General features: G+C 33.5%; 24 protein-coding genes, 1 long non-coding RNA gene and 1 pseudogene across 90 annotated transcripts; 12 read left to right on the top strand and 14 right to left on the bottom strand.

The window, feature by feature from the left end:
• Positions 1-28,544: 28,544 nt before the first annotated feature.
• LOC138855783 (uncharacterized) lies at positions 28,545-30,297 on the bottom strand. Its single transcript, XM_070105759.1, has one exon. It carries the CDS (start codon positions 29,835-29,837, stop codon positions 28,740-28,742), a length of 1,098 nt encoding a protein of 365 aa, XP_069961860.1. The 5' UTR covers positions 29,838-30,297; the 3' UTR covers positions 28,545-28,739.
• LOC138857284 (uncharacterized) lies at positions 30,106-34,838 on the bottom strand. The gene is made up of 4 exons (XM_070109609.1): positions 34,489-34,838; positions 31,240-34,429; positions 30,243-31,198; positions 30,106-30,195 (listed from the first exon to the last, which is right to left on the bottom strand). The coding sequence occupies exons 2-4, from the start codon at positions 34,316-34,318 to the stop codon at positions 30,106-30,108; spliced, it is 4,125 nt and encodes a 1,374-aa protein (XP_069965710.1). The 5' UTR covers positions 34,319-34,429; positions 34,489-34,838.
• An 8,991-nt stretch (positions 34,839-43,829) lies between these two features.
• Positions 43,830-105,353, top strand: LOC106619634 (pickpocket protein 19). 6 transcript variants are annotated; one of them, XR_011394984.1, is made up of 10 exons: positions 43,830-44,104; positions 44,193-44,718; positions 44,774-44,896; positions 45,346-45,495; positions 45,594-45,735; positions 47,269-47,322; positions 47,499-47,637; positions 49,277-49,386; positions 65,118-65,325; positions 105,220-105,353. XR_011394984.1 is itself a non-coding variant. In XM_070106045.1 (9 exons), the coding sequence occupies exons 1-9, from the start codon at positions 43,893-43,895 to the stop codon at positions 65,237-65,239; spliced, it is 1,578 nt and encodes a 525-aa protein (XP_069962146.1). In that variant the 5' UTR covers positions 43,830-43,892; the 3' UTR covers positions 65,240-65,848. The 6 variants fall into 6 exon arrangements, 4 of the variants coding, with proteins under 4 accessions (XP_069962146.1, XP_036212967.2, XP_036212969.2 ...); XR_011394985.1 differs by lacking the exons at positions 49,277-49,386; positions 105,220-105,353 and adding an exon at positions 47,744-47,833 and having other exon boundaries at positions 65,118-65,848; XM_070106045.1 differs by lacking the exon at positions 105,220-105,353 and having other exon boundaries at positions 65,118-65,848.
• Positions 53,085-56,343, bottom strand: LOC138857426 (uncharacterized; annotated as a pseudogene).
• On the top strand, positions 58,372-60,845 carry LOC138855860 (general odorant-binding protein 99a-like). Its single transcript, XM_070106046.1, has 3 exons — positions 58,372-58,902; positions 59,541-60,306; positions 60,376-60,845. Exons 2-3 carry the CDS (start codon positions 60,268-60,270, stop codon positions 60,781-60,783), a joined length of 447 nt encoding a protein of 148 aa, XP_069962147.1. The 5' UTR covers positions 58,372-58,902; positions 59,541-60,267; the 3' UTR covers positions 60,784-60,845.
• On the bottom strand, positions 67,259-114,081 carry LOC106619644 (myb-like protein AA). 3 transcript variants are annotated; one of them, XM_036357066.2, is made up of 10 exons: positions 113,401-114,080; positions 100,551-101,567; positions 76,864-77,387; positions 75,903-76,129; positions 75,605-75,801; positions 72,715-72,861; positions 72,399-72,483; positions 71,435-71,516; positions 70,526-71,349; positions 67,259-68,101 (listed from the first exon to the last, which is right to left on the bottom strand). In XM_036357066.2, exons 2-10 carry the CDS (start codon positions 100,855-100,857, stop codon positions 67,723-67,725), a joined length of 2,772 nt encoding a protein of 923 aa, XP_036212959.2. In that variant the 5' UTR covers positions 100,858-101,567; positions 113,401-114,080; the 3' UTR covers positions 67,259-67,722. The 3 variants fall into 3 exon arrangements, with proteins under 3 accessions (XP_036212959.2, XP_036212961.2, XP_069962145.1); XM_070106044.1 differs by having other exon boundaries at positions 67,941-68,101; positions 70,554-71,349; positions 113,401-114,081; XM_036357068.2 differs by lacking the exon at positions 72,715-72,861.
• Positions 114,082-114,681: 600 nt separating this feature from the next.
• LOC106624112 (UNC93-like protein MFSD11) lies at positions 114,682-138,751 on the bottom strand. The gene is made up of 5 exons (XM_036357071.2): positions 137,558-138,751; positions 116,975-117,144; positions 116,444-116,913; positions 115,937-116,370; positions 114,682-115,869 (listed from the first exon to the last, which is right to left on the bottom strand). Exons 1-5 carry the CDS (start codon positions 137,642-137,644, stop codon positions 115,669-115,671), a joined length of 1,362 nt encoding a protein of 453 aa, XP_036212964.1. The 5' UTR covers positions 137,645-138,751; the 3' UTR covers positions 114,682-115,668.
• A 464-nt stretch (positions 138,752-139,215) lies between these two features.
• Ipp (inositol polyphosphate 1-phosphatase) lies at positions 139,216-142,869 on the top strand. The gene is made up of 4 exons (XM_014245047.3): positions 139,216-139,780; positions 139,846-139,978; positions 140,037-140,168; positions 140,235-142,869. The coding sequence occupies exons 1-4, from the start codon at positions 139,574-139,576 to the stop codon at positions 140,861-140,863; spliced, it is 1,101 nt and encodes a 366-aa protein (XP_014100522.1). The 5' UTR covers positions 139,216-139,573; the 3' UTR covers positions 140,864-142,869.
• Positions 142,169-147,849, bottom strand: stck (LIM zinc finger domain containing stck). 4 transcript variants are annotated; one of them, XM_014245042.3, is made up of 7 exons: positions 147,720-147,849; positions 144,540-144,659; positions 144,163-144,468; positions 143,863-144,004; positions 143,668-143,784; positions 143,458-143,599; positions 142,169-143,389 (listed from the first exon to the last, which is right to left on the bottom strand). In XM_014245042.3, the coding sequence occupies exons 2-7, from the start codon at positions 144,641-144,643 to the stop codon at positions 143,193-143,195; spliced, it is 1,008 nt and encodes a 335-aa protein (XP_014100517.1). In that variant the 5' UTR covers positions 144,644-144,659; positions 147,720-147,849; the 3' UTR covers positions 142,169-143,192. The 4 variants fall into 4 exon arrangements, with proteins under 4 accessions (XP_014100517.1, XP_014100518.1, XP_014100516.1 ...); XM_014245043.3 differs by having other exon boundaries at positions 147,707-147,813; XM_014245041.3 differs by lacking the exon at positions 147,720-147,849 and adding an exon at positions 147,348-147,602.
• Positions 147,850-148,136: 287 nt separating this feature from the next.
• LOC106625223 (bolA-like protein DDB_G0274169) lies at positions 148,137-148,840 on the top strand. The gene is made up of 3 exons (XM_014245045.3): positions 148,137-148,258; positions 148,319-148,533; positions 148,597-148,840. Exons 1-3 carry the CDS (start codon positions 148,234-148,236, stop codon positions 148,744-148,746), a joined length of 390 nt encoding a protein of 129 aa, XP_014100520.2. The 5' UTR covers positions 148,137-148,233; the 3' UTR covers positions 148,747-148,840.
• Ppox (protoporphyrinogen oxidase) lies at positions 148,302-150,452 on the bottom strand. Its single transcript, XM_014245044.3, has one exon. It carries the CDS (start codon positions 150,298-150,300, stop codon positions 148,867-148,869), a length of 1,434 nt encoding a protein of 477 aa, XP_014100519.2. The 5' UTR covers positions 150,301-150,452; the 3' UTR covers positions 148,302-148,866.
• An 8,678-nt stretch (positions 150,453-159,130) lies between these two features.
• Positions 159,131-281,415, top strand: slo (calcium-activated potassium channel slo). 37 transcript variants are annotated; one of them, XM_070106032.1, is made up of 26 exons: positions 159,131-159,632; positions 161,794-161,944; positions 174,675-175,013; positions 196,873-197,031; positions 198,588-198,699; positions 199,089-199,240; positions 201,625-201,792; positions 215,899-215,990; positions 225,178-225,288; positions 227,013-227,118; positions 234,666-234,818; positions 235,078-235,233; positions 239,120-239,232; positions 241,772-241,930; positions 242,225-242,301; positions 249,039-249,110; positions 262,193-262,267; positions 265,606-265,638; positions 267,079-267,235; positions 268,059-268,124; positions 271,873-272,050; positions 272,141-272,648; positions 273,021-273,157; positions 273,320-273,462; positions 273,527-273,746; positions 274,603-281,415. In XM_070106032.1, the coding sequence occupies exons 2-26, from the start codon at positions 161,885-161,887 to the stop codon at positions 274,738-274,740; spliced, it is 3,684 nt and encodes a 1,227-aa protein (XP_069962133.1). In that variant the 5' UTR covers positions 159,131-159,632; positions 161,794-161,884; the 3' UTR covers positions 274,741-281,415. The 37 variants fall into 37 exon arrangements, with proteins under 37 accessions (XP_069962133.1, XP_069962135.1, XP_036212911.1 ...); XM_070106034.1 differs by lacking the exon at positions 239,120-239,232 and adding an exon at positions 235,660-235,772; XM_036357018.2 differs by lacking the exon at positions 215,899-215,990 and adding an exon at positions 209,380-209,471.
• A 3,919-nt stretch (positions 281,416-285,334) lies between these two features.
• LOC138855782 (uncharacterized) lies at positions 285,335-287,691 on the top strand. Its single transcript, XR_011394864.1, has 3 exons — positions 285,335-285,515; positions 285,658-287,130; positions 287,210-287,691. It is a non-coding gene; the product is annotated as an uncharacterized lncRNA (long non-coding RNA).
• Positions 287,692-289,567: 1,876 nt separating this feature from the next.
• Positions 289,568-299,412, top strand: LOC106621249 (serine/threonine-protein kinase Wnk). 3 transcript variants are annotated; one of them, XM_036357005.2, is made up of 4 exons: positions 289,568-289,923; positions 296,817-297,293; positions 297,921-299,021; positions 299,124-299,412. In XM_036357005.2, the coding sequence occupies exons 1-4, from the start codon at positions 289,918-289,920 to the stop codon at positions 299,280-299,282; spliced, it is 1,743 nt and encodes a 580-aa protein (XP_036212898.2). In that variant the 5' UTR covers positions 289,568-289,917; the 3' UTR covers positions 299,283-299,412. The 3 variants fall into 3 exon arrangements, with proteins under 3 accessions (XP_036212898.2, XP_069962132.1, XP_036212897.2); XM_070106031.1 differs by having other exon boundaries at positions 297,780-299,021; XM_036357004.2 differs by having other exon boundaries at positions 297,669-299,021.
• Positions 299,368-300,925, bottom strand: LOC106621252 (SKA complex subunit 1). The gene is made up of 4 exons (XM_014240009.3): positions 300,447-300,925; positions 300,252-300,391; positions 299,830-300,002; positions 299,368-299,771 (listed from the first exon to the last, which is right to left on the bottom strand). Exons 1-4 carry the CDS (start codon positions 300,840-300,842, stop codon positions 299,611-299,613), a joined length of 870 nt encoding a protein of 289 aa, XP_014095484.2. The 5' UTR covers positions 300,843-300,925; the 3' UTR covers positions 299,368-299,610.
• Positions 300,926-301,222: 297 nt separating this feature from the next.
• On the top strand, positions 301,223-303,956 carry dgt6 (dim gamma-tubulin 6). The gene is made up of 4 exons (XM_036357003.2): positions 301,223-302,238; positions 302,304-302,729; positions 302,791-303,428; positions 303,556-303,956. Exons 1-4 carry the CDS (start codon positions 301,368-301,370, stop codon positions 303,784-303,786), a joined length of 2,166 nt encoding a protein of 721 aa, XP_036212896.2. The 5' UTR covers positions 301,223-301,367; the 3' UTR covers positions 303,787-303,956.
• LOC106621259 (uncharacterized) lies at positions 303,725-305,203 on the bottom strand. Its single transcript, XM_014240023.3, has one exon. The coding sequence runs from the start codon at positions 304,972-304,974 to the stop codon at positions 304,033-304,035; it is 942 nt and encodes a 313-aa protein (XP_014095498.3). The 5' UTR covers positions 304,975-305,203; the 3' UTR covers positions 303,725-304,032.
• Positions 305,204-305,857: 654 nt separating this feature from the next.
• On the bottom strand, positions 305,858-310,828 carry LOC106621255 (CLK4-associating serine/arginine rich protein). The gene is made up of 7 exons (XM_070106030.1): positions 310,539-310,828; positions 310,356-310,453; positions 308,269-310,233; positions 307,815-307,938; positions 307,193-307,289; positions 306,938-307,043; positions 305,858-306,845 (listed from the first exon to the last, which is right to left on the bottom strand). The coding sequence occupies exons 1-7, from the start codon at positions 310,635-310,637 to the stop codon at positions 306,029-306,031; spliced, it is 3,306 nt and encodes a 1,101-aa protein (XP_069962131.1). The 5' UTR covers positions 310,638-310,828; the 3' UTR covers positions 305,858-306,028.
• Positions 310,829-311,037: 209 nt separating this feature from the next.
• LOC106621257 (uncharacterized) lies at positions 311,038-313,135 on the top strand. Its single transcript, XM_014240022.3, has one exon. The coding sequence runs from the start codon at positions 311,301-311,303 to the stop codon at positions 312,699-312,701; it is 1,401 nt and encodes a 466-aa protein (XP_014095497.3). The 5' UTR covers positions 311,038-311,300; the 3' UTR covers positions 312,702-313,135.
• On the bottom strand, positions 313,114-317,026 carry ash2 (Set1/Ash2 histone methyltransferase complex subunit ash2). 4 transcript variants are annotated; one of them, XM_014240018.3, is made up of 9 exons: positions 316,760-317,026; positions 316,507-316,685; positions 316,288-316,450; positions 316,043-316,224; positions 314,385-314,771; positions 313,973-314,253; positions 313,650-313,907; positions 313,491-313,591; positions 313,114-313,419 (listed from the first exon to the last, which is right to left on the bottom strand). In XM_014240018.3, the coding sequence occupies exons 1-9, from the start codon at positions 316,891-316,893 to the stop codon at positions 313,404-313,406; spliced, it is 1,701 nt and encodes a 566-aa protein (XP_014095493.3). In that variant the 5' UTR covers positions 316,894-317,026; the 3' UTR covers positions 313,114-313,403. The 4 variants fall into 4 exon arrangements, with proteins under 4 accessions (XP_014095493.3, XP_014095494.3, XP_014095495.3 ...); XM_014240019.3 differs by having other exon boundaries at positions 313,114-313,416; XM_014240020.3 differs by having other exon boundaries at positions 316,088-316,224.
• On the top strand, positions 316,049-331,995 carry Vha100-1 (V-type ATPase subunit a family protein Vha100-1). 8 transcript variants are annotated; one of them, XM_014240015.3, is made up of 12 exons: positions 317,218-317,369; positions 318,338-318,557; positions 318,617-318,793; positions 318,868-318,996; positions 323,304-323,401; positions 326,591-326,632; positions 327,343-327,469; positions 327,538-328,696; positions 328,789-329,006; positions 330,348-330,570; positions 330,672-330,843; positions 330,914-331,995. In XM_014240015.3, the coding sequence occupies exons 2-12, from the start codon at positions 318,441-318,443 to the stop codon at positions 331,023-331,025; spliced, it is 2,574 nt and encodes an 857-aa protein (XP_014095490.3). In that variant the 5' UTR covers positions 317,218-317,369; positions 318,338-318,440; the 3' UTR covers positions 331,026-331,995. The 8 variants fall into 8 exon arrangements, with proteins under 8 accessions (XP_036212875.2, XP_014095490.3, XP_014095487.3 ...); XM_036356982.2 differs by lacking the exons at positions 317,218-317,369; positions 323,304-323,401; positions 326,591-326,632 and adding exons at positions 316,049-316,169; positions 321,457-321,629; XM_014240012.3 differs by lacking the exon at positions 326,591-326,632.
• A 623-nt stretch (positions 331,996-332,618) lies between these two features.
• Positions 332,619-334,027, top strand: Slbp (Stem-loop binding protein). 2 transcript variants are annotated; one of them, XM_036356970.2, is made up of 3 exons: positions 332,619-332,722; positions 332,786-332,906; positions 332,971-334,027. In XM_036356970.2, the coding sequence occupies exons 2-3, from the start codon at positions 332,790-332,792 to the stop codon at positions 333,613-333,615; spliced, it is 762 nt and encodes a 253-aa protein (XP_036212863.2). In that variant the 5' UTR covers positions 332,619-332,722; positions 332,786-332,789; the 3' UTR covers positions 333,616-334,027. The 2 variants fall into 2 exon arrangements, with proteins under 2 accessions (XP_036212863.2, XP_014095483.3); XM_014240008.3 differs by lacking the exon at positions 332,619-332,722 and having other exon boundaries at positions 332,729-332,906.
• A 118-nt stretch (positions 334,028-334,145) lies between these two features.
• Positions 334,146-338,636, bottom strand: LOC106621261 (uncharacterized). 3 transcript variants are annotated; one of them, XM_014240024.3, is made up of 3 exons: positions 338,529-338,636; positions 337,339-337,767; positions 334,146-335,060 (listed from the first exon to the last, which is right to left on the bottom strand). In XM_014240024.3, exons 2-3 carry the CDS (start codon positions 337,662-337,664, stop codon positions 334,631-334,633), a joined length of 756 nt encoding a protein of 251 aa, XP_014095499.1. In that variant the 5' UTR covers positions 337,665-337,767; positions 338,529-338,636; the 3' UTR covers positions 334,146-334,630. The 3 variants fall into 3 exon arrangements, with proteins under 3 accessions (XP_014095499.1, XP_014095500.1, XP_036212864.1); XM_014240025.3 differs by having other exon boundaries at positions 338,442-338,594; XM_036356971.2 differs by lacking the exon at positions 338,529-338,636 and having other exon boundaries at positions 337,339-338,006.
• Positions 338,637-341,865: 3,229 nt separating this feature from the next.
• On the top strand, positions 341,866-350,412 carry FipoQ (F-box/LRR-repeat protein FipoQ). Of its 2 annotated transcripts, XM_036356969.2 has the most exons (8): positions 341,866-342,025; positions 345,020-345,131; positions 346,068-346,392; positions 346,451-347,069; positions 349,348-349,515; positions 349,591-349,698; positions 349,761-349,856; positions 349,948-350,412. In XM_036356969.2, exons 2-8 carry the CDS (start codon positions 345,045-345,047, stop codon positions 350,081-350,083), a joined length of 1,539 nt encoding a protein of 512 aa, XP_036212862.1. In that variant the 5' UTR covers positions 341,866-342,025; positions 345,020-345,044; the 3' UTR covers positions 350,084-350,412. The 2 variants fall into 2 exon arrangements, with proteins under 2 accessions (XP_036212862.1, XP_014099223.1); XM_014243748.3 differs by lacking the exons at positions 341,866-342,025; positions 345,020-345,131 and adding an exon at positions 345,446-345,752.
• A 1,180-nt stretch (positions 350,413-351,592) lies between these two features.
• Positions 351,593-357,607, bottom strand: Trc8 (TRC8 ring finger protein). Of its 4 annotated transcripts, none has more exons than XM_014243753.3 (8): positions 357,079-357,607; positions 356,531-356,998; positions 354,801-355,371; positions 354,191-354,734; positions 353,947-354,121; positions 353,304-353,500; positions 353,045-353,233; positions 351,593-352,699 (listed from the first exon to the last, which is right to left on the bottom strand). In XM_014243753.3, exons 2-8 carry the CDS (start codon positions 356,955-356,957, stop codon positions 352,517-352,519), a joined length of 2,286 nt encoding a protein of 761 aa, XP_014099228.2. In that variant the 5' UTR covers positions 356,958-356,998; positions 357,079-357,607; the 3' UTR covers positions 351,593-352,516. The 4 variants fall into 4 exon arrangements, with proteins under 4 accessions (XP_014099228.2, XP_036212857.1, XP_014099229.2 ...); XM_036356964.2 differs by having other exon boundaries at positions 356,531-356,993; XM_014243754.3 differs by having other exon boundaries at positions 357,111-357,607.
• A 1,545-nt stretch (positions 357,608-359,152) lies between these two features.
• Positions 359,153-366,386, bottom strand: Mur89F (Mucin related 89F). The gene is made up of 2 exons (XM_070106025.1): positions 359,984-366,386; positions 359,153-359,913 (listed from the first exon to the last, which is right to left on the bottom strand). The coding sequence occupies exons 1-2, from the start codon at positions 366,290-366,292 to the stop codon at positions 359,623-359,625; spliced, it is 6,600 nt and encodes a 2,199-aa protein (XP_069962126.1). The 5' UTR covers positions 366,293-366,386; the 3' UTR covers positions 359,153-359,622.
• Between the last annotated feature and the right edge of the window lie 130,395 nt (positions 366,387-496,781).

Below are 496,781 nucleotides of genomic sequence, written 5' to 3'. Positions count from 1 at the left end.
AAGTGTATTAAGAAACAAGAAAAACGGTTAACTTCAACTGCACTGAAAGTATAATACTCTTCACAAGTGCATTTTCCATAACCTAAAAGGGTATAAAAATATCTTTGTTCTGATTTTGATGGTCGCAGTGTGCTATAGAAATCCGATCTAAGCAGTTTTCTCTGGAGATTTAATAAAACGTTAACTTCGGTTGCACCAAAGCTGAAGTACTCTTCACAAATAGCGAAGTTTCCATAGAAGAACTTGAGTATGATCGTTCAGTTTGTATGACAGCTATATAATATAGTAGTTCGATGTAGAAAATTTCATCATATATTGTAGCGTTGTCTTAGAAAATAATATATACCGAATTTCTTAAAGATATCTCGTCAAATACAAAAAAGATTTCAAGGATTTGATTCCGAACGTTCAGTTTGTATGGCAGCTATATGCTATAGTGATGCAATATCGGCGATTCCGACAAACTAGCAGCTTCTTGTAGAGAAAAGGACGTGTGCAAAATTTCAGAACGATATCCCAAAAACTGAGAAACTAGTTGGTGTATCTACAGACGGATATGCCGAAATCGACTCGGCTCGTCACGCTGATTACTTACTTACTTATATTTTTTATAGGCTATCCGACGTTTTCTTTTGGGTGTTATAAACATCGTGGCAAGCTTAATATATCCTGTTCCAGGGTATAAAAATACATATTTGCAAAATACACACACATTTCTTTTATTATACGAGTGTAATCACTAAGGGGTTTCCTGGGCTTTCTTTAACACCTATATGGTCAAACTTTAGGCTTAGGAACATAAATGTGATCATTTAAATTTAATAACTAATTGCATCTCCGCTGTATCAAAAGTGTGCTGGAAAGAATTTATCAGCTTTATATGATATGAGATCTAATAAAAAGAAATCCATTATTTTTGCATAAATTTAAAGGTTTTGTTTAGCATAGTTAGAATAATCCGATTTAGGTGGAATTGTTGTCATTTTGAAGGTAATATCCATTTTGCCACTCTCATAGAAACTATCGTTCCTATTTACTAAAAACTGGGATACTCGGTTTTCACAAGCTTCTCTTAAGGCGGATTTTTCACCAGCTAATGCATTCGCCAGAAACCGAAACAAATAGTAGTCACTTAATTCTAGTTCCAAGCAATTATCTTCTTTTAGATTGTCCTATTGTTGACAGTATAGATCCGCATTAAGAGTTTGGTCGTTAACGCTCATAGCAGATGATTCTCTGCCAAGCACAGAGCATACTTTTCTTGGCAGTCAAGTCTAGCTTGGCCACCGTTTGCGCCAGTTCACCCCCGTTTCGACGACGATCGTTTTCACTTGACATTGTCGTAAGTGACCCATTTTTCGTTACCAGTAACCATGCGCTTCAGAAATGGATCGATTTTGTTGCGATTCAGTAGCGGTTCGCAGATGTATATTCAGAACATGAGAGTTTTTGCGTTAACTCGTGTGGTTCTCATACATGAATTCTTTTTGTATCCAGCATAATTTAAATCTACCAGTTTTATCGATAATTTAGACAGTTTGTCTTCTAGAGCGTGGGGCTAGCTTACGGCTGTAAAATATTAAGTATGGTATATGGTATTTCCTTTGCTGGTGTCCATCTTTGGCGCGTAATATAATAATACTGAGTCAAGCCATCACAAAACTGTGTGAGAAGTTTTTCTAGTACAAAAAAAAAATCAATTCGAATGTTAATTCAATAATTTTTATTATGCATTATTTTCAACCCTGTTCATCACATATATATATGGCATTAAATTTAAAATATATTTTAAATACATTTTTTTAAATCATACACTTCAACTGAGGAAAGGTGTCTGTTGCAAACAGACTTAAACAACCCTCTTCTTATGCAATAAAACACCATATTCTGGATCAAGTTTTTAGCTATGGTAATTTGGGAGATAATATGAACCCCAAGCTTAATTTTAGTATTTATACTGATACCATGGTCTTGAAAGCAAAAGCTGTTCTCAGTTTTGTTATACGTTGGTCTAAAGAATTTATAGATACCAAATCTATTCTGACAAGTTAGAGTCTGTACAAAAACAATTTTTACTTTTCGCCTTAAGATTTCCAATGGAATTCTAGAGTAAGTCTACCTCCATAAACTAGTCGTTCAAAACTTATAAATCAACCTACACTTTCTAGTCGTAGGGAAATGCTTGGCATAATATTCTTAGTGAAAATTTTGAATGGAACAGTTTACAGTTATTTTCTCCTCTCTGAAATTAAATTTAATATCCCCGTTCTTTTTCCCGTCCGCTTTTCGAGTCAGTTTAGACCTTTACTGTTAAAATCCTGTAGATCAAATTTCGAACTAAATGAACCATTCCACCGTATTAGTCATGACCTGCACATTTGACCAGCACATTTGACTTGTCTAACTAAATTTTCAAAATTAAAAAAACTTTATTGCTTTCTCTTGATAATTATATATGTAACAATTTATTATATCGAAACTACAAATCTTAGCTGTTGAAATTTTTGTTTCTGTAGCTGAGCAGTTTTAGATCTCAACACTTAAAAAACTCTCTTGCCTTTTCTGACCCGGCTAATTCCGCACGTATGCGGATTGCGCCCCTCGCGTCGGTAGGGCGGGAGGAGGGCAATCGTTGGGATATTATTACTATTATTATAAAAAAATAGAACTTAATATAACAATTATTTATATATACATTAAATTGTATATCGATAGTGAAAAGTCGGAACAGATGCAAACAAAGGTGCATGGACCAAGGCAAAGCAAGTTTTTTGCCGAAACTCTGCTAATAGTGGTTCATCGAAACTAATACTACTAGAAAGAGAGTATGAAGCACATTACTTTATATTGGTAGTTCCTGAAATAAACACAAATATTCCTGCAATAATATTTTATATTAGTAACTATACTGCTGAGACTGAAATCAAAAACCCTGCAAAAGTATGATAATCAGAATTTACCCAATTTGGTGATATCTAAAGTCTGTAATTCGCAAATTAATCTTTGATTATTCGCTCTTCCGCTACCTGTATATTTCATAAATATTTTGGACTTTCGAGGAAACTGCTCCGAAATAAACGTACCGAACACATATACCTCAGGTTATTACAAATTTCAGTTTCTATAAAACAAAGCTTCTGCAAAGTTCTTCTATCACAATTCCACACAAAATATGAAAGTTTGTTCTTTTCCTAACAGACTTTCAAAAATACTGCAACTTTCATGAGTTTTAGTTGCTTTTAAATGCAATTAATTTCTTGCAGGGTTTTTGTGCAAAAGTAGACTTGCAAACAAATTCAAAAACGAGTGTGTGTGTTTGCTATGTAAAGTTCTGATTGCAATGACATTGAAAATCTGCACACATACACATATGAGTGTGTGTAAACCTGCTTGTCAAACACGAAGTTATTTTTAACCAATCACATATACATATGCCTTACATGCACATACATGCACACAACTGGTTGGTAGTTGTAATACACATGCACCCTCAGCATCATTGAAGTATTCACCAATTTTTGCTTTATATTATTTAACTTTGCTGAGTTTTTTCGTTTGTTCGCCATTTTTTCTAGGGCAGCAAAGCACAGGATAATACTACGGCAAAAATTTGTCAACTAGTCAGCACAAGGGATTACGAACTCAATTTGTATCTATTAAGCATTGGCGGAAAATTTGTAGAAAGTTGTGAATTAATAAAAGTTTTAACTTTTACAATGCAATGAAAATCAAACGATGCATAGTAATATATGGAAATATGCGTGTGGCGGAAATTATTTGTCAGGTAAGTTAATTGATAACTACAAGTATATACGGGTTGTAAATGTTTTAATTAAAAATTTTTGGATAAAAAATAAAATTTTTGTTTTTGGGATTACGAGATAAAAAAAATCTATATCAAAGTTAACTGAATTAATTTTTATATGCATCACTTGCAACACTGTACAAATATGTATGGATGACATTGAATTTATTTTATATTTTACATAAAAAAATACAACGATTATTTATATAAGAAGTATGAAAAATATTTAAGCATTCACTTTTGAATACAACTTCCATTTATTTGCCCATAAAATTGTTTGCTGTCGTTAAACTTAGGGACTATATTTTTAAGCCAATGCGCCCAAATGTAGGCAAGCTTTATTTTACAATAACTTACTAACCGGTAACAGAAACCGCAAAAGTATTTTGAGCGCAAACACTTCAATATATTTCTTATGCGAAACACTAAATAAAGTTAGAGATAAAATTCACCTTTGCAGTGTTATAGGGTGTGTAAGTTTTAAGCATTTTTTGTTTGTATGAACAATATTATGTTTTGGACAGGTAACTCCTTATATTAAGATTTAAATGGATGGTAAAAGTGTTGGCCTGGACGTCACTGGTAGCATTCAGTAGTTTCAGTATTTAATTTTTTGAATGTGGGAAAAATTATTTAAACACAAAATAAAATAATGAATGGGTTTTAGTGGCCTGCGCCAAAAATCGGCATTATAAATTTCAAAGTTTCTAAATTTAAAATGCACTTTACTGTATCGACTAACTCATAATTTATACGAAATATGGTTGTCATTATGATTTTATATCAATTAATGAACGGAAACTATATATTTTGGTGTTTAAATTGAATTAATTTTAATCCAGCATACAAACAAGTACATAATTTCACATGTGAGGCTGATTAAACTTGAACAGGCAGAATATTATTCAAGTTGACATATCACAAAATTTATTTTTTCACTCTCAAAATAAATGATATTAGTTGGTTGGCAGTTTGGCTGGCAATAATAGTGTACTTTAATCGAATTTTGAACTGATTAATAATGTATGATTAAAAATCATGAAACTTTCTTCAACTGTTAAATAATTTACTCATAAAATGAATACCTACAAGTATATTGAAAGTAACTTAAGCTTATACCAAGAGATGGAATTAAGTTGGTAAATTAATTGGAAATGATTGATCTCGAAACCAATTAGTAATTTAAATATGAGAGATTTTACCCATCTGAATGGTGACCTAGAACATAAATAACAAAAACTTTAAAAAGTTCGTGTCGTTTAAAAAAATACCGATTATAGATATCTTCTAACGTTTCGAGAAGATTAGATCCGGACACTACAGCAAATTGCTTGATTGAAGCTCAATGCATCTAATTTTGACAACGAAATTTGTTATTGTGGACCCTTGGCATCCACTTTGCTTTTGTTTGCCTAAATTTTATTGAAATACTTATTAAACTTGAGTATTAGCTATCTTAATGAATTAAATTATTCGGACATCGTAATTTCAAAACACCTATTATGTTCCATAAAAAAATAGTATTTTATTAACACGCAAACTTCCTTTTTATTAATATGTCAAAACATTGTAACGCTCAAACGTCCTTTCACGAAAAAAAACGTTTCAAGCAATTAAGAAAGGGAAAACCTTTTCATCAAAAACAAAAAAAAGCTACCCCCCTTATGCCAAGACTCGATCAACAATGTGTACCATACTTGTAGAAGCCGTCGGCATTGACATTTGTTGGTTCACAGTTGAATGCGATTAACAGCAAGCATCTTAGGTCAGACATTCGGAGCAATAGGTGGTGGTAAGTGTGACAAACAAACAATTGCTGTGTGTGTATGAGCTCTACTTACATATATGTATGTTATGTATGTTACACAAGTATGTGCTTACTAGCAAAAGGTTATTTAGATATTTGTATATCTTTCTTAAAATGATATTCGCTTGTATGTTTGTTCAAAATATCATCGCACTTCGTTTTACCTTTTACCCTCTCTTTCATTAAGTTTCCAACGGCATCTCCTTTTTTCCACATCTACATATATGTGTCGCAGAATAACTTAAGTAAAGACGTCTGGCATAAATAATCGCATTTATATTATTTTCGTGTTGCTGTCTTCATTTATTTATAAGTGTTTTCTGAATGCGTGAGACATAACTAATTTTTTGTGCTTCTCTTTTCTAAATATACCCATATGTATTTTTATGCTTTCAACGCCCTGTTGAGCAGCATCCATGTACCGATGTGTCGTTTTCTTTTATCTTGTTGGTTGTTTTTCTCTTTGGCTTGTTGTTAGTGACGTCACCAGAAGATCGTTGCAACAATTTGACAAAAATAGGATTGGCGAATAACAGTTATATTTAATCAACATCCCCAACTGGAATAAGGGAGTTTTTCTGGAGATGCTTGTATTAAACGCAGTTGATTATAAGAATTAATCTCTTTCGGATATATGTAAGGACTAAAACTGGGGCAGGAAAACATTGAAAACTACTATAATATATATATAATTATATAAAGAGCAATCTGAATGGCTCTGCTGATAGCATTGACAAACGAAAAACTCTCTCTCTCTCTCTTGTTTTCAAAAACTTTTTTTTTAATTATACTTGTATAATTGGTGGGGAGTGTCGGTGCTCCATTTCTTTAGTTTCTTCTTCTTTGTTTTATACCGAAACAGTCTATCTTAAGTTTTCCATGAAGTTTTGACAACCACAAGGAAACGTCAGAGACCCTATAACGTGTATATATATATAAATCAGTAGCGTAAGCTGACCGATCAATATCAAGTCCTTATAAGGAAAGCTTTTTATTTGACAAATTAAACAAAATTTGGTAGAGACTATTGCTTGAGGCAAGGTTGCAATCTCCGAACATATAGTTAAGATAGAATTAATATAGCATATAGCTGCAAAATAACCTGACGAACTGAATCAAGTCCTTTTTAATTCGACAAGAAATTTTCACGCAGTTTCCCATAGATTATTGTTCACGATGTTAGGATCGGACTACTATAGCATGTAGCAGCCGTACCATCTGACCGATCAAAATCGAGATAAAGTGTTTTTTTAACACTTTTATGCTATAAGAAATGCACCTGTCAAGGGTATTCTAGCTTCGGTGCAGTCGAAGTGAACGTTTCTACTTGTTCTTGTTCATTATGGCGTAGGAACGTCAGTACAGTGTTTGTATATATGCCTTACATAAGAAATATTTCAAACAAAACTTCGGCAGCGTCAAAAATCTCCAAAAACATGCACATACATGACGGTATTGCTAGCAAACATTATGATTGTCCAGTAGACTCATCCTTTGAAGGTAACCTTTTTTCTTGCGCACAAGCGCGCTTCTAGTAAATTTGCAGTAAAAGCTCTTTTTTTTAGTTGTCTGAAAATAAAGTCACTTCACTTACGTGCTGATTCGCTAAAATGTCGTGCTGCTGGCGTGCCAACTCGATATAAACAGCCACGTCCCTGCACATCAGTCTGGTCAAAGTCTGCCACTGCGGGCTACCAACGGTCACTCACACAAATTGTTTCTGCTTTTACTTTTTTGTTGTCCACAACTTTTCTCGCTGTGTTTTTTTTTATCACTTACTTTGTGTTTTGCTAAGCTTGCGTGTTTATAATTTTATGTTGCGCCTAATGGCTATACTAAAAAATGCCCACACACACACACTCATATACAAGTATAAGCGGCGGAAAAAATTTAGCAAAATTATGTATGAGATGAGAAAATATATTAAAAAAAATGTGTTGAAGCGACTGAAATTCCAGAAACAATTTAAAGTGCTAAATAAGTTAAAGTGCCTGGTGTTTAAGACTAAAAGTCACAGTGGTGAAATGTAATTTTGGCGCACACCGAAGAGTGAAAAATGTGAAAAAGTCTAAGGAGCGCGCGGAGTCCTTGATTGAAAAGCAGACGAAATTTTTTAAATGTAAAGTAAATATTTAGTAGCAACACTGCCACTTTTTTAGCCTGTCTTGGGATACGGCGAGATTCTCGTTCGCAATCAAGTTGTAGCAACTGAGAGGTTTAAAGTTTTAAATTCCGTTAATATATTGTAGCACACACACAAAAACACCAGCATACATAAATAATCACAGATATATTAAAATATTTTTGTGGTAAAGCGTAAATAGTAGCAACAACAAATATTCTTACACTTTTTACAGTACAATTGCTTATATAATTTATTTAATTGTTGGCAAAAATAAATATTGATATTTATATTCGTAGGCTTATAAACTTAAATTACTACGCTTATTTAAAGTGAAAATAAAATATTTTTTGCATATTTGAATTATTGTTTATATTTATGTTTTTTATAGCACATATTGCATTCTTTACAGTTTTTCTTATAAATTTGCACGAATTAAAGCCAAGTAAGTGTGGCTTTTATTGTATTGCACACCTAACCATAAATGGAGCGTTAAAATTATAAATACAGAAAATTGATTCAGCTCAGTCCACCTTTTTTAGTTTTCTATTATTTCCCTATTCTGGCGGAAAAAATCATATAACCGTATGCACTATTTGAAATAAATTTATTAATCTAAAACCAAGCTTATTATACTTCCCTGTTAAGAAAAACTGTAATTTGTATAAATTTCTGTGAAACGTATGAATTAAATGGAAATTTTGTGAATTATTAATCAAAAACTGTTCCAATTAAAGCGAGTAGATTTGACAGTGACATCTTTTGAGCGCTTAATTTAATCGACTAAACATAAGAGATCATTTTCATATAGAAGATGAATTTTCTACAAACCTTTGAAGGGAGGTAAAAGTAGGAAAGGGAAAAGCGGAGGACCTTCCTATTAATATTCAGAGCTCATACTTTGAGAGAACGACTTTAAAGATATTGTTAATAACAGATCACATATTGAAGACAATCTCACAACTAAGTTTTCTTTCGATCGCTCACACTAAACTTTTGCCGTTTGTTGGAAAGTATAGTCGGTTGTTGGGACTCGAATAACCATTATAAAGAAAGATAGCGTTGTTATTATCCGTATAACCATTTTGCAACAATATTTAAAGTATCTGGTAGCACGCTTATAGTTTATGCTTTAAACTAATAATTGGGGGTATATTATATGGTCCTCTCCACTTCTTCTTTGACGTGTTAGTGCATTGTTACTTCGAACACTAATGCTTCTTGGGGAGGGTTGTTGTTGTTAACAGATTTTGCTCAATTTCATGCCATATAGTAATTTCATAGTCAAATTCGTAGAACTCTGGTCAATAGAGATGTTCTTGAACCATATTTTTAAAGAATTTTGCATACATTTAGGAGCTATCTAATCCAATACTTGATATACAATACTTTAAATTTATATCATGAAAATCCTTTCAATTAACTAGTGTGTATTAATAACCACTGTTCTTAACTTAATAATAATTATATATAAACTTTTGATGGATTTTCATGGTCTACATTTTAAAATAATACTCTATTTGAACTTTATTAGAGGCGAACAAAAAACATTTTAAATTTTGTTTCGACTTTTCATTTTCATATACCACTAACTGGTATAATTTTTCATAAATTTTGCCTGAAAATTTACTCTCTCGCGCTCTTTTGTTAATGTGGCGCTTTTGTGCACGCTAATCACAAGCAAATCATTTGTTGCTCCTGGAAATATATTAGAAAAGTTGTTTCATAATCACCACGCCACGCTGATGGTGGGTGTTTAAAGTTGCGTCAATTTTTAATGAAATATTTTAATAAATATGCATGAGCTGGTAAATGCAGGCGTCGCGTGTAGGTATTAAGCGTTTGAAAAGTAGCAAAGTAATTGAGTGATGGGAGCACTAGCTCGTCCCACTCGTATGCTTCAGCTACAAGTTTTCTAAAGGTGAGTTTTGCCTGCTTTTGTTACACACAGCAAGAGGTCGTCAAGAGCTCGTGGCTCAGAGCACCACCGCATAGCTACGCCTCCTATTTCCTGAGGCACGACAAACCCCAGGAATGTCGTTGTCGTTGCCACAGTGCAATCGTACACCCCAGGGGTCGCTGATGAGCCCCAACGCAAACGGTCGCGTGTGTATTGTTTGAGTTACCAGTGGTTTTGTGTCGTTTTTCTTTCGCTATGTTTGAGTTTATTTCTAGTTCTTTAATTTCACTGCTTTTTCTTTCCGTTTTTTCTCTTCTTTTCTTTTCTACTGTTGTATTGTCGACTGGTTTTCTTATTTATAGCGGAAAGAGCTAGAGAAGTGATTTTGTTATCTTAATGTTTTGAATTTTCACAAATTCCCGCTAATAACAGTCGCAATAAAGCATTCAAATTAACTTCAATTATTCAGTTAGTCAATGTGAACGAAGCGCTGTGTTCGAGTGGCGAGTGAATTAAGAAAAGTGCGTTTTAGTTTCGTGTGTCCACACCAATGCCCGTTGAGGCTTGAGCACAGTAATTATATTATTTTGATTGCTATGCTTGCAACAATGGAAGGTCCCGTGACGTTCTGCGGCACCGGAAATATTTTCATTTCCGCCGATTGCAACGCTGCCAACGCCCCATTTTATATGCCTAGTCAATGCCTCATGCTCAACTGGGCATAACTAATATATTTTTTTCACTTTTTTTTAAAATTTGTTGTATTTGAATACATTTATTTATTTAAAAAAATAAATTTCTTCCCTATTTAAACAACTTTTTACTACTTTTGTTTTGTTGTTGCAAACTTACTTAAAACATTTAATAGCGTGGCACACGCACATCGACATACTCCACCATCTTACTTAAACGTGTGTATGCGAAGTGTTAATATTTATTTCGGTACCACGTATCCTTATGAAGTTTACACGCTGCGTGTATTCTTCACAATGAACTAGCCGCCATCTCGAGCGCTCAACAGCACGACGGGGTGCCACTCATTTACATATTACAATGAGCTGTCGAGCGTGTTTGAGAGCAAACACAATTTTAACAACTCCCATACATACAAGCTACATTCGTGAATGTGTGCGTGTAAATGCAAAATAGTTGAGAACGTGCACCCTAATGGAATATTAAGCCATAATGATTTATTATATTGGCTCATCAGAGCAGAAGCTCTGAACTACAAGATGTGATACAAGAAGCAGCGTTAGGGTCGGCTCCTTCACAGGTGAATTTATTTTTTAGCATAAAAAGGTAAAAAAAAAACTTTAATTTGATTTTGATCGATCAGTCTTATCGCAGCGATATGCTATAGTAATCCAATCTGAAAAATTTGTTCCGAGTACATAGCGCTACCTTGGATAATAATCTATGCCAAATTTCGTGAAGATATCTTGTCAAATCAAAAAGTTTTCCTTACAAAAACTGTCACAACGTCTACTTTCTGAAATATTGTTATAGTTCATTGGTTGACATAAAAAAGCAATTCTAAGTTCGAAAAGAACTGTCAGCACTTTTCTGAGGTTTTCAAAAACAACAAACGTAAATGAGTTAACAACGTAATAGTTATATGGATAGAGTTATAAAATCTCTTTACAATACATTTACCATATTTCAAACGCATGTTAAAGAACCTGAATCGTTGAAGAAAGACGCATGTTAACTCCCACAATGAGCTTATTTAACCCTTTCACAAGAACAAAATTAACGGACACACTGTTTTTCTTTTTCTGGTATCACTGTCCAAGTTATCTAAAAGAGAAACCACAAATAAAAAGGCGTTCGAATATCTTTGAGAAATAGCACAAAAGAAACGTCCTCTCAATCTGTTGTCTTCTGCAAGATATATAACGACTGTATTAAAAACATATCGCTGTTCTCGAATAAGTTGCTATGTTATTGTAGTATAATAAATAATATCAAATGAAAAAAGGCACGTTTTTTATGAATACTCTAAAATCACCTTAGATTATGTTTTCAATAGCTACATTTTGATATAGATGATAATTAAACCCTAACTAGGATATATTAAGCTATGATATTTGTAGCACCCAAACGGAAACGTCGGAGACCCGACAAAGTATATATATAATTGATCAGCGTGAAAAGGTAAGTTGATTTTACAATGTACGTCTGTCCGCGAACTAGTCCCCGTTCTTTTCTCCCCAAGAAGCTGCTCACGTGTCGAAACCATCGATAGCGAACCACTAAAACATATAGCTGTCATATAAACGGAACGATCGAATTAAGTGCTTGCAAGAAAAAGTTTCTTTTTTGACGAGGTGTCTTCAAGAAATTTGTCATGGATTATTGCCTAAGGCAATAATGTAATATCCGAGGAAACAAATGAGATCAAATTACTGTAGCATATAGCTGTCATATAAACTGAACGATCAGAATCAAGATGACGTAAGATAAGATAAGATCTTTTTATACTCCTTTATGCTATAAAAGATGCAACTGTGAAAATTATTATAGCTTCAGTGCAGGCGAGGTTAACGTTTTTTCTTGGTTTCAGCAATAGTTTGGATCGTTTGAGAAATGCTTGTGAATTTCCATAAAATATTTTAAAGAAATCGTAAGCCAGCTACTGACTTACGGTTTATTTATATTAATTACAAGCGCAGTTCGTTTCAAAAATGTCTCCACAAATATATACAATAGATGTATTCGTTTCATAAAATTAGAGTCTATGACTTATTATATTTATATAATATGTAAAGAGCCTTGTTGCCAACCTTGAAGATATCTGGGTAAAAGGCAAGTTCTTGAACCACATTTGTGTACACCTAAGCATATATTTAGGATTATATATAGCATACATTTTGGCTCAAATTAACACATTTTTTAAAAGACTTGAAATTTATGGCATGGCAATCAAGCAGTTGAACCAAAATCCTCATCATAATGATAGAGATTACATAATGCAACAAAAATATGTATTGTGGTTATCATTATACATATCTGTACTCAAATTTATTTAAGTGAGCTTACAATTACACTTACTTTCAAAAGTATGCGTACCACACATGCAGTAATGCAAAAGATATCGCAACAAAAGTTCGCACAAGTAGATTAAATCAAAACAAAATTCATGCACTTGAATTTACATATACACTCACACTTGTGCCTCAAACAAAAAAACCAACAAAAAGTAAAAATTAAAATAAAAGAATTTAGATTTTCCATTTGCCACAAGCACACAGGCTGTTGCGACGTTAATTTATTTCAACAATTTTTATGCTTCACAAATGCCAAACGGAAAAAGAAAACTTGAAAAGCATATAGACAAATGCAGATACACACACACGCAAACATTTTTTAAACGCATTTTCGTACGCATTTTCATTCATCCACTTATGTAGCTCTGTGTGAATGTGTTGCGTCGTTGCAATTTATATGTTGTGAATTTCCGCACAAACTCTGAATGATGATGCAAATTGCAAAGTAAGTTGGGAAACGTAAATACATTCAAGTAATTGCAGATTTCATATGTAAATGTGCTGCTAGACTCATCTTGCTCGTCCGCCTGCTGCGTGGCTGCCACTACCCAAGCTTTACCCATGCGTTGTCTGTGGGGGCGATGATGAAGTTGATGATAATGATGAGGTTGTTGATTAAAATTCAAAAAGTGTGTATCGCAGACTACAGAAAATGTAAAAAAAAAAGAAAAACAACACTCGAGATACATGGTATATATGTATGTTACATATGTGCACATGGAAGTAGTAAATTTGCACTCGTTCCCGAGCGTAAATGCCTGCTAACCAGGCTGGGTCAAAAAAATCGATAATTTTGTTCACTTCATAATCTGAAAAAATGGTTGGCAGATAACTCAAAAAACTTCTTTCCGAGTACGAGCTCTTAATATTAATGGTTCTCCGCTTGGAAATTGAATTCTCTTTAGAAAAGGTCTCTTACAATTTTTTCGTAAACATTTGCGCTAAAAATTTACCTAAGGAATTATGACAATTTTCATTATCATTACAAATATGCCTTAAAATACTTAAATTTTAACCATTATTTTTTTAAGTATATTTTTTTTTCGTAAACAATATAGACTGGGATTATCTGAATTTATTTTCCAATAATAAAGTAAAAAATAAAATCGGAGAGGACCTGCCTATTAATTATTTTCGAGGTGTGTACCAAACAATTTTCAAAGTAAGTGAATAAAATTTCTATGTTTTGACCCATCTTAATGCATACTCACATACATATATACATATACACACAATTGCAGCTTTTATGCTATGATTGCCTGCAATGTGTTGAGTTTTTATGTGTATTTGCATTCGAAAAGTGATTGTGTACACACACATATCTGCGTACATGTCTTCTCCACTTTTTAAGCGTCACACCGCACGTTCTCTTCACTACAAATGTAACGCAGTGCAACAGTTGTTGGATAAAATTAAAGCAGCTGCGTTGCACAGAGTGCGCCTCTTGGTGTTAGTGTTGTTGCCACTGAGCTGAGCGGCGTATATATGTATGAGTAAAGCACTGAAAACGGTTACGGAAACAGTAAAGTTGATTAAAATCTTGTTGGCAAATAAATTGTGCTTACAGATTACATACATACATACATCGAATGTTTAACAAAATATCTATATGTATGTACCTAGTTGATATATTTTGTATATAAAGTACAGTGACTGTCAAAAAATTCGATTTGAGAATAGTTAATGGTAGTTAAGGCCACACACTTGAGTTTTGGTATCTAACACTAAACACTACTCCAAAATGTTGATTGTTTATGAAGATATAATTCTCTACTAAGTAATTTAAATATTGAAACTAGAAAGTTTATTGAAAATATTCCAATTTAAACTACCTAAATTTCAGAAATTTTTCAGAACTTGTAGCATTTACTTCTCCTTATTTGAAGCCCATTTCGAAGCAGTGTTGGATTCTCTAACTCTGAGTTCAGACATGCAATTTTTTTCGGTCATCATTGCAACTCGTCATTTGGTGTTGGAATTGCGTTTACACGCGCGAAATTGCAGGATTCGATTAAATTTTCTGCATTCATTTTCATATCATGTTTTCAGTTCCAGTTCCACTAACCATTGGTTATTATTGAAAATGTTCCAAGTTATTGGGACTGAGTTATAAAAAAAAACTTTCATAACCTTCACATATTGGGCTAAACATCGTGCGTGTAGATAAAACATTTATATTTCAAGCAATACTTGCAGCAACTTAGTTATATTTTCAGACCCAACATGGAACAGGAAATCATATGTCACGCTCAAATTTGACCAGACCCATTATCTACGTAATGGTTTTTCTAAAGCTCTGTATTAAAAACTTTAATTTGAGAAAAATATGTAATTTCAAGGTGTGAACTATGGTAATGCTTTGTACTAAATTTGTAACGATTGTCCGAAATGTAAATATACTACCTCTAAAAAGCTGTAAAATCAGATCAAATCGATGGTTAAATTTTTCTTATATAACGGTACTTTAATTTCACCACACATGAAGAAAATACACAGTTTGTCCAAAAAATAAGCGAATTCTTTCTGGATATAAAATTAATTGCACATTATATTATCTTTGGGAGTTATTAATAATTACAAATATGTTCCATAAGTCTCAGTAGAAATTTTGGAACAATCAATGTTTGCATGTATTGATGTGTGGTGTTCTCGTGTGTGGGTTCTATTGATGTGATGTATTATAGTGTGACAGTGTTGTGCTTGTTGCGAAGAGGTGCCTTGATGTGGTGGTTTTAGGGGGAGGCTTATCTCATTTAGCCACAGCGCATGCATAGATTTTTTATGCCCTAAAAATGCATGCAAATATTCTTCAGCACCTCGGTTGCGGCTGCTTGAATGGCTGGCTTATCTTCATAAAATACTCCTTTTACGTTGGTTTTCAGTTGTAGAAATATAAATTAGTTGCATAATTATATATCAGATGAATACGGAATGTGATTGATGAGAGAAATTCGTTTTTGTTTTTCATGAAAAACTCGTTCACAGTTTTGGTCTTCATTTGATTCATGTGGAACACAACGCGCACAGACCTTGCTTTTATCAAAATATTCAAGTAAAATGATCCCAATAATATTTTTACTGGAATTTAATCTATTAGCGAACATTCTCATAGTAAAATATGCACCAATAATTTCACGGATTTTTCGACCAATTTAGCACGATTAGTAGCTTCTGGAAGACCTGATCTATGGTCATCATTTAAGTCCTCAAGACCATATTCAAATCGTGTAAATTATACTGCAGCTGATACAGTCATTACCATAAACTTTTTCCATTAACTCCCAACATAAGTTATTAATAAAATATAGTATATTATATTTTCAAAAGTATCCGCTACTATACTTTTTTTTACTCACAAAATAGCGGTTTTATAATGAAAAAAAATTATTTCTTCAACACAGAATTCTACAGATATTTCTGACATAATTTCTTTAGTAACTGTACAACACGTTCAGTTAATAATTTATAAGAAGCACAAGCAGAGCAAAGCATCCGTCAAGTTCATAACTTCTCATATGCGTACAAACATTAGGAAAATACAGGATTATCCCACTGATTATTAGTGATTATCTTACATGCCATTTTATGCACGATTATGCGATTTAGAGATAAACAGCAAGCAACTTATAAAGGAAAGGAGAAGAGGAAATGCGCACAAACAAGAAAGTAGCAAAGAAGGTTGTTTATGTGTGAGATAAAATTTTAATAAATTTGCAAGAATTAAGTTGGTCTAAGTAGAATTTTGCATTGTTTTTATTAATCAATTTTGGTAATTTTTTTTAAATAAAAATTCCACTGCGCTCTTCTCTGCCTCTTTTATAGGTGAAGTGTGTATCTATATACAACTGCCACTTCAGATGTCCAATCCCGGCTACGCAATCATCTTTCATTGCTAAAATTCTCGTTGCTCCGAACAGCACCAAAAACCTGTTCATCTGTCAAACAGTAATTACCACCACAAAGTGCAACACATCCTTGACTCTTCTATGGGCTGTAGCGGCAACAACAGTTAGCTTAACCGCATAGCCAGAAACCAGAAAATGTCACCTGTGCTTTTGCCACTGTACTCGTATTTACAGTAACTCTTACGAGCGGCACTCTGCAGTGTGCACTCAATTGCCCAAATGTCTGCTTGCATGTATGGTAAATGGATAGATATGTATGTGTATGTGAATACGGGACACAGAAGCCACATGGCACATGAACATATCCTTCATTCCTCTGTCAATTTTTGTGTTGCTGGGTGTTTGTGGGTCGGAGTTTGTGTGCTTTCTGAAATGTCTGGTTTTGCGGATGCTGGTATGTGTGGCAATTTAGCGAAATGCATTCAAAGCTTTATTTTGGTTTTTATTTGGAATGAGTGTTGTGTATAAATACGTAAAGAAAAAATCTAAAAAAAAACATTTAAAAAAAAATGTTAACTTTGGTTGCCTCGAAGCTATTACTCCATAAATGAGTTTGATTTTGATCGATCAGTTTGTATGACAGCTAAATGCTATAGTGGCCATTTGACAATACTCTATGTCAAATTTCGTGAAGATATCTCATACAGGAACTTGATTTTGATCGGTTTGAGATCTCAAAAACTGAGAGACTAGTTCGAGTATATACAGACAGACGGGCAGCCATAAAGACATAATACGAAGTAAAAAATATTTTCTTTAAAAAAATGTTGATTAGAAGAGTGGCTTGCACTCCAATGACTTGATATGAAAAAAGTTAAAAAAAAAATAACATGTTATGTTATATTTAAGTCAATTAAATAAGGTTCACCTATTGGTTTCTAAGAAGAAGGTAAAAGTTGAGAAAAAACATTACGATATAATGGCCAAGATCATTTGTTTTTATTGTTATTGTGGCAGAAGATATTCTATAAATAATTTTGCTGCTTTGTTATTTTCTCTTTAACGTTTATTAATCGCAAAAAGGCGGGTCCATTCAGGTAAGGTACATTTACTACGATTCGTGTTCCAATTTATATAAGTACAATCATGTTAATCTTCTTTCCTTTATAAATAAGAACTTAATCATCCGGCACCATTAACAGAGTTTGTCTTAAATCATAGTGCATATATCAACTCACAACTTAGTTCGCTGTCTACAACGGCTATCATTTCAGCAAGTGCTCTTCTAATACAGAACACCTTTGTCCTCATTTGCATATCTCTAGCTTAAGCCACTTTATACCATTTAATGGTCGCTATCTAAAATGTTCTGTGGCGCACTGATGCGTACATCATCGTCCTTTTGTTCTTACTCAAAGTTTATTGTTTAATTTAGCTCTTTGACTTTATCTCTTCAAATAACTGCTACTCTTACTCACAAATTTGTCAGTTAGCCAACGATTATGTTAACAAGTTCATTAGGCGGACAAGCAGTCATGGCATAAATATGTTTGTATGTATGCAAAGTAGGGAGGGTCAAAAAACGATGGTTGTTTTTTCACTTGCTACTCCGAACAATTGATTGGTAGACACCAATGGAAGGTCCTCCGCTTTACTGTTTGCTATTTTTTTCTTATAATCGGATAGAAAGATATATATCTCGCTTCCAAATACTTGAAAAAATATCTTGTTTCATACATTTTGTAGGAAATTAAATGCTCTTCAAAATGGTCTGAGAGAACCTTTCTTAATGGTGTATACCAACCAATTTTTCGGAGTACCACGCGAAAAAAAAACATCCGTTTTTTTGACCCACCCTGCATAGCCATCATTCAAGGCAGTTAGTCATCATTCAAGGCAGTTAATACTTCTTTAAATAAACATAAATATTGGTTTGTATGTTTATCAGCCAACTTTGGTCTCGTTTTGTCAGCCATCGCTAATATTTAACGCCCACTTGATGAAGTCAATTAATCAATTCAATTGCGACAATAAGGGAATTGTTCTTATTAATGGTTGTCGCGATTGTCTTCTTTCGTTCCAAAATAAACAGTTGCGAAAATATTAGTGTCGACAGAAGCGTTAAAATTAAGTGCTTATCGGTGACTATTTATTAAATACATACATACATACCTACTTGCATTCCATATTTATTAACTGACATAAATTCACATTTGAAAATAGTGCTCTTACTAATTAGGAATAACTCCTTAAAATTTAAACAGCTAAAAGCTTAATGGTGTGCTGGTAGTCGAAGATAAATCGGAGTGAAGAATAATAATAATTTGGATGGTGGATTTATTGACTAAGCAATTTTAAAATTAATGATGCGTTAATGTTGCACCACAAACTCTTGTTTATGGTCTATTTTAGTTTGGTGTCTGGCAATAAAACTTGACTCTTTTGTTGAAAATTTTTTTTATTACTATACAAGAGAAAGTGCTTCAATAAATTCCGATTTTCTGAAGCACCGCTTGACAAAAAACTAAAAATATCAAACTCGTGTTTGTTGCTACGAATTTATGTAACTCTTAACTGTGCTACTCGGACCATGGAAATATTTAACTGCAGCAAAAAAATGATGTTACTTTTTTTAAAATTACTGTTTATTTTTAAAATTAATTCTGGTTCTCATTTCTCTTAGAATATGTTTTTGTTGTATATTTCCACGTTACGTGATTTTCCCTGTATGACTAACTAAGGGTTAAATATACCATCTTTAATGTTCTCATTCAACAACTCGGTTTCAATATTGAGGAAACTATGATCTAAACATTTCTCTCATTTGTGGAATATATTTAATTTACTTCATAATGCAAGTATTAAGGTGAATTTAAAATAACAATAGTATTATAGAAAGCATATTTCCATAGACAAAGTCAAAGTGGTCCTTAAAATGATAATCTTACATCCTTTCATTAAAATTTTAACCATAAATAAACTATAAGTTCATCTTGTAAAGGTCTTATGTTTTATTATATAGGAGTTTTTAGGTGCCATAATAGGTCGGGTTCTAATCTGTCCAAGTGAGATGCCTTTAAGGATCGACTTTTTAATCTAACCTAAGATCTACGCTCGCCGAAGTTACAAACTAAACCTAAGGCAATATTTTCTCCTTTCCAAATACCACTTTCACTAATATTTTTATGAAGGCAATTTTTGATTATCAAAAGAAAACTACAATCAATCGTTTTAAAATATTATGGGTACATTTATACATAAAGAATATACAATATGGTTTTTGAAGAAAAAATTAAATATGTTTCAAGTTACAAGCAATTTCCGACGACGCTAAAAACTCCTCTGCCCCTGCAGTGCTTCCGGCCTTCTCCGTCAATAAAATCTAGAACAAAATCTGTACTCTAAAAAAATGATTGTTCATCCAATGACCTAAAGTCGAAAGGAAATATTCAATTGATAAATGAGGGCGTTAAAAAAAGTTGAATTTTAGTCAAAATTTTTGTCGATATTGATCTATGAAAATTCGATTTTTGATGAGATCTGAGAGAGTATGTGTAATCACTCAAGCAAATTTCAAAAGGGTAATTACAAGTAAAACGCGTTAAACGCTAAACTGAGAAGCTGATTGAACTGAATTTAAAAGGTTGTGTCCGTTATTCATCTTTTGAAACTTTAACAAATATTTCTTTTATAGTTGTTATTTAGAAAAATATTTTCTAGTTTTTTAATATTTCACAGTGATTTTTGAAAGACTCTTCAACACCTTTCAAAAAATTGGTTCTAAGCCTTAATTAGCTGTAATTAAATATAACAATTTACACAATTTTGACCCCTACTGTACCACAGTAGCATCACTAATGTACAATAAATCACAGTGATTTTCAAAAATAAACTTTATGCTGCGCTCTTCACACATACTTTATGAATGTATATTTGCATCCTTCCGACCCTACATATGCTTGTCTTTTTGTACATATATATGTTTTTTTCTACATACTTATATGTTTGTTCTTCATAACATTTTGTGCAGTCAAGGCTTCATTGCGTTAACGCTAATTTAATATTCGCATTTCATTTCCCTTGGCCTACACATTTACACAATTCCCAATGTCATCAAAATAAGCAATCGATTATGTCCTTCCACAGACCAAACCTACCTCTTAATTTCCAAACAAAACCTTGCAAAAGCTGGCTATTTCTACATTTCACACACACACATATAATCGTACATTCACACTCGTGCACGTGCATACGTATGAATGGGCTTGCTGTGGCTGGAGCACATTCATCATACGCAGTCTTCGGGCCCGCAATACAAAGGCCAAACAAAAATTACGTGCTCAACTGATGACAAATCTGTCTAATGGGCTGTGAATGCTTTTGCCGCACTACCACTAATTTTCGAAATGCTCCTCAATCTTCTACAATATCCGCACCGGTATGCAATTGAACCTTGATTTTGTGACTTATTTGGCGGCAGTGGCATTGTCACTATTTACCAGTCGCTGTTCTCATTTCGCATTTCTCACATTCGCTCACACATACACATATTCAAAAATTTAGACTGGTACGTCGGGTAAATCAAATGCACACCATTTTGCACTCATTGTCTTCATTAATGAAAGTGCACGAGCTTCTTTATGTGCAATTGAATGTTGCTCATACGCAATGGTGTGCATGAAAACTTCTACTCTTAAATAACTCTCTGTTGGTTGCACAAAGTGAAAATGTTGTAATAAATTAACCATTTTTGATTGCAACTGATTATTGCGAAAGGTTTTAGTGCAGAAAAGTTTGTAGTGAGTTACTCTCAAATATCAAATTCAAACATGTTCGCAGTCATATTCATTCAACTGTATATCGAATTGTTTATCAAATCTTCTACTGACAAATATTATTTAAATATAATTTATAGACTCTTCCATACTCCCCTTATCCCAACAGTTGCCTTCGCAGTGTTTTGCTGTCATATATTTAATACAAAATGAAATAAAATATCGAATTTTTCTTACTGCGAATGTGTTGTCCTTTAAGTTTTGTACAGAAAGAATATGATATTTAAAAAATTGTTTTGTTTTAAGCAAGCCGACATAGCGATAGTTAGATAGAGTTATATAAACGAACTTTTTGACGTAACGTTGGAAAAAGTTTACAAAATTTACAAGATAGAATCCAAACTTTTACAGTTTGAAAAAATTAAAGCTGAACAAATAGGGCTAGAGAAAAACAGAATAATTGGAGCATTTAAGGAATTTTTTAATATATTCGAATATATTAATATATTTTGTCGTTTTCGGAGGAATACATTAATTCGTTAATTAGAAGAATATTAATTTCACTAATAGAAATATTCCAAAACTCTTTTTATTTAACTTGTTTTCCAACTCCTGTTATTCAAAATCATATAATAATTAAGTTAATTTTAAGTTTAACATGGACTATCTAGCAGCTAGTACAGAAAAATAGGAGCAACGATTTTATAATTCTATAATTATTTTAATTTTAATTTTTTTCGACATAAAATAATTTCTTGAAAATTTTTTAGTTTATTTTTTTTTTTTTATAGAGTAGCTAATAATAATAATAACCCAACGATTACCCGCCCACCGATGACCGAATTAGCCGAGTCAGAAGAGGCAAGAGAGTTTTTAAGTGTTGAGATCCAAAACTGCTCAGCTACAGAAACCAAAATTTCAACAGCTAAGATTTATAGTTACGATATAATAAATTGTTACATATTTATTTATCAAGAGAAAGCAATAAAATCTCTTTAATTTTAAAAATTGAGTCTGATAAGTCAAATATGCTGGAATACGAATTAAAATCATGACTAATACGGCGGAATGATTCATTTAGTTCGAAGTTTGATCTACAGGATTTAACAGGAGAAAATAACTGTAAACTGTTCCATTCAAGATTTTCACTAAGAATATTATGCCAAACATTTTCCTACGACTAGAAAGTGTAGGTTGATTTAAAAGTTTTGAACGACTAGTGTATGGAGGTAGACTTACCCTAGAATTCCATTGGAAATGCCTTAAGGCGAAAAGTGAAAATTGTTTTTGAACAGACTCTAACTTGTCAGAATGGATTTGGTATGATATAGGTCTAACCAAAGTTGTAAAAAGTGTTTTAGTAATATCGGATCGGATCTCTAAACTTTAAACCAACGTTTAAGTTTAGAAATAAATTAGGACAAACAAATATTTTTTTTGTAATATTTCTATTGAGATGGTTATAATAACGTTAGTACCACAAATTTGGTACTTCACATTGAAAACTCAATCTAAGATTTTGTTATTTAACATTTATTTTTAAAAACAATGAACGCTTAAATGTCAAAAGCAAACCAAAAAACAAATATTATATAATATTATATTCTATGCTTTACTGTTGATATTTTTGCATCGCCTTTAAGTTTACGTATAGCCAAACTCACCACAATTTTGATATCCACTTTACAATCCATTCAGATCTAAACCGCCTTTTGCACTAATTCACATTTATTGCAAATATGTTACCTCCCGAATATGTATAAATCTTTAAACATCTGTTAATTTGCCTATTTAGTAAGTAGTCTGCACAGTTCCTCTCATGCCGACAACTGATGTACATAATTGATCTATTCGAAATCACTATTCGCTTATAACCTCGCATAAATTGTTAGTAAATTGTTCACCAATGAAAAAACGAACCTCATAAACTAAGCAAATAACTCACAGCACACTAAAATACGAAGCAGCGACCTCGTGCATTTATATGCATTTATGCGTCAGTATAAAAATGGAATTGAATGTGAACTTTAAAACGAGATCACACCATTTTTACCGCTCATGTCGTATTAGTGTGTGCAATGAGTTGGTTTTTATGTCTATCTAAGCACTCGAACGCGCACGAATGAGCTTAAGTACTTAAGTACATATGAAACCACGATATGTGTTCTTGTTTGTACGACTACATGTGTTATACTAAATTGACAGCTCAATTCAACAATCAACTACTTGTCCGTCCATTCATTTAATTGACTGTTTGCTATTTTCATTCAAACGCTTCTGGCGTAACGTTGATGAGCATTGAAACGATTCTTTCCTCACTTCGTGGCAGTCGGAAGTCGTGCTTAAAGTGGTGCATTGTGGAAGATTGCCAATGAAGAAAGTTAGGATTTAATCGCTGTTCGTAACAGGCGGCGCTTACACACATACATATATACTGTGATATTTGATTCTTAATGTGTCATGTTTATGTACATGCTTTAAAATGGCAAAGGAAGAGAAATGCAATAACTGAAAGAATTACTGTCAAAGTCGCCTCAAATGTTCGGAAATGTTTTCATGGCTATAACACACACATATATACCTATATGATGTTCGTGTGTTTGCTAATACATTTTAAAGGTTTTTGATATAGAGAACAAACTAAAGGGTTCCTAAGATTTCAGGAAAGAATTTTCTTTTGGAAATCTTCCTAATGCTTGTCACAGTCAACCTAGTTAGTATAGTTCATGTTCAGTTATTCCTCATACTTTCAACTCAGTTATCTGTTACTTTAAGCATCAAGAGAATTTGTCAAAAAAAATTTGCGTGAAATAATTTCAAAGTAAATATAACAAAGAAATGCCGTCAAGGACAGGCACAAATACGTTCATGAGTATATTGATATTGAAAAACAAGAAAAAACTTTAACTTCGGTTGCACCGAAGCTATAATACCCTTCACAAATACAAAGGCTCTTTACAAGAACTTCATTCAGATCGTTCAAATTGTATGGCAGCGATATGATATAGTGATCAGATCTGAACAATTCCTACGGATAATATATTGTTGCCTTAAACAACAACTCGTGCCTAATTTCATGAAGATACCTCGTCAAATAAAAAAGTTTTCCATGCAAGCACTTTACTAAGATCATTTAATATGGCATCTATATGCTATAGTCATTCGATCTATACAATTTCTTCAGAGATTGGATTATATATTAAATAATCTCAAATTTCGTGAATTTTCGTTTTCCTCACAAGAACTTGATTCCGATTGTTCAATTTATATGGCAGCTATATGATCTAGTGGTACGATATCAGGCGTTTCAAACAATAAGCAACTCCTTAGTAAGGTGCAAAATTTGAGATCGATAGCTTAAAAGCTGAGGGACTAGTTTATATATATACAGACTTACGGACATGGCTAAATCAACTCAGCTCATCATACTGCTCATTTATGTATATATTTTATAGGGTCTCCGACGTTTTCTTCTGGGTGTTACAGACTTTGTGGCAAACTTAATATACCCTATTCAGGGTATACAAACATTTAAACATATAAAAAAGCTGCTTATAAATTTCCCGAAAATTTAACTGATCTCACTCAAAATAGTAACAGAACAACTTTTTATAGGTAATGGAACTCATTACTAATGTATTTTCTCAAAATATGCAGATTAAAAGTAGAACGCATTTGTTTGTACTAACTGTTGGTGCGTGATGAGACGCACACATACATACACACTCGCACAAAAGTAAAAAAAGTATGTGCGAAATGAAGAAAGTTTTTACAAACTTTCATTAAATCACAAGTGATATGAACGCTTTATTTATGCACAACTGGATGCATTGGTGAAAACTCACACTCAAACTTTTCACACAGTTCGTCTCCGGGGTGTTGATGTGAAAATCAATCACGAAAAAGTTGACGCAGATTAATACGCTGCCAACGAATAAAACAGTTGGTGTTGATGTAAGCGAAACTATACGTGAGTTTATATTATCGCAATCCCATAAATTAATAGCACACTTAATAGCAATTGTCAGTGCTGAACAGATCGATGACGAGATTCACAGGCAAACCACACAAAACGCCTTCCAAACCGCAAACCCAAATCTGCGGCAAGTGATAATGGCATATGTAAAGAAGAGAAAACACAGTAAAAATGGTATTTGAAATAACTGGGGTAAACAAGCACAAACGCACGCATGCCAGATGCTCATAACTCAAACAGTTTGAGGCAGTTTATGTATGAGCCGTGTAGTCGCATAGTCTCTTGAGTGTGTGCATTAATAAGATAAACTCCCTTCCAACTGTCAAACACACAACAACAGCTTTGACAGAAGCATGCGTTTGACAATGCGAATAACAAAAACAACAAACGAAAATCAAGCAACAACCATAGCAACCAATAAATCATTATTGATCGGCTTAGCGAAGCACACTAGCACCAAACGCTGCAACACAGCCGACAATTTAGCCGTTTAGTAACCTATCGGCATTCGCTTTGGCAATAGACGAAATAGCAAACAGCTTTATCAAAAAAATAAAATAAAAAATCAAGTAATACTATCAACAAAAACAAATACTCTTAGCATCACCCAATAACGTAATTGGCTTGATAAGCGTCAGCACCAGTAAGCGATTGAAGCTGACAGATGCGTAAAAGGCGTGCACCGCTGCCAACGTAATCGCAAAATGATGAGTTTTGCATGGGAAAAATTGCTTTATAAATGCGTTTAAAAGTAAGTGCGCTTTATTCTTATCCTACTGGTATTTTTGTTGTTTCTTCGTAATTGCTTTGAAGTTGTCAAAAAGTCAAAGAACAGCGTACGAAGCTAAAATCCCAAGCTATTGAGGAATGCAAAGTAACAGCCAGCAGTATGTGCATACACACACACGCCTGCTGCATGCGCCACCTCTCTCATATACCCAGACATTACACACTCAGTACTTTTGTTGTTGTAAAACTTTGTCCTTTAGCGATAAGAGCGATGTGGAAGCGTGGCAGCGGTAAAATGAAATTCAAGTCACAACAAAGATGAACTGTATAAGAAGAAAGTGCGTTTATTTTATACATTATATTACTTTACTCGCATAAAGCTACAGAAGTGCGAACAGCACCTTCACCTGCCGACACTTCTGCTTGATTTTTATGTGTGAAGCGTTTTTTGTACTTTTTGATTTTGGAGAGCCAAATAAATGTGTTGTTGCCTTAGACCAGTTTTGGAAAAAATTTTTAATCAATTAATGACTATGAAATACAAATTAAGCTTTCACCTGTTAATTTGATTTGTTTGAGTTATATAACCGTAGATGTGAATCTTGCATAAACTTCGAATACTTGCTCGATGCTAAAGTTCGGAGATTTCAAAGCTTTTTTAACTGATAATTAAAATATCATAATGAAACATTTGTTTGGCAGTTAGGACGAGTTCGTAGATGAGCGTAATCGGGCCACTGCCACACAAACAAAACACCATTAATCGAAAACATATAAAATGCCATAACTAAGCACTAAATTATGATATAAAACATGGGATTGCAGTAGCTAGAGTCACCTGTGGGCTTAATAATTTTAAAAAGTGTGTGTGGTCCTAGCCACTAATAAGTTTAATTTACATATCTACCAAATCATTCAAGCTACAAGTATATCACCCAAATTCATTTAGAACAAAGCCTTTAAGAAACCCGACGGTGTGAAAATGGATGAAATTGAATTATATCTTCGCCCAATCAGACAAAAATCACGCTTAATTCCCATATAACACAATTTTAAATTCCATCTGATTCTTTCACTTTCCAATATACAAATCAAGAACCAATCAATGTATTCGCATAAAACTTTGCACTGCCAGTATTCATCTTACGCCCAAAAGTTTTCAAAATCCGACTATAACTTTTAAAAGAACCCAGACGCCAAAATATCCGCAATGCTGACATTTTGCCGAAAATATCGGTCAATCTATGAGACATGTATTCAAATTCGGGAAAAATGTTTTTTGCTTTGATAATAATATATCCTTGTGTAGAAAATGATTTGGATCATCAATTCCTTTAGCCCCCATATATCTAATATAAAGATTTTTGAACTTCCAGTTGACTTTATACTACACTTATCGGCCAATGTGCGAGTTATTTTAATAAAATAGTGAGAGCGTATTTTTCTAATAAATGGGTATCTTTATGCCTAAAATGGATAAAATAGGGCGAAAACTTGCTTCACAATTTTTAAACGTGCAGCTGACTTTACTTTTTATATATGTTTTTGTTTATATGTATATAGAATTCTATGCACCCGTTGAGTTTAGTATGATTTTCGGTGACGAGGTATAAAATATATTGTAGTAATAAAACTAAATGAGTCTATAACTTTCAAAATAAGTAAAAGCGATTGTCAATTTTATTAAAACTATTCAGGATTTCGTCGAACAATGAAGTTGAACCCTTTTACTACATTTTTTAATATTAACAACACCTGAAGGTATTTAGCCGGCTTTGACCCTTAGAGTATGAAATGTTTGGTTACACCCGAACTTAGCTCTTTCTGACTTGTTTCTACTTATTTTGTATATACTATATTTCTCTATACAAAGAGCTTCCAGCTTTTCAATTGTATGAAAAATGTAATTTTTACGTATTAAAAATTATCTAATTTTTTAACAAAATTTTTCATATTTTTTTAACGTCTCTAATTTTGTGATATTTTAATTATTTTACAAATCGTAGGACATTGTATAGGCAATACCTTAGAGATTTATTATGTAGATTTTAACCAATGTGAAAGCCACAATTACCGCAGCTTAGTTTAGAACCTTTTTCTTAGTAATTTGAGAAATGGCGAAAACCTCCCTAGCAAAATAAGCATCGAAAAGAGACTCTGAACTATTCCGACAGCTTGGTCAGCAAGAGGAGTTCAATAATGTTACAAACAGTTGTTAAGACCAAAGACATTTCATGTTGAGTTTTTTTTAAATTTAGTCCATTACTGCGATTTTATGATCTCATATTGTCACCGATGAGGTGGGGCGAATTTAACGCATATTTGGTTTATGGTTTATTTCTAAATACACAAGCATTTAAGTTATTCACTTACAAAGAATTATAATATATTTCACTTACCGCAGTGTGTCCTTCCACCTTCCTGGCTGGCTGATCGATGACAAAGCTCGAATATGATTTGCCAGAACTTATATGCACAAATATTGTCATTTACCGTACAGATCAGCACAGGAGAATAGGGGAACTGCACACTGGGAGAATGGCAAACATATAAATCGCACAAACAAGGAAACAGAAACTGTATAGCGGGAAATGTATGTATGTAAATGGAATGCGAGACAATTCAAGAGCATATAAAGAAATTGGAATTGAAACATACAACTGTAAAATAAACATAGAAATTAAATATTACATTAGGGTGGGCCTGAATCTACAACATCCCCGCCCCCGTGAATCAACCTGATTCACCACCATCAACGTCCAGAACAGCAAGTTTTGAGACTGCGCGTCGATTCACACCTCTGGAAGTTCGTATGTCTGCTCGTCGCACCTCTCCATCAAGCCCAGGGTACACTCGCTCTACCTTCCCTCGGCAGCATTCTCGTCGTGGAACATTAGGGTCGCATATGAACACCAAGTCCCCTGCTTTCATTGGCTTCGTTCGTTGGCACCATTTTACTCGGCGAGTCAATGTAGGAAGATATTCAGTAATCCACCTGTTCCAAAAATGATCCCTCAATTGACGAGCGATGCGCCACTGCTTGCGTGACACAGAAGTTTTTTCCAAGTCGGTGTCTACTATCGGAGTGTGTGCTACATTTGCGGCTCCCAGAATGAAATCATTAGGAGTTATCGGCTGCTCCTGGTCCGCGGTGATGGGCAAATGCGTTAGTGGCCGAGAATTAACGATGTTCTCAGCTTCAATAAGAAAACTATTCAGGGTATGCTCCCTTGGTGCAACTTCTTTCAAAGTGTGACATAAAACTCGCTTGACACACTGTACCATTCTCTCCCATGCACCACCTTCCGATGGATTAAATGGTGAATTAAATACCCACTGGATATTTTTCTGTGATAATTCACTTTGTAGACGTACGCGGTCGAATACTTCTTTGAATCGCTTGGCTTCTCGGTCAGCACCAACGAAATTCTTTCCATTGTCCGACCTAATCCTTAAGGGCGTACCTCGTCGGTTCACAAAATTACGTATAGCAATGATACAAGAGTCGGTACTCAAGTCATGAGCCAGTTCTAGGTGCACAGCTCGCACAGTAAGGCACGTAAATAGTGCCACCCATCTCTTCTCAGTGCTGCGTCGAACAGTGACAGTTAGTGGCTCAAAGTAATCGAGTCCTGTGTAGCTAAACGGTCTCACATAGGGAGTGAGTCTGTCCACAGGAAGCAGTCCCATCTTTGGAGCTACCGGGGCAGCTTTATTTAAACGGCATACACCACAACTGGCAATCACATTACGCAACAAACTTCTTAGTCGCGGCACCCAATAATTGCTACGGATATCTCCAATGGTAGCTTCTAAGTTCTGGTGGTTCATGAGGCTGTGATGATGTAACACTAACAGCCTTGTAAATGCATGATTTGGCGGAAGAATAATAGGACGCCGCGCGCTAATTGGTAGCCAGCTAGCTGCGTCAATGCGTCCCTGCACTCGGAGGACACCTTCCTCGTCTATGTATGGCGAAAGTTGTAATAACGGGCTGTTGGTGGAAATTTCCTGACCGTTTTCGATGGACTGGGTTTCTGTTGTATACACTTCACGTTGTACTAGGCGGCATAAGAGGCGTTTGGCATTCTCTACTTCTTTAGCGGTTAAACCATAGCATTGGTCTAGCTGTCCGCGGCGGCGACAATTGTTGATAAAGCGTAAAATCCAGGCAACAGCTCTTACCAATCTTTTAAATGAAGAGAAATTATTAAAGTTCAAAAAATTACGACTCACGATGACTAAAGCAAATTTAGACTGTAGTTCTTCATCAGGTTCATCATTTCCAAAGGTTATGACATCTTCAGAGGGCCAAAATTGCTCATCCTGCTGTAGGAATGGGGGACCACGTGACCAACGCGTCACTGGACTAAAATTGATGCAATCATTTATACGAGTAGCTTCGTCGGCTACGTTGACCTTTGTGGGCAGCCATCTCCAATTGGAAACGTTTGTAGTGGCCAATATCTCTGCTATTCTATGCTGTACGAAAGGCTTGTAACGACGGTGCTCACTTCGAATCCATTTGATAACCGTTTTTGAGTCACTCCACAGAATGCAGTCTGTGATGTCAAGAGAGTGTTCGTCGCGGATGCACTGCATGAGACGAGTGCCTAAAACAGCTGCCTGAAGTTCAAGCCGTGGCACGGTAAGAGTTTTCATTGGCGCGCATTTTGACTTAAAAGAAACGAATGTAACATCAATTTTACCCGATGAAGTTTGCGATCGAAGATAGGCAACAGCAGCGAAGGCATCTTCACTAGCGTCGACAAATACGTGGAGCTGAAGTATTTGAGGTATACCATTTCCAAAATAAAAACGAGTTATGGCGTATTTCACAACCTCTGGTAGTTGTTTACGCCACTTCTCCCAGACAGCGTTAATGTCGTTTGGCAACGGGTCGTTCCACTGGATGTCGTGTTTCCATAACTCACGCATAAGTAGTTTGGCGCCAATGACGAAGTTGCTCAGAAATCCTAGAGGGTCGAAAATCGACATAACAATGCTTAGGAGTTCTCTTTTAGTAGGACGTCTTTCTCCATTTACCACTGCTTCACCAACGTTATGGAATTTCAATTTAAAACCGAAACAATCTGACGATGACTGCCAAAACAAACCAAGTACCCGCTCTCCAACGAAACCTTCTTTATTATCAATTGGTCGTGATACATCAGTACCGTTGAGCGCGTCAACTACTTTCGATGCATTGGATATAAAATTGCGAAGCTCAAACCCAGCATCCATATGAATCGCTCGGACCTCTTGGGATATAGAAATCGCCTCCTCTTCCGAGCAGAAGCTATCAACAAAGTCATCGACATAGTGGTGGTCGCCTTAACCGCACGGGCAGTGGTTCTGCGATCATCTTGGTGCTCCAATGCGTTTACTTTTTTCACATAATCTGCGGCACATGGTGAACAGGCAGCACCAAACGTCATCACGCACATTTCGTAAACGTCCGGGGGTTCAGAGACGTCCCCACCACGCCAGAGAAACCGCTGTGCGCATCTATCGTCTTTTCGTATACGAACTTGGTGGAACATCTCCTTGATGTCTCCACATACGGCGATCGCGCCTTCACGAAAGTGGAATAATATCGACGGCAAAGGCCGATATTCTTGTGGACCCTTCAGGAGCTGTGAATTGAGGGAGATTCCACTTACCTCAGCAGCGGCGTCAAATAGCATGCGTAGCTTTCCGGGTTTGTTGGGATTGGCAACGGCAAAGTGCGGCAAATACCAAGTCTTAGGAGTAGATATAGCTGCTTCTGCTGGTGACAATTTACGGGCATATTTCTTTCTGACGTAGGCGTTCATGATGTTCTTGTATTGAGTGGCGAAAATCGCATCTCGACGCATTCTTTGCTCTACGCTAACTAGACGTTTCAACGCCATGTTGTAGCTGTCAGGTAACCTTATGTTGTCAGTTCTCCATATGAGACCTGTTTCAAACCGTCCGTCAACGCGGCATGTGGCGGACTTCAGGATAGCTCTGGCCCGAGTGTCCACTTCACTCTCTATAGGGGGTGCGGCTCTGACACCGAAATTCTGGGTCTTGAAGAAGTCAGCTACCATATTGTGGAGAGACTGATCAGCTTGGCGGTTCATAAACAAACACGATGCTGTAGATGGTAGCGTAGTTGAAGTTGGGCCAAACACCACCCAACCCAATTCCGTATTGGCAATAAATGGACCATGCGGGTTTACCTTCATAGTTGTCGATGGCAATCCCAAATGGCAATGATCAAGACCAATCAAGAGTCTGGGCCTGACCTGGGCATAAGATTGTACTGGAAGCCGGCTTATATGTTTAAAGTTGTGATCCAAATCGTCCTCGCTTAAACTCTGTAGAGGAAGCTGCAAGTTTGATACAGCATACACATTGCGGAGTTTATGTTGTTTCTGCATACCGGCACCACTAATAAGCAAGTCTACCACAAACGTTGACTCCTGCGCGGCATGTCCTCCAAACCACTGAACATTCAAATGCTGCTCACATCCACGCATTCCCAAGTCTCGAACAAGAGCACTGTCTATCATTGTGATAGATGAACCTTCGTCCAGGAGTGCGTAAGTGTCCACACGCCTTTGGTTTCCGTATAGGGTGACCGGCAAAATACGGAACAGGAGCTTACTATCAGTGGAACTGCAACTTAAGACTGCTGGCCCAGCATCTTTTGATGGTGGCTGGCTGTCGAGTGTATGCTGCGTTGATGTAGGCCTACGATTTGCTTCGGTATACGCAGGAGAGAAAGGCGTGGTTGATTGACTTGACGAATTTGTAGTATTCCCCACGGCTTCATGTAGGAGCTTATGATGAACTCTCCGGCAACCTTCAATTGAACATAGCTTGCGACGTTGACAATTTCGTGTATTATGACCCAAATTGAGACAAGCAAAACACAAGCGATGTCGTTTCGCCTCTATCCATCTGTTTGGCACTGAATATTCTAGAAAACGCGCACACTCTGCTGGCTTATGATGCCCTTGACAAATTGGACATCTCACTGATCGTTGCTGCTGTACTGTGTGCAGAACCGGGCAGTACTTCCATTCCTTGGACGAACTATCAACACAAACCGTACAAATTATATTGGCTAGTTTCGATAACCACTCACTGAAATGTTTCACTGTTGCATATGGCTGTATAAACGCTGCGAAACTTGCCCACTCAACGCGTTTGCTCATAGGCAATTTTGACACAAGTTCGTCGAGTAATGTAGGGTTTGACAAATGTAATTCACCACCATGTGCAGATTGCAAAAAGACACAGATGTTACATACATTTGTTGCAAATGGTATGATTTTCGACATTGCATTCTCTGAAATAGGTGCGATTTCCTTTACGTGGGCCAGTTGGCTACGGATCAACTGCTCCGGACGCCCAAATCTAAATTTTAACAACTCAATTATATTACCGACATTGTTCGGGTGGATCAGCAGTGACTTGACTGCTTCACGCGCGTAACCCTTCAGGCTCTTCAATAACCGTTGGTTATTTTCGTAGTTGCTGTACCTATAAATCGCGGTTGACTCGATGAAAGCCGTATAAAATATTGGCCAATCTTCCGGCTGTCCAGAAAAGTCTGGCAAATCCTGCAATTTCCTGGGCAAACTCGATGACTGAGCGGCAATAGAACTTATATTGGTGAATGTAGGCATTGTCGTTGAATTAGACTGGATCGAAGGTGTATCCATTCCCAAATGAGTTGTACTGTACATGTGGTTTGTAGCAGCTGTACCTATTCCAAAGTTTGGCGGAGTGTAACGGGAATCGGTAGGCTGCGACAACGGTACTGTACAGTTCACTATAGCCGGCGAATGTTGTTCCGTTAATTGAACGGTTCCCAACTGTACTGTTGTCCTCGATGTTTGCGATAATGGAACCTCGGCGGCAATATTGTTGTTGGATGTATCCAAATTAGACGCTTCACCACGCGATTGGTGCTCCCTAATATCACACAAACTACTCTCTAACATGGCAATGCGTTTCTGTAGAGCGGCAATAAGATTTTCTTGACGTGCGAAGGCAGCTGATGATCCTCGAGTGATGGCCCCGGTGGCTGTAGGAGCGGCTGGTAAATCACTGGATACATTGGCAGCGGATGTATTACTACCCTGGCTGGGTTTTGATGATGATCTAGTGGTGGCTCCGGTGGCTGTAGGAGCGGCTGGTAAATCAGTGGCTATGTTGGCGGTGGCTGATGCACTGTTACCCTGGCTAGGTTTTGACGATGCTGCAGATGATATAGGAGCACTGCCATCCATGCCTGGCGAACTGGTTGTAGTCTGACGGCGGGGTGACTTACGCATCGAAAATTAATTTCACAACCCAAACACGCAAACGTTTGGTCATGCGAAATAAAGAATTTGTCACCGATGAGGTGGGGCGAATTTAACGCATATTTGGTTTATGGTTTATTTCTAAATACACAAGCATTTAAGTTATTCACTTACAAAGAATTATAATATATTTCACTTACCGCAGTGTGTCCTTCCACCTTCCTGGCTGGCTGATCGATGACAAAGCTCGAATATGATTTGCCAGAACTTATATGCACAAATATTGTCATTTACCGTACAGATCAGCACAGGAGAATAGGGGAACTGCACACTGCAGTTTACAAACAACAAGCATGTAGATAACTTAACATATGTAGTTTGTGCCTACCTGTTTATGCGAAGGGAGAATGGCAAACATATAAATCGCACAAACAAGGAAACAGAAACTGTATAGCGGGAAATGTATGTATGTAAATGGAATGCGAGACAATTCAAGAGCATATAAAGAAATTGGAATTGAAACATACAACTGTAAAATAAACATAGAAATTAAATATTACATTAGGGTGGGCCTGAATCTACAACACATATACATTGGCACATTGAGGTTCATCAGGTGAATAGTAAATTGTGTTCAATTTTCCATTCCAATATCCATACTATATCATCACCTGCGTATACAATAAAATAATAGAAAATATATCCTAGCACAAATATTATAAAACTTAATTCATATGAAGAGATTTCTATACCATATTTCCCAACAACACTTAAGCAAAATGTTCCTTCTAGTTGCAATAATTTTACACATATAATATATTTGGTCTATTAAACCGCAAATGCTGCAGTGAAACCAAAGTGCAACGCATTCAAATAGCCACAAACTACCTATCAAACGGTTACTTCAATCAACCGCGAACGCGATTTTCATACATACACACTCACATTTCAGCGCTTGTTTGCCCTTACACCGAGTGCAATGTACAACATGTTGTATGAGCAACATTTGCGCGCTCGATGAACTTTTTGCTTGCAACGCTGCTGAATTTATATTGCCGAATTCTAAACGATCAAATTGCATGCACACGTGTATGTGAAATCGCACATACAAACACAAAAACGCCTATATGAATGATGGCACTCATCCTGTTGTATTCTAACTCTAAGTCAAGCGCCATTAAAACCATATAACTTTTATGCACAACTTTTTTTATGACGCGAATTTCGGTTATTAAAGCAACAGAAAGGGTGGCATTTCAAACTTAAACGGCGCTGTCACACAGTTTTTCATTAAGTGGCGCTGCGCTCACTGCTGAAAAGCGTTTACTGTTAGAATTGTTGGTGCTTCGTTGGTGAAAGTTTGCCGCAGTGTCACCTGGCAGTTGACGGTTGGCAGTTAGCGCTGGCAGTTAGTGAAGCAGCAGCAAAATGGAAAAAATTCAAGTTAACTGGCATAGTTTTAACTGTCGCATAAAAAAGTGTTTTGAAATGTGAAGCATAAAAATGAAGAAAGTTTTAAAAAAAATTTCTTTTTTGTTTTTTTTTTTCTTTTGCCAAACTTTAACTAGTAGCAACGACGTACTTTGGCACTGAAATGCGTTATTTTAAAATCTTTTGTTGACAGACTGAAAACTTGTCATGTACTTACATTAATATATGTGGCTGTGGCTGTGTGTGCTGTGTATGTTATCGTGGTTATCTTGTTTTATGAGTCATTATTTTGACTAAAGAAATTGCGATAGAAGTGCTATAAAATGGTGTTTCTAAAGGTTGCTAGAAAGCTCGTTGGAAGTTGAACAAAATGGAAGACACCTGAGGCCCATACGATGCATTAAACAAACTGAAAAATTTTACACCACAATTATAACTTTCAAATATTAATTATTATTCTTTATTTCGAAATTTATCGAAATAAAATAGCTCGCTCATATTACAAGACTTTGAAACATCATAACTCAATATTAAAATCCAAAGCAGTGGTTCACGGACAGCTCGCAAAATAAACATAGAGATCTTTTAGTGTTCCAGTAATTTTTTATCCTCAATTCGAACAACTTTTATTACACATATCTTGTAGAAGATTATTTGTTTCAAATGGTGAAATACTCTGTCTCTGTGTTTATTTATTGAAAATGATAAAAGTTAATATTTATTAAATAATATACAATAATTATAAGTTATAAGCCATCAAAGTTTTTTTTTTACATTAATCAATGATATTATTTTTTTTTTTTTTGTTCTGCTATATTCAACTCATCACAAAGTTATTTCTTGAATCAATAACAATTAACTTCTATAGCTTGGAATTTGAGTACACTTAATCAGTGCAGTTGACAGCCAGGCGTATGAGTTACATAAAGTTCATACAAGTATGGCATGCATGACATGCTGAAAATAGTTAATGAAATATAGGAGTTCGTCGTAAATCAAGCAATATATATCTAAATTGTATCGATTGAAAAGTTTCGAAAAACTCTATATACTCACATCGAACAATTATTCATTTAACAAAATACCTGACAAATTTAAATAAAGTTCGGTTCACAACATTTTCGCACACAGTTTTTACACACCTTCAAAATGGTCGTAATCGAACTTCAACTACTTGTAGATCCCTTTTAACTGGACCTCTATTTTCGGTTCCGTTATCTTCTTTTACTTTTAAATGCATAACTCAAGATGTATTGTATGAATAAAAGCAAGTCTTAGGTTCTTACCTTCACTAATCCACACATACCAAATATGTTTCGGAGAAACTTTCCTGATCGACACTAAAGATCGCGTTTCGAAAAAAAATGTGTTTAAAATTTTCCGAGTCGATCACACTAAGTTAAAAAATTCTTGCAAATATGCTCATACTTTCGAAATTTTCGGCACGATCAACTTAAAATTTTCAGAGAATTTTTTCAAATATATGGGCATTCGATATATAAGCATTGGGTTTTTTTAAATTTACAACTGGAACAACCTCTTAAAATTTTTACGTACAGAAACACTTTCACCGAAGAAAATTCGAATTGTAAATTTAAGATAACTATGAAAGTCATAAAATATTCCTATTACTAGAGATTCTCAGAAACATTTTCAACAAAAGTCGGTTATTTTTATACCCTGAACAGGGTATATTAAGTTTGCCACGAAGAAGGAAAGGTCTGTATATATACAAACTAGTGCCTCAGTTTTTAAGCTATCGATCGGAAATTTCTTTTTAGGAGCCTTTGTATTTGTGAAGGGTATTATAGCTTCGGTGCAACCGAAGTTAACGTTTTTTCTTGTTTTAATAATAGTTTTTGTCGAGAACATACAAACGGAGTTGAAATATATTTTCTCTTCATTATTTTTATCACCAGCTATGGCATTTTTAAGCAAAATGCCTGAAATAACTACAGATTTTTTTTGTGCCCAATGATACTGCTTTAAACATGCGTACGCTCGTACATTTAACGGCATTTTTTTACCGCTGACAATGATGAATGTATATGCGGAAAATGGAAATGAAATGGCAACGAGCTGCAAGCATTTCTTCGCACTCAAATGATAATGCACAGGCATCGAATTTATATCATTTTTTAACACACACAATACAACATATGTAGATAACTGATAAGCCTCATACCAATATGAATATTTGTACATTTAAATATTCGTATAAATGCATGCGAGTAAATAAATTATGTCGATTGCTATTAAATTGGCTCAGGTATCTGTGTAGACAAACATATTTAAGCACGTATGTGTGTATATATGTATGTACATGTATTAATTTATGCATTCATCTGTATGAGTTCGTGCTCCTGGGCGCATCACATCGGTGCGAAGTTCAAAGGTGTCAGTTGGGCGACCCACGAAGGCGTTGTGGTAATTTACAAATGTCAGCGAATAGCGTGTTAACATGATTTACTACTCCGTCGGCTAATACATATCTACATTCATATATGCAAATGCTTGCATATTTTAGTATGACAGTGTGAGAAACGCCCATTAAACTGCCTATCATCATATCGTTTGCATTACCAATTGAGCCCATTGAGCATACTTGTGCTCTCAGAGCTGACAAATAAATTGAATAAATCGCGTTTTTTTTTATGAACTGAGTGATTTATTTGCAAGTACAATGTGATTTACACTCAGATACTCCACAAGTGTTTGAGGAAATTGCGTGAAAAAGTACATAGTAGATGATCGACTAGACAGATAAAAAATAATGCATTGGCAACTTTTAATGATTACACAAAATAAATGAGAACGTATTATTTTCTACATATTGCATATAACATTACAAAGCATAATTCTTCTTTATTTATATATGGCATATACCATACATATATTTTGTATAGCTATGTATGCCAGTAAGTAGCAAACATTTCCTTCTTATTTTTGCCCTGTTAGGACTAAAATTAAACCGAAGCATTCTTTATTTGATCTGTTCATAGCACGATAGGTTTCACATTTTTTGAAGCTTAGGAGTTCTATTCACCTGGGATTTTTGAAAAATACTATATTGAAATTATAGCTATTTGAGTGGCACAAAACATTCAGTGAAGATCGTGAAGTCATCAAAAACTTGCCTCAGCGTGTCGTTTATCCACCTTTGTTAATGACGATAGCATCGAAGAGTCGTACCAAACGACTTTAATGAAACATAAATGCAAAAACAACAGCGAGTAGATGTCGCAAAAGAGATACTTCACAAAGTAACTAAAGACCTTAAATGTATCAAACGCATCATTACTGGTGACGAGGCGTGGGTTTATGAACGTGACGTCGAAACTGTCCAACAATCTACCGAATGAAGGCGATTGTTTTTTGTCAGTACGGATCAAATTAGGTCAAATTATATGTCATGCGTGGGGGATACACATATACTTGAGAATATTCTCTGAAAATTTAAAGTCGACCCGGCTAATATTGTCGAAGATATGAGCATATTTGTAAGAATTTTTTTACTTACTGTAACCCCAAAAGTTTTAACACGTTTTTTTAGAAACGATGTTTTCAGCGTCGGTGAGGAAAATTTCTCCGAAACGACTGGTTTGATGAACTTGAAATTTTCCCGCAACCTTCTTAGATATATTTTTCTGCTAATTATGTAAAGAATAGGATTTGTGTTAATAATTTAGATATTTTAAGCCACTCTAAAATAAAACCTTTTCACTAGATATGACGTTTTATTAGAAAAATCCCCATTTTGTCAAAAACTAAAATTTTTACTAGTCCTTCGATCGATACCTCTATTTGTCTATTTTAATAATACGCTTTTTTTATTTCATATATTGTAATTTTAAGCAGAAAAATTCTCCTTACCGCAAGATAGAATATCAGTTTTTTTCGGTGGCCCTCTTGGAGATCGGCACCGGATCAAGGGAAGCCGAAATTATTTAAAGGAATTTGTTTAAATTCAAATCTGTAAATATTTTCTAATACATATACAGAATTGATGTAATTATTATTGAAATTATGTGTAACTTTTTTGAACTTCTAGTCTCATTCTAGTATTAGGAGTGTGATTTCAAAAGGTTAGGAAGCTTTTTAAATGATTATCAGTATTTTAGAAAACCCGTGTATATTTTGATCAGTATTTATGTATATTATTCTCTACTCCGATTTTGTCTCAAAAATAATTTATGTAAACCTCTGCTTTTTCCAACCTTAAAGCTCTTTTGAGAATCCCTTTTGAGTATTGGCTTGTCTATTTTTATTGACGCCGTTTCTACGAATCTTTCGAAAGAACTTCAGTAAAAAAAACTTTGAATATAAAACTACTTGGAGGATTGTTTCAACTAAAAATTTGACACATTATCAGCTTGAGTACAATGCCATACTTTCAGTTCACAAAACTTACCATATTTTATATTGGGTAGAGGATTTCAATTGTTAAATTAACTGCGATTGAATTTATATTGAAAGAATATTATGTATTATCTATCGGGACGTCTGTAGAATTGTAATATTGAACACTTTTGTCGAACTCAAATAATCATTTATATGATGCCTTCGCCTTTAGTTTTACAATGTCTGCGAATTCAACAAGTGACTGTCGCATACTTATTTAGCCTACTATTATATATCTCGTACTAAAGCCTAAAGTTAATAAAATTGTATCCACGATAAATATTTTTTATCACATCATTCTTCACTGGAACTATTTCTAATGAAAATGCACCATATAATAACTATCGTCATTCTCATTTCACAAGCATGACTTGCGACAACTGCTATTTTTTATCTCCCCTTACCTTTGATATTCTCAAAATCGGTTCGCGAATTTAATAGTAAGTTCTCTACCAACTAAAGTCATATTCGAATAGAAGCGCAACAGTAGAAACAAATGCTTTCACTAACATTAAATTTGATGACGGTCCCTAATAAACATTGTGCTCGGTCATTTCCAGACAAGTTAACCCTTAATTTAGCCAGAAGCCAGATTAGTTCTTAAGATGTATGTAGTGGCTCCCTTGTCGCACATCTGACCGCAAAATCTTTATCACTTGGCGATCTATCGCCATCAATTACTTTGAACTCCATTGATGCCTTTAATTGACAATGGAACACATTAGCTACTTTGAAATCTTAACAGCTTAAAATCCAAAATCTTGCGCATAGGCAACTTACCGAGCTGCGACTGCAAAAATACAGCACACCGACTAATTAAACAAAACTTCGCTCCTGGTCTTAGTCCGGTTGTAAGGGCGAGTGAGGTGGAATCAGCGGCCGTCGCTTAATGTAAGGCATGTTCTTAAATCATAGAGAAAGGAAATAATTTGAAACTTTTGTTCAAATTATCTTTTGATTTCTATTACCAAAGACACACGTTAATGTCACGTGGGACTCACTGGTCAGATATCTGTTTAAGAGCTCATATTCTGGAAAGGTAAAAATTCAGGTTGCTAAAATTTTCATAATCCAAAATCGTGTCAGGGATTTTGGTGTTTAGCGTCATTGCGAATCGAGGTCGCAACGAATTGAATTTCCTGTATCAGATAAATCGTAGTCAATTGCAAAAAATTTCCGATACGGTTTTTGAGAAATATGGGAAAAGGACTGAAAATACATAACGCTTGAACTGAATGATACAATTTTATGGCTTAAATAAGGCTTTTTAGAGACTAGAAGTGTCACCTAACTATCGAATCATAAATTCAACTTTGAATAATTTATTATATTAAGGCTTAGTTCAGCTTTCTTTCTATAAATATTAAAACAGAAATATTAAGGACAACCCTTATCCGCGTATATACTAATTGTTTACCGACCTGCTAGTCCTTTTAGTGTTTCTAATGAATGTGTAAGCAAGGCATTGTTTATCTTATCATCTCACACTACTCTCCTTGGCACGCGCCCGTCAACGCTCATGCAACAATCACACTTTAGCGTCTACAAAGTCAAAGTTCATGTTGGCGCAATTAGCAGTTGGCACTTGATGAACCCTACAAACCGGGTGAAAGGTTCAATACGCTTTGTGTTAAATTAACCTGTTCGCGCTTCAGAAATTGACCGAAGACGATGACAGTCAGTGCATGGTGGTCAACAACGCCTAGAATACTGAAATATTTAAATTCCCGCTATGTTGTTAGGAGAAAACTGAAATGTTGCTTTAAAATATTTATATATTTTATTCAAATGCAAAATATAAAATTCTAAAATTAGAAAATAATTGCTCTATACTCTACAAAGGCAGCAGGCCCAGCTACTACTACAAGCTAACATTTTTACTATTACTTCTTATAGTGGGTATATTAAATTTGAAAGAAAAAATATATAGTTTCACGAAGTGTAGACATAAGTACTGTACCCAAATCTATATATATATATATATATCTGCCAACTTAAATAAACTTGACAGACAAAAGGAATTAATATGTATAAAAAACTTCTCTAACCATTTGTTGGCACAAGCGGCTAGAAATAATGACAAGGACTCATTAAAGAGTAACCCAAACAAAAGGAATATCCAAAAACAAGAGACGATGAAGCCTATTTCGCGATGTAGGCCAAGTTTAATTGCTTTTTTAGTATAAAGCGATGACGGGGGTGAAAGTGGCTTGTCTGCTTCGAGCTTCTATATTTACGCTGTAATACCGTCAAACGCTTCACTTAACAGAACTCTTCTTTTTCATTCTCAATGCTACGAGGTAGTATGGATAAATTCGAGCAATTTATATGACATTTCATATTATTTTTATCTTGATATTGAGTGGTGCTCACTTTGGTCTCTGCTTTCCAAAGGTCTACTTTCTAAACCATGAAAAGTGAAATTCAGATTTACCAATATATAATTTATTGGATATATGTAAACATCTCAAGCGATTTCTGCTTATGAACAAATAAATATATACATATGTTGTTAAAACTATATAAATGTCTAATAATGTGTTTAAAAATTTAAGCAAAAAAAATTGTATTATATTGTTGTTTTTCGTAATGTTCTTAATTGAATGCGAACAAGATGCGAACAAAAATGATTTTTTTCCTCTCTCACAAACAGACAAACATATATCGTGCAGTCGTAGGCCTGCTTGAATGGCTGCGCTATCATTCTAAAATGCTACTTTCATGTTGTTTTTCAGTTTTGGAAATAGCAAATAGTCACATGATTGATTTGGGAATGCGGTGGATAGCTGATGAGAGAAGAGAAATACATTTTTTCATTAAAAAACTCGTTCACTTCTTTTCTTCATTCATGTGCAACAAAATGCGCACAGACCTATCGTTTACGCAAAACTTTAGTTCAAATGCCAAAATCAGCGATGCCAATATTTTACGGACTTTTTCAACAATTCAATACGATTAGTAGTTTTAGGACGACCTGGCCTTTGGTTAAAAACTTGTTTAAAAACAGTTTAAAACTTGTGTACGACTCATATAATCATCACCATGATTTTTTCACTAATTCGTATGTCTCAACGATTTTTTTTTCATGTTTAACACATATTTTTATATTTGCTTTTTGAAAAAATGGAACAATTTTACACTTTTTATTTTATTACAAGTTATATGCGTTTAAAAAAAGATGAATGTATATTTTTAATGCTGCAAATTTGCAATAAATAACGCAGCATGTTGTATGTTTTGAATATAAGGTTCACCTTTTTTTGGAACACATCTTGTATTTATATATTTTATATAAATGCATTATTATTAGTCCCATAAGCCGTGCTTATCAAACTGCCCTCATACCCATTGTTACTTCATTTGCATCATTAAATCATTAAATAAAAGATTAGTGGCCTCTTTACCTGAGGTTAAAGATCAATTGTGTACTTTCGTGAATAAAGCTAAAATATTGACTATTAGGATGCCATTGCGGACCAATGAAGTGATTAATGTACGCAGTGGCACATAAAGTTGTACAAATAAGAGCGATATCTTCAGTCAGATTTTGATTAAATATTGCTCTAAAGCACTTTGTATCGGGGAATATTGCTTCGGTATACTTTTATTGCTTTCTTATATTGGCACTTGGTAAACATTGCCTACTTCGTTCAGCTCATTTAGCTGTGATTTTCTCTGAGCTTTGTGCTATTTAAACCGCAAGCTTCATTAAACTGCTCAACAGATTTCCGAAAATCATCTGCGTGCTCAGTTCGGTTATTCGATTGTGGTCATGACTGACGCATACCTGCATGAGCTCACATACTCCACGTCGAGGCCACGCAGTGAATTGCTCATCTTTAATAAAGCGGGCCCAAAGACAACTGCGACAAAGAAGCCGACATTCTGTCAAGTGGTGTTGCCATACTGCAAAGGCTACTGCGACATTGCCTCCGTGCATGGCGTACGCTATCTGTCCGATCCCAAACTTTACTACTTCGAACGGTGAGTTGTGCACAGGCCAAGCGCACAGTTTTAATTGCAAAGCCATATGTTTTTCTTTTGCATGTGTGTGCGCTCTACATTCACACAGCGTCATCTGGCTACTGCTGTTGATCGCCACCACCTCCGGCTGTCTGTACGTTTACGATGATTTGGCCGATTTGTACTATTCGCAACGCATACAAACGATTGTCGAAGACTCCATTGCGCCCATCTTCACTAAGCCATTCCCGGCGATTGGCATATGTCCACGCAACCGCATCAATTGGCCGAAACTTTTGGAGGCGCATGAAATATTTCTCGCACGGAATGCCAGCGACGAGGTTGTGCAGACATTTCGTCGCTTCTTCGCCATAATGGGTGATTTCAGCTTTAACAATTTCTACCATTTGCGGCAGCTGTATGGACTTGATTTGAATCTGACACTGCTGGACGATGTGGACATAATGGAGGTTATGCGTTATGTTGGCTTCACATGCGATGAAATGTTCGTGCAACCCTGCCATTGGCGGCGCAACGCATATAATTGTTGTGATCTCTTTTCCATGGAACGAACGGAATATGGGTTTTGCTTTGTCTTCAATTCGGTAATCACAGAGCAGGGGCGCGAGCGAATGGTGATTTGTTCGAAAGTTTCAAAGAAAATTTAAAGCAGCTTTTGGTATTTTCTAGCTTAGAGACCGCTATTATCCGTATCACAACTCGAAGACTACCGAGTTATCTGGTTTGGATGTTGTCATAAATCTTGACGAGACCAAACAACCGCCAAATTTTAGTCTCTCAAATGGAATATATGTGAGTTAGAAATGTTATGTTTTACGAATTACATCATTAATTCTTAACAACTCCCTATCAAGATTGAAAGTTAGGTTAAAAGGCAAAATCCAGATCCAGAAGTCCACTTCATAATAATTTAAAGATGTAAGAAAAATTTTGAACAGAAAAAGACTCAAGCTCATCAGATGGAAAGAAGTATGCTAGAAAAATGAATGCTTTCACTCAGTATTTTACGCCGACTCTTTAACTTTTATAAACAAGCAAGTTCTAAGCTTGAGGCAGACTACTTTCTTGACGCTATTGGTAAATCTTCATATCACAAAAAGGCATAAGAGTGTCTTAAAAAACTCTCAGTGTAGCAATTCTTTGATATTTGCTGCTTTAATTCTTTTTTTATATATATTAGTGAAATTGTATCATTTATGGACTCTATGACTCACTGCTCACAAAATTCTTATCTTACACAGGTTATGGTGAAAAAGGCGGACCAATGGCACAGTACCCCACGCTTTATCAATTATAATACATACACAAAACTACCGGTTGTACCACAATTTACCTTAACCGACGAAAGAACACGTGATGTAACACCAGAAGAGCGACGGTGCTTGTTTGAAGTAAGTGCACACAATTTATAATACCGTTACTATAGGAATTACGTATGTGTGTATTCAATCATATATTCAAAAATACATATATGCGCAACTTCCCGTAGGACGAAGATGATCATCCTCTTTACAAGAAAATCCCAGGTTTGGAATATCGACGTGGCAACTGTTTCGCACGCTGTCATCAAGAATATGTTTTCAAGCTATGCAAATGCAATTTGCGAGTGTTCTTTCCACAGGATGAAAGTGGTGAGTTCTTATACACACAAACACCTACATATGTGCTTAAATACCCTGTAAGAAAATCTGATTTTTATACAGCATATTCCTCCCGCTAGATTTAGTTGTCTATCTGTTAACACTAACTCTGGAAAAATACATCGAGTTGGCGCTTGTGATTTCATGTAATGGGTACGCTTTCTAATTTCATGAGTATTTGCCGTTTTGGCGATTATATAACCTAAAAATAAATAAACATTTCAAAATTAAGCTTTCATTGCGAAATACAATTCCAGAGATATAATAAAGTAGTCCTAGAAATCATTTCTCAAAACTCAAATTGATTAATTTAGAGTACTTCGATAATATATATTACCGCATCCTAAGTTAATTTTAACAAAGTACTCTCGTAAACTCGCGATATATACTTATACAAAAAGTAGCCTAAGGGTCAATCGACAGATCCATTTCTTTACATAATTCGGTCACCAAAAATTCGTAACGATAAAGTTGTGGTATAATTTGCTTCTTGCTTTTGCTTTGGCCGGGTGGAACAAATTCTTTGTGGACAATACCCTTGGAATCATAAAAACAAATCAGCATTGTCTTCACTTTTGACTTCTCCAGGCGCGATTGTTTGGGTTTCGGCTCATTTCTCATTTATGTCCTCACGCCCACTTTGAAAACTTTAAAACCACCGGTCACTCTCCTACGAGATAGACAATCATCGCCGTGAACTTGTTTCATCAATTAAAACTTTTCGGTAAAAGTTTTACCAATTTTAAAACAAAAGTTTATGTTGGCTCTTGGTTCGAAGCTCATTTTCGCACCGATCACAAAAGCATACTTACACTTAAAACGCAATAACTTCACTTCCAATAAATGAAATGTCATGAAATTTGTACTGGAAGTCGATTAAGGATAGCAGATTTTAACGCACTAGTCGACATATAGATGGCGTTACTAGAGTTTACTTTGTTATTTTTTTACTGTTTACTTTGGAACGCACCTTGGATCTGATCAACGTCATGAGCTGAGTCGATTTACCCATGTACGTCTGTACGTCTGTATATACGCGAACTAGTTCCTAATTTTTTCTGCACACTTCCTTTTCCCTCTAAGAAGCTAATCTTTTGTGAGAACTGCCGATATGAAATAGCCGCCATGCAAGCTGACCGATCAAAATCAAGTACTTATATTAAAAGTATTTTCATTTGATGAGATATCTGCATGAAATCTGACATATTTCACTGTGCATTGATGCAACGCAACAATCTTCAAACAAATTGTTTAGATCGGACCACTCTAGCATTTATTTTTCACTCAAACTGATCAATCAAAATCACGATAACGATATTACGCTATAAGAAATGCACGTGTGAAGGGTTGATTTTATATTTACACTTTTCCTACAGGGTACATAAGTACATATGTAAATATGTGATGATTTGCAAAATGTGCAACTGTTCAATTGTAAGTACATGAGAGTCTTCGAGGAATTTGCTAACTTTTCTATTTGTCCTCATATTTTCTCATTTTTCTTTTATTCAAATCAACGTATAGATAATATAACGGCATGTACTGCAAAGGATTTCAAGTGTCTCTATGAATATAGAGGTAGCTTTTGTCGTTAATGCCTCGCACCAATCTATACACATGCATACTAGTGCACACACACAGCAGTTTTATGCGCGCATAGCGAGAAAACACCGCTGCGAATTGCACTTGTTTGACTTCACTCAAATCGCATTTTTCCTAAGAACTCAATTTTGTATTGACTTTTACTTTTGCAGATATTTTCGAATCCGACACTCGCGTGTCGGAAAGTGAGTATGTCGAGACCGTGTCCAATAACACTATGATTTGTAACTGTTTGAGTAGCTGCAGTCAGCTGATTTACGTCACCAATTATATAAGTGAGCCGTTAGAAGAGTGAGTTTAACTGATATATTTCATGAATGCATCTAAAAGTAGTAAAAGTATGAATTTAGACATGGTATCAGGCTTAAATTAAGAATTTTATGTTTTTTCACTTTAGCAATATATAATTTATTATACATAAAACTTGACACAAGGCATCATTTTAAACGGCACGACTAGTGTAACATTTCCGAAAACAGCGATTATTGTAAGTTACAAAAAAAATCACTATATAAATATTTGTTTTTAAATTTAAGGGTTTATTTATATATATTTTAAGAATACGCAGTAAAATGAAGAAGAAAACTAAATATTCTTCGTGACTCCGGCTTACTCCGTCAGTGAAACTTAAAAAAAAATTCCCACTAGAAGATATTGTCCGTACAATGACTTACAGTAAAAAAAAATACTAGAAAAAACGTTAACTTCGGTTGCACCGAAACTAGAATACCCTACACAAATACAAAAGGTTCCTTACAAAAACTTGGTTCCGATCTGAACAATATCTTCGAAGATTCCATTATTGCCGTAGACAATAAGCAATGCCAAATTTCGTGAAAATATCACGTCAAATATAAAAGTTTTCCATGCAAGCACTTGATTCCGTTCATTCAGTTTGTATAGCAGCTATATGTTATAGTGTTCCGATATCGGCGGTTCCGACAAATCAGCTTCTTGAGGAGAGAAGCACGTGTTCAAAATTTCAGATCGATATCTTAAAACGTAAAGGACTAGTTCGTGTTTATACAGACAGACAAACGGATAAATCGACTCAGCTCGTCACGCAAATCAATTCTATATATGCATATACAAGTATATTTTATAGTGTTTCTGACGTTTCCTTCTGGGTGTTACGAACTATGTGGCAAATTTAATATACCATGTTCAAGGTATAAAAACAAAAATTGACAAAATGGCCGCGTTTAAAAAAAAATTGAGTTCTACCCAAAACCCAAACTTTTGAACAAAGCAAAAAAATGGTACGTTATTTTAAAGGGAACTATATACAAAAAAAATTTTATTGTGGCTAGTGCAAGATATGGACTGATTGTATTTACTCTTGACCTTTAACAAAATATGCTTGAGAAAAAATTTTCACAAACTTTGATTAAGATATATCACATATAATATTAACCAATGTATTCGTTTTACACTAAAAAAATTAAAATATTTATAGATAGTTAATGTGGAATGGGATAATTTTTGAACCTACTTGAAAAAATTTTTGTTAATTTTTTGCGAGAAGTGCCACACTTTGAAGGCAATATTTTCGCAAAATGTGTATGTCATTTTTGTTTTTTTATATGGGTTTCTTTAGATATCTGATAGAAATTAATATGAAAAGTAGGCGTGGTTATAGTTCGATTTCGACTATCCTCAAACTGTAATCTAAGAAAGTAAAGATGGCCGATATTTGCACAGTTATTGCATTCATATTTGTCGCGTATTTACTGAAAAATGCATTTTCATTACGATTAAATTTAAGGTTTTTCTTATTACAAGGTTTTATTTTTAAAGCGATTTTCGTGAGTATTTCCGCCAGATTTTTTAAATTCAAAATCATATACACTAAAATTACTTAAGAGTTTCGACATATCTACTTTTTATGAACTACCTACACTACCACAACTCGACATCACTCTAATCTCAGCGTCAACGCAACAGACGAGATAAAAAAAGTACACCTAGATGTGCATTACTCCTCCACCTACATGATGCAATACAACACACGAATCCGTTACACTTTCGTCGAGCTACTAGGTGAGTACGAAAGTCAAGCAACAAAAAACGTCGAAACAAAAAATGCAATAACTTTTTGACTTTGCGAGTTAACCGCTTGAACTTAAACGTGGTTTACGTTGTCACTTTTTTGTACGATTTTCTGATTTTGCTTTCTACATACATTCATATCTACTTTTTAGCACTTTTTTGTTTCACTGCGATTTTTGTTTGTTCTCTGACACTTCCAATTTGCCACTTTTATTGGATATTCAAACTTTTTTTCGCATTTATTCACACTTTCAATTTGGTTTCAATATTGTTGCCATTCAATTCGGAATTAAACGTGCCATTTTAGCTCTTTCTCTGTCATTGTGTGTATGTATTTTTTGTATTTCTTTCCCCAGCTAACTTCGGCGGCATCATTGGCCTCTTTTTGGGCGCCTCACTGATGAGTGGCGTTGAGCTCTTCTACTACTTCACCATTGGTCTTTATACATATCTCCGTCAGCGCAGCTATATTTCCGGATTAAATTTCTCTTTGGATAACAGCACAAAAGTTGCGAGTTTAAATCATAAAAATATGGCGAGGAAACGCAAGCGATTTTTGGCCCATAAAAATCGTATACCAAAAGTTCATTTAAGGCATTAAATTTTGTGGTTATATTAATATAAGCGCATTAAAGTGCATTATCTGCAGTGTTTATGTATAATTAACATTTAAAATTTAAATTTGAAATAACTTCAAACATTTCTAGTTAAGACCATTTCACTTTTGTTTATTGAATTAGACAGAACGCACTAAGTGTCATGTTATATAAAAAACACCACCAACACCAAAGCTATAATACCCTTCACAAATACAAAAGTTTTATTACAAAAACTTGATTTTGATATGGTGACTCGATCTGAACAATTTCTAGGGAGATTACAGCCATTGCAAAACCCTATGCCAAATTTCATGAAGATATCTCCTCAAATGAAAAAGTTTTTTATACAAGCACTTGATGCCGATCGTTCAGTTTGTATGAAAAATATGTATTGTATATACTAATAATGGTTCGATATCGGCGAATCCGTCAAATGAGCAGCTTCTTGCGGAGGAAGAACGTGTATTTCAGATCGATATCTCACTATCTGAGGGACTAGTTCGCATATATACAGACAGGCAAGCGGACAGACATACAGGCATTGCTGAATTGACTCAGCTTGTCAGGCTAATCATTTATGTATCTATATATATGGTATATATAATTTATGTGCTCTCCGATGTTACTTTCTGATTGTTACAAATTATGTGGTGAGGTTAATATACCCTGTTCAGGGTATAAAATTATTCCTATGTTATTGATATGGAAAATCTAATATCACAAAGCACCACCTATTAATGGACAATACCTTCACGTTATCTATGGAAAAAAATTAAAGGTAGATTTTATGCACATCCTTATATACACATATGTATATAAGGTGCACATCTACAGTACGTCTATAGCTACATATATGGTATTTAGAGCTGGTATTTATTCGCTTGAATTGCAGGCAAACTTCCAAATCAAATTTAAATATTTTGATGCAACCTTGTAAATTGTAAAATCATAGAAAATGCAATATTTATGCAGAAGTAACTGTAATCCACAAACAACATTTATTATTCAAGCTACTGAATCACTGACTGCGAGAGCAAGTCAAGTGCCAGTGGTGGAACATATATTGTATAAACAGATAAATATGATGAAATAAATGCACTGATATGTACTTGCATACATAGATACATACTTATACATAGATATGTACACATTTGCTAGTTTGTAGTATATACTATTTATAACTGTGCAAAAACCAATGCTTGACCATCACTCACAGTGGCTGCACTGACGTAGAAACTTTTATACAGCACATGCAAATCACTTATGCGTTTATGCCACTACTACTATGGGTATACACATTGCATAAATATATATGAATATATGTAAGTATGTATGTGTGCATTCTTATTTCTTTGGGAATTGTTCGCAATCAAAATATTTTGCAACGGTTAACCACAAGCCACTACTATTCAAGCATAAGAGTTCGTAAACATGATCATTATTGTAAGTTTCCGCAAAAATAAAACAACAACAAGAACAACTAAAATAAGTACTGCAACGAACAGACAGCAAAATAAAATTGTTTGGCTTTATAACGAAGACATACGTTTGATATGATTCTGAATGAGTTAAATGTAGTCAGAAAGTGAATTTAATTAATATTGTAAACGATTTTTGGATAAAATTAAAATATCAGATAAAATTAAAAGCTTTTGACATTTACGTAAACCAAATTGTTAATGAAAGAAAACAACAAAAATTAATCATTCAAGAAAGAAGCATAAAATATATAACGTAACCTAACATATCATGACATAACATAACATATTGGGTCTATAACTATATTCGTGTGATTTGCCTAGAGGTGGCGTAACTTTACATTGTTCCAATATTTGAAACAAGCGTTGGAAAGCGACTGGCCTTGTGCTTCTTTTTCGGTATATAGTATTCACTTGAAGCGTAAATAACACAAACATTTTTCACTTAAATACAAGCATGGCGCACTTTGTGCTTGAAAAAGTTGTTTGCGAAGAGTTCTTCTCCGTTACTTCAATATGAAGAAAACCTCAGCCGAAAGTGATCATATTTTGATGGTGAACATGCTATAGCTGAGCGATTGTGCTAAAAGTAGTTTGCACGACTTAAAAGTGGTGATTTTGGCTTGAAGAAGAGGAAAAGAACGGCTCGGAAGATATGTGATAGTTACTTAAGCAGCCAATTCAAAACGTTTTGGAGCAGCTTGATATCCATGACGCCAATGTAATGCTCTGTATTTGGTAGGGTCAGAGCTGTATTATGTGCTTCTATCACTCAGTCTTGGCCGCCAAGCAGCCGCAGTTCTTTTAGGAACGAATTCACAAATTGTCGAAAAGATGCCAAAATGTTATAATATCAAATGGGCAATACTTTGAATAATACTATTTGACAAGTTTTGTTTTGTAATAACCCAATATCATGTAAGTTTTAAACATAAAAATAAAATTTCGAAACAAATTTTGGATATCACATTAAATATTTAATGTTTTCAAACATGCAATTTTAGCCCTCCACGAAGTTTTTAATATGACCAATTCTCATTAATTCTATTTATAATCGGTTACAGTAGAAACCGCGTAGCACCCCGATTTAATAAATTATTTCGAGCGACAGGAAGAGTTCGGTTAAACATCTAACAGATCGGTGAAAGCCGGTTAATGTATGTATACTCTTAATATTTACTCCGATTTTCACTATTTTATCTTTCTGAAACAAGTTAAATGATTGTAGAAACAGATAATCCTTATCTATCAAATATATATATATAAATATGTGCGACTAATTGACATGATTAAGATTGGCTTCCGCAGCCACTAATTATATTATAGTTTTCTTTATTTGACTTGTGTTAAATATATGTTATCTAAAGTGTTCAATAATAATGCTTGCACTGCGTAAGAAACGGGAAATTTGTAAATGCATACATACTTGCAATATTTCCAAAAATTGCATACTTCTGTTGTGTATTTTGCTAGGAAAAAACTGAACACACTGAAACAAATTACAAAGCTCAAGTAAAATAACAACATTTGCTACGCTGAAATTGATCTTTCAACAATAAAAGATTATAAGTAATATATATTTTTTTTCGCTCTACACATAAAGTGTGGAGCGTTCTTTATTTGTTCACTTCACAGTTATGCAAGTAAAACACTAAACAAAAATAAAAGCCATCCTATGTTATGTACTACTATTATATACTTAACTAAAACTACATAATATTTATGTTGGACGTTGGCTGCTACATATTTGTGGTTTTGTGGTAGATTCAATTGTGGAATGATGTTATCGGGCTTGTAGTGCTCGATTATGCTCATTGCCGAAATACCCAAAAAAAAAAACCCGCTACGCCGCCATAGGGAACTGTAATTATATTTTTACAATAGTGGAATAAAGTTATGAACGTATCACTTAAAAATTCTGATACTCACTGAACAAATCCACTCAAGTGGCGACTAATATAGAACAATAGGAAAAGGAAGTCGCATGCTGATAAAAGACTTGAAACTAACTCAAGTTAGCATTTAGATTGTCACTGTAAAGAAACTTTAATATAACCAATATTTCAAGTAACATTTTTAATGATTATATTACTTCGAAGTATCTAAAAAAAAAAGCTGCGTTATAGTTTATGTAGTTACAGTTGTGATTGCAGGAATAATTCATACCGCTTTTATACAAAGTCTCCTGATAGTGATTTTTGCTCGCATAATATTTAATGCAACCCGCGAAATGGTTAGGTGTTTTGCTCCGGTATAATTGCACTTGGTGCGGTCATATTTTAAGCGGCATTTCTGTAACGCCCTTGCTTTGAGGCACAGCGTTGTATTTTTCTAACCTAGAATTTCGGTGGCAACTTAAAAAAAAATAGCAGCGGCGAAACATCGTATGAATAGTAGCTATTTCTGGGTCAAATTTAAAGAGTACTAGGTGGACCATGATTATTGCCCTCAGGAGTTTGGGTATTCGGTTTCACACTGGATTTGTGGACAAATATATTTAAAAAAAATTATTTTTGAAGATTTCGGCACATTTATTAACTATATTATTCACACTAACTTTAACTAGAAATATTGTATATATATTCTTCAATAAACCATACTATTAGAATAGTCTAAAATATTTACTCTCTGTCCAAGTTTTAATAAAGCCTTCAAAAGTCCAGTTGAAATGGTTTGGCTCATATGTACGGTCCTAAACTGATCTGATCCATAAGCGGCATATTTCGCAGATTCTCAAATTTTCTCAAATACTTTTAATGTGCTAAAAGTATTGTAGTTTTAATATTTATTCATGAATTTTTTCCAAACAAAAACATCTCTCAAAAATATCCAAAATATAAATCTTTCTCTTTAATTTAATACAAAAATTTCAAAAACTCATTTTTTATACAAATTTTGATGAATGAAATTTTTAAATAGCTAGCAACCCGTCTCATAAAAAAATGTACTTCAAAGCTCTTAAACATCTTCAATTTTATTGCCATCTTTATCTTAAAAATGTTACCTCTTACATTTTTTCTAAGCAGGTGGCAACCTTCTCCAGTTAATCTCGTAATACTAAAATCAGTTCATCCTTCTTATAGCGCTCGGTATACAGATTTAATAAACAAATTACTCAAATAATTATTTAATAAAACCCATCAGTTACCTGAAGTCCTCTGGTTTCATTAATAGGAAAGAGATAAAATATGATTGAAAATTCTAATGTTGTAATTAGTTAAAACTGTAACTGTTACTCACTTAAAAAATGTATCCTTTTCCATATATCGAATAAAGACCAGCAAACCATTGCTAGATTCAATGCCAAAAGAAGTACTGAGTAAGCTCTCATTCATCTTGAAGACATAAATCAGATGTATAGCAATGACAAATACTTAGAAAATTAGTAAACATTTGAATTACCTTTTTGTCCAACATCTTGAAAGAAAAGCAGTTATTTCCATAAATCGGTGTGAGTCGAAAAACATCACAACACGGCAACTCTACGCTAAGCCAAATACATTTCTCGAACAACTTTTCACAATTATGGAAAAGCATTTTTTGTAAATCACTCCAAGTTTAGTCAGAACCTTCGGACTTTCAAACATATTCATCATACTCAGATAATACCGCGTTATCTTAATACTCACTCCCATTTACCAGATCTCTACTCATGCTTAGAAAATTTACCAGTTGTTGAGCGTAGATAAGCTTACGAAGTTGTTGATCAAATTTCTCTTCGAATATTGCAGAATAATTATTACCCAATAACTGTATTTTCATTTCGGGTACATTAGTTCAATTGATGCCGATTAGTGCCGTTTCACATTGGGATGCAAAAGAGTCTGATGTTTTTCAAATTTTCTTTTGGTGTCGCTCTGGGCATTCACACGGTCAAAAAGAGTCCAGCAACTCGAGTCTAGTTTTTCTGCATTCCTTTTCACAAAATGTTCGTAAATATTTGTGCGGTTCGACTGCGCAACACCGCGCAACACTGCGTGCTGCGTATTTCATTTGTATGTTGAGATGATGGTCACACATTTTGCTTGCAATGAATTACCATGAATATGGTAGAACAATATGCATAATACAAGTACCTACCCGCTAAATAGTTTCAAAAAAATACTAAAGACGGGAATTCCCTAATCCACAAGAATGTATTGAATATCCGCTACTAATATTTTCATGGCCAAATTTATAATAGGATTTTCCTAATCTTTAAGTGTTAAAAACTTATAATTTCTTTACTCCGTATTAAAAATTCATAATTTCTTTACTCCATAATCTATATCTTAATTTTCTCCTTATTTACAATTTGTCATAATATTTCTATTATTCTATGCATACGTATTTGCATATTACATACAAAAATAGATAACAGAACTCAAATTTGCGATCGAATTCATTTGAAACCGAGCGCTCTTGCAACCATTCAAAGGATTTGAAAGTGAAAAGGAATGCTGAAAAGGGTAGCAGCGAGCTGTTACGAACAAGAACACAAAGCGTGCCACCCGAACACGAGTGGCACGGTCCCTTCGTCTTTCCTCGTCGTCCCCTCGCCCACAATAAACTGGTATGAGACTCTTTTGCGTCCCAATGTGAAACGGCACTTAGTGAGCAAATAGATACAACAGGGAACGGTATTTTGCCAATATGCACATCGGTGCGTTCGATTGTTAATTTGTTTGCACCCGATTGTTAATGTAACGCTTCAAAGCCTTTAAAGACAATTAAGTTGTGTTCAGAACTACCGCAAAGATGGTTAAGAAATGAACTATTCTGTGGAGATTAATTCAATTTTGCTTTCATTCTTATTTGTTTTATAACATAATATGAATTTCATTATTCCGTGTTTGTGCTTTATCCGCGGTTTTAGCGCCGTTGTGCGCCATCATTGAGCTCCCGTTAAAGAATGATTACCACAATTGTAGATATGAGACACTACCGTCTGACTTGTTACCAAACTTTTATCTTAAAAGCTCCTACTACAAAAAATTACATTTGCAAATATAATTAGGTTGCATGTCAGATAGCCTGGATCCCATTTTTTGATTGTAGCTTGTCACTTTACACTGAATTGTAGCTTTCAAATGGAGGACGTGACTTATTTGTAAACGGTTCGAAGCTGAAAGAGAATTTTGGCGTTGAGTACTCTCGGCGATTTATATTTACTTTAAGATCATTACTTTAGATTACAAAAAATTCACAATCAGCGGCAGAGATTAATTGGTTAATGCTTCTACTCACAGGCTTCAGAAAATGAATGGTTAGGAAAAGTTGACTGAGGCTAAAACATGGAGCATTCAAATTAAGATTTTTAAGCTAGGATAGAAGTAAGTGTGTGGGGCAAGCTTAACTGTTAAATGTTTCGAAAGTCGTTTCGTTGACTGTTTCGTCAGTGGTTATGTATGAAACTTAAATTGTCGGAATAAAAGCGATTCATCTTTAGTTCATACTTAAGTCGATTTCAAGCACTTTCTCGGAGCTCGTTATGAACTGTTAAGCGGGTATATTAAAATAACTCCAAAAGTTATTTATCTTAGAAAGCCAATAAGAAGGTTGCTTCTTGCTTGAAGTTCTTCAGCCAAATCGGTAAGCGTTCTAACAAATGACATGAGCTCTTCCAAAAGATCCGACAGATAAAACCTAACCAAACCAAAATCGCTGAAAATCATTGGTGAGACAGTGGGATATTGTGGGATTCGAAGCAGTACCAAACTGAATAATTACGCTTTTGAAGTAACTGTAAGATTGAACTGTTCTCTCGAATCATTTTTGTCTTGTTTTTGATTTTAATTAGAGTATCGCACATAAATTTCAACCTTTTTTATTTAGTTCTAACTAAACTCTCTAATAACTCAAAATTTCTGACAGAACTTTCGCATTTAACGCTTTGCATCACTTTTCTTCATGTTTCATATAAGATTGCAAAGAAAATTGTATGCTCATCTTTCAAAATCTTAAGTTCCCCATTCACATAGCTTATATTTGTGAAACGTCTTTTGCTCTTGATATTTCCGCTTCAGAAATGCCACGAACTGACACTTTACCTGCACGTCAAGAAGTAAGTAGAAAGCTTGCAAGAGTGAAAGTGCAAGCGTGCATGCTTTGTGAAAAGCTGTCAGTGAAAGTTCAACAAGATTTCGCTTGATGTTGATTTTCACATTTAGATTTCCTCCTTCATTTTGTTGATGCATTACTTTCTCTCGGCGCTGGTGTAGGAGAATGTGAGAGAATGCGGAGAACCGTAGCAACTATATATGTATACCCACACATTTCGTGGCGGTAACATGTGTTGCATGCTGCAAGTTGGGACCACACATTAAAATGCAGATGAAGCGCAAAACTTTTTGGAAAATGCGAAATTTCAAATGAAGTAGCGTTGCATAATGCAACAGTTCGCATGTGCGTGAAGAAGAGTGTTTGGCTGTGTGTACGTGCATGAAGAATATGCAGCAGATAAGAAAACTAAAACTCAAAGGAGACATTAAAAATATATATTTAGTTTAAAGTTTTTGTAACTATATTAGGGAGATCCATAGTTTTTATCAACCAATCAAATCTGGAACTTTTCAAATGCATGACAAATAAAGTATTTGAAATATTAGTAAGGCAGAGCTGTGTTCGGGCAGAAATAAAATTTAAATGCTCTAACAAATGGTAGAAATGTAAGAAGCTTGAAATAAATTGTTATGACTGCCGAAAGTTATGTAGTTATTTGTTTTTGCGATGAAAATTTCACTAAAATGTAGCTATGCCACGCCCATAATTCATAACTCGATAAATTTTCAGTGATGCGTACATTCACTGCTAGACATTTATTTTTATTTCAGATGACAGATGATGTCCTTAAATACTAGTTTTCTTGTCTTTGCTAGAAGCTACTTATGTTATGATACCGGCTTATCGAATAACCTGTATTAAATAATAATGTGTCAATTGAAAAAATAATCTTCTCATCAATAATGCACATAAATTATATATCTATGACATACAACTCTTCAAACTCAATTAAACGAAAAGTAAATTCACAATATTTGTCTCTGTCTACTTCTGCTTCTGAAAATTCGACGTTTTTGAAGAGGAAACTGGAGCAAACAAGACAATAGACAATCTCCACATGTCTGCACAATAGCTGACAAACAACGTGGTATACCATAAGACATGTGTGCAGCTGACACAAAGACTGGCTTTAGATAATGTCTTTCAAAGATCTAAACGAAACGAAAGGAGATTGAAAAGAGAAATAAAAAATCACAGCAGATAAATAAGCGCATAAAATCTCATGTTATAGAACTCGTTGAGGGAGTGATGATGTCCTATACCTGTTCGATGTTTATTTTCAATGGCAACGACATGCAGAGCGCACACATATTCGGGCGGTTATGTATGTGTATATGTACTTGTATGAACTTGCCAAGATGTAGCATGCAGAGACCATCTCCACACAGGTAAATAAATTGGCGGTTAAACTATAATTTAGCCCAAAAAAATTAAATACTGAGAGGTGAAACAAAAACAATAGCACAGAATAAAAGCAAAAAGTATTGGGTTTCCTCTTATATAACAATGGGTACGAAAATAACAACAATAAAGAGACAGGCTAAATATAATATAATTTCAGTTGCATTCAGAATTGTTTCTTTTTTATTTTAGAATTGAAAGAGCTGCTGAAAATACTAGTATTTACAAAAAAAAGTTCAAAACGGCTTATTAGATATTTAAAACGCAAATATCAATTCATAGACAGAACTGTTATATTTTACGTTTCAAAATACCGTCTCAAATTTGGTATATCAAATTTTTTATATAAATTTAAATGATTAGTTTTGAATTTAATTGGCCTAAGAAAATATTTTTTAGTTTTTGATTTTTTTTTAAATGAGACATAAATCAATTGCTACTTTTTTTGAGTAATAATTTCACAAAATTGTATTCAAAATGTATTAAATATTTAAATTATATTTTATAGCTACTAAATTGTTCCAAACTTAATTTTCCTTCTACAATTTCAAAACATTTTTACTATTGACTCTGTTTTAATGTCCACCACTGTACATTTTTTCGGTGCATTGACTTGGAAAAAAAGGACACGTAAGGCAGGTGGGACTATGGAATGGCGGATGTGATAAGGAAGTATTTTTACACAAATAATCGATTTTCAACGCATCTCAAGTGAATTGAACCGAAAGAAGAGAGTAAAAACCTAATATTAGTAAAAAAGGTTATGTTGCGTAGAAGAATATATAAATATATACGTAAGAGTGCGTAAGAGATACGCGATTACGACAGACATATATGTACATATATGTAAAGCAGTGAAATTAATCGATTCGCAATGTTGTAGGAGTATATGTATATACCTATATGTAAAAGAGAGTCGTCTTCCTAAACCATGCACGCTTCTGACTTAAATCCAAAATCCTGCTACGCTCTGATTTAAAATATTAAGAGGTCCATGAACCTTTACATTTCCAAACATTCACACAAAACACAAAAATACAGAAGGGAAGCAATCGAGATTGCCGATAGCCAAGGATTCATTCTTTAGGCTTGAAAATTCTTTTATGTATTAGAGATGCTGCAGAAGCAGGTTAATTTCAAAACAAACAAAAGGAAATGAAATGCAATCACTTTATACCCATCATTTGTTCTTTTTATTCTACTAAGGCAAGCAATAACTGTGCTGCAATCGATTATAAAAGAACGTCGAGCGATGAAGAAATTATTCAGTCTTTCACAGTACGTGTCAGTAAAGAGTGGCACACAGAAACAAATTATTTTTTACCTTTACCAAATAACTAAATTCATACAAAATGAAAGGCGTCATTGTATTCTGTTTATTTGTTGCTTTGGTAAGTATTCTTTAAATTTTTACATTTTTGCCGCAAGGAATAATTGAAAACAAAATATCGCTTCTACAGACCTCAGCCGAGTATGTGGTGAAAACCGAGGAGAACTTGCTGCAATTCCGCCGTGAATGCGTCAACGAACTGAAAGTGCCCGAAGAGCACATACAACAATTTGGCAAATGGCAATTCCCCAACGACTCCGTCACACAGTGCTATTTGAAATGTGTTTTTGAAAAATTTGGATTTTTCGATGGTTTAACCGGTTTCAACGTTGAGCACATTCACCAGCAGTTACAGGGTGCCGAAGTGGCACCACCCGGCGATGCTGATCATGACGACGTTGTCCACGACAAAATCGCGGCGTGTGTCGACAATAATGAACAAGGTTCGAACGCTTGTGAGTGGGCCTATCGTGGTGGCGTCTGCTTCATTAAGGAGAATTTACGATTGGTGAAGCACAGCGTTAAGCCGCAAGCTTAATTTGCTATTATCTTAGGACTAACATATTTTATAAAATTTAATAAAAAAAATCTAAAAAAATATTTTTTGCCTTTTTCCTATGTATCCGATACATTGAATTATCTTCCTTTGTCAGGCAATGTCAAGCCTTAGACGAAAGTTCTGATATGAGAAAACTTCTTTTGAATCTTTCGGGTATTTGAAGGTGAGTGGAACCTTACAGATTGCTACAGTTAAGTTGTGTAACGACCAGTTACAAAAAGTTTCACCCATATTTACTTATATTCTTTTATTCGATTCAAGCTAATTAAGGATCACTTTTGTGATCCATTTCTTATTTTTCATGCAATATAAATGAAATTATTTGCTCCAAAACGTGGCTCATGCCAAACAAAGATTTTATAATTTTTTAACACCAGACGAAATCATCAACCTTTCCACTTAAAAACATTGACATCAATTCAAGTCCTAGTCATCAAGAAAATATTTATTTTTAACCAAGAGGGAAGCAATTAGTCGTAATAAGTTCTTTATTATGAACATTTCAAAAATCTTTGTCAAATGTACACAAGCTTCGCTTTCAATGACAAAATTGCAGCGAAAGGTTCTTAGCCCATCTGTCTTCTACTCAATTTGTTGTTGCCAACATAATTTCATGTTGTTGCCCTTCAGCTTTGCATTATGCTAACAATGCTCGAACGAAAGCTACGTAAAAACTATCGTTAAGCGTGTAGTTGATGCAGAGTTCGGCGACTTGTTGGCGCGCCATTGTTTCTCCCCGTCACCCACACTCATTTGCTTACCTTCATTATTTCGCGCGCAATTCCATTCATTATTTTGTTGCGTTTTATTGCTTTGGATTAATCTTGCGTTCCAAATGTTTTAAGCGTGAATACAGCGAAGTTCAAATAGTCATTTCAGCTGCCACATTTCAGATGATTTTCTGCATTTCTCTCTCACTATTTAATCTCGTTGCTTTGTAGTGGATCGGTGGAGGTCAGTTGCTTGTGTTGCAACATTTATTCTTCCCTAAGTTTACTAACCACTGTTGGAAGTTGAAATATCATTATAATAAAGTGCTACGGTGAAAGCTCTTCAAAATATGCAAGAAATTTGTGAAAGCTGCAAATATATTAGAGGGGAAGAGCATATCGTTTAGATTCTTAAAATATTGCTATGTCAGCATTTTAAAGTACATTTGACGCTGCTGCACTGAATTGTTATCTAAATACTTTCGATATTCGTATTGCAGAAGGGGAAATGGATTAATATTATCTTTTTGCCAAATAATCCCAGTCGCTCTATTAAACTGTAATCCTATGTGGCACAAAAAGTTTAAAAAGTTACAATTTGAAATTCTAGTTTATTGTCGTTTGCAAAGCACTTAAACGCTTGATGCAATCTTCGAAATATTTCTTATACTAAAAATTCGGCACATCGATCAAGAAAAACCGCAAGCAAACCGAGTCATATTTGGCGAGTTTTGTTAAAAAAATCGCGGTTAATGACGACATTGTATGTCGTTGCATTATTGTAGTGCAACATTTGTTCACTGTCCATGAGTTGTTAACTCACATATATCGTTCAGGCCCAATTGATGGATTATAATGTCTTAAACGGAAGCAAGTAATTTTCTCTGTCACCTGTCTGTTAATAATTTACAGTTATCATATAATAATATATATTTAATAAATTTCATTAAAATATTTTCATATAATTCTTTGCACCTGAATGTCATCGTGAGTCATCACGACCATGCCATACATACATCGCAACTGTTAGAGTATCGTTGCCGAAACGCTTCCCTACAAGCATAGCTATTTTTTTTTAACGTTTTTAATACTAAACCTCTCCAAGGTTCAAACTTTTCGTCCACATTATGATTTCTCTAGCAGCGTAGTATAGTCCATATACTCTAAAAATCAAACCGAGGAGCGATAACGAACGGATACATTCAATTGCTAAATCAGTTGGGTATCGAAACAAGAAGAAAATATATAATTTCTCTCGCGATTTTAATGAATTGGGCACTGTTACACATAGACCGATATTTATGATATCATAGGCGAACAGAATTAGAGAAATTATTATATTATTTATATGGGTACTAGAGGAGCTACTGAACCAGATAAACATCGGACTATTTGTCGCCGGAAAAGGCAGTTCCCTTTGTTTAATTGTTATATCTCAAAAATTTACCGATATGTTCAGTAACCGAAGGCCAAATTATATATAATGTTTCAAAAAATTTTGAAAATTGAACTACCCAAATACGCGAAATTTCAATTTTTAAAATTCCTTTTCTTTTCTGAACACACCTCGTAGATGGTGACGTTATTATCTCATTGATGCGATTCGATTTGATCAGTTTCTTATAGTAGGCTCACGCAGCTTGTAAATCCCATAGAAAACAAGAAAAAAACGTTAACTTCAGCTGCAGCGAAAATATAGTACCCCTGACAGGTGTATTTTTATAGCATAGAAGGGTATATAAAGATATTTATATTGATTTTGATCGTTTAGTTTAAATGGCAGCTTTAAGCTATAGTGTCCGATCTGAATAATATGTTAACTTTCTTTAGGAAACCCTTGTCAAATTTAAAAGCTTTCCATACAAGGACTTGAGTTTGATCAGTCAGTTTGTATAGCAGCCATATGCTATAGTTGTCCAATATCAGCGGTTCCAACAATTGACAAATGACAGCTTCTTGATGGAAAAACGACGTATGCAAAATTTCAGATCGATAACTCAAAAACCGTGGAACTATTTCACGTATATAGAGACTGACAGACAGAAGGACATGACATATATATATTTTATAAGGTAAAAGGTCGTTTGCATTTGAGTGTTACAAACATCGTGGCAAACTTGATTAATTTGCAGGGTTTATGGTAAAAATCAATATTAAATGAAATTGCTTTATAGTGGTATTTATAGTTTCAAATATACATATATATATACAGATATTAGGCGCATTCAAGCATTGTTTCGCTGCAAATTCATATTATTGAATATGAAGTGCAATCAGCGTGAGTTCTGAAAGTTTGACAGTGAACATGAAATTGTTACCAATTCCGAGCCCTGCAAATAATGTACTCTAAAACTTAGCACCAGCCGCGTCTTACACACACACCTGCGCAGGCAATTCCAGGTGTCCAACAACAGCACTCACTTTGTTCACATAAATACTCGAAGCTCGGTGCATTGCTCTTTTTCACACGAAAAGTGGCGCCTGTAAATAAAATTATGTGGGCGTGGCAATGGACCATGTTGCACTGTCAAGCGTATTGCCACCACTGTGAAAGCTGTTCCATTGTTGCATGCAATGTTGTACAAGTTATACAAGTTTTAATCTTATTTAACTTGTTGTACATAAATTTAATATGTGTGAATGGATTTTTATGGCATGGTGGTATTTTCGCGCCAAAACCCATTCATGTTCGGCCATTGGAGCTGCGGCAAGCGCACAATGGAAACGGACAAAAGACAGCGATGCACACGCGATATAAATATACTATGTGCATGGTTATGTATATGTCAGAAATGCAGAAAATTGCTGTAATGAAAATGGAAAAGTACGGTGAACAAGAAAGGGTACGTGTTTGTCTCCTCGTTTCTTTCTCTCTGTATGATTGCAATAGAGATTTTCATTAATGCCTATGTGGGAATTCTCAGTAGAAGAAAATGCTGGAATATATTTTTATAGTATACTCGTACTATTGTAAATTATTGCACAGAATATAATAGTTTTATTTACCGAGGCGTTATTTGTAACGATGTAAAATCATGAGAATAAGATGAAGTAAATATTGTTGATCTCTTTTTCTCTGTCCGTTCGTGGCGCCGTTCACTGTTAGGTGAATAAATAAATCATAACAACTACTCTAACCAACTAAACCAAGCTTGGTACATACCTATTCCTTAACGATCTTATTTTACAATTTAAAAGGCGAAATCTGACTATAACCACGCCTATTTCCCATATGACAACATCTTGAGTTAATTCCCTTTACATTAAATAAATCAAACATCAATGAAGATATCGAAAAAAAACTTGGCAAAAATACTGGCTGTACTTTAAAATCCAATAATCGAAATCAGACTATACCTTTTTAATCCCCCACATACTGAATACGAGGACGCCAATGTCTATGGTTAGGGTTAGTGGAACCAACCACCCATATTGAAAATAGTTGGTACAGGGTTAATTTAGAAATATATTGTGTTCAGTATTGTAGTGCCATTATGTGATTTAAAACATTGTTGTAAAATAATTTATTTTTATCAAAAATTAAAAATAAAAAATTAAAAAATAATAAAATCTAATTTAGACTCTTCATTAATTGAATTTCAGCCAAACATGCGGAGCTCTCCATAATCATTCAACGTCATCGACTAAAATATCAGATAGGAAAATATTTGCAAAAGATGTTAAACCCAAATGTATATTACAATAAAACTGATTTGGCTATTTAGACGGGCATTTTGGACGAGAAGAGATTACCGATATGATTTTCAATGATTGATCCGTCACGTCAGTGGTCGCTGCAGTAGGAATGAGGGTAAAAAAAACTGTATCTTATAGTTAATTTCATCCACATATAGTCGTGAACACAAAATTTCTCTGGTGAACCGATGTCTGTGCATACAGTAGTTACTTACTAGAAAAATAGTTACCGGTGAACGAAAATATAGGGTCTAAGAAAAGATAGGGTCTAAGAAAAGATAGGGTCTAAGACAATGGAATCTTTTTGAAAGATGTAAAATGTGGCACTTTTCTTAAGGGATTATTGTTACTTTAGAGGGTAATATGTTAAATACACTGGAATCAACATCCATAAATTTAAATAATGGATATAATTCTCATATACGCATATTTAAAATTTTTGTCTCAATTGAAAGATGTACGTTCAAGACTATTTCTGGCTCAAGCTCCAACCGACTAAAGATCAAATTTAGTTCAAAAGATGTTTCGTTAAGTTTTATATTATTTATTAATTCAAATTAAATATTTTAAATATTTTGTAAAAACAATAACTCTCTATGGAAATTCAATTAATTTAAAAAATATTAAATTAAAAGAAAATAAGGATATTAATATAATAATATTTGTTTTGTTATTTATAACTAAAGTATGTTGCATGAAAGACTAATTTCTTAAATATAAAAATAACAACCAAGTTTTCGTTTTTAATTTATTCAAAATTCTCTGTGTAAGTATGTAACAAATCCATTAAAAATATGCAGTTTTCCAGAAACAAATCATAAATTTTTTATTTAACTTACAACTTAAACCTTAAAACGGAAAATAAATACCCAAGGCAATTTATAAGAAAAGTTGAAAAGGAAGAAATAATTGATATAAGAAAATTAAACAAATTTATCACACTGATCACATGCGTCACACACACACACACAGTCTCCACAACAAGTTACGCAAGCAACGCACGAAATCGCAAAAATCAAAATCACAAATTTCTCTCATTCAGCGTCGCCTGCTACCAGGCAACCAGCAGCGTACAGCAGGCAGTGCAAGAAATTTTTATTTGCCCCATATGTGTCGTGACCGCGACAAATTCACCGTGTGTTGCATTAGCAAAAGGCGCAAGAGGTGCGTGTCTTTGCTAAATGCGAATACATCATATCCAATTATAGCAGCTATTTATTTATATAATACAGATTTTAATTAATTAAAAAAATTGATTTGAGTAAAATATTTATAACTCAGAAGTGATTTTATAAGACTGGCAGAGTTTGTAAGCAGATTAATGGCTTACATTTGCAATTTTTATTTTTACATTCGGCACAGCGCTTAATGACAATAGCGCCCTCTGTGTGCGGGTAGTAAAACACTTAAGTTGCTGTCACTTGAGTGAAAGAGCCTGTAGGATATCAGAAACCTTTGTAACCAACTAAACAGTTTTGATGCTTCTTGGTACTCACAAACACAATATAGAAATGTTTTTTTTTTAACTCAAAAATAAAATATTTATTATATTGTTTATATTGTAATGGCACTTAAAATATCTTATTTTGAATATTGTAATTTGTATTCTACGCTCTAGCTTATACAAATATATATGCATGTAAAGAGTATATAATGATATCATATCATATTATATGTTAAAAATATTGATATATAATTTTTTTCAAATTGTTTTTGCATCATGTACTTTGTTACGTAATTTAGTTTTAGATTTTCTTAATTAAATTTTTTTCATCTTTTTCCATAAATTTTAAATCATTTTTGAGGAAAATTTATAATATTTATGCATTATTTGTATATTTATAAAAATATATATACATTTTTTTTTACCACATACAAACATACACTTTTAACAGTTACACAAAATGATCAGCAAAAGCACATAATTTCCAGCGAATTTCAAATCTTTGCTTGTATGTTTGTAAATAAAAATCATGACGGATTTTTAAAAATGCATATACACTTTACTTGACCTTAGAATCTACAATAAAATATTAATTTTAGTAACAAACTACTTGGGTAAATACAATCTGCAGTTATGTAATAATTATTATGCACGATTTTCCAAATGCAAAAAGAAAATAAAAAATAAAGCACAAACTACACATACATACGTATACATATGGACGAATTACACACTAACACGTACACAAAAAATGCAAATGCGAATGCGTTAACGAGTGTTAATAACAATTATAAGTATACTTATTTTTCAAAAAAAAATTCAAAAAACTATGACGTTATGGACGTTCGTGAGTGAAGTCGTCAAAACTTCGTATGTATTCGAGTGTGTTTCGTAAAATAATTTTCGAGTTTCGTTCATTGTCGGCATTCACCTCCGACGCCTCCTCCCCGCTCGCGCACACTGGCAATGGTGTGTGTGCAGGCGTGCGCATTGGTATGTGGCATGCCGCCGCTGCTGTAGTCAGAAATGCGTGACACGCACACGTCGCTTGGTGGCCGTCAGCTAAAACTATAAGTCCGTTATGGGTCCAGCAACGCTCAATTTGGTTGGCGATTGTCCAACACAACCGATGCTGCTGCTCGCCGAGGCGATTGTATGTGCTTTATGTTGCTTTTGATGTGGCATGATCACCGCTGCCGATGTTGGTGACATTGTTGATGAGTGTGCTGATGGTAATGCGGTTGTTGAATTGTTGGTGGTGCAGGGGTTAATGTTATAAGTGTAGCCACCAACGATAGGATTTGCAACAATACCATTACCAGTACTACCTGTACCGTTAGTTAGATTATATGCAACACTTGCGTTGGGATAATGGGATGCAATGTTGTTGGTCGCATTGTTGGCTTTGTTGAAATTTAAACGTAGTGTTTTTACCATATTCTCAAGCCTAAAATGAGAGAGTCAGTAAGAGCATATGGAAAAAATACAAGTGAAGTTAGAAACGTACAAACGAAATTGGTTAAAGTACTTTATAAATGTAAATGTTATTACTACTTGGTATTATATATATATACCATATATGTATTTATATATACTATTTGAATGCGAGTGAACAATAAGCTGACAAAATGTATATATATATATATATGTATGTGCAAGTGCAATGAGTATGGGCGTTTTTAAGTGTGTGCCTTGCACCCATGCGATGGAATGCTTTGTGTTTTTGTTAGTGTCGCTAACCATTTCATTCCAAGTGTTTGTGTTTTAGTTTTTTAGTGTTAGTTTATTTGCCATCTCACTTATAATAAATTGTAGCTTAAAACTAATTTGTTCATATAACGCATGCAGCTACTCTCTTAATAGAATTCAATTAATTAATAAAAATAAATGAAAAATATATAAATGTGGAAATAATAAACTAAATAAGGCACAATATTTTTTACATGCAAGCTTAATAATTTTGCTAATAAACATATGTCTGTAAATATATATTTTTTTATACTTATACAAATTAGTAATTAAAATAATAAATAATTTTGGAATTGTGGCCTATTACATTTTTCTAATTTTTTTTAAATTTAACCTCTTTGTAACGTAATAATACAAAGTAAAGCTGAAAAAAAATGTTGCAAATAACGTTGAAAAACAATTTCAAAATATTAATAAATAATATAATTATTTTCTAATAAAGATTCATTTTTAAACATTTGATATTATTTTGAGGTTTAAAATGATCGCTTTACTTTTACTAAAAATCACAAACTGAAAATTAAAATTAAGATATCGTGCGAACATATTATCTTTAATATGTGTCCGGTTGAAGTATGACAAACAATCTAGCGAAAAATTTTTAAAAATGTTTTAATTTTTTTTGTGCATTTCTCAATAGTCTCTACCTTTAAAAATACCTTACTAAAATTTTAAAATAACATTTCTAATATTTTTTGAGTTGCAGGCTTTTTAAATGTAGCCGCTCAGTTTGAACAACTCTGTTAGCTTAGCTTTAAACGCGTTTTTCTTGCAACTATCTTTTTTATATGAAAATCGAATTTTGGCAGGAAAAAGCGTCCAAGATCTTGGGTAAAATTTAACTTTTCTTATAAACGCCGCCATTTTGTAATTTTTTTTCGGCTGTAGGTGATTGTTCAGAGAATATCTTCTAATAGCGAATTTTTATTTTTAGATTTCATCCACGGAGCAGTTCAGAATCGCTGCTGCAGTGGAGGACATGTTCTTTAGCGCCGTCGGAGATCGCATGTATCAATTATTTTTTTTTTTAAATTTTATGAATATTCTTAAAAGAAATATGAACACATCTTAAAAATGTTAAAACAATTTTTTTTAATACCCAAAAATCACCTATTTTAGGCTGTCACACTAGGTGTGCATCTTAATAAAGTCGAAAAGAATTTCAGATTTTACGAAACAAAATTGATAAAGAGATATATACAAAAGCTTTTTCAAAAAAATCTTACTAAAAATAATTTTTAGCTAGTTGTCATGTAATGAAATTTCAAATATTTATGGTAAACTCACAATATACTATCGCTTTAATCATAGATTTGGTTAGGTCCATAACCCAAAGAGTGACAGTGGCGTACTCTACTCGTTGTTATCAGTCCGCTCTCAAAACCAATAATTATCTGCTTGCAACCAATAACTAGGTAAGTGGGCAAATTGGGATGGGCAAACCGATTCGAACAACAAAAAATATTTTAACAATTTAACACAATCAATATTTGCTTTAAATATCAATTTTGTTTGGCCCAATGAGGAAAAATAAGAATAACTATAATCACTGCGTAAATAACGAAAAAAACTCAATATAAGTGCCGTCTTTACATACATACGAGTAATTAGGTATAAAAAAACTAGCGATTCACAAATATTCGCTGAGAGATTTTTTTACAAATGTTGATAATTATTGTCAAAACGTATATTGGTTGACAAGAAAAAAATTTAATACAACCGATTTGGCTCAACTCTCGTTATGTACGAGTATTTGATGTTACAAATTATAATAATTACAATAACACAATAAATGTGTAGTAATGGATATCTCAATTATTTTTATTTTTAATTTGTTGGTAATGTTTTTTGTTTTTTTGTTTTTTGCTTAAGTTTACCTAATTTAATTTTTTCTTGTCAACCAAAGGCTTAAAAAGAAAATATTGTAAACACTGGCTTCATTACCATACAGCATGTTGAATGCAACAAGCGCACAACAACTAGTTATATATAATAATGTAAAGTAATAATCAAAACATAAAATACTATTTAACATTAAAGCGTAAACTAAAAAAGAAGAAGAAAAAATCATATTTGTGCCGCACAACATTTCACTAAAGTGTATGCAAGCAATTAAACCCACGCAATGACACGATTATCGGCCTCCTTACGCGCTGCCACCGCATCCTGCAACTCCTGCTGCAGCTCCTGTGTCGATAGTTTGCTATCATCGTCCGCTTCATTGCCGGCATCCTCATCAGCGTGTGCAGCAATGCCTGCAGTGGCACTCACTTCCTCGTGACATTCACCGTTACGCTTCGAGCCATCGATCTGGGGCACTTTTCTGCCCTTCTTTTTGCGTAGTTTCACCCCATCTTCCTCGACCGTTGTTGATATCAGCGCAAAATTGGGCGGCGACATCAGCTGTTGACCGCTGACCATTGCAGCGTTACCGTTAGGCAAAGGTGTTACTGTACAAATGCCTACGCCACTGGCACCACTGCTGCCACTATTACGCACAGCAGCACCGGTGCCAACACCACCACCACCACAACTACCTGTTCCCACGCTACCGCCACCATCCGAGCTGGAGAACGAGCTGCGCAACTCTGTAGTGCGTCTATCACTTACGGTCACCATGTCCGCAGCGGTGGCACGTTGCGTGGCCGCCTCGACAATATGCAAGCGCTCGTCCTGCTCATCCACGGTGAGCGCAACGGTCGGCGGTTGATGGTGTATGGTGCCGTAATGCAGATTCATCGATTGTGAGCGTCGTGCCGGCGCTGTTGGAAAGGATTTTCGTTGAGTACGCAACGTTTCATTCTCGTAGATGATGTCGGGTTGCGTTGCGTTGCGTTGATTAAAGAGATTGGTCAGCATTTGACGCATATACTTGTTCTCCGCCTCGAGGTGTGTAATGCGCTTGTTGGACTCTTTTCGGTCGGCGCGCAGGTGATGGACTTGAGACTAAATGGAGAGTGGACGGAAGAGGCATATGACAGTTGAGATTAGAGTGAACAGGAATAAGAGATGGTATGTATTTTTAACCAACCTTTAGCTCTTCAATGTCGCGCATCATGCGCAAGTTGCTCTCATTAAACGACCATTGGCGCTCTTCGACCATCGCTTTTACCCTGAAATATAATAACGGGTGTTACTTTATTTTGAAATCTGTTTGGCTTTTTTGTAATAAAAAAAAATTATTCAAAACTTAAATAAGATTTTCAATAACTTATTAAAATATAATTAATTTTGAGGTTATGTTCGAAAAATTTAGTCTCTTAAATGCAAATTTATATAATCTACTCTTTTCATGTGTATTTTGATTTAAAATTTTCGCTCTCTTCGATCTAAACCCAGCTATTAAGATTTAAACTAGAATCTCTCGATAAAAGCTAATCTATGTCTGAAAATAAAAAAAATTATAACTCTATTATCATATTTCCTCTTTTGGTGCCAGCTCAGTTCCATATATGCTTAGCTCCATTAAGATATCTTACTTATAATCTAACATATATTTTAAATGTCTGGCGAACAGACCAGAATCGTGGTACTCGTTATTTCTACGCCAATCTTCCCGATCCTATACGAGTATCATCCCTTTTCGGCCCGAAAGACCATTTAATATAATATTCTCAGTTATATTTATTGAATAGAAGATATAACTGATTTCAATCCTGGAAGAAACTACGAGGGATGGAATACGTAATAATACTTTTTATGTATATTTATTGTTATTCGTTAATTCATATTCAAAATGGGAATGTCAAAAAGCAAATTAGTTCTAAAGTTAAACCATTATTATAGGCATATATAAGGCAATTTAATAGAGATCGGTCAAAGAACTTATGAGATGTGGAATGCCGTTTAAAAATGAAGTCACGTCCATAGTCTTTTCTTTTTATTTATCTAGAGACCTAATATATCATCCCGAATAATAAATACTGTTTTGATCGGCGTTTCATTAGAACGTTATTGAACTTTTAGTAGTACAATAAATATCCTTTTTCACTTACCGATTTAATAGCGCATCTTCGCGCACACGTGCGGCCTCTTTCACCTCACGAACAACGTCGGTCATCATACCTGGGGTGTATGCGCCTAGAAATATGCAGCATTGTGGGAATTTGAAAAAAGTACACACCAAATTGTTATATCAAAATACTGGTGTGTTGCTGGCGTTATAATACGAAAAACAAACCAAGTTTTACAAGAAAAACGAAACGAAATTTCAAAATACTCGTACTCAAATAGAAAAGCCAAAACAAAAATTTATTTTTGAAATATAATTTTCAATACAAATAATAATTAACATTACATTGGACAACATACCTGAATGATAAGTTGGCGCTGGACTTTGCATACCACCAAATCCACCGCCAAATACCATGGGCTGACTGTGCGTACTCAATCCACTCAAGCTATCTCTACGGTGTCTCAAACCCCAATTGGGTGCGTGCTTTAAAGCTTCAATATCAACTAAAGAGTTTGTTTTTTGGATTTTTCGAATTTTTTTGATATTTGATTTTTTTTATTTTCAAGAGCGTGTCGAAAGAGAGGGGAAAAGAGTAAGAAAAGAACAAAAGAGGAAGACATAGAAACAAATAAAAAATTAAGATACAGAACAGAAAATAAATAAAAAATACACTTACAACAATAAATACATAAGAGACTACTAAATTACAATACTAAATGACAATTATCTACAAATACAAATAGAGTCACGTTGACGCTAGAAGGGGCGTAAATAGAGATAGCATATTTTTGCAATTTCAAGCAGCGCGTAAACGCTATGTAAATTTGTATTTAATTGATAATTAAGCTCAAAACAAATATTTATGTGCAGTTGCACGCTTATGAATACTTAAATACTGCTTAGCAAAACTAATGAGCTGTGAAAGTGCGGATGCCCCATACATACATATGCATATATGTATATTAGGGTGGAGCAAAACAAGAACAATTTTTTTTTTTTTGCTTGGTCTGAGGTTCAAATTTTTAGATTATAAAAAAAGAAAATTTTTGGACAAAAATAATTTTTATAGCATCTAGAGGGCCGCCTCTCAGCTTTAAAGTAAAATTTCGAGTTAAAATTTTTATTTCCTAAAAAATGTTTGACAAGTGTTCTAGAACCTGTGGAGAGTCCTCTTTCTGGCCAATTAAAAGTTATCAACCTAAAAAAATTTTTTGTGGTCATTATTGGAGTTTTAAAAAAAGTCTTTAACGACAACATGCATTCCTTAATGGTTAAAATAAATTTCGAGTCAAAAACCGTCTCTTTCGGTAATTTTTTTATAAATGTAAAGAGCTTAAACCAAAAATAATTTTTTCTTGTCCAAAAAAAATTTTAACTCTAAATTTACATTAAAACTGAATGGGCCGTCTCTAGATGTAAAAAAAAAAATTGTTTTTTTGTCCAAAAATTTTCTTTTTTATAATCTATAGTTTTTACCCTCAGGCTAAGCAAAAAAGAAAAATGTTTTTTCGCTCCACTCTAATATTTATATATGTATGTATGAGTATGTATACACAAGGTGGTATAAAAAGTGAGTAAATATTGCATTTTTAAATTATCTTTGCTGCCATGAAATAAAGAAGCCTTAATGTAAGTCTAAGATCATAAAAGAAAATTGCAAAACGAGATAAGAGACAAGAGTTCAATTGTAACAAATCTTCTTCAGTTTATTCAAACAAATTTTAGTCCTATTAATAATTAATAAGTAACTATTATTTGAGATTAACTATAATTTCATTTAAATTGTTACTAATCTTATTTATTACAAAGGACTATATTTAAATATGTTGTTCTTTAGCTAAACAACTTCTGTACAATTATTATTTTTGTAATATTGAACCATACTGTTATAGGGTAGGTGATCCTGCTATCAGCTATAATGGCTACTATGTCTGTAATAGTCTGCTAAATATGCATATTAATACTTAAAAGCTGCTTCTAACCTTAACAACCCTTCGTTTTTCGACTTTTGTAAAGCCCACATTTGTAAGATCATTACCCTGACCTGAACATGCAACAATTTCGTCTACCCATAAACTTTTTTTATACGCTGAACAGGGAATATTAAGTTTGCCACGAAGTCTGTCTGACTGTCTGTATATATGCGAACTAGTCCCTCAGTTTTTGAGATATCGATCTGATATTTTGCCGATATCGGACTACTAACTAGCTGCCATACAAAGTGATGGTTCAAATTCAAGTTTTTGTTTTTATTTCAAATAAGTTTTCAGTTACAAACTTCTAGAATGTAACCGCTTAGTTAAATCAGCTCTATTTTTGAGATCATTTTTTCGACCGTAGATCATTGTACTGACAGTATCTTCTAGTAGAGAACTTTTTTTTATGTTTCGTATATGGATAAAGTCGGAATCACTGCAGTAGTGGATGACCATGTTTGGCGTCGTCGGAAATTACATGTAGCTCGAAAAATATTTCATTTTTTTCTTCAAATATATTACTGTGTATTTTTAAAATATATATAAATATACCCTCAAAATGTAAAATTAGTAATATATATATATTTTTTTCAATTCACAAATATTGCATTGTTTAGGTTGTCACACTAAGTGTGCTCCCTGAAATCCTAAGCGAAGTTCCAAATTTTCTCGTCGTTTTCTGAAAATCTCTTTATCGAAAATGTGTACATAAGTTTATACGAGTAAGAACTCTTCAGCCAAAGCACAACTAGACTTACTTAGTATTTCAAGGAAAGCTGTTTCGTTTCTAAGTAATTTTACTCAACTCATTCAATTACTATACTATCGGAATTCAATAAATATGTATACATATGTATGTATATATATACATGTATGTATACATGTATACATACATATATTATATAAGTATATTTATTCAGAAGTGCGGAGCAAATAAAAGTGGCAAGCCTACAATGACATTATTGAAAGCATTCATTAAATTGAAGGAGAAAACCTACTAAATTAGTTCTGAGCAATTAACTAAGTATAATTAGCGGCTCACAAGGTAATACCCACAAATAAAAAAGTTATAATAAATTATTAAAAATTATGCGCATACATACATTCAAGTACATATAACACATAAAATTAAGAAACTCACTATAAGTAAAGCTAAATTCAACGTGTGTGTTTTTGCTAATACATAATAAATAACAATGTATATATATATATAAGTATATAGTATTACACCTCTATTTCTCCTTGTTGCATAAAATACTTAACAGCTCACCTTTTGTTTCGTGTAGATTTCGGCAAATTTTCGTATTAGTTTCGTGCAATAGATTAATCTGTTCCATTAAAGCAGCGAAGAATTTGTTATTCTCCAAATCGCTCGGTAATTGATTGCGACGATCGGGTGTATTTTGGCCACTCACTTTCGAGTCATTGTCGGACGGATTCAGCAGGCAGGGATCGCTGAAACGGAAACTAACAGAAAATATACAAGTAAAATTAATGATCTTGTATGAAATTTATGATATCTAAGTGTAAATAAAATATAACATAATGGGTCAACATATTTTACATACCCTCTACTAATATTCGGGTTGCTGCCACTGCCATCTAGCACATCTGTTGAGTTATTTTCCATTTCCGATGACCCGCCCATCATATTTACTATGGGCGGCAGGCTAGCGAAGTCTTGGGCATCGGTTTGTTGATAATAGCCACCGGGACCGGATCCCATGCCGCTTTGTGGGAACATCATGGAGTAGCGGTTATTAAAGTGGGATTGTTTCATGTAATTTGGCACATTCTGGAAGATGTCATACACGAGAGTTAAGAAAACAAAATATTCTACGATAGACTCGATTAACGGCTTTGATGTTACGATAGATAACAGTAATGAGTCGATGTCTAAAGAAAATACATAGAAAATTATTAGCCATGTATAGGCGAATGTACCAAAATGAGGTGTTGGTATTGATGAACGATCTCACAAAAAAAAATTTGCTTCATGGTTTCTTTCGAGGTATCAGCTTGATGTCTTCAAATTTTATATATCTGTTGGGAGGAACGTGGACAAGCCGACCTTATAAACGCTTACCAGTGAACGACAGAGAGAGGGGGAGACGGGGTATATCAAAGAAACTTCCTCCCGGGCCTGCAGTTGTTAAGGGGGTCCTGTGCTCTGCAACAATTTATTATATATACAATCCTATATCCTCCCCGGGCCCTGGTTTTCTCTCCATGGTCCTGACGCTTACAATGTCAAGTAGATTTTCCATTTTATTACCATGGTACTCACAGATTTTGACAACCGGCGTGAAAGAACATTGAGTACCTCGAAAGCACTTTTGCCGTCGTTCTTTTAGCCTAGAGCATTTTAGATAGAACTCTCATCTAAATACAAATTTAAAGAGATGAGAGTACAGTTTGACTTTTTTTATTTCTTTTCATATACTATGGCTGACTCTGTTTGACCAATGTCCTATACTTCAACTTATGAACATTGCCATCTTAACATAGAGACTCTCTAGTATCACTCACCCTTTGAAAACCTTGGCTGCAGAGTCCACTATTACCGCCCGTATAACCGCCGGAAAATGACATTGGACCCGAACGTAAACCAAATTGCTGTTGTTGCATTTGTGGAGAATGTTGTTGTTGCTGTTGTTGCGCATACGAAAATGGGGGCTGTTGATTCGCGTTGTTCAAACTGTTATTGGACAAATACGCTTGATTCTGTTGTTGCTGCGGTTGCTCACGCTGTTGTTGCTGCCTTTGTTGACGAAGTTGCTGCATTTGTTGTTGTAGGCTTTTTGGCGCATTTGTGGCACTAATACCAACACCGCCGCCACCACCACCAGTTCCCGTGGGCGTTGGATTATAATCTAAGAACTCTGATGAGGAGGATAACTGTGCATTGGAGGCATCCTTGAGACAAGTCTCCAACCAGGCGTCTAAGTGATCCTTGATATAGTTCTCGGCATGGTCATGATCTTGACCACCTCCACTAGGTACAGTTGCTGTGCGTGATTTCAATTTCTTGCGTTTATTCGACTCGTTCATAACTGTAATTAGAGGAAATGGAAATTGCTTGAATGTTTGCAAAGTTTTGTACTATTTGTATGGATGTGGGGTGTATTATAGAGCATTAGGTATTCAATGAGTGCAATCGGGCGTTGCAAAAATTAGGTAATCGCAATCGAAATTACGACTCAGCATTGAATCGCGTACAACAAAGCGGTGTTCGTTTAATGCCAATGATTGTACCATGTATATATACAAATACAAACATATATATTCGTAGAAATAAAGTGGATGATATGATTTCCGCGCAATGATGTCACGAATGAGACATCATTAATTTCGCTTTGAATTTTTGGTTTTGGCTGCATGTTTTATTGAGTTTTTAAGCACCCTTTTCCGTGTTAAAGTAATAAAAGCGAATGCATCTATTGCAACTGTATTACTATAAATCATCTAAGGTGCCCTGCATTCATAAATTGACTAAGCCTCTGCAGTGCAAGAAGCAGCATTACGCCTCCGCTATTTTTGACTCAACTTTATTCATTCGAATCTCATTTCTCAAGTTATTAAAAAGTGACAGCGCTTTGATTTTTTACGGTAATAAAAGCATATGGCTCATGTCGTCATTTAATTTTACAGCCTTCCTGTCTTACTATAAATAGTTGAGCAAAGAGAGGAAGGGTAGAGTGTAATTGATATACATTGAGGAAAAAAAATTCCAAAAATACAGTAGTTCGACTTATTGTATTTGAATGTGTATGTTCCACAAAAAGAATAAAAAATAAAAATTATAAAATGTAAATTTATTCAAAGTAAACTAGTTCTGTTAACCTAACGGTAGTTCGTAATACCTACAACTAATAGAGATATATAATAAGATATATTTATTAGATTAATCAAGCTCAAACAACAAACAAATTGAGGAAAAATTGAGCCAGTTTGAGTAGTAGCTAGACATAAAGAGTCTGGCATCACTTGTGCTGCAGATGGACGGAATCAAACCCACAAAATGATGTCAATCCAAAACAAAAACATTGCTTTAACTAAGCTTCAAAATGAGATACAAAATTGTAATTTGATACAAGGAATCTTACTAAAGAGGGACATTTGTGGTAGGGAATTTTTAAAAGTGGGTGTGACCCCGCCATCTAATAAATTTCAACTCCCAAACCAAAAAAGCTATTTCTATCAAACTTGCTGAGAAGAAATGTTTCCAGCAATTCATCACTCACTGTGAAAGTGAGTGAAATCAGATGATAACCACGCCCACACCCCACATGTTCACCAAATAAATACGTCACTCAAGATGTTACGGAAAGCCGATATCAAAAAAGGCCAATTATCGTGGCACCATCTACCTTCAAGTAAATTTCTACTTAACAGGAAATACTTGACCAATTACTGCCAAATTTAGTTTTTAACATTATTTTAACATTTATATGTTTGTTTTGAAAATAGCCAAAATCGGACAACAATCACACATACTTCTCATACATTTTAATTTTTAATTTAAAATGATTATTTCACCTTACAGTATATAAATTAAGTAGCAATGCAGTTATTAATATAACACCTTGCAAATATAGTGCCGGTAAGATATTTCAACTTTCGTCCAAAAATAGTCAAAATCAGACCATAACTTTTCAAGACCCCAGATACCAAATACGTGGACCTCAGTGCCTATAGCTGTTTTTGCTGTAAATATCGTAAAACTATGAGATATATTATATTAGTGAAATTCAGACAGAGTATTTTTCTTATAAAAGTTTGCACTTGTGTGAGAAGTGGTCAAAATCGGGAGAATACTTCCCCTAGCCCCCTAAACCCAATACAAATATTTTTCAAGTTCCAGTTGGGTTTATACCGTATATAGCGGCGAATATTTGAAATATTCTAAGGAAATTCAGAGGGTATCTTTTTCTGGTAATATTATATCGTGATGCCAAAAAAGACTTTATACCGTATATATCGGCCAATATCACAACAAAATGACTTGCACGTATAACACTGGGTATTTGTAACAATGCATACAGCAAAATCCGCTCAAGTACCCCTAGCTCAAGTACCGAATTCGCTTAAATAACTAACATTTTTGGGCTTAGTACTCGCATCGAAGAACTTAAGCTCTTTTAAGTACTCAATCCACTAACCCGTACCTCAATTTTCAGTTTCAGTCAATTACCAATCAAATCGCCACAATTACCAAAGTGTTTAGCGAAAAGTGTAAACACACCAACACGCAAGCAATGCACTAATTAGCGGATATTTTTGCACTCAGCCCCTAAACAAATAAATATAGTATATACTAATGAATATGGGTAAAGGTAACAGCTACTGTTTATAAATCAGCCAATTTGCCTGTGAGTGCAACAACAATGTGAATTGGAAATTGACGTGAGAAATGCGATATTTAGTAGCGCTATCAAATGCCAATAGCGGTAAATTTGCTATTAACCGATTGGTAAGCGGCAATATGCCATGCAATAATGCGCACAAATCAAGCGTACATGTGTACCTATAGGCAATAACAACAATGTTAAGCCGTGTTGGATATATGTACATATAAACATATGTAAGCTTATATTTAGGAATATAATTTCATGCACATTTTTAATGGTTGATTTTTGTTTTTTGGAAATGGGTGTGTTTACACTCGCTTAAACGTCAGTAAATACAGCTAATGGCGTTAATTGTATGTTGTTGTTCTTTGTAAAATTTGTTAACATTGAAACGGCGGTCATTTGGTTGGGGGAAGCGTGCATATTTTGGAGACTCAAAGCACTAGTACAAGCAACCAAAACAAACTTTCGCAATAAAAAGTAGTTCTGTTCTGTTTTGATAATCAGCTCTAATTCCAAAACTAGAAAAATTGTATTTCTAGAGCTTGTTTCGCGATGATTCACACGTGCCTGCTGCATTTGCGCACTGGAACTGGCTCGACCAGCTTTTTGCCTTACGTTGGGTGCAAAAAATCGAAGGAATGTGTGAGTCATTGCGTCAAGGCACTCAATTTATTTCATTATATAGGTGTAAGCGTGCTTTTGACTAATTCGGAATGTGTATGTATTATGTGAGAATACAACACCGGTTTTTATATGCGACGGTCTTGTGACAATGAGAATAGCATCATATATTTTTGGGGATTGAGTAAGTTGCTTAAAGCTTAACAAAATATTTACAAAAAATTTTTGTACTTTTTTACATTATTAGAAATTGTGAACACATTTTCCATAAATCGCTATTCTAGTCTAGATATTAAAAACAATCGAAAATTTTACATTTTTCTTCATATTTCGATAGTTCAAATATTAAAAAAATTTGCTATAAACTCAAATTATTTTTAAAGTTGAAGCTATTTTAGTGTCGTGGCGAATAAAACGGTTTAAGCAGACGAAAAAGTTGTATATACGTTTTTCGCGAAAATACTTTTTCGATGTTGTCGTCACGATAGCCCGAGTTCTAATTAGTCGTTATTTGAATCTTGACATGAGTATTTATTAAATATCTCGCTATCTTATGAAAATATAAATTTGTAATATTTAAAAATAAATCGAGAGAATTTCAAGGACACATAAATTTATAATTTTTTTTTTTTTTAATTTCAAAAAAGTTAGTAAAAATATCAATTGCTAAAGTACCCTCTGAATTCGGACCTCTAGTCTATAATTACCCCTTAAACGTGTTTCTATAAAAATATTCGTGCTGTTGGGGTAAATTGATTAGGCATTGTTCTAATATTCCGAACAGGCATTGAAAAGCTACTGTCATTGTGCGTCTTTATCAGTAAATGTTGTTTATTTTAATGGTAAATTACAATAATTTTTTTTACAATTAAATGTATCGAAATTTGTGTCTGAAAAAGTGTTTTAGCGGTGAGTTCGCTTCATCACTTTAATATGAAGAAAACTTCAACCGAAAGTCATCATATTTTGGTGGAAGCTTACGGTAAACATACTATAGCTAATGAATGTGCTAAAAGTGATTTGAACGATTTAAAAGTGGTGATTTTAGCTTGGAAGACGACGAACGTCCTAGCGGTCATAAAAGTTTGAAGATGAGGAACTGGAGGCATCTCTCGCTGAAGATTGTTGCCAAACACAAGAAGAGTTCTCAGAATCTTAAAGAGTCTTGGCTGTCATATGGATTAAAGCTAAGAGACGTTGAAAGACGATTTTGAAGGTCAGAAACGCTGATTGAACCGTTACGACAATCCTAAACGCAAAAAACAGCGGCTGAGAAGTTTTGCCTCGCCCGCCTTATAGCCCAGACCTTGCCTATTCTGATTACCATTTGTTCCCGTCTATACAGAACGCCTGGAATATGGTTCACATTAGAACAGGGTATCAAAACTTGGATGGACAATACTTTGAATAATTGTCTTACTCGTATTTTTCTTAAATAAACGTTAAAATTTTGAGAAAAAAGCGCATGAATTAAGGTTTATACCTAATACATTTTTTAAACCACCTATAATTATAACTACAACATCAATCAATATTAATTTTTTAGCAAAATATACAATGAAAACAAAAAAAAAGTCAGTATATCCGAATCAAGTATAACACAAGAGAGAGGTTTAAGCATAAGTGAACTGCACTATTATCTTAGGCAAATGCAAGAGAAGTTCTGTAAACACAAAAATATTTATAAGCTAGTTTGTCTTATGAAAACTATCGTACTATTGTATCCGATTAGGTCATTGAATATATTAATTGGCCATCTGAATCTTTTAGAGCAACCTTAAAATTTTTCTCATTTTATCTGCTAACATCGAATAAAAGAAACTGCCGAAGCTTATAAATAAGTTTGTTGATTAGAATTTGTTTTAAAGGGTGGAAGAGGATAAAACCTAAAGAGACATATCGTAGAAAATCGTTTCTATATTTTCCGCAAATCAGACAACATTATTTTGTATTCAAATTCGAAGTTAAAAATAATATATATATAATCCCACTCATATAAAATAAATACCAGAAAACCAACGGAACTGAAATTCGTATTAATTTTAGGTTTTCACATAACAACTATGAGCAGTCACATGAAAACAAAGGCAGCAACTTACATAAGTCCACTTCACATGACAGCTGACAGCTACGCAAAAAGGAAATTGCAACAAACAATGATAAAACCACTTAAATACAGATATATGTCCGTTATTGTCATTTATCGATTAAATTAGCAATTAATTAAAATTACTGTTTTTCCGTACACACAGCTTTACACACACGCGAACCGATCAGAGCCGAACGAGCGTAGAGCAACCGTATTTCTCTAATCTAAATTGCATTTGACCGTCAACAAATTACGATTTCATTTCCAGTTACCAAACGACAGCGATAATAAACCATTGGAAACTAACTATTTAATTACAATTTGAAAATAAAAGCCACTTGACGCAAGAAAAACGAGAGAGAGAGTGGGAGAGGGAGGGGAAGGATAGGCAAAAAGAAGTAATGAAAATAAAATAATGAATGGAAATTGTTAAAAAGCACAGTTATAGCCATTTATCTACATTTCAATGAGTGCTCAATGCAGTGGGCTTTATACTGGCAGGCAGGTGAGGACATACACACATATACCATATACATATAACTAAAATAGGGTGAGCCAAAAAAACAAATAGCATATTTATATGTTAAAATAATCTATTTATAAAGAAAAAATATTCCTTCATGAAAGTATTGCAGCTAAATTAAAAAAAAAGTTTTAAATAACACGTAAAAAATCTTTTTTTTATATTAAAATACCATAACTTTGAAGCTGTTTAGAAATAAAGTTTTTAAATTGCGAATTCTTTTAGAGCATAAAATTTCCTAAAAATGTACATCAATTCAAGAATTTGTATACGCAAAACTTTGAAACTGCACACGTCTTTTTATCCCCAAGAAGCTGCTCATTTGTCGGAACCACCAATATCGGACCACTAAAGCAAATATTTTATTTTTTCTAGAATTTTCGAAGACATTGTTTAGATCGGAACACTATAGCATATAGCTGACGTACGAGTACAGCCCGACCGAACAAAATCAAGTTATTGTATGGAATATTTTGTATTTATAAGAATTTAATAAGCTTCGGTGTAACCGAAGTTACAGTTTTTTCTTGTTTTTTGTAAGTTTAAAATTCTTTTTTTTTTTGGCTCACCCTAATAAAGACATAAATATGTGTTTATATGCTTACATGTAAAAAAATTTCAAACACTAACTGTTAACAACATTCATACATGCACACACACAAACATACAATGTGGTAGGCAAGTGGTTACGCGAATATCGGAAGCGGTGGGTGATTGAGTGGTGAGTGGTGAGTGGCTTCACCTGCACGCTCGAAAGTTCAAACGTCGCGCATATTCGTGAGGCCATTCAATTGGCAGATAACAAATTTAATTGCCCATTTTGCATTATTACGAACAGTAATGGACGCGAGTACTCGAACGAATGAAAAGATATTTGATGCGTTTCACATGAATTCAGCAAAATTTATAGAGGACCACGAGCTTAATTCAGCGATGAATTAGAAGCTGTAGAACCATAGCACTGTTATCTGCTGAAGGAAGTGACTTTAGCACGCACACAGTGTGGGAGCTCTCACCGGTGGCATGCGATGCGCCAGTAATGTCCAATACTATTTTTCAGTTATTAATTCCGAAATTGTCCTCAAATGCATGTAACTCTGCTAATGTCTGCTTGTATTCAAAAGCAATTTTAAAAATTACCTATACTATTTGATTGGCAATTCACTTATGACTAGCGCATTTGGCTTAGCATTTTATGCACAATCGCTTTGACTTTCTCGCAGAGTTCGCTTTGGCTTTATCATTGTCATTCCATTATTTTGAATACCGCTAATGAGCCAAAGAAAGTTGTATGACAACCTAAATGGATGAGACGAGATATTACTCATAAATGTACATAAATAGTTTTATGACATCGCACAGTAACTTTTATAGGCACGCATACTCATATTTGGCTATGCTATGAATAGTTCGCATAGCAAGTGCATAACGAAATCTCTCAGCGTCACAATTTTTAATTTTCTCCATTGTGTGCTTCCAGAGATGTGGATGGCAGCTAACAATTTGCTAAACTTTTGCGGAATAAAAGGCTCGGGATAAAATAAAGTTACTATAACAATCGAGTATAAATGCCTCGTCTATACTAGCTCCTTGCAATGGGAGTTTGACCTAACCTGCGAAACGTTTGATCTAATGCGCTAAGAAATGAAAAATCATAATTAAATATATAATTACTTAATAAATAAAAATCCATTGTATTTAAACTATTATATAAAAAAAAAAATCCCAACTAATATAGGTAGAGAAACCAACAAAGTATAAAATAATAAATACACTCCCGCCTGAAGACGCTCAGACGTTTCTCAAATCAAAGCCGTTTTGAACCACACAAAGAGTATCTTGAGGGGTTATGTCCACTAGTAATTGTGAAAAAACATGTTTTTCGGGAATCTGTTTTGAAGAGAAATTTTGTTTTATAATTAAATAAAAATAATTTACATATACAGAATTTAGTTATATTACTTTAATAATAATTCATGTATATTCTTGAAATTAATTATCAAATAATCGTCTTTCTACAGAAAATTGTTTGCCATACATGTTCTGCCTCCCCACTTTGTTCCCCCAAGATTAATACAATAAGAATGGAAGGAAGGAATATGAATCAAAAGTAAGATGCAAGAAACAGAAGTCAACTTAAGACCTTGCCTAATCTTTTTTCAGTGCTAAAACCTGTTTTAAATGTAAATAGTCGATATAAGTGATTACACAATCGATAAAAAAGACACGGATGAGATAAGGATTCCCACGACGTTCGAGTCTACTTAATCGGATCAGCCCCAGTTTTTTATCCAGCCAAGGACTGTAAAAAAGTACATATAGATACACATAGAGGAAGACTACTAGTGATTAAATCAAGTAGCGCATGAATAACAAGTCTGTTAAGGAAGGTCTAAGTTCGGATGTAACCGATCATTATCATACTTTTGCAAGGTAAAGTGATATACGGGATTTTCGTATATATTTTAATTCAAGTGTTGCATCTATTATTTACAATCGCAGGCAAGAAGATACACTATTAGAAAGAGATTCTTTTGAAATTTCTTTAAGAATTTCTTACATATTGACTGATAGTTGCGACATAAAGTCAACCGAAAGTTCGAAAATGTGTATATTAGGTACTTGGGACTAAGAGAAGAATTTACCCGATTTTACCCATTTTTGGCACAAGGGCATGCTATTATAACAAAAATATTCTCTCCGAATTTCAATACTTGGACTTATAGACGGAACGAAATGTTCGGTAAAAAATCAGTTATATGCACTGGTGTCCACATATTTGGTGTCTGGGTATTTGAAAAGTTATAGTTCCATTTCGACTATTTTTTGGCATTATATTAAATACCTTGAGGACATTATTTGTGCAAAGTTTTACCCTAATGAATTCACTGATGTTTGATTTGTATACTATAAAGTGAAAGAATCAGATGGAATTTAAAAATTTGTAGGGTTGGTTGTGAACCGATTCCTTCCATTTCCAAATTATGCAATAATTGTAACAGCATAACTTCACACACCAAATTTGGCTGGAATTGGTTAAGCAGTTCTTGAGGTATAGGATTTCACCTAAAAGTTGGCGGGATCATTTTTCTATTTGGCCAAATTTTACACCGGCTCCTATAAAGCCAATCCTTGCCATCTTGGCTGTGAAATTTAATGCTTGTGGCTCTTTTATTCTCTGAGTTATCGCACTTTTAATAATTTTCAACATAACCCTCATGGTCATTATCGGATTTTTTCCATTTTCACAGCATACAAATAAATGTTAAAAAGACTTTTTCTCAGCCAGTTTCGTTGAGATACTTTTACTAGTTTGAAACTCACTTTAAAAAAATGTTTAACCCGCAAGTACCCCTCACTTCTGTGATCCCTTGCACCAAATTACAGTTTTGTATCTTAATTTAGTGCTTAGTTATGACACTTCATAGGTTTTCGATGGCGTTTTGTAGGCGTGGCAGTGGTCCGATTACGCCCATCTGCAAAACCAACCTTCCTGGGGTGCCAAGGAATACGTGTACCAAGTTTTATCAAGTTATCACTTGCCCGGAGAAACGGACGGACAAACAGTCACTCGGATTTTAACTGGTCTCGTCATCCTGATCATTTATATATAGGTATATAACCCTATATCTAACTCGATTAGTTTTAGGTGATACAGACAACAGTTAGGTGAACAAAACTATTATACTCTGTGAAACACGTTGTGAGATATACATACATACATACGTACGTACGTTACATATATATGTACATACTATACATATATGACGTTGCTCAAATTTAAGCACTCTGCGGCTTCTATAAATTTCTTAGTGAATTCTGTGATTATTCAGGCGATAAAATATCTTAGAATAGCAAGAATTATCTTTTTGTACCCACTATTTCTCTACTCTAAACAGCTGTCAGCTTCCCGTTTACAAATACACAAACACATATTTATTAAGCTGGCCGACTACAAGTGTACTTAAGCTGAACGCTCGGCGAGTAACGTACAAAATTCAAATTCAACTCAATCCAATTGACGCTAATATAATACAAATAGAAACGAGTATGTGCAAATATAAATATGTACACATACGTATATACCATACATGCACTTTAGTTGACTTCCAACTTCTTCATATGTGTCTGTGTGTATTTCAAACATTAGTTTTGTACGCTAATTAATTACTTGACATACAGTTCGACTTTGTCACACCGCCGCCTCCGGACACTTAAGCATCAATACATATTCAGATTCCAAAAGTACCTACTCAAACAAATATTTAATTTGCGATTGCATGTCTAAACATACGCACACACATACACTACGCAGTCAATACGTTCGTGCTTTTAACGGTTTCGCGTGTCACGCGGCATCAAAGTCGTTCATTCGTTAAAATTCATGTGAACAAGACTCTTATCCTCTTAAATCGGCATGAGGCAACGGAAGACAGATTTAACGGCAAACAAAAAATACAATAATTATAGCAACAACAATAATTTAGGGGAGTAACAAGCTAGCATACTCGTATATCTATCTATACACATAAATAAGTATCTATGCACATATTTCATGGCATTTGAACATGGATCTGCTTTTAAATTTATTTTGCTTTATTCATGGGAAATTTTAGCAGAATCCAGACAATACTAATTGAAATCGAAAAAGCGCAATGATAGCTATCATTTAAACGATATCTGAATCGTAATCAAGAAAAAATAATTAAATAAACTCCCTTCCTTCCAAAAGAAGACGTTGATGAGACTATGACATTTTATCCCAACATCCGTCAAGGTGAAATGGGTTTCAAATCGCTACTGAACAAGTTTTGAAAGTGTTTTTCTAGTCGAGTGACGACCGCTTTTTAAATGTTTCTCGATGTGTCTATTAAGATTTAGAGGATCAGAGCTTTCTGTAATGGTAGATCGGTCTACTCTCGAAGTTTTGTGAACCACATTATTCGAAACTAAACAAAGTTTGTGTGATCTCTACAGGTAGCAGATACCTTTTTATACAAAATTCAGACTTTCGAGACTTGAAACGTATATATTTTTTATTCGAATAGTGCAATCATTACTTTGATCGCAATATTTAGCACATATCAACTTTTAGGAATAGAGCCTTGTAATTGAAAGATGGAATGCTTACTTTTCAGTTTGGTTAGTTAATGCTAAAGGGAGATTGGTGGGGCATTTTACTACAAGCATCATTTCACCCGTCGAGGAACCTATTATTAATGTTGAACGGAGCCTGTAGTGATTGGAGTAAAAACACAAGCACTTTAAAATGGAAAGGCAGAAGCGATCGCAAGAGCTTGTCTTTTCCTTCGTCGCTCTCTATCTCATTTCTCTCTCTCTTTTTTTATTCTTTTTATCGATGATTTGAGTTCTTGCTGAAAATTGGATTGTATTTTTTTTTCTGATTCTAACTTTTTTAAAGGTAGACTCAACAATTTTGACAGATTACCTTACTTCCAGGACAGTAGACATAGCTTGCTATGTAACCGCAGTACCAGACGGATTTTTATCGATGCCAAGGACTGTAAATTGGCCATCATTCCTCACAATTATTAAGTGTTTAATTTCTGTCGCTGCAACAACAACAGCTTCCTGCTTTCAGTCGCATAACATTCGGTTACGCGGCCTTTCGCTGATATAAATTAGTGTTATTAAGAGTTTGAACTTCTTCTTAATTTTTTTTGATTCCTCAAAGATCCTTAACTTAATCGTTAGAAAATAATTTAAAATTTTATGAGACGAGACGAACCCAGAAGTATTGCCCCATCTTTCTTATAAATTCAATCAAATATACAGATAATATTATATGTACATCCATATACATTCATATGTATGTATATACATAACGGCTCTTGTTAATATATACAAGTATTACAGCTTGATAACTATAAAATATTTATTGATTTGCCAGCGGGCGTATCACTACACGATCACATAAAGTGTCTGTTCCATGTTCCCACAGCATCACACATACATATACATAAGTACATATGTGTGTATATAAATATGTTAATGTGATACACAGCGCAGACTTCCCTTTCCTGCTAGGCGCTTTGATGGCGGTTGGTTCAAATTGAGGCGAAATGTCTCGCATATTTTCATACATTTCTCTTTTTCTTTTACAAAATATGAAATCTAATAAACAATCAGCACACAGACACAGTCTGACAAATGTACACACCTCTTCGGCTCAACACGACCATACGCAATATGCCCTGTTATGTAGCTGATGTTCGTTGGTATTCGCTTGCCGATTATTTATTAATAGCAATATCAACAACAATAACAAATACAACTATAGCAGCATTTTATTTCAATTCCATTTTCCATTTCATTAATGGCATTTGAAGATTTATGCCGCAATGAAATTATGGTGTCAGTGCTGTAACGTAACGTAACACGTACTGTTCTTCTCGTCTTTCCAAGTGCCGTTGCTTTATAGTGCATATGTAGCAACGTACATATATATATTATTTATATGTAAATGCGTAGCCATCAAAGTTTTCAGATAGTTATTATTGTTTTCTTATTCTCATTATTCTGTTCTTACTTGACTTGCTTTGCCGTTGTGCGCCACAAATAGCCGACAAGCTGACCGTTTAAAGTGCTGTTAGACGCGCAGAATAACCGCCATTATCTATGGCATTTATCTTCAGCACTCCACTTCATTCGGCTTATTGGCATTACTTTACATGCGCTCTTTCTTTGCATATCTAAAAGCACCACTTAAAGTTATGAGTTTGCAAAATAAGCAAAAGAAAGGAAAGATGTGGGATTCGTTTCCTAGTGAGATAATTGAGATATATGAGTACATATGTATGTATGTATATACATATATGAGATATTCTAAGTCAAAAGACTTAGATCAAGAATTGTTTGTGTTTTAAGAGATCTCTGTTGTATTTGAATGGATTACGCATCTCAAGTACTTAGCATAGGTCCACTTCCGAAAAACGTATCATTTGAAATTGAAATTTTTTTTTTTTTTAATTATTGGAAATTTTCGTTAAATTTGCCAACTTTTTTCAAATTTTTTTTTTTTTTTAATTTTTAATTATTTTTTATGAAATAAGGAATGTCTGTATAAATTTTAAAGCAAATCGGGGGGTGACATAAACGGAAGTATAGCGCTGATATTTGGGTACTTCAAAAATTATAAAAAGTTAATTTACACTTTTATATTTAAAAGGCCATAGACATAATTTCTGAGCTTTATATTTAATGCATTTAGTCTCTAAGCGAATAAAGATGATTTAGTGAACAAGCCGAACCGCTGAATTCGATAGCATTAAGATCAGTAAACCTAAGAAGTACCACTATATTTGCTATACTTTTGAGGACTATTATAAATATCAAAAAATTATTACCAGATCGAATAACCCGGGGAGCAATATTTTAACGCATGCTTGTTGTGTCTGAAATTTCATAAAGAACTCAATAAAATTCATGGTCCAAAACTTAGCTAAATGGTACGTATACATATATGTATATATATAATGGTGGAGCGAAATTTATTTTAAATTTTTTTTACCAAAAATTTTATTTTTTTATAATCGACAAATTTTACCCTCAGGCTAAGCAAAAAAAATCTTTTTTTTCGCTCCACCCTAATATATTTATATAAATTATAACGAAATCTCCAGGATTTTGTTTTAATATATATGTATGTATATACTTATATATACATATAATATAAGTATATCTAAATATATATAGGGTTTAGCATAAAACCCGTTAGACTTACTTGATCGAGACTCAAACAGAGCGAGAACATGTCATAGAGTGGATAGTTAATGTGCTGGTTTAAGCAGTTCCAGTCAATATTTGTTGTCACTAGATTATGTTTCATTACGAAAGCGAGTAAAACTCTTTCGATTTTTTGTTATTTCATTCTAGAATATCAGAAACTGTTTTGCCTACGTCTTCAATACAATTAGAACCAATATCAATTCCAACAGTCGTGGTAATGTTAAAAATTTTTGAAACTCGACGTTAGGTTGGATTTACTGGCTGCTTCAATTTAACTTTCACATAAACTTTATAGGTAAATAAATAGCGCTTGTATTACGTGACTGGAATTACAGCAATAATTTCTGCATGAGAGTTTCAATGGTTCAAGGTTGTCCTAACCAATAATTTTAATGAAAAGTATAGGGAGATTGTTACAAGTCCGAATAGTAACTTTTGGGAAGAGAAAAAACAAATAAATTGAGGAAGGTCTTATCAATAAAATAAATTCAAAGTTGAAATTTTTATTTTTTTTATTTTGCTCAGTTTCTAATATGTTCGAGTAGTGTGTTTGTTGTAAACTTTTCACTCTCTAGCGGCCAAAATTATAAACAGCATATATTAAATTTTGTTGTTTTTGTACTTCTGCAACTACACAATATGCATTGGTTCCTATTTATACCGGCAGTGAGTCATCAAAAAATTTTCCTACTTGGTCGCCAAAAACCGCATACGCATAACATATGTATGCAGAAATGCACTTGCATTTGTATTACATAAACACGAGCATACGCGGAATTAGCGACGTTATGCTTTACTTATATACGGCATACATACAAACATCTACATATAATACATATGTATGGAATGTAATATCTTCAAGTAAACCCCATATGATGCATTATTAAAATTTAATGTGTATACATACTTATTTCCTGTGAAATATAAACCACACATACTTCTTTACAAAAAAACGAAGTAACTCACTCCAAAAAAGCAACAAAACAGGAAAACTTCACTAGATATCTATTACAATAACGTCAAGACATTAAAGTGCTCACCCTAACACGAATGAAACCAGACAGACAAAACAAAGACATATAAGATTGTGAAAGTTCGTATGTTTTACCGACAATATCCCGGTTATACTTACGTCTAGAAAATGGACAGATGTTCTACTGAAAAAACACGAAAACCAACAGACAGCAAATAAATACATAAATCACATTTCAACGCATTTCTGTTGGGTGCGCTTTTGGTGAGGATATAAAATATACAAGGATTGGTGGAAAAGTCCAGACACAATAAATAGGAACAAATTTGAAGTTATTGTTTTAGTATTTCCGCTTTTCTAATAAATTTATTTTACCACTCTTAAAGTCTGAATGGTAAGTGGGCATACATACATATGTAAATTAACAGTCGAGTGTTTTAAAATTTATTTTTTATATTTTTTACGACTAAATATGACATACTATGCCTATCATAATTAAAGCAACAAACAGCAGTATAACTGATATGCCCAAACACCTTTTCTGGTTACTACTTTCTTTTACACTCTTCGGTATAATTGCAAATATTTGAGTTTGTTGTAAACAACACAAATAAGGAAGTAGAGTTGTAAATTCGATATAACGATGTTGAAAACTATTGTCAGATAACCAGGCCACAAATACCATAAAGACAGCTGGGATTATTTCACATCCCGCTCATTTCACTAAGCTTGGTAGTGGCGCTCAACGAATTCAGTTCTTCATTACTTCGAAATATTTAGGTAGCTGAGAAAATTGTCACTTTTTGAACGCAAGAGCTCTTAAAGATTGTCTTGAAAATACTTTAATATGATTTAATGATTTCAAACATGGCAATTAAGACGACACATACCAATTCAACTTTGATCTTCTTTCTTATTGCGTTGGAGAATAAATTAAGCTCAAGACCGCGATTTAAACAAGAAACAAGTAAAAACTCAAATGTTATTAGCCATAAAACCAATCAACCACAGTCGTTTATATAGAGCAATGAAGTTATACATTGTGCTTCAAATATAGATAACTCGTTTTATATTATAATTTCGACATGAAAGTTCGTTAAGATAGAAAGATGCCCGGTAAGCGAAAAATGTTTCTTTATTTACTTTTAAACGATTTTTGAAGAAATACATTTTTGTCGCGGAAAGCAAAACTGTCTTACAGAACCTACACGTCGACGGTGAGTAACAAATGTATACCCGAAGAGCAATATTTCGTCATACTGATATTATAAATGACCTTTTGGCCACAAATATGGGTAGTCAAGTTAAGCAGATGGTGATTATTGAGCACGCCATACATGCGTTAGAATAAAAAACAATGACACTCAAAGGATATGCTACAACGAAGCCACCCGAAATCAGAAAGTTTTCCATACAAAGGATTGAGTTTAATCGTTTAGCAAATTTCTAATTTGAAGCCATGTCTTCAGCATAAAATCGCATAAAATATAGCGTAACATACCTAATAAAGACTAGTTGGGGGTTAAGCTAAGGATTTTAATAAAAGAATGTAAGTTCTGTTTACGCTTTAAAAAAATTCTATAATATTTGTAAAATAATAAATTATGTTAATGAAAGGAAGTCCAACAGCCATACCGGGGTATCTTAAGCACTTACATACTGTCTTATGTATGTCTTATTACGTTAATACGTTTTCTTCAATCTCCTCCTTTTGTATAATATATATAAGTACATATGTACATACATATATATTACTAGATCACAAGCACGTAAGAATATAAGTACTACTAAATTTTGTATAACTAATCTTCAATAGCCTTCAAAGACTAAAACTTTTCACCTATGCAGCGCCTTAAATCTTCACCAACAACAAAAATCAGTCGACCACTTTTGGCCTGGCTGTACTCTCTCTTTTTCGAATGTCAGCATGAAATCGTGTAAATTGTGCAATAAAACAACATTTTAACGATTCAAAGAAGTTTGATTAATTCCTCATAAATGGCAATTGCAATAATTCGCAATTTGCAGATCGCCACGAGTAAATATGTGCAGATGTACTTATGTGCATACCAGTTATGTGTCAGCAGTGGCAACAGGAAAAAAGTCAAATTGCCACATGTTGTAAATAAGTTTCATTGCTGTCGCATAACACGCACAACGTGTTGGCATGCAATTGACTATTATGAGTGGAGACTGTCGAGACTACACTAAATATTTATGTCTGTAGTGACCTAAAAGTAGTAAACGTGTGGCACGAGTAGCGGTTGTTATTAATTGATTCTGGATTTTCGGGTTTTCGACATTTTCGTGTTAAATTTCCAATTAATAGGTAACGGAAGATGTATTTTTATGCTTTTAATGCCTCGGAAAGCTGGTATATATATATATAAATACAAGTATACATATGTACATATGTATTCCTATATACATGCGTACATATCAACTTGGTTACATTTTATTTTTCCAAAAAAAAATATAACACACAATGAGCCTTTAAAATTACTAACTGATCTCCAAAATAGACTTCTGTTTCAAAAATGATCTCAATAACAAATAAATATGCAAGAATCGGAAAGAAGTATTTCCTTAGATATATCGAATATCTCTCTTTTCCAGGCTTTATCGAGAATGTGTTTGAGTGTACAAAAAAAGTTTAGATTTGATATTAAGGTACATTGACTACCGAATGGGAATCACCTTTTCAAATAGCGCCTATACGAGCAACGGGTTCTTAAACAAAAAATAACTTACAATAAAGAATTCATGGGATCGGTAACAAAACAAAGAAAAAATTGTTTTAACCGAAAAAAACAACAATTTTTTAATAACAAAAGTTTTAAAATCACAAAAAATCTACAATATGTTAATATGATGATATTGTAAAAATTATAATTTATCGATGTTTATACATACTTATATATTTTTTTCAATAAACCAGCGTTTTTAGCGGTTTAAAATTCTCGGTTCACAAATGTGCAATCAACACAATTTAATTGATCGATCATTTTAGTCTGAAAGATCAAAGTAAAATAAATTGGGTTAGCGGCTGAAATCTCTTTTGTTAATAAGTAAAAGAAGTATTAATCAGATTCTAGCATGACTAGAATAATTCTTAAAATGCACTCTAGGCGAGTTCTAAACATTAAAAAGCCGTTAACAAGTTGCATTCTCATTATCATGAATGATACAAAGCAAGCTAACGGTAATATTTTCAATTGAAAGCCTTTTACCATAATTTGCGCAACTCACGCATTTCCGCTCATTCAAATAATTACAAAGCGCTTAGCAGAAGAAGTGTATTTTCAAAAGCCAATACTAATTTGTAACGCTTATACTTTGCTGCAGCGCTTCAAATTGTATTTATCTTTCATTGAAGGCTGGCGGACTGCGAGCGCTGCCTGAAATTGGCAGCTACTCCACTATTTCGCACAACAAGCATTTGATTAATGATTTAAGCCACCATTTTTTCTCTGAATATATAGATTTTATATCTGTATTTAGATTTGTAACACCAACGAAGAAAGAAAAAACGAAAATCAGAATTGATAAATGAGGGGAAAAAGCAAGTTAATTGTTGTTAACTTGACGCTATTTAGGCGTGCACAAGCACGCGAAGAAGACCAAGCGCCGATTGTGGGACGCTGCGGCAAGCAACAGGAAAAGAAATGAATTAAAAAGCCATAATACACACATATAAAAAGTGAGTAGTAATAAAAAATCGTTAAAAAAGCAAAACAAAAACAACTCGTGAAAAAAGTTTTTAAAGCACTTTCCGACGCAGTAAAGTGAGTGGCGGCGGCAGTCAGCAGCAAAAGTGATAGCTATAACAGTGGCAACAACGCCATCTTCATCAACAACCATCCGCAACAACAAAAGCTCAAACACAGACTTCGCGCGCTCCTCTCCGTTCAACAACCATCAACGTCAACTTTATGGCAAAAAAAAATCGCCGTCATCAATGCTGGCGGTTGAGGATATCCTCAGCACTCAACGACGCATTTTAATATTCACATTCACCCAACCGCGCACTGCAACGGGTTATGTTTATATATAATATATATACGGTGTCGGACAACTTCGGCTGCACCAAAGCTATAATACCCTTCACAAATGCATTTTTTATGGCATAAAAGCGCATAAAACGATCTTAATCTTGATTTCGCTTGGTCAGTTTATATTGCAGCTACATCGGAGATATTGCATTTCATCGGAGATTGTACCGCTGCCTTGGACAATAGTTTGTGTCAAATTTCGTGAAGATATCTCGTCATATAAAAACATGTTCCATACAAAGGCATGTAACTTTTTATTCGACGAGATATCTTTACAAAATTTGGCAACGCTTCAACCGCAGAATAATTTTTTCAGATCCGACCGCTATAGCATATAGCTGCCATACAAACTGAACGAGCAAGGTCAAGTTCTTGTATTTAACTTTTTTATTAATGAAAGGTGTTAAAGCTTCAGTGCAATCGAAGTTAACGTTGTTCATTAATCGACAAATTCGCAAAAAGTTGTTAACCATATTTTTTTTGTGAATGAAATGCCAGCTTTTCCTCAAACAAAAAAAATTAACAAAAACGATGACGTTAAAAAATAATTTGTCATCGAATGCTACTGTGTTAAGTGTTCGTATTTTTTTGTCCGACACTGTATGTTTGTATGTATGTTTTCATATGCAGCAGAGATAGCCATCCATTCACTTGTGCAGCAACAGAGAACACCAAAGATATGCATCGCTGCGCTGTGCTAGCGACAAGGCAAGTGTGCAGCATTTTGTTGCAAGTACTCACGTGTGCATCATCTAGCCGGGACAGGGGCGTGTGAAGTGCGCCTGGGTATATGGTAACAAATATTCTGGATTATTCTTTGCATTAATAGAACGTGAACAAGTGTTGAATATGAAGTTGAAAGTATGTTGATATTGTAGAATTATTCGATAGTTGTTGTTGTTGTTGCGGTTGAGCGACTACTTACTGTTTTATGTAGCGTTGCGTGCTCATAGGTACTTTGTTGTAGCGGTGTTGCACAAAGTGGCTACACTCCACACAGGCCTGACGTCCCAATCATTAAACTGCCTCACTTGTCTCACTTGCCGCCACCGAACCACTGCCACTTGCACATTAAAAAGTGTTAGCGGCCACGGCGGCGTTTATGTGCGCTGACCATGGCCGTGTGCAGTGGACCCATGCGCACACATACACCTGTACATCAGATGGGTGGATAGATTATAGAAGTGTCTAAGTGAAGTGGTTGTGTTTCTTAGCGCTCTGGGAATATACTCCTAGTTTTCAAACATGACAGCAATATACTTTTTTTAGAGACTTACCGGGAGACTGAACCATTTAAGAGGATACTAAACCTAAAGAAATAGGTAAGCAGTGTTACCAAGTCTCAAAAAATTTTTTCTCTAAAACTCCAACAAATAACCCTTAAATTCCCATTCGACTCTTTAAAACCTTAAATTTAGGAGGAAAATACCCTGTACTCAAACCCCCTAGACTCAAACCTTGTCAACTTTTCAACAGTAGATTCCATTGTATATTCAATAAATTTTTAAGAACTTAATTATTTTTATTAAATTTTTAAATAATATATATTATATTATATTATGTTTTGATAAATAAAAATTCCGCAAAAAAATTCATCCGCAAAAAGTTTCTCACTACTTGCAAAAAACCTCAAATTTAGGGCAACATCCCCCGAGTTGGCATCACTGCCATCCGTAATCCACTAATTTACATGCACATAACTCCGTTGCTGGCGAGTGGCATATTTGCATAGTTAAAATCACATATGTAGGTATGTCTGTATGTATATATATGTATGGCATAATTAACACGGGTACGTGCACTAAGATTTATGTGCTTTTAAAAAGGAGTGGCGATTATGCTTGCAAACAAGACATTCATCAAGGCAACCGCTTCAGCCGTTTCTAATGCAACCGAATTTTTAGCACCAATTTAATCCCCTCGTTTATTGGGCATACAAACGAGACATATTTTTATCAAATATTTCCATGAACAGCGCGCTGACAATTTATTTGCTCGTCTCACGAACACTCGAAGTAATTTCAGCTGGCGTTTGGGAATTAGTGCAGGGCTAAAACCGAAAATAAAGCAGGTGAGGGCGTCAAATTCGACTGCATTCGGAGTGTGTACAGCTAGTGAAAATTAGGTGAATAATTAAAAATATTATTTACATAAATAATGGGCAATATGCAATAAGATGGTAATTATAGCAAGGGTTGCCATAACATAGAACATATTTGCTATTAAACAATTAACTTTTTAATAGAACAGCTTTGGAGTAAAATGTTTGCGAGCTTTAAAGGAATCTATTACGTAGAATGTTTGATACTCGATTTTTTTAAATTGAACTACGATGGAGCTCGGTGGCGATCGTACGTATCTACTTGAAATTTTACCTATAGCTTTACGGTAATATTATCCAACAAACTACGTAAGATTTTTTTTTATCAATTTAGTATTTTATTACTCATTTGTTCGATTAAAAATTTAATCTTATTTTACTAATGCGCCATTTTGCAAAAAAATTATGTGCGTGTTTATTTTTCTACCAACTCTTGTGGTTCCCGGTTTTTATTTTGGCTCAGACTACGAATTTTGCGTATCTCCAACTACAAGTATATGTATCAATCTTAGAGTAGAAAACAAATAATCAAAGAAATATTTGAAGGTGACTGAAAAACAAAATCATCAAATCGGTAGACTGTTGGGACAACCCTTGCCCGAGTCAAGCAATACAAAATTCCTTATATGGCTGAACGTTCGTTTGAAATGATTTTCAATATAAAGCTTTTTGCACCAAATGGAGTAGAAAGGTGTTAGATCGCTTCTCCCTAAAATTGGGTAATAACCCTTGAAGTTAAGAAGCACTCCTAGCGTAAAATAATTTTTTTTTATATTTCGATAGATTATACTTTTGAACATAACATACCAAAATGTTAAATCGATATCTCAAATAGTTTTTGAGTGACAGCCTTCTGAAGTTCTGCAGATCAGTTCAATCAGCTACGCGTTTTTTCTCAAAACGAAATTTTTAAAATTTGCTTGAGTGGTTACTGGTAGACAAATGAGCCGATCACTATAAAATTTAGAACTACCAGTTTTTTTAACCTGATCAAAAATCGAATTTTGGCAGACCAAAAGCGACCAAAATTATGCGTAAAACTCAACTTTATTTTTAAACGCCATAATTTTTCAATTTTTATGTCTTGAACACAGTAGAAAAGGTTCAATAGAAAAGGTGAATTTTGAATTTTTTTGAAAAGTATTTATTTATTCATCAATATCTATTTTGTCCCCTTCATAGTAATCCCCCTCGGATATAATACACTTGCGCCCATACTTTTTCCAATCCTTAAAGCACTTCTGAAATATGCTTTTCAGTATGGCCATCAGCTCTTTCTGCGATTCTGACTTGATCTCATCAACTGTGGCAAAACGCTTTCCTTTCATTGGTTTCTTCAGTTTTGGGAATAGGAAAAAGTCGCAGGGACCAGTTATGATCCGTTTAAGCAAACCCGGATCGTTGTTGATGTCATTCAACAACTTCTGAGCGATACTGCTTTTGCTCAAATCATACCCAAAACATTCGAGAAAATTGAATGGCATTAGCCGATTAATATGCCAACACCCTCTGCAACTTCCCTAATAGTGATTCGATGATTTTCAAGAACAATTTTTTTTCACTGTTTCCAGGATGCTCATCGTCATCAACATCTTCTGGGCCTTCTGTAAAGCGCTTGTACCACTTATAAACACTTTTTTGAGACAAATTGGACTCACCGAATGTCACAGTGAACATTTCAAATGCTTTGGAGCACTTTATTCCATATTTAACGCATTTTGATCCATTTCTTGTAAAAATCAAAAATCTAAAAGCACACAAAAACGTCACTAACTGTTTCTGTTGTCAAAAACAAACTACTAATCGAAATTGACTTCTAATGCAAGCACATGATAAACATATGTGTTCGATTATAAAAAAAAAAAAAAACCGTTAGTCGAATGTGCGCAGCCCGCGAAAAATCTAAATTTATCTTTTCCTTTGAACACACCACCTATATCTTTATATATTTTACATATGTATGTATACAAATAATCAGCGTAACAAGTTGAGTCGATTTAGCCATGTCTGTCTGTCCGACTGTCTGTATATGCGTAAAATAGTTCCTCGGTTTTTGAGTAATCAATCTGAAATTGTCCACACATCCTTTTACTCTAGCATATAGCTGACATAAAACTGGCCGATCAAAATCAAGTTCTTGTAATGAATCTTTTGTATATGTGATTTTTTCTTTTTACTTTATTTCCACTGTAGGTCATTGTACGGACAATATCTTTTAATATGGAATTTTTTTTCAGGTTAAATTTTATTGGAGTATGTTTTCAAAAATTGCCTTTTTTAGGATATGACATCTTAAAAGAAAAAAGTATACAGAAGCTTTTTTATTAGAAATAGTAAGTGTGCGACCTCGCTATAATTTATAGGTTATAGTTAGAAGAAACTTTGTAATTTCATTAAAAACTAAAAATAAGTTCTTAGTACGCGTTTTAGCTCTAAGTTTCTGCTCTCCAATATTTCTTAAAGAATTATATCGATTTTAGTTTAAATGATTTCTCTCATAAACGCGCAACGTTCATTGTTTCAATTGCAATTGGAAGTCGAAAGAGCTCCGCTTCCAAAAACAAAGAAAATTGTGTGTGCTAAGGCAAAAGTTAAACTACATTACCCAATACCTGCCTAGCCTTTCTCACCGAAAGGTCTTTATAGAAATTGCTGCCATTAACTTAATGCGCCCGAGAGCAAATACGAGGATAATAGAAAATTTCTTTGCTTGCAAACAAATTACGCGAAAACATTCTCACACTGCTTACTTACCACGCTGGTTGTTGTTTGCTGCTGCTGTTGTTGTAGTTGTTGTGCTGCCATTATTGGCAATATTTGAATTTGAATTCGATGAATTACTGTAGAAATTATTTGTGTGGTTCGTATGCCCATTCGAGTTTCTATTTGACGGCGTCAACGGCGATCCCATACCGTTGTCAACATCGGTGGCAACAACAATGGCGTTGCCGTTGCCAGTGCCAGTGCCGATGCCGGTGGCACCAACGGCTGCAACGTGACTGGCAACTTCGTTGGCGGTTGTGGTGTTTGTATTGATGTCAGCCTGTTTGGTTGTTGTCATTATTTTTGCTATTTGTTGTTGTTAGTGTTGCAGTTGCAACGCTTGCAGGCACCACGGCAGACAGGCGTGTAGTTATTTGCTGTCCGCAGTTTGCAGTTTGTTGTTTGCAGTTTGCCGTTATTTGTTGTTAGTTGCTGTTGTGTTGACCGACAACGTTCAACACCCTTATTTGTTGCAGCAAAGTGTGGCCCTCACCGGCAATTGGTGGTGGCACCTCAACAAAAAATTGTAATAACACAAGTTGGCGAAATTGGCGAAAGGAAAAAAGTCGCAAATGCAATATCTTTTATCTATAACACTAACGGCTTTTTGGTTGTTACTTTATGTTGGCCTGTTTATGTGTATTACTGGGCATAATATTTTCTCGCTTTGTTTACCGTGTTTGTTTTTGTCAAGGTGTTGCAACAATCATGCAAATTGCGCGCGCAAACAGCAATTGTTTGTTGTTGTAATTTTTGTCGGCTTTTTCGGTTTTGGTGGCGTTCGGCGTTGCAATTGCTCTGACAGCTGTTACAGTTTTTATTAGTGTTTATTTTAAACTCGTTGTTGTTGCTGTGTCATTAATGCAAGTACACCGGTACTCAAAATATTTGCTGTTTTTGTTTTGTTTTTCTTTTGTGTTTGCTTTGGGCTAGCGCATAAATTGTCGGGTTATTATTTTTGGCTTTCAATAAACAAATTTCACTTTCCACTTCAATCTAATGTTTACCCTGTAATTAAAGCGTGAAATATTTGTTAGTGATCTTGTGCAAAACAAGAGTAATTACTACTAATATTTGCTGCAATATACATACATATGTTTATGTGTTTGTAGATCTTTTAGTACTTTATTTGTTTATACCTAAATCTCTAATTGGTTTCGCTAATAGTTAGCACGCGTGATAGCTAAGTAAATGATTTATGGTGATAACTAACTGATTACTTACTTATGTTTTTAGATGTTTACAATAATTAAGTATATATCATACAATATGTACATACATACATAGATACATACATACAAACTAAAAATTTATTTAAAACTTTTTTTTAATTATTCCGTAGGCCAGTTCGATTTCTGATCTGATACTACAAATTAATTTGTAAATGGAAAATAACCGAAAGGATATTCCTTAAGAATGTACAGTTTTTATTTCAAAGGCATTGATAAGCTCTTCTTCTTCTAACCGATTAACTCTATAAACGATTAAAAAGTCCAAATTAACGAAATAACTATTTAAGCTCTCTCCTTAAATAATTGATCTTTACAAATCAAAAAGGTCAACCTCTCCCCCTGCCACCAATAAGTGGTATCGAATTCGAACTGTTGACCTCGTTATTAAGTTCAGCACACCCTTCGATCTTATGTTATATTCACCGTTATCAAAACTTTCCGAAAATCAATCGCAAAAACTTTCGTTCGAACACTTCAAGAGCCCTTTCATCGGCTATTATCAATGAGCCAAATATGAGTATGCATTTATTCGATGAGAGAAAATTTCTTATTCATTCAATTTAGAAGCAATAGAACTAACGCGGCTGTTTAATGCAATGATGTCGATGCTTCCCGGCAATGTCAGACCAGAAGTTCTATGTTTTTTGTGTCTGAATTATGTTCTTCAAAATATCGTGGAGGTAACTACCCGAAAACGAAACGCTCATCGGTAACTTCGCTTAGTATTTAACAGCTAATGAGGGTCTTCGAAATTCTTAGTACGCTGCAGGTCGGGTTCAATATCATTTTATATAAAGTTATTCAAAATTAGGTTAGAATATTCAGATATAACAGATATATATGTTAAACCTTTTTTTGAGAATGGAAGCTGCTCTATAGTCAAACATACATACATATAACATGGGGTTCACAGCTATTCTCCCTGATTTGGTGCATGGTAAATATATGTTCAATTTTAGAAATTGGAGATATACTCATTAAAAAAAAGTACTGATAAAATTCACTTACACAAATTCCACAATTAAAAGAGTTCGCTGGATCCCTCTTTTTGTGAATTAGTAGAGCATTGGCAGCTCAATCACTCAGGATCACATAATGTTTTAAGAAACAAACACCTTTAGTAAGTGTGGTTAATCGCAAGGTTACTGTAAGATCAATCGAAGAATTATTTAGTTTTAAGCGGGCTTATGGCTTATTCTTTGTAAAAATAAATGTTTGGCATATTTAATAATTTCTTATAAAGAAGCCCATATCGCATGGTAGTTTATAAAAACATCTGAGCTCTATTCTTTCACCTCTACTGTTCGTTGTGTTGTGTGACATAAATGCGAACATTTTCATTACAAATTATTAGTACCTGTTATTAATATGCATATATACACACACTACGATATGTGTGTTGCATAATCTGTAAAGTATCGGTGGTCGATTATGAACAAGTGCCCGCTTAAGGTATCTACCGCGTATTGTTTATTCGGGCAGTTCTAGAAACGCACAACAACACCTGCGACTGCCGGCTGCGGTGTGGCGTGTAAATGTAAACAAATTGTAATGCTAGAAGCTTATTGACGCCCGATAAACAAATTAACAAAAACAAAAAGACAACAACAAACAGACCAATCGGTGTGAAATAGTGAACTGGAGAAGGGTATGAAAAAGTGCTGACGACAAAGAAAGAAAGGTTCATTAAACCTCGTCGAATTCAGGTGAATCGGCGACAAACAAATTGCCATGCAAGACACGTCCAACACCATGGCAATAGACAGGTAGACATTAGACGAGAGACAGCTCCTAAAATACTCAGATTTACTATGTATAAATAAAGCAAAAATACTCGTATGTGCGTTGTAATTGTTAGTGTGCTGTTTTGTAGTCAAGTACCCACACATACATATGTACGAGTCCAAACGTATGTCAGTCCAAATGTCCATCAACGAGTTGCTGAGCCGATTACTTAAAAGCAAAAGTAGCCGAAGGTGAGCGCTAGCAGGAGTTGTTGTTTTTATTCTCATTTTTTATACGTTGCAATTTTCTCCTTGTCATTTTTGTTATTGTATCTAATTTGAAATGAAAGTAGCAGCGTCACTGCAAATTAAGTATTTAAACGATTACCCGGCTTAATGCGAGTTCAAGGCGCTCAAATTAATTTTATACTACAATGTACACGGTATGTAAATGCAAAGGAAAATGAATAAATGAATGAATGTTAAAATAAAAATGCGGAAACAAAATGAAAATCTATTAAGTGGAATTGTAAAAATTCTAGCCATTTGGAGTTAATAATTTTAATTGATCGTCTTTTTATTAACACTAAGCGAAAGTCGAAGCACAAAGTGCAAAATTTGACGAAAACAGGTCCGACTACATACTTCTAGTAGTTGGTTTTAAAGGCTACACGGAGTTCATAGCGAAACAGCTTTAGGTTACTATTTTACGTAATTTATATAAAAGCTTATTACGGATTTGGTTTTTCTTTTTAAGTTATACAGAGTATATGGTATTAAGAAGGAAACATCGGAGACCCTATAAGTACAATATTATGAAAGTATAAATGACCAACGTGACGAGCTGAGCCGAGTCGAGTCAAATGGGTCCGTTTGTGTACATATACTCGAACCAGTCCCTCAGTTTTCGAGATTTCGGTATGAAACTTTGCACATATCCGGATCGGACCACTATAGCAAATAGTTGTCATACAAACTGAACGAGCAAAATTCAGTTCATGTATGGAAAACTTTTTTATTTGACAATAAATCTCTTTTTGAAATTCGGCTTGGATTATTCTCCAAGAAAGCGGCATAATGTCTGATTAAATTGTTAAAATCGAACCACTATAGCATATAATCATACAAACAGACCGATCAAAATCGAGCTTTGGTATGAAATCTTTTGTAACTGTGAAGTATATTATAAATTTGGTGCTAACGAAATTAACGATTTTTCTTTTTTTGTAAAATTTTTATCTTTTTGAAATAAAAGAAACTATTTTTATGCTTGTGGTTCAACGTTTCGAAAAAAGTTGGTTGGATCCTATACCAAGCAAGTCGTAATCGTGCAGTGTTAGTATTGGAAAATTAACTTCATCAAATATGAGCTCAGACGTACACGTCATATTATTTCCTTAACTATTATTAACTAGAATATATTCAGTAGGGGTTTCAAACTTTCCATGAAACGGTTTAATTTGTTCAATTGTACTTCCGCAAAATCTGAACTGTATCCCATCTTCACACGGTCTAATTGAAGGTCTTGCTAATGCTTATACATCAGCCTCGTTACCAGACATTAGTTGATGTAGTTATAGATATATATATTACAAAGTATTTTGGATTTTTTGTTTATTATTTCAGTTTTTCATATATCATTTCCCCTTCGTCATGCTTAAAATCTTTATTTCTTTATTATTTTCTTTCCGGCCATAATTACAGATTCACTTTACGCGCTCGCCACTTGCAACTAATTCGTATAATGAGCCGAACAATGCGGCATTCAGTACGCTGAAGTGGACTCTTCATGAACTCTTCACGCAAAAACCCTTAACGGCATGATCGTGCCATTTGTGGTAAGTACAACCATACATACTTTTATATATATACTATAACATATATCTTACTTACTGTATATACTTATGTTTATATATAGAGTACACAAATATCAAAAGAGCAGTTACAGATTCATAGGCACAGGAGGCCAGGCAATGAATGGACAAAATTTGTTGGAATGGGAATTCTAAAAACGGAGATTCGAAACCAAAATGAGCAGGAGCCAATGTATGTGAGCACATAAATGCAAAGAGAGGGTAAAATCGTTATGCTTTTGTATGGTTTAAGTGTTCACGTTTTTAGCTTTTTTTAAACTTATTTTTAGCGTGTTTTTTTTGCATGCACGCGACGCTACACCACAGCTAAACGTATTCATGTCAACTTGATGGCACAAGACATGCGCCCAGTCAATACCGGTGCGACCGCATTCTTTAGCGGATTTCCGAGATTTGCACTTGAGGCAAATGCGTTGATTTCGCCGCCAAGCGAGAATCGCACACTAACACACACACAGGTTTAATACTTAAAATAAAAGCGTAAAAAAACCTCGGATGCAAGAAGCGGAAAATTTTCACATTAAAAATTGGAAATAAAATAGCAAAACAGTAAATAAATTAAAATGCATAGGCAATTTCAAGTTGACTTAGATGGCATGGTTGGCATTGCAGGAAAAGTGAAAATCTGTGCGAATTCCTGCGGTGGGAAAAATTTCGAAAATTCAGGTCTACCAAAAGTCTCACACATATACAAACACTGACATATTAATAAGTTAGCATAGCTCAGCTGTCACTTTTCGTAGGCTTATTCCCATAAATTTTGCAATGGCACTTAGGTCGGTAACATACATACACACATATGACTTATGCAGTGTGACGGTGTGTGCGATTGCATGCTCACTGTGCTTTGGCTTGCCAGTGTCTGTAGAGTTAACCGCTTGTGAAAAATGAAATGAAAAATTCACCGCACATATCATGGAGTAGGCGCTAGTGCACCCTCTCACCGTTCTACACAAACACGATTACTCACCAACACATAAACAAACGAACAGAGGCATACACACACATATGCATTGCTTAAACTAGTTTTGTAATGGAAATTCACTGCACCGCACTGCACTTAAAAATTGCGCCCACCAGCGGGTTTTTTATATAGGGAGTATGAGTACTCATATATAGTAACCGATCCAATGCCAAATTCGCGCAGTCATTTTATTCGCAACAAAACAATTGGCAACAAACAACACCACTTGGCTTTGCGAACAATCAGGCTGGATATCTTGACGCTGACGTATGAATGGGAGCTAAACCCGATAGGAAAAAGGTGCCCAGGTGTACTGTTAAATTAATTTTTGACTGACTTGAAAGTTAGAATTTTCAAGAACTCGAACATTTTTCGTTCAGGTCCGTGAATTTCTGTTCGTAAAATGCTAACGATGGTACTCGGGAGCTATAGCATGTATATACTTGTATATATTTATTTTATTTCTAAAATCATTAACGCTTGTAGCGGTCCTCTTGAAGAGCATCATTGGCCAAATAGCCACTATTTTGCATCAAAATGTCAATGATAAATTTTTTATATACTGAAATATGTGTTTAATAACGCCTAAAAGGAAAAATGCGATTCCTTTTTCCTGGTTAAAGTTAGACATTTGTGGTGTTTGTTCTTACCACCGATAGCATCAAGCTACTTTTGTGTCAAATTCGTTTGGGAGCCTAATCCTAACAGAATCGCTGAAAACTGCAAGGCCGCTGAGCTTGGGGGAGAAGGCGCCTTTGTCCCGAGTTAGCTCTCCATTTTCTTCTTGCGCATTAGCGCTAGACCTTGGGCTTCACTTAACAGGCACTGATCAACAACTAGCCGCTGTGAGACTGCGAGATCCTTCTGGCCTAGAGTAGAACGCAGGATATCCATTGAACTATAAAGACCAGTTTCTTTAGAAAAGACATCACTTTAGAAATTTAAGGCTAACAAAACATGAAGATCGTACAAATTTCCTGCAAGGTATGTGTAAGTATTTCTGGGACACACATGAAATATATGGTATATATATATATATATATTTGCACACTTACCCGAACATTCATACATTGATAAATATGTATCAAGGAATGTGGTTGAAAGTGAATTTCGCTTCACACAATTTGCCACAAGCCGTAAGGGGTATAAACAGCTGAATATGGCAGCAGAATACAGACAATAGTTGATAAAAAGAAAACGTTTTGTGTCTTGAAATAGAATATTGGAAGCGTTTAAAAATAATTTGGTTTTATGCTTAGGAACAATGCTAAAATGTTGCTCTGTGAGAACTATCAACTTTATTGGCAATTCGGAATGCCAATCGGTTTGTTTTGTTTGGGTATCTTTAAACTGCGAATTTGTACATGTATTCTAAAGCTTTAAAATGAAAATATTAGTTTATATAAAAAAAAAACAAAAAAAATAGTTTTTAATCTGTTTTAATTATTAATAATTTTTTACAACCACTTACAATCTTTTCCGCTTTGGAATTAAAAGAGAACAAAGTGAATGGAAGCATTTTATTTATAATTTCTTTATTTCTTTCGCACAAATAACATTTAACTTTTTTGCACACTTCCTTTTCTTCCCAACATGCTGCTTATATGTCGACCGTCGATATCGAACCACTATAGCATATAGCTTTCACATAAGCTGACCGATCAGAATCAAGTTTTTGTATAGAAAAAACCCTTTTATATATTTAGTTTGGCAAAGCTACCACCTTTGAACATATTCTTTAGATCGGACTATTATAGTATATAGCTAACACATTTGGTGCAGCCGAGCTAATGTCTTTTATCATATTTATGATTTGCACTTACTTCTTTTAAATATATACCAGTTCATAAATTTAATCGCAAGTAACTAAATTGCCTTGCATTAAAATATATAATATTTACTTATACTTATAAATGCGTGTTTTTATTTTATTTACGTAAGCACTTGTGAGGTAATTTAGCTAATTTTTTGCTGAGGAAATATTTATTAATTCTCAACCACACAAGTGTGATAAGATTAGTTGCAGTGAAAGTATTTATTTTTTATTTCGAAATGGGAACTGTGACTTCATCGTACGAAATTCTGACATGAAAAAGTTTTATTTGAAGAATTGCAAGGTACTTTTAAAAAGGTCTTATACAATAGCTTGTCTTTCGAAAAAATATTCCATAACCACTTCACTATCAGAAACCATCTACTTCTTCAGAGAAGCGAAGAACTCCACACAAGTAAACAAAAGGCCCAGATATGGTACTTAGATGAAAATTACTTCATAAAGTCAAAATTCTTTCAATATAGTCTACATGTTCAGAAATTTAAAAAACCTATTTTCACTGAAACTTAATGCTTTAAAAATGTAAAATGTTTATATGCTTTACTGGTCCGATTTGAGTAATTAATTCGGAGGTATGTTCCGTTGTTTTGGACAATAAAATAATACATATCTCGTCAACTAAAAAAAAAAGTTTTCCATAAAATGACTTGATTTTGATTGTTTAGTTTGTATGGCAGCTAATTCTAAAGTGAGCAGCTTCTTAGGGAATAAGAAGGTGTGCAAATTTCAGATCGGTATCACAAAAAGTCGTTTTTAATCTTCACGAAATGTAAATGGAAATCCTCTAAGCTACTGTACATATGTATGTAAGTACATAATTTACGAAAAACATACAAAACGAGATGTTTTCGTAATTGCAAACTGAGGCAACTCAAAAAAGCAGCTCAAATGCTTTCTTATGAAACATTCCGTGTTAGATTATCATCCGAAGTTCATTACTACTAGCCTACAAATTTCATCTGTATATACAAACATATTATTATGAACGAATTTTAAAGTCCAACATGATGTGTAAAAAACGACGACCTTGGCGCAAATAACCATAAAAATTCACAATCATTCACAACAGAAATTATATGACCGATTTTCATTGGTTTATTTGGCGATCCATCACCTTCCATACGAATTAATACCACAACATATTTATAAATGTAAATAATAAAAACATAAAGGTGGTCACGATTGCTGCAATTGTTCGTGGTAGCATTTAAATATTAAAATTTTCGTGTTTCAGCTAGGTTTTTTAATCTTTTGCACAGATTTATTAAGGGCAACAAAATTGTTAAATATAACTCCATGTGTGGACTTCATTTAAAGCTTAATTTTTATCAAATGTGCCACCATTTTAAAACTGGATTTAAAGCTTATTTTTAATTTTTAATCCTAACTACCGGATTGAAAAATAAAAATGTAAAACTTTAATCTCAAGCATATTATTAAGAACCAAAAAAAACTTATGTTTTCAATTTTCAACTTATAATACAAAACATTTTGGATTAAAAAAATTAAAATCTAATTTAAATTAACAAATTCCCAATATTGACTATAACTCTTATAATATTGCGAGTTGTTTGTTGGATTCACCACATTCCAAGTATTCGTAGAACTAACACAACTATAGTTTGTTTTAAATACTTTTCCTTCTAAGGCTTCAAATATTACTTTTTTAATAAACATACATATTGTATGTATGTATAACTATATATTTATTGACGTTGATTTAACAAAAAAATATTCTCTCTCAAGAAAAACTGTGACAACCTAATGCGCGAATACCTGTACATAAACAAGTAAGTTTGTGTATATAAGTAAATATGTACAATGATATAGTTATTTACGTTGTATACATAACTGCCGCACAAAAGCCATTGAAATGTTATCGCATGAAGTAATGAAAATCATCAGCATTGAATAGAAAAGTTTAAACTCAGCTAAAAACCGTTACCGAATGACACAATTTTCGAGTCGTGCGACTTAACGGTCAGCAAGAAATGAAAAAATGGCCGTAATAATAAACGACGGAGAATCAGCGAATTCCGCAATCGTAAGCCAGTGATTTCAAAAATAAATACACACAGACATACATACAAACAAATGTATTATTGAACGGATGAGCGATTGTGGGATTTTGCAACTTCAGCTGATTTGAAATATGTGGGTATGTGCGTATGTATGTATGTTAGCAGAGTAAAGCAAATGAAATTAGCAAAAAAACTAATTAACAATGAGCGTATAATAAACGCTACAAAAAGTGACAAATAATCTAAGAGCAACAACAGCGAAAACCAAAACATTGCTATTGTCACAAAAAGTGTATCAAAGGCCAAATAAAAAGTGAAGAAGAGGCAATGATAACAATAAAAACTCTTGCAATTAGCTAATATCATAAAGACACGCGCGACTTGTGAATAAAAAGCCAAAACAAAAGCAGTAAAAAGAAAACAACAACTGCAACAAAAAGGTAAGAATTAACATTTTCACGATGTGTAGGAAGTTTGTGTGAAACTTTCTAACAAAACAGCATAAATAAAATTTATATGAGAGAAACCTGCGATGAAAACCAGTGGCAAGCAACAACAAAGGCGTTTTACAATTCGTGACAATGGTCAATGGTGGCGACTGTGAAAGAAGGGCATTGAAATTTCATGTTATGTGAAGTCTTTGGGTTCACCTTTTTTACAGTACTTTTGTTGTGGTTGTAGTTGTTGCTCAACGGCGCACCTTGATTGACTTACTGATACTTCTAAATTAGTGGCAACCAACGCAATGAAGAAAGTGGTTCACATAGTGTAGACATTAGCAGTGAAATAAATTACCCAAGGAGCATCCCGAGCGTGCTTAGGGAACAACTACTTACACACACACACACACACATGTATGTATGTACTTAAAATATATTTATAAGGGAAATCTTACTTGCATTAGTGTTGTTACTATTTACATAAACGAATTAGTTGAGCTGCCGAAAGGCGCTACACTTCACAAGCCATCTACATTAATCTATATGTATTTATGTACATATGTATGTGTTCACTAATTTGACATCACACAAATCCAATGCGGCGCGACGGCGAATAGCGATTAACGCAGCGTTTACTGAACCCGACAAATGAAGTCGCCGCTGGCTGTCAAATGTACATACATATGTATATGTGTCTTGTAATGCAGCGGCAAATGAATGAATTTTTGAATGTGCTTTGCAACTTTGTGTCTGTTTTCCCCCTCCAACTATTTCTAGCAGTCGCTGTGCGACGAACTGTTGACTTTTCCGCTTTTGATGCTCACAGTCGGCGTAGATAACATAGTGTCGATATAAGAACAATAGTTGCAGACAATTAGAAAGCAAACCAAAAGTAGACAAGCGTGGAAAATACAACTTTTCAAAATTAAGAACCTTGATAAAATATGTAAATACATCTGCCCGCATACGTGTTTACACATTTTTACATGGGCGCCAAGCAAATAAAAATAAGAGGGGTGAGGCAAGAAATTTACCTTATGAGTTATTACGAAAAAAAAAACAATTAATGGTATTGTATCTTAGAAGAAAAAACGAAAAAAAAATGTTAACATTAAAATCAATTTTCTCCTTTCAAAATGTCCAATAATTGGTTACGAACTTTTTTTTTCTGTTCGCAAGCCTATACCGAAATAGCAATAAACTTCTCATCAAATATTTAAGTAAAATTGATCTCTCAATTTCTGAATATTTTTTGTAACGAATCACCATTAGCTTATTTCCTGTAATGTATAATAGAAAATATGCACTATATACTCATTTCAACAATATATCAAGAATACTTTTACTATTTTATAGAGAACAAAACCACTACACAAACCTACTTTTATCCAATAGGTTCATTAACCAAATTAAAATTAATAAATCATAACATTATACATAAGGAGTATATCCACTTATAAATTAAAAAGTCGTTTTTTTTACTTATGTATCCTATATACAAATGTATGCACTCCTCGAAATTTGGAAGTTTGTTCGCCAAAGAGTCTCGGATATATGAGCGTAATAATAACAATATTTTAACTTAGTATAATCGGCTACCAAAACTTTAAACGCGTTTTTTTCGGAAACGGCTGGAACGATCGACGATTTTCTTACATATATAATATTTATCACTTGATAATTGAAGGAATAGGATTTTTAATAAAAATTTAAATATTTTAAGCCACTCTGAGTGTAAATTTTTTCACAAAAAACGAATTTTTTGGGAATATCATATTGACTAGTCCTTCGATCATTACCTGTATTCATTTATTGTTATACAATTTTTTGGATTTTGGATTTGAAACAATTTCGAATAGAAAATTTACATCACCGCTAAACCAGGAGGTCCTCCTGGAGATCGGCTACGGGATCAAGGAAATCCAAAATTTTTCGAAATGTATCACCGATTACTAAAGTACAATAATTTTGCAAATTTATTAATTTATTAAATAAAATGTCTTTAAAACAAACTCAAAAAAAACGCGTTTATTTTTATCTGCTGCTATCTGGGGATATAACTGTAGCCTAGGTAAGGTTCTACGAATAAGTTTGCATACATATAACTAATCATATTGATCATAAAATTAATCACCCTATTTGTGCCGCCTCTGCATTTATGAGCATAGACCGTACACGTAGATGCACATACATATGTATGTATAAGAGCGTATATTTATGTACGCCGACATCGTAGCGTATTTTGGTCTCTGAGGGCAACAGTTGCGGGTGGATGAGCAGATAGAATATGTAGATACATTACATAGATTTAGATGTCTGAGATTGTTATTTGCACACATGCATTAGTATTGACTTATGCGATAAATTTAAATACATATATATATATTTACAGACACAGACGTCAGATGGCTGCAGCAAAATTGAGAGCTTAACGCTCGTCTAAACAAAAACATGTGCCTTATGAATGTATAAATCGATGTTGAATTTCGTTTTGTCTGACATTCGTTGCAGTTATTACCCAGTCATACAGAAAAGCAAAAATTAGAGAAATAATATAAAAAAATGCTATAAACAAATGCGATTATGACAAATTAATTTACCAATAAATATTTATGTACATATGTATGTATATTTTTGAACGAGCTCAATACAATCAATGGTCATCGATTTATTAAGCACTCGAGATAATTTTCATTAGCCACGACCTAGAGCGCAAACCACAGCCCAAATTAGTATGACCAAGGCCTCTTACCTGAGGGTCGTTTATCTGCTCGATAGCAGCGCAGCAGCAGCAGCAACCAATCGGAATGTCATTCAGCAACAGCCGACACTTTGGACACCTTGGCCACTTTCTGAAGTACCGCACAAAAATTCACGCTTCATAGTTGTAACGGCTTCCGAGCGAAGAATCAAAAAAACAACAGCAAAACACATCTTCCTACAAGATTTATGTTTTAATAAAAATTTGCCTACGCTTTGGCACAGTTATTCGCACAAATTCACACTTTGTTTTCCACTGTTTACACCGCGCACACTTTATATTATAACGCACACGCGCAAGTACATAAATATGTTTGTATGTATGTATTTTTACGTATTTCGTTCTGTATTGGATGTGCTAATTGATTTGTTTGCATTTGCACACACTTCCAGCCACTCTTGCTAATATTTCAATAGATAATACACGCGTTCACAATAAAAATAACAACAAATATACACAAAAAATTGGACGAATTTTGTTTTAGGAAATTATTTCAGTTTTGCAATTCACCGAAAGATTTAAACACTACAAACAATTGGGAAAACATTTTGTTCGATTTGGTGGATGCAAAGAAATGCCAATGCAGCGCCGTTCAGAAACGAAAAAATCACCCGCAACGTTTTATTATGAACATCACCAACAGCGAATTAGCACTCAACTAACGTTTGACTAAAGCACAAAGTCACACAGCGTTACACTTGGGCTGCATTTGAAAATCACTCAAAGCGAATGCACTCACACAAGCACAGTGGCTACTTTCGACCAGTCAATACGACTCTGTGTCGCAGCTGTTGAGTTGCTGGTGTTGCCACTCGTCTTCGCAAATACTTTATACCAATGTGAGCGGAAATAGTTGTTGTTTAAACAGTTGCATGTATTAAATAATATGTGAAACGAAGATTGTGAACTCATTTTAAATTGTGACGCTTGTTATTGTTTTTAAACAACATATGTACATTGTATAACACATTTTTCCAACATTTCAACACAAACAGCCACACTTTTCATAATTTTTGTTTTAAAATATTAAAATATGTTTTAAGTGTACAGCTGTTTTAATGACAAATAAAATAATATATACATAAATAAAGAAAAACTTGAGAAGTTTGCATAGAAGTCCGCTGCACAAATAGAAGGCATCGCTGAATATACAAGCAAAGAGGAGGTTTACAAAAAGGATTCTAAAAGTTCTGGAAATAAATGCAGTCGCTAATTTTCATTTTAAAAATTTTAGGACTTCGACAATAAAAAAATGAGCTCTTTTGCAAGATGTTCGGATCGACAAATATGAATATTTGTAATGGCTATATTTTATTTAAATATTCGAATATTTCAGGTAGAACTCACAATTTTAGGTATATATAATATAATTATTTACAAAATAGTTTTTGTTTCTTTTTTTTCAGGGTTTCCAAAGCACTTATTTTATATTTAATTGCACAATAGCATAATTTTCCAAAACAAAAAGATATAAATTAAAAACGTCAATTAACCTGCGCAAGTTTTCTTAAAAAAACTGAAAAATTCTTCTTTTCTATTTAAAATATTCTCCATTACTGCTAAGCAATCAAAACAACTACTAATTGTATCTGTAAAACGATTATATCGGACGAAAACTTCGTGTATCATTTAATATTAAGGGTCTAACAAGTTTTATTACATATATTTATAATAATATGTATATACAGCAATTACAAACATACACTTACATTTATCTAAATTCAAACAGGATTTTTTAATACATATAGTCAACTTGTGTCTTGTTTTTTTTTATAAAATATTGTATATATAAAAAACTCATATCTAAAAACAAACAGTATGTAGTTTGGCGTTATAACAAATGGAAAATATTGCAATATCATTATTAAACGCATAAAAAATGCGTCGAAAATTTACACTAGTGAATTACAATATATAACAATATCTGTTTTTTTGTTTTTTAGCTTGACATTAATTATTGTCCCGGAAGACCAAACACTACCGACATAAGCCAACGCACATTTGTATACATCTACGTACATATGTATAAATACTTTATGCACACACTGTCGCAACAATGCCTTACTTTCGAAGTTCTTAATTACATTAAACCAAATATCGATTTCAACTTACTTATAAATATGTGTGTATATGTATATGAATATATTTAACTTTTCTGCTTCTGTTTCAGCTTTATAATTGTTGTTGTTGTCAGATCAGGTCGCATATGCCACATTCAGTTGAGCTTTACGGGGAGCTATAGGAGTTGAAGAACTTATTTTATTGATCATATGAAACAGAACGCGAGTCTTGCGAGACAGTTCTGGAGTCTTCCGGCGATTCTCGTTGTCGTCGCTTCACCGCCCATTCCACGATGCAGAAGCAAGCTGTGCCTATTGTGCCGAAAACAACCAAAATAACCAATTGAGCGCGCAAACCGAGATGTGAGGAGTAGTAGAAGCTTATGGCGGCAGCAATAGACTGAAAGTAAATAGTGAGAAAATATTACTTAGAATAATGAAACTTATATAATATTGGTAAAGCCAACCTGCGTGAATTTGAAGAGCGCGAAGGCGCCCACGGAATTTTTCACATACACACCACCCAACATCGAGTAGATCTGTGTATTCATGCAGGCATCGCCAAGACCCAACATGAAAGCGCATAAAAGAGCAATCCAAGCACGTGGTGGATCCATATACGAGATGTCTTCGGTATCTTTGAATGGCGCATTGTCGGGCAAGTTGAGGAATATCAGAAAGAATGCAATCATATGTATGACATAGCCGGCAATTACGATGGGATCGCGTCCAAAGCGTGTTGTCTTCTTGCCGAGAATGCCGAACAGACCACCGCCGAATACCTCACCAGCGCCTATACAAATGCCAGCCAAGCCAACGATTTCCTTCGGTGTGTTGTGTATCTTCTTCGTGAAACCAATGGATGGTCCATAAACGCCGCTAAAGAAGGATAATTCCATACCTGTAAGCAATAAATTTTTAAATTTTAGGTATTTAAATTAAACTTCGAATTCTTGACTTTAATAAAAGCTTACCAGTATAGAGAAAAGCGACGCTAAGTAAGAGCATATCCCTTGTGATGAAGAGTTGTCCAGCCGATTTGAGCGCATATACTGCGCTACCCCAGCCAGTACGATGCTGTTGTTGCTGGCGTTGCATTTCAGACGTGCCCACCGAATTATCCTCCATGGGACGCAATGCTGCCAGGAATACTATACCTAATACAGCTAAAGCCGTCAGTACACCAATGACCATGGTGCGTGTGCCCGCATCAATGTGTTCCTTATCTTGGAATTGGAAATAGACGAAGATGTTGCCGAAAAACATACTGCACTGCAGTAGCGCCCAGAAGACGCCCGAGTTGCGTGATATCGTAGAGAGATCGCTGCATCGTGCCAAAAAGTTACCCTGACCGGTCCAAGTGATGGCGGCACCGGCGCCCAAAATACCACTCGACAAGTAGAGCAGCCAATTGGAGGGAAATAGAAAAACGAGCATGAAGAGCCTGCGAAAAAAGACGGTTAATGATAAATAGTTATTTGAGTCATTTAAATGGCTTTGCTTACGTATAAGTGAGTGAGCCCACCAACATGGCCACACGGGGACCTGTGAATGAGATGAAGGACGGCGCTAGCCAATTGCAAAGGGAAAATGTCGTATAAATAATCGCCAAACTGGTGTAGCCATCGCCGGTGAAATTATTGTCCTCCTTCGCAATGCTGTCTAGAATTGTTTTCTGAAAGAAAAAATAATGAGAATATATATTTAAATTGAGTTCACTTTTTGAGGTTGAAAAATAAATTAAGGCTGAGACAGGTGTTTTAGTTACTGTAACAAAAATAGTTTTTGAAAAATGTATAGCTTTATATTATGAACTAACTTGTTATCCCACATATTGATATATTCTGAGATTCACTGCAATATCTGTTTTTCGGTACCACTTGGGTTCCTTCGATATTCGATATAGGTATAGGAGATATAGGAACTTATCAGGAACCCGCCCATCCAGTATCGAAGAGCTCGATTTGACTTGTGTAACTAGAGAAACCTCAATACTGTCAAGGATATTATCTTCGCAAGATACATTTACATCTCTTCCTATCGTGTAACCTCGTCAAAACAGCACTTTTCTTGAGTCTTCCATTAGTTCACATCTATAACAACTTGATTACTGTCAGTAAAAAGAGGTTAGGTTTCTACGCACGATCCTGATGGGGCTTACCCCTGAGCTGCTAAAGGATATCGGAAGAAAAATTCCAGTAATCGCGCCGCTAGTTCACCTGTATGCCGGAAGATGTGAGAACCAAGGTTTATTAGCCTTAATATCGCAAAGGCATACCAGACAATCGCATGGTCCCTAATGGGATAATGTCCAGTTGAAACCACTACGACCTGGGAAAGCTTAACATTGCTGAGAATAAAGTGCTGACTAGACCTTTTGCAAAAAACCAACGATAAAACCACTACAATTTTTTCTTGAGCTCAAAATTACTTTCAATATTCTCAAAGAGAATACAGCTTTATAAATTTTTATATCCTTAAGAGGATATATTATGTTTGTCCCGAAGTTTGTATAAATAATATATGTAAAATATATATATAAGTGATCAGTGTGACGAACCGATATCCGTCTGTCTGTCCGTCTGTATATACGCGAAATAGTCACTCAGTTTTTGAGACATTGCTCTGAAATTTTGCACAGGTCCTTTTTTCATTAAGAAGCTGTTCATTTGTCGGAACCGCCGATACCGAAAAACTATAGTATATAGTTGTCATACAAACCGACTGATCAAAATCAAGTAGTCGACGTGTTTTCTAAATTTGTAAATTTTAAACATTGAACTCCATCGATAAATTGCGGATACACCTTGAACTATTTTAAAGTATAATTTTCGGCGCATTTCTTTGCGAGCGGCCACACGTACGTTATACCATACATATGTTATATTCATGTATATGTAACATAAAAGTTTGTGTGAAAATAAATGCGCATCAACTGAAATTACGCTATAAAATGTTAAAACAGTCGGAAGTGAGTTAAATGGCACAATTAGCATATAAATATCAGCAACGCGCTTGTTTTGCTGTTTCTGTTGTTTTTGTTGTTGTTGTTGCTGTTGTCGTCAATGCTAAAAAGTGATTGACCGCTAGCATGCAGGTCCATAATAGGAAAACAATATCTACTTATTTATCTATGCTGTGGACGTGTCAATGGACGGAAGTAAACTAGAATATGCAAAAACAATAGCAACGGCAACAATAAATTTATATAACTGTATCTTTTTATAAATAATTATACTAGTTGATATTAAGAGAATAAAGATAATTTGAAATTAACACCGCTATTATGGTTTTCAACTCCATTCGGTTAAGTTGAAGTTGAAGTAAATCAACTTTAGAACAACACAACTCTTCCTCTTCTTTTAAATAATGTGTATTGTGGATTCATAAATTATTTTCGTTTAAATAAGGAATTATTCTGATTTTTACTAAATGAGATGATGGAACGTTATCACAAACTCTCCATTTCCTTGCTGCCTACAGCCTTTGGACTGAACGAACCTAAAATATCTATGGTTGTTACAAAACAGGGGTTGAGTTGACAACTATAGTACCGAATCTCGGAACTTCAACCAAAATGCAATTGGGTTGAAAACCGTATTAGGGCCCTAAACATTCACAAAGCATTTTTGGAGGCATAAATTAATAAAGCAACAAAAGCAAAACATATATAACTATTAGCATTCAGAATGTATTTATGAATTTATAAATATTTATATTAAAAAAACCTGAACAAATATTCATTCAGCTGCCGTTGTTCATTGTTCAAACTCATTTTTTTGTAGATACCCGCAAACATGCGCTTACTTGGACTCTTCCCGGCGCAAGTCGATACTAAATGTTCATAAAAATTCCACGTTTGCATAGCCGTAAAGTTGTTTCATTTATTTTAAAACTTTTTGCAGCAGAGCGTGTTTTTCCAATTATAATTTTTGCGATCTCGAATTTTTAAAGGTGCAAAAGCCATATGTATGAGATCATGCGTTTAATGAGATGCCAAAAAGTATCACACTGGAGCATTGAACTGCGTTTATTTTAGAAGTGTTTTGTTGTTTTTGCAATAATTGGAGACGAGTTAAAGTATAGAAGTGTATTTGAGTACACGAATTGTGCAAGCAAGTCAGAAGTGCTGAACCAAGTGTCAATATAAAAGCTTAGAATCTATTTCAGTGATAACTCAGTGATAACTGAAATAAATTCTCAGTAAATTTAGCTTTAAGAACACAGTTGAGCCCCATATTGATGTTGTTGTAAGTCACTTGAGCTATGGGTTGATGTTCTTTATATATAATTATTATATATAATATTTAAATTTATAATAATAAAGTTTTCCATACAAAGACATGATTTTGATCGTTCAGTTTGTGTGACAGCTATATGCTATAGTGGTTCGATATCAGCGATTACTACAAATAGGCAGCGTCTTGGAAGGAAAAGGAAAAGTTTCAGAACCATATCTCAAAAACTGAGCGCGTATATACAGTCAGATGGACAGACGGACATAGATAAATAAATACATATGTATATTTTATAGGGTCCGCGACGTTTCATTCTGTTTGTTACACACTGCGTGGCAAACTTAGTAGATATACCTTCAAAGTATAAAAATAAAATGTTGAGTTTTAGCGCTCAGCTTCAGCAGTTATGCCAGTTATAAGTGTATCAGTTTATTGATGCAAAAGAGCATATTAAATTAACATTAATTAAGCTATATTAAGCATGACAAATGGAAAAGTGCAAATATACTCACATACATACCCACTCACAAGTATAAATTTATTTTAATGGCGTTATACATATATTGTATATTTATATAAGAAAGTAACTAAAGTTAAGTGAATATGAGAAATTCTAATCGAAGATGCCCGAACACAGTGTGGTGCAAAAATTAAGCAATTTCAATGCCGAATACATACTTCGTCGACCTGTTGAGTCGTGTATTAATGTTGTGGTTGAGGTTATATGTTTATAAAACTATTCAAAAATGATCGACAAAGTAAAGAAAATTATGCTAAAGCAACCTTCCGGTCCGGAATAATAGAACTAAATTTTCTTGATTTAAGAGTCAAATTGGATGGTGAAGGAGATGCTTGACTAAAAAATGTTATATTTTCATATTTTCTACATTTGGTTTCTTGTATAATTTTTTGTTTGCGATACTCAAATTCCTTCACAAAATCGATCGAGGCCAAATATGAATTAACTGGAAAACTGCTGACTATCCTAACCGATGCCTATAATAATAAATTTGTATATTTGGCTTGACTCAAAATGAGCCTCTCTTGAAGACGACAATCAGAATTTATATTAGAAACTAAAAAATATGCTGGGTCAGATAGGAAAAATCGCTGTGGCATTTCCATTCAAATAATTTTGTTAAAGCCAATCAAACAACAAATATACTTGTAATATATGACCTCCAAATTAAAAAAAAAAATAGATTGAAACAATTATGGAGTCTTTGAATACAAGTTAAATTTGACTCTAAAGAAAACTCGAAACGTATAGCAAGTATGATGAATCGATGATGACTGAGAGGAATAGTGAAAAGATATTGCAAGATTTCATTCATTTGCAACATCAATAGCTACAAAAGGTAGCGTATAATGATGAAATTGTAAGTGAGAAAATATATTGCTTCCTTTATAAAATCCATATCATTAAATTATACAATATTTTTTCTTATTAACTCTTAACGGAGAATCTAACTATAACATTAAATAAAAAGGGTTTAAGTGTGGGTCATCACTCTTACACCACACTGTATATACTTTCACAAAGCTTTAACTCGCAAACTATATACTTAGCTTGTTATTGTAGCTATGCGGTCCGCAATGTAGAGAAGTGAGATATCAAGTTGAAAATGTAACGCAAAAATTAAATTAATGACGCATCCATTACACACGCCAGAAGACCCAAAAGGATTGCTATAAATACTGTCAAGTGATGACTGTCACTCTTGCGACTGAAATTGTCAACAGAACGGGAAATGAAGATAAACAAACTGAAAGCAATCAGGAAAACTACTCACAAACCAGAGATGTCATAAAACTATGCAATTAATAGGTAACCAAAAGCTGCGCGTGTACATCATATACTTATATACATATTTGAGGGCGTAGCAAATTATGGAACTTCTCAGGTCCCAAAAAATGTTTCGAACCGAAATGTTTACTTATATTCAAATAATTGTTCATGGTTTTGCAGTGAATGAGTAGGTTCATGCTTACATAATATTTCTGGAATAATTTAAAACGATTTTTATTTTTTATACAACTCTCTTAAAGCGATATATTAGAAGCTGAGATAAAAAACCAACTCCCACAAAGGAACTAAAACCAGTATGAAGATTTGCCATGGTTTATTTCAACTTAATATATTTTACTTTCGGTAAAAAGAAAAGAAGGTCGTACGAGAGCAAAGAAGCTTTAATATTATGTTACGATGCTTCTTCTATTTTTCCCCTAAGAGTATTGCGCCAGTAATAAATACAATAGTTTTATTCTCTCCAAAAATACAAAAAGAGAGTTGCGTGCTTACTTTGTTGAAATTGCATCAAATCTGAAATATTTTGGACATCGTAATCAATATCTTCTTCATTGAATTGCAATACATCAATTTATAATTTTCAAGAAGAACCGGCTATTAGCCTTGGGCCCACATGATTCCTAATAAATGAAACACGATTGACTGTGCAATCAAATAAATAATGTAAAACCTGCTTTTACTATGATTTTCGCAATGTGTTCCGGTGATTCTTCTTTGAAAATTGACTTTATCATTTTCGTGTCACTTTTGTCTTGTGAATTTATAGACGCGTGACGCAAAACTAACCAGTTTAAGAGCAAATTTTGAAAGGCAGATGCAAATTCCAAATTTGAAACGACACAATATCAAATTGAATAAAATAATTTTAGAATTTTTAAGATGCATGGAGTCATATAAATTATTGAAAAAAGTTTAGCTGATTAAAGATGCTTTTGGTTATAAAATAAAAAGTAATTATGATTTCCATATGTCTATTAGTGTATGTTTTGAAGCTGTTTGTTTACGACGAAAAAAAAAAAATTAACAACGAGTTTGCTTAAAATTGTGTGCAAGAGGCCATTTAGGGAATCTATTTTATCACGGACATGAGAATTTGTGTGGCACAAAGCATTCAGTGGAGGTCGTTCAGACAACGAAAGCTTGCCTAAGTCGTCCATCCACCACTGTTAATGACGATAATATTGAATCATCAGAGACAAGCAGATGATCTCAGCATTTCTTTTTGAACGACTCAACACAATTTGGCTAATGTTTTGGATAGGAAGCGTGTCAAAAGACTTGACAATTTTGTAAAAACAACATCGAGTGGAGATCGCAATAGTGCCAGAACTGAGTGTATGGAAATTTGAATTAATTGAAATCAAGTTTGAAGGCGATAATAATAATGTATATTAAAATACATGAAACTATATATCTTTTGATGACATTTGAGCTTCGCGATTTGAAAGCGAGGTAGGCAACAAATATGAATAATAAAGTGTTTTTCGATTTTTTCGATAGTAAAGTCGAAATACTTAAAGAACCCGTTAAATTCTAACCAAAGTTTACCAAAATTTTGATCACGTCAAGTTAAATAGAAGTCCAATTCGAGTTTCATTATTCTAAACTAATAGTTAGTGTCTTCTTTTATGGTGACATTTGGTTTCACAAAGAAACAACTAAACAACGTGAGAAATTGTTGTCAAATTCGATGATAAGGGTCTTGATTGAATTTTTTTTTATCTTGATTGAATGTAATACGTAACTGAGTACTCAGAAACAAAGAAAACCCCTTGATATACTAAAAAATTTGGATAACGTTATTAAAATATTCCGTAATCTCGAGATGCCAATTTTTAGATCGCGAAATAACAGGAATTGCATCTTTTACATATAAAGTTTATTATCGACGCACACTTAAGCTAATAATGCAATATTTTCGCAACTTGATTTATGACAAAGTTAACCTTTTTAGCTTGATAAGGTTAATTTAATCTGAAAATAGGCCTCAATATTGCCAATAATATATGCATACAATTTTGTACTTCAAATTAATATTAATAACAAATGTGCAATTCCTTAGATGTAGATATGTACATATGTATGTATATACATACGCAACTAATCGCTAAATGTCAGCAAGTATATGTTTGTATACTCGTATGTATGTAAATAGGTGAAATTTTATTCTGTTACTTTGCAAGTTAATCTAGATTACTCTGCTAATAAATAAATGAGAAAAAGTGTATTTTCAAAGCAATTGACGTAGGCGCATAATTCTTAAGAAATCGATTGCAAAGTGGGAGACCTTAACACATAAATCATATCAATAAAGGCCAATAACTGATAAGTGCCACTTTAAAGCACATTCCAGCACTCAATGACCTCATTCATTTCAAAAAATAAAAGTAAAAACAAACAAAAATTGTGTAATAATTACAGATAAATTACATAAAAAACACAAACAAACATTTCGTAGCATTCTCAAAAGTGAATTCAAAGTGTTTGGGTTATAAAGTTAGCTACTTTACTGACCTGAAAATAAATTACCGTTTGCCCAAGCTCTTACTTTATTTTTGAGGAACCTAACAGTAATACTTTACACTCTATTAATTATAATTATAATAAATTACCAAGACTTCGATGAGTTGTGTAATCGGATGAAACGAATAGAGACCACTTTCCCCTTCGTTTATTAATGGATAATCAGCGGGAATCGGTTAATTGCTTTATACATAATATGTTTATTATGACTACGTAACCGTTTGAAAACTCCACTAGTATAATTGTCTGGGCTTCACTATTCAGCTGGTCACTTACATTGATCTTTCGACATCAATACAACTTTTTCCAAAAAAAAACATTAAAAAATTTTTTTTGGTTAGGTCACAGTGTGGGACAATCTCCTTGAAAGCTGTATTTTAATCTAATATGGGTTTGATAGGCAATTATTTTTTTACCGGCGATCTTCTATACCAAGAGAATCTGAACAACCCTATTTATTTTTTGTCAAAAAGTAAAAATGAGCTTCTGAGTTTCCCTCTAAATATACAGTAATTATAAGTTAATCAGGCAGATTTTGGTCCAGCTATGACAACATAAAGGCCAACAACCTATTTAAGACCGTCAAAGAAAGAGTTGTACTATATCCTCGACAAAAGTGTCACAGACAGGGTTATCTATATTTTGCAAATAAAAACATTATTAGAATGGATGCCGAAATAGTTCATACCTGACATTTATCAAGGGTACTTCATAAGTAGTTTAAACAGGGTGAAAAACCATATAAACAGCAAACGAGAGCCTAAACCAACTATGAGAAATTAAGAAACAGTTCCCAAAATAGTCGGAACAATCGGAACCAGCCGGGATTTATATCCGGCCTTGAATTCCTTTATCATTCTCATTATATACATTATCTTTAACTAGTTTTGAAAATAAATATTTTAATGTAAGACAGAGAGAATAGTAATTAAAATATTTCTTTCGTGCTCTTCCATTATGCACAGATAAATTTGTGTTTGTTGAAGCAAAGACTCTCTAATAGTCCGTTAACTTACAACAAAAAACATGGTTAATTATAACATATTAAAAATTCTCATCGTTTCGGTATGTGAAAAAAGTGTACTCGTGGTCAAAGGTAAAAAAGGCTTTTCGCAATTTACAGCGAAGCAGTAGGTTTTATCATACAAAGCTTTCAGACAAAATTTGAAGATAAATAAATATATATGAAATATGTATCTATAAATCATCAAGTATCAATACTTTTTCCTAAGACCTATCATTTGTGAGACATAATGATCGTAATTAATTAATATGAATACGTATCCATGGTATTTTTTTTTACCCTTGACCACGATTTTTTTCACCTTATACATTTTTTCTTTTACATACCGAAACGAATAGCTGTTTAGCATGTTATTTTTAACCATGTTTTCAACATATTCACTCATTTTCAGCTTGTTGTAAATTAATGTAACTTCACTCTTATTTTCTGGACTAATTTGACCGACCTATATTTAACCTTCAATTTTAAGGAATATTATTCTCGTGATAAATAAGATCTTTGAAAAAAAAATATATAATAAAGAAAATAAAAGATTTGTTTAAAGCAATAACGAAGCAATTAAAACCCAATAAAACAACAACAATTTAGCAAGAACTGTGTCAACTTGCTTATTAAATGGCAAAGCATAAAATTAGTGCAAAAAGTAACCGACACTTTATTTACAAAACAATAAAAATATGAAAACAATGAACTGTGAAACAACCGAGATAACAAAATATTTATGTAAACTGAAAATTTTAATAAAATATTTATAAGCAATAAAGAGTTGACTTGCGCACTTTGGTTAATGACTAGTGGTTTTGACAAATACCACACAAATATTAATGACAAATCGGTTAATGCAGCAAAACCGAATTCCCAAAACGCTTATGCAAATTCGTTATTGCTCATCAGAGTGTTGAGCCGCAACAACTCAGTTTCTTGTATCTCATTTCAAACCGTTAATATAATATAATAAACCAATATACGAGTGCACATGTACTCGTTTGTTTTTCTATGTATTAACCAATATTTAATAACCATACACACACATAATTGCTCGTTGCTATTTTATTTATATTAACATTATTGCGTCGTTAATTTTACCGCAAGCCAATATACAATATTTTTTCCAAATATTGCACGCATGTGCTCTAAAAACTAAAGTAGACAACGAATCAAGTATAAAAACAAAGCATAAAGAAATGAAAAGAGATTAATTAACTTAAAAATCCCAACGAAAAAATTATTGTTATTATAAAATTAAGGTTGTCCCAAAACTGAAAACCTTCATTCATTTTAATATAAGGAGTTATAATATTTTTAATGGATATATTATTTTTTGAGGTTATCAAGCATTTCTGGTTATATTTTCTGACAGCCAGAGCCTGAATGTAATTAACTTAACACAATATTTTTCCCATAATGAGATCAAAACAGAGATACATAGAAAAAAATTAAAATAAAAATAGGTGATAAATAGAAATTTGTTCAATCGAAAAAAATACCTTCCCTTAGTCCTCGATATTCTGAGTACTATTTTTTGTAACTCTGGTTCACTTTAAGTATATTTTAAAATATTAGATAATACCACTTTTTTTTAAAATAATTTTTTATCTTATTGTTTTTTTTTTTGCACATTTCTATAGTCTATACCTTTAAAAATACCATACTAAAATTGTTTATCAATATTTCAAATATATTTTTAGTTACTGACTTCTAACGTGTCGCCGTTAGGGTCAATCTGCTCAATCAGTTTATCCTAAAACGCATTTTTCTCGAAACAGCAAATTTTGCATGTACGATATATAGACATATAAAATGACATGTACACATATTAAAAATTAAATTTGGCAGGCCAAAAACGATCAAAATATTGGGCAAAAAATTTTACTTGTAATTTTTGTATTTATGGCTAATATCTTCTAATTTAACTTTTTCTTTAGGTTTCATCCACGGAGAAGTCCGAAATCACTGTCATGATGAGTTTGGAGGTTGATACAAGATAATTTAGTACTTAAGGATCACAGTCCGCCCACAGCAGATTCGGTTAAATCAGTTCCGATGTTCATTATTGTGATTATTTTTTAATATTACAGAAAGCTAACTAATACATTGCACTTGGGTGTAACTTAACTTGAACTAGTTTCGAAATGGCTTGAAATATAATTATGGTATTAAACTACAGTCAAATCAATAATATATCGACTATACCAATAATGTTCTATTGCCAGAAGAGAACAGAATAGGAGGATCGCCGATGTACTACAAACAACTTAAGAATTCTAAGTAGAACAATATTAATTCAAATTTCATAAACTTCACTATATCCATAGGAATACATAAAGAATTCCCGTGTCGATTTATAATGTATCAATATATAACCCAATTAAAACACTGTGCATGAAAAGTGAACGGCTATGTTACGGCTGAGTGGTTGACTGATCTTTGACTTGGTTATTATTTCCAAATGCAGAAAACAAATAGTTTTGGTGGGCTCGTCTCTGCTGCCGCTATTTGTTGTGGCGAGTTTATGTTTATGCTTATGCGAATAAGTATACAAATGCACATTAGGGGGGTTGTTTTTTTCGTAAATAAAATTTATTAATGAAAATGCAGAAGAAAAAATATATTCGTATTACTACTTCTAAGTAAAAACCTAAACAAAAACTAATCATATATATCCCGAAAACTTTTTGTTTCGACTGATTCTAAACATTATACAATATGAAGATTTTTGTAATATTTGAAATTTATTAGAATAAACCGATTTCTGATACTTTTGTCATGCTCAAAACGTTATTTTACAACATGTGAGCGAGGCCAGCGTGCAACATCTGGCTAGCTCATCAGCTTTACGGTTGCCAGCGATTCCGCTTTGAACAGGCACCCAAACGAGTCTGATGATGAAGTCGCTTGATGCTATTTCTTGTGATGACAGACAGTTCTTGATTAGCTTTAAGGGCAAATTACCGAGCTCAACGCTATTATTGCTGCTCTGAAATTATTTTGAAATAGAACTGTCCTATATCGAAGTTTGACTTAAATATTGCATTATACATATGTATGTATATACCCAATCTAAGAAGTTAAAAACAAGCTCTTTATGTACTGTATTTAATTTCTCGGTAAAAATCGAACCGACCTAATGTGTTATGCATTACGATACATAGATACAACTGAACACACGCGCATTCATAAATGTGAATGGCTAGAGGCAAATAGAGCTACACACCCACTTTGACAAAGAAAAAACCAGTTTTACAACACAATTACAAAAATGCAAAAACATTCAAGCTTTTTTGTATATGTGTAAGGGTGTAGTAGATGTAGTTTTGTTCAAAAGTGAATAAAAATAAAAATAGGAAAAAATCTGTTAAACCAGCTACGCGAATTCCAGTGTGATGCAAAAATTAAAACTGAATTTTAAGCAGGTACATACATATGTGTGTATATATACATAAGTATTTACACGGCTGTGTATATCGGACTAACTGATAAATATTTACAGTGTGCACATGCGAGCGTCTAACGTTAGACATATGTTATTGCTTTCTCTTTTTAGTGACCGTGAAACTTTTGCGCGCTGAGCACATGTACATATGTATTTATAACATACAGGAACATAAATACAAACAAATTTATTTATTTATGAACAAATTTTTTACCAAAACTCTAAACGAAGAATTCGCGAATCTTTTATAACTTTTTTGGCATTGAAAATTTCATTTGTTGACATTTCAAAAGCTTTGCACTTAAGTTCATAAACTTACAAAGGAGAGTGCGCGGAAAGGAGAATGAAATTAAAGTCGCTGACATGTTATTAAATTACTAAGAAAGTAATCAGAAACTAATTGCCTTAAGGGGCACACTTAGTGTGACAGCCTAAAAAAGGCGATTTTTAAGAATTTGAAAGAAAAACTACTGTTTCTCAAATTTAAGGGTATATTTATATGTACAAGTATGTACATATTTTAAGAATACATAGTAAAATTAAAAAAAATAACTTAAATATTTTTCGAGTTACACACGATCTCCGACGATGCTAATAAAATCATAAATGCTGCCGTGATGCCGGCCTTTTCTGTTGTTGGAACCTAAAAAAATATTTGACTACAAAATATTGTCCGTACAATGACTTACGGTCGAAAAAAATTAAAATTTGACAAGTTGAATTTGGAGCTGATTGAACTGAGCGGCTACACTTTAGAAGACTGTAACTCAATAACTATTTGATATATCGATTTAAAATTTTAGTATGTTATTTTTATAGGTATAACCTATCAAAATATAAAAATAACAAAGTACGAAAAGTTAAAATTTTTAAAAAATTTTAAAAATTTCACATTAGGTGTGCCTTAAGTTAAAGTTACTAACAAATATATATGTTATATAGCTTTAGAGTCAGAATCCGATAGGCGATAAAAATTGACCGGAATTTCTGCTTATAATTACGTTATGCTTGGCCGCGTGACAAAAAAGTCAAAATACATATTTTTGTACATACCTACATACATACATAAGTATGTATCTGAGCATATGACAGCTTATAAAGCTTTTACGCCATCGAAGCTGCAGCGGTTTACTAAAAGAAAAATATCCATGCATATTAATTGTGGAAAATTCCTCTGCGCATGCGGTACAAAGTGCAGTTATTGCAGCAAAACCAAAAATTAACAAGTAAGGAAGGGCTAAGTTCGGATGTAACCGAACATTTTATACTCTCGCAAGGTCAAATGGTATACTCGTTTGAGATTTCTTTGTGGATTGACTGATATTTTCGGTAGAAGGTCAACTATAGGCACTGGGGTCCACATATTTAGTACTTAGGGGTTTGAACAGTTTTGGTTCGATTTAGACAATTTTTGGCCGCAAGGTGGCATACTTTAATTGCATTATTCACGCAAAGTTTTACCCCGATATAATCATTTTTACCTGATTTGCATAGTGGAATGTGAAAGAATCAGATGGAATTGAAAATGGTGTTACATGGGAAGTAAGCGTGGTTGTAGTCCGATTTCGCCCATTTTCGCACAATGACATAGAAACATGAAAAGAACGTTATGCACCGAATTTGGTTGAAATCGGTTGAGCAGATCTCAAGATATGGGTTTTCACCTAAAAGTGGGCTGTGCCACGCCCACTGTCTAATTTTGAACGCGGTTCCTATAAAGTCTTATAGTCATCTTATACCATCTCAGAGATAAAATTTAATGTCTCTGGCGTGTTTAGTGCTTGATTTATCGCGCTTTTAGTAGTTTTTAACAGTACCGTTATATGGGGAGTGGGCGGAGTTGCCACCCGATTTCAACTATTTTCACACCGTCAATAGAAGTGCTAAAAACATTTGCTTCCAGTGAATTTTGTTATTATAGCATTAGCGGTTTAGGAGATATGCACATTAAACCTATTAGAGGCGGGACCACGCCCACTTGGAAAAAAAAATTTTAACTGCAGATGCCCCTCCCTAATGTGATCCTGTGTACCAAATAACAGTCTTGTATCTTATTGCGGAGCTTAGTTATGGCAAGTTATTTGTTTTTGATTAATGGCGTTTTGTGGGCGTGGCAGTGGTCCGATTACGCCCATCTGCAATACCAACCGTCTCACGGTACCATGAAACATGTCTACCAAGTTTCATAAAGATATCTCAATTTTTACTCAAGTTAGAGCTTGCACGGACGGACGGACGGACAGACGGACGGACGGACGGACGGACAGACAGTCACCCGGATTTCAACTCGTCTCTTCATCCTGATCATTTATATATATATAACCCTATATCTAACTCGATTAATTTTGGGTGATACAAACAACCGTTAGGTGAACAAAACTATTATACTCTGTAGCAACAGGTTGCGAAAGTATAAAAATGTAATTTCAGGCCAAAGGCAAGCTGTAATAATATTGAGAGTATATGTATATGTACGAGTATGTGTATGTACATATGTATGTATGCTGTGTTACAAGCCTGAAGGTTGTTTTAAATCATTATAATTACAGCATATCCATGTAGATAAGTGTACGGATGTGTGTGTTTGGGTGCATGGAATAGTTTCGTTCATTGACTTGCTAAGCTTGTTGGTTAAATGGGCGCTACAAGTAGCTGTTCGTTTTTACATTCACTCACTGAAGATCAGCAAAGCAAATGCCACGATCTTAGGCAAGCACACGCCCCACAATTCAAATAATGCAGAAAATGGCGCAAGATAGTATAAAAGTTTTTTTTATTACAAAATGTTATAATGTACTATGTTTGAGGCTTGCGCTAGTCGTAATTGGCGGCGACTGGGAGCGGGCGTGAGCGCTTAGTTTTTAGCGCCTGTTTTATCGTATATTGAAAGTTTCTAAGCTGCTTTAGTTGTTGCACAAACACTTTTACTTCCATACACAAATGCATATTACATATTCCTTTTCTTCTTCAGTAATTTTTTTATATTTTCTTATCACTTTTTTTTTATCAAAACCTCATTTGTATATATTTTTTTTTTTACATAAATTTTTATTTTAAATAAGTTTTATTGTATTTGAAATTTTATGCAATAAATCAAAATGCGATTATATGTATTATACATTTTTTGTGTTTATTAAATTTTAAGAATGTAAGGCTAAAATTTACTTACATTATCTAATATTATTCATCATCATCATCTAATTGTATATGTCCTTATCAAATTTTTGGTTTTAATTGTTTTTATTTACCATATTTTTTTATTTATTTTTCCAATGGGGCAATAAATTTAATTAATGTACATATGTTTATTCACACTTAAAATCATGCTTATTAACAAAAGGCACCTAGGCGGATTTTTACTTGTTTAAAAATTGTTGAGCAACTTTATTTAAATTATTGTTAAATGTTTATCATACAAATATATATAAACATAACTTTTTGTATATGCAAAGTATTAATTCATAAAATAATAAAAAAAAACCCCATTTGAAACTCTTAAGAAGTCCTGTTTACTTTGAACGTAATTCATACAAGTTGCTAGCCTTGGACAAGTTCAGCATGCACACACACATGTTCATATCGATATTATTAATTTTTAAAGAGCAAAACTATAAATGATTAACTTGGTACTTGTATCTTTAAAATACCGGATTGCTTATTGACCTTGATTCCGTTCATTGGTAACATTATTTATATACGCACAAATACACATATGCAAATATATTCGAATGACTTCACTATTTTCGCAATGTAAATTGTAATCAAAAAGCTAAAGTTAAAATTTAGTCTTGAAAGGATATACATTTATACTGTATGAAATGGTACTAATTTTTGGGTACAATATAACATAACATACACAAAAAATCTGACCCAGACTGACAAAATATAAACTACATTTTCAGGTAGTTTAAACCAAGGCTTTATTATCGCCTTCATAATAGGCTACTGAGCTACAAGCATACCAACGTTTAATCCAATTTTCCACACACTAGTTTAAGTATCGGCTGGGATGGTCTTCAGTGGCGTAGCTACCTTGGGTGGCATCCGGTGCGGAAGTTTGAGGTGTCCCGCCAAAGAAAGTAAAAAGCAATAAATGTTATATGATGAAGGGCATAATTCATTTATTATTTATAATTTTAAAGCAATAACAAAATACAATAATAATTAAGACAAAAAAGGAATTGTTATACAATTAAAATTTCTTCTTTCTGGCTTTGGCAGCTGCCAACTCAGCAATAACTTCATCGAAATTTATATTTTCTATTGCCTCGTGTTCGATGGCTAATATACCAAGATTGCTTGCCGCGATTGGGTCATTGTTGCCCGCAAATAGTTTTTTATTAATTTTAATATACTGAAATTCCTCTCACATTAAAATACGGGCACGCAAACCGTCATGAACAATTTCAGCGCAATCATAAAATTTGGAAGAGATTCTTTAAAATCACATTCTACAATAAACTTTAAAAAACCCCAAAAAAGGTGACATCCGGTGCGGCCCGCCCCTGCTAGCCCCCTTTGCTACGCCACTGATGTCCTTAGCGAGTTTTGGTTTTTTTAAGGCTCGACTAATTTTTTGATGTCATATTCATAAACCCAAGTCACGTCACTAATATTGATGCGTTTAATGAATGTAGGATTCTCAACTGCGATCTTGAGATCCTTTCATATCTCTCTGATGCCAACACAACGATTTTCAAGTACTGTTTCTTTAACTTTTTCGATGTTGTTGTCATTAATAGATGTGGATGGTTTTCTCGCATGAAGCAAGTTTTCGATAACTTCACGACCTTCACTGAACGCTTTGTGCAACTCAAATACTTGTGTACGTGATAAAGTAATCTCTCCAAAATTCTTTTGCAAGTTGTTAAATTTATTTTCCATGGTAAAAATCGCCAGACAAATTTTTCGAGTCGTAAACAAACAACTGCCAAACACACGCTAACTGATACATATATGGCGATCAAACTTCACACGAACATTAAAAAAGGTTGTACCAAACTAAGAAAAATTTTATCGATATATGGAACAGTAAAATATGATCGGTTGATTTTTGGAGGGAGTTGCGATTATATTTAGTAAAATTTGAATTTTAACTATAAAATTGCTGATAAAGCTCATGTATTTTGTATAAGAAATTATTCAGATATCTAATTTTATGTTATATTCACAAGAGCTATGTAACTTAATTCAAATACAATTAATAACCTTTTTTAGAAAATCACCTGTTAAAAAACATGTACATAAGTACGTACTAGGGTGAAGCGGAAAAATTTGTAGATTATAAAAAAAAAAATTTTGGAAAAAAGTCTTAAACGACAACATGCTTTCCTGAAGCGTTAAAATAAATTTTTAGTCAAAAACCGTCAAATTCGGAAATTTTTATATAATTGTGAAGAGTTTAAACCCAAAAAAAAATTTTTTGTCCAAAAGAATGTTTAGTCCAAATTGATTCCAATGTTAAAAAAGATTTTTTGTTTTTTACCTCAGGCAAAGCAAAAAAAAAACTATTTTTTTTCGCTCCACCCTAATATGTACTACATACATATGATATGTATGTACACTATGATAAGGCAATATCACAGGAAATATAACGGCTATTAATTGGTTGTAAATATTATATTTATGGCATATCGAAATTAGTTTATATCCTTGCACAGCAGCGTGAAGTGCCGATAATTATAATAACAGATGATATGCTTTTGTGTGTACATATGCGTTTGATAAGCAAATTTCGCATGACTACAAACAACTTTTAGAGTTTTGCAAAATTTCCATAGCCCAAAAAGCATTTGAAATTATTACTCAATTGCGCTCATATTCAAACATTCCACGAGAAATCCAAAGGTGGAATCTGGAATATGAATTGATACTACAATAACAAAAATAGTGTTATTAACGGTAAAATATTTTTAGTTTTGCGCTAATATACGCTTACTTAGTCCACGAGCGACTTTCATACAAACAGTTGGCACACCACACCTATACCACATATTTCAGAAAATATAAGCTTTATACCCGCCATTCAACATTTTTCATATTTTAATTTTAGAAATTGTTCTATAAGCTTTTTTCAATATTACAATGCATGTCATCTTCACACAACTTCAGCACTCCTCGCGTGACTGGGAAACTTACAAGTATTTATTAAAAACTGTAATAATGAAGCAGCAAATTCTATTCGGCATAATTAGTTACTATTTAGGTCAACATTGTCTTGGGTGAAGAAAAAAAATCAATATTGGTGATAAGGTAGTATTGAGTGTAATAGGAAATAACGGAAATGTAGCTGTATTGTAGATTGTGACATCTTCATCAATTATGAATTGAATATGTACAGACATAGTTATGTACATAAATGAAATACATACATATGTATTCGCTTTGAAGTAGTAATCAGAACTTTTGAAATATACGCGTAAATCGAAGTAAATAGTCTATAACTAATTATTACAACCAATGTCTATGCATGTAAACTATTAAAATACACTTAAGTATATAAAACGCTTCAGATTATCCGTCTATCTGTCCGTCTGTATATACGCGATGTAGTCTCTCAGTTTTTGAGATATTGGTCTGAAATTTTGTACACGTCCTTTTCTTATCAAGAAGCTGCTTATTTGTCGGAACCGCCGATATCGGAAAACTATAGCATATACATACAAAGCTGTCATACAAACTGACCGATCAAACTCAAGAACTTGTGTGAAAACTCTTTTATTTGTCAAGGTAGCTTCATGAAATTTGGCATAAATTATAACCAAGGCAAGACAATTTTCGAACATATTGTTCAGATCGGGCGTTATAATTTATAGCTGCCATCGAACTGACCGATCAAAATCAGATTCAAGATCTTTCTATATACTTGTATGCTATAAAAATATACCTGTGAAGGATATTATAGCTTCGGTGCAGCCGAAGTTAACGTTTTTCTTGTTTCTTTTTTTTTTTTTTTGTTTTAGTTTACATCCACGATACAAACGATCAAGATTAAATTTTCAAAAGGATTTTCTGAAAGTTTTTGATATTATAGTAACATCTAAAAGTATTTTTTTTATACATTTTAGTACAAATAAAATTTTTTCTAATTCGTAAGTAAGCGGGCTTTTCAAAATTTAAAATTTATCTATTTAAGCAAAAAAAAGTTTAAATTTAGCGTATGAGCACGAACCCTCCACAACACTCAACCCATTGCTATTTCAAAGTACTTTTCAGTTTATATTTGCTCATTTTGTATGAAGTTTATTTGTTTTCCACAACCATTCATTCAAGAATATTAAATTAAAGGCCATAGAATTCAATTACTGTATTAAAATTACTACCGTGTCACACATACTCACTTATGTACTAACAAGCATAGAAGACATACATACATACAGGTTGGTTGAAAGGTTTCTTCGCTTGATATGAAAAAAAATTTTGTTTGGTACGAAATATATTTTTTTATTCAATATAATCTTCCTTAACTTCAATCCACTTATTGCAATGATTCTAAAATAATTTGATGACATCCCTATAATGACTTTCCGGAAGCTCTGCAAAATATCTGGAAGGAATTGTTTCAGGTTTCTGAAGAGGTAGTAGTCGCTATGAGCCAAATCTGGTGAACACGGTGGTTGCTCATGCAATTCGTTTATTGTTAAAACAGCTTTGTGAAAAGGTGCATTGTTTTGATGAAAAATTATTATTTTTTTTTTGCTGCAAAACAGGTCTGAATTGTTAACGTTTGCGGCACCAACTTTCCAAATAGCTTTTCCATATGTAACTCTCCATGCAAAATATTAAGTACTCGTCCGTCTGAGATTTCATACTATGGTCAAACTTGGATCTTCACTAATCAATTTATGAACTTGATTAATTATTGCTGGTGAGGTTGCGGTTTTTGGTCGTCTTTCACGTGGATCGTCTACAAGCCTAGTACGACAACATTTAAATTCACCAGCCCAAAATTCAACGGTGTGTTTTGAAGGTGAGAGCTCCTTATACACTTCTAACAATTGTTCATAAATTTCCTTTGCTTTTATAACATTCAAAACAAAGTATCCAATCACTGCGCGATATTCAATTTTTTCCATATTAAATAAAAGTTGACGCATCACTTCAAATGGCTTGTAAAGAAATAATTATTTGTCAGAATGACAATAACGACAGACGTACCAACTTGAGAAAAAAAATTTAGAGCAGTAGTGCTATTTCTTGGTGAGAGCAGAAATTTTTCAACCAACCTGTACATGTATGCGCAACTTTCACTCGGCCACAGAATCAAGACAAATAAATAATGGCGCACTTGTACTTCTAAGTATTTATTTTAGCAGACAAAAAGTGGGCGATACCGTTACTATTCCATCTTAAGCAGACAAGGCTGGCAGAGCTTGTTAAACACCCACTCAAATGCACACACACACATACATCAATCGATTTACGCAAGCAAATAACCTATTATAATAAAAGTACGGATTCTTGGCGCTCCTTTTTCTATAAGTAACTACATTTATAAACAAGAGCCGTAAATATGTACGATTAAATAAAAAAGGTTATACATAGACACATTATATTATATATGTAGATACATGTAGCCGCAAATGTTTGCTCGTGCGCGCATAATAACGCCTTTTTCAATTTAGATGTATATTTTGTATGCTTTCCATTAATGACTAATGGACTTTACGAGGCGAAAAAGATTTAGCCGATTTGGCATTGTATAAAAATAAGGTTAATATGTAATGTATAGAACGACCCCATGACCTTCGTGTTATGATAAACTAACTTCAGTAGACTACGCTTAAAGATACAATACGTAAATACATCTTTATACAACAGTTTTATTCCTTTTGTCGATTTTACAATATAGTGGCTTCGACAGTAACAGCACCCACACACATCCAACACATATGCACCAATGGCCAACAACAGACAACATTCATCGTCCTTCGTGTATGCCAAGGATGCGCGCAATTAAAGTCAAGGATATGGTTACATACAAATATTTTTATATAGTACATCTCCACGAGCACATCTGTACATGAAGACCTATTTGAAGCAACTGCAACACATGCTTACCTCAATGTTACCCATAGTTTGGAAGGCTGTGAATACGAACATAAAGCCGAAGCCCAATATAATGACATTGACGAACTTCAAATCCATGTTTTAGCTTTTTTCAATGCGTGTAGTAAAATTCAATTTAATTTAAATGCAAATAATTATGTGGGACCGATATTCTTCTTTAATGCCTTTCTACGTCAGTATTGTAGGTCGTTTATTTAGTATTGGTGGTTAAGGTGGTGGGTCGGTTGCAATTTGTGTGGCCAACAAACAAAATGTGTGTGGAGCAAACACTCGAGACGCTTAGGCGTACGGACACACGTATACCCACTTGAAAGAGCCTGCACTTCCGTTGTCGCACATACGTCCTCGATAAGCTCGCAAACAGCAAATCCGTTTCAATGTGAAGGCAATGTTGTCACAACCGATTTTTTTAGTGTAAATTTGCAAGTAAATAAACCAGAAACAGCTATGCTTTTACACGCCAGCACATTACAACTATTTTAAAATCACGCTTAAGGTATACTTATATTATATTCTACAAACGTCACGTTTCAAGTTTCAGATTGAATCACGGCCAAAATCGTATCTTCACACAACAAAAAAAAGCAAAATCGTAGAAAGCACTTTTTAAAACTGCACAATAAAATTGATAAGCCTTTGTATGGTGGGTGTACTATTGGAAATAATTTGTGTGGGCGGTGACTTCCTGTAGCACATATTAACTAATATCACTGCTTAACGGATGTTATGTATTTACTCGCATTTACGTAGCTGAACTTTTGATTGAGCAATTGTGCATACAAATGTACATACTTATATTCAAGCAATAAATAAACTTTACATAAAAACAGTTTTTGAAATAAGATGACAAGCGAATGTGATGTACATCTGAAAACCAGACTGGACAAAAGAAAATCAACTGCACCGACGTTACCGACAAATAACGACGCAATAGGAACACGATTTACGCGACGTTGTTAGTAGACGAAAGCAAAATGAGAACTGGAGTCAGAGGCTCCAATTCTAAAATACTATATAATAGCCCTAACCGCTGTGGTTGCCACGAGAGCACCAACACACACAATTTCACACAGATTTGTATAAATACGAGCGATAAGAGGCGTTTGCGCGTTGATACATTGTTTTTTCTTAGTTATGTTTATACAGTGGGGGTGTGATTATACAAATTCCATGTTTTTTGGAGGCATGTATAAAAACAGAAACACCGATGAAAATATATTGATAACGCAACAGCAAAAAATAAATAGAAAATTGACAATAAGTACGATAAAAAATCACCAGACACTTCCTAATGTAGTACTACCAGACTGAGCTGAAATGGAAAGTTTAAATAATTTTAAAAATTTTAAAAACTTTTAATGTACTCAAAATACGAAGCTCTTAATATTTGAGAGAAAACCAATTTAAATAATATTTATTCATTAAAACAAAAAAGCAAATATGTGCATATTTTTATACGGCAGTATGAAAAAAGGTGTGATATATATCGTTATTTCATAAAACATAATAAGTAGTAACTAAATTTTGGCACACTATTAATTTTAATATAAGAACGTAATTAAATTTGTCACAAAATGGTAAATTTTATAACACACTGGCAACTATATTTTTTAACGTTGAATATTATCCTGACCATTTTATAACACTAGTTAGCTCGCCTAAAAATAGGCAATAGTTTATTAGGCACGTCTTGTACAATAATTGAACGCAATCAGGGCTATATTAAAGGAAACACTGTGCCGTATATATTTATACACTTCCATGCAAATGTGAATACATATTCTTTATAAACAAAAAATAAGAAAAAGAAGAGGCCATACAAAAATTCGCTTACGAATTCTCGCATTAATAAAAAAGTGTTTGACTGGGACAGTAGCAACATCTATACAATTTTGTCTGCATATTATAACACTAATTAAATTAAGAAAACTATCAAATTTTAGAAAATAAGAAATCTTTTCATCCGACAAACACTGCCATATATATTCCATAACCAATATTAAAAAAATGGAGCTAAATCTTGTGCAGCAACTCATTAATGCGTCGGAAAAGGCCGCTAATATAGCGCGTGTGTGTCGCTCCAACGAGGCGCTGCTGAAGTTATTGGTACAAGAAAAGACTGGACCGGAAGCGAATGCGCGCTTCGAGCATGATTTCAAAACACTCGCAGATGTGCTCATACAAGAGACTATCAAACATGATATTGGTGCGTTGGTAAGTTCATAATATTAGTCGCATGCTTGAAATAGTATATTGTTGTATGTTACACATTATTCAAGTTTCCTGCGATGCGCGAAGCTATTAACGGCGAAGAGTCACCAAATTTTACTAATGTAGATGGCGAGTCAGTGACTATTGCAGTTGGTGAGACTGCTGAGGAAACAGCGCAATGTCTGGGTGCAATACTGAACGGTAGAGTGATTTTTTTTTATATTAACATTACCATATGTAAATATTATTTTGCCTGCAGTTGAAGCGGCGGAAGTGCTCGCCAATGAAGTCCATCGCGAGGTTATATACGAAGAAGCACTTTTAGGCGAAATACCAGCACTACCTGAGGACTTAGACTACGGCAATTTGGGCATATGGATTGATCCAATTGGCAAGTTTTCATTTATTTACAATAAAAAATAATAAATATTTGATTAAAAAAATACATTTAATACAGATGGCACTGCCGAGTATATATCTGGTGATAGCATTTTCACCGACTTTCCAGGAATTACTTCAACTGGCTTAGACTGTGTTACCGTGCTAGTGGGCGTCTACGATCGCACTACTGGCACACCTGTGATTGGTGTTGTATCACAACCCTTCCACAACAAACTGGATGAAAACCTATATCGTTCGTTAATATTTTGGGGCGTATGCCTACCGAATTTACAAGCCAATAATTGTCAATTTGAGCGACCAGCGCGTGATAATCGACTGGGCATATTCTCCAGTTCGGAAAATGGTGATATTCTCCAACGCATTATGGAGTTAGGTTATGAATTTGCATTTGCTGCGGGTGCAGGTCATAAAGCGTTGAAAGTTATTACCTGGGAAGTAGATTTGTATTTGTTGAGCAAAGGTTCCACATTCAAATGGGATACTTGTGCGCCACAAGCTATATTACGTTCATTAGGTGGTGACATTTACAGTTATCGGGGAAGTATCAGTGAGTGCAAGCCAATACCACTTTGCTATCAGGAAGTTAGTAACGAAGTGGACAATACTAAATGTAACAGAAATGGTTTAATTGCGGTAAGGGACTTAGGATTATTGGAAGATTTACTAAAGAAATTGACGGAATAAGCTTAAATGAAAAGGAATTAATGAGCAAAAATTAAAACTAAGCTTTGTGTGTCAAAAAAGTTGGAAGTTAGGAATATTGGTTAAGTTTGGCTACATATGTGCATATGTATGTATATACATGAACAGATGTATGTACATATATGTACTTTTGCTACTCTTTTATTGTACTTAATTTCAAAATTGTTTATATTCGTCTGCTGTTGTATTTTATATGAGATATTCAAACGTAAATTGTAAAAAAGTGCAATAACAACAAACGAGTCTGCCTACTTTAGTTTGTGTTGTATATTATTAGGCTTTTAACGAGCATAAATGGTTATTACACTTGCTTATATGCTTATATGTATGTTACATCCATTCAATTAAAAGTTAATTAGCAATATTAAAAGTAAATATTTAATGCGGCAAAAGTTATGTGTGGTAATCAGGGTTACAAGGAATGCATTAAAAAATAATTTAATTAACTTTTGAAATAATTTTCCTTTTATTTTGTAATCCCGAAAATCTTAATTACAAAAAGTTTTAAATTTATAATGCCAAATACCGGATTGAAAATTTTAAAATGATGTGTAATCTCAATTTGGGATTAAGAAATAAAAATTTAATCCCAAGCTTATAATTAAGAAATAAGAAAATAAAATTGTTTTAGAATTTAAATTGTTTCGAGTTTTTGGTTATTTTTTGAAAAGGAAAGCTTATCTTTAATGAAACATCAACAAACTTTTTTTATTTTTGTGCAATTTACATTAAATTGCTTTTTATTGTGGTCTTTCAGTAAGAAATATGTAAATCTTAACTTTTTTATTCCTTTTCATTCCGGCTTTTAATTCGATTTTTTTTTTTTTGGTACTCCCAATTTTAAATTGAAAAATGTTTTCTTCAATTTTAATGCAAGACTTTTGGGATTAAAAATTCAATTTTCAGTCATTAATTTTTACTATTAAATTAAAAATTCAATTTTCAGTCATTAATTTTTACTATTAAATTAAAAATTTAAATTTTCTATTTTTAATCAAAGATGTTTGGGATTCAAAATTAAATTTGCATTTTAATTACTAATTCTAAATTTATTTTTTATCCAAGATCCAAGATTTTGAGCTTACAAGTTGGAAATCTGATTTTCAATCCAAAATTTTTGAATCAATTAATAATTCGCAACCCTGGTGCTGATGGATAATGTAATAATATGTTAAAGTAAAGAAAATATTTTTAAGACTTACTTTTAAGACTGCTTTATTTATTTTTAGCGTTTCAGTAATGCTAAAATTAATCTATTAAATCTAAAATAACACAATAAATAAAACATTATTTAGTCATTGTTATAATCAGCTGTATTCATGTTTCTATTACATTATTTCCAACATATAAATCGGTTCGCTTTAGCATTTACATTTAAATAAACAACACACATTATTGTACGATATTACAAATAAAAAATTATTACATAAAAACAAAATGCTAATTAATTGTAATTATTGTTAAATAATTGTACGAAATGCTTTACAAATATTGTAGCAAATATTGCGTACACTATTAATATTATGTTAGCTGCAGAAGAGTTTAAATTTATTACATAAATTACAACAGATACACTTGGGGTCGAAAATATTACGATATATTTAAAAAAAAAAAACAATAAAACTAAATTTTATAAAAATTACTTATTCAAGTTAGCGGCTGAGTAAAAGGCACAACAGCATTGACACATATACAATAAGAGGGCAGACAGACATTGCTGTTGGACAACACAAAATATTATACTTGTATGTACTCGTAGACTAAAAGTGATGTCAAGAGGTTGGCAGTAGTAAATTTTCGCCTTATAATTAGAGATACAATTTTATTCTTTTATTCGGATATGTTTGCATTTACAAAACACTTATTTAATACAATAAATTGTTTAGGAAGCTGTTTGTAAACTGTATACTTTAAAAGAGCGCTGCAAATTATATATACGCACGCGCAAGCTACTGACTTCTGAATAAAAAAGTTACTGTACATGTTAATATTACTGACTATTAGTTGTTGCTTTTACTAGGCACACATAAATATGTATGTATTGTGCATGTGTTTTGTATTCAGACAGTGGCTATAATGGCAATATAACAGTGTCCGTATTATAAATACAAAAAATATCGTTTACAGGCACTTAGTTAATGCATTTTTCAACGTCGGCCAACGGATTAGTTAGTCTTCAAAATTTTAATTATCATTTATGCCTTGCTTTATGACTTTTTTGGCCTCACTTTGCATATAGTAATCATTGCGTAATAGAACGTTGCATTCAAAATGTATTGTTCTAATTGTTATAAGCATTTCACGCAGATATTTAGAAGTTCTTCTTCATCGACATTTCATGTGCTTTGCGCAAACGTTGCCTCAATTCGTTGGGGAAACGTTCATAGCATTTCTTGCAAACTGGCTTCTCATCATATTCGTAGAATTTCGATTTCTGCGTCATTTTCATATCGCATATCGAGCAAGCGAAATGGTGCACACACCAGGCCTTATTTAGCGCTGTGAATACTGTGCAAAAAAACACGTTGTGGTGAATTTTTTGTGTTAGAGCAAATAAAAAAAATGAAAGAACTTACCATCGCCAGCTATGACTTGATTGCAAACGAAGCACAAATTGCCGAACAATTGGTGATAATGTGTTTCGCAATATGCCAAACCACGCTTCTCGTAGTGACGATGGCCTAAGAAAGGCTTCTCGCATTTGGCGCATACGAAGTGCTGAAAACCAAAATAATAACAGATTAGTTAAATATATGTAAAGTGATAACTTCATGCCAATCATGTACCTCGACGTGCCAATGTTTACCCAGAGCGGTGACAACGCGCTCCTCAATCGGACGACGACAAGCGCCGCAAATCGGTATGCCCATCTTGTCGTGGCAGCGCAAGCAGTATAATTCGTTCTAAAAATGTGTATAGCAAGTTGAAATATATTTAGCATTTTTATATTTGTATTGAATTTCGATTTATCAAAATTTTACCATATCATTGGCCGTTAAGCCAGGTCGACTCTTGACTTCGCGCGCGGTTGAGTCCAATTCCACGCCACACGACGTACAGTTAAAGTGATAACCATGGTAGACTTCGCCACGGAAACGCAATGGTGCATCGTCAATGACGCCACTAAAAGGAAACAAATATATATGTATATATATACTCGTATGTAAAAGATGCATATAAAAACCAGTTTGATAAAAAAAAGTGAAAAATTGTAATGGCACAACAAAAATTTATACGTCACAAACGCTTGCAATTGCTTGCTGCGTTTTCATACAACTTACTGGCATTTATGACACATATAACGACCCGTTATCTCGGCCTTCACTTTGGCATTGCACTCATGGCATAAGGCACGATTTTGATTGCGTATGAAACCGGTATCGGCCAGCTCTTTGGCACACATTTGACAACGGAAGCACTGTGGATGCCAGCTAGCGCCCATCGCCTTGATAACACGCCCGATCACGAATTCACCACACTTATTGCAACACGGTGCGAAGAGCACATGAAAATCACGTTCGCAGTATTTGCGTCCTTCGAATTCATAGAAGATGCCATCCTCGAAAGGGCGAAAGCATTGCGCACAGCTGCAAAGTGGGCAAGACATTTTTTAAATATTAAATTGTTAATAAGTTTACTTGCAAATTTTGCAACCTACACGAAGCATTGTGTGTGCCAGAGTTCACCATTGGAGTTGACGATCTTCTCGTTGGGTTCGAAGCCGTCCGCACAACGGGCACAATGCATTGCAGCTAGCGACATGTCAGCTGCTTGTATTCTGAAAGGTAATAAATTGAAAAAAAAACATATTACTATTATGGGAATATTTAGGTATTATAGTTTTGCATTCAAAATACATTTCCATTTTTAAAGACATCCTGAGTTATTTCAAATTTCAATATGTACACTTTCAATGCTCAAATTACACTAAGCTGTTTATAGCTCAGTTGGCGATTTCAACTCATGAAAACTCTTTTTTTATCAAAACGTTTTTTTCCCGTTTAATGATTCATTATTCTTTACGTCGTGCATAAAATTTGTATATTTATACCCTTAACAGAGGATATTAAGTTTGCAACCAAGTTTTAACACGTCGGAGACTATAAAAGTGAAACTTTTTTATTGATAAGAAATTTTCACGAAATTTGGCACTTATTATTGTCGATGCAACGGTACGATCTCCGTAAAGACCTTTTTATGCCAGAAGAAATGCACATGAGAAGGGTATTATAGCTTCGTTGACGCCTTTTTTGTTTTTGTTAAAGTATGGCCTTAAACTTGATCGCATTTATTTTTGCTTTGAAAGCTTACAGTATTTCTGCTTGCACTCTCATATATACACAAGTATGCGCATAAAGTTGTGCAAACCGATAAGCTTGATATGCCTCCATAATTTGAAAACAATAGCAGAGGACACACATATACAAATGTTTTGAAACGCTCGATTTATCAAATGCATAAATAACTTGATGAATTTAAATAATAACTAACAAAGTGCTTTTGTTTTCTTGTTGACCAACTATTCTGAACACTTTCACTAAATCGCGGGTATCAGTACTTTCACTAATTGATTCGCGGATGTTGATGTTGTAGCAGCATAAAGCATTTTCCAAATAGTTCGACTCGGTTCGCGGATCAATCACCATCTGTATTAAGGCATGTTAAATTGTTTATGCTTTACTACAATTACGATAAAAATCACTTACAAATTACTCACATATGAAATTATTTCTTTTTAGATGTTTTATGTGATAAATATAATATCTGGATATCTTTTGCCAGCACACTTCAATATATTTTACTATAAACTCTTACATGTACACCGTAAATTATTGAATACAACACATTATTTGTTAAAAATGCGAGATTAATGCACAGGTAACTGAAACAATTGCATCACCACCATTAACACCAATCTACTACATAGATGATTTGAATAATTTTTATTAATTGATGAAAATGTTCCGATTTTGCGAGCGCTTTTGAGATTGAAAGTAGTTCGCCCACTAAATGTGTAGTAAGAAAATCAGGGCAAACTGAAGGTGTGCTAGAATAGTGGAAATGAACGTGTGCAGCACGTAATGGCGTGACCGTAAGGCATATTGCAAATAGAAAAAATAACTCACACGATATCGTTGTGTTGAAGCAGCAATTGGGGCAAGCGTGAAAGATATATAAATGAAGTCTTTTATACTCGCATAAGCTACAGCATAATTTATTACCATACAGAAGCAATGAAAGGGCACAGAAAGTGTGTAAACCTATGTAGAGATATGTTTTATGCATGAACGCAAGTCAGAAAGACGCTTTCTGTATTAACTACAAATGTATGTGTATATGAATGATCATAGTGTGTCTTCTGCTTGTGGGGAGATTACTCATAAATTGGCAGATGTTCAATGAATACCTACTGAAACATATTTTTACTGTAACAGACCACAAATGTTTCTCAATTCGAGCACAAGTATAAATGTATGTTTGTATTGAATATACCATGAATCACGTTATTAGTATAGAACGAATTAGATCGTGTCATGTTTGGCTTTATTAAAATAATAATAAAACTCACAAAAACAGATATTCAGAGATTAATTTATTAATAAAATGTTTTCTCCTGGCTCGCTAAATCATGTGCATGAATACATAATATATAAACGCACATCTCCATGTTCATACGTATATAAGAGAAGGGAGAAAAGGACGAAGATCAATATCTCAAAAACTAAGGGAACTAGTTAGCATATTTACAGACAGACGGATATGACTAAATCGGTATTAAACCCACATTAATATTCTAAAATCTACGTAAGCTTCCTGGTTATGTTCTAGTGTTGCAAGTTATTTTCAAACCCAAATAAAAGTTTGTAAGAAAGATAAAGCAATTGTTTTACCTAATCTGCTATTACATTAAAAAAAAACATATTTACATACTACGATAATTAAGCCTTGAATAGTTATAATATGCATAAATATATTTATTTTGTAAATTGTTCAACAACGATCAACAAACGCTGTATGTAGCTACCCAAAGCTGTGGCGCTGCGTTCGTAAAACAAAAACATTAAATTATCTCACTATAAATAGAATTGTGTTGGTGGATGACGTCATTGATGAACAAATCTCGCGTAAGATAGAATTTTTGAATATGCTATATAAATATTTTTTAATTCAAATTAGCACCAGCATTTTCAACATCGAAAATATACACATTTATATAATATATTATACTCTTGATATTAAGTTAAAGTTCAAAACTTAACAAAACCGTACGCCTTAAGTACCGTGGGTGTCATTCATAATAAGCAAATGAATGAAATCTATTGGAATGCAGACAATCAACGATATGAAATGCTTGACATACGCTTGTGCTCCAATTGAAAAAGTTAAACTTGTTATTTGTAGTATTAAGGTTGTCGTTATACATATTTATGCATGTCTTATATACAAGTAGCTACAAATTTCTTACTGCACAGGCGGCATTATGGGCGTTCACTTAATTGCAATAAAGGCAGCTAATTCAAAAAAAAAAATGTTTGCACTTGTTTGATCAACACGCTTGGCACAATTCAACTAACACACAGCACGTTTATTAGCCAACTGCTTTTCATTCGCCTTCGTATTGACCGACTTGTGGTTTAGCAAAGTTGGTAAGAGCTGATTTGTGATCTTCGTGATTAACAACCTAATTTGGCAAAAATCAAGATTTTTTATGCTTCCGTTGTCGCTCTAAAGAAAAGTATAGCATTGACTTTTTTGAGGCTTTTTCTTAATACATCTTTCACTTAAAACAGCAGATCGTTTACTTATTTAACTAACTCTCTTTACCTGTTGCACTTACTATAAAATCTATAATTTTGCTGGTTCAAAATGCGAAAAACAGAGAAATATTTCCAAAAAATTGGCACAATACGAACGAGTTTAAAGAGAATATTAAAGGAAAATTGTCAAATTGACAGGAAGATCTCAGGTGAAAATGATGCTGCCACCTGAGAGAAGTTAATTCCGAAAGCGCCATCTGCTGGGGACTAGCGTTACCCAATAAGCTTCTATCAGAGAACGTAAATGAATTCATTTACGTTCTCTGCTTATATCTTACTTGATTACAATATGTCGACTCTTATTTATAGTAGAGATAATAAATAAATGTTGGCATGTTATTGTAATTTCAATTTTATTTGTTATAGAAACATATTGCACTATACTCTGTTAGAAGTTGTCACAAATTATTTTAATATTTATATCATAAATTCTTAGGTGGCCACATAGTTTGGGCATTAATAAAGAAAACAAAAACAGCTGATTGGCATTATTACTGGAATTAAAAATAAATAAAAAGTATTACAATCACAGTTATGAACGTTTTTCGAAGCGCTACTTGTAAGTAAGATTTTAAAACGCAAACTTCTAAATAAATATGTAGCTTCTGCTTTCTTCTAGTAACATTAAGATCGGCTCAATTGCATAGAATGTCTGCAACACCTCAAATCGCACCAATTGAGTCAGCAATACGAGGCGCACTCACAGAGCAATTATCACCTTTGCACTTGGAAGTGATCAACGAGTCCTATATGCACAACGTACCGAAAGGTTCAGAAACACATTTCAAAGTGTTGGTAGTATCTGATAAATTTGACGAGCTGTCTTTAATAAAGGTATATTTTGCGATTTTCTGAAGTTTTCTTATACAACTAAATTTTTCTACTTTGTAATTACAGCGCCACCGTTTGGTGAACTCAATTGTGAAAGAGAAATTAGCTGGTAATTTTGTTCATGCGTTATCTATAGAGGCTAAAACTCCCAAACAGTGGCATCCTAATTACACTGTAGAATCTAGTCCAAACTGTCGTGGTGGCTTTGGCAAATAAGATGAAACACAGTTGTTTTACACTGTTAAAATCGTTTTTGTTTTTGGATAATACAAATTCAATATAAATTAATAGAAAATTGTTTAACAATATACTACCACACTGCGCTACTAATTAAGTTCAAACAATTTTAGCATCCAAAGATTCTACCTGCGTTCGTGCTGATAGTATAACATCGTTTATACCAACTCCATCGTATGCTGCACCACATAATGTCAACGGCAGTTTATAGTGTTTGATATATCTTCGTATATCAGACACCCGTTGCGTGTGCCCCACCGTATATTGCGGTATACATTTCCTTAATACGTGAACACGTGTTAAACGTGGTTCTTCTGCTATACCCATTATTAAATCCAAATATTGCAATGCTGTATCCAGTAGCTTTTTCGGTGTTGGGTCCTTGCCGAAATTCTCCTCAAACCAACGCCCGCCCATCATAACCGTAAGTATCGTATTGCCTTCCATATCGAAACAACAACTGTCAAAGATAACGCCAAGTATTGGAATACGCTCAATGGGTGGCACCAAAAAACCAAACGCTTTCATCTTAAGTAAATCCTTAATATTATATTGTAAGTTGACGACAGCCACATCAACATATGGTATAGCCATAAGTAATGCTGACAATGAGGGATGTTGATTTTTCACACAGGTTGCCAATTTATGAGTTGGAATTGTTGAAATAATATGCATTGGTTCCACCTCATGACCTTTGATGTTCATCCTAACACCATCACGTGTGAATGTGATTTCCCGGCATTCCGATGTTAGTTGAATATCAACCTCTTTGTCTTGTAAGTAGTTACGTAATGTGCGTGGTAGTGTATCCAAGCCATCTGGTACTCTATACATACTCCATTTCTCCTTCTGCGATTTCTCATAAAGTTTTGGCATTGAATCCGCAAATAAGCCCGCGGCAGCCGTTTTGTCCTTATTTCCAAATAGTTTTTCATATATTAAGCCTTTTATGATGCCACCCCACTTTTGTTCTTTTTCGAATAAGTCATTCATTAGAAAACGCACACTTATTTCTTTTGCATCACCTGCACAAATTCCACATATTAATGGACTAATGGCATAATTGGCCAATTCAGCACCGAAACGTCTTTCAACAAAATCATAAATTGATTCATCAGCAAGCTTCAATTTCTTCTGACCGGCTACCAAATCCTGTTTAATTTGACTTATTAGTGGTTTTGAGAATGGTGGCAATGTTTTGAAAATTCCACCTAGGCTATTCGGCAGCAAGCACAATTGACCTTTAGCATATATCAAACGATTTTTAGCGGCCGGTTGCCACGACTTAATCGGATCCACCGCCAATTTCAATTCCTCTATTAATTGTAATGTATTTGCGCCTTGAACACCCTTTGGACGAATGGTACGTGGACCCATCTCGAACATGAAGCCCTTGTCTTTATGCCTCTCGGTGCGTATCCAGCCACCTACGCGATGGGACGCCTCATATACGGTTGCAGGATATCCAAACCTCTGAAGAAAATAATAAGCAGCCGATAGGCCACTCATGCCAGCGCCAAGCACAGCTGTCATTTTATTTAAATTAATAATTCTATTATTAATTATTCTATAAGTGCAATATTATATATATAGTTATAGAAAATTGCTATCAGCTATAAATTCGTAGATAACAAAACCAAAAAAATTTTACAGCAAAGACAATCAACAGTCTTTGTTTTGTTTATAAACTCTTTTCTACTGTTTTGGTGGCATCAGCTGTTTTGTAGGCATTGTTGAATGTATAGCCGGTAAGAAGAAAAAACAGTGGCGTGTGTCGGAATATTTAATAGGAGAAGATTATATTAAAAAGAAAGGGATGTAGATTGCGTGCAACCGCATAGAATAATTTTGGACAATGTTACCGTAGACGTGTCTTTAACAATACTTACATACCTTTGTTCATTTGTATGCATGTCTCCTGAGAGTGATGAAGTAATAGGTATAGTACAGTACATATACATATATGTAGGTTCTAATACTTGTAGGCAGGGCCGGTATAAGACCCTCCTGTCCTCCATTTGACAAACATTTTTCTTTGTACAAAAGTGTATAAAATCAACGAAATCTCGTTCTGAAAGCTGAAAATACAACATTGGACGACGGACAGAGATCTAGATGAAGAATTGAAGGAGTAATTGAATCACTGCTCAATCATACTTCTAGAATTTAAGAGTGCGACTAAGAATTTAGAGATTGTATGTTGGACAACTGCAATTGTGGGAGAGAGGAGAAATGTCAGACATTTCGAAAGGTTTGAAAGGTGTTGTGTTTGCTGATTTTCCCATATATAATATTATTTAGAGCTCCACACACTGGTACTTACAGTTTTACGAGTCAAAAGAGACGTTAGTTTAAGGAACATAACAAATGTTTATATAAAGTGGTGCAAAAACATGTTAAACCAACAATAGTAAAGATATGTTGATTTTAAATTTGTGAGCTGGCAAACAATTTCGGAGATATGAGCGTATTTCGAAAAATGTGTAAAGTTAGTGTAATCGATTCCCAAAACTTTAAACACGTTTCTCTTTCAGAGTGCTTGAGGAAAATTTCTCCGAATCTCTTGTATCGATCGACTTGTGAGGTAATGATCCAAGAAATATGATTTTTGATTTTTAAGCCACTATCAAAAAAATACTTGCTTTTTTTTGAGGAATGCGCCCTTTTGTCAAAAATTAAAATTTTTACTAGTCGTTCGGTCATTACCTGTTTTCATCTATAGTAATAGTAAATTTTTTTTTTTTGGTGTTGGGATTTGAGATAATTTTATGCAGAAAAATCTTTCTCACCGTTAGACACCAGAGGTCCGCCTGTAAAAATGACTCGTAAAAATATAAAATTCATAAAAATTACTGACTTGCAAGTGGATATAATCCCTTAAGACAACCATCTAATCAGTTAAAAAAGCCAGTGAACAAATTGTCCACGATATAACGAAAAAGTGCCAATTAAAGCATTTAAGTGGTTACCCTTCCGTACACACCAAATCTATACATAAATTCACTCAGCCACTTTGCACGTGCAAATGTGTGTGAAGTTTAATATGAGGCGGAAATGAAAACTGCATGCCGGATATGTGTCTGATTAGCCCATGAAAAATGCGGTATAAACAAAGGCGCTGCCATAAACGACAGCGAAAAGGACGCGTTTAGTATTAAGCGGAAGCAAAAACGGAAAATGGATATTTAGGAGAGAGCGACAACGGAAGTATGGAAGAACGTACGAGTTGGTGAGTGAAGTATTTGAGGAATGTGGCTGTATGTAAATAACGGTACGACGGACACGAGTGCGCTTTTGTGCGCCGAAAGAAAAGGATTAAAACAAAGCGCAGGATAATGTGGAAGCAAAAGCAGGCGAACACAAGAGCAAACAAATCGGCGCAAAACAAACGCAACAACAACAACAATGAAATAATAATGTAAAACAACGAAGCTTGAAACAGTCAACAAAACACTGAGCGAAAGCGAATAAGAGTCAAAAGCATCGCGTGGCGTCGCGTTCCAATGCGCTGTTGTCGTATCGATTCGGAAAGGTCGGCTAACAGGCGCATACCGAAAAAGCTCACAGCGACAACGAAGACGACGACGACGACGACGTTAACTACGATGGCCTGGAGAAAGTCTGCACCTTTCAGACTTGTATCCGCTGCCGTTGAGAAAGGTTCGTTCGTGTTTGCGCTGCGTGGCCGTGTGTGTGACTAAAGCAGAGCAGTGAACAAAAAGCAAAAAAACAAAAAAAAAATACCAAAAAAATAGTGTCAGCATAGAAAAGCGGATTTTTCCTCAACAAATACGCACACACACAAGCAATAAAAGGCAATAGAAATTGAAATTTTTGCTCATTAATACAAAACCGCATGCAAAAGTTTGGAAAATCAGTGCAAGAAAATATCTATTAAGTGAAAAGCTGCAAACGCAGCAGCAAAAATTATTTGCGCTGCAGCGTAAAGTTGCCCTAATTCGAGCAGAAGTCGCAGCTGAAAAAATTTTCATGCAGCAGCAAAAGTGTGTGAAAAGCCAGTTCTTAGCAGTGTAAGCGAAACACATAAATACCGTTATAAAATATTAGAAAAATATTAGAAATTTATTAAGTCACAAGCTGTGAAGGACTAAGCCAGCGAAAGAATTTTCTACTGCATAAAGCATGCAAATTTAATGGTGAAAATACAGTGAAAATTCGCAAGAAAATTTTCGGTATGTGTGTATTTGCCAGCGTGTAGGTATGCGTGCCTACATGTTTCTACAAACATACTCGTGTATACATATTGATATTGGTTTGTCGGGTTGTTGGCCAGCTTGCAGGGGTGTACTAGGGCTTCGTGACTAGGACACATATTTTTTTTCCAACGTCGTGCTTCGCGTATAGCTAACATCGTGTGCCCTGCTGCGCGTTGCAAACGAAACGAATTGTGTTAGTGAGTGAGTGTGGCGAGTGTGTTAGCGAGCGAGCGGACGAACGAACGGAAGCTCGTCAAATGTGTGGCAGACACCGCCAATACATTTAATTGCACGAACTGGCAATGTGAAGGCATTTCTATGTATATATTTTTTTTGCTGCTTTAAAATAGACAATTGATGTAAGAATTGTGTTGAAACGAATATAAAAACATAAAAAAGATTAAAAATATAAAATACCAAAAATAAAAATATATATAAAATTTTTTTTTAAATATAATTGTTAAATGTGACTTATAAAAAATTTTTTTTTTCTGAAAATAATAATTTTATTTGCACATAATTTACTAAAACAAAAAGAAAATTAAAATATATTAAAATTGTTGCTAAGTAATTAATGAACTAAAATTTTTTTAAATAAGCTTTTTATTTACACATAACCACAAAGAAATGCCAAAAATAAAGCAAAATTATTAAATAATGATTGAATAATGCCAACAACCGCGCACCTGTTCAACAACTACTGTTTCTAAGCAACATTTTTTATTTACGCTTCTTCTATGTGCCACATTTTGGCGCTTGGAAGCTATCCATGCACATTTCCCCCCCTTCTACAAGTATTATGCCTGATTTTCCACTTACCTAATTTTTATGCTTCTTCTTCTTGCTTGTTAGTACTTCGCCGTATACTTCCACTTCTAATAACAACTATTGTTTCGTCCTTTCATATTTTATGCCTACATGTCTGTATGTACGTGCCAGCGCCTTCTGGTATACATCCCATTCCTTTTCTAATCGTTCTTTGTCTTTTGTCTATGCACATCCTACAATAATACCATTCAACCGCCGTTACTCCTGCTGCTGCTGCTTATTTGCGTGTCCATTCACTGTTACATAGCTACATACATATGTATGTATGCATATATGCTTGTGTGTATTTGTATAAATTGATAGGTTCAAAAAGCTCGTTACTTTTTACAGACTTACACATATATAAATAGCGAGTAATATGCATAACCTTCTTATGCCCCGACCGCCCCTTGCACACATACAAATGTGTATATTTATACAGTTACTCGGTGACTGAATACCTGAGAGTTGCTTACAAATTATTATTATCGTTTTTTTTTTTTTTTATTCCACATACTTGTTCATTCGCCCCTCGTTGGGTTCTTCTTCAGCATTCAATGTAATTTATTTTTTATTTTTTTTGTATGTATGTGTGTGCTGGCATTTATTCCTTGACTCAGTTTGCTTGTTTCGTTTGAATTGAGTTCGACAACTGCGCTAACTTGCCACCAGGTTGGAAAAGCAGGTTGTCAACTGCGCGGGATTGTAAGGCAAGTGAGGAAATGGAATGTCCGACAGTCCGATATTTTCTATACTCCATGTAAATACAAACGAAATTTTTAATTAAAAATATATTATATAATATTTTAAAATTTTATGAAGGGACACACTCAGTGTGAATATAGAAGTTTTTTTCAAATTTCGATAGATTATTCTCTAAAAATAATATACTAAAATTTTAAATCGTTATCTCAAACAGTTTGAGTTACTGCTTGCTAAAGCGTAGCCGCACAATTCAATCAGCTTCCTCAGTTTATCCTTAAATGTGGTTTACTCAAAACTAAATTTTTCAAGTTTGCTTGGCTGATTACTCGGATTACTCTGCATGCTCTGTAAATAGTTGTCAATACAATGTCCTACCAGTTTGTGAACTGAGCAGAAATCGAATTTTGGTCGGCCAACAAAATTTCTTCAATTTTGATTTTTTCCACCTCTAATAAAGATTTTTTTATCATTCACGATGAAGAACCGAATCACTGCAGTAGTGAAAGACCTTTTATTAGCTTCATCGAAGATTGCGTGTAACTCGAAAAATAATAAATTTTTTCTTAAACAATTTTGTGTATTCTAAAGATATGTAAAAATTACCCTTAATTTAAAAACAATTGTTAAATTAGTTTTATTTTCTTCTTAGTTTCCAAAGCAATCACCTGCTTTTAGGCTGTCATACTATGTATTATTTTAATTTTCATTTCAACTTTTGTTTTACAATGTTACTATTAATACAAAAAATAAATTAAAATTCATATTTCACTTTTAGGTCGATTTTTTCCTACATGGTACTATTTGTATGCTTGTTATTATCAATAGGCGCGCTGGTGTGCTGTGACAAGCGCAGCACAGCACGGAAATCCAATTTCAACGTGTTCCTTCCACATTTTTTATTTCCTTCATTACTGATTTGTTGCTGGTTTTTCATGTAAACACACTTTGATATGCATATGTGTTTAATAAAAGTTGATAAAATTACAGTTATTTTACTTTCTCTGCCAACATAGCTAATTTCAAAATGGATTAAATAGTCATGTTTAGAGCCTTGTAAATTTTATTGATTAAATTGTTCATTTTCCATGTGATACGTTATTATAATTAAATTATTAATTTTTGAGTCACATGAATTATTTTAATTTTATTTTTGATCATTTTTTTCATATAACTTCAAGACTTTTCTATTTTAATTTAATTTCTTTTATGACTTATAAATAAATCTTAATATATTTTTTATTTCAATTTCCGCTTTTAAATTCCCAGTTTTTGATTTTTAGTTTCATATTTAGAATTAACTTTTTATGCTTAGAATTAATTTAAAACCACTTATTTAATTGAAAAAAATTTAGTAGTTTATCTTTTTTAAATTACATTTTTTTAATAAATAGAAATTTTTTAAAACTATATTTTATTATTGATATTTTTTTTTGTAACAATTCTGATTTGTATGCCCTAAACATTGTACAATAAGTTTGCCACCAGATTAAAGTGACGAGCCGAGTCGATTTAGCCATGTCGAACTAGTCCCTCAGTTTTTGAGATATCGTCTGAAACTGCCAGGATGCTGTTCATCTGTCAGATCGGAGTACTATATCTTATAGCTGCCATACAAACTGTCTGATAAAGATCAAGACAAAATCTTTATATAGTCTTTTGTGCTAGAAGCAATGCACCTGTAAACGATATTATAGCTTCGATACAGTTAAAGTTAACGTTGTTTTTTTATATTCACTTTAATGCTAATTATAAATTTTAATTTTACAAACCATATCCTTTTAATAATTTTCTAATTTGTTTTGAAATTTCAATCTCTCTTTCTAAATCTTGCTTAATTTTTTTATTTTTGGAATCTTTTGTCAGTACTTTAATTTGTTTATTTTAATATATAAGTTTGTGTCTTTCCTTAATTTTTTGGTTTTTTTTCGTCTAATATTTAATATTAATATTAATTTATTTTAAAAGAAAAATTAATTAATAATGGATTTTGTATTTTAATTTACTGTTTTTATATCATTGAATTTTTTTTTTCAAATAATCAATTAAATCTCCAAATTCACGCAATTGTTTACAACTCCACAACAAGGATGCCTTACAAACCTTCTGTCTCACTCCTTTAGAATACTCGATGTACTGAGAGAATGACCGAAAAACACATGGCTGAGCTTTTCTAATGTCCTCTCCTATATATGTATGTACTTTTCCATACATATTAACACACATTGTGACATGCTGTTTTATATCGGTCACATAGCAGCTCTGTAAACAAGCGTTCGCACGCTTAAGTGTGACAGTGTGTGTGTGTGCTGCGCGTAGAAACTGGGGCAATGTGCGTGCAATTGCATGTGTTAGTTTGCATTCCTTGGGAATAATAACAAGCGTACGAACTTGGAAACGGATGAGCGATCAGCGGACCGAAAGATTGGAGGGTGAACAAAGCAACGACCGACTCGCCGTCGCCGCAGTGTCTCTGTTTCGGCGTGTGAACAGCCTCGACACATCAAATACGCGACACAAACATGCATGCAAATAGCGTTACATACCTATATATGTACATATTATGCTTTTTGATATGTGTATGTGTGCAAATATATGCAAAACAATTTAGTTTGTTTAGGGAAGATTTAATGGGAAAAATTTTAGGACTTTTTTTAAATTTGTTAATTACCAAATTACTTTTAGAAAATTACTTTAGAAAACTAGCAAATATGATTAACATAAAAATATAAACGCGATATATTATATTTTATCGAATTAAAAAATTATTAAAATAAAATCTTTTCTTAAAAATTTCGTATTAATTTCATGCATTGCATATGGTCAAACCTTTTTTTTTTTTTGTTTTTGTTCAAAAACCAAACACTTATTATAAAATTCAATTTAAATTACATTTTAATAATAAAATAAAATTATTTTTATGTAAGCCATGGCGTATGATGAACTTTTCTATGGTGTTAACGTTTTTTGAAAATGTTAAGCACTCAAGACTCATTATATTACTTTATTTCGAATTTATATTTATTAAACATATAAAAGTATATGCTTCCTCCACATTTGTATGTATGCCAGGGCGTATGATGAAAACTTGTTTTGTATCGTTCTTTTCTTAAAAAATATATGACAAATTAAATATTGTTAGTATATTTATAATTATGTATATGTAGCTTTTATTAATTACAGTTACTTTGGATTTGTTTTAAATCAAAAACATCTTGCTAATACATTCATAATACGCCATGGTGTTGGGTACACTATTTAAGTTTGCCGTGGCGTATGATGAACTTCTATCGTAATTTGAAATAAATTTTTTTATAACTATAATTTTAAATAAATTTTTATTGCGTGTTTAGTGAAATATTGCTTTTTGAGACTATTAATTTGAGTTTGAAGTTTAATAATTTTACTATAATGCTTTGGATGCAGTGCTCAGCTAGCTAGTCTAGCTAGAAATAAAAATAAAAATGATTTAAATATTTAGAAGTGTTTTTTGAAACTAAACTTATGCATACAAATAGCAAACTGGCAAATTTTTATTAACTATTATTTTTTTTCTTAAGAAAACTTCCCTTTACAAAACTGTTCGTGTTAAAAAATAGTAGTAATTAAAGTAATATATCCTGGAAAATATGTTCTTGATTATATTTTCTACAATTTCATTAAACTTTACATTTTTTTGACATGCTCTGCCTTTTATTTCTTCATTATTTTCCCAAAACTATAATAACATGCTGGTGCGTGTGTTTGCATGTGCGCCTTACTCGCTTTCCATGTATTCGAGAGACAGTTTTTTGTTGTTGTCGCAAAAAAGCTTTTTCGGAATGTGAGCGCACAACCCGTCGTATTTGCTTTAAGGCGAGAGCGTAGAGTAAATATACGAATTCTCAACTAAGCGACGAACAAAAACGAAGTGCACGTGCAAATATCAGCGAAACGAGAAAGGATAACAATTCGAGAATAAACAGTGAAACAGTAGCAGTTTTAGCGTGCGACAGACACAACGAACGAGCGGGAAAATACTAAGGAAGCAAAAAAATATACCGTTAGAAAAGTAAAAGTGAAATGTCAAAAGGGATTAGTAACCTGAAATGTGGCAAAAAGTGAAAACACAATGTAATTAGGGCGCAGTAAACCAAAAACAATAAGTGAATGCTTAATAAACAAGAGTTGGACGAAGCGCATATTAAAAGAGGAGAATGGTTTGATGGCATAATATAAAATGTCGATTTTCCGATTACTAACTATTTTTCTTTTTGTTTTTATTGTCATTTTCAGCGCTGGAAAAAATCAACGAAAATTTTTAAAATCAAGCTGACTGCGTTTCAACAAGAAAATGAGAGTATAATACACTAACAACAATAAAGAAACATTGAAACAGTGTGTGCGTACGAATATCAGTGGAAAAGTTTTTAAAATTAAAGAAAATAAAAATCATTTTGACTATTTGCAAGCGTTTACAAGCAGTGCTGAGAAGCTTCGAAGAAATTCTGCAGCAAAGTTCATAGCAACAACAACAAAGATTACAGTGTAAAAGTACGCACAATTAAATCGCGGTGCGTATAAGAATTACAACAAAAATAAAAATTAGTTAAAATAAAAATACCAATTTATAGCAATAGCAAAGCAAAATGTTTACAAAAATATTCTTAAATATTTATCCACGCGTATAAAGTTCTTCAACTCGCGCTTGTCGTTTAAATAAATTCTAAACCAAATACATATATACTACTTCTACTACTACTCATACCTACTACAAATATATATATATATAATATATGTATGTATGTGTTTACAATATAACCAAATTAACTTAATGTGCAAAGAAATCGTTGCGTGTTCATTAGCTAACCGTAAAATATCAACAAATATCAGTGAATATCAGCAAATTTCGGCAACTAACGCTCAGCTAAGCGATCATTTGTATTTGCAAGACATTTTAACACACGCACTCTTCAGTTGCGGCAATTGCAATTAGATAAAGTTTCGTTTGCGATGATATAAGTGCATGTTTGTAATACTTTTGCGCAGGCGCGCAAGCTGCAAAACAAAGAACCGCTACTGCTGAAACATGCAAAATTTCATAGTGTGAATGTTGGCAACGCTGGCGTGCCTCGGTGGTTTTGCCTGTATTAGGACTAGGTAAGTGAATTGACTCTAAGATAAGTGGTAAGGTATATTATAGTTATTAACACACCGAAAAAGTCAGGATTCGAATAACTTTTGGCACTAACCCTAATCAATATTGGTGAGAAATTATGAAACAGTGACTGATTTCTGAATTACAAACTGTTTTGTATTGCATCTTTAACCATTGAAAATTAAATATCAAGTTTCTATTTGGATTTCATATTTAATTATTAAATTGTAATATTTTTATCATTTTATCATCTGATCAAATTTGACGCCGACACTAGCATTATCGAACCGATAAGATATTTTTTTAGATTTATTTATGTTCGTGTGAAGTTTGATCTCCATATATCAATTAGTGTGTGTTTGGTAGTTGTTTGTTTACAATGCGACAAATTTGTCTGACGATTTTCGCCAATTAAAGAACGGCGCTGTCCGGGTAAAATTTGATCAGATGGTAGGTATCAAAATTTGTACATTGAGACTAATTTTTTTTGGAATTGGAACTGTGTTCTTTGCTGAATATAAACTTTTGTTAAATATTTGTTCAAGTTTTTATATGCAGTACCCATTGATCTTATGTGACAAGGCTTTATACCGACTCTGAATGGCGGACTGTAGAATTTATATGTGCAACTTATTCAGGTTAGTAACAGACCAGAAGACATGATACAGTCTGCAGAAAAGCAAAAGATTAAGAAACTGTCGCCTTAGAAATTTCAAATGTGAACACCTCTCTAATTTTTTATTTACATTAACTTTTAATATAAAGAGTGTACGGTATAGTGAATTCGATAACATTTGCCTTATTTATGCAACTGATTTCAATATGTGTTCACATTACGATAATGCACCTCAATGAGCCAGCATTCAGAATTCTAGGTGGACGCTTCATATTTCACTCAAGGACTTAAAAGAAAGATACTGTAAAGATTTCACAAAAAGTCAAAGTATAAGGTAGCAAAGTAAAAAGAAGGATGTGGGTTTTAAAGCCAATGAGCGTCTATTTTTAATTTTTTCTAATTTTTAATTGTTCATACATTCTGTAGTGCAGATGGCGATGCGGTTTTCTATCCTCGATTAAGCTGAAAGGTAACTGATTGTGTACTCTTTTGGTAAAAAATCAATATTCTAAGATTTAATCACAGACGGTGAAGGAAAAAAGTAGCGTCCATTACCAACCCCGTCATGCGAACTTTTTCCAACAATTATTTCGTACTTGTTAGGTATTTCTGTGAAGTGGAGCCGGAAACTCCAGAACACCTGTCAATAGACTGCACAGCAGTTGGGGGCTAAGTGAGTCGTTGTGACTTAGGGGTGGGCACTTCTATTCTATTCTGTTCTAAGTATTTCAAAGCGTGAAGCTAGTAATTTCGTGCCGCTCAGATTTGTTACTAAATTTTTGCCAACATTTAAGTATATTCAAGTTGTTTACTCGCATCAAACTTGCCATTACTTAATCTATAAATTTTCAAAAATATATCTACATTTACTTTGTTAAAGCAGTCCGTAAACTATATCAAATTGTGGGCGAATACAATCACTTCGCATCGGTACTTGATTGTAAAAAGAAAAACTACTTTGATCCAACAGTGTAGTTAAAATAACAAAAGAGTGAATATTTACACGAAGTATAGTAATTTTGTAAGCGAGGTAACTAACCACTTTGATTTCAACGAAGTGCCATTTAAAAGAGATAGTATTCCGTTGATTACTGTACATCAACTTTTCGAAGACACGGTATTCTCTGCAACGACAATTAACTAATTAATACTCGTAATGCCTGTCTGACATTCGACCACTGAATTATTTGCAGAGCTTAGCTGAGAACTCGGAGTGCTAGGCGAATAAAAGTCAGATCATAAGATATTCCACCACAAATACTTTAAGTGATATCAATAATATAGTTTTACGACCAAGAGTTATTCGATTTCTGTCTAAACCGGTTAGTTTACCATTTTATATTATAGTAGAATTTGAGTAACAATGTGCATAAAATGAATTACCTTTAGTAAACATATGTCTATGTTACGAATAATATTAGCTTATTATATAATATAAATAAATATCACTAGCATACTATTTTTATGTTATTGCAATTTCTTTTGAGAAATTTTTATTAATTTATTTTATTACATTTGCTAATAACACATAACAATACGCACGGAAGCACTACCGATAATAACGAAAAAAAATGTTAACTTGCCTAATTATCAACAATCACAAGCCACACAGTGATTAATCACAAATAAATAATACAAATGGTTTATTGGTGTCCGAACTGTCATGATGCATCGGTGCTGCCGCCACTCTCCACGCAGGTAACACTATTAATGTCCCCCGAAAGCGCCGGGCTATTCATTGACTAAAATCAAACGCAATTCATTTACTAAACACATCTGAAGGACTGCTAGTGAGCCTATCAGCAGATTTGTAACATACATGCTCATATACTTACATATATTATATATATGTATATGCTTGGATAATATATTGTATATCAAATCTCGAAAATTAATTATAAATATGCCTCTTCACTATGTATAGAAATTATAGAATTCTTCGTGTTTGCCGTTAGTATACAGTTACTACAAAAAACCGGTTGACCTCTGCTTGAAGGTCAAGCCAATTTATTGTTTATCGAGCACTGTGACAAGCGACAATTGCAGAAATTATTGTCAAGCGCTACTAAAAAAGCTGAATATAAGCCCGTAAATATGTATGTGTGTCTGTGTTGGCAAATGGAAATCTGCCGTGGACGAATGAAATGGACACGTACTACTTATAAATATTAGTTGAAGGTGGCTGAAATGAATATTTTGGTGCGTTCGCTGCGGTTTCGGGTGACTTATGCCACGATGAAGGGTTACTGATGTGAACTGTGAACTGGTCGTTTGTGGAAATTTTATGACGCCAATGAAAATGAAACGAGTCACATTTAACAGAAAATCAATTCAATTGGTTAGCCACGACAAAAACTAATAATCATAGGCGAATGCTTGCGTGCTTTAGATCTGCTGTGTGTGTGTAAGGGTAGGTTGGCTTTCGGTCACACACGCGGAATGACAAAATGACACTACATTAAGCGGAATGCCAGCGAAATGACAGGTTGAAGGCTTAAATCGATTTTTGCCCATTATAATGCGCCCTCACACTTTCGCACACAAATACACACATACATACGCGAGCTTTTTATTTGCAAGTATTAACGGCTATCTATTATGGAAGAGAAACTCACGCGCCATTTCACTTTCTTTCCTTGCTTGCAGTGACTATGTACATACATACATATATGTGTGTGCTTTTGTGTGCGTGTTTTTGTTAATTTATATACTTTCTTAGGGCAATGACGACAATTCGTCTGGAAAATGTCAATCGCCAGATAAAAACGAACGTCTAGGCGAATGGCTGAATGGGTGAATGCAAGAAATTAGGTCACCATTACTGTGTAGAATAGCCGTAAATGCATACACATACAGACATAAATGTAGTCCTTATACAAGAATACTAAGCAATCGAAATACTTTTTGGAGGTTTTATGATTTTCCTACAGCATTTGTGTTTTGTTAGCAACTGTAGTAAATGAATATTGTTTTATTAAAATATATTCATTGAAAAATATGTTTCAACGAATTTCTCTTAAAAACTAAATAAAAAGCATAAAGCTTTACATAAAGGTATAGCTTTACATTAAGAAATGTTACGAAGAAATGACACTAACACTTCGTTATTATTCATTTATATTAGGTATATGACGGCTAGTCGTATTATTGACGCGATTTTAACTATTTTTGGCCCTCCAAATTGTTGTTACCGTTGTTACCAAAAAATACGCTCTCGGAGTTGCATTAAGGTAACTCACATACTGACAGTCAATCGAAAGTTTGAACATCTTTTATTTAAGTATATGTGCGTTGTGAAACTATTGACCTTATTTTATCATTTTTAAGGAAAAGGCACATTATTATCAGGAAAATATGCTTTCTGACGTCTTTAATAAATTTATCTCACAGATTGTCTGATATTTTCGCTATAAAGTCAAAAATAGGCACATATACCATATTTGGTATTTGAGGACTTGAAAATCTATAGTCAGCATTCGGCCATTTTTGGTTGAGAAACGGAATGGCATACCTTGAAAGCACTTTTTGTGTAAACTTTTGTTTCAATGCCTTCATTGGTGCTTGACTTGTTATATAGTGTAAAGTGGAAAAACCAGATGTCCGATTTTCACACCGAAATATAATAATGAAAGGGTAATATTTTGCACCAACTTTGATTGATACACCTGAGACAATAAATTTCGCCTAAATATGGGCGATGCCCAATTTATAAGTTTTATACCATTATATTACGGGTATGAAATTTAATCCTTCTAATGTATTAACATATTTAGTTTTGTTTTCATAATTTTTCAAGATAACAGTTATAAAGGGAGTGGGCGTGGTTATCAACTGATGTTATCAATTTCTGCAGTGCATAAAGAGTAGCAATAAAGACTGGTTCCTAGCAAAATTTGTTGACTTAGCTTTAGTTGTTGGTGAGATATGTACTTTAAGTCTATTAAATGGCGGGGTCATGCCTACGTTTTAAAAATTTTAAACCACAGATGCTCATCCATATTTTAATATCATGTACCAAATTACAGTTTTGTATCTTAACTTGGAGCTTAGTTATAGCTCTTTATAGGATTTCGCTAAACGTCATTATGGCGGCGTGGAAATATTACAATTCAGTATATCTGCAATACGAACAGAAAAATTTATTTGACTATGTTCAGAAAAAGTTAGTGCTGAATTTAACAATTTAGTGAGTTTTTTCTAAGATTAATTCTATTGTTACTTCGCGATGCGCCTAAATGTAGCCTACAATTACTATTATGGTGAGGATATTTGTTTTGCTTTTTGTATACCTAGCACATATAACATCTCAAAACTTATTCTTTTCCTATTTAAAATTTGAAAGCTCTTCGTTGTAGTAATTGTATCAAAAGGTTCAAAAGTGAATAGCAACATGGCCATTTTATTGTAAATTCAGAAAATGTGAAATTTCTTTTATTTGTTAAAAAAAAAAGTGATTGGTTTTATATAAATACACACATGAGTATGTAGATATTTACAAAAATCAGGAATTGTTAAAAAACTGAAACACTTACGCGAGAATAATAATGGATTCGTTGCGTGTGCGTCAATGGCTTCAATCTCCATTGTCTCTCGATCCACTTAAATATTCGATATAATTTCCTTATCTCAATATTCCTTTCATTTTTATTTGCCAAAATGAAAGAAAACAATAAACTGCTGTAAGAGTAAAGTCAAAAATATGAAAAAAACTTAAGAAACAAGGTCAATGAAAAGACGCGGCTGTAATCGACATGAACTCCACTGTTGACTCTTCGAATGGATAAACAAATAAAATGGGACAAACTGCGTCATTTGCAAGAAAACACTTCAATTCTCCAGCTTTCAGCGTGTTCATTCGCACTCAATCGCCACTCTCATGTATTGTACTTGATTCCATCTAGTGCCTTTATTCTCCATACACAAATCGAGCATGTGCGTGTGTGTGCGTGTGCATGGCTCTTCAGCTGCTCATCTGGCGCGAATTGATGTGTGTACTTTGCTGTTTGCCGTTTGTTGGCCATTTGCCTCTCTATTTGACTGCTTGCTCTCATAACTTTACATTTATTAATATTTTCTGACAATAAAAGATGCGATCGGCAGCTGCTCTGCGCCTGTTTGTGTGTTTGAATGCCAGCACATTGAATGAACTTTTAGACCATAAATTCGAGAATGAAAACATAAAAAAATAAATAAAAATTCGGAGAATATAACAGCTGCAACAACGCACGGTGGGGAAGATAAATGTGATAAATTGTTCTGAGACTTTTTTTACTACACCACTTTTATTTTGACCAAAAAATATGAATTTGCATTAAGTCCAAAAATCAGTTCTAACAGTTTTATGCAGAATTTTAATTAATCTAAATTAAATGTCTGACCCTATTAAGGTAATTTAAAAATTTTTAATGTTGCTCAGTAAAATTTATTTACAGTGCAAACGAAATTTGTATTAATTAACATTTATAAAACCTTTACGTTTTCTGGTCGTTATTTATTTTTATCTATGAACTATTAATCAAGTACAAACCATGTTTGTTATTTAAATGTTTCATATATTTCGATTACCTTGCGAATCTGAAAGAGTCCTCCTAGTTTTTGTCAAATACAAATCTCCTCGATCACTATATTTAGTTGTTGCTTTAATCTTTGTTTAAATATTATATTTTTTTTAGGCTTCTTTCACTTTCTAATTAATTATATATGAATAGTTTATTCCTCCTAATCAACTGATGCTGTATGCACTGAACATTTTACATTTTATTCAAAATAAAAACCGGAAAAATATTGCTTCCAAACATTAACATCATCCTAAATGTAGGCAACGCTTTACATTTACTCAAAAAAACCCGATAAAGATGTAAAGAAACATTGCCTACATTTAGGCACATTTATTCACAAAAAAGTGGTCATACAAGTATAACAAAATAACGCTTTCAATTATTGAAACAACAACGCCCGATGATATTTTAGTAAAATAAATAATTAAACAGTTCTTTGTAGAAATTTGATTTTTAATATGGACAATTATTAAAATTACTAAAAGTGCTTCCAAAATTGTAAAATACTTGGTACTTCGGAAATTGTAATTCGTATTTGGTAATTACCGATTCTTTCTATAGGCTGTACCAAATTACTCAATATTGTTGATCCACATAGTTGTGGAAGAAATTTTCAATTATTATTATGAATTGTAGCATATTAAGCCCAATTTAACTTTTTTATAAAAAAAAAGTATTCTAGTTTTTCAAATTTTTTAAGTGAAGGTTTTTTTTTTGTAAATAATAAAATAAATATTTGTAAATAAATTGCTACAGTGGATAAGTAACCATATAATCATATGAGAATTAAATAATAATAGTATGCAATATACATGTGTATATTAATTTAAAAATAATTTATATATTATTTAGTGAAATTTTTTAAATTATTGATTCTGAAGTGAAATAGTAAATTTCATAAATTTTTTATTGATATACAAAATTTTGTGAAAATTTAATATATTAATCTTTTTAGTTTTATTTCTAATGTTTAAGAAAATATAAGTAAATTTTTTTAACACATTCCTTTTCCCGATTTGAGAAAATTTCATACAATTAATACAAATATTTTTAAATCATATTCACTCGCTCCACTGTGCAGCAATACATAGATAGTGTAAATAAACATGTTGTTGGTTGACAGATTGACGAATTGGCGCGACGACTGTTTGCCCGCCGGTCACAAGCAACCGCAGTCTTCGTCGCTACTTTGCTATGCTTTCGCCGAGATTGCGGTGGCAACAGCGGCGGTATGTGTTTGTTGCTGCTGACGGCTGCTGCGTCTATTTATATTGTGCGCGTTCTCGGCTGCATTTAAACACACACACATACGTACATACACACCAGCAAGCATAAGTACCAAAACACATGTGGAGGTGTTACAGTCGCAATCGCCGCTGCAGTTCACAGCTGGTGCCAATGTTGTTGTATTTGGCCGACGTATTGCGGCATTTGTTGTTGTTATTTACCGTTCATTTCGATATTTTTTTAGTAAATAACAATTCGATGACTAAATTAGCCTGTTTGGTATGCGTGCGCGATTTATGATTCACATTAATTGACATTAATGCCAAGGGTGTGCCTTTAATGGGAGGCAATTGTGACAACTTCACCGAAAAAAATATGTCAAAATAGTTAATTAGTGTGTTTCAGTAAATTCGCCTCTGATGTACCTGCAATGTCAGGCACTTAAAAAATGCCTCACTTAAGTGCTCACAATTTATGACTCCCAGAAGTCACGCATTTTTAGCGGTATTGTAATTATTTGTGCATTTTCACTGCACCCTCTACTAGCCTCTTTAGTTGCAGCGCAATGCACTTTTCCTAATTGCATTAGGCAACGCGGCCACAAATGTGCAAATGACTTCATGCAAGTGCATTATTTCCCATAATTTAACTTACACTAATGTGGTCATGCGCTCCAAGTTAGACATTTTTATTACTCTCGTTATGGTCATATTTCTGCAGGAATATTGCTTTGCATTAGTGAATTCCAAATACTAAATTTTGAAGTAGAAATACAAAGTTGACGCGGATAATTATTATTTAGAAAAAACGCTTGTGATTTCAAAAGAAAATAGACAAGTATTTGCTATCAATTAAGTAAAAATATTCGTGGCAAAATATTTTTTTATTAAACATAAAATCTTACGTCAATTCTAAATTAGCTAAACAGTTAAAAACTTAGTTGTAAATTTTTTTTCTACCTTGATGTGTCCCTTATCTAGTGTGAAAATTAAAAAAAAAAAACCGATCTCATCATTTGATAGGTTATAACTAAAATAACGTACGAAAATTGTAAATCGATATCTCAAACAGTTTTTGAGTTACAGATTTCGAAAGTGTAACCATCCGTTAAATGAACTCCACCAATTTATCTTTAAACGCGTGTTTCGAAAAACTACATATCTCATTTACTTGAGTGAGTGAGAAATTGTGGAGATGAACATTTGTCGTTCATCTGCAGCTTGATGAACTTCGTAAAAGTCTTCGACCTTTATGAGATGTAAAAAAGATTTCAAATTATTGTCATCAGATTTTCTTATGTTCTTTAACAACTAAATATTTCTCTAATAAAATGAATTCATCAAATTCTTTCAGTTTCTGCTGAACAATATTTGAAGAATTATGATTCAAATCTATATGTTGTTGCTTTCCGTTTAACAGGTCATCCGAACTTTTCGGAATTTAAATAAAGGTTTTACAATTACAGTATTAGTAGAGATTTTTCCATGGATAAATAAATATTATTCTTCGAGAAGGCAATGTTCTAGTGATTATGGCTGCGTAAAGTACTGGCAGAGTAATTTTAAAAGTCTCCTAACTACATATAGGTATAATAGTAAGAACGTCTTAGCGGCAGAGGTTCTTGTTATGTTTTCTCAGATTGTTCTCGTTTAAATAAAAATTGTGAGAGATAAGAGGTTTCAGTATTTCAGTAAAAAACAATAATTTACTTTGTCTGAAATATACAAAGAATATTTAACTAATTGACTTAATTAAGGGTCTATAAAAAACGACTTCAAGTGTGTTATAAGAAAAAGAAAATACTTGTTATTCAAAGCGTTTTCAATGTCAGCTTTCAGCTAATCAGCACTTCCATTCTTCTAGCCTTGGCTTTGTACTTATTCTCTCGCATTATTTCTTAACTCCACAAAACATCAATTACCATAATTCTTGTTGGCTAATATTTATCTCTGCCACTTATCATTCATAGCATTCATATGCATTTTTTCATGTTCATTAGCCATTTGTTTATTCAAATAATACGAGTAAGCACGAGCAGCCATATCGACAAGCACACAAACAAACATACGTACACATAGTTGAAGGAAGGAAGAAGTACATGTCTGTTTACAGGGTAAATAGCTGTTCCATAAAGACAGTTGTAGGAACTTGACATTGCGTGTCACTTGAACATTTCCATGAAATAAACAATATGTCTAAATGTACAGCATAAAGAATAAGAAAGTAAATAAAGCAAGTACCAAGTTAATAATAGAGTTGGAAAAATTCTGTTTGAAGTTACTTGGAGTAGTGGTGCACCCACACATGTGATTACTTGAGAATTTAGAGTACATGAAAGTAAGTGGACCTATGCGGCTTTAAAAAAGTGAACAAATAATTGATTAAGCATTTGAAATTCAATTTTATTTAATTTTAGACATCCGTGAAACTTTTGTATAGAGTTTTATAATATTTTTTATATCAGGAGAAATATTTGTTCCAGCCTAGCCAGTGCTTATAATCTTAACCTTATAAAAATTAGCAAAAAAAACTGACAGAAAGCATGTAAAAGCACTCTTTACACTGCCTATGAAGCTTTATAAGAAACAGAAAATTTCCCTTTGTTGTTTTGATGTCCGAAAATGACAGGGCTTTTGATGTACAGTAATTCATTTTCTCAAATTTTTTTATATTTTGTTGGTAAGATTTCCATTTTCTAAGATGCTATTATTATTGATCAGTAAGCTATAACAGTGAATCTTCTTGTTTTCGTATAAAATAAAAAAATATGTCATGCAAAAGAGTCAAATGAAACCATGCGTTGAACGCAGTATAATATTACGGTTCGTGTTCAATGCGACAGTGACAGCTGAGATGCTGACGTCACAACATCAAGTGTTTTTCATAAATTGACTCGGTTGTTTATTAGTTCCTCTATTCAATCTACTCTAAAATAATAGAGTCAGCTTAACTTTATTTAAAAAATCATTGATTAGTTGTGAACTTTCAAGTATAAGTGGGATTCCCATGAAATTTACCGTAAATCCACTTTTAATGTCTCACATGTAAAATACCCATTTGCGCAACTGCTCCACAATACCCTGCGTGCATTGCTTCGTCCAACAACCACTCGAATAGCTCGCTACCGTTTCACTACTCGGCCATCAAGGAGTGACGTGTTGGAAAATATAATGACGCTAGAGTCTTACGACAATCGGTAGCACACTTGCGAAGCCCGCGACGGCCAACAGCGCTGCCACCAACAACAGAGCAGAGGCGCGACAGTTTTTTCGCGAAAGTCGACGCCTCGATACTCTTACGGTGACAATTTTTCACTTCAGTTGCGAAGAGTGAGCGATAGCGAGCGTTCCGTGCCACGGGATGAACGATTTTTAACTCGTTATACCAGTGCACCAAATCTCCTAAGAGTGAAATTCAAGTTCAAAGCAAAATAATTGTGTAACTTCAATGAAGCAAGTATTTTAGTTTCTCTAAAACAATAGAAAAATATTATAAATATTGTGCAATATAATGAAAATTTTATTTCTTTTTTTAAATATTTAATAAAATTTTCGTTTCGTTAATTTTTTCGCAGCTGTTGCCAAAGGCAACAACACGAAGCACACCGTGCATATTTATGTATATTGAGTAATCAAAGTGAAAATTCAAAATATAAAAGGCAACAAAAACAAAATTGTTGTGTCCAAGTGGGCGCGCGCACAACAACTCTCGGCGGCAAATTGTATTCAAGTATTTTCGCTTATGTTATATGTGCTGTTATTTTGGTCGCGCTGTATGACGTATTGAGGCACGCCACGGTCGGGCGCTCGTCCACGCTCGCCCGAATACACCATCTTTGTTGCTTCCTAGTTGCGGGCGCGTTTTTAGCGGGTCTTCAGAATTTCGACTAAAAATCTTTGTGTTGCTTTTGTGGTCACCGTTTTCGGGCTGTTGGTGTTGTTGTCACCATCGAAACGTGCGGTGAGAGTCGTTACTGTATTTAATTTGCGCGCCTCATAGCAAACTTAGCGCAATAATAAATTCACTTTGTTGTAATACTGAGCTAAGTGAAAGAAGTCTCAAGAAACAACAAAAAAATTTGCAAAAAGAAGACAACACGAAACTATTTTTTTTTTTGTAATTTTTGGCGAGGAAAATATTCGTTATGCGTTCATTGGCACAAAAATACGATGAAGGAAGCTGAGCGCGGCAAAAAAGTACGAGTACAACTCGTGTGAATGTGATAAAGTGAAGCGCAAACAAGAAGAAATAATAGAAAATTAGAAAATTCACTAAAATGCGCTGTTTGCTGTGTGACATAATGTGACTGAAAAGCGTTGTGCAAATGTTGTCAACCTCAGCAGCACCGCAGCCGATGAGCGCGCGCAAGTGTATGTTTGTGTGTGTTAGTGCATCACTTTATAATGTGCAAACATCATAAAATAAAACGCTAAACAGCGAGGTATTCAAAATGGTGGATAAAATTAAAATAATAATTGAAAAAGTAATTTAGATTGCAAATAAATTATAAAAGAAGCACGAGCTGCCAAAAATTAATCGCAAAAATTATTTTTGAAGCTAGTGCAAAATTTAGTGTAGCGTTTGTGTTAAAAAATGTAAACCGTGTTTTTATTGCGACAAAAAAATTATCCCAGTTATGGAAGATTTCGCTTTTGCGCTCAACGAAAGTGCTACCACAAACGTCATGAGCAATGTAAGGGTAATGAAAAAATAAAATATTTATGCATTCTCTTGATTTTGATTTTAAAATATTCTACCAGTTTGCGCAATTTTGGTAGTATAAACTAACTACTCTATTATCAAAAACACTCGTAAACTTTTCCTTCCTCTGCATCTCTTCACGTCACTTTTATAAAAAGTTGGAAGTGGCATGTTTTATTTGATTAATACCTTTTGTTGCTTCTAAAAAAATCAATATTTATCAAATCACATCAGCTTCGGAAGCTGGTTCCGTCCCGGAGGTCGCAGAATAATACACAACCCTGATTGAACTGAAATCTTATCATTATTATTTGACTGTTTTTAGGCCTGCTAGAACTTAAAATGAAATTATTGACCAAACATAACAGAGTATGTGATGAATATCCCCGTATTTGCACCATCTATTTTTCGCATATAAAAATTCATGATTTTGAATTGAGCAATCGAAGCATTAATATCACTATGCTATGTTGTATTATGCCTTCATCAGCTTGTTATGCATTTATGTGCCTGTCTCTTCATTCCCACTTGTGCATATGCAAGAATTAATGGCATTGAAAACAGTCATTAAATACTAAAAATGCTTGCCTGTGAATTGGCAGTGAACCAGTGCGTATGAGTAACACTTACCTACAATGACTATACACAAATGCATATATATATGTATGTGTGTAGGTATGTACAAGCGTAGTAGCCGAAATTGATTTTTAATTGAGAGTAAAATTTTGCCAATACACCGGTTCCTTAATAAATTCATTCTCAACTGTGTAAATAATACGATTAATATGCAACATTTTGATTGTTTTTCTCTTCCGATTTCATTTATTTTTAGTTTAGTTTATTTGTTTATTTTGTTTAATAGCAAATTTATCGCTTATTAAGTCACGAAACTTTGCATTATATTTGTTTTCAATGCAACATTCTTATATTGTTTACATTTTTAAGATTTGGAAGTAGTTTTATTAGAGTGTCAGAAACGTATACGCGACGCCATATAATAACAAAGGAGAGTACATTTGTTTTTTATATTCTCTTGGAAATTTTGCTATTTGATTAACTTATGTTCGCAAGAATCAAATTAATGTTATATGTATATATCTACTCTTATATAAACGTTATTTATTTGAGTTCGAAATTTTCAACTTTAGTTTAGTAATGAATTGTTGTTCCCGACTTGGTAAGGTTTTTATTTCGAAAGTATTTTTTCCATGCTAGAAAGACCAGAAATTGTATACGTTATCTTTCAAAATCGAGATAGAATGCAAAAAATTTTTTAGTTTTCGAAAAACGAGATGGCATTGCAAAACTTACCAGAATATGTAATAGCGGATCAAGTAATCCGAACATGCAGAAAAGTGCATGTTTTGCTAATTTTTTTGGAACGTGTTTATTGTTTGACGAACATTTTTATTAAACTAATTAGAATATAGAGAATAATCAAAATAATTATAATTTTTTGTTTTGAAATTAAGTTTTAACTAAAAAATACATTTATATTTTATTATCTAAATATTAAACTTATTAAAAATTTATTATAATGTTTTCGATCTCCTTTGCTTTATATGACAACCTGAATAAGTGTTATTTTTTAAATTACGACAAAGGTTCTCGACTAGATTGCTATTGCCTAGGTAGTAATAACTGAACAAAATAAAAAAATGGTTTTCAAAGATAGTACAAAATGCTGCCCAACGTTGTCAGATCTACATCCCCTTAATAAAAACTCATCCCCAGAACATTCCGGATGCTGCTCGGTTGACTGTCCTTTTTAGGCATTTTTGAACCATTCTCGACTTAACGTCGCACGTAAGACATATCATCCAAACCGGAAAAGTTTATTTTGACTTCATTAAAAATATAAAATTTCTCCAATCGTTTAAGGTCCAGGATTTGTGTAGTTTAGGTATTGTAGTCTTTCCTGACGTATTTTAAGTTCGAGTTTTTTTTTAATAAAGATAATCTATTAAATAATATGTAAACAAGCTTATTGCATTGAGTTATAATTATGATCAATCTAATAAATTGGACTCCAAAGTTTGAGAATTCACCTTCGGATTCATCCTTTAAACAAATTAATAAAAAGTTTAGCTGATCACCAAGCAGTGTTTTTGTTTATTGATTTCAGATAACTGCTCATATTCTACTCCTCTACCAAACGATCCCACCATTCTACACCATAGAGCTATTATGATATCTTAAATTGTGTGATCGGACTTACGTCTAAAATAATTATCCAATTCTATTTGATCTTGATATTGATGCATATGATACATATTTGAAGATTTATATTATTTCATGAATATAGAAAATACTTAATGGTTATTTTTAGCTTAATTTAACATTTTTAAACCATATCAATATAAAATGTGTATAAAAATGATAAAGACATGAAGGAGTAAGCGACTTAATATTATGTAGATTTCTTTCCCATACTACATACTCATACCTGTGTTTTGTTTTACTGACTCTTTAAAATTTCAGTTAAAAATCTTCGCAGTTAAGCTATAAGGTTTGTTTTTTTTTTACTGTTAGCACTATAAGTAATGTAGAAGCTCAATTTTTGACTCAATGTGTTTATTACAACTCATTGCATTTTCTCCCTGTAATCACACAAATTCACGTATATTCTTTACAAGGACTAGTTGTATATAGAAATAATCACTTATAAGAACCATTCTACACATATTCATTGCTGCAATAAATTAGCGGTCAACTTCTTATTTATATACCTATAATAGTATAGTATAGTAGTAGTATAATAGATATACATATAAATATAGATAAAAGGATACACCACATTATAAAATAACATTCATAATATTTATGTTTATATTTCAATGCCTAGTCATATAATGCTTTAATCATATCGAACCTCATTTATTTTAAGATTTTTTTCTACGCAAAATTAAAATAAAAATTTGCTATCACTTCACACATTGCAGGGGATGTCGGGGTGTGACCAAAGCACTGTCGAATCATTGGCCGAAGATCCAACAGATTCACCATTCGCTGCCGATGAGTGTCTCAAAGTACGCAAGTACTGGTGTTTTTTGCTCTCCAGCATATTTACCTTCCTTGCTGGGCTATTTATTGTGCTACTATGGCGAGCATTTGCGTTCATTTGCTGCCGCAAGGAGCCCGATTTGGGACCCAACGATCCCAAACAGAAAGAGCAGAAGGCGTCACGCAACAAACAAGAGTTCGAGGGTACCTTTATGACCGAAGCCAAAGACTGGGCTGGCGAGCTTATATCGGGACAAACGACAACTGGTAGAATTTTGGTAAGTAAAATAGACAATACTTTGTTTACAATAATATATTTATTTTTTTTGCGCTTGAAAAGTAGATTGATAGACCAAAAATACTTTTCAATTTCTAATTTGGGACAGTCTTTGATAAATTGAGAAACTCTTTAGCACTTGAACAGCCGCGTTTTCTTGATATGTCTTAGCATTACACTTAACTTTCACCGTACTAAACGCGCATTCCATTGTTGTTATTAAAGGTATAATTGCAGTGTTGGGTAACATTGTTGCCTCGACTTAATTGGTCATTCTACGTTTCATTTTAACACACATATCTTTTATGTTTCTTCTTTTTCTTGGTGCACCATGGCGTATGCGTGACTTTTTAATGTTCAATTTTATTTTATAACCCACCACAAGCTGGCTAACCAAGTGAATGGCCACATAATATAACGCCCACTTGGCGAATGGCTAGATCTGACATGAATCTACATAGTAAAGAAACTAAATAAGTAGCCGTTGCCGTTCGCTATTGACCATAATCGTGAGGGCTGCTTTTATGAGCTGTGAGTTTAAAACACCTAACTAAACGAAAAGTGTGTGTGTGTTTGTACGACTTAAGTCGGAAATTGTGGCACTTAAACTTCCGAGTTTTGACATGCTAAACGTAGCCTTTGGGCGCACAGTCAGTTTGCTTCATTGAAATTCGCCGTATCAGTCTTTATACATTTTGATTTATGCAATGGAAATGCATTTATCGCCATTTTTATGATAAGCGAGCATTTATAACTATGGAAATGGTAGGTTTTAAAACTAAAATAATAAACTAGCGACGATTTTGTACCGTTAAACAGTAAAGGAAACTCTTTACTTATATTTTTAGTGTAAATATACTGGAAAATTCAATGCAAATAGGGATTTCTTTTAATTAATTGCCTGTTAAAATGATTGCGCATTTTATAAATTTAGAATTTTACAAAATTATTTTTTACCACGCCAACACACAACTATTGGCGAGACGAGTGTTTGCACTTGGTATATAAATGCAAAAGTGAAAAATGTGCACTGTTGTTGTTTGTTGTATAAACAATTTTTGTCTGCATGCCTGTACACATACATGCACACTTCGGCGAGCAGCCGGTTATTAGCGCAAAGAAAAGGTCGCGTCAATGGCATTACACACTCGTTCATATGCACTTGCCAGCCAACAATATTACGTACTTGTACGCACATACATATGTATGAAGTATAGTATATCTAACGGTGCACGACACCCTGTAGAATCACTGCGGTTGATTGCAACGTTCCGCTGCTGTCGAAGTGCCAACATGAATTTCACATTTCTACTTTAATTTGCATACTTGCACTCGCACATTTTCCCCCATTGTGTTTTTTGGCTTCGCGATTTTTGTTCTTCAAACGGTTAACCCTTGAAAACTGAAATTGGACACGGTCAAGTGCACTTGTATGTGCGGCATGCTGCATACTTTCGCTCTTTATTACATTTATATTCGTTTATATGCTTGTATATGCATGTGTTATGTTCATACATATGACAAAATCAAGTGATTAGTAACCGATTCTTTAACCGGTCATTTGTGGACTAATATTTGCCCTGAATATTTTCTTTGTTTTATTCCTCGCGGTTTCACAACCCTCAATTGTAATTATATGGAACCTTTCTTCGGTTTAAGAGAGAGTCCATAGAAAATAAATAGTCCATTTTCTATTTTGCACCAGGATATTTCGAACATTCTCGCTATGTACTACAAGTATATTTTAGCCTATTTTAGAAAACTTTAAATAGTTTCACACATTTTTACAACCCGTAGGTAATGCACCAAAATCGTATTTGCTCCCAATGCCAAGCTACCTTACCTTTTAAACTATAACTTGCATTATATCTACCCATTGATTTGAAAAATCTGAGTCAAACTGGCTGTCAGCTGGTGCTCAATAAAGTTATAGCACTAACACTTTCTAACTACTGTTGGCACCACATAATCAAAATCGGTTTATAATACGCAAATATAACGGTACTTTAAACTTTATCCACCTACCACCTAACAAATACATCATAAGCAGAAACAAAGAAATCCTTAGAAATCCATGTGCTCGCTTACTTTTTTAAATGGGTAGAGTCGGTTCAAAGCTGTTTCAAGTGAATTACTTGTATGTTTTTATCCCATATTTAGTCGTCAATGTAAGAGATGTGCCTTTAGTATTTGTGTTTTAGAATTTAGAATTGTATAGTACTTGATTTTATTTATACTAGATATCTCAAAATATAATATTTCACTATTTTTTCGAATATCAAGGGCTCGAATGCAAGATTCCACCCGATCTTATAGTGTTTCTTGGTTACGTTATTGAATTATTTTGAATAATTCCAAAAATATAGATTCTTCAAGTGTTTTTAGTTTTCGTAATTACTTCATTAATCGGCATTACCATTGATCGTCGTTATCGGTGTTCTAAACATAGGTAAAGTGGGTTGTTTGCAGGATTATATGGGCTGATTCATATTGTACCTGTCGTCATTATCTTACTACCCGATAGTGCCAATTCAGTCTCTTTCGTCTACGATCACAAACATCATAGCTTCCTCTTGTGCCTGAGTGTAATCCTGGATCTATGTTATTACTAAGAAAGCTTCCCATGCATTTTAATTTCTTATAAAGTTAAGTGAAGGTTCCTTGGTTTTTATTCTTGATGTAAACTACGAATATTTATTTCAGATAGCTACAGTATTTACCTATAGCCAAGCAATAAATATTTGCATAAGTACAGCAACAAAAAATATCCACGTTAAATATAATTTTTGACGTTATAAAAAATTTTGACGTACGATAGTATTAAGCAGAATTATATTAGAATAGCGTCGTCGTAAATATTCTGAATTTATTATTCGTTAATTTTTTTATTTTAAAAATACTGAAATGGAACATATAGTGCTTACATCGTAACAAAAACAACATTTTCTTCACATATAAGTTCTGATTAGTTGTTTTTATCAACGATAAACTTATGAAAGTTATTTTTGATTGAACATCTTTCTATTCATAACAAGTACAATATATTAGAACTATGCTCTCTCATCACAAAAATTACATGTGAAGCCAACATAAATGTTATCGACTTCAACTTAGTACAAGGCTGTTTTAGCATTCCTTATTTAAGTGGTACAACCTCATTTAATATGCCAGAATATTTGTTTTATAGTTCAATTCGCTCGACTTAAAAGCCAAGTGGAAGACAGCTAAGATTACACGTGATTTTGAGCATGCCGGTTGATAGTAGGGCGCTAAAAATTTTTCTGAATTTAATATCCAGAACCATTTCTGTTACTTGGATCAGTCGAGTCAATTTCTTTGTCATACCTTTATATTTTACTTTATCATTATTAACGTGTTTGAGAAAGATACAGGTACTGTGTGTTTTACTACAGGGCTATGTTTGCTCTCTCGTACACATGTCCACGCAAATTCGTGACTGTGCGACACTTGTTCGCGCATATGGCACTTTTTCGGCTTACCCGGCATATAATAAATTTTTCATTGGTCACAACATTGACATAGTTTTTCTGACTGCCATTTGCTCATATCTATTTTCTTTTTCTTTTTTGTTCGTTTTATTTTTTGTGAATTTTACATTTTATTGTTCAATCGCCTGCTATGTTTCACGTTAGTAACGACTCATGTTTTTTAGTCCCTTTTACTATATGAGTATACATTCGCTCGTCAACTGAGTGCCATTTGCCGCTTGAATGTCAATATCGCGTGCTAATTCCATTGGTCCGACATGTAAAGGGCGTTATGTTTAGAAAAAGAAACGATTTTTATTACTAAATAATTTCCTACTCGATATTTTCACTCACACATTCTGGTGCATGTGGTCATATGCAGCAAATGTAGTCATGAATATTTATGATTTTTACATAGAAAGCGATGTAGTGGTGTGTGTATCTTGAATATATCGAAAAGCGAAAGTAAAAATATTTTACTTGTGATGGATAATAATATAATGGTGGATTATTAAAAGTAATGGGTGGACATGTGAAAATAAATTACTTCAATATCGTGCGTGAAATGGACTTAAAATCTTTCCACATCGACTGTGATTTATAAGTATCTCTCAGGCACGTACGCAGGCACAACTTTTCGAAATTCTGGAATGATCTTATTATTAGTGTTGCATACATTTTTTATTGAGATTGTTATCTTGCCGTTGTTTTTGAAGAGGTACTTAATATGTTCTGGATCTCGATAGTCGAATGTTATGTATTTTTTTTTCGGATGAATGTTACTTACACTCGGTGTATCTTGCATATAAAAGTGTGAAAAATAAATTGCCTGAAGGTGTTTATCTATCGGCAGATAATGTCGAGCCTTTGAATGTAGTTCTGACTTAGAAATGATTTTCATCAAAATTCAGCAATTATTTTGAGGTGAGTTGGTACCCAAATTTGAATTAATTATGTATTCAAAAAGTTGAAAAAATTTGGAAGAATAAACATTTTAGTTCAAAGTACTCAAACTTTTTACTAACAACTGACAATGAAAGTTTTTATAATTAAAATGTATAAAAAAATCTCTTTATAAAATCGGAATATAATTTTTTGGTTAATTTCCTAGCTTTACACCATCATACGCTCTCCCTCATTATAAATATAATTCGCAGGAGAATAATTAAAGCAGTCTGACGGCTCAAAAGCCCTTCCTATATTTAATAGATATATAGAGATCTTTCTACAGATATTAAATGTATCTATAAAATTCATAAGGTTTGCACATTAAAAGAAAAGCAAAGCCTAAATTTTAGACCGCAACATATACTTAATTGGCATCTTATTTCCAAAATTTAAACTTCAATCAGCTTTGCTCATTTGTCTTCATAGCGCTGTCATTTTAATATTTGCTACAATCTTTTTTTGTTTTTTCTGGAGTCAACTTACAGCGCGGCCACCGTACATGCAGATGTTATTGTTGTTCCAAAGCAGGGCGTTGATTACGTGTTTGCTCGTGCTTCCCTAAGGTAAACAAAATAATGGCTTTGACGTTAAATGATCTCTCAGCAGCAGGATTGTGTAAACAACTGGGCACCCCATGGCACCTATTTGCCGATTCTATTTGCATACTTATATATGTATATATGCACATAAAATCATGTACTTAAATGATGTAATGCAATACACAATACACATAAACACACACACACCCAAACATATCAACTAGTCGTCCAACACCATGCCAATAATAAATTAATTTGTCCTGTGTCATTGACAGTGCCTATGTGTTGCAAGTTGTAAAGTTTTAATTAAGCCGTTCAAGGTAACTGTATACGCAAAAACCAAGCAGTAGCTACACAGCAGGCGAATCGAATTGCACACACACACATACATACATGCGTAGTTTGCAGTTAGAAAACTGCTGGTGAACATATAATTAGTCAACTACATCTTTGCAACAAATATGTATATGGTAGTTGCAACAATCTGCGTCGACTACTTGCTAGACAATTTGTTAGGAAAAATCTGTGTTGAAGGCGATGTGTGCGTCGAAGAGAGAAAATGCGTTTATAATTGAAGGTTTGCGCACCAAAGGATCTGTGATTCATCATCTGTTGTTGACGCCAGGTGTTGGATGTCCGAGTGAGGCGTGTTAGTAATAATACATGTGGCAAATAGACAGTTGCGCTCAAGCTGATAATTAAGGGATACGACTGAATACAGTTTTAAATACTATAATTATTGTACTGTATACTGGCGATGAAATATATAAGTAATACATTGTTAATTTACCAGTGATTCATGCAGTCATATAATATCAATAAAGGAAAACGTAAGCAGCTTTCCTTTCCTACTTTACAAACCAAGTAAATAGAATTTCAGTAATATATAATATGTCGACAAAGCATCTTGAGGCCAAAACAAATCTGCTTACGCGTTTTATTTCTCAACGGGATGTCTGAAAGTGTAGCCTCTGAGGTGTTTAAGCTTGGCAAAGACGGGACAAACTAAAGAAAAGTTTTGAGATATCTCAACCTCGTCTTCTTCCAAATAGCTTCTACAACTGTCATCTGTTATGATTCTCAATTTTACGTGTAGGCTTCGATAGGGCAATAATCAGTCAGAACCCCTACAACTATGTGACGGCTAGCCCTACTAAGGGCGAAGAGCTCATTAAACCTCTTGCGATGCACTTTGGACCAAAAAGATTTTACGACAGTGCAATAACTAAAGGTATCCCAGCGCTGTCGTAGCGAGGTTAGTCATTCCTTAACTACTCAATGATAGTAGTAGTAGTGAGTATCGCCGTCCTACTATCAGACTGGAGAGTTATTTCTCTGTAGGTGGCTGCACCTAGAAGCAGTCGATATAATAAGAATTCACTAAATTTTGTGCCTGAAAAAATTCATGAATCGCTGTTGTTAAGTTTTATGAGTATTTGCTATGGCATAGGTATGTATGAGTGCTTATGAAAATTATTTTTACAAGACATATGACATTATTTTGACCGTACATTATTCTGTGCATTAAACAAAGTTTAGCACAAACTATTGCCGATTGTGGTTGAGTATTCTTCTATTTACTAATAACTACGCAGATATTTCTAATAACTTCTACTTACAAATAAATACTCATACTTTGTTAAATAAACCTACTGCTGTTGCCTCAATAAGGTGCTTTCGTTCATCGACCTGAAAAGAATAAAATTGGTGCACCATACAAAATCGATAAAGCGATTAGAAGTTTCAACAAAAGACACCGCACGACCATCGATACAGTCAAGTGAAAAAGTAGCAACAGCTGCAAGTAGTTGAATGAGTATAAAAGCGTATTTACTACTATTTAAGCTTAAGTCCGAGTGAAGATAGGCGTGAACGCTTTGTATATGTACTAATACCCGCTTGTACTATATTACCCGTTTATGAATGTGTACATATATATATATTTAAGCAGATGTGTGAGTTTGCTACCTTGTATTTGTTTTTGTTTTAAGGTATATTTTATGGGTGTGGGAATCGCGCACACCTGCCACTCGCAATTCAATCGATGACGTCGTCGTTGTCATGCCACAATGTTTACAGCTACAGCTACTCGAACTAGTGGCAGGTGTGTTGAAGCACAACAGCGCTGGTTATATTTAGTTCAGCTGCATAAGCTTAGCCTGGTTACTTGTAAATTACAAACTTGTTTTTATTTTTCCGCTTGCCGTTATTGCTTTTTCCATATTTATTATTATATTTATTTATATCTGATTCTCTATTAGTGAAGGTGTAGATGACGGCATACGTCCTATTTCCGTTAACGTCATATTCACAGGGGATCTCAGTTTCAATGTTACTGGTGAATGTGTATAGGGTGCCAATAATCGATAAGTTAGTTGCTTTGAATTCGGACGAAAGGACTTCTCATCAAAATATCTGGATTTTGACTCTCTGCCCACTTCAAAATAGCTGTCCTTTACTACGTTCAGAGTTGTAATTGTCGTCTTATTAAGGAAATACAACCATTTGAATACCAGATTGGTATTTTGATTCTTAAGCACAAAAGCAATCACCTGGATTTGTTAAAAACACATGGTCAACGTTTTTTTATTATTGGTGAAAATAATCTTGAAAATAATAAAATTCTGTAAGCCATTTACTGTTTATTCAAAAATAACATACCTGTTGTTTTCACAATCATTGCCTTAGAGTTTCTGCACAACTGCGCCTAACAGTATACTACAAAGTTTTTTCATATTTCGATAGATTATACCATGGTTGATTTTCAATGCAATCTTTTTTTCAATGTGTGTTTTCTAAAATAGAGGTTTGATTACAGTACTGCTGCGTTTGATGCCAGATTTCTGAAGCCTGTCCCGTATTGTTTTTAGAGATATATCTAATCCCTTTTTAAACAATTTTTGTTCTCGTAGACTGAGCAGTAGTTTCTACTCAAAAAGAAGAACAATAGCATTGTTTTCAGTTTTAGAAGTCTCAAGATTTTTTCCTCTTCCTGGCTTGTTATCTACGTTTCCAGTTTCTTCATAATGGTCAGACCACCCACTTACCAATGTACAACTCGTATTTAAATACTTTTACATTTTTTTAATAGTCCATTTGGTGGTGTCCATATGACCGAAATTCTGTTCAAACCTTAAATACGATACAATTTTTGAACTAATAAAGCCAAAGTTGAACCAGTCCCTCAGTTTTTTGTGTTTTACTTAAAAATAAACTAAAAAGTTCCATACCTTCGTAAACTACGTCATATATGTATTTGACGTATTAAAAGTTAATTAATTGAACAAATATGATACTTTGCTGAGCACTTCTTGACCGTCATTGTCTTCTCAAACTGTCCTCGTTTGGGCTTTAACATGACTTCGTAACGCCTAATAGTAGCTTGTTGTGACATAATATCTACTTTTCATGTCACCAGTTTTAACCTAAGTACCCAATCCGCATGCATACATACATATGTATAAGCAGAACAAACACGCATTGCACATATGTAATTTTCCCTTCCCGATTACTTGAAGTTGAACGGTTTGCTAAAGTTTGCCGACTGTACAGTAGTCATATGAGCTGTATGTAAGCATACTTAGCGTTATAAATAATGCATCTGCAGAATTCATGACAGTTGTCGTTTATTGTACGCTCTTTGTGGCTGACAGTTGTAGGCTAGTTGGTTGTTTGGCGGTCAGTATGCGATAGCGAAGGTTGTTAAGGTGATTAGTTATTAAATGGTTTCTAATAACTTAAATGCAATGAATCGATAGTATGCGGTAATATAACTGCACAGCAAGTAGTTAAGTTCCAGAAGACTGTTTATTTATTTATAAAATTTGCCGGTATGTGAACTAATTTCCAGTTGACACAGTTGTGACTCTGGTTTTCCGTTTTTTTTTTGCAAAAAGTTGAAGTGTTTCTTTAATTTTTGAAGGGTGGAAGGTTGTGTGTTTCTTAGGCTTCCATGACATACAAATTAGAACTGTATTTTACCTAATGCAATGACGCATTTTATATTGTATGAGCTTCTTAGCCCTTTTGTGGCTGACTTATTGAACTCTTTACTTATTTAAGGCTGCTAAAAGTAATCAATAAAAGGTGGAAACCGCATTTATTTAGTTTTTCCGGAGTATGGTCATGAATTATTTTTGACAGTATTCAGAAGTAGTCCACTAAAGTGTAAGCAGTTATATTGATGATTGACAGGCACAGATCTGAGCCAGAAAATTCCTATCATTCTCTAATTCTTACTTTGACTCATCATATAATATACATATGTATATATTAATACCTTTAAATTTTCGATGAAGTTGTTCCATTGTATCGGAACGAACGGATCTCAATTGTGTTTATCAAAGAAACGTGTTTATTCGCATATCCTTAATAGATTGTTTAGATTTGAAATAACAGATCTGGGGACCTTAAGCGCAAACTATATTGCTAAAAGATATTTGCACTTCGCTTTATTGCCTTAAAGATTTCACAAAAATTTGTGACTAAAAGAAACTGAATTCCTTCAAAATTCTCACAGTTATATTGTGCTTTTGCACTGTATATAATTGTGTCACTTGAATTTCTTGGCTTGCTATAACTTATGTGAGTTGAAACTGCACTCAAGAACTCCCATTTCGAAATGGATGCCAATTGGAACACACGTCAGCTTGTAAGGGCTGGCACTTTGTAAGCACGGCCATACATAGCATGTGTCAGCAAAAGTGCCAAAGAGATGCTGCATCAGCAATAAAAGTTTCTAAAGAATAATAAAGAATCTTCTTAACGTGCTATGCATTTGCTACACTTCCGAGTTCTTCAAATGGCGTATTTGGCGTATGGCAAAAGAGAAAATCCACTTATAATTGTTTGGCAGCAATCCAAAGCAATTGATGCTGCCAAAGCTGAGGGCTATGGACTGTATGCTGTGGGCGTACGATACAATAAGGTATTAGCTATAATACTATATAAAATTATAAAACATACACACGCATATGTCTAAGTATATGTTTGTAGGTGTATTCATAAAAATAGTGGCACTTTCGTACGTGTAAAAGTGTCACATGCAGCGAGTAAATATATAAATCTAAAGTGTTCCCATAACTTATTTTCAGATATGTTTTCTCGTTAATTTTATTACATTCAAACAAATTAAATCAACAAGGGGTACTCATGTTCAATTCTCATACACATCTTTTCATAATTTATATGACTTTGGATTTGTACGATTTTCGGTCTATCTCAGCAAAAATTATATCACGTTTTAGTTATAATTTTTAGATGCAGTGTTGGACTGTTCTTTTAACTCAAAAAAATAACTTTATTCCATTACTTAAATCCATTGAGACTATTTCATTAAACTGAACGAATTTAATAACATATTAAATTTTTTTCACTAAAAGAATCAATTGATTTCCGAAAGGCTAATTCGCATTTTTATCTGCATCACCACTCATAGTATGTAATGGATCGATTTACCTTCCCTCGCTTTTATACATTGCATCATGATATTTTCTACTCTACAGAGCTCTAATTCTGTGATATATCTGTGGAAACTGTTGGTAATCTTATATAACCCAGAAACGTCAATTTTGTATTTTTTTATTTAAAGCATTAACTTACCTTCTGCTCAAATTTGCTCGGACTGGTTCATTTAAACCGCGCGCGCAAACCGAATCGATAAAAGTTTTTTTTTTCTACAATAGATTGGTTAAACTTTTTTATGTGCGTGTAAAGTTTGATCTGCATATGTCAATTGGATTGTGTTTCGCAGATATTTGTTTACGATGCGAAAAGTTCGTCTAGATTAAAGGTTAGCCTGCTTGTATTGGCTCAGACGCATATTTTGAAGGCGATATTAAAGATTTGTTTCAAAATACGTAAAAATGTAGTTTTCCAACCAATATAGAGATATTTTTATATTTTTTTTTACTCTATGAGAAATGTACCTATAAATAGTGTTATAGCTTCAGTGCAGCAGAAGTTAACGTTTTATTTTGTTTAAGTTCATTCCATTTTCATTTACGGTGTATATAATTAAAATGAGTCATAAGCTTATTTAGTGCTGATGGTTCAAATAATCTTATCCTTATGAATTTGGAACTAGCATTAGATCCAATTTCAGATTAAAGAAACAAAAATTAAACAAAATCATAAAATTAGTATATTTTGTGAATCTGAAAATACTCTACCATAACTAAACAACACCATAAGACTCAATGTATATTTTCAAATTCAATGTATATTTTTTCAAACCGTAAGTAGACTTGGCTAAGGAAGCGTAAGCTTTGTATTACATAAAAACAAGAATTAAAATATTTTCTAAAACTCTTACGGCATGATTTTTTATCACTCTCTCTTGCAAAATGAATGACTTCGTGTCAATTGTAATCAAAAGTTGTTTTGCCTCTAATTATATAATATGTATTGTAGGCTAGCTGTAAGTAAGCCCTACTACTAAGACCTCGTTGATTCTAATCAAACTTTACATTTACATAGTTTAAAAATATCTAAAGGGATTATTGATATATTTCTATGCATTAAATATATGAAAGTGTGGTTATCTAAATCTACCTCAGTTCTATATTTGCCAGGCAACTGCTTACTTACTTGCCGCCCTTGAATATGTGACACGCGCCCGTAAATCTTATTTCCCTCCATTATGTACTTATATATAAATATATTAGCATAATAATGCTGGTATTTGAAATTACTTGCAGATTCATTTGCATTGTTTACAAGACATTTTCGCATTTTGTCCCACTTAGCGCAATTTCAGGAAGGTATTATTACCACTTCAATTGCTGCACGATTCCGCTTTATTTCAATTATGGCAATATAGAGCATTGCAATTCGCATAAATAACACATTTTCACTTTCATAAACACACACACTGACACACAAGCATTTTTTTACGCTTGTTTTTGCTTTTTTATTGCCATACCAGCTCTCGCGTCGTTGCAATTTTATGACATTTACTTTTGCACCTTCAGTTGCTGCATTCCACTTGCTTACTTTCCTTTCATTCCATTCCATTCCCTGGCACTTCATTGTATTATATTAACTTGCACTCCACTGCAGTGAGTACTCTCCACGCCGACAGACGCGAAAGGAGACAGAAATGCACTTGCGACAATTAAACTTACAACTTGTAAACGTTTGTGCGTGTGTGTCGCATGCATGTGTATATGCAATGAGCCTAGCTTTGTGTTAGTGCGCTTATTGAAAAGCTGTGTACGTGAGCGGGTTAATAAAGCGTACAAATAATTGTTATATTACCATTCTGCCTGCTGTCTACATCGAGTACCTCCTGTCCACGCCCACTTTATGGCCCACTATAAAGACTTGCCTTTCGTTTAATGCCAACAATGGCTCAAGTGACTGAAATGTAAGTAAAATGATTTTAATTACAGCAAAGTATTAATGCACGGAAGGAAATAACTGAAAGTAGTCTCTCTCTCACTCTCATATTTGCTATTTTTATTTCAATTTGTTAATTGCTACAGAATTTTATCCTCGGATAATACAAATGTGATAAATATATGTAAAAGTTAGTTGAATTGAAGGATTCATAGTGTAGAATTGTTGCCGTGCGCGGCGAAATTTATGACAGATTTAATTAAGAAGGAGATTTCTAATGGTAGATAGAGGAAGTCTTAGCATTAAATTATCATAAAAATTAAATAAAGTCGATAGTCGAGTAGTTTCTTTATTTCGCATGTTTTCGTCAATTCAAAAGTTTGAGGGAGGAGAAGTCAGTATTCCTTTCGCTTTTTAAGATGGATTTGGTTTTGTCCATATATTTCAGCGTTTGGTATTAAGGCATTAAGAGCCTACCAAATGAATAAAATTAGTTCAGCAACGGAATGTGCCACTTAGTACTTTGCTGTTTATCTAACAGCGTAATAAACGCCTTTTCGTTGTTACGGAGAATATTGTCGAAGTTTTTGACCGAATATAGCTATGGTTTCGTGTCTGTTAAGTTGATTCAGCTTTTAAGGAAAAAGATATCAATCAGAATAGGTGATTTACATAGTCTTGCAAAAGTTTTTAATAAGCAAAAGTGCCTTAAAAATTCTATGTTGCTCATACGACATAGTCTACGGTCTAGATTATTTCATAATGTCTATTATAGTGTTTCTCACTGAAAAACTCCACGGAAACTAAAAACAGAAGGAAGGAAATATTTCCCATAACTTTATAACGTTTTATACAAAATGCTTCCCGTTCGTGTATCCAACCAATTTCATTTTAGTACTCCCACTTATTTATATTTATATTTATATACCTACGGTAGCGGTTATTAACATTAATAATATGCTTTCTACTATTGTTATAATGCCGAAAGCTTTCGAAGCATTCTTTTAGAACTTCCTTAGGTATGCTAACACATATATTTATACATATGTTGTATATACTATTATTTCTCGTTTATGAAGAGTGCATACATGTAGTTCCATTCTATACATATATATATATATATATATATATAATCCAAACCATATTGATAAAGCTCATAGCCCCCGAATAGCTTTAGGAGCAGAAATGATCAGAAGGTGAAAGGGGTGTGGTATTTATGACTTCTTCGTGGGAATAAGTTGAAACGATTTGTTAGTATTTTGTTTATTGACTATTTCCTCGGCTTTATGTCCGCTAGTTATTGCTAGAAAACAAATGCATTTCGTTATTATTATATGCGCTTAATAGTAGCGAGCTCATAAATTTATAAATGTGTTGAGTGATCAAATAAACGCAGGAGCACGTGCGCTGCATTTGCAATGTTTATTTTCGTCTTTGAAATATTACAATTTTATTAGGCACAAAATGATTGCCTTTAAAGTACTTGTAATAGAAAACTGCGTGTGAAATGCAGTTTGTTGTAAAATGCGAAGGCAAAAGAATTTTTGCACTGATAATTGAATTTAACGAAAATGGCAGCTTAAGCAAATGTGAATTTTTTGCGATGTGCCACGATTTTATTTATTTATTTATACTAAATTTATATGCTAACAGTTGTTTCTTCTGGTTGCGCAATTGAAGTCGCCACCATTTGGAGTTTTTAAGTCAGAAAATTTATTTTTTAAATTTATTGTTATAATATTGGTACAAAGAAGAGACTTAATAAGGTCCACAATAAAACTTTTTTCAGAACAGAGTTGCCACTAATTCTAAATTTGTTCTACGATTTTTTTCTATACTAAGGCGTAGAACAAAAAAAAAAATATTTCACTACAGTGTTACTACACTAGTTTCAAAAATGTATGTGCATACATATATAAGTTACAATTAAACACTTTCTGAAACTTGCTTATAATAAATGACATAAATTTCGTGTATTAAGCTACAAAAGTAACATCAAATTTGAAAAGTTCGCACACGTTTTTTCCTCCTTAAGAAGCTGCTCAGTTGTAGGAACCGCCGATATCGGATGCCATACAAACTGATAAAAACCAAGTTGTTACATAGACAAATTTTTTATTTGATAAGATATCTCCACGAAATTTGACATGGATTATTGCTTAAAGTAACTTTATCACCTCTGCAGAAATTGTTCAGATCACACCGCTATAGCACATAGCTGTCATACACATTGACCGATCATACTCAAGACGAAGATCTTTTTATACCCTTTATGATATAAAAAATGTATACATGTGAAGAATATTTTAGTTTCAGCGCAGTCGAAGTCAATATTTTTCCTTTTTTTCGAATTAATTTCATAAGCTAAAAAAATGATTGCTTAATTGTAATTTTTTTTGCTTTAAATAATCAACAATAAACATTAACCTCCTTTAAAGTAGAAAGCATTTATAAATATGTATAATTTAAAACTATTTTATCTTAAACAATATTTCTCTCCTTGGAAAATTTAAATATCAGAATATTTTTAAAGATTTCGAAAACAATTTTGACGCAAATTAATTATCGTGACGTGCTCTACAATTAATATTTTCATTTTCTTCGCTGCGGTCAGTGAAACGTACGTGCCAATAATCGATGAAATAATATGGCAATTTCAATAAAGTATAGAACTAATGGTCAGAAAAGAATAAATTGAATTTTTATTTACATTGCTTTAATAAATTTGGCAATAAAGCATTTCACTGCCAATGGCAATACACAAATAAGAAACAGAAGGCATGCCAATCAAATTCAAAAATAATATATTCGTATATATATATTTATTTATATATTTACATTGGTGCAGGTCTTATTTTTCGAATTACGCACAATTATAAATAAGAGTATTTGCAAACAAAAATAGCAACAAAAACGTCAAACAAATTAGTAACCAATAACAACAATGACAACAAAAATGAAGAAGTGAACGCAATTTTAAAACGTCACACGTCCACCCACCGCCCCAACTAAATACGACCATAGCTCTCTTAGGCTTTGCATATATACATATAAATATAATATAATATATACATATGAATATATAATGCTTGGCGCTATGTTCACTAGCAATTGCCAATCCCTGCGCTTCCCGCAAGTGCGTGGCATAAGCGCTCACTGTTATTAGCTGGGGAGCCATTCGACGCCGCGGCTCGGCCAAAGTGTGTGCCAAAGTATCCAATGGATTTGTATATTTTGATCTCAGCGATTATTTATTTGCTATTTGCTGTGATGATTTGTTTACTGTGCGGGTTGATATTTACTCTCTATGTCTGGTGTATTATGTATTGTTGTTGTTGGCAGTTCATTGTGATTTTCCATCATTGCTCACGCAAGTGCCGGTTGATTAGTGGCAATTAATTACTTTTAAATTTTCTCTTTATTTAGTCTAATGAGTTCGTTAATTTGAGTTCATTTTTTAGCTTTTGTTTTTTAGATTTAGAATTCTCAATTTTAATTTAATTGAAAGTAACTGTTAATTGTTCAGATTAGCTATTAGATAGTAATTGGTAAGAGAGAGAAGTATTTTTATTATAATAAAGAACTGAAAATGTTATCAAAGATACTACTTCCATTTTTTTTTTAAGTATTTTGTGCCGGAAATGCTCTCAAAAATGAACGTTATCAACGAAGAATTCTAGCTTAGGATGTATTTACAACCATCGTACGAATAGAACAAAATTTTACTAAGTGAAGTCTGTTTCGATAGCAGTAATACATGATAATCGATGTCCTAGAGCTTCTTTTTATATGAGCACATATTTATGAAAAAAAGCTAGTTTGACGAGTGTGGACTTAAAACTTGCTTAAAGAGTTGATTAAATATAGGTAACGCTTTTGAGTATTCAATCCCGCATCTTCTACTATTTATACCTTGAAGAGGGTACATTAAATTTGGTACGTTTATAACACTCAAAAAGAATCCTCGGAGTCCCTATACGGTATGTATATCAATGATTGGTGTGATGACTTAAATCGATTTAGCTATGCCCTTCGTTCCGTTTATCTATCTGTATATCCGTGCACTAGTACACTACTACTCTCCCCAAGAAGTTGTACATTTGTCGGAATCGCCAATATCAGCCCACAAGAGTATTTAGCTGTCATACAAACTTACTGTCCAATAACACGTTCTTGTATGGAAAACGTTTCTGTTTGTGAAGGATACTCCTATCAGTCGCAGGTTACATATATATACTTAATCAAACGTTAGCAACTATCTAGAGCTCGATTTCTATGACCGTGACGTCTAGCTATTTTTCGTTCCTTTGTTTTTTTTTTGTTTTTTTTTGTGCACATAGTTCAACTCCAGCCAGCACAAAAGTAATTAGCTATCACAGTGGCCATTTGCGAATATTGCATGAAAATCGATTTGCATGCTTTTTTTACTTTCGCTTCCTTTCATTTTATTGCCTGACCTTAACCCAAGAACAAAAGGGACGAACAAGTATTTATGTGTACGATTACGTCGGTGGTGGTGGTACACCAAATTTGCATGTCAAAAGTCAGATCAGCGATGACCTTGCAAGTTTAAGTGCAACGTGCGCCAACAAAAAGTAGTATTCTTACAAAAATTACATGCCAGACATCTGTTTATGCGTTCAGCCAATTACTTACGACCGCACACCAAATTTGATGGCGTCGGCAATGGTGTGGTTTAAGTTTTGGTGATTACATCGATCCTATACAAAATACTATTAGGAGTTGAGCGGTTGGTGTTTTCGCGCTGCTAGGAAGTTTTTGGGTTCATTTGATTTCAGGCATTTGTCGTAAAAGGACCTTCAGACCAGATACTACTTGTTATTTATATTCTCAGCGATAATGATATTCAACACTAGACACCAGTCTTGAATATTCTGAGCTTCTAGGTGGCAGATTTTATTTTTTTCCATGCTATCCATGAAATATACGTTTTTGAAATATCCCAAGTAAGACTACTAGCGCTTGACGCCGGGTATAAAACCAACTGAAGAGCTACGAAATCTATTGCCTTCTATATAAAGGCAATCATGACATAATATCATACATCTTAATCAAACTCAGGTCGAAGTCCAATTGTCCACTGGGATACATTTGTCTCCCAGCAACTGTATATATGCCGCAGACAAATTACTATAAAACCATCATGCTCATGCATTTGCTTAACTAGTTTTTGCTGCGGGCCGTGCTTTTTTGGCAGCGTTACTACCAATATAAAAATGTATTGTATTTTATCACATATAAATTTACACATACGGTTGCATAGTGGTGAAATGCATACATTACATGTGTTGCAAGTTGAGCCAAGTGCTGCTGGCGGCCAAGACTAACCGCAAGTTCAGAATAAATATTGGTGTAAGACACACACACACACCACACATGCAAAGAATGCAGGAAAAATATTGTTACAAAGCGTGTTGTAAAGCGCAGTGGCACAGCTGCATTTGCTTAAACACACATTTACATGCAAGCATAGACAGACAAGGTCAGTAGCGCGATTGTCGAATTTTACTCGGTCATATAAAGTTACACCTATATAGAATTGCATAATCTACATATATGGCAACTGTTTTCATGTGCATGTAAAAGTGTGGGCTTAGATCAGAAAAATTTTAATTTAAACCCAGAAATGGTGTATTTTCTCGGTATCGTAAAGGGTTATATTCGCTTGTAGGTTACATAAAACGTGATTCTTTGCGAATTAAAAATAACGTGCATTTACAGAATTTAATGTAGTTCAATAACCATTTTCAAAAATTTTTGGATGCCCTTTTTTCTGTAGGCGATCTCCGTTAGAAATTATTAATACTATAGATAAATACAGATAATGATCAAAAAAACTATTCGATGTCAAAAAAAAAAATTGGAATTATATTAAAAATCATTGCTTCGATCATTACCTGATAAATATATATGAGAAGGTCGTGTGAAAATGTGTGTGTTCAGAAAATTATGTTATATAAATTATATTTATATAATATTATTATATAAATTTTAAGATGTTAAATTTCACGGGTTTAGCGAGTCTAATTATCAACGTTATGTTGATATACATGCCTCCGAAGTACCATACAATTTTCAGCTTTATTCGTTGTCTGTAGCAGCCTCCATATTCGCCAGACATGCAGATATGGCTCCGTGTGACTCTCCAAAAATAAAGATACTTAAAGGGCGCTCGTTTTACTTGCACAGCTGATAGTAATAGAGTATTTGTATAGTTTTCAAAAAACGAAAATTCCCGTTTTTATTAACATATCCGGGTATAGTATTTTCTTTAACTCCGGTTAGAGCGTAGGGCCAATAATCAAAGAGCAACATAAAAACTAATAATTAGTCGATTGGCCTCAAAGATTCCTTTGTAAAACGCTATAAAAAGAGTCTGGATAGCTAGTAAAGCATATAAGAGATTTAAGACAGATCGACTTGTTACCTCTGTAGTTTAATCTTGGAAAGAAATATTTAGTTGGATTAATATAACGCTGTGCCAAAATAAATAAATGATTATTCTCCTGATAAGCGAAGAGAAGACGAAATATCTCTCACTTTATCGACGAAATTCATAATAGCAAAGTTTTAAACAATTTCATCAAGTTCTTAATCAAACATAAAACCGCGAAATTAATAAAAATTCAGCAAAGAATCATATATGTCAGAATGGCCATTTCATTTGGAGTGTAGAAGACCTCAACTATAGGAGCCGTCATCTAGTAGAGTGAAGAAATACGAGTATATGTGATATTGTAGTGTACTTGGTTAAAATGTTGAATTGTAAAGAGAACTATTTTCTTAATAATAGTGACTGTTGTAGGTAAAAGGTTGCCGGACAATTTTTAGATTTATAACTTTTTGTGTCATCGAAATTGGACGTTGAGGACCACTTTTAGCCTCTAATAGAATTTCCAAGTCGAAATTTACCCTTCTTATTAATTAGCTTAACATTTTATTTAGAAAATTGGCGGCTAAGTTCTTGGATTTCATTAACTAAATTATTCTACGCTATTTAGAGCACGAACACTGCAATAACCATCTTTGCTATTTTTTCTGAAAGAGAAACATAACAATACTTTATAATATTTCATTAAAAAGATGTTGCAGAGTCAATTATTCGAATATTTTTATAAAATATTTTAACATTCTTTCTCTAGTTATTCAATAGAATAAAGTAGTCATCTGAAAATATCTCACAAGAAGTGAGAGCGTTAAGTAACTTTTCCTCTTCAAATAAAAGCAGAAGAATAGTCAAGAACTCACACACCAACTAAGAACACAAATACTTCACATTTATTCAGCACAGCGATAGCGTTGACGCCGAAATGTATGCTACAGCAGAGACTTGAATCTCACACTATCCACTCATGCACTAATCGTGTCTGACGCCAATGACCACCCACCACTTTAATACAAAAACTGCCAAGTGTACATAAAAAAGAAAAAACAAAAAAAAAAAGAGCGAAATGTGAATAATAAAATTAATGGAATAAAAAGTAACCAATTGAACCGTTGCATGAGGTGATTGCCGCATTTGGTATCATACCGACCACAAGAGCGTGCAGCGGCGGAAATGAGAGCTCATCTACAACCGCAGAGGCGAATGGATCACACTATGCGCCTCGTAAATCAATTGTGCCACATACTCATTATACATATATATATGTACATACACGAACTGCTGTAGATAGATATATTTTTATTTGTCGCATTTGTGGCGGTGTGTGTGTGTAGTTGTGCACCTGTTTGTATGCTATGTGACTGCGCAATTAAAAGTGAATTTCTCACGCTCATTGCCTCTGTGACATCCGATAAACAAGGCAAATTGGCACAGATTTCTCGTCGGCGTGGCCCATCGGCCGTCCACCTTCCTCGCGCTTGACAGCACAATCTCCATGCCAGTGACACCTCTTGCACTTGCGAAAATTGCTCAGAGCGGCCAACAAGGCTGGAATGTACGCGCTGTGTACTTCGCTGACGTGGTCCACCTTTGCCATCCATTTAATCGTTGCGGACGGCGGAAAAGTGGCAATTTTGTAATCTAGCATCTGTTGCAATGAACCGTTGCCGCAAGTTCCTCACGCTTTCGGACGCCCATTTATTCGTACATGTGTTTGTGTTTGTGTATTATTTAACACAATAGCAGTCGCATGGAAGTGTTCCAAATCTGTGCACTTCTGCGACGATACCTTCGAGTGTGGCATAAATGAAAATATTGACACATTTTTTAATTTATGATATCACTTGCGTAAGCCAACACGGTGTATGAAAGTGTGTGCATGCATGTGTGCTTTGTACATATTTAGTAAGCTCTTCATTCAGGTGGACTGAAGTGCACTCGTTGGATGACTTAAGCATTATACTCGCAGATATTATGCAAATGGGTTGGATTATTGATTACATTCAAGTTTACAATTTCTCTCGAATTTTCCTTGTAAATATGATGGAATTTTATTATTTCAAGCGCTTTTTTGATGTAACGATTTCTTTTCAAAATTCTGGTTCATGTACACTCTTCTTTATGTAAGTGTAAAATTCAGAGATGTGACTTTTAAAATTTGAAAATCCAAAAAGTAATTCTTAATATTTCTATTCACAGAGTGTAATAGTTATATAGTTCAATCAGCTTTTCAGTTTAACTTCAAACGTTTTCTTATAAAAGTAAGATTTTTCAAATTTGCTTGACTGATTGATTACACGGAGACAATTGATCTAATGAAATGATCGAAGATTGCTTGTAACTCGAAAAATATTTTTTTCAAATTTTATTATTTATTATTAAAATATACAAATTTGTATACCTTTTAAATTTTAAGATAACTGACTGTATTTTTGTGTTTTTAATTTCCAAACGTTGCCCTTTTTTATGCTTTAACACAAAGTGTGTAACTCCCATCTAAAAATTGTTGAAATCGGACCATTTTCCAACCCCCAGATACCAAATGTGTCGGTTCCAGTTTCTATATCTGACTTTATGTCGAAAATATCGGTCAACTTGAGAGAAATTTTAATGTAATAAGTGCGCATCTTTTCTTGACAAAAATGAGGTCTAGTGCTGAAAATAAATAAAATCGGTTGATAATACTTGTATATCACTAAAAGTAAACGTATTACCTTAGCCACTTTGTAGTTCGATGCCCAAAATGAATGCAATCGGTCCATGAATTAATCAAGCCGCCACATAACTATAGTACTAAATATAATGATTATCGTTTTTAGTTGACTGTCTGTTGAATATATTGGTCAATATTTGAGTTATCTTAAAAAAAATTAATTTAATACCAAACGTAAGTGGAATCAAACCAGACCTTTACTAGGTCAAATATATATACATAGTTGTTTTAGAACTTCCGGTAGACTCTATAACGTACATATGTATCCGTCGATATGTTAAAGAAATTTATTTAGCGTCAAAAAGAGATAAAATCGGTTTAGATCTTGCTCTAGATCTAATATATGAGCTATTTTAATGACATTAATATGTACAATATTATATTCAACGCTTATTATATACTTTCATTCTCTCTTACTTTATTTACAGGTCGTGCTTGTATTTATACTCAGCATTGCATCACTCATTATTTACTTCGTGGATGCATCTAGCGAAGAAGTCGAAAGATGTCAAAAATGGAGTAATAACATTACTCAACAAATCGATCTCGCATTCAATATATTTTTTATGGTTTACTTTTTTATACGAGTAAGTTTCTTCTGTTCTTTTGTAACTCCTTTTATCTTAAGTTCTCTTGCTCCCTCTTATCTGTGTTATAACTTCTCTCTTAAACCTTTTGCGGAAATGACCATTCACCAATTGTTTGCCCTGATTAAAATTTAATATTTAAAAAAAATATATATTTCGATCATTCCGTGGAGGTGATTGGAAATATTTGTGTTCACAAAAGGTTTAATTAGTGAAGGTGAAAGCAACAATTAAATTAAATTAATTAATATTTCTCTATTTGATTTTTATTTTACACCGAAAAATTTGTTTATAAGAGACATTTATAAACGGTTGTTTTCGAGCCATCCGTCCATTAAAGTCATTCTACCTTGAATTTTTCAAACTATTCCAAGATTATTATACTAACATATGGTGCTATGTATTAACCATTTAGGATGGTGCTTGTAGTAAAAAAAGAGTTTGATGTTTAAGATAATAAATGTCTTATATTATACATATAAATTCTATAATTTTTGGCCTTTAATCCTTTTAATTAAATAATCTGGCTTACATTAAGTTTGTGACTGAGACTGATTTCTAAGTATGCTTTTGTTTTCGAAAATTTTAATTGAAGATAACGGTAAAAAATTGTTAATTTAAGAAACTAAATTATAATGATGAAGAAAATGGAAAGATTTTTGAATCTGTTGTGGTCTTATAATGTACATACCTGATTAAAATTAACCTGGTTTGACAAAAAATACATTTCCATACACTTTTTATACCTATGTCTCCGCTGGGATGGCCTTCAGAACCTTCAATGCCTTCAGCGAATTAGCTCTTTTCTGTTTCGACTAATTTTTGGAGCGCTTTTTGCTAGATTGTTGGACGGTTCGACATCACATTTTCAACCAGTAATTAGTAATGATGCGTTTGATGAATGTGGGGTCCTTAGCTACGTTCTCAAACATTTCTTTTACGACCTCTACTCAACGTCGTTTTTGCAAAAAATATAGGCCTTTAGGTACGAGTCTAGCATTGACACGATAAATACCCAAAACATTAACCAAAATGTGTTGGTTGTGTTGTAACTAGTTCTAACAAGACGGGGCTTCATGCCACACAGCACGTGCAACAACCGAATAAACCAGACTCTCTTAAATCTTTAGAAGTCAATATTGAATGTGCTATTCATGACATGTGACTTGCTTTAATTAGAAAAAAAATCGAATTTTGGGTTAATCAAATTCGTTCCTGCAAAAGAAGTCGTGAAGACCATTAGAATGATGTCATTTATATTCAGAACTTAATTGTATCGATTGTACTTCACATTAAATGAAAAAAACATTTTAATCCCCTTAACAATTAGTGTGTGTTTTTTTTAAAATCATATCGACTCTTATTGGAAACCCCTTTATAACAAAAACAATATCTGCAACCAATTGACTCATAACTGTGACCCAGTCGTTGCTAAAAACTTGTAAAATAGCTTATAATTTACTCACCTTCCTCCCCTGTTTATTTCATTTGCCATATTTTAATTATTTTCCATCGATTTTCTATTTAAAATTGTTGTATTTTCTTTGCATTTGCAGTTCATAGCGGCGTCCGATAAACTTTGGTTTATGTTAGAAATGTACAGTTTTGTAGATTATTTTACAATACCCCCGTCCTTTGTATCAATATATTTAGATCGGACATGGATCGGTAAGCAATATTTGCACACATGCATTGGCAACAAATAAAACAATTAATAAATTCTAAATTTCAAGCAAAAAACTAAAACAAAAAAAATTGCATATGTATGTAAATATTTAATTACTTTTCCTTTTCTACTTCATGCATATGCCACACAAAACGCACACAACTACGCGAAAAAAACAAAACAACAACAACATCTGTAAACTACCTCACCAACAAACATACTCTCACTAACACACGCACGCACACACACACAAACGCGCCGCACACTTGTATGTGTTGGCTGTGATCGAAATGGCTGTATGCAATGGATTTTACTCTAAAAAACATAAACACCAACAACGAATTACAATTGGCTACGCGAAATGGGTTGTTGCAATGCTACGCGCACGCAGGTCTCCGATTTCTTCGAGCGTTACGCCTCATGACTGTACCGGATATTTTACAATATTTAAACGTTCTAAAAACATCGAGCTCGATACGCTTGGCTCAACTAGTATCAATTTTTATATCTGTATGGTTAACAGCAGCGGGCATAATACATCTGGTATGTATGGACACACACGCATATTTGTCTATATATAGGTATATATATCTATAGAGCTATTGTAGCATCTGTGTACTCGTCACTATGCTAATTATTATTTGCCTGGTACTTCATCCATGGTTTTCTTCCACCTGTTTGTACTTCTGCATCTATCGACATTTTTGTAAATATCCTAATCTACATTATTGTTTTCATTTCCACTCTCTCAATTTTTTTTATTAATAACCAAATGACCATCGAACGCTTTGAGCAGCTGCCCGTTAAAGCCAGAGAAATTTTCGTATGTGTGTCAGTGCGTCGGTGGCTGCGCCTGGCGTGCAACTGCCGACCGCACTGTCAAAGGCGCTGTTCATTGAGTTGACGGACATCGAAAAGAAGAAGAATAAGAAAAAACCAAATATTTGCATAAAAAATATAATTAATAGTCCAATAGTATAAATCGTCAACGCTGTAGTGGTTTGCCGCACGCTGGGCGCTTGGCTGCAAAGGCGGCGGGTGTTTTGCAATTAGTTCTGGAAAAGGAACACAGCGCGGTTTGCATCACTACAGCTGCACATTTGCACTTTGCCGCATACATACATATGCCAATATGTATGTTATGCGCGCATGTATGTAGATAAAGCACTAAGCAACACGTAATACATAGTAATGGCACGCAAATACATGCATTACTTAATTAAAATTAAAAAAAAAAAATTTTTGTAAAATTTTAATTTTGATGAGCGCGTAATTGAATTTGCAGAATCACTAATAACCGTTGATAGCAGAATTATGATAATTAGCAAAATTTAATTAAATTACTAAAAATCTATGGTCCAATATTACGGATAGCAACTTGGCTTGCAATTTGAATCAATATAGGAAACTACCATATTATTTTTAATAGAGTTGACAGTTTGGCATAAACTTTGAACTGCGCTTTTATTTTTGATTAAAGCAGTAGTTTTCAAGACTGTTCAGGATATCTTATTTCTACAACAAAGAAAGTTATGAAAATTGCATAAAAGGTCTTGGCATAAAAAGATCGTATCTAGATTTTCGGTCAGATTGTTTGGCAGCTATATGCTATATGCCCGATTGTAGCACTGCCTCGGCGAATAATCTATGCCAAATTTCGTAAAGATTCATGTCAAATCCAAAAGGTTTACATAAAAGAGATTGAGATGAATCGGTCAGTTTGTATGGCAGCTATAGCCTATAGTGCTCCGAAATTGTCGGTTCCGACAAATAGGCAGAAAAAGGACGAGTACAAAATTTAAGATCAATATCTCAAAACTGAGGGACTGGTTCGCATATATGTACAGAGACAGATGGACATGGCTATATTGGTTTAGCTCGTCACGCTGATCATTTATACATATACTTTAGAGGGTCTCCAACGTTTCCTTCTGCGTGTTACAAACTTCGTGGGAAACTTAATATATCCTGATATTCTGATAAGGGTATAAATATGAACATATCGCAATATACATAGTAAATATTAAAGCCTTCAATAAAACCAGCCCACTGAATTCAATATGTTATGCTCTGAAAATAATCTCAATAAATTCATGCGTTTATCACCCTTACCCATACTCGTACAATGGTATATTATTTCTCATCTGTTCGTTTAATTTTGATAGAATACTCTGAACAGTGGGTTCTCTTTATATTTCTGTCCTAAAAATTATGAATATAATTTGGAACAAGACTTTTTTCTAACGTGTTAGAAATGTGAGCACCTCGTTACCTAAATGAGACTCTAGTAAATATTCTTGATGTGCATTGCTAAAACTTAATGGTGCTTTTAAGCGATTTTTCAACCAATTATTGAGATGACTTTCAAAATTTTAAAAATATATTACTATCTCCCCGAGTCTATTAGCACCTTCAGGGTCCGACTTTATATTCGATTTAGAACCTGTATGAGAATTCCAGGCCAAAAGCCTTTGGATATTAAAACGATATAAAATCAGAATCGAACATTATTTCTGCTTTATTTAAAAATTAGCGAGGAAGTCACAGTATAGATTGATCGTTAGAGAGAGTTTAAGTATTTTTATGTATAGGTCTGATAAATACCATTTTCGCCCTTTCAAGAAAGCAAATATAATTTCGGTATCAATATCGAAAATTCGAGACAGAATATAAATGGACTCAACACAAAACCAAACCGAGCATATAGTGTAGAAAAAATAGCAATGGTGATATTGGTGTTAGGAGTAGAATTACCATTTCTATTTTTGTAATCGTAGCATTTAGAAATAGCTCAGTTGCCATCCGTAAAGCAGTGGCCAATAAATGTATTTGCGTTTCCAATGTATCTACATATGTTATGGTTTCACGTTTCTTGTTTTTTTTTGTTTTCGTATTTTCTTCAATTGCTGCATTTATTTAAAATTTAGCTGGAGAACTCTGGCGATCCGCTGGATTTTAATAATGCTCATCGATTATCCTATTGGACCTGTGTCTATTTCCTAATTGTGACCATGTCAACGGTAGGATATGGTGACGTTTACTGTGAGACTGTATTGGGAAGAACCTTCCTTGTGTTCTTTCTACTCGTCGGCTTGGTAAGTTGTAATTTACATAAACACACATATACATATACACTGTGCGAAATAATTGAAACTAATTGAAAAAAAACCCAATAATAATAATAACAAAAAATTTTTTATAAAAATTTTATCAAAGAGAAAAAATTTTTTTTGTGTGAAAAAAAATTAAAAGAGATACAAAAATGTAAAAAGTTAGGTTATAATAACTAAACTGCGAAAAAATTGTGCCCGATTTATCATGCAGGCACAAAATTTGTATTTAAAAGTGCGAGTTAAAGTAAAATATTTAAAAGATTTATAAAAGTGTGAGCACATAAACGAATATAAGGTAATAATTAAGCGCAACAACAATGTCACGGTCCACCATATTAAATTTTATATATGCTTCTTCTTACAACACACGCGCCAATGAGAGTAATACTTAGTTGCCTATGAAAACATGTTATATGAAGCTTTTTTGAAGCTTTTTCTAGGTAACCCCACCATACAAGCGTTTTGGTAGCAGTGAGCTCTCTCGTTATTGCCGTTTGTTTGTTTTGTTTGTTGGTTAGCATGGCAACAGCAGATTATTGAATGATTTTCGAAATACCCAATTTAAAGTCCTGAAAAGTTCCTATTCCCCTGAAAACCAAATTGCTTTAAATTATAAACGAATAAAATTAAAAAATAGTAAATAAAAAAATGCAATAGTAGTGGTGTGAATGAAAGTTTGTTACAAAAAAAAATTTAAATATTTTTTATATCGATATTCCTAAGACTTAAAATTCGTTTTCTCCAACAATATACTTAAAAACTATATAGAGAGTATTTAGAACTTAATTAGTGTAACGGTAATAACTTATTTAAAATTTTAAAGTATGCATTTTTTTCAACAATAGCGATCCCAAACCCCGTCTTTTAATTGAGATTTACTACTTCAAAGCCACATAATAAAAATACAAAGTAAATGGAGGCAGTAAACATTTTTTTTTCAACTTTTTTGTGAAAGTATTTTAGTGTTTACTTATTTTTATACCGTTAACGACTTTTTTGCGAAGTATTATTAATTCTAATAGTTAAACAGTCAATGCAACTACTATTAGGTCGTATTTAAACAGAATTAGCGTTATATTATAGATTCGTTTTAACAGTCACTAATTTAACAAAAGCTTCATGAATTTTCAAATCCGTCACTGACTCGATTTTAGTGCCATTTATTCACATAATTTTTAGCTTATCGAAATTTACATTTTTGAAATTGTATATGAGACAAGTATACACACATTTATGCACAGGTTTTTTCTTTATTAATCCATGCGCCGCCACTCCCCCACCCCTTCTTTTCTATTTCATGCTTAAACATTTGACTTGAAATAAAAAAATCAAAATTTTTTAAATCGAAATTATACAAAAAAAAATTGTTGTTTGTGTTTAACCTTAATTAAATTTTGCTTTCGTAGTGATTACTAAATGAGTATTTATTTTTTATAAACGCTTTGAAGGCATGCAATTTATTTATTTAATTTTTTAGTCGTTCAAAAATGAAGACACAATATATAAGAATTTAGTGAGCAAGAAATATATCATGCACAATTCAATAACATTTCAATTTCAGGTCCGAGAAAATAGCTTTTGCTCACAAAGTAACAAAAAGTAGGCTTGAAATTAAAAAAATAATTTTTTCTTTCCAAAACTAAGAACTTACGTTGACAACTGGCTCGGCAGTTGCATCTTTAGGAAACTCTACATTTCTTAAAACAACCTAAAAATACTTTAATTAAAAATAAAGACTTGGAAAAGTATACTACAACCATGTAAATAAATAAAATGAAATAACCGCCATAATCAATATCCAACATTTTTCTTGCAATAATCCTAGATAACTTTCTTCAATAGGGGTTTAGGTTTTTGCAAGTTTTTATCGACCGAAACAAATAGTAGTCAGAAGGAGGAAGGTCTGGGATATAAGGCGAGTGAAGCAAAACCGCTTTTTTCCAACGAGTTTTTAACGGCTCTTACAACATGAAGTCAAGCATTGACATGAGAGAAACTTATTGCCTCGTGCTTAGTCGCATATTCTGGGCGTCTTCGGCAATCGCTGACCCTACCAAATACAAAGCATTACCTTTGCGTCATGGATATACAGCTTTGCCGATTGGTTGTCCAGATTTCATATACCTATGTTTGTTTGCGTTTAGGGTTGTCGTAAGGCATCCATTTTTCATCCGACGCAAAATCGACAACTTTCGGACAGACAGTCAATCGCATTTCAACTCGTCTCATCATCCTGATAATATATATGTACATAACCCTATATCTATTTCGATTACTTTTAGGTTACACAAATAACCGTTAGATGAAAAAACGATTATACTGTATAGCAACATGTTGCAAGAGTATAAAAATCGGGTCATATTTTCTAAACTACAGTTGAATACATATATCAGTGTCAACGTTCTTTATACTTTGGACAAGTCTATATAATTTTGCAGAGATTGAGAAAGATTTCAAAACAGTTTTGCTACTTTGTGAGCAAATAAGATAAACCACATGAGTAGTAAACTATACTTTATTAATAAAATAATTTATACACTGAAAGCTAATATATAAATAAAATGCAAAATATTCAGGTGATCTACACAAATACGCCGTTATGAAATAATGTAGACTTTACAGTGAACTAACCACAAATTAAGCGGTTCGAAAATAAGAAACCATTTATATTTTTATCTAAGAACATACTCATTTCTTTAAAGTGTACACATATCAAAATAACATATGAAATTTTAGGCAATGTTTGCCAGCAGTATACCGGAAATAATAGAGCTCGTTGGTAGTGGCAATAAATATGGCGGTGAACTGAAAAGAGAACACGGAAAGAGGTAGTCTAAAGAAAATCAAACTGTCTACAAATAATATCGTTAAATAATTATAATTAATTGCAATAAAAGTACAAGTAAATATGTATACTAAATATTATGATAAATTCGTACATACAACATAAATATATATATTTACATACTCATACATAGTAACTTAAAATTTTCAACACACAAATAATACTAGTCAAAAATATTTTATAGATATCTAACTGTTATATATAACTATGCCTACCGGCCTTTCATATTAAAAAATATATATTTTTTAGCTAAAATTAACATAAAGAATTATAAATGTAAAGCTAAACAGGTTTTTATTTATGTATGTGCAGTTTTAATTATATTTTTTTATTGCCAAGCTGTAAAAGACTGCTATTACCAAGCATAATTTTTTTATGAATTTTTTTTAAATTATTTATTTTTCAATGTATTTTTTCATTTATCGTTCAAGTTAATTTCCTTATTATTAACTTTTTAAATTTATTTAACCTTTAGCTGTAAAGATTTAAAAACATTTCGGTTATTTCACTACAATATTTTTATTATAATTTAAAACTGATTTTAAAATGTATTACAATCTCTGCTTTCTTTAAACATTACGATAAATGTAGGCAACAGTTTCCTCTTATATTTCAATTTACAACAACTAAAATATTGCCTAGAACTAGACATGAAGATAGCTTACATTATTTCCTGAAATATAACCTCTGCAAATGGGAACTTACAACTGGCATTTATGATATTTTCGACAAAATATTTCCATCGATTGAAATAATCTCGTTCAATTTTTTTAAGGTCAACAGTCAGGGTTAAATATTAAATTTTCAACTCTCGTTTCGGGACTAAAATTTGATAAAAAAAAATTTTAAAATAATTATAAACTTGGGATTAACAATTTTCCTTTATTTTTAAATCCGGTATTTGGGAACAAAATTTTTTATATATTTCAATCAGGTATTTGGGTTTAAAAATTTATTTTTAATTTTTCAACACGGTTTTTGGGATTCAAAACTGGAAAACAAGTTTTAATTATGATTTTCGTGATTACAAAATAAAACAACTTTTAATTTAAATATTAATTAAATTATTTTTAATGCAGTATTTGCAACCTGATATACATATATATATAAATATGTTTAAAAAACTACTAAAAAAATACGAACCAAAAGAATATATATTAATTAAGCTTTCATACTATTTTTTTTTTTTGCCCTGAGCAGCTTAATAGACCCTAAGTTTGCCATGAAGTTTCTAACATTTAGTTCTTGGATGGAAAACCTTTTATTTGACAAGATATTTTCACGAAATTTGGTATAAATTATTTTCTGGGGCCACGCTACAATTTCTGAAGAGATTTTCTAGATCGGACTACTATAGCATATAGCTGTCATGTAAACTGAAATATCAAAATCAAGTTTTTGCAAACTTTTTTATTTGTGAAGGGTATTCTAGCAACCTAAGTTTGCTGTTTTTAACTTCTTTTGTTATTTTTCTTACAGAACTCGATAATAGATATATATATAGATATTAGGCAGTCTTTTGCAGCTTCTTTAATTATCAACAATTAAAGTTGAATTTAACAAGCAAGTGTGTCTAGCCAATTATGAATTTAAATTAGTTAATTAAATTATTTAAAATATTAATATTCCAATATTCATATTTAAAATTAGCTGCATGGAGATGCAGCATTTTGTACTCTACATTGAAAACAATATAAATAAATACAGTTTTGATAAGCACACACACTACATATTCGCTAAATAAATTCCACTTTAATTTTAATGATTAGGTGTATATTTTTGAATATTTATTTGTGTTAACCATTTATATTTTCAAATAATTTATTAGTGTTTTTTAATACAATAATTAAGCAGAGCGCGTAACACTTTTCGCTTTTGTCTCCCTTTTGTTAAGAATATATCGGTGAATATACATAAATAAATATATATGTGAATTCATTAACTAATTATTAAGCGTCTCTTCCTAAAACTTGTGTACGCTGAGCAAGCTGCTCTAATGTATAAAGTCACCGCTTTAGTTGTAAAACTTTTTCTCGAGTCTCGCGTAGTTTTTATTAGCCCTTTTTTTGTGTAACAATTAGTCTGTTACCCTTTTGTTTTAGTTACGTTCACAATACTTTACATAGTATATGTATGTTTTATTAACAGTTTTGATTTTAACATACCACCAAAAATTAGTTCACGAACATAACAACTAGTTACTAATTAAAAAATATAATATAATGTTTGTCCAAGAAGTGAGACCCATAAAGAGATGTAATCGCCACCATTAAAAACAGACACCCTTATATATCTAGTAATTAAATGTTAAACATTAAAGTTCATTAACATTTTTAGTATACTCATTTTATAGTTCACAGCTGTTCTAAAAATTTAATGACGTTTTTCTTAGCCTACAGTATTTTTCATATGGTAGTAGCGTATATACCTAAATTACAGTTTTTTTTGTTGTATTGTACACTTCATATTTCAGTTTAAGCGCCATTTCCCCTACCTCTCAATCATCTCGTTGGCTCCTAACAGTCTATCAACAAAATCATGTTTAAGTTTATCTTTTTCGCCATTATATATAGTTACATAATCGTATTTTATTCTCAGTTATTTAGTATACAGTTATTTTCGAGTATTTTTTAATACTTCTTAGTCGTTTGTTCACTAAAATGTTATGAATAAATAAGTAAGTTTAGCATAATATAGTAAAAAATGGTATTTACCCGGTTTCATGGCATCATCACATATAATTTTGGGAACCGTTAACTTGTCATTTGTTTTGTTTTTACTTGGAATTCGTTATTGTTTACAGTCTGTGATTTATTCGTTGATACTGAGAGTGTTATAATTATACATTGTTGCATTTAAATAATAAATATTGTTGAGGCGGAAATTTTAATACTAATTTTAGTACTAGAAATCAATTAAAAAAGGTTCTGACACTCCTCATAGTAGAAAAACATTCGATATTACCGAGTGCACATATTCATTTTTTATCGGGAGTGATCTAGGCGAATTATTTTCTTAATTCTTAACAAAATTAACAGATTCTTGCCCATGAAAATATAAAGATATGCAAAAAAATGTTCTATTATAAAATTTACTATGGCAAACTGCGTGCGTAAGCAAGCATTGGCCACTCAATATTTATGTCTTGCGGAATTTTCAGTGCAGCATTAAATTAAATAATAATTAAAAATGTATTACTAAAAGCAGCCTACATGCTATATATTTTATAGAGCAAGTATATATATTGTAATATAACAGCTAAATGTGTTGCTACATTTACATAACTCAAAAGAACCGGATATCAAGAACTTAACTCTATCTCTATCCTTTCATTATCAAATATTTAGAAATATATGGTAGTAAACTCTCTTTTCTTTAACTGAAAGGTTAATAAAACCCTTGAATAATAGATTAAAATTATTAAAATTTCTTAATCATTTAGTTATAAGTAGAAAAACTTATTTTAATGCTTTCAACAATAGTGGCATCTACGACTAACTACACTGTAACAAATAAAAAATTCTGTTTTTATTTATTTATTTTTTTAATTTTTCACATTCGGCACACTTCCGACTCATTACATTAATATGCAATATTGTCCATTGATTTTGAAACGCACTTACTCATATTCTTCACAATTTCTTTATACTACGCTCTCGCTCATCTATTACTACGCTCTATCTCTCTTTCCCCCAAATATGCCTTTCAGCTGCATACATGTATTATGTAAATAACTCAAGTATTTTTTATTAACTTTATTAAACTTAAATAAATGCACTGTTGAGAAAGTAATAGAGTTTTGACGATTTCAAACATAATCGTAAGTATTTGCAATAGCTGAGTATTATGAAAGCAGCAAAAACAAAAATCGGAGTTTGTTTCTTTAGTCTTTTGAGCAGTTTGTACTGCTACACAACTGCTTAGGGTTTTATTACTTGAGTTTAGCATTAAATAAATAGGCGCATTCACCGTAACTACTACACACGTAAAACAAATAAATGTATATATTAAAATAAATAATATATTGTAAAATACAATAACCAATACACCCACGTTTTAGCGGCGCCTCTTTAGTGTATACCAAAGTAAAAATTTCATATTAATTACAGCGTAAAAGTATTTAAAGTGAATTCAATTTTTTCCACTTATCTTTTTCACTTTTTTGCCTTCTCTACTCAGTAAATAGTAAAAAAAAATAATATTTTCTATTAAATTTTCTCAGGACTTCTACTAGTAATGAGTCTTTTATTTAAATATGTAGCAGTAAAAAAACCGAAAAATAAATAAAAATCGACTTGGTGTGTGTGTGTGTGAAATGTGCGCAGTTAGTGTGTGTATATGCGTTAGTTTACGTAAGCAGGTTTATTGGGTATATTTGCTACGCTGCCCAAAACTGTCTGCGGCGTCTACGTAAAAGAGCACCCTTTATACAGGTGGAGTGTAAATATAAATACAACGAATACATATGTGTAGTGGCACAACAAACTAATAAAGGCCACTATTAGTAGCGTAAGCGACGAAAGCTGCTAGTGTGTGTGATTTATAAACACAAAAAAAAAATAACAAATTAATAGTAAATAATATTTTTTTGGAAGGGCCTACAGTCTTTTGTATTGCAAATATACGTAAACATTTTTGTTTACAACTCTGAACCTCCCCGCTCCCGTGTATATTTGTACATAATTATATAAATTTATATAAATGTATATGTGTGTTAACTTTAGGCTGTGTTCGCTAGTTGGATACCAGAAATCACTGAACTGGCAGCGCAAAGAAGCAAATATGGTGGAACATATAGCAAGGATCCTAGAAAAAGGTACACCAACCACTGCGTTGTACCGCTCTAGCGTTAAACTATACCTACATACTACATACATATATACTATGAACCAATTACTATCCACATACCAAAACAAAAAATAAACCAAACCAAATATACTACATCATTACTTAATTAGTATGATAAGTGATTAAGTAAGCATTTAAACTTAAACTAAAAATAATTGAAAAATTCATTTGACTCACTCGATTTGAATTTTATCGCATAAACTGAACAATCCCAAATACAACAAATATATATTCAATTAAATTAGCTTACTAAATTTAGTGAATTTTTAGTATATATACTTTTACAAAAATTTTTTTAATATTTTATTTTCATTTTTGTTTTTAATTTGCTTTATAATTTTTGCACTTTTGATTTCTTTCTCTTTCGCTGAAACAATTGAGATTTGTATTTTCTACTCAGAAGTTAACGTAAACTTCTCCAAATGCAAACTCGAGTTGCAAACATAAGCGCAAATGCAATGAAATTTTTAATAAAAAAAAAAATTAAAATATATATTTTTTTAAAATTAAAATATATATTTTTTTTTATGTAAGAAAGCATTTACAAAACTTTTTTATAGCCTTGTGCGCATTATTGTGAACCAACAACATTTTCTCTATACATAGCTTAACCAAATCCAACGCAAAAAAGTTATACAACTGTTAGTTAGTTAATAAACCGTTTATGTGTTTCCCAATTTCATTTAACTGATGTGAAACTTACAAAAGAAAACTACAGCAAAAACCAAATTAATGAAAATTAGTTAGACAAACCAGCGTTGATCAGAAAAGCATTGGTTTCTTGGCGGCATGTGTTTCTAATACTTTCTTTATGTGTTTAGCTTTACATACCTACATATATATTTTTCACTCCACTCTCTACATAACGTCTTAGTAGCAGCGAGGCGGTAACCAATTTGCTAGACGAAGAGCTATTTTTGTAAGGCGTATCTGTGTATCTCAAAAAATATTAAATAAATAATTTTGAAATGTGTATAATTTTGAAAAAGAAAAAAAAAATAATAATTAGTTACAGAAAATAGCATACAAATATATAACACACAATATGAAATGCTTTGCAAAGCAAAATCGTTTTTTTTTTTGTTTTACATTTTTGCTTAAACTCAAATAATATATATAGTATTTAAGTTTTTTGGGTGGCAAAATCTAACAAAATATTAAATAATATTTTTTATATCCATTTGTAAAAAGAAATAATTAATTTAAAATTATTATTTTATTTATATTTCTTGTAAACACGCTCACTTATTCCAATAAATACTCGCATTTGCTTTCTAAATGTTTCCATTACAAATTTGTATCCAACATGCATTATCCTATACAAACTTCATAAAATGCAAAGTGATTTTGTTTTGCTATTTTCTACTCCACACAACATACAGATGCTTGTTATTCGAGATATAACTATGCATACATTCATCGCCTCTCAATTATTTGAAAAGTTGTAAAAATATAATTTTTAAACTGCTATGCGTTTTTTAGGGTGTGCCAAAAAACTTTTATTCGACGATATTTTCACGGTAATTAAGAAAAAAATTAAAAGTTTTCTTGGCCCATTCTAATATTTATTTTTTAATTTCTTTTTTCATAAGTGCAAATTCATAATAGCAAATTTCATCACCAAACTCACAGTCAACAAATAATGTTCATATGATTATGCGTCAATATTAGAAAAATGTCAAAAAATTTACACTTCGCATGATTTTTTTAATCAGATTTTTAATTTTTGCCTTTTACTCATTCCGCACTAAAATATATATATTTTTTTATCACTGCTTCCCTGTGAAAATCAAAGAATTAAAATTAAAACCTTTGAAGGCCCGAAAAAAGTGTTCGAAGAAATGTTTTAGGTATAAAAGTAGAAAGACAAATACCGAGCTAACAAATATTTATCTCGCATGCGAAAACTAAGCCCCCACCAAAACAACGTGAAAATATCTTTGAGTTAGAATCGGTCCATTATCAACTATAAAATTTAATTTCCAGTTGGATATATTCAGCATAGAAGTAGGGGAAATAATAAATGCTATGAGAATATGCCAGAAAGAAACTTTTGTTACTTATTTTTTTGGTGCTACCATTGCGTTCAAACAAGACAACACCTTTTGGCAATTTCCTACATTCCATTTTATAACAAAATCTCAAATTTGTGTACGCTTCACTTAGATGGCACTCAAAAATAAGTATTTTGGCTTAATTTCATTCTGATACTCCATTTTCAAAACCTTTATTGTGTATATACATATATGTATATATATATACCTATATGTGCAAGTTTATAAAAAAAAAATAGAGTAAATTAAATTGTTTAATGTATTACCCTCCCATTTACTCATCGCCGCCACTTTTATCATTACTCTGTCGAGTAATCGCAGGCTTTCTACCATGTCCAAGCATACTGCTAATTGCGTAATTAGGTTAGATTAGGTTGTCCTCGCCACCTATCACGCCATTCATAGATCTACTCGCTCTTTGTAATTCTAAATGGAGTTTCAGTTTAATTCAAACTGAGGTACTCTTTAGATAGGACATCGATGGTTTTTGCGAAGTTTAAGCGAGACTTGATATCTAGTTTTGATACTCAATCTAGATCCTTGAACTGCAAAGCTTCTAGATATCTAAGACGCGTTCTAGATAAGGTCAGAAAGAAGCAGAGAAGGGATTCCAGAGCCTCTCTCATATCTACTTTCCTGCAGGTTGTGCAAATGTCGTCATTACTAATGCTCACCCGACTTGCATGTGATGTCAGTAAGTTGTGACCTGTCACTAGACCAACAACTGTCCTGCAGAGATTAAAGTTTTGTGTAATTAAAATCTTGAAGAAAAAAAAGTTTACAAACAATTTAAGAAAAAGTTTCCATGTTCAAAGTGAGAAAAAAGTCTGTTGGGTGAAAGATTTAATATAAATTAAAAAAAAACAAAACAAATCCAATACACCCATAACAACAAACAGAATCAAAAAAGTTTTATTAAGTATTTTTTTTTTTTGTTAAAAAATCGGTGATGCTAAAGATCGCTTAGAAAGGTATTTTTTCAAAATTAAAAATGATTTATTATTATGGTTTAAATAATTTTTTCAAAAAGATCTCATTAGAGATGACCAAACAAAAACAATTTGTTATAACAGCATCTGAGCTTAAGGATACAATACCCAATCAATATGAATCTCTCTACCTCTGACGCTATCACCTGATTCAAGCCTTATACTGGATTTTACAAAAGGGGTACCTTGAAAAGAAAAACATTTTTTTAAATTTATATTTTACAGTGTTTTTTTGGGGATTATTTTATCTTGTTAAACTCCTGTCCTCACTAAAAAAATATGTCAAAAAGTGTTTTGCATTATATTTTCCAGGAAAAATTCCATGAGAACTTGTTATGCAGTGGTTAAAATAATATAACTTGCGCTATTACAGAAATTAAATATAATTGATAAGTTGTTCCAACTTACTTCTTGTATGTAATTTATCAGCCAAATGGTACAATTAATTGTTAGTCTGTGGCTTAAAGAATTTTATTTGTGTTTATAGTTTAATGCGTAAAATGACAACTTACCTTCAGTGAAATGATTATGTTAACACAATATTAACGCTTCCCGCACATACTAACAACTCGTACACTCTCTAAAACAAACAGACTTCTAGTAAAGATTATTTAAGTTTTGCCATGAGAACGCAGCGAGAAAGAAAGAAATCAAAACCATATTAAAGCTAAAATTGACGTTTTATAAATATATTAAAAAGATAATATTTATAACAATCATGAAAATACAATATATATTTTTTTACTTTCATTTACTTTTTTTTAAACTAATTTTTACATTTAATTTTGTACGTAACGGTTTTATTATAATTTCAACGCTGAGCTTTTGCCCGATTGTAGATTGATTTGTTCAATTTCAAATATTTTCCCTTTATTTTGCTTACTTTTTAAAAAATAAAAAAATATACGTTTGATTTTAATAAATAATTTCCCCTCTCACAATTCCTTGAATATAAGTATAACAATTTCACAAGTTTTTTTATAGTTTGATGATGCTGTAGCTTTGCATTCTATTACTTAACGCAGTCGTATTACACCGTTGAAATATATACTTACATATTTAGCAATAATTTATAGCGTATATATTTTTCTTGTAAATTAATAATAAAACAAAGCAAAACAAAAAAAAAATAGTGTACAAATTATTATTGATAAAATATTTGTAATGAGTTCAATTTTATTGCTTGCACCGTTCGTTCATTCGTTCGTTCTCGTTCGTTCGTTCGCTCGTACTGTATGCCGCAGCCACGCATAGAAAAAGTCAGGTGAAAAGAAAATTAAATTTATTTTATAAAGCTCACGATATAATATAATATAAGAAACAACAACATGTTGATGAAAAATACAGTTTTTTTACCACAATCTTTAGGTAAACTTTCAAGCAATTATGCCAAATCATACAATGTCATCATGAATAATATTATCCTTTTATAACCCCGAATTCCTAAAATATTCCTGCAGTCATCGATTAGTTAATTTTTTTTACAATTATTCACAATATATTTATATTTGCCTAGGTCATTTAAAGCAATCATTATAGCCAAGCGCACACTCACCCATAAGTATAGTGCACCCTGTATTAGTTGTTTATGTCACATTTTACAGTTTACCGTCACTATCGTTAGGATAGCGCTGTTTTTAGAAAACTAGCTTAGATTTTTTAGCAACTTTGAGGTACAAGAAATATAATATGTGTATAAAGTTAATATTTTTTTATATATACATGCATATACATACTGGTAGGTGAATATACTATTTAGCTGTTGACTAATTTAAACCGATTTACAGTCAATTATAAGTTTTCTAATAAGTCGTAGGTTTAAAAGTTAAATTTTCTATCATATATTTCAGCAGCCGCAAATTTGTTTTTTTCGTTTTTTTTTTAACGCAGTTGTAAATATGTTTAAATGAAAATATACTCGCAATTATAAACATATACATATATAGTTAAAACTTTTAATAGTTGGATATTTTTGCTAGCTCTACAATAAAACACATCCCCCCAAGAAATCAACGCCTCTATGCAAAATTTTAGCCTTTAGCTCAAAAAAATCTTTAAAAAAAATTTACGCTCTTCTGAATCTAAATTTTTTATTGACTTATACTCTGAAAACTGTTGGATTTACATACTTACTCGTTTGAACTACTCGTTTATGTAGGTACAACTATTCACAGTAATTCCGTTGTTGAGTTCAATTTTACTTGAAAATTTCATTTTCATTCGAATTTTATAATTAAACAGTTTTATGATTATTATTATTATTTTGTTAGCGTTACACTACATAAACTCATATTAAAGAATATACTGTTGTATGTAAATATTACACATTTGTCCAATTTTGGTATAAATTCGTAAGCTGTCTGAAGAAGGAAACAAATAAATTTTCGCTCACTACGTTGCTTTGAACAGATCGAAGACCTTTAATACCAGGTGATATTAGTTGTTAATCGCCAATATTTATTCTTAATAAAAATATATATTTCAAGCAATGTGTACAGTGTTAAAAGTTCTAAATATTTTTTTATGATTTTATATTAACTACGTATCCATGGAAGCCAACTATCGGTTAAATCACCGGTTTATCAGATTCGGCAAATCTAAACTCTTGTCTACGTGTTTATATAGCTTTTGATCGCTCATTATCTTTTGGTATTGCTCATTGCGTTCGCACAATCGACACAAGTCCAGCTACATGAATCGTGAAATTTTCAATTCCCTTTCATATCATATTTTTTTAATTCTTGAAAACAGCAAACTGTTACGAACCAAAATACAAAGCTTGAGTACCAGCGACTTGGTCCCCTTGATTTTCTTCATCGCCCCCTCGCCTACAAAAAACCAGTTTGGGCGACAAAAGTCTCCGTGTGTGCACTCTGTCTAAGTGGACTGTAAATAACGGTCAGCTGAAAGTCAATTTCGTTGCGAGTGTGTTCTGCAACAGAACAATTTTTTAGTACATTACATAGTCATAATTATTAAAATAAGTCTAAATAATTTTTTAAGTAGAAAATCAATGAAATTACACCAAATATTTAACGAAACATGTGTACACATTGCTTTTATAACAAGATCTAAAAATGTAATAAAATTAATTTATTTAAAAAGAAAAAATCTGCAAATTAGCAAGGGACTTAAAGCGCTGCCAGTAGTGCTGGGTTCCATATGTACAAAATCTGCAAGAAAAAAAAATTACCGAAAAATAATAAAACAAACGCACAAACAAATAAAATTTCGTTTTCAGCGTCCAGCGTATAAACAAAACTAACAAAAAATATCCAAAAACAAAAACTAATAAAAGAAATAATTTTATTCAAACTCTTCACTATCAATTCATTTCTCACACTGAACACAGGCGATTTTTGCAAGTTGTATACCAGAGATAATAGACTTGATTGGAACAAGAGCCAAATATGGGGGCACGTTAAAAAATGAAAAGGGTCGAAGGTGAGAAAAATTTAACAAACAAAAAAACTTTTAAGTTTATAAGTCGTTCATGTTGAAAACGATAAACTAAATACGAATTAGCTACAACTAGCGTCAATATTAAATTAAATTTATTTTTAATTATAGAAATTATCAATTAGCTTTAAACTGTGAAAAAAATATTAATTTTTTTTTCTTTGATTATACAAGTAAATTTTAGCAAATAAACACCAAATCAAAATGAAATTTCTGCAAGAAAAAAAATCAAAAAACTACTAACAAAAATTATTCCATTCAAGTAAACGCGTGTGTATCCAAAAACAAGCAGCGTTTGAGGGAAAAAAATACTTTTTACAAAAAAAAATTTAAAACTTTAAGATAAGTGTTTTAAACTAACTACTAAAATTCCATTACTTTATTTTAAGTGTATTTTCGTTTTCCTTTGCCGCTCATTCATACAAACAAATTAAATTTCGAATAATTTATTTCACCTAAAATTTATGCAAATCTAATCACTTAGAGCAAAATATAAAAAAAAAATGAAAAAATTGTACTACAATAACTGATTCAATGCAATTTCTTTTGTTTGCTTCAAACAAAAAAGTGTATGAAATTTTATTTTGATTTTTAATGCAATGCAAATTAAGCAATCACACACCAAACATTTGGAAAACATTAGAAAATCACAGCAAAAATTCAATGCCAAAATAAACATTATCAAATCAGCTAAACTCCAACAATCAGACAAAAATATATTGAATAATGAAAATTTACAAATACTAAAATCCAGCTACCAACACCAGCACTCCACCACCGCACATCGTTGCAAAAGTCCTTTAACCGCCCACCCACACTCCATACATGCATGCGCCCACAATGAAAAATTGCATAAATGCAGAAAAAAAACATATGAAAATAATTGGCGACGTTAAGAAAAACTGCACCTATACCAACACATACCCTGCACGCAACCCAGCTAGCCACGCACCCGCCCAGCACCTACCAGCGACTTCCGCACCACTACAAACATAATATATGACAGCGACATGTCAACAAACACACTGGTGGCAAACAAATAAGCCTACACACATTTCACCATAATTCTTGCAAACCGAAAAAAATAAATAAAAAACAAGAAACATTCGCAAAACAATTACAAAAATTTTCAAAACTTAATTTTAAACAAATTTCCAAAACATAAATATTAAAAAATAATAAAAATATTGGAATTAAATTATTTAAGTTTAAAGCAGAATTTCAAAATACTAAATCAATTCGAACAGACTTTAAAAACCTATCAATTTATAAATAAATTATTAAACGCTACCTTTTCCTGCCTGATCCTGCTTAAAAGGGCCTTATGTTACTTACCAAATGGGTATTAAATGAAATTACACCATTTTAATACATTTATTGTTAAACGCCTTAGTTAACTGTCTATTTTTTAATTTCAAAATTCCGTATTTTCACTTTAAAGAAGGGTGTCATTTTAATTAATACCTGCACACACCCTTCAATAAATTGATTTTTTTTCAAATTAAAAGACTGAAGTCAATATCTGATTTTTTTTATTTTTCTCAAGTACTGAAAAGTAACATTACAATGTACTTAAATATTTAATTAACTACTTACACCTTCTTGGTTAGCCGAGACTTTATTTAAATTAATTTTTTTTTTTTAATTAATTATTTATTTTTTATTTTTATATTTGAAAATCATTCCAGCAGTTTCAGATTAAAGAGCTCATTTCTCATGTTGCACGCTTTGTGTTTGTTGTGTTGTTATTATTATTGTAATTATCTATTGTAAAGCAGAACAAATTTCTTTAAATTTGTGAACAATTTTTCTGTTGCATAGTAAACCCGAATAAAAGAGAAGACATATAAATCGTCTATAGTTTTGCATTAATAGCGATGCCATATTGGCGCAAACGTTTTTCATAAAGTATTTTCGATTTTGTTCTGATTTTTCTTTCTCCGTAACTATACGTCGTAACTTCATTATCAAATATGGATTTCACTGTCTATTCTCTTCCTATCTTTTAAAACATTTGGATTGTAATTAAAATAAACAATTGTAACTAATGAAACAAAAAATGAAACAAAAGTATATATATATATAAACCTAAATTGAAATTTAATTGGCGTTTGGTGTTTATTGTGTGTATATTTTTTTCAATTAATCGTAATAAGTACTGTCGTCAAGTTGTATGTAATTGTTAGCGTGTATTATTGTAATAATCTGATGAATTGAACTTTTTCTCCAATATCAATCAATTCTTTTTCGACTTACAAATTCGATTGTGAATTTCCATTTCACTACCCATACTTTCTTATCGATTTAGATCTCGACTTTTAAATTTTCATTATTTTGATGTAAACATAACAAATTGTATTTCGAAATTTTTTACTTTCATTTGCAGTGAACTCATTTTATATCTCTATAATTCTTTCTACTAACAACTAACATAATTCTCTACTCTGACTTCTTAATCTCGCTCGCTCTCAATTCATCGCATTATTCGAAGACTAACAAAAAATAGTATTACCAGATAAAAACAATATTTGTATCAGTAATTTATTTGATTTTTATCAGATTATTTTTTGTTAAAAGGCGTGTATATACGATAACACTTTAAAACCCGTGGCAGGAACGAGAGTATTTTCAAAAGCTACATTTGTAAGAAATTTGATCTTTATTAAGGAAACAGTAAGAAAAATATGTGTTAATATCTATTTATAATGGTCGCAAATTAATATATTATGAAAACAATTTAGAAATTTGTACATTATATGGAGAAAAACTTAACCCAGGAATAAGTTGTGATCTTTTTTACGCATCGATAAAAAAATGTATCACTCACGGCCAAAATGTAATAGAAATTAGTTTAATAAATCACTTTCTTTTTCTTTATTATCCAACTGGTTAAGCCACCCAGGACGTTAGTCGTCTTCCAAGCCGAAATCACCACATTTAAATGATACAAAACACGTTTGGCTTGTTCGCTCAGCTAAAGCATGTTGACCATAAACTTCCACCAAAAATAATGACTTTCGGCTGATGTTTTTTTCACATTTAAGTAATGAAGAATTACCTCCGCAAAAACACTTTTCGACATATTATTTGAGTGAAAATAATACCGTTGCTTACGCTTCAAATGAATAACATTTACTGAAAAAGACGCACAGGGGCAGAAGCTTTCCAACGCATGAAATATTAGAACAATGGAATAATAATCAATTTACTCCTTATGTATCGACTATAATAAAAAGAAATAAAGGAGGGTACGAATTTTTCTTCGTTCAGTAGTCTTTCCGGTTTTTTTAAGTCCATTATTTGTAAGAAAAATATTTAATAACGCTATAGGCTGAAATCGCAATTTTTTCAAAGTGATTTCATATATACCCATTTTTGTTATATAAAGTATTAAAAACATATAAAAATCAATAAATTGAAAGAACTATTTCACAACCAGTTGCATCTGAACATTTTCAGTCAATTATGAGAGAAATATATGGAACACGGTTTCATGTCTGAATGTATGTTTACAACGCTTCAAAGCATTTTTTATACATATGCAGACATTTAGGAAAGTATGAAAAACTGTTCATTTAACATATAAAGTATTTGCGAACTAGTTCATCGAAATTCAAAATGCGCATTAAAATATGCATAATAAGTAAAACTTAATTATTAAAGGTGTTACAAAATTCCAAGTTTCCAACGTTTCAAAATCGTTACGCTAAAAGAAGTCAAATTTCTTCGAACAAATTTTTTGTTAGTCTCCACCAATTAACAACACACTCATCAGCTTTTTTGGCGCATTCAATTGCGTAGTGTGAAAATTGATCAACTATTTATTGCATTTAAATGTTTTGCTTTTAACTAAATGTTTTCGCAAGCAACATCAGATCATAGTAAACTAAAATAATTAAGATATTGTCGTATATAATTGTCTAAAGTGATTAATTATAGAGATTCACCATAAAATAATATAAAAAAGTAAACTTCATGTGCTTTTTGGTGTGTAGTATCGACATACATACTAATGTTATTAACAATGCGCAAATAGCCTAAAACTCATGAAAATTATACGTTGAAATTTTCAAAATAAATTTGCTTTTTGCTTAAGTAATGTTCTGGTGATAATTTTGTTAATAACAAAATACTAAACAAAAATCATCAATAACTGTATAACTGGATGCATAAACTACTGATGTAATGAAGAGACTTGCCAGCAAGGGAAGTCAACACGAATTTCGCGCTCATAGAGATGACAAAACGAATCGCTGCAACGTTTTCAATAAACTGTTTAGCTTTCTAAGTGGTCAACGTTATCAAAATGGTTTTGAATATACAAAAATGTGATATGTTTTTAAATATAAAGAGTTTTCACTTTTGTGTGTGTCTGTACGAAAATTAAGTTTTTTTGAGTTACGCCGTTTTCTCGAAGCTACAAAACATATTACGTATATAGCTTTTAAAACAAAACTAGTTTTTATAGGCAGAGGCAATAACTTTTAAGCTAGCCTACTTTCATACAAGGCATAATAGGACTTTCTGAGGTAAACGCAGAACAAAAGGCAGTAAGCGTAGAGCACCCATTATTGTTATTGACTTGTTTTTTTTTATTAACTACAACAACATATGCATACATGTACACAGTAATATTGAACAAGCATTTTGTTTATAGTGCAAAAATTAGTTATTTTCATAAAGTTGCAAAATAAATGTCAAATGTGTTGGTGAGGAGTACAGAAATATTTATAAATACTAGTACAAACTTACTATAGCTCTTGTCATCAGATTTTTTAAAGACCTGAAGTAATCTGAAACATAATTTATTATTTTCCTAACCAAAGCTGTCAATATTGTTAGTAATGCGAAACTTATGTCCAAAGAGATGGTATTTTTTTGAAATATCTTATTTTTACAACAAATACTACAAATTAAATTAATGTTTTCAAGTGCCTTTGATGCAATGCTTTTGAATTTGCTATGCCCACAACTGTTCACCCAATATATTTATTTGTTCAATTTACTTTTTTGACTTTTATTCCGTTAAGGAACACTCTAGATTGATAGTTCATTTTAGAACTGAGGTATACAGCGAAAAAAAAAAATTCGACACATTTGATATTAATTTTGCTCATACTTAGTATATTTACCTAACCTTTAAAATCTTGTGTTCAAACCCATGCAAGACGTGCATTGAAAAATTAGCCTTAGTTAGCAGTTATTGAAACGAAACGAATATCCATGAGAACGAGTAATCACCCATTAAATTACTGTATTTATGTAGAATGATCAGCCAAGCTCATAACTATTCTTAAATTTTCTGCACAACTTCATGAATCCTTCATACGAATTTTAGTTCTCATTTCACCACCAAATCGCACACGATTTCATTCATACAGCAATGCAACTACAAACCTACTATAACAATAATTACCGAATTCAATATATTTATTTCATATTTTATAGGAGCCAAAAATGTAAGAAATCATAAAATCAAGATTAATGTGTCATATTAAAAGATTGTAAATATATTTCGAATATGACAAGAATAAAAAAATAATAATTACAAAGTCGTGACTAAAATGCGTGGCCAGGCATTAAGTTTCTAAACAACAAACAATAAACCAACACAGAAAAGAGAAAAAATTAAGTATGCAAAAAAATTACGTTTGTTCGTTCGTTGGTTTGACTCGAGCAACATTTGTGTTTTGTAATTTTGACAACCACATTTTATTGCTTTGAAAATTCCTTCTACCACCATATATCCACTCAATTTCGTTACATGCGCACACACAAGAATTTATATTTTTGCAGAGTTTTTTTGTTCTCAATAAGAACGCAAGTAGTTTTTGCTAAAGTCACCACTGCCTGAGCATTAGTGCGTCCATATTTAACACAAACAAATACAAATATATATAACAAAAAGTAGTTGAAATCGCTAAGCACAAACATTACATCACTAGCGAAATCAATAACATCTTCAAGAATTCCATAAAAAAAAATCATGTGAATCATTTATAGCGACCGCTTGAGTTCATTGGTGAATCAATGACTAACATTCATTTTACATATTCAACATTTGTTACCAAAAAATTCCACATTCCCTTCCATACTTTTCACCAGCCATTATCGTTCATAGCATCGTTGAAATAAGAAATCAGTAGACAGAAATTGTTATTAATTGAGGTATATCAAAGTAAAGCAAAAAGAAAAATCAACACCTATCGATCATTCATCACCCAACTATGTCATCAATGACATTCACAGCGAAAAGAGAATCGTTCACACAATTTGTCACATTAAAAACATCATGGCATATGCAATTCGTTGACCATTCTTTTGAACATAACATTTAATGTACATCATAAATAAATAAAGCAAAGAGTTGCTTAAGTTTAGATCATATTTGCACGTATGCTTGTTAGTGTCTATGTATGTGTGTAGCGCGAAATTTAGAATGTTAAAAATATAATTAAAAGAGTGCTCGTGCATGTATACATGTCATTTTATCAACTTCATTATGTACCTAACAGAGCATAACAAAACATACAATAACATAACACAGCATAGCAAAACATAGCATAGCATAACAAAATATAACTTAGCATAACATAACACAGCATAGCATAACGTTAAATAACAAATAAGCGCGGCATGTGTAGTGTTCATGTTGATGTGTGCACTTCAATTGTGTAGCCTCTAAGTATGTATGAGTGTTTTTAATTTGTTTAGCATTTTACGATGATTTCCATGTCTACCTCTTCCAGTAGCTAGTATGAATATTTATAATTTATGTTTGCATGTACACAAAGTTACTGAAATTCAATTTAATTTTTAAAGGATTGTATGCAAATGGTGAACAATTCGAAAGTCACCAGGTTTTTGAAAAATCAGACGTTATTAGAAAAGTGTTATATAAAACACTAATAGTAGTAATATAAATTGACACCAAATTTTACTAAAATATAACACGTGTTGACCAAAATATGCGGTGTAAAATTAGCGGGAAGGGCAGAAGACATATGGGGCGTAGAGGGTCTTTAACAAAAAACAAAAAAAAACAAAACCAAATACACAAGTTTTCGCTCACCTACTTTTATTGATTTCATTCGGTGTAAGGGTGCTAGGAGAGGCTATAAACCGATTTCAAAAAATTTTGATACCAACTCACACTATTATGATAAACAAACCACTCTTCAAGCTAATTACTGCTTACTTTATGTTAACTTAAGCCAAGAATTTGACCCAGATCATACTATTTAGAGAGTTTCAGAGGGGCTTGGCAAAGTGTTGATGACATCTCAGTTGCCAAATATGTACTTTATTTCGATTGTTATTGATATTGTGAAGAAAATCTGAAAATCGTCGGAGATCGTAGAATGTATATAAATATATACGCGAACTTTTCCCTCAGTGTTTGAGATATCGATCTGAAATTTTGCACACATCCTTTTCTTCCCAAGGTGCTTATCATTTGTTGGAACAGCCGATATCGAATCATTATAACTGCCATACAAACTGAACCATCAAAGTCAAGTTGCTGTATGGAAAACTTTTTTATTTGAGAGGGCTATTATAGCTTCAGTGCAACCGAAGTTAACGTTTTTCCTTGTTGTAGTATTAATTGCCAACAATTTACATTTACCATAAAGTCGCTTATGTTTAACGAACTGAACAAAATGGTGTAGGGTGCGAGTTTTTAGTATTTAATACAATATTTTAATTGGAATTGATTAAAAAAATTAAATTAATTCAATATATTTAAACAATTTTCACCATTTGCATATGTCTAAATTTTTATTTATTTAACAATATTTTTCTACGAAATTTTGTAGCTGTAGTATAGTGTTAGTTCAATGTATGCTCCTAAGGTAAACTCTGGGGTAGCAGACTAAATAGCTAAGTTTTTGTTTTAAAAAAAAAATTAAATAAACATTTTTTTTCTATTCATCATATGATTTAAAAATCCCAAATATATTATATGTTCATTTAATTAATATTTACTATTTAAACTTATTATGAATTAAGTGCTCGATTATTTATTTAATTTTTAATATATTTTTTTAAACTTTTTATTTAGCAATTTATACATGAAATATATACTTATGTAATTTTATAACGAAAACAGCAAAGCTGAGACTGAATAATATAAACGAAATATACACAAACACTTTTTTACAATTTATACAAATACACAAAAAAAAACACATACACAAGTGCAGAAACATTAATGCCGTGAAACAAACACAACACTAGAATATTGTAAAAAACTTATTATTACTAATATTTGAAGTGCAATGCGCTTGAAGAAATGTGATTTTCTTCCCATTGATGGTTGCTTTGGAAATCATATTTTTGCGCGCCACTGTATTTCTTAACACATCACACAGACTTTTGGAGCAGCGTTCGACATACAACATGCATTTGTACATATATAATAGCATTTAAAATGACAAAAATACACAAAATGTATGCAATTAATATTAACTACACAATACAGCCACATGCCTAACTATGTACAAAATATAACTTAGACGCATTCAAATGAAATATATTTCCCCCTTGACGCCTCACACATATGCCTACAAATTAACTTGTTCATTTTAATTTTATATATCAATGTACATATATACATACATACATATATACAAAATAATGCATTATATACACTACACTTATATGAGTATTTAATGTATCACAGTATACACTTATATATTTATTTTTAGTTTATTTACAACTCAACAATACACATATATACAATTTTATTAACATTAATGTATGTAAAAGTATATATACATATGTATGAAATATATTTATATACTTCTTTTCATTCTACATATTACGTGCTATGTTTACTCTTAAGCCATTGTCAATACCAAATTTTCTAATCGAATTCTCTTTTTTTATTCTGTTCGTACAAATATCGAACAAAATTGCATTTCATATGCAAAATCGTTTGTTCCATACGCACACATACAAACGCTGGCACACGCATACTGCCGACCTGTCCTAACTGCAATGCTACGTCATCCATTCCTCGGCCTGCCTGCACTTTGACACTCGGTTGCTTGCCGCTGCGGCCGGTTGCGCTCTTGGCAATTTTCTTGTTGTGTCATTGCGATTTATTATGACATGCTGTGCCTGTGTATGGATGTTGGGTGCTGTTGACACGCTCATTAATAATGCATAGACATATTGTCGTTTGCGGACATATAACGTACGAGTCAGTGTCGCATTTCTTAAAGGATTTCCTGCACGAGGATCGAGAAGATGTGGACGTGGAGGTGGTATTTTTACATCGGTAAGTCGCCTCTTTGAATTCTTTTTCGCCTCTGTCGTTGCACTTTTATGTGTTTATGCATACGACTGTATGTACATATTTATTGTATGTGTTTATGTAAGTACATATACTCGTACATGTGTCTAATGTATTGGAATTTACAAATAGTGAATGAAATAAGACCAATGAAAATTCATTCGAAAATTATATATAGTAAATAAATGAAGATACATATTAACTACTTATACATATAGTAGGTTCTGTTATTTTGTTTTATTTATATAATTATATTGTATCTACCTACATTAGTTATCTAAAACATATATACATATATACATATATATTTCCATAATAAACTGTTGCAAACATCTTGAGCCTTATAGCCCAGACTGCACCGAAAGAAGTGATCTTATAGTTTTCTCTATACGAGTAAGTTTTCGATAGTAGTTAATTTACAAAGTCCCAGTTTGCTACAGAGATTTTGCTCGCTAGCTATTCTTGTTGTATCAACAGCTTATCGTTGTGGCTTCTCTTTATAAAATTAGAAGAGAGCAGAAGCTCTGCTATCCTCCTAACACTAATTTTAAGCCTCCAGTTTTGCCCTTTAAATTTTACATAAAGAACACACTGCACCGCAAACAATAGATGCTTAATTTTCATTGCGATCAAGATTGATCATTTACTTTGACCTATTTTTTAGATTGGAGTGTAATCTTCTGATATCATTACCAATTCTCAGACTTCTCAACTTGTTGCAACTACTTTCTGTTGGTAGCATTTAGTCTCAGAGAATCTTTCTGACCTGAAATTTATTTTCAAAAAATCCATGATAGATAGAGAGAGAGAGAGAGAGAGCCTTTCTGACCTGTAAAATATTTTCATAACATCTATGAGTTTTTAAAAAATGTTCTAAATATGTAGAGCGCTCTTTTTATTGATTAGCAACCCAGCACAGAAACCGACAAGGAGGCTAAAAAGCCAAGTACTTTTTCGGGGAAAAGGCTCGAAATCAGCAAAAATTCTATCACCAATACAAAAAATCGTTAAATTTAAGTTACCCATACTTAAAATCTTCAAACTCAAAATCCCCAAACTCAAAAAAGAGTGTTGATACCCCGGAGTTGATTGGCGAGGATTATTTTTTAAAGCGCGGCCGAAGGTGTCTTTTGAGGGCTTTGTTTTGGGACTTTTAAGCCTAACCCCGTTTTTGATTGTACAGATATAAACTTTTGAGAGTATAAATGACAATGAACCATGGATTGGCTAAGAAAAAGCTATATTTTATATAATTTTTCAACATTCACAGTCTCCTATTCTACTTGCAAACCTGCTCTCCTCTTTGAAGAGTATAATTATAGAGAAACAGCTTTTTCTTATGCTCTCATGATTATTATGAAGTATACATAAAATTCAAGCTTTTTTTGATATTTTTTTGGGTTTTCTGTGCCAAAAATGTTTGCAATAGTTTTCTCTAATGTATTGTATTTGAATTATTCTAGAGTAAAATTTTTATTACGCAATATAAATATAGTTATACTATTAATTTTTAAAAATTGCAATAACAATTTATGATTATATTTCATAAGTATTTGTACTTTTCCCTAAAATTTTACCATAAAACACTATTAAAACCAGCAAACAAATATTTAATAATTAACACACTGACCAATAGTAAAAAGTCTAACTAAAGTCTAACCCAATAATTAATAAATACTGTAAACATTCACAATCAACTCTGTGTATAGCAAGGAGCCTGATCTGGAGCTAGAAGGTCTGCTGAAGCGTCACTATACGACGGTGGCGTTTTTTCAGGGCACCATGATGAATGCCGTCGATTTGGAGCGAGTCAAGGTACACATATACACAACTACAATAACAAATATAAAGAGAAGAGAGCATACTAAAAACTGCAATTTGGAATTGTGAATTGAAATATCCCAAACACACATTTCTGTGCACCTGCTGCCGAGACCCGTTACTTCCACTTTATAAGAAAACCAAATTTAAAATGCCACGAGCAACACCTACAACAGGCAGTTATTGGTTAAATTCTTGCTTCCAATTGAATTCGACTATGTGCGTGTTTATGAGTGAATGGTTTCAATGTGTAGTTGTGTGAATGTTTACTAGTCTGTCTAGCGCCCTATAATGCATATTTTATGGTCATATAATAGTCAAGTGGAATACAGTAATCAATTTGTAGTGAATGATTGTGAGAGTTAAATACTCGTAGTGGTCAATTTTTAAATGAAGACAACTATAGTAAGTAGTTTGCGAAATTTTTCTCAAAAATTACACAGTGCATCATGAACGTCAAAACATGGAAGCTTAGAAATATTTCAAGTCACTCAGTTATCAGTTAGTATATTTACTGATTCTCAAACATATTTGGTATAAACAGATTTATTAGCAATGGTGCTGACCTTTCAAAAAATATTAATTACAACACACATTTAATTTTGATTAAGGATTTTTATAGTTCACACGTTTGTGAAAATATATAATTGACGCATTACTAATTGTGCTTTCCCATATTCTTATTCTTGGAGTTTAATGATCTACAAAATTGGTTTAATATGACTTTTTGTCAAATGAATTGAAATCGATATCAAAGTGAAATAAAAATGTATACCCAATTCACCAAGAACAATTTTATAGCTGTAAAAAATCTGTCAATTTCAATTGTGGTGACATTTTACACCAGCTTAAAATACAAGTACAAATTTGACTTTTTCACTTCTTCAGATTGTCATAAATCCTTATCCAAATTAATGGAAAACATTTTCGGCATCTGATTTAGCTACGACTGTCATTAAATTGAACATAGTAAATGCCACACATAATCATTTGCACCAACAAGAAAAGTTCTTTGTTGAGTAGAGGTATTTGAGGTGTTATCGCCCTATAGTACAAATGTTGACCACTGTATACCTTGACTCCATAGGCCATTTATTAAAAATTTGTAAACATACATATTTTGGTGTGTCCTTTCGTCGCCTTCACCCAAGCGCCTAACTATCACTTAGCATTAGTAATTACCACCTTACAACAATTAACACCAGCACCATCACAATACTACGACAATAGTGAGCTGTCAATACCTTTGCCAATGTCACATCATCGTCAGTCGCTATCATTACCACCCTTAACAGATAATAACCACCACTAGTGGTGTGAATTAATGTAATATTGCATATGTATATTTATAGTTATTATTTGAAATTTGATATATATTTTAATACCTAAAATTTCTCTAATAACTAAATAGTTATACACATATATGCAATACTATGTTTCTACTATTCGTCCCTTTCAATTAATCTTTTCTAACTCTCAACTTTGCCACGATCCACGATTTTTTCTAAAGGCGTGATTACGTTTTCTCTGCTCTGGTCTGTTCTTCTAGTGTATACCACCCACCACCATCGACATTCCACTCATCTGGTTTCTTATTTAATATTTTTTGTTGTTGTTTTGTTGATTATCTTATTTTTCATTCATCCAAGGTTTAGCCAACGGCTGCATTCCACAATATGTTTTTACCTTTTTTGCTCCCTTTCGGTGTTTTGTTCTTTCGTGTATTTTTGTTTGTTAGTTTGCTTTGAATCAGTGGCCAGATTTTGATTGATTATCAACGGATGACGTTCATTTTTCTTTTGTAATTGCAATTTTGCTTTGAAATTGCTCGTAGCCGAGCCTTGCATTTCATGTTCAGCCTATTTTTTTTTCTTTATAAATATATATGAAATTCTATTGTTTTGTTTTTCACTCCTATTTTGTACTTTTATTACCCTTAATTATGTACTTTTGTACTTTGAAAGGCTGCATCACACACTAGAATTTTTTTCCTCATCACTGCTTCAATTTGGAATGACGTTTTTTCCTTAATCAATATTGTCTTGTTTGAGAGTTTGAAGTAGTAAGTCTTTGCCAACGATTTCTTATTCCGTTACTAGAGCGTTTAGTAATTATACATACATACAGCTATATGTAGTACTACTTATAGTAGCATTTAAGATGAATTTTTTCAAATGTTAAAATTTTTAATACCAAAAGAAAAGCTTCTATAGATGCCCATTTTGCAACAGCTCATACTAATAACTAATATTTTTATGTTTCTTTAGCAAATTATTTTTCCTATATTTCATAAAAATATATAAAAATTTAATTGTATTTTATTTATGCTGAAATTATTAAACCGTGATTTAAGTAAGTTCCAGCGAATGTGTTTTTCTATAGTTTTAGTATTTTTAGATAACGATTTAATCTTATTTTATAATATACCGTTCGAAACTTAAAAACTTGAAGTATTATTTTTAGTAATTGTTTATTATATTATATAATAGTTAAATGTTTATGATTATTATATTAAAAAAAGTTTACTTATTACATATTTGTACAATATAAATAAACAATATTTGCATTAATAAGTATTTACTACCTTGAAAAGCAAAGCGGTTCAATGACTTAACAACAACAATAATAATATACAATAGTATTTTATTATATTATGCCTTATGTCGCACTTTTTAAGAAAATTTTGTTAGTAAATTTGTTTTGCCGAAATCTAGAAAGGAAAATTTATGTTGGTCAAGGGGAAACGTCAGAAAAAAAGAAAGAAAATTTTAAAGATAAAAAAATATTTACCTAGAGTATATGACCTAAACCACTCGATGGGAGATAGTAATGATCTCATATTATTGTTGAAGTATATCACGTTATCTGTGACAGGGAAGTTTCGATTATAACCTCTCAAGAAACCTCTTAACAATAGTTTCACTCTGAGCTCCAGACAGTAATAACAGTTTTGAATTTGTGATTTGTGTCAAAGATTTCTAGACATAACTTTTGCGACTCCTACCCAACATTCTTTTCATGCCTTTTGGCTTGAGAGTCTGTATAGAAACCGAGCTTACTGAACTCGGAGTAAAATATAGCAATTTATAGTTTTAGCGAGTATTCTTTTATCATTCACTTTAAATTCAAAATCTATCGAAAAGAAACACTAAAAGCCTTTGCTATTCTTTACGACTAGTTTCGAGCATTATTTTTATTGAGTTTTCTGATAATAGCGCCATTAACAAAGGCGGATAACTGATTTACCTCAGAAATTTTAAACAAATATTGACAAGCTGACATAAATATGAAATGAAATTGTATCAACTTAAGGACAATATTTTTACTGCTTTCACTTCTTTAAGAATTAAGGAAAGTCCAGTTCAAACACAATTTTTTTCCAAAATGTATTGGGCCTTCCAAAATATTGTACTTATTTTTATCGTGATTCGGGTCTAATCGCTTAACTATCAAGGTATTAAAAATATATTAGTGCTTCCAATATTATATACATATCTTAAATTATATATTATACACTCAATTTATAATAACTAAAACTCAAGTCGAAAAGTAATAACTACAACAATTCGTAAGAGTAAGAGTATTAAAACTCGAGAGCTGTTTACATTCCACTTTTTATCCCACCGATTTTACCATTTTGTTAAAAAATACGCCATTCAATACGGAATTAATGTTTTGCATATTTTATTTTTCTTCCATTCCATATTTTAATTGAAATATAATAATTCAAAACTGACAACCATGTCTACAACAATATCAATAAACCGAAAAAACAACAACACCTGCTATAAAAAAAATTAAAATAAATAAACTTCACCACATAAAACAACAAATCTCAACCAAAAACATCGTTTCCACTTCAATGATTTTGTCCTTGTTTGAAAACCAAAACGAACAACTATATGTTTTTTTATTTTATATAATGCTTAATATTGTAACGCAAATTAAAAATCGAAATTTAAAAAATTTAAAACTAAATTAAACAACAAATTCAAAAGAAAACCACCTGACTTGGAACTAGAGGGTTTATTCAAACGTCATTTTACCACAGTGGAATTCTTTCAAGGGACTATTATGAATCCAATTGATCTGCAACGGGTTAAGGTAAACATTCGATTGCTCATCTAACTGTTCATCTGTTATTGTGTCATCGTTGACTTGGTTCAAATTACCTCTCCATTTGTTTCATCACTAATTTTTGTTAAACTAATTTATAACATTTCTTTTTTCTCAACCAACTAACTCGTTTATTTTCAACTGTTATTTGCTTAATGATTTTTTTCGTATTTCATTAACAAATAAATATGAAAATGCTCACGATTTGTGTTGTGTATAATTGGTTAATTGAACTAACTGTCCATAACTGTTCACACAACTGTCATACACGTTCACACAGATTCACACGTACTCGTAATGTCATGAATTACAATAAACCGTAACATACTCACATATGTATAAGTGTCTAAACAACTTAATATTGGTGTGAATTTGACAATCATCGTGAAATAATCAAATGCTAGAACGTACAAAATCTATTCTTATAAGTTAAGTGTAATCGTCGATTATTTTTTTAGTTTTTAATTTTTTCACTCTATTGTTTCGGTTGGTGTATTGTATTTATTTGTTTGTGTAATAGCTACATCAATATGATACGAAATGTCATTCAATATCATCATATGCTTTTTAGGCAAGATACTTTGATGTATTTTGATGGATATTATTCTTTGAAATACAAAAGTATATTTTCCAGACTTCCGTGGTAATTTCTAAAGAGCCTTATTGTGTATACACTGTTAAATATTCATCATTTCGATAATAAAGAAACACCTTTGCTCTTCGAGCATATCACAAAAATTTCCGATTTTGAGTTAAATTAACTTAACTGACTTATAATACCAAATTATGATTGATAATGATATTACTTATAGTCACTTACTTATTACTTATAGTCACTTAATCTGATAATCGTCATCATGAAATAAATAAGGATCCTTAGATTTTTTAGATAGTTTAATAAACGTAGCATATTAATGAAATAAATTGTGAAATGTTTTCGTCTATAAAGGTATTCTGCCCTTTTTCGCAACGTGTAATCTGGAACGTATCTTTATTGGTACAACAACCCACACAATAAAAATTTGTAATAAAAAATATGATGAAAAAGATTTCCATAAAATATTCGTATATTTATTGTTTTTAACTGTCTATGTGAATAATATTTTTAAAGACAGTAATTTATAGATAATATTATAAACTATTTTTTATCAATGTACGCATACATTCATAACCCTAAAAGTATATAAGTTTATTTATAACCGTTATTTACTCTTACATGTCAAATAAGTAAAACCAATTGAAATTCATCAGATAAGCTATAACGAGTCTTCAATTAAACCGGAAAAAAATCACAAAAATCAATTATTGAATATTCTCAACGTTTATGGTATACCTGGTACTTGAAACAACTAATCAAAAAATAATTAATTTGAAAACAAAATTCATACAAAGAGACAGCAACAGAGTGTCCCATATTATTTTATTTGATTTGTTTCATCTGTTTTGGAAATACTATGAATGAATGCGCTTTTGAAATATATTTCGGAATCCATTCGAAACCATAATAAAGCCCGCATACCTATACCTTTGTTTGTCTAATACATATATGTAGGTATATGCCCTTTCATTGAATTTCACATAACTTTGCATTTCAATGAACAAACAAATTTCAACAACCAATTCCTCCAAACAATTTTTATTGCAATGTAGAAAAAGTTCTCAAAAAATTTACAATCCTATACATAGATGATTTGAATTGACTTAAAGCTAGCCTCGACCAAAGTTTTTGAAACCATAAGGTTTGTACATTTGCAATCGATCTAAAATGAGAACCAAAAATGTGAGTGAACAACAAGCAGGAAAATTTAATATTTATGTACAAATACAATGAATTGTCACAATTAATATATTAGCTGATCGTATAAGCGGTGTAAAGTATGAAAAGTTTTATAATATTAAAAGACTTAAGTAAGAAACCTAATTTACATTAACCAAAGTTATGCACACTCATTATAAAACAGAATTATGTCTATTAATAATTCTTTTGTATATATATGTATGTATTTGTAAATACAATTTATGTGGCTAATATGTTGTTTAATGTATGAATAAATAAATGTATATTTTTATAGTTTATTGTTCAATCTTTGAGTAGATGTATTATAGTTGCATACAAAAAAGTTCACTTTGATGCTTTTTGTCGAAATAATAATGCTTTTATAAGTAGATTTGATATATTTTAAAACTTATATATATGTAATTATATAAGCTATTAAAAATATTTATGAGTTCTAAAGAAATTATCATTCAATATGAAATTCAAGTGCTCCATGGCGTATTAGTAACTGAAATTTCAAGTAAATAAAGCAGATATAGTTTTTCGTTTATTTTAAGCTGCTGACGTTTATTTTTACAATTTTTTAGCGTGTAAATAGCATGTAATATTGTATTTAAATTATTTTGTTGAGTGGAAATTATTAGCATTTCACATTGAGTAGTCAAAAATTCATCATTAATGTATATTAGTTTAATAAATACATTTTTTAATTATCTATCAAATGAACTAATAAATAATAACCCAGATGTAAATAAAACTAGCTCTCAAGAATACAAATAATTTTAATATATCAGACAGTTTTTTGATTTAATAAATATTTTTTTTTAAAACTGTCAATATAAAATATTAGTAAACTGTGTTTTTACCAAAAAAGTGTATATCCTGCTTACAAAATAATAAATTGTAATATATAAAATTAATTTTCAACAGTTAAAATAATTATTGCTAATAAAATCACAATTATTTTAAATATTTATTACATAGCCTTAATTGACATGTTTTATATTAATATGTTTACAAACATTCTCGTATATATAAGTAAAAAAGTATACGTATTTCGCTATTCTTGTTGATCATTGCGACTCTGCATGTAGCATGCATTCTATTGCATAAAAGTTACACAAACTAAGTAAAAATATTTTATTGCATGAAAGTTACACTAAATACTATTCAAGCACGCCTGTTCAATCCAATATTTGAGTTTTTAATTCCATTCTTTTTGTCTTTTAGAATTACTAAATATTTTATTTGAGGTTAATTTTTGAATTAGCTAAAATAATTTTTGCATTATATGTTATTAGACAAAAACCATAACTTCGCTACTTCATTGCATATCAAAAGTATTCCTCATCCCGCGCTCCTTTCGGCAACTTTCCAAGAAACCATTTATGAATATGTTTGAACATTATGCTCCAAGAAACTGTTTAAAATACCAAAACTTCGCGCATAAAATCCGCTTTCTGTGTTCACCTCATTAGCCACACGTTTCACCAGAGCTCATTATCACTACCGCCACCACCCCCACTATTATAAATATATTTCTATTACAATAAAAAATATTTATACACTTAATTTGTACTAACTGCTCTTTATATCTCTTCGTGCCGCTTCGTTGGCTCATTGTGTGATTTGATTGGTTGTGGCGCAGGTACACGAAGCTGATGCCTGCTTGGTACTGGCCAATAAATATTGCCAAGATCCCGATGCTGAAGATGCTGCCAATATTATGCGAGTCATCTCGATCAAAAACTACAGCGAAGACATACGAGTGATTATACAACTTATGCAATATCATAATAAGGTAAGACAAAGCGAATTAAATTTATATTTTTTGTTGTTGGAACATCTGACAAACTACAAGTATAAAAGAATATTTTTGATATTCAAATTATTATAAAATTATAGATAAATGGAAAAAAATGTAGCATTACTTTAGCAAACTCTGGCCTATGAGCTAGATTTCGAGGCATTGCCGTACATGCCTCATGACAAAAAAATTAAAGAGATAGAGAAATAAGAACACAATGCCATTTCACAACATTTGAACATCTCTGTTTCAGGCTTATTTACTCAACATCCCCTCGTGGGATTGGAAACAGGGTGATGATGTCATTTGTCTGGCCGAACTTAAACTTGGCTTCATTGCGCAGAGTTGTCTGGCGCCGGGCTTCTCAACAATGATGGCGAATTTATTTGCGATGCGATCGTTTAAGACTGTAAGTATTGAGTAAAAAAATGAAAATAGCAAAATTTCTCAAATATTTACTAAAATAAAATTAATTGTTTAATATAAAAATAACGAGAAGAAACAACGGCAAGACAATGGCGTCAGAGATGTATTGAATTCTGCGTGACTATAAAATTTTTTACCATTCAGTAATGGAATTATAGAATTAGGCACAAAAATCTGACAATAGCTCCAATAAAACTAGCTTATACAAATTGGCTAAACACTGTTCCATTTATTGCTCAGTTTGGATGTACTATAAAAACGTAAACTTATGCCCAGCAGCACTAAGAACCTACACATATTTCTTTAAGAAAAATCTTCTTATATATGTTACGACAATAATCAAAACAATATTTTTAATTCATACCTCACAATATATACAACAACAACCACAATATGTATGTACCTGCAGTCACCAGACATGCAGTCCTGGACCAATGACTATCTGCGCGGCACTGGCATGGAAATGTACACTGAAACATTGAGTCCCACATTTATTGGAATACCATTTGCTCAGGCCACTGAGTAAGTTTTTGAACGCGAGCATTGGCGTGTATATCGAATAACTTACCTTCAAACAATATAACATATTCGTATGCGTACCTCTATCGTATGATATACAGTATCTACTACAAATATTCGTAAATGTATATTTGAGCTTTGTTACTCATTAATTATTTGTTGTTTTCTTTTATTGGTTGACATATTTACATAAGCATTTCTGATTGGCTCTCTTAATAATCTTTTTTTTTTAAATAGTATTCCCACATCAATCGATCTTATTCATATTACGTAATACACAAAACTACAAATGAATATTGATTTGAAAAATGAAATCGACAGCACAACTCATTCACTCACCCATTCAAATTCGCATACACAAACACACACGCATACACGTACATTAACAGAACTATGGTACATATATACTACAACAATAAATATCCAGTTTGTCGAATTTTCGTTCTAAATGTTTTTTCAAACGTCATTCTTATTGTTGTTTGACGGCATTTTTATGTATTTTTCTTCCATGTGTCAATTAATTAGTTGTGAGTAATTAATACAAGTAAATTGAACGAAATTTCATAGGCAAAACGTAAACACACTGCCTCTTACGAATTTTACTTTCTAACTATTCTCTTTTCTTGGCGAATCTTCACACTTCTCTCAATAAAGTATACTGGTATTTGCGTTTAGTTTTCGTTTTCATATTTTCGTGGTGTTTTCCAATGAATTTTTAATGTCTTTTACAAATGCCTTGGATGTTGTGCAGTTTCCTTTTCATGTTTTCTATTATTAAAAATTTAAAACCTATTAAATAAGAAATTATAAAATTAAATTATTAAAATTATTATATACTTTTTTTTGTTCATTCGAATTCGTCTTGTATTAATTGGAAGTATATATATAAATTTAAGAGGACGTTACCAAAAGTGCACCAACACTTCTCATAGCTAAAACTTTTTGAAACATTCTGGAAAAAAAATGGAAATTCACTTATTTTGATTGCATACGTTCTAAAAATTTTCAGGTTGGAAATATAAGAAGAGTTAGGGAAAATATATTTTGTGTATATGATACATAAACCCCAAAACCTATCAACAATTTAGCCAGAGCTTGCAACTCAGATTGCAGGAACCCCTATTTTTCAGCTGTGGTTCTGCCAAGGTAAATATGTACCCATTAACAAAAAAAATCGTTTGGAATAATTTCCTCGGTTAATTTCTGATTGATTATTAGTAAAAGCTCGTACAAGGTCCAATTATTATCAGATTGAAGATAAGGGGAATCAGTTCGATACACACCAGAATACAATATTACTAACTCACCTGTTTACAGTAAACATAATGATATTGAAACCACATCAAACACAATTGCTCTTCCAACACTTTCGAACAGAATCTTCAGGAAAGCGGAAAATAGCTGCTCCCCGCATGCAAAAATCAATTAAAAAAATCAAAGCAGCAAACAGTGTTAATCTTAATTTTTCATGTTATTTAATATTTGTGAACAAAAAACCAATTAAAATTTGAGAAATATTAAAGGAATATTATTTATTCCGAAAAACAAACAAATATTGAAATGGATAAAGCACAGTTTTTCACAACTATCATTTACCGAAAGAAAACAACACAAACACCTACGTACGTATTAGTGACAAAAAGAGCATATACAACGTTTTTCGTATAGAAAAAGTCACAGCATATTAAAAAATTGGCAACCAGTAAGAGCACCACTGTTAATTCGGATGACTTAAAGTGAACAGATTCATTATTTTTAAGGTTTTTGGAGATTGCCAAGTTTATTTTAAAATTGTGCATACTTTTTCGCTGATTATGGCATCATCTTTTCACGTATTTGAAGTTTTTTAACATGAATATATTTGGTAATTACTTTACTTCAGTGGGTACTTAGACGATCATTCTTTCAATAGGTACAAATCACGAGTAATTTGTATAATTATATATATATGAATGTACAACAAAGATTAATCTAATAATGAAAGATACTTATCATATTATTATTGTAGTAATGAATTTAAAAAATTTAAACAGGTGGCAGCAATTGTTTGTGAATTTAATTTTAAAAAGCATATTATTTCATATGTAAATAAAAATAATGTGTTACAGAACTTAATGTACTTCAATAATGGGCGATTCATTTGGGAAAATTTTTAATTCAATTGATCCCGTAGCCGTCCTCCAGAAGAACCTCGGAAAACATGTATCTGACGCTGAATATATTATAAATTAAAAAAGTATTACCAAAAATCTTATTCTTTGGATCGTTACAAGACAAATATATTCGAGAAGGTTGTGAGAAAAATTCAAGTAGTCTTAAGGGGATTTTGCTCGTTTCTTTGTTCTATAAGATCATATTATGTATGGTATATCCCAACAGGTGGCATACTTTTATTATTATAAGTTTTTTTGGTATTAAACGGTTCAAGTATTACATTGAGCAACAAAAAATTTCGTGTCGGAAGTTTGTCTACAAAAGTAAAAGTTACCCAGGTGGTGCTATTACTTCGGCGCCTAGTGTAACACACAAAGTAATCATGTGCAATGAACATTTATGCAATATTTTCTTTAACATTTATACATACTCAATATACCAGCATACTTAAACATAATTACGTTCCATTTTCTGTTGTTTTCATTGCAAATATGCCAAACTTTTACAATAATTGCGCTTTTAAGTTAGCTTTCGGTTGTTTATTTGTTTTCTTTTTATTTTGTACTGCATAAAGTAGGAATATTTCTGTTTGTACATAAATCAAAGTGCGCCATGTATGCCTACCTTTATAACAAATAAATAGTCCGCTCGCGTGCAAGTTCTTCAGTCAATGCTGCTTAGTAGGAGAGAGCGAAGAGAGACATCTGAATGTGAATATGAAATCTGGCATTCTGCTTATATTTACCTCTAATACTACAATTACTAAGGTGGCCCGTTGAACTTTGCCCCGAAATTAGAAGCATGGCGATAGACCCGTGTTGTCAAAGCTGCACTTATCCGGCTCCAACGACATCGAGTAGTAGACTAAACGAGTAAATTTGATTAATTAGAAAAATCAAGCCTTGCATCCTTTCTTGTAATAAAGAGAGTACTCAATCAACTCCCTTTAAGGACCAAGCATATAACGTACAATTCCTAGCCTATGCTGTAAAGTACACAAGAACAATGCGTAGTGTCTGCTGCATTCCTCGTTGCACCGCAGCAATTCACAACTGCATCTATCTAACTAGTCGCCCAGTCCCTCCATAGCGTATTTGGTAGTTTCGATTGTATATAAAAATTTGCTATAATGATATTTCTTGTTGGTTTTTGGTTACTAAAATCCGTACCACATTCGAATCATTTTTAACTTTCAGTCACCAGATACACAGGCCTGGCAAAACGATTATCTTCAAGGTACCGGGTGTGAGATGTACACCGAAACCCTCTCACCTTCATTTACCGGCATGACATTCCCACAAGCCAGCGAGTAAGACCCGAAACAAGCGAATTATCTACTCTTGTTCTATAATTTTTTTTTCTTACTTTACATTGAATAAACTAAACAGAAATTTCGTACTTATAAATAATAATATTTTTTTAAAAAGTACCTGCATTTTACTTAGCATTTAGTAAAAAAAAAAAAAACTAAACTAAAAACAATTAATCATTATTACTAACAACACAAATGAGACGCACGTGTGCAGGGAAAGAAGTGAGGTGTATTAGAGTGAAGTAGTGCTATAATGAATAACTAATAAGGCAATTTTTTTATTACTTTTCCAAGTTTTATTATTAATTAATATTTTCCTAAGCAAGTTTTGGTTTTAGTTCATTTTTGTATAATTTTCTTAATATTTGTATTAAAGATTATTTATAATATATAAAAAAGGGTGGAGTAAATAAAACTATATAACTGTATATAAACACATGTCAATTTTTATCAGTAATGCCAGTTCATTTATACTGAAATAAAAAAATAATGTTTATTTAATTTGTTTAAATTTTTTTTTCATATAGAATTTTTTATGCTAATTTTTAGTATTCAGCATTATTTGCTTTAGTATAAATTTTTTTCAGTATATCTGACTTACTTATATAACAAAACGATTTTAATTCTAAATTATTACTCATTTATTATTTAATTTATCATTATTTTATTTTTAATGTCTCCATTATTAGTATATAGTTTTTCTTGAGGTAAAATTTATTTAATTTTGAGTGAGTAAATAAAAAATAAATAAAAATGCAGGCAAAAAAATTATTTAATTTAATAAACACAATATTTGTTAGATTATAATTTATTGAATAGGGTTTAAAAATATTTTATAAGTATATATTTAATTTTTATATTTTTAATAAACTTTCTTAACTTAGTTTCAATATTTTTTGCATTTTGGTTCTCAGTATTTTCATAATTTTTATAAATTTTTCTAATTTTTTTTATAAAAATGATAAATTTAAAAAAATGTTTTAAACTTAATATTCATATTTTCCTCTACTACACTTCTTCCCCGCTGGTGAGTCAAAGCATAACTTCCAAAATTTTTTGAATTTACTTGGAATGTTTACGGTCTTGCATACTGTTTTTTTGTCCTGTACTGAAATTAATATAATAGTTTAACAAAAACCAAAACTTAACTCCAAATAAAACCTTTAAAATCTGTACGCACATAGTTTCAACCACATGCCTGTCTACCCGCCTGCCTCCTGCATTATCTGGGGATTTTCGAGATTTAGAGTTAATCCAACTGAAAGCGATTCTTTTGGACGTAAACTGTTGTTCTCCACTCGTCCAATTTGTTAACAGAGCTCAAGTGCTTAATCTTTGATATCTAAATCTCGAAAATATGTTACTCACTTAATATAGCTGTCTACAAATTACATAAAAAAAAAAATATATATATATATATATTATATTAATTAATATAAAAAACAACATTTTGAAGCTACATTAATGGAAATAATACATTTACTTCTGTAACTTACAACCCTATGCAGCTATTTAGACACATACCACTAATGCAAGCTGTACAGTCACAAACCCAAATAATATTATGTAATATAAGAATACCTTCTATATATTTGGACAATTTTTTAAAACACCTCAAATGCTTACACCCCACTCCCCAAAAGTGTATAACCTTAGTTAGTAATTAATTTAACTAATCAGCAATCAACGTCACTACCCCAAAGTATGTCCTATTATCCACTATATACGAACATGTAATTGCTGCATGCTTTGGACACGATTTTTTATGCTGATATATATGCTCATACCCCTTTTCCTTAAAATAAGACTCATGCCGTAATTTAACATTTTACAAACAGTTGCAGTTATACGCCACAATAACATTGACTTCACATATACTTAACATAATGAAATCCGCTGTTAATACTAACATACATACCCGGTCCATAGATTGCTTACGAAATATCAGAAACCTTTCACAACACATACGCATACTAGATACCTCGTTGGCATGTGTCCTGTTAGCAACACTGCTGTCGTCGTGTCGCTCGTGAAAGAAGTGAATGTGAATGTGATTTGTCTACAGCTTCGGTAGTTGGCTGCTTGTTTTGCTTAGCGCAGAATTAATAGTTTAATTTATTAAAAATAATATTTTTTATATTTTTAAGCGCATAGTAAGTACTTTATTTAGTGTTATTTTATAATTAAACCCTTACATGTAATACAAAAAAATTTATCGCATGCGATTTTTTGTCTTTGCATGCAAAATATTGTGTACACTATTTTGTTACTTTTTTCCAACACAAACTTTTTAATAAACTTCTATCACATTCGGTGTCTGCATGAATTTTCGTTATATTTGTGTGTCCTTATGAGTCATGACAAATTTTGTAAATACTGGATATTACAATTTTTTTCCAATTAATTTTACAACTTATCACTTATATTTTTTCGAAATTACTTCTAATACATAGTGTTTTATTCAACATTTGAAGTTTTATGATTATTTTTATTAGTAAATACTAATATTTTCGTATTTGTCAACTTCTGTTCACAGACTGTGCTTCTCGAAACTGAAATTATTGCTGGTAGCTATTGAAATTAAAGGTGCCGAAGAGGGCGCGGATAGCAAAATATCCATAAATCCGCGTAATGCCAAAATTCAGGCGAATACACAAGGCTTCTTTATAGCGCAAAGTGCCGATGAAGTGAAACGGTGAGCAAATGTTATATATTTCAAATCAAACTGAATCACGCAAATCAATTATTCGCTAGACAATAACTTGTTCGAATGCATTAAACAACCAAACAAAATAAGAAAATTTTCCTGTCTTATTTATATAGGAAAACATAATTCCCACTGCGCGCTTGTTAGTATTAATACTAAGAGCTCAAAATAAGAAAAAACTACAAGTTTTTTTGGCTCACCCTAATTTACATATATTAATAACATTATCACCAACTTCTACAACAGATTATTTAACATCTTTCAAATTATTTGAAATTTTAGCGCCTGGTTCTACTGCAAAGCCTGCCATGAGGACATCAAAGACGAAACATTGATCAAGAAGTGTAAATGTAAAAACTGTAAGTAAACTTTCCATAACTATACGCGTATAATGATTAAATGATTTATATAAAATATTTATTTAGTTTTATTTTTATATGGAATTAATAATTAATTTCGAATGATTTTGATTCTATAGTAAGAATTTTTGAATTTGGTTTTTCAATTTGATTTCAACTATTATCTTTAAACTATATGAAGCAAAATATTAAAACCAATATTCTGTTGGTAAACAACATAAAAAATGTAATTCTGCGTATAATCGTGTTGTAAGTTGTGAAGCAGTACTAAAAAAATATATAATATGGGAACGATCTTTTAAATTGAAGCTTATACTCAATACGTTACAAATATCTAAATCTACATAATTTATGGTATCGAAAAATTTGAGGTATTAAAAATATTAATACTTTTACTATAAAGCTATGTCTATTTAAGTAGTAGTATTTTATATAATATAAACACATATACAATATATTTTACACGCTTAAGTACAGTTTTTAATTTTGTCTGTATGTTCCTAACATTATAATTATTATATTAATATTCAAACAGTACAAAACCATTATCTAAGTTTATCGTTTAAAATTTAAACTTAAACTTTCATGTACAAATATTTAGCTAATCTTTTTTTCTGGAAGCATATATTTTTATAATTTTATATATTATAACATATATACTCATAATGTCGGTGTATTCCCGCGCAAACAAAACAAAAAAAAAACACTGTGTATTGTCATTAAAAACTGCATAACTCAAATTAAATAATTTGATATTACGCTGCCTATATATTATAGAATTATAAATATATATAAATATATTTACATTTATATAATGGTATTTTAAAAAATTTACAACTCATAAACCAAAACAATACGCATCTCCCGAACAGTGACAGTACAGCCGAGGACCAAATTTGATGATTTAGGTAAATTATTTTTAAACTAGTTTAATTAAAATACGTTACAATGCATATAATACCTTAAATTATATATTTTAAAAAGAACAAAATTAAATTAGAGAAATAAGATTCCAAAATTTTACACCCCAGAACTATCACAAATTTTAATAATATACACGAAATTTTTTTTAGAAAAAATTTAAGCAAATTTAAAATTCAATTTGCTTTCAAATAAAAAATATTCATGGGAATTACAACTAAAATTTTTAATTTTGTTTTTGTCGAACACTTACAACTACTAGGCTACAAATCAAGCGCCACAAAATCCAGTATCCGTTAGCATTACCATATTATTATAATTTTTTATTAATTAACCCTAATTAGTATTCTCAATTCAAATTTTTGGTTACTTTTGTGACCATTTTATTTCAATTTACTTTTGAAGTGCTAACACTTTTAGAGTTCAATTTATGTCAACACTCCCTTACCGTACAATTTTAAACTAATTTAAATTAAAATGCCAACATAATTTCTTCAGCGCAAAATTTTTAAATATTTGTATAGAAAAAATTCGCACAATCAAGTTTTTAATTTATTTTAATTTAAAATACATATATAATATATATAGAAAAATATTTTATATTGAAAAAATATTTATAAAAAGAAAGATAAAAAAGTCTTTTAGAACTGCCTAAATCCTACAAAATTGTCAAAAAGCAAAAACTATAATATTAAAAACCAACTACTTGAGAAAATGGCAAAAAAACTGAGAAAAAATTGTTGTTTTATTTATAAAAACTGTAATTTTCAAAAAATAAAAAAAAAATATTTTAAATTTTGTGTTAATTTTGGCATACATTTTATAATTCTTTATTATTAAATATTATTATTGTTACAATTTTCATTTCGTTTCATTTTCCCTGTTCCACCGAACACTTCCTTCAAAACTCTTTTAGATATACCTATACTATTTTATTTGTTCTTGTTTTCGATATAATTCTCCTCTTTACACTACCGTTACCGTATGATTGCTTCCTCAAAATACCTAGTTATAAAATAAGTTTCAATATAAATTCTCAATTTCTTTGACTGATTTCTGTAAATATGTTTGCCTGCGTTGCATTCTCTCCCTAGACTACCGAAAACCAAGGAGACATACCTACTTTTTATTTGTAAAGCAAAACCACAGAGGAAATTTACATTTTCAATTTTTTCTACTAAACACGAAAGTAAAATTGTAATAATTTTTTTCTTATTTTCAATATGGCAATACACCTCTCTAAATCACATTTTTTTAACTATTTTAGCACACTATTTTAAAAAACAAGTTTTAAAATTTTAGTGTGCACAGTAATTAGTAATCGAAATTAATTGTTTTCATACACACAAATTTATATGAAAATATTATTATTAGAAAAAGTTTGAACGATCATCAACTTTTTTGATGGTGTTTAAATGAAGGAGAACTTATTAAAAACAGATACTTTTCCAAATTGTTAGATAAATAAATTTTTAAATATATATGTATATTTTTTTCTTCCAGAATTGAGACCTCAAGTCGTTTCTAGTGTTTTTGAAAAGATGACAGAAGTTAAAAACGAAATTTTTTCAATACAGTTCAGTTTCAACCATATTTCATACAGGTCTTAACTCTGAAAATATAACGGTCTATTACTGAAGAAATGTCAAACATTATCACTATTGTGTAATTCACTTCTATTCGTCTGGCCTCAAAGCACATCCATTCAAACTATGTGTCTCAGACCTTTCTGTTTTCTGAATCGTTTTTATGATAAAAGTTTGTTTGCCTCGTGAAATTCCAACGCGGAAGTGGCCAATTGACACCGCCGAAGTGGCTAATAAAACGATTCAATAATTTGGCGACAATGAATCGGATTTTTTTTCACATGTATCATATTCTATGTCCTTTTACTGAAACAAGAGATGTCCAAGTCCGTGTCTTAAATTTTCGGGCACACCATATATTTTATTATGTCTTTCTAACCCTCTCCGAAATGACATTTCTCTTCGATCGCGCACAGGTTTTTCAGTCAAAGAAAAAAGAAAAGAACTAAGTACATATGTAAATCGAAAACAGGAAAATAGATTTTGCTGATAATATATCCCTAGACTGATGCCTTATGGACTGATTGTTAAAGCTCATTTCTAAAATTTTATAATAATATACGATTTTCACAATATATTATACTGCTCAACTTTCGTGAAAGCGAACTCGACAGTATTTTCTTAAATTGCAAATTATGTCAGTTTAGATTTAGTTATTGCTCTTTTAAATAAACTTTTAAGAGGGCTTTTAATTTAAAAAATATTTATCAGTTCCGAGTTCTCTTATTAAGAATGAAATAAATATCACACTTAATTAGAATTTACATACAAATTAAATAACATTCTTTTATCTTGCAATTGGCTTTAAACACATTAAATCATTTTTGGAACAGACACACACAAACGAAACACACTACTGCAATTTTTTTCCGAATAAGTTACTTTAAACCAAGAATTTTTTTAAACTTTCCCTTTTATATCAAATCTAAATAATCTGCACATAAACGTAAATTGCTTTTTCCTTTTGTTAGCTCGTCAATGTTCTAATTGCTGATGAGCAGTGCATGGACTGGCACAAACTCAAAACCAAACAATAAAGAATATTCATAAACATATACGTACATTATTATGTAATAAAAACAAAGATTATGCATTTATATGGTAATAATATAATTACATATGCATATGTATACAGTTATGTAATTACAAATGCAAGTATGAGCCCCTTATAGTGTATGTTATATACCACTTATGTAATTGCCCCATATTTATGGTTAATTGATTGATTGATGACACCAGACGTAGTTATATATTTGAATATTTGGACTTGCAATGTTGCTACTTAGGTATTTGAATTACATATATGCCTAATTATTGGTATTCGTTATGAGAATTATACAGTAATCAATTACAAATATATTTGTACAGCTAAATAAGTATGTATAATAGAGATTTATAAGCAGAAGTTTCGGTAGAGATTCGATAAAGTTTACGAACGTGCAATTTGATGTCTACAAGTAATTATATGCATTACAAGTACTCGAAACCGTTTGAAAATGTATTGCAGGCTATACATTTACGTTGAAAGTAAACTATATACCCATAGCAGCACAGGAGAGCACATTTGTTTAACTATAAAACTATATAAATTGCACGTTGCTCGATTTTTTATCTAATCTCGCACAAAATACCCAAACAAAAAATAATTAAAAATTATCAAAAACATTAATAAAACACTCACACACACTTGCAGGTCTAAATATTATGGTATAAAAATTAAATCTACAAATAAACAGTAACTTAAGCAATATATAGTACATACATATATACACATGAGTATGTAGAAAAATAAGTTATGCGTTTGTATGTATTTTCGGTAAAGTAAATTAGGTATCATTCACCCAAAAGCATTGTATGTAAACATAAACATCACTGCAATACGTTGGAAAGATTATATAAAACTATATATATATATATGTATATACCAATGTTTATACAAATTTACACTTGTTACAAAGCAAATGTAAATACGTTCTTGTAGTGTTTCACAACATATTACACAACTCTCTATTTATAAATAAGTAAAGAATATATAATCAGTTGCGTTTAGAGCATAGACAAAGAATTCGTAGGTGCGTATACGTAACATTTTAACAACTTACTTTAAATACAGTATTAAACGGCTGTTCAACATGATTTGATGAAATGATAGTAGGCACAACCAACACAACTGTAAATATGTATTAGTTACTCAAGTAGCTGTAATAATAATAATAAGAAATACGTTGCGTTCTTTTGCTTATTCCTAAGTACACTTTAGTACTTGTATGCAATAGTGCTGCTGATGAGAAGAGTATGGGAAAATTTAAAAGATTTATAACATAGATAAAAATTAAAACAATTTAAAAAATAAAAAGTATCGTAAGTTTAAAAAACAAAATTTAAAATTTAGGAAAAGTTTAAAAAAAAAATTATAAAGACATGGCAACCTTATGAAACCCCCTAGCTACGTGCCTATTGTGACTAATCGCTATCGTAAACGGCAACAACAATTGCGATTGAAATTTAGTTAAATTACAACGTTTTGGTTAAAAGTTTAGTTGCGTTGGATGCGGCTTTCGCTACGCCAGGATACACACACGCCGCTGCAGCTTAAACACTAATCGCGCATTTGAAGAACCGTTTGTTTATTTCTTTCGTAGCAGCAGTAGCGCAAGCTTTTGGTCTTCTTGACACGTACCAATTCGTAAAAGTATGCGCTGCCTTAAAACCTCTTGGCGATGGAATGGCTTTAGACAGCTCAACGATGAGTGTAGACAGTGCAACAAATAATGCGAAGTTATGTCTTTTAAAGATTTTTTAATCGTATGTAAAAATAATTTATAAACGAGCTGTTGATTGGCCTAAGGCTGAATACATATTAGAGTAACTAGTAACAATTATATAATATATAGCATATTTCATTAATAACTGAAAATCTTACGAATAATGAAAATAAATTTCTTACGATACTTAATGGTACCAACATCGAAACCCGTCGACAATTTTTCTGTTGACATGAAGGCCTTTGCTATTTGACGTACTTTTACTTCAACCGTAATGACGTCAGTAACTTCACTTTCTTTCATAACTCTCTTAAGTTGTGGAAGCCGAAAATTCGCAGAATAGCTAAGTTCGGCGGCTGAAGCAATATGTTATTATGGTGCAACATTATCTCACAAAAATGGCTTAGAACTTGATGATAATATTTCTTGTAGATTGTTTGGTCTTGTGTTAAGGATTTGCACAACTAGGACGTACACAATTCCTCAACACTAGTTTCTTTTATTCTTTAAGCTTTACTCTCCGAAGACATAATACCGATCATAAAAAAAGTTTCCATTTAAGAACTTAATTTAGATCTTCTGATTTGTATGACAGCTATATGCTATATTCGTCCGATCTAAACAATAGTTTCGGAGATTGTAGCGTTGCCTTGTACAATAATTTGCGTAAAATTTAGTGAAGAAAAAAGTGTCCTATACAAGAACTTGATTGTTATAGGTCTGTTTGTGCGGCAGCTATATACTATAGTAGTCCGATATCGGCGATTCCGACAAACGAGCACATTCTTTGAATGAATAGAAGATGCCAAAATTTCAGATCGATATCTCAACAATTCGCTTATAAACAAATGAACGGAAAGACGGACACAGCTAACTGTATTCATAAATTATTGTAACGCATTATATAAAACAGCAGGTAAAAAAAATGTCGGTATACTCAGTCTGACTTTTTTAATAAACGCCGAAGTTGTATAATTATTTTTAAATATTCGAGTATCAGTTTGCTAAAATTTATTTATTTAAATTCAATTATGTTGCTTTATATCAAAGAATATACTAGGCATTTCTCGCATTGTTCGTTGGACTATTTACAAAAAAAAATATAACCTATCATATACTAACATAATATATCGTATGGGTAAGGATATGAGCAACGATTCTTTTACAAATACAATGTCCCCTCTGCGCGCCTCGCTATGCCAAAGGTAGTAAGTCTTCTATAAACCAGTTTAATAGCGAATTTCATCAATCACTCGCATCGTTTACTTATGCGAAATATATCTAACTAATACTAAAACATAAGTGTTTATGTAGTAGCTATACATTAACATTTACAATTACATATGCATATTTATATTTTGGAAACTCAAATCGAAATTAAAACATTCATTGATTTCTTATATGTATTATATAAACATTTGAAGCAAAACCAAACAACAACAACAAATTGTAAACCATCTTACAGATGTGGGCATGATTATGATGCAGACCGGAATGGTGAATCAAGGCATTACCTCAGTCCTTAATCAAATGGAGGGTATGCAAATTAGCCAAACAAAAACCCTAAAAAAATTAATAGTAATAATAATAATAACAATAATTTTAGTCAATAATCCAAACAAAATTTGCTTAATCCAAAATTAATGCGTAAAAAATCACATAACAAAAATAAAAAAAATGCATTGCGTTACGTTGCCAAATACATAGTTATTACAGTAAATAAAAAGTAAATTGCTAAAATCATTAATTCAAAGCAATTGCCTAAAGTACCTAACAAAAGCGTTAACTATACCTAAGTTAACTAAACCAGAAGTTACAATAGTTAAATGGCTTTTTGCATAAGCAAAGCTGCGCTATTTCATGTAATTTTCGCAATTTCTTTTAAATGTGCCTTATCATACTTACATACAGCGTACATAACTGTAACGCCCCTACACTTACATACTACACTTATATACTTTCCATTTATGTGTATATATTTAACTATTTTTGGCTGCTATATGGAGTTAATGATTATTTACTCTCTCTTCTACCACATTAAATTGCTAAAAAATAAAAAGAAACCAAAAAAAAAATTAAAATACTAAATGCCCATCAAATGTATTGCTTAGCAACTTTGTAGAGTAAAAGTTGCCACTAAAAAATAATGCAAAACAATTTCCATACATAAGCCGCTTTCAAAATTGTACAGTTATCCATGCAGATAAGTAGGCGAAATACCTATCCTTCAAGAGAATTGCTGACGAAGCTTTAATTAGAACGAGCTTACATTAGGGCAATACAAGCTTAATACAACACGTTCTTTATGTAGACATAATTATAACCTGAGCTTCGCTTATCTAATCTAATATTACGACTCTTAAAGAAAGTCGAAAACTTGAGCTGGTAGTTTTAAAAGTTTTTTACGGAAGATAATGCAATTATATTGGTTCATAAGTTCACTATAAAAAAAAAAAAAATTTTCCTATATTTTAATAACCCCAAATATGGGTTGCTCTGTAAATGCTCCAAGCCAAAAAACCTTCTTTATCTATACAACAAAAAATAATTATATTGTTGAATTTAAAAATATTATATATTTACTCTTTAACAAGCTTAGCCATTCTTTAAAAGGAGCTAAAACATAAAGCATTTAGATATGTACAATATTTCATTCCACAAAAAGCTTTATAATTTCAGACAGATATTAACCCTTTATGCTGAAGCTTAAAACACGTATTCCCTCAGCGACTTAACTTCGAAGCTTTTAGAAGATGTAGATAGTACAATATATTAAAAATTTTTAAAAATAATAGTTTTTTTTGAAACAAATAACTTAAGACCAGGAAGATAATAGATTATAAAATTAAAAAAATTTACTTAATTATATATCCAGAGTATATTATCCAGATTAAATAATTATATTAAATATTTAATTGTTTAAGGCTAAATTTAAGTACCGCATGATAATTTAAGAATAACAAAGTCCCATATGAACTCTTCTAGGGCGAAAAAGATATGTATCATCTTCCTCTAATCCTATAGATATATTGTATGTATGAAGATTATACAGGTGATGCGATTAGTAGAGGTAAGCTGTGAGATCCAATGGGTTTCAGCCTTAATTTCACAAAGGCTCGATAGTCGACAACGTATTTCGATACAAATCTTTTTTATCGCTTCCTTTTAAGCCAATACAAGCATGCCAATGCGTAATCTAATTTCTATACCCTTGTTATAAGCCTCGGTTGGAATAGCCTTAAAATAATTTTGGGTTTTTCGGTTTTGGTTTATTTTTAGAATTCCCGTCGTTAAATTGTTCGATAGTGTTGACTCCATATTCGTCACCAGTACCATATTCGTCAGCTACATAGTCAAGCATCTCTTTTGCGACCACTACTCGATTTCGTTTTCGCAAAAAACTCAGGTCTTTTGGTACTGGACATTGACACGTTTCATACCCAAAACATTAACAAAAATTTGTTGGGTTGATCAATGAGAGATGTTGATAACCTCTGCTATCTCTCTGATGCCAACACGACGGTTTAAAAGCATGCGGCATGTTTTCGATGTTTTTTGCCACTCAAATACTTGTGTTCATGAGAGAGTAGACTCCCCAAAACACTTGTTCAATATTTTTTGAATTCTTAAATATTTCAGTCGTACGTTTAAAACTGATCAACTTTTGAGTAACATATTCAACAATACAATGAAACTCACGTTACCTTAAATAAGCTTATGTTATATAATTGAACGAACCCCAGACTTCAGTCAATGAATGACGATCGATTCTTGAACCATGTGTTTTGACAGATTCAGTGAAAGCCAAACTAAGATACAGTGATTATCAAATAAATACACAGATAAAGCTGGTAATACGTGCTATATGAGGGTCAGTCACTGGAATATATAACATTTATGCAGATACACATATCATCTTCATACTGTACAAGAAGAGTGGCTGATGTTTCACCGTTGTACAATATCTCACTATCATCATAACAATCTCTTTGCACTTCTTCCATATGTAAATCTTAAATTCATATATTTTTAATGAATTTACCTACTTCAATTTTCAATTTTCGATAATACTTAATCGTAAGAAAAAAAAAGATTTTATGTCCCTATGGCAGTAGTAGTAGTACTAACAAGCCACGGTCTAATAGGCAGACATGCAAGTAGACTTGGTACGCCATATAACGACCAATGTAGAAGATGTCAGGAAGTAGAAGAGGAGGAGACCATTAAACATCTTCTATGCGATTGTGCAGCACTATATAGAAAAATAATCGCAGCCATCGGTCGTGGGTCTTTGACGACGTCTCGGAGGTTGCGCGGATAAAACTTGTCTCACTGATGAAGTTCATTAGAAGTACGGGGTGGCCTCAGAGAGGAGCCAATAGAGAGAGGGGACCACAGTCCCGGTGGTATCACAATGGGCCTCCTAAAGGCCTAGGTGGGTCGAAAGACAGCCACATTACCTACCTACATATCATTGATATAGATTTTCTACAATTACTTGAAAACAGAGGGGCTATATCCACTTGCAAGTCAGAAATTTTTTTTGATTTTTTTTTTGAAAATGCGTTCTATTTAATAAATAAATAAAAAAATGTACATTTATAGAGTTTAATGTATCTCAATATTTGGCGATTCATCATCAAATTAACGTTCTTGATTCCATAAATTATCAAGAGGAGGACCTACGATAGTAAAATGTTTATCCTAACAATTATTTAAGATCCAAATCCAAAAACCAGAAAAATATTATTATTATTATAGAACTATTCAAGATTTTATATCTTGACAAATTTATCTTAGAAGTCGTGTGGAATTTTGAAGTAAGTTGGTCCAATCGTTTGTGACAAAATTTTCCTCAGCGACTCTGAAAAAGCATTTCGAGAAAAACGCATTTAAAATTTTGGGAGCCGATAACACTAAGTTAAAAAATTATTAGAAAATACACTCATAACTCCGAAGCTATTTACTTGATCAACAAATTTTCGGAGAATATTCTCAAAAATATGTACGTTCTATATATATAAAAAAAAAAAATTAATTTTTTGAACTTCAAATGTGTATATAACCCCTTAAAGACGCTATAAAGTACTATTTCTAGTCAACATGAGCTAAAGTGACGTCATAAAGCACATATAATATTAGCTTAAATTTACTGTTAGCAGATTAACTGTTTGATATCAAGTAATAAACATTAATGGGCAGGTCAACATTTTTAATATTGGGAATTAATTGCTAGCTGCACAGAAATATATAAACTACAAGACGTAAAAACAATAAGGAAACAAAGTAAATAAAAAATATCGTAAACTGAAATGTTTATCGAGATTTCTTAAACAATCAACTTTTTGTTCAAAAAAGTAAGTTTTACAAAATAAAATATATAATAATTTCGATAGATTTAAACAAATATAAAACTCCATCTTAAGCAGCTCAATGAAATATAGATAGTATAACTGGTACGAGCTCTGCGATTACTTATCCTTATATTATATATATATACAGACTAAAATATAATACTTTAAATAACTATCTACTAAATATTCAAACACTATCTAGTGTTTTCGTACTTAAGGCTATGGATAATGTGTCACGTCTGTTGTATTAAAACATAATTTTCTACTTTGTAAAATTAAAAGCATTCCTTTTGTTTTGTCAGTTTTTTTCATTCATTTCGACATTATTTCCTTATGTGCTAAATTTTGGTTTTGGTAATTTTGTGTTCCTTTTTTCTGTGATTTCATTTTGATTAGAATAACGAAAAACAAAAAAAATATCAACATAAATCTCTCATTATTCTGTCATTACCTTTTCACACCTTCCTCTCTAAACAAAAAACGTCAAACAAAATAAACTGTGTGTATTTCTATGAACGAAACAGTGGCCACATTCAGGAAAGGCGTCCGCGCCGTCCAAATGGTGGGACGTGCAAGTACGTATAAAAATTCAAATAAGCCTTTAATACATGTTCTTATTTTGTCTTTAGTTTTATTTCAATTTCAAATTCCATTTACTGGCATATTTTAATTTTGAATTATGTGTTTTCGGTATTATTCCCATGCGAAGCTTTATTAATTTACACCAACAAGCTAACATTTTCTATACATACGGCATAACAGACATTTCTGTTGTAATTCAAAGGGCATAAGTGCACATACATACATATACATATATACACTGTTATTTACATTTGAAAATATAAAAAAATTTCAAAATGTGCTAGAAAATATTTTTTGTTCAGAGTTCTTAGCGTATATACATAAGAAGAATCGGTCACGTGACTACCAAAAGCAAGTAGAATTTAAGGCAGCACAGTTTAATGAAGATAAAAACATAATTAGGAAGAAAAAATACGTGGTTGCAGCAAAAACTCAAGGTGGCATGGTTTTGCCGCGTCCTCCACTTTGCTCACGACCCGCCACATTTCCCTTAAAATGCTTACAAACTATTTTTATGTGTCGCCCTTCACTTCACCCAACTTAACAGTAAATCATTCGCCAATTATTCATAATAAAATTTAATTTCAAGCATAAATTCCTTAAACTTTTCCAAAATTTTTCATCTTTCATATCTTATTCTTCAAAAAAGTCATCTGTATATGTGTATAAGTGTTGTAACATTCAAAAAATAGAAGTGTGTGTGTGTGTGCATGTGGCCGTACGGAAAGCAAAAAATTACTACCAAAAATTTGATTGGCGACTTTTCTAAAAATGTTTTAAAATCGTGTAACTACAAAAAACGAAAACCAAAAATATATTTATAATATAAGCGTTATCCACATACACACAAACACACATGCACATCACCATTTATTAATATCACCCATGTATTATAAATTGATAATACTTCCTGCGCGTTATCAGTTGTACTACAATCGCATATCAATGCCCATTTACTTTAGTAATCGTCTATTTACCAACTCGCACACACCATACAATATATTTATTGCATAAACTATTTATCGTGTGTTTTCCTAATCGTTCTCATACTCGTAAGCGTTACAATTTCATTGTTTTACATGTTTTATCATACAATAGTTTACCCGTTATTCTGAATCTTTTACTAGTCGTAAATTTCTGCAAATTTTTTCGCTGTGTAACATAAAAGATCATGAATCACTACAAAGTCTACACATTCTTAAGTTTTAGTTTATACAAACCGTTACCAACATACACACGCAAAAAATTTCACAAAATCGACGCTGTAAATTATTAATCTTCATCTTTGTAATCATTGCTGTGTCAGACTTTTATTATCGTATCCTTTTCATGCAACAGTAGTTGTTCTATTTCTCCTTTCGTTTATTATTTTTTAATTTTTTTAATACTTTAATTTAGTTATTTTTATATTTTGTCGTTTATTGCGGCCACAAATATTTTGAAATATGATTTTTAATATGAAAGTAATCACGTTTAGGGAACAAAAATAGGAAAAATGGAAAGAATACAAATAGTCACCCCTTACAAGGCCTTTCAAATATCATTACAGTTACAATAAAGATAGTTGCCAGTTATAATGTGATGGTCTTGAAAAAGTCAAGCTTATCTAATTTGACCTTTTACCAAGTCGAAGTCATTTAGACTTGGAAAATATTTTCTAAATAATTTATTATTTTAGATATCCTAAAATAATATTTACCGAACCTTTACTAAGAAAGGAAAAATTATCGGTCCTAACCTAAAAATAATACATTGATCTTTAATTACTCTTAACTGAAATATTAAAGAAAATCAAGTACTAGTGTCTTCTTCTACTTAAGACAGCCTACAGACGTATTATAATACTTTTGTATATTATGAAACTTGGCTTTAGACTCTTGACGAATTCCAAACTTTATTCAGGTAAGTATAACTATTGATTCTGCCTGCGAATTACAACTATGATATAGACTCAATATCATCATATGACAAATGAAATTACCTTTCGTCAACCAAAGAAAATCTCTACCAATGTCTCCTAAAAAATTTTGTCCTTTCTCTCTCTCCATGGCAGAGACTATGAAATTCAAAAATCTGTGTCAAAGAAATTCCTGACAACGTTAAAATCAATTTCGTCTCTAATAGACTTGTTTTACAAATATGAAAAATAATTTCTTATAATAATGGCTATCTCTCTCACAAATATATGTGCTATAGAGCTTTTGCCCACTTGTTTGTCAGCCCTGCCATTTTTTATGCTTTCGTATTTATTTATTTTCGTTTTTAAGGCTGCAATAAACGTTATAGTCATAAGTAGCTATACATAAAACCTCTTTAATTCTTTCTCTTAATTTTAATTAAACAATTTTTTTATATTCTTTTAAATCTTTAAAAATATTATTTATGTAATCGACGTTGTGTCTTAATCAATATGTATTTTCACTGACCTATTCAAATTGTATGTGTATTAAATTACAATATTATATTTAAACCAAAAAATAATAATACAACAACAAACAAAAATACAACAAATTTGTACGAAATGGCTAGAAGACGATGAGTATTCGCTCTACTCAAGTAAGTGCAAATATACATAACTACATAGTACAGAGTATATAATGTACTTGCAATTAAATTCGAAACACTAATTAACAACTCATACTCGTACAAACAATAATGAATTGTTGGATTGGTTCTACATTTAATATATTTTCTAGTTTTTTTTTTTTTTGTGAATGTGTGTGTTAATAAACACTGAACCACAGAACGCTCGAAAATGCTTTGCTGTCGACCTCGGTTAGCGAGTGCGGCTTGAATAATTGCTGCATATACTGGTGCATACATAGTCAACTGTTTATGGAACAATGTTGAAACGCAAATATATAGTTACATATGTATTGATTATAAACGTTTTGTATTCAGCTCTTAAAATTGTACTTAGATTTTAGACTGGTTTTCTAAGAAATACATTCGATATTTGTTTTTATTTAATTTTGAAATGAGATATTCTTTGTACTTTATTAAAATAATTACTAAATAGGTATTTTTCGTATGTGTGTGTTCGGATCGAGTTTATATATTATCTAATTGTTGTAATTTTTGTCTGGGTTCTGATCAACAGAAGCGTTCGCATAGCATTTGCAGGTTATAAATATACATATTCTTATGAATTTATATATTATATATATATAAGCATATGTATAAAAATATATTTACATAAATATATCACATATATATTTTTTTTGTTTTGCTTAATCTGCTTAGGTATTATAGAATTCGCTTTCGATTACAAATTTTGCATAAACTAAATATAAATGCATCTATGTGATATGTATGTATGTATTTATTGAATAGGCACTAAGAGATATTTATTTATGTACATTATGCTGTTAAAAATGGAAATTGCAATGTGACCAATTTTTTTATATGATTTTTTTAATTTTCTTGTGATTATGCGCATAGAAATTTGAAGTTATAAAATATATGAAAAAACGTTCACTTTGTCTGTACCGGAGCTATAACACATTTAATAGGTGCATTTCTTATAGCACAAAAACATATAAAAAGGTCCTTTCTTGATTTGAATCGGTTAGCTTATATGACTATATGCTACATGAGCCCGTTCTGAAGAATATATTCGTAAATTGTATCCTTGCGTTGACATCTTGTCAGATAAAGAGCTTTTCTGGATTTTGTTCATTCAGTTTGTATGACAGCTTATGCTATAGTGGCAGCTTTTTGTGGAGGAAAAAAACGTTTGCACAATTTCAGAGATCGATATCTCATAAGCTAAGGGACTAGTTTACAAATATAGAGACTGGCGGCTGGATAGACGAAAATGATTAAATCAGCTCAGCTCGTCACGCGCTGGTGTTAAAATCTTCATGTCAAACTTATTGTACCCTGTACAGGCAGCTTCGACGTTTTGGACACAATTCTAATGCTATAAACACAGTAAAAGCAAAGCTATCGAATAGAAGCCCACGTTAAAAAAAATCTTTAATAAAATTCGGTCAACGCGCCGGTAAACATCAATATATATTGAAAATTAGGCTATACAGGTATAGGAAATTTTGGAGCAAGTTACCCTCTTTCATATTCTTGAAAATCAGAGAAATAACGGTATATGTAACATTCTCACACTTCTATAAGAAATTTTAAAACGAATAAGCTCGATTAAAAGGGACAAAAAACTAAACGTTAATTAACTTGCATCTGTCACTAAACCCTTCCACGCAGTGAGATGATAAACTCTCTTGATACTTAAAAGAGAAATAAAACAATACGTATTCGATATCAAACGAATCTTATGGGACTGAGTACATGCCATTTTCGTTCGTGGTATTAAATAACATTTTAAATATTTTTTAATGAGAGGTGATAGGGCAATTTTAATGTAGGTGCATTGTTTGGAAATGACAAAGCTCTACTTTTTCGATACTTTGGCTCCTTGATATTAAGCAATTCATTTTTGGGTTTTGTTTGTATTCATATGATGTACATATGTATTCAATACCAAACACTTTAGCATGAAAAATAAATCGAATCAAATTACGAAGTATTCAAAAATCTTTATACCCAAAATTGGTTGTTAAATAATATACATAGTATAAGGAATATTTCCAAAATTTGTTAACTTCGAACTAGCCATGCGTTAAAATGTTATTTTTATTAATAAAATCTAATCAAATCGCTTCGCCGTTATTAAGGGATGTTATCAAATACATTGAGAAAAACCAATAACAAAGCAACGAGTCTCAAGATAGATTCTAACTCTCAGGATATTCTGAATATCACCGAAGACCCAGATTATAACTGAATGCTCGATAACCATAGCAACGCGTTAAAAAATACATAGTTCTATTTAGTCTTTGTTAATTATGTATTACTTTAGATTGTATTTACATGTTGAGGTTTTTAAAAAAAGGAACTAATTAAATTGTATTGTAGTATAGATATTAAATTTTTGCAATGCATTGTAGAAGCATAAGTATAAGAATGTATAGTAGAATTTAAAATTATGTGTCGGTTGTATAATATCAAACATATGTATAGAAATATATTAAAGCATATATGGTGTTAAGTTCATTTGCACGTGTAGAATAATGTACGTATATATATATTCTAGATATATTAATTATGAAGTTATATAATATTTTAAATTGGTAGAGCACAAACATCTTAAATCTATAATATAGCTAAAGTTTTATCAACAGTAGCCGCATAGTATTACTATAACTATAGTTCCCAAAATTTGGAGTTCTAATTGAAAATTATGCATAATTTAAAGGACTTATGGGTGCCAGAAATCCAGTACATATAAGCCAATATGCGAGATTACCATTGAAAAAAACAGTTTTGTTCTAATTTTTTTCGACATGAAGACGTTTTAGTGGTGTCACATCAATTTAGTGTCCAGAATTTCACACATTTTCGGATGGAAAATAATGTTTTAGGGTAGCAAAGCGTCTTAAAGAAATAAGTTACATATTTATATAGCTCACAATCAAGATAGTTCAATCTGACAAAAGCAAGAATCTAAGTTTAGCATAAGGGAGAAACAAAAGTTCCAAACATAAGCCATCATACAGATTTGTTTTTTTGTTGCCCTGGATACCTTAGCTAAATTTTCATGTTTTCAAGTGTCCAGATTACGAATTTATTTCTGAAAGTAGTGAATGTACTCTTGCTATTATGATTATTAAATGTCATATATTTTGATCAATTATCAGATTGTTAGTAATACATGTATTGTAGTTTTCCAGTAATGATTTTTTGCTCATACAAGCATTATGTGATCCCCACACTCAGACCCCGCACTGAAAATACGAGCACAATTAAGCGGACGGTTTTAACCAAAATGAATTGTGGATGTTAAGACTTACTGTTTTCCCCAACGGAAATTTTTCTCTTGGATTTCAATGGTATGCCAATGATTTACCCTCAGAAAAAATTTTGTCGATTTCCTGAAATCGATACAGTCTTCCGATGCAGGTGAATCTGAGAGTAAAACTTCTACGCAAAAATTATTGCCACAACATGAACTCAGTGATATAATGCGTGATAAAGTTAGGAATGATAAAGCTATTTTTCAAAACAGGAGATGTTGGAAAATGTTGTTTTAATTACATTTGTTGAAAATTTGAGAAGTTAAGTAAAAATAATTGAAAGGTGGAATATTTAGTGGTCATTAAATACGGCACGTAATGAAAGATACAGATTTTTTTCACGTTTTCTGATCTTTCTAATGTAAAATGGAAATAAAGATTTAAAAATAAACGAGAGCAAATATTACAAATCATTGATAGTTTTATAAATTGTGGGCGCAAATATATCCAACACCGATCTTATATCTAGGGCAACAAAACCACTGTTTATCAGTGTTATTGACAATCAAGAATGAACTTAGTAACTAAAGAAAAAAGAGGGGGTGGTTTGATCGCACCTTTGATAACTTCTCATAGTTCATTACTGTTTTTTTTTGAAGGTTCTATTTTTGGATTTGTTTTATTTAAGGACTGAACATTTCTTGCAGAAATTAATCCAACTCTAGTAGTTAGCCAAAATCTTATTTAACAGCTTTTTACAACTGGAACTGGGAAGCAGGCAAAAAGAAGTTTTTATCACAATTTTTACACAGTTATACACTCATTACATATTATAAAGATATCTAGGTAGATATGCAGCGTTTCTTAGAAAATATGTACAACTTAATTATACAAATGAACACTTTGGAAAGTAACAACTTTATAAGCAACTTTCCTGCTTAGCTTTGCTCGCAGAATGCTTGTGCATCATTGTACCATATATGTATGTATTTACTTTTAAAGTAGTTACCAATTCTTTTTGCGGATATAACTTCAACAAATTATTCACATATATATATAAAATACTAGTAGTTAGCAATTAAGTCGCCGTTTAGTTGATGTTGCCATGCATATATGTATGTAGTTAAAGCTAAGCTTGTTGTCTATGTTAACGAATCCATCCATAATTTATATATTATATATGTTTGTTGCTTTGCATGTTGCCAATTTTCACTCTCAATTCCTTTTTCTAGACTTTCTAGTCGCATTTTTGTGTAATTTTGTATTTATTATTGCATAATATCTTTCAATCACCAAACAAACAATTATATACAAACACTTTAAATACACGATTCTAACTAAATATTGAACTGAGCATGTGAAATAGTTGCCTTAAATTGATTTCCTCTTTCCAAAAGCTGAAAATTTGCATTCGAACTCGTTGAAAGAACATGTTTGCTTTCACTTTTTGTACATTTTGGATATTCTTCTTTAATCGAATCCTTTTACACTTTCTCTAAACTATGATTGCACTAATTTTAAATATTTTAGGTTATGAGTTAAGTTAATTTTCAATTAAGTTAATCTAATTTAATATGTTAATTTATAACATTAATTTTTTTAAAGAATTTTCGCTTGTCTATACTACATAGCTAAAAAGGTTTATCTATATAATAATAAAATTACCACCTTTCGTAAAAGACGTCAGTTATATGTAGCTCGTTTTCTACACCTGTCCATACAGTTTAAATAAATAGTCGACTGATGACATTGGAGAATCAACAATCTTTCTATTTACTGGAAATATTTTTAAAGGTTCTTTGCATTACAATTTTCCTCACTATATTACAATCTAAGAACCTACAGCTTTGAATTCGCTGAAACTAAGAAGTTTTTAGAGAAATATGCTATTTCTTGAGCATAAGTTCTGGATTGACCACGATTTTTGAGATATCAAATAATTATTTAGCAAAAACCCCTAGAATATCTAACAATATGTTCTCTATCATAAGGGTACACTCTTAATTCGAAATATTGGTCTGAAAAAAATGTATTTGTTTAGAAACTATATATTACAAATATAAATTCTGAAAATCAACACTTTCCCATCCTAACTAGGGTTCTGCCAATGGTGGTACTCACCGCCATCTAGCGTGTATCATACGTTATTGGAAAAAAAATAAAAAAGTCGTTAAGAAAATGTTTTTGATGTCATATATATAAATATTAAACTATGCAAAGATCTGTTGCCTGTGCTTTGCTTAAAACTTTCAAAACTTCGATTTTAAAAATTAAATGTGCAGGATTTTTAAACGCAATGCAAGCGTAAGGTCTTACATGATAACTTACTATTATATACTGAAATAAATGTCAAAGACATGTTTATTATTATTATCTATATATTTTATATGGATTATCGAATTCATAAAATCTGTAAATTTCATACAAGCGAATATATCTTATTAATTTTTTGTATTAATTTTAATAATATTTTCTAAATATTTCTTTTTTTAATATTTTACACCTTTTTTTTCTGATATCCCATCTTTACTTCCTGTTACCTCCAGTAACAAAATTTTAATTCAAACTGTTTAGTTTAATTTTTACTAGTTATCTTAAACAAAGCCTTAAAAACAGATAATTTAATTTAAACAGTAAAATTAAATTTAAATTAATTAAAAACCAAATAAATAGCAAGCAACATGTAGAAACGAAAACAAAACGCTCATAATTTATTTATTGCTCACTCATTGAAATTATAACCCAAAATACCAAAATAAAAAGAAAACATGAACCAAACAAAAGTAAAACTAAAATTGCAAGACATATTAATAAATTAAAAATACAAAATGAAACATAATTTCTTTCGAGAATGCTGATTAGTGAATATCTTACAGATGATTTCCATCCAGCACCCACATTTACGCCGCCAGAGTTGCCCAAGCGGGTGCATGTGCGCGGATCAGTAACGGGTAATGCAAAAAACTCTACAATACCTAAACTATTACACACAGTTCGCGCATCATACATAGAATACTTTTCCATCTATCCCTACTGAAAAAGCAGCATTATCGGTTCAATCATTATTATAAATCTCATTCCAATTCATTCACAAATTCATTAAAAACAAATACTTTCCAATGAAAAAAAAGGAATTTTTTCAACATGCGCTAAATTGTATTTGCTAAAGTTAAAAAGCAAGAAATAAATAATAAAATGAAATTTTGTAGACACTTACATGCACACGCACTCGTATGTACAAAATGTAATATCGATACATATTTCTATGACGCTCTTGTGTTTTTTTCTGAAACTTTGAGTTGGCAATTTATCTTTATTTATTTGATATATAAATAAGTGTTTTTATTGACGAAGTTCTTACTTTATTGTTTATTTAGAATTTTCTTGAATCTTTTGTGTTCTTTTTTGATATTAAACTCAGGATTAGGATCTATAAAGATAACATTTTTTTGATTTTAGTTTGAACCTACAAGTGAGTATATATGTTCTTCTATCTTGAGTCCCAGCATTCATTATTGGATATTATTCGACTGAATACACCACGTCGAACGAGAATTTTCTGAATAAAGTTGAACCTTTTTTAAACGCTGTTCAGGCGTAAGTCTTTCCATGACGAAATGCCAAACAATACTGAAAAAACATAACATGGCAGCTTGACACATCCTATGCGTCATCTGTCAAAAAAAGTCTATTGAAGAAAGTACCTCTACTTGGAATATAAAAGGTCAACCAACAAGAACGATGAGATGTTAAAATGAAACAAAACACTCGAATTTGGTCAAAAGGGGTTGTTATGCAGATAATTTTATGCAAATTATGGTTTGAATAAAATGTCGGCCAAATGCTTCGTTTGCATATCTCCACCCACTTACGCTAATTTTCGTTGACCCGGTGCAGCATTTGGGCTAATATGCGCTGAATGTTGTTTTTGAGCTCCTCGAGCATTGCTAGTTGATTGGCGTAAACCTTGAAATTAACATACCGCCAGAGAATATAATCTAGGGGCATTAAATCGCAAGATCTTGGCGCCCATTTTACTGGGCCATTTTTCGAGATAAACGAGTCGGCAAACTTTGCACGCAATGTGTTTTAAACGAGAAAGATGAGGTGGAGCAAAGTTTTGTTGGAAATAGAGATTTCATCAAATTCGGGGAAAAAAAGTCGGTCAACATCGTGCTATAAAGCTCGCTATTGATGGTAACGGAATTTCCCGTCTCATTCTCACTCATCAAAATAAATAAAGGCTTGACGATGCCGACATACCACAATCCGCATCAAACGATGCATTTTTAGAGATGCAATTGCGTTTCCTGAACCACACAAAGATTTGACTCATCGCAATAGCGACAATTTTGTTTATTGACCAAGCCGGTAAACCAGAATTGGGCCTCATCCAAACAGACAATTTTTTGATGAAAATCGTCGGATAACGTGAATTTGCATAATAATCTAATAAACAATATAATTTCCAAGCGTTGTACCAAAGTGAAACGTGACATGATGAAATGGCAACCCTTACTGAACACACTGGTGATAGTTGTAATTAAGAGTTCTTTTGACTTCACAGGCTTAGGGTAGTTCTAAAGAAATAACCTTACTCCAACTCAAGGCGGATCTTTAAATTTTCTAATCTAAACATAGTTATATCAAAAAGATCTAAGAATTTTCAAATTATTAATGAAAAATCTTGCACATTATAATTGAAAATCAATCAAGGAACTACCTACTACCTTTAATACTAATTTTAAAATGAAATGTTGATATTTGAAACCATTTCTTTATTAAAGTTAAATATACTTTACTAGTAGTTAGTAGTTTCAACGCCCAGTCTTTAGGAAACCCTTTGGGGATTTTTTAATATTCCATATCTATTAGAATACCATGGATAAAATTTTCAACGATTTCGTAGACGTGATTTCGTTGGAAACACAAAATAACTGTTGGTAAAAGAAATTTACCAAAAATCATGAGGGCCATATTTAAGGTTAGTTCTATGATTTCTTTACATTAACGTGTATTTAAAATTTGTTTATTCAGAGAGATTTAATTACTTTTCAAATCATGCAATCCCCATAAAATAGTCGTAAAAAATAATTAAAAACCGTTAACACCGTTAAATTAGTGTCGTGAAGTAGGTAACACTATTACCTACCAATTAGTTTTCAGCTACCTGTACGTTTATATATGTTTGTTTTGTTTTCCAAAATCTCTAGAACCGGTTACTTATATAAAAAAAGTAAATACATTTACCGTTTAACGTGTGTGTTAACTATAAACTGTAAAAACAATAATAATAACAAAATATTAGTGATGAGAGTTTCTCTTTATAAATGTGTATTAACTTTGACATTTACTCGTTCCACTACTTGTATAACTAAATCAATTACTACTATTCCTATTGGTACTCATTACTGTATTTGAAATGAATATTTTTAACGTTTTTCACTGATTTGCTTTCTACTATAAATATACTATGAATTATGCTTGTTAATTACTATTTCAACTAATAAATTGTAAAACTTGTAATTTCATCTACATATAAATGTGTGTATATACAAGAACTTGTAGTCACTACAAATCAATTATTTCATAACTGTTATATAATTTATTTTGTGTTTATGATAAACATTTCCTCAACATATACTTGTATTACTTTGTACTCACACACTTTCTAGTACTATTTTTCTCTCTCGCTCTTCTACATAGAATTATCCTAATTCGTGATTGGAAGTACAGTAATTAAATACTTTATAGTTTAATTCAATTCCAATAGCTTCAAATATACTTCTTTTACCGTTGAACTAAATAGTCGCAAAAAATTTAAAAGTGTTAAACACTTGAAATAGATAAAGAGTAGTCCAGAGAATTTCCAAAACTAATAAAATATATTCTACATGTATATCTATAACAATTGCAATACGTCAGTGTTCACGCTCAAACGCTAACTTGCAACAAGAAAACAGTGAAAATAAAAACAAAATAAGTAGTTTTTAGCACACGAAAAACTGCAGCAAACTGCTAAAACAAAATAATCATCTGGTACTGTTTTATTTCACATGCTTTTTAATTACTTATATTACATACTATTTACTCACTCACTTACTTATGTATTAGTGTCGCTGTAAAAGACAACAACACAACCAAATTGTATTACACACGCGTACAAAAATGTTTGAAAAATTTACCTTTCTTTTCAACCTAATCGCCGCAAACATAACAAATGCCCATTTTCTAAAGTTTGTTTTCTTTTCTGTATATACTTTTTTTAAAACGCTTTGGTGGTGATTAGGTGACATGACACGCGATAGAGAGGATGTGAACCGTAAGTATTTACAAAGTGTTGTGTTTTGTTTAAATGTTCATCAGCAGCGGCTCCATTGAAGCCAGCGACATCTTTCAAAAATAATAGTTATCAATTTGACTCTTTTTGCCCTGACCGCTCGAACATTTCCTTAGGCCGAGGAGGTAGTGTACACTTACTAGGGGCATCTACAAAATTTTAATAGTAAGGGTGTAAACTGCCTTGATAAGCGAGCCGGTATATTAGATTTAACTTCAGACAAGAGGAAAGAATTGCAAATTGTTCCATTTAGGGGTTTCACTAATAATATCATGCCCAGCATTTCCCTACGACTATTAAGTGTAGGAAACTTTATAAGTTCTAATCGACTAGTGTATAAAGAAAGACTTAACCTAGAGTCCCAACGGAAATGCCCTAAGGCGAAAATGTTTTAGATTAGCGTTTAACAAAACTAACAACACGAAAGATTTACTTGATCAAAGGGGAATGATTCACAGATTCAAGCAAACTCGTTAGAGTAGATTTCCCTTTACGAAATCCACGCTGAGAAGAAGAAATTAGCTTCAAAAGGCTTTGAGTATATAAATTGTTTTCAAACTGATTACAAAATTAAGTGTATAAGATGTCACTGACTTTAAAAGAATTAAACCTGAAAATATAGGAAATATCTCCAAAATGTATAAAATAACCACTAAAAATTAAAAAATACTTCATAATTATATTAATATCGCAGTGTGTGTACTAGGAATTTAAATATACTGAAACAAATAAATCCAGGTGTTTCGCTCCCCAAAGCAATAATGTACATATAATATATGAGTTAATCTGACTGAATTGAAAAAGAAATTACTACGTAGACTTGAATATTAATTTGGTTGTTGTCCTATAACAGAGGGTGCCTCAAAAGTAGCGATGACTTTTTTTCGATTAAGCATTCACTTAAATGTTATTGGTATTTATAATTACAAAAATTATATACCCATTATATTAAAGTATAGTTCTTATGTTTCGCAAGCAAACAAACAAGTTTATTTGCGAACTTATAAAGACACGATAATTCACAAATATACCAACTTTTTGGTTATTTCATTACATACGTTCAAGTACTGGAATCGGAATTTCTTATACAAGGAAAATATATACTAATATAGGAAAAAGTTTCATCTCTTGAATTAGGCAGTTCACCTAAAAGACAGTCTAAATTTTCTCGGCCTACAGGGCGCGCTGTTATTGTGCAGAATCAAGAGTCTCTTTTAAAAAAGTATCTAAATAATATTAATAAAAACTAAAAAATGATGTCAAGACTACCTTGGAAATTTTGAAGCACCCTCCTATGTAAATATGTCTAACCTAAAATTATGTTAAAAAACTATTAAATAATATCTTTGTGTATGGATGTATTTATGTTTTATGATTATTCGAAATATGTAGTCTAAGAAATCGTAAAATTTTTATTTACAGTCATAAATCGCAATGGTCGCCGCACGAATGGCACCGGCAACGGTAGTACAGGGTTGCATATGAATTCAATAGCTGCGAAACAAGTTAACAAGGTGAAACCAACAATTAACCGACAACAGGTTGAGGGTCAGGTGATATCACCATCACAATACAACAGGTGAGTATGAGGAGACTGCATATTATAAGTAAACATATACATATGTAATGTATATTATGTTCTGTATTGAATAAATATATGCTGAAACGCTTAGAATAACTTTTTATGAAAAAACTTTAAAACAGACCTGCTTCAAAATTAAACTGTTTGAAGTGAAAAAACTAATAATAAAATATAGTTATATTTATAATATAATATAATAATATCAAAAAGTTATATTAATTTCAAAAAATCAGCGTCTAGATATATATTAAAAAAATAACTGTAATAATATCGACATTTTTAGTTTAGCTGCTTTTAAGCGCGCCCACTTTTCCAAATTGCAGTCTACAAAGTGTTAGTTAGCAGTGCCCAAGCAATAAAAAATATTTAAATTGAAAAAGATAGCATTTTAGCAAATTTTTAATGTTTAAGTTATATTATTTTTGCGCTGTGTACTTTCACTCATATATAATTTTATTTATACTTTGCGCAAACTTTTGCAAAAATCATCTAGCATTTCATTTTGGCATAACATTTTTTGCAGTGTAAAAAAATTTTTAATTTTTAACATCTAAGTTGTTTTGTTTTTTATAAGTCTCTAACAGCAATCGTTTGTAAAATATGCAGCTTATTGATTGTATTTAACTAAAAATTAAGAAAAATTTCAAAACTTTTAACTTTCACAACTCTGAAAATATGTTTCTCTACTAATATATATACTCTTATACATACATGTATGTATTATGTTTGTAAGCAATGTCAAACGCAAATATGTATTAACATAGTAACAATAATAATAACAGCAAAAAAAGCAAACTCTTAATAAAAAATTTTGTTTCAGGCCGCCAGAAAACGATGCTAACCCATATGCGGGCTATCAACTCGCTTACGAAGTTAAAAAGCTCATGTATGCGTCCATTCTAAACTTATAAAAATTTCGAATGCTTTCACTTAAAATGTCACACAATACATAGTTGTTGTTGTCTTTTTCACTACTATTCTACAACGTTTGTTTCACACTCTTATTCACCTACTTTTTCTATCGATTAATTATCTATCGTCTTTGTATATTGTCGCATTTACTTGTAGCACCAGCAATATTTGCAATATGATATTGCATGTTTTTGTTGTAATATAATTTATTGTAAAGGTGTGTGTGTCTACATATGTAGCTATGTAAATAATTTACAACTACAAGTATTTGTATGCACTCTTCAATCATATTTTGCAATTTTTCGTACATTTAATACGTCGCTGTATTTGCATCCAATTTTCAAACATCAATGCAAAAACAAAAACATGTAGTTTTATTTCGAAGAAGTATTAAAATATTTTTGCCATACTTCATACACGATTTTTCGATCATAAAATTCATGCCACAATTAATGTACTGTGCGTTTGAATATATGTATAGTACATACTACATCTTAAGCACAAAACCAAACACACAAACTCATATTATCACACGATTTACTCAATATTTACTCGCTTTTACGAGCTTTCGTTTCGAATCACTCACTTTAACACTCGCCTCGCCGTGGCTTAATGTCAATTCCACTCAAACAAAAATACAAGTATTTTCAATGTGTCATTTTTGTTATATATATCCATACTTGTATAAGCATAAGTCGATTTCATAATCATTTTGCAATTGCATCAATTTATTACAGTTAAATAAGCATTAATATAATCGTCATTGTACATTGCCTGTCTCCGATCAATTCTTGTATTTGTGTCTTTCATATAAATATGTAATTATAAGAATTAAATGTGGTTATTTATAATAAAACCATTAGAAATAAATGTTGAGGTAACTTTAAAATTAAATGTTTAAACATTATTTCACACCGTTATACTTTTGTCATTGACATTGAAAGATCAATCACCTTGAGGTAAATTTAAACACACATTAATCATATAAACTGTTAGGTAGTAATTTCACACTGATATCAGCAGTTCCGCCGTCGCCTTGTTGACAAATCAGTCTATGATCAGTAAGATAGCATAGATAAAAGGAAGTTTCATACAGTGTTACTCGTCGACGCCTCTTTTTATAAATTGGTGAAATTGGCTTGAATAGCACATCTTGAATAAGAAATTCAGGCACAATCTGGCATAAGAAAACGGATAATGGCTTGCATTAAAACCCTGACTCTCGCCTTATTATTGATAGTCCTAACCTCAAAGTTGTGAAATCTCTATCTAGGAACAAGCATCAAGAACTCAACAGAAGTTGATTTTGCATACATTAACTGATTCTTCTTTAGTCCGAAATCTTTTAGCGAAAATTGTGACTTTAAACGCTGTGAAATCCGTAACAAATATTTTAAAAGCCTGTTAAGTGGTGTCAGTGAAAATTTATCAACTATTCCCAACTTTAAAGCGCTTCAAGCAAGTAAAGGAAAGTTGCCACAAAGTCCAGGTTCATAAATGTTTATATGTATACTTATACCCTGAACACGGTGCATTAAGTTTGTCACGAAGTTTGTAATACTCAGAATGATTGTCGGAAAACTCACAAAATGCATATGATCAGCATGACAAGCTGAGTCGATTTAATTATATCCATCTGTCTGTATATACGCGAACTGGTCCTGGCATACAAACTGAACGATCAAAATCAAGTTCTCTTATGGAAAACTTTTCGATAACTCAAAAGTTTCTTATGAAGCTTAAAATAATTGCATTGTCCCTCTTGCAAGTTTTAAAGATTTTAAATTTGATTTTATTAAAATAGATTTTAAAATGTATTAAAATATATATTCTCGTTATAATTCGACCTCTACGAAACCACTTCCAATAAATGTTGCAATAACTCAACATCTAGAATAGGAAAATCCATTTTATGGCTACATTATACTATTGTATCTCTTGACACACATTCAACGTCAACATTCATTTCTTAAGCGATCACATGACAATTGTATCAAATACTCTATATTATCGCCTTAATTTAAAAGATAAATTTTTGTTAAAAAGTGTGAAAAATTTTTATATCTGAAAACTTAATTTGAATTCGTTTTTTATTTAAAATATAACTGAAATTTTCATTGGCTTTATTGGCTTTATTTTTATCCGCTTCATATATTATTTTATTTCATTAGGTTGTTATTATGGATACTAGAAAGTGAGCTAGTGCTCCTGAATATTAACCAAATCAATAATGATTTCATTAAGATTATACTCGTATGTGATATTTGAAAGAAAATACAATTTAGTAGTTAGTTAGACTCAGTCAAACTAATATCTGTTGTCCAAAGTCGTAAATTGGGTAACCATAATAATTAAGCTTTTATATAATAATAAAATAGTTTAAGTGTTATCTATCATCTCTGTTCCAAAAAAAATTTATAAAAAGATAGAGAGTTATGTCTTTAGTATAAAAATGTTTCGAAAAACAAGTGTAATGATGGAAGTTTATCTAAACAGCAATTGCCGTCGATTTTAGATTAACTCAGTTTCAAAACTTTACGAGCCAAAGAAACAATTTGATACAAATATACTTCACGGTTACCAATTCAGTTCAAATAAATTCTAAAAACAATTGATTACGAGCTTCTGAAAATATCTGTAAAATCAAAATCTGGAGCGAAATCATGTTTGAAAGAAGTGCATCAATGCTGCTCTTGAGTATCGAAATACGGTCGCAGCTGAATGCTATAGTCATATAACATCTTGATATATGTATAAACATAGAATATGTAGAAGAAATAATAAAAAAAAACTTCACCGGTTATCCCACGAAACATATGAAACAATTGGTTAACCAAAAACAAAACAAACGACGAAGCTATACTACATTTTCCATATTTATCCGATTTATCATTTAACAACTTTTTTTTGATCTCGTTTATTAAGAATGCTAATAGTAAGTGTTTCCAAAAGACTGAAGAGATGTCCACATATCATCTTACTATGACTTCTTTGTATACAGAAGTGAGAAGATGCGAGTATTATTATAAAATACGAAAACGAATTGTTTAGAAAAAATTTTTTCTTTGGATACTTTCAGTGCATGAAGCTATCTTTACTAAATTTGAAAATTTTACAACTACTACTTTAAACCTGTTTTTTGTATTTAAACTTTTGCTATGAGAATTTTAGAGAAGATTAACTTAATATACAATATTAGAAATTTTTTTTTAAGCAATAATACATTTTTTGTAAGCCCACACACTGCCAAATAAGAAATAAACAAACATTTTTGTAGACCCATAAATACATGAATCACGAACATTTTTGAAAGCATAATTTTGAAGCACATTTATAATTTAATTAATACTTTTAGATAACGTAGTAGATATACTTGTATTAGAAACAATTATTAAGACATGCGAATGAATATTCTCATTTTGACTAAGCACAATTATTTATTAGAGCACAGATACTCATACTCGTATTATATACAAAAATATAGAATGCAATATAAATGCATACGTTTGCTCAATCATTTCGTTAGTTTTTTGCATAAGTACTAATTAATTACTTACTGCCATTTGTTCATGTGTAATCATTCGTTAATATTCGTATGCCTACTTACATACATACATAGTTGTAGTAGTAAAGCACAGTGGGCCGATATATAATAAAATTACCGCTATTTGACTACAGCCAACTTTCTCTCCTACTTTGCTTCTCTCATTACCGGCGCTTAGGCCAACAAGTCGCAGCTCCGGCACGGGCACACAAAATCAAAATGGCGGCGTCTCACTACCGGCCGGTATTGCGGACGATCAATCGAAGGATTTCGATTTTGAAAAGACGGAAATGAAATACGATTCGACGGGCATGTTCCACTGGAGTCCGGCTAAGAATTTAGAAGACTGCATATTGGTGGGCATCAAAAATGGCATTACAAACCCGAGATACACTTATGATCACAAATATTCCTCATCTCATTTCATTTATTTCTAAAATCAATAGGATCGCAATCAAGCGGCAATGACTGTTCTAAATGGTCACGTTGTCGTATGCCTTTTTGCCGATCCAGATTCGCCGCTAATCGGACTGCGCAATTTGGTCATGCCATTGCGCGCCTCAAATTTTCACTATCACGAATTGAAGCATGTGGTGATAGTCGGTTCGGTAGACTATATACGACGCGAATGGAAGATGTTGCAGAATTTGCCAAAGATATCGGTGTTGAATGGTTCGCCGCTGAGTCGTGCCGATTTGCGTGCCGTGAACGTAAATCTGTGCGATATGTGTTGTATTCTGTCGGCGAAAGTTCCTAGCAACGACGATCCGACGCTGGCCGATAAGGAGGCCATTCTAGCGTCGCTCAACATCAAGGCAATGACCTTTGACGATACGATCGGTGTACTGAGTCAACGTGGGCCCGAATTCGATAATCTGAGCGCGACCGCTGGCAGCCCAATTGTGCTGCAACGGCGCGGCTCCGTTTACGGCGCGAATGTGCCCATGATAACAGGTAAACTGCATCGCACTAAGTTGGCTGTGTTTGCGATTAAACGACCAAATCACATGCGACACATTCATCCAACCGCTGGCTTGGCACAAAGTTGGCTCTCATATGTTTTTTATTGGTTTCTATAAAATTTGTTTTGGCACATTTTTTATATTTATGTGTATTTGTAGAGTGTTGTTGTTATGAATATCTTCAATTTTTTTATAAAAAAAAATCAAAGCACATTGCTATTGAGTTATGCCAGCCAATTTTGTGCCAATTCTACGCCCGTGTCATGAATGTATTAGTCGTTGTCTCCTCTCGTCTTACTCTAAAATACGCTCGCCGCTAGTTAAAGGTCAAAGCGTTAAACTTTGTTTTGGTTGTTGTTTCAAGAACTGGTCAACGATAGTAACGTGCAGTTTCTCGATCAAGATGATGACGATGATCCGGATACGGAGCTATATCTGACGCAGCCGTTTGCCTGCGGTACCGCCTTCGCCGTTAGTGTTCTCGACTCGCTGATGTCGACGGTAATTGAACGTAACCTTTACAGTAGTTTGCCTTACAAAAATATTTCTTATTAACTTTCTATCTCTACGTGCTCATTTCGGGCACGTGCCTACTACTAACATAACCTAGGCTCTTGAAGTTTTTTACGTTACGTATTTATTTTCTTTGTTTATCGTCTATAGACGTACTTTAATCAAAACGCTTTAACGTTAATCCGCTCACTTATCACTGGCGGCGCTACACCAGAGCTGGAACTCATACTCGCCGAAGGTGCTGGTCTACGAGGCGGTTACAGCACTGTGGATAGTCTTAGCAATCGTGACAGGTAGGTTTTATTCTTCTTTCGCCAATAGTTTTTCAGCATTAATAATTATAATTCTCTTGCACAGATGCCGTGTCGGCCAAATTTCTCTGTATGACGGACCCTTGGCCCAATTCGGCGAATGTGGTAAATATGGTGATCTATTTGTGGCAGCGCTTAAATCGTACGGCATGCTTTGCATTGGCCTTTACCGATTTCGTGATACGAGTTCGAGTTGTGATGCGAGTAGCAAACGTTATGTTATAACGAACCCACCCGATGATTTTTCACTACTGCCAACAGATCAGGTAAGCCCAAAGAAAACACAACAGTCATGTTACAGTTTACTTAAATTTTTTCGAGAGTTATAGAAAGTTCAATACACGGTAAGCCGTTCGAACTATAAAATACTTTTTATTACAACGGGTCTAGTGATTTTTTTACTCCGCGACTGAATATCTTTAGTCGTAAACCTTTATGTAAAGATTTCCATTGGTAAAGCTTAGTCTTCGGACACTTTTTAGGCTCAGTAGGAACTTGCTACGTAATAAGTGTTATCTAAGGAATAAAATTTACTTCGAGACTCGCTTTGAGAGACTTCAAGTCTTTAGTAATATTTAATAGAAGATACCCTGAAATGAAGTATGGAAAATTTGAATGCCAAACGCTAAACAAAAGTAATTTGCTCTTGACTCCGGCCTTCCCGTGGATTAAATCTAAACCAAAAAATTCTAAAAGATATTGTCCGCACAGTGACCTACGATCGAAAAACTCAAAAGCTAACAAAATTGCAGCAAGGATTACGGAAAATGTTTAGTCGTTTTTGCCGAAATTCGATTTTTGATCAGGTCAAAAAACTGATAGGTCGTTGTATGGAGAACTATATATAGAAAAAATTTTATTTGATCGGGTCATTTGTTTCCGAATAAGCTCTTCAGCAAATTTGAGAAAAATGCGTTTACTGTTCGTTTGATTCAGCTGATTGAACTTACCGCTAACATTTTAGAGACCTGTAACTATTTGAGGTACCGATTTAAGGTCTTAGTATATTATTTGTACAGTAATAACCTATTGTAAAATGAGAAAAAACGACTTTTTTTTAATTTTATACTAGGAGTGCCACTTCAATCCAACATATTATTAAACTTCTTTCATATTTTTCAGGTTTTCGTATTAATGCAATTCGATCCGGGCTTAGAATATAAACCGGCCGCAGTACGTGCGCCACCTGGTGGTCGGGCTGCCAACACACAAGGCTCCGGGGTCGGTGGGGGTGGTTCAAACAAGGATGACAACTCTTGATTGTTACTGTGTAGCGCCTTAACTGATGGTCCTTACTCGTACATTTGAACGATGGAGCAAACGATCGAGTACAAAATAGCGCATTTCTGGCAATTCATAATCGGCAAAATATGGCAAAAATTACGAGCGGCAATGCAAAATGTATCGAACAAAAAAAATTAGCACAAAAACCAATAAACAACAAAAACAATTGGTGTAATGACAAAATAAACCAATATTAATGCCGTAGGTAAAAAAAATCGATAGAAATTTGTCAAAATTTTATGTAAAGAAATGATTATGCAATACATGAGAGTCCTAGTAAATGTGCCATTTTGTACTTTTATATTTGCACAGACATTCGCCAATGCAAGCCTTATTGAAATAGAACACATGCTTATGTATGTATGTATATGAGGTATGCTATAAAAACACAACATTTCAATTTTCAATTGGAAGCAAATGTCTTTGCAAATATAAAAATCAAACTCCAACTAATAAAATATACAAAAAAAAACTGATTATTTCAGTCAGTAAGAGTAAAATCCATCGTTCAAATGGTAAAAAGATTGCTTCCCACACCATTCCGCAAAGCCCTCAACTACTTAATTAATTTTCAAAAATTTTATTAACCTCAATTTACTGTTTTCATTTAGGATATATGATTGTAATCAACTACGTAATTATATATAAGGAGTTTTCTTGTAATTTTCTTTTTTTTTATTAATTTTTACTATTATTTAATAAATGTTTATAATTTAGCTTTAATACAACTTCTGTTAATTATTTATTGCACTTGCACACTCTCTGAAATTTAAAGACCTAGTCTTATGCTTAGCTTAGCTTGAAACTCACATCATATGACCTGTAAATCTTATCTTTGAAAAATCAAAAAATATATCTATTTAAGTTTTATTTTTAGTAAAGTTTAATCTATCGATAGGTTATAGTTTTTTATGTAATAAACTTTGTTATAATTTGCACTAGTTGTATTAGGTAATAGTATGTGAGCATATAAAATTATATTAATGAGTTTCAGATGCACACAGAGATAGATTTCCTAAGCTTTTGTATGAATAACTGCTGCAAAATTATGAGGTTTTAAGCTTTACCGCCGCATAACCAAAGCAATTAAAAACAAAAATTTAATTTAATTTTTTTATTTATTTAATTTAATAAATTATTTATCAATATCCCTAAATGTAGGCAAAATATTGCCTACATTTTGGTATCTCACCAAGCTTTTAGTAAAGGCGCACACCTTATGTGACCATTCAACTAAAAGCACCACATTCTGTGTTATAATATGACGATTTTTAATAATGTACATGAGTGCTAATTTTGAAGGAAGATCATCTTCTGTGTGTATTTGAAGCTTTTGTTGTAGATGTGTAGCAATGAAAAATATAATTTTCAACATATTTCATAGTAGTATTTTTTGTTTTTATAAAATATTGTTTGATTTGAATATTAATTTTTACTTAGGCCTTTTTTAAATTAATATTATATATGTAGAAATTTGTAAAAAAAAATTATTTTTTAATGTTATCTAATTTGTTAAATACGGATTAATCTTCCGAAATTATTTATAATAGATATGTTCTATATTCTTGGTTAAAATAAATACCTTTTTAGATATTATACTGTAATTTCGTCATTTAAATTTTTTGAGTTAAAAAAATGGTTAAAATAAACATTTTTTATATTAATCGTCATGTAATTTTTTTCAGTTTAAAAAATGGCTGAAATAAGTAATTAATTTATTATTGTTTCGTAATTTATTAATGTAAAAAACGAAATGGTTTTAATTTTTTTGCTAGCAAATAATTTTTTTTTAATATTAAGTGGCAGGTTATTCTTCCAAAGTCATAAAAAAAATATATAAGTTTTATATTTTTTGTTAAAACAATTTTATTTTGTAGAATATATTATGATTTCTTTATCAACAATATTCGTGTTTGAAAAAATTATTATATTATATATTATTTCATATATCATATTATTAGTTCACCGTTAAAATTTTTTACTCATATCTTTATACCCCGAGCAAGGTATAATAAGTGACTTCGGCGACCCTATAAAGTATATATGAAATGATCAGCGTGACGAACTGAGTCGATTGAGTCATATCCGTCTGTCTGTCCGTCTTTCCGTCTGTCTGTATATACGCGAACCAGTCTGCAGTTTTAAAGATATCGACATTAAATTTTGCACACGTCCTTTTCTCCCCAAGAAGCCGCCCATTTCTCGGAACTTCCGACTTCTATCCAACAAGTATAGCATATAGCTGCCATAAAAACTGTCCGATTAAACTAAAGTCCTTGTATGGATTTTTTTTTTATTGGACAAGGTATCGTCTCGCATCTCAGGCATCGCTACAATCGCACCTATATTGTTTAGATCGAAGCACTATAACATATAACTGCCATTTTTTATACCATTTTATGATATAAGAAATGCATCTGTGAAGGGTATTATAGCTTCGGTGCAGCCGAAGTTAACGTTTTTTCTTGTTTTATTCTCAAGTTAATCGGCACTCATTGTTCACTGCTTAGAGGTTATGTTGAAGAATAACAGCACTTAATGACATATTGCGTATATTTCCCATTCCTCACCCCTCTTACAGTTCAAACAGTAAGCACTTTTGCACTCATATCACTTTGACAAAAACTAAAAGAAAACCCAAGTAAACAACAATAAAAATTATAAGCAGCTTTGAACACCGCCTCACGGCCTCACGACCTCATGATTTCGTTAGTACAAGCACCGTCGTAGCTCGTATCAAACATTTCAATAATTCATTAGCTTCACTTACAAAATGCATCACTTACTGTAATCTCATTGTGTTGGGGAATCGGGGGAGGTATGTATGCAACGAAGAATACATCACTTTAATGAATTCCGTCTTAACAAACATACACTTTACCTTTACATTTGCCTAGCATTTAAGATGTACATAGCAAATATCATTCATGTTTATATTTTCACTGATGTTTATACATTTTTTCATGTCGATCTACTTACTATTTCATCGTTGCGCACCGTATTGGTGACGAAAAAGTTCGTTCATAACCTAGCACGTGGCAAACGAGAAAGAGAATGAAACGAAAAAATAGTGCACATTTCAGTTATCGATAATTTTACGCCTTTACGTTTGTTTAAAATTTTTTTTCACAACAACTCCTACGTTCATTTATGTTCACTTCAATAATCGTTTGTCGTTAATCGTTTATCGTCATCCTTGAGTTTCATAAGTTCATTCAAACGACGAAATATCGAACAACAAGCAATTTTATGTAAAATCAAATGGTGTGACGTAAGCAACTGGGAACCATTAGTGAGGTTAGCTACACATTAAACAAAGGAATTAACCGAAACGCGGGGGAGAAAAGTACTAAAAACAAAAAATTAACGAAGCAACAACAAAACTACAACTATACAACCTACTGAAAACTACAAGTCAAACAACAATCAACACCAAATTTAGTAGAGTAACGCAGTAAAAACTAAAAATTACAAGTAAATTGCATAATAAATAAAGTTAAAAAGCAAACTAAATCGAGATTCAAGCTCATCTCAAAATTCGAAAAACATAATGGCTAAAGATGTAATGGAGAGGAGTATGAGTATAAGCCACTAAGGCAAGCGTTGCCATTGACAGCAGGCGGTGGTGGGTCTATGCTTTTGCGCAGAAAATGTAACTGATAAAAAGCGTAAGCTTGCAATACTGCTTTGCAATAAAGATTCTAAACAATTGTAATATACAATATAGATATGTTTATATGTATTAAAACACAAAACAAAAATAATTGTACTAGACAAAACACAAAAAAAAAACTATAATTAAACTTACTTCGAAATATACGAACAAAAACAAAAAAAAAACAAATTTGAGAAGCTGAAACATACATATATGTGTACCATAAATGTGTGTAATCTTGAGAAATTTGCGTTTAGAGAAGAGTAATCTTAACTTTATCTCATACAAACTCATATGAATAATAACCTGAAGCTACAAATGCTATTTGCTGTTGTTGTTGAAGCCAGTCCGAGGCTTGGCGCATCGACTTCGCGTACGAGTTTGTACATATTTCTTTTGTGAATTTTATTGCTTAACCTTTTTTTGCTTGAGAAAAATAGTTAGAACGTTTAGATTAATTCTGCTTGGGAATATTTTATATTAAAAGAATATATAATATATGGAAAAAATTCCGAATTACAAGCAACTCCTGTTAGCCGCGTAACCATATATCGTAAAATCATTTCGAAATCATATAGGAAATAAGGTGGATAAACTACTTTTGCCGTAACAATATATGTACTTGCACTTCTGCTCTCAATAGCCTCCCAACCAACCATTCCGAAAAATATTTATCTTACTATAAATATTATTTAGATATATTTATCTTGAAATATGTACAAGACTCATATGGAGGTTGAAAAGAGCATTATGTGAGGACAAACGGGTAGCTAACAGTAGTTATTTTAAGCCCAACTACTGGCTTACTCAGCTTGCTATTAACACATTAAAATACAAACACATACACGCGCTAAAATTTGTAAATAAGGCTTTTTTCATTCAATGTATAGAATATGAGTTTAACATATTATCACAACACGACTTATCATATTTTTATAAATACAAAGTCACACAAGTCACAGAATTTTTTTCTGCACGCAAATTTTATAAACTTCAGCACATTTACACATACATACATGCGTAACGGTAAGTTAATATGCAAATTTAAGTTGCATAATGTCTGTTGTCGAATGTTTTGTAAATAGTTTGTAAATAAGCGTACTATATTTCAAAAATACATTTAAATAAATCATTTCTCGTTTTTATACAAAACAATAGCAACAAACACGTAACGAGTAAACAAACAAAAGCAAAAATAAAAAAATTAATAAAAATAATAATGTGTATGTATGTATGTGCTTTAGACAAAAAAACCAAAAAACAAATAAAATTCATTCAAGAATGATTCAGCCTAAGCAGACCGCATTAAACGTAGTTAATGGAATTCAAATGTTTAACTACGCAAAGAAAACTGAATGAAAACATATTGCATCACCAAATAGTATATGGAAAATACAAATTACGTACGTGTGTAGAAGGACATTTAGAAAAATAAGTAACACTGCCAAATTAATTAAAACAAAAGTTTAATTAAAATGATGTAACACACCCAGATGTTGTAGATATGTATGTAGGAAAATTATGTAAAAGCAACACATACATAGGTAGTTCCGAAGTAGTATGAGTCTAAAATACTACGTCCTTACCTCCACACTTAATTATATTTTGTTTTACACGATTGAAAACCTTGCAAAGAAATAACGAAACTGAGCGTATCATACCAACAAACACAAAAACGAGAACTATATAGATGTCATAACGAAAAAATAAATTGATTGAAAATTTCCAAAACGCCGAAACTTGAGTGCGAGGTCTATCGTTCTATAAAAAAATAACAAGCTCGACGCTATTATAAACTCTTTTTAGTGTAAGCCTTTGCTCAAAGGAACTTAGTTTGAAGCGACTTTGATTAAATTCAGCCATTGCTCTGCACTTTATACAACTTGACTTAAATGATGGTATTGTTCAGAAGTGTATGTTGTACCTTTAAAATCAAGTTGGTTGGCACAGAATCACAGTTGGTACAAGCATGTGCAAAAAAAATTTAAACACCGCTTTTTTAAATTCAAACAAAACAACCAAACGAAAAAATACTAAATAATATTAATCATCAAATACTGAGTTTTAGGCTACATCAAATTGTTGTAGCCTCTCATAAAAGTCATGCAATCTGCAATCAAAATCATTCTGCATCTGGCCAAAGTACCTATGATATAGAGGTACTATGGTCTGCATATCTTTCGAGTTGAGTCTCAGTTGTACGAACACAACACAAATGCAGATTATTTTCGCGGCAACCGGCACTTTTTGTTTTACAGCGGAAATTAGTTAACGAAATTGATTTCTTTAATATTTTATACTCTTGGAGGCAAAATAAGCGGTTATCACCGACCGACAGAAACTTTTAAATTATTCACATTTCTCTGAAATAGATTCACAATAATTTGAACATTATTCGAGTGAAAATACAATAATTATATACTTTTTTTCATTAAAGTGGGAAGAGCAAAATCTATCTAAATTAAAATTCGTATAATTTTTGCTTTGAAAACAAATATTACTTAGACACAATGCTAACTTATATTTAAATATACTTGAAGCGTAGAACCCACCACAAGCAACACAAAAAACATAGAAACTAAACGAATGCGCTAAGCAACTTCAATAGCTATGTTGGAAAACAAACGAAACATGTAAAAATAAATACATAAAAATATGATTTACCACCAAACAAAGAATTATTTCGAATCACAATCATAACAATCAAATAAAGAATATGAATCATTAACGTAAATACATAAATTACTAAAGAAAAAAATGGCGAATCTCAAATAGAAATATGAAAAACTAGACGTTTAGTTTAGCTTTTTGTAAATTATAAAAATTTATAAAAATGATGGCAAATTTTTATGAAATAAATAAAAACAAAAAATAGCTACCAAGAAGAGCAATAAAAACCAACAAAAAATATTTAAGCAAAACGAATTCGAGCTTTTACATATTAATCAACTAAACATTAACACACAAATTAAGAGCATGAAAAAAGCTAAGGAAAATGAGAAAAAAAATTTAATTCGCATAAAATATTGACAAGGGTAAGCTAGGCAAAATACGAATTATTTTCATGTGTAGAGTAGAATTTAAAAAGAAATTCAGCGCGTTAAATAATATAAATATTAAGTAAAAGCAGCAAATGATAGCAAATTGTTAGTAAAAAAACATTTAAAAAATACTAAACAGTAAAGCCGTCATTAAAAGCAATTAACTAAATAAAAATTTAAAAACTAAAATTAAATTGATTAACATAAAATTTGGAATTAAAAATAGAAAAAAAGAAAAATAAAATGTGAATATTATGCGCCTTCAAAGTTATTTATTGTATATGTAGATGTGAAAAGTATAAATAAGTATTGATTTAAAAAAATTAAATAAAAAATAAAAAAAATTAACATAAACGAATTCAAGTTTCATCATTTAAAAAACAACAGTTAAGTACAGTTAATTATAGACAATTTATTTTCGACACATTTGAGCTTAATTCGAAAATATTCAGGCAATTATTGTATGTGTGATTAAATATAAAAAGTAATCGTCAACTTCAAACAACAAGTGCTGAAAACTGGCTATTCACAAGCATAAGCCTAAAAAAGTTTGTACGATTTTTAAAATAAAACTTTTGGGCTTTCATGTGTAAAAAATATTTACAAAAAATCGATAAACAAAGGTTTTCATGAAAGCTCTTTGAGGAATGATGTTCTCTAAATCTATCGGCGTGAAACAGTAAATGATTACAGCAGAACGTAATCAGTCAATGAAACTTTAGAAACCATATCTTGACATTTAGAACAAGTCTAACAATGTGGTCGACAACTCAAATGGTTCTAATAAAGTGCCCAAAAATTTATGGATTTCTTTATTAAAATTTAAATACTTCAAATTGCCGGCTAAACAATATAATCAACACAAACCAAAATTTGTGTTTTCACCTGGACAACAGGTTGGGTGAAAGCTTTGTTTGCTTGAGCTTTCATGCAATCAAAAGCAAAAGCTTTAATTAATTTTTGCATACGCTTTTGTTCAATATATTCGAAAAGGTACAATATACAATCATACAATATAACAATACATATTTTTATTTCAAACCAACTTGTTGATTACTTTCAACTGATTTCGAGTAAATTGGAAAATATTGAATTTCATAACAACAAACAATCATTTAGACACCTAAAAAGAAAAACCGTAAACATTCTTGTACATCAGCCAGCCAAAGCCAAGTAGCTTAGTGAATAGTTTAGTTTTTAGACAACATAAATTGTAATGCAAGGTCCGAAATTAAGTGAAATTGAATTACCGAATATAAATAAACAATGTGAAAAAAGAAAAAAAATTGAGATATGTATAAACACAAAAAGTTAAACATAGTTTTAAAATTAACAACTTAAGGTGAGATTGATATGATATTAAAAGCAAAATATAAAAAAAGAAACTCTCGATGTTGTGAAACTTGATGAAATCTCTTTGAAAAAATTCATAATTATTTATAATAAAAACACAATACACATTCATATAATAAATAAATTAAATTTGTATATTTTTTTAGTCAAGACAAACACTCACCACACTTTTAACATTGACTCACATTTATAAAAAAGTTCTCATAGACTCGTATGAACCACCAAAGATTGCTTAAGAATAGTTGCAGAAAAAAGTTTAGAAATAAAAACTACTTAATAAATAAAACACAACCAAAAACAAATTAGAGCAATAAATGTACGAGAAATTGCAACTGCGCCCGCATTTTCTGGTAGTTAGCGAACTTTTTTTTATGAAATGCATTAAAAAATTTATATAAAAATAGAAAAATCTATTTAGCAAATATTAATGTATAGAAATGTACATACATATATAAATATATAAATAAAATTTCATGGCTACATAGATTCCAGATATATATAAACAAAAATTGTGTTTAATATTTTTTTATTGTTTAAAAAATTGCAAAGAAAATATAACAACTTAATTTGTATACAAATATTTTTATTTGATATTCTAAATGTATTATTGTTAGGAAAGAAATGCTAAACATATTTACATATGTATGACAACCCAAATAGGTCTGACTCTAAACTATTGGAAAACCGAAATTTTTAACAAACACCATTAATTGAAGAAAATTTATTTTACAATCGATCTGTACACGCTACTTATACTTAAATATTTATGCTATTTATTACCAACAAATTTAAGTGTAAATTCAGTTAAAGAATAAATTAGCATGCAAGCTGCAGCTTTGACTACCGCAACAATCACACACCATAAATATTGTAAAAACACAAAAAAGCTACATACATGCATTAAATAACGTAAATCGTAAACAGCGTTGCCATGACAGACCCAAAAAGCAATTAGTCTTAGAACGAACTTGAGAGAAAATTTTTTATAAAAAATATGAAAAAATAAAACATAAAAATAAAAATAGAAGTAAATGCATTAATACCAAAGTGAAATTTTAAATTTTGTCTAATGCCACCAAACCAAAAAAAAAAACAAAAACATGCGTAAAATAACATAAATTAAAAGGCATATACGAACTTAACTGTAACGCGCGAATTAACCAAAAAAATACAAAAATATTGTAAAGAAAGAATCAGAATGAAATTATGTTGTTAATGTTTAATTGTTAAAAAATTAAAAAAATAAATAAAAATAAAGAAAAGCTATTTAAAATAAAATATTTAAAGGAAAATTAAGAAAATAAATTAAAAACATAAAGCGAAAAATAAAAAATTTTGGTTAACTTCATTGCTTTCAAAAGTTGGTAAATTTTGCTCTAACTCAGAACCAACCAAAAAAGAAGAGAGTCGAAAATTCCTCCTTTGTATGCTACAGACTTGAACTCATTTCGATTCACTGTAACTTGGAAGATAGCGAATCGAGCATGCAACTGGCAATAAAAATAGCGATAAAATAACATGCAAAAATATTACTCGCATTACATTTTACTTTTGCTCTACATACTCTCATGTGTTGAATTTATCACAGAGACTTGGTAAATCGCAGACTATTTATTTTTAGAGAAATCTAATAAGAATTTCGATTATGTTATATTTCTCTAGATGGAAACTAACAACGAAAATATATAAATAGAAGCAGTTTGATGTCACTGGCCAATCAGTTATTCGAAATTGAGTTCTCCTAATTTTTATTGTGTGCTGATTTGAAAAGTAGAGTATGCATTGGCAATACTCGGATCGTTAGCAAGTTCAAAGTCGACCCTTGGGCAAAAACCATTGCTATACACAATGCAAGGACTTGACTTTTGATCCAACAGTGTATACGGTTGCTATATTTTATAGTGGTCCGATATCAACGCTTCCGACAAATGAGCAACTTCTTGTTAAGTTAAGAGATTAGTTGACGTAAATACAGACGGGCATGGCTAGATCAACTCAGCTCATCACGCTGATCATTTATACAGGGTACACTTTATACGGCCTCCGACGTTTTTTTCTGAAACAAAAACAAGACAAATCTAGCAACTCCAATATAAAAATGGCCTATATATTTAGCTTCTTATATATATTTAATTTGACGTTCTCATTACATCACTTGTGTTATTTCATCAATATTTCTAGTTTTACTTCAGGTAACTGAATATAGCAATGGGATTCGCATTTTAGTCACTCACTCATATAGTAATTAGATTCTGGTCTGCAATATTAACTCTATTTGAACTGAAATAATTAGTGAAATTTAACAAAAAAGCAATCTAAGTATTCGCTTGAAGAAATTTCTACAAAAGTTTGAATTTTGGGGCTTAACGAAATTAAAATGGCGTGTGTAAAACCGTAAGCCATAAACCGAACCGACAGACGTCAGTTTCGAATGACACCCCGTTATGCATAATTCGCATACAAATATAATATATACATACATACACAGCTTAGCGCATTTGTATGCGAGGGTGCACATTGCAAATGCGTAGAATTTCATAATTTTATTACAAACGCCACCACTTGGTTGTCTGTCACCAAAACCAATCGATTGGTGTTTAGTGATCACTGTTTGATTGTTGTGTAATGGAACTTCTAATACGGCGACACTTTCATGCAAACATCTGTTGAAATAGTGAAAGCGAAAACTCATAGCGAAAAAGGTATGTGAGGTTGTGGTATGTTACAAAATGGTTAACAGCTATGGTATGGCCATAAATTTGAGCACGTACCATAATTATAAAAACGTAAATGCCTAATTTTAATTTCGAAATAAATTATTTTCGAACATTTCTTTTTTAACAGTTTTTGACTTTGCCGTAGACAGCACTTCCTACGTGGAAAGCCACTTCGGCGTAATACTTTCGCGTGGATAACCAGCTACAAGTGACGAGTGTACTAAAATAAAATCACACAATTCAAAGCAACAACAATTTTATTATATAGTAACAAAGCATGTGCAAACAAGAAATAGCGGTGCGTCTGAACGAGGAAGCTAGCGACAGCACTTCTGCAAGACTTTCTGCAGCGCGTGTGCTTTATCTTGCCTCCACTTTTACTTTGATTGCGACAAGCGCACAAGTGTCTACGAGGAAATAGATTGCAAAAGAATATTTTATTTCAGCTGATGGTATGATATTGGCCATGTGGCGCTATCTTGTGGCATATTCCGGGCGCCACACAGCATTAGTTGTGTGCCCACTCACGATGAGGCGCCGCAAAATGTCGCCGATCCAAATTAGGTGAAAGAAACACGTTCGCCCAGTTATGTTCGCCTGGTTTTCATGCCTTTTTATGGTCAATGCAGAGTAGGCAACTAGTTTTGTAGTTTTGTAAATATGCATTATCAATATATAACATATGTATATGTGTATATATTTGGCTGGGAGACAACAGGTGCTTCTACTTAGTGTGGTAAGTGGAAAATGTTGCACGCGCTGGGATGGTAATAAAAACAGGGTTTTCCAATTGCTTTTGTGGCAATTTTGTAGCAGTAATCAGTTATTTAAACATGTACGGAAAGAAGAAGGAGAAGAAAAAATTCATACTCTTGCAACTTGCAAGTGTTAAAGCCAGCCAAATACCAACAGATGTTGGTAATATTAAAAAATGTAGCAAAAGGGTTTAACTTTATTATTTGACGAAATCATGAATGGATTACACATAAATTTATTATTATATTAACCAACCTTTGAAGGTCGTAGGCCCTCTTAGTTTTATTACTATATTTTACTTCCCGTCAGCGAAAATTATACTAAAGTCATTGAGGGCAAAGAAATGGAAGGGCTCGTTGCATTAACTTTTGACATTGATCAGGTATATTTGAGAACTTATTTTCGATATTCAATTTCATAAATATAAACATAGTATATACCGGGTGATCCAAGTAGCGGCACTTTTTTCAATAGTCTTCTTTTGACAGATCACGTCTGAGACGTGGCAAGCTGTTATGCTTATTTGTTCAGTATTGTTTGACGAATAGACCAGGTTCAGCACGCAGAAAATATAGCGGCCGTAGCTGAGATTGTACACGTAGACCGTGAAAGTCTATTCGCCGCCGTTCGCTGCAACTCGGACTAACGTATGGAATGATTTGGCGCATTTTACGTCGAGATCTTAAATTGAAAGCGTACAGAACACAGCTTGTGCAAGAACTGAACCGCTCGACCTTCCCAAGCAACATCGCTTCGCTCTATGGGCTCTTGAAAAGTTCCAAGAAGATCCGACGTTTCCGAGGCAAATTTTGTTCAGCGATGAGCCCCATTTGTGGCTCAATGGGTACGTAAACAAGTAAAATTGCAATATTTGGGACAAAGAGCAACCTGAAGAGAAATCTAATAGCTGCCATTTTCTTCAGAAAAAACAACGGTTTGGTATGGTGTGTGCCGGTGGAATCATCGAGCCATATTTCTTCAAAAATTATGCCGGTGTGAACGTAACCGTCAATGGCAACCGTTAACGCGACATGACAACCAACTATTTTATGCCTGAAATTAAAGCTCGTGATCTCGGCGATATTTGGTTTCAACAAAACGGCTCCACTTTCTACATATCGCGTCAATCAATGGATTTATTCAGAGAACACTTCGGTGAGCAGGTAATTTCAGGTGATATCACACCGTTAGACTAGACTTCTTTTGTGGAGGGCCTTGAAACAAAACATCACGCGTGTCATTCGCCAATTACTAGTCGAAATGCTCGAACGAGTCATCGAAAATTGGATTCAACGGATGGACCATCGGAGATGTAGCCGCGGCCAACATTTGAAAGAGATAATCTACAAAAAATAAATGCCGAAGAATTTTCTTTTGAATGATAATAAACATAAATTAAATTGAATTTTCTGTGTTTTTATACCCTGAACAGGGTATATTAAGTTTGCTACGAAGTTGGTAAAACCCAGAAGGAAACGTCGGGGACCCTATAAAATAAATATGTAAATGATCAACATGATGAGCTGAGTTTATTTAGCCATGTCCGTCTGTCCATCTGTCTGTATATATATATATATATATATATATTTGCAATGTGTCAGAACCGGAAACGGATTCAAGTTCTTGTAAGCAACCTTTGTCTTTGTGAAGGGTATTATAGCTTCGGTACAACCGAAATTAATGTTTTTTCTTGTTTTCTTTAAAAAAAAGTAGGGAACTTCGAAATGGATCACCCTTTGAATGGAGTAAAATTAGCCGGATGTTTCAAAATCGTGAATATCAGTTATATGAGGGCTAAAGCAATTTTTCCGTTACTAAAATAACTCTCACATTGGCTGATAAATGTAGTATAAAGTCAACTGGAAGTTCGAAAATCTTCATATTAGGTATATGGGGGCTAAAAGAATTATTGATCCGATTCAAGCTATTTTTGACCCAAAGGTATAAAATATTATCAAAGGAACATTTTCCCCGTAATTGAATAATATATCTCACAGATTGACTGATATTTTCACCAAAAAGTCTTCCATAGGCATTGGGGTCCACATATTTGGCGTCTGGATCCTTCAAAAGTTTTTGTCCGATTTTAACAATTTTTGAGCGTAAGATGAAGTACCTTTTTTGTGGTATTTATGCAAAAATATAATTATAATTGGTTCTTGATTTGTATAGTGGAAAGTGAAAGAATCATATGTAACAAAGAATAAAATTAAAAAAATTATATTTTTCAAAATTTCACACTAGGCGTGAACCTTACAAATTTTACACATGAAAATCCAAAGAAAAATTAAATACCACAAGATGAAAATCATTTTTCTTTATTTAAAGTAAACTAAACACGCTTTTGTTTAGCTCTATATTTCTGGTTCTCTATGAAATCCAAAAGCGACTACGCTTCGTTGAATTCTCTGTGGCGCGTGCCTAACGAAAGTGGACCCACTAGCACAATGGAATCACGTCGCTTTATTGACGCATTCATGCGCGTATTCAACGAGTTTACGACGCCGCATGCCTATTATTGCTAATCTATGTATGTTTTGTTGCTGTTGTGGTTGTTGCATTTATTATATTCACTGCGCGAGTTTTCTTTACGATCATGCAGTTATCAACAGCTAACGCTGCGCATGCGTAAAATCGCGTGCTATCGTTATGGCGAAATGACGACAAAGAGGGTGGGGCAATGTGCGGCGAGCACGCGCTAGATATGTATAAATGTGTGTGTATGCATGTATGTGACCGTGTATATCACAAATATACGTTGCTGCGGTTGCTGATCGAATATTAGCCAATGCCATGGCCAGCAAGAGCCACAGCGAAAAAACAACAGCAAAAAGACGTGTGACCACGCCACAAAAACCAGTGGCGGACACACACACATACACATGTACGTATGCTATTACTACCACATGCAACACGAACGTCAACACTTTCATCGGCTATGCCAAAATTGGTTGGAAAGCAATAAAAGTGGAAAAAGCTGCAAAAAGCAATAACTATTTGTTAACATACTATTTGACTTGCCAATGTTCAGTCGCCGGTTCGGTACGGTTCGCCGCGGCTTTTTTGCATGCGACTTGGTTTTGTGCTTAGGGAAAAAAAGAAAATAACAACAACAACAACTAGTGGCATATGAGAGCACATAGCGCTGCAAAGGCTGGAATGACAAGTGCAGTGGCGCTGACAACAACAACAATTGTCGACACACCAACGGCAACGCGTTCGACGGCACTGCAGCTTTTGTTTGATTTGCGCATCGAAATTTCTTTCAGTCAACTCTGAAATTTCCAACGCGCCTGACTGATTCGATCGACGCGCGAAAACCTTGTGTGTCCACGCCTGTTTTGCTTCCAACCGAATAAGTGTCGCGTTAATCGTGAATATTCGTTTTTTTAGAAAGATTAAAATCGATATTATTTAATATTTTTTGCAAAAAGCAAAAGGATTTCGTGTACCCAACAGGCCATCTAACGGTCATGAAGTTATTGGACGTTATTGTTTACCTCATTTCGATTTTAATCTTTCTATACATTCTTTTGGAATAAAGTGTGTGGGAAGAAGAAGAAAATACATTTTAATAAAATAAAGAATTTGGTTAAATCAGCACAGCTTTACATATAGATTAAAAAACAAAATGAAGGTGAGTGTTTAAAAACGTCATCACCACGTCACCAAACTGAAAGGACTTGGAAAGAAACAAAAACTTTCTCTCTAAATAAAAGGATTGGTTAATTGTTCAATTACTCAACGAATAATTAAAAATAAAAGCAATGTTTTTAGAAACATTTTTTTTGTCATTAATTATTGTCAATAAATATAAAACCCTTCACACGTGTATGTTTTATGACATAAAAGGGTATACAAAGATCTTTATCACGATTTGGATCGGTTAGTTTGCATGGCAGCTATATGCTATAGTGGTCCGATCTGAACAATTTGTTCGGAGATTGTATCGTTGTCTTGGTCTTTAATCCATGCCGAATTTCGTGAAGATAAATTGTCTAAAAAAAGGTTTTGCACACAAGGACTAGTTTTCGATCGTTGAGCTTGTACGACAGCTATGTGTCATAGGGGTCAAATTACGGCGTTTCCGACCAATAAGCAGTTTCTTGAGTAGAAATGGAAAAGAGCAAAAATTTCAAATCGATATCTCAAAAACTAAGGGAACGGACGGACGTACCGATAGAAGACACTTTCTTTATAGCGTCTCCGTCGTTTCCTTCAGGGTGTTACAAACTTCGTGGTAAACATAATATAGTTATAATCCAGGGTATAAGAATATTCTGTGATAGCGAGTTTAGCTTTCAGTTGTGATAGCCACAGCATTGGAAAGCTTTCAACACTTACTTCTTTCAATGTAAAATCTATATCAGTTTAATGGAAGAGAGGTTCACATACAAAGAACCTAAATGCCTATAAGTATACTTCTCATATTTGTTCTCTGGTATTTTCGACCGTGTTTCAAATTATTTTTAAGAGTATGCATTAGAGATTACAGGCTCAAGTATCACCCAAATTGCTCATTACGGTATTTTTATAAAAAAAAAATATCCTTATCATATCTTGACAAAAACTTAAGTACGATCAGACTGAAAGCTACTATCAGCTTAGTCGGGAGATTAAACATTTTTTTGAGAGTTTTCGATCTAACTGTTCGCCGTTTTAAAAACTGTACTCTGAACGTAGATTAGAGCTGGGATTTGAAAATATTAAAAAATCAGCACGAGATTAATTTTTTTAACAATTGGAACTAGTCCAATAAACATTGTATCTGCTTAGTAGGGTATATGTCACACAATAAGTTGTCAGTATTTAACTAGCTGTGAATTCTCTTTATATATCTAATAAATTATATTAGAAGAAGAGCACTGTACTACTTTTAATATTAAAAAATTTTTTTGAAGACTATCTAACCAGTACCATGACTGGATTCATTGTTCTAGGTTTTGAAAGGACCATTAACTCCGATAAAGTCCCCTCATTTACCATATATATGCTTCTATATAGACCATTCTAAAGGGCTTCAGGTAAGCGCTAGTGTATCTAGAATTTCATAAGGTACATTTCTTCTATTTTAGCTCATTCTCTCTTTCCCGAGATACTCCAATGAACTCGTCATTGACTAATCATTATTTCAAAATCATCCAGATCGAATAAAAAGAAATGAATATATTCCAAAGAAATCTTCTAAGCAAATTTCAAAGCAAAAGTTCCTGACTCATTTCCTCTCAACATCAAGAACTACGTAGCATAGCTCCAAGCAGAAAATTTAAATGCATTCCTCCTGTGGCTTAATGAGTAAATTTAACACAGTCACAAATCCTAAGCCTAAAAATAAACTGCACACAAGTTACAGTTGAATGACTCAGTGATAATTTATCGTTGAACACTCTTTTCGAAAACGAATTGCGGGGTAAAAGCGCTACAATTGCGCACACCATTTCCCTCCCTGCCCACACATGTGCACGCGACTGCGAAAACGTTATAGATGGCAACATCGTAAGCAGCAAACTTCGCGCCAAATAAAACTTTCTTTTTGCACTCAGTTGCATTGCAAAGCTTCAGTGTAAAGTACCAAAGTATAACTGTTCTTCGGCTACGATGATTATTAAAGAGCTTTTATACCATATTATATGGTTATGGCATGGCATTTAAACCTTTTCTTCATGGCTAAGGTTTTGCTTCCGATTATCTAGCTATCGGATAAATATAGGGATCTAGTCCGCTTAATCAACACCTTTTATTAGAAACTGTTTCATAGTAAAAAAAAGAGAAGGAAAATTGGGATGTAAACTAGATAGACTACTCCACACTTATCATAATCTTACACACTAGAGCTATAAAACCAATATACAAGCCAGCTAACAATATATTGCTGCCTGCTGTTGTGGCCGACCACTGCGAGGCGGCAACACGTCACTCGTCAACTTGTAAATTGCCGTTATTTGGTTGCAGTAAACCAGTCAAACGTTTATATAAATAAATACTAGACTTAAGTAGGTGTTTATACGTACGTACATGGTAGACATCGAATTGCATTCGTACATATCTAGATACATGTATAACTCGTATGAAATACTGATCCTTTATAGCAGGCAGGTTTCACTTTTCGAGCTAAGAATGAAAGTGTCAGCCAGCAATTTTTCTAGGCAAAAGTATCATACTAAAAATTGAGAGTATATCGTTCCTTAGGATAAAAATGTATACCAAACTTCGTGAAGATACCGCTTCAAGTAAAAATTTTTCCATACAAGAACAAGATTTTGATCGATTAATTTATCGGCAGCTATATGCTATAGTCATTCGGTCTAAACAATTTCTTCGGGGATTATACCGTTGCCTTGAAAAATAATTAGCGTTAGTAGACCGCTAGTGGTCCGCTATCAGCGGTTCCGACAAATGAGCAGCTTCTTGGGGAAAAAAGGACGTGTGTAAAATTTCTGATCGTTATCTCAAAAACTGAGGGACTAGTTCGCGTATATACGGGCAGACAAGCGGAAGTGGCTAAATTAACACAGCTCATTACGCTGATAATGGATCACGGATATATTATTTCACGAGTATTTCTTAAGTACTCGATTAATAATACGAATATTGGGTTCCAACGATGAAGAACACTGATAATAATCAGCACAGAACAGTAGATAGCAAATCGAGATGTAAATTAAAGGATTCGGATCTGATCTGAGTTTGGTTCACATGTACTAGATTATTCTTCTAGATTTTAACTCTATTATGAAGATCGGGTTTTCCATCATTTTTATATACATTATTTTAAACTCAACAAGATCACTTTGATATAGTTGTAATATCAGATATGACATAGTCAACTCGGTAGAATAATAGATGAAGGCAGTTATCATTTTTTACGGCAAAATTTTCAAGCAACAAATTTTACAGAGATCTGATAAAAATTCTGAATAATTCTATGGTAAAGAGGAGGGGAGTGCTTTGAAACATTTTCGCGTTAGTTAAATTTGGTAGGAGTAGTTAGTAAGTGCAGCCTCTCAGCAGGCTTTGAAGAACACTTAAATTTTTTTCTGATATTTCAACACATACATATATACTTTTATAGTATATAGAGTCATTATAAATGTAATAACAAAAATATTTTCTAACCGTAAACAAATAAAGGTGGTTAAGAGCTACAATTTTTGGTATACACCTGGCAATGCCTGTATATTATTAATAATTCTTTTCTCTATTGTTAGGTTGACAAGCACTTCGGATTGTATTAGTACCCCTAGGCAGTATTTAACTATACATAATAGCAGCCTTTAGTATCTGAGAAAAATGCTCAGCTTTCAAAAAGAAGAGCGCCTTTTTAATAGAAACATAAAAAGTAGGAATTATTACATTTCCTAAAAATAATTAACCGCATGTCAAGCCAAAAATAGACGCTTACAGCATTTATGTTTTTGGTGTGTTGCTTGACAAGTGCTGAAAATCTAACAAAAATCAACAAAGGCAGTACTTCACTTAAATAAACGGCTACACTTCTAAAGCACTTAAAAAACTATTACATAACTTTTCTACTCATAAATCATAATGTAATTCACTATATAAATATCATCTTCAAACATTTTCAAAGCGTTAAACTATACACACATCCACTCACTGCCTTTCCAACGAAAGACTTCAGTCACAAACTTTTTACAATTTCTGCAGTGAATAGAAGAAGCAACCGAGTAATTCATTGAACACGTTAATAAGTAGTTGCTATTAACTTAATTAAATAGAAAATAGAGCCAGTCCTCGTACGCAATTCAATGCGCAAAGCAATAATTTGATATGCGTTATTTACAATAAATAACGGTAATAATGCACCACTTGGGCCAGCATATTGGTAGAGTGACCATTTAAAAGAAATGTTTGTGGTTAAAATTGTAGTAACGCAACCACTTTATTGTTGCTGTTTTTGTTGCTTACAAGCGCTACTTAAAATGTGCCACACGTTCCATCAGCGCGCATCAAAGTTTCACCTTTGTTATTGCTAGTTGAGTTTTTGTACTTTTACTTCTGCCTATTTTCAACATACACATCTACACACAAATCTATATACAATATACTTGTATATATGGATGTGAGTAATTGTTAAACAGCTGTGATGATGAGCAGGCGTTACAGTGTGCAGTAATTGCCTAATGAGCCGCTGACAGGCGCTCAGGCAGCTGCTATAAGTAACTACATACATACATATTCTTCTACAATATATGTAAGAGTGTGAGAAAAGGCGTTAGATGGAATGCTAATCTTATCATTTTCCTTTTAATAATCATATCAATGCTCTGAAGAAATCATCATGAGCTGTTATCGTCGTCTTCTATTCAAGTTGTTGCGTGTATTTAAATATTTAAAAATCGATAATCAGTAAAAAATCGATTATTGAAACAATAAAGTTATTTGCACAAGATTGTCTTCATCGTCTAATTTTTAATCTATTTAAAACCACATCACCCGATAGATGGCGCTGTTAGCAAAACAGTTCTACAGACCATATTTGGTGAACGAGTATTTCTATAATAATTCTTCAGTAAAAAGATACCCATTGCTTTTCCAATAACAAAGTCTTGAGTAATCTGTTGTGCGCTATATACTGTAGAAAGATAGGATTTCATACTACAAACATCTCAGAGAGTTTGGTGATTGCTTAATTCAGTATTGTCCGACCGACATCTAAGTACTACTTCGATTAACCAGGAGCTAACCATTGCACCAAAAAACCATTGGAAATTATTTAAATAATGCTGGATACAAAACAAGCTCGATAAATGAGTGTCACAGAATTAAGGTGAAAACAAACCTCATGGACCGAATTTCCATATGCAAATCGCTATTGAATCGATCCATTTCTGAAGCGTATGGATACTTGTGATGAAGGGTGAAAGCGATCGTGATCAAAGGACTGTGAGCCGGTGCAAAGAGTGCCCAAGCCAGGATTGACATTCAGGAAAGTTTAGCTATGTGTTTGCTGAGGTTGGCAGAGAATAATCTACAATGAGCTCTTATTTCGGTCGTGTAGTGTCAACAATTGGACCGCCTAAAGCAATAGCACAGATGCGACAAGATTTGATTAAAAGAAGAGAAAATATATTCCAACAGGACAACGCCATGTCGCACACATCGATATTGACTCGCTAGAAGCTACGGCAGCTTGGTTGGGATGATCTTATGCATCCATCTTATAGTTCGGAACTAGTATCAAATAATTACTACCTCATTCTAAACTCTATTTAAAGCAAAAACAATGGATTTCTTTTAATTATACCATTATAAAAGCAAATATAGTTAAATATAAGTGGGTGTTGAAATAAGTTTTAAAATTATTTTAACTTAAAATAAGTTGTGAAAAGTATCTTCAATCGGCCTCTCCTCAGCCAATTTTATCATTATCTGTAGAAGTTATGACTGTGAGCTTATATCTTGGCAGTATTACTTAGGTCAAGGATAAATTGCTGGCGTACCGAAATGATGTATTATCGAATCTATTGCAAGTTTTAAATATGGTACGTCACTTCTACGTTGCGTGATCAGGTTTAGAATGCTGGCCTTTAACTGTGCTGCTGGGCTTGGTAAATTTAAGGCTGAAAATAACTACTATAGTAAGATATACTTCAGGGTTACTCTAACCAAAATTCGTACAGGATTTAAAGATATCTATGCTAAAGCTTTCGGAAGTCACCTGAACTTCGTAAACAAGCGGAATCTCAATCGTTCTGTTACCGTGAATGTTTCGGCTGCATTATATCACTTTATGCAAGAGCTAGGATTAAAATGAACTAACTAAGCATAAGCAATTTCAACTTAAATTTGGTGTGTTATAGCTTTTTCTGAGATGTGATTTTATCACAAGACTCAACCAGATTTTGATAAAGGTTTTCCTGTCGGATTTTCAATTTTGTATTATCATTAATTTCTATTGCTTTTTTCTCTACTTTAACTAAAAAGTGCTTTTAGAAAAATCTTAAAAATAGTTAACTCGTCGTATCTGCAAAAATATTGTGAATTACAATATATTTTATGTAATGTTTATATAATAAAGATGTGTGATAAAACATACATATGAAAACCAAAACGTGCATTGATTTCTACAAAGAAACATACACAGATATTTCCATATAATTGCCCAAACGCAAAGGCATTCGAACGATTTGCGTTACACACGCCTGTACGTTAGCGCATTTTACTTTCATACTGCGCATGCGCAAAGGTCTCGATATTGGTCAATGGACAATAATACACACAATTACACTAAATATGCCGTTACACATACGAGTATATTAATAGCAACAAACACGTCTGAATAATAGAAATTTTTAAACAGCTTTGTAATAAAAGTAAATTCAAATGGAGAAGTCAACGGAAACAAAATAAAAGTATAAAATGTTTAACAAATGTGAACACATATTTATATTTATATAATTACACATGTTTTTATTTTAAAAATTTATTATTATTACTGTATACTATACATATTTCACTTCAATAAAAATATAAATAATAATATAATATCCTTAATTCAACTTCTTGCAGCTCTTCACATCAGTTTGCATCCTCGTGACCGTTCTGGTACTCGCTAACGGCGAGCCACCCATCGGCAAACGTCCGTTAGGCTACCCGCTGTGGGGCAGTAAGAGCGCCAAGCAAATTGTCCTCAACCGCAACAAAGCTGCACTCGCTGGCGCCAAACAACGTACGCTGGTCGTGCAAATCCGCAGCGATCAGCCCGTGCCGCTCGTGCTAAAGGGCGGACGCAATGCTCAACAGCTGCGACATGGACCGAATCATTTGCGTGGCATACGTCCCGTTAAGCTAACCGGCCCGGTTTACTTGAAATCGCCAACGCTCGGACACAAACATTTGCAGCGTAAGCCGTTGAAAATTAAATTGGCGAACGGTAAGCTGCAGCATAAGCCGGCCACCAGCTACGAAGTGCCATTCCGCTTTGAAGTGCCTGCAACAAATACGATCCAATATCCACCGTTGGGCAATGAAGTGCAGCAACTGCCGGTAAGTTTGAAATATGAAGAAGGGCGTAAATAATAGTCGAATATTATTTGCTTTGAAGTGAAAAATTTCCGAAAGCTCCGCGTTGAACTTTTCTTATAAATTCGTTTAAACCGGGACGTTCTAGTAACGCAGAATCTGAACTCGCATAAGGCCTGATTACCACAGTGCTTTTCAATCCGATTACATTTCGAAATTCATTTGTGAAATCAAAGCAAGTATTATTATTTTCAAACTTCTTTCAAATCTGTTCTCATATTTTTGCGGAAGACTACTGTTTTTGTCACAACACAAATTATCGAGGAGGAAAACAAAAACACTTAAATACTAAACAAAAAACCAAACTCAACCACAAAACCACAATCACTTCACTTACAGACGGAGACACACAGCGATTTCATCACTGAGCATGAGCATGAAAACGATCACTTTGCACCCATACACACAATACCCGCACCTAATCTCTCCTTGCCTGAAAATCATCCCCAGGAATCATATTTACCACCAAAACTACAATCACAAACCTACCATCACACCCTCACCAATCACAACAACATCGAGAATCAGTATCAGGTGACTGAAGAACATACCAATGATCAAACTATACGTGACCCACTTTCTGGCTCGCAGAAACTCTTCGCACCCGATCCAGATCCTTCATTGCCAGTCGCACAATTGCGTCCCGCCACGGAGCCGTTCAATCAACCCAGCAATGGCAAACCACTGCCGGTTGATGTGCAATCGAATTTCCTTGTACCCGCCCAGCCATTGGTGCAGATAATTGGCGCTCAAGAGGTGCCCACACCCGAAATCTATCCCATTCAATTTACACAACAAGCACAACTTCAACCAGTTGTGGGCGCCAATGTCGCTGCCGTGCATACAGCATACGATCCAACCTATCTGATCACGCAGTCCAACCAGTTGTATACGCAACATCAGCAACAGCTGTTCCAGCCCAGCGCCAGCGTCCTACACGGCGCTTATGTCAATGCCGATCTCACACAGGAAATCGCCAGTGATGGTCAAATCTTGCAGGCGGCCAAAGATCCACACCACAACATCCACCCGGTGTTGGATAGCGCACCACAATTTGCTGCACTTATCGCTGCACCGGTCTTAGGTGAGCAACACTCGGCCGGTCATTACAATTTACAGCCACAGGCGGCCGCTTTAACTGCCACATCGGCATCGCCCGAGGGTGGTTTTGTTGTGTCGAATTATTATGATAATGCTGGACCGGATAATTCTCAGCTGCTGCAAGCGTACGCTGAGGAGGAGGCGCAGCGTCTAGAAATCGAAGCGGAACAAGATAAGCAGCAATATGCCTTACAGCAGCAACAGCAGCAGCAGCAGCATTTATTGGCTCTCCAACAACAGCATCAACAACTACAACAACAACACGACTTGCAGCAGCAACAGCAGTTGCATTTACAACTACAAGATCAGCAGTTGCAACAACAACTACAAGAAGAACAATTACAACAACAGCTACAGGAGCAGCAACTGCATCAACAGCTACAGGACCACCAGCTACATCAACAGCAATTGCAGCAGCAGCAGCAGCAGCAACGTCATCAACAACAACAACAACAGAGTCACCATCAACAACAGTCGCTAGATCCAGCAGCTGCCGCTTTCTACGAACACCAACGTTTAGTCCAGCAGCAACTTGGCGATGACACTCCACTGCGGATATTCGTGCCAGACGATGAAGCTGCCGGCGAAGCGGTAAGTTATGCAAATATTGAAGACTATATCGTTTAGAATTGGCGAATAATATATATCTTGTAAATTGTATTTGATTTCACAATATCTATTCCACTTTATTAGCGTCTACAAAAGCGTTCTGATATGGTTAAAAAAGGTACTGTCGAGGATGCGAGCACATCGAACAACACTACAGCCGACGACGATCTATTCGAGGTATCTTCGTCCGTTGAAGTGTCTAATGAGAACCAAAAAGATGAACAAACGACTGACAATGAGTGATTGAAGCTGCGGTGGGGCATTGCAAACTTGTTGGAGAAATAACAAAAAAAAAAATTTTCGAATATGTGTAAAAATCATATCTATATTATAGTTTAGCATAATAAATTATTTATTTATTTTATATTTATAATTTGCATTTTTCATAAATGTTTGAAGGAGATTTAAGAAGTTGCATCCAAATAATTGCCGTAACAGCCGGTTCTACTTTACTAGAACCCATATTTAACTCAATTCACAAACCCTCCTACTTTATTTCCGTGGAAAACTGCACTTTTGTTGCAAACACGCCCTTTTTATTAGAATACAACTGAATAATAACTTCAATTATCTACAAAATATCAGCATTCCATATATAACATACAGTCTGCAACACGCGCTGCTCCTGTAGAATACCCAAATGCCGCAGCATCACAATTCGATTCTGTTGTTTTTTATCCAGCATCTTATGAACTTGTTGTGAAATATCGCCCGCCGTAATGAAATTTCGTCCTGTAATAAATTAACAATTAAATATTAGCGATTTAAGCCGGCAACTATTGTCAAATACCTGGAACATAAGTCGATTGTTGATTGTACACTTTCCACAATTCTAAATCATGTCGATTGCGCACTGTATTTCGTTGGCGATGTATTAGCTGATACTTTTTATTAAAACACGGAACTATGACATTGTCTAGAAAGTTCCGAAGTTCATCAACAGATTCCCGACCGCGCATATATCTGGAAATAGGATATGTAGATTTTAAATAACAAATGCGTAATAAATAAAAATTTAATATTTATATAACATAATAAATGCAGCTTAATTTTATTGGTGTTAGAAAGAAGTCAACTGTACAAATAGCACATTTAAATGCTCTTAAGTTCTTCCTTAAAGATATCAACGCGACCTTAAAACCAAGCTGTTTTTTTTTATACGGTACTATAATTTAGAAAGTTATGAGTATAAAAAAATGGGATTTCACTTACTTTGGTATTGACTCAAACTGTTTGGGTGTTATACGGTATTCGAAGTCTAAAAATGTGAAAGGTATTGGATTAAGATTTCTTTGTTTCACTAATGGTGATTCCTTATAACTGCTTAATGTAAGTTTAGGTGTTATAGCATTCTGTAAAAGGTAAATTGTTGAATTACGTTGTTAAGCAAAATATCATAGCACTTACAGTATGCAAATTTAGATTATCTAATCCCTTTTCTATTGCCGTTATAGGCATTCTTTCTGCAGTCCGCGGTGCGTTTGAAGCATTGAAAGCGGCCAACACTTCATTGTCTCTCTTTTGAGCTTCCTCAAACTTCCTTCGACGCTCTGCCAACACATATTCCAAAATCGCACCCTGCTGCCTTTGCATACGAATTATTAAACGACCATGTTGTTCATCCACTTTGTTAATATCTTCTTTAATAGCTTTCCTCACTTGATCCATAAGTTTCTGTAGTTCCTTGGTTTCTTTTATTAATTTGGAGGAAACATTGTGTACTTTTTCACGACGTAAACTTAGCGCTATGAAGTTTTCAATCAATGTTATTTTTTCATTGATAGCAATTTTAAATTCTTCCATTATTATATCAATTAAATTAAATTAGTAATAAGAATTTATTCAATAAAGCGGTGAGCAGGTCAGAAATTCAATTTATCTTTCAAAAATAATAACTTAAATACATAGGGTGAATACGATGACAAAACACTTAAAGTGCTGCCACTTGGACAAATTATAACTAATAAAAGTTAATCAGGCCATTGTAATAACCATAAAATGTGTTTCTAATATTCTACAAAAACACATACGATTCGTTAAGTAATTACATTTTCACTTTTATTTTCATTAAATAATAAATGTACGGGTTTTTGTTATTCTGGTAAATACGTTCTCTGGTTTACGATCTCTCTTCGACCTCGTATGTTCACAATAGTGGTAACTGTGTTGTGAACTAATTCTAGGTCAATTCCAATTTGAAAATGCCATCAGTTTTTATATGTGTCATGGCGAAAAAATAAAAAGCTATTAAATGAAATATTGTCGCTGAGTTGCACAAACTATTGTTTTAAGCTGCAATTTAAATGTGTAGATAAACTGTTTAATACCATGGATCGCACAATAATTGCTGTGCAGCGTGCAGAGGAGCGAGAACTCAGTGAAAAGTTGTACAAAAAACTGCGCGGGTTGGGTCTATTGCATCCACAAACAGATGAACTGCGAAAATGTCTTAACGAAGAAATGTTCATTAAACCAAATGCTCAAGCATTCTTTCATGTAATGCATTATTTGTTTTGTTTATTGGATCCAACTGAGTTCAAAAAGCGCTTCTATTGGCCTATCACAGATAAACGCTCAGAGGCGAATTTCCGCACAAGCACTGTTGAATACTTGAAACATATAAATGAGAAACACAAACTGCAATGGGGAGATATTAAATCATACTTAGTTGTAATGCCAGGGGGTAAGAAATTCATCATATTCCTTTTGGAATTAGTAGCATTCGTTGTGCAGGAGCAGATACGATTTCGAGAAAAACTATTGGGTGCCGATGTGGAAGCTGGACATGTAGCTGAACTAAATCTAAAGCGTATGCGAAAACAAAATTCATTTTTCAAGGATTATGCTTCAGCCTATATAAGCAATGTAGATGAACAAATAGTGCAATTACGTGAGAAAATTCAGCAGCTGGAAAAAATATTTAATACGTTGGCAAAAGAAACGGGTAGAAGTAAAAATGAACTGTGCAATGAACAATTTATTGCCCTATTTGAAAAATCAAATCGAGAAGTGTTTCAAGAGAAATTTGTCAAGGGTACTAGCGTGGTTCGGAAGTTGGAAGTACCACTTACTGAATTAAAAGAATTAATAGATAAGTTTCAATTGAAAGAGGCGGAAATGAAATACGATAAAGGTCGAGTGCGGCACGCTCTTCAAAAGATTACTGACGCATTGCCGGCAGAAAATACGGAACACGCAGGTATGTTGTTTTATTGAGTGTTTTCTGTTTAAAATTTCATATATTTTATTAATTAATATTTTCAGAAGTATTTTTACATCCCAGTGTGAATGCCTTAGACGATATCAAGTTAAATGAACTCATAATTGCATTTAACCTAATCCATCCAATATTAGAAAATGCCTTCGGTGAGGTGGAACAAACTAGAACCTCTGGCGATCACGTCCAATCAGAGTTAGCCGCACTCAAAACCGAATTTCAACAAATTGAAACGCAGGTTACAGGTTTCCAATTATCGCTGAATTCACAAATTAAAAAACGTACAAACCACCGTCAACAGGCACAAGGACATATTAGCGATGACTGCAACTCGTTAATGATGAAATACGTTTGCACTCCACCAATTAAGCTCGAAACGCTTAGCACTGGTCGTTTGGATAGCATGCGTTTACCACTTTTTGCTGATATACAAGCTAAACTTGCCACCGATTCATTATGTGGTAATGTTTCAGGTATTCGCTGATTTTAAATCAAATAATACTTTTTAATAAAATATATTTCACAAATTCGCAGTATTGCCCCGGTCTGCAAGAAAACAAACTATTAAAGACACTTCGATCGATTTGAATAACACAATGAACAAGTCGCGCATTATTGATTCCACACAGCTTCTCCGCACTATTCATAAGGGTAGCTTGCGTTCACAACGTCAAAAATACGAAAGTACTAGTGGTTCTAAAGCTTTACTGAGTACTAGTTGGCGGGAACGTCAAAATATCTTTCATAAGGATTTACAGTCTGAACCAATTGCTTTACCCGAGAATACAGTCCAATCTAAAAACTTAAATATAAGCGTCGACCGCTCAGCAGACCTTGCCAATAGTATTCACCATTACAGTGGACCACACGATAGTGCTTCACCCTACACACCTTTTAATTCTAACGAACGGACACGTATCGCACGCACACAATTACTCGAAGCTATAAGCAGTAGTAGTGGGAGTGGTGGAGGGACAAAAGCTAAAGTTTTGTATACGAGACGACTTTCAGCGGTGCAGAAGGTCCAAGGGGATTCTATGAATATCGCCAATATGAGCACAAGTCCTTCTGGGCGACTAGATGCACTCGTGCCGAAGCCAGGTGAATGCACTGATACGCCAAGACTCAAGTTGAACGACATCACAATGCAGGAAAATACAATTTTCTTAGACGTAAGTCAACTCCAAACACATTTTTAGTACTGCAGTTTATGTTTTATTAAAAAAGTGCTAAATATATTGCGAAATTTTTAAATTAAATATATAAGTAACCAAATAATATTCTAAAATCCACCTCTAGAGAACTGATGAACGGTTGACCGCTGTGCAAGTATTGGAGATGTCTTCCAGATGTGTGCTCGTAACAGAAAATGCAGGAAACATGAAATTAAATGGTGAAAACGATCAAAATAGGTTTAATACCCCGAAATGTGCTCAACCCAAGACTCGGCAAATGCCGATACAAATGATTGCCGATGATGATAATTTATTCGATATAAGCGATACCGTACTAAATGATGTTACAATGTAGTCAAATACTCATAAACTACTTTTTACACACAGACACATTCATACATATACATATACGAAACATGCATAGACACATTTCATTTTAATATTTTGCGGTTTGCATTTTTTATATTTCGCTTTCCACATAACTGTTTGCTAATAAACTAAGATTTGTTTTTAATATAATAGAAATTTGACTTGATTTGATTTATGAAATGCATCTCCGAAACTTCACTAATCTACATATATGTATGTATATATAGCGATTTTACTCGGTGATAAAAGCTGCCTTTTGTTTGGGTTTAAATTTGATATTCCCCAATTCTTGAACAATCGGTTTTATATGTGGACTTAAATATGGCCTGCGATTGAGTTCCATAGTGGCTTTGGATTTTTTATAATTCAGTATATTCATAGCATTTTGACGCTCAGCGTAGTACATGTCATCGTAGGGATTCACTTTATTTTCTAAAATCGTTTCTTCTGTTTTGCCATCACTTATCGTTACCAAAGTGCTGTTTTCATTGACATTACTCTTCGAAGTTGTATTCGCTTCGTTGGTCGTTACTGGCTTTGTAGCATCATCAATGACCATTCTTTGCATAACATTGCGTAACTCCTCCCGTATGACTTCTGTATTGATTTTGAATTTTTTCGCCTGTAAGTGGCGTAATTTCGGCACCGTCTGCAAAACCGTAGAAATGCGCTCTTCCAAATTGGTAATACGTTGTTCAAGTATTTGAAAATTCTCAACGATTAACTTATTCTTGTCTGTCTCATTTAGCATTTCAACAGTGACTTCGATCTCTTGATTTTCTTCCGGCAAAGATTCTGCACTGACCGTTTGACTTTTGCTTTCGATATGCACTTTTTCACGTAGACATCGTTCTATGAGCGCGTCGATCTCTTCTTTGCGTATGAACTGATCGGTGACGCATAGTTCTTGCAAAATGTTTTGCACCTCTTCGCGCACCAAACAAGTTATCGAGAATGTGTTGTAGAAGTTTTTTTCCGAGACGCTGGTGCTCGATTGGGAGCCGTTAAAATCCATCATAGCGTTAACCACTTGTTGGGTCAGCGGAATCAAACGTTGTCGACTATTCTTTGGCGTGCGATGATCGATCGCGTTGCTACTTAAATATTCCTCTTCAACTGGCTCAGTAGGCTGATCCTCTAGCTTTTGCTGTGTAGAATGGAAACCGCTTTCCATAAACTAAAGAAATGACGCGATGATCGCTTTGCTTATTGCTCGTTTCGCTAAAGGTTTACTATTTAGTTTTCAATATTTTTTTGTCAAATGTTTTTAAACTTTTGGCACACTTAAAATTTTGCTTATGAAATATGAAGACAAATAACTTTTAATTTATAAACACACTTTCAAGAGTTAAAATTGATTTCATTTTATAATGTAAAAAGCAAAGCTACTTGTATCCTCAGCAGGGCCTTGACGGCAAAACACCAGTGTAATTCATGTTGTACTTGGCAAGTTGGGAACATATGTACATACTTTTCACATCTTTGATGGAAATTACATGTCAATAAGGGAAGTTGAAAACAAGAAATGGTATAACGGCTAATAATAATTATCAAACTGTGAATTGGCCGTATTAAACCTCGCCATGGATGAGAAAAAAACTTAAGTAACTAATATTTGCAATACAAATCCAATATTCCAGAGATATATGTTCAGATGTATGTAACTTTAATTTTTTGAGAGTTAATTCTCTTGTAAAGAATGATATGCAACAAGCCACAAATAAATTTACTTTCACCGAACCAAAAATAAATTCGGTTGTAACGGAGATTTAATACACTTCACAAATAAAATAGCTTCTTTACAAGAACTTTATATTGATCGGTCAGTTTGTGTAGCAGCTATATGCTATAATGGTCCGATCTGAACAATTTTTTCGGAGATTGTAACATTGTTTTCCATACAAAAACTTGATTTTGATCATTCGACGGTTCCGACAAATAAGTAGCTTCGTGGGGACAAAAAAAAACGGTTTACTTCTGGTTGTTAAAAATTTCGTAGCAAACTTGATATATCCTCTTCAGGGTATTAAGAAAAACAAGTTTAAAAACGAATAAAATACTGTACCAACAATTCAATGATCTTTATTATGAATCAACTCTTCAAAATATTAATGAAGTTATGCTATTTAAACAGTTCAACCCTTATTTGTATAAAAAAAAATAGTCAACAAAAGAAACCGAAACAATTTCCATAAATGGAAGCTGCTGCTGTCTTTTTAGTGCTTAATCTAGTAATCAACTAGTTTCTTTAGTTTCGGCGGCGCCGATATGACAATGCGGTTTCTATTACTACTGTTTGTATTGTTGCCACTGCTGGTGACAGCTTCTTGTCTGCTACTCGGCATATCGCGCTGATGTCGTTCGTTGTCCCTATCCTTTTCCCTTTCCCGAACTCTCTCTCTATCGCGCTCGCGATCACGCTCCCGATCTCTATTCCGATCCCGCTCCCTTTCCCTATCTCTATCACGATCACGATAGCTTTCACGTGAGCGTGGCTCATTTCTTGAACGTGAACGTCTGCCCCGGTCCCTATCCTTATCCCTTTCACGTTCACGGTCGCGTTCATCGTAGCGTGGCGCGCGTTGATGACGCGAAGCTCGCTCACGACTAGTATCACGCTGCCAGCGTGAACGTGAAGCACTGCGGCGTCGGCGTCTCGAAGCGCTACGACGATTACGCGAACGTGAACGCGAGCGCCGTTCAGCTGCAGCTGACCGTTGCAATTGATAATAGGACTGACTGCGACTGCGCGACCGATGCAATCGCTCTTCTCGACTTTTACTACGCTGTATAGTTTTAGCCTGAATATGTGACGTTGACGAATGATATTGGTCAAGCAGCTGTGCATCTTTCTCACGATCGGCAGGGTGCGGATGACTTTGTATCGATGGTTTTTCCGTTACAGGAACAGTTGTGGGGCCGCTGCTTACCGATTTGCTGCGTCGTTGTGATGGCTGATGTGAGGATTTTGCAGCACCCGAAGCATCACTATCTGAGTCCTTACCGCTTGATGGTGTACCATAGCGATGACGTAACTCACGTTGCCTGCAATGCACATTGAACACAATAAAAATATTATTATGAATAAATAGATGAGTCAGAAACGTGGTAAAACACGTTTGCATCAAAGAATGTACCTTCGTCTTAGTTTCAGTGCCATCTCTCGCATCTCATCCTCACGTTCTTGTTGCAGTTGTCGTTCACGTTGCCATTTCTCGATTTCAGCACGTTTATCCGCTTTGTCTATATGTACACACATATAAGCACACGCACAGACGGCAATAAGTGGTGAGAAAGAAAAGTTGTATAGTAGTTAATGATATCTTCTGTGGATCAGTATTATGAATCCATCCAAAAAAAAAGTCAATTGTTTGTACAAGTTTAGTACTTACATTGCTTGTTGAGTAAATTTTGCATTTTGCGTTTCAGTCGTTCGCGCAAATTCAAACGACTGCTGCCCTGTGTCGCTGATGTAGATGATGATGGCGTCTGTAAGGAATATCCTCAAATGGTTAACAAAAGCACAACCAGTTTTCAAATTATTATATTAAAACTACATATAAATTAAAAATTCTAGTTGAGGTCAACGTCCTTTCTTCAACAAAGACCTTTCACAAGCTAAGAATGTTGAGGAATGTCAAAAAAAAAAAAAAAAAAAACAAGTTCATGTTTATACAAGCAAATGGTAAAGTGGTGCATTAAGAAAGACCGAACAGAGACAAAAAAGATGTAAAGTAAAAATATATTACTGAAAAATATTTAATAATTTCAAATTTACTCGACAACACCACATGATGCCACAATGTCTGCTGTCGTCTAGAAATAAAATGTCCAAACTCATCAAAGTCAATTAAAGGTCAACAATTTCATAAACTATCACGTCCATTTATATAAAATTTAGTAATTTAACACCCTATCCTTTGTCCATTGAGTTTTTATAATTTTGTTATTATTCCGGCATTTCTCGATTTTGTGTTGCAGAAAGTGATATATTTTTTGGTGGTTCTTACTGACTTTGGTTTCGGTAGCATTAGAAAAACTTGGATTGGTTTTCGCCGGAGCAGTAGTGCAAAATTTGCCTATTTGTTTACCAGTGGTTGACGTTGATGATGATGGCAAAGGGTTGGAACGTTCAGAGCTAAAACAACAAACAGAAAAGAAAGAAACATGTGAAAGTGAAATTTCAATAAAAATATTTGCATTATTATAATGATAGCTCAACTCTAAGCACCAACCATGAATTTGGGAATGTTTTTTTTTTAAATTTATTATGCAATAAGAGGAACCCAAAACGTCATATAAAAGTGAAAAAAAAACTTTGCAAAATTTTTTTTCAACTTATACATAAAACCTATACAGCAGCGTAATTATAGTATATACATATGTACGTACAGACATGTATGAAAAAATCATAAATAAAATGTGGTTCAACTTTACCATAGATGCATTCCTTGTGCGCATAACTTACGTAGTATCCACATCCATGCGTTCGTCACTGTCATTTCCATCGCCGCTGATCGGTGCATTATGTTTTACGTTGTCTTTATCATCTGCGTTCGTATCTGATGCAGATTCACTGTCCAAGTCCGATGAGTCATCTCCACGTTTGCGTCCATAATAACGCTTAAGCGGTGGTGGTGGTGGTTCCACAACTTGCGGCAATAAACTCATTGCAACTACACTATCCGAAGCTGTTGTAGATGCTGTGCTTGATCCCTTAACGACCTCGACTGGTGGTGGCGGTGGCGGCGGTTCTTTAGCTGCCGCAGCTACTGCAGTGGACATGGCGCTTATACGCGTCGATAACGGATAACTAACCATAGGCATAGCTGTGGTGGCAACGGCAGCGCTTGATGTTGCGACTTCCGACGTATTAACTACGGGTTGGACAATCAATTTTCCTTTAGGTAGATTTTGTAATGTTCCCGCGCTGCTGGCATTGGAAGGTTGCGTTTTCGTGCGAGATCTTGAACGAGTGCGCGTACGCGGACGACGACGTTCCACTATCGGTGATTTTCGATATTTTGCTTTTTGTTTGTGTTTGCGCTCTGAGTGCCGGCTGCCGCTTGAAGCCGAGCGACTACTACGTCGCCTGGAGCGATGTGAACAGCTGCTTGTTGATCTATAACGTCGTTTATGTATTCCAACATGCCCACTACGTGATCGTGACCGTGATCTGGAGCATGAATCGGATCTAGTACTTGAATGTCTGGAGCGTCGTTTGCGCCTTGAACGTTCATAGGAAATGGACCGTGACCTTCTATGTCGATGACGTCTGCTACGACTTTGACTTCGTAAGCGTGAACGGGATCGTGAACGTGAATAAGGTCGTCGTCGACGTTCCCTGCTGCGTCGTTTACTTCGGCGACGGCTTCGACTTCGACTGCGTGATCGTTTTCTTGAACGGCTACGCGATCGGCTTGCTTTACTGGTTCTACCCGTAACTGTTGAACGTTTTGTACTTTCATTTAACTGTTTGAGCTTTTCCAGATTGTCCTTCACTTTTTGTGCATAAGTAATTTGTGGTGTTAACACACCTATTGCTGCTGACACGCCAGCGCAGGATTCCCCAAGATTTTGTGGAGTACGTCCAATACTGATTGAAATTTTCGAATGCGGCTGTAATTCGTCTTCTCCTCCAAAAGATGTAATGTATGTAATTTTTCCAGCATTGGGGTCAGGTGATGGTGAACGCGATTCACTCTCCTCGTCTTCTTTTTTCGCACCAGTGTCTTCTTTTGCAGCATAACTGGGCGGACTAAATGGACGACTTGCAATACGACGTTCTTTTTGTGCTCGGCGCTCCCTACGAGATTTCCGTCCACTTAATAGCATCTTTTCTTGCTCTTCTTCACGGGCAATACGTAAAGCCTCGGCTTCATCTGCATCTTTTGTTAGATAGGAATAAAAGTCATTGCTTACCATGCCATAATTACGACCACAAGCATTTAACTCATGTGCTTGTGAAGTGTCTAGTTTTGAAATGTCAATAGAAACATCCATATCCATATCTGAGTCAGACTCTGAATCAGACCCTTTTTCAGATTTGCCAGTTGTTTTTTCTTGAGTTGAAGAATAAAAAGGATGACTTCCAGATGTTGTCGATGCGATTCCCTCTTCATAAATATATCCGATGCTCACACCACTCTTTGATTGTTTCTTTTTACTGGAACTTCGTTCCATAGCTTCCAATTGAGCATTTGCACCAAATTGCTCTTCTAAGTACAGTTGATGTAGGAATTTATCTTCCGTTACGTTTAGAAAATCGTTTTGAGCCAAAATACGATATCTTTCATAATTGCATTGACGTTCCTCTACGGATGTTTCCGAACTCTCTGCTTCATTCACTTTTGGTATCGCAGGAATGTAATCTAAATGTGCACGCACATCGAACCGATCGATTAGATTATCCTGTTGGCCTTGCCAGGGCACACTACAAAATACAAATATCGAGTACATAATTATAATCTTATTTTTCTATTGTGATTAACAATAAATATTTAATATAAAAATTTAAGACAAATAAAAAACGGATATTTCCGAAATATGACTTGCATGATGGCGGCTCCATCTCCCGCGGCTGCTGTTGCTGGGTCGAGATGAATTTTACACCGACGGCCATGTACTTGAATGAACTGAGTAGGGTCCGCTTGCTGCATATGTAATAATTTAAAATTATTTTATTTTAATTGTATTATAAGTAATCACACAGGATTCTCATACACTTTCGTCACTCACAATTTTTTCGTAAAAATCCTGTCGACGCTCCGCACGTTTACGATAATCTACAATCATACCGCGTATGCGGCGTTCTTGCTTGCGAGCCTCGTGCCACATTATGTACAAGTATATGCTTTTGGAATTGTGTGATAGATGTATTCGGCGAACTTAGCACTGGTATAACATACTAGACACTATGTTACAATAATTCCGCCATCCAGCAGAATCTTTTAAAGATTAAACTCCTTTTTCATTGAATATTTAATTTTACCTCAGATATACGACGTGAAGAACAAAATGATTTGACGTTCATTTGACATTCTTAAATTACCGCCAGCCGGCTTAGCCGGTGTTGCTGAGCAAAGTTAAGAACACGAAAAAACTAAAACGGGGAATAATTTACATATACCCTAAACGATCAAAAGTTCTATATTTTTTATATCGATTTATATACATACACATATATCCATTAACATATTTTTTGCTGCGTTTCACTAGGTTATAATTGCTTAATATAAACAAAGGCCATAATTTTTACATGATTCAGTGTGAAGCGTTTTACCCTAACGCAATGTAGCGACATCTCTAAAAGGATATTAGTGCTTATTCTTCCTGTTAGTTTGTTTACATTTGTGTCAACGTCCTTTTCATTCACGCTTTGCTCATCATTTTTTTAGGGTTTGTTTGTGACATCGATTTTCATAAATTTACTTCCGCAGATTTGTAATTACGTTTGTTATCCTTTGAATTTTGTTAAACATTTACATATTTTTGAAAACAATGTCAAAAAAACGTTTTTATAATTTTCCGGCAATGATATCCACGGATCTTCACGAGGAAAATATACCAATATCAGTGTCTAACAATAATAATAATGATGAAAATAACGAAGACAACGAAGACGATTCTGAGTTCCTACAAGATGTTCCTTATTCATCTAGCAGCCTTGATCGCAGTTCAATAGGATCAATACCATGGGCTGACGATGCCATAAAGCAAAATCAATTAGATTGGGAGCAAGTTGAGCGTATGCTATCTAGTGAGGACACACTGCCAGTGGAACCAGATCTGCGTAACGAGATTTTAGAATGGCAGACGAAATTCCCACAGTTATTAGAACGAAAACAAGCACAGGAAATTGTAGAAAAAAAGTTTGATGCCTCAAAAGCAGATAACAGTTTAACACAAAATATTGATGATGATTTAATTTCACATTTGAGTTTGAACAGTTCTGATGATGAAGAGCGGTATGATGAGCTGGCTACACCCACTACTACAGGAGCACGACGGAACGAAATACTAGAAAGTCAGTTTTTAGCAAGGAAGAGTGCCATAAGTAAATCATATGCAGACAGGCTTTCAGCCAAAATGGCTTTATTGCGTGTGACAGCAATACCACTACGTCCAAAACATCGAAATGACTCTATTAAAGTAATACCGCAACAGACTTCAGCACATCGAGAGCACAGTGGAACATCTAGTTCATTGCGATTACGTAAAATATCAACGAGTAAGCCTGAATCGACTATGCAGTCGCCTGGACTGCTTCACGAAAATACGCATTTTGATACACAACAATTTCGTATGCCTCCAATTCTGAATGTACTGGAAAGTAAACGACGTTTTCGTGATTTGGCCTCGAACAAAAGTTTTGTGCAATTGACCCACGTGAAAGCACCCCACGCTAAATCCGCTGCTATAATAAGACAGCCAGAAAATAATTTATCAATTGGTCATACACCAAGGGGTACAATTTTTACGGGTCATCATCAAACTGTGTGGCAGAGACCGCTAATTGCTACCCGTGTGAGCAGTAATTTTTTTAACAATCGAAATGCCATTATATTGCCTTCCTTGCATGCAAAAGGCATCAGCGCTCAACATCAGCGTCGAAACAGTACAACATCCAGTACAGGTGCGGGTACAAGGACACAAAGTTTATCGAACTCCAATGTAGGTTCTTCAGCTAACAGCAGCGGTGATTTTAATCTACGACCACGGAATGCGGTGGACCGTGTTGTGTCACGGTGGCAGCAAATTAATGTCAATACTTCAACTTCTACAGGAACTGTTTCAACCGGTCGCTCAATCTCAGCAGCTGTTCATCATCATGTGCGTGCAGACGTCGGATTGCGAGAGCTGTATGTGCCATATGCCTATAAACATGATGGTTTTAAATAGCGATCACAGGCGTGGCGGTTTGTATAATGCGCCACGATTTTTACAACACATGAAAAACAGTGTTTCGAATGCCAGAGAATATTAATTGAAACTAAAAGTCCTACTCATAACAATTAACGAAAATTATTCTAACACACATTTTCAATTTCTTTAAGATTGAATGATAAAAATTAGTTCAAATAACTGCCAATATTTCTAATTTTCGAAACACTGTGCAACAAAAACTATACTTACATTATTTTTACAAATAAAATTTGTATTAACTCATAACTTTGCGTCGATAGAGTAAATAAGGACCTGCTTTCTTTAATAACGGACTACAAATTGCAGTGCAATTATATAAGAAGTGCCTTTTAAGCGTTAAAGTTTTGGTAACGTTTAAAGAATTGTGGTGAAAATAAATTGTATTGACTACTGTTGATAAAACTATAAAACAGCTTTTATTTAGCTTAATGTTTAGACATTTTCAGCAAATTTGGAAGTTGCTACATTATAATGAAGAAATGTGCTATTGAATTTCGATTCATAAGATTTTTTTTGCATCCGAATAGTGCACTGTCTTGTTGAATTGTAGATGCCTCCTATGTCTTATGAGCTGTATGTGGTATCGCCAATGAACTTCAGTTAGGATAGTCTTCGTAAGTTAGTGTTTACTTATTTAGCGTCATTAACTGCACCACAGTGAACATCAAAAACGATTTTTCACTTTAATTTACTGCTATTTAAAGATTAGTTACAATTACAAAATTTAAATTGAAGAATTCACAAAAACAATTAAAAGTTTCTTACAAATTAAAATTATCCAGACGCAGCTTTCCATCGTTCTCTGTCAAGTATAATATATCTGATAGGCACTGTTCACTTATTAACTCCTCGACACGTTCGCACATCTACATACATATAAGGAATATATAAAAATTTCGTAAAGCGTTTTTAATCACGACTTACTCCTTTAGCTTTTAATTCGCTCAACACTTCTGGGTGCTTGAAATTTGGTCCGAAATTCACACTTACTGTGGCACTTTTATGAATAGATATGGTGGGGTAATAAGAACCACCGTATATATCTGTAAAAGCCACTCCTTGCGATTTACCGTTTTTAAAATACTCAATTTTACTGCCTGGCAGAACTTGAAGGCCCTTTAGTGTTTCTTGTACCTTATCCTTATCTTCATAATACAAATGTGACTTAAACTTTACAAGAGGCTGGAAAAAATAATGGCATAAATATATTTTAAATTTTTAGTATATACAATATATTAACAACATACTCTGTCCTTAAATGTATTGGGTAAGTAGTTGGTGTCCGTTTCATCGGGCAAATCGATTAGAAAACCCAAAACATCACCTTCCGCATAAGCGTCACTATAGTGTTTACCATGGCTTTCATGGAATCTGGTACCTTTTCGTGAACGCCATGAATAACCGAATTTGTCATAACCGAGAGGCGCTTGCAGATTACCGTACTCTTGACCCCAGCCCAATCGCGTTGCAGCGCCCTCTGGCATTTCTTCAACAACAGCTTCAAAATACCAACGCCCACGATTTACAGCTACATTTTTGTACATACATGTGTATTTGTACAATACACAATTATTATGAATAAGCGAAAATGTCGTGGATGAGTGCATAAAATCAAAACCGAATGCTTGAAAAAAACAAGCAAATATTTTGCTTACTTACAATGTGTTGCGCGGACCATGCAGTATCCTTTCTCACCAGTAACAGCCAAACGATCTTCGGAAACTTTCAATTGCGGCGCTCGATCATGCAAAGCCAATAGGACACAGTTTGGCACTAAAGTTCTGTATAACCAGCCCGGTATTGGTTTACCAGCCCAATCAGAGCTTTCGTCGAACTCTTGCCGGAATGGAGCATGCGGATCAGGTTCAGCTAAAATGTAACGGTACCCATCCTTGTTGAAAGGATGCTCCAAAGGATAACCATGTGCTGGCAACTTCACATTCGCCGTTATATCAGAACTAGGACGACCCTTTTTTCCTGTAGGCCCCGAGTCGTTCCCGGGAAGCTTTCGTTTGTTTTGACGATTATTCTTCGTCAAAGAAGAAGCTGGGAAGAGGTGAGAGATACATATAATAGTTAATAATTAAAAATTAGTTTGACCTGAAATTTCTATACGTAATTCGACGTTCGCCAATGGAATAAGGTCATGTAGAAGCGCAATATCAGCAATGGAATGTGTGCAATTCTCGAATATTTATTAGAACGTGACCATTGAGCTTCAGTGTGGACGATATTTCTAGGTCCTTACTAACATATACAATTAATAACTCAAAAATTATACGAAAATTATGACCTTTTGAATTGTTCTACGAATTGCAAACAGTAAAAAAAAGTAAAACTAAACAACCTAATTACACAAATCCTCGAGAAAACATTTTCACAACTGGTACAGTCAACTTCATAATCGGTTAATCAATTTACCAATCAATCAATGTTTTTACGTACTTTCTTCCTCGCGATGCGACACCGTGTTGTTGTCCATATACTCGGAAAGTTGCAACTACGTGCGCAGCAACGACAGCAGCGATAAAAACGAAGCGTCCGACCGAATCGATATAAGTACATATGTACAACACAACAGCTCTAACTACTGTAAAAAAAAATTTACATACATACACATGCACACATATGTATACAAACATGCCTCATAGCAGAACAATTGTTAGAGCGGATACCCTCAGATTCGAGAACAATGCAACATACTTCTGGCACGTAACAAACGTTCCGCTGCCGGCTCTCCACCCACTTTGATTTTTCCGACGAAAGTCGATGGTGAGCCTCGCCCCAATGTGACAAAATGCATTTGGAAACAAACAACCATCGCAGTAATCAATCTCAAGAGTACGAATACGTTCGAAGAAAACTATTTTAAAAGTTAATTGATTTAGAAATTTAATCAGCAAATAAGCTAAATATTTAGGGGAAAATAAAAGAGTGAACGCGATTGTTGGTTTGAATTAATCAGGAAAATTAAAACAAAACAACGCTCATGAACACGACGTGATGTTGATAAACATTGAAATATTGACCGAAGAAAATTTATTTTTAATATGCAAAAATTAAATCCACAATTAAACAGCAATAAAAACAATACAATAATCTAATCAGTGATGGCATGCAAAATGAGCTCATTTGGACACAAAAGAGAAAATTAGTTAAGAGAGAGTGAGAGCAAAGCACGCGAATTATGGCACAAAGCAACTGGTAGAAAAGTTTCCGCAAATTACATTTCGTGTCTTTTTTGCTATTAACAAATGCTTAAAATTATTTTAGAAATTACTCGCACTGCTCCAATCCATTCACGCACTTCTACTTACCTGTCCCGTGACCATCTTCGGATGTTCGTAGCAATCCAGCCTTACCCATGGAATCGTAGTTCGGTTTAATTTGTGCTAGATCCTGTGTGACCAAACCAAACATGGTTCCAGTTTCAGCATTTTCTTCGTAAGTGAACAAAGTATTTACCTCTTTTACCAGTGAACGTTGCACCGTGGAGTACCTTACATAGAAAAAAAATGCTTAGTATTATATTTTCTTTCTTATTGTAATTAAATATACTCACCAAGACTGAGTGACACGCCGAGGCATTGTAGTCATTGCCTCCCAATATTGTTCTATATATGGTATGATTTCTTTGTCTTTGCTAAATAAAAACTTGGTTTTGCCATCCTTCAGTGCATTTTGTTGCATATTAGCTATGGCAGTGACGCACATTTGTGGTATTGCTGCAATGATTCAATATTGAATAATGTGATATTTCTAAAACTTTGACCACACTTACTGGCTTGGCTCTTGCGAAAAATTTCAAGTCCACTTTGTGAGCAATTTTTACATACGAACATATAGTTGGAGATGAAGGGCACCAACTTGCCCAGCTGATAGCCGATACAAGACTCATGAAACCAGCGACTGCAATTGGCGCACAATAGTTCCACTATATTAAGATTACGTTCTTTGCCACTGTCAAATTAGAAAAAAATATATAAAATAATAAGATTGCGTTTATTGTTTGCAAGTTTTGTTACTGTGTTTACCAGTAGCAAATGCCGGCGCTATTGGTGCCTGTAGCAGGTTTCTCCTCCCGTGTGGGTTCAGCTGCTCGTTCACTGGATGCATACTCCGAGGCTGTTTCGGACTGTGAATTGGTATCAGTTTGTATTTCATCCATTTTTCTATCGGTATATATTAACTGTCTTAAAAACAGAGCCTTACACTGATCAAAAAATGTAAAAAAAAATTTAAAAAAGCGTCTGCAAATGTTTGCGAAAGGAGGTATGCAATTAGTGGCGAATACGAGTAGTAATTGGATAAGTATGTTCAGTCAGTATTGTACATGTTTAATTTTGTGTTGGCAAGTTAAAAGTTAATTCAGTTTTGATTTTTTGTATGAAATTTAATACTACACGTTATTAAGCCACACTATAATAAAATAAAGAATTTGAGGGCAAGCCATAATTATATTTTGTTTTCGTAAATTAGCTTATCTCATGTATACATTTAATAGATGCAATTAATGCTAATTGCACTACGGTGCATATTGTACTTTTCTGACAGAAGAGACAACACTGTTAACTATTCACAATAAAGATATTTTTCACTCCAGTGTCGATTTACTTTCTTTGTGTAGTGGATGCAAATTTCGTGGTAATTTAATTATAGTTTACATATTTTACAATTCCAGCAAAAGAAAAAGTAGGAGAAAATTCTTAAAATAAAAAGCTTGCGGTCAAAGGTTATCTATTATTTATTTGGATCTAACGTGTTGTTCACTATTGATTTAAAATTAACACTTTGTCACAGTGAAAATCAATATGCTCCAGAGGAGCAAAAGAAACTCCTCTTTTTTCTTTGTGCATTCGATGGCATATACCATATGGGAGGCGTATGTGTCTACATCAGCATAGTATTTGCTGATGTTGGATGCTTTGAATAAGCGCTATTGATTTTTTTGTGCGTCAAAGACGTGAGCAAATATAAATTTTATATAAATACTTGGGGTTAAATTTTTCCCTAATTTACATAAACTTTTGTATGTACGGTAAAATTGGGTGTTACTAAACATTTCTGAATGTGTAAGAACACTTATAAATAATTAATAAGGGTGAACATTAGTTGATGCAACCAACGATACAGTATAAAATGATTCATAATCATCAAAGGAAGTTCACATTGCGGTCAAGTGCATTCTACGAAGGGATAATCATTAGTTGATTATTTAAAAACCAAGACTAAGGAATAAAGAAGTCATTGATCCACGAATCGAAATTATCATTTTTTCTTTTTAACCACTCTTGTGTACACAAATTTCCAGACAGTGTCATATACTTCAGTCATTCATATATAACATTAACTGAAAAGGTATTATATATATGAAGATACGTATGTATATAGGCATGAGCCCCCTGATGCTGTAGAAATGAAAGATAATGTTTTATAAGATTATACTAATCTAAATATTCAAAATGTCTTCCCACAGTAAGCGATAAGAGCAACAGCTAATAATGTACACCTAACGTTTATGGAGCACAATATCATTAGCTGCATCAAAGTTAATTTTTAATAATACTGAATCTTACTAATACGTTAATAAAAACATATTTGTATTTTTATAGACTTTTGAAGCCCAGGCTCAGCCCATATTATTAACGCTTCGAAAAGTGCACCACTGAGTTAGAAAAATTACTGTTTAATTACTGTCGTTGTTGAAACAACGAGATGGGGTCGTTATTCCGTAGTGAGGAGATGACTTTGTGTCAACTCTTTTTGCAAAGTGAAGCGGCCTATGCTTGCGTGTCCGAATTAGGCGAATTGGGTCTGGTACAATTCAGAGACGTAAGTCGTTATATAGTTATTACATAGAATATATGTAACATATGTATTTTATTTCTCAGCTTAATCCCGATGTGAACGTTTTTCAACGCAAGTTCGTCAACGAAGTGCGCCGCTGTGACGAGATGGAGCGTAAATTGCGTTATTTGGAAAAAGAAATCAAAAAGGATGGTATACCAATGTTGGATACGGGCGAAAGTCCCGAAGCACCTCAACCTAGAGAAATGATTGATTTGGAAGTAAATATGCTTTCAACTTATCTACTATTACAATATCTAACCTGAATTATTGTACATACGTATTAAATTTTCAGGCCACTTTTGAAAAACTGGAAAACGAGTTGCGCGAAGTTAACCAAAATGCGGAGGCATTGAAACGCAACTTCTTGGAATTAACTGAATTGAAACATATTTTGCGCAAAACACAAGTTTTCTTCGATGAGGTGAGTTGGCCAAAAATGACGTGTGCTAATACTTTTTTTTATTAATTCAATAATATTGCATAAATTATCAATTTATTGACAGTCTACTAATCTGTAGTTATTTGCTAACTTTTTTTTTGGTTTATTGTAATAAAACACAAATTGAACATATATACATACATATAAGCGCTAACTTTTGTACTTTTTAAATAAAAAACATTTTAAATAATACACTAATTAAACACACACTATATATGGCAATTGATATACTAATATACTTAGCAATTCAAATTATTAAATTTAAATAAATTGAAATACTTCCTTTTCCACACTCTTACTTGTAACTATATTGTTATATACGATAGTAAAACAAATTATTTGAAAAGCGCAAAATGTATTTTTGAAGCATTTCACAATTGCGCGGTTATAAACAAGCAAATAATTTGTATTCACTTGTGTGTAATCTACCTTTAAAATCCATTTTTTGTATAGTTGTGGTTACTTGTTAAAACCACTTAATATCTAAATTGTTTGACGACCACATTGCGCACAAAGAAACCTATATTTTCTCCACATACACAAAATATTAATAAATGATCGTTGTAGTTGCCACCAGCCATTTGACTAGTCAAGTTTCACCTACACACATATGTATGTATGTACCCACAATGAGAAAAAACCTATTAGTATATTTATGTATACCTAAATACATATTTAAACATATATATGTAATAAACTCAATTTGTTACATACAAATAGTTGAAACCCCCTCCGTATTCACAAGCCCTTACCGCAATGAAACCACAAACCAGCAGAAACACGTTGCCGCAGCATTAGTAACACTTTTTTATACAAATAATATGTGCATTTTATTTCTTTTATTGTGCGGTTTTAGAATCATTTCTGACTTTCCAAAATTTTCTGTTTTATTTTTAGTTTTTTACTATTTTGTTGCTTCGGTAATTTTAACAGTTAATATAGCTTTTATTTAATTAGTTCTCTTTTTCTTACTTTGGCGCCTCATTTAGTTAGTTTACTTTTATTTTTCTTTTTCTTGATAAATTGTAAATATGCACTATTTAATTGTAATTGGAAAAAATATTCATATAATATATTGTATATATATCTCTGTAAAGCAATTTTCTACAGTAATGTATATTTATTCAAAAAGCTTTTTGGTATACAGCTACAACGTTTTCAAAAATATTTGCACTGAAAGTGGTTAACTGTTCCACTTTTATTGCCAATCATTATTATTTTTTGCTTGTAATAAAAATAATAATTTTTGTTTTTGTTGTATGTTTAAAGTGTACAAAGTATGATTTTTCAATTTGTATTTTGATATTGTAATGTCTTGATCAATTTTGGTCTCGATTCGTATTTGTTTGATTAATGAGTTAAACAATTAAAATGGATTCAATTTTGAAATAAACGGCCTTTAAGTTTATGTTTACTAGTGTTACTTAAAACGGAGGTTGAAACAAAAAAGAATAATAATTTAATATTCAAAATTTCGATAATTTTCGCTTAGGATTTCATTTGAAGCCAATGGATTACATAAGCTGAAGCTTGTATAAAAATATTAAATTAAATGGTTTTCAATTTAATTTTATTATTTATACATATTTTTTTCGAAAATCTAGTTCATGCTTACATTTTTGTAATGGAACCTTTAAATTAATTGTGATTTTGAATTCGTTTAGTTATCTTATGTAAATTGTGTTTATAAAAAGTTCCTTTTGCCTAATACAATATATACTCGTACACAGCTTTTTGCGCGAAAATTTAAAAGAATAATAACTTACATTCAATATTTTCTAATAAATTCGCACTTACGTGTATATTGGAAGCCTTAAACGCACTGAAAACTATAATTTCACAATATGCAAGCACAGCACGTTGAAGAACTACCCTTTAAAAAGTGCATTGAACACTATTTGTTAGTATATATATATATCTGCAACTCGCACACTATATTTGTGTTTAAAAATTTATCACATAAAGTGCCTGCTTAAATTTATTTTAATTATTCCCAACTATATTCCACGCATATATTTGTGTTGTTTGTCTCACGCTAACAGCTGTTTATAAATTATTACTTTAGGTAATTTATAAAAATAGTTTTGATTTCAATTTCTGTTAAAACCATTTTTTTCCTTTTTTTGTTTGTTATTTTCCGTTAATTAATACGAAACACCTGCGTTACGTTCATACGTTTTATCTGCAAATTAAATCAACCAAATACCAATCCACACGCACACATGTATACGAAACTACTCCGCAAACGTGTTACAAACAACAACATAAACAAATTTACTCACTATCCGATACGCTATCCGCTTTGTACCCATATCAACATATCCCGACAACTATAACCCTTTTCCCTACAACAATCAATCAACAATCCCGTCAACAACAATTCCCTTGCAACGTTACGTGCGCACACAATTTTCGGTTATTTTGCGTTTGTGTATTGTAAAGACGGTGCCTACAGTTTCTTACAATACCTCCTCCTCCACTACTACTTTTAAATCACGCTGGCGCTATGGACGGAGACAGATGGCCGACAATCAGAACGAGGATGAGCAGGCGCAGCTGCTGGGGGAAGAGGCTGGCATGCGCGCTAGTCAGCCCGGACAAAATTTAAAGCTTGGGTAAATATGTGTACAAAAAAAAAAACAGCAAAGAAAACCAAAAACTCAATGCAACAAGAACAACGTGTTGTACAAAGTTGTTTTTAAAAGTTTTTGTTCAATATTATAATTTTCAATTTGCAAAAATTAAACTCAAAAGCGTTGTGTTAAAAGAGTTGAATATCAAAAGTGGAAACTTTATGCTGCAAATTGTTTAATGCACATTATTCACTTCACGTTAGCACGTTTGGACCTTTGCACCGCAAAATAATCTATAATTAATTTTATATTGTTTTAATTTTTTTTGTTTGTGTCTTAGATAATTGTTTTTTAATTTTTTTGTTTTTTTTTGCGTTTTGTACGCTTATTTATGGTGCTTGGTTCATTTGTTCATCTATGTTGTTTAATCCAATTTGTATTATATATGTTTGTATGCGTCGCTGTAAAAACGCCCCCCTCAGGCTGATAAGTATTCGAAGATATTTTGAGCATAGTTGGAAAACGCATCTCCTAAGCCATTTCCAGCTAAGCACAAAATGTTTAGATATTCACGTGTACATATACAATGGGGTGTCCGTTATTTCCCAAGTTGATTTTTACTTAGCAACTGCAACCCGAAGCTTCAGGCATTGCCCTACAAAAAGTACTCAACGTAAACAAACAAATTATGCATAAAATGTACTGTATTCATACAGTACACCCTGTCGTATGAGCAACACAGAATTTATAAATCATTTTTATGAATGCTCAGTACATTTCATGTATTACTCTAACTGCTCGTAACTTTTAAAATAATTAGGCAATTCACAAGCTTCGTCTTATGTCGTGACAGTCATAAAAATATGAGACAATATGACGATATGCCACTTTTTGAATACCCTAAATGTTTCGTTTATTTTCACTTTTTCAAAGTTATAGATTAAAAAAATCCCTTGTTGAAAATAAAGAGCATATTTACGTTAGAAACTTCAGGGGGCGTTTGCAAAAAAACTATCAACTTGAGAAATAGCACACACCCTAATATACATACATACGTACACACATATGTATGTATATATGTATTTAATTATGTAAATGCTCGTATATGTAAAAATGTATGAGCGTTTGCGTGACTGTACGTGCTCGCTGATATCCTTAATCCCTACACTTCCTCACGTTCCATGGTCGCTTCACCTAAGAATACCTCGCCCTCGTCGTTAAAAATTGTTACTCGTCGCAAACTCTTTCTTCCGAAATAAATTTAATAAAATTCGTGTTACTGATAAAAATGCACATATGATTTGTTGGCATTCGCTAGAGTCGTCACAATTACATAATCCCCTCATGCGCAAATATACATACATACATGTATATTGCAAGCATCAAAGTTTACACCTGCCATGATATGTGTTTACATTGGTTACTGAGCCTCACAGCTGGTAAAGGTTCATCGAACTGCATCAATTCATAAGCCATAGTAAAGTGTATAAAGAACAATTCAACTAACAATTAGTGTCTTATTGCTAACAATACTACCAATTTATTACTAAGCATTTTTTAATATTCAACTACTATCTGGTGTTGGTGATTAGGCAGTTAAGTGTCATTTGCATATGAATAAGAGTAACTTTTGTAACATATACAATTGCATCTACTTTTCCTGTCTTGGCAATGAAAAATATAGCATACAATTTGTATATTTCTTGAAATTTGTAGCAAGAGGGTGGTATCAATACCACAACTGAGTCGATGACACGCGCTTTAATCACCGACGAAGTGCGAACTGGTCATTCGATGGGTCCAGTTCAGCTTGGGTACGTATTGCTTTTATAAAAGAGAAGAAAAAACAATCTTGCCAATGGCTTATATAAAATACTAGACTGTACATACATACATTAATAATATTACGATATATACAAACATACATACATGCAGTGGCTCGAAATGCAACGAGCTCAAATATTTATAATATTTATGACATTATGAAAACCTTTACAAGTAAAATCTAAAATACTTGCTATTAAATAACATTTTCGAATTAATATTCGACTTTTTATAAAAAAAAAACCATAATTTTTATATCTTAAAAATTATTTTCGAAGCTTCTAAAATTAATTTTAGCAAAAACTATATTCAATTTCCGAACTACGGTATCATTAATTTTTTTGGTATAGACATTATTTGGATTCTCGATTTTAATAATTATACCCTGAACAGGGTATATTAAGTTTGCCACGAAGTTAGTATCACCCAGAAGGAAACGTTGGAGACCCTATAAAATGTATATGTAAATGATCAGCGTGACGGGCTGAGTAGATTTAGCCACGTCCGTCTGTATATACGCATAATAATATCTCAGTTTTTGAAATATCAATCTAAAATTTATCCGAACGGTGAATATCGGACCAATATAGCATATAAAACTGTCATACAAAATTAACGATCCAAATCAAGTTATTGTCTGAAAACTGTTTTATTTGTGAATTTTAGAATTTTGAAATTCAACCGGAGTTAATGTTTTTTCTAGTTTTAGTTTTGAAATAATTTAACTTGATGCAAATTGGTCTCCAAATCGCATTTGATTTTTATGTTTAAACTTAATTGGCGTTCAGAACAAGCCTGAACTGTCAATTCATTCATTCTGAATCCAAAAAAAATTTTTCAAATCAAAATACATAAGTCTAAGCGCATATTAGAACGTCTTAAACATGGCGACTGGCGAGTTGATGTGTTAAATTATTTTAACTATTTGTTGCTCTAATATAATTCTGGCCACTGCATATAAACAACAATATATTCTATTCAACAATAGGTTAACAATAAATACTAAACTAAATTTAATCGTTAAAAAAGACAATTAAAAGTTATAGTCAGAAAAGTTTTATATTTTGTCATTAGTCGCTTAATAACTAAACTTAATCTAAAGACTAACAGCTTTGGCTGCCATTCTACTTCTGCTTCCACCTGGCGTAAATGACTTGAAGTAAAAAACTATTAAAACAAAAACAAAATTTATAGTCTAAATTATTATTTTTTATTTTAACAATTGTTAGTTTTTTATTTTTTATAATCTACATATTAAATTATAAGCACCTATAACTTTCGAGTCAACGTCATTGGCGCTGGGTGAAGCGTTAACTGCATTTGCGGTTTTTATGTTTTCTTATTAATGCTGCATTGCTGCTAAGAACGATTGAAATACCCAAAGCCATAATCAAACAATAATTAGTTGGTATTATAATACTAAATGCTGAACATTTTGCATGATATCGATAATTCTTATGGGTTTAACTTTTCTGCAATTCAGCTTATAATATTATATATGATAGAAGAGCGATTTTTGTGGAGAACAACTTTGTTATAGAAATATTTGTTTTTTTCTTTTTACATGTGCTTTGGTATCTGCATCATAATGCAAGAACGATCGGTCCAAAAGTCATGAATTTATTGAAGATTTGACTGTTTGCAAAGTTCTAATTCCAAGTTCATGTGATATAACTTCAAGAATTCTTTTTTCTGCATTCTATTGTCTTCATATCGCACTATAATAAATTTTACAACAATTAGATTGAGCTCTTTTGTAGAAAAAAATTATTAATTTAGCTATAAATTTGCTGGAATTAAGTTTTAAAATAAAAAAATCACATAAAATTAAAAACTAAAGGGGGGGTAGGGTTAATTAGGGCAAAGCAAGTCCAATTTTTATGATTTTTCTTTTTATGAAACAGTTAAACCAATGGTACATTATAGTATGATATTTAAAAAATATTCTGTTAAATTTTCATGGAAAAATATTATAAAAGCAATGGAGCGTCTCGGAAGAAATTTGAATTGCGGTGCTTCTTAACTCGGTGCTGGATTATCTGAAATCTACATTATAACTGTAAATAATCGCTGAACAAAGCCAGATAACGCAGGGGGGTTTTCGAAATTTAAATTTTTCACGTTTTGGGAAAATTTTGAAGCAAAAAAACTGCGATTTTTTTTTGCGAAATATCGGTTAATTTGCTATTAAAAAATGAAAAATATTAATTATATTAATTAATAATAATTTAAAAATAAATTTTAAAACCCTACTTCCCTTTTAAAACTCTGTTTCTAAAATCGTATCTCAATTTTATTTCTAATGGTATTTTGAGTAAAAGTGCGAGCGGATCGTTTGATTTCATATATGTTTTGCTTTACAAAAAATAAAATGTCCTTAATGAAATAACTCAAAAGAGAAAATTTGATTATTTTTCACTTTTATTAAATCGATAAAATTATTGGAAATAAGAAAAAAAACAATGTTTAAAGGGGTCCTCTACACTTGCACCTCAAATCCGAGCGAGAAAACATTTTAGAAATTTTTTTTTTTATTTTTTTGATACATTATTAGATGAAATATTGGAAGGTGCTTGACGTTGCCACCTCCAAAAAGACATGGGTTTCATTGTTGTCACACATCGGCCATTATAATTGTCTGTAATCAAAAAAGTAACTTTTTTTTTGATAATTTTTAACTTGGCTCTGTTTCTTCGAAGCCGATTTTTTACACTTTGAAAATTTTTAAAATATGCAATTTTTTTTTATAAAAAATCACTTACTTGCTCGGAAAGCGCGCAGCCGGGCGCGTCTCAGGTTCCAGAAAAACACGAAGAACAAGGCTTCCACGAAATACGTCATTCGGAGAATGCGTAGTTAGGTATTAATTCAAATAATGTAAAAAAAAACAATATATTTTTTGAAACCTCAAGTGTAGAGGACCCCTTTGATTATTGGAAATATAAAAAAATTTTAAAGAATTTCATGAACAAAAAAAAAATAAACAAAGAAAAACAATAAAACCCTCTCGCGAACCACCAATTAGGCTCTAATAAAAAAAATAACACAATACAAACAAAACAAAATTTAACAATATTCAAACAAAATGTGTAACAAATGAATAAACTCTGCAAAACTCTCTTCCATTCCATAAACACTTACATACAATTGCGCTTAAAATGCGTTTGCTTGTCTTGTAGTTACTTGGATAAGACCTATGAGCGTGAAGAATATCTACCATGGTTTGTACAAACAATTTGCAAAACAAATTAAAACGTTTATCAATCAGTCGACCAGTTGAAAAAATATGTTTTATCAATTTTTATATCCCAAAACTCATTGTTTGGTAGTGAATTGTAGACGCACGCTACACCCGAATCGTATCAAATCTACTCATAATACTCGTCTTGTTCGCCTTAATGTATACATAAATACATATATATTTACATACACACATATTACATATATACATATATTTTATTATAGCACGCAAGAATCCCATCAATATTGCCAAACGATGAATCATTTAAAATTAAGTTAACCTGTTACATTTAATTCTTGCGCATGCACAATTTATGATTTCTTTTGTTTCCATGCTTATTTTTTGTTTTTAATGTTAACTTTATTTTTTATTTTCATACATACATGTACATATGTATTTCCCCAACGCACCACTTAATTTTGTTCATCACATGACTGCCGGTCACATTGTTGTTTGCGGAAACGAAAAAAAAAAAATTAACAGAAACGAGTTTCTTCGGTTCAAAAGCCCAATGCTTTAAGCATTTGTATTTGTCCATGACTAATGTTTTGAGTTTAGTTTTTGCATTTGTAAATAAACGTCATTTCCATTTGTTATATTTTTCTTTTTCTTTTTTTTTACTTATAAATACTTTCACATGTCAATAATTTTAATGGAATTTGTTGTTGTTTTCTTCTGCCGACCATAAAGCTTTGTGGCTGGCGTAATTTTGCGCGAGCGATTGGCTGCCTTTGAGCGCATGCTGTGGCGCGCCTGTCGCGGTAATGTTTTTCTGCGTCAAGCCATGATTGAATCACCGCTCGAAGATCCATCGAATGTAAGTAAACCAACAACAAACAATTGACGAGCAATTAATTTAACCTTTTTGTTTTTTCTAATTAACAGGGTGATCAGGTGTACAAGTCGGTGTTTATTATCTTCTTCCAAGGTGATCAGTTGAAGACACGTGTCAAGAAGATATGCGAAGGCTTTCGCGCCACATTATATCCATGCCCAGAGGCACCGGCCGATCGCCGTGAAATGGCCATGGGTGTTATGACGCGCATTGAGGATTTGAATACGGTGCTGGGGCAAACGCAAGATCATCGTCATCGTGTTTTGGTCGCCGCCGCCAAGAACCTAAAGAATTGGTTTGTGAAAGTGCGCAAAATCAAAGCCATTTATCACACGTTGAATCTCTTCAATTTGGATGTGACACAAAAGTGTCTAATCGCTGAATGCTGGGTACCGGTGCTGGACATCGAGACCATTCAATTGGCATTGCGTCGCGGCACCGAACGTTCTGGTTCTTCGGTGCCACCGATTTTGAATCGCATGCAAACTTTTGAAAATCCACCAACATACAATCGCACCAATAAGTTCACCAAAGCTTTTCAAGCGCTAATCGATGCATATGGCGTGGCTTCGTATCGGGAAATGAACCCCGCTCCGTATACGATTATAACGTTTCCCTTCTTGTTTGCTGTGATGTTTGGTGATCTCGGACATGGTACACTTATGGCTCTATTCGGTTTATGGATGATACGCAAGGAGAAGGGTTTGGCTGCACAGAAAACTACAAATGAAATTTGGAATATATTTTTCGGTGGACGTTACATAATATTCCTCATGGGCGTATTCTCTATGTATACGGGCTTAATATATAATGACATATTCTCAAAGTCGCTAAATATTTTCGGTTCACATTGGCATATCAACTATAATAAGACAACTGTGCAGAATAATAAACATTTGCAATTGAATCCCGGCACTGCTGACTATGAAGGTGAACCCTATCCATTTGGTATGGATCCCATTTGGCAAGTGGCCACAGCCAACAAGATTATATTTCAAAATTCATACAAAATGAAGATATCGATTATATTCGGTGTGATTCATATGATTTTCGGCGTGTCTTTAAGTCTGCATAATCACACTTATTTCAAGAACCGAAATGCTCTGCTCTATGAATTCATACCGCAGTTGATCTTCTTGGTTATGATGTTCTTCTATTTGGCACTTTTGATGTTTATCAAATGGAATAGATTCGCTGCGACTAATTCACGTAAGTAATCAAACATTTCAATTGTTGTTTACAATAAGTTGCATAATTTAAACACTATATGTATATTTATATATTTATGTAAACCTTAATAGCCCCCTTTTCTGCCGGTTGCGCACCTTCGATTTTGATTACGTTCATTGATATGGTTTTGGGTAACACGCCGAAACAACCGCTCGAAGGCTGCCAAACATATATGTATGCTGGCCAATCATTCTTCCAGAATTTTTTCCGTTTCGTCGCACTTTGTTGTATACCTGTAATGCTGCTCGGGAAACCACTTAAGATTATTCAACAGCGTCGACAAGCAAATGTAAGTGGAAGGCTTTTCAATCAGCAAAAAAAGAAACTAGTAAAAATACTTGTATATGCATGTATGTATGTTATTTGTGTTGACAAGCGAATCATTCATTATCACCATTCATCGCTAATAGCGACATGCTCCTTTTTTTATACCCTGAACAGGGTATATTAAGTTTGCCACGATATATTAAGTTTGTAACACCCAACAACACGTTGGAGACCCTATAAAGTAAATATATTTGGCCATGTCCGTTGTTGTTGTTGTAGCGGCAGAAAACATTCCTGAAGTAATTTCGAGGAATGGAGCCGAGTTGACAGTCCTTGGCCGCATAAAAATTCGGATATGTTCCGGTTATTTTGACCCGACTGTTGTGGGAACGGCCATGTCCGTCTGTCTGTCTTTCTGTATATACGCGAACTAATTCCTCAGTTTTTGAGATATCGTTCTGATCATTTGTCGAAACTGCCGATATCGGACCACTTTAGCATTAGCTGTCATACAAACTGATCGATCAAGCTATCTTCACAAAATTTGGGGTGAATTATTTTCCAAGGCAGTGGTACAACCTTCAAGAAAATTATTCAGATCGGAGCACTATAGTATATAAATATGTAGCTGCCATATAAACGGAAGGATCGAAATAAAGTTCCTGTATTCAACTTTTTTATTTGTGAAGGATATTGTTGCTTCGGTGAAGTCGAAGTTAACGTTTTTTTTTTGTTTTATTGTTCGATTGTTATTACGTGCTATAATTTGACTGCGAAAATGTATATGCAGTTCGCTTAATTGCGATATGTATTGCTTACTTTTTTGAGCACGCAAATATTCAAACCAAAATTAGAGCATCTAACGGCACGTTACTAGCTGGAAACGAGATCATTTTGTTGCTAGCATCATACCTCATTTACAAATACAAAAAAATACCCGCAAAAGAAATGTTCAAATGAAATCATAATTTTCTACATTCGACTCACTTTAATCAAAATCATAGCATTCACTTTTATTGCCTTAATCACCTAGATACTTTTTAATTTCACTAATATTTATAAATTAAATTATAAAAGTGTTGTAATCTTTTAATGTCTTTATTATTTTGTACTTTTCCTCAAATTTCTGCATTTACCACAAAATCTGTACGTCTCAAACCCAAAATTAATAACAAAAAACACTAAAAAAAAATACCCAACAAATTAAATTACATACACAGGAGGAGGTTAGTTGTACGCGTAGCAAATATGTTTTAAGACTGTAATCGCCTATATTATATATGTACATATAAATATGTAATTTAAAATATGTTTTTTTTTATTTTTTTTTTAACATTAACGTTTTCACTTCACTTATCATCAGCGTCAAAATCTAACTGGCGCCACAAGTGATGCAGAAGTGGGCATGACTAACGGCACTGTTGGCGGTGTTGCTGGACACGGTGGCGGCGGCGATGCTCACGAGGAAGAGGAGCTTTCAGAAATCGCTATACATCAAGGCATACATACTATTGAATTCGTTTTGGGCTCCGTATCGCATACAGCATCATATTTACGTTTATGGGCATTGTCTTTGGCACACGCACGTAAGTGTAGGGCGCATTCGCACATGATTACCCATATTTACATATGTACATTTGTACATATACATGTGTACAATATATTATTTAATATTTTATTATTGCAGAATTGGCTGAGGTTTTATGGAATATGGTTCTATCGATTGGCTTGAAACAGGAGGGTTGGACTGGCGGTATTATGCTAACTATTGTTTTCGCCTTCTGGGCCATACTCACTGTGGGCATTTTGGTGTTGATGGAGGGCTTGTCAGCATTCTTGCATACTCTACGTCTGCACTGGTGCGCTATTGCTTAATTAACAACAATATCCATTATTAAATATTATAATGATATTTATTTTTACTTTCAGGGTGGAATTTCAAAGTAAGTTTTACAAAGGTACCGGTTACGCTTTTCAACCATTCGCCTTCGATCAAATTATTGAAAATGGCGGCGCCGCTGCAGTCGATGGTGCCGAGTAAAATCAATAAATGTTGTCGTTTGATTGAAATATGTTGAAACGTTTGGAACGACAGTGGTTGCTCCACAAGCACAGCACATGAACATTGAAGAATTTATGCACACATACATTTATAATAAAGTAATTAATTAAATATGTACTCGTATTAAGCAGTTATTGAATTTAATATGTAATATTCACCTACAACTAAACTAATTGAATTTAGTGGAATTACATATATACATAAATACTATAATCACATATACATATATAACATGTTTACTACAATCAGTAAGGCTTCTAGAATGCTTCGTAAGGCGATGTGAGGAAACGTTTGGGAATGCTTGCGAACACTTGTGCTCGCCTTTCGACTTGCAATTGAGATTATCCAATATATTACTACATATGCATATATATATATACACAGTTGTATGTTTTATGTAATAATTTTAATGTTACGAGAGTTCATAGCATAAAATAACGCTTTTAGCATTCATCGAAAAACATAAAAAATGTATGTATACCAAAATGTATAAATTCAATTATGTATGTAGTTATCGGCAATTAATAATACGCATTTCTTTGTATTTTTTTTATAATAAAATATCTTTATTTTCCTCAACACAGTTTATTTATAAACTTTTTAGCAAACTACTTAATGCAATTTAAAAACATCACGTTCCTAATAATTAATATAAAAAGCATTATACAAACCTCAAAAAATAGTGTTGAAATTGGCGTTATACAAGCATACATATATTTTGTGGTGTGGTATATCTCAGTTAATAAACACAGCTGCAGAATGCAATTAATGCTGAATCAATGTGATTTACAAAAGGTGTAACATTTTCAGTTTTTCCATTGATTTGGTAACTTGAATAACTTACACTTATCTGAATATAATTAAATAAAATGTAGAAAATGTTGTTGTTCAGAAAATATGCAAATAAATAAATATATAGAATAAAAAACAGCCCACAAGGCGAAAAACAGTATGGCATCTAATTACATAAATTACATACATACATTTTAACATTGTTCATACTATATTCGTTTTTTTGGCGTTTTGGAGTGGCTGTTTTTGGAAATTTCTTAATTGTTGAGCTCGCAGTAGTAAGTTCGGTCTGCCGGAAACGGAAATCCATTTTTATTGGCAAAGACACTCGATATGGCTTTATTACTACTTTCATAGAGCCTTATAGAATGCTAAATATCTTTTTCCTACCAGTATTTCTTATGAAATAAGTTTTTAACTGATTTAGTTTTTTTTGGTGAAAATAGACCATAATCTTTTCTCAATATTATTTTTTTTAATTCCGCCTTTCAAATGCGTTGTGCTCATTGTGAATGAATTCGGAATTGTTATCGATTTATATAAATTTTAAATGAATTCATATTTATTTAGAAAGAGATACTTTAATAAGTAATATTCTGTTGGTAATGATAGAAAGCTTCTATACTTATTTGTGTTTAACAAAATCATGTCCTTTGTTATACAAAAAATTATTATGGATATATATGATTTTAAATATTTGATTCGAAGGGAGTAACATCAGAGAACGTATATGATATACGTTCTCTGGTAACATATGGGTTTCTTTCATCATTATTGTGACCTCATTGTTTTAAAAGAAGAAGATATTGAAAACAAAACAAGGAAAACGCGCGGAAAGTAATACAAATTGAGCATCATCCGCGAATAATTGAGCATATTTCTTGGTGGGGCACGGAGTACATTAATTTATATTTATATTTAATTAAACAAATTGCAATGCTTTGCAGCAAAATGTCAGTGGAAAAATCACCTTTAAGAAAAAGTCCAGAAGATTGCAGCCTTAATTCGTCTTCCTCCTCATTTCGAGGTTGCTGGGCAGAAGAGATGCAAGAGAAGGACAATATTGAGGTAAAGTTTGAAAACATATTAAGTACACATTTATTATAACTTTAATATATTTGCACAAAATCAGCAACAACAGTCTTTCAACAGCAGCGGAGAAATGTCTAGCAAAAATGACAACGAAGATCTTAGGAAATCCACACATTCGGTATCGCAAGAGCGCGAAATATCTTTGGAATTCATTGATGGTGTAAATGAAGAAAAATTTGAACGATTAGTAAAGGAGGATAAAATAAAAACGCCTTTCAAAAGGCGCTATTCACAAACTCCGAGCAACGACAGTCACTCCGACAGTCCGAATGACTCAAATAGCGACTATTGTGCCGGCGATGATGCAGGCAATTTTAAGCGCACAACTAATCAAAACAAAAATCACCAGGACATTCAGAAACGTTTACGTTATAATAGCTATGGCTCTAACACCTCTTCCAATAAAGAGAAACAAGTAGAGGACGATCCTGTTATATTAGCGCGCCGTCAGAAACAAATTGAATATGGCAAAAACACTGTAGCTTACGAACGTTACATTGAGATGGTGCCAATACGCAAGCGTACTCGCAGTCATCCTCGCACCCCAAATAAGTATGGCAAGTACAGTCGTCGCACTTTCGATGGGCTGATAAAAGTATGGCGCAAACAGTTGCATTTCTACGATCCAGAGCCTGCCGCTGGCACTGCTGGTGGTGCTGACAACGACGACGATGATTCGGATTAGTTGCTCTCCTTGCGCAAAACTGCGATTATATTAAATAAAAAGTAGTGTACGTGTTTTCATGTTTATTTTTAATAAATTCTGCTTGTTGTAAATGCTCTATTTCTGTTTGTATTAGTATATAACGAGTACTATATTGTTAAGTTCTAAGTAATATGCCGAAAGTAATGAATGTGTACAAAAAAGTTATGTGAAAAAGTTTAGAAAATATTTAATAAGGGAAAATCAATTTAATTTATGCACAAAATACTTACTTTTGCGCACATATCGTTAACTATTAGCGTATAAGGCAATACCCTTTCAAGTAGGCCTGTGGCTTCAGCTGAAACCTTAATAAAATAAGAATTACCTATAATTTATTCATATAATACATATGCGAATATATATTATCGAATAAAACATTACAAAAGCAAAATACTATTTTATGTAGATAATTTTTGAAAGAAAAAAACTCATAGTAGAATGAAAGCCATTGGGAAAGGGAGATGAAGTAACAAAAATGAAAAAGATTATAATTTACCGCAACTGAGCTCTTATTTATTTTTTTAACAGTGCAACCAGTTTTATGTTGAAAACGATTTTTTCTACAGTGAAGAGTGTTGCATAATATTGCTACTGTTAATAAGGAAAGTTGGCAGTTTAAGCGACTTGAGAAAAGTATTAATAATAAATAAAGACGTTTTCTTGTTCAATGTATTCGTATCGCTTTATTGTAAAATTTACATAATACATATTTTGTGCTCATATTATTTATTATAAATATTTATGATAAAATGTGAAATGTTTGAAAATTTGTGCTTATTACTATTTTTCGTTGTCGCTTTAGGTGTCTAACTTATTTATTAAAAATATTATTTAATATTAGTTATATTAGAATCTCTAATAATGTTCGCTTATGTCTATGGAGACAATGAAGTTTTCATATTAATTTAATTTATGGACGTTTTCGTTTTTATATTTAAATGGCAAAGTTTGTCTTTATTTAGCAGAACATAAACTGCTCTTAGTCCGAGCTTTATTAAACTCGTGCCGATTGTGTGCGTCGTGCCTGCATCACATTCACCACCGTTATCATAATCCAAAAGATTACCGTTAACCAACTGCATATGAGTGTCATGTAGAGGCATGCTCCGGTGTTGATGCGTCCATACTTGCGACGCTCATATGAAATGCTCTCCACTAAATAGTCCATGAAATCGAAAATTGCGTCACATGATAGGCGACCCTTTATGACCGGCACAATATTACCAGCCCCCTGTAGTTCTTTGAGCAAAGATTCGCTGTACTGTTTGCAAGTGACACGGAAGCCATCACTGTAGATCGCTGCATAAATTAAAGTGTAAACGGCCATAACGCAAGAAATACCGGCTGCGGGTGTCCAGTAATAAGGTGAAATGCCGTTGTGTGTCAATTCTGACTCGGCTGTTACGACAATCATATCACCGGTTCTATATAGATACAGGAATGTTTTTTTTTTTAATATATGTAAGTTATACCGTTTAAATGAGTATGAAATATGTGAAAGAAAGCATTGTATCATAAGTTAATATACAATAGTAGAACTTAAAAAATATTAATTTTGGGAGCTTTAGTTATCTGTATCTTGCGCTGTATAAGTGTGATCCGGTTACGCTGACTTAGTATTTTTTGAGCACTTGAAATATAATTACCAGCAAAGAGAAAATACGATCCATTTCTGAAGTGGATGGTTACTGGGAATGACAAGTGGATCGTTTACGACAAAGATCGTGGTCGAGTCGCGGTGAGCCGGCGCAAACGGTGGCCTAACCATGATTGACGGTTGGGAAGGAAAAAGTTCCGGTCAAAAGTGCGAGGAGTGCACCAGTAAACATGGGGAGATCATTGATCAGTCGAAACGAGATTTAGAGAGACATATGGTGCGTTGATTTTATCATATATGTATGTATATAATAGGAATATAAGTTCTAAAATAGCATCTGGAAAATAGATGAGGATCGATCGAAGTGACGAATGCTTCCAATATAAATATCTTTCAAATATTAATTTTTCTAAATTTAAGCAGAATTAATAGACATTAGCTTAGAATAGGATTCAATAGGAATCGATCGAGGGTTGTAAAACATTTTTATTAATATTCCAATACTTCCGCTTCCAGTTTCCACTTCATTAGCTAAAGGTAGGTATTTTATCACTATTTTATCGTTAATTTAAGCAGCCAATTATAACACAAAATATTTCTTAAGAATTATTGTTCTCAATAATTTTAATTATTTTCATTAATCATGCTTAAATGCATATATGTATATACCTATGTGCATACATATGAAGGTAATGGTTCCCAACACTTAAGGCGTCAGCGAAATTTTTAACTGAGTGTGAGCTTTAAATTAAATTAAATGCAGACCTCCTCCTACACATGCAATCCTCTGTACATACTCTATACACACACGAGTCATAGTTATTAACCTTTGACAGAGTTTAAATTAATAACCAGCGATCACAAAGCTTAGCTGGTAAATCGACAGTGGAAGCTATGTATTTTGGCACACTAAATTAGAGGGTTATTCATAAACTAAGTATGACCCAGTGAACCTCGAATATTACAATGCTTTCTTTTCTTATAATAATAATTTAAAATTATTTTTAAACAAGAGTTGCGTGCTTGCCTTTTTGAGGTTAAGGTAAAGTAGGTCATAACCCAATAATTCATATTTTACGGTTTTTATGTTTGATCTAAAACGAATATTTAGTTATATTCTAATCTATAAATAAATGCTATGATAGATGGCTTATCGTATGCATTCAGACATATGTGCTCATAGAGTCAGTCAGAGACATTATCACATCAAGAAAATTAAGGTCGGAGGTAAGCAATTTCTCATGGCGGAGAACCTCGTCGATCCTTACTGGAGCAGTCTCATTGACGTTATTCAATATCTTTATGGTCTGAAGCGAGTTCTTGTCATACAAATTGTTTGCTTCAGTCAGTAACAAAACAGCTGCCTTGAGCTAGAAGAGGATGTATCGAAAATCTTTTCGTAGAAAATAATATAGACCAATTATTGTAGAAAAACAAATATTTTGATGTATGTGGACATTGTGCCAAAGAAAATAAAGATATATCGGTTAAAATAGCGAAGGTTTACTTAAGCTGTTTAAATAAGAAAAAAAGCTAACTTTGCTTACACCGAAGCTGAAATACCCTTCACAAATAAAAAGTTTTCTATACAAGAATCCATTGATTTTGATCCGAACCATTTATTCGGAGATTGCATCGTTGCTTTGACCAATAAAGCATATCAAATTGTCAAATAAAAAAATTTTCCGACATTTGAAAATTGAGATTGATATCTCAAAAACTGAAGAACTAGTTCCCGTATATACAGACAGATGGACAAACGGGCATGGCTTAAGCGACTCAGTTCGCCATGTCGATCATTTATGTTTATATATACTTTATAGGGTCTCCGAAGTTTCCCCCTGTGTGTTACAAACTTCGTTACTTAATATATCCTGTTCAGGGTACAATTAGAGCTATTTCTATCTGGTGGTTATAATATACTATAGAAGTAGTAATAGTTTGCTTCATAGAAATGTTAAGTTTAAAAATCTAAGTAATCCAATAAAATGGGATCCTATAACACCTTAGTGATTTAACACATTTGGGCACATATTTAGCATAGCAAATAGAAGTTAAATTATATTAGAGTTAGTCAATACAATTTCGAATCGAACTCAATTTACCTATGCCGAATGGTGGTTGTGCCCGCCTTCCGTTTAGTTGTGCCCATACAAATCCTATATGCATGATAGATGCCCAACACGATGGCGAATAACAGTGGAAAGATCAGTCCGTATGTGGCGAAATGGCAATATGCTATATGACCGCCCTCGAAGCTAGAGTATGTGGAGCGTCCGTGCAGAATGCAGCCACAATTCGATTCCGGACAAGCATTCAACACATAACGCCAATGTGCCCATGCAACGCCCGATGTGATGCAGCAAATGACGGAGGTGCCTATAATGAGCGGGTACAAATAGGCAAGCGTCTTCTCAGCGCCGTACGACATGTTAATTTCTACAGATACGCGCTTTTCCGAATATTAGACGAAAGTTTTCTCTTATAAAATCACTGTTTTAGTTAATTTGTTCAATAACCACTGTCTTTTTTCGCTAAAACGCAAAGAAAATAAAAATTATATATTACTTTTGGCAGCTAAATTGGGAGAGAAGAAGCCAAGTAACGCTACTCATTCACTGTAACTTGTTGTTTTTTGTAGTCTATGGGCTGATAAGGCCAATTGATGCGCCTTAAGCTTGCGCACCTGTATAGGTGAGCGAGAGAGTGCAGTTGTCTAACTTACAGCTGTATCTATAAATGTGTATGAGCGCGTAAGTGTGAGCGGTGAGCAGTTCGGCAGGTGAGATAGAAGAGGTGCCATATTTTCTATAGATAATGTTTAGTGCATGTCAAATTTTATCAGAGAGCAGTGGATTCAGAAAGATCAATAAAAATGTTTAAAATAAACTATCACCACTTAATTTTTCAAAATCAAACAATTATCAACACCGTTTAACGCAAGTTTTTGAAAGAACATAATATTTGAATTATGTTTATAAATTAAATAATATAAAATTTCTTCGAAGTTTCTTTTGAGGTGGCAACAATTGTAGGTGCCATACTCATTGAGTCACTGTCTATCGTACGTTTGACTGTAGTGGTGTATCTGTGTGAATGGTTCTACCACAACACCTGAGTGTGAGGTGAATGCATTATTGCTAGCCACTGCACTCTTAGATCATAAAAAAGAAAACTCTAAAAAACTGCATTCAAGCTCTGCGTTCACCTTTCGAGTTTTATCTAAAAATAAAAATCGAATCTTTTACACTTCGCGCAAATAATTCGAAATAAAATAATTCGTAAGTTAGTATACCGCGTCAGCGTAATAAACCTTCAACAACTTTGGCGCACTCAGAAAGACTGGGCTCACTGTTGTGACTTGTTTGTCAACATATTAGCTAAAGAGCAGCCACTCTCAGCGCACTTGAAGCGGTGGTTTCGATAAAGAGCGCGCAAGAGTACCCTAGAAGCGCATTGGATCTTGTGTTTACTGCTCAATTTGAGGCGTCACTACTTTGGCTATGTTGCAATTGTCATGGTATTGTAGTTGGCGGTTTATTAGTAAACAAATGGCATACAGCAGCGTCTTTTAATTAATGTAACATACAGCTTAGAAGCGTCCCAGACATCGCAGGCTATCAATGAGGGTGATTCATTCATTCATCAAAATAGCGACCGTCTTCGGCACTTACTTGTGCTCGCAGTTGGATCTGCAATGGGCGAAGGGTTAAATGAATTTATGATAATTTAATCATTAAGACACTTTGAAATGAAGTGACCAGTAAATACTTAGTGATTCAGATGTAAGTTGTTGAAATATAATTTTAATTTATTTATGGTTTCGGTTATCTGCGTTCACATCAAACTTGGTCGAAGTGTTACACTGCTTCCGGTTAGCCACGTTTCCCTGGCCGTAGGCTTTGAACCTATGCCTCTTTTTTTAATGAGCCCTACCTACGATACATATACCATCAGATTAAATTTGACCCAGATGGACCACAATATGCATATTTTAATATAAATCTTTATTATCGCCATCAAAATAGATTCCTGAGCCAATACGAGCAAGCCAACGTTTAATCCAATTTTCCATGCACTTGTTGTAAATCCTTCTGGGATGGCCTTCAGTTCTTTCAGCGTTTTGGTTTCGGCTCATTTTTGGAGCGTCATTCACTAGATTGTTGGACGGTTTCGATTATCGGATCAGCAATGATGCGTTTGATGAATGTCCTCAACTAAGTTATCAATCATTTATTTTGTGACGTCTATTCGGTGTCTTTTGGTACGAGTCTAGTAGTGACACGCGTTATACCAAAACATTAACCAAAATGTATTGAGGCGATCTATAAAAGATTGTGAGATTCTGTGCTATCTGATGCTAACACGACGGTATTCAAGCGCTGTTTATTTAACTTGTTCGTTGTTATCGTCATTATCAGAGGTGGATGGATGACTCGCATGAGCCAAGTTTTCAAATACTTGTGTTCGTGATCAAGTAGACTTCTTCAAAGACTTCTACATAATTTTCAGCGATTCCATAGCCGTGATTCCAATAGAAACACAAAATTTCAAGCAAACTCAAGTTAAATAAATATTTACAAATACAAAGTGGTTTTTAGTAAAGTAACTAAAAATTATGTAAGTGTATCTGTAAATATGTATACCGTTTGCAATTTATTTAAGACACTAACGTTCAAATTCAATCAATTTTATAGCTAAAAGTTCTCCAATTTGTTTCTTTGTTCTTCTGCCAAAAGCGATATTTTAATTCCATAAATTTTGCAGTCACTAATACACATATACGCACATATCTGCATATGTACATATGTAAACACATGCAACTATATAAGCATAAAGTAATAAACAAATTGAATTTGAATGCAACACCAATAAACAGATGCCAAGGCAATCAATTTTTTGTATATTTATCCTAATTTGCTCCATTTATTTATTTATTGCAGCGCTCAGAAATATTTCAATGCATATGTTTATAACTAGAAAGTATTTCTCGTTCCTTAGACATATACCTACACATACCATAAAGGTACAGTATGACATCAAATGATCACCTCATCAAAAAATGTGTGAGTCCTTACGATGTCTTGACCTCTGAGAATCAAATTCTACGAAGTATATATTGTAAAATTCAAACTATCTTTAAGACATATAATATTATTATTACAAATTAATTCAATATTTAGAAATAATTTGTTTTTTTTTTGTTATTCCAGTACAAATTTTACCGAAAGTTAAGCTCGTGCAGTAGAGGGTGTGTATATAAGCAAATGGGTTACGCTGATGCCACGAAAATGAACTCTTCAAACATACATGAATCGAGGGTTCATTATAAAACACTAGAGAACAACATTTTAGTCAAAACTTTGGTAGCTTTTGTACGATTGTCGTGGTATAATTTACTTCACATTCATAAGCTTTTCTTTTACTTCCGATTTGAAGCTAAAGTTATTAAATTCCTCTTATTTTTCATCTTATTTAACTATGTAATAGCCTATGCGTTCTTGACCGAATCTAAAATAAAGCGTTAAACACTAAGAGAAACCACCGTTTCTCACGACAGTCGGGTCTACGTTACCGGAACGGACCCGGAATTTTATCCCGCTAAGAACTGTCAACGCGGCTGCATTTCCCCAAATTATTGTATATCAGGCATGTTTTTTGTCACTACAACAACAACCACGTCGAAACCAAGGAGTTGGTTGCCTACTCGACATAATTTATTGTTTGCAGACGAGGCATTTTTTTGCTTGGCTACACCCCGTCGATACTACATTGAATATTTAAAATCTGAGGACGTCCAATTTCGTTCAAAACTCCATTTGGCATGATGAAAGTCTTATAATTTTGTGTCAGAGGCATTTTGTGACACCGTTCGTCCGACATTAATGATTTTAATGATGCCAATAGTGACTTTGGTTCTAACAGAATAATTTTAGGAGAGCGAATATTGGCCATAAAGTCTTGGGATTTTACTTAAGTATGATTTTTTGAATATTGTAGTAATTGGGACCATAAGCCATAATTGACTTATTCTTTTTGTATAATCATACACGTACGTATACCTGATCATTACTAGGCGCTTAGCTGGATCTATGAAGCAGTGCCATATATATATGATCACTCGGATTTGTAACAGTTTCTACCTTAACACAATCTCTGTATATACAAACAATATAAAAATCAATTCCATTACGTACTCTGAGCCTATTACAAATCTTACATAAAAGTGATCAATTTGCGGACACACTGTAAATTTGCTTAGAAAAAGAACTAAAATAAGTGATTGTTAGACACAGCGGCGCCCTAGTGGCGTTGATGTATGGTACATGGGTATCTATGTTTGACACGATCGGGGTGATCGTTGCTATTTGGGCAAATGACGAAAATATTCATATATATGTATGTACGACATGCCTAAGTGTTGACGAGTTGTTTGGCGGATGTTAGTTGCCAATTCCTTTTTGTTAGGGCACAAAACGGTGCAAATCGGGCTAAACTGAATATGTGGAATATGGCTAAAAACAAAGATGTTTATACGCTTGTATGTACGTATGTTTATCTACATCTATGTAGATATGTATGTATGCATACACTTGTAAAACAATATACTTTTGTGAATGTGCACCGACAAGTTCAGCATTCAGTTGTTCGGGATTTTTAGTGCAACCAACATCATATTGCTTGGGGGATTGAAGTTCGAAAGCAATTTGAATGAAATTAAATAATTATTAAGATTAATTGAAGTTGCAGTTAATTCTAATCTCGTGATTACTCTCGCGTGTGACTTTAACGGTAATAGAATTTAGTGAATTATATTATATGTGTTTAAAAAGTTTGAAAATTAAATATTGTATTTAAATATGTGCATGTGTGAAAAATATTTAAATAATAAATAATCATTTGTGAAAAAAAAATGTTAAGTGCCACCAAATATTTAGTGGCATAACTTTGAATTTTTTCTGTCTTGTGGCGTCTTTCAAAGTGATTGAAACTAAAAAAAAAAATTGAAAATTATGTTCACGTACAAATATTTGAAAATAAATCAATGCGTGCCTTCATATTTTTAAAGCACTTTATTACCTTTTTATTGCCCCGGAATATTTGTGCATGAAAATAGACCACTTTGTGGCTCGAATTCTATATGATTGCCAGCAAATAGTTCGTGCATAATACAAAATACATACATATATACATATGTATGTACGTATGTATGTATATCAATATATGCATAAAAATACATAACTCATTAAAGGGCGAAAATAAATTAATTCTAGTACATAACACAAATTTGGTCAAAATTTTGCACTTGAAGGAAAAATAAAAAGAATTACAATGTATTGTAGTTCAAAATAAAATCTTAATCAAAAACAACAATTTGTATAATTACAAAATAAAAGTAAAATATACAACGCTAAAGTAATAAAAGTTAAATGCCATAATTTCCTTTGATGAAGCAATAAATTTCTAATATTTACGAATTTCTAATATTTTCTAATTTATTGCCTTTATCGCTACTTTTGAAAGCGAATTTCTTTGTGTTTGTGCCAAAAAAAATGCTGTCTCATTTCCGGCATTTCTACACAGAATTTGCAGTCACAATATTCCGGACGTTTTTCATATTATGAACAGACAAACATTTTAGTCAAAATAGGCCAATCTGCAAAAATATAATATGTTTAACTGTTTAAACAAGTATTTTTGAGTATGACTGTGTTAGTAGAAGTACAAATGCTTCCGCTGCTTGTTAAAAAGGCAATATCGAACAGAATTGAAAGTATAGGAACACATTCAGATATAAACTCAACGGCCTTCAAATTAAAGAAATTAAAGTTATCAAAATCTCTTTTCATAAGTAATATTTTTTTTGTTTGCAGTCATGTATCCTAACCATGGTCTATCGAATGATCGTTGTCAACTTAAACCATCGAGTTGTGGTGATCAATTAGTGACATTTTTCGGCATATTTACCAACGACTTAATTATATTACTGAAGTTGAATACTAGGACTTGCACCAAGTACTTAAGTACTTTAAATATCCACAGTGCACATATGGATGTGTATATAATTGATTCTGTTAAAGGCTTGACACAGCTTCTGTTTCCGTTTGTGATGTTCGGCTTTTTGTTACCTGATAAATGAACTTTCAACTCTGAATGGTTATTCTAGTTTATATGATCTTTGTCATGGTAGAACAAAATAAAAACGTTAACTAGATTTGATCGGTCAGTTTTTTGTAGTGGTCCGATCTAAACAATTGTATCGTTGCCTTGGATAATAATTAATGCCAAACTTCGTGAAGATATTTTCTTAAATAAAACAGTTTTTCATACAAGAACTTGATTTTGATCCTTCAGTTTGTATAAGAGCTATATGTCATATCCGATATTGGCAGTTCTGACTAATGAGTAGCTTCTCAGAGAGGACGTGTTCGAAACTTTAGTTCGCTATCTCAAAAACTGAGGGAGTCAGCTTCTCACGCTGATCATTTATATACATATATATATTTTGGGGTCTCCGACGTTTCCTTCTGACTGTTAAGCTGATTGTGAAAACATAATATACACTGTTTAAGGTATAAAAGGGTTTACTTTTGCTTACCGAAATAATATTTTTTATGGTAGTCGAAACTGGTTCTGAGTAGTGGTAGTGCACATCTAATTAACATTTATTTATCATAATTGCTTCTAAGCTGGTTGAGTTGCTTGCAGTTCTTCGTCGCAAAAAATTTATTTTACTTTTATTATCAGTATTCTAAATATTTTTAAGAAAAATATAAATCAGTTAAAAGTTTTGACAGAACTAATATTCTTCGCATTTTATGTATTGTACCTCTCTAACGGTTCTCCACACAGTTTAGCTTATACTGCAAACTTGAAAAAGATATGTGTTGGATATATTGTTTTTTAATATTCCACCATGTGAAAGGTCTAGGTCGATGCCATGCCCGCTCACAATCGAGCTCACACTTTAAAAAAAGGAACGAAAGAAGTCCGGTTCTTATCCGACTGTCACCTCCAGCAACTATTCTGTTCTCAGACCTCAAGAAAGACAAGATGGAAAGAAATTTAGAGGCAATGAAGGATCTACTGTAGCCAGTAAGCCTGTAAGCCATTCTTATTTTAATGTAAAATATCAATCCTATGACCGCACTCTTTTAGTTTCACATTAAACTTGAGTTTTCCAAACATCAAAACTAGAAAATTGGGTTACATAGTTTCAGTCTATTAGTCGTTTTCATTTCGTATCCTCGACTTTGATGAAACTGTTATCTATTTTAAATTGTTAAAAATTTTTTTTTTATATTCTAAACAGAAGTGTCAACACATTCGTACTCCTGAAATACTTTTTGATTCTATAATTATTGCTGCAACGCAAAACATTGCCCAACTAGATTTTTCTACGTCAAAAAATCTATTAAAATATTAGAAAACTATCGCTTTTAAAGTATTGAAATACGAATTCATTGTCAGGATCTCAAAGCTAACTTTATACCATTCTTTAAATCTTTGTATCGATTATTTGAAGTCATCGCCTATTATTATAGTTCTCAAGCACTAGATGTCTTGGATTCCCCATTAAAACAATTTACGTGTGTAAGCATTTAGAAAGTTACACAGTCGAATTCAATACAAGGAATTAAATATGTTTAGAGAGCAAAACCGCTTTCAAACTTTCTCAATTTACTACATTGTTGAATGTTAACAATACGTATACGCCATGTGTTCCCTTTTACCACCACCGTCTCAATCTCACCATGATTAAAAGATAATTACTTTATGTTCTAGCTAAAAGACGCGTCAACTTCTAGTAATGGACAATTGGAATGTTTTGGCAGTGCAAACCTCCTCATCGGCAATTGGACGTGATGACATTACTGTCGCGTCAAAGGAGCGTTTGGTGAGTACAAATATACAAAGACATATTGAGCACCATTGATCGCGCAGGTGTAATTCCACGTGAGTGAGAAATGAGTGCTTCGTGCATGTAGATGTAGATTCATAGAAATTTATAGAGTGTTGCGCTCATCCAATGGGGGTGTATGACCGACTTGCTAGTGAAAACAACACAAAGCTGTTGTTGTTGATCGCTAGAGTAAAAGTGGCACAAGTTTGTTGTTGTGAAAATTCAAAACAATCTCTCAACTTGTCTAAAAATAAAACCGTCTCGACGCTCTTCGCTATTACTGTGAACATCATGGAGCGGGCGTTAGTGCCAACAGTTGGTAGGAAACATTACGTTCGATGTGATTTGTGTTGAGATAGGGCACTAAAGGAGGCAATATTTTTACATAAGCCAAACGAAGGCAATACGAATTATTTTAGTGCTGAATTTTTCATGAAAAAGAAATTCTACTAAAAATAATAGTAATTAATTGCTCAAAATAAATTGAAAAGTTAAAGAACAAGTGCGTGTAAATTCATAATGGATTTGTCAACCGATATTTGGGGTCAACTAGCTGTCGAGGCGTCACAGGTGTACCTATCCGATGGTACTGTGCGCTCACCCTTCGCTGATACGGTACGATAACTCCAAAAGTTGCTCGTAAATATTTAACAAAATTCAATTAAACAAAAAATAATAAATATTACCTGTCAAAAGCATATTTCAGGCCAATATACATATATATTTATGTATGTGTGTATATACGTAGGCATATATGCTATTTTTGTGCTTTGACGGGGGTGCATTTGATGCCATTATAATAATTAGCGCTGTATGCAGTATATAAATACATATAAGTTCTATCATAAAGTAGCCCGTATATTAATGTGGCAACCTTGAAATTACACGAGATCCCAATATTGATTATATGTACCAACGCTTACATTCTAGACGATCGAAAAATTGCCCGACAAAGTGATCCTACACATCTTCTCTTATCTGTCGCATCGTGAGATTTGTCGCCTGGCGCGCATCTGTCGACGTTGGCGTCAAATTGCCTACGATACCCGCCTGTGGAAGAATGTTTCGTTGCGCCCGGAGGTCTCTGGTTTACATGTGGGTTCACTGGAGTCACTGCTTGCGCTGATCTCAGTGCGTTTTGGTCCGACATTGCGTTACATAGAGTTACCGATTGAATTGATCACACACACGGTGCTGCATGAGCTCTCTGGCAAGTGTCCCAATCTCACACATATGTTATTGGATTTCTCCACAGGTGAGTGCTAAAACATTTACTGTGCATAGAAAATTTACTATCGCTATCTCTTTAAAAGCCATGCAGTTGCACGACTTCAGCGAGATGCAAGCTTTTCCGACCAAGTTGCGCTACATGTGCATTTGCTTGTCGGAGGTGATCTTTATGGAGGGTTTCATGCGTAAGATCTACAATTTCATAAACGGTCTGGAGGTATTGCATCTTATTGGCACCTATGAAAAGTGCGAGGAGGAGGAAGAGGAGATTTATGAGGTCATCAATGTGCATAAACTAAAGTCGGCGACACCAAACTTACGTGTGATCAATTTGTATGGCATCAATTTTATCGACGATTCGCATATCGATGCCTTCAGCTCGAACTGTATTCAGTTGGAGTGTTTGGCTGTGAATTTTTGCAATAAGGTGACTGGCACCACTTTAAAGACATTGATTCAGCGCTCGAAGCGGTTGAACTGCTTGCTCATGAACGGCACCAGTCTGAAGTCAGAGTATGTAATGCAGGTCGAGTGGGACAAATGCGCTTTGCAGGAACTAGATATTACCGCTACCGATTTAACAACCGAATGCTTGGTTGATCTTTTGACAAGAATACCGAATTTGAAGTTTTTGTCGGCAGGTCAAATTAATGGCTTTAACGACAGCGTACTAAAGCTGTGGATGGAGTCGGGTTTGACGCGGTGAGTGGCTACTAGTAAGATTACTTAATTGTTGATCATTATTCTAAGATAAATCATCAGTTTAAAATGTATTCATTTATTGTCGGCATATTAGGGGTACTTGGTATGCAAATTTGAAACCTCAAGTTAAGTTCAATCCACATCCCTTTTGTTGTTTTAACGCGGAGGACTTACCTTTCTTTTCTATCGAAACTGGATACTCAATACTCGAATTAAAAATTCGGTCAACTATTTTCATATCGTCAAAAAGTTCCATTTGAACTTCGTACATCTTTTAAACTCATCGATTGTTAGCATTGTACACGTTTCTGTGCCATATGTTAGAGCGGGCGTGAGAAGAGAATTTGTATTTTTTGTTGAAAGAGGTCTCTACTTCTCAAATGTTACCTAGTTCAAAGTAGCACTTAGTGGCGAGAGATATTCAAAACTCGAATTAAGACTTCTTTTGTTTTCGTTGTTTTCGGTGAGTCCAAGATAGAGGAAACTATCTTCAAGGTTGTGTCTTTCAAAAAAAACCTTGAGACGCAATCTCCTTGACATTGTTTTAATGATATATAATATTTTATCTTGTACCATCCGTTTAGTTTCTTTCTCTAATTTTAAAAAAGTAAAGTCACTTCTACGGTTTTATAAAAGTTTCTGCCTGAACGGATCAGTTTTTCTGATCGAATTATTCGCTCAACCGCTGTATAAAAGAAACCACGGCTTCAAAGTCGGGAAATCGGTGTTACTTGACGATTCGTAGATTGAGCAACATCAGGCCTTCTAAATTGGCCTGGGATTGCTCAAACTTTCCCAGGGTATTCTTCATTCCCCCCTTTTTCCTGGAGCTTCACTGCTGGCTATGCTTACTAGTTCGAGAAAAATTTGGTCACAATTTTCGGAACAGTGATAATTTTAAACTCTTTGTACTTATGTATATACGGTTGTCAATTGGTTTTGTCTATATTACGGTTACCTTTCGTGATACCTGTTTTTTTCGGACTCGCTGAAATAAAATGGTCTTTTCGGGCGGTTTTTAGGAAGCAGAATATATGAGACCTTTAGCGCAACAAGTGCGGCTTTTTATGAGATTTTTTCAAAATAAAGCACCCATTAGTTCTTTGACACAAAAAAAAAACAATTTTTTATCCAGGCTTGTCAAATATTGCGGCAAAAATCTCCCTACCTCCATCTAACAATACAAGGTGTGTTCCATAGTAAACAGGACTTTAAAAAAAGACAAAACAAATGATTTTATCAAAATCAATTAATTTTATTCAAAATAGTCTCCTTCTGCTTTAATACAGCGTTTTGCACGGTCCAAAAGCATGTCGAACGAGTGTTTTCGCTCGTTGCCCGGTATGGCCGCCAGTATGCCGATGCAAACCTTTTGAATGGCCTCCACGTCTGCATAACGCTTTCCTTTCATCGGCAAATGCAAGTTTCCGAAAAGGTAGAAGTCGCACGGTGCCATATGAAGTGAATACGGGGAGTGGTTGATTGTTAAAATGTGATTTTTGGTCAAATAATCGGTCCTTCGAATGTTGAATTCTGAACAATTTTTGGTCGTCAGTCAGTTTGTGCGGAACAAACCGTGATCACACCTTTTGTAAGCCCAAATGTTCGGTCAAAATGCGATAAGTCGATGTTTTGGAGATGTTGAATTCTATTTCCATGAATTTCAATAATGATTTCGGCTGATTTTTTATGAATTCACGCACAGTTTCGATGGAATTTTCGGTGATCTCGGATTTTGGTTGGCCTACATTTTCATCCTCATTTATGTGCTCACGACCACTTTGAAAACGTTGAAACCACTCGTGCACTCTGCTACGGGATAGCGATCATCGCCATAAACTTGTTTCATCAATTGAAACGTTTCGGTAAAAGTTTTGCCAATTTTAAAACATAACTTTAATGTTGGCTCTTTGTTCGAAGCTCATTTTCGCACCGATGACAAAAACATACTGACACCTAAAACGCAATAACTTCACTTCCAATAGATTCCAAGGATAGCAAATTCTAACGCACTAGTCGACATATTGATGGCGACACTACAGTTTACTTTGTTACATTTTTACTGTTTACTTTAGAACGCACCTTGTATAGTATCGAATGAAGATGCGAGTTTCTCTGAGGAAACTCTGCGTAACATGCTGTTCTTATTGATTCCCCGTCTTACTACTGTTTTACATATTTTATAAAGAGAAGTATAAGAGATATCCTTTCTTTCGGTATATACTCAAGGGTTAAAAAAGCTGTCTATCTGAGAATATATTTAACCTTTTCTTTCTAGGTCGCTTATTTCTTTGGACTTGGATTCATCGGATAATATTTCCGATGAGGGATTGCAGAAATTCCTAACACGCCACGGCGCACAATTGGTAGCCTGCAGCCTTTCTGGCATGCCACATATTACCGACCAACTGTGGATGGCCATACTACCAGTGCTAAGCAATGCAAAGTAAGCGACATTTAAAATAATTCGTAATAACATTATTTTATAATTAAATATGTATGTCTCTGATTCGTTGTTAAGAATTATTGTGATGGGCACAGCGGAGAAGCTTGGCGTCAACATACACGTCGATCAGCTGATGGACACCATTGCATCGAGCTGTGGTAACTTGGAGCGTTTGGAACTGAGGTAAATTGCATAATGAATTAATAAAAAATATAAAAATTTCTAACATCGTGATATTTGTGCAGATGGGACCCCGATAATTTGCGTTTCTCGGACAAGAGTCAAAAGGCCATCGATTTATTGCGCGTCAAGTGTCTTAAGCTGCGCTGCATGGTGTTGAGGTGAGCTGTTCAGTGCCTTTAATGCAAACACTAATTAATATATGTTAAAATCTGTTTTGTTAATTACCGTTTCTATTTGCTTTGAGTTTAGTGATGGACGCTACTATGAAACGGTGAAGGCGAATTTCGAGCGCGCCGATCGTGTGACCGTTGTACGCACAACGACTTGCTGTCGCGTCTCACCTTACCATTTGCTACGCAATTACAATGAATTGATTTTCAATTGAGGAATTAATATTGTTGCTGTTTTTCCCTGTCTCTCTCTCTAGTCATGTTTTGTGTACTTTAATCGTTTAAATTGTCCGTAGCAAATTAGATATTTGGTTTTGTGGCTTGATATTTGTATGTAAGCAGCTCAAGGGCTTTTACAGTTTTTCTTTGGAAATTTTGTAAATACAACACCAACAAAGCGTGATCGATTTTGTCAAAGATATGGTCATAATGCCTGTGTGTAATAATGAAGCAGCTACGTCGGTGTTAACAATTAAAACTAAATAAAGTTCAAAATTTAATTTTTTTTTATGAATAAATAATTTTATAGCTTCCAGCTTTGAAATATTCTCTTTACACTGTTTAATTTTAATTTAGAGAAAATGCTTTATAAACTAAAATAAATAATAGTTAAAAAAAACTAAAAAAACACTCTCTCTTCCCTAACATCTTGGGGAGTGGGCGTGGTTATTATCTGATTTTGCCAATTTCACAGCGTATGAAAAAGGGCTAAAAGGACTTCCTCGCAGCAAATTTGGTTGAGTTAGCTTTAGCGGTTTGGAAGATATATACATTAAACCATTAAGGGGGCGGGGTTACGTCCACCTTTAAAATAATGGAAAACTGTTATCAAATTATTGCATTGTCATCGGTCCTTGATACGTCAGTTAAAGTTATGTAATAAGGAAAAAACATCTTTTATGAAAATATTTTTCGTGATTTTGATCGGTCAACCATATGCTATAGTAGTCGGATCTGAAAAAAATGTTTGGAGATTGTAGCGTTGTCTTGAACAATAAGTTATGCCATTAATTTATAAAGATATCTTCGCGAATGAAAAAGTTTTCCACACAAGGACTCGATTTTGATTAGTTTGCATGGCAGCTATATGCTATAGTGACCCGATCTGAACAATTTCTTCGAATATCTCGAAAAAGGTCTCAATATAAGAACGGTCAGTTTATAAGGCAGCTATGTACATATATAATATAGTGGCCCTATACCGTCAGTATCGATAAATAAGCTGCTTTTTGTGGAGAAATGAATGTATGCAAAATTTCAGACCGATATCTCAACAACTGAGGGACTAGTTTGCGTATATACAGGCGAACATATTTAAAACGACTCAGCTCGTCACGTTGATTATTTATATATACATATATATTTTTTTGGGATCTCTAATATACCATGTTCAGTGTTTAAAAATTCGTAAGCCACATATTCCTCACGTCAGTCACTTCTCTCTCTCTCTCTCTCTCTCTTTCTTTTACGCTCTTTTTTCACTGCAGCCAATCTTGTTAAATAACAAAAATATTTATTTATTAATTTAAACTTTTAATTGAATGTCTAAAAATCTCATGTCATAAAAATAGATTTATCATTTCTTTAAAAATTTTTAACTCAAAAAGTATTGCGCTTTACATGTAAGAATATTTAACAAACGCATACAACACTAATTGCAAAAGAATTACCCACAGCCATCTTCAGCCTGAAATGTCTTCATTTTAATTAAATAATATACATAATTACTTTTTCAACAATATACAAAATTATAGTGTTTATTAAATTTAATCACGACTAAATTCTTAAGTGTTTATTAATTTTTTTCTATTTTATGTAATGCTTTTTTTTTAACGCTATGTGTATTTTATCCACAATTTGATGGCGTGTGTTGTAGTAAGTTTTCACAATTTTTCGAACGGCTCGGTGTTGCGTGCGAAATTTTTCTAATTTCTACGCCTTTTTTTTAACTTAGAGTATACATATAATAATATAAGCAGTTATATTTACAAATATTACAATTTACCAAATAGCACGATGCCAATGCATTTTATGCGTTGTTTCCGTGTTTTTTCGTTTTGTTTTGAGTTTTTGTGGGTTGTAAGCCTTGCTGAGGTGTGTACGGCAACTACAACAATGCATTGTGTTATCAACGGCGGCAAGAATCCGCTTTCATCTAGTGTAAACGCCAATCGTGCGCGTTCTTCCGTGGTCATTGCTGCAACACGAACGTGGTTTTAGTGGTGAGTGAATGAGTGTGTGTGCGCGTATGTGCCATATGTTTTACTGCTTGCTTGCCGTGAATTTGTCTTTTTCTTTTTATACAATTACTTGCTAAATAGCTTGCCTTTTTCGGGTAGTTGCTTGAACCGCAAGAAATAAAATTAGCTCTTATACAGCTAATATATATATTATGTTGGAATCATAACATATTCAAATTGTTAGCTTTACATACGAAATAAATGTATTGCGCTTTACATAAGTACACACTAGTTATCTACATTTCCAACGCCTTTATGTCTTTTCTTCTGCTTCTTAATGTTTTTTTTTTGTGCCTGACACACCCACCCCCATTCACATGCAACCCGATTCAAGAGTTCGTTTGGTTTTTTTCTAAATTTCGTTTAATTTTTTTTTTTTTTTTTTTTTTAACTATACCCCAAATGTTTTTATTCCTGTATACCAATGTCAGGTGACCATCGAAATGTTTGCGTACTATTGCTGGCAGCGGCTGCGGCTACAGCGGCAGCTGAAGATGTCGTGGCCGCAGCGTTTGCGTTGGTTGCATTATTACTTGTCAATCTGGGCGTTGAGTTCGACGAACCGGACATGTGACCCTCGTCGATGTCATCCTGCAAGCAGATTTGGGTTATCATTTTAGTTTCAAAAATATAAAATAAATAAAAAATGTTAACATCGGTTGCACCAAAGCTATAATACCCAACAAGACATTGGTTTTGATCGGTTAGTGTGTATGGCAGCTATATGCTATAGTCTTTCGATCTAAAAAATTTGTTCACAGATTGTATCATTGCCTTGGAAAATAGTTCATGGCGAATTTCGTGAAGATATCTCGTCAATTAAAATCTTTTTCCATACAAGGACATGATTTGGATAGTTCAGTTTTATATACATATATTTTATAGGGTCTTCGAAGCTTAATTCTAGGTGTTATGATCAGCGTGTAAAAATCTTACATTGTACTGATGAATAGGCGCCGGCGTGGGACTATCCATGGGCGTCAGTTCATCGCTTTCGTCATTCTTATCTGTGTACATCATAATCTCGTGACATAGTGGGCAGCGATCTTGCACATACAACCATTTTCGTAGACATACACCGTGGAAATAGTGGCGGCAACGTGTAATTTTGGCAGAGTACATTTCCTGTGTAAAGTAAAAACATTAAATAAATAAGTTGTAATTGTTGAGAGCGAGTCTGGACATTTGACATTACCTGATAACAGATAGCGCAAACATCATCGAAGGCGCGCAATTGCGCTGAAGTCGCCTCGGGTAGTGCTGAGATCTTGTGTACCGCGGAGCGTCGCTTCATGAACACGGACCAACCGGCCCGAGCCTCACACCAAATGTTGAAATAGGCATGTATGCACATCATGATTGCACGTATGGCACCGCCTATAACATTTTCGGCTATCAAGTTACATGTTTTATTATAATAAATAAATTAGAAACCCAAAAAAAAAAAAAAATGAAAACAAAAACACAAAACAGGTTCACACAAGATCCTTTAGACAGGCGCACATCACACAATAAATCAACTCAACGAATGAACTATAAAAACTAAAATTATAAATGACAATTTGATGCAGCTGCAACATAGGTTCGGTTATAATATGATTAGCATATATTTTATATGTGTATAAATTAAAATGATGGTATGTAATGAGTGTGACAACGGCTTTAGAAACAAACACACATCATAAATTCAGAAAATCCTTTCCTATTTGGCCAACTACGTCGGTTGGCTGCTGAGCACATATAAGCTGCAGCTTCGAACTTTAAACCATAATATTGGATTTTAGGTGACAAATAAAAATAACAACAGAAATTGACATAGCACAGCGGATAAAACTCACCCGACTCGAAGACCAATATCCAGGCACCGTTAAAGAAAAGCAATATACCAAAGCAAAACTCAACAGAATTACCAAAGGCGCGCACATAATACAAATAATCATCAAGTTTCTCCCAGAATGTTTGTCGTCGTGCATCGAGCAGGAATAGCGTGTATGTGGCCAGTGAAACAAGCACCTGTAAAGTGGCAATTTCACATAGAGAATATACAATGAAATAATAAAAAGCAAATGGGCGCACACTCACCTTTACAACAACTTCGACCGAGAACGCCGTTACCGCTAGCAACCAGGTGGAAGGTGAGTGACGAGACCAGAGCACTGCAAGCAAACAAACCGGCGTGACAACCAAAAAACCGCAAACGGTAAGTGCGCGTACATGTCGCTTGCGTGAGGGATTGCGTGCCGCACTCAATGACATCAGTATCGGCGAGACAATGTTGTGTAGGAAATGCAATAAAGCTGTAATCAATAAGCACAAATTTCGACACAAACGGACAAAACGCTTATCGGGCGACAAAGAGGTCAGTCCTGTTTGTAGGGCGAGTATATAGAAGAGTACCGCTGAAACAGTACCCAAGGATTTTTCCTCATCATTGTCGAATGTTAAGAGATACCATTGGAACCCGCGACCAATATAGTGACAAATCACCGATATTATCGAAGTCATACCCAATACGGCAGTGAGTGTTTCACAGCCATCGACCAATAGTTTCTGCATGGTGGGAAAGAAGCCTAATGGTGCAGTGCTATCTGAGAGCAGTACTAAGGAAATTAATTCCTGGCCAATTCTATAGAGAAATAAGTGAAATTTTTATATTCCATTTTTTTATATCTCACGTACTTGCTGACTTTACCTTATACTCCAAAAGACACGCAGCACACTCGGCACATTCAAACGTTGCCACTCATTTTCGATCAATGCGGATAAACCAAAATTCGACACAAAATTCATTGCATATTGATAGCCATTATAAACAGTCTTGGCAGCGTCGACAGCACTGTTAAGCATTGTCATTTTCGTCAGTATTAACGGTACTGCACCGGCTAGCACTGGTAAGTCTTTGATAATGCGCGGTGGTAATGGTAACATTGCTAAAAATATTGGGCCGGCAAATACAACTGGCATAATTTTTTGTATCGTTGGATAACGCGGTCCTAAATGCACATAAGCGAAGAGCATACCCATAAACCATTGCGCCACTAGGTGTGGCAATATCGATAAAGCTATACCGCCTGTATCAAGCAGTCGTGCTGTATTTAATGAAAGAACATCTTCTAACAAGCACGGCGAATTTTCCATTAATGCTAGCGCAGATACATTTGACCAATATGATATAAATGTCAAACCCAATGATATCACAAACATGTACACCATCACCAAATGCCGTGTCCATAGCATAAATATGCAAGCAGCACTGAGAAAAACTGTAAAATGTCGCAAAAATTAATAATACTGCAATGAGTTATATGTCAACTAAAAAAAAATTAACTATAATTGATTTAAATGTTAAACACGCATGTGCAATCGTTTCCTAAATGTATACTCGTATTAGCCATTTATAGTCTCAACGATAACTTCGGTTGCATTGAAGCTATAATACCCTTCACAAATATAAAAGATTCCATACAAGAATTTGATTTTGAACGTTCAGTTTGTAGGGCAGCTATATGCTATAGTGGTCCTATATCGGCGGTTCCGAAAAATAAACAGCTTCTTAAAGAGTAAAGGACGTGTGCAAAATCGCTATCTCAATAACTGAGGAACTAGTTCGCGTATACATATACAGACAAACTAGCGGACAGACGGACGTGGCTAAACGACTCAGCTTTATTTTATAAGGTCTCCTACATTTCTTTCTGGGTGGAAAACTTAATATATCCTGTTCAGGGTATAAACACTAGTGAAAATGGTTTTAGTTCATAGATTGAAATTTTGTTGCATTTCAATGCATATGCAGACATAATTATTAACTTCTATTATTAAGAATGTTTGTGGCAAATCTGCGTCGAAGTGCCGACAAAAAAAAAGCTTTAGATATGTTTGTATATTGTCGTTACATATACACATGTATTTATGCATTAAAATTCAAACATTAAAAGTTCGTGCCTAACTGTGCTATTTAGAGGTCGTTCATTAAACTTATTGCTTAACTACTTAAAAGTATATGTGTGTAGTTACAGTATTACCGGATTTATCGCTGTCAATTCATTGCTCTACTTTTACCCTTTCAAAGCTTTTAACAAATTTTAATCATCAGTTTTTGCGTTTTTCTTGATTGCCTAAAGCTATTCACTAACTAGCATTTATAAAAAAAAAAAAAAAAATAAGAAAAAAAAAAACAAAAACAAAGAACCAGAAATTCGTTGACTCATTATGATTGAGTGTAATTCGAGCGCGGTGAGCGCAAACACGAAACTAAATACAAATTTTACGAGAACTTTTGTTATTATTTTCGGGTAACATAGTTGATAGCTTACAGATAGAACTGCGCCAGTTGTTTTCACTAAATATTCATATGTAGTTTTAATTTATTTATGACGCTCGCATAATGTAAAAAACATAAAAAACAAACGATTTACATACCAATTAAACAGACAATAAACTTCACCGATGTTATCGACAACACATCTGATAGAAATGTGTCCTGCGACAATTCATTCATCATGTGGCCAAACGAACTGCTAAGGACACCACTTGTGGCGGCTGTAGCGGATGCATTAATTATGGCACGCTCTAGCGGGCTATCGCCACCTGCATTATCGCCACTAGTGCTATTTATAAGGCTGGCATTGCTGAGCTCCGTAAAAGCCGTTGACGATACCGTAACTTTGGTGTTACTCGGTGTTTGATTTGCTGTAAATTCGGCGGTCAGTAAACTCGGATCAGCTGGTGCGGGATAAAAACGAGTTGGTAGTCCCATACTAATTTTGAGTACCTCATCTATGACTAATATTGGTGGTACACGCATCATTACGTCCACTAATCCAAGTACTTTGGTGCGCACAGACATTTTTAATGTATTCTGGTTTTCTTAATTTATAAAAACCTTGTCTTGTAAAGAGTAATAAACGAACAAGACAAATAATAGAACAGTTAGTGGGTCAGTGACCAATGACGTGCAGTTTCTTCACCTGAAATTGTCGTATATTACTTGATAACCAACCTTGAGTCGAGTACACTGAGTTGGGCTTAGGCACCACTGATATTTGATATATATTGCACATTCAATCCGACTTGTATGAGCTTTGCGTTAATCTATAAATTTTGTTGCAATTTATAATTTTACATATTATCGTCGTGGCCTTATCGCCGCCTTGGTTGTGTTTGTGTCCCCACTTTAGCCTGTGCTATTAATTTATTCAAGCACAGATTGCGAACAAATAAATTTTTACACTTTTTCTGCACTGCCTGTTTCCTCTCACCACCTTGTAGTCCTGTGTCACCACAGGTGTTGGTAAGTACGTCCCTTGTTTACAATTTTTCTTTACACTTTGATGGAAAAAGCATAAAAATATTACAAATGTTTTTATTCCGAACTTTGCTTTCCTTTTTCGATGTCGTGAATTATTAACGCTTCTTCTTTCTGTACGTGTCGAGAATTGACTTTGGAAGCAATAATGTTTTCGTTTTCTTATTGCTGCTACACAAACCAAAGCAGCTATCTCACTTCGGCATATATGTGTAAATTGAATTGACAGTTATGTTTTTGTTTTGCTACAAAACGAAATGTCAATTTTAGAGAGATGCCTTATCAAGCAACAATATTATGTAAAAATAACTACAAACCTTTCAAAAAACTTACGGCTTTGTCAATATTATGTAATTTGAACAGAATTCGTGTAATAAAAATGAATTTTCTAATCTTTTTATTGCAGCAATAATATCTGTTTTCATTTCATTTACGTTCTCTGCTTTGATATTCATTTACGTTCTCTGTATATAGTAAACACAACAACAACATTTTATACGTTCTCTGTTGTTACATAAATACCGGAAATTACTACCAACCATGCAAACTTCACCATTAGGTGGTGCAAAAACCAACTATTGTTGGTATATATATATAACGTATATTATATACGTTCTCTGGTGCAGTGAGTAAAATGAACGTGCGCGTCAGAATTTTGTTTCTACTTTATACAGTGAAAATCGGGTGCAAATAATGATGCAAGTGTAATCAGTGTGCTTTAAAATTTGTGCACGTTTAATAAGCTTATGCATAATATGGATTAAACTCGTGCTGGCTGGTAAATAGCTCGAAATTATATCAAGAAGCTTGCTATTGTTCCGCAAGTGTAAAATTTGTGTGTAAGTACTTCCATACCAATTTGAACAGTTTGTATAACTTCTTATTATCTTATATTCAATTGAATTCCTTAAGTCTTAACTGCGCCTAGGTGAATATATTTGAGAAAGACTTTCTTTAGCTTAATCAGGATGTTAAAATTAAAGTTTCCGGCTTTAGGCAACCGGAAGACACTTCGATTGTTGGAATTGATGCAAGTACTCGTAGCGAGTTGGGTTTCATGCATAGAGTATAAGCATATATTCACCACGAAACATTTATTTCCAAATCAGATTGTTAAAGTTGGCATGTTGGTTTTTCAATTCAAAGCAAGTAAACAACAATAAACCTTTATTTTTTCCAAATACATATTAATTGCATTTAATACTTTTAGAATTTCTCCACACTCGGAACTCTCTGCTTTGTTTCTCGTCATGTGTTTTCTAATATGCGTTGATTTTAGGAAGCTTCAAAACTTTTCTGCCATACCCTATTCCGAAATGAGAATCTTTGTAACACCCAGAAGGAAAAGTAAATATATATATAATTGACCAGCGTTATACATATATGTATATACTCGAACTAGCCTCTAAGTTTCTTAAATATTGATCAGAAATTTTGCACACATTCTTTTTATGCCCTTTTGTGCTATAAGAACAGGTGCATTTTTTATAGCATAAAGGGTGTACATCAAAATAATAATAACTTATTAAATAATTAATTAATATTTGAATCGACTTTTCACTTATGAGTCTATAACCGGGAACTAGTTTCGGTGCAGCCGAAGTTTACGATTTTCTTGTTTGGTAGTACTTTCATTATTGTAATGAATACTGCCTAACCTTTACTTTCTTCTCCATGAAAGCCGACATATCTTCAAAATAATTTTATTAAATAAAAACGTTTATTTAAAATTATTCATTTATTTCAAAACTTTTTATGGCATTTTGGTAGAGCGTTGATAAAGCTTACCGAAGTACATCAAAATAATAATAACTTATTAAATAATTAATTAATATTTGAATCGACTTTTCACTTATGAGTCTATAACTGGGAATATGTTTATCCGATACAAGTATGATAAATCACATCTTCCGTTCAATAAATACCAACACCGCTTACAAAATGATTTTCACCCAATTTAATATTAAGCTGACAGTGTGACTAATTTAAGGAGTAATTATTACATCAGCACCCGCTTAAGCACTAATTACAAATATTCTTTCATCGTTTGCAGCGCATGCCACATGTGCAAAATGGTTTGAACGCATGCGCAGCAAACAATTCTTAGCATAGAATTAAAAATTAACTTAAATAAATATGAATTATTACTTTATATTAGTTGTGGAGAAAATTTACTTCGGAAGTTTTTTCATATTCAGTGTCAAGATTAAATTTTCAAATTTCTGCGTCGATTGCCTATGTTCGCCCATTCTACGGGTAAATCGCCGCCGGTCTCATATTTAGCTGGTGTGCAATTAAGCAGTTTCTGTGCACGTTCGCAGCGTCGACTAACGGTCCAATAGGCGAATCCTTGCGGGCAGCGGAATAGTTGGCCTTCTAGTCGACCCGTCGTCGGCGAGTGAGCACATTTGATAAAGAGTTGACTGCATTCGTCCTTGTTTAGTGCAAAATGGCCTTCGTCGGGGCACAGTGATTCGCCGACGGAGCGAATTTGTATCTGTTTAAAATTTAAATAAAATTAAATATAATATATTAAAAAATTATTACAAGTAGAATCCAATACTCACCATATTCATGAATCTTATCTGCTCGTCATAAAGACCCGATCGCGTTATCGATTTCTTCAGACAGTTATCGTTTTTATCGGGCTTATCGCAAAGGTTCCTCTGTTCATGATATACAGTGCCTTTGGGGCACTCGAAAACTGTTATTGCCATATCGTAGCTCTCGGCTTTCTCGGTACATTGATAAAATAAGTCACAACTTTTCGGATGCCGACGGAAGCCGGTTGGGCAGACAAAAGTATTTTGACCTTCGCCAATTTGAGGGCATGGAGAGCTGTGATTTAAAGCAGGGCTTGGCTTTATTGTTGTTACTGATTCAGTTGTTGTTGTTGGTGGGACGGTGGACTGTTCTGTGGTGGTATATATTTCAGTTGTTGTAGTTGGTTCAGTAGTAGTTGTGATCAACGTCGTAGAAGTTGGTTCTGTTGATGGTTCCTGAGTTGTTGTGGTAGACTGTTCTGTGGTTGAAGTTGTAGGTACAGTTGTTGGTTCATCGGTCGTTGTTTGCTCCGTTGTTGGTTTTTCTGGCTTCTTGGTGGGTTTTTCGGTAGAACTAGTAGTCGTCCACTCCGTTGTAGCATCCTCTGTTGTAGTTGCTGTGCCTGAAGCATTCGAGCAATTACCCGAAACACTGTTGGGGAAATTACAAATCTCTAGCGATGTATCCCAAACGGTACCGTCCGGACAGCGGAAGCTATATATTTGATATTTACCGTTCTTACTTGCGTCAACACAACGATAGTAACGGTTGCAATCCTGTGGATCGGGGTAGAAACCTTCGTTGGTGCAGACATGATTAACTGGTTCGACTGTAGTGCCCGGATATTCTTCCGTAATCGACGGAGTTGTGGTATAATCGGTTCCCGGTTTATCTGTGGTTGAAGGCGCCGAAGTGGTGGGTTTATAGCCCGGCTTTGAAGTGACTGGATACTGTGTTGTATCCGTTGGAATGGATGTGGTTGTGGTCGTTTCCTGTAAACCAGTGGTAGAGTTCTCAGAGGCACTGGAAATTTCTGGAAGTGTTGATGTTTCTATTGTTGGGGTTTGCTGTGTGGTAGAGTGAAGTATTGTTGTTGCTTGTGTCGATTGTGTAGTTGTTGACCATTCACCGGGCTTAGGTGTTGTGGAAGTCTCCAATGTGGTTTCTGTAGGAATGGTTGAAGTTTCAGGTTCTTCAGTTTGTCCTTCACATCGCTCAATATTTGCCGCGTAGTCACAAGTTTGCTTATCCTCGCTCCAACCTGTACCCTTGGCACAAGTGAATTCATATTTTGTGTATGAATCTCCTTCGCGGACACAACGATAGAACTTCTTGCAATTCATTGGATCAGCCATATAGCCTTCACCTTCGCAAGTTTGTCCTGGTGGCAAATTCGGTACTGGCGTGGTCGATGTTGGTGATGATATTGTCGTAGAATCATTCCCAGCTTCTGTGCTCCATGTCGATGTGGCAGTCGTTGTCGAAGGTTTCTCCGTTGTAGTCCATGCTGTTGACGTTTGGACTGTGGTGGTTTGCGTTGGAACTGTGGTTGGTTCTTGCGTTACGATCGTAGTTGTCGAGCTCTCTTCTGTGGTGGGTTTTGCAGCTGTTACCGTAGTGGTAGAACTTTCGGTGGTGGTTTCCGTAGGGATGGTCGAAGTCTCCGGTTCCTCGGTTTGTCCTTCGCACCGTTCAATATTTACCGCGTAATCACAAGTTTGTTTATCCTCACTCCAACCTGTACCCTTGGCACAACTGAATTCATATTTTGTGTATGAATCTCCATCTCGGACACAACGATAAAACTTCCTGCAATTCATTGGATCAGCCATATAGCCTTCACCTTCGCAAGTTTGTCCTGGTGGCAAATTCGGTACCGGCGTGGTCGATGTTGGCTGTGATGTTGTGGTAGAGTCATTTTCAGCTTCTGTGCTCCATGTCGATGTGGCAGTCGTTGTCGAAGGTTTCTCCGTTGTAGTCCATGCTGTTGACGTTTGGACTGTGGTGGTTTGCGTTGGAACTGTGGTTGGTTCTTGCGTTACGATCGTAGTTGTCGAGCTCTCTTCTGTGGTTGGTTTTGCAGCTGTTACCGTAGTGGTAGAACTTTCGGTGGTGGTTTCCGTAGGGATGGTCGAAGTCTCCGGTTCCTCGGTTTGTCCTTCACATCGCTCAATATTTGCCGCGTAGTCACAGGTTTGCTTATCCTCGCTCCAACCTGTACCCTTGGCACAAGTGAATTCATATTTTGTGTATGAATCTCCTTTGCGGACACAACGATAAAACTTCTTGCAATTAATTGGATCAGCCATATAGCCTTCACCTTCGCAAGTTTGTCCTGGTGGCAAATTCGGTACCGGCGTGGTTGATGTTGGTTGTGATGTTGTGGTAGAGTCATCCCCAGCTTCTGTGCTCCATGTCGATGTGGCAGTCGTTGTCGAAGGTTTCTCCGTTGTTGTCCATGCTGTTGACGTTTGGACTGTGGTGGTTTGCGTTGGAACTGTGGTTGGTTCTTGCGTTACGATCGTAGTTGTCGAGCTCTCTTCTGTGGTTGGTTTTGCAGCTGTTACCGTAGTGGTGGAACTTTCGGTGGTGGTTTCCGTAGTGATGGTTGAGGTCTCCGGTTCCTCGGTTTGTCCTTCACATCGTTCAATATTTACCGCGTAATCACAAGTTTGTTTATCCTCACTCCAACCCGTACCCTTGGCACAACTGAATTCATATTTTGTGTATGAATCTCCATCTCGGACACAACGATAAAACTTCCTGCAATTCATTGGATCAGCCATATAGCCTTCACCTTCGCAAGTTAGTCCTGGTGGCAAATTCGGTACCGGCGTGGTCGAGGTTGGCTGTAATGTTGTTGTTGAATCGCTTGTGGAAGGTTCCGTTGAGGCAGCGGTCGGGTTTGTAGGTGACGATGTTGTCGAAATAGCCTCTGTAGTAGTCCAAGTCGATGGCGTTTGAGTTGATTCTGTGGTTGGTTTTCCAGTTATGTCCGTAGTTGTGTGCTGTTCACTGCTTGTAGTTGGTGTTGATATAGACTGTGTGGTTGTTTCAAAAGCTGGAGTATGCGTTGAAGTCTGCCCTTGAGTGGTGGTGGGCTGAGATGTGACCGGCGTGGTGGAAAGTGATGAAGCTGTCGTAACCTGGCCTTGAGCAGTGATGGTGGGTTTACTCGTACCAGTATTTGGATTGCACATATTCAAGTCGTGATTGCATGTCTGTATTTTGTCATCCCATACAGTGCCATCTCCACACTTGAACGGATATTGTGTAAAGCCACCCTGACTGTTGCTTACACAACGATAGAAAACGGTACAGTCTTTGGGATCGCCAATAAAGCCTTCCGTTCGACATATACCAGGCGTCAATATTGGTCTTTGAGTGCTTACAGTGGGTGGTGCACTTATAGGTGACTGTGTAGTATTACTGGGAGGATTCGTAGTTTGGGTAGGCCGTGGAGTTGTAGGCTTTTGTACTTGTGTGGATGGGTTTGTAGATTGCTGAGAAGTGGCTGTGGTGCTCGAAATTTGCGGTGCTTGAGTCGTTTGTGTTGTTGGTGACTGCTGACTGGAGCTTCCTGTGCCGCAGCTTTTATCCTTCACCGCCCACGGATGATTACAAGCGACGATTGCGCTGTCCCAAACAGTTCCAGGTCCACATGTAAACGCTACTTTATCATAACCGCCCTTACCATTATCGACACATCGATAAAATTTCGCGCAATCCTTTTCATCGCCCACAAATTTTGTTTTATTGTCACAATTACCTGATGGCTTTGATTGAATTGGAGTTGTGGAGGTAGTATTTTGTGTTGTTGTCGATCCTTGGCTTGTAGTTGTCGACTGCGAACTGTTTGATCCTTGTGCTGTGGTGGCCTGTTGGTTGGTTGAGGAACCTTGCGATGTGCCTTGCGTTGTCGAGGAAGCCTGAGTTGAGGAGGAGCCCTGATTGTTGCTGGAACTTTGTGAGGTTTGATTTGTTGAATTCTGCTGACTGCTGCTTGAACTGGATGATTGCGTGCTGCTTGATGATGACTGCTGACTTGAACTTGTACCACTTGATGTGTTTGATTGCTCATTGCTTGAAGTTCCCTGTGTCAAGTTTGAGGAGCCGGACTGACTACTACCTGATGATTGTTGATTTGAACTAGATTGATTGCTTCCTGATGACTGTTGATTTGAACTCGAAGATTGTTCACTTGATGCCGCATTTGAACTACTACCATCACTAGCCATAACACGACATTGCTCCTTTTGTACATCCGTCGGATGATTACAACCTAAGATATCCGGATCCCACACTGTACCGGGCGCGCAATCGAAAGCAACCTTATCAAACGCTCCATTGCCGTTATCGATACAACGATAAAAGCGACGACAGTCTGATTTATCAGCTAAGTATGTTTCGGTATCTTTGCAATCACCTTCCGGATTGGGCGGTTTTTGAGTGGTGATCGTTTGGTTTGTTTGCTGCTGCTGTTGATTATTTGACTGCTGCTGATTTGACTGATTAATATTGGATTGGTTGGATGAACTCGACTGGTTACTTGTAGATGATTGGTTTGTGGTGCTCGTTTGATTACCAGCCGAAGATGATTGATTGCTTGACGAGATTGTTTGATTACCCGATGTATTTTGGTTGTTGGAGCTCTGTTGGCCACTACCGGATTGTTGATTATGTGATTGTTGACCACTGCTGCTGGTGGTGTTTGTGCCACCTATGTTTAGCATCGCCTTACATTTCTCTTTTTGCTCGCTTGTCGGGATATCGCAAACTTTCTCATCTTGATTCCAAACAGTGCCGGGTCCACATGTAAACGGCACTTGTTCCAAAGCACCATTACCATTATCTCGGCAACGGTAAAATTTGGTACAATCCTCTTTATCGGGAATGTAAGTTTCGTCATTCTTGCATTCGGTGCCCGTATTGGGCTTATTGCCACTAGATTGGTTACTTGAGCTTGATTGATTGTTGCTACCAGATTGATTATTTGAACTTGATTGATTGCTACCACTAGATTGATTATTTGTGGTTGATTGATTGTTGCTACCAGACTGATTACTTGAACTTGATTGATTGTTGCTACCAGATTGATTATTAGACCCAGATTGGCTAGTTGAACCTGATTGATTACCTGAACTAGATTGATTACTAGAACTACTACTAGAAGATTGATTGTTCGAAGCTGTTTGATTGCTGGTATTGGATTGATTATTTGCGCCTGACTGGCTGCCAGAATTAGATTGATTATTTGTATTAGACTGGTTACTTGTTGTTGATTGCCCCGTGTTACTAGATTGATTGTTTGATCCTGATTGGCTACTGGATCCCGATTGATTGCTTGAACTAGACTGAGTGTTTGAACTAGATTGATTATTGGAGCTATTGCTGCCAGACTGATTGCTTGAATGCGATTGATTGTTGGAATTTGATTGATTGATACCGCTTGATTGATTACTACTGGCGCCCTGATTTGAACTTGTGCTCGAAGTCGATGATTGTTGACTACTTGAACTTGAGCTCTGTGTGCTGGATTGCGATTGCTGGTTGGACGAATTGCTCTCAGTGCTGCTTGATTGAGTGCTTGTTTGCTGCTGATTGCCACCTGCACCACTGGTATTCGACGCGCTTGAGCTCGTAGTATTTGACGAGGATGAAGATGATGATGCTGATGAGGACGTATTTGAGGATGAGCTAGTCGAACTCTGCTGGCTACTGCTGCTCGATGTGGTTGTATTCTGATTGTTGGTTTGCGTTGATTGAGTTGTAGCCGCATCATAGTCAGCCAATACTAAATTATCAGACTTTTCTTTACAGCCACCACTGGCACGTACGTTGTGTATGTGGTTACACGATTCCAATGCCGCATCCCACGCAGTGCCGTCCGAGCAACGAAAACCGATTTTATTGAAAGTCCGACCATTCGAAATGCAACGATAGAAGATTGTGCAATCGTCTGGATCGCTCATAAATCCGTCATCTTCACAAGGTGGTCCCTGTTCGTCGATGGCACTGCCGCCCACCGCACGCGCCGCTGATGTGGAAAAGGAAATAACGGAAACGCCACCCAAACCTGACAGCCCATAATTTTGCAATTGACCACGCGTTGCAGTTTCAGCGGCAGCCGCAGCGGCAGCGAATGAAGCAGCATCGGTGTCGGCATTCGCATCCGTATCGCTTGCGGTCGCGTATATGCCATTACCGTTATTGGCACCGCCATATGTCAGTAGCGGCAGTTGTTGGCCATCAACACCATTATCGCCATTGTCCGTATCAATTTCGTTCATGTAATCGCTGCATTCCTCGCGTCCGGACAGCTGGGGTGGCATGCAGAGGCGCAGGTTGCGCGAGAATACGGTGCCAGATTTGCAGGCAAATGCATAAGCTTTGATGTAGTCATTTGTTTTCGCTTCGCAACGGTAGTAGATACGACAGTCATAATCGTCGGCATACAAACCTTCGGCCGGGCAATGGAATGCACTCGGCAAGGCGTCAGCGTAGGAGGGTTGCGTGTGCTGGCCAGGTGCGGTCACGGCGTTAGTGGCGCTAAGCGGTTCATCTGCAATTGAAAGAGGGGTGAACAAAATGTTAGTGTGAAGCGGTTAAGCTATAGGCGATTTTATGTAGATATGTATATGTATATGAAGCGCTGTAGGTATTAGAGATGGAAAATTGCTGAAATTTTTACTCGAGTTGAATGAAGAGATTTTAGCGGTACAGCAAGCTGCATGTTGCGGTATAATATGGCTTTTAAAATGGCTATTCAAAAACAAAAAAATTTTAACGAAAGACTGAACTGATTGGCAGGATTCTTCACACTGTTTATTGACTGTGAAAAGCTTTCAGCTTCTACGAAGCGGCTGTAGAAATACTGCTTATGTTAAATCCATAAAAAAATTGTTTAAAAATCTTTAGATGGTGAAAATCCTTCTATAATAATATTGGGTATATTAAGTTTGCTACGAAGTCTGTAAGACTCTGAAGGAAACGTCGGAAACCCTATAAAGTATATATGTTTATAAATGATCAGCGTGACAAGTTTATTCGATTTAGCCATGTCCGTTTTATATATGCGAAATATTCTCTCAGTGTTTGAGATATCGAACTAAAATTTTACCTTTTCTCCGTAAAAAGCTCATTTGTCGGATTCGCTTATATTGGACCACTAAAGCATCCACTGCCATAGAAACTCACTGATCAAAACTTTGTTATTTGAGAAGATATCTTCACGCAATTTCGCACGGATTATTGTCCAAACCAATGCTATAATCTCTAAATAAATTGTTTAGATCGAACCATTATAGTATATAATTGGCTGATCCAAATCAAGCTCTTGTATGGAAAACTTTTTTATTTGTGAAGGGTATTATAGCCTGAGTGCAATCGAAGTTAACTTTTTTCGTATTTTTTACTTTTTATCATTTAACTGTAAAAGAAAGATCCAAAAGTTTTTATAAGATCACTAAGAATATGTTCATTATCAGCATATTCGTAATCAAATCCTTAAAAGCTCTCTGTATAAATATCGCTGACTCAACTTATTAACATTAATTATACTAACAATTTTTTCCCGTTGAAAATCTGAGCTTATTAATAAAATGGCAAACCATAAATATCATTTTATGCCTAATCGTAAGTTTTTCACATACAGTAAGTGTAAAAAATCCTATGAAAAAACATTTCAATCTCATTCATTTACATTCGCCCACGGCTATCAATCGTTTGGCTCTGAAAAACAGCTATAAATTTATATCAGATTTTACCTTCCGTGACGGAAAATTTAATAAATCTCTGGCGCAATTGACCTACATGCGTATGTAGAAACAGTTAGGTGCTTGATGTGCAGTATTTGAGACTGACGCCAGAGTAGTTGGCAACTAAATGAATTTGAGGTGAGAGTGGATTTTAACAAATAGAAAACTACTGTTGTTATGAGAGAGAGACAGAGTGAGATATCTTGAATACTACGTACTTCGGTTGTACGAGTCGTATTTATAAGTTGAAAGGAAGATTTGCTTAGCATAAGGAGCATTTGTGATGAAGATATGGACTCTCCACAACTTATTAACTTAAATATTAACTTTGATAAGGTAGGTAGTAACACTAATAAACCGAATTTTTCGTTTTATGTCTGCATATACGCGAACTAGTCCCACAGTTTTTGTACAATTTATGGAGACTTTTGATTCATGAAAAAATTAAAAAATCCAATTTATTGTACTATGATAAAGTGGGAGCAAAATAATGTAAATTAACATTACTTAACTTTTAATATATTTTTAACTTCATAAATTTGGATCTGAAATTAATTAGCGTTTTGGTATTCCATATTAGTGTTATGTTATGATGTTGTTCTGTTATCTGTAAATTCCTTTGTGGGATACATCGCCGTCTTCTACGCCTTCTGTAAAGCCTTATGCTGGTAATACGTTTGGTATAAATAGTAATAACACATTTTTATTTACTTTTATGCCTTTTTTTCCAAAATGTGGCAGCTGCATTATATTTATAGAATGGCAAATTACAAGAAATTTTTCTGAAAGACTTTCTCAAATGACTAACATATTTTGTTAATTTAAAATTTTTATATTTTGGCAATTCTATTTCAAAAATTTTCTAAGTTAAATAATATATGAATACTTGCTGGGAAACTGTGACGCTTGACACTTTTATTAAAATATTTTACTCAATTATATTTTTTAATAGTTGGTAACTCTATCAAACTATTAACATAGTTAAATTATGGTTAAATAGAATATTTTCAGAGTGCTTTATTAGTTATTCAGTTTTAGCACACATTTTGCAAAATTTTTAAACCAAATTTTGTTTGAAAACTACATTTGAAAAATTTCTTAATTTACTAACATAAATAAATATTTGATAATACTTTATGAAGGGCTTTCTTAAATTTCTCACGTTCGGTTTCTGGTTTTTTGAATGGTGGTAACTTTGAATATATCAAAGTTGAACAATGACTAGTCTTCGCTCAAAAATACTAATTTTGTTTTTTCGTCGTTTCTAAAGACTTGTTAAACTTTGCACAAATTTCACATTTTTGAAATTAGTTACCGAACTGACATTTTGCAACTAATTACTTTTGTGAACAGTCAAATCTACCGCCAGGCATATTCGTACACTTGAATGAATTGTATTGCAATCGCCAATACAGTTATCACAGATTCACAATGTAGCGTAACCATTTTATTAAATTTTTTTTTTTTGTATCTGCTAGATGCTGTTGCAGGGCTCTTTTTTTGGGTGAAAGGAAGCTGTAAAAATGTCAGCTATTGCAAATCAACTACTCAATTATGATTTCCGGATATTTTTTCCACCATAAAATACCGATACTGTTCGGTGGCAAGGCTAGGTGGCGGTAGCAATATTTGGTAGAATTTTTTATATAATTGTTTGATTTATTTTTGATAGTTTTTAAGGTTTCATTCGTTTTTCGTTCAAGTCTACTTTTATGCAGTCAACATTAACAGTGAAGTGCAGTTTAGATTTGTCAATAAATATATAGACATTTGTGCATTTTTAGTTGTTGCATATACTTCTACATCTTTTTCGTTTAGGAAAGTATTAAATTTGCAACAAATTTTAATCACATTGCATTTAGAGTCACTCAATTGTTCGGCGAGCGCATAAGTGCGCTCACTTAGCGATGCATGTATGTATACCTATTTGTATGTATGTGAGACCGGCATGCTTTTTCACCAAGCAACAATTTATTTCCATTTTCATTTTCATTTTGCCATTTGCTGCTCGTGAATTGCTAAATTTATTTTGACTTGGTTTACATAAATGCTGAATAATGTCATGTGACCACATACATCGTTACTGCCGCAGCGTTTTTGTGTGTGTGTGTGTGCGCAACAAATCCATACATATATAATTTTATTGGTATTCGCGCTTATAGCGCACGGTTGAATAGGCTCATGAGTCTATGACTACCCTCATCGTGGCTAATGCCGTTATGAGTAATTCTACCAGCTTTTTTTTGCGGTAATTTTCCATAATACAATAATTTGAGTTTTTATACCCTTTAACACCCAGCAAGCAACGTCGGAGACCCTTTAAAGTATATATATATAAATGATCCGCAAGACGAGCTGAGTCGATTTAGCCATGTCCGTTTGTCCATCTGTCTGTATATACGGGAACTAGTTCTTCAGTTTTTGAGCTATTAATCTGAAATTTCGCTCACGCCTTTTCTTGGCAAGAAGCTGTTCATTTGTCGGAACTGACGATATCGGACTACTATAGCATATAGCTGTCATACAAACTGAACGATCAAAACCAAGTTCTTGTAAGGAATTTTTTATATTTGTGAAGGGTATTATTGCTTCGGTGCAACGATTTTTCTTGTTTTTTGATTTTTTGCTAATGGTCGTTTCTTCTCGACCGACTCGCGCGCAATTTATCAGCAAATTTAGAAACTTTATGGCAATAAAATGTGATTATATTCATTGAAATGCATAGTGTACGGAAATTGTAAATAATTTACTTGTCGCCGTTGTGGTTGCGGCCGCTTTTAGTTTTATTGTTGTAATGTTGTTGTGTATACCGATTAATTTTATATTTGCATAACTGCTGTTTCTACAAACTTCGCGTATATGTACATATGTGTGTGTGAATTATATTTTTCTGCCATAAATTTGAGTGTTTTTTCTGCTTGTTTCCGAAAAATATTTGAGCCTGATGGCCAAATACTAATACTCAATGAGCTATGCGAAATTGCTTAAATGTCAATTATATGCAAACTTGTGGCACTAAGTTCATAAATATGGGCAAATATATTCCGTAGTATGCAAGAGGTATAATAATATTACGGAAATAATTACTTCATCTGCGGATAACGGTTTTTAGGCGGTAAAGTCGGCTGAATACTAAAAATAAAATGAAATTTTGCAGATTTTCTTACTTTTTCTCCACCATTTTATCTTCTATCGTTAGATCGAAAATCAAAATAAAAGTTATATTAAAAAATTGTTGCTGGCTGTCTTAAAAAGTTAGAAAGCAATAGCTAAAGAATTTCAATGTTATGAAGTCTTATACAATTTTTTCAAACCACTTATTATGTTTAACGCATAACGGGAAACTTTGATTTCGAATTTTTTTAAAAAATCTAGAAGAAGAAGTAGAAAAAGAAGTTTATCTTCGTTTATATATATCTGTATATTCATACAAATTATCTTCTAAGTTTGTTATATACAGGGATTATAGAGTTTGCGACGTTTTTGAGATGTCGTTCAGCAATTTCGTCATGCTCTTTTTTGCCCACGGCTATAGACATGAATGTTTCTCCTAAAAACTTTGGAATCTTACAAATAATTTTTAATAAACTTCACATCAAAATAATAAAAATAAATTAAAGAATTCTTACTATTTTCTCTAAACTTTATAATTGAAACTAATTTTTATTAAATTCATCAAAAAAAAAATACTGGAGTTCCATTTGGTTTTGCCTACCAATCCTCTCCGAATCATCGCCGTTATATTAGAAATTTATAAGTTACGTATAAATACTGATTTTAAGGTTAAAATTGGTGGAGAAAAACTAAATATTCTGCTCGATCCAAAAATAGTAAAAAACATTAAAATTTTTATATGATTTTTGTTTATGGTTTCTGTAACAGTCAAAGACCTTAAAAACTTAGTGCAACTTAACCTGCCAAAGTTGTTATTGTTACTGTTGTAGTTGTTTACAATGAAGTGCTAAATTCACAAGTATAAGGCGCTAAATTTCACTTTAATCTGATTGGACTTATCTGAAATCAAATTAAACTAATTCGATATACGAAATATAATAAATGTCTCTGCCAACTCAATGTACTTTAAAGCAAACTAGTCTCTCTGTATATAAGATATCGATCTGAAAGTTTGCACCCGTCATTTTCTCCCTCTCTCTGCCGTAATTGCTAATATCGGCCCACTATATGACATAGCTGCCATACAAACTGAACAATCAGAATCAAGTCCCTGTGTGGAAAACTTTTTTATTTGACGAGATATCTTCACAAAACCAGGCACAAATTATTTTTCAAGACAACGCTATAATCTGCGAATATATTATTCAGATCGCACAACTATAGCATATAGCTGTCATACAAACTGACCGCTCAATATCCAGATAATATGCTATAAGAAACGCACCTTTGATCAGTATTATAGCTTCGGTGCAGTTTCTTCTCGTTTTTTGATGATTTTCGACTCAAATTTTTGTTTTTTTTTAGTAATTTGCAAATTCTCAATTATTTTTGTATTGCCACCATGCTGCAGTAGTTTTCAGATGCATTTGAGCATGTATATATAATAAAAAATATAGTTAACTTTTATTTTCCATGCATTAAAATGTTTTGCTAATTGCTTTTGCCACTCTGGTTGAAACAAATTTCTGTTCATAATCGATGTTAAATTTAAAAAAAAATTTCATTAAGAAAATGTAACTCATCAACTCTCATACGAGATCACATATTCCGGCGAATTTCTATGAAAATGAATTTATGCTGCACATATCTAAGTGTGTGTGTGTGAATTTTAATTAAACTTAAAAACATTGAGTGCGTACTTAAAATATTTATGCGCATATCAAAAATGGCACTGAGGTCAGTTCATGAGTGTTGTGCGGTAATAAAAACTTATAAAATAAGTAAATTTCCACTCGCTCATAAAACTGTAGTTGTGTTGCAATATACGTAGTTTACAATGTTTTGTTATGCCACTTGATTTTCGGTAGCAAGAAATCTGCGTTATTGTTGTTGTGAACTACTTTGCATAGCCAAAACCAAAGAACCAGAATTCGTCTACGAGTAATTTGTGCGTATGGATTTTCTTGTGTGGGTTCTTGCCTGCAGTTATGCATATATTTACGATCTTTCGAATGGCTAATTGAGGCACTCGAAGGGTGATGGAAATTTTCATTGTTCGTATGTGGCAGTGATGTGTGGCTATAAACTGGCGCAACTCAGTAATATAAAAGGATTGCTAAGTGTTGCTTTAATGGGTCATGGATTTAAGGAGGAATTTGTAAGAAATTTTGATGTAGTTCCTACATGGTTTCGACACAAATTATTATGGCAGAGCAATAAGGAAATTAGTGTACCCTTCAAGGATTAAATAAGTAACAAAGATAAGACGGATTAATTCTAAAGCGTAAAAATGATGTCTTTAGTACACTTATGTATACCATATAAATAATATTATGAGCTTGAAACCTTGCAAAGTGTCTGAGGCAATTTAGTGTGCCAGGAATTTACGTGCATTTGGCAACTATAGAAAAACTATATATTCTATATATTGACAACCAACATCATTTAAAGCTATATCTATATCTATATCTATATCTATATCTATATCTATATCTATATCTATATCTATATCTATATCTATATCTATATCTATATCTATATCTATATCTATATCTATATCTATATCTATATCTATATCTATATCTATATCTATATCTATATCTATATCTATATCTATATCTATATCTAATTAAAAGTAGTGTTGGAACTGTATCAAATTGCATATAAACATTCATAAAAATACAGTTAGTGAGCATCTGTAATCGCGGCTCCCCAAAATGTTGGATGAAAGCACTTGCAACTTGATGCAACAGCGAGCAAATCCTCTCACGCTTCAATTAAGTACATATGTATGAACATGTAAGTATGTATATAACTATATCGGTTAACACTGTTACTCCCGATATTGATCGACGTGAAAAGCGCACGAAAGCCACGCCGAATGAATGTCGGCTGTGCGTTGAAGTGCAGTGTTTGTTGCCATACGTTGCGGTGGCTTGCCTCGATACTTCGCTATCCCATGCAACCGAGCGTTCAGCCAACTATACGCCCGTTCGGTTGCTGCTGGGCGGGACCTTGCAATGGACAATTGTGCGCTCAAGTGTAATAAAGTGTAAAATTTAAAATCGTATAAAATTGTGAATCGTGTTGAAATTTCGAGATGAGTTTTCCTTTCGACAAGCATAAACACATACATTCACGCATAAGAGTGCACTTGCGTTTGAGTAAACGCGTGAGCGACATTCGGCGGTTTGCTGCAGATACACGCATAAATATCTGTACATATGTATGTGTGTGTGTGTGTTCTGGACTCCTTCAATCTGAGTTTGGCAACTGCATTGCCACAATGGCGATTGCAACTTTATTATTGAACTCGTATATTTCGCATTTTCTTGCAACTTCTTTCGCATTTTTGTTTTTTAGCATAATAATTTTACAAGGCTTGCCTGATAATCATATACGAAAAAGAGTGGTTTTTCGAGGCTTACCTCAAATATTCTAATAACGAAGTAATAGCTTACAGTTTCCAAATTGCTGTGCCATCAGACTAGAGGGTCCAACATTTTTTAATCTTTTGTAAGAATGCGAAATAGTGATCTCGATATATGTCACATTAACCCTTATGTTAGTAACCAACTTTACCGCCGTCTTTTAGCACGATCTGGTATTAATTCGTTTTTCAGAAAAAAAATTTTTATTCAAATAATGATAGTCAGTGACAATTTAAAGAAAAAAAAAAATAATAAATAAAAAACATGAACTCACAAATAGCTTTCTTTTAAGTTAAAAAACGACGATTTGAGAGCTTAAAATAAAATATTGACTTTTTTTAAGCTATTCACACAAATACACCACGGTGGGTACCCGGTTAGTAACATAAGGGTTAAAGAAACTATTAAGGTTAACTGAACATATACATTCGTGTGAGTATACGGGTCTAAAATCGGTTACGAGCCAGCGATTTTTAAGTTGAATTTTTATTTTTAGGGATCATAAAAATTTATTCGTCAGGTTTTGAGATATTCGAATGAAATTTAATACATAGGTATATTTTGACATTATATTGATAATTTTTCAGAATCGGCCATATCGGACAACTATATCACATATCTCTCAACGTAACGTAATTTTGCAGAACTGTTCTCTAATACATTCTTAACACTGTCCATAAAACTCGAAGAGAGAAGAAAAAAGTCGTCCGTCTTTTCTGAATAATTGGTTGTATATAACATTTCCCGCATACGCGATTTTTCTATTTTTTTTGGCTCACTGCAAATCAACCCGCTCTACTGTACATGTCCACATATCATTAGGGTAGGAAAGAAATAGAGCGAAAGTTCTCGATGTTTCATTTATGAGGTAGGGTAAACAAAAGGGATTGCGTCGTGACCTTTCGCTCTCTCTATATCTCTTTTATTTTTCCACTCTCTCTACTTCTTTTTCCTTATATTTCTCTCTCACTATTTTATTTTCCCCCTCTCTCGACCCTAAAATAAACGGAGGATGCTTAAAAGTGATGTTATGTGATGCTGATTGAAATTTTATATTTTTCCCTCCATCGCTACTAGGAACTGATTGGATATATCTGAGATTAAGTCGCCCTCTTATGTATAACATATGGATATGGACGATGGATCTTTAAAAATATAAAGAACTTGGTTTCAATTTCTTATATAGAAAGTTACAGTGATCTATTTTAATGCACTAGAGGTTTAGACAGTAAGCTCAAAAAGTCGGGATCCAGACAAAAGATTTTTCTTACTTCCCAATCCGAGAAAGTGACTGTACCATTAAACATTTTAACTGATTATAGAAATTAGTGAAAATACTACTTCGAGCAGTGAGGAAGCATAAAATCTAGAGAAAAATATGTTCTGCTCAACCTAACCTTTATTAGTTTTAGAGGTTAGGTTAAGGTTACGTTATTGTAGAAGTTGAGCTTCTTAAACTACTTTTTATTTACCTCTACAGTTAACTTTCATTCTACCAGTACTGATTTAGCAAACCAGCCTCGTAAGCAATTTTTTTCTACCGCACGCTAATAAAATCCACAAAAAATGTGCACTCAAAAATGTTTCTTACGCTGTAATGCGTCGCGTCATTGCTGAATTTTTTAGTGCATGAAGTAAATTAAGTTGCTGCATTACACGGTGCAGCGGGCGGAGCACAATACTACAGCGTCAAGGAGTTTCAAATTATTTATGTGCGCGCGCAAAAGTGTTCAATAATTTGCTTGCATTACGGTAGTACATATATTGATTGAAGTTTTATCCGCAGCGTGAGAATTGCAATTCACCAAGTTGCCATAGAGCAGGAAGATTAAAAATTTGATCCCAATTACATACAATTTTTCGTTTGCGGAGGGGAAGAAAATGCGAAAAAGATTTTGATTGTAAAAATAAATTTTAATAATAATTGATGGCGTGCAAATGCAAGAGATTGCATTGGTATATGTATAGTCAGTTAGATGGGAAATTTTGCATCAGATAGTAAAAGTAAAATGAAAAGATGAGAATGTATGGCCAATATCTAGTCCGTGGTGAGCTTTTCCACTAATTTGTGAAGTGGCGAAGACACTAAAATTTCAAAATATAAAGGTTCAGTAAAAAGCAATCCATTATGTATGCATTAAATTTAAGGTTTCATTTAGTATAGTTAATGTGCAACATCTTACTGCCATTATGAGGGTAATTTCATACTGACAGACTCAAAGAAACCGTCATCTCTATTAGCAAAAATTCCGATAGTTGATTATCACAAGCTTCTCTTGAGGCGATCAGCAAAATCATTCGCCATAGACGGGAACAGATAGTAATCACTTGGTACCAGGTTCGGGACGGTTGATGCATAAGATTCTCTTAACCAAACTTTTGGAGCTTCTGGCAAGTCACTACTGCTGTGCGTGGCCCGGCGTGATCTTGACGGAACGCTATTCCTCTCGTGTTGGTCAAAGCTTGCCGCTTCTGAGCGATTGATTCCTTCAGACGCTCCAATTGTTGACAGTAAAGATCCGAACACAGAGTTTGACCGTAGAAGAGCAGTTATTAGTAGATTACTCCCAGCCAATCCCACCAACTTCCATTATTTGGGAAAAACATCCACTTTAAGTTTTGTACTACTTCACTCATTTAGACGGAAGCCCCTTTCAAATTAATTTAGAGACATTTTTTCGAGCTCGAAGCTGATTATGAAAGACATTTACTTCACTTGACCCTAGTAAACGAATTTGAAGAGGGGTTATACGTCCCTGCCGAGTCTACCCATTTTCAATTTTCTCTATGCATTACCCTTATTTCAGAAACAATGAGATAATTTATTCGCATGTGCAATAAACTTGTTGACTCTTCATTCCATACAATAAATTAGTTCTGCATGTCAAATAATAGGTTTTATGATTCATTGTTATTAGACAGGATTTGTAATCAATTTTTAAAGGCCTATGAGTACGAAAACGAGAGCACGTTCAAATTTCAAATGGTGAGAAAGCACAGTTACATAATTATTAAAGTTACACAATTTGGCATACAAGTGACACCTTAATGAATTTAAAAATGTGGCATACATTTCGGCATGCAGGTTTTTAATATTCCTTTAAAGATCCTTAAAATCGAGCTTCTAACCAATTTTTATAGGTAAAAGTGCAAAAAATGTTTGAGTTATTATCGAAGGAGGGGAAAAACACATAAGACCACAACGTAATAACAAACCGAAAAATTCATATTCGAAAAAAATCTTCCAGCCAAAATAGGACAGCAAACTAAAAACTAAGTGCGTGAGAATACAAATAAAAGCAAAACCAAATTATAGATGATCTACATAGTCCGGACAAGTTGAGTATTTGCGGACAAATGCGAGTCAAAATGGCATCAAAAACATTGTACGCCACAAAAATTCGCTCGAAGTGACAAATAGACAAAAAAGAAAGTGATAAAAAACCATCTCTTCAACAAGCATCTGTAATGTCAAGCTGATAACCAAAATTGCAATGACAATTGTCGACAAGAAGTACTGCAAAAAGTAGCCAGTTAGTGAGCAAGTAAAAAATGTGAAGCATTCAAGCAAAGAAAGCCTGTAAAATAGCAACAACAGCACTCACAGCGCATAACAAAACTGTGCCGCATTTCTTGAATTCTCTCTGTAGAGTTGCATGTGTATTATGTCTAACCACCTAGAGATGGCATTACAACTCCAGCTCTGGAGCAATGGCAAAGCCAGTAACAATAGAAATAAAATGTAAAATCGCATTTTCATGCGAATTTTTGCCAATTCATGTAGATATTTGATATTTCTTTGGTGGAGTCGTGCGGCCGTAGCTGTTGGTTTGCTAGTTATTAATTTTTATACCCAACGCATAGTGTATCGACTGGGTCTTTTATTTGTTGTTAATACTTTTTTTTTCATTTACAGTATCGCTTTTTGCAAGCTATGTTTTGCTAAAAGCTAGTTAATTGCATTAGTTAGCTTATAACAGATTTTGTTTTGCGAATCATCCTACACCATTTAACTTCTTATTTCGATCATAAAATATTATATGGTAATGCGCCTAAAGATAGGCAACAAATACGATACGGATATATTTGAGCAGCAAAAGTCTTTAAGTCGTCCTTTTGCGAATACTTATTTGAACTTTATTCCGACTTTTGGAAAGGATCAGTTTGGATAGTTGAATCGATATAGTTTAACGTCGATCGTTTGTATTTCGATTTTCGATACATATATTACAGTCGAAAAACTTAAAGTTTTCTATATAACCGTCGCAGTTTGTAAAACAGTATTCCACTTCCGAGTGCATTTCTGCATGAGAAGGTCTCGTAGAAAATCCTTTAGTCGTTCAGAGGCCTCTTATAACTTCTAGTAAACTTTTTCGTAGAGTTATAGCAATGCGTCTATTACAAATGCTAAACAGATCACGTAACTCCTTCCACAACGTCAGGGATAATTTTTTCATAAAGTTAGAGTAGAAGGAAAAATCTAGGTTACATTTAAAAACCAAACTCTTTGTTATGCAATAATATTTATTTTAACCTGTTTTTCAACATAATTGTTGTTGGTTTTTTGCTATCGTATTCGCCTTGCATACTTTTTGGCGCATTATTAATTTTTTTTCCAAAGATTATGTTTAAGAATTTTGTTCTTTTTAAAAATTTTTTTTGGGTAAAATATTTTGAAACTAAAGATAGACACTGACACAATATATATACTTCGAACAGTGTATATTAAGATTGCCACGAAGTTTGTAACACCCAGAAAGAAACGTTGGAGACGCTATAAAATATATATATAATAAATCATGTCCGTTTGTCTGCGACATTTTATTTACTTGCTGTAATTGTTTAATATAATGGTTTTATGTAATCGCTTCAAGTCTTTATAACTATAACGTGCCAGTTAGTAAAATTACTCTTAAAAATTTGAACGCTGCGCATAAAAAAGTGTCAACGCACTCGAACTAAGTCGTATCCACTTGCATTACTGTCATATTTGAAGCAACCCATAGAGAATTCTCCGCATAAACTTCCCCTCGCTGGCACTTGCTCTCCATATATTTCACTGTTCACCACATAAAAATTGAAGGCAGCCACTTAGACTTTATGCGAACTGTCATGACAAGCTAATTTCGAATTTTCCACTCCATTCTCAATTCTTCATGTAAACAACATAAAAAGGCGCACAATGTCCGCTCCGACAAAAGGCGACAATGCAAAATCATTTATCGAATGAGTGCAAATTCAAACACAACAACAAACACTTCGAAACTTTGGCACTTTCATTAATGAAACTTGTAAGTTTACTTAAGTTTATGTGAGGCTATGAAGAAGTTCGCTACGCCATTAATTTGGAATTTCAAAGTGGAACCATCACGATGTCTCAATTAAAATTCATTAAGTTTACCTTAACGCAGCGTAACTTAGAGCTGGCGTAGCGACATGCCGCATATACACATGTACAAGCTAACAATGTTTATAAACAATGGCTTGCATGCCTTTGTCAAACTCACGTGTGAGTGTGTGTTGATTTCGGTGAATGCGCCAAAAATCATGCTACACTTTATTGTTTAAGTGCAAAACTTTGCACTCTGCTGCAAGTGAATGCGCGAAAGCCAATGTGTAGGTGTTTGCGTCTTAATGCACAGATGCCTGTGTGTGTTTGGTTGGTTTCTGTGAGTGTGGGTGTTTGTGTAAGCGTGTGCCTTAGAGCGAATGAGTGAAAGCATAGTTACATTTTATGACAATCACGCTATGAATATTTGCGCACTTAAAGTTGCTAAGGATGAATATGAGTATAAGAGAGTTTGTGTGCGCTTATTTGAATAATTTTCACTCGCACACACACACAAACACAAATGCATAGATATATTCACTTCTCAGGAAGTATGCGAAGTATTCGAGCGTTGACTGAATGAAATCTTTGCTTACAATGTAATTATGTTGAATAATTAATTTAATTGTGTTTCACTATTATACGCGCGCACACATACCCACACTGCAAATATTTATGCATACATATACAAGTGAAGAAACGCTTGCAAATATAGTTTTACGCAAAAGCGCCTTGATGTAGGCAAAGGCTTTATAATGCACAGCATTTACTTTCTGTGCATGTGTACAGTATGTGTATGTATATATACATATAACGGTAGTTTGTATTGCTTGTAGCTACACGGCTCTTGCCTGCCAGTTTCAAAGCAATAATTTAAAGGTAATACAATACATTCCTCTTATGCATACTCACGCATATACATAACTGTGTACATATGTATATATTATTTGCCAGCACAAAAGCGCATGTCTTTGCATACATTTCAAAGGCACTGTACATAAGTTTGAATTGAGCAATTGCCGTCGTTCGTGCCGTGCAGCGAAATTTCATTTCATTTCCTGTCATGCTAATAACAATGAAGCAGCCACTTACTGGCATTTACTCAAATATTTGAGCCGACTCATTTATATATATTCACACACACACACACACACCATGTTGGCATGTATGCATTTGTAGGTCAAATACGAAATGTCGCAGTTAAACGAAAATCATGTTAAGGTGCTGTTTGAAAGACTGGCTTTATTGGAGAGCACTCGAAAGTTGTTGTTATCGATGATTAAATTGAAAAGAACGTTGAAAGCGCAAAACGGTAAAATTAACTATTAAATGGAGGTGTACATGAACTGCTGAAAGTTCTGCAATAAAAAATCATAGTGGCTGGAGTTTGAGAAGGCTAATTTTGGAATTCAAAGGCTTCACCAAAGATTTAGGATAATAAAAGGGCAAACATGAGAATAGAAGAAAATTGATCGTATCGTTCCAGCAATCAAAGTACAAGGGTAGCCTTTTTTATGCCTTAATCGCTTTATTGGTTTTTAAAATATTCGCTTTTGCATGCGTTTGAACCACCTGTCGAAGCACTTTTGCCACTCTGATTGAGGTGTCCTCAAAACATTTGCTTAGAAGTGCTTCGTGCGTGAACAGCTTGTTTTAGAATCGGCACAAATGGAAACACCCATACAGTCGACTGTTGTTCACTTTCGGGCTCATACGCATGAATCCACGATTTATGATCTGTCACGATGTCATAGACGTCTTTCGAAGCACCGTTATCGTATTTTTTTTAACATTTCTCTCGACCAATCGACACGAGCCTGTTTTTGAGCGATTGACAAATTTTGTGGGATCCAACGTAAATCAATTTTTTTACAGCTAAATATTCATGCAATACAGAATGTGTGCTGCTCCTACTAATGCTTGTAGTTGTCTCAATCTCACAATAGGTCACATGACGATCTTGCAATATCAATTTGCGCACATCATCAATTGTTTCCAGAACAACAACTGATTTTGTACGATTTTTCCAAAATTTGTCTTAGAGTGGCCTACGACCTCGATTGAATACACCTTACACTGGTTCTTGATGGCCTTGTTGCTGAATTAATCTACGCCGAAAGTTGTAAAAAACAATCGCACGAAAATGTTTGCGATATAACTTCATTTTCTGACCGAAATGAATATTTGAAGTTACTGTAAACCATAAAAAAAAAAATACTTCTCAAGAAAAGCTTGTGAAATTCGACTGTCACGAGTTTTCGTCAATGACAACTAGTTATCGAATAAAACGGTGCATATTTGACCTAATATCTAAACAAAACCTACTATTTAATGGAACATTTTTTTACTACACACTAAGTTGCTTCTGAAAGGCTAAATGATTACCATATTAAAGAAATATTTTTCTACATGGTTTAAGTAGTTTGACTATTTCCACTTAGGATACACCTTTTCGTACATCGTTATTTATAGCATGGACCCACAATAACATAAGAGCAGTCAGTACTCGTTATAACTTACATTCACGAATTATATTTAACAGTCTTTGCTATCATAATTCCAATTTTTAAATGTCAATTGAAAACAGAAGAAAATGTGCTTAAGAACCCAAAAAGCTACGACTTAGTCGAGTGTTATTTACTTATTTTACTTTTTAAAAGAAGCACTTGTTAGCTAAAGGTTCAAGTAAGACGGCTTTAAATAAATTTGGCTTTGGATTGTTCAAGTGAGTTAATTTCATATCTCAATTAAATCATTAAAAGTTGATGTCTGTCATTAATGGAATGGACCGACAACCGGAAGCACCATCACATAAAAACTTTTTGGGAAAATTTGATGCTGCTTCAACAACAACAATAACAGCAGCAATTACAGCCAAATTTGTTGCATGCTTTCCGGCGCCTAGTATAAGGCTCAATTTTATATAAATCTTTTAGCTGTTAGAAGAAAACCTGTGGGTTCTATACACTGTGGAGATGTACGGCATAAAACCGCGGTAAAGTTAAAGTATGTTCATTACTGCTTTTGTGCGCTGACGCGTTGCCCTCTAATTAGCTCCGCAGTCATGTGCAGATAAATCGTAAAAAAATACGCCAATAGTTACAAATAAGCCAATGCACTTACACATGCATAGAGTGATAAAGCACGCGTGCAGTCATACTTATATCAGCGCTAGTAACAACAACAACGGCGTAATGCATGTAACTCTGCTCTAAGCCATCAAATAAATGAAAATTGAAATAAAATGCGATTAAATGGTGCCCCTGTGGCTTGCAACGTGCTGTGTGGCATGACGTGACGTTGTGTGGCAAGCAGCACCATCAAAGCGAGGCAAATCAAAGGCGCCCATTTAACAGCTCGCATGCATAATGCAACAACTCAGCACAGCACAGCAGAGCAGCGCGCAGCGTCTGTCAAGCCATGCAAAGTCAGTGAGTTAGCAAGCTAACCAGTAAGCAAAGTAGACAGCCAAGAGGGACAGGAGCAGCATCAACACGAATATGCAACAGTTGCAAGATTTTCAAGTGGCAGTGGCAATGGCGCTTTCCGCACCGACACACCGTAAAGCAGAACGCGTGTTATGCCACTCATGAAATTAATCAATATGCACACAAACATACACACATTCTACATATGTAAATATGGCAATCTGTTCTTGTTCAGTAACATGACACAGCGTCAAAGGTGTTGCAATTGTTGCCATACAGTAGCAAATACGTTGGCAGTCGCAAATTTCATTTTAAATGCATTTTTCTCAAAACTACATTTTTTAAATTGACTGCAGGCGTAACTCAAACATAAATGAACCTTCAGTTTTTCGATAGTAAAAATAATGTAATTTTGGGGGGCCAAAAGTCAAGTTTAGCAAAATTGTAAATATTTTTATAAAGGAAGCCATTTTGTGAAATAAACAATACGATTACATTGCAGTTTAATAATCTTTTATTTATTTTTTTGTTTTGAAGCACGGTGAAGGTCGCAATCATGTTTTGTGTATACTCATTAATAATGTATAAATATATACACAAAATTGTAAGGGATTTTCTGTACTAGTTTTCTTTAAAATTATTCTCAAAAATCAACTTTCTTCCATAAACTTCTTGGTTTGAGAAATCTGCTCAGAGGTTAGATATATGTACTTGTAGTTTGTGACGTTGTCGATACTTTAGTAACAAATTTCTGATTTATTTTGAACTTTTAGGCGGTGAAATTGGAGATCCTACAAGGTGTAAGTTATGGAAGCCATGAATACAGCTATTTGTTTATTTTATACTTATTTGTTTTTAAAATAGTACTATTTTTCAATAGTTTTAAGATTTAAACACAATGTGTGTGCAATTTAAAAATATCGATTTTTTCATATTTCGATACTTTAAAAATAACGACAATCTCATACAGTTTTTGAATTACAGTCTTCTAAAGTGTAACCGCTTAGTTCGATCAGCTCTACCAGTTTATCTTCAAACGAGTTTTTCTTAAAACTACATTTTTGTTTGAGCGATTACTCAGAGACAAATGATCCGAGCATCATAAAATTTTTTCTGCATGTTCTCTATATATTTTTACATAAAATGACCTACTAGTTTTTTGATCTTGATTTGGGTATATTACGGACAATATCTTCTAGTAGAGACATTTTTTTAGGTTTTATTCACGTAGAAGCTCGAAATCATAGCAACAATAGAGAACCTTTTTTTAGCACCGTCGGTATTCGAATTTGACTCGAAAAAAATAAAATTATTTTCTTCTTGTTAACATACATATATATACCATATAATAAATCGTATAACCTAAAATTTTAAAATAATTGATGTATTAGTATTTTTTTATTCCCGAATTCGCGCTTCTTAGGTTCTCTAACTAGATGATTAAATCTATTAAATACGAATTGTAATATTAAAATATAATATCTAAATCAAATAAAAAACTATCGGTTATGAAATAATCGATAAGAATTAGTAACTATCGATAATAAAATACAAATATCGATCAATGTTTCATCTTAAGAATCTGGCTATTTGAAAGCATATATCGGAAACAAATAATTATTTCAAAACCTAATACTCTTGATTAATGAATGTGGTAAAATATTAAAAAAAAAAATTTAATATATTTTTTTATTACAAAAACCTTACAATTAGAATGTGTTATTAAGAAGAAGAGGGACTAAACATTTTCGTTCTTAAAGTTTGCATCTTAAGTCTTTAGTTATTTTAGTACAACAATGACAACAAAAACAATCAAAAGCATCTACCTGTTTGCTGTGCAATTAGAGAAAACCGAAAGTGCAAAATCACTGATTGCAAATCGAATTTACTGATTGCTAATAACACTACTGTGCAATTGTTTTTGTTGTTGTTCGGTTGCTGTCGGTACAAATTAGCGATATAAGCAAGTATACTAAGCCAGTACTGAATGCTGAATTGACTAGCATCTAAGTTTACTGTATGCAATTACTTGCAACATGCAATATGTGGCAAGCAACATGCGTTGATTTAATGAAACACCGAACCGCAGACAGCAAGCCTTTGCTGCCTGAGCCGATCATTAACTTAAGTGGCAGTTGAATGCTGTTGGCATTGTTGTTGCTGTTGTTGTTGTTATTGCAATTACTAGGTATTTACACGCTTGTCTGGCAGCTGAGTAGCAACTGAGCAGCTCCTTTGACGGCACTGCCACTTTGTGCGGCTCAGAAAGCGGGTTTATGCTGGGTCTGCATAAGCTTGTTAGTGTGTGTCTGTACGAGTGTGTGATTCATTATTAATACCATATTGTCTGTTGCTGCTTTAGGCGTAGACATGAGGCGATTAAATTAAGACTTTGCATCGGTTTCACTTTCAGCGACTGCTGCCTCACAGCCTGCCAACTCTTCGATCGTTCAGCTTAGCCAAGCTGTGTGGACCAACTGGAGTTCCCAGCCGGCGCGCGAGCAGTTGCCAAATCGGGATTTGCCACTTGGCGGCTGTCGGCGATGCGAATGCGTATGCGTTGCTGATATGCCTTTGTGGCTATAAATAGCGGTGCGCTGCAGCAAATGTGTTGCATAGGCATGCTTGCACTAATGTATATATTGATATACATATATATACATATATGTGGTTTTTTTCAGTGGCAAATAATGTGGAAAATGTTTACAAATGGCTTTGACCGTGATCCTCATCATGATCCTCACCATGCTCTTGACCAATTGATCGTTGTTTGGTGGCTGTGCCGTGTTCTTTTAATTTTCGTTTTTTTGTATGCTCTTTCCCTTTCATTAAGCATTATTGTCACGCATTTGTTGTGGAGAACGAGCTTCTGATAATGAGAGACATGAAGGAATTTCACAATCCCATAAATCTTTATGGAAATAACAATGTAGAACTATGTTTGGGATATTAGCGAGCTTAAATATTATATTTAGTGGTCTCAATTTAGTAAAAATATTTTTTGCACAGAATTTTTAAGTGTCTCTTAAATTGTGCATTAAAACTACATTCAACGTGATATAGTCAGTGCAAAGTGCAATTCATGCATTTTTATCATCGTTTTGATTGACTTGTGACACGGTGCGTTATCTTGATGAAACAAAAGTGTTTTCTTTGCCATATGTGGTTGCTGTTTTACAATTTCGGACTTCAAACATTCCAAGAACGCTATATAATAGCCACTATTGATGGGGCTTTACTTCTGAAGATAGTCGATTAATATTACACCTTATTATTATCCCAAAATACCGAGGCCATAACCTTTTCAGCTGTTTGTTGTGCTTTCTGGTGCTTTGGCACAATAACTCGCAAACTTATGAATATAATGTCATACTAACTGAAAATGATTAGTATTCAAGAAAACTAACGCCATCTATGTGCCAGGCCCTGTACTTTTCAGTCCATGTGTTGGTTAGATAATACAAGTTTAAATATGGACCGATATAACAGCATTTCAAATAAATACGTCTATTACGAGGCTGGCGACTTTTTTTTTTAAGACGAGGTTTTTCGTTACTAGTCAGTGTGCAAAAAAAAATACTGTATCAATAGTTTTAAATATTAAGAATATATTTACACAAGTTTTAAAAATGTAAAGTAAAAAATTTGCCAAAATTGGATTTTTATTCAATCAAAAAACAGGTAACTGAAACTCAAAAACTACAACCCATCGAAATATGAAAAATTAACCTTTCTTATGTCCCTTATAAAAACCCCATGCTCGCGAGGAGTCTCCATAGACTATCAGCATAACTTTTAGGTGGAGAAGCGATAGTAATTTTTGTAAAGGAGCAATTTTCACATAAGAACACATTTCCTTTACTTATACTCGATATTATGAAAACATATGTCTTAAATATTATATACTAGAATTTGTATATTGAACTTGTGAAACACTTTTATTCTCAATGGATATGGTCCATAGTTGAGAAGTGAGTACACCCAAGAGAGATTACATACTAAGTATAAAGTATATTTCTACAATTGAATGGTAAACTTTAGCATTATTCCCAATACAGGTAGCTAAATGACTGAAAATATTTCTATTTTGGAAATTCGAATTTGTTTGTTATGTACTAAAAACTCCGCATTGTTGAGCACATTCCAATTATTCAATAATCAATTATTACTGATCACTCTGATGGAAAATATCTTCGAATGACATACATAGCATATTTCTAAAATCTCTCGTGCACTTTCAGTCTTTCCCTTAACCTTTACGTTAAGTTCAAGTGATTCAAATTCACTTCACTCTCATTGGTTTAATTTTTTAATGAACTTTGAATGTTTACCATTGTTATAGTTTGTAATTTCTAATTTGCCACCGAACGAGTAACTTGCCATGTACAGCTGAAGCAATATATGTATAGTCGTAGATGGCACAGACCAGCGAGGAGAGAGGTTTATGGTAGAAAACTGCAAGAGCGAGTATTAGAACTGCAGCTAATTGATAGCAACGACTCGCCATTAGACAGAACAGCGCCGACGACCAAAAGCTGTGGCATGTTCCGCGCCACAAGGCACATTAGCGTTGCCACAGATATTTTAACATTAACTAACCCACACACTTACTCATTCACTCAATCATTTCGCGAGCTTTCTGCCGACGGCGCTGATGTGTGTCCATTCATTCCCAAGACAAGTAGTTACATCGCCCGGCATATGCCAAGTGTGTGCATGTGTGTGCGACATTCAAGTGTTGCTGCGCCGCCTGTTAGAGACAGTTATTTTTTCAGCAGCGTAACGCAGCATTGATGCTCGCGGCGGCAGTGTCGACGATCGTTTGGTTGATTCGTTGTCTGAATGGTGGCGCAGGTTGGTGGATGTTTGGTTGACTGTGCGGATGGCGGCATCAAAAGGATTACAGCCGAAATCGTTAATTCAATTCTAATTTATTTAGAAGACAATGACCAGTAGCGCCGTTAGAGAGTTGAATGCCGCCGTCTGCTATCGACAGTCTCTGTGTTCCGTTGGTTGTGGACGATGGAACAGCTGTGGCAAGCGCTAATGAAATTACCGGAAGACAAAATATCAATTGTTCGGTGGAAAAGTTATGTATTTTCTGTTCGCAATTTTAAGTGATTTCTTCTATACCATAAAATCTGTATTAATTGTCACTCAAGGCAATGGAAAATATATAATATTTTGCCGCACTGTATATACACTGTTATACAAAGTATGCACGTTCTAGAAGAAATTAGCCTCGGCTATACAGAAATTATTAAATTAATTTTTGATTGTTTTTGATTGTGCGTGTGACAGTTGTTTTCAATTAAATCGAAGGAACATGAAATGGATTTGATATTTTGTATATTTTAGGTAAACTTTATTGAAATTTAGTCAATGCGGCTGTTAAAGTAAATAAGAGATGTATACATATTTGAGAGAAAAGTAAGTCATCAAACAGTATTTTAGGTTGATTTAGGTTAGGTTAAGAACGAATTTCAAAACAGAGCATTTATATCTAATTAACCTATTTATAGTGATTAAAAGAGTCACAAAATGGTGTTGACGGATTGAATGCTTTCAATTAATTTAATACGTAGCTACTTCTTGACGAGCCCTACTTCAGACACCGAAATACTGTGCGTTAACGTTTAAATATTGCTGATTCACGTAGAAATTAAGCAAATAGAAAAAAATATTGAAAAAAATATCTCATCTTTCCTCAAGCTGGTAATAAGAATTGTACGCAACAAGTAGTGTTCGGTGTGACCTCAGACTAATGCTCATAATAGTCTTACTCAGTCATAATTGATTTCCTCAGAAAAAAGTAAGAAAAACGTTAACTTCGGTTGCAGTGAAGCCATCATACCCTTCATAGATAAAAAAAATTTCCATACAAGAACTTGATTATGATCGTTATGCTTTAGTGGTCCGATCGGTATGTTCGATCTGAACAATTTGTTCATAGTTTGTACCGTTACTTAAGACAAAAATCCCAGCGGATATCTCGCCCAATAAAAAGTTTTCCATTTAATAAATTAATTTTGATCGTTCAGTTTGTATGGCAGATATATCATAAAATGGTCCGATATCCGATCCGATTTTGACTGAGCAGATTCTTGGGGAAGAAAAAACGTGTACAAAATTTCAGTTCGACATCTCAAAAACTCAGATATAAGTTCGACAGACAGACACAGATTGACACAGAGGCAGATTGACAGACGGACAAGTCTAAATCAACTCAGCTCGGCAAAAAAAATATTTACAATTTGTCTAAAATTAATACAGACATTTCTGTACGTTCGTCGAACATGCACCATAATGCGTGTAAACCAACCAGATATCACACTGAACTCGATTATCTAAAACTTCAGTATGAGCTCATACATGTACGAGTAGGTATGCATAAGTTCTCAGACATTTTTCTTTTTGAAACTATTTAATATAAAACTGTTTTAAAAAACCTAAAAAATTTGCTCTTTTGTCAAACGTTTTGGTAAAAACTTTCACAAATAATTCCGAGTCGAATTTCAATAAATGCTCGCGCATATTTTTCAATTTTCAATAAATATGGCAAAATGAAAGCCCTAACAATGCAGCTTCTACATTTACATATTACATTCATACACACACACATACACAAGTGCAAAACGTGCGCTTCCATGAAATATGATTATTAAAATAGTGGCATCGCTTTTACTAACAATTCCGAGTGCAATCATCTAAATAAAATCGCTATGTTTATTAAAATGAAATATTGTAAACATTTAAAATCACTTGACAAAAGAAAAAATGCGGAAATAAAATTAAAATTAAAACCGAAAAGTTTCACATGGCGCCGAGTCAAAAAAAGAACAACAATTGGCGCCGTCAATGCTGGACTCGATGGCGCCACTCAAAATGCATTAGTAAATAAAATAAATCTCCGAATAAAATTCATAAATGAAAATAAGGAAATATGTGACAAATATATAAATATATATTATATATGCATATATCCGATGGCATGAAATACGCGCAGCACTTAAACGATTACGATATACGTTTCTGCATAACACAGAAATCAAATGCAAAGGTATGCATATGCGTTGCTGGCTTACCATCACTATGGTCAAATAAACTATACATATGTAAATAGGTATGTATATTCACTGCTAGTTAGTGAGTGATTATGAAGAATGTCATTTGCACACACAACAATCGTAAACAATTCTTGCTTTTAGATATTTTTTTGTGTAACTATTTCAGATATTCAAATATCATTTCATTTATTGAGTTAAACACCATTGTAAGCTAACTCGAACGATTTTGGAATTTATTTTTTATAAGCGCACAAGATTTTCAATTGAAAATAGTTTTCGAAAAATTCTAAAAAAATAATTGATTCAATTGTAGAAAGTTTAAACTTTCCATTAGTTTTAAAATTCCATTTCAGTTTATGGTGTGAAACTGGTTATCATTCGGTAGATGTTCATGTGTTACTTCACTTAACTTATTCTCTATAATATATATTATATATGTACAAGTATTTTGTATGACATTTATTGGTTGTACTCTTTGGTTCGGAATTGTATACAAGGCAATTTTTTGTTAAAATAAGTCTGCCTTGTAACAACAAAAAAAGAAAAAGAGTTGACATACAAGTATTTACAAAGATATGAATAAATATGAAACAGACCTAACCTATGGCCTAAAAGACCGCAATTAAATTTAGACTCTACTTAAATTAAAAGGTTCCACTTGCGAGTCGGAAAACACGCATTTTTGTTATTTTTTTTTTTAGTATTATTATACAAGTATTTCATAATTAAATGAAAAAATAATATTTACAGAATTTAATATACTTTAATAATCGGCGATTAGTTTTGAACATTTTTGTATTGATCCCATAGCCGTTTTCAAAGAGGAGTTCCGAAAAATGCTGTCTGGCGGTAGGAAAGATTTTTCTGCATAAACTTTTCTCAAATTCAAAAACAAAGGAAAAGAAGTATTATAACTACAAGTAAAGATGAATACAGGTAATGATCGGAATACTAGTAAAAAATTTTGTTTATGACATAATTGCGGCTTTCCAAGAAAAAGGCGTTTATTGGAAAAAAATGTACACTTCAGTGGCTTAAAAAATCTCTTCAAATATTTGATCCCTTCGATCATTACCTGACCTATACATATATACATACATAGATTAAAACTTCTTTACAATTACTATCATTATTCCAAATATATGTGCCTTCGATATATAGGCAAAAAAAAAATAGATTTTGAAATTCACAAATGGATACAATCCCTAAGACAAAGTCTGACGCGAAAGTGAAGAAGCTTATACGCACAATTCATTCCTTAGGATTGTTATCTAAAAATAATATACAGAAAGCCTCTAAAAAGAAAACAGTTAAACACTGTAATTTTACGTTACATAGACAAAGAACAAGATTTTTGTTATAACTTAAATTTTTAATATTTTTGTACATGACTTTTTAGATAGAAAGCTGAAACGTTTCGTAAATTATTACCAATATTTGAATTAGGTTAAGTTAGATTTATCCTTCTCTTTAGCGTGCTTTATTATATTTTAATTTGTGCTCTAAATTTATTCTCTGCGCATAAACACGTTCATCTAAACTGACCTATAATAATTAGTATGATTTTAAATTACTTTATAAAAAATTAAATTTAATTTTAAAATAAAATTTTGTAAACTTACTAAGTTTATTGCTCTTAATCTACTGTTATTTTTCGTCGTTTGACAGTTTCATACAAAAAGCAAAATTTAACTATATTTTGACATTTTAATTTATCTATTCGATTTGTTTCTTTCTGCTACTCTTTTTTTGCATTTCATCTCATTTATCGTTTTCCAAATTGCGCAGAGATTATTTTTGTGGGTTTTTTGTTTCAACTGTCACTTCTTTGGACATTTCCGTTGGCGCGTAAAATTATGTTAACTGTGCAAAAGAATTTGAAATTAAAAGTAAAATAAAGCGCAAAGCGTGTCAATGTGAATAAAGTGAATCGAATTGTATCAATAAAAAAATGTAATATTATTTGAAGTATATGAATTGCAATAAAAAAGAAATATTGAATCCCCGTGACACATTTTCCTGCGCGTTTTGTGTTGTTGTTGGCTGTTGGGCTCAACGGCAGCGTAGCGTGAAATTTGAATATGTTGCCGATTGGGATTTTTTCTTAACGCGAGAAAATAAAGTTAATTTGGTTTTTACACGCGTAGCTACAAATATTGCATTGATTGACTGACAGATAAGGTTGCTATTGCTTTTTTGAAAGTAAAATTTAAATGTTAAGTTCAAATAAATATTGCAATAAATTTAAGCATTGCCTTAAAAATATTTAAGGTAAATTTGCCAATTAAAAAACAAAATATGTATTACCACATAAGAAAAAAAGTTTTTTTTTCATCAAAACTATTGTTTCTTGTATTCAAAAGGCATATCAATCATTAAAAAGGCATAACTCGAGTTATTAAATTTTTTCTCTCAAACGCCACGTGCTTCAAAATGAACAACTGTATTTTTAAAATGCAAAATATCATAGTTACCGACGCATTATAATCAATGCAATAATAGTTTGCATTTAAAAAAAATAGACTTTTTGTTGTTGTAGAGTTGCGAGACAAAAAGTTATTTTATGTTGCGTTTATTTACACTTTGTGCATAATAGTTTAATCCGCATATTATGACATATATGAATTTTAAATCAATACATACACACACACACACAGCCACACAAATATTTATAAAAGCACATGGCAATACAGCATAATCTAATGCCGTTTGTTTTTGTTTAACAATTGTTATAAGCAAATATTTTGTGAGATAATGTCTCTGTGTATATATTTGCATATTCCACAAGATAATACCGCTTAATGTGCAAGCTTATTGCATTAAATATTTACGCGGATAAAATTTTAAATATTCATATTGAATTTACTTGAGCGTATTAATGAAAATTGAGAAGTGCAGCGATATGGCAACAGTGTTGGGTGTTTTCTCTTTTAGGTTACTAAAGTGTTATTTGATGATTAGAAGGATTTTAATTTTTTTTAATTTAAATGAAAATAATATTTTAGCAAAGTTAGTTTATTTGTGTCAAAAATGTGGAAAAACTTGTATATATTATATATTTGTTACGGTGTATCATAACTGCATTTATACCTAAATAACTGCCTGTCACCTAACCTACTTGTTTTACCTGCCTAATTTTTACATGTCATGCCGAGTAAGTTTTATACTTACATATGTTTGAATGTATGAGTATATACGCGCATTAATACATACTTCCAGAGAAATATGTATTGAGAAAATAGCGCACAAACAAGAAATTCATAAATATCTCAACAATACATCATAGTAGTATAATTATATTAGGAAAGTTTAAAAATTCGGTCCAATAATAGCTCCATTTTATATACCTCTATCGCAGCGCCATCTAGCGAAGGTTTACGTATCTAGTCTTAGTTTATACAGTAGAAAATTTTACTACTTCAATAGGAAACTTTGGTAATCGTTCATCATTATTATCATATATTATTGTTCGAACATAAAGTTTTTTTTGCTATTATGACTTCGTTCAACTAGGCTACCAAGTCACAATGATAGCTATTGTACTTCACTGGCTTTAATCAAACTATCGCCATCCTCACGACATTTTGCATACTCTTTACAAACTAAACACCTGCATGAAATCTTGAATTTTAATGAACTTAGAATCTCAGTTCCAATATTCGAAATTACCCCCTAAGGTGAGGAACAATCTGGTTTTTATATGATCTGGTCTTTTATATGGTCTGGTAAAAAAAAGTTTATAAATTTTCAATAGATAGATTAAGTTAATCTGTATCTTTTGTTTTATAACGGAGATCGAGTTAAGCTATATGGCGCTAGAAGCATAATATTTCATACTACAAAATCTCCCAGACTGGTTTGCAATTTCCGGGTTCTATATTGTTGGAGCACGCGTCAAAAATAGACACCAACAAAGAGAAAAAATACAGATATTTTCCCAACAGGACCTCCTAATTATGTGTTTTCAACATGCGTATTGTATATAAATATCTGTTTCCGCCCGAATTCACACCTTCCCTACATGTTTTCATCAATTTTTCACATATCATTTGACTCCTGTAATATATCCTTAGAAACTCGTATAACCATTGTTGCTCTTAATGACCCAAAATAATTTAAAACACACACTTCATCTCTCATTTTTTGGCAAAATCCTTGTGCTTCTTCTTATCGGATGCTAAAATGCAATTCGCTGCAATGCAGCTCATTTACACACTACTCGCTGTACTGCTTTGCTTTTTATGCTTCCACTTCCTTTGCTACACTGCATTAATATAACAAACAGTATAATTAAAATGTGAGACAAAAAGCTTCTTCGCACTGCACACACATACAGATACTCATGCATGCATACAAACATACACACATGCATACTAGGGGTGGCCAAAAAAAACTTTTAATATTTTTTTAGATACCGCGAAACTATCGAATGTAATGACGAAAAAATCTATTAAAGTTTGAGCTCTTAATAAAAAAGTTAACAAGTTGTGCTTTGCGATTTCTCATTTCCATATAAATAACAAAGGATTAGACGATTGGAAAAAGCATTAAAAAGATATTTTGTAACAATATAGAAAGTCTTGAAAATATTAAAAAATTTATTTTAATATTTTTTTTTAACTTTTTGAACTTTTGTAACAACTAACTTGGAAATATTGAAATTGATTGAATATTTCGCGGTACTTAAAGAAAAGAAATTAAAGTTTTTTTTTGGCCCACCCTAATACATACGCACATGTACTGTGCTGTATAGGAGTATATGCATATGTATATTGATGTGTGTGTATTGGTGTTTTGCCCGTGGCAGAGCAAGGATTTCCTGCGCTCGTTGTCGTTGCAGCTTCTCATTGCAGTGATTTCATAGCGGACCCCTGTCATACTGTTATCGTTTGTGCACGAACTCACCTTGTGCTTGTGCCATTCGCACGCTTCCGCTTGCCGTTAGAAGAATGCAGTATACCGTGAGAAACTGACAAAACAAAGACAGTGTGGCTCTAATGGTGTTGCTGCTGTTTTTGTTGCCATTGTTGTTGCTCCTGCAGTGGAGACGATGCCTCAGGTGCGTTTGTGGTGGCATTTTTGTGTGTTGCTGCTGCCGGTTCTCGGCGTTGTTGGTGTTGCTGCTGACGCTGTGCAGCGGATGCGGAAATGGCGCCATTTGTGCTGTTGACGCCATAATGGTGCGCAAAATGCAATACAAATGTTGTTTGTGCGCGCGTGTGGCCGTGTTAGTAGCTGCAAAAAGTAAAAACAAAAAAAGTAATTAAAAAAAGAGCCGTTATGATATTTAGCAAGTGCTAGCTGCTGTTGTTGTAAGTAAGTGAATTTTGGCAAAAATTTCAATAAGCGCATATTTGTACGAAAATTTCGTGTTCGCTGCGCGACGTGTGACTTGTGTGTGTTGTAGCAATAGCAACAACAAATTGCTACGCAAACACTATATTGCGTAACAATTTGGCGCACAATAAATTTTCCATCAATTTTACTAATTAAAAAGTTGCCACTTTGCACAATGGCAGGCAATGCGACAGCAGAAAGGCAAATATAAAGTGAGCGAAGCGGAGAAGCGAAAAACCTGGCATGAAACAAAATTGAAGTGCGCAAAATTGAATGTCGCAAACATACACACACACATATATATACATGCACATACTCTCACAACAATTTAGCAGCACTTCATTGTCGGCATTTGTTTTCGCAGCATTCTCAATCAGCGCTGTGACAGCGTCGCACTTTGTCCTCCGCCTCGCCAACTAATGCGTGCCGCTCTGCTTCTCCCTCCCTCCCTCTCGCTGACCCGCATAAATGAATTATGAAATAATTGGTTTAGCAATCGTTTTGCAAAGCCACTCAGCAGCACCAAATTCCAGCTATCCAGCTATCCTGCTTCCTCATTAACATCCGTGTTGCCTTCTTTGCACGGTTTTGTTTTACTAGTGATCTCACCACCTCTATGCCGTTAGTACCCTTGTATTGTGCGAAATTTTAACAACGCTTTCAATAACTTAAATGCTAATGCTACACTTAAACTGCTTAACATGCTGTGTGACGCGGCGCGGCGTGACGTTCAATGGTCGGTTTTCCGCAAGCAGCTTTGGCTGAGTCCACTGCCGTTGATCCGGCATTGAATTCCGCTAAGCACCATTTAACCACTGCTCCGCCAACCAGCGTTACTATTTTATTGTTGTAACAATGTCGCCAGTTATGACACTGCCATTAACTGCCGCTCACTCACACACACCACCTCGCTATATCCATCTATTCATCTCTATCTCTTTCGCTCTGCGCCACGGGCTCATTTCTTATCGCTGCCGTTTGTTCTTGTCCTTTGGATTTCTTGAGTTACAAATGGGAAAAGTTGCAGCATTTCAACTGCAATGGCAAGCGGCGCAGTGACAGCATTTTACGCCAGTTACCCGCTGTGCTTTATGGACTGTCGCCATTCACTCAACTCAACTCGCCGACATTGTGCCAATGTCTCTGATTTCACTTTACTTTCCATGCGTCAACATTTTAATTACAGAGTTCTTGCGAATGTTTCGCTATGCGTTGCAATTCCAGACGCCGGACGCACTGTGGTGTCCTTTAGGTGAATAAGCGAATCGTTTAAGGGTTCTGCGTCAAGGTAGTTCAGAGAAAATCGGTGCGTCGCTTGGGAGTGTCTTCTATTTGAGAGTGCGGAGCACTTTAGAAATCGAACTTGTCTTATGAACGGGAATGTTCGTACACATCTACCGATACATGCGTTTCACTAAAATAAATCCCGAAAACTACGTCTCGAATAAGTCTCCGACTAACATGCTACTCTGAAAAAGAGGCTGATGTTTAACTAGTATCAAGATCGACATTAACCACAAGATGGAATTTATCAGGAAAAGTATAAAAAAGTATTTCGTGTTGATGTACGATGTTCAGTTATAAGAGATCAAATTTATAGACCCCTTCTGCACGAAGTGTTTTCTGTTTCAGAGGCTATCTTATCATTTCATAGGAGTCCAGCGTACGAGGTTTTCAAAAGCAAATTATATCATAATAAGTTCGTTAACAAAATCAGTTTTTCGAATATTATCTTTATTGAAATAACAAAAATAGTGGATCACCCTTTGAAACACCATCGAGAGGTTTTCGATCGAACGCTTTCTAAAAATTATCCAGAAGTAAAAGAAGCTTATAATAGTATATTCAAAAGTGTCAGCAGAAATGAACTCAAGTCACTTAGGTGAGATGCTTGAGATTTTCGACCTCGAAATTAATATATAGTATAACGAATCGCCTCTAGCTCTTTTACAAAAAAATTACTCAGTTTTTTTAAAAATTTATTGTTGTTTACAGAACAGCCCAAAAATGGTCGGATCGGGTCGTTGAGGAAATGCCATCTACTGCTCAAAAGACAATCCTCGTTATAACTGTAGCAACTATATTCAACTAAATGTATTTCTAAGCCCACTGTGCAAGGCGTTTAAACACATCAAAAGCACTAAAATGCGATCCGCATGAAGCGTAACGCAGTAGCAGGAACTGAGAAATTCTATTAACTTATGAAATTACAAGAGAAATGAAAACTTATAACAAGAAGTCATTAAGTCACAAGGAATTAAAAACTAAAAAGTCAAATTACACTAAGGCTAAAAGAAAACAAATATAGTTGCCGTTGAGAAAATCTGAAGAAAAAAATTCTATCACCTAAAAAGAGAAAAAATAATATAACGCAGCTAACAGAAAAGTGACAGTGCGCAACGGCAGAAGGAAGGTAAAGAAATAAACAAATCAATGTGTGTGGTTTTGTAGAAAGAATATGAGGCATAATTGTGAGGAATTTAGAGGAAGGGGGAAAATTTTTTTAGTAGTGCACTATACACATCTGCAATGATACACATCTGTACAAGTGAAAACGCGCTCACGAAACTATGCGACTCACAAACCCATATGACAGTTTTGAAGAGAAACGATATTATAAAGGCTGCTCTCTCTTTGGTGGTCGATGACTATAGCTTCGTAGTGTGTGGTCGGTCTAAAAATTTCACTTATGTTGAACACAAGTTCGAGTTTTAAATATATGTAGTTTTTAGCTCTAATCGAATGCGCAGATTTTCGAATTAAAGTAAAGTGTCCCCAAGATGTTCTCAGATAATAAGATATTGCTTCGAGAATTATATTTAACAAACTAGTAATAAAGAGTAACTGTTGCGAAGCGGTATTCATTGAGGATTGTGTACATAGCAAAGCTGGAAGAACCGGAAATCGGGAAATTTACATGTTATTTTGATTTTCAAACAAAAGTTGTAAACATTAAATACGACCTGAACTCGGATTGTCTAAGGGTTTTTAAATACCACCGTTATATGCCTGCTTTGTTCATATTTGTCCTATTCTACATAATTTTTAACTGGTCTTGAGCTTCTCCAAGACAATTGAAATAGGGAAACTAACATAGAATAAATCATAATCTCTTAACTTTAGCACTAGTATTTTTGTTTGTTTATTGCGTCTTTTTACTGTGTTTAATATATATATAATATATATTTATATATAAATAAATGCATGTGTCCGCATTCGCTAATGGTTGGCGTATATTTATTTCAGGCAAAGTAGAAAAAGAGTTCTTTGCGCATTGCAAAGTTGTATTTTCTAATCATGAAATTTTAAAATGTTGCATAGTTTTTCTTACTTCTCTTTAGCGGCATGTTATGTTAGGCAAGTTAAGTAGGCTGTCACAGATTTTTTTTAAATTGTGACATAAACTTAAAGGCTTTAGAATGAAGAGCTAGCTTCTACTGTTAAAGTTTTCTGCGAATGGTTGCCACCTGTCTAAATTTATTAAAAAAAATTTTTTTAAATACTGTTACTTTATCGGAAAGAAACTACTGAGCTTCGAGAAGGCTTGGAGTTGAAATTATTTTTGGGAATGCTTGCCACTTGTGTAAAACATTTTATTTAATTAATAAAATACATGCTTTGTTAAAATATAGCCAACAAACTTAATTTTGTTACCAATTTATTATATCCTGAACAAGAAATATTAGGTTTGCCAATAAGTTTGTAGCACCCAGAAGGAAGCGTCGCAGTTGAGTCGATTTAGTCCTTACCGTCTGTTTGTCCATCTGTTTGTCCGTACTTCTAACTGTATAAGCGAATTAGTGTCTTTTTTCCCAAAAAAGCTGCTTATTTTTCGGTACTGCCGATATCGGATCACTATTGCATATAGCTGCTATACAAACTGAACGATCAAAATTAAGTCCCTAAATGGAAAACTTTTTTATTTGACAAGAATTTCTTCACGAAATTCGGCCTGGATATTTGTCGAAGGCAACGGTACAATCGATCGTTCAGATTATTGCCAATATCAAGTTCTTGTATGCAAACTTTTTTGTTTCGTGAAGAGTATTTATTATAGCTTCGATGCTACCGAAATTAACGATTAATCCTGTTTTTAAGAAAAGTTGCCACGTTTTCCGCAGATTGTACTAAAAAAGCAAATCAGATATGGGTTTAAGTATCCTTTTATAAAAATTTCTTAAGCACCTGTTAAGTGCCACTTAAATCATATTTTATATCGTTGCTTTTATTTGTCATTCACATAAACATACACGAATGCATTTAGATACATATTACACCTGATATGATTTTGGACTTGCTTGGACATCTGCTAATAAGTGGCACGTGACTCGAATGGTAAAAAAGCACGGAAAACCAGAAATAAGCCGGCAAAGTGCTTTCAAAAAAAAAAAAAAGTTAAGGCCCAAACCTGTGCGCGCACATATACGAGTATATGTACATAATATATACACACTCAAGTGTTGACGCTTCGTAGCGCCATTCACACGCTCATTCACTATTCATACGCTACATTCCGTTCCAGCTGTTTAAATGCTAAACGGCACACGTTTCGGTTATTTTTTTGTAGTTGGCTAGCAGCATTAAACCGGTATTATAGTTTTTGCTTATTTATGAGCTCTTTATAACGGCGCTTAAGCATATAATTCACACCTGATTAACATACTTACTTACTTATTTATAAGTTTGTTTGGCGGCTCATTTGCGCCTGTGTCTATTTGGTGATAATTAATTCAATTTTATGAAAAAAATGTTAATATATGTTTTTTTTTATTCTCTTTTACATTTCTGCTTGTTTTATAATTTATTATTTTTTTTTATTACTTAGTATTATCATTTTAATTAATCGTATTAAATCTTTTGTTCGTTTATTCGGCACAATAGCAAAATTATTTTAAAATTTTATTTATTCATTTTTTAATTATATTGATACAAGCATATTTTGTGTAGTTTCAAACAGTTCTTAGAAACTTTCGTGATTAAAGCTTGATATATATGTTCTCATATCTTAATGACTCTATATATACTTGTCTTGACTCAGATATAACAAAAAATACATATTTGCAAGAACACAAAAATCGTCGCAGTAAGCCTCGACTTGTGCCCGTGCTCGCTTTCTGTTTTCTCGTTATCTCGTTTCAGTTCATTCGTCACAAACAAAATCATTCGTCAATAACTAACTTCTCGCTTTTATTTTTGTCATTATGAGATAGATGTTTTTATTTATATTGAAATTATTGTTGCCTGGCTCTAGAGTAAACCATTTCAACCTTTCCAAAGTAATCTAAAACCGTGAATGAACTTGAACGTGAGGTAACAATTTATTTAGCATATTTTTGATGCCTAGGGCTTGAACAACCCAATGTACTATTAAATTGGACAAGACTTTGAAAAGGTCCCAATGACATTCGGATGGACTTTAAAGAGATATACTTCATATATATATATATATATTAGGCTGACTCAAAAAAAATATTTAATTTTTTTTTCGAAATCCTCACGTAAAAACTTTCGTGGAGATATAAAAAGCGGCCTGTGAAAATCAGAGCCGTTAATATTAATATTAAGAGGTCGCGCATCGCAGATTTATATTTCCAATTTAAATAACACAGAAAAATTTTTTCTTTAATTTTGGTATTTTGCAACTCTGAACCGGTTTAACGGATTGTTGAACCAAGTTATATTCTTTACAAAATTAAAAAAAAAAAAAATTTGTAAAAAAAAGATGTAATTTAAGTTTGACCTCGAATATCTCCTAAGTGGTTAAGATAATAAAAAATTTTCTTAAGACTTTTTTGTAGAGCGTCAAATTTCCTATAAGAATGTAATTTGGTTCAACAATCCGTTAAACCAGTTTTTTTGAATCAGCCTAATACAATATATATATATTTATATCCTCCTAGAAGCTGTTAGGTCATCAGTTTTTATTATATTGAGAATTTTTTATGTTGCGAGAATGATAAAAATAACAACAACAAGGTGTGTAGAGGCAAAATCTTTGAATTTTCCGCATCACTTAGTCTTGTAGTGCCGAAAAGATTGCGAGGTCTGAACTGTAACAATTATAACACCCTTTATAAATAAGATATAATATAAGTGAAATATTTATAAGTTATTTATAAATTATATATAATCATTGTGAGCGCAATTATTATTTTCGAGCATTTACGTGAAATTTTATTTCCATTAAATTTTCCTTTTCAATTTCCCCCCATGCTTAATCCGTTCTTATGCGCAGAACCGATTACCGTTATAATGTTGAATCTACAGGTTAACGCGCTTTTGCCAAAAATCATTTTCAATTTTACGCGACAAATTCTTCTCATTGGTTCACGCATATACATACATACATATGGTATATACATACATATATAGCCGTGTAGGCCGATGTGTAATACCCACTCTGGTTGGCTGTCAGAGCATTTTGTGGCCTTAAGCTTTATACGCACATACACATATATACAAACATCCATAAATGCATTATAGTTAATAAAGTGCATGTCGGCCAACGATGGGCATACATTGCTTTTATGTAAGCGAATATGTGACTGTTGGTGTTCTGTGTATATATGTATTTGTATAAGCTACAGCAAGCATGTATGTGTGTGAGTCCATGTAAACCACTACAAATTGAATTTCATTACATGACGTCAATTAAATACGTGTAACATTCAATCAGCGTTGACATTTTAAAAACTACAGCCATGCAGCAGGTTGTAATACCTTTTACACACACACTCACATACACATACATATGTATAATCGCAAGCAATTTTCCAGTTAGGCTTGTTGGCGATAAAAGTTGAAAGACGCACGTTGTTTGCGGCTACTAAAATGTCACTTACCCGCAGCCAATATTATTGTTCAACAACAACAAGAAATGATAATGTCAGGACGAAAATATACTGGTAAATATTCGTAATACGAACAGCTGGCAACGTAAATTTCCATTAAAGAATTACATTAAAGTTTAAGCAATTAAAAATCATTTGACAGTTAGTTATGCTGGGACTTTAGTTTGACAAAAATCTTCGGAGCACTGTTCTTAAACAATTGCGGTTTATAATAATATAGTAGTATTCAATGCGGCAGTTAAGCTTGGCACTAAGGCCATGTGTTAAGGACAGGGTTCTGTGTTTCTTTTACTTTTCAATATGCCAGAAATGACGATTATTCATAAATTTGCACTACACCGAGAAAATATATTCAAATCGTTACAAACTGTACGCGAAGATATCTTGTCAAATAAGAAAGGATTTGATTTTGTTTGATCGATTTGGCAAATGTATCTTATAGTGGTCTGATATCGGCGATTCCAAAAAAATAGCAGCGTCTGCGGGAGAAAGAACGTATGAAAAATTTCAAAACGAAATCTCAAAAATTAACTTCGCATATACATGTATACCGACAGACGGACAGACTGATATGGCTAAATCGACTCTGCTCGTCACGCTGATCAATTATATATATAATATATTGTACTTTATAGCCTTTCCGACGGCCTCTTTTAGGGTTTCACAAACTTCGTGGCAAATTCCCTGTATAAACCCTGTACCCTGTTCAAATTAATATACCCTGTTCGGGGTATAAATATATGTGCGAAATTTAGTAGACGCTAAACATGACAAGTTTCTCTAATCTTCTACGTAGAAATCATATAAAATAGGTTAGGTGTTATAGGTTACTCGCTGGTTATCTGACAGTTCACAATTATCTATGATCTCATAAGAATACAAATATGATTGACTTGATGTTTCAAATATGTGTCCGGGTTTTAACACCCCATCGGTGTCACTCTATATAAAAGAAAAAATGTAAAAGTAATCGCCGATGTCAACCATATTCACTTCATACTAAGCGAAAGTTGGAAAATTGAAGACATAAGCATGGAAAATGTCGATATAGATGCTGAGGGTAATTACAGAAATTGTCAGGGTCGATTAATAGGCTATTCCGTTAGTCTCAAAAAAAAAAAAAAAAAATTGAGTGAAGCAACAGGAATGATATTCCTAGCACAGCTTTAAGCTATTTGGAACTAACTTTAAGCTCCTAAGAATATTTTTTCCATTCTTTGGTATATCATGGAGCTCTCAATTCTAATATTATGGCCTGAAATTATAGCTTTTGAAAATGCCAAAGCTGTTACTTAGAAAGAAAATTTAAATATTATTTACCTATACTCACCGCTTTGCTACAGATTTTTACACTTGGTTATAGTCTTTTTATTTTGTTCACTCTAAATGTCTTAATCAAATGCTTATATATCAATAGCGTTTGGCATGATAATCTTTACTTTTATTTTGCCCATACATACATTTTTCGACGGTTAGCAAGAATTTGGTTTTTGTGCAACAACTACAACTACACTGGAGTTGCTCTTCACGCGTTCGAAATTTTACGCAAAATGCATAATGAAATTACGTTAACAGGTGCGCGATGCAATGAACAGTTAGTCACATACACACATACATTTTCTGTATATTATTATATGTATGGTATATGGCTATATATACGAGTATATGCAGAAGTGTATGGTTCCATGCTACTAAGCAACGAGGCTCTGTGTGGCCGGGCCAGGCGTAGCAGAATTGTGAGCGCATTACTCGCCGATACCGTTGAGAGCACACAATACCCTGCCACCATTGCCAGCACCAACTATATAAAAGCTGCTCCTATGACGGCAACGGGTTTTTTATATAGCCATTTAACACATTTACTTAACGGTTTTACACCGCGCGAGATAACTACACTTTAATGTGAATTTTAACGCCATGAATATTTCTCTTGGAACGCCATAAAAAGTGCAAAAAATGTGAGAATGTGGTAATCGCAAGGGTTATTAATATAAATATTTAATGCTTAAGTTGGTGGCACCTTTAGAATTTGGCGGTGGTCTTTTTTGTTTTTAAATACCCTTTTTGGAGCACATGATTTACTAATTTTTCCGTTATGTCGCAGCTAATATGAACTGCTATTTTAGTTAAACGAAAGAGGTTGATTGGACGATAAGAAGAGAAGTTGGACAACATATATGTACAATGGCGATGTAGTAATGCTAAGAAAGGATTGATTATTACCGTGCAAAATTTGGCAAGTTTTCGAAAGATCAAGTATGGGTCGGCTGCGTTTAGCGATTATCTCTTGAACCTGATACTTGGATAGATGTATTTTTGAGATCCTATAGGACTCTTAAATAAGTGTATTTTCAGTTTGAATGTTCTCTTTCAATTTATAACGGAAAGTCATATCGATCTTGTTGTCTTGTAGCTTGCGTATAATTCTTTGACTACTGAATTTATACAATCTTCTTCTCTCTTTTTGCGACAAAACTTTGCATAAAGTTAGAGCAGTGCTATTTCTGTTTTCCCGTTTTTTAAGGTTTTCCAGCTGAAATTGGAGTTTTATGAACATCCCTGAAACAAATCATTTTGGCGAAACCGATATGTCCTAAGTAAAAAAAAGTAGATATTTTGATATTAACCCGATAGTGATAGAGCTTTTTATTCTGTTCTATTTGAAGAAATATCTTCACGAAGTTCGACATAAATTATTATCCAAAACAGTTCTCTAATCTCCGAAGAAATTGTTCAGATCAAATCACTATAGCATATAGCTGCCATAAAAACTGATCGATCAACTTCAAGTGTTTGTATGGAAAACTCTTTTATTTGACAAGATATCTTCACAAAATTTCTTATGCATTATTATTCAAAGCAGTTGTAGAATCTTGAAAGTAGTTCTTCACATCGGTTTAATTTTACATATAGCTACCATACAAACTGACCGATCAAAATTAAGTTCTTTTATGGAATTTTCTTTATTTCTGTAGGGTAATATCGCTTCGGTGCAGGCGATGTTAACGCTTTTTATTTGTTTTTTATTGCCCCTAAACTTAACTTAAATATTTCGTAACTGTACTTCACTAACTACAACCGATTTTCACATCTCGTCCTTTCTACCATTTTTAAACAATTCTCTTTCTTAACTTTTTGGCTCCTTATAAACCAACGAGCTTCCTAGGCCTGCTGGTTTTCTTGATTTATTGAGGAATACAATTTTTGTTTCTTTTTTTTCTTTTTCATTTTTCTTGCTAAGCACATAATCTCTCAAAGAGTAAAGCTAAACAAAATTTCGTAGGCGTGTTAGGCGTTTAAAAAGCGTTTAAAATCTTTCGAATCATTTTCTCGGTATACATGGAAGAAAGAAAGTAGAAAAAAGTATAAAAGGAAAATAAAAATAGAAAAGCTAGGAAAATAAAAAAAGGCAAAAATTAAAAGTACATTTGAAAACATGGTGGGGTTTGGGATTTGTTTTTACAAGCTGGTCTCTTAGCTATTAAAGCTTGTGCAATTGTTGTTGTATTTTGAATTTTTTTTGCCGCATTCAAACTTTTTTATGCGCTCAGCTCAAGGCAAGAACTCGTAGAGGATGGGTAAATGATAAATTCCGCTTTAAAAACCTTTCTCAGCACAAAAGGCCAGTTAAAAAGTGTAGCATGTGTAAAGGATGTGGGGGGAAAAAAAACGTAGCGTAAGAAAGCAAAAACAAAAAAAATTGCAAGTCATGTGCGTCAACACAGAACTACTCGCTCTCCTTACACAACGGCACACACATACTATCATTCGGCAAGTCAATGACTTGCAGTAAAATCACAACAACATTAACAACAACAATTAAAAACAACAAATATAAATACAAAGAAACAAACAGTTATAATGAAAAGGTAACGACAAGCTGGGCAGCACGGACAGCGCGTTAAAAAGCCCTAAAAAAGCGCTAGAGAATTGACTTGCGCTCATAAAAGCGAAGTGAGAGTAGCGAATGAATTCTTTGAAACACCCTCAGCTGGTACGTGTCGGCATTTTAAAGTTCTTACATTATACTGGCGCTATATTGCCTTTGCGCGGCATACGAGTCGAACCCCGACGACCGGCTTTTGTAAACATGCTTTTTTGTGACATGCTTTGCAAGCGATTAAAGTGCAATTTTCAGCACACAAATTCGCCGACACTCCTTCAAATACCCGTTATTTCACCCATACTTCCTTTGTTTCCCTCCCATTCCCGCGGGTTTTCTTTCTTTTGGTAGTTGCTCCAGTCAACCATTTGTTTTACATTTGTTTTGTGTTAACCGCACACCAAAATTGTGTTACGTTGTTATTGTTGCTCAAAGCGCGCAATTTAACGGTCACTCTGGGTGAGGTCCTTCAAAGCAAAGGGATACAAAAGCCGCTTAGCTGTGATGTTTATTTGTGCGACGTCGGGGTGAAGGCGGTTCGCGCTTAAGGCAAAAGTATAAAATTAAAATGTACCTAAGGTCAAGCAGTGTCATCAGGCGCCCAAGTTTGCAGTGGTTTAGGTTTTGTAGTACCCTCACAGCCTTCAATAATATCATCATCCTTGTTCCACTCAAATCTCCTCTCCACGTTCACTCTTTCGTTTATCTTCATTTATGAGCTACTCGTCTACGTGCGTTTTTCCGCTCTTAAATCTCAACAGCAAAATAATGAAGTTAATTTTTAGGCGCAAATGGCATGAGCATTTCGACCTACTCATTGCTTTAGCGTCGGTAGTTTCAAGTGTTTTCGTTGGGCCAATTATACCCAGCAAACGCGAAAATATTATTATAGTGGGAGCACTCTTTAAACTCCACTCTTTACATATGCATATGAGTAAATTATTCTATATGTATATCTATATATAAGATTAGAGGTACTTTCATCAATATTCTGCAAAGAAAACTCCACGGATATTGAACTTAAATTAGCCTTAGAATGAATAAAAACACTTATGATGGCATTTTGGTATAATGGAGAATTGAACATGTTAACCATTTCCACAAAAGTCAGGCCTTAATAAAAAATAGTTCTTAGAAACCTGATAACACCATATATTTTATGTTTCCCTTGAGTACTTCTAACATTTTTCTGTATATTGTTTGAAAAGCTAGTTATCGAACTTCGTGTTGTATGCACTTTTAAAACTTCAATCGAATATTTATTTTATTTTCGAAAATTTTAAACCGATTTCCAAATACAAGGATTGTCCAAGTGGTTTAGCTACTCGTCCCTTAGGTATAACCATAAAGTTAATAAGGGCTTTCGAGAATATGAAGTGTGTGGACAGGCAGAAAATATATTACACGAAAGATGGCATAATCCATTGATTACCATGTATATTCATGCTATATATTGATAAGTATTCCATTTATTATTCTCAATGGAAACAGTTGGATTCGCGACTTCAATTATTTATTTAGTTTTCGACAGTTAACGAGAATGAAAAACATTCGTCGGCTTTGAAAATGCCTCTCGAAGTGCTACTGATTTTCAAACAATATGACCATAATATTATCTATATATTCAATAACCTCTCATAACTGTTTGCTGGTCGAATTTTAATTTTAACCAAGCAACGAAACATTATTACCCGCTCTCCACTCTGTTTTATTGACTTTCAGCCTACGCTCACAGAGCTTTTTAGAGGCATGGTGTGAGTGGATCCCAATGGCTATAGGACTAAAAAGAGGTTTTAAAAGGAAACATAAAAGGAAAAACAACCGAAGCTGAGTAAGTAAGTAAATGAATAAATGACTTTTGGATGGAGAAGTTTCACTTTGAAAGTGGCTGAGTTGGTGCGTCAAGTGGCGGCTGGAGACGGCGCGGCGCGGCTTAGTGACTGAGACTTATTCATGAGCTTTGGCTAGCTAACATGCAAGGCAATGCACGAAAACTGTTAGTCAGCTAACTTGACGGAGTCGTAGACAGCAGGGCATCGATGGTCGCGGCATATAGTTGAGGGTGTGTGGAGAGTGTCCAAGCGTGTGGCGGCGCTTGGCTAAATGAATCGTAAATTCACATCAATTACGCGGGTAAACATCAACAGAATTTGCATGCCGATTATGATGACTGACATTTTGGCGATTTAACTGGTGGATGGTGGGGTTAGAACGCTACTTAAACCAACCATGTCTATATATTATATATTTGTTTATACAAATACATATATACAGTGGTGGCAGAAGTAATAGCGGCCACCCCATTGGCATATTTCAAAACCCAAAAACAGTTTTTATTATGCTATATTATAACAGTACTTTGTGTTTAATTCCTTTTCCGTCAATTTTTTCTAGAATTTCGGAGTAAATTTTTTCTGTTTAAGCTGACTGCGTTTGAGCTGGCAGAAATAATAGGAATACTCAACATAAATTTGTTTAAAAAGTTAAATTTAGAATTAAAAAAAATCAAATATATTTCGAGTTTTAATGGATAAATAAACAAATAATAATCTTGGTTAACAATATGGAAATGATTGTAACCCTTTTGAACGAAAATTGATGGTAAAACTATGCAAGAAAAAAAGTATCAGGGACAGTAACATGATAGTTAATACCCTTCACGATGTGGAAAAGCCAGAAACTAGAGTTAGAGAGGGCAAAACCTTAAACCGTTTCAATTAAATGTTGCTACGTTACCACCAGAAAAATTCTTTTAAAACTTCTAATGACTTGGAAATGGAATTGAATGATGCAATTACAAGGCCTACATTTCAGGAAGAACATTTTAAGAATGTTTAAATAATCTACTGCACACTTTCTATCCCTTATCTAGATGATAAGAAGCAACCTCATACTATAGTCAAACCGCTGCCATGTTTAACTATCTTAATTGTATATTTAGAGTTAAACTATTGTCTTTCACGACGCCTAACATAAGGTTTTCCATAAGATCCAATAAGTGTATCTTGGCCTCATCCTACCAAAACATGTTCCTCGATTTTGGGCGAACCAAGTGCGTCCTGCTTTTGCTGTATATTGAGTTTCTAATCTAACTTTTTGAAGTTAGTCTCAAACTCTAGGACTTGCAACTGGTGCATTAAATTTCATTTTAAAGTCATTGGAAGCTTTAAATGAATTTTTCTTGGCGTAACGTACTTTTAATTTCGGGTGTTTTCACGTTGTGAAGGACATTAAATGTCATATTCTTGAAGCAGTCCCTAATACTTTTCCTTCTCTTGTATAGTTTTACCATCATTTTCCCGTCAAAAGGGTTGTAATGCACCTCGCGGCTCATATTTTACTTTTCTAGCTTTCGTTTTTGAATTAAAAGCGCAATATTATTATTTATTTATTTATCATTAATGCATACATTGAAAAACAAAATGTTTTTGATTCGATATGTTACTTTTTAAAAAAAATTTCAGAGAGTTTCCCTATTATATTTGCCAACATAAAACGCTAGCAACGAAAACAAAATAAGATATACGCCGGCTTTCTAAAAATAATTGACCGAAAACGCAATAAACACAAAATATGTATAGCAAACTTTGTTGCATGGTGACCACTGATTAAAACCTATGTTGATAAAAAGTTTTTGTGGGCTTTGAAATAAGCCAATGGGTTTGTCCCTATTATTTCTGCCAACAGTGTACATGCAATTGTGCTTGCTTCGATGCTTGTGTTTACGCTAATGATAGCGACAATGACTGCAATCCTACAAATATTGCCGCCAAAATGGTTAGTGTCAAGTCATTTAACGTTTGACCATAAAGCAACAACAACAGTGCATCATAAAATTTCTAAATGTTTTGGGCGTTTGCCTGCTTCTGCTTGTTTTCGTATTGTTGTTTTGTTGGACTTACATTAACGCTAAGCGAAGTTAAATTAACTTTTGCGTTTTAAATAGCCACAACGATGGCGTTTTAATGGTTGAAGTACCTTTTAAGTATGCACTTGAAAGCCTTAAAGTATGCAATAGAAGACAAAGCAAGTGTTTGATTAATTTAACACTTTGAAACTGTACTTTCGGTTTGTATGAAATGTTTTAGGCAGTTTTGAAGTGACACGAAGTTGAAGGCAGAGATGCTAGATTATCAAATTAACATAATAATTAATTATATGTAACAGCATATATTGTTAAAAAGGCTTACTTTAGCCGAAATGAAAAAAAAGTCACGAGTTCAACCACTTCGACTGTTTATTAAAAACAAAAAATTCCAGATTTTTTGTTACAAAGTTCAAATTGGTATGTAACTGAAAAACTTTGTTGTTGTAAAGGGGAATAATCATAAAGTACGTGCTATCCGTGGTTGCCAGATTTTCAACATATATCGGGATGCCTCGTATTAAGAAAACGTCGGAGACCCTATATAGTGTATATACGAGTAGAAATGATCTGAGTGACGAGATCGAGAGTCGACTACAACATAAAGCTGTCATTCCAATATCTAAATTCGAACTTAAGTTTGCTTATGTCAAACAAAGAACTTTCTACGTAAATAAAGTTGCTATAAGAAATGCATCTTTTATTAATATGGGTTTTATGGCTTCGATGCACCCGAATGCTAAGACTCACCTATATATGTATGTGGCAATATACTTTATAGTTGGGTATAACTCCACAGTTGAGTTTTAAGATGAAAGTGCTGGGTTTTTCTGAAATTAGAAGAAAACAAAATTATGTAATAATATTATTTTTTAATATGACTCAATGTACGCCGTATTAAAGATAACGTGCGTAAAAATTGAGAAAGCTTTGTAAAAACATAAAGGTTTCAACTAAGTTTGTCACCTTTCTTCTGCTTGTGCATGCAAAATTCCTGAATCAAAGGCTCTGAAATCAGTGAATATTACGAGCGGTTATTATGGACAAAAATATCAGAAACTCAAAAGACTAAAATTTTTGGATGATCGTAAAATTAAAATGGTCTAGAGATCTGAAAATCTTAAGCCATAAGAAAAATGTGCTGGTCATATAACCTAGTTGATACCTAATTGAGTATTTCAAAAATTATTATACTTGCTTCAATTCAAGGTGAGATTCTGAATTAAAAAAATGAGCTCAATATAGCGAATTGTAGAGTCTGGTTCTTTACAAGCCTTTGTTCTGACTTCATGTCGAACATTTCGAGCAGTACGAGTGGTGTTCAAAGGAAATTTCCGATTTCGATTATCCCTAGTTTGCTTTTGTTATAATTGGACACGTATAGAACATAAGAGAAAAGGTTAGTAAAGCTTTTGTGTGCTCTTCGATTTTTTACTTTTGAGCGAAGATGTTGATTGCGATGAGCATCCTGGAGGTGCGATCACGTCAATCGAAGCAGTGAGAAAATGGTTCTTGAAAATTGTCGAATCACTATTAGGGAAGTTGCAGAGAATGTTGGTATATCAATCGGCTCATGCTATTCAAACTTCTCGAATGTTTTGGCCCCCTGTGACGTTTTCCTATTCTCAAAAGTGTAGAAGCCAATGCAAGAAAAGCGTTTTGCTACAATTTATAAGATCAAGTCAGAATCGAAGAAAGAGCTGTGGCCACACAGAATAACGTATTTCAGATGTGCTTCGAGAATTTAAAAAAGGGTTGGCACGAGTGTATCATATCCGGGGGGGATTACTTAGAAGGATACAAAATAGATATTAATGAATAAATAAGTACTTTTCAAAAAAATTCTAAGTTTACCTTTTCCTTTGAACATACCTCGTATGTGAGACAGATTAATAAAAATGGGGGAAATATTAGACTTAGTAATTTGATTGGGTTTCAAAATTTGATGAAATCGGTTCATATGTTACTTGCCCCTAGCCACCATATACCGATATATAGAGTTTGGTTCCTCCGGCAAATTTTAAATTGGAAGTCGTTCGACATTCAAAGTTGTCATCAGTTGTTCCAAATACCCAAATTTATGCCTTTGTTTCTGCTCTTAAATTTTAATTTAATTTAAACAATCATCATTTTAAGTTGTATTTTAATTTTAATATTAATTTTAATTTTGATATTTAACTTTTATATTAATTTTAATTTTAATTTTAATTTTAATTTTAATTTTAATTTTAATTTTAATTTTAATTTTAATTTTAATTTTAATTTTAATTTTAATTTTAATTTTAATTTTAATTTTAATTTTAATTTTAATTTTAATTTTAAACTTAATTTTTATTTTAATATTAATTTTAATTTAAATTTATTTTGAATTTTTATTTTAATTTTAATATATAATTTTAATTTTAATATTCATTTTAATTTTTAATTTTAATTTTAATTCTTCTAATTAATTGGAATTTTAATGTTTATTTCTCCAAATTTTTTTCTTTTAGTTAGTACACTAATTATTCGACATTTATTACATTACATGGTAACATTTTTTGTTAGTGTTGCAAATATCTAAAAAAACAAAATTGAACTTGCCGTGAACTTGATTGAACAACCAAGTACCTTGCATATACTTGTATGCATGCGCGAAGGTATGACACTTCGCTTAACGGCATCTCCATACCTCCACTTTGTGTGGAAAACTCATAACAAAGAAATACGTTCATGAAATGATAAACGATGCTAAGCGATATGAATGAAATAAATTTTGTTGTTGCGAAAGTTTTGCGTAATGGCTTGTGTCACTTGTTGTCGCAGGTGTGTGTGTGTGTGTAGTAAGTAAAAAAATACAGCTGAAATATATATGGGTGCAGTGACAAATAAATACTAACAACTTTGTGTTAACATGTAAGATGCGCGCCGGGCGAAGAAAAAAAACACACAAAAGCAGGTGTACTCACACAGGCAAATGAATATTTACATACACAAACTCGCACATTCATATGCAAATTCGCGCCTGAAAGTGTGCACATTGCATATGAATGCAAATTACTATTGGTTTTTTCGGCGGCATAGGCATGCAAATGTATTTGTATGTGAGCATTAAAAAAAGAAGAACAAGAACAACAACAACAACTCATAAATAAGTGACAACTTCAAGTTGGGCGATACGATTTGAAAAGGTGCAGAGCACAAATGATAAGAAAATGTAAATGCGCAAACACATCGAGGCGCGTCTGGAATATTTGACTGTATGTGTGCGTGTGTGTATTGCTTGTTTTAGTGCGCGTGGCTGTGTGTCGCGCGCACAATTGTTAGCTGCTTGTTTCAAGCCATATTATCACTGTTACCGTTAGTATTATTATTATTATTATTAATGTTGTATATAAGTCGTAGTTGTTGTTAATATTGTTATTGTTGTTGTAACGTTTCTCTGTGTTTATTGTTGCATCTTATATGGCTCCTGCCACTGCTGCATGCTCCTACTATTGCATGTTGTTGTCATTGTTGTTGTTGTTGCGCTGATATCAAACAGCTGCTGATGTGTTGATGCTAATGAGCTCGATGATGCCACTGATCATTTCAACGCTTTCGCCAATTTTACTGTTCTTTACGCGCACAAAAAAAAATTGGCTGCCACTGGCATTGTTGTTGTCATCATTATGCCGCCTTTATTGCTCTGCTGTTGTTGCTTTTGGTTTTGTTTTTGCTGCTGATGACGATAATAATATAAATATTATTATCAGTCACAACACATTGTTATCGTCCTTCAACGGCGCACAGTGCCTTATCGAAGGGGCGTGTGCTTTATAAATATATATACATACACACTTATGTTTGTATGTGTGTGTATGTCACTTGTGTACTTTCGTATGCGTAGTGGCTAAACTTGATGTGTTTGGGTAGTAAATTGCTGTTTGCCATTCTTCATAAGCGCGTTGGCAGTTGCGACCTCAGGTTTGTGTTAAGTAGTTTACAACAACAACAATAACAACGCAGCATATTCTTTCATATTCATTTGATGAATGTGTTGCATGACGGCGCACTTATTTCGGTTATCGCATAAATTTATGTGCTTTAGTTGTGAGGATAGGAAGTCGTGTATGATGTATATATATTTGTACACTTATACTCGAGTGTGTTTATAAACATGTATGTTTGTGTGGGTGGAGCTCTACCTTATTAATATCGTAATGATAGTGGCGCTTTTTTATCTTGCAGTTTTGATAAGTAGTTTCTCTTTCAATGTATTTTTACTTGAGAAATCTGATATATATATATACATTAGGATGTCCGTTATTTTTTTCAGATGCCGTCTGAAGTTTCTGTTTTTGTCATAAAATAGAATCCAATATAAACAAACCGTTTATTTCCAATTTAAACTGTGCCCAAATCATTTTACTTTTTCCATATATTTAACATGGAATTTTTGGATCTTTTGCATTAAGTTTTTTATCTCCAAAGCAAATAATTTAAGACCTTTGAAAATGTAATATTTTACTACAAAATTTCCCGCTCTAAAAAAAATTGGTCTAATGGTTTTCCTTATAGAGACATTTCTTTAGAAGTTATACGCAGTTAAAGTTATGAATCAAATATACTGTATTCATAGAGTACACCATGTCGTATGAGCAACACAGTATTTATAATGTACTTGCTTGATTGCTCAGGTCATTTGATGTACAGTACGTATAACTTTTAAATGAGTGGTTTTATGAAAAAAGTTAAGAAGAATTATATTAGAATGTAATTTTTTCAAAGATTTTCACATTGGATAATTTTGCTTAAACTGTAAAAACTGAAACTGCAGGCGGCGTTGGTAAAAAAAAAAACTAAGTTGGGAAATAACCCTAATGCACAAATTCATCCTAAATTACGAACAAAATTTGAAATGTATAGTTTTGGTATGACCTTGAGATTTTTCGCGGTCGTCACTTTTATTCCTATAATTGCAGACAAATTTTATTAATTTATAAGCTGAAGCTAATCCTTTTCAAATTTTAAAAATTTTGTATTGGAAAAGGCTCGCATATTGGTGTTAATCAATGGGGAATTGTTTAGGAAAATTTTCCTCTAATATCGATAAGACATTTGTAGAGACTTATTTGGTGTAGTTGAATATTGCTTTTATAATCGAAATTTTTTTTTATATGATATATTTTAGAAATATATATATATATATACACTCCACATATTTTCTAAGATGTTTAATGTGATGAATAGCCCAACCCCGGCGTTGGTTACATACATTCACTTGTGAATTTAAAAAAATCTATATTTTTTGTATATAACAACGAATGTGCATATGTTTGAGGATATTCTACGAAAATAGTTTCGGCGATGTGAACGTACTTGTAAAATGCTAACGTCGTGAAATTGGCTCCAAAAAACTTTAAATGCGTTTTTCTCCAAACACTGTTTTTACAGTTGGTCAGAAAAGAACGACAAGAACGATCGACTTGAAATTTTCTCACGACCTTCTTAAATAAATTTTTTTCCAGGCCGTCATAATTATCTGTGTCAATCATAAGTTATAACACATATTTTCGGGGTTTGGATTTGAGATTATTTGAAGCTTAAAAATCTTTTTTATCGTCGGCACCTTTTTTCGGAAAAACTCTTGGAGATTTTATGCAGGTGCAAGGAAAACCAAAATGTTTCAAAATTAATCGCCGTTTGTCACAATTTGTGAATCGCTCAAAAGCACGCTCGTGTCGATTGGTCGAGAGAAACGTTAAAAAAAAAAACGTTACGGGGTTCGAAACACGCCTATAACATCGTGTCAGGTGATGAATCGTAGATTTACGCTTATGAGCCCGAAAATAAGCAGCAGTCGACTGTATGCGTGTTTCCAGTTGAGTCGTGAATCCAACAAAAGTTGTTCGCGTACCGAGCAATTCAAACACTGAACATAGTGCAACCATATCACGGGAGTACCGCAGTAAGTAAATGCTGAGTGGTACACAACCATTTGGTTGTCAGTTGTCGTTCAGGAAATCAGTAAAACCAACCGCCGAAGACAGACCACCCTTCATCACCAATGCACATTGACTAAAAAATCGCAGTTTTGAGCACTTAAAGCATCAATTTAATAAGTTATCCACCGTATAGTTCTGACTTCGCACCGAATGTTTCTTTTTATTCCCGTACGTAAAAATGAACCAAAAGGTCAACTTTTTTCGATAGCAGAAGAGGCGGTTGTTGTCTTCAGAACGCATGTTTTGGAGACACCTCAATTAGAATGGCAAAAGTGCTTCGACAGGTGGTTCAAACTAATACAAAAGTGTATAGATCTTAATGAAGAATATTTTGAAGAACAACAAAGTGTTATTTGATGATTATTATTTGTTTTTGTTCTCCAATCCCGAAAGATTAAAGATAAAACTCGTATATTATACATATTTACATTCTTGTATGTAATACATTTCAAGTTTCATATAAATTCTGTCTTTTTGCTAAATAGTATGCAAACAGCAGGCTTTTTGTGCTCTCAAAATATGTAAATTACCCGTCTCAATAAAATTCCACGAATTTGCCGAACTAATCAAGCCATTTGAATAATTAACCGCAACACATGATATTTTAATTAAATGCAGAAAGTGTACTTGTAATTAAATGAAAATGCAGCTATCACCTGCAGACTTCACTCACTTTAAAGCCTACAAATACACTTACACACACACACATGGACACGAATGTAATTATTCGAAGAATGCCAGCGAATTCCAATGCCTGTGGGCTTTTGCGATGCCAGAGGCAATAATCAGAGCGCCATATGCAACAAGTGTAATTAATATTAGTGTGTGCGAAGTTTAAAGTAACAAAAACAATAAAGTAAAATAATTAATTTTGTTTCTAGAGAGTGCCCACACACTCTCACACAGAGAATTTGAATTAATATTAATTTTGAGTTTCAATCAGAAATGCAGCGAGTGTTTTTATTGTAAGTGTTGTGATGAAACATACTTTTTTAAAGTATCCATAATCGTCTTGAACAACGATTTTGTAATCTTAATATAACCTCTAAAAGCTTTGAGTTAAATCCAAAAAATTAAGTTTAAAAAATTTAGTTGTACAACCTCACAACCCCTGCAATTATTTTTAGTCTACTGCACACATGCTCGTACATATATTGCACCTACTAATTATCACCATTTGTGTATTTGTAAGTATATGTGTTGCTTCTTCACAACGCTCATTAAAGCTCTTCTTTTGGCCAATTGTTTGTCTGGCATTTTTTGGTTGCCATTGACAACCATCAAATTAAGTTCGTGCTCCAACAAATTGCACATATATTTTTGCTGCCTTTGTTGTTTACAAAAATTTTAAATTAAATTTCAATTTACAGTCGACATTTTTATGAGCTCATAATTAAGTTAATGAGCAACTGATGTGCAAGCGCAAGCCAATTAATTAGCTGAATTGCATTAAATTATATATAATTACAATTGCATGGTCGTATTTGTAGATATGTATATAGGTGGGTGAGTGTCACACATTTCTTTGATTTATGAAAAATGTCACATTGAAGACGGCGGTTTAAAGAGAAGGTTTATATAATTTAAAAAATAAAAAAGTTCATATAAGTTCTCTATGGCGTATGAGTAACATTTTTGATTTTAATAATAAAAATATTAATTCCCAGCGAAAAATATGATTTTTACGCTGATTGGTAAAACGCTATATGCTATAGTTGGTCGATAGCACCGTTTTCTACAAATGAGCAGTTTTTGTGAAGTGGCATTTGTATTTCTTGTTTTCTCATTCATTTCATTTCATTTTTCTCTTTATATTGGTAGATACGTATTTTGTCAGAGAACGTTGTTAAAAATTCTCATTTCTGTTAAATAACAGCAAAACTATACAGAAAGTGGTGAACTCCTTGTATACCCTGTTCAGGGTATAAAAATAATATTATCTACTAGAAAATATTGTCTGAACAATAACCTGCCGTCTAAAAAAATATCAAAAACTGACAAATTGGTGGGTTTTTAAAAAAAGTTGAAATTTACGCAAAATTTTTTCGTTTTTTAGTCTACAAAAATTCGTTTCTTGATCAGATCAAAAAACTAGTAAATCATTGGAAACTAGTAAATTATGAAAAACTATATACAAATCATGAAGCCTAACCAATTTTTAGTGATCGGTTCATTTAACTTTGCGTAATCACTCAGGCAAATCTGAAAAACACTTTTAAAAATAAAATGGTAGAACTGATTGTTGCCGCTCAGGCTAAACTTAAGAAAGCTGTAACTCAAAACTATTTGCGACATGAATTTAAAATTTTGCTATGTTATTTTCAAAGATATCGAAATATAAAATAGTTGTGAACGGTGTGCTCTGTAAACGTTTTTTTCTGAAATATAAACTTTTTTATACACTCAAATACATGATTAATGCAGCCTGAAAGAAAGAAAGTCGTTTTGTCATAAAAAAATGTCAAAGTTTGGCCTTTGATGGGTTTTAGCTAATAATCAGCAAGTCAAGATTTAAAATCTTGCTGTCGCACTAAATAAGCTCAAAACTATTTATTTGCATAGAGTTTAACTTTTGTTTAATTAATTTTTATCTCTTATTTTTAATTCAACTTCATTTAGTTGCTATCTTTACACGTTAGCCGAAGCAAATGCATTTCTACTTGTTACGCTAGAATTTGGGAAATGAAGTTTTATTGTTTGACAAAAGCACGAAAGTGTGCAACAATTTCGGAATTTATTTCCTTAAAACGACATTTGTAAGACACTGAAAATATACCTCGTATTTAGTGCGATATCAACAACAAATAATTCCACACATAAACATTTTCGTATATTTTAATGCATATCAATGTGTATCTGTGTGTGCCGTCAGCTGTAGCGCGCTCGGCAGGAGATAAGCTAAACAAAGATTAACTACTTTTAGTTAAGACTAAACTGCCTTGGCAGCAGCCGCTGGCCGTCGTAACAAAGTGAGGACCAAAAACAGCAACTACCAATGCTTAACATAAACTGGCCTAAGATTTGCAGCGACAGCAGCTTTGCAATAAACCAAAAGTGAAAAAAAACAAAACAACCGTTAGATCCTTCGTACGAAGTTAATGCAAAGACAAGTGGCAGCTAAATCCCAACCTTACGCAACGCTGCCGCTGCCGCTGCTGCTCCAATGAGCGCTCCGACCGTTGTGAGGCTTTGCTATTTCGCTATTTAAACGCTTTACCAGCGAGCTTAACTTCGGTTTCCCTTTCTTTGCCCCAAAGCAGGCGTCTTCCGTTGGCTCAAAGCTCTTCCGGTTTGTCATCGCTGCATGTACGTGTGTGTGCGCGTGCGGCAAAATAAATTTGCAGCGTAAATATAAGCAACTTTAGCGTAAATTCATTTGCTTTGTGTCACGACAGATCTGCGTAGAGCCTAGTAACTGGAAACAGCGCTTGTTCTTAGCCGGCGCCGGTGCATTGCACTTCTGTTGCTATGTATTTTTTTTTTCGTTTTGTTGTATTTTTAGTTTCTTCCTTTGCAGTAATTCTGGCGCTAGAGACGTTCTTGGATTCGCATTGTCTTACTTTTTGACAACGAAAACGTGGCAAGTTTTGCGTAGGCTTTATTTTTCCTCGAATCGCTGTTGCTCCCTCTCCTTTTATTTATACTTCTTATCCGCTGCATTGTGCGCTGACATACGACGGTTGTCGGTTGAATGACGGCAGTATCAGTGTTGCCTTAAAGAAGTGTATTACATAAAACATTGTTAAGTCTCTGCTATACATATATATCTGCTATATATACATATAAGACATTGCGACTGCGATCAAGTGTCTAAAAGTTCTGACTGAATTGCTGGACTGAAAATAACTAGATATTCATGTATACATACATTTCACGTATTTTAATACAAATCTTTATTTTCGTTTTCGAAATAGGCTCTTGGATTTTGAGTTAGTTCAAATATTTTTGGAGCGCCATTTGCAAGATTGTTAGACAGTTTCGACGTCATATTCATAAATCCATGTCTCGTCACCAGCAATAATGTGTTTGAAGAATGTAGGGTCCACAGCTATGTTGTCAAGTAACTACAATATTTTGCGACTTTTACACAACGTTGTTTTTGCAAAAGATTGAGTTATTGTGATGAATGTCTAACATTGACACGCTCATACCCAAAACATTAACCAAAATGTGTTGAATAGACCCATAAAAGATGTTGAGATCCGCTGCTAATTCTCTGATACCAACATGACGATTTTCAAGTGTGTCCGTGATAAAGTAGACTTCCGAAAACACTGCTGTAACAGTTTCAGTAATTTTGTGAGCGTGTTTCCATTGGTTACACAAAATTTCAAACATACTCGTTATCAAATTTTTTTCTCTTATGAAAATTGTCAGACAAACTGTCCGTGGCGTAAACAAGCAGCTGTCAAACGGATATTATTTGACATATAGACATCAAACTACACACGAACATAAAAAAAGCCAATATAGGAAAGTTTTTTTTATATCGATTTGGTCTTAATTTATATATAATATATAAATATGTATATTGGACAATAATTTTTGTTAAGTAATATTTACTAATAAAAAGTAGCTAAATTAGCCCTATTAATTATATATTCTTTTTTTTTACAGATTTGCTTATAAAATTTATATACATCGCAAATATGGTATACAGATAGACAGATATGACTAAACCGACTTAGCTCGTCATGCTGATCATTTGATAGAGTCTCCGACGTTTCCGTCTAGGTGTTACAAACGTAACAACATTAATATACCCTGTTCAGGCTATCAAAAATGTATTTGCTAAGGCTACCCTTGCTGTTCACTTTAAAATATATAACTGGTATAACCGAAATCGCATTCTTAAGACGCGAAGGATAAAAAGTATCCTATTGTAAACTCCGATATTTTCTTATATCGAAACATTGCTAATTGTTTCTTATTATGAATTTAGTATCACAAAAAATATCTTAATGTCTTCAAAAAGACATTGTTTGATTAAAATTAAAACATAGAATTTTGATATTACTAAAATTTAAAATGTGCAATTTTGTGTTGTCTTGATAGAAATTCTCGATATATGGCAATTAACCGAAAACATATTATCGATAAATAAAAAGTTGATCTATATGCCGAAAAATGTATCGTAAATGTTCTTTAGGAATATATATATACTTGTATATATTGCTATTAATGCCATCGCTACCTTGGTAGTATATGCCATACTTAAGCTTCAGGTTTAAAGAAAATTATGACATCACTCATAAATGACTTTCAGCGCTGCGTATTTTTATAAAACGTATATATATTTATATCTCACAAAAGACTGCTTCAGTCTGTGTCATGACAATTTTTATTACTTTATTTTGGAGCTTTTTAACAAAGCACAGTTATATTAAAGTCCGCATGGATTAAAATAATTTACGGCCAGTATGTGTATATAAAGTGGGGAAGACACATAGAAATAGTATTATGCGTCAAATCCTAGACAAACTTTTGAGTTGAAAACTTTTGTGCTATTAGACTAAGCCTTTAATTTTTCCCTGCTTCAGCACTTGTTTTTACCAACAAGTGCCTAACATGGTAGAATTTCCTCACTGTTTCCAATTATTAGGCCTCAGCGAATACTTAAGCAAAGTAGTGGAAGTGCAGAAAAGCAAAAAACCAAAACAAATCGACAGAAATCTACATAAAGCCCAAAAAATGCCAACAAATGTCGCTTGCTACTTTAATGGTTGCTGTCGCTTTCGTGCGTTCCTTTTTTTTTTGGTACTGCTAGTTGCTAAGGCAGACTATTTGCTAGCAAAAGTTGCCGTAGAAACCTTTTAAGACGCAATTTGCAGAAAACGGCCGCAATAGAATGTTGTTTAGATGTTGTTTCGCTTTGCTTTTATGAGTTTTGTTGCGTCTTGCGTTGTTATTCGCTGTGGCAAGCACGCGTTGTATGTGCGTATGGTATGTTGCATGCCTCCGAATTGCCAGTAAAAGCAGTTTGGTTTGGTCGCTTGTGAGCTGTTGCCCAACGCGCGTTGGTGCTTTTTAAGTAAAAACTTTATTAATTGACTGCAATTAGTCTTGTAAATGACGGTGGCGTTGCCAAAGTTGGGAAATGCTGTGGAAGCAAATGGACTCCTGCGTTGTACTGCGAGGTAGAAAAAGAAAAAACTAAAATCGGCGAATAATAGATAGCAGCCAATGCCAAAGTTTTCGCCAATGAAATACAACTTAATTTGAGTACAGCAAAATCAGCTTATATGCATTTTTGCTAAGTAAATTATTTGAGGTTAGTTAAATAACTAGAGAACTATTACTAATTTTTAATAAGAATACAACGAACCTGTTCAAAAATATATAATCAGAAAATATTTTTACATGTAACAAGCATTTAGTTTTAATTTTAAATTTAATTCAAAGTTTACATTTATACTTAAGTTTTAATTTTAGGTTTACTTAAAATTTTGATTTAACTGAAATTTTATTTTAATGTTAAATTTAATTTTGGTTTTATTTTTAATTTTAAGTTTAATTATATTTTTGTTATTTCGGAAAGCATAATTTAATTTAATTTTCAGTTTAGTTTTAAACTAAAAAAAAATTAAAATTAAGATTTAAAAATATAAAAATAATTTTATTATAATTAAAATTGCACTGAAAATTAAATTACAATTTTTGTTTTGATTATAGAGTTATATTGGTTTTATTAGTGAATCATCAACGAATTTTTTCTTTAAATTTAAATCTTAAAGTAATTTTGATTTTAATAGTGAATCATTAACGAAAGGTATTACAAACCATAACAAAATTAAATGCTTAGATTCTATTCCTATTTAAATGAAAAATACTTTAAATTATACTTCGTTACACTAGTTAAGAAAACTAATGTGTTTTCTCATAAAACAGCTGAAATCATAAATGTGCAATGAAGTAGTGATTACTAAATAAATTCCTTTAAAACTATATTTATTATATATTATTCAAAACACAAATCAAATGATCCGACAAGACTTTTATTATTAAGCAGTAAATAATTTGCTTCATTTTAAAAGCCACTAGTCGGTTGTTCCCTTGCGCACTTGGCCAACCATTTAACCACTCAATCAATGCCCGTTAAATGTCATACAAATTCGATTTAATTACAGTCAATTAACGTAAATATTTTGCATTTATTATTGTTTAATTTTGCGAAATCATTAAATGCCTCCTTCATATGCTCATATGTATGTAGATATGTATATGCATGTACCCCGCTTTGAAAAGGCTTTAAATAAAAGGCTGTCGTTGTCACTTGAAATCAATCAATGCAGTTGTTTCCATTTGTTTTTTTTTTGAAATGTTGTAAAGTGATTTCAATATTTTTTTCTGTGGTGTATTTGCCTCGTCAATAAATTTCATTGTTTAAATCAATATTATGCACAATTGGTTAAAGTCAAAATGTCACTCATACGCCAAGTGGTACACGACACTGGAAAGCGCTTGTCATAGGAGCAGGTAAATAATAAAATGCAACAAAATAATATGAATGTTTTTTATTGAATGAATTTAAAATTGTATTGTTATGTATCGGGAATCTGAATTTAAAATTTCGGTTTTTTAATATATACTTCTGTCAGATAGTTACGTCTGAATGAGAGAGTGTCCAATTTTTTCTTATTATGGTGAGTTCAAATTTCATTTATATAGTTACCTGTATCGATAATATTAATAATATCAATAAAAATTGATTATTTTTCGGTTTTATAAATCATAGCTTTTTAATTAAAAAAAAATATGTTAAAAATTCGTGAAACACACAAGCGTTCAAGAAGGTTTTAAGTAGAAACATACTATTGGTGTTGATATGCATAATTTTAAAAAGACCATATTTTATTCAGAAAAGTTAGAGATATGTATTGAAAGAAATATCATATACCATTTTGTTACCCATTGAACAGTTCAAGCTACATACGAACAAGTGTAATTATATATATCGATATCTTTTATATTAAATTAACGACAAATCCTCACCTAAGTGTTGTCAAGTTATTGCCAATTTATGTTCATAATTTATTGAAATTTAATGTCACTTTGTAATTTAAGAATTCTAAACTCCTCCCATTCTATTTGTGAAGCTCTTGACAGCTTCTTACATTGTGTACTATTTAATTATACCCTAAACAAGGTATATTAAGTTTGCCACAAAGTTTGTAGCACCTAGAAGAAAACGTCGGAGACTCTATAAAATATATTTTATACATAAATGATTAGCATGATGAGCTAAGGTGATTTAACCATGCCCATATATACAGACAGACGGTATATACGCGAACTGGTTTCACAGTTTTTGAGATATTGATCTTAAATTTAGCATATGAACATTTCTCACCAAGAAGCCGCTCATTTGTCGGAATGGCCGATATCAGACCACTGTAGCATATAGCTTTCGTACATACTGTACAATCGGAATCACGTTCTTGTATGAAAAACTTTTTCATGTAGCGAGATATCTTCAGGAAATTCGGCATGGAACATTACCTAAAGCAATAGTGTATTCTCTGAACAAATTGTTAAGATCGAACTACTATAGCATATTGCTGTCATACAAGTTGAACGGTCGGAATCAAATTTATCTAAGGAATATTTTATATACGTGAAGGATATTATAGCTTCGAAGTTAACGTTTTTCCTTGTTTTTTACTACCTTTGTAAAGTTGTTGAAACAAAAATATGCTTATACATAAAATATGTCGCTGTCTTTCAGATCCTACTTGGATTTGTAACAGTTTGGAAGATTGCAAGATTAACAAACTTTTTTTTTTCAAATATTTCGGTATTAAATTATTATCGATTGTTATCGATAACTGATACTATATACATAAAATGTCGATAACATATCAATTGTGATGAAAATCTTATAAAAAAAAACTTTCACTTCTTTGGACATCTAATAATAACATGTACATATAATAACACTAAAACCTACAGCCATTACTTAGCAACTATCAGTAATGGTATCAGCAATCAAAGCTGACAACTATAAAAAAAAACTACTTATTTTGTAATAATGCCTGGGAATCATGTTATCTGACCACTGCGCGGCTTCACTAACGGCTCATACGCTGCGGGCTTTGTCACCTAAGTGATTATTTGATTGGCAGCAAAAGCAGACGCCAACACACATATGGCAAAGGTGTATATAATATGTATTTATGTATGGAAAATAACACTACATATGTTCACACTTTCTCAAAGCCCCTTCGAATGAAATATTCTTTAAGCATTGACAACTGTAAAGGTCATAACAGCGCCACAAATCAAGCAAGCGTTGTGTCTGCAATGAACGAACTAACACGAACCACAATACAACACGGAGCGAACAGGTGGCGGTGGCCGCTGCGTCCATTGAAAAGCAGTATTGAAATATTAAGTGAATTCATCAATAACTTTCACTCTTCGTTTTTGTCAATATTATTGATTTCCTTACAATCTCATCTCATCTAATCACAACACATTTGTATGGTTTACCACTTGTCTGTCGCTCTCATGTGTGTAAATCACTTTGCTATCCCTTCATAGTCAGTGTAGAAAATAATTTATCTTGGCTTTTAGGAAGTGTTTGTAATATAACTGTGCTAATAGTCATGCAAGCGCTAAGGTTTCTCAGTTTCGATTTATTATTTGAGTGACCAAAATAAATAAAATGTGGTGGCCTTGATTTATTCCTCTTCTCGACATCTTCTACTCGCTTCGTTTTTTATAAAGAAAACCATATAAACTACTTTATTATAGTCATTCTTGCATCATTACTGTTATTTGATTTGTTCACTCATGGTATTTGACAAGAGTTTTTTCCCACTCTATTGGAATGTCAATAAGCGTGTTTGTATAATATCTTAACATAAGTCACAGGTATTTTCATAATAAAAAAACGGCTATCGAGAAAATGTTGTAAGGACAGGATATTTTTATGAGCGCCAAATGGTATGAAGAGGATCTTCATCAATGTCAGAGAGGCCCTCAAGATGTTGAATATTCGTATATTAGTTTTAGTTCAATTTTGATATACATACGAGTATATACGAAGATATATTGGTCATTCAAAATCTAAACTAAAAATATAAAAATATTTTTTATTAGTTTGCTTGTATGTTTAAAACTTAATAACGTAATATTTTATAAATTATGTTATTGAAAATATTAGTCTATTCGAGAGAATAGAAAGTTGATGGATTTACGTACGAACCCAAAAAAATGGATTTGCAACATAGCAAAGAAAGCTTACTGAAAAAATGAGCGCTCGGTTTGCCTTTGCCACTTTTAATGACTCCAACTTTCTTCCATCAACGCGTAAATTTTTTGGTACGACCCTAAGGGCAGGACAAAATAGTGCATCGAAAAAACATTTTACTGATGAAAGAAATAATTTTCTGTTATAAAAAAGCGCGGTTTTCCCTCAGCTTTTATACGAAAGAATAAAAAGCGCAAAGACTGCCAACAGATTCAGACTTATATTAATCATGTTCTTTCAATATTAAGTTTCTATAGTAATTTATATACTGTATGTAATATGCACATGTGCTTGCAATAGCTAATGAAAACATAATATATATATTTGTTTGTAAGACAGAGAGAGAGAAAGAAAGAGAGAGGGAGCGAAAATTAAAATGACAAATTGTCTGCTAAGAAAAGAAATAAGAAGGAATACTTGAAGAAATTCAATATACGGGTGGCTGCTTTATTACCAGACGCTTACTCCGTTGCCTCGCGTCACGGCGACACACCTCAGCTAGAATTTCCAGAGTACTTTGCATTGTCAGGTTTATTAAATGTTGAGTCTTTCTATGTCAAGCGAACAAGTAGCGAAACAAGCAAGCAACCAAGCGACTAGCAATTCAATTTCTTAAGTTGGATGCTCTTCTTAATGTCAGCCCGCTTGCTCTTGCTTAAGCACATGTTTTTGTTATTGTTGTTATTTGTAACATTTTTCTGCCGACAGCGGTGCAATGATCATATTATATGCGTAAATTAGATGTATGTGTAAGGAAGCCATAAACATGGCGTTTTTTCTTATACGCACCACTACATAAGCACACTTACATTGTAACTATGCGCTCCCTTTGCCAATTGTGTTTGCTTACTTCCCCGGTTCTTTTCGTCTTCATTACTACGCTCGTTTCACCCGAGGTACATCGTTATGCGTACACAGTTTACACATTGCTTGTTGCTGCTCGTAACCACAATTGCTGCCTTGTCGACATCTTAATAAGTTGCATGCACCGCACTCGTGCTCATTTAACAAAGTTGCCACAAATGTTGCACATCAGCAAGAGAATAGCGGTGACGCATGCTGCTGGGGCAGAAGAGGTAAAGACAACCACAAGAGTAGCTGAAGCAATGACAATAAGCTATGTGCAACTCAACTTTGAGTTGGTTGCACATCCGTATGCAACGTTTTCTCTTATATTTTAAGTTGCCTGCGTGGAAATAGTTTTTGCAGAAAATTTTTCATTTCGGGTAACTAAACCTGTCTGACTATTTGCCTTTGCGCACAAATGTAGGCAACAAAAATTGGTGGTTACTAAAGTAAAGATGCTTCAACGGTCTCTATATGATTTGGTCGATCTGTAAGACCAGTACTATACCAGTCTCAGTACAAAGAGTATCAAAAAGTTTGACGTTAAGCCGCAATTTCAGTCCCAAATTTAAAGTTAATCTAAGTGGACTGACACGAGAAAGCAGTGCCCTATTTACAAAAGTTTTGTGGCCTGGAAAAGTTTCCATACAAATTCGTCACCCATCCTAAGCGGCATATGGAAAATTTATGCACTTTTTTCCTTTGTTATTGTATTTTACTGTGGTGCATGAAGTAATAATTTTTTTCACTTATTTTCATTACTTATAATTTTCCCTACAAGGGGTTTTCTACCTTCAAGCTTCTTCTATCATTTCCTGTTTTACTTTGTTTGCTTTAGTCGGTCTTTTATTGGCAATTTGCATGACATGTTGATATTTCTGTTTATTAGATTGGTTGAGCTCCGCTTCACTCATCTTGTTTTTGATTCATATAAAAGTTATTTGTTACTATTTTCTAAGCACGAGCGGGTATAGAGCTGTATTACAGGTTGTTAAGATAGTGGTTTTCATACTAAACTTATGCTTAATTAATACAAACACACTTTCGATTTTATTTACCTGAAAAATAGTTTTTCTTTAATTTCTGCAGAGGCTAAGAACAAGATACGTTTCAAAATAGTTAAAAGAGGAAGTCCAATAAATAATCTAACTATACACGTTCAAAATATTATTTAAAACTACTCAAAATCTCAATTTCTCCTGGGAAAAGAAAGAAGCTCCAAGCCGACATGTTTCTTCTATTGAAGCCGCTTAGATTCTATTCGTACCTTATCGATTTACTTGTAATATTTTTCAACTTCATCCTAAATGTAGGCAATGATTCGAGAACTTTTAAGATGCAAATGAATTATGGCTATATATATCTATACAAAAATAATTTTCCCAACTAGCAATAAATACTGGCCTATTCCAGAATTTCACTTAAAGAAAGCTGACAACTTTTATATCGCTTTAAAATTGAGTAATGGCTCTCGAATAAACCGAAATATTTTTTTACCTTCTCTAACAACTTGAGTTTTTTTCAGTTGAACTCTCTGGCCCTTCTCAGTAGCAATCGCAAACATCAACGATACACAGTTTGTGAACAGTAAATTGTCAGCGTTGCCAAATCGAAAATATGTTTGAAAATAAGTTTTGGACACTGAACACCTTCACAGGCACACACGATGCGTAACATTTTGTAACAACTCGAAAACAATACTTTTTCGTGTCTCTGGTGCCACTATTACCAGCACCACCAAAAAGTGAAGTATAGAAATTGCGGTCGAAGTGTATTTAACCAGCCAGTTAGCAAATGTTTTGAGTCCCTTATCCTTTGCGTCAGCCCGGAGGTGTGGGTTTGATCATTCATGACTGTGGTTGCAACAGATACAATTTATGCCAATTTTATACAATACCGTTAGAGGTTTGAGTGCAATTGCAATTCGTATTTCATTACTCTTTACATTTTCGTCTTTTACTCATTGGCTGTTGCAACATTAAAATGCACTGCCACTTTCGGCAATGTGGTTTTTTCGGTTTGCAAAATTTCGCCGCAAATTCAAAACTTTTTTGGATTGGCAAAGAGCGGAATGAGAGAATAAGGTAGCGCGCTATTTGGGCTGAATCGTAGCTTACGTTGATGTTGCAAAATATCGCATGGTTGAGAACATCTAATGTTTTGAAGTGTTAGTTGGATTTTAAGAGGTCTCTACATTAATTTTGTTTTTATTTTTGAAGAGTCTCTAAGAAAATCACACATTTACCCATTTTAGTATACTTTCTACATAATTTTCTTGTAAAAACTGTTAGTTCTTTTACTTTCTAAAATTGTTTAAGTCCAATGGACCCGGTGGAGGTATTAGCAAAAAAACTATTCCTAAATGTGTACAATATTTGTATAAGAAATGGCAGCAGTTTCGGATCTATTTTGCTCAATTTCAAATCAAATTTTTACGCTCAAAACTCTCCTTTTCTGTCGCACTATTTCCCATGCGATCTCTCCCTTACACCTTCTTTCTTTATCTCACACTTGCTCCCTCTCGTTCTGTTTTTACCATTCTATCTCTATGTACATACTTTTCTAATTACATAACGTGATACCGATTGCAGATAAATTGTAGCTCCGAAAAAAAGATGGACTAAGAGGAAGGTTGAGCAAATACTCAATAGTCCATAAAGATTACGGCACCAGCGCATAAAAACTGAATGAGTATCTGAACTTTGTATACTCTCCCTTGGGATCTATATACCATAAATATATTTATATAAATAAATATGTATAATATATATATATATATATATTTAACTGCAACATATTTAATTGCAATAAATAGCAGTATGCCTAGACATACATATATTTTTAACTTCCACAGATTATACATTCAAATTGCATGTCACTTGCGAAAATGTTGCAAATTTCAGCACCAAATACTTTGAGAAAGTTGCCGCAGTGTGTTCCGGTAGTACAACTACCTGTTTAAATGTATGCAGCTCAATCCCTCACCATTGTGGTTCGGAAGGAATTATTTTTGCCTTGTTTTCGTCAGTTTGTATTGTTATGGTTTTTTAATGCTTATTATTTTCAACTCCTTTGCCGCCAGCTAACGGCTGTCTTCAACGTTTTGTCTACTCATTTGTCTCACCTTGCGAACGCTGTCACCTTTTGTCTATAAGTTTTTTGTAAACTCCTTTGTCTAACTTCTAACTATTCGCTTATTTGTCTTCTGCAACATCAAAACCCGCACCTTCAGCCAGTCCCGCTAACTGTCTATCTCGTTCAACTGTTCATTTATCTGCTTGTCTGTCAACTCGGCAGATCTTTGCGCCACAATTGCTTGCCGGTCCGTCTCCCGCTTAGGGGCTTAAGCAGTCGTGTTGAATTTCTTAGCATTTTAACAAGGGGTTCTTCTAATTTGTTGCTAGATTTGTGTATTCAAAGTGAGACTAAAAAGAGAGTGAGCATAAGAGCGCCAGCTAGAGAGAGAGAGAGAAAAAGTGACTCGCCCCCGCTAGGCACCTGAACAGGCCAATAAAATATGCATTCAACTGTTTTGCTGCAGCTTTTCTAGTTTTCACTCCCCTCCCTCACCAACAATTGCTATCACTCGGTATCACAAATGTTTTGTTTTAAGTTGTTAAGCATTGGTGGAAGTGAATTTTCCATTGTATTACTTGGGAGTTGCAACAATTGTTGTTATTGTCCCTACCGCGACAGTTTGTATTTGAGCTGTTTTACAGCGGTGATTATTATTTTGAAATGGTGTTGTTGCTGTTGTTTGTTACCTCATCAGCGGTATTCTTTACCGATTGTCTTTATCCCCTTCGCTTTGTTCGGAAAACAATATTTTCTTTTAGCTGACGGCAGAACTTAAAATATAATAAAACAATAAAATAATTTATGTTGCAAGTGGTTAGGCCATTGTTTCACCGGAACTCCGGGTGTAATATTATCATATAATCTTTTTACGAAAGTAGTATGAATAACCTCTTTAAAAGCACGCAGTGTTCAGGTTCAAGTAGTATTTTGTGTTATAGTTGTAGTTTTTATTTCTACTGAGATAGCTGTTGTTGAAAGGAAAATAGTAGTAGGACCAAGAAACGATCAATCAGGTATTTCTATGCGTGAGACGTAGGAAGCTAAAACTAAAATGAGTTTATAATATTAATGATTGTCCAAAGCGATTTTGTAAAGATATTTAATGAAAATGTTAATAGTTTCTTAATTCTAAGCAGGATCAGTTAGGTTGTGTAATGCTTTTTGGGGTGAGTACGTATATATTTGCATATATTCAGACTCGGAGTACGTGTTAACTTCTACAATTCTGGATCTGAAAAGGTAATTAGTTTGATATGACCTGCCTGTTTTAGAAGGAGTTTCTTACGCTTTAATCAGATTGTCTCTTCCATGCTTAAGAAACTAAGCATTTATTCAGAAGTATATTACTTCTATCAATTTCTGGACCAAGTACTAAATAGTAAACATATTTACAGTTATGTAAAGAGTTTGTATCTAAAAGAACCAAGCAGTACGAAAAGTACGAATTGGTAGGAGAAGAATACTATTTATTTTATAATGCACTGTTCCAGGGGGCACAGTACTTCAAGAACACATAACGTATCTGTTAAAAACTGTCTTGTTTAAACTCAGGACAAAAATACATCTTACATATAATATCTAACGGAGCGTCAGGTATATTGTTGCAGTAATTTCCCACGGTTAAGGAAATTAAAACGTAATATATTACTCCCCTCGAATCGATTCGAATGAGTCTCATTCAAATAAAAAAAGTTAATAGAAGATTTCCTGCATGCGAAAACAGACGATTTATATTTTAGTTTTCAACTTTATCCTAAATGTAGACAACGATTTGTTTGTTTTTATTATATTAGCATACATTTAAGATAAAAATAAATTAATATAATTATTTAAAGAGGGCACAAGAGAAAATATGTAAATATTATACAAAAATTAGTTTTCGAATCTATCAATAGATAGTGAATTATGGAATAATGCGTCCCGAATAAATCAACATATTTGTATGTAAATTTCTCAAACCTCTAGATTTTTTAATTTAGTTGAACTCACTGACCCACCTCAGTAACGAATACAAACAAACAAAAAATTACTTTCTTTTTGGAAGTTTAACAACCTATGCCAAGGAGCTGTAGGTGAGCTTTGTAGAATGTTTAAAGGTGAGACTGCTAAGAAAAATTAATATATTTGTGCACTATCCATTTAAATGAGTTTTTAATTAAGGGAACCCAATTTGGTAATAGAACGCTCAAAAATGAAACTAATCGCAAAATATCAACTATCTTAGTAGTTTTTCTATAATTCGGGATTACAGTAATTTCAAATTTTTTTTAAGGATTACGATATATTTGATTATGCCAATTTATTTGGATTATGCTAGTTGTTTATTCGATTCGCCACCCTCTAAGTTTTTGAACAGTAATCAGCGATCAGTTAGGACTTTGTCGGACTTATGCGGACAATTGTAATAATAAGAATCCGATTTAAAGGGATTATGGTAATGAAAAATTTGAATCAAGAAAGACTATATAGCAATTCTGGGTGGATGATGGGTCTGTTAGACTTTGACTGAACATATCTTGGTGAGCTGAATACGAGTTTTGACTGTTTTAGATTAAATAATATAATAAGTTTTTCTCGTAATATTTGAGGTGGAAAAAAGAGTTTATGTTTAACAGCCGCCCAGACACGTCTTCAAATTGCTTGAATATTTATAGATTCCTCAAATAAGAATATGAGCTCAATTGAACTTATTTAGAGCTTATATATAATATTAATTATTTTTTATGAAACCCATAGTAAATAAAAAAAAGAATTTCTTATCTTAGGAGTTAAATTGGAATAATAAATAGGAAATATCTTCTATTTTTGGAAAATTTTTCGAAAGTAAAGAATTTTGTGTAAATTATTTTTATTAAATTTTCCAAATATATTTGTTTATCGATGTTTAGATGCTTGTACCGAGCAAACTAAATAACGGTATATTGCATGTTTATCCAATTTTGCATAACTTCGCTGTTTGCATCGATACCGTTAAGCCATGCCCGGAAATACACATGTGTGTAAGTGTGTGTGTATCAAAGTAATTTCGAAATTGTAATCGCCATTAATTGCATTCACTTAAATTTCCATAAACCGAAGTAAATGCACAAAATTTATTAGCCATTGCCAGTATTGCCACATTGTCGGCATTGTGTTGCATCAATGAAAATTACTTTCGACAATTTGCAATTTACCAACATAAGCACAAATGTGGCATGCACTATGCATGTAATGCTTCTATAAACCAGCAAGTTATGCGTTTGCAGTGTGTTATTGTAATTGTAGTTGTTGTTGTTGTTGTTGTGGATGTGAGGACCGCTGGCGATTGGCGTTGCTGCGAGTATTTTGATGATTGCCAGTTGATTGTCAAACAACAATCAAATTTTATTTGTCAACGCACCTATACACATGCACACACACACACACATAAGTGAGTAGACTAATGAGCACGAAACACTATCGCATGCACACACACGCACACACGCACTTTAAAATGTACTGTTTATAAACCCAATAAGCTTCCGGTGGCACCTGGGTGCCTGAGTGAATGTATATGTGTATGTTTGTATATATGTGTGTGTTGGTCTTTGTATGGGTTCCAATGCTGGTTGTTGTTGCCGTGCTTGCCAGCCAAATTGCCAGTAATTCTAAACTGGGTTAGACCTGCAGCTATGCGCTCGATGTCCAACGGTTGTTTATGCGTATAGCAGTCACACACACTTCTACACACATCCATATGTATATAGGTAACCACTTTAGCATTATTGTGTTATACTTGCTTTTGGGCTTTGTTGGATTACCGTTGACGTTCGACTGTTGTACCTCGCGTGTGTCAATAGCAATTGACAATTTCGAAATTAGCGCGCAGGCGTGATGACGTTGAGTGGGGGGTTATACCTTCGTAGCGCCGTTGGCAGATTGTCAAATGCGCACATATATGCCTGGATATCAATAAAGTTTCGATTGCACACTCACACATATACATACATGAATAATATGTCGATTGATTCCTTCAGTTCATTTGTCCTAATTTTCCGTGTTTTCTGTGTATTAGTTACTAGCTTACGACACTTTATACCGTATAGTGTATGATGGAAATTGTGAAAAAGATTAGGCTTTATATAAAGTAGATCAAAAATGCATATGGAAGATTAAGAAATTTAAATATATTTGTTTATCCGTGTTTTTGGTTATATTATATTTTTATTGTTTTTAAATATAAAATGCCTCTTCAATAAAAGAAAAAACAGGAAAAAACGTTAATTTCGCTTGCACCGAAGTATTATAGCTTCACAAATAAAAAGGTTCCTTACTTCCTTAAGTACTTGATTTCGATATAATTTCGTGAAGATACCTAGTAATATAAAAAAGTTTTCCAAGCAAACACTTTATTCCGATAGTTCAGTTTGTATGGCAGTTATATGCTATAGTAGTCCGATAATGGCAGTTCCGACAAATAAGCAGCTTCTTGGTAAGAGAAGGATGTGTGTTAAATCTCGGATTGATATCTCAAATACTGAGGGACTAGTTTGCGTATATACAGACAGACGGACAATTAGGCGCATAAGGTATAAGGTCCAAATAAGGTATCTTTACACATTTCTTTTAAAAAGCTTGAATTAATCACATATGGCAAACCTAGCTGTAACACAGAATATAAATTTGGTATTTACGTTATTAAAAAAAGGACTTAAATAAAAACATTGCCTACATTTAAGGGCGTTGGGTTTCTTATCAAAGACGTAAACCTTTTATCCACCCAAAATAGGAATTATGATTGATATCAAAATAGAAATAACTTGAACTTAATTTTGAAGCTTTTTATTTTCTTAATGCTTACCTTGGGATTTCAGTTTTTTTCCAAACTAAATATGCTGTTGTTCTCTGGAAACCAAGAAATATAATTTGATTAGTTTCACATTTTTGTATTGGCTGTTTAACACTATATTTCTTTATTGATATAAAACAGTTGTAAGAAAATGGTTTGACATAATGGTAATGAAAAAGAGCAACAGGTTTTAGAATAGGTTCATATATCAAAGTTGGCAACAACGGCTCAGTATAGTACTTTCTAGCAAAAAGGGCATTCTATTTGTGTGTACAAAAAATTTCTTCAAAACCGTTAAAAAATAGCTTAAGTCTATTTGGATGCTTAAACTAGAATCAAAAATTTAATTGCTTGTTGGATGAAGATGGGACAAGATCTGCGCAATACTTCCTTCTCGCCAGATCGAAGGAAAAATACCTTAGTTTTTATACATTTAGACATCTAGTTGCAGTAGCGGAAATAGAAACCCGCTACCTTGGAGGATCAGCCATTTAACTTAACCTAACTTGATGGTTTCTTAAGCCATACGTAAACTCAGATGATCTTACAGTTTTTGGTATTTACTCTGGCGAAAAGGTTATTAACATCGCAATTTCCACATCAGTTTATAACATCGTAGACTCATGTCCATAGTTCGTAGCTAACCAACGGCTAGACTCTCAGAGAATAGTATAGGTATAACCGTTTATATGTGAAACTCACTACTTGGATGACACGAAGAAACACGTGAATTCCAAGAAAGTTACTACTACTTAAATACTTTTTTTAAATAACACGAGCTCACATATATATTTATTTCAGATGTCTAATGAATTTAATTTTTTAATCCATTTTTCTTAAGACCTCAATATTCACAAGAACTCTAGTCATTCTAACTTGATTATTATTGAAGTAAGAAACATCATCATATACCTTTCAGGACATCTTAGACAATATATAAAAGAAGTAAAACAAAACTCAATAGTTTAAATTTTGTAGTATACAAATTTAAGGATATGTCAAGTAATTGATACTTCAAGTTATGTTTTTCCCAACTGTTAAGATGCCTTAGTGATTTGACAACACACACTGAATTATAAATATCAAACTACAACGATGTCACCTATACAAAATGGCTGCCAGAAGCTGTCAAAATTAAAGCACATCATTTGTAACACCCTGTATTTTTTCAAAATCTTCAAACAACTCATTGACACATGCAACTACTCCTTTTTACACTTTTTGGATTGGATTTGCAGCTTACTACTCACTTTAGCACAACATTGTTGTTGTTGCCCTTTGATAAATAATATTTTGTTTTTTCGCTAAAAATGAATAAACTGTTAGCCTTCTGCATATTCATAGCTGTTTGAGCACAAAAATATCTGACAACTTGAGCCTTTCGCAAAATAATCAAACATGCAACAAACAACAAGTGGAAGCAACGTGTAAATAACTGCATATGTACTAAATGCATGTGTTTGTGTATTCGAGCAATATTTTCGCTTACGAACAGCAATAATTGAGATAACAATATGCGATAGCAATTCTGCTCGCTGCTAATGCCTCGGTGGAATGCATTGGCAACAAGAACAACAATGACATTAACAAATAGTGCAAGGAAACAAGCGTGCAACATGACATTTTGCTTGCAACGCAACGTGGCATTCGCATTTGTTTGTATTTGCTTGCGCCTTTTTTGTGGCAACTCGCCGTTGTGGCAGATTTTCTTTTTAAAATTTAAATTCAGTTGTGGTTGTTGTCTTTCTGCATATGTAATTGAGAGACACGAGCGCAAAAAATATTTCTAAAAAATTTGTTTAACTTTTTTCCACATCAAATTTTCTCTTTAAAGTGCCACTCAAAGTAAATTGCAGTCTATGGGGCATGCAACTCATGCAATAAAATACATAGGCAATATTTTTTTAATATTATGTTTTAATAATACTTTTTTTTAAGTATTTTTTTTATTTCTTTGTTTTCATTCGCATCTGATAAACTTATTTGCCACACTTTTTCGGATGTTCCAAATGCTTGCATATTCTATGTGGTTTTCTGGCATTTATTGCTGACATTGATGTGCGCTGATTTGCACAAAATAATGTCAAATGTTCACTCTTTATCGCAGTAGAGCTTTATATTTGAACTTAATGTATTTTTTTATTACTAACTGTTACCTTAATTTTTTCTTAGCTGTGCTTAAATTAATGAAATGATGGTAACTCTACTTTTTCTTCTTAGAGTGTCTAGGGATATTTATATTTTATATGTACAATTCGAGAGAGGAATGCTATTTAATAACGGTTAAAAAGTGGATTTCATCTTGACGCCAAGTAATTTATTTATCCTCAACGGATTGATCGAATTTAAGGCATGAATTTAGAAAAAATATTTGTGGCAGTCAATAACTTGTTGGGTTGGGTTTTGTTATTTCTAGAATTTCAGAATAGGTATAAGTACATAAATCTAGTTTATGAAAATATTTCCAAAGCATAACAAAAAATGTTAATGTAGGCCCCAATTAAATTTTTATAGAATAACACAGTGACACTTCATGTGATTGAGCTTAGTCTACTCTACATAAAGTTGCTAACTCTTTTTCTGGTTTGAAAAAGCCTTACGTAAGGCGATAAATTGATAAAATGAACGGTCCGATTTTGTGGTAGCTACAAGCTATAGTGGTATGATTTGAAGATGATGTTATATTGTTGCATTGGACAATAAGCCAAGCCAAGTTTCGTGAAAATATCTTGTCAAATAATTGTCTGCATACAAGAACCTGATCAGTTTGTATGGCAGTTCTTATTAGTAGTCCGAAATGGAGTGGTTTCGATAAATGAGCAGCTTCTTGGACAGAAAAGGACAAGTGCAAAATTTCAAATCGATATCTCAAAAACTGAGGGACTAGTGCACGTATATACAGACAGACAGACGGACACCCAGACAGATAGACAGCCGCACATGGCTTAATCTAATATATATAGTTTAAAGGGTCTCCGACGTTTCCTTTTGGGTGTTGTAATCATCGTAGCAAAATAAATTACCCGGTTCAGGGTATACATATTTGGCATATTGTAAATATACTTAAGTTTATGCGAAGTTATATATGTCGAATGTGTATTGAGAAATTCAGTTTTTACAAAATATGTAATCCAACTAGTAACTGGTAAAAGCTATATATTTTAGATGATGTTTTCTAATAGGGTTATTAAAAAACAATATTAAACATTATTACTAGTTAGCCATGTTGGTAAGAAATGGTAATAGTATATGTTGCAATAGTATATGCAGTTATGTATGAGGAGCGCTTATATTAAATATTAATTAATTTTTTTTGAATTTATTACTATTAAATATCAATCATACTTTTGTAGATTTCGTTTAAAAATTAATTGATAAAATTTTCTAATAATATTTATTGCAGTTATTCATTTTGTAAGCGTTATCAATATATTGCATTATTTTTAAAATTTTATGAATTTTCGAGGAAGTTTCAAATGCATTACGGTAATTTCCGAAATTCAAGAAACAATGCCAGCAATTCATGCGCCGAGCTTAATTAATGTTAATACACAGAAATACGCGGATTCCATTACACCCACGTAAAGGCACACACACACACAAACGTTGGAATATGTGTTGATGCGCTTTTATAAGTTAATAACTCATTTCGGTGCATTTTGTGCATTAAATATATGTTTTTTCCATTTAAATTACATTTTATCGCGCGCATTTGTTAAATTAAGCGAATATTTCGCCATTTTTTTTGCACGTGTTCTCACTTAATAGAAATGCTTGTAATTTGTGTCATAAGTACAGTGAGGTGGTAGTGATGTTGTTGTTGCTGCTGTGCTCAATATATTCGACAAACTATTTATTTACAAATTATTTGATCTCATAATTAATATGTTAAAAGCTCTGTGCTTTTATTAATATTTGCTTTTAGTAGAGTCATCAATTTCGGGTTGCAAGAGGTCGGGGTCCACCCTAGCGCCTCCTGCCGCCTCTGCTGCCATGGTTATGACAGTGTGTTGTTGTTGTTGTTACTGTTATCGTTGTTGTTGTAGTTTTTGTTTTGGTTGTTGTTGTAGTTTTGTGCATAATTCATAATTTGTATATAAATGTTAATTAAAAACTACAACTAGATATGTTGCAACATAATTCGGTGCGGCAACATTTTAGGCACATAATAAAATTTAGAAGCCAAAAATTGGGTGAACGCATAACGCGAACCGGAGCGTTACATTTGCACTGCACCGTGGCTTTTAGGGTCATTAATTGCTCAGTGGCCCACAAATGAAATATGTATGTAGGTTAGTAATTCGCACACAGGTATATACGTATTTACCTATTCATATATGTGTGTTTGTATGTGAGGCTATGCAATTAAATACGCGCACAACACCAACACACATACATAAATATATTATAATTTAACGCTCGAATGCCACATTGAAATATTTATGGATGTTGAGTGGAAATTTTGGCCGTGTGGCAATATGAATGCAATTATACAAATATTCAAATATGCCACATTGCGGTAGTGGGGGAGAGTTGCTAGTTTGTGTTATGCAAGATCAGCCACATTGAACCGTTGCACGACAGATGAGTGTGCAACATTCACAGCGCTTGAGTGGCATTTCGAATGACGAATTTCCGTTGCGCGGCATAAATATGAAAATATTAGCGTACATGCAGACAGACATAGGTAGTTACAGTATTGTGAAAAATATTTGCATAGTTATAGAAAAGTGCAGCTGACTAAAATAAAATTTATATAGACCCTTGACCCTGACGCAGTCACCGCGGGTTACATAAATTCTTGGAGTTCAACAATTTCTAAACTGGCAACTGGCAAACAATCGAGAATAGTTATTTAAGGTTGGCCAAATTTCTAGTTTATTGTTGTATTAATATTTATATCTAAGAAAAGTCGAAAAGGAAATAAGTCATTTACTAATGCATGTCTCAGAAGCATAGATACATTTTGAGTGCAAAAAGATTCAAGCTTTTTAAACTCATTCCGTGAGTCACTGATCTGTGCAGCGTGCAGGATAAATATTGAACCAGCCGGGTGTTTAATAATTAAAAATTCTTCGCCGAGGAATTTCCCATTAGCTCAAACCTTTCCGAAGTATTCATAATTACATACTCAACACAAATTGTGTTTTCTAAGGAATGGGGATTTTCCGATTTGAACACAGAGCCCCAGACGGAACTTTTACTTCTGGATGTAACTTATTTTTAGGAACTTGGGTACCGCTGATATCTTTCTCATCCACTTCTATAAAAAGTTCTTGAAAAGTCAAAGTATTTCTACATTCGACGATCAACTTTTTTCGGCGTATTGGAGAAAACTACATTTTTTGAGACATTGAGTCGTAAACAGCCATAAAGTGGGTAAAGTTGAAGTGAAGTGAATAATGGGATGCTCAACTCTTACCAGTGTGAGAGCGCCTTAAAATTGGCGTTCTTTATAACATTTTCCATTGTAGCCAGATAGGACAAAATAATAATTTTTGGGCATACCTAAAACAACTGATTTTTGAACTTTCAATACTTAAAAAGTGAAAAAATTTATTAACTCTGAATTACAAGTAGTAAATGTTTTTCATCATTTTCAATTGAAAATTAATACTACGAAGCATGGCATCACAAAAGATTTCATTACATACAGTTCAATTTCGCGTTTATTTTATTATTATTATTTATTTAAATTCTTTACACCACTGTAGATGTGCTTACATTTCAACGCACACTGTTAAATATGTATGCAATTAGTTTGCGTTGCATCGCTAAATTCTAATTCAAATTGAAATTACAATTCGAGAGCGAAATCAAATTCACATTAACATTTATATTCACAGTTAAGTGTCATTATTATTGTGCTTACTATGTAAATGTGTACATATATTGTGTAATTGTTGTTGTTTTTCGCTTGCTGTGCTTTTTTACACAACAACAACTGCACATCATCAAAATTTATTACAACATTCTGTTTGTTTTTGTTGCGTGGAATTGAATTGAAATTGTAACATAAAATTATTTCATTAGGACATTTTGTGCACTTTTAACTGGTTTTGTTATTGTTTTTGTTATGCGCAATTAGACAGTATTTCATTTTGAAATATTTCAAATTACCCCAAAAATTAAGGACAATTGTTGTTGCAACTAAATTAATAAAATAACTGTCATGATATATTTGTTGGTTTTAATAAAAGGAAGGTGGAGTAATTTAGTGTATAAATTCATAATGTTTTTTATTTTCTTTATATGTAATTCCGGATTATATTATGACTACTACTTATTTAGAGCCCAAACGGTATAGTTCTTACAAAATTTTTGATGATTTATATTTTGTATGCCCTGCATGTACATATAATTTACCTAATATGCAATTACTATATATGAACTCTTTTTAAGATTTTATTTAGTATAGTAATTCGTCAAACTTTAAAAATCTACTACTGGTATCATATATTATTTTTTCTTGTAACCTTTATCTATTCGAAGGAGACTACATAAGAAGAATCCTATGAAATTATAACAAATAAAGTTAGTTTAGACCAAATTCTAGGGGTTAGGTAAACACTTCGTTCAAAATAATAACAAAGTTAATCCACTGTTCAAAGCAATAACATCTCTCGAAGAATGTAAATACATACTTTGTACTCGGAGGAGTACTTCACTTAAAAAGCATCTAAAATGACTATAACCTCGACATAATCCTGAGAAATGAAAAGGAACATTTAAGCCGTTCAATACCGCCCTTAGACAGAATAATATGATTTTAAAATCGGACCTTTGGAAAATTGTCTATGCCAAGTTTCTGCTTTTAAGCCACACTGCTTCAGAGCTCCTAATTAGTTTCAACGTTAGCTGGAACACCTAGTTTGGTAGCATAAAAAAAGGCATAAAATGCATTGAAATCTTAAGGATGTATTTATACGTATTTTAGGAATACAGCAGAAAATTATGCGAAAAAAATTAATTACTTTTCAAGTTACATGCGATATCCGGCGGGGCTAAAAAGGTTGTCTATTGCTGCAGTGATTGCGTCCTTTTCCGTGAATGAAAGCAAAAAAAAGTCTCTACTAAACGTTATAGTACATATAATGATCTATGTTGGAAAATTGAAATCATAAATTGATAATAAAAATCTAAAATAACCAAATTATCCAAAATTTTGGGCGATTTTGACCTGGCAAAATTCGTATTTTGATCAAATAAAAAACTGGTAGGTCATTGCATGAAGAACTATACATAGAATATGCAGAAATGGCGTATGATAGTGATCAAATCATTTGCCTCCGAGAAATTTCTTATGCAATTTTAAAAAAATAGTTTTGATAAAAATCTGGTCAAAGATAAACTGATGGAGCTAACTGAACTGAGTGGCTATACTTTAGAAGGCTGTAATTCAAAAACTATATGGGATATAAATGTAATATTTTAAGATGCTTCTTTTAAATATATAAACTATCGAAATATGAAAAAGGCTATTTGTGACACTAGATGTACTCTTAAAATAATTTGCAGTTATTTTGGTTCACAACCAAACAATGAACTTTGTTGCCTATATTTAGGCATATTTTAGCGAAGTCACATACCTAATAAGTTGATGAAATTACGTAATTGAAATTACCTTAATTAATATTTTTCATGTAATTAATAAATATATTATAAAATTTCGTATTGCTAAACCAGAAACAAGATAAAGCTTCTCCAATCACAACCCCAAAGATTTAAGATTTATTTTAGAAAATCAGGTAAAAATTCTTTTTACTTCCCACTTTGAAATCTTTTAATGTTGTAAGTGATGTACTACTACCTCACCAGTACTTCTGACAAAGGCTTTGCACACTCGAAAGTCAAAGCTTCAGCAACTTGAAATAACTACAGTGTTCGGGTTTTGGTGTTTGTTCTGCGAAACCGCAAATATGCGCTGCGTTCACAACGGCGTTAAGCTATTTGGCAGAGCAAAAACTAAAGCCAAGAATGTGGCGTGAACAATGTACTGACCACTGACGTACGCTAACGTTACTATTACTTCGCCTTACAAGCTGGCCAGTTACTGGCGTGTAACTCCTAAATCGTATGCGCCACAATCACAGCGCTAAAGCAACAATACTCGCAAAACATTCGCCAAAGCGTGTATGTAAATGGCAAAAACGAATCTGCCAATGTACAGAATGAATGGAATGAATTGTTGTACGACTGACCGTTGCAAGCAAGGTTCTTTAGCCGTTTCCTCTGCTCATTCTTCTTTTGCTTTTACGCACATTGTGCTGTGAGTTGCATGTGTGCCTTGCGCCGAGTTGCCAGTGTTGCACACATGACTTTCAGCGGCGATAAATGGCGGAAATTCTTTTGCCTTCGCATTGGTCTGTTATAACATTTCTATTCAGCGGCAAACATGTGTGCAAACATGCGTGCTTTGCGATTTATTCCTGTATATATTCCAGGGTATATGGCTTTAAGAAGTGAAGGATGGGGATTTAAAGCGTGGTGTAGAGGCATCGCTGAGGTTGGTTTCAATAGTAGGTGCGAAGGTTTCTTGTTTTTTATTCTGATCTCTGCCTTACTTTGCTTTATTTCTGAAAACATAAAATTTTTAGGCAATAGGCTGTTTCGTTTTAAACTTATTTTCCACAGGTATCGTTTCACTCAATACAGAATATTTCTGTGAATAGCTACTGTTTGGCACCGAGAAGTACTTAAAAAACTTATTTATTTTACAGTAGAGCATACACTTTTTTAAGGGATTTCGTACCACAGCAACCCATAATAGTTTCTGCGACGCTCTCTTGTTTACAAAATCGTTGAATGGTTGATACATAGCATTTTTCCACTGATTAAACTTATTAAGAGATACGTTAGAATTTTAATATTTTATCTAATGCAATCGAAAGGATTCTTCTCGATAATTCCTTGTGTTTTCGCTAAATATGGCAGCTTTAATAGGCCTAGTGCACAAAATAATAAAAAAAATACTATTTTACATTTAGGCAATATTTAGCGAAGTCATGCTCCTGAATTGGCAGTATAAATAATGTTGTCTACATTTAGGCATACTTCAGAGAAGACAAATACTTTATATTGTTTTGAATAAATTATTTCATTATTGATTTCTCAAGTGTTTGTCCAATTTATATACAAAAATACCATTATCATTAAATTTCCTTCTAATTTCGAAAATGTGATTTATTGAATAATTTAATAAATGAATTATTTGCTGTTATTTAAATATAGTTCTTAGCTCTGAAGGCGTGAACGGTTACTAGTTTCATATTATGATCTAATTTTTTGAAGAAAATTGGTACCAAAAGTCCAGAAGCGCAGGCAAAGTGATCCAAACTACACAATATTTAATTTATAAAAGTTTTTACTTATACTTATATTATTTATTTACTGCAATGTGCAAGTAAACAGCGCTGCTGTGTTTTTAGCAAGCAATAAATATCCGAAAAATAATATTGCAAATATCGGCGAAATATGTTGTTCTGTGTAAAGAGCAGTGCATGTTTCTCAGCACGCCTGGGGTGTCAATAACAATCACGATGCTTGTAGTACACAATCCAAAAACAGCGCTCACACACGTGCTCACATACACACACTCCCACAACAAAAGTAAGCGCCAACATATGTTTACCACACTATTAAAATTGCTGTGTGTGATGTAAAATTTTTCAATAAAGAGCGATTCCCACGCACACACATACGCACATCAATATGTGTGTGCACTTCAAAACTTCGCAGTATAGATGTTCACTTGTTATTGCAAAAAAAAGAGAGTGCGAGAAAACTTGTTTACGACCAAAAGCAAAGTGTGCAAATATTGCGTGCCAAGTAGCATGTTGTGCGAAATATATGTTGTAACTTTTATACACAAATACTCGCATGCATGATAAACACTCCACCTGCGCGTGTATATGAATGCCTTGCAGTCAAAGCGGCTGCTGCGCCCGATAGTATGCTACATCGTGTGGCAATCTTTACGATTTGCGGGCAACGGATCACAATATTTGATGAATGAACGCAGGCATAGCTCATAATATTGATTTCCAAATATATTTATGCAAATATATATCACGGAAAATCCATAAAAATTTGCATTAACGGGATTTGTTTTATTGCACGCTGCCTGCCAACACCCGTTTCTGCCACAAGTGGCAAGGCACTTCAACAAAATATTGTATTATATGCAGATGACACACATTTTTATTTCTTTTCACATCTATACACATGTATGCATTTAATTGGCCATAAAATGGTGGCAACAAACCGCGTTTGATATTCAGATTATTCTATATCTATTTATATGTATACATTGTTATGTGTGTTATTCGGCATTTGACTGAAATGCTACGGCTTTTCACAAATTTACACTTCAAATCTGTGCTGATAAATGATTTCTAGAACAGACTTGAAACATAAAATTCTACCGCGTTGAGATAAGAGTTGGGTCATATGCGAGCTTTTCTCTGTCTTTGAACCGATTTTCTTAAAATTTTTGGGGAAACCTGAACCTCACTTTAAATCACTGCATTCTTACTTCTGTAGAAGTTTTAAAAATCCGAATTGATTTTAGCGTTTGATTAAATTAAGTTTGCTCACTTCTTACTCATAAAAGGAACGGTAGACGGTGAAAGGAAGAAAGAAATCATCGGGTTTACGCCAAGAACAAGAGTTCCGTCCTGCAGCTGCTTAGAATTCACCAATTTATAACGAGTAACTAGTTACCGCTCTTGCCTCTTTAAACTTTAATTCTGTATAAAGCATTTCTGCTATAAATGTCAATACTTAACACTTTCACGATTTATTAGGATTTCACCGAAATGTGGCAATGCAAGGTGATGTCTGAATGTACAAAAGATTTTGACATAGCAGACTTTTTATGGGATTTTTTTTTAGCTTTCTTAGTTGTGAAGCCTTCAGGGCCACACCTATACTAAGTGTGAAAAAAAATCGTTTTTTCAGATTTCGATAGCTTATATCTTACTTTATAAAAAAATATTATTAAAATTATAAATCGATATTTCAAATTACAGATATAGATGTACAGCCTTCTAAAATGTAGCGGTTCAGATCATCTGATATTTTTTTGTGATCTGAGCGAAAATTGAATTTCGGGAGGCCAAAAAACCATAAAATTTCGGGTAAAACTCAACATATTATATTTTTTAAAAGCGCCGGCATTTGATCAATTTTTGTACTTTTGCAACTTGTTGCTACAGTCATATGGTCATATGGAAACTGTTCAAGCCCCCTTATACCGAAAATGTGAACCACAGTGTCCATGGTTGACTTTGTACCGAAATTATTGTTTATTGTATAAGATATATAATTGGAATTCGTAGATAATCGTTTTCTGATCTTTTCCTGATAATATTATATCTGTATGTCAAAAATGGATTGAATCGGGTCACTACTTCTCCTAGCCCATATCTAATGGAAATATTTTTGAGCTTGCGCCTGCTTTTATACCGTAGGTCGTTGTACGGGCAATATCTTCTAGTAGCGATTTTTTTTGAGGTTTCAATCACGTAGAAGACCGGAATCATTGCAGCAGTAGAAACCTGTTTTGTTAGTGCCGTCGATGATCTCGACCAACTCTAAAAATATTTAATTTTTTCTGCAAAACTTTTGCTGTTGATTCTTACAATAAATATGTATAAATTCACCTACATCCAAAACCATATATAAAAATTTAAAATAGTTGCTAAGATAGTTTTTTGTTTTCAGTTCCCGAAAATCGCCTTTTTTAGGCTGTCATACTAAGTGTGCCCTTTAAAGGTGTTTTAGATTAGTTGATTATGCATATAAGCTTATGGTTTAGGCAGGAGTCTGAAAGGATTATAAAATATGGACATTTAACTTTATCGGTTAAACAAGAAAAAAGGAGGCTTTCTTGAACTCAAAGTAACTTTAAGCAACTTTAAAAATTAATGCCTTTTTTATTATTTCCTACCTTTGGGGTATTTTCAACGAAAAGCGTTTCGCATTATTATTACTTTTCTTTGCTCTTCCCTTTATTATTATCATTTTTCTGTAATTTTGCCCACTCCTCTACACTTGTGCACCTCCCTGTAGTGTCCTCAGTACTGGCATTGCCTTTTGTTAGCTCACTTCCGCTATGTATTGGCAGGCTGTTGCCATTTTGTTGTGGCTTTTCAGTTGCCAATGCATTGGTTTTTATTGTTCTCATGCTTATTGGCCACATTTACATGCAGCTGTTGACCTATTTACGTACACATTCACGGCCGCACATACATACATGCATGTGTGTACGAAAATGTGCAAAAATGCAAACACTTATCCCGTAAGGGTTGGCATACTCATACATACTCATATATGTATATATATATATATATATTTATGTATGTATGCGTGCGCACGCGTTGACTCATATAATTTTACGCGTCCATATGCAATCTTGTTTTCAGTTTTTGAAACTTTTATCGTAAAAATGCAAAGTTTGCTGCGCAGTTATCGCAACGCAATGAAACTGACTGCTCACCGCACGCACACACATACATAAACTGGCACATATGCGCTGTTATATGGTAGCGCAATAAATAAATGCATAAGTATATGTATGAGTGTATGTGCGTGTGTCTGTGTACCGAAATAAACGCTTTGGTTTATTACCCACAATCTGATAACGGAAGATATGAGTTAAGGCTGATTCGCATGTTTACGTGTGTGTGTATATGCTCGTTGCCATTTTTATGCCCATCAGAAGATGGCACAAGTGTCGGTTATTTCCACCTCAGAAAATCTTTCTTTCATTCTGCGATTTTGCCGTGTTGCTGTCGATGCTTTTTTCATTATCCACCACTTGACTTGATGGCCGAATGAAAATACTTTTTCCACCCATTATTGCTATTGTTTTTTTTGCGTTTCGTGCGGCTGCGTGCGTGCGCTTTTCGTTAATAATATGCATATTTGATTGCTGATATATTATACTCTAAAGAAAACTTCGCATATGAAATCTTTAATACAATGGAAATTTCGGTTAACTATTTATATATATATAAATAAATCTATGTATATACATGTATATGTATATAAGTTTTGCTTTGATCTTAATCTTTAATTAAAAAACAACGTTTATATCAAAACTCTCATATTCGTATTTATGGTATGTGTTTAGGAGATTTTTAGGAGACTCTTTCTAAAAAAAGTAGATTTATGACCCCTTGCAGACCAATTCAGAATATGTTTCGCGATCGTTTTTTTTTTTTTGTTTAAGTATCCTCGCATTGATATATTAGGATAGCTTCATATTGCGATGAAATAGCATGTATGTACATGACATAATCTATCCTAGAAATGTCAAAATTTTTTTTATTTTTTTTGTATCTTCGTTTTAAGCTAACCAAGCTTTCAAAGAACCTGTGTTTTATTTCCGACTGCGCTCAGATGAGTATTTGACGTTCTTTCTTTTAAAAAGTTCTTGAAATGAAGTAATATTGCACGCTCCATAGCCAAATAAGTGGCATTCTACCCTTGTAAAACTCAGGACGAGCCTTATGGTTTCAACACCTCTCTTTACGCCGCTGTCAAAGTTTACCAGGCTATCAAGAATTTCAGATAGGAAAGGTATGAGTATAAGCTCATAAAATAGACCTATGTTTACCAGTTTAACAGGAGAAAACAATATTTCGCTTCTATTCCAAATAATTTATTCAGTTATGGAGACGGTTCCCACTATTTCTACTCGTATACTTTTGTGCTTGCAAGCAAGGGTAAAACTCCGGAAATCCAGTTGTTCATTAATTATTTAAAGGCTAAACTAATATTTTGTTAGTTTAAACGATTATATATCTATTAATATTATCGAATGTGTTTTTCGATTATTAAAGACTGAATCGACTATTAAAAAATTGTCGTTAATTTTTTGTATGTAACATTTTTCCGATTATTATAAGATTAATCGATTATTCAATGAGCAACATTTTATTACCGATAAACTTTATCGATTTATTTTAATAGAATTTATGGTCCAAATATTTTAAGTTATTTGTTTATCTAAATTATTACTTTTCGCCTAATATTATCGAATGTGTTATCGATTATTAAACAATGAATCGATTATTAAACAATTGTATATTATTTTTTGTATGTAATAATTTTTCGATTACTATTATATAAATCGATTATTAAACGATCAATAAGTTATTAACGATAAATTTTATCGATTTATTTTATTAGATTTTATGGTTGATAATATTTTAAGTTATTTATTTATTTAAATGATCCATTTTCGCCCAATGGTTTCGAATGTGTAAACGCTAAATCGACTTCCCGTTTTTCGATTATTTTTGCGTAATTTTTATTTAACATTTTATTGATTAGCATTTGAACGATCTAAAAATTATTTCCGATTACTTTTATAGATTCCATCTCCTAAATTTTTTTTTCACTTTCTTCTATTTGTGCATGCACTGTTAGTCTCCCAAGCGGCAAATTGAGTCAGCAGACAAAGTGTGAAACCTAAAACATTACAAAATTATTTACTGGAATTTGTTTCTAACCTAAAAATTTACATTTTTTCTCGCCGCAACAAAAACGTCACTGTTGCCAGTTATTTTGGGGAAATCGGCGAATTGTGCGGAAATTCATGCAACAGCAAAAGCCACTCCAATTTTCCTCCATTTTGTTGTTATTTATTCTCTTTATTAAAATTGACACAGCGTGAGTTTTCCGAATTGTATGGACACAAAAAAAAATTTTAAAACAAATAAATTCGCACTGAACACCAAATTGCATTGACGAGCCGCAATAACGGTTGTGACACAAACATTGCACGCTCGTGAACTGAACAATGATTGTTACACAACAGTTATAATGCAGTGAAGTTGTGCGCTGAAAAAAGTACACAAAAACAACAAAAAAGTGCATGAATAAAAACAGGAAAACCGCTAAAAAACAGATTTGTCGCATTGAAGAAAAAAGTGGGGGATAAAATGCAAGCAATGTTGCTTTTATTTTTGTATTTAAAATTTTTTTTGGGACAAAAAGAGAGTAAAGGTTGTTGTTTTTATCACCTCCCCACACATCCAGTGCAAAAATAATTCATTACGAATGCATAGAGTTGCCACCTATATGTATGATGTATATTCAGGTCCATATGTGTATGAGTGTTGCATGCAAAACAGCAAAAAAAACAATAAAAAAACTCGTTGGTCGCCCACGCGGTCATGTTTGCAATTGAATCGCGTACAGCCGCCGCAATACGTTGACCGGAGTGAATGTGGTTATGTAGATTATTGTTTTTGATTTTTGACTTGGCGCATTCATTGACGCTGTTATGCAATTATTGTTGTTATTGTTTTTATTTTTTTTTTGTTTTGTATACACATGTATTTGTGCATGTTGTGTGGCATGCCGCTTTTGTTGTCATCTTTTCATATAAAGTCGTATGTTGCAATTGTTGTTTTTTTATTTTGGTTGTTGTTAGTTTTCTACTCATATAATGAGCTTGTTATGGTCGCTTTTTGTTACATTATGCCCATGCCACTATTAGTACAATTATATTGGCTTATACATATAAATTTAATGTATATATGTGTGTTTGCATATTGCTGGTTATACATATGTATTTGAGTAATCATTTCAATGATTGCAAACTAACTGTTTATTAGCAGTTATATCGGAAAACACTCACACGCACGCTTAGAAGACCGCATGCTGAGTTTGCAACATTGCAACATGCCACAATTTACACCGCTTTATAGCTCGGAACAAAGCCTATGCACATAAGAAACATAGATATACTACATATATTTTTAGTAAACTTCAGGTGTATTGTTATTCCCTCTGAAACTTTCATTTATGTAAAATCATTTTGCATAATAGTTTCTTGTCGCTCATACGCCATGGGTGTCCTTTAGTATTGACATCTGTATTTATATATCAATATAAAATTTTTTATCTGGCATTTAATACAATATTAAATACATTTGTGTATTGTTCAATATTACAAAATATCGACTCAATAAATGCTAGAAATATTCTGACAACCCATCTGATCAAATTTGACCCGGACTCACCACGAAAAAAAAAACACAAACACATTTTCACATATATTTATAATCATTATTATCTTCTTTAATTTATGTTCCTGAGTCAATACAATCTGTTGCGACTGCTACTTGACGCCGTTTTTGCAAAACATTCACATTTTTTGGTACGAGTTTAGTACTGACACACTTTATACCCAAAACGTTTACCAAAATGTCTTTAGTCGATTCATAAGAGATGTTGAAATCCTTTGTTATCTCTCAAGTGCCAACATGACGATTTTAAAGCACAGTTTCTTTAAGTTTTTCGATGTTATCGTCATTGACAAAGCAGAATGGCCGACTCGCATGATACACGTTTTCGATGATTTGACCATCTTTACTGAATGCTTTATGCCACTCAAATACTTGAGCTCGTGATAAAGAAGGTTCCCTAAGAAAACACATCCAATGCGATTTCATAGTCGTTAATTCAAACAAAAAATTAAAAAAAAACTTGTTGCTCAATTTTTTTTTTCATTATAATAACCGCCAGACAGACAACCGTGTCATACTATTTACATACAACTTCACACGTTAGTTTCACTGACTTGATCCTTTGAATACCGGTTGTCCAGCGGCTGTTCTTAATCTATAGGAGGATCCTTAGCTATTTGTAAAATTATTGTGAATATTAAAATTGTTTTGGGATAGTGTTCAACCAACGAGACATTGAAAAATATTTCATATTGACATTATGTCCAAAAAAGGGTAATAGCCGTAGAATTTATGCCATAAACAAGCTTCTGTCAGCGGTAGTGAGGAAAATTATTCCAATAGCAATGAAAGAAGGTCGCAATGAAATTTTATAGTATATCTATGGAAATAATTGTGTATTACTTTAATTAAGGTTTCCATCGCTTATTAGTTGACTTTTCACTATATCGAAGAAAGTTTTGGACTCTAGTAAGGAAAGAAGTTTCAAGTCCTCTCATACTCAACGTATGCTTTTATTGTATTTCTGCCAATAATAATTTAAATAAAAGCTCTAATTGCAGATTTTGGATAAATGAAAGCCTTGTATTTTCGTGTGAAACCTGAAAATGGTAAATAATTGTAGTGACAGTGCCATCAATTGAAAATAAAAATGAACATTTAACATGAAAGCTTTAAGCCTTTTATGCAAATAAAAGCTCTGTGCTTTCATGTGAAAGCTGCAAATGCCAAATGACATTGTTCACTGCTAACAATAGTCTTTGTAATTGAAAGCATTTCTTAGTACACTCTTAGTCTGAAAATATTGTGAAGTTTGTAGTAGTAATTTAGGTAAAATTCTAGCAAACTTTCGTTGTTTAATGTAGATTTTGTTTGCTAGTGAAAGCTCTATTATTTTCACCTCAATGCTAGAAGAGGTAAAGTTTTGCTATAATTCTACTGTCAGATTTTGTATCGACATACAACGTTACATCTGAAGAAAATTAATAGCTCTAATTAATTTCGTCCCTCAAGCGTGTGTGTGAATATTATTAAGCTAAATAATATATTTAATTTCATTTCAATTTGTTTAAAAATAGCCTTAAAATTTTAAAATTGTTTGTTTAACGCCATAAAAATGAAAATAATGTCAATAAGTACTCGTTTTTATGTATCGGGGAGGGCCCATATAACTGTACAAATGCTCAGTGGGTAGCGCCGCAATTCCTTTTATATGGCTTCAGTAAGTTTATGCTCTCATTGATATCAAATGCATGACTGTGTGTGTGTGTGCTTAGTCCCAGTAAAAATATCTTGATTGAAATGCAGCAGGAAATTGAGTTTGAATAGAAACTGAAATCAAAGGGTTTCATTCATTTCATTTACTAGCGAGCACACCAACACTCACATACATATAATATGTGTAATAAACACCAGCATGTCTGTGAGTTTTAATTTTTTTTTATAAAAATAGCTTATTGAGCGCGAGTGTTTTTTATTGAAACTCAATTTCTAATTTTCTTTATGTTTATGCACTCTAAACATACATGTGTGTGTGTGCATTTGTATGTATGTGTTAGCGCATATTCACCTTCACTCTTTTGACAAGATTCATCTCATTTCAACATTTTAACTGCCAATACTCACACAAACTTTATTTTCAAGCACACGTATCCAACAAAAGCTGTAGGTATGCTTGTATGGGTGTATGTGTGTGGGTGTATGCAAAGCGCTTCTGAAAAATTACTCATTTGTGCCTTTACATATTTACAGAGTAAGTAACAAACACAATTGATGAGAATAGACAGGTGTGTGCTTGTGTAGGTATATTTCCACACACGCATACATATAAATCAACATAGTTGCTGTTTGTATCGGCATAATGTAATTTCTTGTTGATTTCATCTTACTTCAACACACACTCCTACTGAACTGTACGAATTTCGTTCAATTTCACTTTCCAACGAAATCATTTCAGCCACGAATGCTTACATTCGAATTGGAAACATTGAATTCGTAGCATTTACATATGCGTTTGTTGGTGTGTATTTGTATGAGGTATTTGGTTTACTTGTTATTGATTCAAATGGCATTATTGTTACACGAACACACAGACACACAAATACACTTTTACATATATAGATGCAAGTAAGACTTGCCGAGTCGTTATCTTTACTTATGTAGCTGTGCGTGTGTGTGTGTGTGACATCTAACGTATGCTTTGGTGTTTGTGTGCTTTTGAGAATTTCGGTTGGCTGTGTGTGCGTGTTTATTTTTAGTAGCTGTAGCTGCGGTTTTAGCTATAATTAATATTTACCCAAATGCATTGAATACACACCCACACACCACTAACAACAAAAAAAAAAAATAAACCGAAAACACATTTTATTTAGACGTGCAAGTAATGCTTGCAAATAAATTACAATCACGTAAAGTAAAGTACCCTGCTGGAAAACAAATTAAAAACTCCTAGAAATTTTTGACATTATTTTAAATTAATAAAATTTTCCTTAAAAATGTTTTGTGATTAAAGCTCATAAATATAATTTTTCAATCAAATGTTTGCCACTTTTGATTTTTAAGTGAACCACCATAAAATGACAATATTTACTACAGCTCTTTTTCCATCTGGATTCATGTTAAATTACGGTGAAATTCTTTTATAATTTTTTAATGGAAAAATGAATAATATTTGTTTAAGATTGAGTAATTATGGCTTTTTATTTGTCAGTGATTGTGTCTGAGTTCACTTTAATCAAATTCTCATTTCTTTATTTCGAAAATAATTTTATTTTTTTTGTTTTTGTTTTTAATGAATATGAGGCATACCACAGTTGCATCTAAATTCCATTTTTTTATTTACTCAAATCTAAAAATATATATCTACAATTTGGACTAGCTCTATTTCCTACCGCGTTCATGCTAAAGTACTGTTTCATGCGTTTATCGCAGACACCTGGTAAAGTGGATGCGCTGCAAATTCTCTTGGAAAAGTAGTTAAATTGTGCATTAATTTTATTTTGGTCATAAGCATACAGACATACGTGCACACATTCATATATACATATATACATATTTAGATATATGTATACATAGCTACCTTCATACGTATGCTCTTGCAATGCCGAGTTATTTGTATTCAAGGTAAGTTGCTATTTGTTGTTGTTGTTGGCTAAGAAGTAGCAAAGCAAATTTAGTTGCAAATGAAATTTGTTTACATTGTAGCACATTTACTTATGCACACACAGAAATTAATATTTGCATAATTGTTTGCAAAAATTTGGAGCTCTTGATAAATAGGTATTTAAGGCTAAAAAGGTTTTTATATTTTCTTATTTATTTAACCTGAAAATGTTTACGAATAATTTTTAAATGCTGTTCTTAGATAATAAGTGGAATCAAATGTCTTGTTCTAATACAATAAACTGAACATTTGTAATACGAAATATATGAAATTTCTCGCATCATGTTGCTAAAGAGTATGATCGTTTTGTTCGCCTAACGGTGAATTGAGATAGATATGGAGTTATTTATATATAAATGATCTTTTTTTAAAAGTGAGTGTGACCCCGCCCTATAAATAGTGACTAGAGCCACATAACGTTTGTATTACGGATTGGAGTTTAGACCGATTTCATTCATACTTAGCTGCTGGCTAATATCTTTAAAACGTCGCACATATTGACTTAAAAAAACTATTTAAAAGTCAGCTGGATAGTAGGAAACCACTATAAACAAACAATATTACAGAAAAGCGCTATTTGAATGCCATGAAGACAGCTCACATGTATGTCGATCGAAAGTTAAAAAGTTTTATATCAGAAATTTCATTAATGTATGTCAGAAAGTAGCCATTAGGCGAAAATAATTTTTTTTTTTGCTTAGCCTGAGGGTAAAAAAATTTTGTTTAACATGTATAGGTATGCCTCAGTTTTAACGTCAATTTCGAGTTAAAAGTTTTTTTGGACAAGAAAAAATAATTTTTGGTTTAAACTCTTTATATTTATATAGAAATGATCGGATGTTACGATTTTTGACTCAAAATTTATTTTAAAGCTTAAGGAAATTGTCGTTTAAGACATTTTTAAAACTCCAATAATTTTTTTAAGTATATAACTTTTAATTGGCTAGAAAGAGCACCACAGCTTCTATTACACTTATCAAACATTTTTTTTACGAAATAAAAATTTTAACTCGAAAATTTATTCTAGATGTTAAAAAAATTTTTTTTTGTCCAAAATTTTTCTTTTTTACAGATCTTACCCTCAGGCTAAGCAAAAACAAATTTTATTTTTTTTCGCTCCACCCTAATACATATATACAAAAAGTGAAAAATAAGGTGAGAAGACTTGTTCACGGCAGATTGGGTTTGTTTTTGGTTTGCTCCTCATTACTACGATTTTCTGTACCAAATTCGAATTTTTTAGGTTTTCGAATAACCGAATTTTGTGTACGCAAAAATTTAAATCTAAGTTTCACAAATACAAACTTGTGTATACCGTTATCAATTTTCGTTGATTTTGGAGAACGACTTCAAGTTTAATTTGCGAATTCTCACAACTCAAACTTATTTAAACATTCAAATTGTGGAAAGTGTCAACAGCGAACCTCATATACATATGTATGTGCATGTGTATGTGTGCGTAAAAATCTAATTCCAGCACTATGTGCTTTAGGCGACATGCAACGTTTTGCCGCTACTTTCCGCCTTAGCGCACTTGAAGCGGAAATTCGCAAAATGCGCTCTTGCCGCAATTTCAATACTTGAAGAGTTGTTTTCGAAACTTGTTTTTATAGGCAAATCAACACGCACATAACCACATTATCACACACACACGCACACATAAACGCATAAAGCAATACCAAAGCTTGACATTGTGAGTGCTTGGTTGCAGCAGCATCTCCACCGCCAGCGGCACAAATGACACTTAAGTGTAAAGCGGCAAGCAGTCAACCGCGCCACACACATCTTATACACCAGCAAGTGGGCTAGTGCACTAGAGCTAGTTAGCAGATTAGTATTAGCAAAGCAGGCGATCTCTTGGTGTGCGCTGCGACAGTGCGACCTTACTTTTCTCGCCACCGAAAATGTCAAATGCCATTTGCTGCATGACAATGGGCCTGGCGTCTTCGAGTCGCCGAAATGTAGTGTTGCCATTAAAATAGTTTCTCGCAGAACTTGAAGGCTTCCTTTTTAAGTGTGGGATTACGTATCTCTCCCTCGTGCTTGCGTTTAGATTTCTCGCGTCTTGTCACTCTATACATACACACAAAGAAAAGCTGCAGCCACTGCCACTATTGAACACCCCTCCGCCTACCACACCCTCTCAATACAGCACACTTGTTTACGGGTTCTTTATTGTTTGCCTTGCCACTTGCATGCATCTATGAGTAAATGTGTGTAACTGCGTGTGTTGCGCCTTCAAGTATGCTGCGTTTCATGCTGACTCTTGAATCTTAACAGGCCGCTCTCTTGGCTGTTCGCCTTTTATGTTGTTGGTGTTGGCATTGCTCAAGTGGAAATAAATTTTTAGCGAAAATGATGCTTGGGATAAAGTTTTGCAGTTTTGTTGCCCGGAAAAATAGCAAGCAATAGTTTAAAAATAAATATATTAATATAAGTATAAAGGTAAATAAAAATACGGCCAACTAGTCGCAATGAAAACAAGCAATATCGAACATTTCTATTTGGAATGAGTTGCAGCCGAAATTGCATAAAAAAAATTGAAAAGGACGTAAATGATTATTTTGAATCACCTAAGACCACGGTTTAGAAAATATCTGTCTGTCAAATGGACATAAAGTGATGACGTTATCTCTAGAACGTCTACCATAATCTCTTTCGTAATAGATTTAAGACCATGGCGAAGGTTCAAAGCTAAGATAAGTTTTCTATTAGTCGTTTCTAACGATACGTGTATAAGCGGAGAGAATGTCGGGTCTATGAAACCGAAGCGGATCTGGATTTATATTCGGGAAGATACTGGCAATTTTGTGGTGTTTATTAATATTATTTTCGGAAATATTGTCTCCAGCTTAAATATTTCTTATTTGGAAATTTCTAAGAAGCGGTTAAAAAATGGTTAAAGAATCATTTGGTAAGATTTTATCGCATAACTCCAAAAATAGTAATAAAAAGTCTAAGCTCTTCTTAAATGAACCGTATCCAAATGAGATCCGGTTTACTTCTTAGGTTCTTGGTAAATGTAAGTAGTGAGCCCTGCAGTCGCTTTGGATCTGGTTAAAATTCAGTTCAATGGTCAAAGGGTCTTAGCCTGTTATTTTCTTTCAGCAATTTTTGTCATGGGACCGAAGCTTACAGCTATTTCTCTTTTTGACTTAATCCAACTTGAAATTCCTTCAATAACTACATATTTTGATGCAAGTAATAAAATAAACAGGAGTCACACTTAGATAATCCCAATAGATTAACCTCGCGGACTGTTCGAAACTCAATTCTTCTCGATAAATTATATTGCACCTAATTGTTATAAACAGCAATAAGTTAAGTCATATGTTGCCTAAAAGCGCCAAAAAGTATGCTAATTGCTCTTAGCATATATGATTTTTTCGTTCAATAATCGTATGTAATTCTTAATTGGGTAATGAAATAATTTACACTTATATTAATGGCTCAAAATTCTGAGTTTCCTTTTTATTAATCCAACCAAACTCACCTGCTTTTTTTTTGTATTGCTTCACCTTGCACCTTGAAATCGCTTCGAAAAACTATAATATCTGTAAAGAAACGAAAAAATTGAATAAAATTATTAGCTTTCGGTAAAATGTTTTTGAAATTTATGCGACTTAAATGCTCCGAGAAGCAAGTCACCTACTAAGTGAGCACTTGAAAAATACTCGAAAATTCGTACCGTCAAGTGCATAGTTCTAGGCGCGGCAGCCGCTGGCGCAGCCAACGGAAGTGGCGCTACTCGAGAAAATTGAATTGAATTTATGGCTGAGCGTTCTACGCTGGAAACACTCAAAAGTATGCGCTTGCAGCAAACAACAACAAAATTACGACCGTAAAATTAAAGCGGCGTAAAACAACAAGCGGAACAACAATCAAAGCAACTGCACTTATGAGCGGCGGCAAAATTTTGCGCAAAGCACTAAAACACGAACTTTATACGAGCACACGCGCACGTGCGTGTGTATGTGTGCGTGCTCTTCTGAAAGTTTCTAATATTCTCGTGCTGCACAGCGCAGCTGAACGAAACTACATGTGTGTGTTTGTGTGCAAGTAGGCGGAAAACTGCTGCGATTGCTGGCCGCAGGCGGCCGCTGGGTGCACGCCGCTGTGGTGCCTGCGAAAACGCTGCCAGCTCTGTTGGCGACACTGCAGTTGCATAATTCAAAATCGAGTGCTACAGCGACAAATATAACGGTGCACTGGCTTGCTATAGAGTGACTGTGGACGCCTACTATTTGTTGTTGAGTGCGTCCACTGCGTGCCTTACCTGCAGTTTATGGAACAGTATTTGAGCGCAGCTGGTGCGCGCTGGAAGTTTTTAGGCGGTTTTAGAACATCATTTTCAAAGAATTATTGGCATTTCACAAAGTTTGTGGGTGTTAGCCGGCAAAGCGTAAATCTATAACGGATTTATTGCGTGTTCTGCACGCGCTTGAATATTATTGGGAATTTAATTATTTTTCTGTTATTAATGGAGAGACATAGTGCAGAGTTGAAATTGCAGTTAATAAAAAAAGTATTTGAGAAGACACTTCATAATGGCTATACAAGTTTCCCAGTTGTCGCCAAACAGCTTATGGACTTTTTAAAATAATTTTTTTCTTTTATTTTAGACACATCCCAGTAAAATGTTGGTTATTTTGCTTCTCGAACAAGCGAAGATCGTTTGGGTTTATAGAATAATGTTTAGCTGCAATGATAAAGCTTTCAAAATCACCACTCAACAGCATTGCTTGTTTTGATACTTGTTTGTGATCTATTTAACATACATTTCCAGCATTAAAAGAAGCTCATTATAAAACAATTTTAAAATATTGATCTCTCATCTAGTATCAGAAGAAGCATTACTGCACAACGTAGCATCTATTATATTTTATATTTAATTAAAGCTGCAGCGGTTTGAGATGAAAATTTGTTTTCATCAGTTTGATTTGTACTACTGTCATTGAAATGCGCGATTTTTCGAAAGCTTACAGAAAGCATGACAAACAGATTAAGCTTTTATGAAGCTTTCCTTACAATAGAGTCAGAAAGTAATACATAAAATATATATTTATATTTAATATTTCTCCACTACATCAACACCTGCGGTTCTTTAAACAGCATTAATTTGCGCAGTTTGTTTACAATTCAATCAGTTCTCGTTTTTGGTATTTCTTCTACTACAAATTGTTTCCCAGTACCGTTGTGTCCGCCCAGAGGAAGTTGGAATTTCGCTAGAAACATTTTCAATTGTTTCTCCCGCTTTTCCTTTGCTCTCATTTGACATTGGCACTTTAACAATTCACATTCCTCATTTGTTACTATTTACTTCTTACTTCCCTTCTCCCTTAATTTCTTTTTTTTTAAAGCGCCACTCGCCGTTTGCCGCCAGTTATTCAATTTCAATTAAGTTATTGCGTTTTGCCAAAGGCGTTGTGCCAATTGATTTTATGAGCAAAGTACTCGTTGAAATGTGAAAACTAAAACATCTTAAAAAAAAACAGAAAACGATTTCCTGCTTCCATCTTACTTATATCCGTCGGCCATTTTCTAACGGGCTCTTGAGTTTTATGCCTTGAAAATTAATTGAGTTTTCTTGCAAAGCACAGGCGAATAATTCGACCATTGTCTAGTGGTAAAGGTAACGGCGTTGATTGCGGCATTCCGTTTTCTTACACTCGCATTTACAGTTGTTGATTTGATTATTATTTTTTAGTGTAGCTGGAAAGAGTTATTGGATCGCAAGCGCTTTAAGTCTTCGAGATTTTATACCGTCGCTGTTTAGTTAGTGGTTTTGGTCTCAAATTGACTTTTCATGAACCTTTGTAATCGTAAACCCCTAAAGCGAAATCCTACGAAATTCGAATAGGTTCATTGTTGTTGCAAGGAATACGTTCTTTATAACCGATTATAAATTTACCAGCACCCTTTAAATACATTATTCTTCGTTGCTAAACCTCCAATTCTTTTAGTATTAAATTCGTGTGTAAAACCCCAAAGTATTTAACTTTAAATTTCAGCACCAAATTAATGTTTTCCTTTACTTCTCCTCGCTCATATCACCTAATTAGTCACTGCTGATTGAGGATGCTTAACAACGCACCAGGATAAAGGAGGCAGGTTTCATTCTTATTGAAATCTCTGCGTGTTCAAGGAGCAAGTGCAGAACATCCACAAAGCATATCCAGTGATTTTTTTGCAGACCAAATTTCAATTTGCGTACACTTAGGTCTGCAATGGCCCTTGTATACCACCGCTAGTAGTCTTAATTTGAATCCGAGTTCGGTGATAATGAACATTTTGGAAGCGTATACATGCAAAATCGTTTGACGAAGGCCAGAAGTTTATATTCGGTGCCAATCCCAAATTTCATCTTGCTATGAGAGTCTCTGGTCGTGACGTCTAAAATGTAACGGGTTTTTATCACATACCCTTTTAAATCAAAATAAAATATGCCATATTTCACAGCTTTTCTTCGATGAAGGCGCAAGCTATCCGGCTGAAAATGTTAATAGTGTTTATAGACCTGAAACAGTAACAGCCAATAATGAACAGTTTTGGTTTCGTGGAGTCCATTCAGTAGTTTTGATGTTATAAATGCACCCCGCTTTGAAAGGCGAATTTTCGAAAATATCGATAAGATAATGGAGGTGAGCAAATTTATTGCACTCTCTCCAACATGATGCTGAAATAAAATATATAAATAAAAGGTGTCACTTAGGGAAATTGTACAACCACTTTTGGGCGATGTAAAACCCCATGTCTCAGCTGATGCTCACCAACAGCTTCCTGTCTAAAAATGTGCCAAAAGTGCAACAACAACCACATTGACGACACACTTTCATTAGTAAAATGACAATAAAACCACTCAGGCCGTTTAACAAATTGGAAATGTGCCACATGGCGTATGTGTGATACCGTTACGCACCAGCAACACCAGAACGGTTTCAAGAGCATAAGTTAAGGCATGCAAAGTGCTACTGCTGCTGCTGCTCACAGTGCACACACTCGCACACACATTGCTGCAATCTCCGGCTACCATGCAGTAGCACAATCTTTTGTTAGTTGGCACAAATGCGGTAACAGTTACAACTGCTCGGACTTAATGCGCACCAAAAGGACCAGCAAAATAAACGAATGACCAAAGCAAAGGCGGCGCACAGGTAGTTTAGGCACAAATACACACACACTAAGCTACATCTGCTACTGCATACGAATGCAGCGAATTTCAGATATGCGTGCGTGTGTGTGTGTGTTCTTTACGCAAGCATAAAGAGGAAAATATTTTCGCCAGCATCTTAATATGCCCACAGGAACAATTTCGAATATCGTGTGTCTGTGTCCGTTTGTGTGTGTAAGTGAGTGGCTATGTGTTTTTCGTAAGTCCGACAGAAGACGGACATCCAGACTGCTGCATGCAAGGACACGCACACGATAAATATTTGCATACATCTACATACTTACATATTTATGTGTGTATGAAGGTGTATGCAATTCATTGAAACTGAAATAAAAAATACTGTAGATACCGCAGTGGCATGCAATTGCTATGTACCATGTGTGTCAATGCTGTTTGCACGTGTAGATGCATGAAATTAATACGGAATGCTTGAATGCCTCGTTGGAAGTGGAGATGGCAGGACCGAATGTTTAATACATATGCATAAATGATACCATATGCAACTACCATGTCAGTTTTGTGAGTTTCGAAGATTCCGGGATTGTAGTCCATACCTAAGCTGGTTGCATATCTAATATTGCATTAACACTACCAAAGTACTAAAAAAAGCTAAGTTATGTTTAGCATCTAATCCTGAACAAGTCAATAAATTTTGCAAATTTCGGGATTTAAAAAAATTCGGTATCCCGAAAAGTTTCGGGACTTGTTAATGATAAAAGTTTTTATATACATAGTATATATATATAATTTTGTAGGCAATATCGGCTCTTATTAATAGAATCAATATTCCGGGATTGTAAAAAACTAGGAAATTTTAGTGTTTCAGCACTACCTGAACATAACATTAGTCAAATAGGCAACTTTTGTTTATATGCTGCAAGTTGTGGAATGCTGTACCATTTCATGTACTTAAAAATGTAGAAAAAATTTCGGGATCCCGAATTTTGTCGGGACTAGTCGAGAACATTTTATATTTATTTATATTACAATGAATGCCGAAATCTCGGAACGAGCAATGGGAACACGAAAGTTTAACCCGAAAATGTGAAAAATACAGTTTTGCTATATTTATGGTCACAATGTTTGATGTTAGTTTTGAAATTTTTTTTATAAAAGTGGATCATAATGGTAATAAACACGCGAATATGAAATTTTGAAAATCCAGTCCAGAAATTTCGGTACTGAAGTTACATTTTTTCGGGATTATAAAAAATATCCAAAATGCCATATATAGTGTCACACATGTATATATTATATACACATGTGCATACATGAATATATACGAGCATGTAGTATGTACATGACTGCATTTCCAGTAATTTTATATGCGGTGTGTTTAATCCTTAAAGCTCTTTGTTTGTCTTCTCAAAAGTACACATTCATTGCGTAATGCAGTACACGTACAACGATACCTCCACTGGTGCAACTTTTCATTTATCTCTCCTCCCACTCGATCGCTCGTTAGCTCGTCGTTTATTTACCGGCTGCCGGTGGCCTGGGCAATGATGCCTTTACTACATTTATGTGTGGCATATTCGTTTGCGTATTGGCATGTCATCGAAATAAATTGCTACATGCCGCCCACGAACACATACACCCATACACTTACACACATACAGACGCAATGTTATGCAAGTGCTCACGAGCCTTGCATGCATACCACTGTACGCTCTCTCGCCCAGGTAACTCCGATTATGCTTTTATCTGTGCTTCTTTTGGCTCATTGAAGCATTTATATTACAAAGATATTTGCGTTTGGTCGTGTGTGTTTGTATTGGTTTTGTGTGCTGCCACAGATCGACCTGACAAAATATTATTTTGTAATTACCATAATTCGTGCAACTCCCCAGGTTATCAATTTGTACGAACGCATATTGTAAGAGATACATGTGGTCACACACACAGTTACACATGCACACCGACGTACATACATATATGTATTATGTAAGGAGTAAAAATTTTACGACCTGCATTGCTGTAGTTGCTTAAATTATTTTTGGAAATTACACACACCTACGTACATACGAGTACCTTATGTTCCTTTAATATACATATACTACCCGCACTATGTATTTTTTATTACAGTTAGTTCTTTTGTGGAGATTTTGTATCGGTATTAATGTCTAGTGGTTTGATTAATATTGTAAAGATTAAAAATATTTAAAATTTCCAAAAAAAAAATTAAAAAGTGAAGTTTAATTATGAATTATACACATTTAATAAAATTTAATATTCACTCGTATTAAGTTGTTTGAGTTGAAAAATAAATTTTCGACATTTTTTGATGGAAAAGATAGTAGTTTTTGAATCGAATGCATAATTTTTGTTTATATTATTTACTGTTATTTTCTACCAAACCTAAGCCACGTTCAGCCTTTCCAATTGTATTGTATAATAATTAACTTTTTCACCTTTCCGAACTTAACTAAAGAACAGTGATTAGTATTACGAAATATGAAACAGTTTTTCTGCTAATTCTGATGGATAACGCACACTTCTTGATTTAAAAAATTATTACTTATATACGTAATATAGCCTATTTTTGTTAGAATCGCTTTTTCGGGATTATAATTAATTTTGAAACTTAAAATTTTGTATCAAATGTAAATTTAACAGTTGTCAAAAGATCATTTAAATTTTTGTACAGATGCTACAATATGAATATATGGTCTGGGTTTCAAAAATAAGTTTACAAACGGGATTCCGAAAGTCGAATCCCGAATTATCGGGACTATTGTAATTAACGTATAAACATGCAAATCGCTAATTATCAGCATAGATCCAGTATAAGTTTAATAACGGAAAGTCTAACCCCGAAATTTTGGAACTAAATTTCCAAGTTTCGCTTTATTATACGGCTACATATTTTGAAGATTCTTAATTTCAAAAGTATGTAAAGAATACACATATAAATCACTAAGAGTTTAAATGGGTATCTCGAAAGTTATCATGACTTAAATTTTTTGGTAGTTTTTTAATTAAAAAAATAAATTTTCAGCCTTAAAATAACAGGCTTGTATTCTTCTTTCTACATACACGGTCAAATCTCACTTACTTCAATAGTCAATATAAGAATATGTTTATTTTTAGTCGCCCAAACTCTTTATGTAATCGAAGCAGGTATTTGTACTTAAAATTTTTTTTTTAAACTTATGTATCTGAAGAAGTTCAATTTTATAGCGCATCTCCGAAAGTTGAATTTCGAAACTGAACTTTTATCAAATGTGAAAACAACAACGAATTATTGATTTTGTTTAATATAAGAGCGTATAGTGATATTCAGTGAATTCAGGATATTGTACGGGGCTAATACAAATTCTTGTTCGATTTGCCATTCTTTTCACTTATGAATAGCAACTCTGCTGATGATTTTACCACTCTGAGCGTCATTCTGAAGAAAACGTCAGAGACCCTATTAGGTATATATATGTCCATCTGTCTATATATATGCGAACTAGTCACTCAGTTTTTGAGATCTCGATCTGAAATTTTGCACACGCCTTTTATTCCCGCAGACACTGCTAATATGTCGGAACCACCGATATCAGACTACTAGTTGCCATACAAACTGATCGATCAAAGTCAAGTTGTATGGAAAACTTTTTTGTTTGACAAGATATTTGGTAGTTTGTTTTTTTATTTTTTATATTTATTTTTATACAAGCTCCGAACATATTTTTCGAATCATTATAGGCTATACGATGTACCTGCCATACAGACTGACCGTTGAAAATCAAGTTAAAAATCTTTTAATACCTTTTTATGCTACAAGAAATGCACTTGTGGAGGGTATTATAGCCTCGTTGCAGCCAAATTTAACGTTTTTATCTTGTTACTAAAGATTTTGAATAATTACTGGTTACTTGGCAACCCTATTTATAGCAAAACAGCTGAATTATATACTGTCAGTGCAGCATGCGAATAAACAAGTAATTAAAAGTTTATTGCATAATGTGCAATTGCTTACAATTATTTCTCCCCCGGCGCTTGGCAAGTACAATGTTAATTATCTAATATTAACTGTTCTCAAATTGATTGCCACAATTGCGTTTCCAATCATCCCTCTTGAATTGCTGAGAAAAAACTTAATATTCATTTCAATAAACAGCACACCTGCATTCGATCAAAGTGATTCGCTATTGTTGTTGTACTTATTTTCATTTGCTCTGCTATTTTTACCGAAACGCCATGGGAGTTATGCATTTGCATACACACACAAATAGACAAATTTTCACCTTTTCGACATTTGCTTGTATCTAGTGTTTTACGAAATCCCGTCCGTTCGTCTCCGTGCATTCATTCACTCTTCATTCCTTTGCTGGTGGTCAGTTGTTGTATGGAAAATTTGCAACTACCAAATACACTTTTGTACCAGAGCAGAGTCGAGCTGAAGCACTGTGGAAAAATAATGTTTTTTCATCCTTACTGCTGCTGTTGTTGTTGCTGTCGAAAGTGTAGCAATTCGATATTTACGAGTTGTACTAATTGCACTATTGGGTAGTCGATTTTATTGTTTTCTAAGTGCTGGCAAATACAGCAAAATCACCTTTAAGCACAGACACATGCCAGCACACACATACACACACACACCCTCATGACTAGTCGTAGACAAAACCATAGTAAATATTTTACAAATAACCATTTATTTTGAATTGATATTTCTATGCTCTCATCTATTCAATATGTATGTATATATTTGCTGGTGTACTCTCTCGCTGGTTTGTTATGTGGAATTGGACAAGTAACTTATATGTTTAATTTCCAGTTTGTTTTAATAGTTTCATGTCACTTAAAGTAATATTTTAATAAAACTAACGGAAATTTTATTGTTGTTCTATAGTTTGTAAATATCGATATTGAAAGAAGTGTTCGTAACAGGATTTAACTAGCTGCAGGTAAGTTCACTCCTTCGACTAGTTCGTGCTGAGTGTGTAGGTGTCTTGTTAAGAAGTACGGCTATTTTTATTTGTGTTGAATTAAGAGTTTGCGGAAATTGTACAGACATAAATTTGGATAAATATAGTATATAATATAGTACATATTTATTTATTTGTGTTGCTATTCCGTCAATGATAAATATATAACTGCTCTTGTTATAAGTTAGCTTAAATGCAATTCATTTTGATGCAACATGTTGCATAGAGTTTTATATAGTATTGTTCGCTTCACGGTAGTTTGTAAAAATTAAATTTAATCGAAATATATATAGAGCTGTATTTATCAAATTGGTGAGTTTGATGATGAATTGATTTCCGGAAGTTTGTTCATCCGTCCATACGTACAAGCATAACTTAAGACGGGGTAAGGTCAATTCGCACAAAAACCGCGTGTTTTTGTGATATTTTTGTTACGGCATAGTTAAAATTTATTTCCTGAAACTATTTGTTTATAAAAGTATGACATTCGAAAAATGTTGTATAAAAATTTTATGAATTATCATCTTGTCAAATGAACAAGTTTTTCATAGAACAGCTTCTTGGGCAGAAAAGGACGTGCGCAAACTTTCATATCATATATACAGACTGACGAACGGACAGATGGACAGACAGGCGGGCATAGGTAAATCAACTCAGCAAAAATTAAAAAATTTTTTTTTAGTATACTTCTTATGGAAATGGCCCACTGTATGTTCAATAATTTACATGTTTATGAAATTTTGTTTTATTAAAGTATATTTTATATCAAAAAGTTTTTTTATAGTTTACCAACATAAACTTGTTTACTCTTCACTCGGCTTAATATTTCAGAAATTGTTGCAAGTTTCTTTCTATTTGCATTTGTTGCACGAAAAAGGCTTTAAATAAAATTTGCTTCCTGCTGCAAATGCTGCAGGTAAAATTTAATAACCCATAAATCCATTTACACAATATTTACATTTGAAGTTTTGCTGTAATAACTGTAACGTAAAAGCAAATATTTCACAAAATTATTGCAAACTGTTATTGCACAAACAGATACAAGTCCTGTTGTTTTTAATGAAAATAAAACTGAGAAAATTTATAATTCAATTTCCTCGGCTTACAAGTGCCCAACAAGTAGAATTCGGAGCATAAAGAAACTATGCAAAGAACGGTAAATATTTATAAAGTAAGTAAATATTACTTTTTATTTAATAAGAAATCATTTCTACGCATTGTGCACACAACTGAATGCGCTTTTCTTCAGTGGAAAGAAACAATAGTGCTAAATCGGATTTTAGATTTCTTATTAGAATTTTCAACAATTTACTTACTTAGTTATTTCACTGCGCTTGCGGCACTTATGCTCTTTACACACACACACACACTTTTGAGTCTGCCACTGCCGATTTTAATGCATTTATTTACTTTTTCTTTTTGTTTTCTCTCTTTCCTCTGACTGTAGAAAGCTTAGAAGACAAATATATGAATAGTTGACGGCATTGTTGTAAGCAAGAATTAGAGCTTAAGCTTATAAAATAACAACAAACCGCTTGCTGATAGAGTGCAGCGCAATGTCAGCTACAAAGTCGGCACACACACACACACGCGCTCGTTTACACATAGACACATGTGAAGAGGCGAGCATAACTACTGAATGCATATGCATAAGCACTTAAGGGCGCATAGTGGCACTCGAGCGTTAACTAACACCAAACAGCAGTCGAAACGTCACTAACGCATAAACACATACATATAATATTATACATGCAAACATACACACATATATATATATGCATGGAAACACAGACAACGGTTGCTTGTAACAAGCATAGTTCTACGCGCAAAGCCGAAAAGAGTTAGCACTTCACAAAAATGAAGCAGCTGAAGATGAAGGAGACATTGCACAACAACAAAAAGCAAAAACAATCAAGAAAAAATGTTAACTTCTGTTGCTCTATAGCTATAATTCCCCACACAAGCAAAAAAGTTTGCATGCAAGAATTTGATTCGGATCGATCAGTTTGTATGGCAGCTATATGCTATAGTGATCCGATTTGATCAGTTTGTTTGGATATTGTACCGTTGCCTGGGAAAGTACTCCGTGTCAAATTTCATGAAGATATCTTGTCAAATCAAAAGGTTTTCTAAACGGGGCCTTGATTATAATCGCTTAGTTTTTATGGCAGCTACATGTTATAGTAATCCGATATCGACAGTTTCAACAAAACACCAGTTTCTTGGGAAGAAAATGATGTCTGCAAAATTTTATATCGATATCTCAAAAACTGAGAGGTTAGTGCGCGTATATAGAGACAGAAGGGTCTAAATCGACGCAGCTCGACACGCTGATCACTTTTATATTATATATATATACATTTTATAGGATCTACGACGTTTACTCCTAGCTGTCATAAACTTCGTGTCAAAATTAACAGCCCGCATCCAGAGTATTAAAATTACAGCAACAACAACAAAGCGTTAAAGCTTTAGCGAACTTGAGCTGCTGTGTTGCTGCAGGGGACTATGCTGCTACTGGCATATGAATTGTGTGGGAATAGAAGCAAGACACTTACTAAACACACTCATGCACTCCTACACACATGCAACACGCTGCATCTATGCATAAAGGAATGACAACAACAAATAACCGCCACTACTTGGCTGTCAAGCAATTTTACATTTGAACTGTGAGTGAGCGCCACTGTCTTTGTGTATGTGTGTGCACTTCACTATTATTTAATATTTATGCGCATGTGTGTGACAACGTCAATCCAGCCCGTGTGCTTCGTGGTACTTAGGCGAGTTAATGGTGCGCATAAGTAATTTTTATGCAATTTCTACAACAAAGGCGACAACTTGCATATAAACACCACTAGCACATATACACTCACACATACTTATGCACTTTAGTTTCGCTTCGTATTTCACATATTTTGTCTGCTGTTGAGCTGCTTGGCTTCTCACTTGTCTGCGCTGCTTAAGCGCTTTGCATTTCTCAACCATATTTTTTTCTCTACAAATATTAACATATTTCTAGGCGCTCTATGCCACTCTGCATTGTCATTTACATGTGTGTGTGCGTCTATGCAACACTGTATGGTTTTGTTTTAGTGGCAGCTTAATTAGAAGCGAACTTGCAATTGTAATTGCTTCACTACAATTAAATGAAAAGTTTTCTTAGTGTTGTTGATGTTTTTTTATTTGCTTGGAGCACAACAACCGTTGAAGCATAGCTGTAGCTGTATTATTCATATTTAGGGTTTTGTTTGCAGATGGGAGCTGAAATGTTGACTGAAGTTACTATTAAAGCACTGGAAGAAAAAACTTGAATTCAAAAGAAATCAGTAAAAACTCAATTAATACGCTCCAAATAATTGAGTGTATGTGTGCAAAGGCTTAAGAATAAGTTATTACGATGATTTCACGAAAAATGTAGCTATTATTCATACATATTTATACAAATACTCATACTCATATTAATTGACTTACATAGTCAATTTCAATTTTATATTAAAAAAAAAAGAACGTATATTTGTATTCATAATCAAAGTAATATTCATATTCATACTTATAGTTACATTTGTTGTGATATTCGTGTTCATAATCATGCTCGTATTCATATGTGTACTCATATTCACACTCATATTCATATACGTATTCATACTTGTACTCATATTCACACTCATACTCGTATTCACACTTGCACTCATATCCGTTTTCATACTCGTATTCGTTTTCATATTCATACTTGTATTCATACCGGTATTCGTTTTCATATTCATATTTATATTTATACTCAAACACATGTTACATCTTTGATAAGGCATAAAAAATTCGACATGATTGATGTTTCGTACTTCATCAACTTTCTCTTAGAAAGCAGTTGGTGTTGCTTAAGAAGAATAAAAATTCTAACTGGTACATAACTGGTACATCTAAAACTTTTTGCATAGTTAAATATCGAAGTTTCGGGTAACTACTACAGACCCAGTAATATGTATAGAACAAAAACGTATTCTAAGCAAGACAGTGATCTTTTAAGGGGTTATATCCTTTTGCATTTCAGAAAAGTTTTTTTGTCAACTTTTTCCAAAAAAGGCATTTTATTTAATGAATAATTAAAACAAAGAGCATTTACAAAATGAAAAGAGTTTTAGTAACCAGCATTTAATTTTTAAAAATTTTGGATTGCCTTGATTCCGTAGGTGATCTTCTGGAGGTCCTCCGAAAATCGGTGTCTGTCGGTGAGGTGGATTTTTCTGCTTTAAATCATTTCAAATTTAAAAACCAAAAAAGTTTTTTATTGCTTCAGATGAACACAGCATCGATCGAAAGTCTGGTAAAAATTTTGATTTTTCACAAAATGGCGGCTTCCCAGAAAAAAAATAGTTTTTTATGAAAAAATTTACTTTTAAGAGTGGCTTTAAAAATCGAAATGATTAAAAATCGCTTTCGTTCGATAATTACCTAATAGGTATACATATGTATGTATCTAAGAAGTCATGTAAAAATTCCAGTTGCAAAGAAATCGTGTTAAAATTGGTGGGAGCCGATAACCGAGTTAAAACTTTTCGCAGTACACTCATATATCCGAAACTATTTGCCGCATCAACTTAAAATTTTCGGAAAAAATTCCTTAACATATGCTTATATTTGAAATATATACAAAACAAAAAATCGGTTTTTTTAAATTTACAAGAAGGGTGGCTTCTATGGAACAAGGACACCTTATATTACAAGGCGTAAGTGTGTCTTCTACAGATCAAAGGTGTATTTGTAGAATAAAACTTAATTACGATCTCTGTGCGTCGTAAGTATTAAAAGCTCCCGTCTTCAGCTAATATGAAATAATTCATAAATAATTGTAATGGATACTCCACACTTTTTTATAATTCGTTTTGGACTAGTTGCTTATTCTTCATTACCAATTTATAAATTTTCGAAAAAGCTTCCGGAGAAAATACTTTCATTATTCTGTTTTGCTCGAAGTTTTTCTTCCATCATGTCATTATTATATATTACAAGTATTATTGAAAAATTATGACATTCCTAAAATTATAGATTTATCTTGGCAAGACAAAAAGCTTTCAGTTCAGCTTCCACCCGTTTGAGGCTTTAATTTCGTGCAAAAAAGCTGTAAATACGTCGATTAGAAATTATTGCGCAAAGAAAATATTTCAACACAAAAAAAAATGTAAAAGAATACGTTAGAAGTTAGCCTTACTTTTATACCCACACTCATATTTTGAAAATTAGAAAAAGTACTTTCGTGTTTCCGTTAAAACAGACTGTGCATGCTTGTAAATTAATTGATAATGCAGAGTGCCTGCTTGAGACTAACTTCATGCACATATGATTTTTTCATTTCAAAGGCGCGTCGAAAAGAAATGCATAAATGTAGCTTGTGTTGCATGCAACAGACATACAGTCACAAATGCAAGCAACTTAATTGGTTGTGCGCTTTGTAAGAAATGTAAATAAGAACAAATATAAAGTTATGTGCAACTGTTGTTGTTGTTGCAACAATTTGTTGCAAGCAATTACTACATTTGTGAACGAAAACTTTTTGCGCAGAGGAAATATTTCAACAAAAAAAAAAACCAAAAATGTGAAAGAAAAGTAAAAAGCATTAATAATAATGGAATGTTGCAAGTAAATGCAGAATATTTTGGGAAATTTAATAAAAGCTTGTAATAAATTAAAGGGCAAAATTATTATCATGCCAAATTTAGACAATTTTTTGCTTTTATTAACGAAAGCCAGGTTATATGTTCAGATGTGTGTGTGTGTTGCATGTGAGTGTAGCACGGTGGCATCGGCTTCTGAAATTTTGCCTGCTGGGCGGACTTTGTGCTTTGCTTGCTTTGTTAAAGCTGACAGCTTTTTGGTTTTCGTCGATTTGCCTTTTTCGCTGTTTTCGTGGTGTGAGCGTGCAATAATATTAGCAAAAACAACAAAAGCAATGCATGTAGAGTTATTGCAATGAGAGGTAAAAAAGTTCAAACACAAATCCCGACACTATTTCATAAATGCACGCATATATGTGTAGACAGTTATGTATTTGTTGCACTTACATAATATTTGTGCCGTTATGTGATTGTGAGGTATGCGTGTGTATGTGTAAATATGTGTGGCATGAGGCAAGTGACGTGCTGCGGTTATGCTTCCGACTGCCTAGCTTAGGCGAGCGTTTGTGGCTGACGCACACGCCATTCAAACATATATGGTTGTTGTTGTTGTTATTGTTGGTGCCGTTAGTTTATTTGTTATTGTTGCATTTGCAATGTTGCTCGTTTGGGCGCACGTGATTTGTGTTGGCAAAATAAATAAGCGTTGCATGCATTGAGGCTTATAATGCAAACACACACACACACACACACAAATGCATTTGAGATGATTATGGTATGGCGGGGGTTTGTGTGGTTTAGCGCGGTGGAGGTTAGGTGGCATAAGCAATGCCGTAAGCGTTAGACTATATATTTATATATTTTATGCATGTTGTTGTTGTCTTTTCTTTTTTTTTGGTGATGTTAAGCTTGTTATTGCTGTGTTTGTTGCAACAGAAGCTGCAGCCAAATACCGTACATATGTGCATGCCCTTACGCCTTAGTCACATTAGTGATTTACACTCTGTGCTAGTTGTTTTTTGCTGCTTTTGGCAGCGCAAATGCAACGTTGTTGTTGTTGCTGCCGCTTGCCACAGCCGCACTTAAGCATTTTTGTCACAGATATGAAAATTGTTTTCGCTTTTCAAACAACACAGCTCAACAACTTCAACGACCAATTTGCTGTTGCAACAATTTGTGGCAATGTCCACTTTTCGGCTGTACGTTGGCTCGTTGGTCGACATAGTCGTGCGTGCAAGAATTGCTCTAATACATACATATGTATACCGTTGTGCCTAATTTGTGCAGTATATGTATGTGTGTGTTTGTATTTGTTTGCTTGTGTTTGTGCTACAGCTCAGCAGCCAAGTGTCCATCTAGGTTATGTTGCATGATGAAGTGGTGATTATGCTTGCATGTGTGTGCTTATTGTATATATACTTATGAATATTTGTGTGTATGTGTATGTTTAAGCTTATTTATTTCCACTAGAGTCGCCTCAGTGCGCTCAACTACCTTCTGCTTCTGTTGCAACACACACTTATGTACTCTAGTAAGCTCAGTCTCTCTTGTTCCCATCTGCAGCATGTTGAAGTCTCCCTTCGTAAGCCGGAAATGTCTCAACTTTTGGTCTTTTGGCATTTTGTGGCCAGTTTTGCTACTTGCAACAATTAGTATTCCTTATACTATGGCACAAATACATATAAAGTTGTCTCCTCATGTAAGGACATAAGTACAATAATAGGTTATAGTGTGCTTATGTGCGTGGGGCACGCTCGAAAATATGCTCATCACTTTCAAGGCAACAAATTTTGAGGATTTTGCGGTTAGATGTGTCCTGTTTTAAATGATTCTGCATGTGGCACGCAGTTCCAGGTGGTCTTATATTAGTGTGTGTTATTTCAAGCTAGGATTTGGGAAACACTTGAACTTGTGAAATATAATTCGAGTTCTACTCGGTTTCAATGAAGGTTTTCGTCTCAGCAAAGACTAAGGTGAAACCGTTGAAGTCCATTTTATACTACGAGAAACCTAATACAAAATGCTGAAACTACATCCATAATAGTACCTCCACGATTTTTAATTTCTCTAAACTTCTACCTTATATTTTGAAATTTATATGTTTTGAGACATAATCAGTGTTCGAAATATAGTTATCTAGGTAAAATCCTAGTAAAAATTGGACTTTGATCGGGGTTAGGGGAAACCATGCCTTTGTAGTATTAAACGCCAAGTCCCTTTTGGCATAGCTCCCTTGACAGTCGTTTAACAAATTTGGACCAGACCCTTGTAGTTTTTAAACAAAGTATGAACTCTAAATATAAGAAAACTACATACAATATATGTTACTATCCGTTTATCCAAAGCGATCCTAGTTTTTGTCGCTTCTTCTGGAGCTACAGGTCAGTCGGTCATCGGTAGCTACAATTATACTAATGTTTTACAAATCTTTTGTTTAGGGTCATCATAAGATCAATAAAGTTTATTCACGTTTAAGTTCGCCAAAAATCAAGGTGACGCTCATCGTTTTCTTTGATTACCCTGATGTGGTTCAACATGGATTCGTTCCACAGGATTAAACGTTTTGGCCATTTTGATGCGTATTCGTAAAGGAATTCGGCGTAAACCACCAAAAAATTTAGAGATTTTTCACCGCGATAATGCATGGTCACATTCGAGCATTATTGTGCATGACTTTTTGGCCAAACACGAAACGTGAGCTCAACAACCGTATTCGTATTCGTATTTTTCTGCACGGAGGCGATCCTAACCCAGGCGCAGAACAAATGTACGAAAAAGTGGATTAAGTGTTGGCATGCCTAAACATTTGTATTAAAATACGTGTAAATGTTGTTTTTTGTCAGTCCGGGTCAATTTTGATCAAACTCGCGACTTCACCCCTGAACCAATGCCTGACTTCAACGCGCAATGCAGCCATACAAATTCCGGCAGCAGTAAAAATAGATCGAAGCAACAGCATTGCCTTTGAAATTTTCTCTCGCTTCTGTTGTTTGAATTTATTGCTACCTTGTGGTTCACCACCAAGCCGTTGGGTACTTTTCAGTTTGAATTATAATGGTACTTGTTACCAAAAGAAGCTAGCTTTTGTATATTCACATTGGGTTGAAACTCCTTACTAAAAATGGAATAATTGAAGCTAAAGAAAATAAAGGTATCTTCTGAAGCTGAAAATAGCGTTCCTGAGCTACAAGCACGCCTAGCACATCGCGGACCTGAAGGCCAACACAATTTGAAACAAAATAATCTAAATATCAATAAAAAAATGCTTCAACTTCATACGAGTTGCATTAAAATGAGCACCGCGATAGCAAAACATAAATTATGGATTACCATAAAGAAATAAAATAATAAAATGTTGAAAACACAATCGAAGAAATAATCACAGAATGTGGACTGGCGGTGGCGCGCAATACATTAACTAATTCATTGGTTTGCGGCAAACGACGCACGTCGCCACACAGCGGTCGCCGACACCAATCGCCGTTGCCAACAGCTCGAGATTGTTGCAGTCGGAGACAGAGCTGAAAAAAGAAGTGACAACAGCAAAACAAGCCCCAACGTTGCCAATCAAGCGGCTGTCGATGCAGAAAAATGCACAAGTGACCACGAAAAAAGGAACGAAAAGAAGGTGAGACAAACAAAATTGAAAACAAGAAGGATGCCGCACGAATGGCAAGAAGACGGACGGATGAACGTACAGAGCCGCTGAAGACAAACAAGCAAATTGGCTGAAAGCGCTGAAGAAGTTGCTTGACAAGTGCTCAGCGAGAGCTGCGGTACCCAGGCGGGCAACAAACGAAGCGGATATATTTGCACATTGTTGGCTCAAGGTCGTCGCTGCAATTTGTGTGCATTGATTAAGGCGCAGCTGGAGCAAAAAGAGTCGGGCAAAGAAGTCACAAGTGGAGTAAGTGGGAACAACAGACGCTGCGGCAAGGCAAATGCCTTTGAGGCAGGTTAGTACAAGATTGGCTCATGAAAAAAATACCAAAGCCAATGCGGTTGCTTCGATCTATTTTTACGGTTGCGTTGCGCGTTGAAGTAACGCAGCAGCAGTACAGGGTTAGATCATCCATTTACTGTGGCCTTTGCGGCGCCCCGAGTCACAAATGGCTTTCGTTTGTTTTCGAAGGCGTTGAAGGTGCAAAAGAAGACATAAAAGTTGTTGCTTTCGTTGTAGTTTGCATTGACGATTTGTCATGCGCTTCGCGACAAAACTGAAAACATGCACTTAGAAGCACCGCAGTGGGCGTTGAGGCGTGTTGCGCGCTGCTTTATTGCCCGCAGGTTAATTGTAGATAATTGCATATTGGCGTGGCTTCTTGGTAACGCCACAACATTGTAGTGGACATAATTGTTGCACAAGTGTACAAAGGAGAAGCAGGATATTCGAATGTTGGGTTAGATGTGTTTTCATTTCGAAAAGTTAAAAGTTATTTTTATACCTCGCTTCAAACTTCGAAGATATTTTTCAGTTTGGACCACTGAAGCATATGACTGCCGTATAAACTGACCGATCAAAATAATGATAAAGAACTTTTTATACCTTTTATGCTATAAAAAATGCGAATGTAAAGGGTATTATAGCTTCGGTGGAGCCGAAATTAACGAAATTTTCTTGTTTTTATCTACTGAAATCATACACATTTTTTAATTATTTCAAAAATAGAATGTAAATCCGATATTTGTGAATATTGTATAAAAGTTTTAAGTTGATGCAGCAAGTATATGGTCGGAGTTCCCAAAACTTTAAAAGCGAATTGGTGTTTCTCTGAAATGGCTGAACCGATTGACTTGAATATTTTCACTTGACTTCTTGTATATATATGTCAATTACATTATCTGTACACTATTTATTAAATAATTGCAATATATATATATATATTTGTTTTTGGTTTAAGATAATTTTAAGCATAGAACTCTTTCTCACCGCCAGACACAGTTTATTAAATAAAATGTTTTTAAAAATATACTTAAAAATAGTGTTTTTGACTTGCAAGTAGATATAATCCGTTAATCGGAAAGGTTATGTAAATAGTTTACAATAGGCACCCTTCTTACTTGAACAGCGAAATAGCAATTTGTAGCACGGAGGTGCTTCCAAGTTAAGACTTTGTCTCTAGCCCAATTGGCAGTAAGTCGGTTTAGTTAAATTCTTGAGTTACCTTGAAATCGCTCAGTATACAAACTAAATCGAAGAAACTGCTTCAAAAGGATTTTCACATCTGGACGACCTGCTAAACTTCATTTAACATAACTTTGAGCAGAAGCGGTGACAAGTAAGAATTCTGTTTGTAGCTAAGAAAACTAGAAATGGTTCTAATATGAAATTTCACAAATTATTTTTTCAACTGGGAAATATTTAGGTCCTCGTTTAAACTTCTATACTATACATTCCGACCTTTTAGCATTTAAACTCGTCCACACTTGTATCTTGTCTTTCCTCATTTTTTCTATATTCACGCACTGCTACAATTGCTTTATTCGTTTTTTCGTTCACATGCCTTATTTCAGCATGCGAAATCTCTTCACGAATTTACACATCGTTAGCTTCAAATTACAACAATAATATTATACTAAAACGCATAATTTAATGGCTGCAGCATTACAAAAAAATACAAATTTTTCTATTTTCTTTGCTTTCCTGCGAAATTCCTCAGAAAAGGCGCTCTGGATTCAACGAACGCAGAAAATTAAAGGCAAGCGGAATAAACATGCAACAATAAAATATGCTACAATAAAATCGATAAGAACAGCAGCGGCCGCATTGCTAAATGCCTGTGGCAATAAAAAAAGGTGAGCAACAATAAAGTTGTCGATGAAGCGTTGCGTTGCTGATTTGAGCGAATGCTGCAAATCGGCTGCTAAAATAGCCACTTTTGTGTAAACAACAGATACGCTTAAATTCGTGAGATTTATATTTTTTCTTCTATTTTGGCAAATATTATTGTCGCATCTGCGCAACAGGCTACCTTTTCTGGCATTCTTTTTATGATATTTTAAAGCGCATAAATTTTCTATTTTACGTTGTGGTTTTAAAATTGTTGAAAGTTCATTTGGGTTTGAACGTGAAAGGGTTGCCGTATTTCCGATCGTTCAGCTTGTATGACAGCAATATGCTATAGTGATCCGATCCGAAAAATTTCTCGGAGATTTCATTATTATCTTAGGTAATGATCCGTTCGAAGTTTCGTGAAGATATCTCGTCAAATGAAAAAGTTTTACATACACGAACTTGATTCGGATTGTTCAGTTTGTATTGCAGCTATATGCTATAAAGATCAGATATCGGTCATTCCGACAAATGTGCAGCTTCTTGGTGAAAAACGGTCATATCTCAAATTTAAGATCGTTATCTCAAAAGCTGAGAGACAAGTTCGCGTATATTTAGAAAGACGGACGGACAGACAGAGATGGCTGAATCAACTCAGCTCATCATGCTGATCATTTATGTATATATTTTATAGGACGTTTCCTTCTGAGCGTTACAAACTTCGTGGCTTAACTTAATATACCCTGTTCGGAGTATAAAAAAATGTATATGCATATTAAAAATGAAGTGCAATAAAACTGATCAACAAATTATGGTGTTATGACGTTGCTAGTTCAAGAAATTAATTACTTACCGTTAAATATAAGCTTTAGAAAACTATCAGCGCATGAAACAACAAAATCTAAAACGAAAATGATAAAAAAAAATTGAGAAAAGTGTTATAAGTTTGTAAGCGAATTATACTAAAAAATAAATCACTTTTGTTTGCTTGTTAAAATTTATCTTTAATTTGTTCCATTTAATTATTGAATAGTGATAATCACTCTCACTAGCGCCGATAGTCCGGTTTAATCGCTTTTAGAAGTTTCCAGTACAATTTAATACCATCGAGGGAGTTAACAAGCATTATTCGCACAAATTCGCCATGCAGTAAATTAGTGCGTCTTTATTTTAAAGACAGGCATCTCAAGTTGAAAGAATTCATAATTGTAAACATTTCATCCAACTTTATCATTAACAACGGAGCAACACGTTATAATAACTGAACCATACCTGCGTTTACATCAGATTCTCGGCTGTACTTTTCACACATTTTTTTCACAGGACTTCTTGCCTGGAACCACCTCGAAAGAAGTCATGTTCGAATCACGGTTAGCCGGGCAGACGACGGACAAGCCAGGATTGACTCTACTCTACCATGAGCTACTAGCCTACAACCAATCTTTTAATTCGGGTATGTTCTATCAAAAAATGGACCATCTTAAGAAAGCGATCGCCAAGAACCGGTCAACTTTGGCCAATAAGGGAGGCATCTTAGTATGAACTTGTGATTACTATCTGCTTCTGTCTATGGTGAATGATGTTACTGGTGAAAATCGACTTTGCCAGTTTTTGCCAATAATGGCTATGAGATAATGCCACTCTAATTACATTCAAAATATGAACAAGTTGTTGAACAAAACGGTGCATATTTGACTTAAAGGATCGTTTTGACTATGCGCAATAAACCTTCATGCAATAATAATGGGTTTATTGATTTAGTAACCTTATACATATGGAGTTGGGTTCTTGAGCTTCAGGAAATGTTATATTTTCAAGCCGATTTACACTACAAAATAGTTGTCAGAAAGACTTAATTACCACACCTTTAATGAAAGCAGTATCTTATGAGTACAGTGCAATTAATAGTTAGAGACTTATTAAAGCACTTTTATGATTTAAAATATTTTAAAAATCCAAAAGCTTTTGAGCGTTTGTCGAAGAATTTTTGACTTGAAACTTGCCTGAAGCACTGAAGGCCATCCTGGGAGTGGCTTATAACAAGTGTGTAGAAAATTACGTTAAGCGTTGACATGTTTGCACTGGCTCAAAAGGAGCCCGTTTTGGTAACAAAGATTTGTGTTAACATATGGGAAAAAATAGTTTTCCTTCCGGGTCAAGTTTGATCAGATGGTAGTGCTCGTAATGAACATATCATGAAACGTGTGAAATCTCTAAAGACCATTTAACAGCCAGTTAGAGTGATCCGGCAACGCTTATTAAATAATAATTTCCACTTAATTTGAATTCAAATTTTATCATTAAGTCAAGTGACTTATGTACTATTAAGCTTTAAAATCAATTAGGAAATTATGCAATATGACCACTAGTTAACCCACTCTCTATATCTTCCTCGCTCGATCTCACTTGTAAATTAAATTATTTGAAATTAACTGTAAAAGCATCGGAGACATTCCTCAATTCTCATTAAAGGAACTCTATGGCATTCAGCAACGAAATTGTAAGGAATTTCCAAATACACACACACACATACATACATATGTAGAAATTTGCGATTGTCATTTATGCACTCGTCTGCATTTGTTACTTAAGTTAGTTAACGGCGCTCACAGTTTGTACAATTATTCACTGATTTTGACACAAATTCAAAAGCAGCTTTGCGTATTTGAAGCTAATCAAATCAAATATTTGCTAATTTCGCATACAAATGTCAACAAGTGCCGAAGTTAATGTGGCACACATGTTGCTGGCCGATAACTGCCTTCTAACACATCAGAGCGTGTGATTTGAGAAAGAGAGCGTGTAGGAGTGATATTTCTATGAGTACAAATTAACATATGCTCTACTAGGTTAAACTTTTGATTTGCATAAAACTTGGAAATTCGCCTCAACAACGACAACTGTGAAACAATTTGCCACAAATTCACTTGCAGCAACAAGCTGGTGACATAACAGAACATAGCAGCGCATAACAGCACATAATTGTTATAAATGTGTAGAATTGTCAACTGAGCTGAGCTTATTAGATATTCTTACTATTGCTGTTTTTGTTGTTGCTATTAGTTGACCATGTTATGCGTATCCTCTGCTGCCGTTGCTCCATTCACCGGTGTTTGCAACACATTCAATTGATTAATTTAATCGGTTCTATTAACATTTTCCGCCCATTTGGCAATATGTTGCCATTGTGCCCCAGCTGGAGCGGGAGCTGGAGCCGGAGCTAAGAATTGTCATAAAATTTACATAAAAGGTAGGCTGGCTAAGCGCTGGCATATTTGTAGCATCCACGGGAGTTGGTTGTACTAACATTGAAGGCTGGGCGTGAGTGTGTCAGTTGTTGTGTAGTTGGATTTGGAGGGCGTGTGGGTAGTTGTTGTGGTAGCGATTTTCCTTAGGCAATGTGTGAGATGTTTCCCAAAGTCATGCTTAGTAGGTTTATGGTATCTATTAAGTTTACAGTTTGGGATACAATAAACCCTCTGATTTGGTAGATTCATATGTCTGCTTGACTAAGAAAAGGTCACATTGGTGGAAATGTTGTAGAAGCATACGGTAACATATATGTATAACATACAGTTCAAGTGTCGAAAAATATTTATAACATTGAGAATACCCTAAGGGAGTCGTCCTTCAGCATTTCACTTCAAATGATATTGTATTCAAATTATGTAGTATTACATGTTATTTTTAATACAATTTTTGTGTGTTTAATATTTTCATTATTTATATTGTATATGTACTCGAATTCCAGATTAAAGTAAATGTAAAGTTCAAATCAGGTAAACGATTTTAGTTACAAGTTTGAAATTTATCAACTCCAACTCTGTCATTCTCATTTATAAAACTGGTTATTTTATTTAAAATAAGGAAGAACAACAAGAAAAAAAGTTAACTTTGGCTGCACCGAATCTAGTATAGCCCTTCGCAGGAGCATTTCCTATAGCAACTATATGTCATCTACTAATTCTAAAAATGTGGCCAGCCCTTCAAGGAAAATGTTTTGTTCTTTCTAGCTGCGTTGTTTGATACAAAAATCTTTTAAGTCGATGTAAGGTCAGTTTGTATGACAGCCTATCCGATCTAATAAATTTGTGCCAAGATTGTAGCGTTGCTTTGGACAAAAAGCCACGCCAAATTTCATGAAGATATCTTGTCAAAAAAAAGGTTTCCATATGGCAGCTATATATATGCTATAGTAGTCCAATATCGGCGGTTCCGAAACATGGCTAAATCGTCTGAGCTGGTCACGCTAATCATATATAATATATTGTATATAGGTATATATAAATATCGTGGAAAACTTAATATACACTGTTTTGGGTATAAAAATAATACACTGGAATCCTTTTTATTTGTACTCGAACAACGAATTTTGCAGAATCCCAGCTTTCTAGACGAAAGAAATTTAGCTATTAGTGTGTAAATTAAATCAACTTGAATGAAAGGTCTTTAAAATCTAAACAAGCACAGCACTCAATTATCCCTATTAAAACCAGTGATTCATCGAAAATAATATCTTAAGAAACACTGTCACGGTTTGTTTGAGCTCATGGCCCGATTTTAAGTTTTGACCTTGACAATGAAACCGAACCGAAAGAGTTAGAAATAGCCGAAATAAACAAGGCAAGTCCATAAAAATGGCATAAATTACTTTATTATTTCCAAAAATCTTGCTCAAGAAGACCTTTAGGCCTTAGAATTTCATTAGAAAATTGCACTTTGCGTTCACGCTTTTCGAAATTTTTCGTATTTATTATTCAAATTTGATTTGTTCAAATTTGATCTAAACAAATTATCTCGCCTTATTTGAGATCTAAATACAAGAAAATTACTGGAAACTTTGTAAAGTACTTCCTACTTATTTTGTTATTATTGTTTATTCTTTAAGTAGTTTTCTGCTCTTAGTTAGTCCGGAGTATATTTAATATCTTTACGAAGTATGGGTTATAATGTTTTTGTACATTACCACCGAATCGCATAAAGATCGGTTGTGATATGATCAATTTTCTATTTTTACATGCATTTTTCTGATCTGTTACGAGACATTTTATATGTTTGCATGACACAAGCAAGAAGGAGAAAATCCAATCTTAGTTTGGTACAATACATCTACATACACCTTACAATTGAAAGTGATCTTATAATTTGAAATTTTTTCCAGTTCGTCTATGGTATTTTCTTTTTGGCGTTTCAGTTGTTCGTATATTTTTTTCTCCATTATATTATATTCTTCGTATGTATCTTATGCATTGCCCATAGTGTGGGGATCACATCGATAGCATCTTCGTAAATACAACCTCTATAATTTAGACAATTTAGGAGGCTTCATCGTCGATTAATCTTTTTCTGACATCGTAAAATAACACTGATGATTAAAACGTGTTTACTGAATTCGAAGTGTAGTCTGATAAAGGCCACATTTTTCAGTAGAGTTTCATAAAATAATGATCTCTTGAGGCTGACTAGCGTTCGAAAAAAGACTCATGTATCCTAAAATCTTTTATCACCATAAAGCTAGATATTTTTGGTTAAATTTTGTGTCAAGTTGTGCTATTATTTTTGTCAAGTCTCACATACAAGTAGTAATATTAAGGAATTCTGTCAGCTGGGTTCATATGGTCACAGTGAGTACGACTAAACATAAAGGTCGTAGGGCTCATGTGTGATTTCGTTGAAACTATACCCACACGAAATTTAATACGCCAGTCAGGTGGAGTTTGTGTAGTTGGACAAGAAGATAAAGTGAGCAGACGTTGAGTTGGATTGGGTGCGGGAGCTTGTAAGAGATAGTTGTGTAGTCAGTAACTTTAAATAGGCTCAACTCCTTAACCTGTAATTTATGTGTATGAGTAGCGATTGTTGTATTAGTTTGGAAACTTACTTTAGTGCCACTTGAGGTACTGCCTCTGCAATAACAGGAAGCACTACTACAAAAAAAGCATACACACACATACACGCATATTCAAATTCGGCAGTGCCACATGGACGACGTCGGCGCATGCATAGAACATCCGCTCAATTGTGTTGTGTTGCATACGCCTACTGACTCTGCAACACATACACACTATGCAAGGAATTTTTATTGCGTACTTTGCGTACTAACGGCTTGTTTCTAGATTGTAAGCTGGATGATGCGGAGACGTGGATATGAGATCGTGTGGCAAAAATGTCAATAACAATAAATTTTGCAAGCAAATAAATTCAACAAAACAAAATTGTGTTAAAGCTGTGGCAAATACATGAGGTACAGGAAAGCAACAACAAAAGCGGAGCATGTCATTACAACAACGAACGGCAATATAATGCAAAAACATGGCAGCAATCATGCATGACAAGACATGGCACAAAAGGCTGGAACGGGGTTAAACGCGGTAGACAGACGCTTAATCGCCTATAAGTAGGCAACAGTGTAGAGAGAGCTGCAAGCGCCAGCCACAAGACAGCGGACGGACGGATTGATATGGAGAACCAGTCATTTACACTCGCACAACGTTGGCACTCGTGAGTGACGTCACACACACACACACAAAAGCGTAAATGCACTACGTCGCTGTGTGGCCTAGGCGTTGTGGCGCCAAGCGCACTCTTCGAAGTTGTTGCGGGGGGTTGAGCGGCACGTTTGTGTGTGCGATTTGCATTTTAAGTTGCTGCCGCGGCGCTGCTGCTGCGAAGAGAACACGGAAGTCACAGCAATAACCGACAACTCACATAACAACAATAACGACAACAACAACGAACAGTAATAGTGAAACAAAAACATCATATGATTGCATAAGTGGCAGCAAGAAAGCAACAAAAGCAGCTACTGACAATCACACCAGCATGCAGATAACAAAAACAACACCAACAATTGCCACTGCCAACAAAACCCACAATTGACGATGAGCCGTCTATGACAAGCCGCTTCACTGTGCCGCTAACGGATGAACTGCTCGACGTTCTGTCGCTCCAACTGTCGAAGTGCCACAGTGCCACACTGACACAAATGTCGCCAGCTAACTGCTCGCTCGCTTTGTTGTTGCTAACTTAGATTTCTGCAGTGTCTTCCGCATTTTTGGAAAAACTCACGATTTGCATGCCCACCAACACGACGACACGAAACTGCAAGTATGCGCATGTGTGTGTGTCTCTGCTTATGTGTGGCAGCCAGTACGCCGCTTGTCTTTACGTCTTTATGTCAGCATTGTCGTTGTTGTCATAAATACACCGAGTTCAAGCAACTGCTAACAAACTTTGAGCGCTTGCTTGACATGTATCCATTACAACAATAACAACAAGCATAGCATGAGCTGCTGCTAACCGTGGCTACGGATGACAAGATCAAAAATGTACTACAACAACACAGGCTACAACATTTGTATATTATCCGCAATACACAATGCCAACAACAATAACATTGATTATAATTTGCATGCATTTGTTGCACATTTTTTGGGGTCATTGATGCCATTATCTTCAACGTCATCGGCGTTGCACCGTCATCGATGAGGTATGGCAAGTGATGCGTTGCACTTTGCTGAGATTTAAGGTATTTAGTGGCAAATGTTATTTTGGATTAGCATTAGTGCATAAAAAGGTAATTTTAAACAAGATTACTTTATGCATTGGTTTCTTTATTGTGTCTGCGATTATTGTAAAATAATATCATCAATCGATAACACTTTTGATTTTTTAGACTGTTTATCGGCAAAATATTGTTTATGACAAATATTATTAAAACCTTTCTTTATCGGCCAAAAATTGAAAATTTCACTACTTTGGTTAATTAAAATTAATCGATAGAAATATCTATTTTGAGTTTTTTTTATCGTTAAAAATTAGTGTTGCATATAATATTAGATTACAGTAGTTAAGGGTAGCGATGCAAACTTTTCCATTTGCTATCCAATTGCTATCGATTATTGGAAATCGATGAATTTTATCCTATAATGTATTGACATATATATATCTTATCGAATATTGTGCAATTACTTTTATTCGAAAAAAATAGAAATCGATAAATTTTCACTCGATAAATTTCTATCGAATATTGTGCACTAAAATAACTAATTTGAATCGGAAAAAATATCATGAAAAAAAGGAAAACTTTTAAAATTCGTAATAATCGTTAATTTTAGCGTTGAAGGAATATGCTTTTTTATAATACACTGTCATTTAGGTATTAGATCCACATTAGCTCATGTATATGTACATATTCCATATATACATATTTATATAGGTTTCAATAATCCTATTTGTGTGATTAGTAATTTTATATATCGATTAGTTTATAAATATCGGTACTCTTATTTGTGTGACATATTTTTTAAATATCGATAATTTTCTTTGTTTGATTACTTGCTTTAACCTGTTTAGTTTTTTTGAATATCGATCATTTTATTGGTAAAAATAATTTTTATATTCTTGCAACATGTTGCTATGAGTTATAGTTTTGTTCACCTCACGGTTATTTGTATCAGACGAGTGCAAATTCGATATGGTATGAGAGAATTTTATAGTAGTAGCTGTCAAAATTGGGCAATGGGCGTGGCGCAGCCCTTTCTTAGATGAAATCACATATCTCAGAACCTGCCTGACCAATGTCAACCAAATCCGGTTAATAAAACTGATATTCCCATGTTACAGCGTGAAAATGGGGAAAATCGGACTACGGACAATACTTCCCATATAATAAAAAAAATTTTTTTCAGTACTCCCTTTGTCCCCATATACCTGATATAAAGATGTTTGAACTTACGGGTGGCTTTTTATCGCATATGTGAGTGATCTCAATGAAAATGAGTGATCTCAATAAAAATGAGAAAACGTGTTTCTTTGTGCTTGAAATTTATAAAATTGGCTTAGCCCCCATATAACTAATATCAGGATTTTCAAACATCTAGTTGATTTTACTCCATATACATATGTATATTGGTGATGGTATGTAAGGTACCTTATTGAATGAGTATGAAATGTTCGTTTACACCCAAACTGAACGCTTCCTTACTTGTTTTATTTTATTTGTATGATACATTTTTAGAAATATCATTAATTTTATTTATTTGAATTCTCATTACCAGCTTGCTCCCTAAGTTCGAATACGGTATGGATCCTTCATAAAGCCTTGCAACATATTCAAACGAAAACTCCCACATCCCTCAATACAAACATTGGCTACCGGCAGCTGTGGCAGACATTTATTGCGCGCCGCCATTATCATTCATCACCAGCAATGACACTGCGGTTTCAAAAGCTTTGGCTTTACCGTTTTTCTTCCGCACGAACGCGGTTAGTTCCACTATTGTCATTTCCGATTCGAAGCAACAATTTTTCAGTTCAATTTCGCATGTTGCCATCCGCTTGCCGCATGCCACACTTAACGAGCGACCACACAGCAAGATATCCAGCTATCAAATTACCCACACACACACACATACGTGGATCCACATGTCCGCCTGCTCGCAGTACGCCGCTCTGCTAATAGCAACAATGCGATTTGTTTGCTTAGTTCGAATGGACTCGACATTGACGTCTGCATCGTCGTTAGAATCTAAAATAGCTCTGAGCTTCAAATCCGTTTCGCGTGCTCGTATTGCTCAAATACGCTTCGAAAGTTGCATCCACATGTGTTTGTGTGTATGTAAGTGCTGAACTTATTCTTGTGCTTCGCAATGTTGCCACTCATTTTACTTCTGTCAACCATGCCGCCCAACCACCAGTGCATACGTCGAACGCACCTACATACATACACACTCGATTATCATTGCACCCACATGGTGACGCGCTGCACCTGCTTTGCGGCTCAAGGTCCGCAGTTCCTGTTTGTATTATTGTCAATTTAGATTTGGTTTAAGCGGCGTGGGAGTACAACAATCGCTACAGCAGCGGCAGCAACTACCAGCACACACACCGCATGTGTTTATGTCCGTTTACAACAATGCAATGCAACCATGTCGCATGCCACCACGAACAATCGTAAGTGCAACATGACTTGAATTGTGAATTGAGGCGCCGCACGGTTGTGAACGTGCCAGCAATGTACTATTCGATTGTCTTCACATAGACTTCACAACGTACGAGTACGAGTTGTTTGGCTGTAGCGAGCGTGTAGCTCACCATTGCGCAGCCGTGCTTGTGTGCTGGCCGGGGCGCTGTGACACGCGCGGATTTGGATAAATGAGCATAGATAGTATTTATATGCTTGTAAAGTAACTGATAAGTACACTGTTGAAAACTTAAAGAGGAAAAGGCATAAAAAGTGTAGCAACACTGGGCAATAGATTTCATTTACGTAGCTCGTCGGAGATTGCTTCCGATCGTAGGTCAACACCGCTGTCGATTGCCTCTCAGCGGTAGCTTTATTGCTTGTAAAATGTGTTCTGCTATTGTAACGTGAAATTTTTAAAATATTTCCTAAATTTGCAAATCTCGAAATTACGGTATTAAAAAATGTCAAACGCGGATTTTCGGGATTTTTCGGTATGTGTCTATATTTTAAAATAATTGCAATTTTTGCAATAATTAGTGAGATTTTGTAGCTGTAAAGAGCATTTTTCACTTACTAAGAATTACTCTGAGCAAGGATTAAAATCATGATTTGTTGATCTAGAATCTAGATTTATTACTGCAAATACTGTAGATAGAAAAAAACAGTTATATAAGACAAATTGAGTCCACCACACAATAAGTAAGAAATTAGCTAATTATTCAACATGGATTCGTACCCTTTCTGTTAAGATATATCATGACTCTAGTGATATTGCTAACATTTGCTTGTCACCTCGGTAAAACTAAACCGACTCCACTATTATATTCAAAAATAGGCAACACGGAATTGTTTTTTTTAGTATGACGACTCTGAGATATCTTTCTAGATGGTTTTATGTTTGGAATTGCAAATAGAAAGATTTAATTAGGAGATATTCTTATTAGGCATTTGGTAAATTAGATTTTTTTGTGGTTTCTTAACTTTTCCCGTTTTAGCTCCATTACCACTCGCGCAAGGTGAAATGGTTTTGAAACTAAAAAAATTAAAAAAAAAAAAACAGTTTTTACCAAACTTATTCAATGTTATGAAAAGAAGAGGAAGCTAAGTAGCTACTGAGAGTTCATAAGGTAGTTTTTTATGCGACAAAATGTTTGTAGGTGCTTCGTAGGGACTCTAGTTTTGTAACCAAAGGTACACCTAGCGATAGCAGTCCTTGGGACAGTGTCAGCTGTAAGCAGGGAATGGATGTTTCTTAAATTTGTTCTGACTAGTTGGGTTTCTAGGAAGCTAAATGAAAGCTGGGAGGACTTAAAAATCATTAAATTAGAAGTAAATTTTTTTAAAGTGTTCTTCTAGCAACGCACAAGCTTTATGTGCGTATTAGTGATAAGTTCACATAGAATATATAAGAATTTTTCGTTGGAGATAACTAATATGGAGATAACTAAACTTTTATTTCATTTGCCTAAATTTGGTGAAGATTAGCTATAGTTTGGTCGTCAATAGGTTTGTATTTTGTACATTCTTCCAAGTTTCTTCTTACTCTCTCTTTCCCTTATTCAGCTCCAATTGTTTAAATATAAATTTTATCTTTCTATTCTCTTTCTCTCTATTTCACTCTCTTATTACTTATTTCCATCTCTTTCTTATTTGGACTTCATGTTAAAAGTGTCCATCCACATGCCAGCGAACCTAACTTACTTCTTTATAGAATCTTCCTCTAATGAATCCTTTTAAAATACCTCGTTTTAGATGAAGATATATTAAATTGTTAAACAAGTGTAATTTTAAATATATGTCATATTATACCAATATATATTGTATGACAATACTTTTTCTTCATTTTTATGAAATGCCAATATGCTTATTTTATTTAATAAAATTGTATGCCAAAATTATATTATATATATACTTCTGATTTTTGCACAATTCCAGCGTCATTTGCATATAACTATGCACCTAGGTATGTGTGTATGTAAGCTTGTGCAAAGGGCTCTCTAATTTTGAGCTTGTCATAACTTTCAAACGGCAATATCATATATACATACATACACATATACAGATTAAGCAATTTTCTAAAAGCCTGTCAATTTTAAAATAAAATATCGGACACGAAAATTCTGTCCCCCCCATTCAATAGCCTCTTTTGCATTTTATACGTTATATATGCATGTGCCTATACATGTATGTGTGCTATTATTATATAACTACAGTAACATATAATTATAACTGTACTTCCGAGTACCTATGCCTCTTTTATCTGTTCTTCTCTGTCTTATTCCTTGCAACCTATAGGTAAGCTCACAATGTTTCTGGTATATCTCTTCAACGTTTCACTCCCCATCTCCTCTCTCTCAGATTTCTTCTCATCTGAAAGTAAGCCCTCGACGTTTGTTTATTCTTTCTTCGGCCTCTGCCTCTAACACCTGTAATTCTCCGGACCACACACTCTCTCTCTCTCCCACATTCTCTTCCACCTGAAAGTAAGCCCTTAACTGCGTGCAAGTATGAGTTACTAAAACTTCTGCGCTGTCAAGTGAAATGAAATTGAAGCAAATTGCATTTACACACAAGACATTTTCGGAACAATTGAAGCAATTTGACAAGCTACAAGAGAGGGCGACGCATGGCGGGCATTACGCTTGCTGCTGCAACATAGACCAGCTGGCTGGAACCCAATTTTTCTCGCTTCGCTACAATTTTTCAAGCTTCTTTTATGGCTGCCACCGCTTTACCCCGCTGCCAGCTGCCACACGCAGATCTTGTGTTGCTGCTGCTACAAAATGTTGCAGGTAATTCGATATATTGCAAGAATCCCCCGCCCCCAACATCGAGTCCCCCTCAGCTCAAAAAAACAGTTTTTATGATGTGTGGCACATCCTTGCTTGGTCAGCTGTGCTGCAACGACTGGCAGCCAACTTTGCGTGTGTCATCAGACGGCAGGTGAGTGCGGGCTATGCACCAAAACTCGGTAGCTGCAGACCGGCAACCGTAAAGACAACGGCAGGCGACAGGCAACAGTCATGCCGGAAAAATATGCTGTGACATTTTTTGACAATTCGGCATCTACCGTCCGCTCCGACTTGCAGCTGTGCAGCACAGCGATGCCTCAACGTCATATCTCGCATATAGGCAGCTAGATATGTGCTGTGTATAGCGATGTGTATAAATGTAGCAGTTTGTCGAGCCTAGCAAACGGCAGTTCGGTTGTGTGTGTTCTGAACTTTTGTTGAGGCAGACAGTTTGAATACCAAGTAGTTGGTGGGTATTGCCACAAGATTCCAATTGTTGACTGCTCTGTTGCACACGCATCCACACAGTGATTATAGTATGCGACAGCCTAAAATGCTTGACAAGCCATTGCTTGTCACATTCAATTCGTTGCTTTATTTGCTACTCGAAACCATGTGCCATGATAGCTTGACTCGGCAATTCACTTTAAATTTGAGTCAAATCACTTGACTCTCGATGGACTTCAAGGCGTAGTACTTAAAATGTACAAGTGATTGCCAAAATTGGTCGTTTTATTAGCAGTCGTCAAGCCACATATGCACATAGTTACCGTTGAATGTGTACACATGTGTATTTTTGCTTTTTTTACGACTCAGTGTTGAATATGAGTAGACTGTAGGATTAGTAAATGATTCTGTGGTGCTTGATTGAAGAGCTTCACAGTTGTGATTGACTACACTTGTATTTGATATTTTTGTGGCATGTTGCAATATTGAAATTCCTCTGTTGCATTAACAAACAAACTGCAATATTTGTTTTGTGTATGAAGTGAAATTTGATTACTTTTAAATGGTAAATTTTCGCATGAAATATGTAAGAGATTTGGCAATATTAGTAATTGGGTAGTTAAATAGAATCATAATCGATAGATGGCGCTGTTTTCATATATAATTCAAACATGTGAGTTCAAAGAGAATATCTAGAGTTTAACTCAAATATGGAAACTAATGCCCTTAAGCAAAAAGCTTCTACTTGTAGGATAGGGAGCCTGCTTTCTGTCTGGCGATTTTTACTATAGAAAAACTTTGTGTTTCCACTGAAATCACTGCTACTACGCTCGTTGAAAATGTTGTAGAAGTGTTTTGTGGAGTATATTTTCCAACCACTACAAGTACTTAATAGAAAAATGTATTTATTGAAGGTCGAAAAGTCGTCGAGAACTTGTCTCATGCGAATCGTCCATCCATCTCTCTTTATGAAGGTAACATAGAAAAATTTAAAGCAACAATGCTCGAAAATCGGCGTTTTAGCATCAGAGTGATAGCAAAGAATCTCTACATCTCATCGACCTAACCATTTTGGGTATGAAGTGTGTCAATGCTGGACACGTAGCAAAATATCTGAATCTTTTGCCAAATGACGACGAGTAGAGGTCACAAAAGAGATGCTGTAAACCAGGAAACCCTACCTTCAAAAAACGCATCATTAATAGTGGCGAAGCGCGGGCTTATGAATATGACGTCGCAAGTGTTCAACAATTGAACTAAAAGTTACTGAAGAAATAAGGTAACTACAGTGTGTTTTTTTTTCAAAATATTAGGACTACAATGACTTTATGTTAGGGTCTAACACGCTGTTTCTAAGATTGTTTTAGTTAAGTCGTAATAGTCTTGGCTTCTAACTGAGAATACGCACAGAAACATGAAATCAGTAAAAAATGAAACGACAGATGTCTCAGTGAGCACTACGATCGAATGCCATTACGTATTTGTAATAAGCTACTATAATTAACAAATCAATTATACATAAAAAAATTTTATTATTTCAAGCCCACAATACCCACAACACATTTAAGTTTTATTTTATAGCTGAAACCCACTTTGGATCACGCAGTGCAAATCATTTGAGCTCCATTGAACTCAATGCAACTTAAGAATTCAATTGAATCGAATTCACTTCCAATTGTGTACGCAATAAGTTATCGCATTGCCTGTTTTACGCTTCGACAAGCAACGCTTACTAGCTGCCTGTCCGTCCGGCCGTCCGTCCATTCATCCGCCGTTGATAAGTTCGCAGATTCAGCCACTTCATCTTCGCATGTCTTTTCCGTCTGTCCACTGTACCGTTGCCTGACTGTCTACTGTGGCGGTGCTGCGCCAGTTCCTCACCTCGTCACTGGCTCCCAGCGACTACCCGACATTCAAGTGTTACTTAGTCGATCGCATTGTACTAAGAGGATTTGCATTTCATTGCTATTGAAATGATTTTGCATCGCTGCCAAAGCAACTTGGCGAAAACGAAGACACAAAAAAATAAAACAAAAACACAGTGTTGCATGCGAAAACACTGCAGTGGAAAAATATGACAACAAGAAGTGGAGAAAAAGAAGCAGACGGCCTCAACGCGAGGGTGGGCAAGCTCTTTAGTTGCGCTCAGGTGGCTACGCGTTACACCGACGCGCATTGCCCGAATCCCCGTAGACCCGCAGCTCCTAAGCTTTGAGTACAAACGGTTTTTTCATTCACTTATTTATCTTTAGCTCTGCTTCCAGCTTTTGCCTATATGCAGTTTGTTGATATAGCGCCTCCACTGGCTTCGTGCATGCGAACTTAATTGTTGTTGCTCTATTTTTTTGTTTATTACTGTTGTTATTGTAGCTATTCGTAATAAGTTTATTTGCTGTAATAAGTTTCAATTGAACATTGTTTTGATTTTTGCTCTTCGTTTTGGCATTTGCTTGTCTTAACGCTTGTTGTTGCCCGTGTTTTGCATGTCTTTTGTTTGTTTTGTTCGTTTTCCCGCCTTATGCTTCTAAATTGTTGGTGTTCTTGTTTTCGGTAGCTGTCTTTCTAAGTATTGTTACAAGTGTTATCTCATTTTACGGCCAACGACAAGTCGTAAAGTTTCCCACCACCGCATTTACACTTCCGTCTTCCATCTTCTGCTTGAATTCCGCAGCTGTGCGCTTTTCTTCGTGCTTTGCAACTTTGCATTTTCAAGTTTGCTATGGTGGAGGCTATTAAAAATTTAGTATTACAAAGTGATTAATTTTCGTCTATTTGACTGATATTCGGCTTAAATTTGGATTTAAGAAAAAGTATTGGAAGAGTTTTGGTTGCATTCAAAGTAGCACAAGGTTATATAATAAGCTGAAAATTATAACTGGCGCTTCGCACACTCATTGTTGAGTCAAGTTTTACTCAATCTTGTATTAACATCTTTATTTAATTCGACAAAACTGGAACCTATAAGTTTTTAAGGTTTTTAAACTTGACTTTTGGTTCGATACATAATAAGCTTTGATATTGATGGTACAGTGATGAAAGGAAGCTAAACCTAACTCAACCATTTTTAACCTATTTGCCATGCCAAAATCCATATATGCCTTAATGTCTTCGTAAAATGAGCACTCTGAAAAGATCTCTTCTTGACGATTGTCAAATTTTCAGGGAGAGTTTCGACAAAAATCATTATGAGCTTGCTAAAGAGGACACCCTTACAATTTTATTAGTTTGGAACCGAGTCGGTATGTCGATGGATACGTTTTAATAGAGTCATATGATTGGATACTTGACAATAGGGTCATATGTGGTGCGTCTTCATTTCTGGTTAGACGCTTTGTGCCAAAGCTGTATGGAGAAAGACGCGCTTGAGTCATCTAGACACTTTCTTCTCTACTGCGATCTGCGTTATTGGAAAGATAGCTTGAATAATTTCGATTTTTTTTCTAAAGTAAAATATGTGTGCGTTTTTAACTCTGGAATGAAAACTCCACCCTAATGCTTAAAAAATTTGCGCCTATGAGAGTCAAGTGACAACAAATTATGTAAGAAATTTTATTGTTTTTGTGGTGTTCTTTTATCGAAATAATACACTTATTTCCACAATGATCGATTCTGTATGGTCGCCGGCTCAATTGCCACCGTCTATGTTATTCTCTGTACTGATTCCAGAATCAAAAGTAATTATGAAATTTGGAATAAGGTGTGTAAAAAGTAGCCAAATCATCGCTGGACGTACTTTTTTTTACTTTTAAATTTTTATTTATTTATTTGTATGCCAAAGAATTTGTAACAAAAATGACAGTCATGAAATGCCGCCTCACATTGAATGTAGCCCGTCGAAAGAGCTGTGAACAGCTTTGTCTATTTTATGCACATATATAATTGTAGGAGTAAATAAATAGGCGTATGCTTAATTTCACAAGAGCTCTTTATTTGCATATGCACACATGCACATGCACACATATATATATAAGGCTTGCTATTTGCCACCGGGTATTCACCACTTGTGCATATTGTATTCGACCACTTTTTTATGAGCTCACAAATCGAGTTGAAAATCACTTACCGGCTGGCAGTTAATGCGCAAGCGCGTGAGCAGCAGCAACCGGTGTACACACACACACCTACATATGGCATAACATAAAAAATGGCATGAAAATTAACCGCATGAGTGGTATTATACGTTTAATGCCATTGTAAGTAGTTTTAATGTGTTCGTAAGCTTTAATGTCGCTGCGGCTCTGCTGCCACTGCCACTGCTGGCACTTAACTGCTGTTTTTGTACGCTATTTTTTCAGCTGCTGTTCGCTGCTGCGACGTGAAGTGGCAGCCGCCAAACGCCACCGGCCTTGCCATTGACCGGCCAACCGACCTACTGGCACATGCCCTCACACATACCTATTTATATACTTAGGAGGCTTATAAACACACACACACACAGTTTTTCTGTCTTTTATATCTGCTCGTAGTTTTGTACAAATTACCGTTCTGCGTGTACCTTATGCAATTATGCATGGCATTAAGTGCAGCCGCGGCCAGCTGCTCGTAAGTTTGCGTGTGGCCAATTGTATCGGCTTGTTGTCGCCGCATGAGTTGACATTTTTCACTCTCGGCATAAATGTTTGATGTGCAGCTTTTTGTTTATATTTCATTAATGAAACTGTTGTGCGCATTTTGCCGCAGCTTTAATGATATAACCAAAATTATGTAATACTTTGCGGGTGTTTAAGTGAAAACATTTTTTTACATTTTTCTTTGAACACTTTTGTGGAAAAATCTTTAAGAAGTTATTAGTAAAGAGTCTTAGAAAAAGTAAGTACAAAAACGCATTTTGCTTCTGATTAATTAACATACAATTTTACACCGAGATGGTACAACAGGGCTTTATAGAAGCCGATTTCAACCGAATGCGGTGTGTATTTATATTCTGACATTCCTACATTGCAGCGCTAAAATGGGTGAAATTAAACAAAACCACGCTTACTTCTCAAATAACACAATTTTGAATTCCATCTGATTCTTTCACTTTCCTGTACACAAATCAAGAACCAATAAATGCTTCTGGATAAAACTTTGCACAAATAGTGCCCTCAAGGTACAATAATTCACTTTACTCCCAAAAATTGTCAAACTGTAACTTTTCAAGAACCCAGACGCCAAATATATTGAGCGCAGTGCGTATGGCTTTCATTTTGCCGAAAATATCGGTCAATCTGACGAAAAGTAAAATGTAGTAATAAAATAAGGCAGTCTATAACTTTCAAAATAGGTTAATATACATATTAATTTAATAATAATATTACAATTAAATTAATAAATTTGATTGTAATTCATTTACGATTTCCTCGAACAATGAAGTTTGACCATTTCGCTGCATTTTGTGTAAATTTTGCAAGAGTATGAAATTTCTTTACATGTTTACTTTAGAAATATACTGAACTATGAAAATGCAAAGTAAATAAAGGATTTAGTTGCAGACAGTGAAAGGTGT

This window comes from Bactrocera oleae, chromosome 2 (genome assembly GCF_042242935.1).
Source record: "Bactrocera oleae isolate idBacOlea1 chromosome 2, idBacOlea1, whole genome shotgun sequence".
NCBI lineage: Eukaryota > Metazoa > Arthropoda > Insecta > Diptera > Tephritidae > Bactrocera > Bactrocera oleae.
The sequence above is the reverse complement of the archived record's forward strand: the minus strand, read 5'-3'. Positions and strand labels throughout refer to the sequence as shown.

Excerpts from the sequence above, each read along its gene's own strand:
- LOC138855783 (XM_070105759.1), bottom strand. The coding sequence starts at position 29,837 with ATGAACCACCAGAACTTAGAAGCTACCATTGGAGATATCCGTAGCAAT.
- LOC138857284 (XM_070109609.1), bottom strand. The coding sequence starts at position 34,318 with ATGCGTAAGTCACCCCGCCGTCAGACTACAACCAGTTCGCCAGGCATG. Across the intron at positions 31,199-31,239 it reads GCGATTCATATGGATGCTGG|TTGACGCGCTCAACGGTACT; the intron begins GTTTGAGCTTCG and ends CATCGAAAGTAG. Across the intron at positions 30,196-30,242 it reads CTAAATTTGCTTTAGTCATC|ATTGGTAAGAGCTGTTGCCT; the intron begins GTGAGTCGTAAT and ends TTCATTTAAAAG.
- LOC106619634 (XM_036357074.2), top strand. The coding sequence starts at position 43,893 with ATGACTGACGCATACCTGCATGAGCTCACATACTCCACGTCGAGGCCA. Across the intron at positions 45,496-45,593 it reads AGCGACGGTGCTTGTTTGAA|GACGAAGATGATCATCCTCT; the intron begins GTAAGTGCACAC and ends AACTTCCCGTAG. Across the intron at positions 47,638-49,276 it reads ATAAGTGAGCCGTTAGAAGA|CGTCAACGCAACAGACGAGA; the intron begins GTGAGTTTAACT and ends CTCTAATCTCAG.
- LOC138855860 (XM_070106046.1), top strand. The coding sequence starts at position 60,268 with ATGAAAGGCGTCATTGTATTCTGTTTATTTGTTGCTTTG. Across the intron at positions 60,307-60,375 it reads TCTGTTTATTTGTTGCTTTG|ACCTCAGCCGAGTATGTGGT; the intron begins GTAAGTATTCTT and ends TCGCTTCTACAG.
- LOC106619644 (XM_036357066.2), bottom strand. The coding sequence starts at position 100,857 with ATGACAACAACCAAACAGGCTGACATCAATACAAACACCACAACCGCC. Across the intron at positions 75,802-75,902 it reads AACCCGAATATTAGTAGAGG|TTTCCGTTTCAGCGATCCCT; the intron begins GTATGTAAAATA and ends ATTTTCTGTTAG. Across the intron at positions 72,862-75,604 it reads AAATCTACACGAAACAAAAG|TTGATATTGAAGCTTTAAAG; the intron begins GTGAGCTGTTAA and ends CAAACTCTTTAG.
- LOC106624112 (XM_036357071.2), bottom strand. The coding sequence starts at position 137,644 with ATGGATTTGAAGTTCGTCAATGTCATTATATTGGGCTTCGGCTTTATG. Across the intron at positions 116,914-116,974 it reads GTGGGCTCACTCACTTATAC|GCTCTTCATGCTCGTTTTTC; the intron begins GTAAGCAAAGCC and ends CTTTTTTCGCAG. Across the intron at positions 116,371-116,443 it reads CGTCGCTTTTCTCTATACTG|GTATGGAATTATCCTTCTTT; the intron begins GTAAGCTTTTAT and ends TATTGCTTACAG.
- Ipp (XM_014245047.3), top strand. The coding sequence starts at position 139,574 with ATGGAGCTAAATCTTGTGCAGCAACTCATTAATGCGTCGGAAAAGGCC. Across the intron at positions 139,781-139,845 it reads AACATGATATTGGTGCGTTG|TTTCCTGCGATGCGCGAAGC; the intron begins GTAAGTTCATAA and ends ACATTATTCAAG. Across the intron at positions 140,169-140,234 it reads CATATGGATTGATCCAATTG|ATGGCACTGCCGAGTATATA; the intron begins GCAAGTTTTCAT and ends CATTTAATACAG.
- stck (XM_014245041.3), bottom strand. Across the intron at positions 143,600-143,667 it reads GTAAACATTGGCACGTCGAG|CACTTCGTATGCGCCAAATG; the intron begins GTACATGATTGG and ends TTTGGTTTTCAG. Across the intron at positions 143,390-143,457 it reads TCAAGTCATAGCTGGCGATG|TATTCACAGCGCTAAATAAG; the intron begins GTAAGTTCTTTC and ends TTTTTTGCACAG.
- LOC106625223 (XM_014245045.3), top strand. The coding sequence starts at position 148,234 with ATGAACGTTTTTCGAAGCGCTACTT. Across the intron at positions 148,259-148,318 it reads CGTTTTTCGAAGCGCTACTT|TAACATTAAGATCGGCTCAA; the intron begins GTAAGTAAGATT and ends GCTTTCTTCTAG. Across the intron at positions 148,534-148,596 it reads ACGAGCTGTCTTTAATAAAG|CGCCACCGTTTGGTGAACTC; the intron begins GTATATTTTGCG and ends TTGTAATTACAG.
- Ppox (XM_014245044.3), bottom strand. The coding sequence starts at position 150,300 with ATGACAGCTGTGCTTGGCGCTGGCATGAGTGGCCTATCGGCTGCTTAT.
- slo (XM_070106032.1), top strand. The coding sequence starts at position 161,885 with ATGGTTTATTGGTGTCCGAACTGTCATGATGCATCGGTGCTGCCGCCA. Across the intron at positions 242,302-249,038 it reads GAAGTGTAAATGTAAAAACT|ATGTGGGCATGATTATGATG; the intron begins GTAAGTAAACTT and ends ACCATCTTACAG. Across the intron at positions 249,111-262,192 it reads AGTCCTTAATCAAATGGAGG|ATGATTTCCATCCAGCACCC; the intron begins GTATGCAAATTA and ends AATATCTTACAG.
- LOC106621249 (XM_036357004.2), top strand. Across the intron at positions 297,294-297,668 it reads ATGAAGTGCAGCAACTGCCG|ACGGAGACACACAGCGATTT; the intron begins GTAAGTTTGAAA and ends CTTCACTTACAG. Across the intron at positions 299,022-299,123 it reads ATGAAGCTGCCGGCGAAGCG|CGTCTACAAAAGCGTTCTGA; the intron begins GTAAGTTATGCA and ends CCACTTTATTAG.
- LOC106621252 (XM_014240009.3), bottom strand. The coding sequence starts at position 300,842 with ATGGAAGAATTTAAAATTGCTATCAATGAAAAAATAACATTGATTGAA. Across the intron at positions 300,003-300,251 it reads CAGTTTGAGTCAATACCAAA|ATATATGCGCGGTCGGGAAT; the intron begins GTAAGTGAAATC and ends TCCTATTTCCAG. Across the intron at positions 299,772-299,829 it reads ACAATCGACTTATGTTCCAG|GACGAAATTTCATTACGGCG; the intron begins GTATTTGACAAT and ends AATTTATTACAG.
- dgt6 (XM_036357003.2), top strand. The coding sequence starts at position 301,368 with ATGGATCGCACAATAATTGCTGTGCAGCGTGCAGAGGAGCGAGAACTC. Across the intron at positions 302,730-302,790 it reads ATTATGTGGTAATGTTTCAG|TATTGCCCCGGTCTGCAAGA; the intron begins GTATTCGCTGAT and ends ACAAATTCGCAG. Across the intron at positions 303,429-303,555 it reads AAAATACAATTTTCTTAGAC|AGAACTGATGAACGGTTGAC; the intron begins GTAAGTCAACTC and ends ATCCACCTCTAG.
- LOC106621259 (XM_014240023.3), bottom strand. The coding sequence starts at position 304,974 with ATGGAAAGCGGTTTCCATTCTACACAGCAAAAGCTAGAGGATCAGCCT.
- LOC106621255 (XM_070106030.1), bottom strand. The coding sequence starts at position 310,637 with ATGTGGCACGAGGCTCGCAAGCAAGAACGCCGCATACGCGGTATGATT. Across the intron at positions 310,234-310,355 it reads GGAGATGGAGCCGCCATCAT|TGTGCCCTGGCAAGGCCAAC; the intron begins GCAAGTCATATT and ends TGTATTTTGTAG. Across the intron at positions 307,290-307,814 it reads CTAATGCTACCGAAACCAAA|ACGCCATCATCATCTACATC; the intron begins GTCAGTAAGAAC and ends TATTCCTTACAG.
- LOC106621257 (XM_014240022.3), top strand. The coding sequence starts at position 311,301 with ATGTCAAAAAAACGTTTTTATAATTTTCCGGCAATGATATCCACGGAT.
- ash2 (XM_014240018.3), bottom strand. The coding sequence starts at position 316,893 with ATGGATGAAATACAAACTGATACCAATTCACAGTCCGAAACAGCCTCG. Across the intron at positions 316,686-316,759 it reads AGCGCCGGCATTTGCTACTG|TGGCAAAGAACGTAATCTTA; the intron begins GTAAACACAGTA and ends CTAATTTGACAG. Across the intron at positions 314,254-314,384 it reads CATGGTCCGCGCAACACATT|CTGTAAATCGTGGGCGTTGG; the intron begins GTAAGTAAGCAA and ends ACAAAAATGTAG.
- Vha100-1 (XM_036356982.2), top strand. The coding sequence starts at position 318,441 with ATGGGGTCGTTATTCCGTAGTGAGGAGATGACTTTGTGTCAACTCTTT. Across the intron at positions 318,794-318,867 it reads GAGAAATGATTGATTTGGAA|GCCACTTTTGAAAAACTGGA; the intron begins GTAAATATGCTT and ends TTAAATTTTCAG. Across the intron at positions 330,844-330,913 it reads CATACTCTACGTCTGCACTG|GGTGGAATTTCAAAGTAAGT; the intron begins GTGCGCTATTGC and ends TTTTACTTTCAG.
- Slbp (XM_014240008.3), top strand. The coding sequence starts at position 332,775 with ATGCTTTGCAGCAAAATGTCAGTGGAAAAATCACCTTTAAGAAAAAGT. Across the intron at positions 332,907-332,970 it reads AAGAGAAGGACAATATTGAG|CAACAACAGTCTTTCAACAG; the intron begins GTAAAGTTTGAA and ends GCACAAAATCAG.
- LOC106621261 (XM_014240024.3), bottom strand. The coding sequence starts at position 337,664 with ATGTCGTACGGCGCTGAGAAGACGCTTGCCTATTTGTACCCGCTCATT. Across the intron at positions 335,061-337,338 it reads ACAACCACCATTCGGCATAG|AACCGGTGATATGATTGTCG; the intron begins GTAAATTGAGTT and ends GTATCTATATAG.
- FipoQ (XM_014243748.3), top strand. The coding sequence starts at position 345,657 with ATGGATTTGTCAACCGATATTTGGGGTCAACTAGCTGTCGAGGCGTCA. Across the intron at positions 346,393-346,450 it reads GTTATTGGATTTCTCCACAG|CCATGCAGTTGCACGACTTC; the intron begins GTGAGTGCTAAA and ends TCTCTTTAAAAG. Across the intron at positions 347,070-349,347 it reads ATGGAGTCGGGTTTGACGCG|GTCGCTTATTTCTTTGGACT; the intron begins GTGAGTGGCTAC and ends TTTTCTTTCTAG.
- Trc8 (XM_014243753.3), bottom strand. The coding sequence starts at position 356,957 with ATGTCTGTGCGCACCAAAGTACTTGGATTAGTGGACGTAATGATGCGT. Across the intron at positions 354,735-354,800 it reads CGTGTCTTTTGGAGTATAAG|AATTGGCCAGGAATTAATTT; the intron begins GTAAAGTCAGCA and ends ATTTCTCTATAG. Across the intron at positions 353,501-353,946 it reads GATATTGGTCTTCGAGTCGG|CCGAAAATGTTATAGGCGGT; the intron begins GTGAGTTTTATC and ends GTAACTTGATAG.
- Mur89F (XM_070106025.1), bottom strand. The coding sequence starts at position 366,292 with ATGCCACCCCAGCTGTCCGGACGCGAGGAATGCAGCGATTACATGAAC. Across the intron at positions 359,914-359,983 it reads AGATAAGATTCATGAATATG|ATACAAATTCGCTCCGTCGG; the intron begins GTGAGTATTGGA and ends AATTTTAAACAG.